This window comes from Mytilus trossulus, chromosome 5 (genome assembly GCF_036588685.1).
Source record: "Mytilus trossulus isolate FHL-02 chromosome 5, PNRI_Mtr1.1.1.hap1, whole genome shotgun sequence".
NCBI lineage: Eukaryota > Metazoa > Mollusca > Bivalvia > Mytilida > Mytilidae > Mytilus > Mytilus trossulus.
The window spans coordinates 67,276,349-67,853,064 of NC_086377.1; the positions used below are offsets into that span (position 1 = coordinate 67,276,349).

General features: G+C 32.5%; 5 protein-coding genes and 1 long non-coding RNA gene across 16 annotated transcripts in view; 3 read left to right on the forward strand and 3 right to left on the reverse strand.

The window, feature by feature from the left end:
- Positions 1 to 10,544, reverse strand: part of LOC134719106 (mucin-2-like) — a 17,548-nt gene extending 7,004 nt beyond the window's left edge. The window contains exons 1-3 of the mRNA XM_063582062.1: positions 10,229 to 10,544; positions 3,851 to 4,007; positions 1,006 to 1,378 (exon numbers count right to left, since the gene is read on the reverse strand). Coding sequence (XP_063438132.1) covers positions 1,006 to 1,378; positions 3,851 to 4,007; positions 10,229 to 10,314 — 616 coding nt within the window. The 5' untranslated portion in view covers positions 10,315 to 10,544. The remainder of the gene's footprint in view (positions 1 to 1,005; positions 1,379 to 3,850; positions 4,008 to 10,228) is intronic.
- Positions 10,545 to 49,586: 39,042 nt separating this feature from the next.
- Positions 49,587 to 79,505, forward strand: LOC134719825 (uncharacterized). Its single transcript, XM_063582776.1, has 4 exons — positions 49,587 to 49,836; positions 69,447 to 69,554; positions 73,510 to 73,561; positions 79,065 to 79,505. The coding sequence occupies exons 1-4, from the start codon at positions 49,779 to 49,781 to the stop codon at positions 79,183 to 79,185; spliced, it is 339 nt and encodes a 112-aa protein (XP_063438846.1). The 5' UTR covers positions 49,587 to 49,778; the 3' UTR covers positions 79,186 to 79,505.
- A 5,308-nt stretch (positions 79,506 to 84,813) lies between these two features.
- LOC134719107 (atrial natriuretic peptide receptor 1-like) lies at positions 84,814 to 447,674 on the reverse strand. 10 transcript variants are annotated; one of them, XM_063582071.1, is made up of 22 exons: positions 446,737 to 447,674; positions 154,682 to 154,793; positions 140,448 to 140,643; positions 132,513 to 132,648; positions 131,513 to 131,604; positions 129,667 to 129,805; positions 123,368 to 123,452; positions 116,722 to 116,848; positions 114,463 to 114,489; positions 103,740 to 103,838; positions 103,126 to 103,203; positions 102,280 to 102,384; positions 101,609 to 101,680; positions 101,043 to 101,208; positions 100,334 to 100,489; positions 97,051 to 97,222; positions 90,559 to 90,708; positions 89,814 to 89,937; positions 89,221 to 89,289; positions 88,237 to 88,510; positions 87,415 to 87,506; positions 84,814 to 85,861 (listed from the first exon to the last, which is right to left on the reverse strand). In XM_063582071.1, exons 1-22 carry the CDS (start codon positions 447,404 to 447,406, stop codon positions 85,784 to 85,786), a joined length of 3,219 nt encoding a protein of 1,072 aa, XP_063438141.1. In that variant the 5' UTR covers positions 447,407 to 447,674; the 3' UTR covers positions 84,814 to 85,783. The 10 variants fall into 10 exon arrangements, with proteins under 10 accessions (XP_063438141.1, XP_063438139.1, XP_063438140.1 ...); XM_063582069.1 differs by lacking the exon at positions 446,737 to 447,674 and adding an exon at positions 369,941 to 370,720; XM_063582070.1 differs by lacking the exon at positions 446,737 to 447,674 and adding an exon at positions 287,374 to 288,293.
- On the forward strand, positions 337,207 to 339,009 carry LOC134719826 (complement C1q tumor necrosis factor-related protein 3-like). Its single transcript, XM_063582777.1, has 2 exons — positions 337,207 to 337,384; positions 337,943 to 339,009. Exons 1-2 carry the CDS (start codon positions 337,222 to 337,224, stop codon positions 338,362 to 338,364), a joined length of 585 nt encoding a protein of 194 aa, XP_063438847.1. The 5' UTR covers positions 337,207 to 337,221; the 3' UTR covers positions 338,365 to 339,009.
- LOC134719828 (uncharacterized) lies at positions 421,651 to 423,491 on the forward strand. Of its 2 annotated transcripts, none has more exons than XR_010107713.1 (3): positions 421,651 to 421,986; positions 422,331 to 422,452; positions 422,975 to 423,491. It is a non-coding gene; the product is annotated as an uncharacterized LOC134719828 (long non-coding RNA). The 2 variants fall into 2 exon arrangements; XR_010107712.1 differs by having other exon boundaries at positions 421,651 to 421,827; positions 422,975 to 423,490.
- An 87,355-nt stretch (positions 447,675 to 535,029) lies between the features above and the next one.
- LOC134719109 (P2X purinoceptor 7-like) lies at positions 535,030 to 537,224 on the reverse strand. The gene is made up of 3 exons (XM_063582075.1): positions 536,857 to 537,224; positions 535,947 to 536,168; positions 535,030 to 535,354 (listed from the first exon to the last, which is right to left on the reverse strand). The coding sequence occupies exons 1-3, from the start codon at positions 537,030 to 537,032 to the stop codon at positions 535,198 to 535,200; spliced, it is 555 nt and encodes a 184-aa protein (XP_063438145.1). The 5' UTR covers positions 537,033 to 537,224; the 3' UTR covers positions 535,030 to 535,197.
- Positions 537,225 to 576,716: the final 39,492 nt, after the last annotated feature.

The window sequence follows — 576,716 nt, forward strand, 5'->3', positions numbered from 1 at the left end:
TAGAAAAAATATCCTTATATTTGATTAATAAGTGTGAATGATAGCTCTCATAAAACAGTAATGGGTTTATTATGTCGAATCATAGAAATTCTTCTATTGGCATTTAGTATGATTTTATGGTAAATGTGTCTATTCGCGTTGCTCATCGTTTTAGTATGTGTGTACTGCCATGTGAACCACAAAAAGTAAATAAAAACAATAATAAAACTGAGAATGGAAATGAGAAATGTGTCAGGGTAACCAGCCTTTTGGTAGCTCTCAATTCAACTATATGATGTTATGTATCTATTATTTATTCCTTTACCTTTGATTTGAATGGAATTTTTTTTAAAGAATAACTGAGAAATTGTGAATGTCTTAATAAAATTGAAAATGGAAATGGGGAATGTGTAAAAGAGACAACAATCCGACCATAGAAGAAACAACAGCAGAAGGTCATCAATAGGTGTTCAATCAATGTCTGATTGATTGATAGTTGGTTGCCTAACGACCAGTGGCAAACAGTTCATGCATGTTCAGGACGAGAACACGTTAACATTAAATACAAAAGATAGGTCTTGTAATAGAGGCCATCCAGGATGAAGTTCGGGGAAATTTGAACTGCCAATGGAAAATAAGGATATAATGGATAAGGATAGAAACTATCCCACCTACGACCCTTAAAGAGTTATTGCAAGGGTTCTGGACGAGTCACTCCCTTAACTGGAGGCATCGCATTTAACGTCATCATTCTGACCAGACGTGGCTACAAACTTGTACATCTCACACAGCCAGAAAGTAAAATCGCAAAAATACTGAACTCTGAGGAAAATTCAATACGGAAAGCCCTTAATCAAATGGCAAACTCGAATGATCAAACACATCAAACGAATGAACAACAACTGTCATATTCCTGACTTAGTACCAAGTGACCATAATCCTATTCCCCAGATATCATTGGGGAGGTTTCAATGAATGAACAGATGAATGTTCATTCAAAATATGATATTCAAAATAATGTTTTACCTGTATGCCATTTCCATTGAAGAACACATCTTTCACACACCACGCCCTTTGGCATTGTAATTTGTAAATACACATTTCTGGTACTAGAAGGATAGAAGCGTTGCCCGTGTCCAACTATTTCTAATGGAAAACGATCTAAACATTCCTGTGATACTGGATTATTATCAGAAACTTCAGGACAAAGTCGGAATTCAAAATATCCGTGTTTGTTCTTCTCAACTTCTATTTCAATATTAATATGAGAATCATCTGTATGATAAGTTCTAGCAATGAGTCCATTAAAATATTTTCCACCCATTTCATTGGGGCGGGGATTTGAATCCAATGGGTCGCCACAGACTCCACATTGGCCTTTGTTTTCTTGCCACTGGTGCTGAAATTAAAGACAATATCATAATTAACATCATTATCAATACAATTAGTATAAAGGTCATACACAGGTCACTTTTCTAGTTTAATTGCTCCTGCTTTTCTCACCAACAAATTTTGATTAAGATACATCTTATCTCACACATACCATACTAAAGCCCACTTAAGACCTTCCAAAAAATATAATTTGAATTCGAAATCACAAATTTGAATTGTTATCACGAATTGATAATTCGTTAACAGATTAGAAAATTGAGAGAACGAATTGTTGATATCGTTACAACAGATTTTTTAATTCTTAGTTACGAATAAGATTTGTTTAAAAAAAAATCTAATTGAAAACTCGTGGTTGTATCGTTTTTGCCGCTGCAGATAAATAATGAAAATATTTTTAGTGTTTTTAAAATTACATGGCAGATTTATTTTCTTGATGATACTTCATGACTTTATTTTTCAAACTACAGTTGTGCTGTTATAGTTAGTTTGAAAGAATTCCACTAAACCGGTGATCAAAAGAAGATGTGGTATGATTACCAATGAGACATATTTCTGCAATAGATCATATGACTCAGAAATTAATTAGCTCACCGTTCGGCCTTCAACAATAAGAAATACCCATACCGCATAGTGAGCTATAAAAGACCCCGAAATGAGAAATGTAAAACAATTCAAACGGGAAAACTAACGGCCTAAGTTATGTTAAAAAATGAACGAAACACAAATATATGTAACACATCAGCAAACGACAACCACTGAATTTTACATGCTTCTGACTTAGACAGGCACATACAAAAGAATCGTTTAAGTTTATAGTATGGTGAGAGGTTATTTGCCGTGTGGAAAACGTCATAATGATTGCGACTTTAGGATGAAAAATTATATATTTACACCGCATTTAAGAACACCATTGATTTTTTTTTTAACAAGAGAATGTAACTGTACTTATGTCATTCGTTCTGAAAGAAAGACTTAAAGGGTTTAAAATGTTCCTGTTTTTTAAGATGTTTTGGCGATCTCTATTTAACATGGAACACTTGCTATAAACACCTATAATAAATCTCGTGGAAGCTAGATTTATTGAGGTCGTTTTCAGTCCACGACATGGTCAAACAAATGATTTGAAACACTTGACTTTTAAGAGGGGGTCTGATTGGACACGGTGGTCATTTTTTTGTGTCAAGATACTTTGGACTCTAACTTTGTGAACTATAACACGTCAAAACGAATGCATTATAGTAAGGAATAATCTGTAATTTCAACAATCGTTGTGTATTGCTTATTTTATCACGTATATCTTCTAAAAAAAGATGACATTTCGAATTTATATACGGTACAAGAAGTATATATTATATATGCCTTCGGGATACGGTGTATCTAATACTTCGTACATATTATCACCATCATCATTATTATGTACTATTATATATGACCAGTAGCAGTCCCCCTTGGCGCACCCCATATCACGTCAAATATTATATATGACAACAATATTGTTTAAAAAATAAAGATGTCAAATGCTGAAGAAATGTGTATTCTTTTCCTCAATTGTCGGTAAACAAACATATAAAACTTGTCTGACAGCTACTGAAAAATGGATTGTCAAAATTATATATATTTCCTTTTTTCTGTTGATTTTCTTGGTGTGTGTGTGTGCAAAGCGAAATTCCGCCTATAGGCCACCATATTTTTTCATGTGTATGTGTGTGTTGAGAGGGGGAGGGGGGTGGAGAACACGTTCGAAAAAAAATCATTTAAGGAGGCTTGCGGGTATAAGATTTTCAGAAAAAAAATAAACATTCATTTTTTATTACAAATTTTATTAATTACCTTTAGTAGTTGTAACTTTATCATATGATACAAAAATCATTCCAAAAATTCGATGCATGTTGGCCCCAGGTGACTTTAATAATGTAGATATCATTGAAAAAGCTCCAAATTATCTCCCTTTGGTGCAAAAATGTCGTTTTTTGGCATTAAAATTGAAATATCTTTTTTTAACTCATCGGTGACCTATGTATTTTATTGCTTTTTTTCGAATAAGCTGTACATAAACTGAATAATTGTAAATTTTAAGCAATTTCTGTAATTTAGATTTTTTTTTTATTTCGATATTACCGCTTTTTCTCCTATTAGTTCAACAGAAAAAAAGGACATTGACAAAAATGTATGCTTCTTTAGTAGGCAGATTGTGAGTGTAAATGAACGGTGACCCCATTTTTTTATTTCATTTTTCTATTAAGTATAAGTTAAAGTTAATTTATAGAAAAATAAAACGAAATCCTATATTAAATAAAAAAAATTATTTAGACCCGCGAGCCTCCTTAAATTGTTTTGAAAGGGATTATAAAACGAAAGTGTGTATCTTTTTTTTTCTTTCCACAAGAAAATAGATTCGGACGCACGAAATCATGAAAAATGTAAAATTGGGTCGATACTTTAATAGACTGTAAATACCCGGATGTTTCATATATCTTACCCAATATCCGCCACAGTTTAGGCCATCATCATCTTGATTTACTGGTGAACTGTAACCTTTTCGCCATAGTGATGACCTTTGACATGGTTCAATCATTCGACCTCTGGCATTGGCACATGATATGGTTGACAAGAAAATAAAAACTAGTAGAACATGTCTGAAAGAAAAAAAAATGTAACTATAACTGGTAAGAATACTTATTATGTGATACTTTCACAAGTCCCTTCTCTAAAAATATTCCTCTGATTTTAAAGATTTTTCTGATTTATATTAAACTCGTCCGATAATATGTTTTGCACTATTCTAACTCTGCCTACATCTGGAGTTGTCAATAAATGATATTGGGCAGTATTGTCACCCTGCCTACATCAATAGTTGCCGTCAATACATGATATTGGGCATTCATTTGCTTAAAAATATACAAAAAGGATGAGATACAAATTGACCAGATATACCATCTCCTCCACCTTGAAACCAAAGTGCAATAGACGACAGACGGACTAATATACGGTGGACGAAGGTTGATCATTTAATTCTCTTTGGACAATTGTGTACATTCCTATATGGATATACATTATGCAAACATCTTTTAATTTGTGATAAAAACGGAAAAGAAAAAAAAACTGAAAGAAATCTACAGCCGAAGGCGACATGTAAATTTGCTAAAAATATAAAGGGTCAAGTTTGTGGTTATTTCCACTTGTCGAATATTCCTTTAACTTTCATTAATTAAATATGTTTCAGTGATAAATATAGATGTAGAACGTCACGTATATGATAAATCCAGAATGTAGAATTGGTACTAAATATAACAGAATGGCGGTTGTCAACAATCTGTATAAACCGTTGGAGCTAAAGGACGCCTCCGGGTTTCTCGTTGCATTGAAGACCTATTGGTGACCTTCTGCTATTGTCTGTTCTACGGTCGGGGTGTTGTCTATTTGACACATTCCCCATTTCCATTCTCAATTTTATAATTTGATTAAACAATTGCATCTTCGAAATACTGGGAAAGTTTCACATCATTTATGTACGTGTTCAGTATTTCAGTATTTCATTGTTAAAGATTTTTAAAAAGAAACACACACATTTTTTAAGTTAAATATTCGCCCTTTTTTTTTCGTTTTAACCAGAGTGTTGTCTATCTTTATTAAACAATACTCATGGATTTTTTTTCATAAACGGAATCATGCTCTTTTTAGAATAGTTATCAAAGGTACCAGGAATATAATTTAATACGTCAGACGCGCGTTTCGTCTTCAAAAGATTCTTCAGTGACGCTCAGATCAAAATAGTTATAAAGCCAAACAAGTAAAAAGTTAAAAAGCATTGAGGACCCAAAATTTCAAAAAGTTGTGCCAAATACAGCTAAGGTAATCTGTTCCTGGGATAAGAAAATTCTTAGTATTTCGGAAAATTCAAAGTTTTGTAACAGGAAATTTATAAAATTACCATATAATTGATATGTATGTCAACTCCGAAGTGCTAAAAATTGGTCAAGACTGTCAAAACTTTTCACAATTGAATCTCCTCCAGATAATGCGATATTCTGTACAGGAAAGAAAGACTGTATCAAGTGGGTAATAAACAAGAATGCTCGAAAAAAAAATCCTCACCATTGTGAAAAAGGGGGAACCGAAAATAGTGAGCAGTACACGGAACACTAAACAGACGAATAATAATTAAGAAACACTAACCAATCAACGGAATCCTTCATGCAGTTAGATGCCCCTGGAAAATTAGCATTTTATGTCCCTGTAGACATAAAAAGAATTCAATGTGTTTTTCAAAAAGGACGCTCGTGTATGTTGAAATGTTCCTTATGGGTCATTGATTTTGAATGAAATATATTGCTGTTGTTTTGGTTGTTACCATGTTTAGCTTTTTTTCCCAATCACCGATCTTTCTGGACATTGTAATTTTGCTCCGTACATACAAAGATCGTGATTTTTTTGTTATTTAGATTTTCGTCTATACACACATATTTAACCCGCGTACAACCCGCGTACAACCCCCATAAATAACTAAAATTAATGCTTATACAATTATATTTATTAACTATATATGAACTCTAACGGTGCAATGTGCTCTGTTGACCATGACATTTTGTGTTATAATTGCTCACCAATTTTTATTGACATATGGAAAGTGTCAATACATGTCCCATAACGACAACAGGTTTACGACTGATTTACATGGAAACCTTTTTATGCTCAAGTTATGTCCCTTTTCTGTCAAATTGTAAGTACAAGGTGTGGAAATACACGTGAAAAGTTATGCCTTAACGTAACAATTACGTAATATATACGTTAATCAAACGTAATATCTGGGGTCAGGCATGTTTACAAATGGTAATTAACCTGTTATAGAGGTCATAATACCGGGTTGCAATGTCACCTTATTAGTTGCAATACACAAAAAAGCAGTTACATTATATAATAAATATTTGTATTTGCTTTATTATATAAATTGGTTTACTTATTAAATTCATACTTGACTCTTGCTTCAGGATAAAAATGTTATCATGTATGATATTAATTAATTGCTTCTTAAATTTCTTTTATTGAAACACACAGGTCACATTTTCAATATAAGGGATAAGTATGCCCCTCCCTTCTGACCTCAAATCCTGAATCCGTCAGGCAATGCATTAGCCATATATAAGTGAATTAAGAATAATATAACATAATTCTAACTAAATTGAATTATTCCCCTTTCCCGCACCAAGTTGTACATGCAAAAGTTTATAATTGGATACGAAAATCAGTTGAAAGTCGTGAAATACTCTGTAAGACGTCAAATACGACAACAAAAAGATAAAACCAAGGGTAAGTTTTGAGGCAAGGGGCGCGATCATAAAAGATCCAGTAGCGAGACAAGATACATGTACATGTATGTGTTACGTTATCATGAAAACACGGAAATGTGGTCCATAGTTAATATGCCTTTGCAGATAGCAATCAGAACCATGATACATCACACAAAGATATACAGTACTATACTTGTTTGCTTAATTGAATCGGCATCGAATTTTCATCCTTAATTGAAAAAGGAGGTGACTTTTTTTTTACACAAATTGTTTGATTCATAAATTTCTTGGGGAAGACAGTTATTTTAGAAAGAAATAAGTCAAATAGCATGTTTTCGGGAAAAGTGTTTACAAATAAATATACTGATTAAAAACATAATTTTTGTTTCTGTTTGTCTTTGAAATTTTCCTCTTTTTTTTTAAAAAGTTAATAAATTTTATCCCAAGAGGGGGAAACTTATGTACCATCAAAAGCACAAAAATCATGAATGTTCAGTGCTTTATTATGCACTATAAATGCCTTGACCTAATTTGTTCATCATGAATACACATGCCTTGTAAAATCTTGTGGTCCATAAAAACTTATTTTTGGTTGTCATAAAAATATATTATAGAGATAAAACATGACATTACCATTCGTTATAAATAAAGACATTTTTGTACGTGTGCGAAGGGATAAAAACCTCGCATCATTTTCCGCAACAACTGACACTTTGTCCTATAAAATGTTTTTTTTTCTTATTTTTAGAAATGTAATTAACATTATTTATTTGTCTCTTATGCTACAAACAAACGGAGTGGCATGTTGAATCATAAAGGAGATTGTCAAATAGAATAACAATCAGTTGTAATATAAAAGGCAAAATACATGAGTAGATATGTATAGAACACGGAATCGGAAAATCTTGTCAGTTCTCAAACCACATATGATTAAGAACAATGGATTTGACATAAATCCTCTCGGAGGGAGCATGCATGAAGCTACATGTAGGTGACGAAGCTTCTTTTCGCAATACTAAGTATTAAAAAAATGGGACGCTCGCATAGCTCAAGCTTGGCATGGTTACAAAATGTATTGCCAAAAGATGATCGAGTTTTCATTGAGTGTTGCTGATTAAAGTTCCAGGTTTTGTTATAGAAAAAGAAACATTTGGAGGAGATTGGGGAAAGGGTAACTTTTTTTTTAAATCCCTGCGAGAGGTCAACAAAAATAAATTATACCTTTTAAAAGCCATTGGTATACCCACTTTAAGATTTTATGTGTTTCGATTGTCTTGTTTCCCTAAATCTGAAAGCAATATAAACTGGAGTAGACAATTTTGGAAACCACTCTTCGCTTTAGGTATAGATATAAGAATATGTGGTTTGAGCCCCAATGAGACAACTCTCCATCCAAGTCACAATTTGTAAAAGAAAGAAAACATTATAGGTCACAGTACAGTCTACAACACAGAGCCTTGGCTCACACCGAACAGCAAGCTACATATAAAAAAGGAAGATGTGGTATGATTGCCAATGAGACAACTCTCCACAAAAGACCAAAATGACACAGAAATTAACAACTAAAGATCATCGTACGGCATTCAACAATGGGCAAAGCCCATACCATATAGTTAGCTATATGCTTGTCATATCTATTCGACAAAGTGCACACGAACTTTTTGTATCAAATCAATTGAAAAATAGATTATAATATTTGACCGCACTGGATAGTTTTGATTTAGAAAACAATTAATAAATGCTCGGAAAACCTCGCACATTAAGTTGATATATAACTATTTCGAGAATAAACCAATCGCTATCAAGGGTTCGGCGTGTTTATATTTCTATCTACCGATCTATATTTATCAGTATCCAAATTAACATAGATAGAATTGACATAAAAACACAGAAAATAGAAACTCATTTAATTATTCGTTGATACGACTGACAAAAAGTACAAAATACAGTCATACATGTATCCATATTTGATTTGTAATTTCCGACGGTTTTTTTCAAATGCAGTTGTATCCCAAAATGAAACTAACGTTTAAACTAAAACCAATCATAATACAAGTTTTGGTGTACGATTTTTCTACAGCCTCTAAACACGAGATTTTCCAGCATATCTAAAAGTGCATGGTGTATAGCACGATATATATGACCTATTTAGGATTCATCATTTTGAAACTTTTCGATAATCTAAAAGAAGTCTGTAATGAGATTGCTTAATGGCGTAAATACAAAGTTTCAATCCTGGTATCTATGCCAGATGAGTTTATTTACTAGTTCCCATGGCAATACATTGAGTTAAAGGTGCATAACTGATTAAAAGTACAAAAAGCAAAAAGAACCGTGTCTGAAAACCTCTATTTTGTTTTAGTAAAAGAGATGTTGAGTATGCGTCAATGAGACAGCAACTCACGTGAGATTCAGCCATTTTGAAAAAAAGGGGGGGGGGGGTTGAATTAATACCAAAAGTTGGGGGAAAAGGGAAGTTTCAATCCCTGTAGTCGCCTATGCAACTCAACGGCAATCAAAAACCAAGAATTTCGAAACTTGCATAAAAATTGCAAGTTACTGCTGCGACACTGTTTATGTACAAAAAGAACTATTACAGTAGAAAATGAATGCATGCAAACGAAAAAGAAATTAAACATATTACATATATATAGTTAAGTTGAAGTAGATAAAAAAAAAAGTAGGATACATATATCATATATAACATTCATTTTAATAAGAAATGTTTTACGGGGGAAATACAGATATAGTATGGCATTAGTTCACAATGTTAACAAACTGAAGTGATTAAACGTGTCTACCTAAAACCAGCGAAGAACGTCCGTCAGAGAAGAACAAGATACAGAAAGAAAATATTCAAATAAACAAACTGATCATGAACAAATGTTGATTCGAATTCAAGAATAATTAAGAAAGTTCCATTTTAGAATAACATATTTATGGTCAATATTTTAAACAAAATCGAAATTGTGTGATCTTGTGGACTTACTAGACGCGATAACCACACAACTAAACTTTGTTTGTTTAAGCGTAGTAACCTTTCAAAGCGTATATTTTTTTGTGTTATTTTATTGCTGTCCCATTGACTTGTGGCCCCTGTTCTTCTACTACTCACATTAACAATATTTCATTTTCAAACAAATTGACGAAAAGGGAGTCATTAGGTTAAAAGATCTGTACTAGTTACAAGATTTTTCGATTTGCTTATATATAGTTTTTTATACATTTGATTTTAGAAATTACTGTATACTTTAAAATATTGCAACATTCAAACCACGCACGACTTTGAACTCGTTAACATTTGAACATTAAAGTACTAGAATAACGATTTCATGCGCAATTCAATAGACATTAATCATTATAGAAGTACGCTTGAATTGGTTGTGTTATTATAATTTAGTTAATTTTAACCGAAAAATATTATATCTCCTGAGATTGAGACTGTAATATCATTTCTTCTTCTATTTATACTATCAGAAGTCCATTACTTGTCTGGACTTCTGATACTATTTATAATATATATTCAAATACATGCACGTGCATATTCAAGTTTTAAATTTACAACTTACTTCATCAAAGGCATAGTGTTTACAAATATCCAAGATTCTGAACCTGCAGAAGTTGCCTTGGCGACCCGCGCCGGTGGCCGATCCATGTCGTTGCTGAATTCACAATTAGTGGCAACAATCCTAGAAAGTTGTTCCGAAAGGATTGATAGCCAGTATTTAGTGTCTTGGACCGTTTAATTGGTCCTTGTCATAACGGGGGTCACAAAAGGGCAACTATGATGCAACTGATAAAACACAATCTATTTAATTGTGATTAAACATAAACAAAGAACCCGGATTACAATATATTCTGATTTACGAGGTGAGATGATCATGCAAGTCAAATTAATTATTAAAACAAAAGTTGTGTCTTTACAGAACAAAAATCGGAGATTTATGACTTTCTTCAACGATGGCCGGGTCGTTACCATAAATCATGAATTGTGATCGCCAGTGACAATAAAACACCTTCGTTTTGTTGTACATCCATAAATACAAGATGTTTTGTCAGAAATTCGTGTATCTGTCACTTTTAGACATATCGTGTCGCCTTTACGTAAAAAAAAATACCAAAGTTTCAACTCATACGGAATTTGCTGCCTTTTCCGTAATTGACCTTTCAAATTACAGTAAAAAAATATATGGCAAAAAAAAGCCATGTTTATTTCCTGCATGTATATAGGGAAAAGGTATTATTTGTTCTGCCAAAGGCGACACTACTAACATTGTTTTAATTTACTACTTTTTATAATAAAAAACCTGGATAACAATTTTTATTCTGTTTCAAAAATTAAAGCCAAATAGTATAATGACCGACTTTCAACGGAACTTGTTTATGTTATCCATGCCCACCGTCATTTTACCCCCAATTTATGAAATTTTGGTAGTCTTTTCGAAAAATTCTCTAAAAAATATTTAAATAGGTTTCAATATGGTAAATATACACACTGTATTTATTCATAGATAAATTAAAAAAAAATATTGTACCCTTAAACACACTGCGCTTCCTTCACCTGGCTTGGGTACACAAAAGCCATAAGACCAACCTAATGCTGGGAAAATGTATAAGTACCGTTTTCCCTTTAGTCGCAGAATTGAAAGTCGGAAGTGGATGAAACTTTAAAGAAAATAATATCAAAGAATTTTAATATTTAGCTGAAGAAAAAAAATGCTGTTTATTATGTTAGGCAAAATATTACCATTGGAGGCAATGTCTGTCCTCGAAAAATTTAAATTTCAAAAGTTTTTATAAAATTATGCAGTCACTGTGATGATTTTGTTACATGCATATCTATTTGAATCCATCTGATGAGTTAAGCCTTTTTAAAATGATTTTTATAGTTCGTTCTTATGTTTTAGGGGATCCCGCTAAAATGTTTAACACCTACATTATGTATGTTTGTATGTGCCTGTCCCCAAGTCAGGAGTCTGTAATTCAGTGGTTGTCGTTTGTTGATGTGTTACATATTTGTTTTTTGTTTATTTTTGTTCATACATTAGGCCGTTAGTTTTCTCGTTTAAATTGTTTTACATTTGTCGTTTCGGGGCCTTTTATAGCTGACTATGCGGTATGTGCTTTGCAAAAAGACACAAAGTATATATCTGAGAGTACGCACAGGTTCGTACAGCTAGTTCAAAGCCAAGAACAACAAATACAAAAAATCATGCATCTAAGACCAAAGTATATTGATAATTGAATTTGTTCATTTATTTGCGAATTAAGATAAGATATAAAATATCTATCTATAGTTGTATCTCATGGACATAGAATTTGAACTTAAATTAGATTCACAATAACTATACAGTCACGTACAATATTTTTGAAAACTTATACCAAATGTATTAGACTTAAAATTAAGGTCAACATCACAACCGAACAGAAGAATTCAATCGGAAATGGGAATACGCTAAACAAATTTATCGATTGAATAAATGAAACAATCTATCATTATCCTGACCGAGTCTGAGACCTTAACCTATTGACAGCTCTACATTTCATCGCATTTTATTACATGAAACCTCCTTTTTAAAACGCAATTTAAGAATTCAATTGGTACCACTTGATACCACTCCCGGTTTGTGTTGCTCAGTCTTGAGTCTTTATGGTGTTTTGTCTACAGAAAGTGTTGTTTATCTTTTCGTCGTTTTTCGTTTTTGCCATGGCAAAGTCAGATTGCTTTCGCCTTATAGACATCCCTTTGCTTTCTTTCGTCTCTTAATAAAACATTTAACGTTATGTCCAGTGGCAAATTTAAATGCGTACTCATAACGCGAACATGTTAATGCGATTGAACATGAATATAAAGGAGATGTTGTATGATTGCCAATAAGACAACTATCCGCCAAAGTTCAAATGAAGTGAGTGTAAGAAATTATCGGCAAACGTACGGCATTCAGCAATGTTTAAACCAATATTCCTCATATATGATGCATTACCACATCTTCCGTTATATATATCTATGTAAGGCTCCGATATGAAAAATATGAAACAATTCAATTGAGAAAACTAACGGAATAATTAATTATATGCATCTACTTTGGCGGGAACTTCAGAAATATGACAGTTGTTATTTATTCGTTTGATGTGTTTGAGCTTTTTAATTTGCCATTCGAAAAGGGACTTTCCGTTTCGAATTTTCCTCGGAATTCAGTATTTTAGTGATTTTATTTTTATACTAGACCCACAGACTGAGAGGTATCTTTAACATACTAGTTCATAGTGTTAAAGTATATATAGGAAGACATGGCACCCTCCCCGAACATATTTATTCTGCCTCCGAGTTGAACAGTACTTGTTCTAACTCCTTACTGCCACGTGCTAAACGGACACGCAAACATCGAACGGAACTCTTATTTGGGGTCAGGTATGGTCACAATTGATAATTAACCTGTTATAATAGAGGTCATAAAACCAGGTTTCAATGTCACCTGGTCACATATGGGTGCAATACACAACAGATCAGTGACATTGTATAATAAACATGTTCAAATAATATGTACTTTTATTATATAAATTGGTTATTTTATTCATACTTGCTTCAGGATAAAAATGTCACTCTGTGTTATGTAATAGATTGTATATACATGTATCACTAATTGAAACTTTATTACGTACATGGGGGGCATATACTCGCCTCCCCATGCCGCTAAAGTTATATTTGCTTAAGAGCAACGACAACACATCTATTTCCATAGCACGTTTATTTCAAAGAGACAGATAACATCACATGACAAATTTGCCTCATCATCATACAAAGGGACACAACTCTCACGACTAAACTACAAAACACATACGACCATACAATACAGATATATAACAACTTGTAGCATTTTGTTTTTTGACATTGTCAATAATCAGTTTTTAAACGTACATGTTTGTAGTTAAATTGTGAAATTCTATTTACATACAGTGAAACAAAAGTGCTACATACATCAATATGGAAAGTCACTGACTTTTAATTTCCACCTATGAATCACTGTAAGATCATATGTTACAGCCAAAAGAAAACAGTCAATGAACATTTCTTAACGTATGTTTTTAAAACTTTTTTAAAAATAGCAGTGATAAATACAACCACAGACTAGACACCATTTTCAACGAAATTTGTCTGCGGCATGTTCTAGACATTTTAAATACGACTATACTATGGAACGCCAACACTGTCTTGTTATGGTATTTTTTTTTATATGAAGTGCATATACGTTTATATGATGTGCAAACACCTTTATATGATGTGCAAATATCCTTATATGACGTGCAAACATCATTATATGATGTGCAAACAGCATTATATGATGTGTAAACATACTTATATGATGTGCATATATACTTATATGATGTGTATATATACCTATATGATGTGCATATATACTTATATGATGTGTATATATACCTATATGATGTGCAAATGTACTTATATGATGTGTACATATCATTATATGATGTGCAGTTACCATAATATTATGTGCACATATCTTTATATGAGGTTTTTCTCATCGTTGAAGGCCGTAAGGATTAATATAATTACTTACATCCTCTCCATCAGCACTGTGGACTGATAGATAGTTGTCTCATTGACCTTCATACCACTTCTTATTTTTATATGTTAAACAACCAATGAATGACAAAAAATTTAACCCAACGTTAAACATATCATAACATATGACTTAGTTATAACTAAATATATGATGGACTATATATAGTACGATTATATACATTTATGTACGATCTGGACATGTTGAATATTTATGAAACCGTTTATTTTGTATATTACAAATATACGATGCCATAAATATTCAACGGCTGTAGAAATAGACATGTTAAGGTATCTGTAAGGCATAATATGTAAACAGAAATATAACGTATTTGTTGTTGTAGCTATATGTATAGGGGCTTCGTTGGCCGAGTGGTCTTAGTAGTTACTACTGTTATCACTAGCCAGTCAACACTGAGGTTGTAAGTTCGAACACCACTCGTGCGTGTGCTTTCGACTACAATCATAATTGGCAAGGATTTTCAGTTTTCCTATCGAAGGTCGGTGGTTTCTCAGGGCACTCCGGCTTCATCCACAAATACAAACTAGTCTCCCCGAAATAGCCTAAATGGGTGCTAAAAAGTGGCGTTACATAAACAACAATTTAAAAAAGAAAATTCACACATACTAACAAAGGCTAAGGTTTCCAGACTTGGGACACGCCCAAAAATGCGGTTGGGTTTTTACATGTTTTTTTGTTTTTTTTTTTTTAAAGATTAACCCTACCTTATGTCCCTCACAAATAATAACTCAAGATTTGCCAAAACTTTATGAATTAAAAATTATGTATAATGTTTAGAACAACGCCAAAACGTTTTTACAACATTTACTACACACATAAAGCTAGCGCTGTTCTCTGAATAGATATGAATAAAATGTCTTCAACGTTGCTCCGTTGAAAAAGAGATTAAGAGAAAATTGACCCTAACCCGATTATTTGTCATGAAATTTACTTTAATTAATTATGTTGTTATTTCATTTCTTTCTAATATGTATGGTTTCACAGATTGTCAAACACTATACAAGTAGGTACATTGTTTATAATCTTTAACAATATATATATATATTATTTTTAGGTGATACATATACCATGTCAGGATTATGACAGTCGTATTTTAGCTTGTTTTGTTGGTTGATGAAATTTGATGTCACTTTTTATGAACTTCCCCTTTTAAAATTTACCTGAGAGTTGGTTATTTTGTTATATTTTTTATGTGAGTAATTGTTTTATTTGTAACTTTGATATTTAAATACAAACAAAGGTGCTTTCATTGATTTTGAAAAGATACAGACTAGTACAATACTATAAAACCTTTGTCTCATAAAAGATCTTTACAACATTTTGACATTTTCTTCAACACTGTAACAAATATGAAGGTTAATCAAAAACGTGACACCTATATTGTTTTTATTTCGTGTTTTTGATTGGTTGATTTGCTAAACCGCATGGTAAATTTCTAACTCGCGTGACTCTTAAACTACCTTAATGATCGCTCACTAAAAAACACGCGACGAAACAACCAAATATAATTGTGATCTTTCCACCTGGCCAGATTTATGCGACATGAACATTATTTTTTTCTTAAATTAGAATATGTTTATACCACACAACATGCCTTGAACCCACGGGTACAGAAAACTCAGTACGTTATTAAATGTTCTAGCGATAGTTATTTTCATATCATTGAAATTACACAAACATAGAAATTCTTATACAGTCAAGGTATCAATTATTATATTATTATTGTGGACTTCCTTTTAAAGTTACTGTTGAGTTCATAAGACTAGTACTCTGTTGTTTTGATTGGTCGAGGCATTCTTAAAGTTAAATTTTTTCACTGTCCGGATAACAGGCAACATCTACAACACATTTTCTCTACGTGACAACATGAAACAATGCATAGAAAAACAATCGAAAAGCTTCAAATTGGCTTAACACGTTATTGCAATTATTGAATGCTTTTCAAAACTAAAAACCAAACGTTGATGGTTGTAAAAGCGGTGACCAACATTTTTAGCTACGCGTTACATAATTTGCGATTCGGTTAACGCTTTTGAGTTATACAAGTATATTATTTTTACCTCTAGAGAGCATACGGTTTACCTCTCGTGATCGTTCTGTAATGGTTTTTATTTAGCCTGGCTCAACTTGTCAGAAGTGCAGCTAGATTGGGCCGGGATGCCAGACTAGTCTTTATTTGATTCAAGTTGCCGTCTCATTTACGTCAACCAACATGTTTAACTACTTTTTATAAGGCATGCTCCTTAAGTTTACAAAATACGTTTTAGCGATAAGGTTTAGATCGTTCTGAAATTTTATTCGAGTTCAAGTCAAAGAGAGATTATAATATCAACATAAATTTTTCGTCTTATATTCATTTTAATTTAAAGTCAATATAATTAGTGTCGCGATGCTTGATTTCACTCTTTTAGTGAACCCTTAGTCTCTGTGACGGTCTTAACTTCACATTTGTGAATAAGGTCTTAGTTTGTGTCACGATCCTTTACTTCACATTTTCTCAGTCAAGGCTTGATCTGTGTTACGATCCTTTACTTCACATTTTCTCTGTCAGGCTTGATCTGTGTTACGATCCTTAACTTCACATTTTCTCTGTCAGGCTTGATCTGTGTTACGATCCTTTACTTCACATTTTCTCTGTCAGGCTTGATCTGTGTTACGATCCTTTACTTCACGTTTTCTCTGTCAGGCTTGATCTGTGTAACGATCCTTAACTTCACATTTTCTCTGTCAGGCTTGATCTGTGTTACGATCCTTAACTTCACATTTTCTCTGTCAGGCTTGATCTGTGTTACGATCCTTAACTTCACATTTTCTCTGTCAGGCTTGATCTATGTTACGATCCTTAACTTCACATTTTCTCTGTCAGGCTTGATCTGTGTTACGATCATTTACTTCACATTTTCTCTGTCAGGCTTGATCTGTGTTACGATCCTTAACTTCACATTTTCTCTGTCAGGCTTGATCTGTGTCACGATCCTTTACTTCACATTTTCTCTGTCAGGCTTGATCTGTGTTACGATCCTTTACTTCACATTTTCTCTGTCAGCCTTGATCTGTGTTACGATCCTTAACTTCACATTTTCTCTGTATGGCTTGATCTATGTTACGATCCTTAACTTCACATTTTCTCTGTCAGGCTTGATCTGTGTTACGATCCGTAACTTCACATTTTCTCTGTCAGGCTTGATCTGTGTTACGATCCTTTACTTCACATTTTCTCTGTCAGGCTTGATCTGTGTCACGATCCTTTACTTCACATTTTCTCTGTCAGGCTTGATCTGTGTTACGATCCTTTACTTCACATTTTCTCTGTCAGGCTTGATCTGTGTTACGATCCTTTACTTCACATTTTCTCTGTCAGGCTTGATCTGTGTTACGATCCTTAACTTCACATTTTCTCTGTCAGGCTTGATCTGTGTTAAGATCCTTAACTTCACATTTTCTCTGTCAGGCTTGATCTGTGTTACGATCCTTAACTTCACATTTTCTCTGTCAGGCTTGATCTGGGTTACGATCCTTTACTTCACATTTACTCTGTCAAGACTTGATCTGTGTTACGATCCTTTACTTCACATTTATTCGTCAAGACTTCACCTATGTCACGATCCTTTACTTCACATTTACTCTGTCAGGCTTGATCTTTGTTACGATCCTTTACTTCACATTTTCTCTGTCAGGCTTGATCTGTGTCACGATCCTTTACTTCACATTTTCTCTATCAGGCTTGATCTGTGTTACGATCCTTTACTTCACATTTTCTCTGTCAGGCTTGATCTGTGTTACGATCCTTTACTTCACATTTTCTCTGTCAGGCTTGATCTGTGTTACGATCCTTTACTTCACATTTTCTCTGTCAGGCTTGATCTGTGTTACGATCCGTAACTTCACATTTTCTCTGTCAGGCTTGATCTGTGTTACGATCCTTTACTTCACATTTTCTCTGTCAGGCTTGATCTGTGTTAAGATCCTTAACTTCACATTTTCTCTGTCAGGCTTGATCTGTGTCACGATCCTTTACTTCACATTTTCTCAGTCAAGGCTTGATCTGTGTCACGATCCTTTACTTCACATTTTCTCAGTCAAGACTTGATCTGCGTCACGATCCTTTACTTCACATTTTCTCAGTCAAGACTTGATCTGTGTCACGATCCTTTACTTCACATTTTCACAGTCAAAGTTTGATCTGTGTCACGATCCTTTACTTCACATTTTCTCAGTCAAGACTTGGTCTGTGTCACGATCCTTTACTTCACATTTTCTCAGTCAAGACTTGATCTGTGTCACGGTCCTTTACTTCATATTTTCCCAGTCAGGCTTGATCTGTGTCACGGTCCTTTACTTCACATTTTCTCAGTCAGACTTGATCTGTGTCACGGTCCTTTACTTCACATTTTCTCAGTCAAGGCTTGATCTGTGTTACGATCCTTTACTTCACATTTTCTCAGTCAAGGCTTGATCTGTGTTACGATCCTTTACTTCACATTTACTCTGTCAAGGCTTCACCTGTGTCACGGTCCTTTACTTCACATTTTCCCAGTCAGACTTGATCTGTGTCACGATCCTTTACTTCAAATTTTCTCAGTCAGACTTGATCTGTGTTACGATCCTTTACTTCACATTTTCTCAGTCATAACTTGATCTGTGTTACGATCCTTTACTTCACATTTACTCTATCAAGGCTTCACCTGTGTCACGGTCCTTTACTTCACATTTTCCCAGTCAGACTTGATCTGTGTCACGATCCTTTACTTCACATTTTCTCAGTCAGACTTGATCTGTGTCACGATCCTTTACTTCACATTTTCTCAGTCAAGACTTGATCTGTGTTACGATCCTTTACTTCACATTTTCTCAGTCAGACTTGATCTGTGTCACGATCCTTTACTTCACATTTACTCTGTCAAGACTTCATCTGTGTCACGATCCTTTACTTCACATTTACTCTATCAAGGCTTCACCTGTGTCACGGTCCTTTACTTCACATTTTCCCAGTCAGACTTGATCTGTGTCACGATCCTTTACTTCACATTTTCTCAGTCAGACTTGATCTGTGTCACGATCCTTTACTTCACATTTTCTCAGTCAAGACTTGATCTGTGTTACGATCCTTTACTTCACATTTTCTCAGTCAGACTTGATCTGTGTCACGATCCTTTACTTCACATTTTCTCTGTCAAGGCTTGATCTGTGTCACGATCCTTTACTTCACATTTACTCTGTCAAGACTTGATCTGTGTCACGATCCTTTACTTCACATTTTTCTCAGTCAGACTTGATCTGTGTCACGGTCCCTTACTTCACATTTACTCTGTCAAGACTTGATCTGTGTTACGATCCTTTACTTCACATTTACTCTGTCAAGGCTTCACCTGTGTCACGATCCTTTACTTCACATTTACTCTGTCAAGACTTGATCTGTGTCACGGTCCTTTACTTCACATTTTCTCAGTCAAGGCTTGATCTGTGTCACGATCCTTTACTTCACATTTTCTCAGTCAAGACTTGATCTGTGTCACGGTCCTTTACTTCACAATTTCTCAGTCAGACTTGATCAGTGTTACGATCCTTTACTTCACATTTTCTCAGTCAGACTTGATCTGTGTCACGATCCTTTACTTCACATTTTCTCAGTCAGACTTGATCTGTGTTACGATCCTTTACTTCACATTTACTCTGTCAAGGCTTCACCTGTGTCACGATCCTTTACTTCCCATTTACTCCTACAAGACTTCACCTGTGTCACGATCCTTTACTTCACATTTACTCTGTCAAGACTTCACCTGTGTCACGATCCTTTAATTCACATTTTCTCAGTCAAGACTTGATCTGTGTCACGATCCTTTACTTCACATTTTCTCAGTCAGACTTGATCTGTGTCACGATTCTTTACTTCACATTTTCTCAGTCAGACTTGATCTGTGTCACGATCCTTTACTTCACATTTTCTCAGTCAAGGCTTGATCTGTGTCACGATCCTTTACTTCACATTTTCTCAGTCAAGACTTGATCTTTGTCACGATCCTTTACTTCACATTTTCTCAGTCAAGACTTGATCTGTGTCACGATCCTTTACTTCACATTTTCTCAGTCAAAGTTTGATCTGTGTCACGATCCTTTACTTCACATTTTCTCAGTCAAGACTCGGTCTGTGTCACGATCCTTTACTTCACATTTTCTCAGTCAAAGTTTGATCTGTGTCACGATCCTTTACTTCACATTTTCTCTGTCAAGACTTGATCTGTGTCACAATCCTTTACTTCACATTTTCTTGAAGCCTTAGTCTGATTTTTTTCTCATTACAAAGAGTCCATTATTGTGATAATCTTATGTTTATTATGACTTAAAGTCTTTAAGACCTCTTTTATTCATATTTAAGTATTATTTTTTTTGTGTTTACGTCAATTGCTTTGAATGATATGTTGTGTCTAGCCCAATTGAAAATCATTAATTTTACTTCTTGTTTCATAGTGTATGGCGTTTAAATATACTTTAAACTGTTTATCAATTAATTGTAAATCTGTTTGAAAATGATATACTCTATAATACAATCTCTTGTTATTGTTGATATGAAGGGACGACATAAATAGATAGAAATTGAACGTTCAGTGACAGATATCATATTCATATCATAACTTCAACATGCCTAATAATCCCTACTTTGACCTAGACATACACTTAATAATTTAAAGTGTTAATTCACAAGGTATATGTCAGCAGAGAACCTGGACATATTATCTTGATCAGACAGACACTAACTCTTAAATTCAACGTTCTTAATTGAGACGAAAAAAATAAAATGTGTAACCAGCTGGAGCTAGGATGAACGCTACAACGAGACCACCCAAGCGGGTTTGTTCTAAATAAAAGAATGGCAAATCTAGTTTTCCTGTACTGATAAGGAAGTTACACTGAATGATTGTTTTATTTAGATAAAATAACCGAACTACAAACGATGTTCCGTATAACACCCATTGCACGTTCTAGGCAATAAAAACCTCACGGTAAGCTGAATAATGTTCCGCATAACACCCATTACACATTCTAGGCAATACAAACCTCACGGTAACCTGAACGATGTTCCGCATAACACCCATTACACATTCTAGGCAATAAAAACCTCACGGTAAGCTGAATAATGTTCCGCATAACACCCATTACACAATCTAGGCAATACAAACCTCACGGTAACCTGAACGATGTTCCGCATAACACCCATTACACATTCTAGGCAATAAAAACCTCACGGTAAGCTGAATAATGTTCCGCATAACACCCATTACACATTCTAGGCAATACAAACCTCACGGTAACCTGAACGATGTTCCGCATAACACCCATTACACATTCTAGGCAATAAAAACCTCACGGTAAGCTGAATAATGTTCCGCATAACACCCATTACACATTCTAGGCAATACAAACCTCACGGTAACCTGAACGATGTTCCGCATAACACCCATTACACATTCTAGGCAATAAAAACCTCACGGTAAGCTGAATAATGTTCCGCATAACACCCATTACACATTCTAGGCAATATAAACCTCACGGTCACCTGAACGATGTTCCGCATAACACCCATCAAACATTCTAGGCAATACAAACCTCACAGTAACCTGAAAGATGTTCCACATAACACCGATTACACATTCTAGGTAATACAAACCTCACGGTAAGCTGAATAATGTTCCGCATAACACCCATTACACATTCTATGCAATACAAACCTCACGGTAACCTGAACGATGTTCCGCATAACACCCATTACACATTCTAGGCAATAAAAACCTCACGGTAAGCTGAATAATGTTCCGCATAACACCCATTACACATTCTAGGCAATACAAACCTCACGGTAACCTGAACGATGTTCCGCATAACACTCATTACACATTCTAGGCAATACAAACCTCACGGTAACCTGAACGATGTTCCGCATAACACCCATTACACATTCTAGGCAATAAAAACCTCACGGTAAGCTGAATAATGTTCCGCATAACACCCATTACACATTCTAGGCAATATAAACCTCACGGTCACCTGAACGATGTTCCGCATAACACCCAGCAAACATTCTAGGCAATACAAACCTCACGGTAACCTGAAAGATGTTCCACATAACACCGATTACACATTCTAGGTAATACAAACCTCACGGTAAGCTGAATAATGTTCCGCATAACACCCATTACACATTCTATGCAATACAAACCTCACGGTAACCTGAACGATGTTCCGCATAACACCCATTACACATTCTAGGCAATAAAAACCTCACGGTAAGCTGAATAATGTTCCGCATAACACCCATTACACATTCTAGGCAATACAAACCTCACGGTAACCTGAACGATGTTCCGCATAACACCCATTACACATTCTAGGCAATACAAACCTCACGGTAACCTGAACGATGTTCCGCATAACACCCATTACACATTCTAGGCAATAAAAACCTCACGGTAAGCTGAATAATGTTCCGCATAACACCCATTACACATTCTAGGCAATATAAACCTCACGGTCACCTGAACGATGTTCCGCATAACACCCAGCAAACATTCTAGGCAATACAAACCTCACGGTAACCTGAAAGATGTTCCACATAACACCGATTACACATTCTAGGTAATACAAACCTCACGGTAAGCTGAATAATGTTCCGCATAACACTCATTACACATTCTAGGCAATACAAACCTCACGGTAACCTGGACGATGTTCTGCATAACACCCATTACACATTCTATGCAATACAAACCTCACGGTAACCTGAACGATGTTCCGCATAACACCCATTACACATTCTAGGCAATACAAACCTCACGGTAACCTGGACGATGTTACGCATAACACACATTACACATTCTAGGCAATACAAACCTCACGGTAACCTGAACGATGTTCCGTATAACACCCATTACACATTCTAGGCAATACAAAACTCACGGTAACCTGAACGATGTTCCGCATAACACCCATAACACATTCTAGGCAATACAAACCTCACGGTAACCTGAACGATGTTCCGCATAACACCCATTACACATTCTAGGCAATACAAACCTCACGGTAACCTGAACGATGTTCCGCATAACACCCATTACACAATCTAGGCAATACAAACTTCACGGTAACCTGAACGATGTTCCGTATAACACCCATTACACATTCTAGGCAATACAAACCTCACAGTAAACTGAATGATGTTCCGCATAACACACATTACACATTCTAGGCAATACAAACCTCACGGTAACCTGAACGATGTTCCGTATAACACCCATTACACAATCTAGGCAATACAAACCTCACGGTAACCTGAACGATGTTCCGTATAACACCCATTACACAATTTAGGCAATACAAACCTCATGGTAACTTAAACGATGTTCCGCATAACACTCATTACAAAATCTAGGCAATACAAACCTTAACGATACACAATCTAGGTAATACAAACCTTAACGATACACAATCTAGGTAATACAAACCTTAACGATACACAATCTAGGTAATACAAACCTTAACGATGTTCCGCAAAACACCCAATACAAAAATATAGGTTTTTACCTTAAAACGAATAGAGTCGACGTTCCGCAAAACACTCATTACAAAAATATAGGGTTTACCTTAAAACGAACAGAGTCGATGTTCCGCAAAACACCCATTACAAAACACTAGGTTTTACCTGAAAACGAACAGAGTCGTTACGTTACAAACGATTTATAAAATAATAAAATATATATTAATTTAATTAATGTCAGGTCAAACTATTAATGAGTAACTTTCAAGTTTTTGCCCAACCGAAAAGTCTACATGTTTACTAGGAAGAAGTATCGATAAAAAATGAAAATGGAATTTTCTCGATGCAAAAATTAGTCTCGTCATTCAATGGCGTTAGAATGATTTATACAAAACATACCACCATTCGCCTGAGGGTGTTCTACAAAAATTCCATTCATATGATGGTATCATTCGATAATCAGGTTTTAATAATTGTATCTATTGACTAAATAGTTAAAACATAACCTTAAGCTAATACTTAACCACTGCATTGATTTAATTACTCCATTAACATAATGTGTAATGCAGAAACGAATTCTTGGTTAGATTGATTACACTACGGTAAAAACTCGGGCAGCACCTACACTATTACTAAACACATCCAGACTAAAGACAACGTTAAACAACACAGTCTGATTTTACTTTCAAACTTTCAAATGTCTTGTTTGAACCAATTTAAAATAAGAAGTATGATTGCCAATGAGACAACAAATAAGGAGATGTGGTATGGTTGTCAATGAGACAACTGCCCTCCAGATGTGGTATGATTGCCAATGAGACAACTGCCCACCAGATGTGGTATGATTGCCAATGAGACCACTGCCCACCAGATGTGGTATGATTGTCAATGAGACAACTGCCCCTCAGATGTGGTATGGTTGTCAATGAGACAATTGCCCATCAGATGTGGCATGATTGCCAATGAGACAACTGCCCACCAGATGTGGTATGATTGCCAATGAGACAACTGCCCACCAGATGTGGTATGATTGCCAATGAGACAATTGCCCACCAGATGTGGTATGATTGCCAATGAGACAACTGCCCGCCAGATGTGGAATGATTGCCAATGAAACAACTGCCCACCAGATGTGATATGATTGTCAATGAGATAACTGCCCACTAGATGTGGTATGATTGCCAATGAGACAACTGCCCACCAGATGTGGTATGATTGCCAATGAGACAATTGCCCACCAGATGTGGTATGATTGTCAATAAGACAACTGTCCACCAGATATGGTATGGTTGTCAATGAGACAACTGCCCACCAGATGTGGTATGATTGCCAATGAGACAACTGCCCACCAGATATGGTATGGTTGTCAATTAGACAACTGCAAACCAGATGTGATATGATTGCCAATGAGACAATTGCCCACCAGATGTGGTATGATTGTCAATGAGACAACTGTCCACCAGATATGGTATGGTTGTCAATGAGACAACTGCCCACCAGATGTGGTATGATTGCCAATGAGACAACAAATAAGGAGATGTGGTATGGTTGTCAATGAGACAACTGCCCTCCAGATGTGGTATGATTGCCAATGAGACAATTGCCCACCAGATGTGATATGATTACCAATGAGACAACTGCCCACCAGATGTGGTATGATTGTCAATGAGACAACTGCCCCTCAGATGTGATATGATTACCAATGAGACAACTGCCCACCAGATATGGTATGATTGTCAATGAGACAACTGTCCACGAGATATGGTATGGTTGTCAATGAGACAACTGCCCACCAGATGTGGTATGATTGCCAATGAGACAACTGCCCAAATGTCTTGTTTGAACCAATTTAAAATAAGAAGTATGATTGCCAATGAGACAACAAATAAGGAGATGTGGTATGGTTGTCAATGAGACAACTGCCCTCCAGATGTGGTATGATTGCCAATGAGACAACTGCCCACCAGATATGGTATGGTTGCCAATGAGACAACTGCAAACCAGATGTGGTATGATTGCCAATGATACAACAAATAAGGAGATATGGTATGGTTGTCAATGAGACAACTGCCCACCAGATATGGTATGATTGCCAATGAGACAACTGCCCACCAGATGTGGTATGATTGCCAATGAGACAACAAATAAGGAGATATGGTAAAACTATGGTTGCCAATGAGACAACTGCCCACCAGATGTGGTATGATTGCCAATGAGACAAATGCCTACCAGATGTGGTATGATTGTCAATGAGACAACAAATAAGGAGATACGTTATGGTTGCCAATGAGATAACTACCCACCAGATGTGGTATAATTGCCAATGAGACAACTGCCCACCAGATTTCAAATGAAGTGGATTTGCTCATATTATACAAGTCTTCACTTGGTTAATACCGATGTTGGTTGATGTTTTGACACTAAGGGTGTTATCTGGCTGCCATTGACCAGTAATTTTTAAAAAAGGTCCAAACCCAAGATAAAAGGGGGAGGTTCGAACCTTATGTCCACATTTAAAAGCAATTATGGTTAAAAAAAAAGAGTAGTAGTTATAGTACTCGCAGGCATACAATATACCAATGATACGTTAATTTACTATAAAGATACTGTTATTAGTATGTACTAAATATAATTTAGAACACTTAGAAAAAGATAAAATCACAAAAATTCTGAACTCCGAGGAATAATCAATCGTGAAATCCCCAATCAAATGGCAAAATCAAATGACGAAAAACATCAAACGAATGGACAACAACTGTCATATTCCTGACTTGAACAAGCATTTTCAAATGTAGAAAAAGGTGGATTGTATCTGGTTTTATATCGATAAACCTCTCACTTTCATGACAATCGCATCACACTCCGATGTTTCTACCCGGACACATGTTGCCTATGTCACTTGTTTAAACGTTGAAGATTTTTTTCAATGCTATGCAGGGTTAGTGTTTCTCTTTGCCAAAAAAATCTAACATTCGAAAAAAAAAGACGTTTTTTTGAAAACGACGTTTGTTCCGATTAACAAAAGTTTCGGGTTTCTCAACAGCTGTAAACAGTGTCATACAGAAATAAAATATTTTAAAGGTAGAAAATAACTCCATATAGGTATATAAAATTAAGATAATGCATATTTTAAGGTTTTGCTTGTCGTAGAACAAACCTCGGGGTGTCAGGATTGCTCGAAGAAAGACCTCCCTACGGTCGGCCTTTCATTTGATCAATCCCGACACCCCTCGGTGTGTTCTACGACAAGAAAAACCTTAAAATATGCATTATCTATAACTTACATCAAAGTGTAAAGTTATATATTTATTAATCCATTTCTCTGATGTAAGTCTTTTGTTCTAACAGTGGATTATTTTTCAAGTTAACTTAAGATAACTTATATCATACCTTTTAACTTACGATATTTTATCCTCACAAAAACGAGTGACTAATATAGGTTCGAACTCGCGCGTATTTTCGACAGTCAAGCCTGTAGTCTATGCATGATACCACTAGACCACGAGTGCTGAGATGATATTAAAATATCACTCGTATAGCGTATATATGTCATTGCATTTCAATAAACTGTATTTCTGTCTTTTTTTTATCTAATGAAAATTATATAAACACTATAGAATCAAGGAATTGTAGATATTACTTACTAGTACAAGTCCTTGATATAATAAAGATCCATATATACATTACACTTATCACTTTTAAGGTACAAGACCTTTCCCTTTCCATCATCTTTTGGTTTTATAATTATAATGATATCATACTATTTCTTTGTTTGATTATAAATGGTCCAAATATACATCGACATTTTACTGACTTTTATGTGAAGACAGTGTGATTGTAAAACTACATCTTGACGGTGAAACCAAAAACAAAATCTTCAACTTTAGAGTATAAATGAAATATAGATACCTCTAAGATTAAAAACAATATTTTGTTAGAGAAAACATTACAAAAAAAAATCATTCCTGGTACTAGGCTTGAACTTGGCACTGTTAATATCACGTTTTTTTTCTTTCGATGCCAACGACTAGACGATCACGGTTATTAACAGCTTACATGATACATTGAAAAATTGACATAACTATATATTGTACATTTGAAGCAAAAGCAATTCTGCTTGAGTTTCAGGATGCGTAACACACATAATACTAGTTCATTAACTGATTGCCGAAGAAGAATGACAAATGCAATAACGTTAAAAAAAAATCAAAACAACATGAAAGGGAACCAGTTTTACCAAATTGCATATATAATTTTTCAATTGTGACCAATCATAGTATCTATTTTATCATCAACTGGTGTCTAGCGAAGTGGTGCTATTGTGAATTTAACACTTCATTTAGTTTTAAGATGTTTATAGTCATTTTGAATGTGTGTTGTTAATTCAATCAAACGGGAGATGTATACGTCATTGGTTTGATAATTTGGTTGTTAAATACTATATATGCAAATATTAAATATTTATAAATGTTGGCAAGGACGTATATTAGATTATACGTCCTTGATGTTGGTAATTATTTCTTTTTAACTTTCCAAAAAAGATTTTAAAAAATCCAAAAATTATTTTATATGTCTTTTTGAGTGAATTATAAATACTAAAATCTAATCAATATAAATTATTTGTAATGATTCAACATTGAATGAAATATTCATTTACAAATACAAAATCTGGTATTAAATAGGGAAGATAACTACACATTTAAGTTAAATTGAACTTATATTACCAGTAAGTTAAATATAAATGTGAACCGTATAGATGATCTAGTTAGTTCCATCTATTAGACAATAAAAAAGACAAAATGCGAAATTATTTTCATAAAATTCAGATAATTCATTGTCAGATCATGAAACAGAAAGTCGTTTTACTAGCCTTGAAATGGGTTAAGCTAGAGAATTGATAAGAAGTAGTGGATTCGAAAACGATAATCCACTCGCAACTGAAGTCGCTCGTTGATTATCGTTTACGAATCCACTACTTCTTATCAATTTCCTACTACATAAAGCACGTGACCAGAATTTATTAACATTAAACACTATTGCAATAAGAATAACATGACGGGATATCAGAATAGAGAATAGTGTATAACAATAGGCAAAAGCATACATAGGAGAAAACTATGCTTAATGATTAGAGACAACGTTGGTTGTAAAATGTAATGAACTACGCAATGTAAACGTCAAAATAAATGACGAAATTGAATAACAAATTAACAGAAATGAAGTATCCCCTACCAGACCCCCTATTTTGAGAAGAACGTAAACTCATGGATGTTGTGAGACAAGACCGTAATAGCTAAGAGTTCAAGCTTTATTAATTATAGGATTTCAGGTTCCTTTCTATGTAAATACAAAAACAAAGAAGAAGGAACCTTGGTTCTATTATTTGAGTATATGATGATAGTTAATAACTGGTATTAAGATATATATATAATAGATAATAACGTTATTAAGATATAATTGATATTTTCGTCTCTCGACTGTAATTCAAATATAAAATGATATGATTACTGTTTTTTAAACAAAGAGTTAAACGTTAACTTTGTATTGTGAATGGAATCTTATTTCATAAAGTCACGTTTGAAGGATTTGTATATGCGTAAGCTTTTTTTTCCTTATGCCATAATATAGTTTGAATTCAATGAGAACTCAGAAACTCAGTTGGAATACTCATGGTGCAAAACGAAAACTCCCCACAAGGCTGAATACAGAAAAAAGAGTCTGTAGCTTTAACGACAATCTCCAAATCGCTCCCAATTCGGAAGTCATGGCAGTTGGTTTCTTTGGTTACCAGGTCCAATATGGTTGAACATTCTCTGTGACAGATTTTACTAGAGGGTACAACTACATAACATCTGTTAACGAATCGATAACAACTATCATAATCCATCCTTGGTACATGATTTTTTTAAATGTTGAAAACGGTGGATTAAACCTGCTTTTATAGTTAGCATTGTACTCTCACTTGTACAATGTACGACAGTCAAATTCGTTGAACAAATAATAATACCGGTAAAAGAACAATCAAAGCACTTAGTACAATGTTTGTTCCTCTTGGAACATAAATGTACATCATATTGTTGTTAGTAAATTATAGTTATTGATAGTGGATTGGGAAAACAAGTTATTGCAACTTATATTAATTCCTTTCCACTTTGCGGGTGCGATTGCTGTAATGAAGCGCTATTTGCCTGCTCTTTTTCGAAATCTACAAGGATGTCTTTTAAGTGCAATATATATGGCTCTCTTTTAACACGGGACAGCCATTTATCGTCCCTTCCAGGATGGCAGATGGCGTCAAGGAAGAGTAAAAAATGCAGTCCCTGAAATTTTCATCCGGAACGGGGATCGATTCAGGAACCTTAGTGTTAGTAGTCCGATGAGTTAACCACTACCTGTTGTTTGTTATCGAAGTGTTTGTCTGCCTCCTAATGCCATAAATATGACGCCCTGTACTCGAATCAAGAATAAGGAATTATAGGTCAAAGTAGGGCATGGCGTTTTTTGTGTTGGTTAGACACAGTATAGTGTTGCTATATCAAACACTAATACAGAGATAGATGAAAACAAGCAAGTACATAGATGCTTATTTTAGATAAAATTATACAATGATAGATTCGCAAATGCACTTTTCTATCAAATGATTTTAGATGTATCATGATATGTACAATCAAAATATTAAAAAAAATATATGATGTGATTGTCAATAAGACAACACTTTACAAGCGACCAAATGACATAGAAATTCACAACTATATGTCACCGTACGGTCTTAAACAATAAGCACAGACAATAGCACATAAATATCAGCTATAAAATGCTCCGAAATGACAAATATTAAACAATTCAATTGAGAAAACTAACTAATGTAAAAGAAATGAAGGGAAATACAATTCAACATAAGAATGAACTATATTAACTCACAAAATGGATACAAATAGAAATAAATATAACAAAACACAGAGAGGACGTGGCCTGGTACTTGTACATCCTCAAAACAAAAAGACATTAAGAAGCGATCGGAGAGTACTCGTAATAACTGACAGCAAGTTTAAAACCACTAACAACTAATAAAAAAATAAAGTAGTTAAGACACATCTCATATTTATGGGAGGGGGTGTTATAATTTTATCATTCTTAAGTTTAATCTCCAATACTATACTAAAAAAATGGAATTAGTACAGAATAAGTACTTAAAATGTTAGGTGCAATGATAAACAAAATTTTAATGCCAGAAAAAAAGATATACAGAAGACTGCAATCCACAATGTCGGCTACTCTTTGAAAAGTATATGCAATATACATTCACATTTCATCATATCTTTATCGAAGCTCGACTTTTCTACAGCATTTGCTATGCTGATTCAAATAAGATATGTACAGACCAATTGTGTAGCTATCGTTTTGATATATATAATTCCTGAAAAATATTTGAGTAATTTTGATATCAATTAAAATCCTAAGGATTTTGAATCACTGTAGAAGCCTTGTTGAAATTTTTTTTGGTTAATATATGAAAAAAATAAAATAATATAGGCGTCTTGCGTATTAAATTATAAGACTGGTACATTTTGATAACTATAAGCATGTCGAAATGTAATATTGTATTTTCTATTTCTGTATTTCTCTGTCCTGACTGTTCTTGCATTTCTTTGTCTAAATGTAGTCCTATCATGTAATGTTATCATTTAAGACTAGTGTTATATTTATCATTGTCATAACAGCGCGAGGTTTGGTTAGCCACAAAACCAGATTTAAATATCATATATCAATTAAGAAGTGGCAGTTGCTATCTTACAGTTCGTTTCTGTGTGTGTTGCATTGTCTTATGTTTTTTGTTGCAATTCAGTGTTTCTGTTGTTTCGTTGTTTTCGTCTTATTTGATATGTTTCCCTAGGTTTTAGTTTGTAACCCGGATTTGTTTATTCTCAATCGATGTTTGCCTTTCAACAGCGGTATACTTTCGGTGTCCTTATTTAGGAGGGAAATTTGACCTGTTGTTCAGATTATAAGTTCATTGGTTTGGACTATCAAACTTCCAGGCACCAGTGTGCACTATTATGTTTTAAAGGTTGTATTTTCCAGTACAGGTTAGGATAAGGTATAGTTTTCGCATGTTTATCTGAGCTTAATACATAATAGCCGTTAATGCTTGAAGTTGAAGAATTTTGCTATACTTAGTAGTAAGCAATAGGGCTATGGATAAGTGGTTTCATTTCAGAAAAGCTTCGGACGTATACAGGTGAAAAAGTAAGATCATAACAAAAATACCGAAACTAGCAATATATATAAACAGTATGTAAACATTACCATGTGTATTTGTTTATACGCGTTTTGATAGTATAAAATAGGTTAAATGTTTTCATTACTTTTGGCGGTTGTGCAATTTTAAGATATTGTCCCACAAACATAATCAACACGAATAGTTCTGATTTTTGAGATAAGTGATAATTTCATGACCACTTCGAAACCGCCATTTGTTGGATGAAGAAAATGCTCGAGTCACAAAGAAAACCATTTACAGATTTGGTGTACCAACAATAGTAAAGATGATGATATAGCTATCAAAATATCAAAAAATATGATGTGATATACATTGAGCTTGAAATGAGTAACCATAAACATGAAACCAAATGACGTAGCAGTTACAAATTTTACGGTAGATCACCATACGGCCTTCAAACCCATACCGTTTTATATTGTAAGCTATAAAAGGATACAAAAACTAAAAATTGTAAGCTATACAAAGATACAAAAAGACAAATGTAAAATGATTCAAGCGAGCAAACTCAGAACTCGATTAATGTACATAAAAGAATAAATAAAAAAAGAAATATCATATACAGCAACTAACGACAACCACTGAACAAGGTTCGTTTTACTAAGTTTAGTTAAAGTGAAAAACTCGACCGACTTGATCAAAATTAAACAAAATCCTAATGGACTTGGTGTTAAGTTTGCGAGTACACGGTCTTGTTTCCGCATCAAGAAACTCCGCAAAACTAACTTTTGATAGTTATAAATCCTAAAAATACATTGAATGTCCAGATCGTATATACCATGAAGTCTATTTATCCATGAATACTGAAGTAACAGTTTCAATGTACAGGTAACAGCCATGACGTGTACCAATGAAATAAGATACCTAGCATATCAATCTAAACAAAAAGTAAAATCACAAAAATACTGAATCTCAAGGAAACCTAAACGGAAAGTCCCTAGTCAAATGGCAAAATATTTTTTTTTTACATCAAACGAATGGTTGACAACTGTCATAGTCCTGACTTGGTTCAGGCGTTTTCGTATTTAGAAAATGGTGGATTTAACCTGGTTTTATAGCTAGCTGTACGTCTAACTTGTATTCAAATATCACCAACACGCAATGTGATAAAACATTCTAACAATTACTGAGTACATTTTTACTGAACATTAAACTAGCAACATATAAATATATTTATTAAAATACATACACCGGTATTTAAACATTTATTGTATTTGTTTATAATCATACATGTGTTGAAAATATATAATAGGTTAAATGTTTTTTTTATTGGTCGAGATAGAACTGACCATGAAATTTGAATAAGGTCAACTGAAACATTTTGTGCTATACTTTTGGCGCTTGTGTGAATTCAAGATATTGTCATTTGTTGCAGTAAAGTTCTACACCCTCTCAACCGACTTAAACATTTTTTATCTTGTGTTAATCTTTTTTGTTAAAGGGAAACTTCGCAAAAAAATCAAAAATTGATATTATGTTCATCCTGTATAGAAATACTCAAATTCATAGATAGAACTTAAGCATTGTATTTAATTCCTTGATGTAAATTCAATTCATTGTTCTTTGAATTATCGATTTCTGATTGGTCTAGACGAGAGGGTAACATTAAAAAAAATTGTCACCCGCTCAGCCATGTGATAGAGTAAATTGACATCCTCGTCTTAGCCAATCAAAATATGGCATTTTAACGTGAGGTATAATAAATGAATATATTAATTAAAATACATACACCGGTATTTAAATATTTATTGTATTTGTTTATGAGAATACACGTGTTGAAAATATATAATAGGTTAAATTATTTTTTTGGTCGAGGTAGAACTGACCATGAAATATGAATTAGGTCAACTGAAACTATTTTTGCTATACCTTTGGCGCATGTGTGAATTTAAGATATTGTCATCAGAGGTTCGCTTTTGATGCAGTAAAGTTTCACACCCTCTCAACCGACCTAATCTTGTGTTAATTATTTTTATTAATCCAAATAATCATGTGTGTAAGAACAGAATCTTTAATTTGATTCATTGTATGTATTTATATCATGTATATGTACATAAAGATTTTTTTTTTATTTTTGTATATTGGTTTTTGTGTTTGTTACCTGCAGCGGCCTAGACAGACAGTAACAAATGAGTTTACATTGTATTTGTCTCTTAATAAATGTAAAGCTTTGCTGCATGCACTGCCAGTAACAGCACACCTTATACAAAGGTGTTGATACATAAGGAAAGATGGGGTATGAGTGCCATTGACAACTCTCCACCCAAGTCACAATTAATAAAAGTAAATCAGTGTAGGTCAAGGTAAGGTCATAACGAGCAAATTTGGCTCACACCGAACAGCAAGCTATAAAGGACTCCCACAAAATAACCAGTGGAAAACCATTCAAACGGGAAAACCAACGGTGTTATCTGTATAAAAAACGAGAAACGAGAAACACTTATAAACCACGTCAATATAATTGAATTTAATTTCTGATTTCAACAGGTTTAACTTTTAAATATATTATAAGAGGACAAAGGTACTTTTTTGAAATTCAGTGTCATGAATATTTGCCTAAAATATTATATTGTATACATTGTTTTCTTATTTATATAAGCTCACATTTCCCTCTATATACTAACACTCTAGATTGGATTACAGAAGAGAAAAATGAAAAAAAAAAAAACGCAACAGAGACTAATAGGGCACTTAACTACACATATAATGGGCAAATAAGTTGACAAATAGAGAACAGTTGCCTCAGAAATTAGAGAGTACTGAAATTACGATCGCCCCATTCAAACTATAATTACTAAAACAGTTCTCAAAGGTACCAGGATTATAATTTAATACGTCAGACGCGCGTTTCGTCTACATAAGACTCGTCAGTATCGTTCATATAAAATAATACAGATTTAAAGACACTATCTCAATGCATAGCATTAAATTTTTAAACATATACTAGAAAATACAGAAAAATTAATTAAAGTTACACACATTTCAATATAGATTGTTCTCCCCGTGTTCAGTATACACGTGCTGTATACTCTAAGATGACTTGCTTTATTTATGAGATGCAATTGGCCCTGCACTAGCTTAGAGTAATTGTACGTACTCTTATTTAGTTTCTTTGTGAATATTGTTTTTGTTGTAGCTGTGTTTGTGCCTTGCATCGATCTGTTGAGTTGAGTCAATCACAACTGATATTTCGGTTTGTTCTATGGTGCATGTAACACTACTGTGCAAGGTTCGGGAAATGGTGAATGGCCCAAACAATTAATTCTGACATCGGACTCGGACTTCTTTTAAATTGAGTTTAACTGTCATATTGCTGAATGTTTTTTTTTTTATATTTTAAGCGGAAATGTGATAAGAAGAAAAATAAAACGCAGCAAAATCAAATGCAAATTAATCTTCGGCTTTTTAAACTGAAACAATTCCGACTCTTTACAAAAAAATAGGTCTTTCTCTTATATTATAAAATGCCTGGTAATAATTACATGTTTTCGAACAAATTTGCATGAATATATCTATTAAAACTTCGAATTTGTTTTTCCACGAATTAGAAAATAATACAATACAATTCGAGGTTATCTTGTTATTGTAAGACTACCACACAATCATCATTCATGGAAATTTGCTTTGGAATTCAAGAAAAAAATATGTCTACTTTTGAAATGGCACAAATTATAAAAAATGCAAATTTTCTTTTCATCTTAAGTTTCAAGATGCGTTGTACTACAAATGTACAAAAGACTCTTTACATTTGATATTTTAAAATATTGATATGCAATCTTTACTATACTATTACAAAGATTGGTTACTAACAGTACACGTAAAATACTTAAAGTTAATTATCGGATCTACATAAAATCATTATCTCTCACATTTTATGTTTAAACATTTGAATTCTAAAGACTTGGAGTGGGAGGAAAACATAAATTACTTTCAATCAAGTTTCATCTACGAAATGTTTTCTAAAATGAGAAGTAGGAGGATAAAAAAGAATACCATACTTCCTCAACCGGATATGATATTTAAACCTTTAAGGTATCACCCCTCCACTAACCTGCCACACTGGAGAACGTTTCGTTTTCTTTATGTTACAGGTTTCAAACCCTTGCAATGTTAACATGGGATCTTGGTTCACCATTTGGTTGAAGATGAAAATGCTTCAGTAACAAACAAAACCATTTAAAGCTTTGTGGTATCATCAATGTTAAAGATACTGTAATATAGTAGTACTAGTATTCAATATAATATAAGATGATATGAAATGAATGCATACAATGAGATAAATCTCCACAAGAAACGAAATTGACGTAGTAGTTAACAACTATAGGTCAACGTATGGCCTTCAAGCAAAACATATACCACATAGTAGGCTATAAAAGGCCCCTCAAATGACAAATGTCTAACAATTCAAACGAGAAGACTAACGAATCGATTTATGTTTAAATCAATAAACGAAAAACAGCAACAAAAGACAACCACTGAACAATGCTACTGAGTTTATGTAAGGTGTAAAACTCGATTGACTTACTCATAAATAATCAAAATCGTTATTGACCGTTTATTCAGTTTGTGAGTGAAAGATCTAGTTTCCACATCAACAAACTACGTAAAATTAGTAAATTCTAATAAAAAACAACAACACTGAACATTACGTTCAGATAACCAGTGCAATGAATTGGATCTATCTATGAACACTGTAGTAACAGTGTACCGCCACGACGCTTAACAATACAGTAAAATACTTAACATATCAAATAAGAAGTGAGTATACTTTATGTTCTAAGTTCCAAGAACGCATAAAACCAATACAATAAAATACTTAACATATCAAATAAGAAGTGAGTATACTTTATGTTCTAAGTTCCAAGAACGCACAAAACCAATACAATAAAATACTTAACATATCAAATAAGAAGTGAGTATACTTTATGTTCTAAGTTCCAAGAACGCATAAAACCAATACAATAAAATACTTAACATATCAAATAAGAAGTGAGTATACTTTATGTTCTAAGTTCCAAGAACGCATAAAACCAATACAATAAAATACTTAACATATCAAATAAGAATGAGTATACTTTATGTTCTAAGTTCCAAGAACGCACAAAACCAATACAATAAAATACTGAACATATCAAATAAGAAATGATTATACTATATGTACTAAGTTCCAAGAACACACAAAACCAATACAATAAAATACTTAACATATCAAATAAGAAGTGAGTATACTTTATGTTCTAAGTTCCAAGAACGCATAAAACCAATACAATAAAATACTTAACATATCAAATAAGAAATGAGTATACTATGTGTACTAAGTTCCAAGAACGCATAAAACCAATACAATAAAATACTTAACATATCAAATAAGAAGTGAGTATACTTTATGTTCTAAGTTCCAAGAACGCATAAAACCAATACAATAAAATACTTAACATATCAAATAAGAAGTGAGTATACTTTATGTTCTAAGTTCCAAGAACGCAAAAAACCAATACAATAAAATACTTAACATATCAAATAAGAAATGAGTATACTATGTGTACTAAGTTCCAAGAACGCATAAAACCAATACAATAAAATACTTAACATATTAAATAAGAAGTGAGTATACTTTATGTTCTAAGTTCCAAGAACGCATAATACCAATACAATAAAATACTGAACATATCAAATAAGAAGTGAGTATACTTTATGTTCTAAGTTCCAAGAACGCATAAAACCAATACAATAAAATACTTAACATATCAAATAAGAAATGAGTATACTATGTGTACTAAGTTCCAAGAACGCATAAAACCAATACAATAAAATACTTAACATATCAAATAAGAAGTGAGTATACTTTATGTTCTAAGTTCCAAGAACGCATAAAACCAATACAATAAAATACTTAACATATCAAATAAGAAGTGAGTATACTTTATGTTCTAAGTTCCAAGAACGCACAAAACCAATACAATAAAATACTTAACATATCAAATAAGAAATGAGTATACTATGTGTATTAAGTTCCAAGAACGCATAAAACCAATACAATAAAATACTTAACATATCAAATAAGAAGTGAGTATACTTTATGTTCTAAGTTCCAAGAACGCATAAAACCAATACAATAAAATACTGAACATATCAAATAAGAAGTGAGTATACTTTATGCTCTAAGTTCCAAGAACGCATAAAACCAATACAATAAAATACTTAACATATCAAATAAGAAGTGAGTATACTTTATGTTCTAAGTTCCAAGAACGCACAAAACCAATACAATAAAATACTTAACATATCAAATAAGAAGTGAGTATACTTTATGTTCTAAGTTCCAAGAACGCAAAAAACCAATACAATAAAATACTTAACATATCAAATAAGAAATGAGTATACTATGTGTACTAAGTTCCAAGAACGCATAAAACCAATACAATAAAATACTTAACATATTAAATAAGAAGTGAGTATACTTTATGTTCTAAGTTCCAAGAACGCATAATACCAATACAATAAAATACTGAACATATCAAATAAGAAGTGAGTATACTTTATGTTCTAAGTTCCAAGAACGCATAAAACCAATACAATAAAATACTTAACATATCAAATAAGAAATGAGTATACTATGTGTACTAAGTTCCAAGAACGCATAAAACCAATACAATAAAATACTTAACATATCAAATAAGAAGTGAGTATACTTTATGTTCTAAGTTCCAAGAACGCATAAAACCAATACAATAAAATACTTAACATATCAAATAAGAAGTGAGTATACTTTATGTTCTAAGTTCCAAGAACGCACAAAACCAATACAATAAAATACTTAACATATCAAATAAGAAATGAGTATACTATGTGTATTAAGTTCCAAGAACGCATAAAACCAATACAATAAAATACTTAACATATCAAATAAGAAGTGAGTATACTTTATGTTCTAAGTTCCAAGAACGCATAAAACCAATACAATAAAATACTGAACATATCAAATAAGAAGTGAGTATACTTTATGCTCTAAGTTCCAAGAACGCATAAAACCAATACAATAAAATACTTAACATATCAAATAAGAAATGAGTATACTATGTGTACTAAGTTCCAAGAACGCATAAAACCAATACAATAAAATACTTAACATATCAAATAAGAAGTGAGTATACTTTATGTTCTAAGTTCCAAGAACGCATAAAACCAATACAATAAAATACTTAACATATCAAATAAGAAGTGAGTATACTTTATGTTCTAAGTTCCAAGAACGCATAAAACCAATACAATAAAATACTTAACATATCAAATAAGAAATGAGTATACTATGTGTACTAAGTTCCAAGAACGCATAAAACCAATACAATAAAATACTTAACATATCAAATAAGAAGTGAGTATACTTTATGTTCTAAGTTCCAAGAACGCATAAAACCAATACAATAAAATACTTAACATATCAAATAAGAAGTAAGTAAACTTTATGTTCTAAGTTCCAAGAACGCACAAAACCAATACAATAAAATACTTAACATATCAAATAAGAAATGAGTATACTATGTGTACTAAGTTCCAAGAACGCATAAAACCAATACAATAAAATACTTAACATATCAAATAAGAAGTGAGTATACTTTATGTTCTAAGTTCCAAGAACGCATAAAACCAATACAATAAAATACTGAACATATCAAATAAGAAGTGAGTATACTTTATGTTCTAAGTTCCAAGAACGCATAAAACCAATACAATAAAATACTTAACATATCAAATAAGAAATGAGTATACTATGTGTACTAAGTTCCAAGAACGCATAAAACCAATACAATAAAATACTTAACATATCAAATAAGAAGTGAGTATACTTTATGTTCTAAGTTCCAAGAACGCATAAAACCAATACAATAAAATACTTAACATATCAAATAAGAAGTGAGTATACTTTATGTTCTAAGTTCCAAGAACGCACAAAACCAATACAATAAAATACTTAACATATCAAATAAGAAGTGAGTATACTTTATGTTCTAAGTTCCAAGAACGCACAAAACCAATACAATAAAATACTTAACATATCAAATAAGAAGTGAGTATACTTTATGTTCTAAGTTCCAAGAACGCACAAAACCAATACAATAAAATACTTAACATATCAAATAAGAAATGAGTATACTATATGTACTAAGTTCCAAGAACGCACAAAACCAATACAATAAAATACTGACCATATCAAATAAGAAATGAGTATACTATATGTACTAAGTTCCAAGAACGCATAAAACCAATACTTAACATATCAAATAAAAAGTGAGTATACTATATGTACTAAGTTCCAAGAACGCACAAAATGAACTCCAATCAATCAGTGAAAACAAAACTTTCTTATTTTTGCAAATCACTGATCGAATATTATGATCATAATCATTAATGATCAAAGCCTTTTAATTATCAATGAAAGCTTTTTAAATAAAAACACATCAAAAGTGTTTCTCATGGAAGTTGTTTATTCATTAAACGTTTAATTACTCATTTAGTCAAAAATAAACTACTACATTGTTAATCGGAAACTGTAATTTGAATGACTTCTGATGTTTTGCGCGCTAATAGCCATTTTGCATTGTCATATTATGCTCGGAAATATAATTACCTTGTTTATATAACTACAAAAATTCTATGCATTATTTTTTCGCTAGTTACCTTTTTTTTACCTAATCTTATGTTTTTCTTCTCTCGTCAGTTTGCTTTTTTCTCGCGAAGTTACAAATTCTCTCGGCATTTTGATTCCTTCTCTTGTCAGTCTCATTTTTGTCTCGTCATTTTTTTTTCTCTCTCTCGACAAATTCAAACTATTTTCTTAGTCTTCCTCTTTCCATGATTGTATCTTTTCTTTACCAGTCAGTTTTCAAATTTCCTTCGGCAGTAACGGTTCTTTTTACTGCACTTTGCTTCTCATCTCGCTCGCAAACGTTCTTTTTCTCTCTGAAGTAATGATCCCCCTTTCACTTCTCTTTTTATTTCGCTTGCCAGTTTTCTTTGTTCTCTTTGAAGTTCCTTTTCGCTTCAATTTTCTTCTTATCTCGCTCGTTAGTTTTTGTTTTTTTCTCACTACAGAAACTTTTCTATTCATGTCAATATACTACTTTCACTTATCTCTGTCCTATATTTTCTTTCATTTATTTGTATTGTAGTAATTAAATGTTGTCATTTTAGTGTTATATTCAATATTGCCATATAAGCCAGAGCTTTGGCTAGCCACAAATCCAGATTCAACCCACCATTTTTCTTAAAGTGTCCTGTACACAGTCAGGAAAATGGCAATTGTTATCTTATAGCTCGTAAGGCAACAGTAGTTTACCGCTGATAAGAAGTCACAAATCGGTTGAAAGAAAACAAATCCGGGTATATAACCAAAATTGAGGGAAACACAATATAAGAGGAAAGCAACGAAACAACAGAAACACTCAAGTGCAACAACAAAAAACGACAATGCAACGCATACAGAAACGAACTATAAGATACCAACTGCCATTTTTCTGACTTGGTACAGGACATTTTATAATAGATGAACTGATAGTAATGCAACATATGAAACATATCATATCAATAAATTATATATCACAAGTATTTTCTATAAACCTAGCTCAAGCAGATAAGGATACAACAGTTGACGCCGCTGTCATCGTTGCCGTCGCCGGAAATGCAAGTCCCATGTCTAGCGGATAATACAGTCCTATCGACATTAACTGTTCACTGTTGAAAACCCTTTCGGAACATCCATGCCAAAAAATCTAGAACAGCACTTAGAAGTGCTGAAAGGATTCCACTTCCCTTTCCACACACCAACTAACCCACTTATGCCTAAGTCTCTTCCCCCCAGGTGATGAGCAAACATTTTTTTTACTCCTCTGATATTGACATTATTGTTTAATATTATCTCCTGAGACAAGCCATCCAGTTGAAGCGATTTGTTTTGAATCATGGGGTGAGGTTCACCTTGATGCGCCTGTAGCAGACATGGAAATGTTGGCAACATAATTGGATTTTGAATTGCCATTTCCAGCAATACTACGTACCATGGCTGTACCATCCAAGCAAGAGTTACCAGTACTACAGTTGTTTTCTATGCTTTGATTTTCTTCAGACATTGAGCTATCAAGCAGATAGGGGCGAAGGCATAAGCCTTGAAATGTTTCCAAGGATGCAAGAGACAATTTCACGCTAATGCTCCTGGATCGAGAAGTCAGCTTACGTATGTTAGAATTTGAGTGTTAGAACGATCTGCAAAATTATCTATGTTGCATACCACTGTCTGTGTCATTAAAGAATTGAAAACCTACCTTTGAATAAAGTATTAAATTACTGCATTCTAAACGATGTCTGGACTCCCAAACTCTAATTTCTCGATATGGCCTGAAGTCTGCTTTTGGAACCAGGTCTTTCTGGAGACACCATGTCCAAAACTCTAGGGCTAGTTTGTTGCAAACTTTGGACACAGTCCCCTCTTTTTGTTGATATAAGTCATTGTTGTTATGTTGTCTGTCTGTATGTCTGTCTGTTGAGAAAGATTAGACTGCATGAATCACTGCTATGAACTCCAGGGCATTTATATTGTATTATTTTTCTGATTGTAACCAAGGACCCCTACAAATCTTTATTTCATTACTGATTCCTATCCCACATTGATTGCATCTGTTTGATGATTACAGATGGATGGATGGATGAAAATTAAAGACCTTCCATTCCAATGAATTAACTGGTGTATCGACCAATATCGAAAAATAGCTTGAATTGAAGCCGTCAGAATTTCTTATAATTCTTAACGTTTTCTCACTGTCATTTTTTCTGATTTTTTTTACTTTTTTGCACAATTTATGTGTTGTTTGTATTTTTGTGGTTGGAAGGGACAGACTCCTATCGACCTGCCGATTTTCAACATGTGTTCTGTTGCATCACGTTATTCTGTTTTTCTAATTATATGGAAATCTATCCCTTTCCGAACCCATTGTTATAATAATTTTTATCAACGTGTGGTTGACGGTGATCTCGGAAGATGATTGGATGAATTAAATTGTAATAACCTTTATCAGCACACTTTGGAAAATATGGAAGGCACTAGAAAGAAATTTTCGTTTAACAAAAAATTATAATTTATTTTTAATCATTAGAGAAACAACAACATTTCTAGAAAGACAAAGCTTAGATTGTATGAGAACAATGTTAGATCAGTTCTGCTGTACGGTTCAGAAACATCGAAAACAACGAAGAAGTAGAAAATCGAATTAGAGGATTCGAAGGACGCTGTTTGAGACAAATTAATAACATCAGATATCCAAATGTTATTTCAAACACTTAACTATCAGAAAGAACAGGTGTGAAGAATATAGTGAATGAGATTATGAGAAAGCGGTGGAAATATATTGGACATATATTGCGAATGGATAACAAACAGCATGTGAAAAATGCTAACATGGACACTACAAGGGACAAAAAAGTCTGGAAGAACTAATGGCACATGGAGAAGAGATGTAGCAGAAGAGATAAAAGATATGTTGATGACTTATGTGTTCAAGAACATATAAAGGATTTAGTAAGTAAGGGTAGGGTTTTTCAGAATAGATAATTATGGACACACAAACAGAATAAAATCCATAAACAATAAAGAATAGAGGAAAAAAGTTTCCCAAGTGAAAAAAACACTCGTTTGAATTGTTTTACATATGTCATCTCGGGACCTATTTTAATAGCTTCATGTTGCTAGGCGTAAATTTTATTATTGAAGGCTTTACAGTGACCTAATATAGTTATCAAAGGTACTAGGATTATATAATTTAGTACGCCAGACGCGCTTTTCGTCTACATAAGACTCATCAGGTCCGAGAACACAATTAATTCGTAGTGCATTTCTTTTAGAACATAAATGAAAATAAAAAAAATCCCACCTGCGCTTTCTCAAAGAAACTTTTACAGTGTGTTGTACTACTTTTGGGACAAATTATATCTAATTTATAGAAAACTTCATCGCCTCTAACTCAAAATATGGACAATTTTATGTTTAGGGCGTCTTGAAATCTTTTGACAGCTTCCGAAGTGCTCATTTTCAACCTTTTTCAGCTGGACCAAATCACTACTTTCCTTTAATATTCTGGACCCAAATTTTTTTACAGTGTAATTTTATCCACCTACTTGCAATTTGAGGCATTAAACATGGCGAAATAAATTTGGAAGGGGTATAAAAATTAATGGCAAGTAACCCACTATCAACAGTAGGGACTATATTTGTAAAATCAAGGGACGACAATGGTGGTCTCGGACCATCAGTGACGCTCATATCAAAATATTTATAAAGCGATGATCTGTTTGTCGTTTGGGCTCTGACTTGTTAGCAATCATACCACGCGACACGTCTTTTTATTTTGATATCGATAAAAAGAACTGTAAAACGATTTGCGCTCAATTCTATAATGACTGGTATACAAAACGCAGTATAATATTTGTAGACTATTTCGATATCTCTACCGATGTTCTGACTCAATGGACAAGTAAGCATTGGTATGTAAGGGAAAAAAATGAATTCACAAGATATATGAATTGAAAGAAGTTTGCGTTTAAAGAAAGATGTAATTTTGCAACGTCATAATATATGACCGCTGTTAATCATGCACGGCCGTTCTACTTGAGATTTTCATTGTTAGAATTAAATGTTAAAGTTAAATAATCAAAAGAACAATTTAATTCATAATTTCAATAATAACTTTGAAATCGCTCGATGTTTCTTTCATACGGTATGATAGGATACATTTAGTGATTTGTTTAAATGGCAGATTCTTCAATACATTTATTATTTGGTTAAAAGAAAGATTGTTTGTTAACATTTGAAAGGTGGTTTCTTTTAATAGGAAAATAGTTCTTTCAAATAGAAGAATGGGAATGCATTCCGTGATTTGATTAAAAGAAAGATCATACATTTCTACATTTTTATCGGGCTATTTTGTTACGGAATCAACCAGTTAAGATGAGATTTTTTTGAATGAATATGACGTCGTTCAGATGGCAAAATATGACGGGATCAAAGAAGTCTGATACGTTTCCCTTTAAATTTGTTCTCATACTGGTAAACACTCGTAAAGTTAATGAAGCTAAGTTGAATATGAATATCAAAGAGTCTTATTATTGCAGTTAAAAATAAATAGCAATGAAACTCAATGTTTTTCAGTGCTGAATAATTATAAGAAGATGTGGAATTATTGCGAATAAGACAACTCTCCATCAGATGAGAACCAATGACGTAGATGTTACCTTTTAAATTAGATCAACGTAAGACCTTCAATAGTAAGCTGTCAAATGTTCCATAATGACAAACGTAAAACAATTCAAACGAGAAAACTAACGGCTTGATTTATTTACCAAAAACATAACAAAAAACGAATATCATATACAGCAACAAACGAAAACCACCGAATTACGGGCTCATGACTTAGAACATGCACATACAGAATGTGGCGAGGTTAAATGTGTTTGCTGTCGCCACATATTTAGGATATGAATTGGAAAGTATTCAAAATCCTCAAATGAAAACTAATCATATAATGTCAAAAGTATACAATTATAGCTCTCCAACAACGAGTCAATCCCATACCAGTTTAATTAAACTATTTTGATTATAATACTCCTGAATTAAGTTAAACACGATAAGCTATGATTTTTTTTATTAAAAAAGCGTTGACTCGGCTTTAAAATTACGACGAGCAATGTTAACGCGAAGTTGAGAATGGGACTATGTTGATTTGTTCAGTGTCACGTGGGATGGTAAAAGTATCAACCAATCAAATTATGCTTTAACTATTTAACAGATTTGACTCCCTTTGTTTGAATTGCTCACCAAAGTTTGTCAATATAACTGATATTTAGACAACTGATATACAAATGGAAGGTTTAGCTAGATATAAAACCAGATTCAACCTGCCATTCTCTTCTGAAAAAAAAAACCTTTACAAATTCAGAAAGATGGCAGCTGTTTTACACGAATTACATGTATAGTCATTTCGTACTCTAACCTTTTCGTACCCGTCTTTAACCCCCCCCCCCCCCATTTAGTACACTGGCAAAAAGCTGTTTCGTACCCTGACCATTTCATACAATGACCATTTCGAACCTCATGGAATTTTTCAAGCGTACACTTTCGAACCTCATGGAAAAATATGTTTACCATTTCGTACTACATGGAAGATTAACTGTATGCCATTACATTCCTCATTGGATATTAACTATGTACCATTACATACCTCATTGGATATTAACATGTTTATCATTTCATGACTCATAGACGATTTGTGTGTATACCATTTCGTACCTCATGGAAGATTTGTATGTATTCCATTTAGTAAATCATTGAAGGTTTTTACGTATGTCATTTTACACTCTGTGTTATATTCTTATGCATGCACTTTTGAATCTCCAAGGAAGATTTTTATTTCTTGGTAAAAATAGTCTCATCAACATTTTGCAGTTTTTTACTTGTTCTGTTGCATGGTTTATGACGGGCTTTTTTTTTATGGACTTTGCCTTGGTATTCGGTATTTTTTTAGCTCACCTGGCCCGAAGGGCCAAGTGAGCTTTTCTCATCACTTGGCGTCCGTCGTCTGTCGTCGTCCGTCGTCGTCCGTCGTCGTCGTCCTGCGTCCGGCGTTAACTTTTACAAAAATCTTCTCCTCTGAAACTACTGGGCCAAATTTAACCAAACTTGGCCACAATCATCATTGAGGTATCTAGTTTGAAAATTGTGTCCGGTGACCCTGCCAACCAACCAAGATGGCCGCCATGGCTAAAAATAGAACATAGGGGTAAAATGCAGTTTTTGGCTTATAACTCAAAAACCAAAGCATTTAGAGCAAATCTGACATGAACTAAATTGTTTATCAGGTTAAGATCTATCTGCCTTGAAATTTTCAGATGAATCTGACATTCCGTTGTTAGGTTGCTGCCCCTGAATCGGTAATTTTAAGGAAATTTTGCTGTTTTTGGTTATTATCTTGAATACTAATATAGATAGAGAAAAACTGTAAACAGCAATAATGTTCAGCAAAGTAAGATCTACAAATAAGTCAACATGACCAAAATGGTCAGTTGACCACTGTAGGAGTTATTGCCCTTTATAGTCAATTTTTAACCATTTTTCGTAAATCTTAGTTATCTTTTAGAAAAATCTTCTCATCTGAAACTACTGGGCCAAATTAATTGAAACTTGGCCACAATCATCATTGGGGTATCTAGTATAAAAATTGTGTCCGGTTACTCGGCAAACCAACCAAGATGGCGGCCATGGCTAAAAATAGAACATGGGGGTAAATTGCAGTTTTTGGCTTATAACTAAAAAAAAAAAGCATTAAGAGCAAATCTGAAAGAGGTAAAATTGTTGATCAGGTCAAGATCTATCTGCCCTGGAATTTTCAGATGAATTGGATCATTGGTTGTTAGGTTGCTGCCCCTAAATTGGTAATTTTGCGGAAATTTTGCTGTTTTTTTGTTATTATCTTGAATATTATTATAGATAGAGATAAACTGTAAACAGCAATAATGTTCAGTAAAGTAAGAACTAAAAATAAGTCAACATGACCAAAATAGTCAATTGACCCCCTGAGGAGTTATTGCCCTTCATAGTCATTTTTTAACATTTTTCACAAAATTTGTAGATTTTCACTAACATTTTCCACAGAAACTACTGTTATAGTAGAGATAATTGTAAGCAGCAAAAATGTTTAGTAAAGTAAGATCTTCAAACACATCGCCATCACCAAAACAGAATTTTGTCATGAATTCATTTGTGTACAATGTTTAATATTAACATAGACCAAGGTGAGCGACACAGGCTCTTTAGAGCCTCTAGTTTAAATACAGATTGACATACAATACCCATGTATGAATAACAAATGTATCCTTTTATTTGATCGGGATATTTCTTTTTATAACATAAACTTTAAGAGTAAATAAATTAGAAAATTCAGCAACTATATATCGTTTTCTTTGCGTCTTGTTTCGTTTTAATGCGTTGTCATTTACAACCCTGACACCAATTGCTGAATGACGTCAGAGAAATGAAATTACAGGATTTATTTCACTTGTGAAATTATCAGTTTTTATTTCAGTTTGAAATCATGATATTTGACTGCAACCAATGTGAAAAAATATATTTTATATAAAAGGCCATTAAACTTCGCGTTGGATAACCGAAAGATTCAGAAATATCAATTTGACATGCGCAGATCACGGTTGAAATAATAACGATATTTCGCGTCAAAATAGAAGCATGTACTTGTATATTCTAATACTTAAGTGGATAATGAACTTTGGAGAGTACATTGTTTATTTGTTTCTCATATTGTGTCACGATATGCTTAAAAGAGGGACGAAAAATACCAAAGGGGCAGTCAAACTCATAAATCTAAAACAAACTGACAACGCCATAGCTAAAAATGAAAAGGACAAACAATAGTACACATGACACAACATAACCTCGCATATATAACTATCCTTTAATTATGTATTTTACATACCGACCGTGCGAGGGACTCTTAGATGATCTTAGGTAGGCTGAGAGACATACTGTGTACACGCTTCACTAACAATAATCATAAAACACATGGTTAATTTTCTGATCTAAGAGACGTTTCGGGAATCGTGGTTTTACTGTAATGATACAAATAATATCAAAAAAATTAAGGCTGATATTTCTTTGGAAAAATTAACTTAGTCTTTTTAAGGAGTTGTCGTAATCACGAATTGTCTAAGTCGTAATCACGAATTGTCTACGTCGTAATAACGTTACATGGTCGTAATGATGACTTCACATAAAACTACACCCGAAACTGCCGGTATCCGATCTTTAACGCATAAAGAGATTTATTTTAAATAAGAATTTGAACTTGAATGTATTTGAAACGCTTCGTGTGCCAGAAAGAATTCGATGTGTGTCACTTGCTTTATTGCACCTACTTTGACGGCCCACGAAAAATAAGAATAACTACTAAAAAATGTATATATAACTTGAAATTTACAAAGTCTCAAGTGTGTTCATTTAATAATGCGCTGCTTCCTAGTAAATACTAAGTGTATTTCTAACAATTAAGTTTCTCTCAAAAGTCATGTGGTTTCAAATTATATGGAATATTTCTACAGTACGTCAAATCCAATAAAAATGCTCATACATTAATATTGTAATGAACGACATATTTCTCGCGCTATGTAATAAAGAATTGATTTATTCTTGTCATAGATTTCATCACAGTTACCAAATTAAAGTTAAAAAAGGGAAGATTTGCAACCCAATAACATCCTACATAAAATTCAAGTAGCGATTTACCTATGCTGTAAAAATCACGTCAAACTACGTTTCCTCCGAGATTAAACAAAGACAACCAATCAAAATTGGTTTTACATCAGCAGCAATGCCAATCAGATTGGGAGTCACTCCTTTTATTACGCTTAAATGTAACCAATTAAATAAAGTACAATAATTTTATTAAATCATTAGTGAAAGATAAAGGTGTATTACAGTACTAGCACCAGCGGGGGCGACATTTTACTGAATAAATTTGCTTAAAATTATAGTTTTACGAACACTGTACATTATGCATTTGAAAATATACAACTGAAGTCAACGAAATTTAAGAAAACTAATTTTAACTGGACTTTTACATTATACAGAACTGTGACTTTTTTTTACTGAAACAATGGGAAGATATATTTTACAAGTTGTCATCTTAATAAGTTGTACATTAGGATTTACAGGTAAGCTTTTTTAAAGTAATTTTATTAAATTTGCAGGTGAGTTTTTAAATATTTTGTATTTCTTTATTATAGCGAGGGGGGGACTTCGGGATGAGGAATAGCAATCATTTGCGTTTTGATGTTTTCATTTGCGCAAACTGATGTTTTGACATAAATTCTATTTTCCATTTATATTACATTAGATGTAACGAAAAAACAAATTCTGATGAAAAATAAATTCATAAATACCAATATGAAACGTTTTTTTTTCTTTCTTCTTTTTTTCGGAGTAAAGGTATAAAATTTAACTAGTTATAATAATAATAATATGCGAATATTCATTTTCTCACGTCTTAAAAATTAAAACGGACAAGAATAATTATAGCTTGTTTTCTTTCGGAGAAACGAAAATGTTTTTCTGTACAAAAAAGTCATGGAATCAAAACAAAAATTAAGTGACTTTCAGCTCCATCATTATATAAATGTTCAAAGTTGCTTACAAGAACTATTCTAAGTGTAACATTGCATGCTTTTTGTAATCAAATTATGTACAACTTATGCGGTATGGGCTTTGCTCATTCTTGAAGGCCGTACGGTGACCTATTATAATAATTGTTAATTTTTGGATAATTTTTGTCTCTTGTGGAGAATTGTCTCTTTGACAATCATACCACTTCTTTTTTTTTCTAATATATCATCTAACTTTGAATTTAGCAATATCCTTGAACTGTGTAAAAGTCTCTATTCTTCCGTGTGATGTTTTTTGTCAGATTTGTGGTATAATCACATACATCAAATTTCTTATTATGTCTGGGTAAACAAAATATGACAATAATATAAATAACATCTCAATTGATTAAGGTCAGAAACTTACGTTTTATATATGATAAAGCATCACTTTACCAGGCAGAACATAGAAGGTATGTATCTCTTGGTAGTTTTTAATTTTCTCAAAATAGTATTGATGACTCAGTCTGAGTAATTTGTAGGGCTTAGAACGACAAATGCGTTTATCATATACATATAGAAGAACAATTTGTCGTTTCCGGCACTGGTGTATTCTGGGAGCATACACCACAAATGCTGCGGTGTCCAACAACGTTCTAAGCATAACGTTCTAAGTAAAGGAATTTTGCCAAATGACGTGACTTCTTTTGGACTTTGAAAAATTATCCATGATCCTGTTTATTTTCTCGACAAAACTAATATAAAACGGCGTATAACTATCAGGTCGACTTGGAAACAGTTAGAATATCGGAGGGTTCGGATGGTTTACATTGATATTGAATGTCTAGCAAAAAGTGAAGACTACAATGCATATAGAAAAGGACAGAGAGCATCGATAATAACGGGGTTTTTAAACATTAAGAATGAAAAATAAAGGCTTTCAAATATTTACTAACACAGAAAATTTGCCGAAAATAATTAAAGAATACTTATAAGAAGGACCCATCATTATTAAGACAATAATATCGACTCGTATTCTAAGTGCAGTAAATACAATCGTTGTACGCAATCATACAATAAGTTGAAACTTTGTTTCAATGTCAAACACAAACAAAGTTATTATTCGAGTAAAAAAACCTTTAAACCAATGTGAATACCAAAATCCGTGTTACTTGTAGTTGACATAATTTAGACGAAGTTAAGATTTAAAAAAAGCTTCGAGCTATATATATCCGGTCTATAAAATGTTTTTTTCAGTACTGCGTACTTTTTGAACACGGGGTTGAATGCCCGAACAATAAAAGTGTACAATTATCATTATAGCTTTTCCATTAAGAGTAAAAAACAATCTTTTTGTGAGAGAAAAAAAGGAATAAAAATTATGGGAAAGAAATTTAATATTAAGTTACTTTAATTATTTCAAATTATAACTAATTTGCACTTGATTCAAAGGAGTAGGTCCGGTCCGGTAAGGACTCATTTTGGCCTAAAATTTCAGTTTCATCTAACGAAAGATTTTGACCACTTTTTAAACACTTAAGTGTCTATTTCACTTGATTCAATTAGTTTTTGTGAAAGTTTTTAACTAATTTAGTCATTAAAAACGATCCGATTCAAGCTCAAATATGAAAAATCTCTCAAATATGCCAAAAAACGTCACTTTTCGGATGGTTTTTGTCAAAAATGAAAGTGGCCGCATCCGTGTTCATCCACAATCTTTATATATGTTATGTATTATCATAAAACACAACTTACATTTCAATATTAAGGATGAACACGAATGCGGCCACTTTCGTTTTACACGGAAACCGTCTAAAATTTAACTAAAATGACAGAATTTTGAAGATTTCAGCAATTTAGCATGACTTAATGATGCTAGTACCCGATATATGTGCATTGTATGGTCAAAAACAGCCCATATTTATGTAGCAGAAGCATTTAACTGTCCAATAAATAACTAAAAGTTTACATTTTAACAACTTTGTAAAACTGTTATATTTTGGGGCCAAAAAGGGGTCTTACCGGACCTACTCCTTTATATTGAAATGTGCATTACGCAATAAAGAAAACTAGACTAACAGTATACAATAAGAGAAATGACGGACAAACACTAATGAAAAGAGATAAAATAAAGGAGGGAAACGGGTAAATTTAAAGATTAGAGTAGGATTGGTAAAATAATAACAACTAAAGAAAAACGACCAGAAAAAAATCAAGAATAAAAAATGAGATCCTTAATCATTCAGTACGTGTATTATGAAGTGCAATTTTGCATAGAACACACAAATACGACTGCAAGATATCTATAACTTAACTTTCAACCGTATATCTGTACTGTTTGTGTTTGGTTTCAATCATTCGTATCATGTAGTATTTATCTAAGGTTACAAGTATAAAACATATTATTATCATGTATAGTCATTTGTCTGTCCATTATCCCTTTGATTTTTTCTTTTTATTCAACTTGTTTTCTTCAATTATAAACAATACGGAATACGAATCTGGTAATTAAATTATCAGAAATTAGATAGAACCATGAGCAATTACGCTTCCTATTTCAAGTCTGAATCTTTTGAAAGTTTTAATTCTACGTTTCCGATTAAGAAGCATCGAAGCTTTAATAGAATTGGGTAAGCATAGAAACAAGAAGTAACATATCTCTAAGGAGTAAGAATTCAAAATAATCTGACAGAACCATTGTGAATATCAATAAAAACAAAAGAAAAAAAATCATATTTCCTTACGATTCAATCCATAACTGCCTTTAATGCTACAGAATAAATTCCCTTGTTTTAAAATAAAAATGTATTTAGAGATACGGGAACTCGATCAATTAACTCAGTGTTCTAATTTGTTTTTAACGCCTTAGTAATCTCGCGCTCTCCTCGATATTGAGGATCGACTTGAAAATAGGCAAATGTTGTAAGCTGCCATTCACAGAATTATAGGCTAATGTTTACCTTAATGTACTCATTTGTTTATTTAAAAATACTATCGACAAAACAGGAAAACAACTTTGCCTCCTTTCCTCCCTGTTTTTTTTCTTCTGAATTAATAATCTATGATTTCCAACAATGTAGTACTGCGTACATTTTCTGTTCCACCCACCACTGCTGTCGACACGGGAAATAATTGAGTTATTGTCCTCATTGAAAACATTTCCAATGAAACGCGATTGGTAGTCCTGCAATGAAATTGAAGATGTGACTATATTATTTTGCATTGCAGTTAAATATCAACAATTGGGTCAAATTTCATACAAAAGATACATTAATTTACTTTGCCAATTCAGTTTATAGATCAACTTTGTCTAAAGAAAGTTGCAACCTAACAGAGTGGCGAAGGATACCAAAGGGACATTTCTTGAGAATTTCGTGATTGACGCCTTAATAAATTTTAATTCATTCGCACTTCGGCGAGGTTCACGATGAGAATAAACACTATTAGAGTAACTGCTGAAAAGAAGCACGTTGGCTCATTAAAGTGCATTACACTGTTGTTTTTCTCATAATTTCAGTTATTAAAGCTTTAAAAGGAAGCGGATTTTACAATAAATAACTGGTATCTTTATTTTCTTTGTATGAACATCAGTTTTATTATGAAAAACACCACACTGACTGAGATCATTTATGAAATAAATTTCCTGGAGGTTGATTTGAAGTGGAACTGTTCGCATTGTGCTAAAATGGTTGTAAAATGTTAAAAAACGAATCTATAAAAAGGAACCGTCTTAATCACATATCGTTAATCACGTGACGCTTCTAGCTAGAAATTATTTATTTCCGTTCGATATGTCTTTGTTATAGCCGTCTTTATGCCAGAATATATGACAATTTTCAATTAAATGTTGTCTTGAAAACCCGACAATAAAATCTCTAACTACTTTATTATTACTCTAACACGAGTTTGTCATTAGGCCACGCCAAACAGTATTTTTTTGTAATATTTTAATTCATATTAACTATCTATCATCGAATCTGACATTAGTCATGCTTTGGTAGACATTGGTATCAACGAAAACTGTAATAACAAACATTCCGAACCTTAAAAGTTAAACAAGAAAGGGAACACCATAAAAATTATTATATCCAAACTCTCAACTACATCGTACAGACTGGAAATGAATAATACTAGTACCCTCTCTTATCGAAGGCATAATATGCATGGCTACAGATATCAACTTAATCTATCCAAATAATGTCAATAAACTCATCATAGATACATGTACCAGCTCTAAATATAGTATACGCCAGACGCGCGTTTCGTCTACAAAAGACTCATCGGTGACGCTCGAATCCAAAAAAAGTTAAAAAGACCAAATATAAAGTTTCGTGTAGAGAAGTATCTTTAAGCGTAAGACTATTAAAATGAATTTTGCACATCTTTTACTCGTTTATTAACAAAATAAAACACAATCATTAAAATCCGTATTTATATTTCATAGGGAAAGATATTCTTTATTTATTATTTATTTATAAATACCACCTCAATTTTGGACACTATGGTCTCCTTAACCTAACAGCTGAATTTGCACACTTATATAATAATGGGCTTTTGACATCAGCAAATAAACTTTGCCATATTATGTCGCTAACACTAACTATTTGTCATGAAAAATTAATGTAAAAGTTTGACACGGCTAGACAAACGAATGGCGCTTTTTTCGAGAAGTGCACGAACGGAATGTTATTTCAACACTTATAGTTTAAGGGTTAATCTGCATTAACACAAATGTTGCAGATTTTTTTGCTTCGAAATAATTGTTAATTTATTAAGTGACAAACATGCTGTGAATATCGCTGTTTCTAAGATAAACCAGGGCATAGAAATTCGTATAAGATCAACCAAATTTAAATACTTGAACTATTCGAATAAATGACACTAAATATGCATTACAAGACGATATCAATTACTTTAAATCTTTACTAAAATGTTCCATTGATACAACGATTTAGTTTGGAAGTTTGTTTATACCTGGAAAACGTATTTCAAAGGGGATAGCAAATCCTTTTTGTTTTCTCTCGAAGAAGTTGTTTACCGAGTCCTTTAATAATCTATATATTAATACAATCCGGGTAAACTTACCAATATTTAAACAACAAAAAAATGTAAAAACACAAAAATATTAAACTCCGAGGAAAATTCAAAAAGGAAAGTCCAAAATCAAAAGGCAAAATCAAAAGTCCAAACACATCAAACGAATGGATAACAACTGTCATATTCCTGACTTGGTACAGGCATTTTCTAATGTAGAAAGTTATTCTTTAAGGTTACCAATTAAACACTGCAATTAGATTTTTTTAAATTTTTTTTTTTATAAAATACTATGGCTATTGAGTTTGTTATCAGTGATTTAAACAAAATTGAATATTATTGTTATACACATATATGCAAATGTGTCTTTAATCGACAAAACCGGTACCTTGGTACTGCATAACTTAATGTCTTCTCTGACTGTTTATGACAGTAAAGAGTTGACAACCTTACCTTTCACGTTTATAAATACTACTTGCCTCTTTAACTTTCTTATTGTTATGAGCAATAAGCATAAGTTTATAGTTCTCAATAACTAACAGATGTTCATGGTAGAACATGAATAAGACCATAAGTTCGGGAGTCGCTATATTTCTATCATTTTTCAAACAAAAACATTGTCATCATTTTAAGTTCAAGGTTTTCGATGAAAATCGTATATTGAATATTTATCAGCTTGTGTACTTGTTCGCTTAAAACATTTGAATCCTTTTTTTCAAAGATGCTTAAAACTATCCATATTACATGCAAAATGTCATTGTTTTTTATCACCCCTACCTAAGACAGTTACCCTCCCCGCAGTGATCGTTCCTCGTTATAATCACAAAGTAAACTTTTTCGCATACCAGACAGCTTTATCTATTAGAAAGTGCTTCGATGGAACATACAGTTACGATCATCTTAAATAAAAAATACGATCATCGTTGATAAAAATAATTAAAAGTCACGATCATCATCGTGATTTTTTGTATCTCTATTTTTATTCTTCTTGTTGCCTTTCCATCCTGTGCCAAAGAGATGTTTCTTGGCATAATACAAATCTGAAAATAAGCTGTTAATGTGGAGAAATCAGCCTTCAAAAATTTCCCTGTGTTCGCCATATTGGGATGAGTTACGATCATCACGTTGACTGCAGTGACAGTAGGAGGCATTGTGTTTTCAGGTCTTTGATTCTCCGTTTTCGTCCGTTCATCCGTCCATGTTCGTTATGATGGAATTTAAAAAAATATATATCTATCATTATAAAAAATGATATGGTTAACACACATTTGACGGGTTTATTTAACATGGAAATCTGATAATGCAAGTGGGCAAGGTATCTTGTTCAATTTATTCATGTTTTATTTTAATCATGAGTCTAATAAGAAATGTGCGAAACAATCATACAATGTACATGAATTAGTCTACGATTATATACCCACACAAAAAAAGCAGTATTACAAAGGAGTAGGAAGTTACGGAAGGGGATTAACACTCATAAGCCATGAGAGATAAACAAATTCAGGACAAAAACCTTAAACGATGAAAGGCTAACAAAAGTCTACACAACACTACGTAAACACCCGAAGACTTTTAATTTTTTTCTCGCAGTTATTTCTCCGGACCGAACGAAATTCGAATATTTTTTTCACACTTGAAAGATTGCTCCATGTTTCGAATGTTTTTTTTCTTCTGACCTTTAACGAGTTCAAGAAAAAATAATTTAAGTTCCCATTCAATGATGTCATTCATCTGCCCAAATATTTAAGCTTCTAGGAGCACCTGAGATTACCCCCAGTTTTTGTTGGGGTTCGTGTTGCTTATTCTTTAGTTTTATTTGTTGTGTCATGTATACTCTTGTTTGTCTGTTTGTCTGTGTGTCTTTTTCATTTTTAGCCGTGGCGTTGTCAGTTTATTTTCGATTTTTGAGTTTGACTATGATGATCTTTCGCCCCTCTTTTACTGTGTCTTAGAGTTTACAAAGAACTACCATTTACTAAAATTTCAGCATTCAAGAAAAACAAGCATCAACCAAAGGTTCAATTCATTGGTAGATTAGCTTTGGTGACGGTTACTGTATCTTAAAGTTCGCAACGAACATTGTCATTTACTAAAATTTCACCATTCAAGAAAAACAAGTATCAACGAAAGGTTCAATTTATTGGTAGCTAAGCTATGATGACGGTTGCTGTATCTAAAGAGTTCATAACGAACAAAAATGTCATCACTCAAAAGAAACAAGTGTGAACCAGAAATAGAAGTAGATTGTCGGTTTTATGACGGTAGTTCTATTCCTTTCAATCATTGTGTGTAGGGTGTCCCGTGTAGACAGTGGAAGCAACATGGTTATTTCTAACAAAGAAACTGTTGGACATTTTTTATTTTATTTGTTTTTATTCAAAGCGTTCTACTGATATGGATCGTTTATTCAAAACATTGTAGTGCTCTGGATTATTAGTGGTGCAATAAAGTGATGATTTAATGCCCTATTCGTCTTTGTGTAAATTTTCATGCGATTATATCTTTAAATGTATTGTCCGCAATAACGGAATCATTTTCAATGTTTACCTTGACATTTGATGGCAAATGGTTATTCACAGAAAACAATATCATCTTACTGTTTGCAAACAAACCGACCGAGTTAAGTAATACATGATACACAGTAGGATGTGTACTTTGTGTGTCCAATGTCGTGTCTTGGGACACATAACTAAACTTAAGTACTTCTAGTCAATACAGAAAAAATGTCACGAGTAGTTTTATTTAATATACAAATAAGGAAAATGTCAGACAAAAAATAAATAAAATCTAAAAGTTCGAAGGCCAAGTACCATGGTAATACAATGAATAATTATAACTAAGATGGGTAAACGAGGAAATATACACTACCTATACAATTTAATCCTAGATAGGTAAACAGTTCTTGCTCCAGTACCAGCTTATCAACGCCATTCATTTAAAAGTTGGAATGACCTCGTTTTGAGTTTAAAAGTTGTAATGACCTCGTATTGAGCCTCCTACAGTCTAGAAAAATGTTTATTTCTTTAATTGAATTGTTTACAATAACCCATAACTTAGCTATATAATTGTATAAAAAGTTCTTCCATTGAAATAGTGTCGCTTTGGGACAATAGAACACATAATGCAATCAGCTTTAATAGTTTAATAAGACACAATGCTTCAAGCTTCCGTTGCGGTATCAGTTAAAGACATGTATACGCCAGATAACTCAGCTCATAAAACGGGGAATTGTCCTAAGTCAGAGTCATTTGTTTTTTGTCAACACGAAAATGTTGATTTTGATTTAGTTTCGCATTCAAATATTGCAGGTTAAACTACAAAATCACTGGAAAGTCATTCATTGTGTACCTACATACTTTTTATGCATTTCCAAAAATGATGACCGACTCTCTGGAGTGATTTTCGAATTTTCCAAATCAGTACCATCATAAGTCATACCTTGTTAAGGATTTGAAGATCGTGACGGACTATTTCAATTATTTTAATCTCTGGTACGATTTAGTGCTTGCATAATTATCGAGGCACATTGTTTAACAACGCAACATACATTATAACATTGTATCATGTTTGTAAAGTACTATTATAGGAATTTGCTTTTGGTTGGTGTAATTTGATATAATACAGGATATGCTTACACTTCAAGAGCACACATTCAAGAACACCCCTGATTTTAGGTGGAATCGATGTTGCTCAGTCTTTAGTTTTTTGTGTTGTGTTTTGTACACTGGTTTAAAGCTTTTTGCCGTTTTGTATTTTAATTAGTCATTTCGATGTCGTTTATTTTTCGACTGATGAGTTTGAAGGTCCCGTTTTTTCAGACGGTATTGTATGATTAATTGCTATTTAGTCAACTTTTGTGCTTATGATTTGGTTTTTATTCATGGTGCATTTAATTAGGAAACCTGCATACATGTAATACAATTCCTATAAGATAGTGTAATAAATGATGGATCCATCCATAACATTTACAAAATGGTTTCTTACAGAAAACACCTGACAAATCGGAATTTTAGTCATTTAAAATTTTACAAATTTGAAACATCTTCATAAATCCATGCTCATATACGTTTATCAGTTGTATTTCTTGAAACAAACAAAATAGTATGATTTCGTATCAGTCAATTTATTTAATGGTTATAACTGTTTTAAACCGCATTTGTTTATTAGCAATAGTTAACAATGTAGCGCGTGTCATCATCAATGTAATTAATGGAAAATGACGGAATAGACATGAATAAAAATGTCAGAAATCGATCTGAAGGTAATTACCGTGTAACAAGACTTAATTAACGGTAACAGTTTACCTGGCGTTGAGATTAACGTAGTCAATTTACAAAACGATGCCATCTTCATTCCGTATATCGATTCTTATCGATATTTAAAATTGACATTTCTCAAAAAGATCAACTCGGTTATTTAAAATGATAAAAATCAACATTTATGGTTGACTGGGTTGATTTTTATCAAAATAAAAATGCAATTACAAATATTTCCTTTTAGCAGTCTTTTAATCATCGACATCTTGAAGTCCGTAAATTGTTTCTGTATTTAGTTTTCAGTTCTTTGAGCATATTTAAAGACTTTGGTGTGTAGTCGATACGATGAATTTGACGTACTTACTTTTTATTACTTTCATGTTAAAAGGAGTCTCAAACCGATAAAAATAATTGTCAAATATATAAATGTATAATAGTTTAACGACTGAAAGGATTCCCATTTTCAAACACGTGTTCGCCATGTGTCCTTGACATCTTATAGCATATCCAGACACACAAAATTGACTTCCTTTTATCACAACCGCATTATATATGTTAGTTAAAAGTACAACAGAGGTTAGAATAACTCTAAATGCTCCCTTACACTCATTGAAGTTTGAAATTTCTTTTGATTTGAAATTTACAATGTTTTAAGATTTTTTACTCCCTGCTGACTGTTCTGTTGGGTTTAAAATTTGAATAGGATTAATACGTCATCATAATTTATGGTTCATCGAAGAGTACCTTAAATCCCACTAATAACCAAACTATCAACATAATATCACGGAGCACTGTGATCTCTGAATTAAAGTACAGGACTTCAATTCTGTACAATTGAATTAAATAACACCTAGCTTACACTTTGATCTTTTTTTAAGTAAATTATTGGTAGCAAATTCAGAGAATAACTAATATCAAGTACATATTTTACCCTTGAAGATAAATTTACAATTAAAGCTATGATGATTATAACGGAATAATGCAATTTTTATTTTCAACACCAAATTTAGTGTTTGTCATTTACAGAAATGGAATACCAATGGTCTTATTTTCTTTTTTTTAATTTTTCATGTGTGTTGGTTGGTACATTTATAGCTACGGAAAACTGTCACGAGGGTGCAGAGGTAAAAGTGCACCTTTTACATATCAATCTCCCATAAACTTATAATTATTTTTCAATTAAACCAATAGATCGTATTGCACGGTGTTCTGTGGTTGAATCTGTTTTCTAATGGTAATTAAAACCATATTAGTATATGACAAACACGTATAAGCATAACAATAACATCAACACTATGATTGTTTACTGCAAGTTATTATAACTTGTATTAATCTCTTTCCACTTTGCGGTTGCAAGTGCTGCCTTGTAGTGACATAAGCCTGCCTTTTTCAAAATCTACGAAGGTGTCTTTTACGTGCAAAATATATTGCTCTCTTTTAACACGGGTCAGCTTTTAATCGCCCCCTTTCGACGGACTATCATTGTTTCTCAATACCATATTAGCAAATGGTGTTAATGTAGAGCAGAAAATTAAGCCGCTGAAATTTCACCCCGGAACGTCAATCGAACCAGGAACCTTAACGTTTACAGTTTGTGATTCACTTTCACCTCATACGAAAGTTCACGTCATTGAAATGTCCCTTTGTACATATAACGTAGGTTTACTGTCACAAATAAGTTAACAATTATGGCAATTATCTAGGCTAAAAATTGCCAAAAATATAAAAAATATCGAAACGGACCTTTTGTACTTTGCGTACGGTTCAAAATTATTCTACAAAAAGGATGTTTCAAGACAAAATGGTTAATTTGATTATTACTAGTACAAACATAACAATTTTGTTTCGAAAATTCGAGCGGCGGCTTACATTGAATTTCCAGACTACAAGTTAATTACATGAGAATGCAAAATATATACTTCCAAACTTGATCTTTTAAAGGTTTGAGTAGGTGGGTAGTGGAAAACCAATTATAATACTTAATGTTTATACAGTTACGGTTACTTATACTAACATGCTATTTTGATCTTAATGTTTTTGAAGCATGACACTGTTTCGAATTATAAGCGGATTCCAGACGATATATCTTGATCTTGATTTCTTCTACCAAAGTGCCCTATATTTTACAAATGTAGCTCGGAGGACAAGAAATGTAGGAGAAAATATTGTTTTTCTCGGGTTTCTTCCAGGAATAGACGGTTGTAGGACATATAATGATTGAATTTCTCTCGGGTTTCTTCCTGGAAGAAACGCTTGTAGGACAGATAATTTTTTAAACACCCCCATGTAAGTTTATTTTTGTAGAAAAAAGGCCATTGAAAGTTTATATTTTAATTAAAGATCACTATAACAAGGGTAAAATATACTTTTGACACCATGATAATTTCAATTTTGACATTTGACTGATTTGTATTTTTGATGTCTGGTTCACGTACAATATAGAACATGCGAATGACAGACATGTAGACTTTTACAGAAATGTCCTATGTTTCAGTTTAGAGGATTGAAAATAGGGAGTAAGTACTCAGTCTGTTTCTCTTGATTTATTCCATGAAAAGTCGGTTATCGAACAGAAAATTGTCCGTTCACCAAAATTTAAGTTTGAATGTGTATACTACACCTGTGTAAATGAACCTTCTAATTATTAACCACAGAAGATTGGACTAGTCCAAATCAATTTTAACTAAGTTCATAAGTCATCTGAGTCATGTGAGGGTCTAAATAGGGTTTACAGAATATAGAATACACATATAAGGATGATCCAATTGGTCACGAATAAGTAATGGGTGATTAAGATCAATATTTTAATTAGTTTTGAGAAATAATAACTAAAATTTGACTTTTAATTGCCATATCATACTTTTTAATTGCGAATCCAGATACTGAAATCTTTTTTTAAATCTGTCATCTCTTATTTCCTTAAATTCCAACAACATGAAATATGCAGTTTGGATATATTTTTAAATGGGAAATCAGTTGGTATTTTTTTAATGAATATACTGACTGACTTTAGAAACGCAACACTCATTTTAAAGATTTGTTTACCAAATAAAGTTTAATCCTCAGACAACTACCATTTATGCTTATCATGCTTCTTTCTCCTTCGAAAAAATAACACCTGACTTCCCTATGGTTATTAAACATTCCGAATAATTGAGATCGCACGAATTTCAGAAAGCGAAATTTCGAGCCAATAAAAGGTTTTTTTTTCTTTGTGAAACAGTTCTTTCAATCCTTGGACACACTGAAATGAGCGAAAAATTTTGTTTCACCATATTGAAAAGACTGAGGAATAAAAAACTGAATCAACCTCTCATAGAATACTGCAAACAGGAAAATGTGAACGTGCTGCAAACAGGAAAATGTGAACGTGCTGCAACCAGACAATTTGACGTCAGAAACTTGTTCAACTGTTCTTTCGACAATGATACCGTTAAAAGTGATTTGTTAAAGACCATCAATTACCATTTCAACATGTAGTGACAATGCAACGTTAATAGAATTTGATTACGCAGCGTCATTTGCGAGACAGATCTACGACCGCAACGTCAAATGCTAATCAAATTGGTGAATGCCATTTTGCACAGTTTATGTCATAAATGTTTCCCATTTACTGAACTCCCAAAGAATTGACTACAGAAAAACATTCAAAGCCTTAAAGTTTCAACCGCATAACAAAACCCATTGTAATGGGTGGAACAACGGTAAAATAAGAAAGTGAAAAACAGAACACAAAACGTGCCGAAAAGAATTGGTTGACCTTTCTGATAATCATTTTGGCGTTTGTTACATGCAGCCATTGCTTCTGACGGTTACACGTTCATTGGAAAGGGGAAAACCAGGGTTTTAGTGTATAGCACAATAATTTAATTTTGGATGAAACGCGTCTTCTGATTGACTGGCGTTATTTTGTTATCAGCCCATAGACATAATTTAGTCATGTGACCGTGACGTCACCAACGTTTTTTCGAGGTTTAAAGTGATGCGTTTCTAAAGTCGGTCAGTATACTTGAAAGCTGTGTTTCATTTGGGTGTTAAAGCGTTGACGTAAGCACTTTCTGGTGTGGAAATATATGACGTTACTCATTAAATATTTAAAGATGATCTTCATTTTAACAGCCAAATTATAAAACTATAAATATCATTCAATAATTATAATCTTTATATACATGATCATGAAATATATAAACTTCCCCTTGTGGTTAATTCTAATAATTCGCATTTGACTCGAAATTACCACTTGCGACCGAACTAAAAAAGACAACTCCATGGCCGAACAACGAATTGGATAACTCGTTTAATCAATTCGGACACCATTTTATATTCAAATACGGCGATTAGTTATATACATACATCTAGTCATGTGTGTTTGGTTGGAAACGAAACACATCGCTTTAAAAAATAACGTGTTATAGTTTAAAAGTACATCGGGGAGGTGGTAACAAATACCTCGAATAAAATTGATTTGATTCGTTTAATTTTCATAGAATATGACAAAATATTTACTTTTGCCCCTTGACGAAAATATAAAAATTTAAAAATACACAGTTTATGGGAAAAATGTCATTGGATATATAGGAGTTTGACAAACATTCATTTTGATCATTGAGAAGCTTAATATAACATCTCCTTAAAAACAAAAAACCCGTAATTTAAACGTTCAGCTGATTTCTGCAGAGTTATCTCCCTGTATTGTTATGCAACACCTTAACTGTTCGTGAGAGTATATACTAAACCTGCAAATAGTTGTGGCAATCATTTTAATACATGAAAGAAATTGTAAATATGTGTCACGATTTCGGGCCGTCGTATAACTCATCCAGTTAGATGACCTGACGACTTTAATTTGTCTTCGTGTTCAGAACTCCAATAATCCAGATCAAACGCTATAATATATTATTTATATGAATACATAAAATTAGATATTTGCATGAATGGACGTGGTCTTCAATGAAACAAATGCATATTAGGTGACAGAGGTAGTTCATAAATACCAATTACACATTGGACAGTTCGGTGATTAAACATTGGACAGTTCGGTGATTAAACATTGGACAGTTCGGTGATTAAACATTGGCCGTTCGGTGATTAAACATTGGACCGTTCGGTGATTAAACATTGGACAGTTCGGTGAATAAACATTAGACTGTTCGGTGACCTTTAGTTGATTCTACGTCATTTGGTCTCTGTAGGTCAGTAGTCTAATTTGCAACCATAACATTTCTTTTCCTTTTTATATCGTTTTTATTTTCCGATGTAAAGTATAGGGTTTTAATTAGGTAGCATTTTCAATATCATTTAAAAACAGGTTTTCATTTTCGTTTACATTAATTTGTACTTTCAACATCTCCAGAAATCAACTTCATACACTAATATGTGTAAAACTGTTATATGTCTTTGGTGTGTTTATGTATCTTAAATGACAAGTGCATATGTGTTGCTAACATAAATTGTGTGTATGTAGCTTAAATAAAAAGTATCTGTATGCAGTTAAACGAAAAATGCGTGTATGAAGGTAAACGGAAGACAATTTGCTTCTAATCACAGACGCTACATAGCTTCAGTCGATAGTCACGCCATCTTAACAGCATCACTTATCACCAGTAAGCTGAGATTGGCTGCTTTATGATGTTGACAAGATTCTATTGGCTAGAATGAATTTTTGAATTGGGAACACGTCAGGAAAGGGACATAGCCGACTGTGCAAGGGCTGTATAGCCAGTCAAGGTTATTAAAAACTTCCATGTCGATAGGGAAAGTAATTGATTGACCGTTTGGGTATTTAAAATACGTTAGATTAATATCATGTTAATATTGAGAATCCATTATTGTTATGTCAGCGATTATAGTAAAAACTTATATTCTTCTATGATAATTTTGTATTCTTGTCTTTCGTTTTTGCTAATTAAATATGCCTTTCTGTGTTTCTCACTTGCATGTGACGTGGCTCTTTATTTATACATCCTGTCATTGTGTTATTTTGTCAAAGTAAATGATGGTTTTATAGTGATTAAGATATTAACACAACGTTGACTGCTGTACCCCCTTTTTTATGCCCCACCTACGATAGTAGAGGGGCATTATGTTTTCTGGTCTGTGCGTCCGTTCGTCCGTCTGTCTGTCCGTCCGTTCGTTCGTCCGTCTGTCCCGCTTCAGGTTAAAGTTTTTGGTCAAGGTATTTTTTGATGAAGTTGAAGTCCAATCAACTTGAAACTTGGTACACATGTTCCTTATGATATTATCTTTCTAATTTTAATGCCTTATTATAATTTTTTTTTATCGAATTTCATGGTCCATTGAACATGGAAAATGATAGTGCGAGTGGGGCATTCGTGTACTTTGGACACATTCTTGTTTAAAAATATTTTTACATATTATTTCTGTGTGTTTTGTTCACACATCTTTGTCAATATAAATCAATTAATATGACTGTCATACAAGTGAGAGTTTAGCTAGGTTCAAAACCAGGTTTAACCAATCGTGCTCTACGTAAGAGAATGCCTGTACCAAGTCAGGCATATGACAGTTGTTGTCCATTCGTTTGGTGTGGATGGGTTTTTGATTTTGCCACTTGAATCGGGACTTACCAGTTTTGAATTTTCCTCAGAGTTCAGTATGTTTTTGATTTAAATGCCTGATACATTTCAGTAATATTACATATTTCCTTTGCATAATCTACTACACAATTATTTTTATATTACCATTAATGTCATTCTAACCATGAATCACAAAAACAAAAACTAACGTCAATTCTATGATACTGAAGAGGAATCCATACATTTCTGGAAAGGCTTTCTTTTCAATTTGAAGTCAGTTGTTGTTTTCGAGTTTTAGAAGATATTCACATACATGTCTAGTTTTGCATTCAAAATAGGTGTATTTATAATCATTTTTCATTTTATTTGTCTGTATAAAGACAAGTCATTTTAATTGTTCCAGTATTTATTTCTTAGTTTTTATAAATCACTTCATTTTGTACACACAAGCAATGCAATACACTCTTGACTAAAACCAATATTGGAATTATTTCAACAGAAACCTTATTTGAACGTTATTCTAATGTTTCTCAAGTTTATAAACAAAAGACCATGATTGATTAATAACATGAATGAAAGAGGTTTTGTAACGGCTTTATTGATTGGTTAAGAAATGGCAAACCTCGATTTATTTACAGTCCTTTACAGACTAAACAAACATGGCCAGATTTGTAACAAATATTATATCCAATAAAAGGGCAGTAATGTTTACATTTCTCTCGAAGAGGGAACCGGAGATTTAATGTCAAATTCTAATTGGAAATCAGATCACTACTTTCATGTTAGTTAAACACTTTAAAAATCAAATATAGTTTCATAAAATTTTATCAATAATTTATCCAGTAATTAGAAAGTGTTAGGATGCAATTATATTATTTGAATTATATTTCAAACACATATTTATGGTCCAGTTTGTAACTGAGAAAAATGTTGATTAATATATCTGCATAGACATATGTGTTATTGATGTCCATTACGGTATATTGACCACCAGATGGGATATGTGGTGTTAGGTTCGGGGCTGTTACATGTAGCATGAATTTGTTGTCGTGTCATTAACATATAACTATAATTTTAACCGTAGTTGCGTCTTGTAAAACCTCTTGAAAGTATCTGTTTGTGAGGAGAAAATAGTTGTTGGGACTTGCCGTATAAATTATTTCCTTTGGTTTTTAACCACGTTTTCCGACGGAAATCCGGTTATTGATTAGGAATATAATACGGGTACGGCACCCGTTGTATCCGTGCAACAATTTATGATTCTTGATTATCTGGAAATGGCATGTTAACTCATTTCCGTGTAATAAATTGAAAACTATTTTACCATCCTTTTCAAATTTTGACATGTACATCCGATTTCATACGAAAAATGTCGCACATCTATTCCCTTGAAATGGACACTTGTTGGAACTGAATCTTGCATTTCATTGCAGACAAAAAATTAAGACATAAGTATATATTGAGTGCTTCAAAGCACATTTTTTATTTGGTGTTTCTATGAAAGATTTTGGAAACAATGGTTACTTCAGGTTGTACACAAGGGGAAAAAAAGTTACACTTTGATTGGTTTACTTCCGGTGATGGATAATACTATCTTATATGATATGAAATGTCAGTTGAAATGTCGTATTGGTAATGACAAACATGTATCCATGCCAAATATTTTGTTATATGAAAAAAAAGACAAACTCTGCGCATTGTGTGCGTAAACATAAAAAATAATAAAGATTGATTAGGGTGGAAGCAATACTCCTGAAGTTCAATACTGAAGGGGTTTCCTTATGCCGTCTAAGTTTTGTATGGCCTTTATTTGCGCTAACAAGGAACGAACATAATAAATGCAATGTATACCAGCTTACTGTCATTTTTTCTATGTTGTTGTACTAGCTTTTGTATTGTTGCTTTAAACATTTAGATACAATCAATATGAAAAAAAAGAGATATGGTATGATTGCCAAAAAAGACAACTTTCCACCAGAGTTCAGATAAAGTGGATGTAAGAAATTATAAGCAATCAAGCGGCCTTCAACAGTGACAAATCATAGCGAGTCGGCTAGTAAAGACATTGACATAGAAAATACGGAATAATACAAACAAGAAAACTAACGACCTAATAGTTATCAAAAGTACCAGGATTATAATTTAGAACGTTAGACGCGCGTTTTGTCTACATAAGACTCATCAGTGACGCTCATATTAATTCACAACAAAAAAAATATATAGGAAAAACAAATATGACAGAATTGATTCAACAGCTACCACTGAACTACAGGCTCCTGACTTGCCATGGGGCAGGCACATAAAGGAGGTTTTGAGTGGAGGTAAATAATTAAATGAAAAAATGTGTAGATATGCTATATTTGTTCCATACACACAGCTGTTATATGTTACGTGTACTATGTGACAAACCAAACGAAAAGAGGCAGTACTTTTGTTGCTGTTGTTTATCTGAAAGAGAAAATCACTGATAAGTGCATGTTAATTATCTGTGACAATTTATTTCCTTACAATTCAGACCTGTGTAATTTTTTCAGATTTGATTGAAATGCTCCATGCTTTTAGAACTCGTTGAACTGCTTATAGTTGTATCGTTTGGAAATATAAATGCCACACATATCATTTTTACGACAATCCAAAGCAATTCAACCAGTTCTGATTGAATAAAAAGTTCATAAAAAACATAAGACCCCGCCCGCTTCCGCATTCTTTGCCCTTAACAGTTAATTTTGCAAGTCATAAATGTATGTAATGGTAATGAAAAGAATTGAAAAAGAGAAAAGCTTTTAAAAGTTTAATTTCATTCGTTCAAAATTATGCAATGTACATGTAATTACCATTTTCGTATTTTTATTCACACTGTATTGAACAATGTAAAAGATAGTGGCTGGCATTTAGTATTTAATTACTTCCCTTAGATTTACTGGTTATCATTTGTAACACAATTATTTGCATGACATTTATGAACGGTAGCCTAAGCGTAAACGTTGGCATTTCCTGTTAGAGGGAGTAAATTGTAAAGGTCTTTTTGCGCACTTGAATATCAAATGAGTAAATTATCTGGTTTTCAATTTACTATAGGAGTCTTCCTACCACAGTTTGTTGCCTAGAACACCAGTCTTTTTTTTACGGACTTGAATATCAAATAAGTATATTACCTGGTTTTACATTTGTTATATAGGAGCCAAACAACACCATTTTGTTTCCCAGAAAACAAGTCTTCTTTTTACGCACTTGAATATCAAATAAGCCAATTACCAGGTTATGACATGAAAAAACTCATAAATTGCGTATATGGTACAGCAATCCAAGCACTTCGTATTTTATAGAAATGTAATCTGGTTTTTTCTTGTATTTACAGTATCAAAGTCCTTACACAGACGATCCATACCAGACTCAGTTTATATAAATCTGGTTTCCGCCTTGTGTATAGAAGATGACGGCTCAGTTCGGGATGCATGTTTACAAAGTAAGTACAATTGACTATCGCTATTTTAAAATTCCCGTTATCTGAAAGTAAAATGGAGGACACAATTGATAGAGGTACATGTATAGCACATCTAATATTCATATCTCATTAAGTATGGCTTGTTTGAACCTGTCAGTCTGGTTTCTTTTGTTTGTGCTTTTTATAGTTCCAATGAGTCAAGCCCTTTATTACTGATTTCACATTGTGTTCCTACGTACATTGTGCTGTTACACAACTTTCCCAAGATAATAGAGGGTTGGATGTCCGAATGCATTTTTGACAACACCACATTCTGCAACTGCCAGTCGTCCCAAGTCATAAGCTAATAATTCAGTGGTTGCCGAATGTTGTTGTGTACCATATTTGTTTTTCATTTATTGTTTTCTACAGAAATATTTTCGTTTGAAATTTGTCATGTCGGCTACAACCTGCTCTGTTGTTTTGTTCTTAATTGATGACGTGTGCTAAGATCTGCATCATTTAGTCTAAGATGAATAGTTGTCTCACTGGCAATTATTCATGTATATATGTACCACTATTTTTTCTGCATAATTACCATTAATGTTGGTCCATGACGTAAATGTACCTTTGCCTATCTCAAACCAAGACTGGGTCTGTACAAACTTTTTAAGTTATTGCTTTATTTCATCATGTTATTTTGCATTTGTATTATAGACTTACGACGATAACAAAACTAGAGTGTTTTGATGCTTTAAGTGGCCTTTACGTGTACAAATTAACATTTAACCTTTCGGACTTCATACAGTTGTAAATAGTAGATCAAGTGCAAAAGTACATTAAAAACTCCTGAAAAAATACCGTTTAAACCATATCAATCATTCAAGGATATTTTTATTATTCATTAGACCAATTACCAGAAAACACATGAAGTATGAACTTTCGAGGACTATTTGAACTTTTTTGAAGTCTTAAATGTGGTTCAATGTATATTTGTTTAAAACTTATTTTACATCATAGGTTTCTTGCATGTATAACAAAGAAACACAAAGATCAGAGAGAAATTGATTTCATAATTTTATCATTAATTGCTAATTAATTGATATTTCATGTAAAGTAGCCCTAACTTTGATTCAACACGAATTGTGCAAATAGTATTATCTTTGGTAATTGTGCAGATACGTAACCTTTTGTGTTCATGTTTGAGTTGCTGCTTTTTATTTATTACGGTGGGGTTAAACATGTCTTTAAGCACCCAACCCTCCCCTAACCTGGGACAGTGGTTCAAACATTACAAGACTCAACCCTCCCCTAAACTGGGACAGTGGTTCAAACATTACCAGAATCAACCCTCCCATAGCCTTGGACAGTGGTTCAAACATTACCAGACTCAACCCTCCCTTAACCTGGGACAGTGGTTCAAACATTACCAGACTCAACCCTCCCCTAAACTGGGACGGTGGTATAAACATTACCAGAATCAACCCTCCATTAACCTGGGACAGTGGTTAAAACATTACCAGACTCAACCCTCCCTTAACCTGGGACAGTGGTTCAAACATTACCAGAATCAACCCTCCCCTAAACTGGGACAGTGGTTCAAACATTACCAGACTCAACTCTCCCCTAACCTGGGACAGTGTTTTAAACATTTCCAAACTCAACCCTCCCCTCACCTGGGACAGTGATTCAAATATTTCCAGACTCCACCCTCCCTTAACCTGGGACAATGGTTCAAACATTACCAGACTCAACCCTTTCTTAACCTGGGACAGTAGTTCAAACATTACCATATTCAACCCTTCCCTAACATGGGACAGTGTTTCAAACATTACAAGACTCAATCCTCCCTTAACCTGGGACAGTGGTTCAAACGTTACCAGACTCAACCCTCCCCTAACCTGGGACTTTGGTTCAAACATTACCAGACTCAAATCTTTCCTAACCTGGGACAGTGGTTCAAACATTACTAGACTCAACCCTCCCTTAACCTGTGACAGTGGTTCGAACATTACCCGACTATAGAGAACTCAACCCTCCCTTAACTTGGGACAGTGGTTCAAACATTACCAGACTCAACCCTTTCCTAACCTGGGACAGTGGTTCAAATATTACCAGACTCAACCCTCCCTTAACCTGGGACAGTGGTTGAAACATTACCAGATTAAAGAGCATTCAACCTTCCCCTAACCTGGGACAGTGGTTCAAACATTACCAGACTCAACCCTCCCTTAACCTTGGACAGTGGTTCAACCATTACCAGACTATAGAGCTCTCCACCCTCCCTTAACATGGACAGTGGTTCATACATTACAAGACTATAGTTAGGTAGTTATAGAGAACTCAACACTTCTTTAAGATAATTTCCGCATAAAATAGAATTTTATTTAATTCGTTATTTAAAGTTTTATATGACTTGAAACTGCAAGACGTTTTCCAATACAATAGCGAACTTCTGGCGTGTTAATTGTTTTTTGGCGGAAGTGTGGGTGTTTAGTCAAAATTGAGTATGAATATTATAAAAGTTATTATACTAATATTGAAAACATGAGGCTACAAAAATGATGTATTCGACTACCAGCCGGAACGGTGATGACGTTAATTTCAAGAAAGCACAATATTTATATTTTTTTACAAGCATTGATCGCGCCTTTGTTCCGGATAACTGATGTCATTCCAGCAAATTTGTATTTTATTTTGTCCTAATAAATTTATTAAAAAGCAGGAAACGTTTTCATTATCTATTATAAAAAAACCAGATATTGCTTATTTAAATACAACATCGATTTTAAGTGTTGAAAAGACAAAGTCGAAACGTCCAAACAAAATGTTGCTCTTATTTAAATGTCAATTAAAATCGCTTTCTGCATTCTATTTTACCTTTTAGTTGAAGGGCTTATTTTTTTTTAATTTTCAGCTTCCGTTAAATAACAAAATTATTCCAATAATCGATTTTTAATTCACTTATAATTAATCTAAAATCAAAAATTGCCAAGGGCTTATGTTGAAAGTATTTGATAAGAGAGTGAGAGAGAAAAACTAACCCAACAAAATGAGAGTATTTGATAAGAGAGTGAAAAAAAACCAACAAAATAAAAGTTTTTAATAAGAGAGAGAGAGACAAAATAACATTATATCAAAAATTGTTATCCGAAGACGTTTACTACAGTAAGATAATCGTGATAATTTCAGTTAAAAGTTAAAATGAGAAGTTAAATCAAATTTCCGTTTTGCTGTCAAAAAAATCTAAATTTGACATAATTTGATTCAGTCTCTACTGGAAATGAGGAATGTGTCAAAGGGACACCAACCCGACCATAGAGTAGCAAACAGCCGAAGGCCACAATGCGTCTTCTATGCAGCGAGAAACTCCCGCACCCGGAGGCGTGCTTCAGCTGGCCACTAAACAAATATGTTACTAGTTCAGTGATAATTGGCGTCATACAAAACTCCGAATTATACATAAGAAACTAAAATTAAAAATCTAACAAGACTGTAACAGAGGCCTGAATTGGGACAGGCGGAAAAATGCTGCGGGGTTAAATATGTTTTTTTTTATATATCAGTCTATGTAACATATGAGATCTGTGTTTGATTCCCCATTAGTGGCAGTATTCCACACCCCTTAACTAGATTCCTCTAATGACAAGCAACTTTTGTCCCTGTTTTCAAATTATGTCCATGTCGTCTTTTTTTGTCATTCATCATCTGTGTATATGAAATTTCAAGTTTTTTTATTGTGTGTTTTCCTTCTACGAAATATGGTATAGATTAACAGAAGGCAAGACTATGTACACGCAAAACCGGTTAAACCAAATGTATGCCTGTCGAATTGTTTGATATTTTGTTTGAACGTCCATCTTTAAGGAGTTGGTCGCTTTTAGCATGTGACATGTACTATAAACAGTTTAACTGTTAAACTCTGTTTTATTCTAAATTCCGTTATACTTTTTGTGTACTGTACAATTTTGTAAAACTTTGTGATTTCTATTTTCAGATTTATCATCGAGTTTAATAGACGCAATTTATAGTAATGTGAATGAAGACAAGTAAGTCGTAGCTCATCGTTTCTAATGCATTATGGGTAATATTTGAAAAGTGTTCACAAAAAGATGTGGTGAATGTTTAAAAACGTTCCAAATACTAGAAAGAAGTAGAATATAAAAGATACCGAACTCATAGAAAAATTCAATACAGAAATTTCCAAATCAAACGACAAAACTTAAAGCTGAAACACAACAAGTTAATGCTTACTTTACAAGAGCAGCCTGGACTTTTTTTTTTAAATATATTGATTATGAATCTTCGCCATTTTGTATTTGTCTGCATTTATAAGACCACAGCTGACTAATTTAGGGACACAACTAATCATTGTTATTAGCGACTCACGTTCTTTTAAACTATGACAACATTAAAATAAGTAATACAGACCGAACCCGTATGATTCCCTGCTGGTGGACGTTTCGTCCTCGAGGATATCACCAGCCCAGTAGTCAGCACTTCAGTGTTAACATGAATATCAATTTATATGTGGTCATTTTTATAAATTTACTGTTTACAAGAGTATAATATTTTCGAAATACTAAGGATTTTCTGATCCAAGGCATAGATTACCTTAGCTGTATTTGGCACAACCTTTTGGAAATTATGGGTCCTCAATACTCTTCAACTTTGTATATGTTTGGCTTTACAACTTTTTTTTTATCTGAGCGCCACTGATGATGCTTATGTAGACAAAACGCGCGTCTGGCGTAATAAATCATAATCCTGGTACCTTTGATAGCTATTTCCCACCTAATGGCTTTGAACATCGAGCAAAACATTCACAAAATAGTTAGATATGAAAAGTTTCGACATGACAAAATGTGTAACAATACAAACAAAACAAGCGGTATAATCAATGGCAAAACAATGTACGACAAACGAACATGACAGCCAGCAGTCAACACTGTTGGCAAGCTGATAACTTATGACATACAAATACATAATTTGTAAGCTTAAAGAATTTTGATTTTTTAACCGCCTAGCCTTCCATTCAAAGCTTAGATTGGGACTACAGGACCTCTTTTATTAAGAACATACGAGAAAATCATTCCGCTCTCTAAAATTCATGGCTTCCTTTTGGGCTTTTTTCAACTTTATATTTCGAATCATTATCAATCTTCTATACTTTTTCTTATACCTACATAGTAAGATTTGGACAAACGTGCATGCTGCATACTCAAAAATAAGCATGAAACCTTAATTTTTTTTGAATTTGCATCATTTTGTAATTGTTTGCATTTATAAGACCACACATGTTTAAAATAGAGACACTACCAATCATTGTTGTAAGCGACTATTAATGCACGAATGCCCCTCACGTTCAGTCAAACAATGACAACACTAAAATAAGTAATTTAGACCGAACCTGTAAATGTTTTAATAGCGATTTTTTATCCGTTTCCTTTAAGATTAAATGATATATAAATTACATGAGTTTTTCACAAGGGAAATTGTCTCGTAGTCTTTGATTAATCGCTCGCTAATAAATCTGATTGCTTTATCAATGGATCAGTTAACATAGATGATAAACATGCAATAAAAACGTAAGTAAATTGTTGGTTAATTTTACGTGCTGTTGACTGGGGATTTAACAATGACTAGGAATCTATTAACCTGGGTCCAATTAAGACATATCAACGGGAGGTTATAAAATCAAGTGATGTATATTTGATTTACACGCTACATGTACGTACTAACGGGAAAAATAAAAACAAATAAAACAATGACTGTATTATGCTATTATAAGACAACTATCCACTATCATGCAATTGGCGTGGATGTAAGTTACTATGTTTCTCACAATATGGCTCTAAACAATGAACGCATCAAAATAACTTGGTTGGGTAAAGTTTTTAATATCGCTTAGCCTCCCAATTAAAGCTCACGTTGCATTATATGAGTCCTTTAATTACAAATATATAAGAAACTCATTCTGTTCTTAAAATTTTCTGGGTTATGTTTTGACGAGTTTTCATCTCCGACTATTAATGTCCTTGGATAACATTGTATTTGTGTCCTTAGGTGGTAGACTTATTGGTGGCGAACATCACACAATTCATTGACGTACTCCAATATACTGATTGCCAATGAAAACGCAACACTTTTGTTTTTTAAAAAAATCTTATAATTTTTATTTTATTTATATGAGAACTGTGTACAGTTGGTTTAAAATGACTTTTAAGACAATTGACGAAATCTTTACGGTTGAGTGATTTTTGGAACACATTCGAAGTAAGGATTATTTTGAACGAACATAAACCGAGTTCATCGCTTTTCAACATACGCACCATTTTCACGATTTTGTCATTTAAAGCTTGGCTAATGTCATGAATTTTCCCACCCTTATTTTAGGGAAACTGCAATAAACATCTGAGTAAATCATAAGACTGTCTGACAACCAGCGACATGCAGTTTTGGGCATGATCCAATGAAGCCTTTCCCTGCATTCAATTACGAGAAGACTGAAGTTGTAGCCTCTACAATAACCCAAATCATCCACATATTCAACCAAAATGTATCAATTAATGATAAGCGACATCTCGGGTACAAAAAGCAAGAAACTCTCAGTCAGACCGATACATTTGGTCTTAAACATATTCGATATTGACTCTGATGGGTGTACAAAGGTCACGAGAGTTCAATGGTGGTCACAGTAGATCCTTTGGAGTAATTTCAGTAAAGCACCATTTGTGCAGAAATTGTAAAAGAGCACTAAAGTCTTTCCTTGGTGACATCTAAACGGCCGTAAGACGTAAATATCGAATTATGTAGACCAAAAATCATTCATTGTGTACCAAAAACCGTCGGTGGCGGTTACATAGACATTTGGCACCCATCTTGGCTAAAAATCATGTGTTTCGCCCGATTTTGGTCCGACCGAGCAAATTTCGCATCAGGTTGGACATGGTTTAGACGATGAAAACCACCTCCAATATCGTAAAGTCAGATTGAGTCTGATATGCGGGACAAGTGGAACAACATTCCTGGAGATCACATCAAACGTCCGGGATGATAAATTCCACGGCGCTGTCGAGATTGCGCTGCACAACGGTGTTGTAACATGTTTTGTTAGGACTGTAAGTTGATGATTCGACATTGAATGTTTCGTTTAACCTATAGCGTCTAAAAGATGACAATAAAACATCTTTGTTTGATATCGATCTATTGTTAGGATTGTTAATTTTCAAAAACAATTTATCTTGAAAGATTATCATTTCTAATATAAATTTTATTTTTGAAAAACTAAGTGTTGCATTTTCATTAGCACTCAGTATAGATTTTTAACGTACTGCACCTATTTTATTAACGTACTCCACACAGTTTTTGACGTACCCCGACCAGTTCATTGGCGTAGACTCACAGCTAGATTATGCTCACAGCTAGATGATGACTGATGTACCCATATTTTGACTTTTTTTTTATTAATTGTGACTGTTTATTTAACACATCATGTGAATATAACGGAATTTGATGAGACTGTTATTAAAGTGAGAGGGTTAGCGCTATAGAACCAGTTTTAGATTTGGAAATGCCTGTACCAAGTCAGGAATATGACAGTTCTTGTCCATTCGTTTTTGATGCGTTTTGTTATTTGATTTTGCCATGTGATTATGGACTTTCCGAATTGATTTTCCTCTGAGTCCAGTATTTTTGTGATTTTACTTTCTACTATCATCTCCAGTAATAAGTTGTACTGCTTGTATCTCTGGACACATTGAGAAGTTGATTAAATGTTTTGTTTTAGAACAGATTACCTCAGATGAAACATTTATCACTCTTTGTGGATGTCTCGACATAATTTATCGTAGCTCTGTTTAAATTTGTATAGTCGTGATTACATATGTGTCTGTGTAATCCAAAGGAATAATAAGATACAAAATAATGAAATTGCTACTTGATTTAACGCTTATTTTATTTTACAAGACTAATCACCCCACGAGGAGGCTCTTTCATGTAAACACTAATTACATATGTCAATACATGTTAATGTAGCGATTGCCTGATATACTCATGCGTAGACGAATTCCCGTGACCTGTTGTTTACTAGAACGCAATATATTTATTGGACTCCTTTTTTGGGGATTTTGGGTATGGACACAAGTTATTGTCACTGGTTTTATCTCTGTTACCTACAACTTTGTTTACAAATTCTAACGTCTTAGTAACCATACTGTTTTAAAAACAATATTAGCCAAGGTGATAAATTTAAAAACTGTTAAATACATTCATGTTTATTTTTTATTTTGAAACGAGCTTCATATATTGTGGCGTTGTTTTATGAAATCTTATTTTAAAATGATAATTTTCGATGCAATACATATACTTGATGTAGAACGCACTTGGTGATATAAATTAAAAACATTTATAATAATCAATTTTGGCATGATTAAAAATATGAAAAATCAATTTTACAAGGAAAAACAGAAAAAATATCATACCAAAAAACGCGAAGACTCGATTATTGCTTAAATGCTGCAACAACCGCAGGAACTTAAAAAAATTCAATCAATTTATCTTTGTTAATTATCATGTTAAATAACTTGGGTCGATTAAGTTGCCTTTTATTCTGATTTTCTATGGACAAGTAACTTTTAAAACCTAGCGCTTCCCTCAAAACAAAGCAGGCAAACATCCAATTAAATTTAATGTCTACGCCTTGTTGATTCCGAATCAAAAATATCACCTCGCGTTCAATTCATTATCTTTAATAAACTCACGGAGGCATAAAATTAAAATCACGCGAGATTTTATACGATAGATATTTTATATAAACACTCAAAGCTGTAAATTGTCAGGTATTTAGTATGACATAATTGGCCGTTTCAGAATGAAAAGAATTATGAGTAATTTCATTGTTCCCAAAATACCCAAAAATGAAAATAACGTCATGTCATTGATTAAATCTCCATTGTTTTTTTACATTTTTAACCAACGTTTTGAAGTACGGCTTTGAACATATTACACAGAATGCATTAGATTCTGAAACGGCGAATTGAACATGTGTTTTTAGAACTCTTTTTTCCTTTTTCGTCAGTTGCACTGAAAAAGAAAGACATTATACTAAAAAGGACTCAAAGAAAAACAACAACCACGAACAAAAAGAAAAAAAGGAAAAAACGTTAAATAAAAAACCCAAAATATACATCTTATTTGAAACGCCTGTAGGTGAACAATTACAAGTATATCACCATGTTAAACATTCCATTGAACATCTTTATCGGATTATGTATTAACATTTGAAATGGAAATTTTAGATTTAATTACGGTCAGTAACAGACTCATTCTAATGTTGTACTTTTACACCACTGTCCCAGGTAAGGGGAGGGTTGGGATCCCGCCAATATTCTTACCCCCGCCACATTCTCTATGTATGTGCCTTTCCCAAGTCATATTCATACATTTAAGCGAATAACAACCATGTACGAAAAAGCGAAACCTTTTTATTCGGTGTGTCTAATTTACAATGGATAGTGTTTGTTTATATTTGCCTCACATTTAATTTTGCAGATTTGGTAAAATTAGTGATTCGGGAAACAGTGAATTGAGATCCTTTTTGCTGAAACAGACACAACTTCCGGTTAAAAGAGGTCGTGGTGACAAAGCATCCGGATTTTACAGTAACTGGTAGAAGAGTTCCGAATAGACAATTTGTATATTAATGACTAAATACGAAAAGTAAATACACAACCATGAATTGTTCATATCCAAGACATTCAGATATATGGACAGTCTACTCTGACTTTTTGTTCATTCAATTGAAACACACGAATGATATCTGAGTTATAAATAGATTTTAAAAGTGGATGTCAATTTCATAAACCGATTATATGGTTCTTCATCGGAGCCCATTTTTTGACATGAAATGTGCAGTTCGTGTATTATGTACTGACACTTGTATATAGGGAAGTTAAAGTAACACCATTTTTAAGTCAGAACATTTTTTCTAAATCATTAAATAATACTTGTACTATTTCGTCTTCTTTATTATTCTCTTAAATATCCTTTTGAGTGGACTTAAGTGTCTACTTGACAATTGCCCACGATATCCATATGAGGTTGAAAAACTTACCAAACAGTAACTTGTATTTTTCCAATCATAAAAATGTTGGTATTTCGTATCATTAAAACACAACAGAAAAGCTTTCTAAACTATTTCCTACCTTTTTTTTCTTTCGATCGTATTAAATTTTTTTGTTGGGATGAAGAACTCATTTCAAAAGGTGTCGTAAACCAGAACTTCTTAAAAAGGAATTAATTGTCGTACACATGCTTCACTGTGTGTTTGTATTTCGTATCATTAAAACACAAGAGAAAAGCTTTCTAAACTATTTCCTACCTTGTTTTTTTTCGATCGTATTAAAAATTTTTGTTGGGATGAAGAACTCATTTCAAAAGGTGTCGTAAAAACAGAACTTCTTAAAAACAAATTAATTGTCGTACACATGCTTCACTGTAAGTTAGTAAACATCGCGCCATAAATTGTCATTCTTGCATCTCGATCTGTCAGCTTTCTGTGTTGTCTAATCAGATTTCTGCTTTGCTGTTTGTAGATCTTGTTTTGCTGACATTGTAGTTATTTACAGATTCTCTTGTTGACTATTTTTGCATAACACATACACTAAGGTTAAATCTTTATTTAAGGTCCAATAACTGCAATATGGAGTTGACTGACAATTTAGGCAATGCTAAACTTATTGCAATTGTCTTGTTGTCAATGAACAGTTTGGCTCTTACTTGTTTTCTATAATAGTTCAATAGATAAGAAACAAAAACGAGGGGAAATCAACAATAAAGGACAATAAGCACCAAAAAGAACCAACTGAAAATTTGGGCATTCTGATATTTGTAGATTTTGTCATGATATACTTATTGCTTCAGCTAGAAATACCCAATTATCATTCGATGGAGAACAAGGCATTAGTTTCATGAAGAATAAAATCTACAATTAAAGTTTGAAATGATAATAACATTAACGGTACCAATTTTGCTGCACCAGATGCGCATTTCGACAATACATGTCTGTTCAGTGATGATCGTGGCCAAAATATTTAAAATCCAAAGCTTATATAAATGATGAAAAGCTATAATCCAAAAGGTAAACTATTTTATAAAATTGTCTACCATTCAAAAAGCATTGGATGTAAATTTGAATGTTTTAGCACGTCCTTATGAATTAATAAACCAATAAGAATCATTAAAAACGTCAAAATGCCATGACTCCACTGATTAACAGTTGTAAAATTTGGATTTTCCCCGAAACCTTAAAAGTCTGTAAGTGAACATTAGTTTTGAAGAAGAAATAGTTATAGAAAATATCTTATAAGTAAGTTGTTACATGAAGCTGAAGTTAAGCAATAAGGACAAACGAAATAAGTAATCAATACGTGTGCATAAAAAGGACAGAATACACCGTGATGAAAATCAAAACAGTAAGTAAAAAAACATCAGACAATAAAATACATGTAGTCCATACACAAATGAATATAGAAGAGAAGACAAACAAAATTCAAAGGCCACACATGCAAGAAAAGTAAAACGTTTGAAAAATATACCTCACAAAGAACCAAGCATTCGTGTTCTCCAGTATTGAAAGCAGTAACTGTTTTACTTGTGACAACCATTATCAAAAGATGATATATTACTAAACGATCTATTGTTATACACTTTTTACCGGTCAAAATGTTACACTGCTCAAAGAGAGACAATCTAACTACATTTAAAGTATCCGTGTTTACAAAAAGACAAATGGTTCATTCCGAAAATCTTTACATATTTAAATTTAGATTTGAACATAAACATGATGAAGTGTTATGTAGACAAACGCGCGTCTGGCGTACTAAATTATAATCCTGGTACCTTTGATAAATATTTACACCACTGGGTTGATGCCACTGCTGGTGGACGTTTCGTTCCCGAGTGCATCACCAGCCCAGTAGTCATCACTTCGGTGCTGACATGAATATCAGTTATGTGGTCATTTTCATAAATTTCCTGTTTACAAATCTTTGAATTTTTCGAAAAACTAAGGATGTTCTTAAACCAGGTATTGACTACCTTAGCTGTATTTGGCACAACTTTTTTGAAATTTTAGATCCTCAATGTACCTAAACTTTGTACGTGTTTGGCTTAACAGCTATTTTGATATGCGAGTCACTGATGAGTCTTATGTAGACGAAACTCGCGTCTGGCGTACTAAATTATAATACTGGTACCTTTGATTTCCCTATAAATATGGAGGATACAATCAGTCATCTTTTGTTACAAATTGCAGACGCTTCAACTTAGTAATTGATCTTGACTCCAAACTGTTACAAGTTCATAAATAATGCATAATGGTCTTGTAGTATACTTTCTAGTTACTGACGTTGTTTATCCTCTCAATAACAAGATAAAGTGTTTGTGTGTATCTAGATATAGGAAGATGTGGTATGAGTGCCAATGAGACAACTCTCCATCCAAATAACAATTTAAAAAAAGGTAAATCATTATAAGTCAAAGTACGGCCTTCAACACGGAGCCTTGGCTCACACCGAACAACAAGCTATAAAGGGCCCCAAAATTACTAGTGTAAAACGATTCAAACGGGAAAACCAACGGTCTAATCTATAAAAAAAAAAAAACGAGAAACGAGAAACACGTATATATAACATAAACAAACGACAACTACTGTACATCAGATTCCTATCTTAGGACAGGTGCATCTATCTGTTTATATTTTGCATCGTTACTGGTTAGTCCCTTTTTGGTAATTTCATTTTGGTGTGGCTCGGTTTTATACATCCCGCCTTTGCGTTATTCATGTTAATGTGCTATATTCTTTCGTGTATTCTTGTCTTATATTATTACATATATGTTATTTGTTTTTCTTTCTTGACATAGTTGTTATAAGATATACGAAAATGCGATATGAGTGCCAATGAGAAAACTGTCCATTCAAGTCGCAGTTTGTAAAAAACAATCAGTATTTAGTGATGATGATTAACACAATGTTGACTTCTCTACTGCAACCTTCCACATTTTAACTCATAGTGTCTGTTTGTTTTGTTCACACATTGTTGTCAATATGATGGCGTTATATGCGACTGTATATGAGAAGTTTAGCTAACTGTAAAACCAGGTTTAATCCATAATTTTCGACATAAGGAAATGCATTACCAAATTATGATTGTGAAATTTGCATCCGTCTGATGTATTTGAGCTTTCGACTTTACGAATGGGTTTCAATTTTGAAATTTTCTCTCTCAGTTCGGTATTTTGGTTTTTCTAACTTTTGCTTATAGATTGTTATATACTGATAAGACCTTCTATCGTACTGAATTATAAGCGTGGTATCTGATATGAATCATTACATAACTTTAAATGTCTAATGATTATATGCATTGAATGAAATCAGGTACTCCGGCAGAGTAGGCATATAGAAAGATTTCAATTGACGTACTTTAAAACGAAGTTGATACTAGGCCGCATGTTGAAAGACACTGAGATTGATTTTCGTATTTGTGTTTACTTTTTTTATGGAAAAGATCCTTTTCCAAATTGTAGTGATTAAATATGCAAGGCTTAAACAAATGAAAATTTAGCTATCGTGCAGGTGAGAGGTATTGTTAGCTGTGAACCGGGTTTGAACACCGTTTTCTACACGAGGAAATGATTGTACCAGATGAGGAGTAAGACAGTTGTTTTTCCATTTGGAAGCAATTCTAACTCAACAACTTTAAAAAACTATTCTGTTCTATTCAAATATAAAAAAAGGATATATGGTAAAAGAAACTAATTTATTATAGAACAGTATTTTACAATAACAGTCAAAATATACAGTTTTGATCAATATGTGTATATAGATAAATTTAAGCTAAAATTAAATCATCAATTGAACGTAGATAAAAATCAAAAGAAAATACTAATTTATAAAAATAAATAAAAACATTGCATTGTATATATGGTTTTGTGTATTATACTGCAAAAATCTTTACAAATGTGTACTCTAAATGTACACAAATTGTTACAATGTGCACTTGATTGGAAAAATCATAACAAATTTACATGCATTATGGGATAAATATTAGTAAAGTTGCAATCTTCCGCGGGAATAGTGTCAAATGTACAATATTCCACATGAAGTATTGCAAGTCTTTTGAGTAATTTAAAGAAATGTGAAACATACATTTGTTATGTTTTGCTATTCACACCTTTTCATACATATATGCCTTAACGAAGTAGAAAGTAAACACAACTAAAAAATAACTTAAATCTAGATTCCTATAATATAAAACTAGAGAAATATTTATAATGTATGAGACAGAAAGAAAAACATCAACATTAACAGACTGATGAGGAAACTGTAATAAACAGGACTCAATCACTAATGATGTGAATAATGAAGCCATCTCTGCATTTAAAAATCTTATTTACAAGAAAATATCAATTTTACTCGTATTCTGTTTATTGGATCTTTCATAACATACATTTCTAACATATTCAGACAGCTTTAAATTGAAACTTTTGAAATATTAATCTTAACGTTATTTTTAGATAGAAGCGGGTTTTGGAATAATATCACAATAACCTTTTTGTCATAATGTGTATAAACAACTTAAATGTGTGTTTTGGCCTTATTGGATAAGTATATTCACATAACCATTAAATATTTTATAGATCTAACCAGATAGATTTGTTCTTATGGACAAAGTTTAATTTTAAACATCACATAAAGCCTCGAAATGGTTTTAACATACACCTATTTCAAACCAAGACCTGATTTCAAAAATAATTTAAATCAATATTAAGCCGATAGTGGATATGTTATCCAATTTTACAACAACAAAAACATGCAGATAATTTTTACGTTCAACAATTTTTATCGTATCGTCATGGAAACAACAGATGTGAGAAGGCAATGAGACGATAGTGCAAAAAAAAAATACCCGAACATTTAAGGAAATACCAAAAAAATTAAGGAAATACCCAAACATTTCTGTCAGTAAATGCCCAAATGTTACAGTAAATACCAAACTATTTCAGTAAATACCCAAACATTAAAGGAAATACCAAAACATTGTAGTAAATACCCAACTATTTCAGTAAATACTCAAATATTTCAGTAAAAACCAAATGTATGGTGTAAGAAGTAAAATACTAAACACATATGTAATTTGAACTGTGATCAAATTAAGCTTAATTAAGCTAGTGCCGACGGCGGATCTACTGTTATTAAATACTGAAGTACGTTGAATAAAATAATAAAATAATAGAATAAAATAATAATTCTAAAAAAAATTGACTGAACAAAATATTCTTTGTCCTACACAAACATAAAATGTAACACAGTTTTCAATAACTGGGATGGTGTCACGTGGTTAATATTTGTTAACACGTACAATATGTTTAAGTAGAAAGACCATTCGATATGTAAAGATGGACAACTCTAGTCAAACAAACGATTTATATTTGTAATTCCAAATAAAATATTATTTCAAGTGTGTTAGTAATTATTACTATCTCCAAAACCAAGCAAATGTCATTAAACATGTCGCACATTTATAAAATAATAAATAAAAATCATCATTAATGTTTTGTTTCAAACATGAAAAAATTCACCATGCATTTTGTCCTCTTTTCTGTGAAGGGTTTTGAATTTAAATTAAAATTTTTGAAAGCAGTTAACGGTTTTCAATGATATTTTTACAACAAAAATGAGATGACATTATATTTTCAAATTATCACATTATACCAGAGTTGTTCAACTTGCTTTTTATGGGCAGGGATCACAATATATATTTTCTCTTTTTACATAATCTAAATTTGAAACACAGTCACATTTATGTAATACAGTATGGCAAATGATTGAAAATTGGAAATCAAAATCTAATCCTCACATATGTTATTGATATATTCTCCTTTCCATATGTCACAAGCTTAATGATACTCATTGTTGGAATGAGATCGCATCATAATATCTGGTGGTTTTAAATTAAAACAACGGTACATCGAATCAGCAAACATTTCAAAACTTTAAAAATAAAATGGTTTTTGTCTTCCTTGAACTATACGGTATTTCAACTGAATTTAAACAATTAAAAAAACTTCTAGTAACAGAATTGGTTGAAAGTCACGTGACAATTCAGCAGTACAGGTGACCAGGTTCATGTAACTGTGATAAAAAATTATCATGATCTTGATTATTCACTGTCACACAAAAGTCTCATGATTACATTTATCTTTAGTTGTTAGCAATCACTCTCCCGATCTGGATTAGGAGCCGCTCTTTCACCAGTTAACCAGTATGTTGTTACTTTACCTTTTCCCTGAAAACATATAATTTTACAAACTTAAAAAAATCTATGAGTAGTGTTATTCTGTATATTAAGGTTGTAAGACATATGTGATTTTGAAATACTGAGATAGATTCTAGAAAACTTTAAGACCATTCGAGACCTTAAATGGATTTAGCCTCCATTTCTGTTGGTTCTTTTTGATCATATAGCTCTTTAAAAATTTCTGTTCTTAAACACCCTTGGCTTTCGAATTTTAAGATTTGAGTGTTCCAGATAAATGGAAATCTAAAAACGGATCTTCGGACGAATGCAATTTATTAAGAGTTGGTTTTTTTTCAAATATTTTCAAAATGCCAAACTTCAAATGGCAGTTATGTACTTCTCAAGAAAATCAGTTCCCCATAGTTGACTTTTGTTTTGAGATGCATCTCTTATTGCGCAAATGTTTTTTTATAAATCGCAATAAAAAGTAAAATCACAAAAATACTGAACTCAGAGGAAAATCAATTTGGAAAGTCCATAATCACATGGCAAAATCAAAAAACAAAACTCATCAAAAACGAATGGACAAGAACTGTCATATTCCTGACTTGGTACAGGCATTTTCAAATGTAGAAAATGCTGGATTAAACCTGGTTCTATAGCGCTAACCCTCTCACTTCAATAACAGTCTCATCAAATTCTGCTACATTTACATGATGCGTTAAATAAACAGCCACAATAAATAAAATAGTCAAAATATGAGTACATCAGTCATCATCGTATAACAATTTTAAAAGGAACAATTTAACAGGACACAAAAACATCTACTATCTACGAACACATGAATTGATTTGAGTGTCTGACGTCAGAAAAATTATATACGTCACATACATTTGTCGTTCAATGTGCATACAAACAATTTTAAAATTTACATAGGCAATGTACGCATTCAGGGTTAAAAAATCAAAAGTATGTAAGAATAAATTACAGAAATAGACCGAGATTCAAACTAGTCCAAAAGTTATACATAGAATTTATGAGAATCCAAAACTTTTAAAAAAACTCATTTTAACAAATATTTGACGCCAGTTTTAAGTGGTAAATTATTCATGCAAATTCAACTGCACGCAATATTGTCTTTATATTTTGCCCCACAAAATTCAGAAAAATCAAAGCAATAAAAACATTCAGAGGTTCATTGAAATTTCATACATTTTGTGAAAGTAAGTATTTTTAGAGAGCAATTCCTTATTCCTGAATATGTAAACGACAACATTTTGAATATCGTATACTTTTAAGTAAGTGTAAACAATCATATCCACTCACTAAAAATTCACTCATTTTGATGTAATCGAGTACACATCTGTCGCAGTATGATCTACATATATGAACCTTCTTGAGCACCTGCGACCACTTTGAATGTTGTTGCTCAGTCGTTGGTTATCTATATATTGTTTTCAGGGCAGTTTGATTTAGTGTCGTGTTTTGGTTTTTTTGCCATGGCATTTCGTAGTTGTTATTCGACCTTGAAGTCTTGAATTGGCCCTATGGTATTGTTAGGCTCGTATGTACTAAGTAAGGCAACTAAGTTCAACACTTACCTTCATTTCTACAGGACCTCGTAAATCTAATTCAAATGTTGCAAATTTATCTAATATCTCTTTTGTAAATGGACTAACATGTATTCGTAAAGCTACAAAACAATTCAGAGGGATTAATTTAATGGTTTTTCAGAACCTTGAATGTAAACAAAAAAATCATACTGTTAGCTTAAAGCTAATCAAAGCTTTTTATTAAGTAAATCGCATTTACACTATATAGGTAATACATGAAAATTGGCAAACACTGTTCCAAGTATATTTTTATATCACAATAACTTGCATGTGCTACAGTTGTTTTATGAAGGATATTATTCACATTTACTTATGCAATAAGGTCTAGTTGGCAAAACTTGGTGTCCATAATATAAAGTCTTATTTACAAAATAAAACTTAAAATTTACGAAGCCTTATCCAAATGTAACAGGATCCTTACATTACTTTTGTGCCTATACTATGTTAAGGATATCACATTAAATACATTTTGATTAATTGGTATATTTTGAATTTAGATCGTGGAAAGATAGATCTGAAGTCAATTATATAACTGAAATTAGGCATTTCAAAAACTGACAAATGATAAATGGTGAATATCTTACCCTGATTAAGTCAAACACACTCAAACTCGGTGTATACATTTTTGCTTCGTGAGAATGTAAACGTAGAAAAAAAAAAAATTAACTTGATGTTATTGATGTTACACATGTTCCATTTTAAATCCCAAATTTTGCAACTGTCGCAAACATCCTACAAGAATGGTTTTTTTCTATTCTTACTAAAATGAATCTTAACACATAATATTTTAAATTAAAATGCGAAACTTACGCAATCCATTCGATTCCATCCTTGATGCGGTATTTACTGTATCACCGAATAAACAATACCGAGGCATTTTAAGTCCCACAACACCAGCACAAACAGAACCGGAATGTATTCCTATACGTAATTTTATTTGTTCATTAGGTCTATGACGTATTTTGAAAGACAACACTGCATTCAATAATGTTAATGACATCCGGGCAACTTCCCGAGCATGTAAGTTCCCATTTCTACTGGGTAGTCCAGATACAACCATGTAAGCGTCACCTATAGTTTCAACCTGTAATAAAGAAAATGATAAATACAAATATAAATACATTAAACAAAATCTTTATTGCACGAGTTTTCATAACGACATGTATAGATTTCTACACAGGCAAACTATTGTTTATTATTGTTGAAGATGTTTTATATATTAAATATACTGTTTAGTGCATTGCATTAGAACTATAAATGATAAAGATTTATTTAACTTAAAAAAATAAATAGAATTATCTATTTTGATAATAAAATTTACTGAGCAAAACAATTGACAAAATCGTTGTTTCCTCGATTATAATTGATGTGTTTCCCTATGTTTTAGTTTGTAACCCACATTTGTTTTATTTTAATCGATTTATGACAAAATCAAACGCCTCAGTGACATAAATTAGACAATTAAATCACCACCAACAAAAAAAAAATTGTCGCTGACTTTACATACTGTATATAGTATACACTTTCTTCAGTAACAAAAAAAGTAAATAGAATTAAAGATCCATGTAAATTTCGTTTAATGACTTACTTTCGGCTATAGAGGTTGTTTATTTTGTTTTTAAGTTTCTACACACCAATACCCATCCCTAGCCAGAATAGGTGAAATTGACGGAATCCATTTTAGTATCGTTAAATCTTGTTTTAGAGTTGTTATTCCAGCCATGTTTGGCCGTAAAATATCCAGGTGTAGAATTTCATAAAAAGAAGACAACTTAGAACTCTTGTTGTACTTACCTTATATACATCAAATTTTTCTAAAATGGTATCAAATGTAGTGTATAGATCATTTAATAGATCTACCACCTGAAAAAAGAAATTAAGGTTGACTGTATTAACAATTTGTAAAAACATGAACATGTGATAAAAGGTAAAGCAGCACGTATAATAAAATTAACGGTACCAATTTTTTTCTGCCCCAGATGTCCAATGCAAGATGTCCTTGGCTAATATTCATGCTCATGTCTTTAGTTTTTTGTACTTGTTGTTAGTACACATCTTAGTGTTTCGTTATCGACAGTCTCACTATTTCGATTTCTTATTTTCATTTATAATTATATGACTGGAACGGTATCTGCTATGTGTTGCATTAACCAAAACTAGTTAGGAACATTTTACTCATCCTTCCGTAGCAACTAATCAATCCTAGTTTTTGGTCAAACTTCTGTTACTCAATTTTTAATTTGTTTTGTTTAATCAAATTATGCTTTATAGTGATATGGGACTGTTTTATTTATAGTTATCCCCCCTGATGAGTGCAATGTATACACACGTGCATTTTTATTCCAAACACGTGTTCCTGATATTTTAAGAACATAGTGATATCTCACCTGGAATGGAGTGGATTCCGACGACAAGGCTGTGAATCCACAAATATCACTAAAATAAATAGTCACGCTTTCAAAGTTTTCTGCAGGGACAGATTCGCCTCGAATTAACGAATTTGCTATTGATCTACAAATATACAAATTTATAATTAAAAGTTTTGGATTATTAAACATAAGAGCATCGAATTGAGTCTATGCTTTCAACTCTGAAAAACAAACAAAAGTACATGTCTTAAAAACTAGCAAAGAGTTAGAATCAAATAGTGTTGTTTTAATTCGCGGTCGATAGTTTTTAATCGACATCGCGTTTGTGCAACCTTTGCTCGAAGGGATAATTGTTAAGTTAAACATGTGGAATTCGTGAAAAACAAGAGACAATATCTCAAAATGCCTGTGTGTAAAAAGACTGATAATCTTCAAAAGAAGATAAGGAATTCAATTACATTTGTATTTAAAACCATGTGTATATTTTCATCTGTAATTTTCATTCATATATTAAAAACTTTTAAATAAAATATTATTGTAGTTCTGTTTCACATAAATGCTTATTGAATGGTTTTACACTTGTAACTTGTGGGACCCTTTATAGCTTGCTGTTCGGTGTGAGCCAAGGCTCTGTGTTGAAAGCCGTACGTTGACTTGTAATGGTTTACTTTAGATGGAGAGTTGTCTAATTGGCACTCATACCACATCTTCCTTCCTCTTTTCAAAGACCTCCATTACAAACGCATCTAAAATCAAGACTTACTTTGGTAACATCATATATAATAAATCTTCTGCCTTTTTCTTTTGTTCTAGATAGTCAGCCGTCCGTTCCTCGACTAGTGCTTCTAAGTTGTTTGCATACTGTTCCATTCTTGAGAGTAAGTTATCTAATATGTTTCCTTTATCTCCATCCCTGAAAGTACAAAAGTAAGTGTTACAAAAACAGGCTTTACTCTTTCATTTACTCTTAATATATTGTTCTAAAGACGAAAAGTATTTCGAAACACTGACATTTTTTTCTACCTTCAGGTATTGATTTGAAACAGGAAAAGCACTATACGGGTGAAGATTAGTGATCTGTGTCCAAAGTCAATGCATTATCGATTTCGTGTCGTCACTTGTTGGTGTCCTTAAAATATTGGTACAGTATTGTCTAATGACCTACACACTACATCTCATAGTATTCATATACACGGAGTCCCATTTTTCTCATTCTTTTTGGTAAGGCTGTTATTTTCAATTATATGAATCCCATCCATATTCTCACAAAGTTTAATACAGCTTCAATTATACACAAACCAATTGTATTATAAACTTTATCAATAAATAAACAGTGTGCTTTTAATTCAATGTTTTTACACATTAAATGTTAAATTAGATTTAGAAAAAAATCGGGCTTCCCTCCGTGGGCAGATAAAAGTTACAATATTACATGATAGAACAAAAGTGGATTTCCATTGGTGGTAAGATATGACGGTTGAAATGGAGCAATTCATCTGGACTGTAGTTTCCCCATATCATTTGTGCTGAAACAATAACTGATTTGACATATTTATATAATGCTCGCAGGTTATTGAAACATTAGCCAGTATTCTGCTGTTAATTAAATATGATTTAGTTTTTAATTGTTTCATGACTGAAAACTGTAAAAGAAAACTCTTTTAGATTTTTCAACGCATGAACATTTTATTATTTGCCAAAAGATTGATAATCGATTTAGATTTTAACATACATAGCATATGTAAATTGCCGTTTTAGTATTTTATCATGTAGTGATATAATAATGTCTTTCGTTCTACCGTTAAAATTGCCACTGAACTTTTTAACTTCTATGTAAACATTATGACCACCGTTGCTAGTAAAAGCAGAAAAGTGCAAATTTGTTTAAAAGTTTATTTTACGGCAGACTCGACGTACTTGGCTAATCGGCTTTGTTAACAACAGTCCATCGTTAGAGGTTTCAACCTTGAGGTAGAAATCCCAATTAACGTAACAATGTTTAATGCATCAAATGCACATTTTGAAAAATAATGTCTTATCAGCGATGCTCACAGCCTAGGCGATGTGTTCAGAAACTAAAAATAAAAAATTAAGTTATTTCGAAAATTTCTTTATTTGATATAATAATTTAGTGATTTATAAAAATCGAACTTTTAGAGTTTAATTATTGTAATAAAGTAATCGTTAACACCTAAGGAATCAATACAGTAACTGATAGGATCTATTTAAAATTCTAACATGACGTCCTTCAAACGCTTTGAGTACACACCCGTGGTAAAATATGAATATATTGGTTGGGCTGTTCAGATTGTACTCCCACGTCATATGATTGTTTATGAATGAATTACACGACGTCATAGAATGATGACGTAATGATTTAAGCATTTTACGGGAAAATACACGCTTCTGACTCCGAAAATCATCACAACAGGGAAATGTGAACAAACGTTCTAAAATGTGGTACAAGACCTTTTTTAATATATATACAAGATATATACGTAAACTATCATTAAAATTCATTCAAATTTATCTAAATATGTTATTGTAAATAGTTTGAGCATGTCACCAATTCTGTTTGCGCCGTTCTTTTACGCCAATCTAAAAGTGCGTTAATTTATGGGAACGGCAAATATTTGCCTACACCTAGAGCGCTTCGATCCAAAAGAATTGCCGTATTTGTCTTATTAGAATCGAAATAATTCATGGGGGCTTGAATATATCTAAATTTTACCACGGGTTGTCCCTTTATGCCGATATTTTACCCCTCGCTATCGCTCAGGGTAAAATATTTGTCATAAAGGGCCAACCCGTGGTAAAATCACGATATATTCAAGCCCCCATGAATTATTTCTTAAGTATTCTCATATTTAATGTTTTCATTATTAAATTCAACTCAATAAACAAAATATCTTTGAAGATAAAAGAAACAAAACTAAATGTGAATGTTTGAGCTTAATTTAATTTATACGGCAAACAAGATACGATAACATTCAAAATTGGACACAAATCATATAACAGAACTAATACGGAATACACCCAGCACCATATGGAACAAATCTGCTAAGTCTTTAACCTTTTCGAGTATAGAAATGTATGATACAGAATTCGGTGTGAATGAAACAAGTTTCCGTAATAGATTCAACCTTAAAACAAAAGCCCTAGACCTCAACACAGAAAGCTACATGCATAGGCATTGGCCAGAACCAAAATAAAACATAACCAAAATAGACAATCCATATTTGAGTTCGATTCCCTATATTTATTTATCAAAAATTGCACGCTTTACTTGCACGTGTAGCTAATAATGCTTTTCGATTCTATTCGAACACTGCAGCGTCCTCAATAAACACAAAGATAAACGAAATTGTCCGCCATGAAAACGCAAATGTTCCCTTAAGATATAAAAGTGACATGCAGAAAATGAAACATTCAGCAATGTGAAGTTTGCATTAATAAGTGCCGTACAACTATCGATTTCTTTAAGGATCTGTATAGAGGTGTAATCATTACTATGTAGTAATGGAACAGCAAATGTATATGTTAGGTTGTCTAATAAAATTCCTGGTTGTAGAATTGTCACGTTGGCAATCATACCACATCTTCTCTTTTTTTATATACAGAACGTATGTCTTTTAGTCACGAATATCTAATATCTGAAACGTCTTGTAGTATAATAACATAACGGTACATCAATCAATCAGCCCACTCCTAATCGATAATTCGCAGAACGAGACATATATTATTACTTTTTTTCTTAAATTTTTAATGATTTCAATAAATCCAAAAAATATGATATACTGCTTGTAAATTATTCATTATTCTATTGATACTAGTAGTTATAATTAGAAAAATGTCTTCATTTTACTGATGAACTTTTGATCGCATCTAAATCTTTCAAATCTTGATGGCGCGTATTCATCAAAAGTGTTAGCATCATCAAAAATTATGATTTGGAATAAGTTTGTTTCGCGAATAATACGATGGGAACGATCAAAACATACAGCTATCTTTTTCTGATGTATCCTCGGTCAAGCTATCTTTTTCTGATGTATCCTCGGTCAGACTACAGATGTCCTTGGCTTGATTTTAAGAATTTCGAAATGAATAAGTTACTGGAAACTTTCATTGAAAATGAAAATGATATAAAACTAGAGGCTCCAAAGAGCCTGTGTCGCTCACCTTGGTTTATGAGAATATTAAACAAAGTAAGCAGATGGATTCATGACAAAATTGTGTTTTGGTGATGGTGATGTGTTTGTACATCTTACTTTACTGATGCTTACAATTATCTCTATTTATAATGAACTTGGCCCAGTAGTTTCAAGGGAAAATGTTAGTAAAAATTTACAAATTTTATGAAAATTGTTAAAAATTGACTATAAAGGACAATAACTCCTTAGGGGGTCGATTGACCATTTCAGTTCAGTCATGTTAACTTATTTGTAAATCTTACTTTTCTGAACATTATTGCTGTTTACAGGTTGTCTCTATCTATAATAATATTCAAGATAATAACCAAAAACAGCAAAATTTCCTTAAAATAACCAATTTAGGGCCAGCAACCCAACAAAGGATTGTCCGATCAATCTGAAATTTTAAAGGCAGATAGATCTTGGCCTGATAAACAATTTTACTTCAATCAGATTTACTATATATGCTTTGGTTTCTGAGTTAAAGGCCAAAAACTGCATTTTACTCCTATGTTCTATTTTTAGCCATGGCGACCATCTTGGTTGGATGGCCAGGTCACCGGCCATATTTTTTAAACAAAATACCCCAAAAATGATTGTGGCCAAGATTGGATTTATTTGGCCCAGGAGTTTCAGAGGAGAAGATTTTTTGTAAAAGATTACTAAGATTTGCGAAAAATTGTTAAAAATTTAATATAAAGGGCAATAACTCCTAAAGGGGTCAACTGACCATTTCGGTCATGTTGACTTATTTGACTTAATTTTACCCCTTTGTTAGATTTTCTCTACATGCTTTGATTTTTGAGTTAATCGCCAAAAACTGCATTTTACCCCTATGTTCTATGTTTAGCCATGGCGGCCATCTTGGTTGGTTGACCGGATCACCGGCCACATTTTTTAAACTAAATACCCCACTGATGATTGTGGGCAAGTTTGGATTATTAGTTTCAGAGGAGAAGATTTTTGTAAAAGATTACTAAGATTTACGAAAAATGGTTAAAAATTTACTATAAAGGGCAATACCTCCTAAAGGGGTCAACAGACCATTTCGGTCATGTTGACTTATTTGTAGGTCTTATTTTGCTGAACATTATTGCTGTGTACAGTTTATCTATTTCTATAATAATATTCAAGTTAATAAACCGAAACAGTAAAATTTCCATAAAATAACCAAGTCAGGGGCAGCAACATAACAACGGGTTGTCCGATTCATCTGAAAATTTCAGGGCAGATAGATCTTGACCTGATGAACAAATAATCCCTAGTCAGATTTGCTCTTAATGCTTTGGTTTTTGAGTTATAAGCCAAAAACTGCATTTTACCCCCTATGTTCTATTTTTAGCCATGGCGGCCACCCTGGTTGGTTGACCGGGTCACCGGACACATTTTTTAAACTAAATACTCCAATGATAAATGTGGCCAAGTTTGGTTAAATTTGGCCCAGTAGTTTCAGAGCAGAAGATTTTTGTAAAAGTTAACGCCGGACGACGGACGACGACGGACGACGGACGCAAAGTGATTGGAAAAGCTCACTTGGCCTTTTAGGCCAGGTGAGATAAAAAACGGTTAGGATAAAAACTAGAATCAAGGATGATCTGATTAATCAAGCCCAGTATTAAGGGTTACATTTGATCCATAATTAATGTAATGCGATTTTCCAGAAAAGAGGATTAAATGTCGGATGATTTAAGCTGTACAAGTAGGCTAAAACGTATTTTAAAACTAAATTTAGGCATAACCAATAAGGTTAACATAGTAAATATGCCAACAAGATAATAAAAATCTACTTCACATGTATAAAAAGTAATGTCAAACACCATGGCTGTACTTTTGTAAGCCAGACGAAATATCGTGTACAAAAGACTTAACAGTGACACTTGCATCACAACAGTTATAGGACCTAAAATCCAAAAAGGTTTTTGCCTAATGCAACTAGGGTACAAGTAATGTATTTCTGAGATAGAAAAACGTATTCAAATAATTCATTATAATGTAAACAAATGTTACCATTTCAATGAACTGGTAGTGCCCATCAAAACAGAAGTTACTGAGATGGCGACTGTCTGAAGCCAGTGAATAATGAGCGTAAAGCACGAACATCTCATAATAAAATTACAAACATGTTGCATGTCAATAACGCTTACTCCCCGCATGATTCTATGACTTTCACGATATGGAAGATCAGGGCAAACAACAGCTATGAATCTTATTCGGGGATTGGTAATCGAACATCCTTATTAGATATAAAATAGTTATCAAAGGTACCAGGATTATAATTTAATACGCTAGACGCGCGTTTCGTCTACATACGACTCATCAGTGACGCTCATATCAAAACAGTTAAAAAGCCAAATACGTTCAAAGTTGAAGAGTTTTGAGGACCAAAAATTCCAAAATATTGTGCCAATACGGATAAGGTAATCTACTCCTGGGATAAGAAAATCCTTAGTTTTTCGAAAAAATCAAAATAAAGAGTGTATACTCAATTGTGATCAATTGAGGACCAAAAATTCCAAAATATTGTGCCAATACGGATAAGGTAATCTACTCCTGAGATAAGAAAATCCTTAGTTTTTCGAAAAAATCAAAATAAAGAGTGTATACTCAATTGTGATGGCGGCTTTTAAACTCATGTTAAGACTATTGCAGTTGTTCTTCTTAAATACTCTGTGAATTAGACAATTTTTTAGAAAAAGATATGTGTTCTATGAAACACTTTGTCTTTGCATAACACGCATACTACGCAATTTAATGTGAATTGGTGCTAAAAATAGAAAAATAGCTACCTATAAAACTGAGCTAATTCCACCTTTTTCTACATGTCTGAACGTACCAAGTCAGAAATTTGTGAAATTTGTTTTCCATTCGTGTTTGAGCTTTTGGTGTTTTTGGTATTTTACTGTTATTCTATAAAATTTACTTTATATCCACGTTCCATTAAAACTTTTTCCTTATTTTAGTTCTTTTATAACATGCACAGTATTCTGATTCTGATTGGAATGTTGAAAAATCTAATTTCTAACCTGTTTTCAAATTAAAGTTTGATATCGTCCATAAACACTTACTTGTTTAGTTTTCTAATGATGGATTTTAGTGTTGGGAAATCTGGTCTCTCCATTGGATCTTCTTTCCAGCACTGTCTGATGACATCTGCTAGCTCATCACATGGGCAATCACATTCATCTAATGTCGGCCGGAAATATGGTCTCAGTCCATTTTTCACTTTCTTGTAAATTTCTGTCACATAAAAATATATGAGTAAGGATGTTATCATATTGTCAATGATGTTAACCAATTACATACAAATATTGCTTATTGTTTCCCTCCAACAATCAGATGAGTAAGGATATTATCAATGAATTGTTTTAACCAATTACATACAAATATTGCGTATTGTTCCCCTGCAACAATCAGTGTTGTTTCCTTTCTAAGTTTCAGTATCTGTCATCTCTTATCACTTGACAAATAAAGATATATCAAGACATCTCCCCGTGTTTGTCAATAAGTTACAAAGCTTCCACATTGAAGGTCAATACAAGCAATATGGTTTTCGTTTCTACGCATCAAAACCTCTGGGACATTTAAGAATTGTTAGAAATCCGAGAGAGTTATTTTTACTTGGGGATATTGATTGTTACAATGGAATGTGTTCACTCCTATTATAACTTGTCTTTGATTTCCTTCTATCTTGTTGATTGGAAAATAAAGACAATTTATGTCTCCAAAGGGAAATAATCCAGTCGTAAATTCGGTTTTCGAAAATAGGCAATTTGAATAATTAAAGTGATTTAACGTACTCTAGAAAATTTCAACAAATTTCTAAAAATTAAGGCAACATTGAAAAGTTTTATTATTGTAATCCACAAAATCATCTGTCCCTATGGCATATAGTTTTAATTCGCAAATGTTAATTACATAAATTATACAAAGTGTATACGATCTTTGATCTTAAATCCTTTAGATATAAGAATTGTGGTATATTTTTTTTAATAAAGAGATTGAGCCTGTACACTAATTTTGACATTTCGACAAAATGTGGCTTTACATAGTACATACTACAGAAATATAGGTGCCCACCATATCGACACAACTAGCTTCAGTTGTTTATGTTCAAGCAATTCTCTCACTTTTTCACTATGATTTGTAAAATGATTTAATGGAAATATGAGATTTGAAAACCTATCTAAACTCGTCGAGGATTATACTAAGGTACGACAGACATGAAAGACTATCATTGCCTCGAATGTGTAATGTTTCATAGAACAATCTTACTGTAATGTTTCATAGAACAATCTTACATGAAATGGGAAACATGGCATAGCTTGATTATTTTCTATAATCTTCCATAACTTCTGTTGTGGTTATCGGTTAAGTAATGTGGAATATAGAGGCTAAATTGTTGTAAATCATTATGTGGAACTTTCTCATTCTAATTAAATAAAACGAGAAACATTAATAAACAGGAAAGAATTTATACATTTATATCTGCTAATTTCGAAAGTATTTGTTTGAACTAACACTGAACTTCTTATTTTAACAATTTAACACGAAACGTTGAAGCTATAACTTATCAAATTGCTATTTCCCAAACTGAACCCCGCTAAGTGTGTCGTAATGACCATACTGTACATTACTTAGTAGTCTATTCTCAAGATAATAATTTTAGAATCAACGCCGATGTTATTTACAGCAGGATATTACTAAATAAAGAAATAACAACGACGAGATTTATTGGTAATTCTTACATCCTTAGCCATCTAATCAATTAATCAATAGAACACTTCTATTTTAAAATGTTCAATATGTGTACGCATCTGCTAATTCCGCATTGTCACAAAGTTATATATAATTTCATTTGATAAGTTAATCTATATTTTGTTCATTTAAAAATAAATTCACCGTTCAATATAACCTATAATCTTTATATACCACAGAATGTTTAGTAATGAAAATATTGATGATTGTAAAAGATAACACGACGAGTAAAAAGGTCAACAGGGACATGAAGACCATAATCAAATACGCAATATGTTATATGAAACTGAGTATTGACCAGAGGACGAGTCCATAAAAACTGGCTAAAAATCTAACAGCAAAGACAAGATATGTATTCAAAGTTGAATAGCATTTAAATCTAAATTCTAAGTTATTGTATTCATGATAAAGTCTGAGGTAGAATAACTATATTTTCATATGCCGGTCGTAAGTAGTCTAGCTTATCAAACCAACATAGATACTATCAAATTTATTTGATTTATGCCTTCGATACTATAAAATTAAAAATACTATTTGAGTAGATACCTTAGGTCAGTTTTTGTGTATTATAAGTACAAATTTTATAACATTACAAAAGAAATCGCAAGACAAGACCACCCTGTATTATTATGTAGAAGTGACCAGCTGGAAGATTTGCCCTCTGTGACCATTCCCAAGTAACCAACTGGAAGTTTTGCCCTGTGCAACCATCCCCAAGTGACCAACTGGAAGTTTTGCCCTCTGCTACCATTTATAAGTAAAAAGCTTGGAATTACAAAATAGGCTTGGAAAGTAGTATTACTGAAGTTGTAGGCAGTTGATCAATCAAATGCAAATGATAGGCCACTTCAAAATTAAACTTCACCTTTTGTGGAAATGTGTCTCAAAGGCAATCATACCACATATCTTATTTTTATATTGGTTCAAAACCAAACACTGTCAACGTTCCTAATCTCGGGCAGTCACAAAATTGTCAATTTGAATTAATCTACACGAAATTCAAGTAAATTTTATAAATTGGATTAATCCAACATTACATTTACAACTATGACATGAAATTTGTATGCATATTACATCATACACCTGGTTTTCATGAGCGTTTTCTACAGTTGTATATCAATCATGTCTAATCAATTACAATTTGAATACAATTTCCAATCACCAACAAGTGCTATTCGCCCATCCTGATATTAATGTATAACTGAAAACTGTCACATACTGTAAACCAATTAAATTTCGCGAGCGATTTATTTTCGCGAGTAGAAAAATCACGTGAAATTAAATCGTCGCGAAAAGGAATAACTTGGATCTTTCCCTATTAAACTACATTAAGAAAATAAGAAAATTGTGAAATTAAATCGCCGCAAAATTGACTAGCTGGGTATAAACGCGAAATAAAGTATCCGCGAAAATAAGTTGGTTTACAGTTTTTATTTTCATTAAAAATATAATATATCAATCGTGTCTGTAGTATCATATTGTATCAGTTGACATTTCTACAGCCTTACATATAATTGACCATTAAATATCCCCATTTCCAGAGCCTTACATATAATTCAGAAGCTTCTAATATGAGAATATACGCTGGCTTACCTTCAGGACTTACATCTAGGTTAGCAAGATAGAATACTCCATTTCTGTATACTATTTCCTGACATATTACAGCAAAACTATACACATCACATCTCGAAGTTCCTTCGGGTGGTCTATTATGCATTCGTAACAACTCTGGAGCAGTCCATAAAAGACCTATAAAAATAATAATCGCTTGAGTTTTTGGGACAATTCTCTTATGTGTATTTGATTCTATGATATTAAACCAAAAAGGCATGGTCGATCATAGAAATACCCTACTTTCTGGAAACATAAGTTAATATTTCGTTTAAAAGTTTCAAACGATCCACACTATCTTTATTTTTAGAAAACACTATATACATAATTAAAACAAAATATTTTATCTTCTATATAACACTCTTCTGTTTGAAAAATAAAAAAAAAGATTTACAAGTTCAATATCTTAAGGAAAATTCAAATGCTCACATAATGGCTGAATATTTAATGTTTATGACACTCTTTTCATTGTTCGCTTAGGAACAAGTTATGCATTTAAATGATAATTTTACCAAATTTAAGTATTAAAAGTTTTTTATAAAATGAAATTAAAAAAGTGATAGAATGCTCAATGTATAGGTATCACAAAGAACGATAATATGATTTTGTACACTCGTTGGTCGGTAGAACACTTGGGTCATGAATGGGTGTAAATAAGTAAATAACCCTATCAATAATATCTTTCACTTACTTTGATAATAAGCATATGACTCTTTATCTGTGTCTTCTTCCTTCGATCTGAAGGCATGAAGTCCAAAATCTGTAATCTTTAATACAAATCTTCCATCGACTACACAGTTTGTACTTTTCAGATTTCCATGACTACGTATATCACTGCTATGTAAGTATGAAAGGCCCTACAATAATAAAAAAATATCAAATATCATCTTGAAAAGAGTAAAACGAGGCCAAAGGGATGATCAAATGTATTTAGTGGAATATAAACTAAAAATGCCCGGACACAAAAAAAAGACCAAAAACAAGACAAACAACAGAACAAAATACAAAAACTGCCCAACACGAAACCCACCATCGGGGTGATCTTATGTTCTCAAGAAGGGAAAGCAGATCCTGCTCCTCATAAACAAATACCATTCAGAACTTTCAACATGTTCAATAGATGATTATGTTCAGTATATGTAAATGTATATATGAGTAAATTAGTAGAGCTAGTGAAAGTACGTCAATCATTTCTTTTTCTTTTTATTTCTTCGACTTAGAGGACAAAAAAAGCCTAAGTCGTTTGTAATAACTTACTCTAAGTATATCCTGCATCAGGGAATATCTAAACATCCAGTCTAGCTTTATCTGTTCATTTTCTAAAACATCCTACAAATGAAAACAGAAATTTGTATTAACTATTGTTTGGTTCTTAGTATTGCCACTTAGTGAGAGAATACAAAAAATTAGTCTTGCATTTAAAACTCATACTAGGACTTGATAACAATGATTTTTAATCTAGATCAAAGTTGAGCACATTAATATTGTACCAAATGAAAAAATTAAAAATGCAATTCGTTAAATCATCTTTCATAAGTTTCAGGTACTGAGCGCAACTAATGGGAAGGTATGCGAAACGCGGTGTATTAAATAAAAGACCTGGTAATTATAGTGAGTTTTAAGTAAATAAATTTTATATACAGCTGACGTCACTTTAATCGTAAGTATATAGAAAGCGTAGGAAAGGTATCATGTATTTGTTATTTCTAATATGTTTCCAAAGTAAACGGGGGATAACCCAATTTAGTTCATAAACTAATACAAATAAAATGTAATTGTAAAGTTCACTTAGGTCTAAAATAAAGTGGATTATCTATGCTGGTCAATCAGCTATTATTTTACGTGTAAGCTGTCCTTCTGTTATAAAACACATGTTTGGAGGGTAAATGCAATCATTGAGAAAGTGTACAATTGGCTTTTGTTAATACCTGTAAGCTGCCCTTCTGACAGTACTCTGTTATAATACACATATTTGGAGGGTCGATGCAAGCACCCAGAAAACGAACAATATGGTCATTCTGCAGATCTTTAATCTGTAAAAAAAATTTAGCAACTGATGAAAGGAAATAAGAAAAAGCACATCCATGGGACTTGATACAGTGCTGTTTTCATTATTATAAGCATGTACATGTCGATCGGGACACACAGAATCAAACTTTTAAAGCATAAACCTCACACAGCCAAACACTAGAGACAATGTTTCTAAATTTGATCTGCTTACCCTTCCGGAGCACCTGAGATCACCCCTAGTTTTTGGTGGGGTTCGTGTTGTTTATTCTTTAGTTTTCTATGTTGTGTCATGTGAACTATTGTTTTTCTGTTTGTCTTTTTCATGTTTAGCCATGGCGTTGTCAGTTTGTTTTAGATTTACGAGTTTGACTGTCCTTTTGGTATCTTTCGTCCCTCTTTTAGTACAGCAACAATCCACATATACATTGTATATGACATGATCAAAGTATTCCTACTCTATAACCTTTGTCTATCTTCGAAATTAAATTCCTGCTCAGTCAAATTAAAGCTTGTATGTAAATATTTTAAACAAAAAAAATCTCTAGGTTATTTTTGGTTAATTAATTTTGATGTGAAAAAAAGACGAAATGTCACGTCCATTCTAAGCGTATTGCAGACAATTTCAACGTCTATGCACTGTAAGCTACAGTGTAATGATAGTATTACCTGTTATGTAGTGTAAGTCATTTTTGCCTTAATAATAATGTAGGATCTAATGCATGTCTTTGAATATTTTCAATGAAAAAAAATCTATTCGAACTCACCTTTTTAATTTCCAAAAGCAATGGCTTGTTTATTGTGATATTTGATTTATCTATACTTTTAATAGCTACTATAGCACCCTAAAAATGAAAAAAATAACTAGAAATTATTACTTTATCAGAATTATAAACATATAATAAAGAAACATTAAACATGTCAAAATTTGTGTGATTTTGTATTTGATGTTGGCCTGTAAAATTATTTAAGACACATATTTTGGGTAAGTGTGTGTCTAATGTCGTACAATTGTTACTTTTGTCACTTGTCCATGTGCTTACAATGTCTAGCGTGGATGAATGCAACTACATATTACCGTATGGCCGAATGAATGAAATAAATCATAACTGTACATTTAACTGTACAAGACCCTGAAATAAAAGCTTGCCTGCTTGTCTGTTTCTATTGTATTCCTATCATTATGATATTAAAACTGATATTTGTTTTTCAATACCAAAGTAGTACATGTATGAATATAATTTAAAATTAATTTATAACGTCTGATCAGACTCAAAGACAAGGATTGAACCACGTAATGCTAAGGTGAGGTATGAATACCAATTAGACATCTATCAATTAAAGACCTTGCCATTTCAATTGTTTAAGTAAAAAAACTGACCCTATAATACCCTGTCTTTGTAAATAGCTGTCGTTGCCCAACATCACTTAAGTGAACTGCAATTGTATCTCTTGAACAGGAACTTGCAATTGACAGTTTCTGGAATATAAAATAAACAAACTGGTTTAACAAAAAATTAACATGGACAATTTTTTGAAATTTGAATATGAAACATTTTATAAGCGTTCTTCCTAAGAAAATAGTACTTGAATTTGTTAAAATTTCTTTTCATTTGAGTTTGATAGTTAAAACTATTAATATGTCAAATAGAAAGTGAATGCATCGCTTTATAAAATATATGGAAGTTGCTTAATCAAAGAAGAAAAGATAAAATTTCATACATGTAACTACATTAGTTACTTCTGAGGGAAAATACTGAAAAGATCGTCATGAATTCAATGTTTCCTTCAATAATGTATTAAAATTCGCAAATTTTGAACCTAATGCATTATGGGTAAAGTGAACATCAAAAGGCTCTTATTGGCTAAATGCTTCTCATATAATCCAGAACAAACCAATGACTTGGCGTTTCTTCAGTTTCAGGCTACCCACAATGAGTTCACCCATACTTCAAGAGATTCTGAAACGGCGTATTGCATGGCATACTTTGTTACGTTTTTTATTATATTATTATAATATGAATATATTTAAGAAACTATTTCGAATATATTGTTCCAAATTATATAAAGTATAAAAAAATACTTTATGAATAGATGAAATATATTAATAAGAAAAATATAGAAAGCATACAATTGACACAAAGTATACATTAAAATACGTTGGCCAGATATATAATAGCTGAGAAAGCCATATATTAAAATGTTGAAAGACGTACTGATAAAAAAAGAGAAAAGTGAGTTTCAAAAGAGGAACGGTACATACCCATTGAAGCGTTTTAAATAACAACATAATAATCAACAACACAATGTTTTCAATCTTCATGAAAATATAATGATCCTGATGTACGAAAACATGCACATTATGCTTTTGATTATTTTCGAGGTTACTTGTCAACCAATTTTTGTCTCGATATGTAATGTGGAACACTCATGTTTTAAATTGTTCATCATACTATGTAAAAGCAACTGCAGATTATTCCAAACACTTTTGGTTATCTTTTTCGTAAGGTAAAACAAATGAGTTTGATAGTTTGTAATTGTTTGGCATCGCTTATTGTTCAATGAAATTTAAATGATATTTGCACAAGGATTTTATTTATCAATAACAATCAAATACATTGAAACCAGCGAATACCACCTATATGTGAGCAAACAGTGATGACAAGGGGCCATACACAGTCTAGCTGTAGTCAACCCTGGTTCAGATAACGTGTACACGAGATCAACAATATGTTTTATCAACACTCACATTGAGATATAGCGTATACCAAAAATCAACCTCCAACAAATTGAAATTTTTAACGACCTTTACTGGCTATACACACCTCCCCACTATTTGGCATCAAAATAAAACAAGCTCATGATGACAATCAATGTGTGCATAACATTAATATGTTTGGCTCATCTTAAAGTCATATACATAAACTATTGCAGATATAATATTTTATTAAAACAGTAACAGTGAAATTAATGAGAATAAATATAATAATGCCTAAATTATATATATGCATAAAAATTATACAGAAGTGCAGATCCAAATTACACAAAGCGTATGCTTATAATTAATAAAATGACTAAGCATGGGCAAAACGCATTATAGAGCATCGATAAACAGTTTTAATCAATTTGTATTTCATCATTAATATTCGAAAATGGCTACCAATTTCATATTTCCTGATAGTTTTAATATTAATAAAAATTATCAGTTATTATCTAATCGAATTTATCTTAGTGTCTGTTAAAACAAACGTTATGTGTTAATAGTTAAGTTAACACATGTGTACTTAGATAAGCCACTAAGCAGATACGCATGATTAATTAAATGCGCAAAAACTATAGCCAGCAGTTCATAAAACTTCAAAAACAGATTAATCTACACTCTATTTTTTGTTGTTGAAAAAACAAGTTAACAAAAGTGGTGTGTATGATACCCATTTGCCCACGGCATGTGGACTACTGTATGCATTTATTAAAAAAATAAATTTTAAAAACAATTTTAGAAAAATTATTGGATATTTGCTCTTTAGTGTTTTAAAAAATTACTGTTCTTCAAAAATAAGAAAAGGAAAGGAGTAGGTCCGGTAAGAGCCGATTTTGGCCACAAATTTCAAGTTGATCTGACGAAAGATTTTGGACACTTTTCAAACAGTTAAGTGTCTATTTCAGTTGATTCCATGAGTTTATGTGAACGATTATAGCTGATTTAGTCATCAAAAACGCTCCGATTCAAACTTAAATATGAAAAATTTATCAAATATGCAAAAAAAATACATTTTTCAGATGGTTTTTGTTAAAAATGAAAGTGGCCGAATCCGTGTCCATCCTCCGCCTTTATATATGTTATGTATAATCATCAAAGACCACTTTCATTTCAATATTAAGAATGAACACAAATGCGGCCACTTTCTAAAAATTTAAGACTAAAATGTTCAAATTGTTAAGGTTTCAGTAATTTAGCATGACTTACTGATGCTAGTATCCGATATATGTGCATTGTATTGTCAAAAACAGCCCTTATTTATGTAGCAGAAGCATTTTTTTTCCCAATAAACAACTAAATGTTTACATTTTAACGATGTTTTAAATCTGCAATATTTTGGGGCCAAAAAGAGTCTTACTGAACCTACTTCTTCATTAGTACCACGTTATACAAATATGTCATAGTAAATACCAATAAAAAAAAATCTAAGATGAACAATTGCTTTGGATCACTTAATACATATATAATATAAATCATTGAGTAGGACAAAAGTAAACATAAGTAACCAAAATTTAACTAAAACGTTTTCTTTTTGCATGTTATATCTCATGTTTCTTGTTTTACTCTTCAAGTGACCCTTTTAAAATCAACGAAATTTCATTTTAAAGAAAAAATATGTCGTTACTAGAAGGTTTATGATTCTAAGCAGAATATTCTATCAGTGAGAGCAAATGGAATCACACCTTGTAAGCCAGACACTATGTGACTTTTGTTGAAGAACGAGTCAGCTTAAATAGTTCCTGATCAAAACACTACGCACACTGATCAAAATAATTAATGAGTTAAATTATAATTAACACGGTGAATACAATAATAATATTAAATAACTAGTGTCTATGAGGTTTTTACTGTAAATACGAAAATAAAGTACGGTTTAATAAACAAGGAGGTAAAAAATACTTAGATTTCAAAGCTGACTGTTGTCATATGTAAAGGAAGAGTTGCTCATCTTTCCATAAAAAAGGAAAGAGAATGTTGTTTGGAATACAGATTATATTTCAAAAACACTAATTAACAATCATATGAAACTACATAAAAATATACTTAAAACAATAACAATAACAAAATAAAACACAGAAAAAAATTACTGACCAGTATACATTTGATATGATAAAACATAAAATACCCGCTTGAAAGATATAATACTGAAAATAATGCTTAAATGAAAACAGATCTTATTTGATTAACATGAGCTGTTTAATTGCTTTTTTCGAAGGCAGTTATAATAAGTAAAGTATGAATTTTCAACCAATAAATTAAATCCCCAAAAATGTTTCAGCTTGAATTGTAAGTAAGTTACCTTTTATAGTATATTTTATATCAAAATAAAAATCAAACAAATCTTGGAAGCAATTCATTTTTATATCTTCCGCGACTAGAAAGATTTCGCGAATAAAATAGTAGCGAAAATGTTGAACTAAGATCTAAACTTACATGAATACTCGGAACACTTCTCACATAAGATAATTTTTTACGTATGAAATGACGAAAACAAAATTCCTGAATTAACTGAAAAGTTCTACAAAAATAAAACTCCTATAATAAAGGCAGTGGCACGAATATGGCAAGTTTTTTTTCTCTAAATTGTTAGTAATATCAACTAATTATTCATTTATAGTAACCAATTGAAACAAGCATTTGTATGTTTTGAAGGTTAGCATTGCAATGAGTTTCCGCATTTAAAAAAGCCGTGAAACGCATATTCATAAATAAAGCATATTAAAACAAAAACAAAAATGATAAAGTAATGAAATACATATTAATCGAACGTATGCAACCCTGATTTAATTCTTTGATTGATAGAATGCAAAATCATTCCATATAAGGTACAGAGACTTTTTAACTAATATTTAAAGGTACGTCTAGCGTGTTATATTTTCAACTATGAATACTTAAAATTAAGATTCCAAAACTAAACCGAAACAAACAAAATGTTTGAATATAAGGGATAGCACCAGCATTCAGTTCAAATTGTGTCCTGTTCCTTAATGTCTCTCTTTTCTAATGTGAAAATTGTCGTCGAAGCTGTTTCAAGTAAACTCAACACTATGCAATACAGAACACATTAATGTATTTTACAGTAAAAACTTAACGGCTATAACTCGTGAATGAAGATAACGTATCCATTCCGGATATCAAAATACAACAACAAAAGCTTTGAATATTCAAACAAAAACAACAGATGCATTTGGAATGCTTACAAGGATTGTCTTTTTTTGAAACATTTGATTTTTGTATGTGTTATCATGGTCCCTAGAAAACGATTTCGTTTATTAGGATTCTCGAAAATAAATAAATACTCAAAATAGAGGTCAAAATTTACAGTGAAAAGTATTTTATATGATAGGGATTCTAAATTAATGTGTCACACCAAAATATTTAAACAGGAAAAAAAATAGGGCTCAAAACGTCTACAAAGTTAAAACTTTTTACACACCAATTTATAATCTACAATAGAACAAATGATACACAAAATATATATGTAGTGAAAACGGTTAAATTTTACGGGAAATTTCCTGAAATGATAGTATTCTACTATAAAGCACATGATCCTTGATAAACGAAAACAGTAACAGTTCTTATTATAAAAACACTATTTCCTACCATTTTTCGTTTTTTTATAGTTTTAAATTACATTGTTGGTAGATTTTCTATTTCGACTTGTTTGTTTTCAATTGCAGTTGTCTAATAAATGGACAACTCACAAAGCTTCTCTATTGGTGTTTTTATAAAATCATTTACATACATTTATACTATAAGCGATCTACACCCTAATGAAAATGGATATGCTGCCAAATGTTTATGAGCAAAAATAACCCTTTAAACCAAAAACAAACCTGACGAAAACATATTGAATACAATGCATATATGGCTGATGAAAATCTTCAAATTACCAAAATAAATATATATATATGAAAATATAATGGTTAAACTAACGCTAAAATTTTTAAATAAAGTTAAAAATAACGATATAATTTATATTTAACTATATATATTTAAAGACGTAATGTGACCTTGTCCCCAGTATTGATTTTAAACATTAACGGTCTTTAATATTAGACTATGCGTAAGAAAAATATAGAATGCAGATGTATCGAAATAAATGTTGAGTTCTTTACCTATATTTTTACAATGCACCATGTTGTGATAATCTGGATGATCGCCCATTTTTTACTTCAGCACAAATATCAATAAAGCATTTAATTGATTTCAAAAAATGCTCTTGTCTGTTCTTTGATCGGGTTGTTGTCTCTTTGACACATTCCCCATTTCCAATTATATGTAGGATGCATTTCAAGCATTCACTTGAAACATACTAAAAACGACCAGTGTCTCTCAAAAGCGTAAAACGTACAAGTGAATATGTTTGAATACACGTGCTTATGATGTTTGTGCGTTATGTCTTTTTATCTAGGTCTACATGATATTAATATCTTGTTAATCAATAAGGTTCGTCAAATTATACATGACACAATTTTAAACAAAATCCCTTGTTTAGTTTTTCTGAAACATGCAGTTAACTGATGTAGTTGTTTATGTCTGTATTTCCAGGGGCATCATCTCTGCTAAAGTAGTTGTTGTACAACTTCCTCTTGAAGTTGATGAAACTTCTATGACATCATCCGGGAACTTCAAATGGATGGCACGTGACACACATGACGGTATCGACATCCTACTTTCTTTCTTCAACTTTTGACCTCTATGCATCCAACAAAGGAACTGTCTGGTCGCCATCAATCGGAGTTTGCTGGAAAGAATATATAACCGAGCTGAAAAAACTAAAGGCGCATTTTAAATAAACAACACATATTTAATTCGCAGTTTCCAAATCGAAGGTAAGTTATAAGTTAGGCAATATTTTTCAAAGCCTACACAAAATGTTCCAAAATTTTATCAATTCTTCCAATTCATGACGCCATTTTTAAGTTGGAATACGAAATATAAAATAACCCATAGTTCTTTTTGTGACGGGAAACGGCGAATTGTTGAATATCACGAATATATAATTCATATATAGTATTAAAGATATCTATATGTGTTGAACAGAAATGATGGTCTGTTACCATAAGAAAGTTAAAAGATATATACAATGTCAATAAATCATTATTATATAAACAATGTCTGGTGCTTGCAATGTGATTAAAAATTAAAACAAATTATACTTTGCAATTGGTAAAAGTGCCCGATTTCAAGTTATTTTCGGCCATTTTTTTACAGATCTAACAGTAAAAGAAGAATGGAATTATTTTCAGCAAGCGTTCTCAGTTTTTCAATACAAAATAACACGAAAATACTTGACAACACATTAACTTATCATTTGCAAATGCAAAATGACAACCATTAAAGAACACCAATAACATCACAAAAGCATTAAATTTTCATTTCAAAAATGCAAACAACACGTTATAAATTTCACCCGCTAGAATCGCGTTTCTGGACTTATCGTCAGCAGGAACACTCAAAGTCGAATATTCGAAAGTCAAAGATGTATAAGGACCAAAACATTAATGAGCTATACACCAAAAAGGACCTTAAACATAGCTAAATCCATATCAGGCCATTTTCAATTGTTTAACGTTTACATCAACCATGCAAATTATCAAGACAAAGGTAGAGAAAACGACGTTTAAGAATAAATGAGTGTTCATTTTATTTCGAGAAGTATACGACCCGAAAGGAAACGCATAAGTCGAAAACAAACTACCAATTAAAAAATCCTAACATGAATTCCATCAAAAACTGTACATAAGTAAAAAGAAAAAAATAGAATATCCTTGGAAAAATGAGAAACCAATCTAACGAAAAGCTGAATAAAGAAAAAGACGAAACAACAAGCAACAATTTAGAAAACATAATTACTGAATATGTACCAGGGTTGAGATAAGATGCGGTAAAAGGAAAACAGATTTTGTTGGCTACGTTGATGTCAGCATTCAAATGAATATTAAAGGTAAATGTTTTACGTTAATGAGACGGAAAAACAAAAATTAAAAAAGCGGGCAATAGTGATCAAAGGTACCATGCTTACAATATAATACGCCAGACACGCGTTTCGTCTATAGAAGACTCATTAGTGACGCTCAGATCAAATATAGTTATAAAGACAAACAAGTACAAAGTTGAAGAGCATTGAGGACCAAAATTCCAAAAAAGTTTGGCAAATACGTCTAAGAGAAAATCCTTAGTATTTTTAAAAATTCATATGTTTGTTAACAGGAAATTTATATAAAAAATGCAATATAATTGATATTCAGGTCAACACCGAAGTGCTGACTACTGAGCTGGTGATACCCTCGGGGACGAAACATCAACCAGCAATGTACACTCTGTTAAAAAAATAAACAGGTGTCTATACAGTTTAAAAAGCTTTATATTAACCAAAATCTCTTTAGGTTTGGAATACATTAAACAGACGAAATTAAAGAATACCATCCACGACGTATGAAGTCTCCAAACAATAAAACCTTAATGCTCTGTTTTGTGATTCTCTTCTTTGATGCCATTCGTCTGAATCTTAACGAGACGGAAAGTTTCCACATAGACCATTAAATGGTCAGAGATAAAAGGCGTTATGTTATCGCCTTATGGTTAGTCTAACACTGATTAATTGACAATAGACTAGCTTCCAGTTAACTGATTACTTTATAATATTATCTATAATGAGAAGTAACCAAATGTGGAATAAAGAAATCTTCACTAAACTTTATCAGCGGCTAACAATAATCTTATTGATATTTTTCTCAACTGAAATTTTGTAAAAGAAAAACGGACTGTTAATATTTCAACTTGAGACAAATCTATGTTTACTTACAGTAAGGACAACTGTTAAAGATACTTAGTTATAAACTGGATAATTTACACAACCAGAAATGCCAGAAAAAGCAATTGCAAAAGATATGTTCATGAGAGAAAAAGGCACCATAATATATTCCCAATATTAAACTGACACTGGATTTTAGTCTGCTAATAAAAGTGATCATTTTCCCATATTTGTATTGTATATACAGTATGTCTATTAGAAGTATTATACAAATGGCGTTAAAGGAAAATGTTTTAAGCTCTGTAAAGCCGATTTTATTACATAACAAATAGGAAATCCCCACAACCATAACACATAATTTTTGTCATTTCACTATTATGCTGTCATATGACTTAATTCGAGTAATCCATAATCACCACTGTGTTATTTTTTTTGGTTATGCAATTTTATTAATAATCTCTTTTCCTCCATTTCTGTCAGATGGTTAATTGCAAAAAGAAAAATTTATTTCTTTGTTCAAAGGTTGAATTTGTATTATTGCTAATGTCATGTTTTGAGTTTCACTGTATTATGTTTTAAAAGTTAAATCCACATATGACTTTTGATATTGCTATACACATATATGTTACTTTTTATACATATTTCTTTCGCATCACGTGATTATTTCATTCCATTTTAGAATCATCAGACAGAAATGGATAAAAATAAAATTAAATGAAAATTTACAAAATATAAGAATGTTTTGCAGTACAGTGTGTTGAATTGCGTAGTATGTAATGAAAACCAAAAAACTTGAACTTGTTTTTCTTTTTAAAAATTCATTTTAAAAGTGAATTTTAGCTCAAACATTTGCAAACATCAGACATACATGTATCAATTTAAAATCACCCATAAAATCAAAATCTAAAACTGCATAATGTGCTAAAAAGATTTTTTTTTCATAATTAATTCAGAAATGATATTGCAAGCTTGATTTACTTCACTAGGCAAACAGGTTTACAAGGAAGTGCAATACTTTCACACAATAATTCACATTTTGGTTAAATTTGTTCTAATTAAAATTGAACTACATATAAGTGCATCATTTCGTCTGGAAATCAATTTCAGTAAAAAGAAGACAAAAGTCAGACAATCTTTTATATCCAAAGATTAATAAAGCTTTCTGTATGAACTAGTGTTCCTATTTTTTTTTAAACTAACATCATAGTCTAAACAGATGACCGTACGCAGAAAGTATAATCTGCGAAATTTAAGCAATATTTATTACTTTTCTGTACTTTTAACGTCAAAAATAACCTTTAAACTGCTGATGTTTCAGAAAACAAAAAAGTGAGCAAATTGTCTTATGTGACCCTATTTCCAGTAAAACAGAATATAGATTGTAAATTTAAGGTAAACTCACCAAGCGCTGAGATCTAGTGGCGCTCCACCTCTTTGTCTACGCACCAGCATCACGTGAATGAAAACAGCTAATAGAACTTCTTTGTTTAGTACAACATTTCGGAAGTCCTCGGTTGTTGTAATACAATTGGTTCCATCATCAAATATGCCAAAAAGTTCCAATTGTCGACAGCAAACCCTACGATTTCTGTCGCTTTCCTCACACTGGCCACACTTGCACCATGATTGGTCAACCGTATCCGACCTCTCAATCAGAACACGTCCTTCTGCGCATGCCTCACCATTGGTCTGTGGAGTAAAGATTTCCTCCTTCGTATTTTAGTGAAAGTTCATGATACAAAGAAGCCATTAAGATAAATTAAAAAAAATATCGAGGGGGGATTTATCACCATGCGTTTGTTTTAATAAGATACATCTCCATACATGCAGATATGTTGTAATGTTAACTAATCTATAAAACAACCTTATAATATATTTTATGAAGTGTTCTATTGAACCACACACTTTCAAAGACGTATTATTAGTACGGTTTTTACTTTCGTTAGTTGTTAGTTGTGTGTTAGTATTGAAACTATTATAACCTACGTATAAAACAATGATAATAAGGGAGTGACTTCCTCGTGCTACACAAAGAATATAAATGCCATTGAAAGTGTACACCGTACTGAATTAAAGATCAACAACTGTTTTTATGTTTTTGTAATTTATTCTAAAGTTCAGATTTGGAACGGGTACTGTAATACCAAACTATGAAAAAAATCTTAACATTGGCATGATTGTCAGGTGGGGAAAAGTACAATATGTCTCGGGTTGACCTTTAATCTGACGATGAAATTTCAATGGTTTATAAATATCCATGTACATTTTCATATTTCTACAAGACTACAGGTATTTCTTTGTTTCTCTATATTCAACCCAATACAAAGAATCATGTGAAATTTATATGATAAGAGGGTGTGCTTGTTTTAGGAGGGAAACTCTGTTTTAAGTTATAATCTATTTTGGAGGGACTGCATCGTGGTTATTATCTATTTTGGAAGGACTGTATCGTAGTTATAAATTTTTTTGGAGGGACTGTATCAAGTATCAATATTGATGGGTGTTTCATAAATTTGAAAATACATAAAGTGCAAAAGGAAGATAGTTACATATACTAGATAAAGAGATGCTCAATACAATTACCTCAGTTGATGAGCGTTTATGAGTATCCTAAGTCAAAACATAATGTTAAAAGTTAATAAAAATTTGAACACAAATAAGTAGCAGTAACACTTATGTTTGAACATATCTTGAATAACTCTTTATCTAACCAAAAACTTTGAAATATCAGTTTTGCTTAATTTCTTCCAACAAAACCTTTATGAAATTGAGAATGGAAATGGGGGTCATGTCAAAGAGACAACAACCCGACCAAAAGCAATCAAAGGACACCAATGGGTCTTCAACGCAGAGAGAAAATACCGCACCCGGTGGTGTTCTTCAGCTGGCCCCTAAATAATATCCTAAGAGATAAACATCTAGTTACAGTGATTCATATTCTACAGACCAGGTTGATTCTGTCATCTTAAATCGTCTAAGGTTGAACTAGGATCTTAATTTGCAGTTTCTCAATCTAATGCATTGTGGTTTATTTTTATTCATTTAGACAGCTGTTTACTACTGTTGCTTTTATTTGCCTTTTTAAAACAGTATTCAAAAACGTTTAGATTGGTTTAAAACATCCCTTTCCTTTTACTTTTATCATTATATTTAAAATTATAAGCCAAACATGGACTGTCTGTGCTTAAACTTCTAAATCCAAGTGATCCGAAATGTAAAAGTGATTTGACCCGGTGTCAGAACATTTATAAGAGCGAGATATTTTTAACAATTTCTTTTGGAACAGTTATACTGATAAAGCCATTTTCCTTAATATGAAACACAAACGTATTAATTGTTATATCACTTTCCTTAGTAAGCATGCCATTTAATGCTAGAACAAGACGCAAAAATACCTACATAAAAGTCCTACAAGAGGAAAAATCTCATTGCTTAACAATAAATCTACCACTCACTAAACGAATTAACCAACACCTAGTAAAAATTATTTATGGTTGACATTGGTTATAATGATAATCAATTATTTATTTGGCTTGATATAAATAGAATAGTTTACATCATGATAATAAATTGAAATTATCTGCCATGATATTTCACCCTATGGGACTCGCCGAACAGCTGCAGAAAAGGACATGTTATGTCATCTTTTTCATTATTAAGTCTTGTTGATAAGTATTGCGTTACTAATATTCACTGTATCACATAGTTAGGGTGCCACGTTATGAAAATATATGTAGATAAGCTATCTTTGAATTCCTTGTAAATGCTAGTTCCTGCTGAATATTAAAGTGCACAATCTTTAAATTCTCAGATATGAATACAATCAACCTTTGTATGCTTGTCCCAGATGATCGTTCGGGTTCAAATGGCACTACAATTATGTTCTTTTCAAGATAAAATGAGCATTTTCGATTAAAGTCGTTAACTAAAACTCAGATCTGGAGATGGTCTCTTTATGGGACTAGAAATTGTTGTCAGTTTAAGGTTTGCTCTAAATCCACCTAAACATCTTGTGTACAACATATCTTGCGTAGGTTTAGATTAAGGTCTTCAACCAAAATAGAAATCAAGAGATTGTCTCTAGTAAGGACTACACAATAGACCCGTCAGTTTAAGGTTAAACCAATTATACCGCTGTATTTACCCAATATGTAAAAGTGTTTGACTCGGATTGATCTTGTGAATTAATATGTAAAAGTGTTTGATTCGGATTGATCTTGTGAATTGATATGTAAAAGTGTTTGACTCGGATTGATATTGTGAATTGATATGTAAAAGTTTTTGACTCGGATTGATCTTGTGAATTGTTATGTAAATGTGTTTGATTCGGATAGATCTTGTGAATTGATATGTAAATGTGTTTGATTCGGCTTGATCTTGTGAATTGATATGTAAAAGTGTTTGACTCGGATTGATCTTGTGAATTGATATGTTAATGTGTTTGATTCGGCTTGATCTTGTGAATTGATATGTAAAAGTGTTTGACTCGGATTGATCTATTCGGATTGATCTTGTGAATTGATATGTAAAAGTGTTTGACTCGGATTGATATTGTGAATTAATATGTAAAAGTGTTTGACTCGGATTGATCTTGTGAATTAATATGTAAAAGTGTTTGACTCGGATTGATATTGTGAATTGTTTCAAACACTTTAATCAATTAAGGTCTTCAACCAAAATAGAAATCTAGAGATGGTCTCTATATGGAACTAAAAACTAGTCTCTTCATTTTAAGGTTAACCAAACATAATGTTCACCTTAGATAATGTAAAAGTGTTTAACACAGACAAATATAGTCATTCTTTTTAACATGTGATTTCCTGACCAGATGTATTTACTCACCCTGGTAAGACTAAGGGTACTCCCTTGACGACGGAGTTTCTTGTCGTTTTCCATCGTTCCAAACATTATATCTTCCCATTTCACTCTCCAATTCATTTCGGCTAACTCTGCTTCTAATTTGATATGTCTAAAATCAATCGAAAATATGGGGTTAATGGTTAGTTGTCAAAGGTACCAGATTTATAATCTAATACGCCAGACGCAAGTTTCGTCATCAGTGACGCTCAGATCAAAATAGTTCTAAAGCCAAAAAAGTACGAAATTGAAGAACATTGAGGACAATAAATTCCAAACAATTGTGCCAACATATTTATGAGAGAAAAACGAAGGAGGTGAACACAAATATAAGTAAAATCATTGATAACTACATCCCCGAATTTTCTTTCTTGTTGGATTATTACACGTGGTGGTCTTTCCATCAACATACTTTTTATGATTTTCTAAAAGATAGATAATGTATGTCTCACAATACCAAGTATGAAAAATGGTTACAGAGAAGTTAAAATAAATCCATACAAAATATAAATAAATAAATACCAAAAAAAATAGTTAAATATATAAATAAAAATGTAAGAATACAAATCAGATAAATAAACTTAAAAAAAATAGTTTAGTGTTCACGTAAGTCATTGTTGAGAAATGCAATACAATGTTCTTGTGAATTTAAGTACATTTTGATTTTGCTATAGTACATTTAATAATATATGTTTCTACCATTTTAGACTATCTTCAAGACAGACATTTTAAATTGATTTACTTGGGAAAATTGTCATAATCAAATTGTTCACAATTCAATATCAAGAATCCTCTAAGAAATGATAAAAAAACTAAATTATATTTCATCACTTTAGGGTAGCTTTAAGCTATGTTAGATTAGTCTGAGGATGAAAGCAAACTTCTATGAAATATGGAAATGTCAGTCAGTATTGGTTTGTCAAATATTAGTTTTGTGGCTAGGACTTAAAATTGTTTATATAAAAACTAACAAGAAATAGGATTGCTCACGCCATACACAAAATAATCGAATATTTTTTCTACAGGAAAATATCCAAGATAACACACAAAATATTCAAATAACACATGTATATTTACATAAACATGAAGCTACTATCAGGGGTATTCAAAATAATACTTAAAATAAACCTCTACTGAACCACGGGAACACTTTTTTTTTTATAAATTGTCCAATGAGATGTTTATTACTAGGCTCCATGCTCTATTGACGATTGTCTAGGTTGTTTGTATAAGGTAACTAAATCTTTAGTTTTGTTTGTAAATTTTAGTTGACTATTGTTTATATGTTCTTTGCTTCTGGTTTTCTCTCGGCCATGTTGTTTTTTCCACGTAAGGTATTGGAATGGATCTCCCAAATATATACATACATTCTCCTTACGATGTTGACCAGTTATAAAAATCATCTTTGGGATGCAACGATTATAATGTATCACGCTAGACACGTGTTTCATCCACATTCGAACAACTAATGACGTCCACATAAAAATAGGTTAAAATTTAAATGAATAAGGAAGTTGAAGAGCAATGAAAACCCAAAGTACGAAACAGTTGTGTCAAATGCTGTTAGTGCCATATTTACGTGGGAGATAACTACAAATTCTCTGACATCAAACAATAAATATGTGTGTCCATTTTTTTTTTTTTTAATAAACTGAAACAAAAATCCATTGAAATGGAAATATAAAAAGGACAATGTACTCTAATTATTCATACTTCACACATCCTTATAAGTATTCCCACAGCTATAATTATAATTCAAATCTCAAGTGTTAATTCCAAAATCATTCAATTATACAGTAAAATATTGCCTAATTAATATCCAACCTATAAACTAAGAAGTGTCAATATTCAATTTACAACAGTAGTAATAAAGGTTGTTTGATGCTGGTTATCTCCTTTAATTAAACTTCAAAAGAATCTTTCATCAGCAGAAAAGGTTATGCGTTATTGATTGTTTTGTGTTTAAACGCCACTTGCAGCATTACTGGCAATTTTGTTGCGGTCAGGTTTTACTTCTGGAGGAAGCCATAGAGAACCATTGACAGGAAGAGGCAGGCACACAAATAATTCTTGTCAAACAAAATTAGATTTGAACGTATCTGTCACGTGAGGTGTTCAGACTGACATTTTCAGTGTTCACAGGCTAGCGACACATTAGAACAACTTCTTATATCACCCAGCCTCCGAATTAAACAATCTTGAATGACTAATAAATGTAAAAATCCTACACGAACATATCCATTACTGGTTCAATGATTCAAATACCTCAGTTTAATAATTTGATACAGACACAAATGATATATGCAAATGTTGCAACTTACATGAAATGAAAAATCGGGGATGATAAAATTGAGAAAAGAAATGGGGAATGTGTCAAAGCGACAACAACCCGACCATAGAGCAGACAACATACAAATGATACATCGTTGGAACTAAACAAATGAATAAAATCAGACAACACTTGACCATAGAAAAAACTAGAAAAGACAAACAAAGACCCCGAAAACATTAGAAAAGTAAAGATTGAACTAAACAAAAAACAGCCATAACATAGTGCTCCGAATGATCAAACTGTTTCTATGTAACATATTGAAAGAGGTAAACATTCCATTCCGCTGCCATTGAGGATGACATTTTTTTCATTAATAAAATTACAAGTAAAATGCTAAACTGTTTCGGAGTATTTCTTAAATACTAATGATTTTCTACCCCAGGTATAGATTGGCGTATCTGTTTTTGGCAAACACTTTCAGAATTTTGGGTCAATACTCTTCAGCTTCGTATTCTATTTTGCCTTATTTAACTTTTTTTCTGCGAGCGTGACGGATAAGACATTTGAAGACGAACGTGTGTTTTAATTCTGGTTGCTGTGGTGGGTTTATTTAAAGAGCCAAACGAAGTTATCTCAAAGCTTTTAATAAATTTACACGAATGTCTTTTTGAATTATTATCGTAATATTTATTTTAAACTAATGTGCCAATTGTGAGTATTTTGGGAAATAATTGAATATTGACATCCGTTAGTTATCTTGACATTTATCTCCTACATTTTACTAAAACATTTCATTTATTTGCTAATTTACTTGGATCAGTCACTGTGCATGTAATTAAAACTGTCAATATTTGTAAATTTAGGAAATAAATTTCGTTCTTCAAATTATTTTACTTTAATTGAATGGAACTAAATGTTAGCTGACTTGAATGATAAATTTATCAAAATTAAAATGTGCCAAGAGTTGTTACACTTTTTACACTTCTATTGCAGAAAAACTCAAGGGACACATGTGACAAAATTATGACAAAAATGCTGCGCTGCTTTTCATTCAAGATAAAAGATAGCGTTCGAAGTTGAATTGATATAAAGATGATATATTATATTCTGACAACGACAACAGAATGTATTGCTGACACTTAAACGGTTATTTTATTAAACATGATATATCATATATTCTGAAAATGACAGCAAAATCTATTGAAGTTTAATTTTTAATTAAGTTACAGCTGTTTAAAAAAACATCATCTGTATTTTTTTCTAAGAACCCTTTCATTCCATATTCTTTTTAGGTCTAATATAATACTTTCTATAGTCTTGCAACATAGTTGTAAGCTTAGTAATACACTATGTCTTTTAGATCTGCGTTTTATAGATAAAGACAAGAGTAGTATACTGCTGTTTGAAATTCACAAATCGTTTGAGAAAAAAACATTTCCGGGTTACAAACTAAAACCTAGACACATCAATATAAGAGAAGAACTAGTACAGAACAGATACACAACATATAAATATAACACACACAGAAACGAACTATAATATAACAATGGACATTTTCCTGACTTAGTTCAGAACAATTTTTCTAAAAAATGGTGGGTTGAACCTGGTTTTATTGCATGCCAAATCTCCCGCTTTTGTGGCAATGTTAAATATGACATTAAAATGACAACATTACATGATATAACTACAATACAAATAAATGGGAGAACATATAGGACAAAGTAACACACAAAAAAAGATAACAAAAGGTGCAATGTTTAAAATTTTAATACGCCAGGCGCGCGTTTCGGCCACAGAAGACTAACCAGTGCCGTTCTGGAAATAAAGTTCGAAAGCTAAAAAAAAAGGTACAAATTTGAAGAGCATTGAGGACCAAAAGTTCAAAAAAATTGTGCCCAATACGGCTAGGTTTTCCCGCCTGGGATAAGAACATCCTTATCATTTAGAATAATTCATACTTTTGCAAACAGTATTTTTTTTATAAAATGACTTGTATAATAGATATAAATGATTAAACCGGTGACAAACTACAAAATTAAAACATAAAGATAAATAACTTAAACAACCATATAGACTTTCTACTATTTCTTAACATAGTTGCAAGCTTAGTGATACTAGGTCAATGTGTTTAGCAACAAATATATACCAGTACGATATACCTTACCCTTTTTACACTTGTGTTAATAGATGCATTTTCAATAATTAGAATACCACATCACAGAAAAAACTTTAATACGATATAAATGTCTATAGTTCGTGTCTTTGAGTGCTCTGCGTTAAATGTCAATTATAAGATACTATTGATGAAAACCGGAAGCACTTTATGCCGGTTGTTGTCATGATAGTAAAAAAGTAGTACTACATTTTCTCAGAAGTAAGTCAAATTAGAATCGCTGTGATTAAATGTAAGGACGCAATCTTTTTATTTATTTATTTATTTTTGAAGCATATTGTAAATTATTAGACAAATCGTCTAAATTTTCATAAAAATGGCGGTAGGCAGGAATACCATAAACAAGCTTCGTTTGCAGATGGTTACGGTACCATTTTATTTCACTTTCTAAAACATAATAATACAGTACTAATATCATAACTGTTTTTTCATGTTTTTATGAAAACAAATAGTAAATTGAAACTAGAGGCTTTTAAGAGCATGTGTCGCTAACCTTGGTATATGTGCATATTAAACAAAGGACATAGATGGATTTATCACGACAAAATTGTGTTTTGGTGTCGTTGATGTGTTTGTATATCTTACTGTATGAACAATCTTGCTGCCTACAATTATCTCTATCTATAATAAAATTGACCAAGAAGTGAAAGTGGAAAATATATTGTAAACATTTACAAAATTTATGAAAATTGTTAAAAATTGATTTAAAGGACAATAACTTCTTAAGGGGCAAATTGATCACTTTGGTTAAGTTGACTAACTTTAAGCTCTTACTTTGCTGTACATTATAGCTAGTTACAGTTTATCCCTATCTATAATAAAATTCAAGATAAAAACCAAAAAGCTGCAAAATGTTCTTAAAATTACTAATTCAGGGGCAGCAGCCCAACAACAAGTTGCTTGATTGGTCTGAAAATTTTAGGGCAGATAGATCTTAGCCTTATGAACATTTTTTTTCTCATAAGATTTGCTCGAACTGCTTTGGTGTCAGAAATGTGAGCTAAAATTGAAAGAACTGTCGCCTATTAATGAATACATACTACGCTTTCCCCTATGAGAAAAAAATCACTGAATCTTTGAAGTATTTAGTATTTTCAACGCTTTTTTTTTAAATACTGTGTTGGATCAATTCCTGTTTTTTTAATATTTTATTCATTTTTTTATTTTATTTTGGGGGATGAATTTATTTGATTTTGTAATCATAGTGTTACTTTTAAATTTTGTTGACCTATCATTTTCTATTTATATAAATATATGCCATCTTATGTGGGTTTCATGTTATTTAAAAATTGTTCTCTTTTCCGGCACCGTTTGCTGCTTAAAGGTCTACAAAACAGCTATATCTGCTTTGTATTGTTATTCTTGTATTGCTAAATCATCAAGCTGCGTATTCTCAAGTACCACGTAGCTCATTAAGCCCGAGGACACAACAATTACATTCATTTTGAAATAGCTATTTATTGTTTTCTCCATCTCCATATTTGCTCAAGTTCCAAACTCTCACGAGACTACAAAAGAATCATGGAGATCAACCCACTCTTGTTAACAAAAAGCCCGCGGTTAAATGATGACACGTCAAGAAAATTTGTTTTAAACTAGTTTCATCTATTGATTAGTTTGGTAATAATTCGTTCTCAATATGCATGATGAAATAGTTTCACTGGACCTCAAACAAACAACAGTAAATGAATCGAGAACTATTCTTTTTCAAATATTACAGAAACTGCATAGTACACAGAAATTAAGGGAATGTCGTTAATAAACAAGAATTTACCATACACTCTTATCGAATGCAAACAAAACACATATAATGTGATTTTGAAATTGATAAAGCTACAACATAATTTCAACTCCATTCATTTGAGAAAGGAAACCTTGGACAAAGAAGAGAGGCAGCATATACACAACTTATTATATAAGCAGATCATGCTCCATATGCGGTACCCATTGAACTCCTTAATCTCACTGACCTGTTTGTGTGAACCACTTTTATGAATACACTATATACTTAGTAACAACGACTTTTTTTAACAAAATAAAAATAAAACTGACCGTAAGTTGAACTGATTTTTGTTTGTTTGTTTGTAAAACCGCTGAGGTTATTTTGATTGTGCATCACATGGCCTTTTTAATAATAATACTGATTTATAGAGTTACCTCCCTTTATCTAACTTTTAGTGTCTCACCTGTATATAAAGAAAGCTGCTACAAGAACAATAACTAACAAAGACCCCAGTACAATTATAACGATACCATACTCTGGAAATGGTTCTGAAATTAAATAAAAACATCGTAATTAATTTATCTGGCAAAATACAGTTTATTTTTTAAGGAAAAAAATATTCTTGGACAAGCTAGCTTCAGTATTTGAGGGTATACTGTTACATTGGTGTGTTGTATCTTTTGTCTTTTTATCCAGTTCGATTCACACTGCAGGACCTTACTATTATATAATAATTATATTTTTCTTTTCCTTGGTATGCAATACATAGTTGCTTCCGTATGTAATTCAAACAACAATGAATCAATCAAATTGTTTTACTGCATTATTTTAGAAACCGTTTTTAATGGCATAAAACAAACACATTTAATTTATTATATATACATTAAGACCGTCTAAAGTAACATAGACAATATATCATATCCGACCTTCTCTGATGAGGTCAAACAAATAAAATTATCGCTGTGCAATTCTGCAGACTTATCTGAAATTGAATCAGCTAAATAAACAGATCTATTTCAGTATATATCCAGTCAATAAGATTATGTTATATAAAGCTGTCAAAATGATAGATGTATTATCAGAAACTCATGTCTCCGTATTATCAAACTGTATGTTTCATGTCCATTTCTTTCACAAAATCTGTTAAAAAATAATCGTTATGTGCTGTTAAATGTCTAGTCGGTAAAACTTGATTTTCAACAAAAACTTAAGGTAAATAAGTACATATTTTTGCAGTAACAGTAAAATTTGATAAATATTTCCACTAATCGCACCGAGGGTAAACTATCACGTTGGTTTAACGCCGTCCTGTTGCGCCCCCTTAGTGTATCATTCTACATGTATTTCAGTATTTCTGGTTACGGTGAATATAAAACCCAATTCAGCTTATTTTTGATAATATACCGGCTTGTACGCTATGTTTTATTTTTATGGCAGTGTCTGTCTGATACATGTGGTTCTGACAAAGTTATAAAAGTTGCGTTTCATTAAACGCTCCTTCGGTGTATTCATCCCCACGCTAATGTTGTACCTGTAATAAAAAGATTGGAGCCCATGACGGACTTGGGTATGACTGTTAGCATCTATGTATTGGTATCATCTGAGGCTTTGGATGGTGAAGTTATAAAACAGAAGATGTGGTATGATTGCCAATGAGACAACTATCCACAAAAGACCAAAATGACACAAACATTAACAACTATAGGTAACCGTACGGCCTTCAACAATGAGTAAAGCCCATACCGCATAGTCAGCTATAAAAGGCCCCGATAAGACAATGTAAAACAATTCAAACGAGAAAACTAACGGCCAAATGTATGTAAAAAAATGAAAGGTCTTCTTCTCTATATATTTTTTGATTTGCTATACCGAATTTCTCTGTTCCTTTACCCCTAGTGTAATTTATTCTTTTTGTTATTAAACACCCTATTATTCTCTTTAATGTTTGCCTATTTTCTTATTATTATTTTCAAAATTTTACATGTACCGCTTATTCTCTTACATGTTTGTGTCTTATTGAGTGTTTTAACAGTCTCAACGCATCTTTAGTATTACATTTGATGATCTTTGATAAAACATAGTTTTAATAGTGCATCCTGGGAAGGTTGTCGATGTTTCTATGCACTATAGTAAACTAAAGCGGAGGAAAATCGTGAGACCTAAGAACTTATTTGTTTTCCTGATATGAACATCTAGACATCTGAAACCATATCTTTACAGATATATGACTATTTATGATTTCCCGATGCTACAAGACTTGTTTAAGGAAGTCCATATAATGTCATTATGTCCGTCAAAGTGGTTATAATAGCCATGTTTAATCAAATGAATGAAACTTTACTTAGGATCAGCATTGTTATACATTATGAACTATTATTGATAGAAAAAACAATTCTACAAATATAATATTTAAGGCTGCTTAAAGTAAATATTTGTGAATTTTCGCAAAGATATAAAAGTGTCATAGACAAGCCGTGATCATGGTGGAACGTTTGTTACATATACCCCTTCCAAACCTCCCTATTAGACTATCACCAACACTAAGGTAAGTTGGGACATAACCAAATCTACATATACTATTGCCAATGAGACAACTATCCACTAGAGTACAAACGACTTGCCTATACGTTAAACATAACGAACTAAATCAAATATGTTGCCAACTAATTGAACCCTCGGACAATGTCCCTATATTTAAAATCAGAGAATGTTGCTGTGATCTTGACAAAAAGCGTGTAAGATAAATGTCCTGGATTTCTTTGATTCAATTTGTTCTCATTAGTTAAATGAAGACCATCGAGTACATTTTTAGAAAACCAAGTCATCATTACAGAACAACAAGTAACTATTCCTTACATTTCCTGCTTATACGAAAACAGTCATTTAAAATAAACAGTTCCTTTGTCGATTTGCGAAATATTCGAAAAGTGCATATCGTCAAACGAAACTGTCGGATTTATCAAAACAATATAAAACACAACTTTCTTGTGAGTAAAAAAAATCTATTTCAAGAACGTCCAGTAATTGTTAAAACACTTAAACAAAACAATAAAAGTATCGATGCCATCATGGTTGAGAAATACTAAATACATGTCTGTTAAAATACCAATAACAACACTAATTGTTTTGGAAAAGTTACTAAACAGTACAGGGAAAGTCTGTAAAGTACCAGGCAAAGGTTTACAGTACAGGGAAAGTCTGTAAAGTACCAGGCAAAGGTTTACAGTACAGGGAAAGTCTGTAAAGTACCAGGCAAAGGTTTACAGTACAGGGAAAGTCTGTAAAGTACCAGGCAAAGGTTTACAGTACAGGGAAAGTCTGTAAAGTACCAGGCAAAGGTTTACAGTACAGGGAAAGTCTGTAAAGTACCAGGCAAAGGTTTACAGTACAGGGAAAGTCTGTAAAGTACCAGGCAAAGGTTTACAGTACAGGGAAAGTCTGTAAAGTACCAGGCAAAGGTTTACAGTACAGGGAAAGTCTATAAAGTACCAGGCAAAGGTTTACAGTACAGGGAAAGTCTGTAAAGTACCAGGCAAAGGTTTACAGTACAGGGAAAGTCTGTAAAGTACCAGGCAAAGGTTTACAGTACAGGGAAAGTCTGTAAAGTACCAGGCAAAGGTTTACAGTACAGGGAAAGTCTGTAAAGTACCAGGCAAAGGTTTACAGTACAGGGAAAGTCTTTAAAGTACCAGGCAAAGGTTTACAGTACAGGGAAAGTCTGTGAAGTACCAGGCAAAGGTTTACAGTACATGGAAAGTCTGTAAAGTACCAGGCAAAGGTTTACAGTACAGGGAAAGTCTGTAAAGTACCAGGCAAAGGTTAACAGTACAGGGAAAGTCTTTAAAGTACCAGGCAAAGGTTTACAGTACAGGGAAAGTATGTAAAGTACCAGGCAAAGGTTTACAGTACAGGGAAAGTCTATAAAGTACCAGGCAAAGGTTTACAGTACAGGGGAAGTCTGTAAAGTACCAGGCAAAGGTTTACAGTACAGGGGAAGTCTGTAAAGTACCATGCAAAGGTTTACAGCACAGGGAAAGTCTGTAAAGTACCAGGCAAAGGTTTACAGTACAGGGAAAGTCTATAAAGTACCAGGCAAAGGTTTACAGTACAGGGAAAGTCTGTGAAGTACCAGGCAAAGGTTTACAGTACAGGGAAAGTCTGTAAAGTACCAGGCAAAGGTTTACAGTACAGGGAAAGTCTGTAAAGTACCAGGCAAAGGTTTACAGTACAGGGAAAGTCTGTGAAGTACCAGGCAAAGGTTTACAGTACATTGAAAGTCTGTAAAGTACCAGGCAAAGGTTTACAGTACAGGGAAAGTCTGTAAAGTACCAGGCAAAGGTTTACAGTACAGGGAAAGTCTGTAAAGTACCAGGCAAAGGTTTACAGTACAGGGAAAGTCTGTAAAGTACCAGGCAAAGGTTTACAGTACAGGGAAAGTCTGTAAAGTACCAGGCAAAGGTTTACAGTACAGGGAAAGTCTGTAAAGTACCAGGCAAAGGTTTACAGTACAGGGAAAGTCTGTAAAGTACCAGGCAAAGGTTTACAGTACAGGGAAAGTCTGTAAAGTACCAGGCAAAGGTTTACAGTACAGGGAAAGTCTGTAAAGTACCAGGCAAAGGTTTACAGTACAGGGAAAGTCTGTAAAGTACCAGGCAAAGGTTTACAGTACAGGGAAAGTCTGTAAAGTACCAGGCAAAGGTTTACAGTACAGGGAAAGTCTGTAAAGTACCAGGCAAAGGTTTACAGTACAGGGAAAGTCTGTAAAGTACCAGGCAAAGGTTTACAGTACAGGGAAAGTCTGTAAAGTACCAGGCAAAAGTTTACAGTACAGGGGAAGTCTGTAAAGTACCATGCAAAGGTTTACAGCACAGGGAAAGTCTGTAAAGTACCAGGCAAAGGTTTACAGTACAGGGAAAGTCTATAAAGTACCAGGCAAAGGTTTACAGTACAGGGAACGTCTGTGAAGTACCAGGCAAAGGTTTACAGTACATGGAAAGTCTGTAAAGTACCAGGCAAAGGTTTACAGTACATGGAAAGTCTGTAAAGTACCAGGCAAAGGTTTACAGTACAGGGAAAGTCTGTAAAGTACCAGGCAAAGGTTTACAGTACAGGGAAAGTCTGTGAAGTACCAGGCAAAGGTTTACAGTACAGGGAAAGTCTGTAAAGTACCAGGCAAAGGTTTACAGTACAGGGAAAGTCTGTAAAGTACCAGGCAAAGGTTTACAGTACAGGGAAAGTCTGTAAAGTACCAGGCAAAGGTTTACAGTACATGGAAAGTCTGTAAAGTACCAGGCAAAGGTTTACAGTACAGGGAAAGTCTGTAAAGTACCAGGCAAAGGTTTACAGTACAGGGGAAGTCTGTAAAGTACCAGGCAAAGGTTTACAGTACAGGGGAAGTCTGTAAAGTACCATGCAAAGGTTTACAGCACAGGGAAAGTCTGTAAAGTACCACGCAAAGGTTCACAGTACAGGGAAAGTCTGTAAAGTACCATGCAAAGGTTTACAGCACAGGGAAAGTCTGTAAAGTACCAGGCAAAGGTGTACAGTACAGGGAAAGTCTGTAAAATACCAGGCAAAGGTGTGAACTACTAAGTACAATTGAAGCTCTACTATACGATTAGCTCTAAAATATTCGTATATAAAAGCTGACCGTACAGTACGGTCTTTTTTTTCATTTTTGACGGTCGAAAGCTTTTATTATAGTTGGTTTGGTCTTAGTAGTTTAAACTTCAGGTTCATGTGGACCCTATGGCTAAAATGGCCGTATTTTCACCTCAAATTTTTCTCTGAGTACAGGCAAACCTGTGCATCTGGAAAAGTTTTAAGGCATAGCATGCCCTAGATAAATAGAATTCAAATGCATTGTATGATTTAGAAAATTCATAACTTAACTGGATTTTGCCGTACACTTTTTTTCGTCTCTGCAGAAGATGATAAAATTAACAAACAGTTGAGTTTACCTTGATATGGTCCACTCAGGTACACAGTTTAAATAACAAATTATTGTCAGGTATCTATTGTCCATCTAATGTCCATGTCAATTAAAAATGCTCACTTTAATTTTTACCTGTGGGGAAGTTCTCAAACCTGTTTCCCAACTTAGTTTATTTGGCACCTTCTGGAGGAATGAAAAAAAGTGCACGGCAAAATCCTGGTAAGTTTTTATTTTTCTAAAACATAAAACATACTTAAAATTCATTTATCTAGGGCATGCTATGCCTGAACTTTTTTACAGATGTCCAGGTTTGTCTGTACTCAGAGTAAATTTTGAGGTAAAAATACGGCCATTTTAGCCATAGGGTCCACATGAACCTTAAACATACACATGTAATACGTGTATTCATTCCAATCTTCGTCGTTTAAATTTAAACATACACATGTAATACGTGTATTTATTCCACTAGTAAGGTTAAACATACATGTACACATGTAATATATGTATTCATTCCACCAGTTAAACATAAACATACACATGTAATACGTCGTGTATTCATTCCATCAGTGATATATAGTCTATATAGAGAGCAAATGTAGTGCACAAGAACATTATGTTTTTGAGATTATTTTTTTCGAAGACATACAATGTAGCTGGAAAAAAAGAAGAGATAATCATTCGAAAATAGCATGTTCGATAAGCAGTCAGAAAAACGCCGAGTAGTCACGAAGTAAGGAATAGCAATGACAAAGAAGATAAAGCAAACGGAGTAACTAACGAAATGCGATTGGCAATATAAACATTTGTCAGACACTTATTATACTTACTTTTTGGAGGGCATTTTGACCCATCAAATCCACATTTAGGAGTATCGGGTGGGGCAGACGTCCGTCCCCCGGCCCAATGGATACGTTTACCCTCAACCTCTTTGTACTCCTTGTCTTTACCAAAATAGTTAGCAACAACCTGAAATAAATTAGTAACATACATGTATGAGTTAATTTAAAGCCAACTCAATTGATATTCTATAGTGGGTCTATTGCATGTTGCGATGTAACACTATTGTTTCGGATAAGAGCAAATGTTGGTACCCATTAAAACGTTTAGACCCGTTGTATGTGTTGTCACGTGTCCTAAGTCAGGAATATGATGTTCAGTAGTTGTCGTTTGTTGATGTGGTTCTTAAGTGTTTCTCGTGTTTTATATAGATTAGACCGTTGATTTTCCAGTTTGATTGGTTTTACACCTGTAATTTTTGGGGCCCTTTATAGCTTGCTGTTTGCCGTGAACCAAGGCTCCGTGACGAAAACCGTATTTTTGAAGGCCGTATGGTGACCTATAGTTGTTAATGTTTGTGTCATTTTGGTCTTTTGTGGATAGTTGTCTCATTGGCAATCATACCACATCTTCTTTTTTTATATTTGACCTATAATGGTTTACTTTTACAAATTGTGACTTTGATGACAGAGTTGTTTCATTGGCACTCATACCACATCTTCTTCTCTATGTAACATATAGGTAATATACATGAAACATACATGTAACATTCGTGTAGCATGCATTGTAAGTGTAACATACATGTATCGTACATTGTACGTGAAACCTAAGACAAAACATAAAAACTATAAAAATCTAAAATACATGTAAACATTCAGTTTGTTGAAAAGACGTAAAAAAAACAGTTGCTTAAATTTACAAACAAAAGTTTTAACTGGAAAAAAGGCGATAGATACAAAAGCATATTCTAGAGGAGCACTTTATTTTCCACATGGAATTTAGTGTAGATTTCTTGCATGAGCACTTGCTAATGAGAAAATTATGGCTGTTTGGGCAAATTAGTTGATAAAACGGGAACTATCTAACCTCTGTTATTTCGGCTGATTTATGAAAATATCTTTGATTTCCAATTCTACGATAGCCTAAAGCCGTTGATGTTTTTCGGTGGTATGGAAAGACTTGGTCTCATTAATTTCATATTAATGGGTTTTCTTTCTTAATAAGGCAGAACTAGAGTAATTTTGACTCTAAGCCTCAAGCTAATACTATGAAGAAATTTACTATTGCACGCTGAATCAAGTCATGGTTGATTTTGAAAATTTTCTAACTTGACATATCGAAGATACAAACATAAGTGTTGACCTATACGAAGATAGAATACAAAACGTTTGAAATTGTATATGATGATTTAGATATAGTTTAAGAAAGTAAACCAAAATCTCTGGTTCAAAAATGCGTTAATGGTTATAAATAAAGGGTTGTGTAATCCCTAGCTAGCGTGTCATGTATTAAACCTTAAAACAAAGTTTATTAAGATATATTTTTGCACCGCCGAACATTTAACCTTCACCGCCGAACATTTAACCTTCACCGCCGAACATTTAACCTTCGACAAACATCTACTGTTACAGTAGATAAATGCAATTAGGCAAAATAAAAGAATATTTTTGTTTGCCTGAAACCCTACTTACCCGGAAAATAACTGTTCACTCAAAATCTTGTATTGTCCTGATGCGAAAAATAAAGTTTGAAGACTGAAAAGTATTTGACAATTTCTCTTTGTCGAAAAAAGAAAAGAAAATACCTACCTACCTATAGCTACCCACTGTCTCTACCTTTGGTAGGGTTTGGGCAAACCAAATTATTTTTCTGAGGGACGTAGGTCTTTTTACTTACCTCAAATTTATGTGTACGAGGATTCATATCCAGTAAAGAATAATCAGCATTCCGATCACCATTCTCGTCAATACTGACAGTCCCTGTGATTCCTGTACACAAAATTACAGAATTTATGAAATAACCGAAAAACATTATATCTAATTTATTAAGATTTTCTATTGTGCAAGTATGAACATGCAAAAAACAAAAAAAATGTGGAACTTGTTCAACTATTCAATTTATTCGACAGAGTGACTGTTTAACTTATTGCGTTGGAGTGACTGTTCAACTTATTCGTCGGAGTGACTGTTCAACTTATTTGTCAGAGTGACTATTCAACTTATTCGTCGGAGTGACTGTTCAACTTATTCGTCAGAGTGACTGTTCAACTTATTCGTCATAGTGACTATTCAACTTATTCGTCAGAGTGAGTATTCAACTTATTCGTCAATGACTGTTTAACTTGTGCGTTGAAGTGGCTGTTCAACTTATTCGATAGAGTGACTGTCAAACTCAATCGACAGAGTGATTGTTCAACATTTTCGACTTCCATGTAACAACATAAAGACATATCTTTCTCTCTTTCATCGAAAACTTTACTTTAATCTTAAATTTAAACAGACCTGAAAATAAGAACTAAACATTTCTCTATCATTTGCTTACAAGAATATCGTTTCTCTTATGTTAGATTGAGACTAAGAAGACCGAAGAAGAATTTGGCTAAACGATTAAAATGAAGCGAACATATTTTGCAAAATGTCATTTAAAAACAAACAAATAAACACTTTATTGAGCATTTGTATATAACAGGAATATTTTGTTTTGCTACTTAATACATGTAAAATAATATAAGCACATACAGATATTTATTGGTCGTAATATATTATTTATCTTAAAACTTAAAATAAACGCTTGCATTGAACATTTTTAAGTGACAAATAGAAAATGTAATTGTTTTAGTGTACTTTATTTAAGTAGCAAATGTCACCATTAGTTTCAATAGTTTGACGATAAATACCCTCGAAGGTTCTATTCCACATCCGGTTTGTGATTTCAGCGCCATCTGTGATTGATTTATTGGCAGCTAAGGTCTCGTTTAATGCGAGAGCATACAAAATAACAGCATCGTGAAAGGCACCGACAAAGCTGTTGACCTGAAATTATATTACATGATATATATTGTACTTTGGAAACTGATTGACGTTTTAAAGAATAACAAAAAATTGATACCATCAGATAGTTATACATTATGTACTTTTCAAAGCCTGAATCCTATATTTAAGAATCACAGAATTTTTGTTGATGACTTTATGCATGTGCAAAAATGACTAATATCCACACCGATCATTTTTGTCTATGTGCGCGCGTGTGTGTCTTTTTCTCTCTGAAAAAAAACTTGAATTGCAATATTTTCTACTTGTATTCAAGGAACATGGATTACGATTCGTTTACAATAATGGAATGGCATGTCTTATTCAAAACATCGGACCGATAGTTAATTTTAAACGATATATTTATATATATTATAAGTAGTTACAAATGTAGTTACGTTGATTATATATGAAAGAACCAGTCTATATTTAGATACATACTTTACCCTGCAAACTAATTTCAAAATGTGACATCACAAAAACAAACCAATTTATTTCATGTGTCATTTAAAAAGACAATGTATCTGATATGTATGAATTAGCGTCAAATTACTTCACTAATCAGAACCAATTTTGTTATTTGACTGAGTCCTGGAAGTTGTCGTTTTGATTGCATGATTGCTGACCATTTAAATAATAAAACAAATGTCAGAGACAAGTAATGAGAACGAGGCTGTCACAATCTGAGAAATTTAGTAATCAGAACGAGGCTGTCCCAATCAGAGAGATTTAGCGTTTTGTTTCTCAATTTGTCATATTTAACATGTTACTGAAAAAAACAATATCGATTTAACAATTTCAAAGCATTTAAGTTAATCGGAATTGTCTGCTGCTAGAAACACAGGCTCTTCAGCCTCTTGTCTCAGAATTTGTTTCCCAATATACCTTTATAGTCGAGTCTTTTGTGCCTCTTTTATATGTGTTATATTAAGGGTTATAGGTTTTAAAAAATATGAGACAAGTGCCTCTGTAGCTACACAGAGAAAATTGTCGGATAGATAGAACAAGAAATTAACCATGAAACAATGAAATATAAAACAATTTTCAAACGTAGATAAAGCTACATACGTTTTTTTACAATTATGAAGTTAAAAAAGGAAAATTATTATTTTCATTCATTTTTCAATTTCACGTGCTTGCGTACTAATACATCCCGCACTACCAAATTTTTAAGGACGTCCCTCTTAATATTGCAATACCCCCTGTCGCCATTTATGGTTGACGCAAACCTATATCTTGTCTTCTTTCGGTAATAATATTAACAGTAAAAATTTTACTTAATCAGATGCGTGAGCATTTTGTAAACTGATTTCCCTTCAGAGATGATCGATGCCAAAGTACTTGAAACTAAAAATGTAATATAAACTTTGAACATATGACTGGCCAAAAAGTATGGCCAAACCCGGAAAATCTATTAATTGTTAAATGATATGAGCGAATCAGCCCTAATACGGATAAGTTAGCATGTGCTATACTGAAAACGTCCCAGTGTCGATATAAATCAAGAGTTAATTTTGCTTGACGAACAGGGCCAATACGGAAAAAAAGTCGTATGGCCCAAGGGCTCAATTTTCTGAAGCCATTACTACGGTATTGTTATGCATAAAACATTTGTTATATATTTTTTAGATTAAAATCATAAAATAAACAGGTCAAATGATGTGCAATGTTTTGTTACGTCTAAAAAGTCTTGAAACGAAAAAAAAACCCAGGCCAATATAGAAAAAAAGTCGTATTGGTCCATGGGTTTATACTGGACGTTCACTTTTTTCTTCTTATTTTATATATAAGTAGTTACGTTGATTATATATGAAAGAACCAGTTTATAGATACATACTTTACCCTGAAAACCACTTTCAAGATGTGACTTCACAAAAACAAACCAATTTATTTCATGCGTCATTTAAAAAGACAAATGTATCTGATATGTATGAATTAGCGTCAAATTACTTGACTAATCAGAACCAATTTTGTTATTTGACTGAGTCCTGGAAGTTGTCGTTTTGATTGCATGATTGCTGACCGTTTAAGTAATACAACAAATGTCAGAGACAAGTAATGAGAACGAGGCTGTTACAATCTGAGAAATTTAGCGTTTTGTTTCTCAATTTGTCATATTTAACATGTTACAGAAAAAACAATATCGATTTAACAATTTCAGAGTATTTTAAGTTAATCGAAATTGTCTGCTGCTAGAAACACAGGCACTTGTCTCAGATTTTTTTTTTCTCTCTCCAATATACCTTTATATGTGTTAAATCAGGGTATATAAGGTAAAAAAATAATAATTTTCAAATGAAGATAGAGCGATGCTTCAAACGACATATTACAATTATGAAGTTAAAAAACGAAAAATATTATTTTCATTCATAATTCAATTTCACGTGCTTGCGTACCAAATTTTAAGGACGTCCCTCTTGAGCATGACTTTTGGGGTCATTTATGGTTGAGGAACACCTATATCGTGTTTTCTTTCGATAATAATATTGACAGTAACAATTTTACTTAATCAGATGCGTGGGCATTTTGAAAACTGATTCCACTTCAGAGATGATCGATGCGCAAATTTCTGAAACTAAAAATGTATTTTAAACTTTGAACATATGACCAAAATGTATGACCAAACCCGAACACATCTGTTAATTATTAAATGATATGAGCAAATCAGTCCTTATGCGGATAAATCAGCATGTGCAATACTGCAAACGTTTCACTGTGGATATAAATAAAGAGTTAATTTTGCTTTTCGAACTGGGCCAATACGGAAAAAAAGTCGTATTGGCCCATATGCTTATACGGGACGTTCGCTTCCGGTTTCAATTTTATGACGCCATTAGTACGGTAGCGTTATGCATAAAAACATTTGTATTAACTCAAAATCATAAAATAAACAGGTCAAATGATGTTATACGGGACATTCACTTCCGGTTTGCTATTTCTAAAAATCATTTAATAAAAGTGTTATGAACTGGCTGTTTCTGTATTGGCCCTCTTATAGATTCTTGATCAGCTGTATTGGCCCTCGATTCTTCGAGTTTCGGGTCCAATACAGCTAACCTCGAATCTATAACGGGACCAATACAGAAACAGCCAGTAACCAACATTACAGTACACTACTCTGTCAATGAAAACAGAGCGTTTTAAACCTAGTAAATAAAAATATCACGTAATTTGCTTATAAATAATACCATAATATTTTCCCCAGCACAAATAAATATTAAACAGAGACAACAGCATCTATAAAAACTCAATATGAGAACATAACATGATCATATCAATCATAGTAAAACATTAACCGTCAGTTGTTGACACATATCACACCACGTGATCGAGTTCTGTCCTGTAAGTGTATTAAATATCAATATTGAACTCGTGTAATTCGATTTTTTGAGTGATGACATTGATATCCCTATAGTCGTACCAAAAGCACACAATGTCATCGAATAATTAACATGACAAATGATTTCAGGGACTTTTGAGCACGCACTCCTCGCCGCGAGATTCTCCAATTAATCTCACGTGACATAAAATTCTACTTGCTGATGACAAATTGGACAACGTTGCTCTTTGCTACTGACAAGTTCTGCACACAATTCTCAAAAGTCATTATTTATTTCTAATTCCTGAGGATACGAAAGAGGACTTACACCAAGCCTAAAGTTTCCGTATAAATCAATTCACTGCATTTAAATAAAACTACTTTAAAAGTAGCAATATGTAGTTGACTTTTTTTACTTTTTTTTTTATTGTAGACTCAATTCAATTCAACATCGAAATAGTAAGGATTTATAGTTGACATACAGTTGTAATTTCCATTTGTGTAGGAAGACTTTTTTGTATACAAAATGTACTGTTATATTCTTTACAAATATTTTCAACGTTAATTTAGACTCAGTGTAAATATTTGACTCTAATTTGACTTTATCGTTTTTCCTCATAGGACATGTGTCGTGTTACAATCTCGTTCTAAAGTTGGATAAGTATTAAAGGTTATAGACAAAAAAGAGAAATTAACACGAATCGTGGATTAGGGAATTGGATCTCAAACGATCAAAAACCAATTAAAGACGATAAGTCAATTTTATAGACACCGTGATTTGTCACGTGAATGTCACGTGACTGTCGCATTGATAAGCTGACAACCGTCCATTTTAAGCTATAATTGGTTAATAGAGATATATCTATATTAGTAGTGTTTTTAATATATAAGTTTCAAGCATTCATTTAAAATTTTCACAACTCTTGGTTTTGATTTTGTCAGGTTTTCAGAATCCTCTGGTTATTTGAATGTAATTAGTGCCAGTAAAAATCAGGCGCTCTTCCCAAACATTTCTTTACATAATTTTACTACATAAAGTAGTTTAGCATTATTGAAAATCTTGAAAAAAAGGAAAATTCCGTATGAACAATCTACAGAGAATCATTTCCCGCCAAAAATTCAATTATTTAATTAAACTAGAGGCTCTAAAGAGCCTGTGTCGCCCAGTAATTTCAGAGGAGAAGATTTTTGTAAAAGTTAACGACGACGGACGATAGACGCAGGACGACGACGGACGACGTCGGACGCCAAGTGATGAGAAAAGCTCTTTGTGCCAGGTGAGCTAAAAAGGATATGAACCTTATTCTATTTTTTCTTCTTGTTAAATCACTTATAAAATACTATTAATGTTCTATACTCTTTTAAACAGTTTGTTATTTTGAAACAGAGGACTCACATCCTAACTAAGCATAGCTAATACTAACAATGACCACTGCCCTTTCCTCGATCTTGATATCTATATCACTAACGGAAAGCTGAATACTAAAATTTATGATAAAAGGGATGATTTTTCATTTCCTATCGTTAATTATCCGTTTTTAGATGGTGACGTTCCCTTGTCACCATCTTACGGTGTTTATATATCTCAACTTTTACGATTCGCTCGTGTATGTAACAATGTTTTAGATTTTAACGAGAGAAATTTATGTATTACTGAAAAATTATTACACCAGGGTTTTCGATATCACAAACTAGTCAAAACATTTACTAAATTTTATCATCGGTATAAAGTAGGGATGTCAAAAGATCTTAAATTTAATACTCGGATACTCGGTCATGATACTCGAGTACTCGCAAGTACTCGAATGAATCTTAAGTCTATTGAAAAGTTTCGGTTGTAGGTGGAATCTGGGACTATTATACTAATAGTACACTTTGGTGTCTTTATAAAGCAATCTTTAGAATCGCGAAAATGAGGTTCATTTCCATCAAAGGTTACATTATTTACCATTTATAACTATTGTTTGTTTTATGTTTATATTTGTAATTCTTCACTGTCTGTATTAAATGTTGTATTTGTGTTTGCGTGACCCATATGGGTGTATTTTGCAAATAAATTATTGTATAATAGTCTAAGGTGGAATGCAGTGTTTTTGTAACTAACTTTTATAAAAAAAAAATATTAACAAAAGACAAACGTACTAGTCTACAAACACAGCTTGGTCCACTGTTTTTTTTTGTGTGTCAATTGATCAATGAATTACCGACCACCGTGTCTTCAAGTAACATATCATACTAGTAATAGCAATTAGTGTTTGTGTACGTGTTCATGAACCAAATTCTAATAAAATCAAAAACATTTGCATATAAAGTTTGACAGAGTGAACAATTTATGTTCCGGAGGAGTTGGTACTTTGTATAATACGACTTGTCCATTAATTTGTCACAACAATATTGGACTTCAAACTTGTGCCTTTCCGTAATGCTCAGACTTACTTTTCTGGGTTTTTTTTTGCAATGTCGTTTGTCTTTTGTTCTTTTAATTTTTGGCCATTTCGTTGCCTTTATTTTCGACTTTTGGGTTTGAATATCGCTCTCGTACTTTTGCCTATCTTTAAATTGTAAATTAAACAATGTTGGTGCCTTTTATAGCTTGTTGTTTGCTGTGAACCAAAGCTTCGTGTTGAAGGTCGTACCTTGACCTATAATGGTTTACTTTTATAAATTGTTATTTGGATGGAGAGTTGTCGCGTTGGCACTCATACCACGTCTACCTATATCTATAGATAAGTTTCAAATACAGAGTAATTAAATTAATTTAGATGTACATCTCATACAAAACACGTTTACATAGAATTCATGATTAACAAACAAAGGTAAGTGTTTACGGCTTGTGATGAGCTAATTATTAATCCATGAAAGTGTTGATCCGTGTACAAACACCGTTAAAAATGTATCTTATCAGTTACATGTAAGTAGGCTTTACCGTAGGTCACTTTGATATTGGTTTTGTTTAAAAATATGAGCTGGTAAACAAATCAGACGAAATAGATATAGGAAGATGTGGTGTGAGTGCCAATGAGACAACTCTCCATCCAAATAACAATTTAAAAATTAAACCATTATAGGTTAAAGTACGGCCTTCAACACGGAGCCTTGGCTCACACCGAACAACAAGCTATAAAGGGCCCCAAAATTACTAGTGTAAAACCATTCAAACGGGAAAACCAACGGTCTAATCGACTATTTGACTTTTTATTGTTGTTATAAGATGAAGTAGTGCACATGCATACATTCCCTTGGAAGGAATGGAGTTGCTGGTACTACTATAGCACATAGTATCCTCAGGATAAATATTTATGTTGTTAACTGAATTTTTTAGTATTATGAAGGGGATATTTCAACGGAACTATAAAGAGTGAACATGTGAAGAGAAATATCTAAAGATGTATAACACGCAAACGAGTATCCGAGTACTAAAACATTATTCGAGTACTCGGCCTTCCGAGCGAGTACCCGAGTACTCGAGTACTCGTTGCCATCCCTAGTATAAAGACATCATTCGTAAATATAGCTCAACATTCAGACTTCTTATACTTGCAGGTATTTCACATCCAATTTTTTATGGAAATATTCTTTATAAAGCACAAAGGTGTCAGTATTCACCTCATAAACTTACAAAACCTTTGAATAGACTTAGTAAGAAGGGATACACTTACGATACTGTTGTCAAGTCATTAAAGATTGCATATTTTGGCGTTAATATTGAGTCACTGATAAGGTCTTTGCGTCGGAACTAAACACATTTATTCTAAAAACAGTTGTTGGCATGACACGGGTTATGTTCTTCTCATATATGTTATGATGGTATGATACTAAACCCCTAACGGGAAGGATTGTGCCAGATGTTCATATAATGAAATCATAATATTTCAGTCAGTTTAATGGAAGTCTGGAGCTGGCATGTCAGTTAACTGCTAGTAGTCTGTTGGTATTTATGTATTATTGTCATTTTGTTTATTTTCTTTGGTTACATCTTCTGACATCAGACTCGGACTTCTCTTGAACTGAATTTTAATGTGCGTATTGTTATGCTTTTACTTTTCTACATTGGTTAGAGGTATAGGGGGAGGGTCGAGATCTCACAAACATGTTTAACCCCGCCGCATTTTTGCGCCTGTCCAAAGTCAGGAGCCTCTGGCCTTTGTTAGTCTTGCATTATTTAAATTTTAGTTTCTTGTGTACAATTTGGAAATAAGTATGGCGTTCATTATCACTGAACTAGTATATATGTGTTTAGGGGCCAGCTGAAGGACGCCTCCGGGTGCGGGAATTTCTCGCTACATTGAAGACCTGTTGGTGACCTTCTGCTGTTGTTTTTTTATTTGGTCGGGTTGTTGTCTCTTTGACACATTCCCCATTTCCAATCTCAATTTTATTTATACATTTTATTGTGTTTCTTAAAAAAAAAAGAAGAACGAAATTAGTGAAATCTACGCAAACCCCTCTCCCTATAACCCCATCCCCCAGTATGTTTCCCTACCTCTTCCTCTCCATAAGTAAAGTTGACATTTTTCTCCTTAGCTCTCCGCTTAACCTCCATTGAAAAGTTTTTGTATTCTTTACTGGTAGGTTTCCGTAACGTAACTGTCATCAGGGCTTCGTATGCCTTCATAGCTTTACTATTTCTTTCATCTGTGTCACCAGCTCGATACCACGGTTTCTCACTGTCATTCTTGCTACAAATAGAAAAAAAAAATACACTGAGTTGAAATACCGTATTCTATTACTGAAACTGAGATCAGCATAGTACAAAAATGCATGATAAGATGTCAGCATAGTACAAAAATGCATGATAAGATGTCAGGCCCTATCTCATATTATCTTGTTCTACAGTGACAATTATTTTTCGCGAGATTGTCGACGATCTATGCAGAATTTAAAGAAAAAACAAATAGGTAACAAAAACTTTCACAAAAAACGTATGTTTATCGTCAACCAGCTCCCCCTCCAGAGTCCACCCCCACCTTTAAATGTACAAAGATAACACTTTTACCTGTCAGAGTATAAACCAGAACGCATTTTATTGATTTTTTTAATGAACATTGTAGTGTATTGGGATCAATAGCTGAAAATAATCATACCAAATTCTACATGATAAAACATTTTATTGAAAATCAAATTTATATCAAACTTTAAGCTGATGCAGATCAAGCTTTTAGTCGACGCAGATTAAAATCGTACTAGTAAAACTGTGACAAATGCTTTTGTAATTGGCCATTATTTCAATGTTCGTTACATCATTTCCCTCAGTAATTGGAAGGATAAAAGTTTCAATATCGCATGGAATCGTGAATTATTTGAAACATCAAAGAATATTAAAATCTAGACAACGGCAATTGCATTAGCAATAATACGACTAACATGTCAGCTTTCAAATTTAGGATTTCCGAAGATAAATAAGATATTTCGGTACTCCTCTAGTCATTTGTAACAGTTTTATACTTTCAAATTACAAGTTCATCACAGAAGCTGTGAAGATTTTAACAAATCTATCATTGTCATTCAATATCGGGGAAACATTTAACAAATTGCTTTTTTTTTTGTTCTATTACAATGAACAATTATGTCATTCTAATTTATATTAGCAGTTGTATTAATGGATATATTTTTATTCCGGTTGCATCATTTGTGAAATAATTTGTTATTGTTCGGTTAATACTTTAGGAGATTTTACAAATACAGCTCTCTGAAATTAAATTTGTTTATTCATTTTTACCAATATTCAGATTATTATTCGATATTGTTTACAAAATAAAATAAAAACATAATCAGTCGAAGTTGATGGACTATACTAATAAAAGAACAAAACAAAATCCGGTTCGTCACCTATTTACACTCTGGCACCAGACCTAAAGGATTAAACTAAACTTACGGAATATGTCACCGATCAATTCCGAATACGATACATGATGCAATCGAAACAAATACTGAAATTTTCTACCAACGCTTCTTTTGAACTTTCCTTTTTCAATTTTCCTCGGAGTTCAGTATTTTTGTGTTTTTACTTTTTTTGTTGATACATGTACGCTACATTTGGTATCTTTCGTCCCTCTTTTGTAACAAACATGTACATGTACGTTTTACAAACATCCCCCACTAATGGGACTAATAAAGCAACACTTTCTGGTCTTGATGACAACTTTTACTTGGAAGAATGTTAGTTTAAACAATATTTATTCAGATAAATTCATCATGATACGATATAATACAAATATATTCAGGATTCAGAAACAAGCAATTTGCTTTTACAAATCTGTCTCCTTTACAAAAATAATACACTTATTGAACAATACATAAAATAAATAACTGGCATGCTCTGTAATGAATATATGAATATGAAAAAGGTGAAAGAAGAATAAGAAGAAAAAAAAAAATTATTGAGAAAAAAATAAAAAATAAATAAAAATATACATGAATTATTGTACTGTATACAGTGTGAAATGCTTTGGTTCCTAATGAGTGACGAAGCATTAACATCAAGGGTTAAAACGTTTACTTTTAATAATATATTTCTGCACCAAACTAAATAAAAGACTATTTTGCTCATCTGAGAGTACCGTTGATCCAAAAAGCAAAGTTGTTGTGTTAACTTGGACAGGAAGAACTGAAACAGAATCTAATAGTTCTTGTCTTAAATTAGTATATAAAGGGCAAGATAACAGGAAGTGAGAATTTGTTTCTACATCACCACAACGACAATTTGGAGAGTCTACTAAGTTACGAAGGAAAAGGTGAGAATTCAATGAACTTGAATCCATTCTTAAGCGAGCATGAAGAATTTGACCAAAACGATGTCCTATATAATAATACGCTGGGATCTTACTATTTTGGGTACTAATTTGTTTTTTGAATAATGATAGAGATTCACATTTTCTTATGTTTAAGTTAAGAGTGTTCCATAGTTTTGTTGTTGCAGGGATGAAATATTCAGAATATAAACGGGTCCGTGTGTTGACTTGTGAAATATTATTTCTCTGTCTTGTATTATGATCATGCCTACTGCCTACTGAATCAGGTAATAAGTCTCTTAAATACTCTGGAGTTTTATTATTCAAAATTTTGTGATACTGAGTTAGTCTGTGATTGCGTCGTCTTTCAGATAATTTTTCCCATCGAGTTTCAACATATAAATTGTTTATACTGGTAAGTTTAGTACCCCCCGTGACGATACGCGCTGCGTCAAGCTGAATACTTTCAAGTTTAGCAATCAAATTCTGATTTTGAGAGTCCCAAACGACATCGGCATATTCAAGAATTGGGCGAACAAATGATATATAAATTTTTTCAAGTGTAAATCTATCAAGGACATTTTTCATTTTTCTCATAATATTTATTCTTTTGTAAGATTTAGAAACTATATATTCAATATGATCGTTCCAGGATCCGTTATTAGAAAAGAGGACACCTAGATGTTTGTGTTTACCTACTGTTTGTAACTCTTGGGTGTTCATATTTAATGGAGGATGAAAGGGTCTATTTTTTTTTTTTGAAATTATCATACTTTCAGTTTTTTGGGCATTAAAATTCACAAGCCATTTTTTGGACCAATTATAAATCTTATCTAGATCATCATTTAAAATTTTAGCTGTTTCTGTTGGATTGTCAACCATAATATATAATGATGTGTCATCTGCGAATAGCTTAATTTGAGCTTGGATATCTTCTACAATATCGTTTATAAATATCAAAAATAGGAGAGGGCCTAGAATGGACCCTTGTGGGACGCCTGCATTTACAGGTAACCATCCAGAACTTGAACCGTTAATAACCACCCGCTGGACTCTATTTGTAAGATAATTTTCAAACCACCTTAGTAAAGAACCCGATATACCCGCTTGTTGAAGTTTAAATAGCAGTCCCTTATGCCAGACTCGATCAAATGCTTTACTTATATCACAGAATACTACCCTTATTTCTTTACCGCTATCTAAAGCCTTCCCAAAATCATTCGAAATGTTAATTAATTGATTAACCGCTGAATCCCCCTGTGTAAAGCCCGACTGATTTTTCGTTAAAATATTATTGCGCATAAAGTGATTGTAAACATGTTTGTATACACATCGTTCCATACACTTTGATATTACACTCAACAAGGAAATAGGTCTATAGTTTTTAACGTCATTCGGTTTACTATTTTTATAAACTGGGGTAACATTTGCTCTTTTCCATTGATCTGGAAAAGTAGACGTACTTAACGATAAGTTAAATAGTTTACATAGTGGATACTTTAAAACAGAAGATGCTTCTTTTAACAATTTGGGACTTATGAGGTCAGGGCCAGAAGCTTTTGTGGGATTAACAATTTTCAATATATCTTCAACTTCAGTAACAGTAAGTTCTATATAACTAATATCATCACTAATATTGTGAAGTTCTTCAGGTAACACAGCACTTGAATCATCAATATTTGACTGGGAAGAAAAAAATCGATTAAATTCATTTGCCTTTTCGATTTCATCAAATATTAAGTTGTTATTAACCATTAAAGGAGGTATACTTGCGTCGTTCGTTTTTATTCCGGATATTTGTTTAACCGTTTTCCACCAGTTAGTAGTGGACGGGTTACTGTTCATGATTTTTTTAATTAAATTGTTGTTATAATCATCCTTCGATTTTCTTATTAAACTGGTAACTTCATTTCGTATTTTCTTAAATTTTGACCACTCCGATGGGTTATTATATTTTTTAGCCTTTCTGTGGATTCTATTTTTTTTCCTTATCTTTTTTTTAACATCATTTGTTAACCATGGAGGTTCATTTTTACGAACAGTAATTATTTTATTAGGAATACATTTTTCAGCAGCTTCTATGATAGTTTTTGTTATTTCGGTTGTAAATTGTTCAACGTTATTTAAGTTAATTACGGAATCCCAATTTTTTTCAGATAAAATGTTACGATATCTGTCATAGTCTCCTCGATCATATAGCCAAATTTTACGCTTAAAAGTTGTTTGACGACATTTTGGAAAGTTCAAAAGACTAATTATAGGACAGTGAAAACGTATTTGGTCTAATAAAGGTGGCCCGACTCCACTGTAATTTATTATGTGAGCATCGTTTGTTATAAAAAGATCTAACAACGATGACGACGATTCAGTAAAATGAGTAGGCTCATCTATCATTTGAGTAAGACTAAATTGGCTTAACAAAGGTGTAATTTTTGAATTAACAGGAGCTAGTTGGTTATCGTTAAAATCGCCTGTGGCCATTATGTAATTAATAGTATTATCATTAGACGCCATATCAAGAGAATATTCAATTTTTTCCCAGATATCTGATCCACTATTAGGAGGTACATAAAAGGTCCCGAGTAAAGCCTTTTTATCTTTAAATTTAAATTCTAACCATATTGCTTCCAAGCTTTCGCTTTCGAGGTCAATTCGACGTTGAACATGTATATCATTTTTTACATAAACAATTATCCCCCCTCCAACCTTGTGTGGACCTCTGTCACGACGGAAGGGGTGCTGGTAATTTAGGATTTCAATTGATTCGTCGGTATGATTATTGTTTAACCATGTTTCACTAAACGCTAAAATGTCGAAATCAGAATATTCAGCTTGAATCAGATCTATTTTCGGGGCTAGGCTTTGTACATTTAAGTGAAGAATTGAGACTGATTTTGAAAAAAGTTCACCGAAATCCGACATGTCAATTGAGTTAATTGAACTTTGAGAAGAATCGATATCGTCACTGGGACCTGGATTTACCTCTATTCCTGCTAGGACAAGCAAAATTTGAATAACAAATAGTAAAAATAAAATAATAAATAATCTAAGATTAACATTTACACTTGTTGTTTTTTGTACATTTGAGTCTACATGTTTCATCTCTGAAGGTATTAGGCATACGCCTAGTTGATGCGACAACGTGAAAATTAAGATTGATAACACCAGTGCCTGTGAGACACTTTTACAAGTGAGAAATAAGTTGATACAGATAAAATCAATATAATTAAGTCTTTGTTTGATGTTTTTGCCTGGTGAGTATTGGCCAACTCTCATACGATATAACTCGATTCCTACCCCCATGAGTTATGTTACATCTGGCTGAAACTGGTCAAACTGAGAGCGGCCATATACAAAGTTTAATAAACCATAGCATTTCATCTGTTTTGTGAAAAAAGTGAAAGTGAAAAATATGAAAAAAATGTTGGAACTAAAATTGAATAACAATGTGTTGTATGCCTGAAGCAAAAGAAAAAGTATGCACATGTGCATGGATTTAACAAGTAGTTTGGAGGAATGAGTATATACACATGTATAAATGATTGGTGAATGGTACAACTTTATCTATACGTAGTAATTCAGTACAACTGTTAATAACAGCCGTGTCAGATCATCTCGATTTAATTTGATTGCCTAATTGATTATTTGATCGCTGAATTGACAAGGTATGTCTATACAATTTAAAATTTATAGAAAGCATACACGTTTTAAGCAGTGCAATTCACTGTGCATGCTGTTAAGGTTTGCGTGTATAAGATAAAATTTACAAATTGAACTTAAGATCTTTTGTTTAAAGCAGTTTTATTAGTTTGAAGTTAGCCATGAAAATTTCCTTACCATGGAATTTAACATCATGTAAAAACAACCGTTAGTTTTACCATTTTCACGCATGAGTAATTAATTTTACTATGAGAGGTTGTGTTTTGAAAATCAATACGTTAGAATTTGTCACGTGACAAATCAGCGATCAAGGTAAGTATTCCCGTGTAATTTACAGGAATGCGGATGAATTACAAATTAGATGTATTATGTACAAGAATTGTGTAGCATATAATTGTAGTAAAATTTAAAAAAAAAATACATAAACAAGAGAACAAACAAACAAAAAAGAAGCAAAAGTCAATTGCAGACTATATGACAACACTATATTTAGTCAGAATACAGTTGTTTTTGCGAGATTCTGAAACAAGACTGTCAATAGTCTAAAAAAAATGTAGTAATATATACAAAAAAAAACACCAAATAAACATATTGTCAATATATATATATATGCAGTTTTATTCAAAGTTAAATCATGAAATTTTGACACTCGTGTTTTCAGCTGATGTATTTGAGGATGCTCTCTCTGCTAATTCCTTCGCTTGTGCTTCCGCATATGTTATGAGTTGTGGTGGTGTGTACTCGCGTCTGTTTAGTTTGTTGTTGTAGTCTAGCCTATCAAGGAAGTCCATGGAACCAGGACAGCAGTATATCGATACAAAACGTAGGAACGCTGGCATTGTGTTGACAACATGGACTTGCATTTGATTGTCCTTTACATAAATTTTCCCATCAACTGTCCACGTGTCTCTTAAATGACGCTCAATACTGAGCTGCCTGGCTTTGTATGCAATGGCGTTCCTCGGCTTGGTCAGGTCCTCATTAATTCTGACATACTTGTATTGTGTTTTACCTTTTAGAAATTTTCTGCATCTAAGGATCCTCTTATGTTCACATTTGATATACATGTAAATTGTCTTTTTTTATGAAAGATAATATACTATATTATTGTAGTCATGTGCAATAACCTAATGGATGCCTATAAGTGATCTATTTGTGTGACTGCATGTTTTATAATCCCCTAATTTGAAATGAGGCTGAAAAACGGTATCACGACCTAATTCAAAAACTAGGGATAAAATGTTAATAGATTTAAAAACATAATTCTATTGAAATTGAATGCAATAACATAGCAACCGATGCTGCAGATAACGTAATCTAATTGAAATTAAGATATCGTTCCGATTTTACTACAATTAGACAACACTTCATTCCACATTTTCACGTATTTAGGCAACCAACGAAATGTCTGCCTGAAATTTTTTGAATGTGCTTGTCATTTCGATAAAACCCGAGAGCCCTCTGAAGGATGTTGATACACAGAGTTCAAGTTTGAGAATTTAGTATAAAATCATGCCATGTTATGAGTTTAAAGTAAAGTATTTCAAAACGTTTATCTTGTATAAAAATGGTTTTAATGAGAAAAATAAACTAAACGTTTATGTATACCTTCTGTACACCTCCTAAAGCTTTTACACGTTACGATTAAACAATGTAACGTTATTTGAACTCGGAATGATATAACATTACATGTATTTGAACTCGGAATGATATAACATTACATGTATTTGAACTCGGAATGATATAACATTATTTGAACTCTAAAGGTACATTTATATAACTTGTCATTTTCGTGTCGAAGAACTGACTACTAGTTCAATAAAAGTATTATAAGTAGATTATCTATTTTACAAGCAAAATTCAGACGTATTAAATATCACTACTGAACGACAAAATGACAAAATTATTCAGGATAGGCGTGTTAACTGATCCCATAATGTTTAAATCGGTTTAATGAGAATAAACCAATTCGTTATGTCAAAAAAAGAATAAAATGAAATCTTGGGTGAAATACTTCAATCAAACGAAAGAGGGCAACCAAAAACACATAGAGGAAACACTACCTCTTTGAAAACACCCAAAACTGATGGGGCTACGCCGTCATTAAAATCACACACATCAGTTATAAAGCAACAAAAACCGGTAGAATCCGTCTTTAAAAGCTCCAACATCAGAGACATGTAGGAGTACCATGCGTCTTTAAAAGCTCCAACATCAGATAGAGGTACCACGCATCTTTAAAAGCTCCAACATCAGATAGAGGTACCACGCGTCTTTAAAAGCTCCAACATCAGATAAAGGTTCCACGCGTCTTTAAAAGCTCCATCATCAGATAGAGGTACCTCGCGTCTTTAAAAGCTCCAACATCAGATAGAGGTAAATGCACCATGCGTCTTTAAAAGCTCCAACATCAGATAGAGGTACCACGCGTCTTTAAAAGCTCCAACATCAGATAGAGGTACCATGCGTCTTTAAAAGCTCCAACATCAGATAGAGGTAAATGCACCATGCGTCTTTAAAAGCTCCAACATCAGATAGAGGTACCACGCGTCTTTAAAAGCTCCAACATCAGATAGAGGTACCACGCGTCTTTAAAAGCTCTAACATCAGATAGAGGTACCACGCGTCTTTAAAAGCTCCAACATCAGATAGAGGTACCACGCGTCTTTAAAAGCTCCAACATCAGATAGAGGTACCACGCGTCTTTAAAAGCTCCAACATCAGATAGAGGTACCACGCGTCTTTAAAAGCTCCAACATCAGATAGAGGTACCACGCGTCTTTAAAAGCTCCAACATCAGATAGAGGTACCACGCGTCTTTAAAAGCTCCAACATCAGATAGAGGTACCACGCGTCTTTAAAAGCTCCAACATCAGATAGAGGTACCACGCGTCTTTAAAAGCTCCAACATCAGATAGAGGTACCACGCGTCTTTAAAAGCTCCAACGTCAGATAGAGGTACCACGCGTCTTTAAAAGCTCCAACATCAGATAGAGGTACCACGCGTCTTTAAAAGCTCCAACATCAGATAGAGGTACCATGCGTCTTTAAAAGCTCCAACATCAGATAGAGATACCACGCGTCTTTAAAAGCACTAAACACAGATGGAGATAACACCTGTCTTTAAAAGACTCGAAACAAACAAATGTTTTGTCTGGCTTTCAAAAGCCCCTACCACTAACGAAGTGCCGTTTACCTTTGACTAAAAAGCGCCTACAACAGAAGCGCCACTCGTTTAAAAAAATCCATTACAAACAGTAGTGCATTCGCCATACAGAGAACAAACATTTCGGGATATATCTCCACCAGTTACGTGTTTACCTTCTATAGATAAAAACCTACATGTTTGTAGGACGAATAAATACTTGAATATTTTATGTGCTATACGAGAAAGAGGGGCCCAAATAGAATAGCTAAATCAGCTTAAGACACACTTTGCCGTAAGGAGCAAAAACCTTAGTTCCCTAAACTATCAAGTTGAAATGAGAACTTGATTAAGGAATCAGACTGAGTGTAAAAAACACTTACTTTTCGTGCTTATAATACCTTTGTGAACTGTACAACAGCACTAAGTCAAACTCGATTCGTTCCTTACAATATTTTTTTATATATATTCACAATTCGTCTATTCGGAGAAATGGGTTACTAATACTAGTATCCGCTTTATTTGTTTTTCTCATATAATTGTTAATTTTAGTATCTGCTACAAATTGTACCTATCTCAATGCCAAACTAATGAGTTTTTGTTCTAATTGTTTTTGTCCATAATGACACGAAGACATATAAAAACCTCGTTTGTTTGAGTTTCATTAAATATGTATGTCTGATTTTAACGTGATTGTAAATTGGAATTACATATTGTTTTTGTTCTCAAAACAATTAATTAAGGTTATCTTTGTCCCTGATATTGAACTGATTACCGACTTTGTTGACACTTAAGAATAAATAATTGTTCTTATTTCAAATGAAAATGAAAGTGTTTTTAAGGACATGGGAGCAAATTAATTGAGACAGCAGGGATTAATCCAGTCATTTTAAAAGGGAGTTCAAGATTTTTCCCAACCCAGGAGAAACGGGGTTCCAACCCATTCAAATGCATTGATCGTCCATAGAATGTGAGGGGATTCCAACTCACGGACCACCCATCCTATAGAACCATCACTAGACAGTCACCCAACAATATAAAAACAGTCATAATGCATGGTCAATTAAACAGTAACAAAATGTGTCGCACATTAAAATGGAGAAGGAATATAACAAAGGGACTTTAAAACTCATTAGTCGTAAACTGCCTGACAACGCCATATCATGGCAAAGAACCAAAAACAACATAACACACAATATCATGGCAAAGAACGGAAAACAACTTGACAACGCCATATTATGGCAAAGAACAGAAAACAACCTGACAACGCCATTGAATGGTAAAGAACGGAAAACAACCCGAAAACGCCATATCATGACAAAGAACGGAAAACAACATGAAAACGCCATATCATGGCAAAGAACGGAAAACAACATGACAACGCCATTTCATGGCAAAGAATAAAAAGAACATAACACACAATAGCATGGCAAAGAACGGAAAACAACCTGACAACGCCAAATCATGGCAATGAACGGAAAACAACCTGACAATGCCATATCATGGCAAAGAACGGAAAACAACCTGACAACGCCTTTCATTTCAAAGAACGGGAAACAACATGACAACGCCATATCATGGCAAAGAACGGAAAACATCCTGACAACGCAATATCATGGCAAAAAAACGGAAAACAACCTGACAACGCCATATCATGGCAAAGAACGGAAACAACCTGACAACGCCATATCATGGGAAAGAACGGAAAACAACATGATAACGCCATTTCATGGCAAATAATAAAAAAGAACATAACACACAATAGCATGGCAAAGAACGGAAAACAACCTGACAACGCCATATCATGGCAATGAACGGAAAATAACATGACAACGCCATATCATGACAAAGAATCAAAAACAACACGACAACGCCATATCATGGCAAAGAATGAAAAACATTCTGACAACGCCATATCATGGCAAAGAATGGAAAACAACATGACAAGGCCATATCATGGCAAAAAACGGAAAACAACCTGACAAGGCCATATCATGGCAAAAAACGGAAAACAACCTGACAATGCCATATCATTGCAAAAAACGGAAAACAACCTGACAACGCCATATCATGGCAAAGAACGGAAAACAACCTGACAACGCCATATCATGGCAAAGAACGGAAAACAACCTGACAACGCCATATCATTGCAAAAAACGGAAAACAACCTGACAACGCCATATCATGGCAAAAAACGGAAAACAACCTGACAACGCCATATCATGGCAAAGAACAAAAAACAACCTGACAACGCCATAACATGGCAAAAAAAAACGGAAAACAACCTGACAACGCCATAGCATGGCAAAAAACGGAAAACAACATGACAAGGCCATATCATGGCAAAAAACGGAAAACAACCTGACAATGCCATATCATTGCAAAAAACGGAAAACAACCTGACAACGCCATATCATGGCAAAGAACGGAAAACAACCTGACAACGCCATATCATGGCAAAGAACGGAAAACAACCTGACAACGCCATATCATTGCAAAAAACGGAAAACAACCTGACAACGCCATATCATGGCAATGAACGGAAAATAACATGACAACGCCATATCATGGCAAAGAACAAAAAACAACCTGACAACGCCATATCATGGCAAAAAAAAAACGGAAAACAACCTGACAACGCCATATCATGGCAAAAAACGGAAAACAACCTGACAACGCCATATTATGGCAAAGAACGGAAAACAACCTGACAACGCCATATCATGGCAAAGAACGGAAAACAACCTGACAACGCCATATCATGGCAAAGAACGGAAAACAACCTGACAACGCCATATCATGGCAAAGAACGGAAAACAACCTGACAACGCCATATCATTGCAAAAAACGGAAAACAACCTGACAACGCCATATCATGGCAAAAAACGAAAAACAACCTGACAACGCCATATCATGGCAAAGAACAAAAAACAACCTGACAACGCCATATCATGGCAAAAAAAAAACGGAAAACAACCTGACAACGCCATATCATGGCAAAAAACGGAAAACAACCTGACAACGCCATATCATGGCAAAGAACGGAAAACAACCTGACAACGCCATATCATGGCAAAGAACCGTAAACAACCTGACAACGCCATATCATGGCAAAGAACGGAAAACAACATGACAACGCCATATCATGGCAAAGAACGGAAAACAACCTGAAAACGCCATGAGCATGGCATAGAACGGAAAACAACATGATAACGCCATATCATGGAAAAGAAAAAAAGACAACATGACAAAGCAGTATTATGAATAAGAACGTAAAACAACATGAAAATGCCATATCATTGCAAAGTACGGAAAACGACGACCCAATTTAAATGTTGCACGTCAGAAAAATTCTAAGAGAATCAACAACCACAGAAAAAGATACTCACTATCACCTTGTGAACAGGTCGCAAAACCTGCTATTGCGTTTCCTTGATCTTTTCTTTTCAATTGTATTTTTAAACGCGGATTACGCAATCGTTCAAATTCTTGAAAAATAATGATGATCGTATACTATTAACAAAAAATCCTGAATGGACAAATACTAGGACAATGACATAAAGTGACAAGGCTCTTAGTTTTAGACGATGAAGCAAATTTAAATCAGATTTTTTTTTATCAATTTGAGACGTCTACAATACATCAACTTTTTGTCATCGCAGCAAAACTAAACCGTTGTCATTAAATACGACAGATAAAACATGACACTTAAATGAAACTAATTAAGTTATCAGAGGAAGCCAATAGAGTGGACCATCTTAAATGCGTTTTAGTCTGAAATGATGAATTTAAAGCCGTATAACATTCCAATGATGCCGGATGATACAATTTACTTCTTAAGCATGTGATGCTAATGATTTAATTATCAGAGTTTAAACCGAACATATAGGAAGCAGCATAAATATAACATTAGAAGTTTATTATCCTGTTAAAATGCAACATAAGTAAATTGTACTCTTAGTGCAACACCTTGGGAAGTCAAGCAAGACAGGGCCTTTCTATACTTGTTACCCTTCCAGAACACACGAGATCACTATTGAATTTTTACATAAATCGTGTTTTTCAAATTTTCCGACTAATATTTCTTACTTCGTAATATTGTTCAGGTTGTCACTTCTCGTGCGATGAATTGCATTTTAGATCACGCAGTCAGTCACTCAATGAAGTTTTAGAAAGCCGAAATCTCGTTTTAAACGAGAGAAAAAAACATTACTAGTTAGCTAACCCGAATCGTGTTCAACTCTGTGGTTTCTTACAAACATAATAAATTTCTCTTTTTCGTGACAACAAATTAATAAAAACAAAGAAATTCATTGTTTTTGCGGAAAATCACAAGAACGAATAATTAATAATTGATGAACTCTTTTCGTGACTTCGGAACATCTCTGTCACTATTAAACCACCAGAGAATTTTAGATGACCCTAAGCGACCTTAATTTCTGTAATTGTAGTTATAATTAATCCTACTGCGTTAAAGCAGGTTGACAACAAATACCAGGCTACTAACATTATGCAATCATTTCCTAGAAATTATTCAATTTAGATGATTATATTGCTCTCTCTGTTTTCTTTCAATTCTACGGTTATTCCATGCATAGCAATCATATCATTATTTATTTAGATTTTATATTCGTTTACAGATGTACTTTGGTTTCTTCAGCTCGGTATTTATAAAAGCTTAATACTCAGCTGCTTATTTTCTATGACAAAGACTTTATCTTATACATCTTTATATGAAGTAACAACAGCATGTGTTTCCATTTGATAAGCACAAGGTGGACAAACTTACCAACCATGTGCCTGTTTCTTATGTGGAGGACAGAAAATGCACATTCACCTAATCTATAGCTTGACAATTACGCTTGTTGTGTTACCTACCCTGTTCTTGTTTCTACCATGGTGGGCAGAAAATACACAAGTCACTTATATGTAGATTGAATAGCTTGTTCTGTTACCTACACTGTTCTTGTTTCTACAAGTCACGTATATGTAGATTGACAACCTAGCTTGGTCTCTTACCATGTGATACTTTTTACTGTGGAGGGCAGAAAAGACACAAGTCACCTGATTTGAAGATTGACAAGCTTGTTATTAGTATACATTGTATTACCATGTTCTGGTTTCTACTGTGGAGGACAGATAAGGCACAATTTACCTGAGATAACTTATAGAGTGTCTTACCTGCTGAACAAATCGATGTTTAGGAAAACATATTCTCCGTTGTCAAAATTTAATTCGTGAGCTTTAATCAGTATATCCCTGACAGAATCAGCAGAAGCACACAGCACAACAACTGAAACGAAAAAGAAAAACACAATTAGTAAAACCGAAACATGGTACGTTAATAACAACATTAATATACCGTTGTCTTGAAAGACCACTATTATTTTTGACATCTTATTAATATTACTTCAGGGGCCGGTTGTTACATCACTTGGTTAAATTTAACCCTCTGTTTAATATAACCCAGGGTTAAATCATTTAAACTATGGATGAACAACTGGGCCCAAGCAGAACTATGAACGTTTCTAATAATAAGTCATACATGTAATAGATAGGTTTCGATTGACGTGATTCGAGTAGGGGTTCTTCTGCTCAGTCGCCATGAAGGAAGGCGAACTAGTTTAAGAGCTGCAGTCTTGTGAATGTATAACTGTACAATATGTAATTGCGTCTGTTAGTATGTGACGTACTGAGTCTGAGTCGTTATGTCTTGTTGAACAAACAACTTAATTATTTAGGTTTTGTAATTATATTCTCTTGATTTATACGAACTGGTGGTCAAAATTGTACGATGCTATATTCGTTAAGAGGTCGATTTTGACTTTGTTTTTATTTGACAGAAGTGTAAGTATTAAGTTGTTTAAATATACATTGAAGTTGTATTTATTGAAACCAGAAGGCCAAAGCCATATACTGTGGCTTAATAAAGGGTGTTTTTATGGTTTGTGTCAAGTTAAATTGAAAGAAACAACCATGAAAATCACAAATTCTAACCCTTTCTACTTCCGGTATAACAAACAGCAGCAGACATGCGTAAAATACCAAAAGGACAGTAGGCGTTTAACTATCCATTTTATTTGTCTTGACCTCAATTTACATCAAAGACATTTATTTTACAATTAAGATTTCTATTTTATCTAAGCTCAACATACTACCCAATTATATATATACTTTCTTGAAACTTAAGCTGATTTTCTCTCACTCCGGAAATAATTTATCCGTCGTTGGAAACTCAAATAATCCCATAAGAAAACTCCGTATTCCGATTAATATCCGTTACAGATGGAAATTCATTAGTAAACCAATTTAACAAACGTTTTGGTTTACAAATAAAAGGAAAACATAAATCAAGGAAAATACTTTCCCCTTCTATTATATAACGGGTCTTTCTTGTCTGTGATTCGTATGATTTATCTCCCCTTTCAGTATCCGTCGTGAAAGAAGATTCAGGTCATTCAGGGATGGCTTACACATTTCGAAAATAAACTTTCAAATTGAATGGACATCCATATAAAGGTATAAAATATATTGAATCTAATTTTTGAAATTGTTCCAAGTAGAACCTCCATATAAATAGGATATCGATGATTGTTTGATACAAATTAGATGTGGTATGAGTGCCAATGAGACAAGGTATAAACAATTATATGTCAAAGTACGGCCTGCAACACGGAGCCTTAACCTATACCGAACAGCAAGCAAGTTATTCTTGCTCATGTTTGCTTGATCGCATATCCCAGTAACGACGAGATCAAACTAACAAAGAGTACAATAGATACGATCTGATATGTACAGTTAGAAAGAGGTCGACCTGAATACATTTGTAAATCAGGATAGGTTTAATAGGGAAATAGATCGCGGCATGTACATTACTCCTCTTAAAGCTTTGCTAGGGTTTCTTAAGGTGCAGAGAGTGCGGCGTTATTTTGACACGTGGGTATTATTTGTACATCCCACAAAGTAAAATGGAAGCTACACTTTAGCAAGAGAGAAATTGTATGAAAAAGAGACACCAAGGGATGAACATATTGCTGTACCCCAGTCAACCATAGGGACGTTGCTATGATAACAATAGTTTCATAAATAGCGATCAGAGTCCTCTTTTTCAATATGTTATCCTTGACATAATAATAACTAACAGTTTGCCTCTTTTGTTTCTTTCGAGGTTACAATCCGTATGTCTTATTCTCTTCAAGCAATCTGCTCTGTTACACTTTAAGCAGTGCTTCATTTAGTTATTTAGTTTATAACATTCAATATTCTGTTATTACTATTTTCTAAATTGTTAATTTCTATTTCAACATAAAATGTAAAATCGTATGAAAAGGGAACATTCAAAACAATGTCACCCACTGAGTCATTGTTACAGTAGAATAAAATACTGCCAATTTAGTACAGTATGATATTAAAAATATTTTATTGTATGAATTTTAATATTCTAAAATCAATACAACAAATTCATAAAGTTCTGCTTCTGAACAATTCCAATGTTCATTATACTAAAATGGATGACAAATGATACAAAGCATTGCATATATGTGACCTTTCAAATGTCAGAAAATCATGAATTAAGAATAGCAGCTGACGACGAAAAATTGCACAGTGGAACGAAATCTTCCTTTTTCAAATGACAAATTAGATATAACGTTACAATCAAACTTTGTCTATTTGACACATCTGAAATTGACTTAATAAATGGCGTAGATAATTGGGCGGCAAGGCTAATTAACTGGCAAAAACATTTCTATATCGGAATCGATACGTGTTTATCACGGCAATGCTTTCGGGGCTTATAAAATGAAAAACCAATATGAGGTCGACTACGAAGATGGTGTGAAAGTGACATCTTATAAAACTAGGGAAAAAACTCCGATACAACTAATAAAAAATGAATTCTATAAAATGCAGCATCAACACTATTGTCAAATTCAATTCAGCAAAGTAACAGACAACTGTTCGAGGTCGGACAGTTTCTTGAATGCCTATAATCCAGATGTATGATAACCTATACATGTTTCGTTATTTTTATTTTAAGTCTTATTTTGGTGACACATCTTTTATTCCGTTGACATATTTAAAAATTCTGTAAATAAGAAATGGAGACGTTTGAACTGCTTTTTTAAAAAGCAAGTTGTTGACATTACTTTTATATACATTTTGATCGCACTTTCAGACAAAAAACACAAGTTTTATTTGAAAATGAATGGTTATGTCTCAACCATACTTAAATATTGGACTATTTACAAAATGAATGGATATGACACAAACAGACGACACATAGAAAATATACGATTACAAAGCGAATTACCATGTCAATGACACAATACACAGACTAAGATAATGTACTATTACAAAGTAAATGTGAATAAAGCTGACAAAAATACTTTCTTTTTTTAAATTGTTTAAAATATTCCCTCTCTTAAACCACAAATTTAAAATTCGATTGTAAGCGATTAAACTGGTATTGTTAAGCTACAATGTAACAGTGACAGACACTTTCCCATGGAATCGCACTACCATTTAAATGTGCATCCGCCTCCCACTGCTCGTATTTAAATGTCATTTGTCGTATCTGGTTACTGACAAATTAGGAGTAAAGGGAGCGCGGTAATCGATCAATTGTTTAATAAAAATCGAATATATTTTATCGACTTAATCCGATTACCCACAATTCCCTGATTGATGATGATGATTGATCATCCGGTTCTGCTGTGTCAGTGCGTTTTAAAGTGCAACTGTTATTCAAAGACATTTGTATCTGATTGAAAATACATGATATTTAGTACATTTTATATAGAATAGGCCGTATGTTTTTCTGTTTAAATGATTAAACAATTTTTGTTGCGCCCTGTATAGCTTGCTGTTGAGTGTAAGTCAACTTGAAGACTCCGTTTTAAAGACCATAGTTGACCTTTAATTGTTTACTTTAACAAATTGTGATTTAGATGCAGATTTTTCATATTGGCACTTATGCCACATCTTTTTAATATAAACATAGAAAGAAAGGTATAGCTACAAAAGGTAAAACATCAAACCTAAAATACAGAAAACAATCATCGGAGTTGTCAAGTGGTTTTAAGTTTTTGGTATTATTAATTTAACTTCCAATTTTGAGATTATTTTTTTTCATATTGAATAACTAAAATGAAAATGGTCCGTATATATATTTGTGTCAATTCGATTTTCGTGTTTGACATCTGTTCATTAATCCATAAACGTTTATTATAGCAGTGCAACTCGGTCGTTCAACAGTAAATCTAAAATAATCCAATAAAATGGTTTTAAAGCGATTGCAGTGTAAAAGACGTCTCCTCATTTAACAAATTGAAATGCAAATGCATCTAATCTTAAAACTGCATGTGAAAAAGAGATATTACTTCTTCCAAATTCGTCTCCAGTTTCTAAATTATAGGAAAGTTTGAACATCAATTTATTTTGACAGTGGGTTTTAACCAAATTTCCTTGTTTACTCGAAGACATTATGTAAATAATAAAGATGAAATTCTAATCATTTGTAAACAGAGATCCCACGTGACAACCTATACCAGGAAGAAAATTGAATAATTGATGCACTGATGAAAAACGATACGAGCAATGAGTAAACTATATTTTCCTTTTCTTTGAATAAACAGAATTGAAACGGTTCTTAGTTCTTCTTTGCATAAAAGCTTAAAAGCTGGATCAGTTTTCAATTCAATATATTGTCAGTATTGCCGGTGCTGTTTGAGCTGAATTCATTAACGGAAATTCTTAAGAATTGTGTCTTTACTCAGAATTCAACCACACCGAACCAACCCATCAAATGATATCGGATATGTTCCTTATGTAGTAACTAAAATACCCTTTTCCTTTTCACGAATGTGACCTACCGAATTAGACTATTTACCGGATTTGTAATAACATAAGTAACACGACGATTGCCACATGTGGAACAGGATCTGCTTACACTTCCGGAGCACCTGAGATCACTCCAAGTTTTTGGTGGGGTTCGTGTTGTTTAGTCTTTAGTTTTGTATGTTATGTCTGCTGTACTATTACTTGTCTGTTTGTCTTTTTATTTTTAGCCATTGCGGTGTCTGTTTATTTTCTATCGATGAGTTTGACTCTCCTCCCTCTGGTATCTTTCGTCCCTCTTTTAAAGCTAAGTAATGCACCTAAATATTATTTATGCAATTTTTTTTTAATATGATAGGCTTTTATCCAGTAATTCCATAACAAACTATAATAAACTCCCTTTCATAAAGCTTCACATGAATGCTTAATAACAGTACAAACTGCATATTGCAAAATAATCAACTTTTAGAGTTTCTAGTTTTTATATAAATATAGGCCACGTATGCACCAGTTATTAATCATCTTTATTCAGATGGAAAACTGGAAAACTTAAAAAAGAAGAAGAAATCTTATAATTTTAAATCTATCGAAATTACCATAATTCTATTTATGAGACACTATAATAATTAATATTTAAGTGATGAGTGTACTCTTGGGCCATGTATAAATTCTTACTTATATATTTCAAAACGCAAACAGATGAAATCAAATGATAGTGTAAACTAAAAACAAACATTTAGGTTACACAATCTTGATTGGCCAATAACAGGAAGTTGGGATGAAACACCGGAAGTCAATTATTCAGCCAACTTTTAATAAATCGACATAGCCAGCGCCGTCACTCTACTTAAAAAGCTCCATTTAATTCCTGCAAAATGACTGTTTCCCTTTTGAACTCATCAACAGACCATAACAAGATTATACAACAGGATATGGTTTAGTTTATGTTTGCTATAAAACGGAATGTGTTTCCGGTCAAATTGCTCTGCTGATAGAAACGGAAACATAAAAATGAAACTGTGATTATGGTAATTAATGTATTGGCTGTTTTATCATTTAGTTACTTTTGATCAAATGCAAGTTTTATCCCAAATAGATAGGCAATACAGTTTTATTCCAAATAGATAGGCAATACAGTTTTATTCCAAATAGATAGGCAATACAGTTTTATTCCAAAATAGATAGACAATACCGTTTTATTCCAAATAGATAGGCAATACAGTTTTATTCCAAATAGATAGACAATACAGTTTTATTCCAAATAGATGGGCAATACAGTTTTATTCCAAATAGATGGGCAATGCAGCTTTATTCCACACAGATAGGCAATACAGCTTTATTTCAAATAGATAGGCAGTACAGTTTTATTCCAAATAGATAGGCAATACAGTTTTATTCCAGACAGATAGACAATACAGTTTTATTCCAAATAGATGGGCAATACAGTTTTATTCCAAATAGATGGGCAATGCAGCTTTATTCCACACAGATAGGCAATACAGCTTTATTTCAAATAGATAGGCAGTACAGTTTTATTCCAAATAGATAGGCAGTACAGTTTTATTCCAAATAGATAGGCAATACAGTTTTATTCCAGACAGATAGACAATACAGTTTTATTCCAAACAGATAGACAATACAGTTTTATTCCGTGATTTGGATTCATAAGAAGGAAATTTTAGTTCAACATGTTAAAAAAACTAGACCGCATTAAAATGACAAATTTTAAAAAGGAGACATTTATAGTTTTTCCCTACAAGGATATCATTTGAAAAATAACAGACATAATGCTTATACAATTTTTTTTTCTCGTGGGTATATAATATTATGAACGAATTCAAAAGAGTTGTGAAGGTTAAATGCTGCTAGACAAAAGTAAAAAGACAGCACAAAAATAAATGTTACAAGCTAGCGCTTATCTAATGTATTCTGTGTAATTATTTCCAAAAGTGTACATTACAACATTGTGATTAGTTTAAAACGTGATAAACAATAGAAATGCAACCAATGACGTAACGTTATTTTCATTTTGATGTACAAACAATGAGATTACCCATAGTCCTCTAGATTTTGAAAAGGCGAATTACATGTTTGTTTTTTTATATATAAATTCAAAGTTTTACACATCAGTGACAGCTGCTAATAATCATATATTTCCATTGAATTTATATATGTTTAGTATACAGACACCTGTCAACAACTACTTAACCCATATTCATGCTATTGATCCACAAGTAATGCAAATAACGATACTTTGTAACAATCAGCGAGACTTATGAATCCGTATCTGATCGTTTTCAAACTGATATACAAAGTATTTTTAAAGCTAAGGCTACATCAAAGTTTCCTCAATATATATTATACTTTATTTTATAAATCTAAATCAGCAATAAGCTTTTTATATTCACATTAAAAAAATTATAAGAATACAAAGTTTCAAATAAAATTTCCCATAATTAATTATTATAACGTATTTCTTTTTAAAGATAAGTATGGTTGACAATTGGATTGAAAGGTTCTATCCCAATGGTACACGTCGACATGGAGTTATAATACAGAGCACAGAAAGTAATGAATATTGTAAATGGTCCAAAGCACATTAGAAATCCCCGAATTCTACGACAGTCAAAGCATAAGAACAAATCTGTATAATACGTGGTTTACAAGATTTAACAAAAGTCCACAGGGAGATAAAAAATTTTAGATATCGATCAATAATTGCTTAGTCTTTAATTAACAATTTGCAGGTGCATCGTAAAACAGTAATTAACTCAATTGGACTTTAAAGCTTCTTACAGATTTACATCATACTGTTTGACAAATAGACATTTTGTTAATGCCATATTTTTAATCAAAGTCTACGTACTTCTTAAAGAAATTGTTTTTAGCCATTACCATCAATCATTCTCACTAACATTTATTTGAAAAATAATACGGTTAAATCTATAACAGGTATATATAGTCAGTAAATGCTACATGTGAATTTTATTAAATACAAATTATGAATTTATGAAGACTTTCAGATTGAAATTTGACTTTATTTTAAAGAGTATTTTTTTCGTGTCAAAATGAAAATCTGATAAAGAAAAAACCATTAATTTTGTGATTTAATTTCTTTAAAAATTGTAATGCAAAAATGTATTTATCAAATATAAGGTCATGTTTGTAGAGAATACATAATTATGAAACACGCTATACTCTCATTTTAGTTGGTCTACTTTTTATAACATTGCTTTCGCCTGAAGACAAGAAACCAATAATTACATGTAATTGTTCGCTCGATTACTTCTCCTCAGAGGCAGTGAACGAGATGTTGAATTAATTGAACAGACCCCTTGTTTTCACACAAGCTCTAATTGGATAAAAATGGAAATAAATTCAATAACATAGATCACAAAGCGTTTTGATCATTCAGACCGGAAGTGACAATTTACGGCACGTAAAGTACGACATGCTGCAACACAATGTATTTTACGACATTGCATTTGACATTCATTCCATAAAATTTAAATTATGCTATCTCCATTCTGATGCAGTAACATAGAAAATTAGCCATAAAGAACATTTATAAAATGTTTCAGAACTTAACGATATTCTGGGTTATTTGGTAAAATATTTAAATATTTAAGCATCTCTGCACAATGTTAACTTAACGCGGCAAGCTCGAACGGACATAAAATGTCATTGAAAGGCAAACACACGATACTGACTATAAAAATCCTTCAAATAGCAACACCAAGTCTTCAACAATAGTCTACACATGATATAAAGTCCTAAATAGTCCCAAGTCTTTAACAATAGTCAACACATGATATAAAGTCATAAATAGTCCCAAGTCTAAACATTATAGTCTACACATGATATAAAGTTCTAAATAGTCCCAAGTCTAAACAATAGTCTACACATGATATAAAATCCTAAATAGTCCCAAGTTTAAACAGAAAGATGAGATAACTATACAGATATTATATAGAAACTACGATTTGATAGCTTTTTCGTTGTAACCTAACTCGTCACTACATAACGTAAAAATTAGGAACTATGCGCATTCATTCAACTCTTTAGTAATTCCTCACATTCAATGTTTATACTTTTCTACGGAAAGAAAATGTTTTTTCGTAACATAAAATAAGGGGGTAGCCACGCGTGATATTTCAATTATACGTAACAAGTAACTTACTTATCTGTTTTCCATTATCTCTAAATATTTTATTATTAAATAAAAAACAAACACACTTCAAAGAAACAAAGTGAAATAAAACGTACGTTGTTTAATTAGCTTAATGTTGTTAATGGTTTTCAGATAAACCAGATTGATATTATTTTAAGTGTATACATATTGCTGGGGATGTGAGCGAGTACTCTAGACTACGATTAAGTCTTAATTGTACAAAGAGAAGTATATATTTCCTATCATGCAGGTCAATAGTTCCATACTATACTGCAATCAGTAATTAAATGTATTAAATGTTCACTGAAATGATATTCTTTCTGCATGGCAAATTTATTCCTGATGTGTATACAAAATAACTTTCAATTTACATTGATTTTGTATTATATGTCCTTAGTTTCACATATGCGATATGTATATAAATTGAAAGAAATCTTCAAAACAAACTTTGGGAAAAACTTATTGAATGTTTGTTCTTCACGTAAAAGCTACCAGTGTCAATCACTTAACACCTTACACACTTACATTATACCAGTGTCAATCACATAAAACCTTACACACTTACATTATACCAGTGTCAATCACATAACACTTTACACACTTACATTATACCAGTGTCAATCACATAACACCTTACACACTTACATTATACCAGTGTCAATCACATAACACCTTATACACTTACAGTAAAAAAAAAATGCATCATGTATAATTTCTTGAAATAAGTGATATTTTCAAACCTTGAATAGCAATGAAGAATTTAATATCTTATATATTTTTTTACAGCAGTTACTGTACCACAATTTTCCAAACAGTTAAATTTTACGTCATTTCGCATATCCAACATCAACATTTAGTTACCGGAATTTCTTAAAACATGTTTTATATGGCAGAAATAATGGTACATGTATCTTAATGCCAAAACGGTAATTAATTAAAAGTATAGTAAGACTTCATTAAATTACTATAGATTTAAATTTGCATTTCAAATTAGTAACGAGATATAAAGACCAATCTGCGCCGAACAAATTAGCTCATCTCATGTACAAAAAATAAAAAAATAATGAAGTTGTCTTCAAGTCCTCCCAGCTAAAGCCTCAAAAGACCGGTATGATTATTGGTTTGCACTTAAGAGTAAATCTGTTAACACAAATGTCTGCTCGCAGATTAAACAGTTTGCTCAATCAAATTAACGTAGATAAGTAGCTACATTATATAAAGTGGAGTTCAAAGTATAATGAGATGGTAAAAAGTCAGGAGACAAACAAATAAAATACTACAGTTCATTTTAAGTGCTAAGTACCAAGTTAATAATCGAGGGGCTTCTTAGAACACATTGATATCGGCCATTTTGTTATATTAAAAGCACACTTCCTTTAAATTGTCAAATAGACAGAAAAAAGTGTAAAAATGGCAAAATAAGCTTCACAGCAAAATCGTAAATTTCATGTTTCTTTAATGTCAAATGCATGCTTTAGTATATAACAAAATCCAATTAAAGAAGATTTACTTTCGCGGTTGAAATTATTACTAGAATTTATACATAAAAGAAAAAAGTGTAAATTTAACAGTCACGCTAAAATCTAATGTAGTCTTAATTCTATTCTGAGTATAAATACGTTTAAATACCAATACATCAAGATTGTTAAAAAAACAACGGACGAGGAAAAATGTCATTTATAAAACATTTTACATTTCCGTTTTGTCGTGACGACTTAGAGCTAGTGGCAATACAAATTGAAATATTTAGGACAACAGAAATAAGCAGACGTTCAAAATAGTTAGTTAGTCGCGTATTTTTTCCCCTTCTTCAAACTACTTGTATGAAATGTATACGTGTACAAATAGTATAAATATTCCATTTAAAAAATATATTACTTGAAAAATAATAACTGAGAACATTAGTTTCAAACCAGTGATAGATGCGATAAAATAAATAAGTTTCTATGTTCCACAATTGTTTAGCAGATGAGACTCCCTGTTGTGTTTGCGCTAATAGCAGACAATCAAAAATTTAAATAATAATTCGAATACAAAAATTCAAGTCATCTGAAAATGCCACCTTCAATCTATGCAGACGGGATATGGTATGTGACTAATACAGATTATTATTAAAAGTCACAACCATTATTAATATAGATGATTTTCGAAAATAAACCGTTTCTGCACCTGTGCAGGCTGGTTTTTGTTGTCGGTTTCTCTTCGAACCGTTCCTTAGATATGTTCGCCATTTTTCCTCAACTATATCGTTTCTGTACATACACAGTTTGGTTTAATATAAAAAAAAAACTGTTAAACAACACAGTCTTTATATTACAGTAACTGGACATTGGAACAACATTAAGTACTATTCATAAATCATAATATAATTTCGATAATTTGAGTTTTATTGGACTTCTCCCTCCATTACACATTGTAGGTTAAAGAAGAAAAAACAATAACGGATTCATGCGTGGGTGTCAATCTTTGATGGGATAAATTAAATACATAATGGTGTTTTTTTGTTTGCTTCTTGCATTAAGTATAATAAATGTATCTATTTAAGTGAACAATGCACGTATCTGTGCTGATAGATTTCAATCGAATGTTTCAAGCGGATTACAAAATAAATACGAGCATCACAACAACAAAAACTAAAATAGAACGAACCATAGTAAACAAACTTTGCCAGTCAAGTTGAATTTCTGTGTCATTTGGTCTCTTGTGGATAGTGGCCATTCGTTAAATCTGGCTAAGTTTTAGCTTATATCTTTCATTTCCTTTACAATAACTCAAACAATTACAGCGCCCCCTTTCGGTCATGGTCCTCCAGAGGTTAATGTAGCGATCAAAGCGAATGAAATATAACGACTGGATTATTTGGGATACCTTTATAATAGGACTCTTATATGCTTTACTGTCTGTATGTCTTTACGTCCCCATTACTTATGAACGAGTTTGAGGAATAATAATTTTGTGTCAACAACTGCAATACTTAAATATAGATAAGAATGATGTTGGACACTGTTTCAAGATGGTATTCATTAACAAAGATGATGGACTAATGAATATTTATAGAAATGTCTGTGGTATGTCCCATCCATGTGAGAATACATAAAAAATGATTACAATGTAAAAATCATAAATGAATTATTACATTATGGTTGTCCAGAAACATGGCAGATATCGTATGTATTCCCGCGATTCTACAATCAGCAACTGACGACTCTGATCTCGATCATCAAATCATCCAAACGTTTTGCTTGAAGGCGTTTTATACCTTTCCGTACAAGATATCTTCTGCTGTAGAACGGATCGATGATGACAATAACGTGTTTTTTCCTCTGTGTTAGGATGATAACACATTGATGATGTGACCAGCGGGAATATAAAACGGAATGTGAGAGAATAATGAGTCTCCGTATGTTCCATTAAATAACAAAATTAGCAAGATTTCTACGGTCTACAAAGCATACATTAAGTGATTGGCATGTATTGTGGAAAGATAAAGATGGAACAAGAGAGAAGGACAGAGAAAGAGGTGACGGAGAGAGAGATTTGAAAGAGAGAACTCAAAAGCTATAAATGCTAGGGGAGACCAAGTGATTTTGCGGGAAAGAGAGAAAACTTCCAAAAAGAGGAGAAATAAATTCCGCAAAACAGTGAAAGAGAGAAAGAGACAGAAAAATATGATTGAAAGAAAGAGAGAGTAAATCTAAAGATGTTCAAGAAAGGAAGAGGAATTTGGTCTGCTCATGGTAACAATGTTTTTCGTTAAGGTGACTGTTTGGTTGGAATTCTACAACAAAAATAATTGGTTACCATGCAGATTTAATATGACTTTTACAAGTTAAAAGATTAACCGTGTTTCTATGTAGCAATTATTTAGTCAAAGACTCCATTTTCGTCAAATAGTCACGAATTTACAAATATCTGATGATAAGTGCATGGATACAAACATGTATATAGTTCTTTGTCAAAATCCAGCATGACCCGTCAAAATAACAACACAGAGATCGAAATACATTTGGGAAAAGGTTAACAATTCCCTTATAAAGTTGCTATACAATGTATACATCCTTCAAGATTATAAAAACGGGATCGAGAATTTTTAATATAAGATCTGAGATATTAATGTTCCTTCTCTTTAGATTGACTTTGGATTAATATGTCGTAGATCCTTTTGAATAGGAAATATGAATTGATAACAAGGTGCGCTTATTGTCGTGAAAACAAAAACCGTATATGTCAAGGACTAGAAGAGATCAGTTTTTAAGACAGTTTCTTATAAGAATTCTCTCGAGTACCAAGGGAAATCTTATCTGAAGATAAGCATGCAAGGAGTATAAAAACACAATTGAAGGTCACTGTCTGTCTGATTTAAAAGTCGTGAAGGATCAAACTACAAAATTAATATTCTTTTACTAGAAGTTTTTAATCACTAAACATATTAAAGTGCTTAGTATCATTCTCTATAATCTTAAATTAAATTTGTTAATAATATATACAATTGTGCTGCTTGTATTCATTAGACGACGACTGGTGAATACCTGAAAATTGATCGCACCATTTCAATATCTTGCTACCAATTACGGATCCCTTATAAGCGAGCCAAACTTTGCACAACTTCGTATTTCGTATACAGCTTTTTCTGAAAATGCATTCAAGAATTGAATGCTTCTTTTTGTAAATTTATTGGGGTGTAAAAGTGTTGACCGAAGTACATTTTGTATGAAGCGCGGAAGTGCTTCATTCTAAAAATGTACGCACGGTCAACGCTTTTACAACCCTATAAAGTTACAAATAGAAGCATTCAATACTTATAATTACATTTTTTTTTAAATAGGATCATGAAAACACGATTTTTATCCAGTTTTATTAAATTCACCTGTGCACTTTATTGTGGGACCTCGTGTCATCATGTATGATACATTTTATTGTCTAATGCAATTGTTTACGGAATAACATGTGATGTGCAGTTAGCCAATCAGAATAACGTATTAAAATGAAACTTACATCTAATGTAATTATTTCAGTATATATTCAGTTAGTTTTTTTTTTTAAATTACTGTAAACTGATAGCCGCCATTTTTACCCTAAAGGAAAGCGAAAAATATAGAAGTAATATACCTTAAAGTATACACGTAATAAATGACAAACAAGTTTAAATTAATATATGCAATTGACCGGTTCATTTTGAGTAACATTATAGTATTCAAATAGAGAAAAGTTAAGTCACAATAAACAGAATGTCAACCACTGAATTTGGGAAATTAAACAACGGATACAACAGCTAACTCCGTAAACTAACACAATTATCAACGCTATCTTCCGGTTGTTTCTAATTTAACATAAAAGTTCACAAAAACTAGATAAAATTATTCCCATTTGAAAAATATCGTGCAGTTATTTTATTAAATTAAAATGCAAAGAAATATCAACTTAAATTTATTAAGGACAATACCCCAAAAAGAGAAAAATGATTTATAAATATTCAAGATAACCATTTGTGACATTCCTAGGAATGAAATTATTAAAGCTTGCGTTTTTCTATTTGTCTCGTGTCATGATGAATTACTGCATCTGACATGTTCCTCATTGTTAAGCAATGATTGCATATAGACAATTTACAAAAAACAGCGCACATCCATAGGAACATAATTGGAACATTGCTTTTTACATTTCGCCTCAGTAATGTATTGGCGTTATTGGCTTACATTGCGTTTAAAGATACAATTGAAACTATATTATTCGATTTAATATTAACATATCTAGAAGGTCGTGTTATACTGAACCAGTTTATATTGCTAGCAAAAGTAGTTAGAAATAAATTGGGTTGATCCATGCGAGAATGTGGATGATGTTTTCTGGTGCAATTGAAAATACATAATGTTGTAGCTCTTCATACTTTTTTGCTGCACGTCAAATTGAAGTGCCATTTTTTGTATTTCGGAGCGACATGCACTCGTCCATTAAATCATGTAAATTAGAAATAGCCGCAAATGATGTTCTTTAATGGGACAATGAATTATCAATAGTAATTTTAAACTCGTTGTATTGAAAATTAGTACAACTACCAGAAAATGAGAGAATTCTGCCACAATTCATCATAAACATGGTTAAAAACAACACTGAAGAGTAAGTACACCATTTCCTCGAGTTTCTTATTTAACTTTATAATGGAATATAAAAAAAAAGGCGATGTGGTATGATTGCCAATAAGACAACTATCCACAAAAGACCAAAATGACACAGACATTAACAACTATAGGTCACCGTACGGCCTTCAACAATGAGTAAAGCCCATACCGCATGTCACCAATGCAGGAGAAACTGATAGTCGTTCTAGAGAACTTGAGTTTAGTATTGATGTTTTTGTTGGAATCGTGTTGCTCAATATTCGGATTCCTGAGAGGTGAATATTTAAATTACTGTTCGTTGACCCTTTGTCTCTGTTCATTTAGTCACGGTATTACTTTATAATTTGTCTTCGACGCTTTATTGTATCTATAAGCAAACATGACTTGTATCTTTCCACCCTTCATATAAGTTTCTTTGTACTATTGCGTTAAAATATGAAATTTAATTACCATGTTTTAATTTTCTGAAATTATAACAAAGTGCAGGCAGCCATAAATAGTATTTCAGAGAATTTGACGTATTAAATAAAATACATTATTACGAGATTAACATTAAAGTTAAGCTGACTTTTCACAGCTTAAATATCTGTGATGGTACACAGACTACCCAATAGTGCAATAAAACAAAAGGTTGCAGTAAGACGCTTTTTGTTAACACGATACCCAATAGTGCAGTAAAACAAAAGGTTGAAGTAAGAAGAAAAGGCATTTATTGTGGTCTAATGCCTTCCTGAAAGCTTCTAAGAAATATTGTTTTTTTTCTTTCTTTTTAATCTATGATTAGTACTCATAAGATAATTTTTAGAAAGTCATGATTCTTCAAACTAGAATGAAAAATAAGATCGTTTATAAACCAAAGATAGACTGTAACAGTACTTTAAACATTTGGACTTGGAAATTCGATCTGTTTCAATCACATATAAATATATAACTTAGGCCTTTTACATAATAGTTACGGTACGATATTCAAATTTAAGTTTCAGGACAGAAACTGTGAAATCAATCAATAGGTAGTAAAGTTCATATTACAGCTCGTTTAAAAATACCATTGAAAGTTAGCGTCTGAACAAAGATCAACACTAGTGGGTTATTTTCGGTTAACTTTTATTATTCCAATAATCTGCCATAATGTGTTATTATTTATATGGCGTCAACAGGCATGATCTCCATTTTCGTGGCTCAAATTCAGATACAAATAATTGAATTTTGACGAAAGAAGAACTGAGGATTAGAATAAGAGTTGTGTCAATAAACCTAGAATGTCACAAAATGACACAGTCTCAGGAAATATTTCTGATTTATTTCAATTTGTTATATAATTAATATAGTAGTAATACGACCTAACCACAAAATAATATAGACAAAATTAAGCCAATAAGGTGTTTTCCCTGGTGCTTAAACAACCTTTGACTTTCTGAAATATTATACAACTCACTTTAGAAAGTAAATGTACACCTCTATTTCATGGTCCCATTACTTTCAATGCTAAATTCCTCAATTTCAAGCAGGCACAGCTCTTAAGTTTTCAGTTCAAATAAAGTGACAATCATTGCATGTCACAGCAACACTTTATAGTGTCTTGTACTAAAAGGATCAACATACCTTTAATGGCATATAAGAAAGAACTGGTTTTCCGAACTTCGGATTTTCCATAACACGAACTTCAGACCTGACAAACAGGCAAAATACACCCACTTTTTTAAAATTTGGTGCATTTTTTTTTAATATTCAAAATCATAAGTCAAAAAGTATTCTTCATTGATCACCAGTAATTCAGTTTACAATTGATACAAACAAAAAACTAAAAGTTTACATATTTTGAAAGTTACACTCATGCGTAGGAACTATTTTGTGTTAAATTAAATGTATGTACTACTTTCGAATTAGTGGTTAAATCCGTTGTAATTGATAAATAGAAGTATCCATATAGGATTATATAGTAAATCCAATCATATCATATTATGTGGCCTAACCCTGCTCTGACACAAGTGAACTCAATTAGTGACCAGACGGAGAAACCAATAAAACACTAAATTGACAAGGACATCGGACATTAAGGAAGGACCCGGATCATTAATAAAATTAATTAATACAACTGTACGAATATACTTTATATTATTGCAAATAATTCTAATCCGAGAGGGAAGATGATTAAATATTGTCCTTGCATTATATCCCTAAAGATAAAAGCCCTCGGAGAATGTATAACATTGAATATGCCAACTGGTATATGTACAACTGGCGTTGATGACAGTGTCTCTCTATAGCGATCGATAAATCTTATTAAGGAAGAAGGTCCCGAATAGCTGTCCAAAGATAAATGCATTATAAGAATTCATTCGGCACATAATACCTTCATTAAAACTAAGTTCATCTTCAACTTTAGCGTTCATTTATTTAACGTATTTAAGACATTTGCACGTGACAGGAACTAATCGCTTAACAACAGAACAATTATAATAAGTCACGTGACAAAAACCTTTTATATCGAAGATAGATTTCAACTCAATATGCAATCTGGCTTTTTATGGAAAGAAATCATCTAATCTTTTTCTTTTTCAATTGTTCGGCATAGCAGTTTTGCTAACGGCTACGTACGATCGTATATCTTATAGGATGGAGTCAACAATGCAAATAATGGCTCTAGTCAAAAGTACATATGACTGGAACTTTGAAAAGCTCAGTAAAGATGATTTAAAGAAAAAATCAAAAGAATTCTAACAAACAATTTAATGTCTGTGTCATTTGGTTTCTTGTGACGAATTGTCTCATTGACAATCATACCACATCTTCTTATTTCTTTTAATATGAAAACGACCATCGTTTGATAACTATGAAAAAATATTTTTATAGAATTTTATGTTTCTAATTTAATGGGGTAACCGTTCGATATCTTGCGGACAACTGTTTGAATACAATGTATAATTCAACAAAGACTTTCATAGATCTCCTATCAACATCGAATTCCCACTAGTATAATACTGACAAGGGTGTATAGAAGTATTCTATTGTTCTAAGCCATAGGGACCAATTATGAAATGAAGTCATCATACCTGTAGATTCATGTACCAGGATCTCCTCAAAACGCGCGTTTCGTCTACAAAAGATATACCAGTGACGCTGGAATCCAAAAAAGTTAAAAAGGCCAAATATAAATGCATTGAGTACCAAAAACTCTTAATGTTTAGACAAATACAGCTCAGAAAATCTATTCCAGAGGTAGAAAAGCAAAAGCACAATGTACATGTGACTGAGTTTGTGAATGGGACTTGTCTAGTAATAACAAACAAAACCAATACAATATATACGTTACACTCCAAACGAACAGTTACTTTTTAAAGAATAATGAAAAACAACCATAAACTCTGAAGACAAAACAAACAAACAGTAACTATTCAAACAATAGTGAAGGGCAACCTAAACTTTAAAGAAAGAATATTAAGGCGGAAGGGTTACAATGTTTGTTGTTATAGTTAAAGTATCAAAAGGTCGATGTCTTGATCGTGATAGTAGGTTCAAATATCTTTTGATGTGATACTCGTAATTCATTGATAACCAAAACAATATGTAATAGGGAAATAAAGATAAGATCTATTACAAGAATATTCCAAATGACAGATCCGATAAAGATTGATGAAAAAGCCGAAGTAATCCGAATGTTTTAGATATGATATTGACATACGTAATCTGCACGAGACACATTCAATCAAAACTCCGTCCTCTATTGGACGCCATCTTTTTGCATGGCTTGATTCCGTGATAAGCATTTCTATCTTTGATATGTTTCAACTTAAAAAATAGAACAATTCGTCTGATACGAAATAATCGTTTTATGCTGAACATTCCGACAAGTTTTTATACCACTGGTATTGATATTTCTATTAAATATAGATAATTATTCAAGCTTGGTGATATTTAAGTGATAAAGGTCATATCTATAAAGACTATTTCAAATCTTCCTTGCAGCTAGTACAAATGTTACATTATAAAATAATGGGTCCTGCCATTACTCTTAATCAAACCCTACTTAACATGTTTAATGTTTTGGTTCTGTTTTTCTTTAAATCTAAAAATGAATTAATCAAATGTTTATGTTTCAATCAAACTACAATTGTCATCAATTAGACTGAAGCGTCCTTTTACGACATCACAGTTATTCGGTACGTTTGCGACATTTGATTACAAATGTGTGTCATGCTAGGCAATACATCGCATCTTAAATGTTTTGTGTTTGACGAAATGTAGGGAAGACGGTGTTGATCTTTGATATTCCAATCAGTTAAAATATTCTCATATTACCGACTTCAGTTTACTCCTGATGAGTATTCTTTTTGGACAGGTTTTTATGCAGTAGAACAATCAGGAACTTGGTCAATTGAGAGCAACTAAAAGTCATCATTCTTATTCTAATCGACATTTTGTGAGACAGCTTCCAATTACTCAATGTGTTGGTCATAGATGTACAGATAAACATCTCTTTTTATATAATATACAAAACCCCAAACTTCTACATGGTATTAAAATACCTAAAGTAAACGAACTCTTTTCGTAACGGATCAAATAATCAATGCATGATGGCGTTTATTAAAATGACCACATTGTTGAACATTAAAGCTTTCGTATGACAGTGATTAAATCCGGGATTATTCCGTCGTTATCACATCCCGCATAGATCAATCCATGTCAAGTGCATTCCAACCAATATCTCAAAGAGTTATCAGAATATCACTTCACTCAACCTCATTTCAAGAGCAATAATGGCGAATTTATCACAATATATCCGAATTTTTAATACAACTCAAAGCTATTAGCTCCAGGGTTTTAATATAATGCTATTAGATATAAACCCAACTTTGTTTATAGTTTTCACTTGTAGAAATGTTTACTTTTCTTATCCTATAAACATCTGTGGCGTTATAGTGGTGCAGCAGGCGACAATTGTGTTTGTCAACCAATGAGATCAAATGGATTGTGGAGATACGATATACATGAAAGTCTATACGGTTGATCCATTCGTGGAACATAACATTGAATGAACACATTAGTTGAAGCGGTCGAAAGTTGAATGTGGTACAATTCGATTATCAAGTCATGCAAACGCATCTGCACTTAAGTTTTCTCATTTCAATTGCACATTTAAAGCCTACAGAACTAGCTGCTTATAATAAACAACCCAAAATCAATACAAACAGAATTCATACAGCCATGTTATGACTATACTTTGGGGATCTCAACTCTCCCTCTTCTCTTTAAAATGTATCCTTGTCGTTCTAACCAATTCCTTGAACAAAATATATACGTTTCATTGTTTTCAAAGGGCTAGTAGCTTATAATAATCAACAACTAAAAACGACACAAATATAATTAATACAGCAGTGTTCACTTAACGTTTCAGATCTCACCCCCCCTTTTAAATGGAACGTTTCCGTTTACATCAACTCCCCGGAAAAAATCTACGTTTCATTCTTTGTTTAGATAAGTATGTTTAATTTGTATGACATTAAAGTCGTCTGTTAAGAATGCTGTAGAGCTATTTTTATTTACTTGATAAATTGGAATCAAACCAACCAGAAAATTAGCACTTAAACCTGGCAATAAGAACGATGCCTCGTTGGACGCCAATCTATATATTTCAATAAAAAGTAACGGAAAATAAAATGAAAACAAAGCTTTTATGAAAGACGCCAGACGGAATCTGAGTTCTTGTATTCAAATATACAAATTTACTATATTTAAACGATTTATTAGTTTATAAGTTCAATCGTGAAATAATTATGTAATAAACACTAGAAGGCATTTTAGAAAGATTAACAAATAGTCAATTACCTCACAGCTGCAAGTTTACGAGAGACTTTGAAAACAAAATCAAAACGGAAAATGTAGCCACTTGAATAAACCTATGTGGTTTAATTACATTGAGGAAAAACCAACAGAAGACAAGATATCTACAGGCTAAGGTTGTCAGCAACAGACAAGATCCAAAAACAATTGTAAAGTTTTATATCCTACTTTATTCTAAATCTATATGATGAAATTGAGAATGGAAATCGGATTGTGTCAAACAACCTGACAACAGAGCAAACAAAAAAAAATCATTACTTGTCCATGTCAATGTCGAATTCGACTTGTGAGCTTCTTTTTTAAGTCTCATCTCAGAAAAGTTTACAATGAAAAACAACAAAGACAGGTTTTCTCACAAAAACAACAAAGACCGGTATTCTCACAAAAACAACAAAGACCGGTATTCTCGCAATAACAACAAAGACCGGTATTCTCACAAAAACAACAAAGACCGGTATTCTCACAAAAACAACAAAGAACGGTATTCTCACAAAAACAACAAAGACCGGTATTCTCACAATAACAACAAAGACCGGTATTCTCACAATAACAACAAAGACCGGTATTCTCACAATAATAACAAAGACCGGTATTCTCACAATACTTTGTTGCTAGGTGTTCCGATTTGATTTAAATAAATGTTAACTGTACAATCTGCACAATTCGGGAATTCATTAGTTTTCAATAAAACGATGAATACATAAGCAGGGGAAACACAATATGTCATAATTATCAGTTGTTTCCCTCTGTATAAAGATTTAAAATAAAGTTACAAGAATAAACAAATATAATCTATTGTTGCAGAGGACACTATATAAGGATTTTCAAATCGGCTCTCTGGGACCATTAATAATGACGCTCTCTCCTCTGATTTTTTGAATGCAGTATTGATGTCTACAACATATCGATTTTTTCCAAAAATCCTCCAAGAAGTAGATCTGCAAGACGTACAAGGTTGTTCCTTGCGATGTTTAATCATGCAATAAAATTTCAATGGTAAATTTATACGACTTGTAACGAGGGGGAAATATCGTGTTATATCCATACGAAAACGCGTCAAAATCGTTGGCCAATTATCGAAACTCCCAGTAGAACGTGAAATATGACCCTCTTTCGTGAACCGGAAACGATTCTATTTCTAATGATTGTTTGATCACTCCAAAATCTATAAATTATATTTAAACTGATGGTATGATCAGAAGGGGATATATTTAGGATATATAAATTTCTAGAATATTCAACGATGTGTTATCGTTATAATTTGATTTCAATATAGGATGTAAGCGACTTAACGTTTCTCATTGAAACTGTTGAAAAATCACCTCAACGTGTTGACAAAATCAGAAATACTCCTTAAGATGTTTTCGTGATGTATGAAACGAAAAATAATAAGATATAGAATTTACATACTTGGTATACAAGAACTTATCAAAGATCTTAAACCAGTAGAGAGGAGTAAAGGGCCAACCAACGTGTCCCCCTCAGTGTTCAAGGCTTTTATATTTTAGTAGATGATAAAAGTTGTTTTATTGGTTCAAAGTTTAAACAAATGCTGCGTAAAGGTTTAAAGTAGTAAAATTTACAATAAAAAAACCCACTATAATATACTGTAGAAAGGGTGTTTGTAAAATAACACGATAAAAGTACTCGACTGAAACCGTGTACCAAAGAGAGCAAAAAATCAAAAAGAAAAAAAACTCTTTTTAGTGTTATTTCTATTAAATTATCATTAATTTAACATAGATGAGTGTTTTGATAACAAGCTGTCTAAGTTAAGACGTATATAAATAAGCATAGGTAAACTTATATACTTAATGATCCTGGTAAATCACTCAGACATTAACCAGTATAGATATAACAGATCTAATGTACAGATGGGCCATACTTTAAATCGATTCAACAAATGTGTGTCAAGTTTTAAATTTAAGAATTAGATATATTTGAAATGTTGAAAGTTTTTTAAATAAATATTTTACCAAAAAAAATTGAAATGAATATGTCAGGGTTTTGACGCGGCAACGATAAACCTAAAACCGCAGAAGAACTACAATTGTATTTACTTCTGTAGATATTCATTTGAGATTTTTTGAGCAAGAAACAATCTGAATAAAACCTGCCTGCTGCATGTTGTACATCTATCTACGACCACACGTGTGTTTAGTAATATGTCTTACGGCTTAATCATTACTAGATTGATAAATGTTTGTTTTACGTCCAGTGGCATATATCATTACAAGACAAAGTAAGAACATTGTAATAAACACAAACGCTTCAACACATATATCTCTTAGTCTTATAAAAGACATTTAGAACAAAGATATGCTACATCAGTACATGTAACGACGTCTAAAAACGTGATTCTAAATAATTGCTCAAGGAAAAAAATTACGAAAGTATCCATTATAAGATTCTAATTTTAAAATGAAAAGCAGATATTTTAAAAACCATGAACAAATATGTAAATATGACAGCAACCCAAATGCCAAAAATAAAATAATAAAAGGCTTACTTCTGGCTGACTTTGACGCTTTTGTGAGTAATTCCTCTATATCGTAGGTAAGTGGATACATTTCATCAAACGATTCATAAAAAGGCTCATATCCGGTTTTATCCTTGAACAGGTGAAATATCGGCTCCATGGTGAAGAAATGGTCCGTTTTACCCATCTCTACTTTGTGGTTATCGTTGAATAACATACCAATGCTCGTCCAGTTGAATGTTCGTGTAAGTGCCCAAACAAAGTCGGCATTTTTTCCGTATGATCCCTGAATTCTAGTTAATGTTTTATATTCTCCCTTTTTATCGTTGAATGCCTTGACTGGCGCACCAGCGCTTATCACCGGCATTAACCATGATGGCGCAAATCTAGCGACAGGCGCCACTGCATAATCGCAAACTGGTCCAATGAATACATTTACGTCCCCTTTAACATAGAGATCTATAGCCTCTAATGGTCCGATAGTTGCAGAACATTTCGAGTCTCGGAAATTTTTTATTAGTACGTGGTTTGGTAAATGGTGAGTTCTGTTTACTTCTTCGATAGCTAAATCAATTGCAGGCATTACCTTATTAACACTGAATGGATAGAGGTCATCGGACGGTAATAAAATTCCTAATTTAACAGGTTCAAGTGGTAAAACTATCAAAAACTGAAGATTGAAAACTACGCACATCAAAAAATAAACCACCATAATAATTCATAAATATTTCTTTGCTTACCAAATAGTATATTGATCAAACGATCTCAGCCTTACTTATGCATAACTCTAATCCCGCGGTTCAACACATTTTCATCGGTAACCAAATTGTCTTTTAATTAGCTATTTGCACAACAATATTTATAGAATTCCAACAATTATCATATCTACATTACTACCTCTCCACGTTTCTGGTTCAGCATGTTTGGAATTTGTTAACTGATGCGGCAACAAGTTGGAACCTTTAATACTAAAGAAGGAAGAACCGTTAGATTACTATGTATTCTTTGTACATTTCAAGTCTGACTTGGATCTCGATTGTTATTTCCGAACGCTGTCCAACGATTCGAACAAATCAAATGTCAGTTGCATGGCTTGTTAGCTATATAAAGAGATTAAATTATACCTTTATTCACATTTTTCTCAGATGCATTAGTTTTGAAATAGCGCGTAATTTATTATTTATTATGTCGTTTTCAACAAATTACTTAAATCCATTAAAGGTGGGTTATAAAGCGATAGTTAGTAACTTTGATGGCGGTTGTTGGATACTTTAATGGCGGTTGTTCGTTACTTAATGCTAGCGTCAGTGTTCTACTCATAGGTTACCAAACTGAAATATTAATGGTTTATTTTTAATCCAAATTATCCTTAAAAAATTCTTCAATATTTGAAGAATAAAAACCACCCTTATAGATACATGGACTTATTCAAAAACATCTTACTTTAGAATTTCAAGAAAGTGTGTTTTTGCTAACTGATTCATATCTTAAGTTACAGCCCCGTTGAGACCGCATACTATTCATAAATCAATTACTTAATGCTTTTACATAAACAATCCCCCTCTGGCTTTTGAAATGGTAGATATCTTTATTAATTAATTCAAGAAGAACTGGTATCAAAATTAATTTTAGTCGTATCAATTTCAAAATGTAATAACTTGATGAAGTGGTCCCAATTATCGATCGGGATCAAAAGATCTTGCTGATCCGTAGTTTCATTATATTAAATTAAAGTTAATACAAATACAAGATAAAAGACAGAAATGTTTCCAATGAAACAATATTAACGAAAAATAAAGAATATTAAGAAATATGGACTCTGAATTTAAGTTAATACAAAGTACACGATAAAAGACTGAAATACTTCAAATAAAACAATATAAACGAAAAATAAAGAATATTAAGAAATATGGATTCTGATAGTATCAAACATAATTGAATTTTACTTCGCTCAAAAGTGTTTTTGAAATGACAGAATTCTAATTTAAGATGACATTTGCTGTTGGAAGATATTCATTTGTCTGAAAGTCTATTTCAAATTGATAATTCAATAAAGAAAACTATTTTAAAGAACACATTTTGCTTCTGTTTTGCTTAATATATTGCATTATGTATTCACTATTTGTTTTTAAAACGTAACCGATTCAGAAATCTGCGTCATTCATATACAAATCTATTTTACCTTCTTCTTTCTTTTTTTCTGTCGTTATACCCTTCTATTTTTTTTGTATCGTTTACAATTTATAGTAAATTGTGTGAATGTACATAAATCAAAGGGATTTACATACATTTGAATATATCAAATATACAAATGTATACCTAGTGGGGAATTTTTCATTTCATTTTATCAACAAACAGAGATGATGATTTAATATTCAAAGTATTACGTATTACTTACAGTTTTAGCATTGAAAACCCACAGCATTTATTAATAAAGTAATAATGTATTTGGTTATTAGATTTAAGACATGGAATCTGAACTAAGTCGATTATCATCTCGTGTAAGCATGTTAAGACAAGATACGGATGTTTTAAAACTTTTCAAATTTGATTCGAAATCCGTTATTTGACTTCTATTTATAATCATACCCTATAATTTGTTTAATAATAAATACTGTTTAATAACTAAACTCACAAAAATACTGAAAACGAGGAAAATTCAAAACGGAATTCCCTAATCAAATGACAAAATCAAAAACTCAAACACATCAAACAAAAGGACAACAACAACTGTCATATTCCTGACTTGGCATAAACTAATCATACAATGACTGAGTGTCACATAATTTTAATGCTACTTAAAATCTTAGATAAATGCCTCCCCCTCTTTTCAAACAGTTATATAAACCATTGGTTTACTAACCTCTTTAAGTTGATTACTTAAATTAACCATGAAACATAAATCCATTAACCTTGTTCAAACCAAATCATTTCACTCTATTCTTAACATATCCGTGTGTTTATACATTGTAATGTGAAATCACAAAAATACTGAACTTCGAGAACAATTCAAAAAAGAATTGCCATTTGATTTTAAATAGTCTCCTGTGTCAAACAAGATTCAATCACATCGTAGGTGTCTCTATACCAATGCCAAAAGTTTAACTAATGATAGTAGCATGTATCAAAGTTCCGTTCGCAACGAACATAAATACATATTACATTTAGAACATACAAAATGGTAGACACAGGGGACTATGGAAAATCAAATGGCAAACTCAAAAGCTGAAACACATCTAACAAATGGATAACAACAGTCATTTTCCTGACTTGGTACAGCCATTAAATTTTCTGTATTTGTGTATTTACTATTTTTGAAATTCCTATTTGTTCCTAGTCCACGTATAGACCGACAGTATCGCTGTGTTGTAAAAATTATGCCACGGCTATCTAACTACCTAAGTGAATGAGCATATGCACTACCACGATTCATAAGCCTGATTTATTATGTAAGCTATACTGTTCACAATTTTTATAATGCAGGAAAACAAATGAAACATTTCTCTTATTGTTTGACACAGGGGACTATTTAGATGAATTTGATTGTTGGTGTTAAATGTTATATGGTACCCAGACAGAACCATCGGCTTACGAAAATGACAATTCTAGTCAATTTAAATCGGAGTCAAACACACCTTGTAATGAATATGGTTCAAACGTAAAATCATGAGGGATTATACAGAGTTTCTGCCCACTGTAGTGTCCTCTTAAAAGACAGAACAGTAGACATACCCATCTAAACGACAGTTTTCTTCCGAAACTAGCGTCGGTGTCTCTATACCAATGCCAAAAGTTAACTAATGATAGTAGCATGTATCAATATATTCCGTTCGCAATGAACATAAATACATATTACATTTAGAACATACAAAATAGTAGATAAACTCATCATAGATACCAGGATTTAAAAAAATTTGTATTGAATATACAAAGTCAATATTTGAAAGTAATAAAATCAACGGTACCAATTTTGTTGCACCAGATGCGCATTTCGACAATAAATGTCTCTTCAGTGATGCTCGTGGCCAAAATATTTGAAATCCAAAGCATATATAAAAGATGAAGAGCTATAATCAAAAAGGTCCAAAAAGTATAGCCAAATTCGTGAAAGGAATCAGAGCTTTGCATGAGGGAGATACATTCCTTAATTTATAATCATTTCTAATATTTTGTAACAGCAAATTTTAATAACACAAAAAATCCGTATTTTCATGCCAGTACCGAAGTACTGGCTACTGGGCTGGTGATACCCTCGGGGAACTTTAGCCAAAATATATATATAACTTGTGAGTAGAATACTTCATTATATAACTCTTCCCCTCTGTAACTAATCACATGGAAAATCAACACCTTCGACATACAATCATATTCAATATTCAAGCTTTATTCATAATCAACTTTTCCAATAGAGCAGTGGATTTGCATAATGTAACAGTCAAACGTTTTGATTGTGTATATTTCAGAGACAACATGGAAGTGTGAAATTGTCACGTATTTTCAACTTTTCTACATCGCAATTAAAAATAAATACATTAATATGAAGCATATGTATATAGAGAGACTTCAAACAAATCAACAGAACCCTGACGTGATCCCGGAAATGATAAAGGTGGGATTTTGCACTTTTTATCAGAGTATAGTTTTATGGATAGACACACTCAATTTAAATTCATATAATATTATTAAAACAACTGACACATTTTCAAAAAAGAAAAAAAATACTTTTTACCTCGCATGTTTCATCTAATATTACATGAGAATAACTACAGTCTTTGTGATATCTAATATTACATGAGAATAACTACAGTCTTTGTGATATCTAATCATATTGTAAAAATAAGTACATAGTCAAGATTGAATCTTACTGCCGTTCCTTTGAAACTGTTTTTATACTGAAGATAAATTTATCATGTTAAATAAATCAACGGGTTTATTTGAGATACATAATCATATATGATATGTTTCAATGTATTTAAAGTTTTACGAATGACCATGTTTCTGGCAATTTTTTGAGTTTTTGAGATGAATTACAAGATAAAGAGGAGAAAAAAACAGAAAGTTATGTAAGAAATAAAATAATGGAGAGGTACAATATTAAGATCAGAGAAACAGCCACATAAAAAAAGGTACACAGGTAAATGCCACATGTAGAGCAGGATATGCTTTCACTCCATAAGCACCTACGATAGTTCTCCATTTTTTGTATGGGTCGTCTTTTATGTAATGTAGTTGTTATTTGTCCTTTTGTCGTTTTTACATTTTTTGCATGTCATGGACAGTTCGTTTTTAAAATATGAATTTGAAATGTTTGATATTATCTTCGGCCTTTCTTTCCCAAACAAATCCAATTATACAGATATCAAGAGCTCATTGAGATACCTATAAATTGCATACGTTAGCCACTCAAGGTATCTGAGATGGTCGCTTTCTAAGTGAACTTTTACCAATACAAATTAAATGATACAGATACTAAGACCATTGATATCCCATACATTGCATACGTTAGCTTCTCAAGGTATCTGAGATGGTCGCTTTCTTAGTGAACTTTTACCAATACAAATTAAATGATACAGATACTAAGACCATTGATATCCCCATACATTGCATGCGTTAGCTTCTCAAGGTATCTGGGATGGTCGCTTTCTAAGTGAACTTTTACCAATACAAGTTAAATGATACAGATACTAAGACCCTATTGATATCCTCATACATTGCATGCGTTAGCTTCTCAAGGTATCTGGGATGGTCGCTTTCTAAATGAGCTTTTCTTTTCAATACAAATTAATTGATACAGATACTAAGACGCCATTGAGATCCCCATTTATTTCAGACGTTAGCCACTCAATGTATCTGGGATGGTCGCTTTCTAAATGAACTTTTCTTTTCCATACAAATACAATGATACAGATACTAAGACCCCATTGAGATCCCCATCTGTTTCAGACGTTAGCCACTCAAGGTATCTGGGATGGTCGCTTTCTAAGTGAACTTTTACCAATACAAGTTAAATGATACAGATACTAAGACCCCATTGATATCCTCATACATTGCATGCGTTAGCTTCTCAAGGTATCTGGGATGGTCGCTTTCTAAATAAGCTTTTCTTTTCAATACAAATTAATTGATACAGATACTAAGACCCCATTGAGATCCCCATTTATTTCAGACGTTAGCCACTCAATGTATCTGGGATGGTCGCTTTCTAATTAACTTTTCTTTTCCATACAAATACAATGATACAGATACTAAGACCCCATTGAGATCCCCATATATTGCAGACGTTAGCCACTCAAGGTATCTGGGATTGTCGCTTTCTAAATAGTTGTCTACATTTGAAACTTTCATTTCGTGTTCTTTTATGTGAAATACATTTTGTAAATGTCTCAACTAATCGACATTTGAATAATTAATCTTAGAAAACATTTTGTTCAAATGGTATTTAAGTCTGTCTCGAAGACAGTTATTGAAAAATGTCCTCCATAAAAAATGTAGCTTAAAAGAAAGGCCAATCATCACGCATACTACAATGTATAAAGAGTCTCGATTACCCGGATGTAATCGTAAACATTGAAGGAGTAAAATGTTGTTCCATCTATTATTGAAATTTGAAATGAATATGTTTGAAATATACAATAGTTCGTATAAAATACATTCAAAGACATTAGACAATTGAGAAAAATCAATATTCTTTTATTGAAGAAATTAAAAAATCTACATTGTTTGTTATAACGTTGACAGACAAATTCTGACTTTAATGAAATATGTCTCTAATAAACAGTTTATCTTTAGAGGGCAAACATTCGTCTTTAAGGGCTGCATATTCTGTTTTATCTCAACGGGGACAAACACGTTTTTAAACATTAATAATACATACAATGACAAAATTCTTATTTTTCTCATTAAAACAAACTTTCATTCCCTTTCTATAACAAATTATTTTTTTCAAGCATTTAAACAATTTATCTCAAAACTCATTTGCCTTGTGGCATCGAGAGTATAAGAGAAAAACTAGTGAAGTGATATGATCTCTTTTATCATTCAAAACAATATAACATTTGAACAATACAGAATAATTAAGATTCTCTGCATAAACAAGACCCTTTTCTCTAAATACCTACATAATACCTGGTGTTAGTTGTTTACTTCACAAAAGAGTAAAGAAAAAAGTAAAATCACAAAAAAAAAAACCGAACTCCACGGAAAATTCAAAACGGAACGTCCGTGATCAAATAGCAAAATTAAACACGCAAACACATCAAACGAATGGTTAACAACTGAGTGTCTTCTCCTCTAAATGAATGATCCATATAATACATAACAAATTATAACAGGAATGAAAACTTTGGGCACTACACTGTATCCTATAAACAATTAACAACCAGAACTCCATATAAATGGAAAAAAAACCAAAGACTAACATCAAAACTACAACTGATATGGGATAGACTAAACGTGTAAGGAGCATACAAGTGATGAACCACACTCCAAATCTGGCAATACATAACTGTGTGTACCATGAGTTTGGTAGAAATACATTTGAAGGTCTACTGACATGGATATAGGAAGAAGTGGTATGAGTGCCAATGAGACAACTCTCAATCCAAGTCACAATTTATAAAAGTAAATGCTATAGCTATATTATTTATTACCTAACATTAATTTTAACATTCTAATTCCAAAGTCCATACATTTATAAGACAATGATTGAGACTGTAGAACAATGTTGCTATTTATGCAGAGTAATTGAATTTTCATTTGGCTTTTAGGAAAAATATGTTTCACCCAATTTAAGTATTGTTTAAACGCCAAAGTACTTTTTGTTGAAAACCTTTATAAGAAAGGAGTAGTCTGGTTACAAGAGCGAAATTGAAGTATATTAATTCAGATATGGACCATTATCAGATTGAATTCCTTGCAGCGCATTCAAATTAACATGTCTGAACATAGTTTTCCACAACGTTTGTTCAAAATTCGATTTTTATTTAATTTGAGTATTTTTTTATATTCCACACATTTCTCTTTTTTCTTATTTTTCTTCCCTATATACCCTTAATATTTTAGTGTCAACATTTTGTAGTAGTATGCTACCCCCACCAATTCAATTTCAGGAAAAAATAACAGATTACCGATAATAAAAGAAGAAGACCGAGAAATACTACAAAAAATAGAGAGCACCCAGTTTATTTAAAAGAAAAAGGAATAAGAATGACAAAGAACTGGTGTTATTATCCTGTAGACACTTTTATAGAAAGGTATTTTAGCAATAAAGAGGATACCCAGACTACTTTGAGGATTAGAATACAGACATGTTACCTTATCGACTAGTCTGTTGCATAAACAGAATAGAAGGTACATAGAAGACAGGGAGATATACAGACTTAGATATAGGAAGCTGTGGTACGAGTGCCAATATACAGACTTGTTCGTATGTTGAAACCTGCACTAATCCTACCTTACTTTATTTATATTCATCATTGGTAAAATTGTACCCGAGAGAAAAAGCGAAGAAATAGATTACATAAGAAACAAATCTTCTGAGAACACTAACAAGCCGCAGATTACTTAATTAACTATAAGTAAATCTAATTTGCTTTGTCTGTTTTTCTTGACAAATATCATATAGATAGTTTATACTATTGTTATATTGTGTGTAGTCATAAACGTCTTGTCTTTTGTCTGACAATCAGACAAAGGAGTTCTGAGATTAATTGACCAATATAAAAAATAAACGCCTGCACCGCATGTACAAGTACAGTATATCTTGTGAAATATTAAACGTTTACAATGTTAACAAAATAGTACTATACTATAAATCATTGATATCATAGGATATGCAATTGCAATAGGAGAGCATCGTTATTTAAAATTGATAATTGAATTGGATTATTATTGAATCATTAAAACGAATGTGTACACATTCAAGAAATGAAATGTATATACAAAAAATCTTTCTATGATTGTGCATGTTCCTTTCATACTGTTTCCTTGAAGTAAATATATGTTGTCAGATGTGATTTTTCATTGATTATCTGTGTAATTTTTACATTTTAGAATTATTATTAAATCCGTCCTTACGAAATGTGAACGTTCAGAATTGAAGATTTGCTAAGCGTATCATAATGTGATGTTAATTCGGTTATTGCGAAATACGTTCATAGATATATGAAGATGTGGTGTGAGGGCCAATGAGACCACTCTCCAATCAAATAACAATTTATAAAAGTAGACCATTATAGGTCAATGTACAGCTTTGAACACGGAGCCTTGGCTCACATCGAACACAATTGGCCACTGAATATCTGTTATTACACAGTCATCAATGAGGTAACTACCTATTGATATATTTCCTCGGTAAAATTGCACCCCATTGATATATTTGACGGATCAAAAAAGGGACCCATTCCAGCGGCACATATGTACCTTTATATAGGAAGAGACCCCCCCTATTCCTGCAAGATTTGTACATCTCAGAGGTGAATATTGAATTCGTCAATTTCGGAATTAGACATCGGATTCAGGCAAAGAGCAAAAAGTTCAACGAAAAAAACCCATCAGTTCTCGTATTACAAATAGTGTTTGATATAGTCTAAAATAGCGTGTAAAAGGAATAACATTTATTAATCTTTAATCGTATTACTAGTAGAAGATTGGCAATATGTGTCTGCATGAATGTAGTAAATTCTGAATTTATAGTGAAGTGCTAAAATAATAAAAGTTTATGACGAATTCTTACCATGTCTTTTTTTTACTTAAATATTATTATTTTATTTGATAATTGAATTTTCATTGAATAAATTCCTTAAATTATTGGAAATTTTACACAGTTTACATCTGATACAGTTACTTAAAATTCAGAAACAAACATTGATATAATGCAAAATTATGGTATTTATATAAAGAACAAATAGTTCCGCCTTTGGCTTTGTGGTTTAACATTGCACTTACTAATTTGTTTTTCGAACAGCTTATTCGGAATACATTTGCATTCTCCTTAATGTTTAAGTTAAATAGATGCGAGTGCGGACCTTTGGGCTACGCGTATTCATATGATTATAACAAATGCGTTTACATTGCATAGCATCAACAAAAAAAAAGGGGGGGGTATAATGATTTTCAATCGACAGAATAAGTTTTTGCACAATATATGCAGTCTAGATTTATAATTGCCATTTTACTATCTGACTATTTAAGCTTAAGTAGAGTGTTCTTTAGACATGTTCCTACCTGATTAAATATCACCGCAGCAAGAGTGTACTATAAGTCAATAAGTCTCATTGTAACCCCGAAGTTAAGGGATATTACTCTTTCATAAGTAAATAAAGGCAACAATTTTATACCGGTGGTCAAAACTCTTAATTCTATTGAAAAAAAAAATCAGAGTTACTAACCAAAACCGAGGGAAACAATTCAACTATAAAAGTAGTAACGCTTTTGAAAAAGGCGGGTTCCTTTGTTCTTGTTACTGAGAAGTGTAAACAATAATAAGGGAAACAATAATTATAACACATTGCATTAAAATAATGAAAATCTTACTTCTGGCGTTCATTGACGCCTTGTTAAGCAGGTCCTCAATATCATAGGTGAGAGGGTACTTCTCATCAAACGCTTTAAAATACGGTTCGTATCCGGTCTTCTCCTTGAACATGTGGTAAATCGGCTCCATTGTAAAAAAATTGTCAGTTTTACCCATTTCTACTTTGTGGTTGTCGTTGAATAGTAAACCAATAGTTGACCAATTAAACGTTCTTGTAATTTCCCAAAGAAAGTCGGCATTTTTTCCATAAGAACCTTGAATTCTCGTTAATGTCTTATATTCACTCTTATCGTCAAAAGCCTTTACTGGCGCGCCAGCGCTTATCACAGGTATTGACCAGTAAGGTGCAAATCTAGCAACCGGCGCCACTGCATAATCACAGACTGGTCCAATGAATACATTAACCTCCCTTTTAACATAAAGGTCTATAGCCTCCAGTGGCCCGATAGTTTCCGAACAGTTAGAGTCTCGGACGTTTTTGATTAAAATATGATTCGGTAAAAGACCACTTTTATTCACTTGAACAAGAGCTAGATCTATTGCTGGTATAACTTTCGCTACACTAAATGGGAAATTACTGTTCGAAGGTAATAGTATTCCCAATTTCACAGGTTCAAGTGTGAAAATTATGAAAAAATTGCGAACAATAAGTAAAAGCGTGAAAATATATGTCACCATAATGACTTATAAATATCCTTCAACATATACAGTATTATGTATTGATAAAATTGTCGTAGTATTTATGTGCAACTCTCCCGCAATATTATATCTTCAACGGTTACAAAATTGTCTTTTAATTAGCGCTTTACACAACAAATTATAGAATTTCCATATTTAAAATTCATACATAACAACCAAAAGGATATAGAAATAGTCTATTTGTGCGTTGCTTTCTATATATGGTTAAGTATTCCAATGATTTCATTACAAGTAAAATTTGAATAGCTACACATATCATAACATCTGTTTATACATATTTTCCCGGGTGCATTTTATTTTCAAACGTGGTTCGCCGAATCATAAATGTCGACGTAGTATCCACAGATCTATCAATTATACGAATTAGAAGGCGAAGAAATTCCATTCCAATTCTCTTTTCCCGCTAGCATTAGTATCTATAGATTGCATTTAATACTATTTATTATGTAGATTTCAACAAAATTAGTGAAGTCAATTAAAAGTGAATATAAAATGGCGGCTGCTTATAACTTTAATGCCTCTGTGGTCAAACGTTCCCATTCCTCTTACAATATTCATAACTTAATTGTTTATTTCCAAATTATGTATTCAATAAATCCAATGTCGATGGCATATTTCAAGAATCAATGAAGTCCTATTGAGACACTATTTCAGATAGGTCTTTCACATTAATGTTTCAAGGGATTCAGAAATTTAAAGAACCAGTGCTCATCTTCGCAATGTAACACTATAACTGATTCCGATATCAGCTTTGTATCCATATGTGACAAATGCAATAAAAAAATCAAGACTTTGATTCCTTTAAATAAATAATAGGTGTCAGTTCTTTAAAATGACATACGTGTTTTGTAATCACTTGAATATATTGTTAATTATCGTTCATGAAAATATATCGAAAATATAACTATTTTTTTATATTTTTTTCGGCAAAGTATCTTGATCGTTGCTCTATTTCTAACGATATTTCAGCAGTATTCAAACTAAATTTGTATTTCTATCTATAAATACTTTGAATTTTTTTTTAACGCGATTTCTTCTTTTAACTTAGAATTCCATTAGGTATCCTATTTTGAAACACTTTATCTTGTATCGTTTCGCCATTGAATTAACCACTGTATTAAATACGAATGTTTATCTCACTTTTTTTCTTGTATGTTGTTATACAAAAGTCTATAAAGTGTACAAATTCACCTGTTGCATGTACATCGATCAGATATATAAATATATATATACAGTGAAATTAACATGACGAATGTTCAATAACTAATCCGATTGAAACTGCACACATGTTAAACGTAAAATCTGATGACAGTTACCAATGCAGTGAATAATTTTCCGTAATAAATTCTTAAGAAAATTGTTGAAGATGGATTTCAATTAAATACAGATTCACATTTTATTTATTTTTGTATGCAGAAAATGTTTCTTTTAATGTTCCCTGGACGCAACATTGCAAATATTTTCAGCAATACATTATCTAGTTAAAAAAAAATTCTTTACGAGATGAGCAATATGTGTCGCAAGTTTGACCTTCATCGTTTATTAATTTGGAATATTTAATTAAAACGAAAATGTTTAAAAATTTTCAAATATTGTTATTCATAAAAAGAAATTTTACTCAAGGTCTTTAACTGATACACTAACTAACCTTAAAAGATTTGTCATAACATGGTCAAAACCTAAGTTATAAATTAAGAGATTCCATATGTATCACTACGCGGTCCATGCCTATGAAGTATACATATATCTGAGTATCGTCCATTCATACAATTCCAATGCCCAGTTAATCTACCAGTTAATATGTCCAATTCATAAAGTTCATCAAATTATCATGTTTCAACCCTCGGTACAAATGTCAATAGGATTAATATCTGACTGTAGACTTGTAGATATTAGAATTCCGTAAAATAATTAGTGTCTCCTTTCCAAAAGTGTCAAGAATTACTCATTGACTGCTTTCTTGCTTACAACTCGTAGATTTAGTATTCCCTAAAATTGTCTAAAGTGTGAAGCATCAGTAATGTCTATTGACAGTACATACTACTCCGATTTGAAGTGGTTAGCACTATCTGGAATGTGTCTGTGAATGGTTGTCAGTATGACTGACCATTGTTAACACTTTAATTTCCAAACAAACAATCACCCAGGAAATAGAAAACTGTGTGTTTCATATATGTTACACACGTTATATTATTAGTCAATAATACAAATTCATACAACTGTAATATCGTCAATCTCCTTTTATTATTAAACGTAACTCTCCTCGTCAAAGAATAATTTTCAAATATCGACACCTCGAAGTACAATCATGTTTCAATATTCATGTTTTTATCCGTAATCACTTTTTCCAATTGAGCAGTGATTCTGAATACAACATCAGCTAAACGTTTTAGTGGTGAATACATTACATCTGACGGTGTTAGATTTTGTTAAATATTTTTCTATTTTTATGATTGATACGATGCATTTGGAACTAATTGTAAATTACACCTTTTAACGCTAATTTACCATGTGAAAATAACTCCATTAGCTGCTGTGTGTCTCTTATGCCCTGTAGACTTTCGTTGTATTCTTTCCCATTAGTCAAGCATAGTCTCTTCGTTCAAGTTATTAGTGACATAGGTGTATAAGAAGAATAAAATTCACATTCCGAAAGTTGCTAATGGCATAATATACAGAAATAAACATTGTATAAATGTTCAAATAAGGAGATTTGAAAGGGATTACAATGAGGCAACAGTTTACCAAAATATGAAATTTATGCAAATTGTTGTAATCAAGGTTTTCTAGGAAGAGTCACTGAAAAAAGAAAAACAATACAGCGTCACACAACTTTTACATTTAAAATAACTATTTGTAAAATAGAGGGCTATACTTTAAAAAAAAATATGCTTTATTAGTACACTTACAAAAAAATACACGTGTTTGTGATGCAATACTACTATGTTCAATACTAAATATGTATACTTATTCCTCGCACGGAACACGCAGAATTGTTTAACTTCAATATAATGGAAATGTTCAGACCTTCTTAATGGAATAGGTGTCATCACACATTGATTTAGTGACTGTGTTTAATTTTGCTCATATTGTCTTTTAGCTTTAGACATTGTCATGATACGAGATACACATCAACGCTTTAGTGGGAATGTCATTTTGACTTATTGACGATTTTAATCTACCTACCATGGAAAACTACTATGATCCACAAAAATTTACTTTGAAAATATAGAAGTATCGATTACAAACACTGAAAACATTACATAAGAAGTAAAATCACAAAAATACTGAACTCTGAGGAAAATTCAAATCGGACAGTCACTTATCAAATGGCATAATCAAATGATAAAACACATCAAACTGATGGTTAACAACTGTCATATTTCTGACTTGGTTAAGGAATTTTCAAATGTAGAAAATGGTGGATTGAACCTTGTTTTTACAGTGCTAAATCTCACACTAATATATGACAGTCTTATCAAATTCCGCCAAGTCCTTGTTTGTTCAATTCAAAGATATGTAAGAAAAGAAATACCATGTCCAAAATAAGCCATGGATACCCGACACTATCAATGTTGTCCATCGATTATAAGATAATAGTTACACCCCAACAATGGACGGATTTATATGAATAAGAAAAACTTAGCTGAAGTGTATATTCCGATCAAATTATGGAAGAACATGCGATTGTATCTCGTCTTGTTAATTACATATAAAAAGAATATTTCGTTTCCATCTGCCAAATATGACAACCGCACTCAGGCTGACCAACATTTCTTAATGAATTAGTAATATAATGAACGCAAAAGCTAATAACTGTTTACTGATGTTTATTAATTGTGACTGTTTGTTTAACGCATCATGTAAATGTAGCGGAATTTGATGAGACTGTTATTAAAGTGAGAGGGTTAGCGCTATAGAACCAGGTTTAATCCACCATTTTCTACATTTGAAAATGTCTGTACCAAGTCAGGAGTATGACAGTTCTTGTCCATTCGTTTTTGATGCGTTTTGTTTTTTGATTTTGCCATGTGATTATGGACTTTTTAAATTGATTTTCCTCTGAGTTCAGTATTTTTGTGATTTTACTTTTTTTTCACATTTCAAGGAAAAAAAACTAAGGTTAAAGAACAAAGCCCCAAGGAATCCCATGAACTTTAAAACTCATTTTTTTAAATTGTATTTTAATTTTTATGTAAAAAATTAAATGACATTTTCACTTCTCAAACTAGGTACATGGATTTTTTCAAGAAAGTATCTGTACGTCCATTTTAAGTAGACATGTGGGAAAATCAATCTATTTAGTTTATTCTAATTTAATTATAAAAATATGCAATAATGCTAGATATACTTTTAACTTGTAAATATAATTGTTCAATTAATTGTCAGAATAAAGGAAGATGTGTTAAATTTGTTATTTGCTTATTAGATTATTTCTTTAACAAACATTGCTTTGGTTGTGTAGTAACTTTATCTTTATGATATGCGTTTTGGCAATGTGTCTACATTCAAAACTTTCAATTATTCCTCTTTTAATAGAATGAACGTCAATACTAATTAAATCAAATTATATATGATGTAAATCAGGGATTATTTAAGCCAATTCAACTGTGCAATCCCCAAACCAAAGCTTCATTAAGCATGTTTTGCTAATAAATAATACAGTTCAATTTTTGAAATTAAAGTATTGACATGTTTAGAAAATCTAGAAATGTTTTAACTATTTGAAAAGGGTATATGGATATTAAATATATAGAAACTGATCATACATCTTTTTGTAGAGATATTAAATAAAATAAACTGTAATTATTTCTGACACCATCGAATTTCGAATACATAAAACGGCATTAAATTGATTTGAAAACTTAACAAACAGTATAAATAAAGTAGTAAAAATTCCAATAACCGGCAATTCACTATCAACATAAGTAAATGTATAATTAATAACTTGCCCTATTAAGGGTAGAGTGTAGCAATTTCCAATCGTCCTCGATTGTTTAATCGTGGATCAACACTTAATCTATCTCGACAGAACAATCGTCACTAAAGATATTCTTTCATATTTCATTTGAGAATGGAACTTATTTGTTTAATATCTTCATTGTGTAAATTTTGAGTACGTTGCATAAAATCATAAAATGAGACTTAACTAAAATATTGGTTTATCTTGTCTCCATTACGGACAATTGAAACGTGTTCAATGTTAACTTCAAATTTAATGCCAAAACTTACAGCACATGGTGAATTCTAGATCAATATCACTTGCAATAGTATTACAAGCTATATAAATGTTGAAAACATTGACTCATTAGGACTTTTAGTACGGATTGATATTATCATATTAAGAAGTGAATTATAATGATCACGCTTTCAGTAACTGCGAGGGTTATTGTTTACGGTATTGGTATTCTACTCATCGAGATTACAAACGAACAAGATTCAAAAACATGATACATTTTGGTCCACTAAAAGTAAGAATCAAGTGGTTTCCGAACATTGATTAATCAGTAAAAGCTGAGTTAAATGCTGCTTATTTGTGAGTTCTATTCCTCACATTGTTTTTGCTAATTCAAGAGTATGATATTTCCCGTTAATTAAGATCAGATTAGTTGACTTGGACGACGTGTTTAGCCTGTAGACGTTTGTCATTTTATTTTCGTAGAAACAATGATTCTGTACATTATGGTTAATGATATAACGTTCTCACTAATGTGTTTCAGTGATAATAGAATCTTCACTTCCCAAAGGTCGCTTTCGGCCACAATAAAACATGTTCTATTTTGGACATTGCAAAAATCTCTCTAATCACTAAAGATATCTGATTAAATAGATCTTATTTTTTAACTTGTCAAACATCTCGTTTGAAATCAGAAAATTAAAAATAATTGTGTTCAAACGGAATACCTATAATCTAAATAGCACTATTACTTGTATGAAAGAAAATATATTTAATATTGAGATCAACCAATATTAACCAATGCCAAATTAAAATATAGTATAAAAAAAAATGTATTACTGAACAATTAAAAGGTTGAGAAAGTTGGCACTGGACATGCAGTGATTAAAATAAACTGAATGAAACTGACCACAACTCTCTTTACAGATGGAGAGAGTTACATAATTGACGTTAACATTGCATTGCAAACATCTTTGTTATGGTTTTGTAAAGATTTATTCAAACCTGTCATAAAGAGAAGCCCTTTTACCCTTACGTTGCCAAGTCATAAAGCATAAAATAAAGCTACCCCAAATGCATATCAGGAATATATGAAAAGTGATAAAAAGAGTACTTAAACGCGTACGATCAGCCTATTATTGTTTATAAAATTTAATTATATTCAAGGAATTATATAAAATGTGTTTTATACAGTTCAACGGACTTTTTAAATGGTATTTGAATTAAACTTTAAGTGTCAAGGTAGTTGCCCAGACTGTATCCACTTAAGATACAGGAGTTATTTTTTGTCCATTTCCGATTTAGTCGTATTGGTTACATGTTACATTTTATGTATTCTTGTTGTCAAATTTAATTTATTTTTTATTGGCCATATCAAGTGCTCGTTGTTCGATATGTATCCAATTCTTTTAAGCCCGATAAACAAACCTTAATCATTTGAAGAAAGCTTTCAATACACGAAAAACATGCTGACACGTGTATATGCATAGTTTCATTAAATGTGTGCCTTGTTTTGTTGTGGGCATACACAGCTTTAGTGCAATTGGATGCAGATCACTATCGGGAGACCACCGAGGCGGTATGGAGATTAGGGAAATTATGAACCTGATAAACTTCAAAACATGAACTTTGGGAAAGAGTAAAACCCACATCAAAGGAATTGTAATATTCAAATATATTAGAAAAGTTGTATAATCGCCGAAAATGGTTTTAAATAGCCAAAGAAACCATACCAGTACTTTTCTTTCTATATTTTTCTATAAAATTAAATGTTAATAATTTTTAGTACAAGATGAGTTTGAAAGAAATACGCCCATCTCAGCAGGTCATCATTAAAAACGAAAGAAAGAAACAAATTGATCAATATTCTTTTTTTTATTAAAAGTTGGAAAGTCAAATACGATCATCCGTATTAGAGTATTCTATTGAGGAAACCTTCAGGTAACTAGTACGTGCTGTGAATAGAGGATTCTATTGAGGAAACCTTCAGGTAACTAGTACGTGCTGTGAATAGAGGATTCTATTGAGGAAACCTTCAGGTAACTAGTACGTGCTGTGAATAGAGGATTCTATTGAGGAAACCTTCAGGTAACTAGTACGTGCTGTGAATAGAGGATTCTATTGAGGAAACCTTCAGGTAACTAGTACGTGCTGTGAATAGAGGATTCTATTGAGGAAACCTTCAGGTAACTAGTACGTGCTGTGAATAGAGGATTCTATTGAGGAAACCTTCAGGTAACTAGTACGTGCTGTGAATAGAGGATTATAGCAGTTAAATATCCGTATTAGAGTATTCTATTGAGGAAACCTTCAGGTAACTAGTACGTGCTGTGAATAGAGGATTCTATTGAGGAAACCTCCAGGTAACTAGTACGTGCTGTGAATAGAGTATTCTATTGAGGAAACCTTCAGGTAACTAGTACGTGCTGTGAATAGAGGATTCTATTGAGGAAACCTTCAGGTAACTAGTACGTGCTGTCAATAGAGGATTATAGCAGTTAAATATTTGAGAAAAATTACACACATCCTGGTCATCAATAGAATCAAAATGTTCCGAACTAAGGTTAAGTGTCCTGGGTGAACCTTTCTGAGGGTCATCAATGAGGGTCTTCCACACTTATTTTCTTTAGTCAAAATTGAATATTTTTTATTTATTTCCGTTGCAATGTTCTTCTAACAGAAAATTTCATCTATACACTCTTGCATAGATATCATCATGATGACTACATCGGTGAATAAGGAGGCAACGGATATCAATTGTTCTCAACTCTTTTTCGTTTTGCTATTTTCTCTCTCTATTCTGTTAACCCCGCCAAGATCCTACGATAATTTGAAAAGTAAAAAAGGTAAAAAGAAACGATAAAATATAACAAAAATTGAAAATAATAAAAGTCGATTAAACAAATACAAAACCATAGTAAAATGAAAAGTGTTTTGTGAAGAATTTCCAAAATGGAGTCTGTTTTACATAACTGAACTTTTCAGTTTCCTTTTCTTTATATCTCTAAGCCATATAGTAGATCATTCAACTTCAGAAATAAAAGGGTAATGATCGACCGCTTAGTTGAGAAAGATAACAAAGAAAGACGCTCTAGAGAGCCTAAGTCGATGACCTGCATCTTTATCAATAGACACTTTTTAGTATATGTCATCATTGAAAAAATGACATTTGTAAGTGACAATTTTAGTCATGTTTGAAGGTCTTATCTTTGTGATCATTTTTCTTTTTTAAAGTTTCTATTTATCTTTCATAGTTTTCAAGATAAAATGCAAAAATAAAGGAATGAAAGAAAGAAAATATTATCATTAAAGCAACAAAACCCCGGGAATGGAAATAATTTATTCTTTGAAAAGAACTGGTTTACACAACCCAAATCTCTTTAATGAATAAATGAACTTGCTCAATGGAGACAGTCAGCAAGACTTGAGACGTCTAATTATCGATTTTGTGCAATTTTATTTCGGGTACCATTTGTAAATTAACTGACAAACATATGCCTGCATTTGTCATAACTATTTGATGTTTTCCGGGAAATAAGATTACATCTGTTTTATAAAAGCTCAATTATAAAACTGCATGCAAAGGCTTCAATTACTAGGGAAAACGGTAGTATTACATTTTCCCAGCATTAGGTTGGCCTTTTGTGTACCCAAGACAGGTGAAGGAAGTCAACTTATGAGCGCTGTGATTGGATGTAAGGGTACAATATATTTTTTTATTTATCTATGAATAACTGCAGTTTGTATATTTACAATATAAATTTTAAAACCTATTGAAATATTTTCTAGAGAATTATTTGAAAAGGCTTCCAAATTTTCATAAATTTGGTGCAAAATGACGGTGGGCATGGATAACATAAACCAGCTCCATTGGAAATTGGTCATGATACTATTTGGCTTCAATTTTTAGAATACAGTAATCAAGCACAAACACCACACATAACTGTTTTATCCAAGTTTTTATTATAAAAACTGGTAAATTTAGAAAATGTTAGTATTGTCGCCTATGGCAGAATAAATACTACCGTTTTCCCTATACTCAAGATAGCAAGGGAAATCAAAATCAATCAGACTTCAGTCATATTATACTATTTTGAAGCATTTGATAAGAACATTTGATTTTTATCACAAAGAATAGAAATTTTTATCTGAGGACAGTACAGTATTGAGAAAAGTGCTGAGTCATCATAATAAGTCAAATTGATGGGTACTGATATACAACTTTATTCTAGGGTGTCAATATTAACTGTATTGTATACACTGCACCAAACTATTGTTCTTTTGTATTCGTTTTCACCATTCGCAATGATTAATTCAATTTGAAAACCCAGATTCTAAGTCGCGACATATATTTTTAAATGAAATATTTGCCTTTTTTGCTGTATAATTCCCTAAATGTATAAATTGGGTATTTCCCTTGACACAATCTATTAAAATTGGATATTGTCTGGTTAAGTTTGTACTGTTTATATAGTAAGACAGTATTTGGTCATACTAGAAGCATTTTCACTGTTAGAATTGTTCATCTAAGAAAAAAAGAGGCCCACTGGGGGCTAAATTTAGATAGAATTTAGACTCTCCTGTGTAAAGAATTGCTCACATTGTTGGCAATTCATGCAGCAAATATTTCAATAGTGCTTCATTTTGTAGTTTCTATCTTTTTTTATATCAGGCATATACAATTTGTCATTTTGTACTGTTTGAAAGGACTTTTGTTGGAATTTAATACTCTCAAGGGACATAATTCAGCTTTTTCATAGATTAATACAGGCAACAAAGGCAACTTTACAGCTGAATATTTTGCAGATTTAATGTTTTAAGGGTCTAATATCCTTGTTTTTATAATCTCAAGATAGAAAAATGGATTTTATAACCAGCTCTGAAATTTTGAACCACAATATGGCATATACTAAAGCATGGAATGGAGATTAGTATGACAAATCTTGAATTTGTGCTTATGTTGTAAATTTTGGATAAAATGTATACAAATTGAATGGAATTGTCATTTTTATTTGTTTAAATGGAAATGTTTATTATTATTCATAAATAAGATAAGATATAGTTAGAAACAGGTTGTTCGTTTAGCCTTATCTGAAAGAAGTAGAGAAAGAGGTTAATCAGCATTTAGGGGTGGGGACATAAAATTATCCATTTTTCTTTAAGTAATGGGGATATACAAGTATTAATTATAGTCAAGGTTTCCTCAATAACCTAGTATTGCATTGATGGTGTCATAAGAATTCTTTATAGCTTTGTGTCACAGTATAGGGAAAACGGTAGTATTACATTTTCCCAGCATTAGGTTGGCCTTTTGTGTACCCAAGACAGGTGAAGGAAGTCAACTTATGAGCGCTGTGATTGGATGTAAGGGTACAATATATTTTTTTATTTATCTATGAATAACTGCAGTTTGTATATTTACAATATAAATTTTAAAACCTATTGAAATATTTTCTAGAGAATTATTTGAAAAGGCTTCCAAATTTTCATAAATTTGGTGCAAAATGACGGTGGGCATGGATAACATAAACCAGCTCCATTGGAAATTGGTCATGATACTATTTGGCTTCAATTTTTAGAATACAGTAATCAAGCACAAACACCACACATAACTGTTTTATCCAAGTTTTTATTATAAAAACTGGTAAATTTAGAAAATGTTAGTATTGTCGCCTATGGCAGAATAAATACTACCGTTTTCCCTACTAACACCTAACCACAGAAACTAAACGGAAACTGCATTAACTTTTTTTTCTATTTATTTTTTTATATCTAAAACATTACTTCAGATTTGTTTGATGTATTGCAGCTCTCTTCGTTGAAGACATCACGTGATTGGTGTTTAAATAAACTCGTCATAGATACCAGGATTAACATTTTGTATTTATACAAGGCGCGCGTTTTAAAAGACCTAACAGTGACGCTCGAATCAAAACAAGTTAAAAAGGCCAAATAAAGTAATAACTTAAAGAGCATTAAGGACCAAAAAAGTCGTTTACCAAATACAGCTAAGATAATCTATTCATGAGGTAGAAAAGCCTTAGGACTTCAAAAATTCAAAATTTTGTTAACAGTTAATTTATAATTATGACTATATAAATGATAATTCATGTCAACACAGAAGTGCTGACTACTGGGCTGGTGATAGCCTGGTGGAATAAAAACTGCACCAGCAGAGGCAATGGTTGGAAATAAACTCTTCATACATACCAAGATTAAAATTTTGTATTTACGTCAGATGTTCTACAAAAGACTCATCATCATCAGTAAAATTCTCAAAACTGAAAGTCAAAAGATTAAGGAGTAAAAGTTCGAGTATAAACTTGTTCTCTGTTGAGAGGTTAGAGGAGGAGTATTAGGAAATTAATTATGAAAATGAACATTCTGGACATAAAATGAGGTGAGGAAATAAAGAAAAAATGCAATAAGAATGTGAAGTAAAAAATGTAAAATCGTAAAAACATTATTATATTGTTATTACCATCCACCCTCAGAAGTTGTCGTTACCTTACTTCTTTTTATTATACTTTTCCCAAACAATCCTGACATTCGTATGATAAACTTTTGAGAAGTAGTACTTATACATCTTGGTGGCAGCATTATAATGTCAAAGAGTTGATTGGGACATAGGAAGATCCCAAGTTGAATAGTATCATACAAGTTAACCTTACAAAACAAAACTATAAATCATTTGCTTTGTGTTAGTCACCTTGAAACTTTTCATAATCTCCAATGAATAATATCATTTTGTTTGACCGCTTTTCCATACGTTAATTTGTAACATTCCGAAACCAGGCTATCCAAAACCAAAAGCAATTATGTTTTGATATCAGATATCACACCAGGAAAGGGAACCGTGAGAAGTGTTTAATGGGATCGGCACTCTTGTTCGGAAATTCATTCACCGATCGAATCCAACAACAACCACAAAATGGGGAAACAGTGTCATTAAAGGAATCAATGTAATATATTTTTCTTTCTATGAAGAAAAATGTGGAACATACTGTACAACATTCAATGTTTGCATTTTGCAATTACATTTTATCAAAAAGTCAAACAACCAAAAAACCGAACTCCGAGGTAAGTTCAAAACTGATGGTCTCTCATAAAGAAAATAGCAAAATCTAAAGCTCATACACACTTAACGATTGGATAACAACTGTCAAAATCCTGACTAGAGGCATATTATACATGTATGTGGAAGAGTACATAAATAGGACACACAATGTGATAGCCGAAAGATAAAGGACGTCATTCACAAATCACACATCAGAAAATTCACAGATACCAAAATTGTATGAACTAAAATCAGGTAAACTGTTATATTTTGCATTTGAAATTTTGCTTCACAAATAACTTTAAAAAAACTCTAACATATGAAACATACATGTATTGATTTAACAATTATATAATATAACTGAGAGACGATCCTGACAACGTTTCAGCAGATGGTCATTTTTTTCTCAAACAGCTTGTGCAACATTAGTAAGTACAAATTATGTTGTTTGGATTTTTTACCTCACATTATAATTTTATGACTGAAATGTCAACTTATTTACAATAAAACAACAAAAAGGGAGACTGTGACATCCAAAATTCGATCCTCAACCTTGACCTTGAAATGCAGTCTATATGAGTACCAACATACTAAAACTAAATAAAAATCACAGACAGTACGTGACAAATAACGCGGAAATCAAAAGCGAAAAAAAATAAACAATCGTGCAAAAGCGCTGTTTTACGAACGGAAATTCAATATATATACTATATATAAATGACGATTGGACCATTGTTCTCGTGAATATTTTCTACAATTGCTATGATTATTTTTTCTGTAACCTTAAACTGGAAAAATCCACAGACTGACAATTACAGTACTGTCAATCATATTTATTTTGACATTGTACTGTATGAGTGCGACACGACCCTTACACGGCGTCAACAGATGGTTAGTTAAGGTGTATCAAACATAATGTCAAACTGTTAATTTGCTAATACATATAAACTTTAAAAAAAAATCAAAATGAAATGTCAGATTAACACATATTGTTTGAAGCGTCCGAAAAAGTTCGAATAAAGTAAGACAACATCCAAACTATAATATTTGAAACATTGAAATCTCTTGGTCACTTGACGATCAGAAAGTTATTGCAAGATGTTCTTGTTCCTATTTTAGATCTGAATAAAAAACAAATAAAACACTCAGATATATCTGCTCGATCCGAAAGCAGGACTACTATTATACCCCTATTTCTTCTTTTAGATATGTTGCATGATTGTAAAGTTGTGTTCGGAAAAAGTAATTAGTTTTCACGGTTATTTACTGGTCTGTTTCTAAGATTAAGGCTAAGTGAATAGACAATAAATAATTCCGGAAATAAGATTTGTTTCGATCCATTAAAAAACTAATTATTACAACTTCCGTTAAGTCTCGTTGGGATCTTGGACTAATTATTTTCTTCAGCTCAAACAGCGATTTACGGAAATGGTGAGAAATGGTGTAACCCTAAAGAAACTTAACGATTATAGCTGAAAAAAACTAATTATTTATGGGCACACTCATGTTGTTTCTTGTTCAGTGTTTTAACTGAAAGACTTGGTTCCACTAGGTGTATTACTAGTACTTGACCACTAAGTGTATCATTAGCACTTGACCATTACATGACTACTTGTAGGTCGAAATAGGTGCAACGAGTACTCTATCGAAACAAAATTACCGTTTCTTATTCAGTTTTTTAACGGAAAGATTTGGTTCTACTTGACCATTTGGTGTATAACTTGGCCACTAGTAGGTCGAAATAAGTGCAACGAGCACTTTACCGAAACAAACGACATAAAATGGAGATATATCTTATTTGCATGCATTAGTATTAAACTAATTAATTACATGCTAATCAATTTTCGTTTGGCCTTATAACATTGCATACATGATAAAATGTAAATTCGCAAGCCTTCCAATTTTAACCCAAACATATATATTTTAATTAATAGATAATCTCGTATGCTTTAAAAGAAGTATTCAATACAAAACCATAAAAGAAAATGTGTCAATTGAGAACAATGTTTTATTCAAACAGGAAAAATGCAGTGCAGTAAAAACAAATCTGAAAACAAATTCTCAATCAAAACGTATTTTGAAATTCCACAGAACATTGCCTATTTTATCTGCGTATTTAGTGGTGCGGCCATATGACTTTTGACTTCGAGGTTGGATTATAAAATTACTAAATGCATGATATGTACATGAACAAAACATGTCTATGCAGCATTTATGATTTCATTTTTAAATATCAGCTGTTTTCCATCTAATTCTCTTGAAAAAGCCATATAATCAACAACGTAATACTTCAAAAGAGCTTTGTCAGTTACCGTCAGATTCTAAAGAAATAAACGTTTGAATGACAAAGAATTAACTAACTAAAAGTTTGAATGACAAGGAACTAACTAAATTTAAATGATACAAAACTAACTATTTCGGTATTTTTTTGGCATTTAGTTTTGACTACGTGTTTTCGCCAATATAGGTTTAATACCAAACATAATTCAATTTTCAGGGAAATTTAAGACCATTTTCTCTCTAACATTTGCCATCTCTGTAAACTGATAAAAAGACAAGTTTCCGTCGCCATATAAAAGCATACCACTGTCTTTCATCATACTGATAATTTAATCTGAAAACAGTTCCGGGAGCTTACATCGAAATTTTAATGGCATAGAAATGCAGATAGCAATTAATGGTCGAGAAATGTAGAAAACCTCTGATCTAATGTTGTAAAAAATAATGCATTTTACGTATAACTAAATCGATGTTTACAGAGACATATCGAAGGAATATCTGATATAATGTCGTAAGCGAGACATTTTTAACAATAATGCATTTTACGTATAAACAAATCGATGTTTACAGAGACACATCGAAGGAATTTTATCTTTTATTATGGATTCACGATTTATCAAGATGACTTTATGCTAACCGGAAATTCGACTTGAAAGCAAGATCGAAATACACTAAAACGTAATCTGCTACAAAGCCCACCTTTTTTGAGATAAGTAACGTAACTCGTATGTTTACCTAATCGCTAATGACAAAATTAACTCATGATATGAGACATCTTTATATAGACATTATACACGCAGTTTAACTATACCATTGAAAGAGCATTGACCGGAAAGGCAGGTTCATTGACCTCGCAAACACGCGAATTGGTAGGAAAAAAACCAGGAAAATGCATTGAAGTATAAACAAATGTGAAAACAAAGGCTCAATTGCAAATTGGTTGAGACAAATTAAAAAGACAACAAAAGACTGATGCTCTTTTTGAAATTATTTTGCTTGTACTATGGCTGCACCACGTACATGTACCAAAGGGGGTTATAAAAACTCCTGGAGGATTGCACTTAAATACAATCGAATTTGACTTTCATGATCTTGGTTGTCCTTTCCAATTTAATGGAAATGCTTCAAGTTACACATTTTATGCGAAGTAAAAGTTTCTTTTTTTGATTTTAACAAAGATCAGTAAAATGGCATAAGTTATAAGTTCCTTGAGGAAACAGACAGACCATCATATGTAGGTAAACCTTATTATCAACCTTTTAAGCTTTTGGCAGTATTCTGGTTATCCGTTTGAAATGTAATTTTCTTACTACTTTATATTGAATATCTACGTAGAAATAAGTTAAATTGTATTAACAATGCTGCTCTGGGTCATATTCATCGCTAATACACAGTTGGTTTTTTATTAACAATTTTCTTGCAGTGAATGTACCATGCTCGGTTGGTCCCCTCCTTAAAACATTCAGTATGCCTTCGGAATTTAGAAATATGTCAAGAATTGCAATAACGGCCGGGAAACAGACTAGTACCATGCTGACTTTTAATTCATGTCGTTCAGGTGTCGTCTTATTGACGTTTCGAACTGTTCCACTATCAGAAAGTTTCTGTTATTCCTAGTAACATTGCAATGACTTGTGTAGAATGTTTTGTCGACGCCATTGATATTGTTTATACCAAAGCCCATGCACTATGTTTTACTTTCGACATAATGCAGACGGGTTAAGCTCTTGTCAATGAAGACTGTACTTTGACCCCTTATGGGTTACTTTTACATATTGTGACTTGGACGATAGTATAAAAAAAGAAGATGTGGTATGATTGCCAATGAGACAACTATCCACAAAAGACCAAAATGACACAAACATTAACAATTATAGGTCACCATACGGCCTTCAACAATGAGCAAAGCCCATACCGAATATAGTCAGCTATAAAAGGCCCGGATAGAGTTGTCTCATTGGCACTCATACTACATCTTCCTATATCTAACACTGACACAGGCACTCATACTACATCTTCCTATATCTAACACTGACACAGGCACTCATACTACATCTTCCTATATCTAACACTGACACAGACACTCATACTACATCTTCCTATATCTAACACTGACACAATTGAAGCTTACTGGATGCAATAATAAAATATTGAATCTGAATCTGCAATTAGAACAAACTCCAATTGATAATACTCATCATCTACAGCTGAGATGTGTGTGTCTTTAAAACTCTCTTTAATCCTCTCAAAATTAGAACTTTAACGGCAAAGTACTCATTCAACCCTTTAATCATCACGTGATGATAGAGTTTAGTCCTACGTGTACATAAATAGTTATCAAAAGTACCAGGATTATAATTTTATACGCCAGACGCGCGTTTCGTCTACATAAGACTCATCAGTGACGCTCAGATCAAAATAGTTAAAAAGCCAAATAAATACAAAGTTGAAGAGCATTGAGGATCCAAAATTCCAAAAAGTTGTGCCAAATACGGCTAAGGTAATCTACTCCTGGGGTAAGAAAATCCTTAGTTTTTCGAAAAATTCAAAGTTTTGTAAACAGAAAATTTATAAAAATGACCATATAATTGATATTCATGTCAACACCGAAGTGCTGACTACTGGGCTGGTGATACCCTCGGGGACGAAACGTCCACCAGCAGTGGCATCGACCCAGTGGTGTAAATAGTTATCAAAAGACCAGGATTATAATTTTATACGCCAGACGCGCGTTTCGTCTACATAAGACTCATCAGTGACGCTCAGATCAAAATAGTTAAAAAGCCAAATAAATACAAAGTTGAAGAGCATTGAGGATCCAAAATTCCAAAAAGTTGTGCCAAATACGGCTAAGGTAATCTACTCCTGGGGTAAGAAAATCCTTAGTTTTTCGAAAAATTCAAAGTTTTGTAAACAGAAAATTTATAAAAATGACCATATAATTGATATTCATGTCAACACCGAAGTGCTGACTACTGGGCTGGTGATACCCTCGGGGACGAAACGTCCACCAGCAGTGGCATCGACCCAGTGGTGTAAATAGTTATCAAAAGTACCAGGATTATAATTTTATACGCCAGACGCGCGTTTCGTCTACATAAGACTCATCAGTGACGCTCAGATCAAAATAGTTAAAAAGCCAAATAAATACAAAGTTGAAGAGCATTGAGGATCCAAAATTCCAAAAAGTTGTGCCAAATACATAAAGCCAGCTTTTGCGTGATATTTATTTTTTTAACCCAAAAATATTAATTTTTGTTTTATATATTAAACACTGTTAAAAGGGAAATTAAACAGTCGCATAACAAATAAAAATAATTATATTGCAAGAAAGCAAACAAATGTATAAACAAACTGGAATTAATTTTTCAAAGATAGTGGGTATGATTTCCATCGGGTCCAATAACTAGTCAGATTTTCACTTTGTTGATGTGTTGGTTACGTATTCTGTCAAGATTAAAAAATCACTAGTTTTTATACAAAACGAATACTAAATCACTAGTTTTTATACAAAACGAATACTAAATCACTAGTTTTTATACAAAACGAATACTAAATAAATCGCTTAGATTAAAAAGAACAAAACATTTCCCCTTAATGAAAAAAAAACAAAAACAAATACAAAAACAAAACATAAACAAAACATAAAACAAGGGAAAGGGTAGCTTTGTATTTATGATTTATGTTGCACTTGTTAATCTTATTTTTCAAAATGAATATTATTTCTTTCCGATCGATGTGTCCCATTTTTTCCTTAATATGCGTTTGAGTTCAAAAACCAACTTATCAAATAACCTGTCTATAAGACGAAACGTAAAATACAATTGTCTTTAACATGGTAATTATGTTGTCGACAGGAACATGCTAAATTGAGTGTAATTCACTTGCGACTTGTTTTAATAACATATCACAGTTTCCTACGGAACTGGTTACGTCTCCTCACACGGTGTTGGTATTGATTTGAATTCAATTACAGGTTAAATACATGAGCAGAAATTGGTATTTATCAAATAATTGGTAATGTTTTTATTGCTCGATTTTGTAAAGAACAAAGTGCTGTCGTGATAACGTCCGACACAATAATATATATTACATAACAGTGGTCGACAATATAGTACATGTATCACCAATTAACCCATATCCCACACGTGGTACCATATATGCACTACGGCTTCCCCTTACAACTGGCCGACATATTACAGCTAATAGTGCTGCAAGTGGCGTTTATACCAAATATCAATTCATCCATTCAGTCATTAATTTGTTCAAAGTCCGGGACAAAATAGTAAATCCATGGTCATTTTTTTTTTCTCAAATTATGAAAACTTGTTTACGCATACGAACAAGTTAAATGTCAACACACAGAGTGTACCAGCTTTTACATGTAGAAACAGAGAGTAATGCTTAAAAAATGGTATTATAATTTATTTTGATGCGTCCAAAAAGGAATGTTGTGAACACTGCATGCATTCGATGATGTTCCGACAACCGTAATAATACTGCCGGACGCGCGTTTCGTCTACATAAGACTCATCAGTGACGCTCATATTAAAATATTTATAAAACCAAAAATTACAAAGTTGAAGAGCATTGAGGATCCAAAATTCTAAAACGTTGTGCCAAATACGGCTAAGGTAATCTATGTCTGGGATAACAAAATCCTTAGTTTTTCGAAAAATGCAAAGTTTTGTAAACAGGATATTTATAAAAAAAAAAAATGACCACATTATTGATATTCCGAAGTGTGTGTGTTCATGGTTTGCATTTTCTAGGGCGTAAACTCCGCATCTCCTTTATATATAAGTTCCTTATTGTAAAAGAATCATTCTAACATGAACTGTAATGATATGTTTTGATATCGGATCAGCGTCTGTCAGACAAATCTGAAAACTCATTTATTTCTGTCAGTATCTGTCGCTATATCCATAGTGAATAAATCAAATATCAATAGTATTAAACTTGCATTTGTAGTTCACATAATATGGTCATGATAAAACAAAACTAAGGATTTAAGTATCAATACTATTATACCTAGAACATATCATGGTCATGATGAAACAAAACCAATGATTTAATTGCTATAAGCGGTTAGAGCACGTGTGTTCGTCGTATTACAAGCAGTCTAAGAATATTATTGAGAGTACATTTCTAGGTAAATTCCATTAAAGGCGATTGAAATAACGTGATCTCGCGGGAAGAAAACAAGATTCATTTTGAAAGAACGACATCTAGCGAGAAGATAAAGGGATATTTCTATTGGTACTAATTCATACATTTCCAGTTTAAAAAGGGGGAGGCTTGAGATCTCATAAACATTTTTTACCTCGCCTCAATTTTGCGCCTGTCCCAAGTCAGGAGCCTCTGGCCTTTGGTAGTCATGTATGATTTTTAATTTTAGTTTCTTATGTATAATTCGGAGTTTAGAATGACGTTAAGGGGCAAGCTGAAGGACGCCTCCGGGTGCGGGAGTTTCTCGCTACATTGAAGACCCATTGGTAGCCTTCTGCTGTTGTCTGCTCTATGGTCGGGTTGTTGTCGCTTTGACACATTCCCCATTTCCTCTCACAATTTTATTTCAACGTTCGGACAAACTCGATATAAAATCACGCAAGTAGAAAGGAAACTTCTACATTTAAAGAAGGGTGGCAGTTTGACAGAATAAAGGTATAAAAGAAAAACAGGCCAAATTCAAGATTCAAGAAGTGACGATCGAATCTAATTTGACGAAACGCTTAACAACAAAATTGAGTATAAACCATAAAATAATATATTTTAAGTACTTTAATAGTAATTTGTTCATGTTCATGTAATGCACGTGCATATTTTGATCGCTTCAAAATTTAAAGAATCTTGCCAGAATATGCCTATGATTGAATTTCTAAATATAATCGTTAATTTCAAATCTCACTAAACTCTCCAGTCGTAAATAATGGAACGCCTACAAAAATTCATTTATCTGGAATAATTATTTTATTACAGGCTAATGATCTCCATCAAATGAAAGAAACGTTATCATTTTTATATCTTATTTGCCTTTTTAAATAGTTTTACATGTGTTACACGTGTGTTGAAACTTGTTATGCATTCGTGTTACACAGTATTACTCTTGTCCACATGGGTAAATCATGAAACGTTTCAAAACATGGGTACACAAATGTTACTCAGGGACCGTTTCAAAACATGGGTATAAATTAGGGACCGTTTATTTTTTAAATTTGACAGTTTAGCAGTATATTCATTTCTTTAATACTTGATGTAGAATTACACTTATGTATCAAAGCATAATCTTGAAATCAACCATTATGTAAATCCCTGTAAAATTGATGCTATATATAGCGATTAATAAATTTCGTACACAAGAACGACTTATTTTATTGACCGCACACAGCGATGTACGAAATATTCTTTAGTGTAAATTTGCATAAAACTGCATGTTTGTTGATCTGATACAAATGCATAATTCCATACATAACTCAAGTCACGAGACTGAAATGAATCTGTCTATAATAAAAGTTTGAAAGCCTTCATTTCTTCAAAGCGCTGTTATTATATTTTACAAACAACAAATGATTTTTTAACAATAGATATGAATTTTATGAGATTTTGAGATATTAAAATGGCTTTAGCAATACCTTAGACAGGTGTATAGTGAGACGTCCGATTGATTTTTAAAATTTGTCTTTCTATTGTTGTTAAATTGTATCAAAAGAATTGATTTCATTGATAATGTCGCAGCGATAATCACATATATTTCTTACGAACAAAACCACTACGTAATATCGTTATTGTGATCACTTTGATTTTCTAATTACCATAGGAGAAAGATAAAGAATGGGGGAGGGGGTAATTAAGTTTATTCCAGTTAGTCTACGTAGCAAAAAGGGAGATTCTTATAGGTCAATATTAAATTAGCTGACTTTTCACTGATCTTGTACATATTTTGTTTTTTTAGGGGACAGCTTTAGTCCGCCTCCAGGTGTGGGATTTTGTGAAGACCCATTGGTGGCCTTCGACTGTTTTTCTGCTCTTTGGTCGGGACACATTCACTCATTCTCAATTTTAGCAAAGTATAAGTGTTACGACTAAACAATGTTTAAATCATACAGCAATCCAACGACACACAAAAGAGACACAAAAAGAGCAATAGTATGTTCAATACATGTACTTGGACATGGAACGTACCCTTTAACGTAAAGTCTTCGAAATAAATCACAAAAAGATTATGTTTACAGGTACCTTGCGTGACACAGGCAAACACATAATGGATTGTTTACTGTATAAATATGTTTCCTTTCAATGTTATATAGATATAGGAAGATGTGGTGTGAGTGCCAATGAGACAACTCTCCATCCAAATAACAATGTCGGTTTCCTATAATACTGTTTTCGAAAAGTTATTTAACTCGTACTTTTTGAACCAGGATATTCAATAAATTTTATAGATAATGTTTTAGACTCATTCAACCTGTAAAATATCATAAAATATGTGTAACTGTGGTTTATTCACCGATAGGATCATCTATTAAGTGTTTAAAGTAATATTGTCAAATCTTAGATGTATTGAGGAATTTATGGCACAACTGTAAGCCGTATTTGAGTGCGCCAGAATTATGTTTTTAAGAATGAACAAGCACTGAGATGGTTCGTAACATATTCTAGAGGTACTGGAATGATCTTATAACATATTCTGGAGTTAACATGTGCATGTACTGACATAGCTTGTACATGTATAACATATTCTGGAAGTAAAATGTACATGTACTTAGAAGGCTTGTAACATATTCTGGAGGCAGAATTTCTTTTAGAATGTACATGCACTGAGATGGCTTCTAACATATTCTGGATGTATCATGAACAATTACATTAGCTCGAATAATTACTTGTTTTATAATTTGCCAAATGTCTTGTGGATCTGCAAATTATCTCAAAATTATATATAAAAAAATGACAATAGAACGGAATGTATCGACTCAATGTAACAGGTATCGCCGAAGTATACATTAACATATTCTGACACTGTTACCACATAACAAAAAAAAATGAGTAACATTAACGGTACCATTTTTTGCACCATAAGCAAATTTCGATAATAACTACAGGTCTCGTCGGTGATGCTCAATGCCAAAACGGCCTAATAAAATATAAAGAAGAAGAGCATTTAGGACCAACAAATTCCTAAAAGTTTTGCTAAATATAGCTAACTGAAAGGTTATCTATAATTCCTACGGTAAAAAAAAGCCTTAGTATTTTAAAGTCCAAACTATTAGTTTAATATAAAAAAGAAGATGTGGTATGATTGTCAATGAGACAACGATCCACAAAAGACCAAAATGACACAAACATTAACAACTATAGGTCACCGTACGGCCTTCAACAATGAGCAAAGCCCATACCGCATAGTCAGCTATAAAATGCCCCGTTAGGACCATGTTAAACAATTCAAACGAGAAAACTAACGGCCTTATTTATGTAAAAAAATGAAAGAAAAAACTATCCAAAAACACTTCCCAATATACATGTAGTATACATAGTGAACAATCAAATATTTTACCTACCTACATTAACTAATTTTTCAGTAAGGAGGAAAGAAACGTGTATATATTTGTTTGCCTGATAGATTGATTAGAGGGGTGTTGTGAGAAAAGCTCGTGCAATATATATTCCGACCAACAAGGAAGAAGATAATATATACATATCAATGAGACAGCAACCTAACGAGATTAAAGACCATTATTTAGGTGTCTTAACGACTTAACAAACTTCCATACTTTAGGCGTCTACAAATATTGTCACTAAATACAGAAAATCTGTCAACAATTTCCACTTAACAAAACTCTTTCAATATATTTCAATTTGACAAATGAAAACAGTTGACCATGATACTGACCAGTAACATTCACATTATTTTGACTTCATCCCCTCCCCCCATTACTACCCCATCTCCACCACCACAACCTTTCCCACTTAAATCATCACTGCCCCATCCCCATTTAAAAAATGGTTGCAAGGCTTGAAGTACGAATGGATCGATATAAATTGTTTCAAAATATGACACAAATAAATTCATTATCATTTTGAATAATTGCAAATTCTTAAAATATTTCTGTTGATACATATTTACAAATGTTGGTCGTTAAAGATTTCCACCCTTAAGCATGTAATTTGTGAAGATGATATGCATATTGCGATAAAGATGAGGAATTGTAACACAACATCTTTTAATCTATTGATATTTCCTTGATAACAAGAAAAACATAAACAGAGCTTGAGGCATAATATTAGAATAAAGTGAATTTAGATTAAACCATGTAACGATGTATTCTACGATTCGACAAGATAGACATTGCAATCTTATTAGGAATGTAAAACTTTGAGAGACCCTCGGTTTAAAATATGGTATCGTTGTTTTATTATACTATATCTATATTTTCTAAATTGTTATAGCACTGCAAGTACGAGTGATTGCTAATACTTCTATAAATTACTTATGGAACCGTAAGGTACAGTTGAAAAGAACTGTGACTATGACATTGCACGCTTTATCTCTACTGGTAGTAAGTCTTCAAATTTTTATTCATACGAGTTTCTCTTATCGATATATTTCATTCACAAGTTTTATTACCATAATAAATGGAGTTTGAATCTAACATCAATGATATTAGTTGACAAAGACTGTGGATGATCGGTAACATATGGCAGATTTCATTATGCAATCAATAGGCTGATCGATCAAAAAGTCAGTCTTAGCTTAGGGATGCATGGATTGTTTCCCTTGAGTTTACTATCATAGGAAAGGATAGATTATCTCCCTTTAACTTACAATTATTGGAACGGATGAATTGTTTCCCTTTCATCACATCTAAGATGTTCATTGCATTTTGATTACGTACTTTTGGCTAAATACTTTTTGAATATGTTACTTTAATGGTGCTTTAAATAAATCATTTATGAAAAAAAAAAAATGTAGTTTAATAGGAGTGTGATATTTTTTGAGGATTTCACTTAGCTTTAAACATAATGATATACTTAACTTTTGCATTAACCTTTATCTCAATTCCGTACTTGTAAATAGAAGACCTGAATTAAATTTTACAACTATTTAAAACAGTTAAATGTTTGTTCTGAAAGGTTAAAGTTTGAACTTGAGACATGAAAGTAACGTGGAACGAGAGTTTGCGAGGATAGAATTTTCAATAATATCAATTACATGTATTACAGTCTCGTTCCAGAAAAAGAAGCATTGGTCTTTTTAAAAAAGACACTTTACACCAGAAATGTTTATAAAGTCAAGTCTGACTAATGTACAAACATATACTGATGAAAATAACCAAAATAAAATGGCTTATACAATTTCTGCAGGTTCAATCTAATTTTGGAGATTAAATGGACGACACAATTTTATTTTGGCCTTCTCTTTGAGTACAGTAAAGTCTAAATAATAAATATAATGTGGAATATGATGTGCGATTATATTACTTAGTCGACCAGAGAGAAGCTCTTGGGTCTATGTATCTAAATACTGTTGCTGGGCAAAAAATACATTATCTACTGAACATGTTTTTTTAAGGCTAAGTATGACTTAACGGATGAAATAGGTTTAAATGATTTTTTGAGAACTTTAAAAATTTGGTATTCACTGTATTAAGAAAGTACTATAGTTCACTGTTAATGAGTGTTCTTGCGCAGTGTTAAGGAAATACTACCGTGCCAACTTAAACGCTTTATACAAGTTTTAGAGTAAATTCATGGTGAAATATTTAATAGACAGTCAACAGAAACAAAGTCATAGATTCGAATTAGAGTTATCTCTCTTTGTATAAAATATAAAAAAATCGATCTCTCGGTTGCTGACCTTCAGTTAGTGACAAGTCACAGGAAATTAGAACGGATAAGATTAGATATTTGTCTTTCCTTGTTAATAAGATGTCACGCCCTCGCAGGATAATAATACTCTAATTAACACTTGAAATAGATCTCATTGACCTTATTGATTTCTATAAATTGACAACAAAACTACGTGAGATTAGTGTGTAATATACATCACGATCTCATTAAATGCAGTTAGACATCCAGTATTTACCCCGCTTTATTTGAAATGCATTACTTCAAATTGACGAAAGCTTCCCTCCTAAGTTATTGAAATATTTTCTCTTGCATTAACTATGATAACTTATCATAAGTTAGATACTATCAAAAGTAAAATGCATAGTAACATATTTTATAAAAAGACTTCTTCATGCATAAATACTAGTTCAAGAATAAACATAATTGGCCATTTTTTTATGTTTCACACCACTTTAAGCAGTATTCCGCATTATTTGCCTTACTGTTGTGGTCAGTATTTATCGGCAGAAAGGATAAGAGTGCCCGAAGAGATTTACAGTCCTTTTGAAGGAAAACTAACGATCTCGACTGTAAAACAGTATGAAGTATAATATAAGTTCAAACAATGGGCTACGGAAACTATAGAGCACCGCTCTTATACAAAACCGTATATAGTTGATGGTTTCTCGTTTTATATTCTAAATAAATTAACTTTACATGGAAAAAGTATTCCGGGGCTTACTGCAAGGAAATGTAAATAATGTTAAAATCAAACTTTTAAAATTACCACGAATCTTTATTTCAAGAAAATATTGTAGATAATTTTCTAGCTACTGGTAAATAGACCCATTAACTTCCCACACAGAGTTTAAAGGGTCTTATTTAATTTAAACATTTGTTTTTCTTTCTGGCCGATTCTTTATAGCAATGAACTTAACGTTTTGTATCCAAATGCACAATTGTAATATAAAAAGACTGTAATTCTCCTATTAAATCAATTCAAATTTACTTAAAATCCCGACGTTTTGATATCAGAATCCATCTTCCTTAACCTACACGTTGTAATTGCATTATATGAAAGTTGATTGAGATCATTGAAGCAATCTACAGTTGTTGTTTGATCAACAAAACAAAAATATATCCTTAAAAAGTATATTAAATACTCTTAATTCAACTACTTAAATTGTACAGTATATTTTACTTACATGGCAAGTGTGTTTATTTGTTATACAACATCCATTTTCATTTATAGAAATTTAGATATTGTGAATATATGACCCAAGCATTTAGTTAAAACACAAAAGGGTGCAATGATTCATTTTTCTAAATTGAGGGTCTACTTGAATATACAGAAATTTAAACACCCATTTTCACTGTCCTTCCTCTACCGAATTAAAGATTAGAAAAAACGCGAAAGAAAATCTCGCAAACAAATTCAGCTCTTTAGATCATGAAACTTTCTGCGAATTTCGAAAGTATGAAAAGCTAGGGTACGTATATTTAAAGATTTGCAAAAAGGATAAAACAGATAGAGAACAAGTGTACAATGTTTTTTATCAAAACATATATTTGTCTATACTTGTTTAAACCGTCTCATACAGTTACATTTATATGTACTTTTAACACCACACTATCATTTGAGAAATTCTTGTTCATTTACTTGATAATTATAGGTATTATTTCGTCAACACATAAAATTTTGTGGTTTTCCCTCCCCACCCGACATGCCCCTTACTACAGTGTTAAATTTCACTTAAGAAGTTACTGAGTTCTTTCATACAAATAGCCTTTGTTGTTATACATTGATGTATTCACAAATTTTTGATGAATGAAGTATTTAACCTTCTGACAGATTTGAATCACAATTTAATATCGTTATTTTGATAAGGTATTTAAATTTTTGAATTGAATAAAAGATGATAATTCATCATCACAAATGAACTCAATTTAAATTAAAATTGTAACTTTCACAGCGTACATATTTTTGACATATTGAAAATTGGGAATCCTTAAAGATAAATACCGAAACACAAACTATTTTAAAAATACATTGAAAGTAAATCCATATAATTTAAAAGAGTTCAAAACAGCAAGTACATTCAGAATGTGAAAAGGAGAAATTGTGGAGTGCCATTACATGTCCATGTAGGTAACCATTTTACTACAAAACGAAATTAGTAGAAAAGAAATCAATGATATTGGGCTTCGATCACATAATATCCCCGAAGCTGTTTAACAAGAAAAACTGACAAAAGTATGGAACGCAATGGCTGCCTTTTGTTGATGATTATCATTATATGCAGTGGTTACATCATATCATCATTATATGCAGTGGTCACAGCATATAATGATGATCATCAACATAAGGCAGCCATTGCGTTCCATAAAAAAGGCCTGGAAGTGAGAATCTTGACGTGTTAGCTAAGGAAAATTAGTATAATAAAATAAGATAATGAAAAAAGATGGTACATGGCGTACAATCCACCGAGGTTTCTTTGCTAGTCGAGTTACTTTTGCTCGACTTGCTTGATTGTATTGAAAAGGGCATGCAAACGCAGATGCAGCAGACGGCTGTAAATGAATAAAATAGTCCTGACATACATGTATTGTTCGACCAATGGCGTCATGACATCAGTTTTCATCTTCCGGTGCTAAAAATGGAATTGGCTAATTCGTGAAGCTTCAGAAATGGTCCGTATTTAAGATTAATTCCAAATGTCAAAACCTGTGTCAGCCATGGACGTATAAATACTTCAATGAAACAACAATATGAAATATAACCCAGAATGCATTAGATTCTAAAACGGCGAATTGATGAGACACCCACTCACTGACATGAAAGTATAAAACGTTCAAAAATTCTATTAAAAGCTGACAGTTAGGGAAATCATTATATAAAAATTAACATTTCACTCAAGACAGCTAACAAGTAATTTTCAATAATGTATGTAATATAAATTAGAAGTATGCAAGTAACCATTAATCGTCTTGTCAATATTGCGTTTAAGTTCGTTCATATATAAGTTAATATGTTTTATAATTGCATTTTTAACACTTAGAGTTCATTCATTATTTTCTTTCTAACACAATGAAGTATATTAATAGTACCGACCGTGCAAGGGCTGTATAACCAGTCAAGGTCGTTAAAAAATTCCATTTGTTGTTGTATTAATAGTATTATGGTACAATATCTGATAGATCATTTAACGTCCAGCAACAAATATTTCATGGATATGCAGGAAAAAGTTAGAGGTTCTAAGTTTAAAATTTCATCAAATGATTTCTGTCTATTTTTTCTTCAATGATTCCGTGTAAAAACACAATGCGCAAAGAGTGTCAGTATTCTTACTATAAGTATAAATATACCATTGAATGCATATGGTCACTGAAGAAGGTCATAGATGGAGATGATAACTTTATCAGAATGAAATTAAAAATCCATTGCTATATTTCTATTGTTTGTACAATATATGTATGGCATTTCACCCGTATACAGCTAGTCGATACCATTCCATTTATATTTTGAAGATATTATTTAGTCAGGTAATATTTTCTACATTTACGATATGTTTTATAAAACCAGCATAATAATATCCATGTTGTAATGCCAGTATAATAATATCCATGTATTGCTCTCAACACTACTATGACTTATTTTTTTAAGTCTGAAAACCAGATATTAAATACAAAGTACATGACATTGAAGACAGCTCGAGAATATGTAATCAAAAGAGAAGTGGTACATTCAAGTAGTCAAGAAGAGACACACTTTGTTAGCTTTTTTAAACACAGGTTACTCGAGCGAGGGTCAATATGGGCTTTATATAAATATTGTGCAGAAATAAGAATGAAGAATAATGGCGTGCTGAAATACAGAGATGAATGGTGTGCTGAAATACAGACATTAATGGACACAAAAAATAAAAATACACGAGAAAATTTACATTTTAAAAAGTACAGACCGGCCCTTCCCCCTAGTGAGCTTGATGATGCCCCTCTAGACAAAGAAATTTGGGAGAAATTATTTTCAATCAACACCTTTAAATTTGTCTAACCAAGGGAGGGGAGAAAATACGTGACCTTGTATATGAGAACAAGCGAAAACCCGAATGAAATTGAAGGGATGTTGTTCTTTAATCCATGACACAAAATCCCTACAATTTTTTACCATACAACTCGTAACGGCTGAGTTAACCGAGAAACTGGAAACCATGAAACTCATCTTCTCCGGGTTAAGGAGACGATCCATGGGTGGACGTCAATATAGACAATCAGACAGGGAGCGAACCAAACCACACCAGTCTGAGGATCTCCGGGTTAAGGAGACGATCCATGTGTGGACGTCAATATAGACAATCAGACAGGGAGCGAATCAAACCTCGCCAGTCTGAGGATCTCCGGGTTAAGGAGACGATCCATGGGTGGACGTCAATATAGACAATCAGACAGGGAGTGAATCAAACCTCGCCAGTTTGAGGATCTCCGGGTTAAGGAGACGATCCATGGGTGGACGTCAATATAGACAATCAGACAGGAAGCGAATCAAACCACGCCAGTCTGAGGTTCTCCAGGTTAAAGAGATGTTCCATTGGTGGACGTGTAGGTATATACACTCAGACAGGGAGTGAATCAAACCTCGCCAGTCTGAGGATCTCCGGGTTAAGGAGACGATCCATGCGTGGACGTGTAGTTATATACACTCAGACAGGGAGCGAATCAAACCACGCCAGTCTGAGGATCTCCGGGTTAAGGAGACGATCCATGGTGGACGTGTAGGTATATACACTCAGACAGGGAGCCAATAAAACCACACCAGTCTGAGAATCTCCGGGTTAAGGAGGCGATCCATGGGTGGACGTGTAGATATTTACACTCAGACCGGGAGTGAATCAAACCTCGCCAGTCTGAGGATCTCTGGGTTAAGGAGGCGATCCATGGGTGGACGTGTAGGTATATACACTCAGACAGGGAGTGAATCAAACCTCGCCAGTCTGAGGATCTCCGGGTTAAGGAGACGATCCATGGGTGGACGTGTAGTTAAATACACTCAGACAGGGAGCCAATAAAACCACACCAGTCTGAGGTTCTCCGGGTTAAGGAGGCGATCCATGGGTGGACGTGTAGGTATATACACTCAGACAGGGAGTGAATCACATCTCGCCAGTCTGAGGATCTCCGGGTTAAGGAGACGATCCATGGGTGGACGTGTAGGTATATTCACTCAGGCAGGAAGCCAATAAAATGACACCAGTCTGAGGTTATCTGTGTTAAGGAGACGATCCATGGGTGAACGTGTAGGTATATACACGCAGACAGGGAGCCAATAAAACCACACCAGTCTGAGGTCCTCCGGGTTAAAGAGATGATCCATGGGTGGACATGAATATGACACTTAGACAGGGAGCCACTAAAAGAAATCTATTTACATTACACTTAAATACAAATAGAAAACATGTGTTTCGCACTTGAAATAATGTTTAAATATTTGTTCTGATCAAAAGAAATAATTTAAACAGATGAAGCGATTATTAGATTGAAAAGCTATAAATAGAAAAAAGATGAGAGAAATGGTCGATTAAAAAGAAATAAATTGTAAATAAAACATCAAAGACAAAAGACTTAAACAATCCAGTTCATCTGACGGCAAATTTATTGGCTTCAAAAACGTAATGTAGAAGAAAAAAGCGTCAGATAACATTTGAAAGCTGAGTAGTTCTATTTTATTGCAAATTTATTCGTATTCTGAAAGTACGGGTTTTTTTCAAATTATTTTTTGTCAATCATTAATTCTTTTAATAGAATATAAAAGTTACAATCCTGCATCTGTTACTCTATAAAATATCCATTGAGTTAGATCCATTGTTCTTATGATCTGCTGTGGTCCTGGGAAGGGCTCCTTTTTCCGTTCATTAACGACAATACTTTTGTCAACTTCAACATAAATTAAACCGAAAAAAAAAACAATTGTAATTTAGTTCGACACTCGATGTTGTTTCTCTCACATGTATACAGTTTTTGTAGTTAATAGTACAAACTAAAATGTTTAGCTGTGACCTTCAAATTATGCTTGCCTGGCGAATATTTGAAATAATATCCACATATGACATTTTTACTTCACATGGGTAGATATTTGATAAGTTTCGTGTGGATCTGTGATTTATCGATACAACTAATACTTTTGGCTTATAAATATCATCCCAATTTTTACCAAAGGACAGTTTCTGTATTATGTAGATTTACAAAATATAATAATCAATAAATTGATATGGCGAACAAAATCATTAAAATGAATATATCTCTTATGACACTAGCCTTTTACTGTTTAAGAGATACCAAGCGAGAAAGCGAGTGAATAAAAGAGACAGATATGTTGTTTTTGTTCGCAAAGAGAGAGAAAGAGAAATATTCGTAAAGAGAGAGAAAGAGAAATATTCGTAAAGAGAGACAAAGAGAGAGAAAGAGAAATATTCGTAAAGAGAGACAAAGAGAGAGAAAGAGAAATATTCGTAAAGAGAGAGAAAGAGAAATTTTCGTAAAGAGAGAGAAAGAGAGAGAATGAAATATTCGTAAAGAGAGAGAAAGAGAGAGAAAGAGAAATATTCGTAAAGAGAGAGAAAGAGAAATATTCGCAAAGAGAGAGAAAGAGAAATATTCGTAAAGAGAGACAAAGAGAGAGAAAGAGAAATATTCGTAAAGAGAGAGACAAAGAGAGAGAAAGAGAAATATTCGTAAAGAGAGACAAAGAGAGAGAAAGAGAAATATTCGTAAAGAGAGAGAAAGAGAAATATTCGTAAAGAGAGACAAAGAGAGAGAAAGAGAAATATTCGTAAAGAGAGACAAAGAGAAATATTCGTAAAGAGAGACAAAGAGAGAGAAAGAGAAATATTCGTAAAGAGAGAGAAAGAGAAATATTCGTAAAGAGAGAGAAAGAGAAATATTCGTAAAGAGAGAGAAAGAGAGAGAAAGAGAAATATTCGTAAAGAGAGACAAAGAGAGAGAAAGAGAAATATTCGTAAAGAGAGAGAAAGAGAAATATTCGTAAAGAGAGACAAAGAGAAATATTCGTAAAGAGAGACAAAGAGAGAGAAAGAGAAATATTCGTAAAGAGAGAGAAAGAGAAATATTCGTAAAGAGAGACAAAGAGAGAGAAAGAGAAATATTCGTAAAGAGAGACAAAGAGAGAGAAAGATAAATATTCGTAAAAAGAGACAGAGAGAGAGAGATTATATTCGTAAGGATAGGGAGAAGAAATGTTGTACATGTATACCACACGGTCTGTCCCTATAAATTATAGACCGATCAATTTTATCCGAGCACATTCCATTAATAAAGATATCTAGCCACATACATGTCACAGGACAATTTATTTACCCTATATGAAAGTTGATTATTTTAATAGTGTATGATAAAAAAATCAATTTTTCTTCTTAAATAAACTAAACAACGTTCCCAGCTGTTCAAATGTCTTCTTTTATCTATCATGTATAAACGCACGTCAATATGAAATATGATTTTGATCTTGTAATCAGAAATAATTTGTTATTTTCCCTTTCTTCGCAGCATTGTGTACAAATGTATCTCGTCTTTCATAGATTTTGTTGGCATTAAGACCTTGATAACATTGTCGACGAGTGATGTTGAAACATACAATTTACGTGAACTGTAACGCTTCATTGCAAACATTATCATTTACATTTCACAAATATTTCCTAGCGTATAAATCTCCTATGAAGGCGTACCATATAAATATAACATGGCGATAAATTACAGCTATTTATTAAAGATAATGGAAAATGTCTTAGCGGCAACATCTTGCTATGGTGAATTAGAGGTCTTCAGACATGTCCAACCACGCCTTTCAGATGTTTAAACTTTGGTATCTAGATAAACCTTCTAACCATGTATAATAGAACAAATCCCAGAGAACACATTGACTTAGCGAAAGCTTAACCAAATTGGTCGAGACCTACAAACAACAACAAGTACCTCAAGCTATGTCCGAATCTGGAAAATTATATTCTTCTTTTCAAGACAGGGTTGAAACTAAATTATTTGGGTAACACATATGAAGATTTGAACTTTATAAATTAAAAATGTAGCACTTTTTGAGTTGACAAAAGATAAATGTAATTGCTAGACACTTTTCATTTGTGGTCTCAGCTTAGAGATTTCAAAATTCATTTTATCTGCTATCAAATTGATTTATCATATTGTCACGATAACTATACTATACTATTGATATAGATCGCTGGCTCTAAAATAACACATTGAATTAACATCAACAAGGGATTTAAACAAATTTTTCGATTGCTTTTTGGATCACGTGTTACTGTATCTTTATCGGAAATGCATGCCTCTTTGTTAGACACTTAGAGAAAAAAGAATAACAAACGCTCTCGTTCTCTCGTCAATCCCTTTGGTCCATATTTAAGAGGTCTTACTCAAACTTATTTACTAAACGCTCAAAAGATTAAGACTGAACGTTTGTAATCTTTAAACTATGAAATATGAGCTCGATCACTAACCGGAAGTGCAAATGCAAAAACAGGAAAAGCAGAATAAGAAAGCAAACAAAAAACTTTCATGAAAATTCGGTCATTGGAAAGGCTAATTTGACGTCAATTTCACAGGTGATTTTTTTAAAACAAAGCGTACAGATTAAATCAACTAGATGCCATTAGCCTAAACACTTTCAAAACTTTTTGTATCGCATATATAATTGGAAGGTGCAGTATGTACGGTCGGGAACTGTACTAGTAGTGTTAGCTGCACCTGTGTATTTATTGAACATGTTCTACAAGTACATTTCCACTTTTTTGGGGGGGGGGGGGGGGGAGAGGGGGCGGTTCTTTTTTAAAAATCCTGGATTTGCATCTAGATAAGACATTAGCAGAAAACGTTATATGAACCTTTGTAAAATAACTGTCATAACCTCTAGCATAACATACTGATGTTTTAATCCACGGATGTTTTAATCTCGTGCGTATACTATGCCCATGCCTTGACCATTCTTTCACACTTATTATCAGATACAAAGATTTCCCATGAATTCACTCTGATAAATTGACAGAATGGTGAAGCAATTCACTGATAAACATTTCAAGAATCAAGATAATTTCTGCGATTGACTTCAACAATAATGGTAATACCCTAGTCAAAACTATCGATAGAGAAAATAACATTTTGTACGAAAAATTCATGACCAATTTATTAAATGTTTGACTTGTAAGTCTTGTATCTGACACATCGCATGTTGGTTTTCATCTATATTCATTATATATGTATAGAAGTGTCTCGTGGAATATGATCAATCTATTCTTGTCGCCTGCTAAAGCATTTGTTAGAGTCTTGTGTCAGTAAAACGTTTAATGCAAGTTCGAAATTGGTCAGTGATTAAAAGCAACCTATTGACACTGAATTGAAGGAATTTCAGTCTGCCAAATTATATTAGATTAACGAATAAATAGATGGGTACCTTGTGCTATTGTCTGCTTTATTTTAGTTAAACATTCATTTCATCATGCTCAAATGTGCAATTTATCATTGCTACGGATTAACGGAACCAGCGTTGATGTTCAGAATGAGAAAATTAATTCTAATGTGAATAAAAGATGACCGAACAGTCAGATTATATTTTGTTTTTAATTTCAATAATCAGGGTTCAGATCTATTTTCTTTGACACAAAAAGACAGGACAAAAAATCCTGGATAGGTTATAAAAGTTACATTGGCTTCGTCTCCAGTGTCCGGAAATATATGGACACATAGAGAACACCTATTTGGCTGATCACATCTATTTGTTGGATAACATCATTATATAATTTATTAGAAATACTGTTCATATGATTGTAGCATTTTTTCGGGCTTCGCCTTTAACTGCCTATTAGGGGTGAAAGGGGATTCATTAATAATAGGACTTGGTCTAGTAAATATAATAGTCACAGATTTATGACACTTAAAATAATGCATCTATCTATCCATGCTGTATGATTCTCCACTCCAACATCGATGCAGGTCGACATATAACTGTCGTGAGGGGAGATATAATTATCAACTGGTCTGATAAATCGTCTGAAAATACATGTATGACAAAATCAAATAAAACGAACTTTCCTACCTGAACTTGACCTTTTAAGTAGAAACACTTACCTGAAAATAAAAAAAAGAACAAATTAACTTTAAATACATAAAATTAAATATGAGAAATATACTTTTATTACAACAAAACTTTTTTTCAATTATTGAATTATTGAATTACTGAACCACTATCACATCACAGTAGGTGATATTAATTTCTTTGTTAAATTAAATCATCAAATCTGAAAAGATTTTTTTTTAAAAGTGTGCATGTGTTCCCCGTATTACATTCTTATGGTAAAAAAATGAACTCATACATGGGAAGTTTTGAACTGAGATTCAAAATGCACAAAGTAATAATAATGGCATAGTTGATGCATCACAGGCATACACACAATACATGTACAATATAGATTGGTTTGACATTTCGACCATGAGAAGTCTTTGCTTTGTAGCCTCATATTTTGTGAACATAGTTGAAATAATAAGTTTTACTTGAACTTCTTTTTTCTTCAAAAGCATTGCGTGTTAAAACAAAAACAGAAAAGAAAGTCCCTTATCAAATGGCAAAATCAAAAGCCCAAATACATCAAAGGAATGGACAACCACTTTCATATTTCTAGGCATTTTTTTACTCGGAAAATGGTGGACAAAACCAGGTTTATAGCTAGCTAAACCTCTCACTTGTACGACAGAACGACATTCGCATCAAATTACATTATATTGACAACGATGTGTAAACGAAACAAATATACATGATAGGTAAAAATATCACAAATAGGGGTATACCACAGCAGTCATCATTGTAAACGGGAATTGAAAAGAATAGTCAAATTCATCTAAGGTCATTTTTGCATGAGGGAGTTGGAACCTTGGTCTCTTATTTATTTATAATTAATCAAAGTTTTTTTAGAAAAGTATTGACATCTACATGTATCATGACTGTACTAAAGAATTGACGGATGAATTCTGATGATGAAAGGGGAAATGTACCAAATGCAGTGCAAAAAAGATAGACAACATTATTTCCAAAGGAAAAGAGACGATGAAACCAAATAATCATAACCGACTAAACAGGAAAACTCGAGAGAGTTCAAAATGTAAGTGAATAGCTGGTTCAAACACAACGATATCATGATACAAAAATATAGAAATGGTTAAAAGTTCAAATTACAAATATAAAAGTTTAACACTAAAACGTAAAGTGAAACATATAATTATGTAATAAATTTAAAGCTATAAAAACGGTAACTGGACAGCCAATTATTGGAAATGTATGATACATGTACATGTGTTCTTTTTTAAAGACTTTTTTAAATAATTAAACGTATCACATAAAGAAGTGCTATATGCCATCAGGTAGAGCAAATTTGAAATATCGAACCGAAAAGGGACAGCCAGGAAAACGGTCACCGTTAGAAAGATCCTGCCATATTTCAGCTATAATTAGACTCAAATATAAATGTACATGTGTATGATGAATGGCTTGAACTTCTTAAAGTCTAGTGACATATTTGTAGTCTATTCAGTACATGAGTATAAAACGTGGGCCATATTTTCAACGTTTGGTAACATGTTGAAGGAAGACATATCATCATACCCGGGCTATATCTTCGACTTCACACAAGTATTTGCGTACACCCTTAAATACTGCATACTCAGTGGAGAAGCAGAAAACTCTAATTTTCAAGTCGATGGTTTGACCCGAAACAGAACCACGGCCTCTCGCACTGGGAAGCATGTAACAACAAGACCACCGAGACAGATATATTTCCATCAAAACGAAGGTATCAAAAAGGATTACCATCAATGCAAGTTAATAACCTGACTGAAGCTATGGAATAAGTCGCTTAAGACATTTTAAATGTTATAATTGGCTATCAATCAAAATTCTTAACAACTTGAACTGCATTTAACAAAAATACGCATACGTTTTTCAAATCAATATACACATTATGATTGATGGTATTTGGCGATTTGAAGGGACATATATAGCTTTTAAACGTTAGAGAAGGCTATTATACTTCCTTGTTACATTGGTATACCGGGAGTTCATCAATTAGTGCTTTTATAAATATTGACAAGGTTGTCGTGTCATCCATGTTTGTGATCACGCAACAAAAAAGTCAAAAAAACCCACACAAAACAAGTACAGCAAGGCCTCAGACAAGTTTCACTGTAGACTAATGAACAGTTCAAAATGTTAAAAAGGGGGGCCTTGGTTGCCAAGTGGGCTAAGTATTTAATCGATTGAATCACTAGCTTTTTAACATTGAATTTGTGAGTTCGAACTCTGCATTCGATTCAAATCTTAAAAATTCCTTTTAACTCCCAGCTTTTTTGCTAAAGATTGTTGTTTCTATCTTGGCACCTCTACTTCCTGTGACAATAAAACATACATTGTACCTACTTGAAATAGCCAATAGCGCCACAAGGCTGCAGTCGCATCCACAAAGTGGAAAGGGATTAATATACTAAAGTTGCAATAATTGCGATGAGATATGAGCGTGTATTCCAGGTTAAAGGCGTTTTGTTAAGTAACGAAATAAGAAAACATCAAGCATGCAATCAAAATCAAAAAAGAGAAAACAAATACAACAAAAAGGTCAAACGAACAGATGAAATGACAAAACTAGATCTCAGAAGATAAGAACAGGTCATACCAAAAGTGTCACTCGAAATAGAAGTAAAATTGAGAAATATAAATGGGGAATTTGTCAAAGAAACAACAACCCGAACCATTGCATTTCCTATTATAGCTTATTATAGATAAATGTGCTTCATGAAAGGTACACGAGGTGGTATCCAGAACATTTTCTTTGTATACATATACTGTAATCAACAAATATATGTCTCCTTTTTCAACCCGAACAATCTGCTCTTTAACATAAACATAACATAAGCTGGCTCCATGTGACGCTTACTGCAGATGTAAACTATACACGCATACGCAAGCTTTTCAGACAACTAGGATTTAGTAAAAAAAAAACATTTAAGAAAAACTGAAATTATACGTAACAATAACAATTCACAGAAGAAGAAAAACATTGGTATGTGCAGATGCATCAAACACAGATCTTTATATAAATAAACATTACAACTTAATGTGTTTATGCAAGTGTTATGCATTCAATACATGATATAAGATTTATACTTCAAAATAGGCTAACCAGCATTCGAAGGAAATTAGTTTATTAATATTTACAATCCCAATACAATCTATACAAAGGTGACACAAATGCAAAAAGGTTTTCTTTTCAACAAAAATGCCAAAAATAGCCTTATGGTTATTTGGCCCTTCAGTGTATTTTAACTTAAGTAATTCCAATCAAATAATCTTCTATCGACAGTTTCACAATGCCCAGTAATGGTCTTAAAATAAGTAGCTCTTAAATAGTTGTACGATAATCTTCAACAATTCGTTTACACGTGCAGGGACGATTTTAAGAGGTAGCTGCCCTGCTGACGGGACAATTGTCACCAACCATGTTTTGTTAAAGAAAATTAAGAAAAACAAAACGGTCTAAAAGTCAGTATTGTAGTCTTTATAAAAAAGAAGATGTGGTATGATTGGCAATGAGACATCTCTCAAAAAGAGACCACAAAATTTATGGTTTAAGGTCACAGTACGGACTTCAACAATGAGCAAAGTCCATACCGCATAATCAGCTATGTTTGTTACATAAGGGAGCTACAATTTGATTTTTATGTGGGGGGGGGGGGGGGGGGGGGGGGGGCTTAGATGAATTTATTTGTCCTGCCTTTTTTTTTAGTTGTAATCTCTGTCCTGCCTTTTTATTTTTCACTCTATCCGGTCCTGCTTTTTTTTTTTAGTTTATCCTGACTTTTTTTTACATAAATTATCATCCTGACTTTTGTTTTTTGCAAGTGTCTCATCCTGCCTTTTTTTTTACTCAAAACTCCTGTCCTGCCTATTTTTTTCAAATTTCATCTTAGCCCCCCCCCCCTAAAAATCAAATGGTAGCTCCCTAACTGTTATCGTGTCATAAAACTTTCGAGCATGATTTGTGTACTCAGACTCAAAAATCAACCAATCAAATTGCTGGATTTCATGTTTCGAGCATGATTTTTGTGCTCCGAGCACTGAGCAAAGTTTTATGCCTTTAAGGCCAGGCCTCGGGAAAACGGTCATATGCACTAGAGTCAGAAATTTAAGAATAAGAAAAACAAGACTTATGGTTATATGATTGTTATATGATTATTGCTATTTAAGAGAAGATTTCTTTTTGTTCTTGCTGGTGTGAAAGTAACCATCTGTGTTTACAATAAGTAAAAAACACGTTACTTTTATACTTCAAACAAAATTTGCAAACAAATACATTTATAATCAATGGCGGAATTCAAAAGATATTTTTTTTAACTTCATTATAAAAGATCTGTTTTGATGAAAATTAAGATTTAACGACTGTGTTTTGATTGTACAGCAGTAAAGCTGTATATTAGTAATGGAAATGATACAAATAATATTTTTATAGGTTTGTGAAGTGGTAAATATATATAAAAATAATGATCACTTTAAGCAAAGGTTGCTGGTGAAGATTTGAATCAGACAACGGCTAAGTGTAATGGATTTTAGATGTTATTAATGCACACTTTTGTCTCTTTTTTCTCAAAATTAGATATTAATGTTTAAAGCTACATGCATTAATAGGAATAAGATCGGAGCTCTTTACAACCTCTCCCTTTGCCCCTAAAATAGAATGGTACAAATAACAAGATGGACGTCTGTATTTTCGTTCAATGACGTAACGGTAAAAAAATAGAATTTGGTTGTCAGACAAATATAACGAACCTCAACAGACAGTGTTTAGCTGCAAGTTTTACATGAAAACCAAACCGTTGTGCAAATGAGACTCTTTCTGACAATTTAATCATGCTATTTAAGTTTTGACATGAATCAATCATTTGGATAGGAACTGTCATATTAGGCGATGTTCTCTGGATTTCGCATGCATGTACCAAACTAACCAAACACTGCAATCAATGATTTAAAGTGTACCATATACTTGGGTGTTTAATATCTGTCGTTAAAATACACAATAGTGCAAATAATTAAAAAGGAGAATCTTGTTTTCACTTTATGCTTCATTGAGGATTAAAAAGATATTTTAGTATAAATTAATAAATGAGTCTAAAAACCAAAACCAAAATTCAATAACTATAACTTATTAATATGAAAAGTTCTTAACAATTGCTTTAAATGATAATAGAAAAATGAGTTATATCTATATACCAAGTTCATATTGCATCCGACATATTTATGAAGGTTATAATTCATTCTTCATTACAACTCTCAAAACGTACACGAGGAAGCACTATAGGCCCTTTAAAATCCCAGCCTCGTATTGAAATCAACGATATACAGCCTACTACAAGAGCGGTGAAACTTAATCAGATCTATTAATGGTACTTTTCAATGGTGGTTCTCTAATGGATAATGGCTCTTCTGTCTAATACAAAATATTTCAACAACCATTCAAACTGTTTATTATCCTTGCATTAGCTTGTCTCTCACTACGACTCAATAACCAATTATAGCCTCGATATCATCGACAGCAATTTGCCAAATGTTCCCTTTTTAAGTGGACATAACGTAGAATGTATGGAAAACTACTATTATATTTTGTCTAGGAAGTTATTTATTAGGCACAGGGAGGGGAATGTAGCGACAGTATTGTTTCCGGAAGTAAATTATATTTCTTTATTTAATGGAAAACCCCTTTTTTCTAAATTTGACAAGTTTACTCGATTCCTCAGATTTATATTCTACACAAGTGCTGATCGACAAAAGGCATTGACCTGTTTTTCATTCAATAAAATATAATGAAGTAAAAAATTATAAGCTCGGTCTGCAAACAGTTAAGCAAGATCGGCTGGCATGATAATGGTGTTTCCTCGAGTATCTTGTTTTTAAATAAGGAATTAAGCTTCATTTAGAAGCCGTCAAAATGAATTTTAATTCTCCTTATTTTTGTAAAGTTTGTCCACTGCTTTTTGCAAGATTTGCACCAAAATATTTGAAGTTTAAATTTTTTAACCGTATTAAAATCAATTGAAATAGCGTCTAAAGCGTTGTTCCGGATTTACCTTCAACAGGAACACACAAAGCCAAATATTTGAAACACAGGGATGTATAAGAACCAAGGCAGTCGAAGAAATATTTGAGCTATATGATAAATAGAGTAAGTATTTAAGAAATAGAAATAAATGTTTTTCTTTTGAGATTATACAGTTGTGTTACATCAGCTAACAGTCAAACCCTATCTTCATTCGCGATTTGTGCAACATTTACTTCTACGATTTCCCTATTTGGATTAAAGCGTTTAACTGTGAGAAGTCGTTGTTTATGTCTTTATTTTTTCCTTACGATGTTGTCCTTGTCTAATTAACCGAGGTTCTTTTGTGATATGCTAATAAAAGAGAAATCTGACGAAACGGCCATAATTACATTGCAACCTCTCAGTTGTTTGTATTCCTAATATTCTATTCTACATTAAGACTTCTTCTTGATAACCTTAATGGAATCATTGACCAAAACATTGCTTGGTGATAGCTGTGTGTGTTTCTGCAATATAGATAATTATACCATCAGCCACTCATAATGAAATCTTTGTCTCGACGACCTGTTTGTATGTCGTGTCCTCGGAGGTAAAACAATGTGTCAATAACCTGTCCTTTTATCAAATATTCGAATGACACGGATGTCTGCAAGAATATGTTCAAACTGTATACAGGATTTGTGTTTTAATCAAAGTATTCTTTCTGTCCTTGAGAAATTTTATTAAATAAATAAACCGTCCATCTATATATAGATATATGTTATTAATATCAACTTCACTTTTTAAAAACATTTATCATGTATAGTTATATTTCTTGTCACTTGTGTATACATTGTACTATGTTTGCATTTTAACCCGTCAGGGTTTCATGTTTTTTGCAATAAAGATTAAATTAAAGAAGATCGAATAACTTTCATTTATGAAATATACCATACAAAGGACAAGGTATGATAAGGGCCGTTTTTGGCCCCCCTTTTTCCAGAATTTTTTAACTTTAAAGTTGAAACCCATCACGCTTGTGTAATGAACTTCAGTATCTGTTCGTCCCTGTAGAATCTTATTTTTGGGTGTTATGTACTCAAATATGTTCAAACTTAGACCTTGAAAAGGCTATAACGACGAAAAGTGTAAGAAATCTACAATTTTGTCATGTTCGGAGACGAAATTTAACATCAGCGCCAACGTAGACCATCTTGAATTTTTTAACCATCAACTGTACTCTTCTGTATCTTTCCCATAATAAAAGATCATGGTGGTCTACGTTGGCGCTCATGTCTAAAAAATTTAAAAATAATCCGATTGTTTACATTATTTTGGCAAGTCATTGTAATACGTCATAGGGAACGGCACGGGTAAGAAATTATTCCGGGATATAAATCGATCAGAATATCACGTACGGATAGTATTACGCCGTACCCAGTCATCAAGACATGTCACTCTCTTAAAGAAATATGTTGAACGTGAAATTAGACCCATGTAAATCGAAATAGTATAACACTTTGCAGCCAAATACAGAGTTGTGTCCCTTGAAATATGGTGAATTAATTTTTATTCATTATTATTTTCAAATATTCCACGAAATCTTACAAATGAATTTTATAATAAATTCACAATATATTTCAGCATTTCCTTCTTTAAAATATTGTGAATACGATTCTTGAAGTGACAAACAATGGCATTTTACAGGCTATGCATATTTGTCATACATACTGTATAAATCTGATACTGTATCTTCAATAGTAGTTTTAATCTATCTGAGTTTTTAATGTACCGGTAATCATCATGTAAATGTGAAATGCTATATTCATAACTTTCACTATTATTTATGAATTATAAGTGTGCCACTTCTTGTAAAACTTGAAGTTTTTTATGCCCCATTTATTGACATAATGTTTTCCGGTCTTTGCGTCCGTCTGTTCGTTCGTCCGTTAATCCGTCCGACCGTCTGTTCGTTCGTCCATCTGTCCCGCTTCATGTTAAAGTTTTTGGTCGAGGTAATTGTTGATGAAGTTAAATTCCAATCAACTTGAAACTTAGTACACATGTTTCGTATGATATGATCTTTCTAATTTTAATGCCAAATCAGAGATGCTGTCCCATTTTCATGGTATCCTATACTGGGGACACATTCTTACATAATTTTTATTTATGTTTTTTTTTATTAAACATACTAATTCCTTGATAGCTATCTTTCATTTAATACTAAAATTGAGAATGAAATGGGGAATGTGTCAAAGAGACAACAACCCGACCATAGAGCAGACAACAACTGAAGGCCATCAATGGGTCTTCAATGCCGCGAGAAACTTCAACACCCTGAGGCATCTTTCAGCTGGTCCTTAATCAAATATGTATACTAATTCAGTAATATTTGGCGTCATACTAAACTCCGAATTTTACACAAGAAACTAAAATTAAAAATCATAAAACACTAACAAAGGTCAGAGGCTCCTGACTTAAATGCTGCGTGGTTAAACTATTTTTTTTAGAGTTCAACCCTGTTTTTGGTAACAGCATATGATTTAATATTTACTTCATCAAGATATAAATATGATACCAAAAAAAACAAACACATTATTTAATCGTTGCTAAGCATCTGTTTTGGTTGCTAATCAGGCTTTTTATCAGCATGATATACTTTGAATTACTTTCATTTCTTACTTCTAGTTATTCTTGCATGTTTAACTTTTCCATAAACCTGGTTTTACTCTAAATTGTACAATTAAAAATCAAAAGGGTTTTTCTGTAGTTCAATTTGATTTCTATCTTTTTCGGCTGTTGCTAAGCAACTTTTAGGTTGCTATGGTCAATATCATTTTCTTGAAAAAATAATGATGACTCAGACATCATATATACGAAAGAAAAATCATTTACGGTAGCTAAATCTTTAAATATTGCTATATTTATACCTCATATGGCCGAAATTACAAATTTTTGAACCGTTGCTAGGCAAAATTTTTGTTGCTAGGTTGTTGCTAAGCATTTTTTTGAACTGAAATTGAAGTGACTTTTCCTTTGAAAACTCAAGTTATTGTTAAACAAACAATATTATTTTTGAATTATTCTAATGTGTAATGAGAAAGCAATGCAGATGTGATAATTTGGCTATTTATTAAAACCGTTGCTAGGCAACCTTCCTTCCACCGGAACATAAAAAAAATCATAGTTTTTAAGAGTTTCTATCCTAAGGCTATCAATGATGTATATATAAACTTATTTGGGAAGGGGGCCAAAAACGCCTCTTATCATACCTTGTCCTTTGGTCAAATTATTGTAATATGTATTTTTTACTTCTTCTAATTGTATTTTGTTCGTTTAACTGATTATTATATTTGCTTTTCAGTCATATCATTGTTATATTTATTTCCCTAATTTTCCCTATTTTATCTTCCTAGTTTGCCCTGATTTTGTTGGTTGTTGGATATATTTTATTACGATGACAATGAGGCTAAACAGACAACTACAACCCAGAGAGATCGTAATGGGTAATCAAATAAAACTATATTCAATATTGCAACTGGCAAATTATATTGTTATGATCTGATTATTACTAAGAGCATATATCAGATGGATTCGTGTAATGCTGTTAACGTGGTTTGCATAGACTTCATTTTGCAATGTTTATACTTAAAGTTTCTTTCCGACACAATTTTGCAGTGTTTACTCTTTAACAATTTATACTCCTTCTTTTGCTCATTTTTACAATTTATACTCTTTCCTTTCCTCATTTTCTACAATATATACTCTTTCTATTACTTTTTCCTTTCCACATTTTTTACAATTTATACTCATGCATTCTATACTCTTTCCTTTACTCAGTTTGACAATTTATACTCCTTCCTTTACTTGTTTACAATTTTTTTACTAATTTCTTTCCTCGTTTCAGAAGCTTAATATAGCTTAAAAGCAGATTCAAAAACGTTTTGCTTCATTGTGAAGGTTGTTCATTTACATAAATTACCTATTACTGCTAATGATGGTAATGTATTCCATTTTATTGAACTTTTGTAGATAATGATGCTGATTTGAAATAACATTATGTATTAAAAAAACTAAAGTCTACAAGTTACTTAATGGATCTGGGCTATCGGAGCGATCTGTTTTATTGTGATGGTGATGGTTTTGATGGCTTTGTTTACCAAATGTTTCCGTAATTAGGATGTCGTAATAAAGTACCATGTGATTTTCAAATAAAGACCCCAAATTTAACATAATCATTAGCAATTAATTTCTTGTTTAATGATAAGTGTGTTTGCCCATAGGAAAATATAACAATACAAACTGAATCATTATCATTACTATAGATGTTACATGTAATTAGCTTTTGAAATAGCAGCATCCTCAACTTATTATAAGCACTTTTAGAAGAATACCAAACTAGTCTTTAAACCTGCTTTGAGTATATTAATGAATTTGATATACCGAATCTGTAATATATTGTTAACTAGTTATACAGATGGAATGCATTGCTAACTAGTTGTACACAAACGGTATGTGTTGTAGATTAGCTAGACTAAAATATACGGTATATGACATGTAATTAACAAAACTTTCATATATCTTCATCACAATTTAAAGTTTTGACAAACTTTACTGAAGGAACAGATCTTGAAATAGTAAAAAAATGAATCTTGGAGCCATATATATATAATTAAACTATGACTTGTTGCTTATAGATGCAAGAGATTCAAAAATTACTTTAGAACAAATGAACGATCGGAATAACGATGGTAAACAACCCTTGAACCTGTCATCATTCCGAATGCATGTCGATTCGTTAAAGACAACTGTCATATTTGTAAACTGCAGGTAATAATCATATTACCGGCAATGTGCTGTTGTTCAAATATCAAAATAAAATAAATAACATAAACCTGTCGGTATGGTATCGGAGAGTATTTAAAGACGAAGAAACACCAATTATTTACAGGCTTGAAAGTTGCAGGATTTTCCGACTCTATTCAAATTGTTGCAGACTGGCGATGAGAGAAATTCAAAGCTCCAACGGTTAATTTATATCTAACGTAGCTAAACATCAACAGTCACATCAGATGGAATTGTTTTTCTTGTAAGCTCTTGAAAGCAAACATTTAAGATATGGAACTTTTTAAACAAACAAGAATTATCATTCATGTTATGGAATTATCACTTGTTTTTTGTTTTTGTTTTTGCCAAAGATGTTATCCCACGTTGAAAGACAGAAGAGCAAAACAAAACAAACAGATAAACCTGTGATAACACAGCTATTAACAAATTAAGTAATCATCACTACAGCGAGATGTAAAAAAAAACAGAAGCGAATCGAAAAATACTAACAGCATATACTCGATCAATTATCTGCCTGTAAATCCCATCTAAACATATCAATGAGTGAAGGGGAGACATTTTAGAATAGAATGTTGTAAATCACGTCAGTACCAAGAAGCACCAGCTGACTACTGGGCTGAAGACGAGAAATGTGTTTAAATGACACCATATGTAATATAAAAAATTGAAGCAACAGCAGGATTGTCCAGCACGATTTGCCTTTGTAAATTTAGACAAGAGTGTGTAACAATAATAAATACGGGATAGTCTTGGGTTAAAGGACAAGGTACGATAAGGCCTGTTTTTGCCCCCCCCCCCCCCCCCCATTTTTCTCATTTTTCAAATTCTGTTTTGAAAAGCTACTTATTAACTTATTATGTTAAAACATTCCTTGAGGTTTGAAGTTTATTTGAATGAACTTCAAAACCACTAATTTTCCCAACTGGATGAGGAGAGGGGGGGGGGGGGGGGGGGGTGTAACTTTCTGTTATTATTCAAATATTGTACTTATTATTCATTTTGCAGGTGATTTTACAACAATTTTATTATTTTTTTTAGTGCCTGCGCCAACGTGACCCAGGATGTTTTTTTTATTCCAATGTCATGAGAACTGTTTTTCCTGTCTAAATTGCCAAAGATTTTATCGGGTCACGTAGGCGCATGATACTAAGTATTACATTTTAAGAAACAATGGCCAAAAATCGTACTTTTTCCTTCTTTTTGGCGGTTTTGGTGCCCTTTTAACCCCCTCACCTCACCCTTTTTCTGAAATCAATGGTATTGAAGTTCATCCAATTTTCGAACCTAAGGGAATATCTTAACTTGATAAGTAGCTTTCCAAAACAAAATTTATAAAATGAGAAAATAGGGGGGCCAAAAAACGGGCCTTATTGTACCTTGTCCTTTTTTGGAAAATTATTAGAAAATGGGGAAATAATTCTAAAGTTATAAAAATATCAAACTAGAGACGTTCCAATATTCATGTAAACTGCAAAGTTTGTCTTTACATTCACAGCACAAATTCTTTAAAAACGCGATTATACCGAAAATTTATCATTTAATTAGCTCGTCGATGATTCGAACGAATTTTCATTTGTTTTCACTTTTTTCAAGGATTTGCATATGCAGTCCTTTTTCTACTGTTGTTTTAACTTCAATGTAACTGTTTGAACCGACGAATGTTGGTTCTATTTTTATTTTTAAGTCATGTTTATTCAACCTTCAAGTTATGTAACATTTTTAACATCTATAATTTTGCAATTAAGTGTTGTTTTAACGTTTCTTCAGGCAACTATGATGTGCATCACAAATTAAAAATTAAATTGACACGTTTCCAATTACCAATTTAAAAAAAGTACCTCGAATCTAAACATACCATTGATAATACATAATGCGCTAGGTAATGGACATCTAGTACTAGTAATCATACAGAATTCTGGATTCTCTAACTCTAGACCAATTTTCCCCACTGCTATTTATTATTTTATTTATATATCCAGCACTTAATTATTCCCTAATTCTTTAACCTTAAAAAAATCCATCTTGGTCAAACTATTCTGAGGAAGTTGGATCTTAAGTTTTTAAACTAACCAAAGATAAAAGTAAAAAAATATAATTGCGAGTGGAAATGGAAAAAGTGTCAAAGAAACAACAAACCAACCAAAGAGCAGAAAACAGTCGAAGGCCACCAATGGGTCTTCAACGCATCGAGAAAAATGCAACACCCCGAGGCGAGTTCGAGCTGGCACATAAACAAATGCGTACTATACTAGTTCAGTGGAAATACTAAACTCCAAATATAAATGATCATGAACTAAAATTTATGCAAGACTGAAAAAGGCCAGCGGCTCCTGACTTGAGACAAGTATTTCATAAATGAGCTGTAAAATAAATCACATTTACAGTGTACATGTTTCAAAGACGCATACCCAATCTTCAACTAAATCATACGTAGGATGTGTTTAAATAATCTGTGTATTTGTAATCTCCATTTTGTTGTATTACTATTTGTAAAGGACTATTGAACTTTTGCACTTTTCCACTATTTTTATTTATATTTTACATGAATTTAATTTACCAAACCAGTAACACTGCATTATATCGGTACCGAAGAAGAAAGACCTTAATTAAATCAAACTTGTGAAATAAATTATCTTTTAAGTTTTTGCATTCAGTTTAAAACGCTATCTTGTTTTGAGAGTTTATTTCGAGATAACGTAATAAAAAAGACATTCTAACAGACAAAAACATTGCTTTTAACAAATTACGGAATTACTGGCTCAGCATGAAGCGTTTCGTGAATGTGTTGATGCCGCTGTGTTTCTAAAATAATTGTACATAAATTTATCATCTGTAGCAAAATCAATTGCACAATTGCAAAAAAAAATGGGATTTTTTTTGGCAACATTCTGTCAGTTTTATTATTTTCTTGAGGTTGATGATCGGCATGATATAACTGATGAATTGATATAATAACTTATGCAAATAAAGACACATCAAAGTTAACACAACATAATGTTGGTCCTGGGATAAAATATTTGAACCCAGTTTTTCAGATACAGGAGTAACCCGCTAGGCTTATTCGCGATATTAGGCGACATATAATATAAACACTCAATGATAATGAAAGAACAAAAAACATGTTTCCATTATGATTTATTCAGAGTGCCCTAATTGATAAAGTGAATTCATTTCGAACGCTTATTTTTCCCCTGTAACATTCAGTTCTCCTTTTAATGTGATTTCCCGCTATATTTTCATAAAATTTACATTGTCTCAAAATGACATCTTGATTTGGCGTGAAATATGGAGCAATACATAATTATATTTCCCACTGGACATTTTTACAACCATATATTTAATCATTTTTACCCTAAAACGAGGTTTCATTGGTTAAAGATTCAACTATAATTAGAACAACTTAAAATATAGGTTGCATACATTTATCATTGTGTACAAATGTATCGTAAGTCGGAAAATCATTTACAGAGGCAATTTGTCAACAGAGAGTGTTATGAGTTTGAACGTTTGCTTTCTGTTGGTCGTTTGGCATTCTATTGCTGATTATCTGCGCCATTATTAAACTTTTTGACATTTCGCATTATGTTTATTTATTGAAGCAAATATAGCTTGTGTGCACTCCTCATATGCTGCACTTTTACAATGGTTTTACAGCAATACATAATGTTATCTAATCATTAGAAGCTGGGAACAGTATATCTAACGGAAAATGAATCTGATAGGCTTTTCTATATAAAATTGTTAAAAATCTCGGACTTTACCAGATTTTGCGAAATTTATGGATTTTGTTAGCGTCTGACTGAAAAATTATCAAAACTGCTCAATAAATGAACCACATAATTCAAATAGGTTTCTGTAGAAGAAAGTCGGGAAAACATGGAAATGACTGTTGCCATTGTGATGAAGTTTGAAATTTTGTCGTTGGGTTGTTATCTCAATACTTCCTATTATTTATAACATCTACGCTTTACAAATACTCAGAAATCATTAATTTTAAAGGCAGTGCACAATGCCATTACACCTGACAACAGACACAGCGAAGATCTTGCGTATTACCCCATCTAAAGGCCAAACAACGAACAAAACCCGACAGGAATTAAACCGACATACATTTTTTTAATTTAGTGAATGATAGAACATAGATTTACTGCATTTCAATGACTGATAAGACATATATCTCTGCAGAGCTGCACAAAACAACGCAGATAACTATTGACCAATTCTATTAACTTTGAGATGATAAGTGCCCACGTTATAACTTGCAGTGGATCTTTCATTTACAAAACTAATGACTTTAGTCCTTGGCGGTTAATAAAACTTGTTCAGTTTGATTATTTAGGCTGTAACTCTAACGTAGTCGTAGAGATATCAACGGTATATCTTAACTGAGAGTATTGTAGTCGTAGATATATCAACGGTATAGCTTAACTGAGAGTATTGTAGTCGTAGATATATCAACGGTATAGCTTAACTCAGAGTATTGTAGTCGTAGATATATCAACGGTATAGCTTAACTCAGAGTATTGTAGTCGTAGATATATCAACGGTATAGCTTAACTGAGAGTATTGATTTATTATAAAATCTATCGTAGATATATCAACGGTATAGCTTAACTGAGAGTATTGATTTATTATAAAATCTATCGTAGATATATCAACGGTATAGCTTAACTGAGAGTATTGATTTATTATAAAATCTATCGTAGATATATCAACGGTATATCTTAACTCAGAGTATTGATTTATTATAAAATATATCGTAGATATATCAACGGTATATCTTAACTGAGAGTATTGTAGTCGTAGATATATCAACGGTATATCTTAACTGAGAGTATTGATTTATCATAAACAACGGTATATCTTAACTGAGAGTATTGTAGTCGTAGATATATCAACGGTATATCTTAACTAAGAGTATTGATTTATCATAAAATCTATTTTTATTTCCAGGTTAATTGCTATAGCTTTGGATACCACTGATATCTTCCGTGGTTTTGTAGTGATTTTCTTTTAATTAGAGATACGCTGTTGTTTTTATTGTAAAGAATTTCTGTCAAAGATTGTTTTATGGAACATTGATCCTGCTGGCTTCCGGCGGAGCGAATTGTATATTTTGTATTTCATATATATCATATATCATATATGAGAAATTGTTACTAAGATTTCAATAACTAAAGTAAAATGAAATAGAAATCTTTAATTTTCTAATAACTCACGAAGGACGTCCGTAAACTCTTGGTTATGAACGTCTTATGTATCATAATTATTTCCTCTCCTTTATATTATAGCATGGACAGTTTTGTATTGTCCAGCGCAAAATTATTGTATTGACAATTTTATTGAAATACGACAATCGGAGATAAAACATAATACATTGAGGGCCGTTGAATGTCTAAAAGCCAAAGAGGAATGCATATATTTCTGAAACAAATCAGAAAACCTCGCAAACAGTCATATACCATCAATGCTGTAAATTTTATATAGATATAAGAATATGTGGTATGAGTGCCAAATGAGACAACTCCCAATACAAGTCATACTCATTAAAAAGTGTTTTATACTTCTTGTATCTCAAACCAATAAAAGAAATTTAATTTTAGACTAATTTACAAGACTTTTGTTTACAAAATACAAAGAATTTAAAACTACAGCTGCATGAACATTTCGAGTTACCAACTCTAAAAGATAAATGTTCGGGTCATAGAAATAGCAAATAAGAATTGAAATTGAAACTTCTTACAGAACATAATCACACGAGAAGTAACAATTACATATTCTTTCTAAATAAAACATTAATAAAAAATACTTGAAATCACTCTAATTACCAGAGACATTTAAACCATGTATTATATGTCTCGGTTATTACTAACATTACAATTGATCAGATCTGATAATTGCAACAAGATCCGATAATTAATAAATCTTTATTCTTTTCCAATGTTTTTTATGAAGCTGATTGATTTTCATGATGAAACTTGAACTTCCTATCATATGATTCCGCAATTAGATTTTTCTCGGTAGAAACTATTTAGTTACATGGATTAATACACTATGTAATTCACTAATGTTCTTCTTGCGTAATGAGGCATGAATATAATCATTCTTTTAGTATTGGTGTTAATTTGCTTAAATAAATATATATCCTGGTTTAAATAAACGTTAAATAAATGAGATGTGAGGTACAAATGCACTCCTCAATGAGACAGCATCACAACAAACAAGGACTACTAAACATTCGTAAACATCCGGTCTAAAATGATTTGGACCTTGACATTACACATATTAAACGTTAGACCACCCGAGTTATAGAAAGCTTGATCTCAATTCGCGTACTATCCTATGTGAAAAAAGCTATAAAATGCTCCCGACCTGGGATAAGCAAAAAAGCAATTGGCGAGGTTTAATTAGTTAATTAAGCAGTCAATCCATCATGTTTTACGTGTGTTTTCACTTAAAGTACATAATGACCAATTTATGACGGGCGGTTTTGGGTCAATGTCAGCGAATAAACTCATCATAGATACCAGGACTAAATTTAGTAGATACGCCAGACGCGCGTTTCGTCTACAAAAGACTCATCAGTGACGCTTGAATCCAAAAAAGTTAAAAAGGCCAAATAAAGTACGAAGTTGAAAAGCATTGAGAACCAAAGTTCCTAAATTTTTTGCCAATTCAGCTAAGGTAATCTATGCCTGAGGTAGAAAAGCCTTAGTATTTCAAAAAATTCAAAAATTTGTAAACAGTAAATTTATAGATATAACTATCTCAATGACATATCAAGTCAGTACAAAAAGTGCTGACTACTGGGCTTGTGATACCCTCGGGGAAATAAATCTCCACCAGCAGTGGCACCGACCCAGTGGTTGTAAATAAACTCATCATAGATACCAGGACTAAATTTAGTAGATACGCCAGACGCGCGTTTCGTCTACAAAAGACTCACCAGTGACGCTCGAATCCAAAAAAGTTTAAAAAGCCAAATAAAGTACGAAGATGAAGAGCATTGAGAACCAAAATTCCTTAAAGTTTTGCCAAATACAGCTAAGGTAATCTATGCCTGAGATAGAAGAGCCTTAGTATTTAAAAACAAATCAAAAAATTGTAAACAGTAAATTTATAAATATAACCATATCAATGACAATTCATGTCAGCTCAAACAGTGCTAACTACTGGGCTTGTAATACCCTCTGGGAAATAAATCTCCACCAGCAGTGGCATCGACCCAGTGGTTGTAAATAAACTCATCATAGATACCAGGACTAAATTTAGCAGATATGCCATACGCGCGTTTCGTCTACAAAATACTCAGACAGTGTCCAAACATCACAAAAAGCCCAAATATAGAAATACACAGGGATTAAGCTATCAGCATCATTACACGATTCAACAAAAAAGCGAATTATAAAAAAAAAACATGAAATCTTTCTAACTGAGTTTTGATGACATTGATTGATTGATGGTTACTTAACGTCCAGTGGCAAATACTCATGCATGTTCAGTTCACCGACCCCATCCCCCCTCCCGATCATCGCTAGATTTTTTGTACAGCCAGAAATTTATAGTAATGTTATCTACTGCATGTAAACCTTTTGAATTTAAAATTGAGAATGGAAATGGGGAATGTGTCAAAGAGACAACAACCCGACCAAATAAAAAACAACAGCAGAAGGTCACCAACAGGTCTTCAGTGTAGCGAGAAATTCCCGCACCTTTTGAATTTGTTGATTTTACATCATTTTATCGTCTGATGTTTACATTTTACTTGATTCGTGCATCTTTAGATTGATCCATGCCACTTAAAATTGACCCATACATCTTGAGATTTATCCGTGCAACTTACGATTGATCCGTGTATCTCAAGATTGTTCCGTGCAATTTAAGATCGACCCGTTCATCTCGACAGAATTTAATCTATTTAAGTGTTAAAACAATGATAACACCTTACACAGAGTTGTTGTATGATATGACAGTCAAAAGGATATTTACTTAAATGTTGATAAATTAATTCCACATTGACGATTTGTAAATAGACGCATCTGATATCATGGCCTTTCCGAAACCTATTTATATTATATAATCTCTAAACGCGGCAACACTAAAAAACTGGGATTAATGTTTGCACGACATGTTCTTTTCGACAAGGTTATGAAAGTGTTTGAATGACATTTGAAAGGTAAAAACAATCACATAACCGGAATTGTAATCTTCAAACTTGATGTGAAGATTTGTTATGTCACGAAATCAGAACGAGTGGGAACGTGTGTGTTTGCAAATATCATTGAACCAAAATGTGGGGGTCATTGAAAGACGTTATAAACCAAACGATACATTTGTGTTATTTCTGCATTTATATGGTTGTAATGGATTGAGCCTTAGTACTTAAAACTGTTAGTAACCTACTGCTACTTTTTAAAGATTATATGGTTTTATCTATATATTAAGATCATTATCTTTCAAAGGTATTTGTCAAACCAGTATTGTCTATCTCTAGTCCTGTTGTGGTTGTCATCATGGTAAAAGTCAGACGCGGATGTAGTCGACATGAGATTTAAACCCGGCTGCAAGAACAAATAGACAGAGGAATAAAGAATTAAATTAATTTGGTTCTCGTAGTTTATCGTTATCATTCAAAACTTTTCTAAACTCGATCAACAAAAGTATGTTTTATCTTTAGATCTACAAGGTATTTAAAAATATCATTGAAAGTTCATTATCTGAAAACAGGTCAAAACGTTTGTTGGCACATTTTCTTCTAGTTCTCATGATATAAGACTGATAAAGTTTTTATTGTTTTAATGCAATTGAATGACAGCTGATCAAACAATAACTGAAATGTTCATAGAAATATGTGTTCTACCTTACTCCGAGACCGCAAGCGTATTAGGTCTGTTAACTTATATATATGGCCACAAGTTAATTGTTTTTTCTTTTTAGTATTTGATTTATATTAAGATCCATTTTGTTAAATCTTGTGATAAATTTTATTTGGCAATCGTCAATGGTAGTCAGCAGGGTTGAAGAACATCAGTTGTTCGACCTGTTAGTCAAATGCGATTTGGTTAAATATACTTTTTCACTTTTTTTGGTCTTTTGGAAAATGTTGTTTGTGCTGTATTTAAACCCTTCTACAAGGAAATTTGTTTTACATACACACGTATAAAAATTGCGGTTTTTATCCAACGCAATCATAGGTTTGAACGTAGTTTCCAATTCAAGTTGGACTCGTATATACTAGTATAGATATACATTTACACACACAAATGTATTTGAAATCGGATGAGGAATTATTCATGTTTTCAATGCGATGTGATAAAAAAAAATGATATATTTTTGAATGAAAATCCCAGCGCGAACAAAAAACTACAAACATCAAATGAACTTTGATTTGGCTCTCACTTTCACAGTTAAACAATCTGATTGACAGTTATACAGTAAGAACGAACTCCAAAATGGAGTATAATCAATTGCTCATGGGAAACTTTAAAATGGAGTAAAATCATTTCCTCGTGACAAGTTAAAGAGAACAGGGTATTAGGACCTTTTATAGGTAGTTTTCAGTCCAGCTTCTCCTTCGCCAATGAACCCGTGTCTCTTCTGTGATTTAGAGGTTATTTTTTTGTATTATTTTGCCACTGTAACATTGACTTTACCATACCTCTCTTATTATCAATAAATATTATATTCAATCACCAGCCATACGGTTTAAGATCTATAATGTAATAAAACAACGATGCAAAACAATTTAGACCTGACAACATTGAGCCTCGTTATGGCAGAAGAAACAAATTAGAGCGGGAATTGAGACATGTCATCGGCCACGCGATATTTGCATTTACACTTGATTCTATGAAATCAATTATTTAAAGCGACTAACCAAATAATTCTGTGTAAACGTAGAACCACAATCACAGGACAAATGACTTTTCTGTAATTTTCTAATCGCCATCATGTATTTGGGTGTTCTTGTTATTACTGTGAGACATGAAATCTGTCGTGAATCAAGCAAATGTCTTTTTACCATCCAGTTTGTTTAAATGTCCGTTCTCACATTTTCTTTTCCAGAGAGACTGACTTGATCTTCAGTGATACAATTTGATAAAGAAATGACACTTGACCTGTGGATGACCGTCGAAAGATGTTTATTCTGCCCGTAAAGGTTAAATGCATCTGATATATTACCAAATGAATTGTATAACGGCTTTCTCTAAATGTATTTCTAGCCATAAGTCATTTGGAACAAACAATGCATGTTTTTCATAAGAGTAAAAGACTCTACTATATATACGTTACCCTACTGACTTTCAGCATGTGTTTGGGTCTTCTTTTATTTTTGACAAAACAAGTTCAAAAGTGTTAATTATTTATAAGATCCAAAAGATATTTTAGTTGTTAGACAAGACGCTTCTGTTAAATTGTTAAATAATGAGATATATAGGTGTTGTAAATTGCTCGAAATTAAATAAACTTTTATTTAAAGAGGAAATAAACGCATTGATAAACAGAATTAAGATAGACAAAGACAGGTGTTACGTAATAATTATCTTACGTTACAAAGTGTTATCAATGAGTTTCTTAACTGTGATGACGCCTTTGAAGCTACTTTTAGTATGCATTTGTTTAAAGTGCAATTGTTATAGTAAACTGTTTAATTAAGATGGTTGTGCTCCTACTATATTGAAACGAATCTATAATTGATTGATTGATTGTTGGTTGCGTAATGTCTAGTGGCAAATAGTTCAAGCAACTTCATGACGATCAATGAAACTAAAGTTCCAAAAGTAATATTAGTCTCATTTTATCAAACATATTTTCTGATCTTTGTCGGAAAGTAATTAAAGTTTAAGTTTATTTTTTGTACAGGGGCGGATTTATTCTTTAAATTCAGAAGAACTCACTCAAATATTGTCGACTAAAAATTCATATTTTCCCGATTTTAGAAGGGGTGAATCGCAACTCACTGTGTCATCCTTAATGAATGAAGTCAAAATAAGTGCACACCAAGAAGTGGGTAAGGAGATGTCATTCAAAAATATCTTTTGTTTAGTCTCATGGCAGTAGACAACATTATATATTACTTTTATTAATCTATTTTTTTGCAGTTTTTTATACTAAATATTTCCTTCGTTTTCATGCAACTTAATTAAAACAAGCAAAAACCTAGTCACAGATGTACCGTAATTCACAATGGTAAATCTTGTTTATTTCACCGTCCGAATAGTAAACCTTGTAAAGATCTACTTTATCAATCTAAATGGCTTCCACTACAAGAATTAGCCAGATACAGAAGCCAGCCGTTAACAAATAAAATAGAATTAAATACAACTCTATGGCAATGAACGTAAAGATTCCCTATTACATACAAAAGACAGTTATATCGGATAAAATAAGAGTTTATATTGGTGACGAAAACATGCTCTCTAGTCTAGTATTAAGCAAAAAAAGCAACGTTTCAAAATCAGTGTTTGTTTTTTTTTACTTTTGACACTGCAGATTTTTTGTAATTTCTTCTTTTCCAGAATCACACAAAAAACATATAAATGCTTGTTTAAATGAACGTATGGTGCATTCAATTTATATCAGTCTTGTTTCTCCCTACCAGATGTCGAATCGAGCCCGTGTGCTAATGTACTAATGAGGTAGTAAAATTTGGCAATTTTGTACTTGTTTGAAATTTAAGAAATCACCATTTGACATAAAAAAATTATCAATTTTGATAAAATCTAAGTTAAAGGTACATCTTCCAAAGTTAAGTTTTTGCTTCAAATTTTATGCTAGTACAGATTTATTGCGTACAGTTACATTTGCTTACAAACTTATCATATTTCAATAAACTATAACGACTAAAACAGAGTACTTGTTTTTTACGACAATGGTGTTCGCAAACTTCTGACAGTAAAAGCATTAACCCAGTTCATGTTTTTAACCCACTTTTTTCATATAGTGACAACAACATCGCGGTTATTGACATGCATTCTGTGTAAAGAGTGTTTAAGTTTATAATGAGAACTTCGTTAAAATGTCTTTTGACAAGAAATGAATAAAAACATATCCAGTTATAGGTTAAATATGCAGCGTTTGCATTCGTTTTCAAATATACGTCTGAAGTTTAGATTTATCTCCGGCGACGAGTTCTGTTGCTAACATGACTGGCGCCTTACGATCATCTCAGTCAGATAGCCATAGCTGACTGTAAGTTTTAATCAGTTTTACATACAAGCGGTTGATGATTTTATTTGATATTTTGTATATTTTGAGTCTTCTTTTCAAAAATGTCTCTCCGAGTATACGCGCATCCTTATAACATGTATTCCAATGCATGCAATGCGATATGTAACGTGAGTTTTAATTGATTGACGCCTATGTTCAATTCCATTGCTGACAGTTAACAACATTGCGTCATAGCAGTCTGTAATATATCAAATGCTAATTTAGCACTTTACGAATATCTCAAATTGACAGTACGTGGTAATACATTATTCTCCAAACATTGTACACCATTACTGAATATAGGTAAGACATTAATTTAAAAATTTAAATTAAAGAGACTAATATACCACAATTGAAGACATCCTTTCGTTAATATAAAAAAAAAGATGTGGCATGATTGCCATGAGACAACTAACCAAAAGAGACCAAAATGATACAGAAATAGTTAGGTTTGGTGGTTTAAATTTGGTATTTGTCGAAAAAGTATACAAATTTGCTTAAAATGTTGAATAAAATTACAAATTAATGATTTCGAAAAATTCAAAGTTTTGTAACAGGACATTTATTAAATTGACCATCTAATTGATATGCATGTCAACAAATAAGTGCTGACTACTGGGCTGGAGATACACTCTAGGACAAAACGTCCCACAGTTATAGCATCGACATAGTGGTGTAAATAGTTATCAAAGGTACCAGGATTACAATTTAGTACGCCAGACGCGCGTTTCGTCTACATATGACTCATCAGTGAGGCTCAGATCAAAATAGATATTAAGCCAAGTAGTACAAAGTTGTAGAGCACTGATGACCAAAAATTCTAAAAGGTTGCGCCAAATACGGCTAAGGTAATCTATTCCTGGGATAAGAAAATCCTTAGTTTTTCGAAAAAAAGAATTCCTTACTTTTATATTGATATTCAATCTTTTCAGAAAGAAGCATGTTTATGTTGGTAGCGTCTTTCCGGTCATATATAATTGCGTCGTGTGTAAACCTCTTCCCGAAGTTAGACCTGTTGGTTTTTAACCAGCTAAAAATAGTAGATCCAAGTAAATACCAATATCCATCCATTATTCCATCATCGGTACGTTCTGTGATCAGAAAGATTCTTTTCCATTTCAATTTATCAATGTATCGTAATGTTGCAATTGCAACAGAATCAAAGCTTGCCGGCATAATTCGTGTAAGAGTCGAGTATTCATACTTGCGATTCAATTTGAAATCACCTGCAAACCCTCCGGCACTTATGATTGGAATATTCCAAAATGGCGCATAACGTGCAACCGGTGATAAACTGTAGTCACATACGGGTCCGAAAAATACGTGTGTTCCCGTATTCATCGCGCGAAATGCTTCTATTGGCGCAATCACAGAACTACATACTGTATCAACATAAGTTTCGTTTATTTCAATAAATGGTAAATGATGTTTACTTTTGACTTTTTCTATTCCGATTTCAATAGCCGGCCTTATTTTCATGGTAGAAAATGGCCGAGATTCAGGTAAACTTGGTACCATTATAGTTAAATTTATAGTTGTTATCGAAAAAACACCGTCAAATATAACAATTATTAAAGTTTCAAACATTAGTGTAACCTTCCACATGGGTAGCACTACAACGAAACGCTACTTTATGTTTGGAAAATTGTTAATAACGTGCACCTTAATATTTCACGGCAATTGAAAGTCTAAATATGACAAAATTAATAGACTAATAACTTTTTAATGCCTACATTAATTGTTGATTGAACCAGATATATATAATATGAATTAGTGTATTTATTTCAGAAAGACAATATAGTTTCAGTTTGAAATGTCAAATTACTTAAATGTATTAATACCAGTGTGATTTATATGTATATCAGCTAAATTTTGCAGTTTTATCAAATGTTTAGAATTATGACATTATGTTGTTAGAACCGTAAAGTGCACATATGAATCAGTGACTATTTAATTATTTGTTTTCAATATCTGCATTATATGCTGCATTTAAAATAATGAATCTAGTCATTATGGGCACTTTTAACATTCTCAATTTTATTATGGGCACGTGATTGTTTTTGACAGTTATAATTGGTCCAAACGCACTTTAACAGGATGATGCGGCTTCGCATCTAATTTGCCAGGACGGAAGTAGAATTGCATTGCTTCGTGAGTTTGTACTTTCTATTCGCTTGATTATGGCAAATTGCTTTATAATACTATTGAATTAAATTGTACCAGTGTCAAAAGTGTATATTTACTTTAAGGATAAATTACTGATACTTGCAACTCTGTCTAGTACAGTGCGTGTAAAAAACGGAGACCGCCACCGTCAATACATTTGAAATAAATAAAACCTTTCTAAGATAATACTAGACAGTGGTGATCTCCACACCGAGCTGTTAAGTTTACAACCCTGACACTGACAGACACGTGACCCGAAATAGAAAACCAATACTGCCATACACACATGTATATACACCAATACAGGGTGCATATTCTTCTAAGTCTTTTGGAAAGTCACTTTGGAAAGGATATCAATAGGACCAGTTTAAAACAGTCAATAAGGCACTGAATACAGTATAAATAACTGTTCAAAGTCATAAATCGATTTAACTGAAACAAATCCGGGTAACATTGAAATAGTTTTAATTTTCCATAATTGAGTGATCCTCGGTGATATCTATCAAGCTTTTATCAAGCCTTGTTTTGTATCTATATGTGCCAGTCTCGTTGACATTAACCCAACATGTCCTTTTATTCATAGATAAAAAAAATCATTAAAACAAAATGCAAAATTCGTGAGTATACGCATAAGTATTATGATTGTTAAAGTCATAATAAACGAGTTACTATTGAAAATTAATGTTATTACAATTCTTGAACTAATGCATACAAACATATCATAAACTTAGTCTTCTGTGCAAGATTTTATCATTTATTTCGCATAGATTTACGGAAAGATATGTCGGGTGTTAAAATTAAGTAAACTACTTCTAAATATGAACAAATTTAGGAATTTTCTTCAGAAAAAAGTATATCTACACAAGTTTTATAATGAAAACTATTCATTTCAAGTTATAAAAAACATATGCATTTTTTTTTTTTAATTTGAGGTCTTATGACCCCAACAATCGATATTCGACCAATGATATGATATCAGTAGGAATACCACAAAAACTTTAAGTGAAATAAAAACATCTGTTTAAAAAAAAAAATCCAATTCAACATTTGAGAATATTTATCTGTTATCAGATAACAAACTTTCAATGGTATATTTCAACGAAGTGTAAATAAAAAACATGTCTTAGATTTGTCATATCTCTAGGACAAATTACAACAAATATTGGTGAAAATGATACGTAATTACTACTTCAGATAAAATGACCATCATACTACATCATAATTATTTCTAGTCAGACCTCCTCGGAATGTCTCGGTCAATTAGCGGCGATAGTCGACAATAGAACACTTGACCGGGGATAGTTACAATATAGTACTCAATGAGAGACAAATATACTCGTGCAAAAAGGCTGCTAAATAACGTACGTGAAAAAGTTGAACCTTTTGATTGCTTTTTGATTGTTGAAAATGCTCGAGACACCGAAGGAACAGTTTATTATTCAAATAGGGAATTGGAATTAAAATTTCACTTAAAATATATTTTGTGGTCGTAGAAAAATCTAGCTGACACATTTTATTTAATATCTTTCAATAAGTATACAGTATGTATCTATCTGAGTATAATGATAGATAGTATCTGTTTGAACATACAATAATAGAACATTAATAACAATATCATGCACCTTGACCAACTTTCTAAACAGTAATTTATCATTTTGACATCACCAAGGATATGTTCCTTCCAATAATAAAATCTCAGTATTGTTTCGTTTCAAATACCACCACATGAAGCAACTATGTACGGCTTCAGTGTCTGTTATTATGCTATATAAGATATCAGTGTTATATTTCTGTGCAGAATTCCACAATCTTTTGTAATTCCATCAAATAAAATAATAACATGTGAACCTTTTTTGATGTGAGGTTAACACATTAAGATTATCATTTTCTTACCAGCAATATTGTTACAATTAACAGCATGTAAAAAAATATTTCTTTATGAAAGGAGTTTGATGAAAAAAAAATGAAAAGCCAATTGTTTAAAGATGGTACACTCTGAAGAAGACCTGTCGGTTTCATCGTCAATTATCATCACGAGTTGTTTGACAGTTATGGAATTCACATACACATGATATCGGACATGTTCCTTACGTCATAACTATAATACCCTTCTATTTTTTCAAGAATGTCAACTACCAAAATAGACAATTTCCTGGGTTTGTAATAACTTAAGCAACACGACGGGTGCCACATGTGGAGCAAGATCTGCTTATTCTTCCGGAGACCTGAGATCACCCCAATATTTTGGTGCGGTTTGTGTTGGTTAGTCTTTAGTTGCATGTGTACTATTATTTTTCTTTCAATCTTAGAAATGGCGTTGTTTGTCAGTTTATTTTTGATCTATGAGTTTGGCTGTCTCTATGGTATCTTTCGCCCCTCTTTTACAAAAGCAAATCAATATACATGTATATAGTTGTTTATAATTTGTATTGAATCATGAATTACTAGGTCTTGCACTGTGTGGTTAATGCAAGCTAATTTGAATAATTTCGGAGGTCAGTCTTATTATTCTAGGCTAAAGCATGATAAATTCATGATGTTTAACATATTACGTTTATTGACAATTTGAAAGGTTGTTTGCAAAAGTCAATATCATTTTATTTGTATCCTCTCATATATATTGATATGGTTTGTTTTAATCATTCTAACACATGTTTTTAAATGAAAGAGTAAAGTTGCACGAGTAGATACATTGTAATTATTTCTACTGATACAAATTATATAATTGTGCAATATATCGTCCAGTCAATCAATTAGGATTCTCCACAATTGTTGAGACAGCTTCAAAATAAGTCAAGTGATATTCTATTAGCCAATTACTGTTAAAATCATGTTATAACACACTTTTAACACAAGTTGTTAATATGAAAATAATAAGATGTGGTATAATTTCCAATGAAACAACTCTCAGCACGAAACCAAAAAGACAGGAGTTTTTTTAAAACAACTAAAAGTCATCATACGGCCGTTAACCAGGAGCAATGCTCATACCGCATAATCAGTTATAAAGGCCTCGAAATGACAAATGTAAAACAATTCAATCGAAAAAACTAGCAAGTTGTTGTTAAAAAAATAAGAAGTTGTTACATGTATATGACTGCCGATGTGGCAACTCCCTGCGAGAGACCAAATGTCATGATTTCAATTTGCCACTTGTAAAGATGGGCTCTTAACCGGACAAAATAGACTCATTTAAAATAGCCTTTGAATGATCAGTTAAAAAGAATTATTGTATATGCGCAGCTACGTTAATTGTATCAAACAGTTTGAATATCACAACTTAAAGGTTAAAACTAATTGGAAATTTCAAAAACTTAAAGGTTAAACACTGTTTGTACTAATAAATTTTCTCTTTGCACTATAGCAACTTATTGTCAAAGAAAATGTATGTCGCTCCTAAGGGAGACAACCCGCACAAATAGATTACTAATTACAGGGTCAATTACAAAACTTGTAAAATAGACTACCGAGTTAACATTTATTATTTATTATTTTGTTGACATAAATCAATTTTTTTTGTCATAATCATGTTTGATAATAACAAGATTGTCAATAAATATATAACTAACGTATGTATATTGTCGGGAAATATGATATTTATTTGTATAATAACAAAGTTTCTTTAGAAAACAGAGAAGCACGACAGCAATGGTCAAGCTTGTCTTCTTTTACTAACGAGTAATACTAAATTTTATATTTTCTGACAACCTACGAGTCAATATTTATAATTAGAAATTATCTTTGATTAATGCGAACCGCGAAGAAGACACTAGAAGGAACGTCAACAATAATATTATGTGATATCGTTCATTCAAAATGAAAGGACAGCTTCAGTGCTTTAGTAAACCTATATATCCTTTGTTCTAATATATTGAATTTATTATTTTGGGTTTCGACTGTTAATATAAAATGAGTTTATAGATAGTTCAAACTAAGAATTCATTTTTTTTTTAAATTAAGAATATAAAACCATGTTTTGCAAATTAGCAACAATTCATAAGATAATACAACTTTCAGAATTTTTATTTTTTTAGAGTCGCAAAAATGAAGACCATGTGCATAAACAGCTACATCATCCTAAATATGTTTTTGTTGCATGTTTCTACTTGTAATTATTGACTGTTGTGTGATAATGCTGTTATATTTGCTCTTTTGCTTGATCCATATGTGTATACTTTGCAAATTAAATAATAATTGTTTTTCAGTTTTTTTAAATATTTGCTGTTCAAGAATTTTCCCATCATATTGATTTTAATTTTTGTCACGAAAATAATTGTAATTTATATCGTTAATGTTTATATTTTGTCAGAAACCATACTTGTTGAAATACTACAAATAAAGTAAAGGGATAAAATGATATTTAATTTGTCTAGAGATATTTACGACCTTGGCGAACATGAGATAAGGGTTCAGACATTTAAATACTTTATATGAATGGGATTAGATGAATATATCTTCATTTTTATATGTGTTTTATGACTAAATTTTAATACGGTACTTTTCACTGCATTTAAAACTTCAATGTTGTGCAGCATTAACCGAATGTTTAATGGTATATGGTTATTAATCATATTAATCAAACAGTATGCTCAATTGAATTGTAAAGAATACGATCACAGAATCCTGCTTTATCATGATGTATAAAAACAGCAAAATTGTCATTACATGTACTAAAATATACAACGTAGATCTCCATCCTGACACGAAAAACACGTTCCTTATTAATTATTTGATGAATTAATAATAACCCTTATAATCCTTTTGGTGGTTGTAAGCGGGTTCTAGGATCTTTTGGCTTGTTTCTCGAGGCGGGTTGTCACTATCAAAGTATTGTTGGTAAAAGTTTTTGATACATTTTTCTTACAATGACAATCGTCAAACAAAACTTAAAAAAACAACTTTGACGGACTTGGTGGAATTATCTCATCCTACTTTTTTTTTAAATTGGATGAACTTTCACGGGAATTATCCAATCACAGTGCAGTTTTTTCTTTGACTAAGTTTTTAATTACAAACTAGATATTGCCAACTGCATCCTAGTACATTTGATAACTATTTACCTGGTTAAAGAATATTTGACCAGGTTAACTTTTATATTGATAATTGGCGTTAAACATAGACGTATCAGGGAACACTTTTTTCTGGTGAAAGAAAGCTTAGATAGTTACAACTGACCTTGAAAATAGACGGCACAGGGAACACAATTAAATTTTCTAGATGTCCAGTATTAAAGCTCTGGAGGAGAGAGTAGAAATTTTACTCTGCATTAAAACACACCCACCGACTAGAAGAGGAAACTAGTTCTTGCCGGAAATCCAAAGGAGTTTATTTTTCTTCAATTACGATAATTACACGTTTTGTATTGAACGCCATTGTTTTTGTTAATACTAAAGGTATTTTGGAAGTACTACCATGATCAGGCACATTGCTTTCCCCTTTTTTTGTCAGGAATGATGAAAGGAGTTCTAAACGACCTTGTCTGGCTATACAGCCCTCGCATGGTCAGAAATGTGGGTTTTCGATAGTTTATATACATACTAAGACTTTACAACTACCATGCTCAAGCACACTGCTTTCCCCTTTTTGTCAGGAATATGGGTTTTGGCTTGTTTATATACAAATTATTTAATACATTTTCAACGACCTAGTTTTGGCTGTAAAGCCCTTTCACGTTCGGGAATATTGGTTCAGGCTTGTTTATATATACATACTAAGACTTTAATATAGTTACTCTTTTGCGCATGTTACACTTACTTGCATATTTATTTCCGATCTTTTCCGGAAGAACCCGTAAACTGTTAGGCTCTGATGTATCAAAGAGATGTTTGTCGTACGTGAACGTTTCCTTTAAGTTATTACTTTTGGGGTTTAACCTTAACCGGCTAACAATAGTAGATCCAAGTAAATACCAATACCCGTACATTATTCCAACATCGGTACGTTCCGTTATTAGAAAGATTTTATTCCACTTCAATTTATTTATTAATCTTATTGTTGCAATTGCAACAGAATCGAAACTTGCCGGCATAATTCGTGTAAGAGTCGGGTATTCCTTCTTCCGATTACTCTTGAAATCATCTGCAAACCCTCCGGCACTTATGATAGGAATTTTCCAAAATGGCGCATAACGTGCAACCGGTGATAAACTGTAGTCACATACGGGTCCGAAAAATACGTGAGTTCCCGTATTCATCGCGCGAAATGCTTCTATTGGCGCATTCACCATGTCACAGTTAGTATCAACATAAGTTTCGTTTATTTCAATAAATGGTAAATAATGTTTACTTTGAACCTTTTCTATTCCAATTTCAATAGCCGGTCTAATTTTCATAGTTGAAAATAATCGAGATTCTGGTAAACTCGGTACCATTATAGTTAAATTTATAGTTGTGATCGACATTACTCCCTCAAAAAGAATAAAAACACAAATTAAATCCAACACTTTTATACAACTCCACATGATGATAATTTGATCCTTGAACCTTTTTATGTTACATTATCCTCTTCTTCCTTGTGAAACAAATTAAAACCTATTTTTATTGTTCCGGTTTTCACAACTGAACAATTCTTATATTTCTAAACTGCACTTGAAATATTTTAAATATAATGCATATACTTTATTTTTTATATTGAAGATATATCCGTGTCAAACAATTAAATATCTAAAACTTACTTCACCGAGACTCCGTATATTCATTCCACTTATTTTACATGCTTCACAAAACCATCAAATCAACGTCCTTAAAACGTTTATATCAGCCTATAAACTTTTACAAGTAAACGCTTATGAATGACCGTTGTCTTAATGGAAAACTAAACTCAGCTCAATTTCGGTAAGAGAATGATGGATTATTCGCAATCAAATGCTTACTGAGAAAGAACTAATCGGTCTTCTATTCCAATAATCTCAAATGATTATAGCCTCTAACAAACACAAAAAGAAACTCAAAGTCTTGGAAAACTATTTCAGAATACAACGTTAAAGCATTGTGCTCTTTACATATCTATGTTTGTTGTGCCCTTATGCGTTTCCTAATGTGCAGACGTTCTAACTCCACCTCTTTCCTCATCTAAGTAACGGAGAAGCATACCACTATTACAATCATTTATAAATGCACAGATTGGTTTTTGCCAGATGTGAATCGGACTGCAGTTTTACGGTTATAGGATAAATATCTTCACTTGATCAATCATTGAGTATTTCATCACTGCGACTATATTTATCCAATTCATGAAATAATAATCCCAAATTATCGTAATTGTGTTGTGATTTAGTATATCACAGAACATTTGTATCTATAAATCACAGAAAAAGTATTTTGTCCTGCCACTGAATATCCTTAGAATGCGATAATATTGAACCTTATTATGGAAAAACATTTAGAATATGTTTATCTAATAATTAGGTTTACCAGAAGAAAAAAATCGCACACATTTCTGTTATTTTTCACGAAGAGATATTTATACTATAACTGAATATCAAAAGATGCATGGATTTAATGAAACTATGAAAGTACATTCCTATCAAAACAATTTAATAAATTGTTAATAACTCCATTCAATATATTATAAAAATCACAAAAATTTCCCTGTCGTTATGAATGAAGAATTCTTCTTTAATTCAAGTAGCGGTTACGAGGTGTTAAACAAAATGTCAACAATTATCACTGTAAATCTCGCCATGTTTGTCAATTTACTGTCAATATGTATTCAAACAGTTTATATTGTACGTCAGTTAATAAAAAGTATACACCAGGTTTTCTGAGTAAATAGAAAGTCACTGATCCAAACTTAACTAAGAGTTTAGCAAAGCACATTTTCTGTGTCGTATGATTAACGGTGCTTTTCTATAGAGACTTCCACGTTGGTGGATAACGTAAGTGTTTATCTTATCAAGCAAAGATCATATTCATTAAAACACAAGAATGACGACGATTTTATAATGAGTAGATTGCAGAAGTCAAATATTTACACGGGCTTTTTGTGTAAAGGTGAAAATATTTACACAGTGTTATTTTACTGCAAAGGTGAATCTAGTATCCCGTTTGAGTATTTGTTAATATCATTTGACTGATTTATCAATTTATCTTATAACTAGTTTCGTTTGTTGTACATTTCGTTACATTGACTGCAGATGGTAATCAATCTCTATTGTTTCCTAGGTTGATGAAAAGTGCAGAGGGTACCCGAAAAGGCTCGGCACACATAAAACATGTGTTAAATAATAATCGGTCGTATTTTTTAATTAACCACAAATTCGTCACTACTTTGGTGTCAAATTATATATCTACAAGTTACAAGTCCTTCGTTATTTATTTTTGCACTTAAGAAATGTAAGCATAAATTTGTTTATTGTATAAGAAAACTACTTTTACAAAGTATTGATTGTGGGAAAATACTTGTACTTGTTACGTAGGCAAACAAATACCACTAAAGACCAACATTCAGAGGGCATTTAAAACCTATATATTTTCTCAATCAAATAATCGTATTAGTTTGATCAGCTTCTTCTTGTAAAATAAGTAATTCGGATTTTGTATCTTACTTATATATTCACGTTTATGTTCGACATTTTAAAACGGAATGTTCACATCGCGTCACATGTAACCACTCTTGCTTAGGTCATTGATTTTTATTATTTTAACACTTTAAAGGTGAAATGCTATCTTTATCTAGTTGTAATCCACTGATTTTTTTTATATCAATTTCCTTCTTATTGCAATTTCGTGCTTCTACAATTAGGACACGTTTCTTCCTGTATAAAATTTTCACTGGTTTCGGGTTGTAAATTTCAAATATCAAAAACCATATTTCATAGTATACACGAATAAGACAAATATTCTTTTGGAATTAAAAGTATCAAACTTCACTTAAGAATACGAGTAATTGTCTTACTTTCCCTTTTTATGTTTCTTCTGGTCTAACCAATAACCAAACATTAAAATATCCAATAATTGCAATGATTACATGTCGAAGACCATTCGAAGTTCTAACTTGTGCCCGATTCTTTTGTCATGTATTAGATCGGCAATAAAATATGTTTTAACTAATAAATGCAAGTAGCTTTTGCAATTCATTCGTCAATTAAGATGCACATATCAAAATTCGAGCCGAGTAAATATATGGTTTGCTATGCAATATTGTATGAAATCCCGACGGTTTAGATAGATATCTTCTTTCATACACGATATGCTTTTATCGCGTCACATGCAATCACAATAATAGATGATATCTATCTTACAGGATTTCATGTCAAAGACGATCTACTCCTGTCATTTTAATAAATACCTCAATCCTCGGTTTATATTTTTATCAATAACTAATACATTTTATCATATAACTGTGGTTCAATATGTCAAGTCCAACTGTTGCCTTACAAGATGGGTTATAACGTATGTCTAACCCAAAAACACGGTTATTTAAATATAAAACACATTTTTAGAGATAATTGTCAAAAAGGCTTATGCTATTTTTCACTATAACTGCTGTTTAAAAAGTTGTTTCAATAATTGAAAATAATTAATCAAATGTTGCGGTTTTTTTTTTATCAATTAAAATAAAGTTTCACTTTTTATCCAATCAGTACATAGATATTTGTCTGGAAAATTGTTTTCTTTTTTCACTATAGTTGCAGTCGAGCAAAAGCAAATTACGGTTTCCAAAGTTCTTAGGTTCTTTTCATTTAAACACTTCTGTTTTCTAATTGTCGACCAATGTATTTGTATATGAAGGCTGTTGACAAAATTCTTGGCTATTATTATCCGATTGAATGGGGGAGAATAAATGACCATTCGAGTACAGCTTATGTTGTAACATTATACATCACTTCAACTAAAATTAAACGGAAACAGATAAAGAAATGTCAGAATCTGTGATAGTTCAGCATCTTCCACATTGACATTTGCGAGACAAAAACATAAACAATCTACATTTTTGTACCGTTGTTATGCATTTTGTAAGCACATAGTCAACCGTGCCCATTTCACTGATAGAACGCTTTTTTGCAATGATTGCAATTTCCAGAAGTGTGGCAGCTATCAACATGCATGAATAAACCAGTGTCAAGATCAACAACGTTTGCAATTAAGTACGCCTTCCTATTAAAATGAAAGACTCGTCCCTTCTCAACGATTACAATTCCAATTTTCTTGCTTTTCCTATGTGAAAGTAAATACAGACGTCTTTAACTTTGAAAAGTCTTGGAATTCAAAATGCAATCTTCATATTCGTTTTAATCACGTAAAAGAAACATTGTTCATAAAAAGGAAATTCACTGAAGCGTGATGCAATAAAGTTCTTTGCTCCGAGACAATGGAATTCCAGTATATTTCTATTGAGTAATATTGCAGTTCAATTTGGCATAAATATTTTACTTGTAGAAAGTAGATGCTATGTAGCACAAATACAAGTGTTGTCGATATTACTCCGTGGAAAAAAAATCATATATCGTTTTAACTTTAAGTGTTTACTTTTACGGGTTAAATGACGTCTGCGTTAATTAGCTTGATGTGACTGCAGCGTGTCAAAGTTACATGTCTGTACAATACGCAGGTCAATACGCACATGCATATTCTCATTCGAAATTCCAAGATATTTTGATATCTTCGGATTGATTATCATGTTGATCCGCCATTACGTGTCATCTCGGACATATTTTTTTCAATCAATAAGAAAATATTAAGTGTAAAGTATTTCCATTTTTCGATAAATTATTCAACTTGCAATTTTAATCGGAATTGAAGTTTTTCTTCTTTTAAAAGATTGTTTTTAAAACTTCAATCAACTACACAATGTATGAACATAACAATTTATGATGTATTCCCTTTGCTACCTAACAAGTTTAATTAAATTCTAATCAGCTAATGTAAAAATTCAATGCTTTTTAAAAGGATTATACATCATGATTGATCACGTGTTAGTTAAAGAATCAAACAATTTCTATTTCCATAAAAATCGAATTTCCTCGGCTCTCTTTAGAACCATTTACTACGACGTCGATTTTGTTTGAAATCTATAGGTATATTTATTCGACGACATAAAACCAGGACCCCTTTAAATAATCTAAACCACTATAAAAACAAATAACTATTTCATCAAAGAAAGAAAAAAAGAAAATAAAGACAATCTTAAGACAAAGTACATTTGCACAAATGAAAGACAAGTATACACGCAAAAAGGTCCATAGCGCAATTCCATAATGGCGTGATGAATACATCCGAGCCACGTCAAAAGTATATTATCAAAATTGGACTAAACAGTAAACTTTAAAGATATATCAAGACAACTAAAACAAATACAATATAACGCGCAATTAAGATGACAAACAACAAAAGTACCTATAATTTATATTTCAAGACTATCGTGTATTCTTTGTCAAGTTTATACTGCTTATTAATCAACAAGATCTTGATAATATCCGAAGAAATTTTATAGAAAAAGAACGAGACATATTTTGACATTACGCTGGTTTATTAACTTTCTGCTAAGACATTGGTGATATTTAGAAATCTTAGTAACAATTGCAAGCTCTTTAATTCCGAATGAATTGGAAAATATATATACCATATGCATGTGAAGTTGGTAAATTGCTGCTAAGGTGAGGACTTTTATAATTTCAAAATTGTAACCCGGATTTGTTTTCTCTGAATCGATTTATGACTTGTGAACACCGGTATACTACTGTTGTCTTTATTTGTCATAAATACTGTTACTGATATTACCGCTTAAGTTAAATTCGAGGTATAAATAAAATAAAATGAGGAAAGACTTCTGATTATAAGAAAATAAGAACTGTCGAGTTCAAAATTGTAAGAATAATAATAAATGTAATGTTAGAATTTAATTCCTGACTAAATCTCACTGAACCCCCACACAAAGTAATCTTTCTACGTAATTATAACAATTCCTATGCCGTTTTAATCTCATATTACATTGAACCACTACTTTTATGTCAAACCCATCATCCAAAAAACAAACAAATAGTTAATGATAATCAAATTATCCCACAACGCAACAGACTTAACAAAACAGAAATGGTATTTACGTTCAAACGGTTAGGGTTTTATTTAAACAGTCGGATCAATTCTTCAATCAATGTAGCCCTAATATCCATTTTATTTTATATTATTTTCAATTAGTACAACTATCTAGGGAAATGAGACTTTCCTGTTGTTCATATTTAGAAATAGTTTCAATTTCCTTATGAAGAGTAAAAACCATTTCATATGTCAAACAATATAGGCAGAATATGATGCGAAATGTATTGGTATCATTATGAGTGTCTGGGTTTTTACAGCACGTGGTATTTAGAAGATTTTTGGATGAATGGTTTTATATCTTTCAATTATTTTAGATGCATCATACAAATATTGCATGCAGTGGATCACATAATCCTGGTACCTTTGATGACTGTTTACCGATTTGCGTTGGTTTGACATTAGTTTCTGAGGTACAGAAACAGAGGATTTGAAACTGAGGAGTTGAAAGCCAATTTAAATTCTATAAGACGTGTCTTTGTCCCAAATTCATGTATTTAGTTTTGATGTTATATTTGTTATTCTCATCGGATTTTCTCTAAGCTTAGTTCGTGTCTGTGTGTGTTACAGTTTAATGTTGTGTTTCTTTTTTGTCATTGTTCTCCTCTTATATATAATGCGTTTCCCTCAGTTTTAGTTTGTAACCCGGATTCGTTTTTTTTTCTATCGATTTATGAGTTTCGAACAGCGATAGACCACTGTTGCCTCAATTTTATTTATTTGAGAGCATTTATAGGAAAAACTTTGAATGATTTATAAAGGGGCAAAACAAAATCAAAGAAAAAAAAAGAAAAATCTTTATCAAAAGAGTTACCAGTTACTGAAATTTGAGATTTAGTTTTAGTTTGTATTAAACCTGGATTTCGTTTCTCTCAGTCGATCTATGACTTTTAAACACCCGTATTCTACTTTTGCCTTAATTTAACCAATGATATTTTTAATATACCGTGCTTATGATGTATTGTGTGTTATTGCACACTATTTATACACCTACTAGTTTACTTACATCATAATCATACAGTAGGTAGGAACCAGGTGAAAATGAACATTTATCACCCGGTATTGTAAACCAGATGAAGTTTTGTGACATGTCCTAATAGGCTATACCTTGTGTTTTGTGAGAAAATGTTACGAAATTGTTATGTTATAAAGATAATTTTAAATATATAAATCGTCGGACTACAGACATTACATTAGAGAACAACTTAAGAACTAAGTACGTGTCATACAGCATATCCTGATGATAATTATCAAAGGTACCAGGATGATAATTTAGTACGCCAGACGCACGTTTCGTCTACATAAGACTCATCAGTGACGCTCAAATCAAAGTATTTATAAAACCAAACAAGTACAAAGTTGAAGAGCATTGAGGATTCAAAATTCCAAAAAGTTGTGCCAAATACGGCTAAGGTAATCTATGCCTGGGATAGGAAAATCCGTAGCACTTGATGTCGCATTTCAATTTTAATTGTAATTGTTATTGCTGCAAACAAATAGGGCGGAAGTATCGTTAGCAAATCTAAAGAATATTTTTTCTATACTCGAGAGGTTAAGTTTTTATTGAGTGACCGCTTGTTATGTTTTTAACCACATTTAAGGAGTATTTTTTTCCATACTCAAAATATATAAATATAAACGTACAACTAAAGCGAACGTCAATTTCCTATACTTGATTCAAAAATTGTATTTAAATTTGTTTTAACTTTTGAAACAGTTTTGCAATTCATCTTGTTTACAAATGCTATCAAATAAAAGGTTTCGTTTTTAGACATTAAAAGTATTTCAAAACAATCCAGTAATATAATGTCACTGTAAATGATTTTCAATCGCTTAATTTTCTTTTTTCTATTATATTAATTGATTAAACTTGATTAACGGTAAATATAATATTCAAATACAAGATGTAGTTACAATTCTATCGTCACTTGCACTTTCCACAACCAATTATACTCCATTCACATAACACAATAAAATCGATTTTACAACAGTGCCGGCTTGCATTCACACATATTTCGGTTTAAATGCGTATTTATGAATCTGGAGTCAAACCCCTTGAGGTAGGTATGTGGACATCCGATTGCAACTAGCATAGGTTTTGTGTCTAGAATAGATGTACGTGAGAACGCAAACGCCTTTTCTCATCTAATATACCGGTATAATAATACTCATACAAACTTGTTCCTTTTTTGTGGCGCCAGAAATCACGTGCACGCAAAATTTATTCTGTCACAACTACACATAATAGAATCACGTCACCACGATCTATATTCAATTCACATAGAATAAAAAATAATATCTGATTTAAATCTAGCATACGTTATAACAAGGTGTTATTCAACGCTTTTTTGCTGTTATAAAACTTCATTTTAATGGGGATATGATCGTGGGAAAATATATTTCCCAAAAACTTTTTCGAAAAAGAAATAACCAACTTTTGTTTGATTTGATGTTAAAAGGTTTTTGCATACACGTGTAGCCATGGCTGTCAATAACTATGTTGGTAACATTTCATTGACTACAACGGTATATTTAGGCTCTATGTAAGTAGTGACAACTTCATCTGTTTCAGTAACAGTAACCAATGATACGATTTTATATTTGTTTTATTTCTCTAATGAGAAGTGATAAACAATAGTGTTTTGCTCGTCTATATCAACGATTCAAGCAACATTAATATATTTGCCTATAGATACAAAAGGACACTTTGTTCTAGCTTTATATAGTTTATCATCACAATTACAACTTACAAATGGCATTCTATATTTTTTTTAAACTCGGTTAATGTTCAAACAGGCATTTTCAATTTTGGCTTTTTATTTTTGTTAGAAAAATAAACATATAAAAAAAGTTTAATAAGTAACAAGATTTCAAAGAAAAATTACACTTTGTACTTATTTAATATGTTTTTTAACTGTTGCTAAGAATTCAATTTAGTTCTTTCTCATTTATGATTAGTCGTTCAGTCTTGAATTAAAACGTACACAACTGATTTAATAGTTCCCAGGCATTCGAAACTACCTTAAGACATCCAATAACACCCAACTTACAGAAGGCAATGAGCTGATAATGTTTAAAAACTAAATAAACCTGCAACAACACTAAAATAGATTTTACAAACTGATGAAAAACACCCAAAAGCAAAATTTATGCATATATACATATTGAAAAAGATCAATTAATTGATAAAATAATTTATCATTAAGATTTCTGACAGCCAGAACTCTCATACTGAATTTCGAAGCATAGTTTGTTGCTTCCAGTGACATATGCAGTGACCTTGGTATTTGTAAGTGCGTTTTTGTTATCTTAAGTCTGACTAATATATAAATCAATGAATTAGTCTAAATTTGAACGCATAACTACAAATATAACTAGGAAGACAATTCGTTTTGTGAATGCCGTATTTCACTGTTAATAGCTTCATCAAGTTCGCTCACTTGTGTTCCCTTGAAACGTTCCTCCAACCTTTTTAGACAAGTCAGAGCCGTACTGAAGTCGGAGTCTCAAAGCCTATTAAATACAACAATGTCTAGCTATTTGGAATGCACACTGCCCAGGTTTCTACATATTGTTGACTCAACCAAAACAGTTAATCATTTATCAACAAAAAGAAAAGGAAATCATGCTTCCGTCAATAGATTAATGGCCAATGCCTATAGAGTTGACTTTTTTGCACAATAAGATTAGTTCATGGATTAAACCATTGCAATATTTTAGCTATCGCTCCTTCCGCGTCATTTCAATTAACATCGATAGTTCGATTCAATTACTCTGAAACCAATGTTACAAAATCTATTGCTTAATCTTTATGGCGGGAATAATTGCAATAAATGAGCTGACAGGTTCAGGAGTTAGTAACCTTATCATTGCTGACATTTTTTTAAGTTCCAATCTACCATGGAAAATAGAATCCTATTCTAGAGGGTCAAGATAGGATATCCTAATACAACATCGTATTCTAGAGGGTCAAGATAGGATATCCTAATACAACATCGTATTCTAGAGGGTCAAGATAGGATATCCTTATACTACATCGTATTCTACAGGGTCGAGATAGGCTACTTAAACACCTCATCAATTATATTTTGATAAAACCAGGCTTATGACGCGCGTTTCGTCTACATACGACTCATCAGCAAAGCTCAGATGAAAATAGTTATCAAGCCAAAGAAGAACAAAATTGAAGTGCATTGGGGATCTTACATTCCAAAAAGTTGTGCCAAATACGGCTAAGATAAATTAAACGCGTAAAAGTAAAAAGATATGAGGTGAACAACCAAAAAATCTAAGATGAAGGAAAACACTATGTTAAAAAGAGAATAAAGGACGACAAAACTACACAGAAAAGTTTAGACTGAGGAATATAAAAAAGGCAACAGTGTTATTCAAACGTCATAAATCGATTGAGAGAAAAGCAAATCCGGGTTACAAAACAAATCCGAGGGAAAAACCTCATCTATGATAGTGTAACCAAAAAACAACAAGAACACCGAAAAGCAACACAAACAAACGCCAACACACATAGAAACGAACTATTTGATAACACCAGCCATATTCCTGACTTTGTACAGGACATTGTAAGAAAAAATGAATCTGATTTAATGGATAGCCGAACCTCCACCACTATGACAATGTTAAAGAATAACGCTAAAACAATATGTGACAAAAATACAGCACGAACATATAAGTCCCAACAAAAGAATTGCAGGTGAACTTCAGAATCCTGTAAGGGTACACAATTGATGAGTTATGATAACAAAAGAATTACTCATTATATGGAAGTGGTTTTTTTCACAAGTAAACTAGGAAATGAAACTTTTTTTAATTTCAAAAGTCAATCTTACAGCTGATGTTTGGTGAAGATTGCAAAAATTTCAAACTGTAAAAACAGAAACATTACAAGATGTCAGACATGCGACCTTACACAACACATAGACAACTGTTTATGATATATTTTCGAGGGGAATATCAAATTGAATAAAAGAAAGAAATGTGGGAATATATGATCTGCATTGGTCGAAGACGTTAATAAAGAATCACAAGAAAGACCCCTAGAGCCAGACCTACGGATCACTAGACAAAGACCCCTAGAGTCATACAAACGTTAAACAACGTTACGTACCACAATCATCGAGCACGAGACATTGTTTATGTCCATGCAAATCAATTATGGAGCCCCACAGACTGTTTTGATTCTATTAGATAAATTCACAAACACTATAAAATTAAACCCACGAGAGTCAAGATATTAATTTCTGATAGAGAAGGTCAATAATAAACCCATCTATGAATATTGACCAATATAACTTGAAAATAAGTGAAGAAGTCTAGTCTTTCACTTATGGTCTTCTGACAGAACAATTATTTAGCAGGCCTATCTTTTTCACTTTAAATGAGATCGTTGGAAAGACGGGAGTCCACTAGGCACCAACCGCTGTGTGGGAGATATGAATACAAAAACAATTGGGGTATAAGCCAATTTAGAAAGAGAGATGTCTTATGTAAATAGAATTTTAAAATGAAATTCTAAATTTTGTCATTTATTGCACCATTACGCCACAGGCGACACACTTAAAAAAAACCGGGAGAGATCTGAGATACACTTTTGAAAAGGAAGAAAAGATCAATCAGAAGAGTAACACAACCGATCCTACATACCTTAAGTTCAATTCATGACAAATAGAAACAATGACATGATTTTATAATGCGACCGTAAAATAGTTTATATTCAATATCTTTATTTTGTAAATCGCCTCGTTAGATTTGTTTTAATAAAACTTGTGTTTTATGGTAAAGTGGAGAATATTTAGCAGTGAATGATCTTTCATTTAATTTACATGTCAAACATTATTAGAAAACGTTTGAATCGCGCAATTTATGTCATCATCAAAGTGTCTTGATATTAGTTGATTCAATATCTGTATCTGCAGTAAGGCACGGGTAGGGGTATTATTGATATTCCCAAAAGTTTCTCGTCAACTTAATACGTGTTTGAATGTATATCAACATTTAAATCATCATATTACGTAATGTGTAAAAGCTTCGTTTTTTTGTAATTATATCTGCATAGTTTCTAAATAATAACCCTTCTGGGTCCCTGGGTCTTAATCAAAAGTTGTCGTTTTTCTGTTAATAGTGAATGTCATTACACTTTTTTTCTGCATTGGAATCATCATTGATAAACTATCATGTTCTAGTGACTTTATTACTTTCGATTTTAAATGAAAATGTTGCTTGACTTATTTGAATGATGATTTAAAATAGATTGGATGTTTCACTGGTTATTGGAGCAACAGCATCGAATGGCACATCCAAGTGTGTTTTAAGGACTAGACCTACTCTTCTTCGAAGAGGTTTTAATTATTAACAAATCAAACGATTTGAAGCCTCCAACAAACTTAATCCTATTTATGTAGACCAAGGAATTGATTTAAAGTATAACGCCAGACTGTTCTTAAAAAGATATCGTATCAATACATATTGCGCCTGTCCCAAGTCAGGAGCCTCTTGCCTTTGTTTGTCTTGTATTATTTTAAATTTTAGTTTCTTGTGTACAATTTGGAGTTTAGTTCGGCGTTCATTATCACTGAACTAGTATATATATTTTTTTCTGGACCAAGTGAAGGACGCCTCGGGGTTAGGAATTTCTAGCTACATTGAAGACCTGTTGGTGACTTTCTGCTGTTGTCTGTTCGTCTATGGTCGGGTTGTTGTCTCTTTGGCACATTCCACATTTCTTTCTCAATTTTATAACTTAAGATATTGCAATCAGATTTAAAGATACTGTCAACCAATTTTTTTTTTAAATATTTGTTTAATTCATCTTTTCATTATTATGATGCAATTCGACATGTGACGGCATTGGAAATTTGATGACGTCCGCCGTCAATTAAAAGATCGCTTGTCGGAATCTTTAGCAACAACTATGTGCAATTTCGGTCGATGTTTTCGGGTTTTTTGAGATAACACAGATTCATTTTTAACATTAAAGAGGATTGTATTTTAATTGGAATAACAGTGCTTTATTCGAAGAGCTAGCAATTTCACGTTAAATGTGACGGTGGTAAATATACGTTTTATCGTTATCCAATTTATTTCTTTTATCTAAGCGAGAAAGACCAGATGTTGACCCATTTGCTATTACACAATTACAAATAAAATACTTGGTATGATATCATAGCTATTGACAAACATCACATTCAGAACAAAATACTTGGTATGATATCATAGCTTTTGTTGACGGATAACGTGAGGAATTAAGGAACCTATATTCAACGATCCTCCACAGAAATTCTAATTATGTTGTAATTGTCATTCAAACAGCATGAATCTGCATGAAAACAGATGTTAAAGATTGATTTTCTTCTCTTATGTCTTTCACGTACTGGAAGATATTGTCAGTTGTTGCTTGTTTAATGAAGGCTTAAATTGGACAAAAGACGATTTAAATCTATTTTTTTATCTCGAAGTAGCAGTTGTGGTTGTGTAATGTTATGACTTTTACAAACAGCTTGATCACGCTGGGTAAACGTCATTATTTGTTTTATTCAGTTATTAAAAATATGTCGCAAGTACTTAAAATTATAAATTTAAAAAAGAATAGTCTTCAAAAACATCAACAGCATGATATCATAAAAAAATGATAATACGATTCAAGGTTTGACGATTTAGATATTAAAGGGTTACTAAAATATAGAACTACAAATGTACTTTGATTGAATAATATCAGAAAGGTCAGTGTCCATAAATACGATTGAAACGTCACAATTAAGATCGACATATTTACAATCAATATTTGTAAGGCAATTAAACATATTAAAAAATGTTAAACATTTTGTAGATATTTGATTTCGTAGCAAACAAAAATCTGCATCCAACCCTATAATACGTGTGAACTTCTTTGAACATCTTTCGTGGTAAACCTGTACCGAAGACATTCATGAAAATTGGCGTTCTTCGAATAATAATGAACTCAACAGTATTGTCTTAATAGTAAATTATTTTTCGTCATAGTAGCATAAATAAATGCTACTAGACGTTAAGTAAACACCATCAATCGATAAATAATGTAGTCAATTCATGACAATATTGAAAAGTGATTTAAATGGCTGGTTGTAAAATATAGTCTATCTTTGAAGATATTACATTCCGAACATTAAATGCAAATAAACCCTCACTTCTTTTATATAGCTATTGAAACTGTCAATTTAAAATCTCAAACCATCATTTAATTTGTTCATATCTGTGTTAAATGATAATTGATAATGTAGAGTATTTGATGAGACTTGCCGCCCATTAAATATCCGCAGTGTCGTTTAAGGTCAAAAGTATCAGTTTTAAAGGGATATGTGTTTACTTTTACAATGTATTTTGTATGAAAGAAGGTTTCAATTGATCCAAATCGATGTAGAAATTAAATATGAAGCAAGTCTGATTTTACCTGTCATATTTTATCTTGATCAATATACATTATGTAAATGGATATATTACATTTCTACATTTGAAAATGCCTGTATCAGTCAGGATAATAACAGATGTTGTCCATTCGTATAAAGTGTTTTATCATTTGATTTTGCCATTTGATTATGCGCTTACGTTTTGAAATTTCCTCGGAGTTCAGTATTTTTGTCATTTTACTTTTTACATATTCGAGTTTGTAACGCTTGCAACCAATAACAATATGTTTAATTAAGCAGACAATAACCAGCAAAAAAAAAAAAAACCCACCATGAATAAATACATGTTGTCTTCAAAATAGACATATTCTATAAAAACAGCTTTAGATAGGTCATCCTTTTAATATACATAATCATGTCGGCAGAACCGTTTTGTTTTACACTAGATGTCCATGTTTACAATAATTATCAAATCTTCAGTAATAATCGAGACCAAATAATTAAAAATCCAAATTCAAAACCTAATAGAAACTTCCCTCCTTTCTTTCAAGAACGGATAAAACAAAACAAATACAATACATTATAGCACAAGAAACCAGAGTTTAGGGTAAAGAAGATATATTCCTTTTTTTTAAAATGTTTTCTGATTTATAAAAGCAGATGTAAATTAAATTTCTTCAGAAATGCATGTTCAAAATATTAAGGATACAACTAGCAGTTAAGAAGCATTGTTAAAACTTTGATGGTGGATGTCTCGTTCCCGGGGGTATCACCAGTCCAGTAGTCAACACTTCAATCATATGATCATTTGTATCAATTAACTGTTTGCAAAAGTATGATTAAAAGCTAATGATTTTCTTATCCCAGGCATAGATTACCTTAGCCTTTTTTGGCATAACGTTTTGAAACTTTTTGTCCTCAATGCTCTACAACGTTTTACTTGTTCGACTTCCTTTTTATTTCGATATAAGCGTCGCTGATGAGTCTTATGTAGACGAAACGCGCGTCTGCTTAATCAATTTTATAAGCCTGGTACCTTTGATAACTATTAAAGGTATCTGGTTTCATCTTATATATTACATTTGATAATTCTATTACAGGTATAATTGTTAGAAGTCACACACTTTTCATCATTGAATCGATCGTTGATGTTTTTATACAGATACTTTTGCCCCATACATTCCAATCGACAGCAACAGTTAATCGAAAGCCTTCATTCGTAATGTTTCTTATAATCAGAACTTGAAAGTCGTTGATTCAATAGTTGTGACAATATTCCTATAGAAATAATTAAGGTCAGAGTATTGTTAAATACAATCTTTCTATTAATTAGAAGCTGTCAAATTGACGGGTGTACAATATATATAAACGACCTCACTAATAGCTGCCGTCAGCTGTGATTGCGATCAAAAATTTGCTAGGGGACCGTCTCAAAATGCCACTGTGGATATATTCTGTTGACCCTGGCCTATGTTGTGAATGGTCCCAGTTGTAGCTACAGTTGTAAATAGTTATCAAAGGTACCAGGATTATAATTTAGTACGTCAGACGCGCGTTTCGTCTTATACCTTGAGAGACTGTAAAAAACATATGTTATCAATAGATTTCTTGTAAACAAGATTGTAGTGTGTTAACCTTGTACGACAATCTTTTCATACAAACATTGAAAAGAACCGACCAAGAAATGAGTTTTATCATGTTACTTAGATAATTTCAGTTTCCTCTTATGGTATCTTTCAAAAGGGACTCAGTTTGCCATTCAAGAACCAGAGATTACAAAATATATTAAACAAACATCTTTTCTTTTTTTTTCTTCATCTAAGCCTATTATTCTCAATCTACACACTTATCAACTGGAGATACAAACACCATAAACTGTTAAAAATTCTCATTTTATTCTTTGGATATATTTATTATAAGCAAAATCTTTCACAATCCCCTTCCCTTTCATGACTGTGACCTACCGAATTAGACTATTTACCGGATTCGATATCACATAAGCAATACGACGGTTGCCACATGTGGAGCAGGATCTGCTTGTCCTTTCTGAGCACATGAGATCACCCCTAGTTTTTGGTGGGGTTCGTGTTGTTTATTCTTTGGTTTATGTTGTGTCATGTGTACTATTGTTTGTCTGTTTTTTTTTTTTTCATTTTTAGCCATGGCGTTGTCAGTTTGTTTTAGATTTATGAGTTTGACTGTCCCTTTGGTATCTTTCGTCCCTCTTTCACTATATACGTGTGATTGAAAAGGAGGATTGCAGGCTTAACTTATCGTAATTAACGAAAGATTACACCAAGACTCTTCCCCTTTTCTTCTAATACACTAATCATAGATACCAGGATTAAATTTTATATTTACGCCAGAAGCGCTTTTCGTCTACAATAGACTCATTAGTGACGCTCGAATCCAAAACAATTAAAAACGCCAAATAAATTACGAAGTTGAAGAGCATTGGGGGCCGAAATTCCTAAAAGTGTTGCCAATACAAATAGGGTTATCAATTCCTGAGTTAGAAAAGCCATAATATTTCAAAAATTCAAAAATTGTGTAAACAGTTTATTTATAAATAAGTCCATATCAATGATAATTATTGTCAGCACAGAGGTGCTGACTACTGGGTTGGTGATACCCCCGGGGAATTAAAACACCACCAGCAGTGTCATCGACCCACATGTTGTAAATAAACTTATCATAGGTACCAGGATTTTATATTGTGGTGCATATGTCAATATTAAAACCAATAGATTAAAATTAAAAAAGACACATAAATAAACTCATCATAGACACCAGGATTAAAATTATGTACGACTGACGCGCGTTTCATAAAGGGAGCGAATATAAGTATTGTAGTATTTAAAAGAATAATGCATTTTTAATTATCTCCCTGTTGACGCATCTGATCTCGCTTTATTTTGTTTTTAAATCGGATTTTTTATTTGGTTAGTATATTCAGCATTATCTCGAAATAAAAAAAATGGAAACCGACCGCATTTTACAATGAGTTTTATTACAAGTGCATTTTAATACAGGAACATAAATAATCGCTGTACTTCATTTTATGACCGACTGAATCTAATTCAGTTTTGTTGACACACACTATTGAAGCATGTTTCTGGAAATCAATTTAATTATCAGAAAGACCTGTAGCAGTTGCTGACATGTTAAATATATATGAAAAGAAAGCAATTGCACCCTGTCACGAGATTCTTGAATAAAAACCAGATACATATCGAAAAGTTTTATTTTGAGAATGCAATGCAATCACGTTACACAATAAAGTAAAATAATAGTCTTTGTTAAGCCACGTAATGGAATAAAAACGAACCAGTAGTTGTACTATAGAATGGATTTAAAAATGCGTACAGTAGACTTGAAATTATTTGTCGCGACCAAAGTTAAAGTTATTTTTGCAATTATAACAAAAGAACACAAAATGTATGGATGAAAACAATTATTCGGAAACTATATTTAATATCTTATTAAAGCATTAACGTTAAGTATAATTGAGTTTGCCTTGCATAGCATCACTCAAAATACTAAAAGAATTTAGATATATGTTTATTCGTCAACTGATTGTTTTGGGAATCAATTTGTTCGATATCATATATTTTTCTTTTGCACAAACATTATTAGTGGAACGGCAGTTTTAACTCTCAGGAAGTGGATTGCTATTTAGTACCTCGTGCACACACAGACTACCTACATACGGTGTATGTCAACAAAACTGAAGGAGATCCAGTCTGTCATATGCGATCATAATATGAAATACAGTGATCGATTTTGTTCAAATATTTAAATCATCTCATTCAGAATGATGTCAATTTCCTTTTTTAAAGAGGCAACATCTTGATAAAACAACAATATAGCGTTACTCTTCACAATTTTGTATACGTTTCAATGTATGTTCAAATATGTTACTTAGGGTTACAATGATGACAGAGACGAAAATTCCGTGAAACGTGGCATAGGAGAATTAGTGTAAGAATATTGTACAGTTAACTATATAAGAGTAATGAGATGTGATGATTGCCAATAAAATCAGTGTCCATTACAGAACAAAATCATTGATGCAAGGAACTAGTATGAGTAACAATAGGGGCATACGTGCTGACCAAAGTCTATACTGCAACGTAAACCAGGTCGTAAGTTGAGCAATGTCTATACCATAATGTAAACAAGATCAGAAATAAAAGACCAATAAAATTGAGAATGGAAATAGGGAATGTGTCAAAGATACAACTACCCGATCATAGAGAAGACAACAGCAATGCATGTAATTTAACAAGAATATGTATATTCTATGTATATAGAAAAATTGCATATAATAAAGATTTGTCAATTACTATCTGTAACGTGTTACACACGACGTTTTCAATCAAGTCCATCTGTTTGTTAACTTTAAATAAGATACCCATTCCGGGCACTAGTGGTAACCCACAGTTTTTGGTGGGATACGTTTTGCGCAGTCTTTAGCTTTTTATGTAGTAAAAGAGGGACGAAAGATACCAAAGGGACAGTCAAACTCATAAATCTAAAACAAACTGACAACGCCATAGCTAAAAATGAAAAAGACAAACAGAAAAACAATAGTACACATGACACAACATAGAAAACTAAAGAATAAACAACACGAACCCCACCAAAAACTAGGGGTGATCTCAGGTGCTCCGGAAGGGTAAAAATGTATTTCAAAAATACCGAACATCAAGACACATTCAACAAGGGGAGGTATGTATCAACTGAAAAAAAAATGAACGTCAATTTACTGAACTTAAACAACTCTCAATTAAACTCTGTGCTTGGTCTTCTTTTTATAGTTTGTGGTGGTTTTTTTATAGTATTTTTCTAGTTCTCTTTTGTAGCAAGCGTACTGTAGCACCAATGCAAATAAATGCATTTTATAGGGCACATATGATTGAGCTTGTACTTTTACTGAACATTAGTAATATTAATATAATTGTGGAGTTAATAAAGCTAAATAGACCAGTAATGATGCTTGCATTGATCTAATAAAACGTCACTAATGTAAAACTCCCAACCACTGTTCTTAATGAAATTTGAATTTTCAAAAGCACTAAAGATATCTGTTTACTATACAAAAACAACATTTATTTCATTTGTCTGAACCAATACTCTGATTTTCATTTAATTATTTTGATCAAAGCCGTTGGCTATTATAGTTTTATATACAAAAGAATATGCAGACTCGAAAGTTGGACGAGATCTATCAAAATGAATCAGATTTCTGTTAGAAATCCACAGTGACAGTGTGTTATTTTCGTGCAAGATTGCTGATTGATATTAAAGTAAATTAAAACAGAAAGTATAAAATATTCATTTAATGAATTGTAAATATTATAGGGTTATTGCATTAATATTGGTGGATATTGCCCGAGCAGTATATCATATTGCACGAGTTTACGAGTGCAATATGATATACTGCGAGGGCAATATCCACCAATATTAATGCAATAACCCTTTTATTATATAGTAATAAATATTTTACACACAAAATTTCTGTTATATTCAGTCAAAATACAAGTTTTTAGAGACAAGTATATATTATTGCACTAATGCTAATAAATGTTATTTGCACTAGTGCAATAATATTTTCGATATTTTTTTAGGGTGAGTGATATTTTTTTCTTTGTAAAATATTTCATTCATGGTTAACCTTTAAATAAATAAAAAATGAAAAAAAAATAATTTGAAGTTGTATTTTTTTTAAAACTTTTACTACGAGTAAAATTGATCATTGTGATGAGACTCATGACAGTCATATTTTCCCTGTTGACGGATGACAGACAGACATGGACACCAATAAATTGAATAAAAATTAACTTAGTGACAGATTACACTCAATACAGATGGACAAGTGTGACAATATGGAGAACAGACAGACAGACAAGTGACCACAATAAATTGAACCAGATTTTTTCTGACCGAAATGACATTTGTTATATTTTGCAGCTTTCCGAAGGAGGTAGCTTGCAAGTTTATCTCCTGTGTTGTCAGCTTAGGATTTATATTTTTTGTGTTAGATTTAGTGAGTTTGTGATGCCTTTGTGCCATTGTCCCATATCTGTTCTTTTTCATATTGGTAGCATTCCTATAAAATAATGACAGAGTGTGCAAATATAATTTGTAGCAGTCCAATATCATGAAAGGACCAACTATATATCATGTATATTGTGTACAGTTCCAATAACTCAAGTCAACACTATTGCCAAGGGCGATATTAATATGGTATTTTTTAAAGGCGATATCAATGAAAGACAAAGGACACCAAGTGACGATAATAAATTGAATGATTTTTGTTGTTGTTTAAAGGTCTGATCCTGATAGTTTGACAAAAATGTACTTTTAAAATGTAATTTATTATTGCATTGATGTCTTTTTTGTATTTTTTAAGAAAATATATCAGTTTTCAACAATTTAACATGTTTAATAAGTAATATTAATTCAACAATAAAAAAGTGTCCATAAAATTTTCAAAGGTTTTGAAAAGTCTATGGTCTAGAATTCTTGCGATTCGTCTGAAGATTCCAACGGAAGAATTCTCTTGTATGTTTTCCTTGGTGGTTCATAACAGTAATTTTGCCTAGATTGTCTCTGACCTTCTCCATTTGACTGTTCCATGTTAAAGTTAATATTGAAAGTACAGTTATTCAAAACAGTGCCTTTACTGAACATGTTAGATAATGCCTCTGACGCACCTTTAGAAGATTGTTCATGAATATTATTGGGCGCAGCAGTATAAGAACATACAGACTGTGAAGATGTGGCCATCGGAGGGCTCATTTGGTGTGAAACAGTAGGACGGTGAATTTTCTGTAAAGCCATATTGTTAAATGTATTGTCACTTTCATTTGCGGTCACTGATTGTCCAATTGACGATTTAACACCAGTTAATACATCTGAATATTCCCTTTGCTCATTATCGGAGAGATCATCATCGTAAGCTTCAATCGAACTTGTACTTTTGTGACCAGATATATGTTTGATTTTGTCTCTAGGTACACCTGCCTTGCGAAGGGTTTTTATTGTTGTTTTACGCACACTGTGGTTTGTTTTACGGTCCATCCCAGCTTCTTTTGCGGCCATTGGCATCAAGTTTGCCAGTGTATTTTCTCCCATAGGCCTTGCGTAATACCATATCATGGATTCAACTCTTTCCATTGGAATACATGTCAAATAAAACGGTGACTCTGGTTCCATTACATTATCAGGACGTCTAATAAGATATGCTTTAAAAAGCCGTATTGGACAGCGATCAGTTTTATTTTCATACATTCTCGGTTTTACTTTACGATTCTCTTTCCCCTTGGTTCCATCACGAGTTTTCGTAAGTCTCTCTGAAAATTCTAAATACTGTCGATTATCCACAGGGTCCTTTTTCATTAGAATATCTCCCAATTGTAATTGCCTATGTTCATTTCTACCACGCAGTCCGAAACATTTTGTAAAATAGTACCAGAGAGAAAATATTAGTATTCTAGGTGTACCATCACCGAGCTGCCCCTGTTCCCACAACAAATCTTCTTCATCCTTACTTACTGCCTTTGAAGCATTCGGCTTATGTCCTTTTCCTAGTTTTTTCAACTGGACCTTTTTTGCAGACAGTGCTCTTGTTGACAAATTAAATTCCTTGTCACGTAATGAATGTGAGTACTCTTTTTCCTTTAAATACCTCTCAATACTGGCACGAATACCGTCAAACGTTCCCGGTTCATATTCCTGTCCATTTTCTTTCTTTAAAGTTATATAAAATTCAGACAAGAAAGCATCAAGTTCATTGTGAGGGATGTCCTCGATTGACCTCAACTCCCCCTTTCCAACCAGCCATTTGTATAACAATTTCAAATCTCGCTTCGTGCAGTTAACTGTTGCTTTTTTCTTTTGATCGTCAATGAAGCTCATCACCATTTGCTTATCAATAATAGACTCTGTCAAATTATCTGTTTGACCGGCGTCCGCCATCTTGCTTTTCCAAACGACAACAAAGATGCAATAATATGCATGCCGATTTCGGAACGCCTCAGCTTTTTTCCGGAAATGCGTGCAAATACAGAGATTTATTGCACGGTCGTTTTCTCGGGCGTTTTTATTTAAATAAACAAACAAATATTTATTGCTATATAATAATATTAATTATTTGATGGAGAAACTTCTAGCTTAAACTGAACAGAATAACATGTATGTATTTGCCAATAATTTTTTGGTTTTTATCTTTTCGACCTGTATAAATATAAGGGACATTGTGTTCATCTTTGCAGTACATGTATATAAATAAAGGCAACAGTAGTATACTGCTTTTCAAAAGTCATAAATCAATGCTTAAATACAACTCCGGGTTACAAAGTAAAACCGAGGGAAATACATCATCATCATTTACAGCATATGACTACCAATTCTTTATGGAAATATTCTTTATAAAGCACAAAAATGTCAGTATTAACAGCAGAGACTAACAAATCCTTTAAAAAGACTTATAAAGAAGGGATATCGTTACGATACTGTAGTAAGGTCATTAATGATATTTTGGCGTTAATATTGATTCACTCATATGGTCTTTGCATCGGAACTAAACACATTTATTCAAAAACCAGTTGTTGGCATGACACGGGTTAAGTTATTCTCATATATGTTATAATGGTATGATACTAAACCCCTAACGGGAAGGATTGTGCCTGATATTCATATGATGAAATCATAATCTTTCAATCAGTTTAATTGAAGTCTGGAGCTGGCATGTCAGTTAACTGCTAATAGTCTATTGTTATTTATGTATAATTGTCATTTTCTTTATTTTCTTTGGTTACATCTTCTGACATCAGACTCGGACTTCTCTTGAATTGTATTTTAAATGTACGTATTGTTATGCGTTTACTTTTCTACATTGCCTAGAGGTATAGGTGGAGGGTTGAGATCTTATAAACATGTTTAACCCCGCCGCATTTTGTCGCCAGTCCCAAGTCAGGAGCCTCTGGTCTTTGTTAGTCTTGTACATTTATTATTCTAATTTTAGTTTCTTGTGTACAATTTGGAAATTAGTATGGCGTTCATTATCACTGAACTAGTACTGATGTGTTTAGGGGCCAGCTGAAGGACGACTCCGGGTGCGGGAATTTCGCGTTACATTGAAGACCTGTTGGTGACCTTCTGCTGTTGTTTTTTCTATGGTCGGGTTGTTGTCTTTTTGATACATTCCCTACTTCCATTCTCAATTTTATAAAAGGAAAACTACGAGACAACAGAACAATGAAGTTCAACAAAAACTAAACGATAATTCAATAACCAAAGAAAATAACTATTAGATGTCAACTGTCATGTTCCTGACTTGGTACAGAACATCTATGAAAATAATGTACCCAAAAAGTAAAATCACAAAAATACTTAACTTATCAGGAAAATCAAATAGGAAAGTCCCTGATTTTCATGGCAAAATCAAATGACAAAACACATCAAAAACGACAACTGTCATATTCCTGACTTGGTACAGGCATTTTTAAATGTAGAAAAAGGTGGATTAAACCTGGTTTTATAGCGCTAAACCTATCACTTTGAATGACAGTCTCATTAAACTATTTCAAATTCACTGGAAAAATATGTTAATATCAGAAAATGAATGGAAATGTTGTATACCAATGTTCAAGAAAATCCCCACGGGTTTTTCCCATTCATTTGAGTATTATTCTTGTAATACCTTAAGGATATACTAAATTATAATCCTGGTACCTATAACTATATACAATACAACGATGTTATGTTCAAGAAACGGCTCAAAAGACTTAACATTCTTTTCGTTTTTTTACTCTGAAATTTTAAAGAAATACCAAGGGTAGTATACCGATGTTCATTAGAAGTATCAATATGTTTCTATTCATTGAGTAATTCCTTAAGATTTTAATGTAATACCAATATGTAAGACCAATGTTCATTAGATGTCTGCCGAGCAGGTTGTTTGTTAAAGCACTCCATTGCGATTAAAATGACATACCAAGGGTCCATCCAATGAGTAATTTCTTCTACGATTTTATGGACAATCCAATGTGTTATATGTTCATTAAATGACTTCCGAGACTTTACGTTTCTTTTTGTACATCCTTAAGATTTTTAGAACGTATCAAAGGATAGTTTACCTATGGTATGATCATTCAAATGTACAGTTGTCATGACTTTTATATTCATTTACAGCATATGACTACACAAATGTATCGTGGTGTAATATGTATATATAATATAAATGTACACTTACATTTGAGAAAATAAAAGTTAACAACCGCAATCAGTTAAAGAATAAAAAAATACCGATGTGAGAGTAAGACTACTTTAAAAAGTGTTAACTTTTCCCAAGTGATTATAATTGTGCTCAATATGGCATCTAAGAACATCCATAAGATTAAAAATAGCCAGTTTGAAAATTGTTTTGTGACGTCATGCGAATTAATTCCTACACAGAACGAAACACATTCATTCGTGTTGATTTGGAAGCATCAATGAAAGTTCATTTGAAATTGAAATTCACGTGTGATCAAATCATTCTTTTTGATGGTTATTCTACAAAGAGTATTGATATGAAACAAAACTTACAAACAATAAATTTAAACTTAAGGATGTTCGCTACTCTGTTAAAAAAACCAAGCTTTTTAAAGTACTATCATGAATTTATAGTATAAAAATAAAGAAACTAAAAAAGGAGAGAATAATGGAGGGTGTGCTCATTTTCAAGATATAAACCATTAAAAATTTGGCGGAAATAATTCTCTCTAGATTCTTTATATATTAAACATTGACACCTTGTTTGTTTCAAAAACAATAAAAAAAAAACAAGATTTTTATAAAATCTTGAAATATTGCTGTTTAAACCTTACGTTATATAACTATGAAAAGAAAAGAATGGGTTAGTGGGCAATTTTTTGTTATTACAATACAACCAGAGGATTCCGAAAATCTGGCAAAACTTAAAAAAATGGAGGAGAAAACATCCTTAACATGAAGTCTCTTGATTTTATTCCGTTTCATGGGTGAGCAGGTCGAGTTACACATCATCAATGTCAGGTAAAACGGTGGATATTTGGTCAGAAAAATGTTAGTAAACAGTTTGTGTTGAATCAAAAGGTTACGTTAATATCTCTTTTTACAGTCTGATTAACATTTATCTTTTCCAACCCGAAAACATTATCTACTTTTGTCTCTCGTATTGCATAAAAGACATTCACCTTACTATGGATTTTTTTCATAATTGAATTTTTGACATTTGTGTTAAAGCAAAAACACCATTGACGAAAACTTCTCCTTGCAAATCTCACAAAATTCCTACATAAAAAAATATTCCGAATAAATCAGTCCCTCTCCGTCGACTTATTATACTAGCAATGCTGTCGTCGAATGCAGCGAATTTAAGACCACGAGATAACGACCGTATGATGCGGACATATCATGACATTTTTAAAGTACCAAAGGCAAACGACAAAATACATTAAACTAACAAAGATATAAGTAACATAACAAAAACGGTTTTCATAAACACCATTTCATCTCTATCAAATCTCACGAGATAACACAAATGGACGAGAAAGTCTCACGAGATCATATTAAAGAATAAGAATGACGTTACATTAGTTATATACTAATACTAAACGTCAAGGAGTAATTTTGTTAGCAAATTAAGTTAAAGTAAAAGGTTGTGTTGTTGAAATTTGTGGTCTCATAAGTAGTCTTCAGATTCATGTCTTTGCAAACTGACTTGCATCTTTAACGTAAACAAAATTTAGCAAAGAATTATCAGAACGACAATTCAATTTAAGAAGGCGTTATATTCCTTGCGTTTTGGGAAATTAGAATTTGCATGAGTGTAATATATACGGTCATACCACGTTACCATTGAAGGAATTGCGCTTCGGTTCCCTTTTCTATGTTTAACAATTAACAATTTTTTTTAAATCGTTTTCAAGTTTTTAATTGTTCTTTATATGTCTTATTTAATGTACATAAAATGGTGGATACATATTAACACACTGCCAGATTAACGAATGCATACATTTATTTTTTTCCAAGAATTTAGGTTTAAACGTGATATAGTTATGTGACAATCTTGAACTCCATACACATACATTATCGGTATAGTTATGTGACAATTTTTAACTCCCTATACATTGTATCTTTCACCTACAACAACAACTGGCTTGGCAAATAAAGTTTAGTTTGATATCAAGACTTTATTTTTGCAGAAGAGGAATTGATGATATGCACACTATGACAAAAGCTACGTTCACAATTAAAACTGACATAAAAACAGTATTGAAATATGTAACTAAGGCACAAAATGAGCTGACAAAAAACCATAGAGGATCAGATAAGGAACTTGTCTCTGAAGTAATGCCAGAGTCTCCAGGTGGGTGTATAATAATGAAAAAGAGGGGTATCATTAGACAATCAAAAGGACGAAAAAGATAATTAAAACGGTACACCATACTAATTGTCACGGTATAGTCCTGACCACTCATATATAATCTGCCAGGGCGGGAAAGTGACCCGCAAAATAGAGAAGCAAACATATTATGCTTTCGAAAATATATAGAGAAAATACGAGTAAGAGTTCAAAATGTTGATAATTACAAGCGTATTCAGTAGTAAACATGTACTTCTGGTAATTATCCCTAATATCCAACTTAGAATTAAAACATACCATACCGTCTTGTCCGAAAGCTAAGGGATTTGGATTTGAAACATTTGGGTAATTTTAGTTTTATGTGGAGGAAAATCGTACACTGATCTCTACAATGTGTTTGCAATAAGAATGTTACATACCTCCATATTGAGTATTAATTTCATCTAAGACGTGCTTAACCATGTTAAGCTTTTTCTCTTTCCTATCTAGTCGAATGTCGTATTTATCGAAAGAGAAATCTTTTGACTCGACTTTTTTTTGAACTGCATCAATCAAAAGATTACAATATCCATAAAAGATTTCCGGTGTTCCGAAATTTTCACTGATAGTTTTTAATCTTTTCCATTTATATTTTTGAAATAATAGCGCAATGACCTTTAACAATGAATTAAATGTAGCATGAATTCGTGTAAGTGTCGGTGCATATATTTTTTTATTATCCAAGCCATGGTTAAATCCACCAGGGGAAACGATTGGAACATTCCATTTGGGTGCATATCTCACGATGTTATTGACCGCATAGTCATACACAGGGCCTATAAAAAAATGACAACCTTTGTCCATTCTTCTAATAGCCGCTAGCAGGGCATCGGTATCACTTGCATTAGAATTTACAAACGAAACATTTAACACAAGATTGCGCGAATAGCGCATCTGAACTTTTTCTTGTGCAATCTCAATTCCTATTTGAATTTTCCCCAAAGCGAAGAGTCTAGTTACTGGAAACTTAGGAGCAAACACAGTGATGTTAACACTCTTTACTGTTGCATGTACGGTGTTGTTAAGAAAATAGACAACAACTGCTAGAACCACGAACTTAATCCTCGAAATCATATCCATTTGAAAGTGCTGTACAATCAAAACGTGTTGACAATGGCACAAGCTTTAATATCAAATTCACAAATCAAATCTTCTTTAAAACGTATAACTGCCATACCATTATTTTTTACTGCAGATATATTTGCAAAAAGTCAGAATTTAAAAGAATTCCCAGGCCATTTTGACTACAACGAGAAAGTAACCATTACAGGGTATTACTTTGTTTAACTGTAATGTATGTTACCAAAAGTACTTCAATTATGTTATAAAATCTGTAATATCTTTAATTGTTCCGGAAGTTGGCATACTTAAGATTATCGGTAGGAATTTAATTGATTCGAATCATGTGCTGGCTTTTGACAGCTCTTATTTCAATGATATCTATATTTAGACTAACTTAATATATGTGTCAACAGCAAATAACCTTTACAAACCAATTGTGGTAAATCTTACGAAATAAAGAGTTAGGGGGAAATGAATATGTTTATAACATCAACTTGATTTCCTCATCAACTCTATGAGTGTTTCCTTTTTCAAATACTATATAAACAAAGGAAAGTTTTCTGAAAAAAATCATATTAGATACATATGTGGTAACATTTTGCAAAGAGGGACGAAAGATTTTTCATAGTCAGCTGCGGCTTGTGGATACAATATGCTCGTCAAAGTACTGTAGAATGATTAATCAAACGCACAAAAATGCAGTAAATAGTTATCAAAGGTACCAGGATTATAGTTTAATACACCAGACGCGCGTTTCGTCTAATTAAGACTCATCATTGACGCTCAGTTGAAAATAGCTGTAAAGCTAAACAAGAACAAAGTTGAAGAGCATTGAGGACCCAAAATTCCAAACAGTTGTGCCAAACACGGCTAAGGTAATCTATTTCTGGGATAAGAAAATCCTTAGTTTTTCGCAATATACAAGTGTTTGCCGGAAAGTATTCCTAAATAATCGTAATAATGTAGATTGGGGGTAATAGTCAGCAAAAAGCTTTGGCTTGATGGTACAATATGTTTGACAAAGTACTGTAGAATGATTAACCAGACGCACTCAAATACAGTTAATGTAGTTATTAAAAAGGGACACAATTGATTAATATCGTCATTGTCCGGCAAACACTTGTATATAAATAAAAAGCCCAAGGAATAGAATAAATTTAATACCTTATCACAAAAGATCTAGTTATACGCATATTATAAATAGATAATTAACAGCAATTAAATGTTTCCCTAAAAAAACATGTTTGATACAGTTGGTGCATTAATTGCTTCGTAATCATTCCATAAAGAAAAATCATCAAAAATACCGAACTCCCAGGAGATATTAAAACAGAAAGACCCTAACCAGATGACAAAATCAAAAGCTATATATGTCAAATATATCATTTTTTATTTTATATTTTTTTCTGTAAAATTATTTATAATAAGTGGTGTTACATGTTGATATTTCCGTGTTATCAAATATTTATAAAAGCTATATGCATCATTATTCTATTAATAGATCATATCAATGCTTAGGGAGACGTAGAATGGAAATGATTTACAAATGGTCGAATAAATTAATAGGTTTGAATTTTAATAAAATACATAATTGTGTTATGTTGTATGTTAAAAAAGTCAATTAGGAAATAGATCAGCGGGAAAAATATTTTCTAAATTTATTTTATAAGTTTTGAAATTTCATAATATTTTTGGATCATAACATTTAAAAAGGTTGAAGGCCGGTTTACTGCACTTACTAAACCGGGTTTCAGAAGATTTGGGTTAAGAAAGTTTCTTTAGCGCATGTGTCTGCTAAACCATAAGAGAAGAATAATTAAAACAAAGCAGAGAAGTCTTCATGTAAGTCTTTTATTTTATAAAACATCAACAAATGAGATTTCTTATGATCAACATGGTGGCTAATTAAACAAGATTTGGGACGTGTGGTACAGTGGCTACTACTAGTACGAGTAACAAGCAAAACAACCCTTCACTTCGATAATTATAATATTTGTTAAATAATGTAAAAGTATTACGCTGATTCATAAGAGTGTGTACTTCATGATTATGATTTAAATATGTTTTGTTTGTTAGACGGACACATTGTTGTCTCTTTGACACATTTACCATTTCCATTCTCAATTGAACATTGAAGAGTAAATATAAACAAAACTCACAAAAGATCACATATTGTTAAAAATTGTTGTAAAACAAATTGATAGAAATAACCCAGAAGTACGCATGTATTTGACATCAAAATACGCATCATTGATTATTTAAAAAATTGGGAGATATGAGGTATAGCTCACCACCCTATTTCAAATGAAATGATAAGCAATTATAGGCAACCATATAGCCTGAAGCAATTATAGGCAACCATATAGCCTGAAGCAATTATAGGCAACCATATAGCCTGAAGCAATTATAGGCAACCATATAGCCTGAAGCAATTATAGGCAACCATATAGCCTGAAGCAATTATAGGCAACCATATAGCCTGAAGCAATTATAGGCAACCATATAGCCTTAAGCAATTATAGGCAACCATATAGCCTGAAGCAATTATAGGCAACCATATAGCCTGAAGCAATTATAGGCAACCATATAGCCTGAAGCAATTATAGGCAACCATATAGCCTTAAGCAATTATAGGCAACCATATAGCCTTAAGCAATTATAGGCAACCATATAGCCTTAAGCAATGAGAAAACCCATAGCTATAAAATGGCCCGATATAAAAAATATGCAACAATTCGAATGAGACAACTAACGGCCTAACTAACAAACAAAAATTAACGATAAACAAATATGACAGACATGTCCGAACGGGAACCACTGAACTAAAGGTTCCTGACTTTGACAGGTACGTGAAAATGGCGGGGTGAAACATTTTGTGTGCGCCTTAACCCTCTCCTAACCTAGGACAGTGGTGTAACAGAACAACATAAGAACGACTATAAAAAATAGTTGAAAAACTCATCAAATGGATACAAATATATATAGCGGGAATCTCTCGCTACATTGAAGACCTGTTGGTGACCTTCTGCTTTTTTTTCTTTGGTCAGGTTGTTGTCTCTTTGACACATTCTCCATTTCCATTCTCAATTTTATACATTGAACAAAAGAAAAACACAGAGGACGGGTACTAGAGATCCCAAAAACAGAAAGACACTCGATCATAACCTATATAACAGTACCTGAAGTTACTGACAGCTAGTTGCCAATAACAACAAATGAAGAATCAAAACATGTATCTAAGACTTAAGTGTCAATCAGTTCACATCAAATATCCAATGGAATAAGTATAAATAAGACGTCATTAAAACGTAAAAACCACAGCAATTAAAGAAAAACACAAAACCTGGTTTTATAGCTAGCTTGACCTCTCAAAGGATATAATATATTCTTGACATCAATCAACCAGCGCATCTTTTAGAATAGTTATGATATAATGATTGGAAAACGTTAAATGATGAGCATATGTTCCACGGTGGTCAAGAATTTGTCAGTAATAATCTCGAAGCTTTACACTTTAAACTATCAGCTGTAAGTTCATTATTTGTTAAGATACGTTCAACTTACCAGCAAATTTTATGTTAATTTTCTCCAGCACATGGCTTGTCATCTGGTCCCTTGGTTCACGTAATATTTCATATTTTTCGTAATCAACATATGTGTTTTCCCTATTATTAATAACCATCTGATGTATGGATGATATTGCTAAATCACAGAAATCAATAAATATATCATTACGACCAAAACGGTCGCTTACTGCTTTTATTTTTGACCATTCAAAATGTTGTAATATCATATAAACGAATTCTGCCATACTGTTAAACGTCGTATGAACTCTCGTCAGAGTCTGAAAACTTTTTTTCTGATTCAAACTATGAGCAAAAGCCCCAGGGGAGATAACAGGTATGTTCCATTTAGGTGCGTAACGGGCTACCGGTGCTACCCCAAAATCGTACACAGGACCAATAAATAAATGTACACCTTTGCTCATAAACTTAAATGCCGCAACAGGCGTGTCAACGTCACTGGCGTTGGAATTGACGTATTCTACCTTAATTAAATGACCGCTGAGTTTATCCGTCATCACGTGATCTATAGCTATTTCGACAGCTGGTTGAACTCTTTCAAGTGCAAAGAGACGTTTAGTTGGATTCTTAGGAGCAAACACAGTGATACTAACATTGGCAGTCATAACGCAGACAGAATGCAAAACGAAGGCAACAAATACCAGCAACATGTCGAGTGTTAATGTCAGTATTTAAATTTATCCAAACGTCATAGTGTTCGATAAAACAATAACAGGTTCAATTATCCAAACAATGTTATATAAGTGTACATACAAAGACTTCCGAAATAATCCATCTTATCACGTGATATTCATTTCCAGAGGAGAGAAAAATCAGTAACTTCAAACATGTCAGAAACACCCATTTGTAAATAAATTGACTTACTACATGTTACAAAATGTATATGATGTGTATAACGAACTAGTGTATTCCGGTATTCGTAAGTACTTTTTTCCGGATGTTACGGACGCTCACGATGTATATACCATAAAACTCTAACCGTACACAAGTCCCCATTCTTAATGTGGCCTCATTGATAGATAAAAAAAAAATATTTGTAATCAATTAATAAACAAATTGCACATAATAATCGTATTTATTGAGTACTCTATCAAAACTGAAAACTCTGGTAATGTTCAGTTGTTTTGGCCCCCTTTTTCAACATATGAATAACGTTTTGTGTTGTTTTATTGGAAATATACAAGAAAACAGGCAATTCATATATTGTTCAATAACTCTCTCAAATCTTTCTATGATTTGGTATTTTTTTTTTTTTTTTTAAATGCAATAAAATGTATCCTTTTTTTAAATGAGGTTTTCTTCTATATATATATATATATATATATGTATGTTCGGCTAAGTCCCTGTTGTCATCATGTTAGTGTTTTCCGTCAGAGGAGAGCAAACACAGGATATAAGTCATATTTGAAACATCCTTTTAGAATAGGTAAAACCGGCCTGTAACCAATGCAATAACACTTTTATTCATTTGCATTATGCTGCAGTGGATATTTTGTTTGAAATAAGTTTTAATTTCTAGTGAAGAAAATAGCTTGATTGGTTTTAAACGGAATTTTATTACAAATCCTTTATTGATCGAGTTCCGCTGTAAGTTGACTTTCAATACCCGATGGTACCAGTACACAGTTCTTCAGTATTTCTATTGAAGGGATTTTACAAGCTTTTGGTTTTTTTTGCAGTCATGTTAGTATGGAAAAGCCTATTTGATAAAAGATCTAGTGATCTAGTGAATTAGTGATCAGAACTTTCCCCATTTCTTCTAGAGACATGAATGTAACAGTATCATTGAGTCAAACTGATTCGTAATGATTATGTAATTTCGGATGCATTAGTTTTAGTGCAGTTTTTTCCTACATGGGGATACGAAAATCAATGTTTTTTTCTTCTGTTTTTTTTTTTTTTTTTTTTATCTAAAACTCTATCAAGAAAATTAACCAAATCACAAAAAACTTAGATAAAATATCAACGAAAAATGAGGACATGCATATTTTGATCCGACTGTTTTGGATTGCTTGACATGGTTGTAGAAATATACAAACGTTTTCATTTCTTCAGCTTAGTTTCTATTTCAGTTATAATCCACAGTTGAATTCCGATGCGATTCCCAAGTGACAATCGGAAAATACTAGTTGTATTCGAACAGTCAAGAGGCTTCAAGAATGGTAATGAAATTAATTAAGATTATGTCAAAGTATGAAACTTTTTATATGATCTCCTTTATACGCAATCTCGCGAGATTTAAAATTTGAATGACACGTGTCTAGACAACACACCGTATTAATAAAAGACTCATAATTATACAACTAGTGCTTTTTCTAAAGAAAACTAAACTACAAAATAGAAAATTGGATGGCTGGCTCCAAACAGTGATGCTGATTATCGAAAAAGACTACAATATCCACGCTTTCATATAATACACCATTTAATAACATCATATTGAACGAATGTTACATATAAGACATATCGTTATACCACTGCATCGAGCGCGATACGACCCAGTTCAATTTTCAATATTAAATATTTATAATGTCACTGTCGAGAGTGAATAAATGTCGTATAACACGAGATTTGGTGGTGGAATATGTTTCTCTAATGATGATTTTTAAACGATACCATATGCAGGCAATTTGTTTTCTTTTTATGTCGTCACAATAGAAAATTCAGTAAAAAAGTAAGAAAATTTGACGTCATAATCAAGTTTTGACCAATGAACAACTGAGATCAGACGAACCACACGTTGATGAAATAAAAATTCAACATATCAGGAACTGCTAAATCGAGTAAGAATTGATAGTTTTCAAAGGTACCAGGATTATAATTTAGTACGCCAATATATTTATTGACAATAATATCTTCTTCCTTATTAAACTTTCTAAAGAAAGTAATATATAGATAAAGGAACTTTAACTGGAGATGTGGTATGATTTCCAATGACACAATTATCCACCAAAGTTCGAATGAGGTGAAATTAAGCAAGCACCAAAAATCTGAACTCCAAGGTTAATTCAAAACGGAAAGTTACTAATAGGTAATTGTATGCATAAGGAGAAAGCCCCATACCGATAAGTTAGCTACAAATGGCCCCGAAAGGGAAAAAATGAAACAAAAATTGAATACTGTTCAATACCTAAATAAAATTTCCCTAACATTCCATTTCATGTGAGGTAATAATCATCACTGGAAGTTAACGATTCTTTCCTGTTTACCCGCAGAAGTTTACATTTTACCTCAAGTCAAAGTTTTCAAAAATGTTATTAAAATATCTAATATAAAGAGATTGTGTTTTATTATATAAAAGACATAAAATGCAGGTTTGATGATCTTCAACTGTCAAATTCGAGGGAATATTTTTTTCTATCCTGTTTCGTACGAAAACGGATATGATGTACAATGTTTTGATAAACATGTAATGCCAATGTGCAAACCCTTATTTCTTTCGTATTAATATCCTCAAAAATTTAGATGAATGTCTTATCATTGAATACCCTTGAAATTATTGTCGCACATGAAGTGGGAACCCTAAGTCAAGATTACAAATAGAAAACAGTTACTGATTCTTGCACTTATTGACATTTATAACAATACACACTATCCTAATAAAGAACGATGCAGATTATTTTGTTAACTTTGTGTCGTAAGACGACTACTGATATATCAGTAATGAAGTTCACCAAGTTCTCCTATAAAGATATAAAACCCTAATCAAATGTTGCCATCAATGTTCAGTCTCCGAACAATAACACATCAAGGATATTCTATGTCGTTGAAATTGAGTTTCACTAAGGTTAAATATCTTAAGATATTTTGTAGATAAGTCTACGAAAAGATATTTTTTGCAGACAATCTTAGTTCATTGGTTCTATATAATAAAATCAGTATTTCTGTTCATATTTTACATTCTCTCTCTGTTTTTGCATTATTATTCCTTCAAAAAGTAAAATCACAAAAATACTAAACTCCGAGGAATCTAAAATTGGAAAGTCCCCAATCAAACGACTAATTCAGATGATAAAAATACATCAAACGAATGGACAACAACTGTCATATTCCTGAATTGGTATAAGCATTTTCAAATGCTTACAAAGAACATTTTCGATTGCTTACAAAGAGTCTGATCATACAAACGGAGGAGTCGTCGTATTTGACTTCAATAAAAAAAAACTAAGAAGAGTTCAATATATAAACAAGTAAGCCTTATTACTTGCTGCATTACAACGTTCTCGGTAAAGTTAATTTTCTAGAATGACTAGTAAAAACAAACAAGAAAAAGCTAGTGATTTAAATGCAAAACGTGATCAAACAACTAGTTTTAATTTCCAGTTACATGTTTAGCAAGTAAACCCACCAGTCATCTTTCAATATGAATAAAACAACTCGAACCAAAATAAATAAGAAACGGTAAAAAGATCTAAAAAGTCATCATATATACCAAATTTTTATTTTGACTCAGATGCGCTTGTCATTTATATACTCGAAGCGAGCAATAATTATTGTTAAGAAAGGCCCATAAACCAAAATTTCATAGAACAGTGAAAACTTACAAAAAATTTTACAAAATTTTGTCAAAGCCATCCGTAAAACATAATGTCTGGAAGAAATTTTTATCAACTTTAAATTTAAAAAAAATGACCTTCCAGAGGGAGGTCATATTAAAACAGGAATCCTGACAGTTTCGCGATATCATCCATACAAAATGAGTAAGTATGTTGGGACAGAGTATGTAGAAGAAACACATTGTAAACACTGGGGAAAACCAATGGACGATAGATTTGGTCTTGGATAATTCTATATTACTTATCGTCCGAGATAATAGTAATATATTCTTGTCTCGTGCTGTTAAGAATGCAATATGAAGTCCCAATTTCAATTAATCAAATTCTGCACATAACGAATTAATATGACGTACACATAACGAATTAATATGACGTACTAAAACACATAACGAATTTGATTTCAACAACATATCAATAAACAAATGTATCCTACCTTTACTTGTACTTACAAACACTTACCTGAAAAATAAAAGAATAACAAATATTATTATTTTGTATTAACATGCATATGGAATTGAATACATATTTTCATACTATTAAATGCTGATGAATACGTTATTTAACGTTGATAAACTTTGTACTTTGATTCTATTGTACAGTGTTTACTCTTTTAGTACACATCAACTAAGTATCGTACCTTTTCTTTCAATAGATTGTTAAAAATACAAATACATATACAAACATCTGTAACTACTTTTCATTTCCAAATTAAGGCTTTTCTTCAGAAGCAATACACCAGTAACCATCTAGACAAACGGCTTAGGAAGCCAAAATAGAGTACCTTTAAAAACATAAAAGTCAAAAGGATTCAAAAGTAAAATCACAAAAATACTGAACTCCGAGGAAAATTTAAAACGGAAAGTCTGCAATCAAATGGATAACAACTATCCTATTTCAGACTTGAACAGGCATTTTCTTTTGTAGAAAATCATTCAATAGATCAAAAAAATTTAAAACATCTATAGTAAACAATGTCCATTAAAGATGAAACCTTAGTTAAAGTTCGATTAAACAAAAAATCAATTGAAAATTAGTTTCAAACTCTTTTTTTATCCTTCTGCCACCCTGGTACATGTATGTAACAACAAAAAAGGTCTGCATATCTTTGTTGTGTACAAATCAAATATCTGGTAATAATTTCTGTTTTGATAACTTGTCATTTCATGGAACTCTTTGCAATGTGTGTTAAAGCCATATTGATGCATACAAAAAATATAAAATATAGATAGTTTTAAATAAAATAAATGCTGCCGCGGCAAATTGCAACTAAAGAATAAACTTTAGTAGAGGTACATTGACTCTGTTTCTAATGCTCGTACAAATAAATTTATAATTCGATAAAATGTCTAAAATCTTTGGCTCCTAGACTGATGATAAGTTTTTCAAAATAATTTGAATGCCTTTAATTTCTTATTTTACATTTGTAACGAGGCGCTGGTTATCGTTAAACTGTTTAATGTGCCGATGTATATTGAACAAAATTGTGGAATAGGTTTCTTTCAATTAAATTAGCTGTTAACGGAAAATACAAATTTAGTTAGTTTACAAATCGCTCAATCTAAATGCCAACATGCTTCTTTCTCAATAACTAAAAATGTGTAGGGTAATACAAGAATGTTAATGGATTAGATTAAATGTATTTTATTTGCTAATAACAAAATTTACTTTACCGATGTACAAAATGTAACCTACATTTTATAGATTTATACGAAAATTATTTCAAACCTGTCAACAACATCTCAAGTAAACAAACTTGGTTCCCAAACAGAAAATACTTGAGATCGGAGAAACAGGGAACTTTTCCTATATCATCAGTAACTTTATGATTTATTTAGTGTACGACCTACATTTGTGTTATTGTTTTTATTTCAATGATATTTGTCACATATTTGTTAAAAATGAATTGAATAAGATTGTTGGAAAATTAATAGTAGTTTTCCGATGTTTGAATAGTATGGCCAAATAAGGAACATACAACCGGGGTGAAACGAAAGTAGAATCGTCAACGGTCTGAACTCCAAATATCATACTTTTAATATTCATAACTTTTGTTAATAATTCTAATATGCAAGCCATATGTTCACATATTTTTATTTTTATTTTGAAGCAGATAAAAATTTGACTAAAACTTACAGGACACCTTGAAAATAATATGTTTTTTGGTGTTTTTTGGAATTATTTTTGAACGATTTTATCAAATAGAACTAATGTATGTGCCTCCTCCTCGGAATATATATAACATACAATAATTAATTATTTGTGTTCAACGCCACTTTCATCATCCTCATCTCTATTGTGGCGACCACTTATAAATATAGAAGCAAGAGTGCCCCGAATGAAACACCCACTTTTGACAAGACAAGGTCAACCTTACTTAAATGAAGTTGTGAGTCGATCTAATATGCGGGGTTCGAACTCCCAACCTTTCGTGATTACAGGTAAGTGATTGCTGTACATATGCCAGATTTTATGTCTTGTCAAGAAAATGAGAAAAAATATTATAAATATCTTCTTTGTCCATCAACCTCAAAAGAATTAGAAAGCTTAGGGTCCTTTTTAAAATAGGCATTATAATTAAGGACAGGGGACTCTTGATTTATTAATATAAATTAAAATATATATATAAGATATAGAAAGATTGTTTTGCTTTTACAATTATTGTGTTTAATGGGGTATGTTTTCCTATTGTTTTGTTTGTGAAATATATTTATGAAATATATTGAATATAATTTGTCACTAACTCATTGTGGAGGGTTCTGACTTCATATGAAAATAAAAATTTGAATAGATTTGAATTATAAAAAGGGAGAAACATATGTTTGGAATTATAATGATGAATATAAGATTGTAGTTAAAATTCATAGAAAAGTTCCCATGGTGAGTATCGATATATTACTAGGTAAGAACAACAGATGTTTGTAATGGCTTTTCACGAAGTAAAAGACAATGATTCTCCAAATAATGACATTATCGTTTATCTTTCTTGTGTTTTGAGTGTTTTAAATGATTTATACTGGAATAAGTAACGGACACTTCAAACAAATGTGTAAAATCGGTTATGTTTTAACACAATTAAGAGAAACAGAACTTATAGAAAACAAAACAAAAACGAGAGAAAACAGTTACAAAGTACAATATAAACAAATAATTCGTTTTATTACATCAGATTCAAGTTAAGATAAACGAGTTGTAAGAATAAAAAATACCATTGCATTATAAATGACGAGTTATAAAACCCTCAGTCTGGTTTTCATTTTCTATTTAATAAACATGTTTCAATCAAAGTACTTTTAGACCTGTACAAACTTGATTGGTTTTAAAAAAAATCATGAAATGTATGTTTCTTGTCACTTGTGTATATTATGTTTGCATTTTAACCCGTCATGCTTTCACTTTTACAATTAAGTTGTTATGATATAATTCACATTTTGATGAACGCAAATATAACTCAATGAAACATATGTTAAACACCATCAACAAGACAACGAGACAAGACGATTAGAGTTGTTTCCTATTTGCTGCTTAGTACATTTATAGTTGATCAATATTACACAGCTACTTTTGCATAGGTACTATGTCTGTACCAAAAATCTGTAGTACAGGAAATCTACTTCTAATAATCAGTACTATTTGTTACTCTAAAATTATTGTAATATTTTAATAATTTTAGGTACCTGTATTTTACAGTATTTGATTTGTACTGAAAAATTTAAGTAATACATATTTTGGGTTACAACGTTACATTTTCAAAATTTTGATAGTATGTCTATTTCAAATCTCTTAAAATTATGATTTTCAAACATGGAATATTGTGATCGCTTAAAGTATTATTTATGTACCAAAATTTTAAGTACAAATTAAGTACTGTAAAAATACAGGTACGTAAATAGTACAATAATGTTAAAGTAAAGGAATAGTACTTAATATCAAAAGTAAATTTTCGGTACTACATATTTTAAGCACAAAAATAGTACCTATTCAAAATTTGCTGTGTAGCATCCCGATCACCGATAACTCAGTGTAAAAGGCAAAAGTTTTTACCAATATTTAAACTAATTAACTCAAGATAAACAAAAACTGAATGAATTGGGGTGCGTCGATTATGCATCCATCACCCGTCGTACTATTTTATAGCATTTATTCTTAATAGAATTGTGATAATAAAGATTTGAACCAATACAATACACTCATTATAGATATCAGGATTGAATGGAATGGTGAAACAGATGACAAGAACTCCAAATCTCAAGTTTGTATATCGTTGTGAAAATGTAGTCGTTGAGATCATAAAAGCCTTGATTGCACAGGTAATACTGAAATCTGCCTTGTACAGAAACATAATTTTTATAACAACAAGAAGTAAGCACAGCTAGGTTGTCTTTAATTATATGTAAATTTACAAGGTCGTTTGTCACTACAAATTCCAAAATCTCAACAATATCTATCATGAATTTAATATTATAGAAAGTCAACTTTTAAATTAGTTATTGTCTGTGTTGTTCATGTAATGATAGTAAGATCTGACTTCTAATCTTACAATTATAGTGCTCATACTTTCTTATAATATTATTAGTTGTAAATTGATTCTATAAATCGATGGATTGTATTTAAATTCTTGTGTCTTAGGGTAATGACCTTGTTTAATATTCATTGTTACTTAGTACCTTTTAAAAGTAAGCAGTACTTATTTCTGAAACTATTTGAAAATATATACGAAAATATGTAAACTATAAAGACGTAAGCGCCAAATGGCAAATTTAGTTCGGAGTCAATAACAATATTCAAAAGACATTTTACATGAAACTTACATTAATAAATCATGCAACAGAAGTAACAAGGAACTTCTATCTTACGTACTCGGACTATCAACTATTTAACCTCAGCAAAATTAGAACTTTTCTCTGATACTTGAATAACTAAATAGTTTATATAGTTTATTATGTTATACATATATCACTATGCGGTGATAGATTTTTTAATTAACTATAAGAATTGCAATCTCTGCAATGTGTGGAACGTGTTCTTAATTCATAAATACAAGAATTGCATTATCGTTTAATATTCAATTACTCTGCAGACGCGTGTTACATACCAACAAACCGAATTGAAACATAATGGTTGAATGTTTCTTTGATATAACCTAATAGCACTAGCACATTGTAAAAAAAGATATATACTCCAAATCATCTACTTAAATTCAACGCATAATACAAACATGGACGACCTTATAAACCGAAAAAAATGAAGAGTTCTGCAAAACTATACAGTTTTATGTTTTAATTTCAAAATATTTCCTCAGTTTTATAACACAAATTTAAAATTAAGAATAGAAGCATAGGAAAACAACTTGTATAGGTTTGGCAAGCCAAACAAAAACAGGTTCAAGCCGCCATTTTTCTGAAAATTTTCTGTTCCAAGTCAAGCAAATGGCAGTTGTCATCTTGTACCGGTAGTTTTTTTCTGTGTGTCTTAAATTGTGTTTTTTTTGTTGTTGCACTTAAGTGTTTCTATTTTGTCGTTGTTTTCCTCTTTTAGTTGATGTGTTTCCCTCGGTTTTATTTTGTAACCCGGATTTGTTTTCTCTCAATCGATTTTCTATCTTTCGAACATCAGTATACTTCTGTTGCCTTTATTTTTATGTAGAGTATCACGCTCTCTGCACATGAATAACCCTTTCAACAACTAATTGAGGGTCAGTACCTTGTAGTTGGCCTACTAGAATGTTACAAGTATGTTCCTTTCTAGAATACACTTGCTTTCTAACATTCAAGTGGCAGTCCAATGTCCTTTCTTTTATTTTCAGCCGTTCCCCTGAACACTACTATTGTCGCTTTTACACTAAATACATATTGTATTTCTTTTCAATTTGTTCTTGTTCTAATAATTCATGAAATAGTTTCCACTGGACGTAAAACAAACATCAAGTAATCATTATTAGGAATAGCTCAAAGCAGATTTCAGTTAAACATGCCACACAATCTCTGTATAAACTTGATAATTAATACAAAGGAATAAAACTTTGATAAAAGATTCAATCATCAATAGTTCAAGTTGGCCATACCACGTGTTTCAGCAGACTACTTCGTGATATATTTGCTTTGAAGAACATAGCTACGTTGTTATTAACTAGGTGTATATTTCTGTAATAGTGACTGATTTAGGGGAGGGTTCCAGGGTTGGAATCCCCCATTATTACGATAAATACTTTTGAATTGGGAAATATGGATTGGAACCCTGATTTGGAATTCATCTTTTAAAAATGGATGGGTCCGTCTATGTGCTTTATTAGAGATATGAAAGTAAAATAAAAGTTAAAAGCATCAATTCAAACCGCAGAAACATTACTTAAATTTTCAATATTATTATTTTCGTCGATTGTAATCTAAAGTATTGAAAGTGTAAACAGCTGATCTGCATTCCGTTGATATAAACCCGATTAACGCTGCAGTTTGCATTCCAATTAACACTTTAGAGGAAATCGTCAAACTATTAATGTATCAGATGTGATGAGATAATAACATCATTTGTTATAGATGATAACATTGTCTATTTCATTGTTAGATAATAGCACTGTCTCTTTAATTCTCTCATTTCATTACATTTATCAAATATGTTATCTAAACTTTAATGACATTAACACTTAACATGCCAACATAATTTTCTCAGAAATATTTATGAATTATAAAAGCGAAAGTGTCAAAGTATGTGTTCACTTAACACGTGCCAAGTGGAGAGCATTCTTGTTGCCACTCATTTTGTTTGGTTTTAGAAATAAAGCTTCATGCAAAACTCAAGGATACAAAATATGACATTTCAAGTCCATACATGTACGTGAGTTTCTGAAGTGGGAGGTAGGGTTTTTGTATTCTCTATCTTTGTGGGTCAGTTTCGCTATTATTTTGACAAATTATTATTGGTTTGATACGCATTTTTATACGTCATATTGTCATAAGGTCACAAATGACAATACGCAACAGTCTTTACTCACTTCTATCATGTTTAAAAGTTAAGATAATGTGTATTTGTTGTGAGTTCTGTAAACCCCATCGAGACCACCTAAGTAATAACAGTTGGCCTTCTTAAAGTATTTCCCACTCTGCTGCACCGTGCACAGATCGCATTAATTACATTGTATTTCCAGATACCATTATAATACGATAGCAAAACACTGTGTAAAACAGTAATAAAGACATGATTTATGAAACGAGTCAATGCGATTCAAGCAGTAAAATTGTTTGAAAAATGCATGTGGTAAGTTTGAAATGAAACATTAGTAATGTATAACTTTAATAAAACAAATCCTCAAAGATTCAAGTATGGTAGATGCGCATGACTCTCCCTTTTCTTACATGCCAGCATATTCATATTTTTTACAATTAAACGAAACGCACCAAGTATTTAGTAGAACACCTGCTAGCAATAGGATGTTAATTGCAATGACAATAAAATCTAAGTAGAAAGTTATTTTATTTCAAAACATAATCAAAACATAATAAAAGATTACGCACTTTTTAAATTCAGAAAGCAATTAAATGATAAAATAACATAATAGTTAAATTGATATTAATTAAATTCAGGGATATTCCCGGTGTCCTATACGCTCCCTTTGGTGGTGTTGTGTGGGGATTGTTCTGCTTGTTGGATAATATATTAAAGGACACATCTCCATTAATTCTTAGGGAGTGTACATGGATCAGCTGTATCAAGGGTGCGTCTCAACTGGCGGAATCTCCGGCGAAGCACAAACATACATATGGACTGTACTACAGTACGCCATTCATATAAAAACATCTTTAAGCTAATTCGAGTTATCTCCCATTCAACGCTATGTAATTATTCTATTCAATAATGGAGAATATATGTACTGAAACTTAATATTATTTAATCTATGGTACAGCAAAGCAATGAAACAAACAAATCTGTATGTGTAGAAACCATGAAATAACCATTAAGACATCTAATTCTGTTAACCACAAGAACCTATCTTGGTTATATAAAGGTACAATATGACATCTATAATAAAAATATATTCATTATTTTAAATGATGACGTTACTAAATTAAGAAATCTATTTTTCTTTTTTTAACAATAAAATATGTTCAATTAATAAAAAAAAATATTTCGAGTTTGGCTGTCCGTTGTGTAATACTGTCTTACTGAGTTGTGTGATACATTAAGTAAACACCTTGATTCACAAGGAGTTTATACTTGGTTCACTTTTATAAAAGACTCAACACAAGAAATGAATATTGATACACAAAAAGTAATGTCCTGTCAAAACATGGAACAAGTTAACAATTTAAAGACTTGGATTAAGAATATTACAAGTAAATTTTATTCAGAACTACTGGAAAATAAAATAAATAGTTTGACCGAAAATAACAAACTTTTTCTTTACAAAAATATTAAAGTCAAACAAGACCAAGAATTTTATCTAAAATATCCAAATTTTGAAACTAGACAATTATTTACAAAAATCAGAATTAGTGACCATAATTTGCTCATTGAAAAGGGCAGAAATCTAAAAATACCTCTAGACAATAGAACTTGTCCAACTTGTAAAACCTTAGAAGATGAAAATCACTTTCTCCTCCACTGTCAAATTAATAACGTTTTACGTATACAACTTTTTAATGACATGGCAATAGATAATCCTATGTTTTCAAATCTATCTGATACACATAAACTAGTAATCCTACTAAATCCTTCGAATGTAAACCAAGTGAAAAAAACAGGTTCCTTTATAAAACAGTCTTTAAAGCTGAGGACAGGGGACTCTTAGTTAGTTTTACTTGTATATATATAGATATGTGTGTGTTCAACTCAGTTATTTTATTGTTGTTGTTACTTTTGTTTATGTCACAAGTATAATGTTACTTATATGACAAATAAAGATTATTATATATTTTCTCGCGTACAAGGTCATAGGTAAACACGAGTTCTCTCCCATTCACAATCAGTTTTATCTTAATCATAAAATTTGTGACTAAACACAAACATTCAAAGATCTATTACATCAATACTTTTGAACTGTCTATTGTTTATTTTTATTCATGACTGACGTATGCCTTCCACATCTTTCCTGAAGCCGCCACTAACTAATCTTTGTTGTTATTTATTTTAAAAGCCATCCCTTCGACGTAAAAGGTCATTCTTTTGTTCTCAAAAATATTTTGTTCTCAAAAAATATTTGAACATAAATTTCAAATGTTGGGTATCGTTTTAAAGAAAAAAATATACAAGTAAAATATTATAATTATAGAATTTTGAAAAGTTTTGAATTAGAGCAAAGGGCATACTTGTCAGTGGTCCCAAAACACCCCCACTATAATGGAATCCATAATTTGATTAGCTCTCTTGATTAGCTAGAGAAAAATTACCTTAAATGCTATTTTTGAGGACAACACACTTTATTTGACTCTGTGCATCGGAAGTATAAGTTTTAAGTTTTAAGTTTTATATATTTTTCTGAACCAGAATTTTCTTCAATATCAATAGCATAATAACATTATATGTCAATATTCAGACTTGAAAATTTGAGTTACTCCTCTTTGTACCATTTAGCTCTGATTTAAATCAAAAATATTTTCAAAGAATCAGTATTCGTATACGTGATCAGAATTTTGTTCTCTTCAATTGCATAAGACTAAACAATCCATGTCAAGAAAATTATTTAGTTTTTAAAATCACGCGTTTTGGAACTTTATAATGACACATGTAAACAGAATGCCCAAACTAGCAATAGCAGAAATTTCCTGTTTACAAAACTTTGCATTTTTCGAAAAACTACGGATTTTCTTATCCCAGGCAAAGATTACCTTCGAAGTATTTGGCACAAAGTTTTGGAATTTTGGATCCTCAATGCTCTTCAACTGTGTACTTATTTGGATTGTAAATATTTTGATATGAGCGTCACTGATTAGTCTTAAATAGACGAAACGCGCGTCTGGCGTACTAAATTATGATCCTGGTACCTTTGATAACTATTAATAATAAATACCTACAATTCTTGTTTTTTTTTATAATAGTTGGTTTCCCCGTTTGAATGCTTTTACGCTAGTAATCTTTGGGGCCATTTATATGTTGCTGTTTGGTGTACATGTGCGCCTAGGCTCCGTATTGAAGACCAATACCTTGACCTATAATGGTTTACTTGTATAAATTGCGACTTGGATGGAGAGTTGTCTAATTGGTACTCATACCACATCTTCCTATATTTATACACTCAAACCCATATGCCATTAAAGCACTACGTAGAAACTGAAGACTAAACAAAACACGAACCTCCTACATGTACCTTTCGTGTCCTTAAAATAAAAAAAAGTCCATGGTTTCTTAAACCTGTTGTATAATGACAAAACTCATTCATCAATGTAAATGCATCAAGCATAATAATTTTGTCGTTACAGTTTCTGGGAAAAATAAGCACTGTATAATGTCACATTTAGATTAAAAACTAGAAGAACTTAGTTCCTCTGAGGGTTGAGGGCCTGTTTTACTTGTGGTGACCGTCGTGTGTGGCATGTCACTGATAGTAAAACCATAGATGTCGTGGGTATTACATCTCTGGTGGTAAAACTATCACAATACGAAAATACCACTACATATAACGTTTTGAAAATAAATAAGCATCGTATTGCTCTCATCACGAACCTTAAAACAAACTTAAGCTATCTTGTACAAAACCATTATTGACAGTAAATGAACGCGTAACCTCAATACAATTAGCGCTTAATTAATAATACCTGTCAGTTCAAACGCATTATTTACAACAAACAGAAGAGAAAAAACCTACCATTGCAAATTTAACGACATATTGGAAAATTATCGCGAACAATTAATGAGGTGTTCACACTTAAGGAGGTAATTAGAATTATGAATGATTGCTTAACACGTAAGAATAACAGTGGTGTGAATGATTGCTTAACACGTAACAATAACAGTGGTGTGAATAGAATAAGTGCTCAAAATTAGTATAAATTGTTAGCCATTGTCATTTATTATAGTTTACATTTGTGAATTTACATAATTTACGTATTATCTAGCAATATACATATTATATAAATAAATAGTTTATTACCATTACTAATGAAAAATAACGCAGATTATTTTATGAAATATTCTTTTTAAACGGACGTAATTATATAATTGACTGTATATCTTAATACATGATAGTCCATTCGAAATACATGTTCTAGTTACCAACTATTTTCCCGGAATAAATTGTTAACTATTTTCCCGGAATAAAAACAATTTATTCCGGGAAAATAGTTGGTTACTAGAACATGTATTATCGCTATTTTGTGCATTTTTCGTCTGATCTTTTTTTGTGATAATTTTCATATCATGCTACTCGCTTGAGATGGAATAATTATCACTAGAAACTAAGGAGGCCACGTGGCGTTGCTAACGAAATTGACATTTCTCCAATTTTTGTGCTATTTTCACATTTCCTGACCGGTGTGAGAAAAATATTTCTCCTCACTAGTGAAAAATCTGTTCTCGGCAAATGATTAGTCGAAATTTGATTATGACGTCAAAATGTTTTGTTTTCTTCTCAATTTTCCTATTGTGACGTCATCAAAAAAGGAGACCTTGGCTGATGACGTCGCATTAAAAGAGCACAATTTTCTGATTTTTTTTGTAAAAGAACGATAAAAAGCATTAGAGAAACAGATTCCAACACTATAACTCGTGTATTACGATATTTCTCCACTCTCGACAGTTAAATTTTATTATTTAAAGGGCTCGGCAAGCCTCGCGCTTTAAATAATAAAATTTAACTGTCTCGAGTGGAGAAATATCGTAATACACTTGTTGCAGTGTAAGAATCTATATGAACATGATGAAATTGACAACGTCGTCATAGGTAAAATAGCGATAAATAGATTATCATTGGTCATCTCAACTCGATTGCTTTTCTCACTTTCGCTGTACCAGCTCAAGCGAGAAAATCAATCTCGTTGAGATGATCAACGATAATCTATAATTACAAATTTAGATTTAGGCATATCTATACTAGTTCGAAGTTTCAGATAGACAGTTTTATGAATGTAATTTTTATAATTCTTATGTTAATAAATAATCTGTATCACTAGAAATCTTGGAATTTATTTAAGAAAACTGTTGACTCTGTCAATCGTTTTCTTAGTTTAATGTCCATAACCTAAATTTAGACGTGCATTAATAATCCAAATAATTCGGCCCCTCTCCAAAGTCGATTTTGAGCAGCTGAATTTAACATTTCATACATGTAGATAAGTCTCATTATTCTAATCTCATAAAATACACGAGATGAGCCGTGACTGTTTTCTATGAAAAATCAAACATTTATTAACCAATTTTATTCTGAACATTATTGTATTGCAATAAGATTCACCTAACCCTCAGGGACTACCGAATTCTAGTCAATAAGATTCACCTAACCCTCAGGGACTACTGAATTCTAGTCAATAAGATTCACCTAACCCTCAGGGACTACCGAATTCTAGTCAATAAGATTCACCCAACCCTCAGGGACTACCGAATTCTAGTCAATAAGATTCACCTAACCCTCAGGGACTACTGAATTCTAGTCAATAAGATTCACCTAACCCTCAGGGACTACCGAATTCTAGTCAATAAGATTCACCTAACCCTCAGGGACTACTGAATTCTAGTCAATAAGATTCACCTAACCCTCAGGGACTACTGAATTCTAGTCAATAAGATTCCCGTAACCCTCAGGGACTACCGAATTCTAGTCAATAAGATTCACCTAACCCTCAGGGACTACCGAATTCTAGCCAATAAGATTCACCTAACCCTCAGGGACTACTGAATTCTAGTCAATAAGATTCCCGTAACCCTCAGGGACTACTGAATTCTAGTCAATAAGATTCACCTAACCCTCAGGGACTACCGAATTCTAGTCAATAAGATTCACCTAACCCTCAGGGACTACTGAATTCTAGTCAATAAGATTCACCTAACCCTCAGGGACTACTGAATTCTAGTCAATAAGATTCCCGTAACCCTCAGGGACTACCGAATTCTAGTCAATAAGATTCACCTAACCCTCAGGGACTACCGAATTCTAGCCAATAAGATTCACCTAACCCTCAGGGACTACTAAATTCTAGTCAATAAGATTCCCGTAACCCTCAGGGACTACTGAATTCTAGTCAATAAGATTCCCGTAACCCTCAGGGACTACCGAATTCTAGTCAATAAGATTCACCTAACCCTCAGGGACTACCGAATTCTAGCCAATAAGATTCACCTAACCCTCAGGGACTACTGAATTCTAGTCAATAAGATTCCCGTAACCCTCAGGGACTACTGAATTCTTGCCAATAAGATTCACCTAACCCTCAGGGACTACTGAATTCTAGTCAGTAAGATTCACCTAACCCTCAGGGACTACCGAATTCTTGCCAATAAGATTCACCTAACCCTCAGGGACTACTGAATTCTAGCCAATAAGATTCACCTAACCCTCAGGGACTACTGAATTCTAGCCAATAAGATTCACCTAACCCTCAGGGACTACTGAATTCTAGTCGATAAGATTCACCTAACCCTCAGGGACTACCGAATTCTAGCCAATAAGATTCACCTAACCCTCAGGGACTACCGAATTCTAGCCAATAAGATTCACCTAACCCTCAGGGACTACCGAATTCTAGCCAATAAGATTCACCTAACCCTCAGGGACTACCGAATTCTAGTCAATAAGATTCACCTAACCCTCAGGGACTACCGAATTCTAGTCAATAAGATTCACCTAACCCTCAGGGACTACTGAATTCTAGTCAATAAGATTCACCTAACCCTCAGGGACTACTGAATTCTAGTCAATAAGATTCCCGTAACCCTCAGGGACTACCGAATTCTAGTCAATAAGATTCACCTAACCCTCAGGGACTACCGAATTCTAGCCAATAAGATTCACCTAACCCTCAGGGACTACTGAATTCTAGTCAATAAGATTCCCGTAACCCTCAGGGACTACTGAATTCTAGTCAATAAGATTCACCTAACCCTCAGGGACTACCGAATTCTAGTCAATAAGATTCACCTAACCCTCAGGGACTACTGAATTCTAGTCAATAAGATTCACCTAACCCTCAGGGACTACTGAATTCTAGTCAATAAGATTCCCGTAACCCTCAGGGACTACCGAATTCTAGTCAATAAGATTCACCTAACCCTCAGGGACTACCGAATTCTAGCCAATAAGATTCACCTAACCCTCAGGGACTACTAAATTCTAGTCAATAAGATTCCCGTAACCCTCAGGGACTACTGAATTCTAGTCAATAAGATTCCCGTAACCCTCAGGGACTACCGAATTCTAGTCAATAAGATTCACCTAACCCTCAGGGACTACCGAATTCTAGCCAATAAGATTCACCTAACCCTCAGGGACTACTGAATTCTAGTCAATAAGATTCCCGTAACCCTCAGGGACTACTGAATTCTTGCCAATAAGATTCACCTAACCCTCAGGGACTACTGAATTCTAGTCAATAAGATTCACCTAACCCTCAGGGACTACCGAAGTCTTGCCAATAAGATTCACCTAACCCTCAGGGACTACTGAATTCTAGCCAATAAGATTCACCTAACCCTCAGGGACTACTGAATTCTAGCCAATAAGATTCACCTAACCCTCAGGGACTACTGAATTCTAGTCGATAAGATTCACCTAACCCTCAGGGACTACCGAATTCTAGCCAATAAGATTCACCTAACCCTCAGGGACTACCGAATTCTAGCCAATAAGATTCACCTAACCCTCAGGGACTACCGAATTCTAGCCAATAAGATTCACCTAACCCTCAGGGACTACCGAATTCTTGCCAATAAGATTCACCTAACCCTCAGGGACTACCGAATTCTTGCCAATAAGATTCACCTAACCCTCAGGGACTACTGAATTCTAGCCAATAAGATTCACCTAACCCTCAGGGACTACCGAATTCTTGCCAATAAGATTCACCTAACCCTCAGGGACTACTGAATTTTAGCCAATAAGATTCACCTAACCCTCAGGAACTACTGAATTCTAGTCAATAAGATTCACCTAACCCTCAGGGACTACCGAATGCTTGCCAATAAGATTCACCTAACCCTCAGGGACTACCGAATTCTTGCCAATAAGATTCACCTAACCCTCAGGGACTACTGAATTCTAGCCAATAAGATTCACCTAACCCTCAGGGACTACCGAATTCTTGCCAATAAGATTCACCTAACCCTCAGGGACTACTGAATTCTAGTCAATAAGATTCACCTAACCCTCAGGGACTACCGAATTCTTGCCAATAAGATTCACCTAACCCTCAGGGACTACTGAATTCTAGCCAATAAGATTCACCTAACCCTCAGGGACTACCGAATTCTTGCCAATAAGATTCACCTAACCCTCAGGGACTACTGAATTCTAGTCAATAAGATTCACCTAACCCTCAGGGACTACCGAATTCTTGCCAATAAGATTCACCTAACCCTCAGGGACTACTGAATTCTAGCCAATAAGATTCACCTAACCCTCAGGGACTACCGAATTCTTGCCAATAAGATTCACCTAACCCTCGGGGACTACTGAATTCTAGCCAATAAGATTCACCTAACCCTCAGGGACTACTGAATTCTAGTCAATAAGATTCACCTAACCCTCAGGGACTACTGAATTCTTGCCAATAAGATTCACCTAACCCTCAGGGACTACTGAATTCTAGTCAATAAGATTCACCTAAACCTCAGGGACTATCGAAGTCTAGCCAATAAGATTCACCTAACCCTCAGGGACTACCGAATTCTAGTCAATAAGATTCACCTAACCCTAAGGGACTACTGAATTCTTGCCAATAAGATTCACCTAACCCTCAGGGACTACTGAATTCTTGCCAATAAGATTCACCTAACCCTCAGGGACTACTGAATTCTTGCCAATAAGATTCACCTAACCCTCAGGGACTACTGAATTCTAGCCAATAAGATTCACCTAACCCTCAGGGACTACTGAATTCTTGCCAATAAGATTCACCTAACCCTCAGGGACTACTGAATTCTAGCCAATAAGATTCACCTAACCCTCAGGGACTACTGAATTCTAGTCAATAAGATTCACCTAACCCTCAGGGACTACCGAATTCTTGCCAATAAGATTCACCTAACCCTCAGGGACTACTGAATTCTTGCCAATAAGATTCACCTAACCCTCAGGGACTACTGAATTCTAGTCAATAAGATTCACCTAACCCTAAGGGACTACCGAATTCTTGCCAATAAGATTCACCTAACCCTCAGGGACTACTGAATTCTTGCCAATAAGATTCACCTAACCCTCAGGGACTACTGAATTCTAGCCAATAAGATTCACCTAACCCTCAGGGACTACTGAATTCTTGCCAATAAGATTCACCTAACCCTCAGGGACTACTGAATTCTAGCCAATAAGATTCACCTAACCCTCAGGGACTACTGAATTCTAGTCAATAAGATTCACCTAACCCTCAGGGACTACTGAATTCTAGTCAAGAAGATTCACCTTACCCTCAGGGACTACTGAATTCTAGTCAATAAGATTCACCTAACCCTCAGGGACTACTGAATTCTAGTCAATAAGATTCACCTTACCCTCAGGGACTACTGAATTCTAGCCAATAAGATTCACCTTACCCTCAGGGACTACTGAATTCTAGTCAATAAGATTCACCTAACCCTCAGGGACTACCGAATTCTAGCCAAGATAGTGAAACTAGTGGTAAACAATTATCTCTTTATCATTTGATCAACGCCACCATTCTTAAGTTTTACACTTTGCGACTAACTTTATCTCGCATATTTGGGTATAAATGTGAATAAGTAAATTCATCATATATACATTCTAGTGAACTTATATAGTTTTTTACGTCAGACTCGCGTGACAATATAATCTTCAGTGACGCCGATTTAGTAGTCTTAATAATTCTAAGTCTCAACCAATCATCGGGATTCAATCGTGTAAATATGAGTAGATATCAATACCATAAACTAAAAACTATTACCAAACTCAGTTTGAAGAAATTTCAAATATTTTTTGTTCACAAATTTTTAACAAACTAACACACAATCAGTATATTCCTTTTTTAATGTCAATAGTGACATATGACTTTTAAAAGTGAATATAACATCTCTGGAAATTTTCTTTTTTTTTTACTTTAAAAAGATTTCCATTTAAGTTTCTAATAATGTGTTGGTTTTTTTTTTCCAATCTCAAATTTTTAAAGATCTGCCAGCAAACGGACACAACATAAAAAAATAACAAACTTTCTCCTGGGATTTGATATTTACGGCTCCGCATAATCATCATTTTTTGTAAACCTAGATATTTTTTGAATGATTGTAATTACGAACGAGATGATTGGAAATAGATTTATACTTTCCGCAAAGGAAATATCCAATACATTTTCTTAATAACAACTTAAGGATTTATAAAGACAAGGAGAAACATCCCACACTAAATAAAAAGACGCTAGCGAAGTGAATAAAAAGACAGTTCCGCGCTAAATTTAGACATAATGGCGGATTATTTAAACATTAATATCTCAGATTCGCTATAAAGTCGGTAGTTCAATTACTAAACAATAGCAATGAATATCGATTAGATTCGTAATTAATAGTGTTCATTTCTCGTCAGTCTGTTGAACGCTAAAATTACGAGTTGTATATGAATGCCTGGAACCGCAACTGTCATGGCGGATCCTCCATTGTACTAACAGGAAGTTGTCGTCACGCGAAGGAAATTGGTGTCTCGTTCCTCTTTTGAACTCTTCATGATATACGCTTTGTACATATTCACATCAATTATCCTGGAGGAATGAAATTTGTAACTAACATATAATTTCCTTTAAGAGATATATTTCAATGATTAGTGACTTTATTCTTTATTATCCAAAGGGGAGGTCAGAATTTGTATGTCATTTGTGATACTAGTTTATATAAAATAACTATTGGATAGCACAATAATTTGAGATAATCACCAACACGGATAATTCAGTCATTACTATATCCGATTGCTATACACTCGAGAGTGTGACAGTCGATCTATGAGAGGGACTACATTATAACTTAGGGATATCAACAACCCGAATACTTAAGTCGTTGTATGTCACGCTGTACTATCATGGCTACACTCGAGAGTGTGACAGTCGATCAAAGAGAGGGACTATATTATAACTTAGGGATATCAACAACCCGAATACCTAAGTCGTTATATGTCACGCTGCACTATCATGGCTACACTCGAGAGTGTGACAGTCGATCAAAGAGAGGGACTACATTAGAATTTAGGGTTATCAACAACCCGAATACTTAAGTCGTTATATTTCACGCTGTACTATGCATGGCTACACTCGAGAGTGAGAGTTGGTAACGGGGAGCGACTACGCTACTCGTATTACGCTAGCCATAAGCTTCTACTGAACAAAAAAATATGTTAAAAGGTTTTCAATGTGAAAATTAAAAAAAAACCCGCAGGCATGGTTTTAATATCAATATGACATGAAAACTACATACATGTACACAGGCAATTTTCATTCACATCAATTTCACGTGAATTTAAATTCATGTGAATCTCACATGAAATTCACGTGAATTTCACCTCAAACGAGCGTATACGTGAAACCCACGTGAAATGAGTTTATGTAAGTTTCACATGAATCTCATCTGAAATTCACGTGAACTTCACATGAAAATTACATGCAATTTGTTCACGTGAAATTCACATGAATTTTTAAAATATAGTATTTCAAACAACATCTTAATTTTTAAATTCAAGTAAAATCATGAAAAATACCAATATTTTTTTGGGAAAAGTTCACGTGAAATTCATGTGAAATTTTTCACGTGAGAATCATGTGAATCTCAATTCACGTGAAATTCACACGAAACGTTTCATGTGAGTTTCATGTATAAGCTCGATTGAGGTTGATCTCACAAAAATTTTTTCACGTGAATTTCATATGAGATTCATGTGAAATTCACGTGAGGAAATTTTGCCTGTGTAACATGTGGTGTATATAAACCAGTTTCTACATGCACACGACCCCTTCCCCATTTGTCCCATCTAGACATATGTCTATTAAAAAATAAACTTTGTCATAATTACAATATTCTGTAATAGAGTACTGGCAATCAAAGTAAGAAGGAGATAAAGAATACACACATGAGACGGTAAATCTTTCACTTCAAAACAATTGTCTAAATTTGTTCGCCTAAATCCGACCAAGAAGAATTAATACGCACGATGGTCATTTGGTGAATTATTTAATTTGTTATATTTATTGTGACACTGTTACATAACAAACAAATAGATTTACTATTTATTTTTATGAAAAAATGTTTCATTACTAACTTAAAGAAATCTCAACGATCTGATGTTTTGTAATGTATACACGATAAATGTCACGTGATATGTGTCATCATGCTAAACGACCAAGAAAACGGATTATGTCTGCGCTGTTGAACTAATTAAATTATACAAATCATGCTCCTTTAGAAAAGAAAATACAGCGACAGATACAAAAAGAATGATTAAATATTAGAGGACGAAAAACTTCATTTACTTGTAAACCCTTTCAACATCCTTGGACAATACGCATTCGCCGGAAACCAATTGGCAGACATTTAAGACAAGTGCATAGAAACATTGATTTGACAGTAAATCATGGTCACTGAAACGTTATATATCTAAATTTGTTGTTGTTTCCGAGTAAATACTTATATAGAAAAAAACACTTTTTAGACTTTCTAATGCGATATACAGGATAAAACATTTATGACCAACCAGGTCAAATTAGTCAAAATATTTTTGATTTTTGATTTCAGAGACATAACTGATGAAATAGTTTACTTACAGACATAAATAGACATGAACAGTTGCATTAGTCGGGTGTGTTAATAAAACTAATAATACATTATAGAATGTTCTGTTTAATGATATAACATTGTTTATTGACACTTGGATGAAAGCACTGATTTTTTACGAACTCGCATGCCTACTGCAATCGGCAAACCTTGGATGACTCCGCTTCTCTCCATCTATCGTTTGATGGAGATACGGAACCAGTCGAGTTATGACGATTGGTGCATACTGGTGTCAGAGTAAGGATGCTGTATTTGATTGGCTGACTCAATTTCCTCTAGCTCATTTCTAATTCCTTGTACGTGTTTGGTTATACTTCTGATCGTTAGAATTAGTATTAGGTTGTGATTTATTCAATTTGTTAAGCCTCGACCTTCATTGAAAAGGTATTAAATGTCAAAATGTGCATTAGTTGCAGAAACATTGGCACCGTTTAATAATTGGCATTGACAATAAAAATCCTTTCAATATATTATTTGTATAAAACGTCAAAATTATGAAAGAAGAATTAATCGTCAGTCATTTACGTACGTTTGTTATATCAAGGCAATTAAAACATAGGAAATTATGTCTCTGGGATTTCGGTATAAAATATGAAGAAAAAGTTAGAAAAGATTTTAGAATCATGTTTAACTCAGTACTTTCATTTAGATTCCATTCATCAGATTATTTGAAATTATGTTGATTAATAGCTTCAGTATATATTTCAGTAGAATATAAAGAATAAAAATTTTGTTCAGGGCGAACTTATTGAAGAGATCGGGTAGATTGGCTTTTATGTAGTCTGTTCCTAAATAATATTTCAACAACTGCTCAATTTCAGTAAATATTAACAAGGCTTTTCAATAAGTGTAAGTCTCTTTGTTTTGCAAAAACCTTATCGTTTTATGCAATGATCATGATTCAACGAAGGCCACATAAATTTTGAAAAGTACTTTGAGTCTTATATCTTGGAATACGTTACTTCATCTTGATAGTAATCAAAAAAAAGAAAAAGATTTGGTATGATTGTTGTTAGGACAACTTTTTACCAGACACCAAATGACGTAGTGGGTTAGCAACTACAAGTAATCATATGGTCTTCAACTAAGAGCAAAAACACATCAAGACAGTTATGTTTTCCTTTTAACATGCCAATTATTAACTATCACGTGACAGAAGGCAGTTTCTTAACATAAGGATTCTAATCGTAACTAACCAATAAACTTGCTGTGACCTTATCGCACCCTCGATGTGAGTGTATTTACATTTTTGAAGCAAAACCAATATGCAATAAAACTCATATCACAAAATCCTTTAATTGCTTCAACGAGGACAAATATTTGATTTCCTCTTGACTGATCTATCTTCATATTAATGGTATTGGTGGACTTCTTTCAGTTGTGTATAATAGATCTTAAGGCAAATATCTGCATCTAAATTGTAGTTGAAATCTAGAACTACTTTTATTGAAATCTGTATGACAAGTGCTCTCTTGACCCGGAAATCAATGTCTGTAAATGCTTTAAAGCTGGTTTGCCTAAACACAAATGACATCGACCAGCATATTTGTAGAGTGGGCAAACATAGCAAACAAAACCATTAAAATGAAAGTAAAAATCTAGAACTGGTTGTATTGAAATCTGAAGGACAAGCGCTCTTTTGACCCCGAAGAATCAATATCGTACACGATTTAAAGCATCAAGAAATAAATGACAAATTCATTAACGTATTTTATAATACTCAGCATGGTGTCAACTTTCATAGAAGATGGCGCGGATATTAATCAGCGGTGTAATAAGATTTTAACTACAGCACATAATGGGCTTATGTAGTCTGTTAATATAACTGTATAATCAACAGTGGTTGTCCTCTCTTTAGGAGCAGATATAAACTATAACTCACAATGGGACAATCTAGTCTATTTAGTATTAATCAATAACTTACAATTGTTAGGTTTTAGGAATCGTAATGACTAGTAAATTGTGCGTTTAAAAATACAGTTGAATATTATCATTATAAGATAAGAAGATGTGGTATGATGGACAATGAGATAACTCTCCGACAGTCTGAGAGATACTACTGACGCTAACAACTATACCTAATCGTATGGTCTTCATCAACGAGCAAAACCCATATCGCATGCTAGAAATGGGTAGATGTAATATGACTGCCAATGAAACAACTGTCCATCCATGTCACAATAGGTTAAAAGTGAACCACCAAATATAGGTCAAGTACGTCCTCCATTACTACTCAAACCGAATAGCAAGCTATATGTATTAAAGGACCCAAAATGGCAAAAGTTCAAACGAAAAACTACTTTCCTCTCTCTTTTTGCTAATTAGAAATAACTCCATTCTGTACGAACGTAAGTTACGTTTTACTTTTTTTTTCAAACGGGTAACTAATTAGGAAGTGTACAAATTGTTTTTTAAGTGAAAAAATATCATTACCAATTTACTATTTTTTCATTTTTTCAAACAGCAATAATTTTTTGTAATTCTATTGAAAATATTTGATTCAGAATCCATTTTGTAATCAATAATTATATTTCAAATTGTCGTAAAGTTGACATGTCTGTACCGAAACGTTTTAAATTTCATATTTTCCTTAAATGTTTGAATGGGAAATCCATTAGATTTGTTACTAAGTGGGAGTAAAGTTTACTATGTTTCACGTGTCTAATGAAATAAACTTTGATTGATTCGGAACCTGTTCGTCAGGAAAACGCTTGTTTTCCATAATTATAGAGTTGCGTTGTGGCACTAAATTGATTAGGTTTTTTTTTCTAAATTCGAATCGAGATTCAAATTGTTATCGTCATTTAAACTGAATGAGTTCATGACAAATACAATAACAGATTCTTGTTTTAAAACAAGAAACAAATACATTACATTTTAAGGCATATATATACATGTATACATTATACTATTTGGCACTTATACATGTAGGTACTTTTAGAAGTAAAATATAAAATAAATATATCACTGGTCTAATGTCCTTTATTGATACAGAGTTTATTGAAGGCCGTACATTGACCTATAATGGTTTGCTTTTTTTAAATTGTAATTTGGATGGAGAGTTGTTTCACTGGCACTCACACCACATCTTCCCATATCTACCTTTATCATCGAACCGTATTTAAACAACATTGAAGGTTCCAGTCAATTTCACAGCGTTCAAAAATACAACTGAAAGTCTAATATTTAGTTACAGACCAGCCAGTGTTTTTCTTGAACCATACTTTCTTCTTTTTTATATTTTCAATTAAATAAAATGTCATTGGTCGCCATATATTCCATGAGCTTGACCACACCTAACTTAACTCGTATTGTTCCTATATTGGAGGGTCTGAATGGTTTGAATAGAATGGAGAATAACGAGGGAATCTATAACGATACAAAGATACCTGAAAAGTAATATGAAAAATTCAAGACGAAGAATGACATCAACAGCAAGTTTCTACGAAGCTCCGGCAAGAGTTCTTGGTGATACATATAGGTGAGGTTGCAGAAATTTACACTATTTATTTCGTCTTTCTTTTTTTTGTATAGTTTGTTAAATATTCTTAAATGTATTGAGACTGGATTGTCTGTATTAGCACAGCTTATGGCACTAATTCTCTGGATGCAGCAATGTTTTCATGTTTAACCCTCAACAAATTAAGTGTTTGATGCATTGCTAAGCTTGGACATTTGTGATCCATCACGGATTTAACGGGCTGTCAATCACCTGTCAACATTTCAACATGCAGTAAGTTTGATCGAGAGGCCAGCGATCTATTTGAAAAAAACTTGACAATTATCAACTGCCACTTTCATTTGACATTCTGTCCTGTATCCCACACATTGCATAACAGTGATATTGAACAAAATCAGAAGAAATCACGCAAAATGTAAATCAAAATCTGGTCAACGCAGTTTGCTCAGCGTTTAAAAATACAAAGTAAAGATCATAATTTGATGGCAGAGTGTATAATATGTTTGCCAGTCAAGATTTCGTTGACGTATCATAATTGATTGATAGATAATGTTTAGAGTTTGATGTCACTTGACTAAATTAATTAATCGGATAAAATGTCTTATTACATGTTTAGTTATCATAAACAAATTTAATGTCGTAATTACACGTGGTTTTATCAGATCAATTCACTGATATAGGATAGTATATCAAGTAAACTCTACAACGAATTTACTTCATATGCTGGGAAAGCCTTATGATATCTTAGAGGTAGTATGGAAGGCTTATTTCTTCCCGTGAATTATGATGTTCTTCGCATAAATTAAATCGACATTTAAACATTGTAGAATCAGAATATTAAACCAGTTCATTGTATGTCAACCTTCACATTGTATTTGACGTTCTGAATCATATTAATCGTCCATTTCTCACACTTTTCACGATGCCTCAAAACAGTTTCTTTAAAATTGTCGTTCTCTACATAGTTAAACTAGGTCGATTCAGAAACTACATGTATGTTGCATTATGGGAACGTCAATATTTTGGACGTTCTGATTGGGACTTACTTATGCTAAGACACTGAGACTGTGCATTGGAAGAGGAATAGTTTGAACTGGCCGTTTTTCATTATCAACCGAAAATGTTTTACAACTTATTCAGGGATAGTGGCGGTTCTATGCTAGTTACAGAGAAAACGTGGCAATATTTTCCATTTTGGCCTCTTTTCAAAGTGTTAAACATTTTCTGTGTTTATAAATTCCTTTGCATATTTAAAATGATGCACTGCATTGTCCTATCAATCAATCATAAAAAAAACAACAGGAAAATTACCTGTAAATCAATAGTAACCGAAGCTGTTGAAGATTCTCGGATTACTACGGCACTCTATCATGCATGCAGCGGATCTAGTTAAACATTTAGAAGTGATTTGGTCAATGGGATTTGGAACTGATCATTTTATTCCTCTATCATACTCATATATCATCATTTATCAGTCAAGTTGAACTTTTCTTGACAATTCCATTAAGTCGACCAGACATCAAACTCGTTTTATGCGTTGGCAAAAATTGTAATTGATTGCATATTTTGATATATGAAGATGATAATTGTTCATTACAACGTTTTATCAGATCAATTCACTGCAGTAGTTTATAAATATTGCATTGAAAACGACATGATAATGGGTTTTATTGACAGGTGTCTGTTTCATGTAAAACAATAACTTAACAGTAGTTATATCTAATGAGTATTTAAACGGTGTACAGGGAAATATTCAAACTGTCTTTTGGGAAATAGTCTTTGTTCAAATCAACTATTAAATGTAACGGTATTGATAATTATTTGTTGTTCTATAAATATTGATGTGTCAGTTTTAATTTTCTTGTTTTAAATATCAACATGAAATATTATCTGGACAACAAAATATTAAAGTACTAGCTGTTTAGCAATCTTGATACTTGATATTGAACAATCGTCATTTAGTTTACCATTTCCTCTCAAATTAAAACCTAGATATTGAAAAAAAGCATGAAATGAGATATGATGTACATGTATACGTCAATGAGACACCTACCTAACGACACAAATGTCCTCAATACAACCATATAGGTCGATATAAAGAATGTTTTGAAAGTAAAATATAATTTGTACAACTTATAGTTAAATTGACGTTGACCCTTTATTAAAAAATCGCCAATCTTCAAAGGGCTCAAGTGTTCAGCTAAAAGATGTTCAGGTACATTAGCCAATTAATTATAGAATTCTACTGATACTATATATGAACATAAAAGATCAGTTGAAGATAACGCATATTAATTATAGATGTCTCTGTTTTCCCAAGCAGATGTTCTTGTAAAATTATACATTTTATTGACCAAAATTCCATGCTAGCGCTTCATAAAATACTTATATATATATACTTATAAGTATGATCTAATTTTTGTTGAATAAACGAAATTCTATTTAAATAGTGCCATAGTCTGTTCACATCATAGAAATATTTAATATAAATATGAACATAGTATTAGAAATTAGCTAAATGTTTTCTTAATAACATAATTGATGCTGCAAAATGTCATAAATCGCCATCTTCACTAACTATGCATGTGTCCTTCGCTGCAAACGAGACGCACATTCGATATCTGTATTGTTGCCTTAAAATAGTCAAACTGGAGTTTATTTTCAAAACACAAGAATCTTAATATCTTTAATCTATACCATTTCAATGAAACGATATTTTCTATAGCTAATGCAAGACAATTGAAAACTTCACTCAGAATTCGACACAACGGGTTTGCGTCATTTAAAGGTTTTATGTCTAATGTTTAACTACTACAGAATATATCTCATATATTCTTGAACTTAAATATTCAAATATAATGTCTGCATTGTTTATTTTCATGTTTATAAGTAAACTGTATTATCATGTAACATGTTTTAAGCCATTGGCTCATATGGACGTAAAGTGCTTTTTAATAATGTTATATAATAATAATGACAATTCTTTTACAAATTGAATTCGTCCGAAACGCTTTCTTTACATTTTCTTTTTTTTATATCAGGAACGCACAAACTAGATCGTCTGACTTATACTTTTCTAAATATCTAACACAGCCTCTTTGAAATTCAAAAACAATTTAGTAAGTTTGAATGCGAAACCTTCAGTAAAAAGAGGAAAATTGCGTACTTACAAAATTTTAAATTATCTTCAAAAGGGAAGTATATATATTGGCCCGACCGTGCAAGGACTGTATAACCAGTCAAGCAAGGTCGTTTAAAACTTTCATCATCAAATATATAAACAACTTTATTAATTTCAATATAGAGAAAGCTTAACTCAATTGAGAATTGAGTGCTCAACAGATAGCTTTTACTGTTTATTCTGTTTTCCAACTGTTTTATTAAAAGTAATTAGATTATAGGTAAGAACTAAAGCAAGCTTAAGTTTTTTGAGTCCTTGAGGAGATACAATCTGTCTTGAAGAATATATCGATATTTTTTTAATTTGATCAACAACTCATTGTTGATGCAATTCACTGAAACTCTTGTTACAAACATTTATTCAATAAAGAAGCTAAATAAGAGAAACCTTTGAAGAAAAATACGCTGTGTTTAAAAATATCAGTGAAAGTGAATAACTTAAAAAAAAAAAAACAGCACGTGCTTGTACGTTTATATTATATTGAATGACTTCTTGTCATTAATGAAGGTACTTCTATTAGGACGCTACGAAAGGAATGTTATTTTTTTTTGTGAATAAAAGAGATAACTACTGAAGTTTTAATGCTATACTGTGACTGCTTGTAAAACATGTTCAATATTCCCTGAAGGTTTCATGTATTGCAATGTTTTAAAATTAAATGAAGGCTTCTCATGTTAATTGAATGTTTTCTTGTAAAACATAAATGTGTATCAAACATCAAGTCGTTATGTATAGATAAAATTATGTAACACTGAAAAGTTGTCACGTGACTTTAAGAATTAGACACAAAAAATCGGCCAAAATCTGACGGTCAATCTTGAACGATGCGAGTACTAATTGTATCTTTAGAAACTATGATTCTCGCTACATTGAAGACATATTGGTAGCCTTCGGCTGTTGTCTGCTCTATGGTCGGGTTGTTGTTGCTTTGACACATTCCCCATTTCCTTTCTCAGTTTTAAGTAACTGGGTAAATTGGGTAACTGTAAATGTGTGGATCGTGTTTACTTTCTTGAAATTATGGATGGTAAAATAACGTCTAAAATTGATTTCTTTGAATTTGCTTTTAACTATTAATATTCAATGATCACGTAATCGGATGGCATGTCAAGTTAAGTTTTAATTGTTTTTTGCGCGCGAATAGGGAATAACTTGTCTCTCAACTTTCTAGAGTGAATTTAAAATTATTTAAAATCTATTAAATGCATAAAAATCAATTTTTATTTTCAAATAAATACTTTGTGGATACAAATTTCATTGCATGATACAAAAGATAAGCTTAGATCGTACATTATCACCAAATAATCGATAAAATATTAAATATTGTATATCTTTTAAACATGAAACAGTTACCATTAGTGAAGGACCAAAGGGGGAAACCATAATAAAGCAGAAAAATAATAAAGAAACCTAATATAATTTTTTAGAGAATAATGAGGTATTGAATAAAATAGAAAATGATAGGGAAAAAGCAAAGACTAGAGAACAATTAGCTTGAAATCAAATGAAGACATTGTAAGACCAGCGGACCCTTTAAAGGGTTGTATTCAAGACCCTTAGTGTGCGTAGAGCGTTACACTACCTCTATAGCAGGCATTTGTGTTTGGGGTCTACATGTACAAACGTCGATGAGAATAAAGACCAACGACACTAACAACTAGAAACGTTCTTTCAACATCAAGTGTTTCTTCACAATATAATACATGTAAATGTAAAGCTCATGAAACGGCATATAAACAAAAACTTTATTTTTTTACACGAAAACTCAAACACCGAAAGAAAAAGCAGATCATCCACATTAAAAAAGGTATATACTTGTCAGTCTGAAAAAGAGAAAATCAATGACAAATAATTACATGTGTTAAAGGCTGTACAGTGACCTATAGTTTTAAGGTATATTTCATTTGGTCTGATGAGTTGTTTCACTAGCAATGAAACATTGTCTTCAATCAGTACTCAACAGTTTATACACACTTAAAGTAATTACCAATATACTAAATAAGGATAACTTAAAACCCTTAATTCTAATTAGTGTGTTATGTCCAGTGGCATATATTACGTGTTTTATGAGGACGAGATCGTGTTAATTTGAAATTGACCTGAGCTCGCCCCTTTTAATGCGAGCATGCTGCAATGAGACCAAAGCTATTCTCTGCTTCTTAAAAGTACATTTCAGTTATAATCTTACAACATCAACGTAACCATAATAACAACACCGTACCACCAACTTATATCACGATCATTTAACTTACCTCCATACGACAAACTAATCTGAGTTTTAAGAACTTTTGTGACATCGATTGGTTCTTCCATTCGATAAAACGTCATTGAGATATTAGGTGATTGATCATGTAAATCATTAACAATCGATTCCGTCACGTGATGGCAAAATAGATCAAAGACATCTTTTGCTTCATCACGTGAATATAGCATTTTGATCTTCTGAAATCTTGTTTTTTCGAATAAATGTTTGAGAAAATATGATAAGGTATTCAAATTAGCAGGTCCTAGTCTTGTTAATAGATTGTAACTCTTTTTCTTATTAATTCTAAAATCTCTTGCCAAAGCGCCAACGGAAATAATCGGAATATTCCATAACGAGGCTTGTCGTGCTACAGGAGCCACAGCGAGGTCACAAGTTGGGCCAATGAAAATTTGAGGTCGGTGATTGACATAGAGTTCAATAGCTTCGTTCATACAAATCGATTCGCGGCAATGAGAATCAGCAGACGTTATTGTCACGGAGGTATTATTCCAGTAACTGTTATTAGCATTTTGTAATCCAATCAAAATAGCCGGAGAGATTTTCGAGGCAGAAAACAGATAACTTTCATTTGCAGGTATAAGAAGTGACATGTTGACCTTGACGAACCCTTCTGACTTTTCGGACACTACCCATAATCCTGAACACAAAAATGTCCATATAAATATGTATATGGCAGCATTAAACTCAAACATATTTCACAAACAAAATTGTCTACGGCAATATTAATAGAATCCAGAGTGCTAGGGTGTATTCGCCGACAATATAAATTAAAAACTAGCGTGCGTTAATCTAAATTCCTAGTATATATAATATGGATTTAAATATCCTTTCTTTCGGTTGATTTATTTACACTAAATTACTGAAGCTGTAAAATATATGTTGCAATTCCCTGAATAGGTGATTTAGAGATTTTTAAACCTATCATTTTTCTTTTCACACCATAATTGTGATATTTAATTGCGTTTCCAAGCGACAACTTCCGTTGCTAATGACCAATTTCCAATGCAAGGGTTTCAAGCTAGCGTTTAAGTAAACTCAATATGTTGTTACGACTTTAAGCTAATAAACGTAATATAGTTTACACACGCTAGAGTGTAGGTGATTAATTAAATAAAATAGATTTGTCCCTTTTAGGCAATAAATTGTGATCTTTCACAAGTAGCACCTGATCCTGGTGATGTATATGAAATTATACGAGAATAAGACCGACTGACGTTCTTGCTATTACAAGAAAGTCAGTGGAAAATATCATCTATGAAATAAGAAACGACATATAAAACATAATAAAATTGAGAATACAAATGGGGAATGTGTCAAAGAGACAAAACCCCGACCAAAAAGCGGTCCATTTGAAATTAAATTGGAACAGAGCTTAAAAAATAATATGCACACTTCAGTGTTGTTTTCTTGTCAAAATAGTTTATTTCCGGGACATTTTCATTCGTAACGTTAGTTATCTTAAAGACAAATAAATTTCATAAACTGATATTGTTTTTTTTTTCAAAACTCGATTTTTTACAACCTTTGCCATTTATTTTAAATTCTAGTGTACTTCTTCATCATTATCTACCTTTATTTTCAGCACCTCTCTCTATATTCTTAAATATTTTTGTCCATTTTCCAATTCCCACGTCTTCGATCCCAACCCACCATCAATATGTTTATTCAACCTTTTTATGCATGTGCATTGCTATCTAATCTTAAGGCGTTGTGTGACAATTGTCGGATTTTTTAAAAAAGATGACCGCATGTATAGCATGACGTGTATGGTGATTCTACTGTAGCCAATCTCTACTACAGGAGCCAAGGAATTTTTATTTTTATTTTATTTAAACAATACTGTCTTTAAATTAAATTGAGAATGGAAATGGATAATTTGTCAAAGGGACAACAACCCCACCATAGAGCAGACAACCGCAGAATGACACCAGTGGGTCTTCTATACAGCGAGAAAAGCACGCATCCGGAGGCGATTTTCAACTGTTGTTTGATATAACATTCCCTATAGACCTTAACTATAACAATAAAGAATCATTTTGCTTGAACCATGAAATCAAGCTAACTAGATATGCACCGTCGCCATTAGTACTGTTAAAAAAAGGAAGAAAAGGAGGTATTGAGTATACGAAAACAATATCCAGAAGGAAAACTAAGCTAACTCATATGTGTATCTATAATACTTTCTTTAAGATGTAGGATATAACAAAGTTCGAAGATGAACCCTAAGCTAACTCATATGTGTATCTATAATACTTTCTTTAAGATGTATGATATAACAAAGTTCGAAGATGAACCCTAAGCTAACTCATATGTGTATCTATAATACTTTCTTTAAGATGTATGATATAACAAAGTTCGAAGATGAACCCTAAGCTAACTCATATGTGTATCTATAATACTTTCTTTAAGATGTATGATATAACAAAGTTCGAAGATGAACCCTAAGCTAGTAATCAGTCTACACTTTGATTAGAAATGATTTAGCATATAATTTCGTAACTCATATACAAAAGATTAGAATTTACAAGACACACATCAGAAAGAATGTCGGAACACCCTTCAAAAGTTATTTCTACCTTAATATATCATGGCAAATTGGCAATTTGAATATATATTGCGTCATAAAATACTATTGAGAGCTTATTGTGATCGGATGGGACTATTTCTTAATATTGAAATGTTATTTGTAAAAAGTAAACCATTATAGGTCAAAGTACGGTCTTCAACTCGGAGCATTGGCTCACATCGAAGACTCGACAAGCTATGATACAAGTTTTTTTTCAAAAGTATTAATCAATGTTGTTTGATTATTTTCCAATATTTTTAAATAGAGCTTACATTCCAATTCCTCAGTAAAAACCTTAATTTTAGTTTGGCAAACGCTACTTTCGTCTACTATACATATAAACTCATCAGTAGCGCCCGAAATAGACCGAATCAATTACAAAAAATGAAGAGCATTCAAGGGAGAAATGAATCATTATTCAGATAATAACCTGCAATAAGGTTAACTAAAAAAATCCTAAATGCGGTTAATCAACTACTACAGTTCTACTCTAAATTAAAAAAAATGACCGATTTTCAACAAAAACCTGTAAATTACACTTCCCATGCATGATAACAATGACGTCACAATCAAAAATAAGTAAAAACTTACATTATGAATTATCTGATTTGAAAAGCAGTCAGCTTTGTGTCTTAACAGGTAGCTCTAAATTACTCATCTTTTACACATTGATTTCATAAGTCAGTTTTCGAGCTAGCGTTTATATGCTATGTTTTAATAAATATAACACAGCATTTGAAGTCACATTTTATTAAATCTCTGGATACAAGTCCCGCTTATCATAGCGCTAGACTTTCTTCCTTTAACATATCTCAGTCGCAGCGCTAGACTTTTATCTTTAGTAATAAAAGACACATCTTCAGCACTTGCATTTATATGTACAGTGCTAGTGTTAGAAGCTGAACATCGACAGCGATAGATTGTTTCATTTGAGTACTGACATCTTAACATCGACAGCGATAGATTTTTCATTTGAGAACTGACATCTAAACATCGAAAGCGATAGAGTTTGGTCATTTGAGTACTAACATCTAAACATCGACAGCGAAAAAGTTTTCCTTTAAGTACTAAAATGTAAACATCGACAGTGCTAGAGTTTTCATTTGATTATTTTTTGTCAATCTAAACATCGTTAGCGATAAACTTTTCAATCTAAACATCGTTATCGATATAGTTCTCAATCTAAACATCGTTAGCGATAGAGTTTAAATACCGGTGGCATACAAACAGGTTATAGCAGTTTCTTGTTAATTTGCAACACCAAAATAATAAGTAAACAGAAGAAGTCTATCCCCTGAATATATGTTACGTCGTCCAATTAAATAATTTTTTACCAACGAACTGCATCAGACATTTTAATGTATACTTACCAGCAAATCTATTACTTATTTCCTCAAGAAAAAGTCGTGTAAACCATTCATCGGCCCTTTCAATGTCATAGATATTATAGTTAGCATCTATTGTATTCTTTAGATTATTGAGTAAATTCATACATGTTATATAATGGTATCGTCCACCTTGTGGTGAGTCAAATAAATTACGAACAAAGCTTGCTTTCGACCAGTAGAACCGTTTCATGACAGTTCCAACGTAATCAGACAATTGCATAGCCGTGCTTGGCCCTGCTCTCGTCAGTAAGGCGTAGTTTTGTTTCTGTAGTAGGAAATCGTCAGCAAACGCCCCTACAGACAACAATGGAATATTCCAAAACACTGATTGTCGTGCTACGGGTGCGACTGCTACATTACAGACTGGCCCGAAAAACACGTTAGCCTTTGACACGGATTCGTAAACTGATGCAATTGCGGCTTTCATAGCATATATTTCAGAACATTTTGAATCTGCATACGATAGTGAAAATGATACGTTGTATTTGGCAAAGTGTATCCACGACGCTATATTCTCGGTGACAAGTTCAATAGCTGGCATTAACCTCGACATTGAATATTCATATAAGTCATTTGTTGGCAGCAATACCAAAGCTTTGATATCTAAATTAGTTTTTGAATATTCTTCAATAAGTGGTATTTGATCAGAACCAAAAGTTGTATTCTGCTGTTTTCCGTTACATCCGGGGTACAAAACAAGAACGTACAGAAGTCCACAGTACATTATCATGTTCATGGTTAATATGGTTGTCTTTTTGCTCATGTGTTAGTTTATCAATTGTTTATTTAGATCCACCTTCCGCACAATTACAGACAATCCATTTAAATCTACACGATTAAGCTAGTTGTCGCCCTACTTATGTATATCATTAATAAATACACAGACTGACCAATCAAATGCGTGCACATTTTTCAAATCGTCGTATGGCAGTTGAAAGTATCGAAGCAAATCTTCATTTCCTGTCTTGGTATATTTTTTAAACTAATTAATTAAGCACACGGATAAGTTTGTATTATTCACATTTTTAGTCTGAAAAACATTTAATTATATCTTGTTTCTCACGTTGAGAATTAATATCCTAAGCAACATTGAAATTAGAATAAGAAAAAAAACTACAAACTGCATTCAACTTGTGAGTGAAATATCAGGTGCAACTGCATCTTTTCTAAAATCTACCTCAAATTGTGATAAATTATAACCAATCAACTACGACTCTACAGTCTAACAATGATGTTATACTATTCTACAGAAACAGGATTTTTTTTTAAAATTTAATATTTAATGATCTGCTTAAGTGTAATTTAACTACATATAATACGTGGTTCTGGTATTGTTTTACCAAACTATTATATTTTGTTTTGTTGGTGGTTAGATCGTGTAATAGATACATATAACAAAACAAGTTGCCTTCTAAATAATTTATAGAACCCTTCGTGAAAAATAATGCCGTGCTTTATGAAAAGGAACATTGGCAATCATTTTCTAGCCATTGTTTTGTAAATAGTTTTTTAAAAACAAATATTTTTTTTTCATTTCCTAAATGGTTTCGGGCTTACCACAGGGGAAACCACGTTCTAAAAGACATTGATTGTCGATCATTGAATATCAGATAAGCAATTTTATACAACAATGAGGAAAAAGGGGGAGAGGCATGCAATCAAACATCATAAATCAAAGACAAAATGACAACACCATGCCCAATACAAACACGACAAGAAGTCAGGACAATTTTTATAAAGCGCAATATAGAATCTAAAAATGGGACAACTTAAACCATCCCACAAAAATACGTAGAGGAGTTCGGCTCAATTAGCCCAGAAAAGGGCTACATGTTCTTGCTCCACGTGGGAGATCAATCGCCGATGTAGCGCATTTTAAAACACACCAATAAGATAACACATTATATAATTTTATATACATTGACATCTTCAGACATCATTAAAGGTTCTTGTCGTAACTGGAAGCTTGAACATGAACGTTCAGATGAAAAGAGACGAAATTAACTAAAGAATGAACACTTTCTTACCATTTGAAACTCTTGGTTCAATAGCTTCCTTGTGAGCAGCAATCCTCTATCAAGAAAATCCTGATAGGAAATACAAGCACGGGAATAACGTATCAATAGGGGGATGTATACACCCTTTTGTCGTAATGTTTTGTTTTCGAACGACCCTCAGTGTCAATTATTAGATGTAAGTCAAGACTTAACTGTGTCTGTTGTATCCTTTATCTCTAGTTCGATGGGTAAGATGCGTTCAACATACTCATCAAGTTTTGATTTTTTTAGTGAGGGTAGTTATCAAAGGTACCCGGATTATAATTGAGTACACCAGACGCGCGTTTGTCTACATAAGACTCATCAGCGAGGCTTATATCAAAATATTTATTAAGCCAAAGAAGTACAAAGTTGAAGAGCATTGAGGATTCAAAATTCCATAAAATTGTGCCAAATACTGCTAAGGTAGTCTATGCCTGGGATTAAGAAATTCTTACGTTTTCGATAAATTCCTCGTTTTGTAAGCTGGAAATGTATAAACAAAAATTACCACATGATTGATATTCATGTCAAAACCGAAGTATTGACTACTGGGCTGGTGATATCCTTGGGGACAAAACGGCCACCAGCAGTGGCATCGACCCAGTAGTGTAAATAGTTATCAAAGGTGCAAGAGAACATCGTCTATATAGCGGAAAGCTACAAAATGATATTTCTAACTTATTGGATCCTTTAAGAATGACGACAGTCTGTTACAAAACACATCCTCCAAATGTATAAACTACTCGTCCAATCATCAGCTCAACAATGTTAGATCTGTGAATTTACTTCGCCAGGATTCGAACTCATGTTACTGAGATATTGTGTCACCGAATTGCCTGAACTGTAGACGACGTCCTAAGAAGGCATGAAGTTTGAATCGTTACAGATCAGCTGAAATATGTTTTGTAAAGGGTCATACAAATGAGAGCAATATATGTGTGTACAGTAACAGTAAGAGTTATATCTATAACTACGTCTAAAAAAGTGAAACCTCTAAAACAGACTAATCAATCGAATCACCAACAGTCATGGTGATAAGTGGCTTTGTACATTCTGTAAATACAAAAAATAATTCAGCTGATCTGTAACATTGCCGTCTTCATGCCTTATATATTGTGTAATATATTAAGCCACTAGATTATAGCTGACGAGGCAAGGTAACAAGCGGCCACCGAAGCTTCATTTTTGTGACGCCAAGGGAGTAGAGTGGTCTAGTGGGTAGAAAACAGTACAAGGCGATTTCAGTTTGAATCCAGGCGAAGGAAGATGTATTACCCCAAGTCCTATGGGAGAGAAACAGTTCCGTTATTACAAATTATTCACAGCAGGGCCCACACAGATCGTCCCATCTCAATGAAGTCTAGTTTCCTGTAATATTTTTTATAATAAACAATGATAACGGTGATAAACCAGATGTGTTTTAGTTTTTACTAGAAACACCGCGTAAGAAGAAATCTCCATATTTCAACGGGAAGGCAAAATGCACGTTTCCGAAATGTGCTACTTATGATTTTTTGATAAAAGAAGAACCACGAGATGGAGAAAATGTTGAAGTAATCATACAAAAGATAGGAAACATTACACATGTTCCTGCAAAAAAGGAAAGAAATCTCCAAGGTGAACGCAAAAAAAATACACAAATAAAGCTGCTTCAAGAATGTGTAAGTAATTTCTTCTACACAAACAAAAAAATGAAATAGATGCTGAATCTTTAAAATTTGGAAATGAAACAGTATGTCAATCGAGAACAGTTCTACAAAAAGCAATTTCCGAAGCACGCATTAACACTTACCTGCATGAAGATACATTCAATTCAAGGAGTTAATTCTTGTACGGGACATTCTTGCTGCAGAGGATATTGACAACAACAAAATCCAAGGTTACATTCAAACACATCTCCTTTGACCCTTTCCAAATTGCAATGTTTGAAGAAACACAAATGAAGATACTCGCACATAAGATTAAGACAGGTAACTGTGTGCTGTACTTTGATGCGACGGGAACTGTAGTTGAGAAGTCTGGTAGTCCAGCAAAGACGGTACTATATTACGCATTAATCTGTAGGAGTGATGTACAAGGAGATCCACCTATTCCACTTGCAGAACTCATCATCTCTGATAACACAACACCTTCTATACCTACTTTCCTTCATAAGGTTAAATTCTGATTGGTGCAGCATTTTTATGAAAGGTCTGGACCACAACGGATAGAAACAGACTTCAGTTGGGCACTGCTACATGCATGTCTTCTAGTGTTCAATACAGAAGACGTGACAAGATATATTTCGAGATCGTTGAATATTGTTCACCATAAATGTTCGACATCAATAATCAAATATTTCACCATAATGCATATTTGTGCCAGCCACATGATAAAAGCTGCAAAACGGCAGATAGAAAGTAAGATTATAGATCCAACACACGTCGATTTCGTCGTAAGAATGTTTGCTCTACTTCAGAACGAAAGAGACTGTGCAAGGTTGACGGAAATTTGGACGTCATTCTGCACGGTATTCGCTGGGCAATACTTGACCGAAACTGTCAAGAACAGCCTAGAAACTTTGAATAAAATGATAAACACTATCGGCATAGAAGACTATATAGATGATACGTCATACGAGGAAAAGAACACTGCTGAGCTGGAATTGTGTGAAGTACGGCAGTTAAGACCAATCAGGCTGTCTTCTCCTTTCTTTGACCATTTCCTTCAGATTAGTTTAGACATTACTTGTCAGCAGACGAAGCATATCCCATTGTTCCACTGTCAATGGTTACTTCAATCCAAGTATTGTGGAATTGATCTTGAATTCATATATGTTTTTGGTTCCACTCTGGTCATGAATTTTTTTGGGCAATACAAGTCGATATGCCAATGACATGACATGAAAAAACACCAGATATTACACGCGATACAAATGCATCTGTGGAGAATTGGTTCAAGATAATAAAAAAAGACACCTTACACCAGAAAAAAAGACTCAGACCCGGAGCATTTGTTCGGAAGGTACATCAGATACTTAAGGAAAGATTGAGACAATACACAAACGACCTGACGTTTAAAGTTCGGAAAAACAAGAAGAAACCACCAAATGATGCAGTATTGTCGCAAGAGAAATGGAACTAGACCACCAGGCAACAGACACCAAGGAATTCAACTAAATTCTTTAGTCCTCCGAAAACCACAACAGCACAAAGAAAGCGGAAAATTTTAAAAAGTAGAATCCAACCCAATGAACCTATGGAGAGAAAAAGATTAAAGGTTGATATAGACAATTCCATCAACAAATACGGCCTTGTAATCCATGCCAACAACTGCTGGTTGAATGCATATATGTAGATGTTGAGATGTAGCCTAAAAAAGTCATGCATAAGATAGAAGGTAATATCAAATAGATGATACTGATTCTTTTCATCACTTACAATCAAACACTGTATTGATTTACACATATAGTGAATAATCAAAATGTTTCAACAGAGAGGGGGACGATGCCAAAACATAATTCAAACTCATATGTTGAAGAGCAACTGACAACGACATAATATTTGCTTAATTGTTTACTATTATACAGTAATACTTCAAAACAAAAACCCGACATATTTACAGTAAGCTTCTTTTAAAATTATTTTTGAAAGTACGTCTTCTCACAAGAATTCCTTCATCTAGATTCCTTTGAATATTCAGAGATAATCTGTATGATATTTTGTAAATAATATTAATTTGTTTTCAAATATCTGTTGAAATGCAGATACCACATGTCTTTCTGCAGTTTTTGCTGCTGCTTCAAATCGTAAAATAATCTTTCAAATTACAGCGCGTTTGAAAATACCACTCCAAGTAACAGATAATGGTATGCTGCACTTTTTGACATTTTTTCCCACAGTAAAAGTGGAGATGAACTTATCGACCATGCTGTAAAATCATTTCACAAAGATTAATTAAAGAAAACAAAAACCATGGCTTTTGTTATTGCATTTTAAAGTACATTGTTTGAAAAGAGATGAGCGATTTTTTTCAATGTCATACGTAAAGCTCTTTTCTAAAGACAGAATGTAATTATTTCATTTTGTTAAGAATCGCGATCGTGACATCATAGGAAATCATATATTATCAGTTCATTACCTAATACTAATGTCAGAATTAAAGAGTATACTGTAGTGATAGGAGTTTCCTATTAGACGACAACGGTGCAATGGTATTTTTAAACCCCTTCTCGTACTTCTGCAACAATAACAAACAAAAAACAGATTTGATATCCGTGCCCACAACACATCAGATAAACAGTTTATGATTGATTAATATACAATTACACGAAACTTTATTTCTCTATTTCCACAACTTTGGCTCGTTCAAACTGCTGCCTCTCTACTATAATTTGTAACATCGGATTGCTTCTTTTTTAAGAACAAGGAATGGAAGTTTTTAATGACCTTGACTGGCTGTACAGCCCTTGCATGGTAGTTTTGTTTTTTAGAATGATACTTTTGTACTTTCTTTTAGAATTGAATTTGCATTTTGATATATTTTATATATCAAGGAAACACATAATTAACTAGGTTAAGTATTTAGGAATTTCTGAGGAAGTATGCGGGTTTTTATTCGTTCATTTATAAATATTTACAATACGCAAAAAACTTAATTTACTTTCAAATATCTGTTTGTAGAAACACAGGTACCACATACCATTATTTATTTGTTGGAAATTATCACGTTTTTATTTAATTACACTGCGTTTAAAACTTCTATAGAAAGTTCCTTGTCATATATCAGACAGCTTTTTAATTCAGAATTGAATGCTTCTTTTTTTAACTTCGTTGGGGTGTAAAAGCGTTGACCGAAGTACATTTTATATGAAACGCAAAAGCGCTTCATTCCAAAAATGTGCGCACGGTAAACGCTTTTACAACCCTATGAAGTTACAAAAAGAAGCATTCATTACTTATATTAACATTTTTTAGCTATGATCATAAAAACACGAATTTTATAATTCTTTTATTTAATTCACCTATGCACTTTATTGTGGGACCACTTGTTATCATGAACAAAAAGCTTTAGTGAGTGATGCAATTGCTTAAAGAATAACACGTGATGTGCAGTTAGCCAATCAGAATAAAAATTATAATGAACCATACATCGAATGTGAATATTTGAATGATCGTGCACATTTAGTCCCTATCGTAATAAAGACAGAAATCCATTGACCTAGAAATACAAGACAGTTAATCGTTGGCAAATGGTGTCCAACCAATTTGTCAAGATAATTATTGATATTTTGACTTCACTTACAGTCACGTTTTATCATCAATAAAAATGTAACTATCTCTTATTATCGGGTATGTAATGCATTAGGGAGACGCAAACCTAATTTGAAGTTAATATGTCCTTAAAAACAACTAAAAACTATTTAGAATTGAAACAGAAAATTAGGCAAATTTGCATAATTATACTGTCACTACTATCATTATGGTTACTGCGTCTTCCTCCCTCAATAAAAAAATGACATCATTTAAGAGATGAACAAGAATCTGAGAATAACGTTTTAGATAAAAATATTGAAGAACTTGAAAATAATATTACCAAAATTTATGAACAAAAGGCTAAAGGTGCTCAAATAAGATCACGAGAGAAATGGGTTGAATTTGGGGAAAAAATAACTCGTACTTTTTAGGTTTAGAAAAACAGAGACAGGTAAAAAAGTCAATCAATAAATTAAAAGGGGGAAATGGTGAGATTTTAACGGATCAAAGTGATATACTTAGTAATATTAGAGAAAACTAAAAAAAGTTATATTCGACGCAAAGCCCTGATAAAACATCAAGCGACAAATATATATTTGAGACAAAACTCGATAAAGAAAAGGATAAAAATGATAAATCAATTTGCGATGGGGATATTACAGTAGAAGAATGCTCAGATGCTATTTATAAAATGAAACTTAATAAATCCCCTGGATTAGACGGTTTAACCGTTGAATTTTATAGAAAATTTTGGGATAACTTAAAGTTCATAGTAGTAAACATTCTTAATATTGGATACAAAGATCATACACTTACATATTCACAGCGTACAAGTGTAGTAACGCTTTTATTTAAAAAAGGTGATCCATTGTCACTAGATAATTACCGTCCTATTTCTCTTTTAAATATTGACATGAAACTTCTATCGTACGCTCTAGCACAACGATTGAAAAAAATCTTACCAAAACTGATTCAAGAATATCAGACTGGATATGTTAAAAATAGATTTATTGGTTTTAATCTTAGACAGATACAAGATATTATAGATTTTACTGATTTATACAAAATTGAGGGGGCTATAGTCTTTGTTGATTTTTCTAAAGCGTTTGACTATCTAGAATGGAATTTTATGTTTTCAGTTTTAAAACATTTTGGATTTAATGAATCTTTTATAAGATATATGGGTTAAGACTTTATATAGTGATATTCAAACATGTGTTTTGAATAATTGTTGGATATTTGAGGTCTTTAAAAACACAAGAGGTATACGTCAAGGGTGTCCTTTATCTGCATTAATATTTATTTTATCTGTGGACATTATGGCTTCAAGATTAAGAAGCAATACTGATTTTAAAGGTATCAGAGTCAAATTAGATTGCAAAAATCATACTATAAAAATTTCGCAACTGGCAGATGATACTTCTTTATTTTGTTGTTCTAAATATGATGTTCAAATAGCTATGAATGCAATTGAAATTTTTGGTTCTTATTCAGGGCTGAAATTAAACAGAAACAAAGCAGAGGGGTTATGGGTAGGAAAACTTAAATCTTGTAAAGACAAAATTGAGGGAATCAACTGGAGCAATGGACCAGTTAAAACTCTTGGCATTTACTTCGGGCATTCTACGGAGGAATGTGATAGACTAAATTGGGAAAATAAGATTGAAAAGATGAATAAATTATTTTATTCTTGGCAAAAAAGAAATCTTACTATTTTTGGAAAAAATTTGATAATTAAAACATTAATTGTGCCCATTTTTTCTTTTGTGGGATCTGCTTGCAGAGTTCTAGAGAAATTTTTAAAAGAAATAGAAAAAAGTTGTTTTAAATTTATTTGGGATAATAAACCAGATAAAGTAAAAAGAAATTCAATTATTGGTCCATATGAAAAGGGGGGTTTGCATATGATAGATATCAGAAGTTATTTCACCGCTCTAAAAGCTATGTGGGTAAAAAGATTAGTAAATGATTGTGAAAGAGGTTGGACAATTATACCTCAACACTATTTTTATAATTTTGGGTCAAACTGGTTTGTGTTTCAAACAAACAGTGGGGATAAGACAGACGAAAGCATTGAAAACATCCCAGATTTTTATAAAGATATCATTAAATGTTGGAAATTAACTGGTGGAGGTCAAATAAAAAAAACAGAAACATTTACAGATATAAGAAAACAGATATTATGGAACAATAAAGCTATATTTTTAAAATATTGGATTAAAAGCGATCTTATTTATGTAAATGATATCATAGATGAAAAAGGTTGTATTTCTCAAGACATAATTTTAAATAAACTAAAAAACAAATCAAACTGGATGGCTGAAATTAATTTAGTTAAGAAATCTATACCAAAAGACTGGGCAGCAATTTTAAAATCGGAAAATTCTATAAAAAGTATTGTTAATATAAAAAGAAACCAATTTATATTGGATGGTTTACCTATAAAATTAGAAGCATTAACAAATAAACTTTTATATAAGTCTCTGATAAATAAAAAAAATTGAACCAGCTATTGGACCCAAAAAATGGCTGCGTAAATTTGATATAGATGATGTGTTTTTACAAAACTATCTATATAAATTTTTATTCAAATATTTAAAAGAAAATAAACTTAGAATTTTTAGATGGAAATTACTACAACATATTCTACCTACAAAGAAACTTTTATGCAGGTGGAAAATTGTATACAATAGTTCTTGTAATTTGTGTACACAAGAAGAAGATTATGATCACTTCTTTATACTGTATTTATCCGTATTTAAAACTTTTTTGGAATAAAATAAATGAAGTTTTAAATAAAAGTAAAATAACTTTTAAGGTAAAACTAAGACACTTAGTATTTGGATATAAAACTTCTGAAGAAGAATATTTTGACTTAAACTATTTTAACAATTGTGGGTTTTTCAATTTATAAAGCCTACTACATATCTGATCAAAAGACAACAAATGTCAATGTTTACTCAATTTTTCGCAATGAGTTCAATAGAAGAGTATGTTTGTAAATTAAAAGTAATGTTTTAGCAGCTATTAGAAAACATATTAAGTGATTAAGTGATATTATCTAATATATATATATATGATGTAAAAAATGTAATATGTATTTTGCAACTAATCACTACCCTGAGTGATTAGTGGATTGTAACAGGGAACATCAGGAGGAGCTTGGACTCCTGAATGATATTGTAACAAGCCAATATTTAAAATTAATATTTATTTATGTTGAAAAAAAGAAAAAAAATGACATCAAGGTAAAACTAGAGGCTCTTAAGAGCCTGTGTCGCTCACCTCGGTCTATGTGCATATTCAGCAAAAGACACAGATGGATTAATGACAAAATTGTGTTTTAGTGATGGTAATGTGTTTGTATATCTTACTTTACTGTACATTCTTGTTGCTACAATTATCTTCATCTTTAATGAACTTGGCCCATTAGTTACAGAGGAAAATATTTTGTTAAAAATTTACAAAAATTTACCAAATTTAAGAAAATTGTTCAAAATTGACTGTAAAGGGCTGTAACTGGTCAACTGACCATTATTGTCATGTTGGTTTATTTGTAGATCTTGCTTTGCTGAAACTTATTGCTATTTACAGTTTATCTCTATCTATAATAATATTCAAGATAATAACCAAAAAACGGCAAAATTTCCTAAAAATAACCAATTCAGAGGCAGCAACCCAACAACGGGTTGTCCGATTCGTCTGAAAATTTTAGATGAGATAGATCTTTACTTGATAAACAATTCAACCCCTTGTCAGATTTGCTCTTAATGATGCAGTTTCAGAGTTATAAGCCTGTGTTCTATTTTTATCCATGGCGGCCATCTTGGTTGATGGTGGCCAAGTATTGTAAAATTTGGCCCAGTAGTTTCAGAGAAGATTTTTGTAAAAGATTACTAAGATTTACGAAAAATGGTTAAAAATTGACTATGTATTATTGTCATTTTGTTTATTTTCTTTGGTAACATCTTCTAACACCAGACTCGGACTTCTCTTGAACTGAATTTTAATGTGCGTATTGTTATGCGTTTACTTTTTTACATTAGTTAGAGGTATAGGGGGAGGGGGGGAGATCTCACAAACATGTTTAACCCCGCCGCATTTTTGCGCCTGTCCCAAGTCAGGAGCCTCTGGCCTTTGTTAGCCTTGTATTATTTTAATTTTAGTTTCTTGTGTACAATTTGGAAATTAGTATGGCGTTCATTATCACTGCGCTAGTATGTATTTGTTAAAGAGCCAGCTGAAGGACACCTCCGGGTGCGGGAATTTCTCGCTACATTGAAGACCTGTTGGTGACCTTCTGCTGTTGTTTTTTTATTAGGTCGGGTTGTTGTCTCTTTGACACATTCCCCATTTCCATTCTCAATTTTAATTACTCCTATAAAGAGGTCAACTGACCATTTTGGTCATTTTGACCTATTTGTAAATCTTACTTTGCTGAGCATAATGGCTGTTTACAGTTTATCTCTATCTATAATAATATTCAAGATAAAAACCAAAAACAGCAAAATTTCCTTAAAATTAGCAATTCAGGGGCAGCAACCCAACAACCAGTTGTATGATTCATCTGAAAATTTTAGGGCAGATAGATCTTGACCTGATAAACAATTTGACCCAGTCAGATTTGCTCTAAATGCTTTGGTTTTTGAGTTATAAGCCAAAAACTGCATTTTACCTCTATGTTCTTTTTTTAGCTGTGGCGGCCATCTTGGTTGTTCAGCCGGGTCACGCCACACATTTTTTAAACTAGATACCCCAATGATGATTGTGGCCAAGTTTGGTTAAATTTGGCCCAGTAGTTTCAGACTGAGGTTTCAAAGGAGAAGATTTTTGTAAAAGTTAACAGACGACGCCGGACGACGGACGCAAAGTGATGAGAAAAGCTCACTTGGCCCTTCGGCCCAGGTGAGCTTATAATAGATATTAGTTTGTAAATATATATAAAGGCTTCTAACTCTTATAATTCTCAAGAACGAGACCTCCCCCAATTATAACTCCCAATTCTCAGGGACCCGCGCCTTTGTTTGTACTTTTGAACGACTTCACATTGCTTTTGATGGATTAACACGAATTACTATTGGACAGTTCATTTTCAACTGTATTTTGAAACTTTTTGTGCAACTTATACAATTTACAGTGCACACGGCATTTTATTATCAAATTTTTGCCTCGTTCTGGGACCTCGTATGTATATTAATAACAAAAGATATGTTGTTAAATTAGACTTAGATTAAGAGAAACAAAGATGTATCTCTTTCAATCGCTCCTGTTGTTTTACTTTGTGTTTGAAATTCAATCGAAATCAATTCAAAACACAACAATGGACGAACAAGATATTTTGTTTTTAAAGACTGAAGTTAAGACTCTCAAAGAAAGATTGGATAATTTAACAGAGACTGTAGAGAAAGGTAAGTTTATTTTTTAGTTTTAAGCTGGCAATGAGCAAGGATGTTGGAACTTTATTTTGAGCAAGCTGAATATATTTTGCAACAGTTATGAAACTGAAATATAATCTGCATGATAAATATTATATCGCCCTGGGGATGAATGTAATATGTGTCAATGGACGTAAATAAACAACAATTAATCAAGGTAAACATGTTTTGATTTAGTGATTGATTGTTCGATGTTTAACGCCACTTTTCATCTTTTTTTTTTAATTTTATGGCATTTCGTTTTTATTGGCGGAGGAAGCGTACTATGATCTGGTATTGAGAATGATAAATGCATAGTACGTACTAAAAATGTGGTGATGTCCGTCAAAATTCACACAAACGAAATCAAGTACTTTAAGTAGTACGGAAGGTTGAGTAGTTCCTGTTATTCTAGTGTCACACAATTTCCATAATCTTAGGGATATTTCAAAGGACTTTGAATATAATTTTCTCTTTCAATAAATTTATTAAAGTTAAATTAACTTGTTCAAAATACTTTATTCAAGAAACCTTTTTTCATTCTTTTATCAGGCAGAAAACATGGAATACCAACAGTCATGTTTTTCGTTCGGCTAACTGCCGCCACTACCCTTAACAAGAATTCGATTGTGAAGTTTGACCACGTGATCACAGATACCGGAAATGACTTCAATCCTGGAGACGGAATATTTGTGGCGCCAATGTCTGGTATCTATTTATTTTCATGGACAACATTGGCCTACACAAGCAAACATGTTGATACTGAACTAAGAGTGGACAATGTTGTTGTAGCTAGCTCGTATGGGTACATTGGAACATCTAGTAACGTCCCTGTGACAAAAGTGGTTCTGTATCAAGTGAAGAAAGGAGACCATGTTTGGATTCAGACCAGTCGTTATGTTACTGAGAATTACTTCAACAACCCATACGACTCTAGAAGTTCGTTTACTGGAATGCTGGTTGTTGAAAATTAGTTCTGTCGAACACTTTACATACATGTACATGTAATTTTAAAATGTGTGTGTTATAACACAGTAGATGATGCTTGTTTAGCTTGAAATCAATCTGATTGTACTCGTTTATAAACTTTGTATAAATAAAAAAAAAGGTATCGTCTCTTTATTTCCTTGAGCTGTGGGTATCAGTCTTTTTTTTTATACCAACACTCCCAATATGATTGACATATTGCAAAAATTACACCTCTTTTGTTTCAAATATTTTGCGCCCCCCTCAATGGTTTTTACATGATCAGGATTGATTTCACACATATTTTTTTTTTATTAATTATCTTAACATAATGTCTATATACTACAATATATTTTTCACTTGATAAATACAAAAAACATGATTGGATCAAATATTTTTTATTTGAAAGCCAATCGCAAGAAACATAAAATCTGAGATTTAGCTTGAAGAAAAAAACTTTGATCTCACTTACGAACATCAAGAATTCGCTAATTCGCCAACTCATGATCAATAACAATAAAGTAAACGGATACGAAAACGAGATATGAAAAAATAACTTAAAGACATGTTTGTAGAATTGTTATAAGCATGGAAGTTAAATGTCAATATAATTCTTCCATTTAACGACCATTTTATGGGAACTGATTATTAGCATTGGCAATGTGATGCAATAAATGCAATTATTTATGTTACGTTAATTATTTACATCAACAGCCATCTCATTTATAATTCAATTGAATATACACAACGGTTTACGTAAATACAGACAGTAGTGATATACCGTTAAACATACGTGGTTATCCGACTACAATTGTTCTAGTTTTATTCAATGCGATACAGCACGTGTCGATCAAATAAAACGGACCTCAGAAACGCTGAATCACAAATAATGATCCTCAAGACATAGAACAGCCTTTTAACAATAATGTATAAATGCTATTTTTAACATCATGTAGTCATGTAGTTGGAAAAGTCGGATTCCGAAGTGATCGTAAAACTTAAGATACCTCCGTACCTCGGAGAAAATTTGACCATACATTGAAAATTTTAAGAAAAAAAGCAAAATGTCACTTAAAATTTGATGCCTTGTTAGAAAAACACCAATACAGATGTAATAAGGAGATGTAGTAAGATGTCAAATGTCCAAAGAACATATCATATGAAATGCGAATCCAAATAGCTAATTTGGCAACAACAAAACTACGAAAGTCGTCATATACATTTTAAAGTGATACGGGTTGTACATGTGCATTGATAAATAATCCTCTTCTATATATTTTGGCAGGAAATCAGCTAAATTAATATTGATTCAGTTTATCAAATTAAAGGTTAAATCAACGATGACAAGTAGATGTCAAAGACGGTGGCAGATATCAAATATTGTCATATTAATTGCTTAATATAAAGGTAGATGAACACAATTCACATGAATGTAAAAATTGCAAGAGTAGATCTTCATTTCATATTTAGTAATTACTTGGGTTTTTTTTTCTTCATTTCGTTTGATAAACTCGGGAAATCTTGATACAGATCATTTCGAAAACAACTTTGAAGTGATGTGTGAGTTGCTGATCTATGTTAAAGATGGCATTACGTCTTCAGATGAAGAACACTAATGCAGTAATTATTTGCTTTGCATTTTGTCAGGTGTATTGAATGATTTGTATCACAGTTACCCCTCCTCTCTAATAATTCGTTCTAGTATATATTAAGATAGAATATAACAAATAAGTTGTATCGTTAGTTTTGATGAAAAGTATACTTAAAAGAGAACATAACACATAAACTTATGTATCGTGACTTCGGTTGACTAGTATACATTCAGATAGAACATAACAAGTGTAACTCACAGAAAAGATATGTGTTTCAAAGTAAACAAGATAGTTTCTATCCTACATTTTTAGACTTATTGAAGGCAGGCATAAATCATTTACCAGTTAACAAGCATGGCTCCCCGCACTGATGATAATGTATCAAAGTTAATTAAAAATACATTACCGCCTGTGACAATATATAAAAAACGAATTACACAAATAAGCTGAAGTTTATATTCAGGAAATTGCCATCATATACAAATATTAGTTCATTACAAATTTCACTGAGACTTTTGTTTACTACTGAATAATTTACATTTTGTACGATCCTACTAAATATTTGCAATTACATCACTATATTGATATAAAATTAACAAACAAAAAAACATTACTGTATATTCAATACAACTCATTGACAGCGCATACACAGTTTCGATTTTTTTTCTGAATGAATCTTTATGAATATAATTTTGAACATACATGTATTCAAAACTAAAATCAGTAAATTTAAGAATAAAACCAGAACCAGTTCCAGTCCCATAAAGGTACAAAAATGTTTAACTTGTTCGAATAGTAAAGAGCGATTATTAAAGCTTTCTGCGGCTGTTGTGGTATGTTTGCACGAACGAAATAAATAAACATTTGTCATCGGGACAAGGACTTGCATGCGGAAGAACCACAAAGCTTTGAGGCAATGACACTTTCGCGTAGAAGGCAAAATTATTGTTTCTCGATTTCGTTTTTCTTACGTAATTTGAAGATTGCCCTACTCTTTCTATTTATTTATGCTTATTGCTTTTAACAAACTGGAGATTTATATTTCTATCGAATAAGTAGCCTCAACACGAAGAATATAATTTGCAATAACGATCAAAACACGTAACAAATGAGACTTTACGAGAGTTTATTACTTTCGTTTTATGAAAGGAAATTGTAAATGCGTTTGCACTGGAATTTTCACATGAAAGTAAATAAAGAAAGATGTCAGAACACTCGAAAGTAGTAAGTGCAAATAAAAGGATATTGTGGGGAGGTCTCAAACACGAAAACATTTCAAAGTTTCGAAATAATTGTGAAAAGGGACTTTTTGAATAACATTAATGAATCAACTTTGTTATAAACCAAGTACTATCAATTGACGGTTGTTTTAACGTCAATCAATTCATTTAAAATGCATTTTCAAGACTATATCTTATTTATGTATGAAATACCAGACTCCGAGATTATATTGGAAAAAAAAACACTTTCGTTGCGAACTCAATTATCAAATATAAATCTTAAAAAATAAAATAAAAATAGAAATTCAGTCACCAAAAATAAAGGACCTTATGAAGTCCTCACAATGTCCAAACGACCGGCAAACATTTTACTGGAATTGAATTATGGCAAATCACATGTACTACAATTTCATCTGATATGGAATTTAACAATTATTTACCAAAAATACCTGAAATTGATTTTTGTATAATTGCTCGTTATTTGATTTTAATAGTTGCTGTATATGTCACCGTTTCAAAATTCTAATGCATCCTGGGTAATATTTTCAAAAGTTTACACCGAAACGTCGTGATTGTTTAGAAATGGAACAATGGAAAGTCAACCAATGACGTGACGTTATTTTCATTTTGGGGTACGGAACAATGAAGTTACCCATGATGCTTAAGATTCTAATCTTAAAAAGCGAATTAACTTAATTGAAAATGAATTAAAATATTTTAAGCGATAAGCAAATCTTATTCGTTATGAAATTTATAATTATCAAATATAAATCTTAAGAATGCATCAATAACCCAAGAGAAAAAAGAAGACCTTATAAGTTCGTTGCAATTTACAACAGATCGAAAAATACAATAAAATGATTTATTGCTGGAATCGAGTTATGTCGCACTGCATTGTAATTTTTACTTTAGATATCAGAAATGATGATTGACGCACAATTCATTTACGTACATCTTGAAATAGTCCCTATATAGATATAGGAAGATGTGGTGTGAGTGCCAATGAGACAACTCTCCATCCAAATAACAATTTAAAAATTAAACCATTATAGGTTAAAGTACGGCCTTCAACACGGAGCCTTGGCTCACACCGAACAACAAGCTATAAAGGGCCCCAAAATTACTAGTGTAAAACCATTCAAATGGGAAAACCAACGGTCTAATCTATATAAACAAAACGAGAAACGAGAAACACGTATATATTACATAAACAAACGACAACTACTGTACACCAGATTCCTGACTTAGGACAGGTGCAAACATTTGCAGCGGGATTAAACGTTTTAATGGGCCCAAACCTTCTCCCTTTTTCTGAAACAATAGCATAACATCACAACATATAAAAACACATACGATAAAATATCAATTAGCAGACTTAACTCAATCAAAAAACGTATGATACACAAAGAACGAATAAATTTGATCTGCGATATCTGAATACAAATGCACAGTTAATTAAATATTAGAGACAAACAGTCATGACCAAAAGGCTATCAAACAAATTCAAACACACTGAAAAATATTTAACCAATCAATGTTCACTTTAGAAAAAAACCGTTTTTTTATAATCTTGAAGTTTATACAAATGTTGTAAGAATAAGTGAAAATTGAAGATATTACAAATAATCAAAGCTGGTATACAGCCAAGATCCATATAAATAAAAAATGACAAAAAAGCATTATAAACAGTATCAACAGGTCGAATTAACAAGAAAATACGATTTGAGAGTACTCGCAGTTACTGACAGCTAGTTAAAAGCCAAAACCAATTAATAGTAAAAAATCATGCATCAGAGACTAAAATCGACTAAAACACATCACAGGGATTTAGTATTTTAACGTCATTAATAGTCAAAGAAGACATGACTTGTGCAATGCCAAAAATAAATGTATCGACAGGTAGTAGTATAGTGAAGAGCGACTTCTATAGAAATAAAAGTTAACGTGGCTGTGTCCCCTATACATCTCGCCTCAAAAGATAATGAAATTTAGTTATGTTTTAATTTGCTAATGACAAAATCAATATTAGTGCCAATGTGAACTATATTCAGAGATCTAATTACAATATTGGTACGATAACCCTTACTTATAAGTTTGTTTAAAGGTTCGATGAGTTTACAAGGATCACATAGTGATTTCCTCGCTTTAAGTACAATATTACCATAAAATTTAGGATGAGAAATACCATCTTTAATAAGCTTTCTACAGGTATAGCCAAATTTACTAATCAAATCTTTGTATGTATGAAAGAATTTAGTAAAAGTTTTAAGTAATTTATGGTATCGAAATCCCTGACACAACAATTTACCAGTGATGCATTGATTACGTTCGTTAAAATCTATGACATCAGAACACACACGGGCAAACCGAACGAGTTGCGATATATAAACACCGTATGATGGAGCCAAAGGCACATCGCCGTCTAAAAAAGGAAAATTAACAATAGGAAATGAAAAATCGTCTCTTTTGTCGTAAATTTTAGTGTGAAGTTTCCCGTTTGAAATTGAAATGTCTAAATCTAGAAAAGGACAACTGCTGCTGTTTATGTTAGATTTAGTTAAAGTAAGTTCGTTTGGGTAAATTTCTGAAGTATATTTAGAGAACTCTGGATTATTCAACGAAAAAATATCATCCTGATAACGGTAGGTATTTTTGAATGTATCAACCAAATGTAACAATGATGGGTCTTTACTGAGTTTGGTCATAAACTGAGATTCATAGCAATATAGAAATAAATCTGCTATTAAAGGGGCACAGTTGGTGCCCATAGGAATACCTACTACCTGACGATACACTTTATCGCCGAAACGTACATAAATGTTATCAAGCAGAAAGTTTAAAGCTTCAATCATATCCTCACATTTCCAGTAAGTGTATCTAGCATACTTTCCTTTTTCGTTACAGAAAAAGGCCTTAAACGAGTTACAGCAAATAAAATTACAATGAGATTTTTCGAAAGACCATTTTATCTATGAATTCATAGCAAATTGCACTGATGGTAAAGGAATTGATATGACACTTCTGTTCAAAGATCAGACAAATAATTATATCAGTGTGAATTAGTTCATATATCACGTGGTATATTGATTTATATCGATACTGAACAACAGAATTAAAGTCAAAACTTTTAGATCATGTCTATGAAGATACATCTAACCACCACATTACAACACTTGTCAGAATACACATTGAACTAAAACGACCCTTTTTAAATCTGAAGGATAAGTATTTTGTGTTCTCTTATATTAAAATAATTATTTTATCTGAAATGCCACTAGAACAAAAATAGTACAAGATAAATTTGGCAGATACAAAAAAAAATTAAAATTAAAAATATCAGTCCAAAGTTAAAACGACAGTCAACAAGCATTAATACATAGAAAATATCAGTCCAAAGTTAAAACGACAGTCAACAAGCATTACATAGAAAATATCAGCCCAAGGTTAAAACGACAGTCAACAAGCATTACATAGAAAATATCAGACAACACAATCGCCCAAAGCAAAACCGACAGTCCAAAGCACTAAGAATAACATGAGAATATCAGACAACAATATGCCAAACGCAAAAACGACAGCCGAAGCACAACAGATGTAAAAAGAAATTTGAGAAAACGAACACCATTAAACTCCAAGCATTAACCCATGATCTCTAAGATGGTAACAAGTTAAGACTCAACTGGTTGCCCCGATCTATATTCAATTAATTTTAAATTTATATATCAGTCATTATTTTTGTAAACATTCGTTAGCTCTCATAACAAGGGCTATACATCAAATACAATCAGAAACAGTATTTATTTTTCATACATTGACATTTTTGCTAAGTATAGTAAAGTCCAAGTAACGAAATTCAAAGCGGGTTGAGATCTAACGAATAGAAAACCGAGTCATATTTTCACGTGTTTATCAGACACCTTTCAGCATTTGTTTTGAAATACAGTTGTCATATGTCACGTTTTTCTATTTTGATTTAAGGAAATTTGACTTTGATATACTCTACGATATTTCTGATCGGTTGACTTATATATTCACATATTGTAGCCGTGTATAGACTTTGTCAATTATTGAATACCATATGTTGACTTGATCATCTCTTTTCTGTCACATTGTTGATGATTTAATGACATTTCCCCATATTTTACTGACGTTTTACCCATATTCCGCTCCGTTCATATCAATAACTTTGAAGTCAATTACAATGAAATAACAGTTGAGTACAGTAAAGTTATAGTACTTATAAATAACTCCAAACATCAATAATAATTTTGTATTTATTCAAATAATTATATTAAAGCACTTTGTATTTACTATTTGAAGGGTGTGGTCAGTACAGTCTTAGTCTACACAACAAAGTATGTAAGTAGTGTTAATAGAGTATCAATAGCTCATCTTCAGACTAGATATCAACATAAGTACAATGAAAAGTACTGAACAGTCGAGTGTATTATGGTTAAATCTGCCACTGAATGTAGGCTATCTCTCATAAGGGGCCTCGCTACTTCATGTTCAGTATACACTAAGGTGTGAGTTTAAGCCCCGCATGCGACAGGTGCGTTAGACCCGGATCTGCAACTTTTCTTGCTAAAATTTTTGGATTTATTTTTGCAGTCCAGATTCCTCTGCCAATCAAACTACATGTAACCTAAAAAAAAAAACCAGGAGACTCGAATCGAAAAAAATTGAAATCACGAAGTTAAAGAGCATTGAGGACCAAACTATAGTATCAATATTTGTTGGAGATATCTTGAAACTTGGAACTTTGAGATCGTGATTTAGGGTTTATCTGCCAGACAAATATAAATGATAATACTTACTTAAGCATATACAATGCGATATATTTTATTCTTATATCATTTAGTCACGTTTTCCTTTGAATATTAAAAAGGTTTTGAATATGATGTTGATAAGACTTTACGATGTTTACTAATGTTAGATCTATATCAACAATCTACAAGATTTAATAATTGAACGTCTGCTAAACTCTACGTTTAAATGATATTATAACCGGCTGAATGCTGATAAAACTACACCGAGGCACGCTTTGTAAGAATAACAAAGAGAACCATTTGTTAGGATAACAAAGAGAACCATTTGTAGAAGTTTTTATATAGTTTTTTTTATTCAATTTAAGACTGTCACAATATAGAAATTCGAAAGGAAATGTATATAAGGGATTTACATTAAAAATCAAATTAATTGGAATCAATAAAAATGTGAATGAAAGACTCGTTTTAGACAATTTACATCGTTTTTTTTAGAAACCGTTGCCATAACAATTGCTTAATAAGTACATCAAATTCTGTTTTTACTTGATGTACAAATTACTAAATGCTTTAAATCAAGTTTCATATTTCCGAATGAAAAATGTATTATATTTCTGTTCGGAATATCTCTAAGTCATTATGAGATCAACCTCCTACTGATGATGGATATCTGAAGACCGACTTAACGATTAGTAGATTACATTGTATATAAAAATAATTAAGAAATATGTATATCTAGAAAAATATGTTTTCTGGTAATTCTTCTCGGCAGATTATATTTGAAGAAAATGATAAAAAAAGAGAAAATGGGGTGATTAACAGCTGTTTACTGTCCGGGGGCAAATATTACAAAATATTACATGCAGGTTCGGGACGATAGTGTCACAGCTACATTTGTACATAATATATTGATTTAAAGGCTTTAGGTCTACTATGTCGGAATCAAAAACCCACGTCACCCCGCACTTATTATTTTTGTTGTAGGATTTAATATTTATGAATACTATGAGTTAGCGCTTATTCCAAAAATTAAACACTTAGTGATTATTTAAGATTATTATCGAATGCAACTTATATCGAATTTGTGCATGAAACGAACATCAAAGTACAACCTCGTGTAAAAGTTCAGCTGTATTTCATCGTTTTGTTTTAAACATGAAAATACGAAGATGTGGTATGAATGCCAATGAAACAGTGTTTTTTTTGTGTTTGTATAACTTTTGATAAGATTTGTTTTGTTTTTGTTGTAAAAAGTGGTTGTTCCAAACGAAATCATAATCTGATCCAAATTTCATGGAAACGGTTTCCGTTACAGTCACTTAATAAGTGCATGTAGTTGTGCTCTTGACTGAAAAGATAAATTACCAGCAAGTGCGTATTTTTTAATGTAATTATTTAATTCGATTGTTTATATTAAAAGTTTGTGACTTAAGCAAAGAATTGCTATATAATAGACGAGACTTTACAGTCTAAGAGTTCGTTTTTAATGGAAATTGATTACTTCATTACATGATTCATTACATATTTAATTACATTAAATACATCATTAATTCAGTAATCATCATATGGGAGAGATGTAAGTCTGAAGATGATAAACTTGGAGATATTCAGCAGACTCGTAAAACAACGCGAGATTTAGATCCTTCAAGACATCATAAACGATAAGCTCCTATGTCCATCAAAAGGGTGGTCAAGAGTAAATATACTGACTGGTTTATAATCAATGTCTAACGACTACTTCCCGCGATACTTGACCTTGTCTGATACTTATATCAAACTCTAAAGGAGCAATAGAAATGAGTGGAATATAATCACTGGATTATTGGGGTTAAGAAACATCAGTTATGGAAATGAAGATAAAACATTGTTGGTATTCGGATAAATCTGAAGGTGTCATACCACCAATTAAAAGTCCCTATCTGTTCAACCAAATTTTACAATTTTCATAGCTTTCTAAATATTTTACCTTAAGTTTAACTTCATAGAAACCAGGTATATCCTGAATCACACATGTATCAGCTTTCTACATGCCAATTTTCAACAGGTGTTTAAAATCATATAAAAAAGAAAAGGTCTTCCGAAAAGAGGTACCGCTAAAAATAACCCCTGGTTTTCTGGAAATCTTAAATTAGTATACTATGGAGTGCATTAATCCTCAATATTGAATGCAAACTCATAAACAAGTAAATTTTAGCTCAAAATGGTCTTAACATATTTCTCTTTCATCAAAAGTTTCATTTCTGCCAATTTGTTGGTTAGTTTAAGTAAACAATGACATCAAATGCACTATTTTTTGTCCGAGTAGGCCTACGTTCTAAATTTGTGGGAGTAATTGGTGGTATGACACCTGAATGCAATCTTACATGTAAACAGTATAACTATCCCATTGAATGTCCATTATTCCGTTGAGAGTTGAAATATATTTAAGTAAGTTTCAGTATAGGTCATTCTTTCTTACTATAAGAATTGCCGAAGTTCTAGTGCACGTGGGTGCCGTTACAATTGTCTTGAATTGAAAATAATGTTATGCTTCATGCAGAGGAACATTCTGGAGTTAACTATTACCAAGAACTATTTTACAGGTGTTCCATTTAGAATCTTTAAAAAAGTGAAATCCACGTGATGATTTTTTATCAATTATAAACTTCAATATTATTTTTAAACGTAGTGGAACCAACTCTACATACAGGTCCTGCCGGTGTCTACTTACTACACATTACTACTCAATGCACGAGTCTGAATTATTAAGGTATCGTCTTCATGTTATTTTTATGCAGCATACGACACACAGATACGTGATAGAAATAATACAATCGAAATCCATGCAGATCAAGCCCTGAAGCTCCTTTACTAAAAGCTCTATTTAATAATATTTGAAGATGCTTCTTTCAACGGTAGCGTTACCTACTAATTACAATTAACAATAGTGACCAATGTATAATAGATCTGTAACCCTTAATTACTTTGCATTAAATAAATGGATTTTTTCGTCGTAGTATATTTATTTACACAGATTCACAAGGAGCAACTGTTTTGCTGAAGGGATATTTTACGAAGCTGTTTCATTTGTAATTGTAATGTACCGATGGACACGCAAATACAAAATAAATATGTTTTATTATAGATGATTCATTAAAATCAAATTTATCATTACTATTTCAACAATAAGCACTAGTATTAAAACAGAGACGTAAAAAAAATTACGTAAAACCGACAGCAACCGAAGGATTCAAAGATATCTACAGACGAGGACATATCTTGAATATAAAAAGATGTAGACAAGCTCGAAATTGATTTTGTGCATATGTATATCGATAACCCCATAACCCAGAGGTACAAACATAATCCCAACGTGACAGATATACATGTATGAACAGACTGTAATGGTAGCTTACTGTAGGCGAAACTTAAAAAGTACAAAATGGCGTATAGAAAGTACATTAAACCATTTCGATAAAGAGTAAGACGTGAGACAAGATTAGAATCAATTTCGATTTCTCGCGAGCGATTTAAAAAAATAGTTCCAAAGCGTGTTACATGGCAATTAAAAATAACAATTCGACTTCTCGTTATTGTTTATATTATGATTGAAGATAGCCATCCTTTGTAAGCATCACGCCAACCGGAAGTTTTGTCAGCCCTGTACTGTATATGAAGACGTATAGACATAAAAAAAAAAAAAAAAGAAGAAATAACGTTAATGTTTGTGTCACGAAAATTTCGTATTAAACGTTGGAAGTTTCTGAGACCTACGTTTTTATGGCTATAGTGATGGATAAAGCGACAATCTATAACCATTGACTTGTCAAGTGTTATTAACAGGGCTCTGGGTGGGAATAAAGCCACAATCTATAACCATTGACTTGTTAAGTGTTATTAAAAGGGCTCTGAGTGGATTTTCTTTTTTCGTTACTTTTTTTCGCTTTGTTCCTTACCCTATGTTCTTTACACTCTAGCAGTCCTTTATTCTTCATCTTCTTTGATTTAACCCATCTCTTAATCATTTTCTCTTTTCGCCCCCCCCCCCCCCCCTCCCCCCATTATTCTCAAGCCAGTTGATATATCTTGGTTTCAAGTTGTTAAAGGATTGACATTTTCAATATTTTACATTTTGTCATATTTTGTCAACTACATGTAGTTACTAGTAATATTGTTACATTTTTCTTCCATGGTAATGAAAAAAATTACAAAATTATAAATATCAATTCGATCTTGCCTTGTATACTATTTGCCACTGAACGTTGTAGATTATACAATAAATCAATTAGTTTTCATATCTGACAACTAATTAAAAAGCATGCATATATTTAAATGATATATTGTGCAAACTCAAACCTGATAAAAAATCGAAAAAGCTTTTAAATATTTATTATTCTTTGCTATACCATAACATCATTACCGACAATTTCTTTTGAAAACTAATGTGCCGTTTTGTTAATAAGCTTCAATGTTCGAGCATGCTCCGTTGAGCTTGACCTTATTGGCGCATGCTCCGTTGAGCTTGACCTTATTGGCGCATGCTCCGTTGAGCTTGACCTTCCCTATCATTTGTCCTACAATGTCTCACTGTGTTTTTCCAAAGCATGAAGTTATTTCTATATATGTATTATGAAAAACCCAGCTTCTAAATTACAATAAATCTATAGAACCACTCAGCAGAGGAAACTATAACGGAGGTTTTTATATTATTGACAATGCAACAGAATAAATTTCACGGAAACAAACCTTTTCACCTCCGTATATGTAATCAATTATAGAAACTTAAATTTTTATTCATGGTATATAAAATTAAAAGGCGAAATTTATAGGACAAAATGATTGTGCGTTGAAAAAATGATTTCATAGATGATTTTGGAGTGTGTTTTTTTTTAACAGAAAACGTAACCATAATAAACTCTTTAAAGGTATGGAAAATAAAGATATGAGCCTATATGATATTGTTTCACATGCAGGAAGGTGGTCTCCATCTTTTTTAAAAGATGAAAAAATCCTTAAATACAAACTTTATGGAAATTTAAGAAATCAAAATTGTAATATGTTTTAAAGGCATTATATTTATTTTATGAGCAACTACCCATCATTCCAATTAAAGGGCCTAAGGAGAGCGATTCAATTTACAACAAACGTTAGTTTTACGAAAATATTCTTGCAAATGTCACAGAAAGATTTTATGACGTGCACCTGTATCTATCTTTTACTAATAAGAACAATAAGAAGAGAGAAACCAAAGGTACAATGTGTTGATTTAAAATTCGCAAAAAAGCAAGGAAGGCATCATGCATAATAAATAAAATAACGCATTTCCAAACTATTAAACAAACTAATTAGGAAATTAGATATTGAACAGCACAAACTCAGCTTCAGATCAGGTGTGAAAAAGGGGTTGATATGAAGATCAAACTGTTTAGTGAGTTGTGATCTGAAGGTCAAAATGTCCAGTAAGTTGTGATCTGAAAGGTCAACATATCCAGTGAGTTGTGATCTGAAAGGTCAACATGTCCAGTAAGTTGTGATCTGAAAGGTCAACATGTCCAGTAAGTTGTGATCTGAAAGGTAAACGTGTCCAGTGAGTTGTGATTTGAAAGGTCAACATGTCCAGTAAATTGTGATCTGAAAGGTCAACATGTCCAGTAAGTTGTGATCTGAAAGGTCAACATATCCAGTGAGTTGTGATCTGAAAGGTTAACATGTCCAGAAAGTTGTGATCTGAAAGGTCAACCTTTCCAGTAATTTGTGATCTGAAAGGTCAATATGTCCAGTGAGTTGTGATCTGAAAGGTCAACATGTCCAGTAAGTTGTGATCTGAAAGGTCAACATGTCCAGTGAGGTTGATCTGAAAGGTCAACGAGTCCAGTGAGTTGTGACCTAAAATGTCAACATCTCCAGTGAGTTGTGATCTAAACGTCAACACGTCCAGTGAATTGTGATCTGTAAGGTCAACATGTCCAGTGAATTATGATTTGAAAGGTCAACATGTTTGGTCAGTAACTCAATGTGAACTGAAAGGTCAACATGTCCAGTGAAATGTGATCTAAAGATCAACATGTCCAGTGAACTGTGATTTAAAGGTCAACATGTCCAGTGAGTTGTGATCTAAAGGTCAACATGTCCAGTGAGATGTGATCTGAAAGGTCAACATATCAAGTGAGTGGTGATCTGAAAGGTCAACATGTCCAGTCAGTTGTGATCTGAAAGGTCAACATGTCCAGTTAGTTGTAATCTGAAAGGTCAACATGTCCAGTAAGTTGTGATTTGAAAGGTCAACATATCCAGTGAGTTGTGATCTGAAAGGTTAACATGTCCAGTAAGTTGTGATCTGAAAGGTCAACGTTTCCAGTAATTTGTGATCTGAAAGGTCAACATGTCGAGTGAGTTGTGATCTGAAAGGTCAACATGTCCAGTAAGTTGTGATCTGAAGGGTCAACCTGTCCAGTGAGGTTGATCTGAAAGGTCAACGTGCCCAGTGAGTCGTGACCTAAAAGGTCAACATCTCCAGTGAGTTGTGATCTTAACGTCAACATGTCGAGTGAATTGGGATCTGTAAGGTCAACATGTCCAGTGAATTGTGATTTGAAAGGTCAACATGTTTGGTCAGTAACTCAATGTGAACTGAAAGGTCAACATGTCCAGTGAAATGTGATCTAAAGATCAACATGTCCAGTGAACTGTGATTTAAAGGTCAACATGTCCAGTGAGTTGTGATCTAAAGATCAACATGTCCAGTGAGTTTTGATCTGAAAGGCCAACATATCAAGTGAGTTGTGATCTGAAAGGTCAACATGTCCAGTAATTTGTGATCTGAAAAGTCAACATGTCCAGTGAGTTGTGATCTGAAAGGTAAACATGTCCAGTAAGTTGTGATCTGAAAGGTCAACATGTCCAGTGAGGTTGATCTGAAAGGTCAACGTGCCCAGTGAGTTGTGACCTAAAAGGTCAACATCTCCAGTGAGTTGTGATCTAAACGTCAACATGTCCAGTGAATTGTGATCTGTAAGGTCAACATGTCCAGTGAATTGTGATTTGAAAGGTCAACATGTTTGGTCAGTAACTCAATGTAAACTGAAAGGTCAACATGTCCAGTCAAATGTGATCTAAAGATCAACATGTCCAGTGAACTGTGATTTAAAGGTCAACATGTCCAGTGAGTTGTAATCTAAAGATCAACATGTCCAGTGAGTTTTGATCTGAAAGGTCAACGTGCCCAGTGAGTTGTGACCTAAATGGTCAACATCTCCAGTGAGTTGTGATCTAAACGTCAACATGTCCAGTGAATTGTGATCTGTAAGGTCAACATGTCCAGTGAATTGTGATTTGAAAGGTCAACATGTCCAGTGAACTGTAATTTAAAGGTCAACATGTCCAGTGAGTTGTGATCTAAAGATCAACATGTCCAGCAAATTGTGATCTGAAAGATCAACATGTCCAGTGAGTTTTGATCTGAAAGGTCAACATGTCCAGTGAGTTTTGATCTGAAAGGTCAACATGTCCAGTGAGTTTTGATCTGAAAGGTCAACATGTCCAGTGAGTTTTGATCTGAAAGGTCAATATGTCCAGTAAGCTGTGATGTATTTTCTAACTTTTATATTCATTGGCGAAACAGAAAAGGTTAACATTATAAAGAACAAACTAGAAAAGTGATATACTAGTATATAGAAACGGTTAATGTTTAAAACATGACAAAGAATTTTTGTTTGAACATATTGATTGAAGCCTGCTAATGTATACACTTTTTTGTTTAAATCATGAATCATTTAACGAGAAAAAGTAACAATTTGAATATATTAAGTCATTTATAAAGAGGTCTTAGTACGACATTTTACGTGATCATCTATATAAAAAATATAAAAAAGTTTTGTTGTCGATATGTATAATGCAAGTTTAAAACATGAAACCTTGTTCAAGTTCATCCCTTGTTGTCGAACTTTGCTAAGAAAGAGTCGAAATAGAACCTTGAATTGCTTCAAATTTAGTTTTTTCAAACCTCCAATCGTCTGTTTGGAAATATTCATCTGCTCTGTATTTGAAAACTTTGAACACAAGTCGTGTCTCTTTGACAATTGAACAATGGTTCTAAACAGGGCACAATGGGCTGCAGCCCACGCAAAGCATGCCAAGTCGATAAAGGTGATATTTAGGCGTTTAAGGATGTTCCTTCTCTGTTTAAAGATAACAGGCTGGTAAAAGAATGTTCAAGTTTATAGTAAATAAACAAATCAAAATGTAGAAAAAATAACTGGTTCATATCTTAGAGACTTTGTTTTTAAAATTTAATCATTTGATAATTTGGCGGGAAATTATTCTCTCTAGATGTGTCATACATTTACACCTATTTTTTCAAAAGCTACGAAAAAAATAATAAGGATTTTATAAGAATTTAGAAATAAGATTTTTTTAAATTATAAGTTATAATTTAATGAAAGGAAAATTAAGGGTTGGCGAGCAAAACTTTTATTGGATTTACAATGATATTATTAAAACTATCAGACAAACAGTAAAAATCAAGAGTATCGAACCTCCTTAACCCATGTTATTGTTGGGAAATAGTTGACCGTTGATATCACAACTCTCAGACATATGATTGAATGATTTTGTAGATTCTGCTTAATCTTCATTCGCAATGAAAAATACATCATGTCACTCCTAAGGGAGACAAGTCGTACACATTGAACTATAATTACAGGGTCAATTACGGAATTTGTAAATAGACTGTTCCGAATACTATTTCTTCAGATACGACTGGATGGGTTGTGTGGGTGGAATTGATGGTAAAAACAAAAATAACATAAACCTTTATGAATCTACTATTCCTCTTCGATTAACATTCACAGTGAGAAATAACGTTAACGATAGTCAGTTTTATTTTCATTTTATTGCTTTAAACGTTGTTAATTATTGCATTTGTTAACATGCAGAAACGATTAACAGAAACTATAATCCCAATTGCTATTCAATGACTGAAGTGCATTGCGTGCACATGTATTTATTACAATTGAAAGGTAATGTCTAACGTGAAATTAAATAAACACTCTAACTGTCAGGTTGAAATATGTTACTGATAATTGTTACAATTTTTATTTTCATTTTATAGTCGAAAGTTAATTATTAAGATAAGTTATTAACTATAAATAAGTTTACATAGTAGACACGTATCTGGAAACTCATTTAAAACTTTCTACAAGATGCATATTTCATACAAATTTACTAATTGTATAAATGTCTGCCGAGAAATTCTGTCAGTGAGTTTATTAATAATCTCTAATTTAAACAAAAAAAAACATCTTTCAATTGTATTTTTCAACATGGTGTATATCAGAATTTGTTTTATTTGCATTATATTAAGTTGTATTTACTGTATTGTTGTTTTTACATTGCTCATTAACTTTTTTATCCACGAAGATTTTTATGTATTTACATATATTCGAAGCCTAAATCCCTTTGTTAGTAGAACTAATGAAAAAAACATCAGTTTGTAAATTCAGGATTGCCGCTCTGACCAGACCAGTGTATTATATTTTATCCTCTGCAATCATCCCAATCAAATATTATATGTCTGCTCAAAAAGAGTAACATCCTGCTTGTCTTACTTTCTGAATCTTTGCGATTTTCTTCTGTGGAGAACTGGGATTGTCCCGAAGTGGTAGGGATAGGACAAAATACTAAATAAGGACATATAGCTTTGATTGACCCCTGCCAAACCACACGAAAACGCACTTTCCATTTACCTTTTATTTGAGACAGCAAAATCATTTATTGAATTTTTATACACAGATTTAAAAAAAAAAAAAACAATTGAAATGCATTGATAATATAAGTCGCTACTTTATTCGTTACACAGCTACATTTTTGTAGCTTGAATAAAACAGACACCTGAAATTTGTGTAATCTTCATTGCGGGAAAAAAGTCACAATAAAAATGATGTTTTAATCTATAATCAATGATAACTTTTCCCGCAATGTATATGTTCCACCAAATGTTTTTTCAGTACAGTTAAAATGTTCTACGCACCGCAGACCTTATGACGTAGATGGCAGCAACTATAGGATACCTAACGACCTTCAATAATAAATAAATATGCAACATTATGTCAATGACAGAAAAATATAAACTTTTTTGTACGAGCCTGAGAAACTGAGGAAGGGTGATGTTCTACCGAGCCCTTCCACAGTTTTCCGCCGAGTACAAAAAAGTTTATATTTTTATGACATTGACATAATATTGTTTTTATACTGCAACTTAAATTAATACATTGATAGCTTTAAATCGTAACACAATTGTCAAACTTATTTTCATCCCTTATTGAACCCTTAATTGTGGAGAAAGTGTTCCATGATGAAATTGACATTATACAAAATATAGCGATGTTACTATATTTAGGAAATAAACACAACTAGTTGCAGTATAAACAACCATATACTGCATAACAATCTCTCAAGGGCCTCATATATGACAAAATGTAAAAAAAAACCCGAGAAAACCAAAAACTGATTTATGGACAAGTTTATGAATATAGAACACGTTATATATAGCTAAAACGATACAGCCATGCGACCAAATTGTGTGTCCTAAAACTGAACAAATCTTTATAAAAATAATATATTACCTGTACGCTTTATTGATGTTATCCTTAATGAACCATCAATGGTATTTTAAAACGCGGTGTACCATATCAGAAAAAAAATAGTAAATATTCACTTGATTTCGGTTAACAGATGTTTGATATTTAAATTATTGAATATGTTATAAGGCTTCAGGCAGTTTGGAATAATAGAAAAACACATTTTAAACCCAGAACAAAATTTAGTGAAAATATTTTAAATTGCCAGCATGTGACAGCTTTTTGAGTAGATTATCACATTTTTTATACGAAGTATACAAATTTATACAAGTTTTACGTGGCGTGAGATAAGGAAGACAGGTGACTGCATAAGAACGTCAAGGTCAGTAGGTTCGACTACATACCCAAGAATTAATTATAAAGCATATTATACAGCAATAACCTTGATTGGTGTAGTTATAGTTTTCTGATTGAAAACACAGAAATCTTTTTCTTTACTTAGAACAATCATCGCAAGTTCAAAGGTTATTAATACAGACACTGGTCGCCTATTTATTCAAATCGCACGTGCACTCCGCTATCCTGCAATAACAAATAGTAACTGTCTAGAAATTAACGTTACGTCAAATAGAGGTTATAACTCGACGTCAACAATCAAATTGCAAGATAATAGATATTCGTGCACTAAAATAAGAAAGAAAAGTTCATAAAATGGCCAATTAAAGCCATACGTCGAATAAAACACTAAAAAATAGCAAAGCCAACAATTGAGCACCACAAAAACCGGAAGCATATACTCAGGTACTCTTTATCAAATAAACATGTTATCGTGTAGCATATGTTTGTACTACTTGTTGCTGGACTTTATTGCCCGAATGTCAATTTTAACAAACAATTAACAAGTACATTAAAGCACACACCAGTCGATCACTTAGACTTACATTAAAGTAACATTGTAAATTGGATTACATTAAAACACATGAAAACCATGACTGCAGAAACAATTAAAGCTGTGTGATAAATTGTACTTTTGTCTGCTAGCATGTCAGCTTTGTTATAAAGTTTTATTTTTGCAGATAAATAATGCACGGAGGTTAGCAATAACTTTGATATTTATTTTGTAAAAAAAGAAACGATTACGAAATTATTACATGTAGTCATGTGAGATACTTTAAATCAAACCAGATGCTGTTATTCTAAATCTGTTTGCATCTTGCAGGAAATATTTACCTACTAATGAGATTCGTAATATTTGATTTTATTCTTTTGTTACTTCTTTTAATCTGTTTGCATATAGTTCTTCATTAAATATCTAAATAGAGGAAATAAAGAAATGAATAAATGGCTGCTGTTTGCACATGTTATGCTCTTCCAAATTAAAGTTACACGGAAGCTTGCGATGTAATAATTTAATTGACATTTTGAATTACTGCGTTCTGTTATTTAGTAATTTCATCAATTTTACTTTATTAATTATATTTAAATGGCTTAAATGAAAGTGGTAATGATTGCTTGTTATATTTTTATAAATTCGTTTTGTATGTTTGTAAATATTGAAACGTAACATCAAGCATTAGTGTTATCAATGAACGACTGCGATAATTGATAAAACATAGTAAACAATTGGCTGTTTCAGCATCTAAATGACGTTTGTAATCTTATTGTTCTTGTTTGAAAATGAAAAGAATGTTACGTCATCCATTTAGTTGAATTTAATGACAAAAATTAGTTGATTCAATGCAAGATTTGAAGCAAATGTAGTACTCGATGATTGGCGGAATATAGCCACTGACATATTCGGATCGACTCAATGGATGATAAACAAATAGTAAAACTGACGGTAACCATGCGACTGTCATACAAGTGAGAGGTTTAGATAGTTATAGAAGGTTAAATCCACCATTTACTACTTAAGAAAATGCCTGTTCCAAGTCAGGAATATGAGAGGTGTTTGAGCTTTTAATTTTGTCATTTGATTATGGACTTTCCGTTGTGAATTTTTCTCAAAATTCAGTATTTTTGTGATTTTTATATTTACTAATTTAAGTGACAAGTAAAATATTAGAAAATATATAATGTGACCAATAAAAGAAGGTGGGTGTACACAAATGACTCAAATAATCAAAAGATGTTTAGTCTTAAGAATTGATATACAGTATCCTAGGGAAGATTCTATGATGTCTTCGCTAGCCAAGGGTAACGTCCACTCCCCTCCTCTCCTCCCTTTGCAGATTAAACCATCATTCGGGAAACTAGTGTTGCGCCATCAATAAGTCACACCCATTCCAAATGTATTATTCTTCACCAAAAAAATAAGCTTTAAGCATTGACAAATTGTGGAACTCCTTTTTATATTATTTGATTAAAAAAAAAATGGGAGGGAAAAGGCTGACTCGGACGTTTTATCTTATACATTGTACCTGTTATATTAAGCATTGACAATCGTTTGGTCACAAATAATAACTTTCATGAGCTACTGAATTATACTTTAACAGTAAAAGTAGGTGATACAGGGCAAAATGGTTAACCCAAAAAGTCCAAACATTTGACAAAAATTCCTAAACCTTACATGAAAACATCCTTAACAGAGTGAAACATAGTTTTCACACATCATTTTCTAATTTTGATTATGTACAACACATCCGAGTAAAAGGTACATGCATATGCAGATGCCTAACACACATTAAGATCAATATACATTAAATCTATCTTATTGAGTGAAAGTCTTCTGACAATATTATGCACTAGATAGACACACATTAAGATCTATATACATTAAATCTATCTTATTGAGTGAAAGTCTCTTGACAATACTCTGCACTAGATAGACACACATTAAGATCAATATACATTAAATCTATCTTATTGAGTGAAAGTCTTCTGACAATATTATGCACTAGATAGACACACATTAAGATCTATATACATTAAATCTATCTTATTGAGTGAAAGTCTTCTGACAATATTATGCACTAGATAGACACACATTAAGATCTATATACATTAAATCTATCTTATTGAGTGAAAGTCTTCTGACAATATTATGCACTAGATAGACACACATTAAGATATATATACATTAAATCTATCTTATTGAGTGAAAGTCTCTTGACAATACTCTGCACTAGATAGACACACATTAAGATTAATATACATTAAATCTATCTTATTGAGTGAAAGTCTTCTGACAATATTTGGCACAACTTTTTGGAATTTTGGGTCCTCAATGCTCTTCAACTTTGTATTTATTTGGCTTTTTTAACTATTTTGATCTGAGCGTCACTGATGAGTCTTATGTAGACGAAACGCGCGTCTGGCGTACAAAATTATAATCCTGGTACTTTTGATAACTATTTATGCACTAGATAGACACACATTATACTTGATTTGGCTTTTTCTTGCTTTTACGTTATGTATGTTTTCTACAACATCTATCAAAGATGCCGCACATTTTTATGTTTTTCACAATATTTTTTGCATGCTTTTAATTTTTGTTTTGATGTGCAATTGTATAGCACTACAAGAAGATTAATGTTTGTTTCGTAATGGCTGCATTTTTGTGAACAATGATTACAATGTTAAATGTTTATTTAATTTCATGGCTACAAGACATCGTCCTTTGATTCAGAAGCCGGTTTACAATTTATATTCAGTATTCTTGATTACTGACTAAAGACTGTTTTGATGTACGAATTGGTTGCACTAAAAACAAGTCCCACCTGGAAAACGTATGATTTCTTAATTGGTATATTTTGGAAAAAAATAAATTTTCCAATGTTAATTTGTTTGTTTTTAATTCCGTGAACACTAGAAGTGCCTATTAGATAAAGATCACGGATACAATTTCATATTCTGATATTCTTTTATAAAATCGAAAAGAAATATCAACTATATTACATAGAGAAATCAGAACACTAACTCTATAATATATAGAAAAAGAAAAAAAAAACAAAGCTTTTTACTTCTTTTCATTATTTTCTGGATCATGCAATATTTTTCCAAACTAGCCGCCTACCAGGAAGAAAGATTACAAACATAAAAGGAATAACACATTTCAACTGCTAGTATATACGATTAGACGCCATTTTATCATCAGAATCATTATTAGAAAATGATTTAAGCTAGCAACTACACATCATAATAATTTTGATACTGCTCGCCAGCCATCAATCATTTTTGTCAATTATTGAAACATAAAATTAAAAAACCATTCTTAATATTGTCTTTAATAATTTCTTGATGTGTCATGCTTCGCATTAAGGTGAGCAGATATTAGTTTCATTCGAAATTCGCGCCATCTTTTTTAATATCTGTTCTGAATGGTACAGAAGATTTTGCATTACAGTATGGGTTTTTATGAATGATAAGCACTCCATATGTTTTGTAATGTTAGAATTGTTTGTATTTGTTTTTGTCCCCAGACCATGAAAAATTTATACGGAACATCGCAGAAAACACAGTAGAAAATATATAAAATGGAACCGGAGAGTAATCTTGTGTTATTTCAAGTTAAGTTACTTTTCAGATAATTATACATGTCCAAACAAGTTTTACGTGGCGTGAGATATGGAAGACAGGTGACTTCATAAGAACGTCAAGGTCAGTAGGTTCGACTACATACCCAAGAATTAATTATAAAGCATATTATACAGCAATAACCTTGATTTGTGTAGTTATAGTTTTCTGATTGAAAACACAGAAATCGTTTTCTTTACTTAGAACAATCATCGCAAGTTCAAAGGTTATTTATACAGACACTGGTCGCCTATTTATTCAAATCGCACGTGCACTCCGCTATCCTGCAATCACAAATAGTAACTGTCTAGAAATTAACGTTACGTCAAATAGAGGTTATAACTCGACGCCAACAATCAAATTGCAAGATAATATATATTCGTGCACTAAAATGAGAAAGAAAAGTTCATTAAATGGCCAATTAAAGCCATACGTCGAATAAAACAGCTAAAAATAGCAAAGCCAACAATTGAGCACCACAAAAACCGGAAGCGTATACTCAGGTACTCTTTATGAAATAAACATGTTATCGTGTAGCATAATTTTGTACTACTTGTTGCTGGACTTTATTGCCCGAATGTCGATTTTAACAAACAATTAACAAGTACATTAAAGCACACACCAGTCGATCACTTAGACTTACATTAAAGTAACATTGTAAATTGGATTACATTAAAACACATGAAAACCATGACTGCAGAAACAATTAAAGCTGTGTGATAAATTGTACTTTTGTCTGCTAGCATGTCAGCTTTGTTATAAAGTTTTATTTTTGCAGATAAATAATGCACGGAGGTTAGCAATAACTCTGATATTTATTTTGTAAAAAAAGAAACGATTACGAAATTATTACATGTAGTCATGTGAGATACTTTAAATCAAACCAGATGCTGTTATTCTAAATCTGTTTGCATCTTGCAGGAAATATTTACCTACTAATGAGATTCGTAATATTTGATTTTATTCTTTTGTTACTTCTTTTAATCTGTTTGCATATAGTTCTTCATTAAATATCTAAATAGAGGAAATAAAGAAATGAATAAATGGCTGCTGTTTGCACATGTTATGCTCTTCCAAATTAAAGTTACACGGAAGCTTGCGATGTAATAATTTAATTGACATTTTAACTTACTGCGTTCTGTTATTTAGTAATTTCATCAATTTTACTTTATTAATTATATTTAAATGGCTTAAATGAAAGTGGTAATGATTGCTTGTTATATTTTTATAAATTCGTTTTGTATGTTTGTAAATATTGAAACGTAACATCAAGCATTAGTGTTATCAATGAACGACTGCGATAATTGATAAAACATAGTAAACAATTGGCTGTTTCAGCATCTAAATGACGTTTGTAATCTTATTGTTCTTGTTTGAAAATGAAAAGAATGTTACGTCATCCATTTAGTTGAATTTAATGACAAAAATTAGTTGATTCAATGCAAGATTTGAAGCAAATGTAGTACTCGATGATTGGCGGAATATAGCCACTGACATATTCGGATCGACTCAATGGATGATAAAAAAAATAGTAAAACTGACGGTAACCATGCGACTGTCATACAAGTGAGAGGTTTAGATAGTTATAGAAGGTTTAATCCACCATTTTCTACTTAAGAAAATGCCTGTTCCAAGTCAGGAATATGAGAGGTGTTGTCCATTCGTTTGATGTGTTTGATGTGTTTGAGCTTTTGATTTTGTCATTTGATTATGGACTTTCCGTTGTGAATTTTCCTCAAAATTCAGTATTTTTGTGATTTTTATATTAACTAATTTAAGTGACAAGTAAAATATAAGAAAATATATAATGTGACCAATAAAAGAAGATGGGTGTATACAAATGGCTCAAATAACCAAAATATGTTTAGTGTTAAAAAATGATATACAGTATCCAAGGGAAGATTCTATGATGTCTTCGCTAGCCAAGGGTAACGTCCATTCCCCTCCTCTCCACCCTTTGCAGATTAAACCATCATTCGGGAAACTAGTGTTGCGCCATCAATAAGTCACACCCATTCCAAATGTATTATTCTTCACACAAAAAAATAAGCTTTAAGCATTGATAAATTGTGGAACTCCTTTTTATATTATTTGAATAAAAAAAAATGCAGGGAAAAGGCTGACTCGGACGTTTTATCTTATACATTGTACCTGTTATATTAAGCATTGACAATCGTTTGGTCCCAAATAATAACTTTAAAAATAGGTGATACAGGGCAAAATAGTTAACTCAAAAAGTCCAAACATTTGACAAAAAATCCTAAACCTTACATGAACACTTTAAACATCCTTAACACAGTGAAACATAGTTTTCACACATCACTTTCTAATTTTCACATCAGAGTAAAAGGTACATGCAGATGCAGATGCCTAACACACATTACGATCAATATACATTAAATCTATCTAATTGAGTGAAAGTCTTCTGACAATATTATGCACTAGATAGACACACATTAAGATCTATATACATTAAATCTATCTTATTGAGTGAAAGTCTTCTGACAATATTATGCACTAGATAGACACACATTAAGATCTATATACATTAAATATATCTTATTGAGTGAAAGTCTTCTGACAATATTATGCACTAGATAGACACACATTAAGATCTATATACATTAAATCTATCTTATTGAGTGAAAGTCTTCTGACAATATTATGCACTAGATAGACACACATTAAGATCTATATACATTAAATATATCTTATTGAGTGAAAGTCTTCTGACAATATTATGCACTAGATAGACACACATTAAGATCTATATACATTAAATCTATCTTATTGAGTGAAAGTCTTCTGACAATATTATGCACTAGATAGACACACATTAAGATCTATATACATTAAATCTATCTTATTGAGTGAAAGTCTTCTGACAATACTATGCACTAGATAGACACACATTAAGATCTATATACATTAAATCTATCTTATTGAGTGAAAGTCTTCTGACAATATTATGCACTAGATAGACACACATTAAGATCTATATACATTAAATCTATCTTATTGAGTGAAAGTCTTCTGACAATATTATGCACTAGATAGACACACATTAAGATCTATATACATTAAATCTATCTTATTGAGTGAAAGTCTTCTGACAATATTATGCACTAGATAGACACACATTAAGATCTATATACATTAAATCTATCTTATTGAGTGAAAGTCTTCTGACAATATTATGCACTAGATAGACACACATTAAGATCTATATACATTAAATCTATCTTATTGAGTGAAAGTCTTCTGACAATATTATGCACTAGATAGACACACATTATACTTGATTTGGCTTTTTCTTGCTTTTACGTTATGTATGTTTTCTACAACATCTATCAAAGATGCCGCACATTTTTATGTTTTTCACAATATTTTTTGCATGCTTTTAATTTTTGTTTTGATGTGCAATTGTATAGCACTACAAGAAGATTAATGTTTGTTTCGTAATGGCTGCATTTTTGTGAACAATGATTACAATGTTAAATGTTTATTTAATTTCATGGCTACAAGACATCGTCCTTTGATTCAGAAGCCGGTTTACAATTTTATATTCAGTATTCTTGATTACTGACTAAAGACTGTTTTGATGTACGAATTGGTTGCACTAAAAACAAGTCCCACCTGGAAAACGTATGATTTCTTAATGGGTATATTTTGGAAAAAAATAAATTATCCAATGTTAATTTGTTTGTTTTTAATTCCGTGAACACTAGAAGTGCCTATTAGATAAAGATCACGGATACAATTTCATATTCTGATATTCTTTTATAAAATCTAAAAGAAATATCAACTATATTACATAGAGAAATCAGAACACTAACTCTATAATATATAGAAAAAGAAAAAAACAAAGCTTTTTATTTCTTTTCATTATTTTCTGGATTATGCAACATTTTTCCAAACTAGCCGCTTACCAGGAAAAAAGATTACAAACATAAAAGGAATAACACATTTCAACTGCTAGTATATACGGTTAGACGCCATTTTATCATCAGAATCATTATTAGGAAATAATTTAAGCTAGCAACTACACATCATAATATTTTTGATACTGCTCGCCAGCAATCAATTATGGAAACATGAAATTAAAAACAATTCTTAATATTGTCTTTAATAATTTCTTGATGTGTCATGCTTCGCATTAAGGTGAGCAGATATTAGTTTCATTCGAAATTCGCGCCATCTTTTTTAATATCTGTTCTGAATGGTACAGACGATTTTGCATTACAGTATGGGTTTTTATGAATGATAAGCACGCCATATGTTTTGTAATGTTAGAATTGTTTGTATTTGGTTTTTTTTCCCTGACCATGAAAAATCTATACGGAACATCGCAGAAAACACAGTAGAAAATATATATAGTAGAACCGGAGAGTAATCTTGTGTTATTTCAAGTTAAGTTACTTTTCAGATAATTATACATGTCCAAACCTATATTCTCATAAATAAAAAGATTAACAAGTTTGACTAATATACATGTGTTTTGATATACTTATATCTCGAACTTTGTCCGAGTTACTTCTGTACCATGATCGTCCTATGGTGTATATGTATAGCTAAACCTCCAACTTGTGTGACATGTGTTTATTGTTTCGTTATATTGACAAAAAAGATAGTATTTAAGAACAATATACGCGTCTGGCGTATGAAATTATAAGCCTGGTACCTTTGGCAACTATTTACACCATTTGGTCGCTGCCATTGCTGGTGGACACTTAGGTGTTGACATGCATATCGTAATATCATTATATGTTATTTTTTTTTATAAAAAAACTGTTTGCAAAAGTATGAAATATTTGAAATACTATTTTTTTTTATCCCAGGCATTGATTGCTTTAGCCGTATTGGACACAACTTTTTGGAATTTGGGGGTCCTCAATGCTCTTCAATTTTATACTTGTTTGGCTTTTTAACTATTTCGATCTGAGCGTAACTTGTAAATCTTATGTAGACGAAACGCGCGTCTGGCGTATCAAACTATAAGCCTTGTACCTTTGATAAATACTTAATATAGGACTGTATACATTTCAATAATTAAAACACAACAGCCTATATAAGTCGACTAAGCATCTACAATAGGATTAAGTTGTAGTTAACAAATGTATACATCATGAATCTACTTTGAAGGTCAAGTTTGACATTTTTTTTTCCAGATAAATGTTTTGTATAACATTAAATTAAAGTCCAGATGTTGAAACATACAACTGATGTTCATATTTCAGTTTATTGTTTTTCTATTGATCCTTTGTATTATAACCGAATGGTTTCATTGTTTTTATTTGACCTTTAGAGACAATAATATTTTCAGAAAGAGGAGAAGGTATACGAATACTCATTCTTGATTAAACCAATTATCTGCCCGTGACGGTATGTTACATATAATGATTACAAAAAGTCATACGTAAAGAGATATATAATATTACCAGCCGGAGATGTAAAATAATAACTGCTTTTTCTAATTTTTACAAATTTAGAAAAAATAAATGGTCTCATTTTTACACAAATTGGACATTGATCAAATAAGAATTATTATTGAGACTGTTAAACATACTCTGAATGTTATACATACTCTGAATAATGCCAGGTACACATCCATGACATCAGTGACAGTTTCAGAGTGGTTATCACAAGACCTAGTTCATCGTAATGAATTTTAATTATAGTATCGACAATAAATTAACTTTAACTACTTTTTGAGATTGTTTTTTTTAAGATTAATTATATGAACCCTAGCTATACGAATTATCAACCACTTTTAAACATAAAATAACTTTTAAATCCTGAATCTGAGCTGTTAACAGAAGTTGGTGACTTTATAAAGCTTTCCTTAGAATTGCGAAAATGAGGTCATTGATAACAATATTTTTTATGTTTAAATTTGTAGTTCTTTAGTATCTGTATTATTATGTTTATATTTGTGTTTGCTTGACCCATATGGGTCCATTTGTCATTTATTTTAAATGTTTTATTACTTTGAAAGTCAAAGTAAAAATGATTAAGCAGAAACATTCTAAAGTACAGTAAGCATGTAAAAGGTTAAACTTATAACGTCTGATACATTTAATATTCAACAGCTTACTAATTTACAAGTGATGTGCATTTGTAAATGCATGACTAGGGACTTTCCATTTTGAATTTTCCTCGGAGTTCAGTATTTTTATGATTTTTTTTTTACATTAATGTTGGGTAAAATTTTGCCCGATATTTCTGTTATGTTTATGGATATTTAAGTGTGAACCCCTTTAGATCCGCTTAAAAATATACTTCAACCCAGGTATTCGGATCTTGATCTCGAAGAGTGTTATAATGTTTAGCGGATGATTATTTCATTGATATCTTTGTGTTCAGACACTGAATAAATGTAATTTCAAATGTTTGTGTTTAGAACACAATTATCTACGACCTTTGTTCAAAAGTCTGAAGCAGTTTCTTTTCTTTAAGTTAAGATGCCTTATATAGCTACAAGTTATATTCCTTGGTGACCGAATCTTGCGATAAACGTTTAGTTGAGTCGTGTAAACTATGAGATATTTTCAATGTTTTTTTCAATTGTGTCCCAAAGGCTTCGAAATTAGGTCTAGGTTATATATCATACATTTGTATGTACTTTAGAATGTTACAAATTTCAAGGAACCGCAAGGATTGTTAGTGTTTTCGTCAGGTTGTTAAATAATGTTTCATAAGACGTGAAATTCTGTTTTGGACATTTTTTTTCCTTAAGGCAAGGGTATCTTAATCTGTTAATACTTAAGCTTCGATCATTTAACTTTTTTTTTCTTTCCCATGACAAACACTTTTTGGAATTAAAACTGATTTATTGTCCTCCCCTAGCAAACTAAATATTTTAATGGAAAGAAAAAGGATAATGGTTCAATACTTTTCCAGACCATAGTTTACCAAAGTGAAGAATAAAAAATTAGAAAACCTCTGCTTCAAAACAAACCCTACACAAACATTACAATTATTGGCTTGTGTCATAGCTGCTTATACATTTTCCTTTTTTTTTTTTTTTAACTTTTATCCTTCATTTTGATTGAAATTTGTGAAATATTGAAATTTAGTGCAAAGGTTCAAGTATGACATATTTAATTCGCCCTTGACATGTAAAGCGATGTTGTAATATTATATGAATTGCCTCTAAAGCAATTTGCAGCTGCATATATAAATGCACAATTAGTGTAAATCATATTCCAAACGTTGATATTTTGTCAGTTTTGCGTATATTCTTATTTCAATAAAGCATTATGAAAATGATTTGACATTTCCTGGTCTGCAATAACAGCAAGAGTTTACTTAGAGTATATGGTATTGATCATTCTGACAAACGTAAAAGGGCAAACTAGTATATTTATACACAGTTAAATCGTCACAAGTTGAAACTAGTAAACTAGTACAATAAACTCACCATAGATATCAGGACTAAATTAAGTATATACACAAGAAGCGCGCATCAGTGACGCTCGGCTCCAAAAAAGTTAAAAAGGCCAGATAAAGTACGAAGTTGAAGAGTATTATATTCATATATAGTAAAATCGTTACAACTTGAAACTCTAAAAATATGTCGTTATTCATAAATTAGAAGTTACAAATGCATTTCACTCAGTAATCAATTCGAGTAAAGGCAACAGTAGTATACAGGTGTTTAAAAGCGTAAAACCAAATTATACTGTTGACGACAACAAAAGCCTAACAATATTTTTTATCCTTTTATATAAAACTGGACGTCTTTCTAATATACATATATATTCATTACTTCTATAAAGTGCAAACACCTGTCTTCTTGTGTCACCCTGTTCATGTCATCACGTAGTAATCATATTTCTATGCATTTAGAACCTCATTTTTAAGGTCGATTGTTTTATATGGCGATTTCCCTTTGATCCCGAGGGTGATTTGTACATAGAGGTTCGACTGTAATACTTTTAGGGTCAATACATTATGTTGGACACAGAGATTGCAATTACCATGATAATATCACTGTGAAACAGACTGAGGAAACCGATTTACAGAATGTCAAATATTGTCAATTAAGTATAAACAGATGTTGTACTTTAAAATGTAAAATCTGTCAACTTTACATACATTATAAAGCCTATTTTATATGTATATTAATTGGATTAAATTGTAAAACTGTGACGGACAAGAAGAATGTACCGAACCAACTTTGATAAAAGGAGACAAAAATAAAAATCCAGATGAAAATAAAAATTTAAATGAGGCGCCTCAAAGGTTTTTGAGTTAACAAGAAATTGAATATTCAACCATAAATCTGGGCTGAATTAGCAGCAGACCAAACACCTTCATGAAACTTTACATCAAATAAAGACAACAGTAGTATACCGCTGTTCAAAACTCATAAATCGTTTGAGAGAAAACAAATTCGAGTTACAAACTAAAACCGAGGGAACCACATCAATTATAATAGGAAAACAACGAAACAACAGAAACACCGAACTGCACCTAAGGACAAAAGACAGATTTCTGTATAAACATGTTATAACTGAGACCGTAGCAGTATATATTCCACTGGTGGCTAAATCGTGTAAAAAATATAGTAAGGTCGGATCTTAATTATAAAAAATATCAACTGAAAATATATTTAATTTTATAGGCCAACAGAACAATTATTTGATATATGGACAAGACGAAAGCCAGATTTTATACCGCGTTTAAAATATTACTTAAAACTGTTTAATTCTGATGAAACACATAATTGGATTAATATTTTGCGATTAATATTTACGGTGTATTTTACAACTGACACTATAAACACACATTCATAAAGTATCTATAAATAAAGCGACAAAACGTGCAAAAGCCTACCTGTTCTATAATTATATATCGCCTTTTCAATGGTATTTTAAAACAAGGAGTAACACAATGATATCTCTTAAATAGCAGATGAAAAAATTGTACCTACCTCCATTATTTATTCCAATTTTTTCCACTAATATTTTTTTTTCGTCCAAAACATCTTCCATTTTATAATATTCATAGTTGGTTTCATAATGCAACGACGTCGCAAAGAGATTACAAAACTCCTCTAAAACACCCTTTTGTTCATTTCGATCATAAATTATATATCCAGTTTTCCATCTCATGAATGTAAACATATCCACAATGAAATTTGATAATTTGTTGAAGTTAGTAGGCCCAGCACGTGTTAAAAGGGGAAAATCCTCATTTTTGTTCATGAAATTTCGCGCCATGGCACCACCGGATATTAACGGTAAATTCCAAAACGTTACCTGTCTTGCAACCGGTGCTACAGAATAATCACAGTTCGGACCAAAGAATACATGAACCATTTTCTTCATGTACATGTCGATTGCTTGGTTCATACCATGGGAATCGGAACATTGCGAGTCGGCATAGCTGACATTAAACGTAATATTTCGGTCTCCGAAATTATAGGTTTTTATTTTTGATTGTGCAATATCAATTGCAATACTTATTTTTGAGATTGCAAATAGTCTTTTTTCGTCTGATGGCAGTATGGTTGCAATCTTTGCTAGGACAGACTCAGATTCTACAATTTGAGCAATGAGTAAAATATTGAAAATAAAAGGCCACATATTTGTTTCCATTGTGAGGTACATTCTTAATCCAACTAAAGAACTTACAAATCGTTGAATGTTTCTTACATATGCATGTATGATATGCTTTCACAAACCAATTCCACAAAAATCAAATCAGCCAATTCAGTTGGTTTATTTCGGAAATTATAAATTATTTTCCTATCAATAGTTTTCCTGGTGACGTTTTGAGCTAATACAATGCATATTCCATTTTAATACTTCAATTATTCTGTAATTTCCTTTAATTATATTATTTTTTTCTTGACACTTAAACAATGATGAGTGATAACATAATTACATGTTGATATAGAAATCTGTATCAAAACTCAAGATGCATTACCTCCAAATCGATTTAAACTTCATCATATTATCATCGGAACATGATAATCCAAACCACTTAATCATTTAACGCAATTCAATCCTATTTCATTTTGTCAATTTCACATCAAATTCTTAAATTATTCGTAACGAGTATTAGATAATGTGAGATATTGCCTGCGCACAAGTTTAAACATCAACATGCAAAGAAGAGCGATTTGTATTAGAACAATCTATAAACACGTGGTTTTATTAAATTTTACAATAATTTTTGTACGATGTCGTAAATGGAATCAATTTGAGGTAAAACTCAATATGTCGAATGCCTCCAAGTCTCTCCTCAATAAAAACAAATCCATTTGTTTTGTGTTTTTATCTTTCTTCCAATTTTGAAATTTCAATTTCACACGCATATGCTTTTATCGTTACAAGCAACACTATCTAAATCACTATTTAATGCTTTCTTCTACAAATACACTATTATTCCGTTAAAGTTTTCCAATCTCTTTTTCGGTAAATTTCATTAGAACACAACAATTTCATCCTTATTCGAGCATTACTTTCAATTCACATTAAATTGTAAATCAAAAACTCATTTTAGTTGCAAAATATGATGTTTAAGCTTGTTAAAGACTGTTTGGAGATTTGACTCAAGATAAACTATCGATTGGCCATCAGAGTCAATGCTTGGAGAGTGCTTATGTCTACGACTTGTCTTAATCATAAAGTTAATCCTAACACAATAATATCACCTGTTCACTTCAGGTCCGTTAGCAACGCCTTTATTCCTAGAGAAATTAATTTCCAATCTTATATATTCCATATTTTTTTCTCTTCAGGTAAATCAAGTTGGTATCGGTTTTGATATATATTCAATTGAAAGCAGTCGGCTATATTTAGTTACATCATTTTGTTTTTTTTTCGAATAAATCAGTTTCGTATTTGTTCTTATGGGAAATTTATTTCAACTTAATACATTTTACAAAGAAATAAGTTTAGTTCCAGGTAAGTGTATGAGTTTAATATTACTCTTGTATTTTCGTCTCAAATAAAAATTATTAATAAGTAATTGTGATCAGGAGATAAGGTTTAGAAATTTGAACAAAACTATCTAAATTGAATTTCGTTTTTTCAGATATATTAGTTTGTATTTTGTTTCAAATTAGTATTCAGTTAAATGATGCATGTATGTATTCATTGCCAAGATCTATGAAGAAAAATAGATAATTGATAATTACGATACGATGAATTATGCTTTGTTTTCTATTCTGCTATTATTGCAGATGCCGCGGATGCAGTTGCAAAATTACAACCACGTGTCTTGACTTAAATATATTCAATAGCAACAACAAAAAATTACCCACTTAAACTAAATGATGTATACAACTTTTGTATTAACCATTTTATCGTTTTTTTTCTCTTTTATTAAGTGCGTTATAAAGAAATATTTGCCGCTAACAATCTTGAAAGAAATATGAAAGCTATCTGCAAAGACACATACCTAAATTAGCGTTTAAAAATCCATTAAATTGAATGTTCGATATAATTATCAATATCCAGTAAACGTTTAGTGTTCATATCCGTAGTTACAATTTATGTATTCCCAGGAAACTGTTATAAATAATATATATGTTGTATATCTACGACTATCATAAATCGTATTGCAAATTGTACACTTTGACTGTATATCAAAATAATTCACTTTGAATCAATAATAATGATTGAAACGTACACCTCTCATGTTTAGATGCTTATAGGTATGTTTAAAAAGGATTATTCCGGTCTGATGAATTAACTTAATATATTATTATACATCTTCTATCAACATCGATTAAATAACAAATTTACAATGTCAAAAATTTAAAAAAAAACTCTATACAATCAGTATCATCTAAACACTTGTCGTTTCAAACTCCATTATTTTGGGCACTTGTCAATTTTATCACATCGATGAAACGTTTAATGATTCGTATTTTATTATAACAGTATTAAAGATTTGTTATAACCGTGTTCGGAAACATGGTCATGTGAAGACAAAGTAGAATGAGGTTTGATTTCCGGATGTCTTGGAAAGATCGATTGGCTAAATAATAATCAGATTCCATCCGTTATTTCTGTATCATCACAGTAATAAAGACAGGTATTTAAAGCTAAGTATCTACGTTTTACCTGCAGTGTAACATGTACAAGAGTAATTAGTTAGGGAAGGTCTATTAATGACAATTATGACGGGTCGGTAACCGTTTTTTTTTCTTTTTTATTTCATTAGCATGTGACGCCAAAGTTTTCTTTTCTTTTTATTAATATCAAGTTTACTTTATTTGGAATCCAGAATTGCTTTAAAGATAGGGCCAAGTAATAATAGCTCAGTAATGAAGATCGTTGTCATTTTACAATGACGTTCACTTATTTGTGGAGAGTTTTTTTTGTAGCAAAACCTATGTGTCAATCGGTTATGGTTTGTAACCCAGATTTGTTTCCGTTAAATCGATAAATGACCATTGAACAGCGTTAAACTATTCTGCCTTTATCTTATTTTATTAAAGCTTTATCTCAATGTATTTCAAATCGAAGCAAAGATTCGTTTTACTAATATGATAATGGAATCTTCTTAGTAAACATTTCTCATGGTTGGTTGGCACTCCAGTGATGTGTGTCATGTGGTTACGAGGACTCATTACATGGTATAATTCTTACGTTAGTTGTCAATGAATGAAAATGAGGAAAACGAAAAAAATGTTTGGGAAGGAATCCAATTGATATTGAGTAACAAATCCAGCGCATTGTAAAATATTTATAAAGCAAATATAACAAAGGAAATAGTAGCTAAAACCACTGTATCTATACGAATGAATAATTAATCACGTGACAATAATCAACACATTATCTTGGTACTGTTAGAGAGGCCATTGCTTATGTAAATCTATGTAAACCTCTTTTATGTTCTATACATAACAGTTATGAAAGGAAAAATGTCATACTAAAGACTGTAGTTTTTTCATTGATCGAGTTTATCAATAATTGTACGCTATTTACACAGTTGAATGAAATTCGAGTACTTGAACATGGCTTTTTGATTTCTTACGTTTTTCACATGTATATAGCTATTATAAATGTGAAAAAAGCAATTGCTTAATTCAGAATATCTTTTTTTTTACTTAAACAAATATTTTATGATCAGTCGTGACTTTTGAATCATAAAAAAATAATTCCATGTTTGTTATATAATTACGATTTTCGAGTATAATGTTTCATGTATGTTTATCATTTGATTTCAAACGTTCGAGTAAAATAAATTGTATGGGGATGGAAAGGATATGAATCAAACCTTGATATACGTTTGTTCACATAGTAACTTCATCACTGCTAGTTTAAGAAAAGTGTTCAGGAATGAAATACATAACTCCTCGTTATCAACAAGGCACGCACCAAACATTGTGAGTTTTGTCTCTTTGTTTACCAGCTTGCTCCAAACATTACACATCATTATTTATCTACATCATCTTCTGTTCATTTTTTTTTATTAATCAAGCCCTATTTCTGTATGTTGGTTGCAAAATGCAATCTCCAAAAAAAAAACATGTGAGGCGATTGTACGAGCAAAATACTTTCTATGCATATCTGTCCTGTGTATATTCATTTGCAAAAGCAAAATTTAAATTTAAATCAATTAACTAAACACAGAGTTTAAGAACTTTTTCGCCTTTGAAAAAGTTAACTAGCAAAGAGGTTAAAAAGAATCATTGGTTATTTAAAGAAAGCACGATCTTTTCATCTCTAATGGTATTTTCTCTCGCACTTGACATGTTCTATTAAACTATCTGCTAAATACATAGTTATTCTTTATTCTATGTTTTATGTTATTAGAACCTCATCTTCTCAAGGGTGAAAACCCATTTCGTCAATTGCTTATCAAATTCTTAAAAGAGTATCTAGGATTGTGTATCAATTTCGAGAATGCAATTTTCTGATGGATTGAAAATGTTTCTCTTAACGGCTAGAAGCCATCCTTTTTCGTAGTTTTGTGCAATTGAGCACTCTCCCTCCTTAATATTGGCAATCAATATATATTAAGTATGAATGGGTTCATGACAGTGTGAAAACATCATGATTGTTGAAAAGCACTGCTACATTTTAACATAGCCTGCTCAGAAATTCAATCATCTTTAAAATTCTTCACTTCGTAGCCGATTTACTTTCTTCTACTTGTCGATGGTTATCGTTTTCTTGAACTATAACCCTATTTATAACCCTAAATACATATACAATCTCGAATTTGAATAAGAAATTTCAAATTAATAATATTTACGCTTGAAAATTAAAGTCTCTATGTATAGAAAATAATTACTGTCTCTGTATAGTGGTATTAAAAAATGACACTCTTTAAAACACCTTAATAACGATTTAACAGTTCACATCTCGATTTATTGGTAGATTCATCTAGGGCGGTCGAATGACTTGTATGGTACTTTGTTCACACGCATCTTTTTTTTCTAACTCGTTGGTGCGGTATGTATTGGTTTTTTTTCTGTTACATCCCTCGTTCTCAATTATTCTAACGAAACGTCTTTGGTCTTTGTTCTTTATTGTATTGTCATAAGCTTTCACGATTCTTGTTTCCTCTAACGGACCGGATAGAAGGTAGCCTAGATTTGATTTTTCTGCTGTGGGTCCATCTCCGCTGATGATTTGGTCCTCAACAAACTGCCAATAGTAATCTGCTCCTATCAAAACGTCAATTTCGATCGAATGAGCTACATTTAATCCTTGCAGATACATGTACTTGTTTTCAGTCGAGCCTAATTTGCGGATATGATTCTATTAAGGGAACGGCTATTTTCAGTACGACAAGTCCTTTAATTGGTATTTTCTGTTTCGTCTCTGTCTCGACCAGTAATTTACTTTTACCTAGGTGTTGTATAGTATTGCCAGTGTCTCCGAAGCATGATGGTTGTATAGTTTCTGTGTTGTCGACTTTCAGTTTTAGTTTCATAGCAAGATAGTCTGTTATGAACAAATGTTGCGCGCCTTCGTCAAAAAGTATACTTGCGTCGATACCTATACGATCGGAACAAACGGGTGCAACTGCTGTTTTTAATAATACGGTAGAATTTGCTTTATGCAATGTGTGAAGAACTTTTGTGTCGTCTTCTGTATTCTGTCTTTATCATTAACAATGTGACATTTATGGATTGTGATAATTCAGCAGTATGCTCGTGTTCATGCTCGTCGTTTTCGATACAATTTGTGATTTAATTGATGTAAGTTCCACTTTGGACATTATTACTTCTGTATTCATGGCATATACTCGAATGATGTTTTATCTTGCAATGACGGCATACGTGTCCCGAGTTACATTCATTGACTCGGTGCGTACCGAGACAGGTAAAACAAAGATTGCTTCGTTTTAAGATATTTATCCGTTCATTTGTGTCTGTAATCTTTGTACAGTTCACCGGTGCGTGGATTTCTTGACAGTATATACATGGTCTCGCTGTTAGAATACGTTGGTTGTTATTAACATAATCGACTCTTCTTGGCGTATATGATTCTTTTTCGAAAGTTTCATACGTTTCTACGAGAAACGTACATGTAGTCGTGGTGGACTAGTTTTGTCGGACACCGTAATCCTGACCTGCTTCGATAATATTCATCTCGTTCTGAATAGCTTTACGTAAATCGGATGAAATCCATGTGTTTGATCCATGATCTCTCGCTAAATGTTGCCTTGCTTCTTCGGGAAGTTTGCTAAAAATTATTGGGACTAGTAATGTGCCGTTTGTGTCTTTCGATTGGCCTAACGCTTCTAATCCGCGTACGGATGCCTCTATGCGAACAAAATTACGTGTAAACAGGCTAAATCATTATTTGCGGGAGTAATGTCTAGCAATGCTTTCATATGTGCTTGTATAATTTGACTAGATTGTCCGTACCTTTCTCTTAATACGTTGATTGACTCCTTTGCCAATGCGAACCCATCAAATGTATGTGAAGCTTCACCTTTAAGTTGTGATTTTAAATAGTTAAATTTCTGAATATCTGATAGTCTCGGATTCATATGTACTGCCGAATTGAACGAATCCAAGAAAGATTGCCATTCAATAATATGTCCACTGAAATTGGGCAAAGTTTATTTCTGAAGGTGGTGTGTTTGATTGCTGAACGTTGACAGTGATGGTTAAATAAAACTCGGTTGCTGATTTTCAATACATAAAGTTGGGGAAAAAAGGTGGTGCTTCATAATTTAATGCTTGATATGATGGTGAAGTAGATTGCTAATATTCATGAGTATTTGAATTGTCTAAACTCTGTATGAATATACACAAGCTTTTTAGTTTAGTTTCTAAATTTAAAGTATACTCATCTGTGTTGAGAATTGCACTTATAATTTGTAGATTCAAATCTTCAAAAAGTTTCTTATTTTGTTCCACTCTTTCGAATGTTGCTAAAAGATCGACCCTGACTAACTCCGTTTCGTTTTTCAAATCGTCGATTTTCCGTAAATGTTTTGTAACTACACTTCTGTTCGCTTTCCTAGTTGATTTCAATTTATTCAAATCCTGGTCACGGCACCAAAATGTCGGGAATGCGTTAATTAAGGAATAAAACGTTGCATGTTCTAATATGTGTAATCGATCTATATAAGCCCAAGTATACAAGTGACACGTCACAAGGTCTTGACATTACAATATAAGACATAAGTGACGTCCCGCATTGTGTTCGGGCCGTATTTACAACACCACCGACCGGTTGGTTAATTTGCCCTGCAAACGTTAGTTGAGGGGCATGATGTTTTTTGGTCTACGCGTCCGTTCATTCCGAAATTATTAGAACAGCTCAGGCCTGATGAATATGTGATGTCATGTCTTTTTTATTGGTGATTTTCATGCTCTTGATGAGCATATGCTCTCATTTTCAGCTTTGATAGGTTAACTTCGGGTCCATTTAAGAGCACTTGATCTCATTTCCTAATTTAATTTTGCACTTTTTGTTTTTTTTGTGGGTGATGTTTCATTTAGCTATTATGTTGTCAGTTTTTCGTCGACTTCTGTGTTCTGATTGTCACATATCGACGTCCTCTCTTCAACAATAAACACACAAAAAACATAATACTTCAATTAGGAATAAAATGTCCTGTCTTCCGACAGTTTGTTATCTAAATATTATCTATCACCAAGTTTATTAAATCAACAACACAGAAGATTACTACCTATTTCTCGTTAGCCAACATCCAATCATATACATTCATAAAGGGTAGAGAGGGAATTCCCCCTAATCTATTTTCATTGTATCCAATCATATTCATTCATAAAGGGTGGAGGGGGAATTTCCGTCTAATCTATTTTCATTTTATTATCATTGATCACGGTTCTTGGATTGATTATATCTATATCATTACCAGTGATTTTCCTCAAGAGCTAACTAATTACATTACAATTACGGAGCTGGAAAATATAATCAGGGCATAATTACAATAATATGGCTACTAAAATAGTTAATTGTGTTAGCTCACTGTGCATCTGATTTTAATCAAAATTCATCCAACATTAAACTGTGTCGATTCTTCGAGATATACAATAAACTGAGTTAATTGGATATTTGTTAAGTTTTGAAATCTATAGACTGACAATTTCAATAAACAGCCATTTATGGTTTGTTTTAAACTAATTGAAGAAAACTACAATAATTCTGTTGAAACTCAATAGTTACCCCCCCCCCCCCCCCCTCCCCTTATTTTTCAATGGGAACAAATTTTCCCAATTCCGTCTGAGACAAGGTATTTGTTTCTCAATTATTCTTCAAAAAAATTAGATAGAACAACTTATTTGAAAAAAAGAACATCACCTAAGATGAGTGGTCGATGCTTTATACTGTTAATTTGTTTCAGTTTTACTGTCTGTGAAATATTCAAATCTTTACGTTGTGCAAGTTGCAAAAGTTACACTGCTACATAATCATCGTTGGGCCTAGCGCCGAACTAACTTTCGTCATGTTTACTGTTACAATCAATGTGATATGTGATTTTGCCTTTAGAGTTGGTTGGTAATTACAAACTTTGTATCAGCTAACAATAATAAATATGCCATTGATGAAAATTTTACGTATTGCAAAGGATATTCAGAAATGTTAAAACCGTGAGAACAAACCTTCACGATTTATCAATTCTGATGTTATTGATACTGGTAGTCTCTGTAAATTAGAGTTAACAGTAACTTATCGATGTTCACTTGTCATAAACACATTAAGAACAAACGAACCTACTACGCAAACATACCCCGAAAATAAGAGAGGATTCGCATGAACTTCACAGGTCCGTCGACAGGGAAGGAGTCTCATGATATGTATCACCATGTGAACAAGAAAGAATAAGGACGCGAAACACGTTACACATGAGTTGACATAAGAAAAGGAAAACTCCACAGAGCCCGATCAGGTGCGTGATCAGGGAAGGAATCTTATGATATACATTACCAGGTGTACAGAAAAGAGCAAAGGTCACTATTAGTAAAGTAACATGTCAGAATAAGGCCCCGAAACACGATGCACCACAAAGCAGTAAACGTAAACAAAAAAAGACAAAGGTGGCAAACTACGTCAAACACTGATTAAAGGATCCTGACTCAGACCAGGCACCTTTGGAATATATGCGGGTAACACATTTTGAAAAGGTTTTATTCTTCCCTCGCACTGGGCAGTGTTCTAACAACTTTAATTACTTGTTATAGGATTTTATCCCATCTGAATGATGATCACTACAATGAATATCTCAAACAATTGTGTCTGTAATTATATATAGTCGTTATCATTATAGTATTCCATTGTGGTTGAATATTTATAAATTCTGTCTAAGCTAACCCCTTATTGAAATAAATGTGTATTCGACACGGTTGATTGATCATAGCCTAGCAGAAGATAAATGCACAAAATATATTAGACTGCCATGACAGCTTACGAAAATAAATCGACTTTGACGTCAGAATAAGCCTCACAAATATATGTAAGTATTGTTGTAAGTTGTTAGCGTGAAATTCATTGGACATATATTAATAAAGACAACTTTTGTTAGAATTAATTTGATTGGATATCATATGTATTTTGGTAACTTCCGTCTAGACATTCCATCTGACAAAAAAAAAGTATGTTTTTTAAAGATTTATTATTTTGAAAGACAATGCTTGCTGACAATAAGAAATGGACATGAGAAGTAGAGTATACGTTAATGAAAAGGCGCAAATAAAACCTAGAGGTAAAAACAGTTTCAATGTTTTCATTTGATATATTTCAAATTGAGTTTTGCAACATGTGAAGACACCACGATCACCACTTATTTGCCATTATTAGACACTATAGGTTTAGAAATGATAACAAAACGCTTCATACAGAGTGAAGGAACAGAAATATCATAGCTTACATGTACGATATAATCAATAAACTCATCGCAATAGATACATGTACAAGGTTTTTTTTTTATGCCAGACGCGCGTTACGTCTAAAAAAGACTCATCAGTGATTATGACAGAGTTAAGAGGTCGTTAACAACCCGACTATTATAAAAAAAAAAATATCATCGTAAAAATGAACTGGATCATGAGAGGCACATGAAATAAATTGGTGTTGCATTGAGATAAGTCACTTTATTTGGACGTTTCGGTTGATGATGTCGTCATTTCCGCGGTCGCTTTGACTGTACATTTTACACGTGATTAGATTTTCAAATGCTTTGATTACGTATACTATTTTCATTTTGTCGATATCTTCGCTAATTTAAAGTATCACTCACGACATTTTACGGTCGCCATCATGAGCTTATTGGCCCAAATGACAAAAGTATGTCAGAAATCATATCTGATATTCTTCCTCAGTCATAATAACTTTCCATCATTACCGAACTGAACAAAGAAATAACACGACGGGTGTCGTATACGGTGCAGAAAATGCTTACCCTTCCGGAGCACCTGATTTCACTCGCGGTGTTTAGTGGAGTTCGTGTTGTTTCTTCATTATTAATTAAAATTATTGATGTAAATTTCCTTTCGTTTTGAAAGTCTTTGTTTACTCCTTGGTTTTGATTCTTATTGCCTTCGCTAATTTAAAGTATTGTACAGAGTCAACAATTACAGGCTTTCCGTTTTGATTCCGTTAAAATTTTCCTTTAAATAAACCCATATCTTTAAATTGAGTATTCGAATTACCGTTGTTTGTTTTTTCTAAATGAATACCGACCCCCTTCTGTAGGATCCCGTTATTAATTTGCATCTAACAACATTAATCTGTAGATCAAACACAATTAATGTGCAATGTAAATCACTTAAAGCAATATTATACCAGTTTCTATGCCTTTTCATTATTAAATACAAGGCATGAAAACGTCTAACTATGTAAACAGACCATGCTTTATAACAGATCGAGTTTCATTTCTACATATAGCTGCAGTTTTGTTTGTTTTAATTTACTCCGTTTTTATACTATCGTCTAAATGATGTAACAACGAGTTGGGAACGACACAAGGTCACTGATGAAAAAGAAGGAAACTACACCACTGCGCAGATTTAGAGTGACGAGAATGAAAAACTTTATCGGATTACTGACCACATGCAGGTATTTGCTAGGGAAATAGAAAATGTATCACTGGGACTACATTTAGTTCTTTCCGCCATGCATGACAGTCGCATGCATAGATCAAGTGCGTCAGTTAAAAATTGTGGGTTATAAGAATAAGGAAGTAAAATCATGTCGTAAAGTGCGTAAAATCAAATGGTTAGAATAAGTCGAGTTTGCCACAGCCGACCATACTTTCGTTTCGTATACCAGACGCGAGTAAGGATAAAGGAGAGTAACACTCTATCTGTACACATAAAAGCCTACATTGCCGAGAGTTGTCAACAGTCTACTGTAGTGCAAAACTCCAGCTCCTTCCTCAACATTATAGTTGCATTTAATATTTCCCAACCAAAAGAAAAAGCAATGTTCTGATCGAAAGAAGAAAACCAACGACCAAAACCAATACGACCATAAAATTATTTCTGTAACATACAATTATATATCGCATTTATAAATCTACAAGAACTGATATTAATCATTATGAAAACAACATTAATTCTCCAGGAATATTGGGGAATAGCCATAACACCGTTATTATATCCAGAGTTTCACCCGATTTTAGCTTAGAATATAATTACGACAAAAGATATTTTTATGTCAATCACAGCATGCAAATGACATAACATACACACAGACGGATATTAAAACAAGTTGACATTTTAGTAAACAGTTATCACAGACTAAACCAATCGTCGTAAAAAGACGAAATTCGCTGACAACATCAAACAGATTTCACTTCGCCAGTCTTTCTTTATTTTCGCTTTTTCATATATTTCTACTTAAAAATATCACCACTTGCTTCCATTAAAATCTTAGACTCGAATTGGGGTGATAAGCATTTCTTTCGTTATCGGTAGAAAGTATCCACATTTAAGAAAGGTGTACTTTAAAATACGAATGCAATGTTATACATTTTTAAAAAGCAACGGTTCTCAAGATTTCAATTATGTCCTCGTTAATACTTGCTTGAATTTACACAAAGAAGTGTTGACGGTATTTAAAATACACAACCCGAGAAAACTGCATATAACTACCGCCATTTCACAAATTACAAAGCACTAATTATCACCCTGATAAAAACCTACGTTCCTTTACGTAAATTGTTGACGATATTAATGTTGCGTATAAAATGAGATCAGATGCAGAAAAAATGTCCAGAGCTTAAGTTGTATATAGACTTCTTTCGAAATATTAACGTTTCAAAGTAGTATTCATTTTTTCTGAGATTTGTAGATATTAATAAGTTCAAAATACCAAAATGCTACTTTTCAAGAATTCATAACCGAGACTAGGACAGGTGCCCTAAGATGCTTTGAATCATTTTGATTGATAGGACGTAACACTTTTGTTCTTAATGAGTGCAGTTTTCCAATCTTTGCATGTCGAGCGATAAGCACATTCGAGACTAGATAAATACAGCAATGAATTGAATTTCATTTTATTCAAATAACCAGATAAACATTGTAGGTTTATTTTCATACGTGAATGAATAATTAACTGTGAATTATCAAGCTTAAGAGCAGGGATGAAACGTCGATTGAGAAAGAACAAATCAAAGTTACAAATGAGGGAAACACATCATTTATAAGAAAAAGCAAAGAAACAACAGGACAAAATATAAGTTTGTTAATTTTTATTGTTTTCGAAAAATCTACATTTAGAAACTCAGTTGCACTTATAAAGGTGGTTTCGCTTTTATTTGAACAGGCCGATTAGGCTTTTCAGAAAACAAATATCGCATTGATGTCTTGTGACGCGGAACAAAAAATCAAATATTGCATATATGTCTTGTAGCGTGGAAACAATATGGTCATTATGAAGCCTTTTATAAAGGTTGATTAACTCAAAGAAAAAACATCAAAGTAAACTACGGAAGCTATTTGTAAAGTAATAATATAAAGAAAGGCTTGTAAGATAAATTGATGAAAAAGTCAATTTGGGTTCAAAGAATGAAACGCAGGATAATTTCAGGATTAAAATTGTGATTATATGAAATGATTATGGCAAAAATATGATAGATCTGCTCCTACGACAACTCACAAACAACAAAGTGCCCAAAGTATTTCCTTTCGAACGACAGGGACATTACATAAGGTTTCCCAGTCCGTTTGTTCGTCTTGTATTATCGTAAAGTTTTGGTTATATAGTTTACCATCTAGTTGTAGTTTTATCAAGATAAAACTTTTAATACACATATATAAATTATGCGATAAAATTAAAAACAAAACCATATATTAATAAGAAAAAAGATTTTTTGATTTTAGTTTGGTGTCTCTATTGACACTGCAAGTGTCCAACTATTTCAAGAGAAAAGCAACATTATGTTAAGTAAGCAAAGCATACAATTTATTTTAATAGGAGATAAGAAATATCATTGAAACACCCTCATCGTGTCATTTTGAATTCAAAAGCTGTACTTAGATACCCTTAATGATATTGACATAAACATGTACAATGGAGTTCCTTATTATATTAAGTGTATTACTGGTCCCAGAAAGTTGCATTATAAGTCGGGATGAATAAACTGAGTGTTTTTTTCAGTTCAACAATGTTTAGTTTGTTTTATTATGGAAATATTATATAAATAAGGAATTATAAATAAGAAAAAACATAAAAAGTAAAATATAAAAATACTGAACTTAGAGGAAAATCAATTCGGAAAGTCCATAATCACATGGCAAAATCAAATAACAAAACGCATCAAAAACGAATGGACAAGAACTGTCATATTCCTGACTTGGTACAAACTACGGAATCTATTTTAAAGTAATAATATAAAGAAAGGCTTTTTAGATAAATTGATAGAAAAGTCAATTTGGGTTCAAAAAAGGAAACCCAGTATAATTTCCTGATTAAAATTAGGATTATATGAAATAATTATGGCAAAATTATGATAGATCTGCTCCAGAGACAACTAACAAACAATTAAGTGCAAACTGTATTTCCATTCAGACGACAGAGGCATTATATATATATATAAAATTACAAATTTTTGCGTTAATTTTGGTTTGGTGTTTCAATGGTGCGTTTGGATAGCACTATCTCTGTTCATAGGGGAAAACAGAATATCTTCTGTTGCTAAACAGTTATTGATACTGCAAGCGTCAAACTATTACCAGAGAAAAACAACACAATGTTAAGTAAACAAAGAATACAATTCATTTAAATAGGAGATACGAAACACGTTCCGCCGCCATTGGTACACCCGCATCGTGTCATTTTGAAATCAAAATCTGTACCGAGGTACCTACATTGATATAATATTGACAAGCATGTGCAATCCATTTCCTTTTTACAGAGGATGACCTTGAGGTCACTCCGATGTATTGTTATCGCTTAAATTTCCGTCATTCATAAATTCTAGTCAAATTAGTTTTGGGTTTTCAACACCAGTGAAAAAAGTGCATTTTCATACCTGCGATTTCTGTTCTGCGGTTGTACGATGTTTCAACAAAATATGGAATCATTTCAGTTGTTGATTTATAGTGGTGAAAATCTGACTGAATTATATCTTAATAAATACGATTGTATATGTTTAATTGGTGTTTCAGAAAGAGGTCAGGTGCTCTTGTTCATTCATAAAATTATCGTTCATTCATAAATTTATCGTAAAATAAAAATCACTACACAGGTTATATATACGTGTAGTGTAAATGACCACCTGTAATCTAAAAATAGCGGTCTCACTAATAACGTCAAGAAGAACTTTTAGCGACAAGAAGCGTCAAGAACGGACAAGAAGAATAAATTAAGCGACAAGAAGACTATTTAGCGACATGAAAACTTCTCGTACCGCATCAGGATGACCAATATCAAATGAACAATTATGTGTGGGACTTAGTTTTAAGAAATGATGTCAAAGTAACATTATGAAAATATTTTTAGTAAGCTGAAATATATATTTATTTTTTACATGTTTACGTCTTGTAAGTTATTTTATTTCTGTCCCATTTTTCAACATTAGCGTCTCGAAAGGTGAAATGTTTTAACTGAATGGTTAATTTAAATTAATTATGAAAATTGTTAAAATTAAATAAATAAAAGTAATTATTGCCCAGTTACAAACACTACCAGGGGTTTATCCATAATTACCCCCAACTTTAGCCTGGTAAACTTGTTGTCTCCTTGTGAAATATAAAACATATTAAAAATGATTTCCTGCTTAAGTCTTTAATTGATATAAAGTCAAAACCTTCTTGCTTTTCACTAGACAACCATGTCCTGTCAGGTTTAATTCTTATATATGTAGACGAAAAATAAAAGTGTCCCAAAACATTAACATGGCAGCAATTGCTTTTACAGCCTATTAGACTTTGATTTTTTTACAGAAGAGTGTCCACCATGCACTTGCACTGCACTATAATAATAGTAGAATAGAATTATCATACATACAAATAGATGAAAATGACATTCATCGGTCGTCCAACTGTCTATATCAATCTGCTCAGCTCTTAATAAAACTCCATATCACGGCTTTGTGACGTCAAATACGTTGACCTGGCCTTAATAACTTTGACCCGGACATATCAGCGACGTCATAATGTTTGAACCGACGTTGATAAGTTTGCCCCGAACTTATCAAGTCAACTTCCGGTTGCTGATGAAACTAAGACAATACTTCCAAAAGACGCAAATGCAGCCCGATAAATCGATTATCAGGTTATCGGCATATTAATATTGTAAAATATCAGCTGCTCGAAATAATATGAAGGCTTTTTGATCTCGTTCGCTGCGCTTACTCGACAAAAAGCTTAATATTATGTCTGGCAGCTGATATTTTACGATATCAACATGCAGACAACCTGATAATTGGTACATACATGCAATCGTAATATTAATAATATATATAACAACAAACCAGTGTATTCTCTACGACTATTATTATACAAGTATAATAGTCCAAGGTATACTAATTTCTTGCACTACAATATAATAGTTATTACGGTGAGGTTGAATTTCCTGTCATTTATTCATCATCCAAGCACGAACTTGTATCAGAAAAAAATATCTCTGTAAATTAACCCAAGTTTCAGGTATAGAGATGTGATCTGTTTCTGTGACATGTGCTTTTGACCATCCACAAGAACCTGCGGTCATCCGATGTTCAGTACTTCAGTACTTTGATTATATTAAGTGAATTACTAGTCCCAGACTCTTGCGTGGTTAGTCGGAATGAATGAACTCAGTGTTTATTCAGTTCTACAATGTTCAGTTTGTTTTATTATGGAAGTATTATATAATATTCCCATGGTTTTATGAACATTGCATTACTTTTTAAACAAATATTAAAAGTTACTATAAAGTTGAATTAAACCTAAATATCTCGTAGTGGTAATATAATCGTACATATATATTGAAACTGAAGTTAAGTCGTTATGTTTTTTATTGTTATAAACGTAAATATACTTCTTTTATTCAGGTGTAATATAAAAGTTCTGACATGTTTTATCAATCAGTGCCAATATATGTAAATGAATTAATTTAGCATGCATCGACAGTACCGGTACACGGTATCAAACCGAGGCTCCCGCTGATTTATTTTGTCAGACGAATTATCTACCAAAATCTACATAACGAAATCAGAGGGAGGGATGTTATGTTTGACACGTGTATATTTAATAAACAAATTATCAAAAAAATTAATCTGAATGAATATTTTTTTATATCTTCGGCTTTACCAGTGTATGCCCATTCAAACAATGAAGGTTACTTTTAGCCATTTTACGTTTGCTTTTATTCAAACCCGATTGCTTTCGCAAATGGCTCGTTATTAAATGCGTTACCCAAATAATGTGCTTTATCCTGCAATTGGATGTTCTACTATACAGATACAGCCCTACAGATATCGCTATGCTGTATCTGTATACTATACAGATATCGCTTTGAAGCTCCGCCCACTGCCGGACTGAGTATTGTATGAACCTGTTTGACCTCAGAATGTGTATTCCCATTGAATTCCAATGACGAAGTCAATTGTCGATTTCAAAATTTGAATGTGTATGATTGTGTTACAAAAATCAACCTTGATGATGTCAATTTCAGCTTGCCTGTTTAGTGAAATTCCATGTCAAGTCTGAAGCGTAGGACAACTCGCACACTTCTGTTTCAAATTGGACAATGTTTTGTTATTTTTTTTTTACTATTGAAATTAGTTGTTATGTTAAAATAGATAATTATTCACCTTGAGCGATGTTTTATTGTTGACCATTCGAGATTCTTTTTTTGCGAACCCGTATTCAGCGTAACGAGTGATTTTGATATTACTACGCGGGCCTCAAGGGTTTACAAATAGAAAATAAATGCTAAATTTGTTAGTTTTTGTGTCTTTTAAAACACAAACAATATACATAATTAATTGCAGGATAAGGACAATATAACTGTTTAGTGTCTTTAAATATCAGCTGTATTTGTACTCGGCTCGAAACAGGTGTAGAAGCTCGCTAAAAGCTCGCTTACACCTTGTTTCCTAGCCTCGTACAAATACAGCTGATATTTAAAGACACTAAACAGTTATTGTCTATCTATGATGGCTACATTAGATATCCATTACTATAGTAGAGAACGAACTACGTCGGTTATTAAAAGGTCAAGGTTTTATATGATTAAAACCTAAAACCCTAATACATGTAACCTGGTTCAATCTGTCACGAAATCACGTGACTATCCCAAAGTTAGTTGGTTATCTTGTGATTTATGTTGACAGTAGATTCAGAAAAAGGGTCTATTTGATATTTTCACAACTTTACTTCTTGGGATTTTTAGTAAGATCTTGACTTCTTAAAAATTATTATTATTAATGACATCGTTGTGTTGCTGTCTAATTATGTTCAACTATTCATTCCCCTTTTTTTCGCGCTCCTTTGGAAATTAAATTAGATAATCGTGACATTGTCGAAAACGAGGTTCGTGTTGATATCTTTTCCGGTTGCGTTGTTAAAAAATTGACGTATTTGAATTTGTAATTTACTCAAAAAATAACAGCAACCTAACTCGAAATTACATATTTTGATAATATTCTTCTTATTTTTCCCAGTTCAACTTGCACTTTCTGTGTCATTTTGGTCTGATGAGAAGAGTTATCTCATTGACAATCATACCACATCTTCTGTTTTATATGATAATAAGCTTACATTTTCTGTCACGATTTATTATTTGCTTACTGACAAAGTCTTGTTGCTACTTTTCTTAGTATTGTAATTAAAGTGTTTACATTATTTTTACTTAACTCGGTATATTTTAATATGGTATAACAAAATCGGATATTCTTCTTATTTTTGAGTTCACTCGAATCAATAAAACGAAATAACTAGCTTATATGTTCTCTCACGATTTATTTGGTCTTATAGCAATGACTAGTGTCAAATGTCATACATGTATTCCTAGACGAGACAGGAGATGAAGGCAAATCAATATGGCGCTGATCAAATTTACTTTCTGACAGAATCATCACATTCTAAGCCATTTTTATTTAGTTATACAGAATGTTGTATTTGAATCAAAAGTCTATGTTATAGACAATTTCAATTTATAATAATTTGTAGCGGTGTACAATGAGTAAAAAATGCCATTGAAAAGTTAAGTGTTTTAAAAAGTTAAGAACGCTACTATAGTGTTTGGATAAACTTATTTAATGACACAGATAAACACTATGTCACCAATACTATGTGAAAGAATTGATAAACAATGTAAAAAATGTATTATAATATAGCATCTGTAAGAATTGATACACTTTGTCTAAAATAAAATGTGTAAGTATTCATACATTATGTCTCAAATATCATGTGTAAGTATTCATACACTATGTCTCAAATATCATGTGTAAGTATTCATACACTATGTCTCAAATAAAATGTGTAAGTATTCATACATTATGTCTCAAATATCATGTGTAAGTATTCATACACTATGTCTCAAATATCATGTGTAGGTATTCATACACTATATAAATGGGAATTGATACAGTATTTCAGAATTGAAACGTTGTGTCATCCTTGTTATTTCGTGCAAACTTATGTTATTTTTTCAATAATCAAATAATACATTGGAATACGAAAAACTGTTATATTATATCGCCCAAAATGCATAGTTATGGGTGAACAAACTTTACACATAGCTAGTTCTTTTTAATCTTACCTTTCAAAATCAATTTGACTTTATACAAATGGTAAATATAAGTAACTTTTTGTTATTTTGGTATCGACAACAGAAAAAAAAAACCAAAGTAATATAAATTCAGATACTAATAATTATGTCTACCTTAAATATCATAAAAACATTTATATTAGAGAAGTTGGCTGAAATATGAGTTAATTGTGTATGATTATTGTAGCTAAAAGACAAAATCCTTAAATGAGTAGAAAACTATAAGTCCCTTATATGCACTGAAATATTTTATGAAACTCGCCGTAATGTCCGTAATCGTTTAGCGGTTTCTTCGACCTTCAGGGAACATATGTTAAGCAATTTTACACTAGAAAAACAAGTTCTTAGAAAAAGCAAAACGCGGCAAAAAGAAACACTTAAAAAAAAAAAAAAAAAAAAAAAAAAAGTATACTAATAGACTATGGCAACCCGGTGTCAAAAGTCGGTATTAAGAAAAGGGTCTATATTGTTCGTTAGGTCTCTGTAACTGTGAGCTAGATCGAAAACAAAACGTGCTTGTCTTAAGTGAAAATGTGTTTTTTAGTTATATCTCCTAATTGTTCACTGGCTAACTGTTCGTTACAATTGTTCGCTAGCTTGAGTCAAGTCCTGCAGCAGTGTGTTATGTTCGTCAGCTTCCATTTCATGAAATCTCCATCAGATACTGTAGAATCTATAACGTACCATTTAGAACAGTGTTAGTACAACACTCAAGCTTGTAGGTGCTACATACATTTGTTTCATCATATCACACATATTTTACTTCGCTCATTATAACAAAACAAATAAATATTTGATTTCTAACAAACCCATAGAGAGAGTGAACATTATGTTTAAAATGTTTAATCTGACCATCAATCTTTTTAAATTGAATGATACGCTTTCATTCCAATATTCAAATCAATAAACCATTATTTATTATTTGAAATATGTGTTTGTGCTTTTAAGAAATATAATATTTATTTCCACATTCCATTAAAATATGAACATTTCACTTATCATTGATCGTCGTTTTCAACATATTGCTGATAATGGTAGAAGTAAGGGAAGTCCTGACCAGTCGATTCGTTACATAAAACCATAGATGGATGCTCTTTATACAAAATATTAATTAGATGGCAAACCAACCACTGCTCTCTGAAATAGAATTCAATTAGGAGACGTAGTTACGTATAAATGGTAAAACTAAAGACCAATTAATGCAAAACAAGTACATCAAAAGTACGCAAAACAGACAAATTGCGTATTATGATTTGTATATATTCTTCTTTTATCGTTATTTTCCTACTAATGAGCATCGCTGACAATCAAATTAACTTTTATTATACATAAAATTTGTTTATAATTACACATTCTGATCTTCTGAAAATGCAATATTCTGTATTTCAAATTAATATAGCAAAGACGTACTTGAACGAGAGAGGCATTCTGCTTCTTAACACGAAAACCAAAGTGAGACGCACCACCCGCTGTTTCCTGGTGATTTAACTAAAGACCAATAAGTTATATCATTGAAATCAATTCATAAAGTAGATCTAACTAAAAGTCAAGTATAATACACGTAAATAAGTATTCTCCTTTATTTATATCTGTATAGCACTTGATGAAAAAATCTTTTGTGTAAGTTTCTATAGAGCTTAATGGTGAAAGTAAAATAAATATCTGAATTCAATGTCATCATGGTCATTCGGCGAGGTTTGCAATTGAGTGCTCATAAAGGGGGAATAAAATAAGTTTTTATGTTGTACGAAACAATGTAACTGTCTGAGGTTCTAGTTTTACTGCGTCTCAAATGTAAAAAAAACAGAGCAAGTCAACATTTCAATTCATTGGCGAAATTGATTAATTTTAGGTAGAAAAAATTATAAAAAAAATGTTAACAAAAAGTGAATTAACGTGGCCTAACTTTAAACATCAAATTGGCAGTGAAACTTTTCATAAGAACATTTTCGTCATTTTTATTTTGTTGTTTTCATTGATGCATAGACTACAGGCGGTCTGAGGAATAATCAAATACATTTGTTCCAGACACCCGCATTTTCTTTTTACAAAATCTTTCTTTAGCTTGCATTCGTACATTTTCATTTTAGTATACTCTATTACAGAATCAGTCATTTGACTAAGTTTGAATTTTTATTTTTTCCTGGATGGAAAGTACATTACCGCACCACAGATTCTATCTTTTATTTGGTTCAATTGATTATTTACTTCGTTGGTAGAAAATACATCACTAACTACAAATATTTCCTCTGCAAACAACAAAAAACTATCAGCAAAAGATGCATTTTTTTCCAATTCCTTAGCCAAGCAACCATATCAATTGCCTTTGTAATGATTTTGTCATTTATAGTAAGATAATATTGTTTACATCATTACAAGATACATACGACAAACTATTAATGTTTGATGTTTCAAGCAAACTAGGATCTATTTTATAAATGAGTTTGCATGTTGGCGCTCCGAAATGCAATATACGAATTTGTATCTATCTCTATATAGATATAGGAAGATGTTGTATGAGTGCCAATGAGACAACTCTCCATCCAAGTCACCATTAAAAAAAGTAACCCATTATAGGTAAAGGTACGGTTTTCAACACAGAGCCTTGTCTCACACCGAACAGCAAACTATCAAGGGCCCAAAAAGAAATTACTACTGTAACGCCATTCAAACGGGAAAACCAATGGTCTGATCTATATAAAACAAAACCGAGAAACACCTATCAACCACATCAACAAACGACAACTACTAAAAATCAGATTCCTGACTTAGAAAAGGTGGAACAAATTGCAGCGGGTTTAAACGTTTTAATGGTACCAAACCCTCACCCTTTTCTAAAACAATAATATACCATCACAACATAGAAAGACACAATATAGAATATCAATTTGAATGGATCAAATCAGTGAAAAGACATAACGTAGTAACACAAACGAACATTCACTGAACGAATAAATGTAATCTATAATACAATGCAAATACAAAGTTATTAAAATAAGGGATGACTAATTAAAGTTAAAGTATTATGCAGCTTTGAACAATATGTTTACAAGTCTGTCTGAAGAGTAAATATCTAGATAAATGCTTACATGATAAAGTGTCATCTTGCTATCATGAGTAATTAGTTTTGGAATTTAAAAATCTCAGATCAACCTTTATATTATTGTCTCTTTAAGGCGTTTAAGCCCTTTACGAAAAATCACTTTCGAAAGCCCAGATATATAAATCGTAAGATTACACTAGTATTCGAATTATCTTCCTTGTTGAGAAGTATACTGGTATAAATATTATACTGGTTTATTACAGTGGAGAGCAATCGTGAGAAGTAAACAGAAAACACTGTGTTAATAGAAAAAAGAAGATGTGGTATGATTGCCAATGAGGCAACTATCCACAAAAGACCAAAATGACACAAACATTAACAACTATAGGTCACCGTACGGCCTTAAACAATGAACAAAGCTCATACCGCATAGTCAGCTATTTATTATTATTTATTTTATAAAAGGCTCCGATAGACAATGTAAAACAATTCAAACGGGAAACCTAACGGCCTTATTTATGTAAAAAAAATTAGTCGACAAACATTTCCAGCGTTATGATCGAGTTGTATTAATAAGCATTTTGAAACGCAAACTACCATTTCTATACTTATATATAAAACAATTTAAAATATTGAAATTGAAATAGAGGAAAATTAGGGTTTGTTTCAGACTCTTTAAAATACTTGAATAAAATTATCTTCACATACAGGAAACACAACTTAATATGAAACTCAAAATCGACAATGGAATCTTCCAACTACCGAATCTTATTGTGTCGATACAGATCATATACTATCCGAAACAATTTAAAATACTCTTTTTTCCAGTAAATGATTTTACAGTATTATTAGTAAACACGCTGTTGAGGAAACTCGTTGGTGATTTACCACAGATTAGATATCATTTAATTCTTTTCTTAGTTTGCTTAAGATAAACAATCCCGACTTGTTAAATTTGTTAAAATCGACACTTTCAATAAACAGTTTCATTATAGCTTCTCCGGTGGAAGATGTTTTATTATGATAAGATGATAAGAAAAAACAATCACTACGCCTCGACAGTTTTCTTGATTTACTTTAAAAATAAATAGATATTTTACTGACATAATACAACTCGTTTAAATATACCACTGAGGACTCGTCTGACACAATACAACTCGTTTAAATATACCACTGAGGACTCGCCTGACACAATACGACTCATTTAAATATACCATTGAGGACTCGTCTGACACAATACGACTCATTTAAATATACCACTGAGGACTCGTCTGACACAATACGACTCATTTAAATATACCACTGAGGACTCGTCTGACACAATACGACTCATTTAAATATACCACTGAGGACTCGTCTGACACAATACGACTCATTTAAATATACCACTGAGGACTCGTCTGACACAATACGACTCATTTAAATATACCACTGAGGACTCGTCTGACATAATACGACTCGTTTAAATATACCACTGAGGACTCGTCTGACACAATACGACTCATTTAAATATACCATTGAGGACTCGTCTGACACAATACGACTCATTTAAACATACCATTGAGGACTCGTCTGACACAATACGACTCATTTAAATATACCACTGAGGACTCGTCTGACATAATACAACTCGTTTAAATATACCACTGAGGACTCGTCTGACACAATACGACTCATTTAAATATACCATTGAGGACTCGTCTGACACAATACGACTCATTTAAACATACCATTGAGGACTCGTCTGACACAATACAACTCATTTAAACCTACCATTGAGGACTCGTCTGACACAATACAACTCATTTAAATATACCACTGAGGACTCGTCTGACACAATACGACTCATTTAAATATACCATTGAGGACTCGTCTGACACAATACGACTCATTTAAACATACCATTGAGGACTTGTCTGACACAATACGACTCATTTAAATATACCATTGAGGACTCGTCTGACACAATACGACTCGTTTAAATATACCATTAAGGACTTGTCTGACACAATACGACTCATTTAAATATACCATTGAGGACTCGTCTGACACAATACGACTCGTTTAAATATACCATTGAGGACTCGTCTGACACAATACGACTCATTTAAATATACCACTGAGGATTCGTCTGACATAATACAACTCGTTTAAATATACCACTGAGGACTCGTCTGACACAATACGACTCGTTTAAATATACCACTGAGGACTCGTCTGACACAATACGACTCATTTAAATATACCATTGAGGACTCGTCTGACACAATACGACTCGTTTAAATATACCACTGAGGACTCGTCTGACACAATACGACTCATTTAAATATACCATTGAGGACTCGTCTGACATAATACAACTCGTTTAAATATACCACTGAGGACTCGTCTGACACAATACGACTCATTTAAATATACCATTGAGGACTCGTCTGACACAATACGACTCATTTAAATATACCACTGAGGACTCGTCTGACACAATACGACTCATTTAAATATACCACTGAGGACTCGTCTGACACAATACGACTCATTTAAATATACCACTGAGGACTCGTCTGACACAATACGACTCATTTAAATATACCACTGAGGACTCCTCTGACACAATACGACTCGTTTAAATATACCACTGAGGACTCCTCTGACACAATACAACTCATTTAAATATACCACTGAGGGCTCGTCTGACACAATACGACTCATTTAAATATACCATTGAGGACTCGTCTGACATAATACAACTCGTTTAAATATACCACTGAGGACTCGTCTGACACAATACGACTCATTTAAATATACCACTGAGGACTCCTCTGACACAATACAACTCATTTAAATATACCACTGAGGACTCGTCTGACACAATACAACTCGTTTAAATATACCACTGAGGACTCGTCTGACACAATACGACTCATTTAAATATACCACTGAGGACTCCTCTGACACAATACAACTCATTTAAATATACCACTGAGGACTCGTCTGACACAATACAACTCGTTTAAATATACCATTGAGGACTCGTCTGACATAATACAACTCGTTTAAATATACCACTGAGGACTCGTCTGACACAATACGACTCATTTAAATATACCATTGAGGACATGTTATCTGATTATTAGCCAGCCTCGTTATCAATATTTTATTCATACATTGGCCTCTGGTATTATAAGTGCACTGAAAGCAAACATTTTCAGGTATTTCACAAAAAGATTGTAGGTTAAATTATTAAATGATACATCACAGCTTTTTTTTTTTTAATTTCACTGTTTTTCAAGATATAAATTCGCAATCAGTAGCACATTTATTCGGGATCAATCCCGCAAACCTGTGACTGCATACCAATTTAAATTTCATTTGAAACTTTCATTTATTTTTGTAGAATTCCCCTAAGGAATAACAACTCTTTGATTTTTTTCACTTTTGAATTTAAACTTCAATATTAAGTTTTTTATTGTTTTTGATTTATGAATCTACAGTGCATGTCTGTCATCAGATAATAGAAGAGAAGAAAGAAACGAACTTTAAATAACTCTATGCATTCGTAAACAGAAACGAAACGAATTTCTGTTCGACTTATTAGCTATAAGGAAGTTCAGTCGGCAGTTGAGGAAAAAAAATATGCGGAAGAAGAAAGAGAGATATATTTATATAGATACATGCACTAGAGAAGAAAGAGATATACATGTACTAATTAAAGGAAGATCATGGATTTGTTTCTTGTTTTACGAGTCGTGGATGTCAATTGCATACTCAACTGTGCTCTAATTATATCACATGACATTGCGGAAGTTATTTTGAAGTAATCAAGCAATCGATGGTTTATGAATGACAGAGCATTTGCACAAACAGTCATTTAAAATCTAATCAGATGTTTGATGTTAATAGGCCAACTTAAATAGTTTATTCCGGCATCTTTAATTCCAGCGCTCCTTTTCTTAAATAGCAAATTAAAATCACTTGACTGAAATTCTATTCAAAGACTTCGTGTCTTCCCTTTTCAAAGCATTGCCTATTATGTTGGCCTTCCCTTTGGAAATTGGCTAAACCATATAGTTAATACTGAATTCTTAATTAAACTTCATTTTCTTTTATAGCTAGTCTAAGTCACTTCATTGGAATTTTATTCCTCAGTTTTAAAGAGCAGCATGGAGTGAAGTGGTAATAGAATCAAATAGGAAAAACCTGTAACGAGGCGAACATGAAACACGCAAAAAAAATAACGGTACCAATTAACTGTAACAGCAGATGTGCATTTAGACAATACATGTATCTTCAGTGATGACTGAGGGCAAAATATTTAGTCATTCAATACCCATGCAACTGAGACATCATGGCAACACCGCCATACACCTTGTCCGGGGCCTATCATATATACACTATAGATTAATATTTTGTGTTTCAAAGTTCTATAAAAAGTTACCTTTTCACAGTGATTCTGAAGATTTTTGTTTTAACTGAGTCTATCATATCAATGTATCATTTGATGTTCAAGTAATTAGCAACTATGCAGATGAATATTAATAACTTTCACCAAGAGTTCCAATTAGTGCAGTTCAAATTATCTCTTCATATATTTAACGGACGACATCACGGTGTGTTTGACCGTTATGAATTATCCGTTTCACAGATGATAGCGGATGTGTTCCTAATGTGGTTATTGCAATCCCGTCCCGACTCCACAAATGGATCTACTAAATTAGACTAATTACTGTTTTATATATACTTACACGAGCAACACAACGTATGAAACATGTGGAGCAGGATCTGCTTACCCTTCCGGATCATTTATATATACTTACACGAGCAACACAACGTATGAAACATGTGGAGCAGGATCTGCTTACCCTTTCGGATCATTTATATATACTTACACGAGCAACACAACGTATGAAACATGTGGAGCAGGATCTGCTTACCCTTCCGGATCATTTATATATACTTACACGAGCAACACAACGTATGAAACATGTGGAGCAGGATCTGCTTACCCTTCCGGATCATTTGAGATTACTCCCAGTTTTAGTGGGGTTCGTGTTGCTCAGTCTTAAGTTTTCTATGTTGTGTTTTATGTACTATAATAATTGTTTGTGTCTTTGTCTGTTGTTGTTTTAGCCGTGGCGTTGTCAGTTTATTTTTGATTGATGAGTCTGGATGTCCCTTTGAATGTATATTTCGCCTAATTTTTATAACCTCACAGCATGTTAATGTAAGCCGGGAACATCTTAAGAAATATCTTTATTTTAATTCTGTGAGTAATTCGTCGTCAAGGGCACAACCTTTGTGGTCCTTGAGAAATCAATTCATGTAGTCTTAGAAGTTGACATATGGTATTGACACGTGTCTATTGAAGAAGACAATCGTACTGTCAGACACATGGCTATGACACTTGTCTATTGATGTTAGCCGTACTATGTTAACCTCGAGTTCAGTAGCTGCTTATTTCAGTGTTCTCTTGGTTATCTCTTTTTCTCAGTGTTCTCTTGGTTTGTCGATCATTTACATTTGATCTCATATCTATTTTCTTGTCGGTTACAATATTCTGACATAATATTAAGAAAGTACAAAGGTTGGGGAATAAATATTCACATAAATAATTCAGACAAAGAAAATTGTTATAGATATGGGTCTTGATGGGGTGAATATAATACTAATTGTGAAAACATAATAATAAGGAAAACAAAGGGAAAATAAGATAATAAAAAAAAGATAAAAAAAGATGCCACACTATAAAGGGTAACTAAGAAAAGCTTACAAAATTAAGGAAAACAGAAATGGAATACATGTAGAAATTGAGACCCCTCCCCCCAAATCAATACAGAAACTCATTGATATTATACTCGTAACCTGAACTTTTACTAATGAATTAAACTTAAATTAAGCCAAACAAATTGAATAAAATGATCTTTATACGATACAATATTCCAAGCTATGAGCAGCTATTAAGAATAAATTTCCAATATATCTGGTAAAACGAGATTCGACAAAGCAATAAAACTATAACTTCTAGACGAAAGTTAAAAATCAGTCATATCGAATTTACTTTTGAAAATGTAAAGGAATATCATTTTATCTTTTCTCGTCTTTAATAAATGACAAAGTTCATTACAGAATTAACATCAATGTAGTACATGCCGTCTTGTGTGTTCCTTGTCGATCTTGTCAACAGAGCTCATTCGAACTTATAATACGAAAATAAACTGGATTTGCTCATTGTTGAAGGCCGTATAGTGACCTATTGTTGTTAATTTCTGCGTCATTTGGTCTCTTGTGGACAGTTGTTTCATTGGCAACTATACAAAACTTATTTTTTATATTGACAATGCCATGACACAAAACTGAAATGACCAAAACCAAAACAACTGTACACAAAACAAAACATAGAAATCTAAAGACCGAGCAACACAAACTCCATCAAAAACAGGAGGATATATTTTTTCTTACAAATCCATTTATTGGGTTTTATTTATATCTGTAATAAGTGCAACATAGTTAAGATTTATTTCAAATACATGTATTCAAATTGTCGTTTTATTTTCAATAATTTTACTTAGAAATTACGGCACAGTATTTCAGTATGCCAATTGCAATAACAAGTCATTATATTAAAATTAATCTTTTTTGGTGTTTTTGAGTAACTGTCGATAATTGTACATTTCATTAGTTATATACATGTACATGTAGCAATAATTTTGTTTACGAACATCGCCAAAACAGAAACTGTATTTCGACAATTATTTTTAATTATTCTTTCCTGATATTGTCTGATTTTTTATTGATGATGGGGTTTATTATAACATATAACGGTGATGCCACAATTTGTATTTAATACAAGACGCAGGTGGGAGAACGAACAATCTCCTTGATTACAATTAGGATTTATAGGTGAAACAGAGGCTACAATAGTTTATACAGTGAAACCTGTTTAAACCGAACCTGTTCGAGAGTTAGGATTTTGTTCTGTTTTGGCCGCTGTTCGGTTTTATCAGGTTCACAACGCTTACAATTTGATATTAGTGTGTTTAAGAACAAGTTTGGTTTATACAGGTTTTTGGTTTGTGTATGATTCGGTTTAGCCAGGTTTCACTGTAGGTTAGATGTTCGAAGATAAACATTGTAATCGTAACTTCAGACATAACCTGTAACTGTCATTTGAAATAACTATATTTGAAAAATTATGACTTCTTATTGAAGAGCATAAGCTACAAATATAATACGGACTATAACATTTATTATCATCGATTTAAGTGTTAATTCAATTTTCAACATGATGTTCTTCTTTTATTTCAGAATTTGTAATGTAATATCTGTCCTTTAGTCATGAATTTTCTTGAATGCTTTTTGTTAAAATGAGATTTTAGTACTAATACACTTATAACTTTGTCTGCAGCATTTACTTTCTCTTTATGCAATAGTACTGCAAAAGTTAAATATTATACGTCTGACAATTATATAATTTCCTATTATGGAATTTATGGCTTTTTTAGAATTCTACACGTGTTTGTAGTCTTATATATTATTTTTGAATGATTTACAAACTAGTTATAAATCTAATTATGTTAACTCAAGCCGAACCCATTCTATAAATTGATACTCTTATAACAATATTTTTCGAAATTGTTTTTATAAAAGTACATGAGAATTTCCTTTCTATTTTTCTGCCCATGATATTTAACATGACAACAATATATAGCGTTCTGCGGCCGAATTGCGATTCATCTGAATTGATTACGACCAATCAGTTATAAGTTTAACAAATTATGTTAACCTCCGATATATCTTCGTTTTCAGTGAGCATATTTAAATTTCGTGTATTACTGACATGCAACATACTGGAGTTTAGCAGATTATATATACGTAACTTTTTCAAATAGTTGAAATATTAAGTTTTTATTTTATTTAGAATTAAACTTTTAAAGTTAATTTGAGATTTCAATTATGTTGGTCCGACCGTATGCGTCTATTGAAAAAGAACGCATTCGGTGCGGGCCGTTACGTAAAGTCCAACCGTATGCGTATATTGAAAAAGAACGCATTCGGTCCAGGCCGTACGCGTATAGTCCGACCGTATGTGTATATTGAAAAAGAACGCATTCGGTCCAGCACGTACGCGTATAGTCCGACCGTATGTGTATATTGAAAAAAGTAATCATATGGTCTGGAACAGATACATAACGGAAGCTGCATCAGAAGATAAGAAATTCCCAGAAATGTCTACACGTCAAAGGTTCCTTTCAAAAAGAAACAAGAACGAGGCATATCACACATCTGTCTACATTTTTATAATTTAAGATTTTCAAGGCTACAATGTACCAACTACATTTTGTAAAACCGATGCTCATCAACTGTTGTATTTCTGTATATATATATATATAATTAGAATCTGATCAAAGCATGGTTACATATTCATATTTGTTAGCTGTCAGACTCTTCGGGACCTCTATAATTACAATTTTATTGATTTGAATAATAAGTCGGTTACACTAACAAAGTGTTAAATTCGATTGTTGGTCATTGAATTAGCGAAACAAAATATATTGTCATATTAACGGCAGTGATTTTTTTTACGACAGTTTAGGTATTAATAAGATAGTTTTCAACATTTTTTTTGCAAGATAGATAATTAGACTCTGAAATGTTATCATCGACATAATTTTCTTTAAGACTCAAAAAAAAATAAAAAATGCGAACACAGATAATTTTGCACCAGTTGACTTACCATTTTTATTGAACTCTTAACCTGCATATCTTTTTATATATTTTCATGTCAAAATAATTCTCAATGCTATGTATATTGTATGTTTTTCAATAAGGAATATTGTATTACCTAAATATATACATATATACATTATGTACTACCTATGCAGGCGCTACTGGACATTCGCTAAAATGAAATGGAAAGTTAAAACTTTTGAAATTTTGAAATCATTTCTGTTGTCACAAAGTTTAATTTCATCCGACCACCATATAAAGTGTCTTTTCACAAATGTAACCTACAAATACGATTATTTACTGGATTTGTAATAACATGAGCAACACGACGAATGTCCCATGTGGAGCAGAATCTGCCTACCCTCGGGAGCCAGTTGTTGGTTTTTTTGTTCGTGTTGCTTACAGTCTCTAGTTTTCTATGTTGTATCTTGTGAACTGTTATTTGTCAAATTGTCTTTTTTTTCTTTTTCACAACTTTCTAATAAGTTGTAAATGTGTGTAAAATATAGTTTGTCGACGTTTTTGAAGCTTTAAGTCAAAAAAAGAATTTAAAGTCATAGGGTTAGAATTTATTTATAAAAATGGCTTATGACACACGTTCAACTATTTCATAAGACTTGATATGACTGTTTGTCTTTTATTAAATTGCCATTGCCATGTATCGTACAAGTACATTTAAGAATTACCTCAATATATCAATTCTTGGAAAGTGTATACATCCTTTTCCCAAAAGTCTATCTTGCCCGTTCTACTTAAAGATTGGGTAATTCAGAGAAATTATGTCTTTTTTAATGTTCCTCCGCGTGCCATTGACTTTCAGTAAAGTGTGATTAGTTTCTTAGGTTACCGTCGATTGTCTGACCATTCCATAACATCTAGTTGAATTTTCACTGATTACTTAATCTGTTTTAGTGTCTCTTAAATGTATAAAGCATTTACAGTCGTTTCTAGCTTACGGAAATACAGCCGTAGTCGACGTGTTGGATAGAAATTCAGGAAATAATTGTTCCATGTAGGATGTCAAATCAATTATTTTGAGAAATCAGCAAAATCATTTCCTAAACATCAAGGTCAGCGCGATACATACATCAAGGTCAATACGAGATATTGCATGTCTTTAATGCGTTCGGCAATCTCCGGTTTAATCAAGAGCACTGAATCGGTAATTATCGGTTAAATCCGGTGCTGCACGAAAAAATTGAATTAGCAAATATCGTTTGAATCTAATGCTACATGTAGATAAAGAATAAACGATGATGTGACAGGTGTTAATTTTAAGTTTAAGAGGTCGAATCATATACCCTTAAATCCATTTCACACCAGAGGGCACTTCTCATAGTCACATGTTATGATGGAAAGTGTACTTCTTAAAAACTGGGCACGGAACCAACTATAACGTTTCTTTAGAATTCCTGTTTCCTTATTTAACAAGGTTGTATTGAATATTTAACTGGCATCTGTTAAATAAATGCAAAATGTCTAAAAAGATATCAATTCAAAAAATATTATGTTTATTTTATGCATTTAGATTTGATATAAAAAGGTGCTTTTTTACTTATGAATTCCGATGCTGTCAGTAAATAGAGCAACTGGAAGAAACTGAGAAAAAAATTCCAATCAAACGCAGAGATGACGCAAGCATATGATGTAACAATGCAAAACATAATCGAGGTCTGCGTGATGCTTCAATTTAATTTAATGAATAATAATGATTGACAATATGTGGCTTCTTAAATGTGTTTAATTTGTACTTTAAGAGTGCAGTTTAATCTGATAACATCATCTTTATGACAGAAAACAAACTAATTATGGAAATTTTTATTATGGTTTTCATGATTTTCAACGTATTTTGAAATTTCAAAACCTTGGGTTAAAATTAAATCTATTAAGGCATATTGAAATTAACAATGAATTAGATAATTCACGATATCAGATAGAAACTCTAAATTATACAATGTCATTAAGTTTCAAAGATGTGCACAGCTTCAAATTAACTTAAAGCATATTTAACTCAAACTCTTTTTCGAACATGAACTCAAATCTATGATCGTAGTCTTACTCAAATCTATGATCGTAGTCTTACTCAAACTCCAGTAATAACGCGAACACTTAAAAAGTAAAGTACACCAGTTTAAAAACCATGCACATGCAGACGTCACGGGGACGACTTTGAACGTCGTGATCACCTACCAAATTTAAAAACACGAGCACAAGTAATTTCGAAAACGTAAGTGCAAAACTTTAAAAAAAAAAAAAAAAAAAAAATAAAGTTGTTCTCACGAATTAACAACTCATGCACACAGCGCGCACTACTTTTCAGTGTAGGTGCACACAAATTTCAAAATTGCGTGAATTCGTGATTTGTTGCGCTGGATTTCCTAGCTGGCACGATGTTAATGTTCACCAGTTTGAAAATCGTGTCCATGAATAGAAAGCTGTACACAAGAGTTTGACAGACCTGTTTTAATCTTAAAAAAACGAAAATGTTCACGTGTTATGGTACTAAAGAAACTAGGTATCAGAGAACCACTGTCCTTTCAGTAATAAACAACAAAAGTGGATCCGTATTTTTGAAAACAAAAGAATGATGCAAACTAAGCAATGTTCAGAGTTAAACACATAAAAATTATATGCATTAACCATACAAGTAGCACCTTAAATGAGACCCAGCTGCCACCCTTAAATCCGCTCCTACAAATTCAGATTAAACAATATATTGCGTGTCAGAGATTAATTTTAGATAACTATATAATATCATATCATTTAAAAGACCAGATGTGTTTTGTAATTTGGATCATTCATTTCGGAATATGAGCTGCACTTACGAAACTTTTAAAATCATTCATTGGCGTCTGATAACAAATATCCTAGATGAACCTAATTTAAAAACTTCCTATTAAATATCTCTGTAATGTGCACATCCGGGTATCTTATAATTGGCTTCAAATGATATAATGTGCAACATCTGTTTTATATTGTATAACTTTGATTTACATCTCTCTTTATGAGGAACTTATAGATCCCTTTTTGATCAATTACTAGTATCTAACAAACTTCTTTCTTTCATTCAATCTTCTCAACTCCTTCTTTGTATCATCATATCAGATAAAAACATATTTCAAATTAGTTTCTTACAATACATAATACTTTATCATAATATTATCTTCTAGCTGATACTGAAGAAAGATGGAAAATATGATTTATCAATACCCGAAAGAACAATTTATTGCAACAATAGCTGTTATAATCCCGCGAAACGAGACTTCAACGTGATTATGATCTAAATTATTGTGTCAATAGCCATGAAATAGGATTATGATCTAAGTTATTGTATTAATAGCCTCGACATGATACTTACGATCCTGCGAGTTAAGAATATCACATTATCTATTGGCACGATGTTTTATAATCGTTTCAAGGACGTTTCTAATTGAAGGTTATTGCAAACATGAAATGACGATTATGTTAAACAAGACAGTGTCAGTAACAATGGCTTTCAATTTGTCTGAACAATCCTATTATGTGACTTTTGTCGTTGATCTTTTTCTAAGACTTCATTTACTTAGAATTTTCTGAGCTCCGATGACTAAATTCCTTTTCGAAAACGTATAAGTGTTGGTAACATTATAACTGTTCTTTTCATCAGAATTATGTCACTTATATTTGTAAAAGCGATCTATTTTCATTTTCTATTTTTTGCCCTCTGGAAAATGCTTATGAATTTTTTATGACGAACTTTACTTGTTTCTAATTGATTTCTTAAACATAGTTTGTATTTCATTCTTGGAAGATGTTTTATTAATATCATAGTGACATTTCTATATCGGATGACTTATAGTTTTTCTTCCTAGCAACAAGTGCTTCGATTATTCTTTTTTTGTACACAGAAAAAAAATGTAAAGCTTTTATTAGATACTAATTTGAATTAAATGATGGTGCAATATTAAAAAAATTCACTGTATAGATTTTGTTTTTCTTCTAGTAACATACTTATACTGAGTATGCTCATGTTACTAGGAGAAAAACACAATTCAAGCGGTAGGTTTGTTATCTTGCACCATCATCCATGTTTGGATTAAATTTCGGTAAATCCCTATTTGGGACCCAATTTTTGTTATCCAAAGGTTCAAACGGTCATTAAGTAATCATAACAGAGTCCTGCGTGGAGTCAAATTTTTATACAGTGTATATAACTATCTGTAACAGTTTTATACTGGCACCTTGAGGAGCCAGACCAAAGTTAAGGGAAATAACTCTTAAAATCATCAGTACGTTTGTGTCAACCAATTTCATATAAATATTCTAAGCTTCTAGGCTACATAGATTATTTCCAATCTGATTCGGGTAAATGCTTAACTTGAAATATATTGATGAAACATGACTTTTACAAACGCATCACTGATTTAAAGAGTTATTTCCCTGAAATAAGGTCTATACCCTTTAACTACCGATTGTTTGTACCTTTAATAAGAGATGGAACTAATTACTACAAGACAAAGGTACAAACCCACTAAAACATCTGATACCTACATCGATTCCTCTTTCAAAAAGTTGCTTCATGGGAAACGAAGCATTCGAAACATGTCAAAAACCAATAACAAACCGTGAAAGTCTTCCTTTGATCTCGGGCTTTATTGTCAAACATCTGTAACGAAGCCATTATTCGTCAATTATCTTCTACTTTCATCATTACGGCATGAATTCTTAATAACCTCCCTTGCAAAAGTCGCTCATATATACGTTGTATAATTACCGACAATTTGTTTCTTAATAACTTGTTATTGTTTCTGGAAAATTACTTACATAATATAAATTGTAAATAGTTATAATGCATTAATGGCCCAGACAATACAAATAGTTGTAATGGGAATATAACAAATTATTTATGATAAATTTTATGGCCATTTTAGCGCCGGTTTTATCGATACATGAATACGAAAACACTTCCATTTATTCCGATAGCTATTTTACGTCCGTTTGTTTATCGGTGTTTGCTTCTTTTAACTGACAAACAGATGGCGATAAGGCACTCACAAATATCCCTTCCCTTTCATGAATGTGACGTACCGAATAAAACTATTAACCGGATTTGTTTTCACATAATCAACACGACGGGTGCCAAATGTGGAGCAGGGTTTGCTTCCCCTCCCGGAGCACCTGAGATCACCCCTAGTTTTTGGTGGGGTTGGGTTGTTTATTTTTTTGGTTTTCTATGTTGTGTCATGTGTACTATTGTTTGTCTGTTTGTCTTTTTCATTTTGAGCCATGGCGTTGTCAGTTTATTTTAGATTTATGAGTTTGACTGTCCCTTTATTATCTTTCGTCCCTCTTTTATCTAAACGTTCAAACGCATGCGTATTGCTAAGACATTATTGATGTTAATCGATCTTTGTTTATCAAGCAAACTTTCAAATAGAATTTCATGAGAATTTACTACATGAACCAGCATTGAAACTATATTTCCCAGGGTGATATACTTTGCATATAAAGAAAATCGTTACCGAAAGCTTTATGTATATATTTCATATCAAAGAATACATTTAAATATCAGTATAATTTTTTGTGTAAATTTACATTTGTTTACAATTTAAAATATTGAAATTATGCACATTATTTGTATAATTCAATTAACAAAGGTATAGCCGCCAAATGACATGTTTAACTTTTCACTTTAGTCTATTATTTTTTTTCCTCATTTATTGATTGTGAATAATATTAAATCACACATTTCGCAATTGAATTAGTTCAAAGCATTTTTTTTTTTAAATCTATCAAAATTAAAAAAATTAAATAAGATCTATAAAGTATCTTTGGTGGTTACATGTAACGTTTATTGTTGCAATTTTTGCTGATGATAAAAGTACCTAAACAGAAAGTGGAGGGTTGTTCTGGAGGAAAGATACATAATCAGTAATTTATATTTACCTGTTTTTTTTCTGAGGCAACTCGAAATCAAGCTGAGCTGGACATTTTGTTCCTTGTAAAAAGGGCGGAAAATACACTATGTTCATGTCGTATAATGATATTTCAATGGTTAAGTTCAACGCCTTGTGAATCATATAATCAGAGTATATATGGTAAAGTTAAACGTGTTGTAAATCTTACTTGTTTATCAGATAACGAATTTTCAATTGTAAAGTTTAAAGTTGCGTGAATCCTGTTCTCAGATATTTCATTTTCAATGGTATAGATAGGTGATGTGTGAATCTGATCAGATACTAAATTTTCGATGCTACTATATTCAAATGATAAGTGAGATTTACATGTGATGCTCACAGGGAGCATCTTACAGATATACAAGTTCAATGATATACATGCTGTGGTATCAGTATAGCATAATCACTTCATTCTCGTATTTTAGTTTTTATTTTTCCTTTGGGTAAATTTTATAACTATGGATGGAGAGAGTATTGACTTTATCAGACGCTAACAAAATAATATGTTCTAGCTTTTATGGTTTTGTCTCTCGTAACTGTCGTAGACAGACATGAATAAAAACTGTATTTCCTTAATGTGAGACATATTGCGTACTTACTGACGTGGCCAAGGGCTCGACTGTCTAAGTCAATCTGTATACTGACTTAATGTGAGACATATTGCGTACTTACTGACGTGGCCAATGTGAAGGGCTCGACTGTCTAAGTCAATCTGTATACTGACGTAATGTGAGACATATTGCGTACTTACTGACGTGGCCAATGTGAAGGGCTCGACTGTCTAAGTCAATCTGTATACTGACTTAATGTGAGACATATTGCGTACTTACTGACGTGGCCAATGTAAAGGGCTCGCTCGGCTGTTTACGCCTATCTGTATTGACTTATGTGGTTAATGTTATGGGCTCGGCTGTTTAAGTCCATCGGTCGACAAGTAAACTTATCAGAAACAGATTGAAAAGCAGCGCCTCTTTTCTTATTTGTTTGTAAAATTTTCTCATTTCAGTTGATTTGTTTAGTTTTGTAATTGATTTTTCCAGTTCAATTTTCACAAAAGGGATGAGTTGGCAGTTCGTTTGGCTGTAGGGGATTTATAACTACGCTTTGAAATGAACAACGTCCGATCGGTAAGGGGACGTTAAATTTAAGTTCATATTGTAGTATACGTTCAAAATCTCTACATGTCGTAAAAACCCTGTTACAAGACAAAATACCATCCCCTGTCCAACATCTCTTTATTTGTCAGTGGCAGTCATATTTTTCGCCTTTCTTTTCGATTGACATGTCTTGCAAAATCAATTTATTGCAGTACCAATTATTAATTTGATCTTTTGCTGAATATGCATGGAGCATTTTTAATAAATAAATCAATCAATCAATCAATTTTCTACCTTCCTTCGATATAAATAGTGCGATATTTTCTATCCGAAGGTTACATGTATTTCTTTCATTTGTTATTGTGTCGTGCCCGCTATGGATATTACACAAATAAGACACTCTTACCACAATCTTTGACATGGCTATGGAAAACTAGGGTGAACTCGACTACGTAAAACAGTCAAACATTGTATTTATTTCATTTAACTACATAAAATGTACAACCTTACAAGTCAGAATATTATGAAACTTAAACGAGGCCCAACCAATTTTAGTCAAGGTGTTTATTACCACGTTAAGACAATCTTGACATTGCTATAGAAAACTAGGATGAATTTGACTACGTTATACTGTCAAGATGGGGGTTTACAGAATATAGAAATCAATAATGACTCAAAATCCTAAAAAAAAAAGTGAATAATGGGGGGGGGGGGGGGGTTAAATATCAGGGAAGAGAATAGCTGTTGAAAATAAAGAATAGCTCCGCTAACGCGTCGCCAGTAACCTGAATTTGCGACCATCAAATCACCAATTGATGCCTTCGGAGCTTAAAATACTATACAGTTATCTCCTAAATGGTTTCATGGAGATGCATGTTAATAGTTTCCAATATCTTTTTGTGTATTCAGCGTTTCATAATGTGTTCTTCTATTCACATGTGATCATAATTTAAAAGAAAAACGCAATGTGCACCAAATCTCACGAGAGTTGATTAACGAGACTTCATGACTTCTCATTGGGGAACATTTTAATTCATAGATATTGTTATTAATAATAATCTATATACTCCTCTATCGTGACTTCTCCTGGTTTACAACACCGTTATGTTCCAATATTTTTTATCATTAATATCAAATTGAAACGTTTATTATCGTTTTTATCACATACACTTTTACAATGCCAGTAAAAAAACTTAATATGAAGTCTTTGCTATTTTTTTATAGGCCTGCATGGTTTTCTATCTAGGGAAAAAATATTTTGCCTTCGTTTATTATATCACAGAAACTATTTCTCTCTCTCTATATATATATCATGTACTGTAGTACGCCGCTAGATTAAAACTGACGTGGAAAGGTAACATATGGCCACCGAAAGCTCTTTTTTGAGAGCCCAGGTGGTCGTGTGGTCTAGCGGGACGGCTGCAGTGCAGGCGATTTGGTGTCACGATATCACAGTAGCATGGGTTCGAATCCCGGCGAGGGAAGAACCAAAAATTTGCGAAAGCAAATTTACAGATCTAACATTGTTGGGTTGATGTTTAGACGAGTTATATATATATATATATATATAAGAATCAGGAAAAGCATTTTCTTTGAAAGGTAGCACTCATGTTTTCTTCTATCTAATTAATTGAAACAAACTTAGTTGTCTCTTTCAATCTGAATAAAATTAACGTAACAGAGCCAGATGTGTATCCCGACAATCAATGTCTCTCCAGCCTCAAGGCCAAACTATTGGAAGAGAACGTCAAAGAACCGATAAAACCAAAGAGAACCAAAGGTAAAGAAAGATACGAACAAGGAAGTAAAGCTATGGGGAACGTAGCTAAGCAACCATCGCCTCCAGATGAATAGATACAAGAAGATGTGATATAAGTGACATGCAATGAGACAACTCTCCATCTGTGTCACACAATGTAAAAAGTAAACCATTATAGATTAAAGTAAGACCTTCACTACGGAGCCTTGGCTCATTATATACATCACTTATCATTGTTAACACTGTTCTCGTCTCCGAACTTATTGTAAAGGCCAAACATAACAAAGCCCCATAAACAACAAGACGAGAAACTTCTTTTATATTTGTTTTTCAATTATGCATGTAAAAAAAGGGTAAAATTTGATATCAAATTTTTAAGGAAATTAATTTGAAAAGATGCCACCACAGATAGTCAGTGCACTTTCCAAACGTCTATCAACTTTCAACTAACTGATTCAATAACACGTACATTTCATCTCCGCTTTAGCTTCGTTTAAAGCCGAACCCTGATATCTGCATCAGCAATATTTATAATGAAATCTCGAAAAGATGCAGGTTTTTGTCATTTTAATCTGAAATCTGTCAAGTTTAATGTTGTTTCATCTTCATAATACTCTTAATAACTGATGTTGATGTCAAAATATAAAATGATTTCGTTTTGAAAATAGTGTCAATGTCATGTTTTTAATTTACTGAGTTTCGAGAGCTTATGAGATGCAACAAGCCACTTTATCTCTAATAGGTGGCGTTGTCCAATCAAAATCGCCAAAACAAACAAATTTTATTCATGCAAACAAAGTTTATCGATTGATTCTAATATGCTCAAAAAGCAAAGCGCACAAAAGACAGTAATGGTAAGTTCTAGTAGATTATATTTCAGTATTGACAGTGGTGTAACAACACAATAATAGAAGAAAAACTTTAAAAGAAATATCAACCCGTGGGAAAGGCTTGATTCATCAGATTAGTGGTAAGTACATGTATCAACCCGTGGGAAAGGCTTGATTCATCAGATTGGTGGTAAGTACATGTATCAACCCGTGGGAAAGGCTTGATTCATCAGATTGGTGGTAAGTATCAACCCGTGGGAAAGGCTTGATTCATCAGATTGGTGGTAAGTATCAACCCGTGGGGAAGGCTTGATTCATCAGATTGGTGGTAAGTACATGTATCAACCCGTGGGAAAGGCTTGATTCATCAGATTGGTGGTAAGTATCAACCCGTGGGGAAGGCTTGATTCATCAGATTGGTGGTAAGTATCAACCCGTGGGAAAGGTTTGATTCATCAGATTGGTGGTAAGTATCAACCCGTGGGAAAGGCTTGATTTATCTGATTGGTGGTAAGTATCAACCCGTGGGAAAGGCTTGATTCATCAGATTGGTGGTAAGTATCAACCCGTGGGAAAGGCTTGATTCATCAAATTGGTGGTAAGTATCAACCCATGGGAAAGGCTTGATTCATCAGATTGGTGGTAAGTACATGTATCAACCCGTGGGAAAGGCTTGATTCATCAGATTGGTGGTAAGTATCAACCCGTGGGGAAGGCTTGATTCATCAGATTGGTGGTAAGTATCAACCCGTGGGAAAGGTTTGATTCATCAGATTGGTGGTAAGTATCAACCCGTGGGAAAGGCTTGATTTATCTGATTGGTGGTAAGTATCAACCCGTGGGAAAGGCTTGATTCATCAGATTGGTGGTAAGTATCAACCCGTGGGAAAGGCTTGATTTATCAGATTGGTGGTAAGTATCAACCCGTGGGAAAGGCTTGATTCATCAGATTGGTGGTAAGTATCAACCCGTGGGAAAGGCTTGATTTATCTGATTGGTGGTAAGTATCAACCCGTGGGAAAGGCTTGATTTATCTGATTGGTGGTAAGTACATGTATCAACCCATGGGAAAGGCTTGATACATCTGATTGGTGGTAAGTATAAACCCGTGGGAAAGGCTTGATTCATCAGATTGGTGGTAAGTATCAACCCGTGGGAAAGGCTTGATTTATCTGATTGGTGGTAAGTATCAACCCGTGGGAAAGGCTTGATTTATCAGATTGGTGGTAAGTACATGTATCAACCCGTGGGAAAGGCTTGATTCATCAGATTGGTGGTAAGTATCAACCCGTGGGAAATGCTTGATTTATCAGATTGGTGGTAAGTATCAACCCGTGGGAAAGGCTTGATTCATCAGATTGGTGGTAAGTATCAACCCGTGGGCAAGGCTTGATTTATCTGATTGGTGGTAAGTATCAACCCGTGGGAAAGGCTTGATACATCAGATTGGTGGTAAGTATCAACCCGTGGGAAAGGCTTGATACATCAGATTGGTAGTAAGTATCAACCCGTGGGAAAGGCTTGATTTATCAGATTGGTGGTAAGTACATGTATCAACCCGTGGGAAAGGCTTGATTCAACAGATTGGAGGTAAGTATCAACCCGTGGGAAAGGCTTGATTCATCAGATTGGTGGTAAGTATCAACCCGTGGGAAAGGCTTGATTCATCAGATTGGTGGTAAGTATCAACCCGTGGGAAAGGCTTGATTCATCAGATTGGTGGTAAGTACATGTATCAACCCATGGGAAAGGCTTGATACATCAGATTGGTGGTAAGTATCAACCCGGGGGAAAGGCTTGATTCATCAGATTGGTGGTAAGTATCAACCCATGGGAAAGGCTTGATTCATCAGATTGGTGGTAAGTATAAACCCGTGGGAAAGGCTTGATTCATCAGATTGGTGGTAAGTATCAACCCGTGGGAAAGGCTTGATTCATCTGATTGGTGGTAAGTATCAACCCGTGGGAAAGGCTTGATTCATCTGATTGGTGGTAAGTATCAACCCATGGGAAATCTTGATACATCAGATTGGTGGTAAGTATCAACCCATGGGCAATCTTGATACATCAGATTGGTGGTAAGTATCAACCCATGGGAAAGGCTTGATTCATCAGATTGGTGGTAAGTATCTACCCGTGGGAAAGGTTTGATTCATCAGATTGGTGGTAAGTATCAACCCGTGGGAAAGGCTTGATTCATCAAATTGGTGGTAAGTATCAACCCATGGGAAAGGCTTGATTCATCAGATTGGTGGTAAGTATCATGCCGTGGGAAAGGCTTGATTCATCAGATTGGTGGTAAGTATCAACCCGTGGGAAAGGCTTGATTTATCAGATTATGTGGTAATTATCAACCCGTGGGAAAGGCTTGATTCATCAGATTGGTGGTAAGTACATGTATCAACCCGTGGGAAAGGCTTGATTCATCAGATTGGTGGTAAGTATCAACCCGTGGGGAAGGCTTGATTTATCAGATTGGTGGTAAGTATCAACCCGTGGGAAAGGCTTGATTCATCAGATTGGTGGTAAGTATCAACCCGTGGGAAAGGCTTGATTTATCAGATTGGTGGTAAGTACATGTACATGTATCAACCCGTGGGAAAGGTTTGATTCATCTGATTGGTGGTAAGTATCAACCCGTGGGAAAGGCTTGATTCATCTGATTGGTGGTAAGTATCAACCCGTGGGGAACGCTTGATTCATCAGATTGGTGGTAAGTACATGTATCAACCCGTGGGAAAGGCTTGATTCATCAGATTGGTGGTAAGTATCAACCCGTGGGGAAGGCTTGATTCATCTGATTGGTGGTAAGTATCAACCCGTGGGAAAGGCTTAATTCATCAGATTGGTGGTAAGTATTAACCCATAGGAAAGGCTTGATTCATCAGATTGGTGGTAAGTATCAACCCGTGGGAAAGGTTTGATTCATCAGGTTGGTGGTAAGTTTCAACCCATGGGAAATCTTGATACATCAGATTGGTGGTAAGTACATGTATCAACCCGTGGGAAAGGCTTGATTCATCAGATTGGTGGTAAGTATCAACCCGTGGGAAAGGCTTGATTCATCAGATTGGTGGTAAGTATCAACCCGTGGGAAAGGCTTGATTCATCAGATTGGTGGTAAGTACATGTATCAACCCATGGGAAAGGCTTGATACATCAGATTGGTGGTAAGTATCAACCCGGGGGAAAGGCTTGATACATCAGATTGGTGGTAAGTACATGTATCAACCCGTGGGAAAGGTTTGATTCATCTGATTGGTGGTAAGTATCAACCCGTGGGGAAGGCTTGATTTATCAGATTGGTGGTAAGTATCAACCCGTGGGAAAGGCTTAATTCATCAGATTGGTAGTAAGTATCAACCCGTGGGAAAGGTTTGATTCATCAGATTGGTGGTAAGTATCAACCCGTGGGAAAGGCTTGATTCATCAGATTGGTGGTAAGTATCAACCCGTGAGAAAGGCTTGATTCATCAGATTGGTGGTAAGTATCAACCCGTGAGAAAGGCTTGATTCATCAGATTGGTGGTAAGTATCAACCCATAGGAAAGGCTTGATACATCAGATTGATGGTAAGTATCAACCCGTGGGAAAGGCTTGATTCATCAGATTGGTGGTAAGTATCAACCCGTGGGAAAGGCTTGAGTCATCAGATTGGTGGTAAGTATCAACCCGTGGGAAAGGCTTGATTCATCAGATTGGTGGTAAGTATCAACCCGTGAGAAAGGCTTGATTCATCAGATTGGTGGTAAGTATCAACCCGTGAGAAAGGCTTGATTCATCAGATTGGTGGTAAGTATCAACCCGTGAGAAAGGCTTGATTCATCTGATTGGTGGTAAGTATCAACCCGTGGGAAAGGTTTGATTCATCAGATTGGTGGTAAGTATCAACCCGTGGGAAAGGCTTGATTCATCAGATTGGTGGTAAGTATCAACCCATAGGAAAGGCTTGATACATCAGATTGATGGTAAGCACAAAACTAACTATGAATGTCAATCTGCGAGTTGCAGGAAACCAGTTCGATGTCATTTTTAAGCTAGTGAAGTTTAAATGTACTATGTTTTCAGTTAATGATTGATATATTGTTTCACAGTCACTACGGCCTTTAATAATACTCTGTACTTGTCAGAAACGCGGACATATTGACGTTAAAAAAATATAGATTTTCCAAATTTTATCAAAGAGCCATCAATTTTCCTTAAACCGTCATTGCCTAAAATCTTCATGAAGGTCTAGATCGAAAGAAAATAATGAACCAAAAATATGAAGAATTGAGAGAAGAACGTATAAAAAGATGAATAGTAGAGAATACTGAGGTGATTAGATATAAACCATACTTATTTTTGTTTCAATAATACAGCATAGAGGAAATTGGCCTGAAAAAACATGAAAGAATCCAGAAATGAAGATTACGCATCAAGACCCTCTACTGACATTCTTCAACAGTGATTTATTTTCCATGTATATTTTTATATAAAAACATCGACATGAATGACTTTCACCTAACCCCTATCTAACTGCACATCGATCCAATTACAATTAAACAAATATGCATTTGCATATTCCGGATTTCTTCTTATTGACTATCCGATACCGGTTCGTCATTTAGATTAATGACTCGGATTTGATCCCATTTAAGATAAGGTGAGATTTGTTTAACATGAGCATCTCAATGCTATCAAAGATGACCAGTGGTCAAACATTCCAATAAGAATCTCCAGTCTATTGAGTCGAGGGAGTTTGATATAATCTATCATCGCCAATGAAAGGTTGATAACATCATACAAATAAATTCCACTCAAGACTCAAGTGGTCTTCAAACTTTGGTTTAATTAGGTAGCAAATAGTAACTTTGGTGTAATTAGGTAGTAAATATAGTAACTTTTGCGTTATGAGGTAGCAAATATTAAGCTATAGTCTGCCAGTCAAGACACCCCACGGGTTAGCTTTCGAATTTTGGAAAAACAGTATTGGTCAGTATTAACGTGAAAAAAGGCGTTATGGTGAGTCTTTGATTTCTTCAAATTTACTAGTAACTGCTTTGGAGAGGGGGTATACATTCGCCTGAAAAGAGTTACTGGTATTTCATGTGAAAATTTCGCTTCCATTTTTTGAGATATCAAGTAAAGATTTCAAAAAATAATTTAATCGGTATATCCTATTACGGCGATCACATCATTGATTTTTCGAGGACACGACCGAATGTGGGTGCAGATAATATTAATTGAATTAATTCCGAAGTTGACAAGACGTTTGAGTTGTAGGTGTGTAGGACCTGAGACTTGTTTAAAACACGTTAATGCTCCCTATTCCTTTCATAATATCGATAAATCCTTTTCTGGAACATCAATCCGTTTGACACGATTTGTAATGGATACGTCAGATTGTTTATTTTGTTACTTGACAATTTTATATTGTTCATGTATAAATTCATTGCAGCTAAGCAACAGTAATTAAAGAAGGATTTCGATCTCAGACAATAATAACTGTAGGTGGACACCAGTTTATTTAGGATATGACCATCTATGAGGGTCTGGATGAGGGCTCCTGTTCCTGATCTATCTGTCGATTTGACAATAAAGGCAACAGTAGTATACCTGTGTTCAAAAGTCATGAATCGATTGAGAGAAAACAAATCTTGGTTACAAACTTAAACCTAGGAAACACACCAACTATAAAAGAAAAGAAAAGGGGACAACAGGAACACTAAAGTGCAACACAAACAAACGCCATTTTTAGATAAAATGATTACTTTAGAAACAACATTGTTTCCAACAGGCATCAGTAAATAAATAAATATATTCTTCGTTAGGTTTTCAGTAGTTCTTCATTATCTGAAGATAATATACTGTTTTGTCAAGTAAAAGCAGTTTAATTATTTAAAATGCTCGGCAAGCCTCGCGCTTTAAATATTAAAATTTAACTGTCTCGAGTGGAGAAATATCGTAATAGTATTACACTTGTTGCAGTTGTGGAATCTATATTTAGTAGTTTTCGAGTTTATGAGCACGCGTCTATATTCATTTGAACTATATATTTGTTTCGCTTTTAGTCCGACATTTCGTTTACATAACGACATACCCTAGGCTTATTTATGTCGCAACCACGCGCACACAGTTGGTTTACGAGCGATATATTAATGAACTGTCAACTTTTGTCTGTATTGAAAAATATTTGGTTTTGTATTGCCATACCCACGTAAACATAAACTATACATTGTTCAACCATATGTTCGACGCTACATTTCTTTAGTTTCTACGACAGAGTTTACTAGCACTATTCCTGTTGCTTATATCTGTATAAGGAAGTACACATGTATTTGTTTTTACAAACTTGTGCCGGGCGCATTATACATAATGATTAATTTAACTTTTATAGTTGAAATTTCTATAGATGTCACTCAAAACAAGGTGTATGAGCAATATTCTGCTAGTTTTATCTGTATAAAGATTTTGTGACACGAACACATCCACCATATCCACGTGAAGTCATGAACTATACATTATTCAACCTTCTTAAGAATTCACATTTCGTTATACAGCACGACAAAGAAAATAAATGAACAATGTTCCCACAGCTTTTATCTGTATAAAAGTATTGAATGGAAACGTTGCCTGATAGGAAGTTTCGGATCTAAAGAAACAAAAGGAAATGCCTCGACATTCAAAACAGTTTCGTAGATTCTATTCACGTCCAAATCGTCTTTAGCAGACGACAGTCAATGTCATCTTGTGTCAGCAGCACGCCTTTCCCGCCAAGATAATAAAGGAAATGTGGACGACAATAGAGTTTCCGGTTTCCCTCGCGGCATCTGGGGATAAATCTACGTGAGGTATTGATATTATGATTATGACATATCCCAGAACTTCAAGACTTAGCAGTGTCTTCTATTTAGAAGATATGATGTCAATATTAGTTCCGATATAGGAAAATATTATTTCTAAGAAACGGCATGCGTGATTCTGTTATAGATTTGGGAATCTGATGCCATCGTTCATTAATTGATAAGAATGTCGGACTCCATTCTTTGTATAAAGGAATCTAATGCATTCGTTCATTAATTAATATGAATGTCGGAGTCCATTCTTGGTAAACCTGCCATTGCTCTTTTGTTGAAGTATCTTTGAGCTTACTGGTATACTGGTTTCATTCGTCTGATTAATTAAAATCTGGATATGGTCTTCATCTCTGCAATCATCTATTTTTTTTTCATTTTTTTTTCTGGCCAATTATTCCTAGATTAGTTCACCCGGATATTCTTTTGTCTATTCTTCTACAATTTTCCATATTTTCTGAATTGTCGAGTTTTCAATGAAGTGCAAATGTATCCCACACGTCTGTTCCTTTCTTTCATAATGATTTCTCAAAATCTAAGTTTTATATAACCATTGTCCAATCTTTAATGAATGACTTTTCTACAGAACTATATAGATATAGGAAGATGTGGTGTGAGTGCCAATGAGACAACTCTCCATTCAAATAACAATTTAAAAATTAAACCATTATAGGTTAAAGTACGGCCTTCAACACGGAGCATTGGCTCACACCGAACAACAAGCTATAAAGGGCCCCAAAAATACTAGTGTAAAACCATTCAAACGGGAAAACCAACGGTCTAATCTATATAAACAAAACGAGAAAACGAGAAACACGTATATATTACATAAACAAACGACAACTACTGTACATCAGATTCCTGCAAAAACTGTATATAACTTGATGCTGTTTTACGTTTGATCAGTATATTCAATCGATTGTTTTGTTTATGTTTGTGAATTGTAATATTATTTTTTTTAACAGCTCAGCTGTCATTTTGCTTGAAACACAATACATCGATCATATCTGTATAATAATGGTGATAATCGCAATCAAATATTAATATAAAAATGTAAAAGCCAACTGTACTTTCCTGTTCTAAGTTATATTACTATGTACATTCTGTCTCGACCTTAGGACTGTAAATTTTATTTTAGGGGGAAAAGATGCTTAAGACGCAAATGACCTGATTCGCGAAAAGATATAAATATCCAAAAGACAGAAACTAATTATCATGACCCACATAATGGCTAGGAATAGATGTGCATGGCAAAAGAAAATAAATAGTCATGTTAATATACTCTCTAATGAAATAAATAATCGTTTATCGCAATAATTGGAAACAAATATTCGTGAAGAAAACAATTATATTGTTCCCTCCCCAAGAATATCAAATGATCGACCCCGTACCTATGTATAATGAAGATTCGCCTGTTGTTACACTGTTTTTATGCCATCTGAAATAAACTAAATTATTCTTGAAACTTAAAACCTTTCTAAAGTCATTCGTTTGGATTTATAATACGATCTGTCGCACGTCAAAGTGGCATTTTATTTTTTCTTTAAACTACAAATTCCTAATGTGATTAATTTGTAAGCTCCTGACTGACGATTTGTCTGTTATATTTTCTGTATAATAATCTCCAAACTGAAACAAATAATCTCCAATCTGTATGCATAGCCATACATTTCTGTACTAAATAGAGTTTTGTTTTTAAAGCGTACGTCAATATTAATTTTCGTGCATTGTGGCGAGACAGTTGAACTATCAGATAATGTGATTGTTTGGTAATTAGATCAACCCATGTATATTTTATGATCGCCAATTCTTGCTTATCAGAAATAGTTACAGCAACCTGATTTGATTAACTTAATCAGAACAAACATTTATTCCAGCCCCTGAGGATGTTCATATTCCTTAGCATAGGCTTATATATAGGCCCGAGAGATATTGATATTTCCTTACAAAGGATAGATTAAGTGTGTACTTTACAACAAGAACATGCATCTAACCAAAAGAATCACGTCAATATATTCTTCCAACTTCGATCTGTCCCTTGGAGGAAACTCGCCGATGGAGGGTTTAGGTATTATTATATTGATTCAAACATTTATAGATAAACTTAAAATTTAAATATTTGTTCGTGCAAATGAAATTGAGAATGGAAATTGGGAATACGTCAAAGAGACAACAACCTGACAAAGAACAGACAATAGCAGAAGGTTACCAACAGGTCTTCAAGGCAGCGAGAAATTCCCGCACCCGGAGGCGTCCTTCAGCTGGCCCCTAAACAACTATATATACTAGTTCAGTAATAATACACCATACTTAAAATTAACTCCAAATTGTACTCAAGAAACGAAAATACAAGACTAACTAAGGCCAGAGGTTCCTGACTTGGGACAGGTGCAAACATGCAGCGGGGTTAAACATGCTTATGAAATCTCAACCCTCCCCCTATACCTTTAGCCAATGTAGAAAAGTAAACGCACATTAAAATTCATTTAAAGAGAAGTCCGAGTCCGATGTCAGAAGATGTAACAAAAGAAAATAAATAAAATGACAATAATACATATAAAAAAAACCAACAGACTACTAGCAGTTAACTTGCATGCCAGCTTTAGACTTCAATTAAACTGTTTGAAAGATTATGTCTTCATCATATGAATGCTTTCAAACCTATATCATGTATATATTGGTATACACTGAATTTCGATAACCTTTGTAATTTGTTAGCTGATAAGAGATTGTCTTGAATATTACAGTTTCCATCGGAGAAGAATATTTAATAATATTACAAAAGATATATTCGCATTTCAGATAACAAAACGGTACTGGGATATAGAATACACACATGAAAAGTAACCGGTTGAAAAGTACATGATAAAACCTTACACGTATCATCTTTTATTCTCACAACGAAGACATCATTGTCAATATCATTGACGATAGGCCAACTGTCCTCCAGAGATCAAGTTGACATGGAAGTAAACAACGACATGTCACAGTGTTGTACTGATAATACCATATGTATTTAGTTTTCTTCATGACAATGAGAGCAAATTGCAATTTACTAATGTTAACTTCGTCTCGCCTAAACTCCAACCCAAAATATTCAAACAGCTTACTACGATTACTCAATCAGACTGGTGAAGTGAATGGGAGACAGGAAGTGCAAGTTATAAATAGTTTGAGTTGGAGTGTACTTTTAAATATGTTTTGCAACATTATCACAAAGAACCATAGCCCCAAGATTACGGATGTTATTATATAACAATCGTAGTCTACAACGGAAGTCTGTGTTTGCTGAAAATGCACTGCAAATATTGCGGACACCTGACGCGTCTAGACGCGTTCCATTTTTAAACACAATATGTTCAGTTATTAACATTCGTGTTCCACATTGAACGCCAGCGTTAAAGAATATAACACATTGTGTTCAGTCTTTGAACGCACATGTTCAAGACAAGTGTTCTAAATTGAACACTAGAAATGTTCTAATATTGTAATGGGGAGTGAAAAAATATTTCATCGCTTCAGAGTCAAACAGACGAAGAATAAGGGTGATTTGCACTATAATTTGACGATAAATGTATTTTAGCTGTATCAACATAAGCAAATTATAGTTTGGTAAAAAAAAATGAAAGAGCGTATTTATATAAGCTTGCAAATGATTGATTTTTAGTATAAATCTTCTTTCTAAAGGACTTAAGTTCTTTGGGTATATTTTTTTATACAATGTAAATGTGTAAATGCTCATGAAAACGTTGCTATTGTAAAAGCGTTCTGGCGTGGAACATGATGCGTTCAAATTTACCATTTCCCCCCGAACGCCATGTGTTCGAAACATGCCCGCGTACATAACAGCGCGTGACGTATTTAATGTACCGGAAGTTTGGTTTTTGATCGTGATTGAAGAAGCTTCACTGAAGAAAATTACAGCAAAGCTTGATTTAATAGGTATGTTTAATTATCTATATTTATCACACATTTTTTTTTAGTATTAAATCAACAAATTTCTACTTTCACAGGACACACTGAAGTATAAATGGAAGTAGAACATTTTGTGTCAACACATAACGGTGCTGTTATGCCATAATTCGATTTAAAAAGTAGGAGGTTCGTTGAGAGAATATATTAAGATGATCATGCTATAAAAAAAAAACCAATGTAAACTTATACGTAAATGTTTAATGATATCGTTGCTATTGTAAATGTGTTCTAGTCTCGAACATGAAACGTTCCAGCTAATCGTTTTCTCTGAACACCATGTGTTCCAATGAGTTGAATGTCAAGACAGAAGTTTTTAAAAAGGCATACTGCAACACTAATTCTAAATTTCTTATGTATATGTTATATTAATAGCTTTCTCATTCTTAAATACTTAAATCTTAGTAATTCATTTTAGCAAATGTCCACCGTTCATACATGTATTGTTATGTATTCTTATGTTACTTTTATAGGGTACAAACACAACTACAGAACTGAGGGGTAATTGTTCGTGCATACCTCGCCGAGAATGAAGAGAAAATTTCGCAGTTCAAGAGATGACTTCTTATCCTGCACCATAAAAGTACTTTCATATGTAAGTTTAAGAATTTTAGGAGTGCCCATTGACTTCTTACAAGTGTTGTTATTGCAGATTTATCAATAAAATGTGCACCATTCACTGGTGTACATTATAATCAGAAAACTATTTGAGCTAAATTCGATATAATAACATCATTTAAATTGGAATTACCGTATACAGATCATAAGTGAAATTACTACATATCTTAAAAAAAAAAGAGGCAAAAGGTAGTTAGTTTCTAGAAATGTGAGCAGTTAGTTTAGTGACAAGTCTAACGACAAAATTTTGCCTAAAACACCTACTGTATGAGCATTTGCTGGACACTTCCTACCATCTTTTTTTAAAAGCTATAGAACACGAGAGCCCATATACTTGAAAATGCATGTATACCACTCTTTAACAAATGTATCTTATCTAATAATGCTGACAAGTATAAAGGAATTAAAAAAACGAAATAAGAGTTTAATTCTAATTCTTAAGGAATATCGACATGATCCATAATTTGTTTACTCATACACTTTATATTTCATATTTTAGAACTCACAGTTGATGGATAACAAGGTCAAAGAGTAGTTATAACCCAAGGAGACGAATGTTCTAAAAAATGGAAGCTCAAAAGACGAATGTTCTAAAAAAATGGCAGCTCAAAACCAGTTGTAGACGACTCAAATTATGTTCAAAAGTACCTAAGGTAGCAGTGTTACATGAACACCGACTCGACTAGTAGCAGCATATACACAGGGTATTTTATGTTTGATATTGACTATCTCATTCTGAGTGCTATGAAAGCTGTGGATCATCGAAAATATTGGTGATAAACGAGTATTTTGTAATTCAGGACAGTGCTTGACTTGAGAAGTTGCAAACGATGAGTTAAACTGTGTTCATAAGTCACTAAACTTTGTTGTTACATACTAATTTTAAATATGACGAACAATTTGTTTATGGTTAAATATTTGGACACATTAATTTTTGCAAATTACAAATTAATGTTATATTTTTAATTTGTCTGACTTGTCATTTTAAAGTTGCTTCAATATTTCACATTGTATTGTACTTTTTTTATTTTTTTATTTTGCCTCTTTTAATCAATTAAAGATGTTTTTAATCAATTTAATTATTTGTTACTTTAGTTGTAGTTGTTTGTAAAATTGTGTTCCACTAATACATGTATACACTATGTGTTCTGGATATTAACACATACTTCTGGAACACAGTCCGAGCGTTCCAGAAGTGTTACAAGGCTTTGAACGCGTAACGGCATACAATTTTGCTCACAAGGTCATGTTCCATATTCAAACACTAGGCGTTCAAGGAGTACACACTATCCGATCAAGAATAACACACATAGCGTTCGAAGGATGCACACATGGTGTTAAAAACTGGAACACCAAAGTTAATATTTAGAACACTGTTACGCGTTCCAGATTCAAACACTCGGCGTTCAAGGAATACACACTATCCGTTCAAGAATAACACACATAGCGTTCGAAAGATGCACACATACTATTAAAAACTGGAACACCAATGTTAATATTAAGAACACTGTTACGCGTTCCAGAAGTGTTACAAAAGGGTGTTCAAAAAGTGTTCAGATTCTTAACACTTTTATTTACAGTGTGGGTTGATGTTTCAGAGATTTTTACAAAATAAACACAAGAATTGCCGCAGTACCTGACTTAAATGATTATTATATAAAAAACCACATGATCAAAAATATTCCTGGACCGTGCACTTTTAATAGTGCTTACTGCAAATAACATAAGCTTACTTATAGTATGACCTGACTATAGATAGAACACATCACCCTTTAGAACAAAGAAGCTGGGATGTAATTTATTTAGTGCAATTTTTCAGTATATGAAAACTAAATAACGTTTTTATAATTTTATAATTAACGACAACATACGGTAAACAATTCAACAACTTCAATATTAAATTGAAATCAAGAAAGTGTTTTACTAAAGGGACATCCCTCTATTTAGTTTAAGACGTTTCAGATTCAAAACAGTAATAAAAGAACCGTTCTTTTGCTTTCGTTTATTCATGTGCGGTCTTGTTTTGCATTTGCCTTTATATTCTAGTTTAAATATTTATTGTCATATAAACCCCTTTTACAAAAGTTTTTTCATGTGCGTGTCCATGTAGTGTTTGTTTTAATGCTGATTTTTTTTATTTGCGTGTAAGTGTTGTTTATTTTTTCATGGACATGTTGTATTATTTTTCATGTGCGTGTATTGTTTTTTCACTAGCGATACGCCATATCTTTCCTATCTTTTCTTTTTCATGGCCATGCTTAAGATATGATAAGTTAACAATGCGTCCACTCCTCACGGGTATGATATCGTCCCGTGAGTCCCAATCAAACAGGGCCATGGATGATTTATTACTGTCAGACTTGTGTGTTAAAACGTTCAGGAATAGATTCATTCAAGATTTATTTTGCTGTAGTGAAGATGATTATTTCAAGTAAACTATTTTTGAACTATCGATAAAAAAGACAATGGAGTCAAGAAACTGTCAATATATTGTTTATAACAACAAACTATTTGGATACGTCTTAGGATTTTGTTTCACTCGAACGATGAAAAACCGATTTAAAAAAATATAAATTCGTAAATGACTGTACAAAATTTACATTATTCCTAATTGTTATGTGATTTTTTAGACTTCTATACATTATTCTATAGTAAAATATTTCAATAGACTCCTTGTCCACGCTTTAATAGGATATACTAACTCTATATTACTGGAAGTTCTGATATGGTAATTAGTTTTTAAGCCGTGTTTCATTACAAACATGAGTTGTTAAAGGAGTCTTGTCAGATCCTTATAAGAAAAATGTGGATATAGTATAATATCTGTATTCTTATGGTTTTTTTTTCTGTATTTGGAGTAATTTGGAGAAGTCGTAAATTTTGTAACATCGTGTTGTGCATCATAGACATTTTTATTCATTATAATTAATTCTTTATAATGAAAAACGCTACGTTCTTGTCTGAGAAGAATCGGTATTTAATGGCTGCAATATCTATTACTCGAAAAACTGAACCCGAATAATGCAGTCATTATATAGCTGAATCACTACGATCACTCCATTAGACTGGCGGAGTGAATATAAGTGGGTGAGGGCTGGAATAATTCGAGTTAGTTTGTACTTTTATATGTATTTTTCTGATTGCAATATTGACAGAAGAAGCAACCATAAGCATGAATATAAAATGATAAGAAATATGACACGACCCAGTGCTTCAGGATAACGGATGTCATTAATTCAAATGTAGTCTACGACGGAAGACGTTATCTGTGTTTGCTGAAAGGCGTTTCGATGTATAAGATATTTTTACAAAAATGAAAAGACAAGAGTTGCCAAAGCACATGACAAAAGTATCAATATACAAAATTCAACCAAAAGAAATTTTAAGTCTAACAAATGATATCGTAACAGGAAAAACATTTAAAAAAAAAAAAGACAACGTGTAGATAATCTACAAACCCGGACATTCCTTTAATGAGATTTACTGTTTCTAATTTGTATATTCAGCAATTAACTAGTACTGTCCCGATAGGATCAAAGTCAAATCGATCGAGACGAAGGGCGGGAACTAAGGAATTTCGCTGAAACAAAGTAGTTTAGAAAGAATTATGGTAGGCCTCTTACGGAATTACATAATCTTGGATCGTCCAAAATATCTCACAAACAAGGATTAATTGCCCAAAAAAATAGATAAGGTAAAGGGAACGATTACAATGCCCAATATATGACATAGGATAACGAATAGATCGCCCAGAATATAACAAGATAACGTTTGGATCGCCTAAAACACAACATAAGGTAACTATAAGATCACCCGAAATATACATGAAATAACGATTTATTTAGATCGCCTAAGTATAACCAAAATTACGATAAAATGGCATAAACAAAACAAAAGATTACGATTAAATCGTCGAAATCATTAAATAAGGTCACAATATTAAGATCGCCTAAAACATAACATGAGATAATGATTAGATCGCTAAAAACCATTACCAGGTTATTCTTGGGTCGCTCTAAACATTTATTATTGAGATCACCAACACATAACATGAGATAACAATTATATCCTCCAAAATATAGCATAACATGAGATAATGATTAGATCGCTAAAAACCATTACCAGGTTATTCTTGGGTCGCTCTAAACATTTATTATTGAGATCACCAACACATAACATGAGATAACAATTATATCCTCTAAAATATAGCATAACATGAGATAATGATTAGATCGCTGAAAACCATTACCAGGTTATTCTTGGGTCGCTCTAAACATTTATTATTGAGATCACCAACACATAACATGAGATAACAATTATATCCTCCAAAATATAGCATAACATGAGATAAATAAATGATTAGATCGCTAAAACCATTACCGGGTTATTCTCGGGTCGCTTTAAACATTTATTATTGAGATCACCAACACATAACATGAGATAACAATTATATCCTCCAAAATATAGCATGAGATAACAATTATATCCTCCAAAATATAGCATGAGATAACGATTATATCCTCCAAAATATAGCATGAGATAACAATTATATCCTCCAAAATATAGCATGAAATAACGATTATATCCTCAAAAATATAGCATGAGATAACAATTATATCCTCCAAAATATAGCATGAGGTAACGATTATATCCTCCAAAATATAGCATGAGATAACAATTATATCCTCCAAAATATAGCATGAGATAACGATTATATCCTCAAAAATATAGCATGAGATAACAATTATATCCTCCAAAATATAGCATGAGGTAACGATTATATCCTCCAAAATATAGCATGAGATAACGATTATATCCTCCAAAATATAGCATGAGGTAACGATTATATAGCTCAACACATATCGTAAGATACCAATTAGATCGCATAACATATCACATAAGGTAACAATAAGATCGGCCAAAACATAACATATCGATTAAATCGTCCACAACATAACATATCGGTTAGAGCGCACAAAACATAACATCAGGAAACGATTAAATTGCCAACATTTAGATCGATGAAAACATTACATAAGGTAAGGATTAGATCGCTCAGAATTTAAGATAAGGTAACAATTAGATAGTTTGAAACATAACGTATCGTTTAGATCGTCCACAACATAACATATCAATTAGATTGCACAAAACATATTAACATAAGGTAACGATCGGATTGCCAATATTTAGATAGTCCAAAACATAACACAAAGTTAGGATAAGATCGCTTAGAATTTAAGATAAGATAATGATTTAAAAATCGCCTAAAAATCATGAGTTAAACAACTACATGTATATCGTTCGATTCATAATATAAGGCAACGATAAGATCATCATTATATACATATGTCTCGAAATCCGGAAAATGACAAATAAGAATCACTAATCAGCATTTACATATATAAAAGAAGATGTGGTATGATTGCCAATGTGATAACTCTCCACAAGAGACCAAAAGACACAGAAATTAACAACTATATGTCACGTACGGCCTTCATTAATAAGCAAAGCCCATCCCATACCAGATAGCCAGCTATAAAAGGCCCCGTAATGAAAAAGTAAAACAATTCAAACGAGAAAACTGACGGCCTAATTTATGTTAAAAGAATAAACGAAAAACAAATATGTAACACATAAACAAACGGCAACCACTGAATTACAGGCTCCTGACGTAAGACAGGCACAAACATGCAGAACGCGGCGAAGTTAAACATGTTAGCGAGATCGCAATCCTCCCCTAACCTGGGACAGTGGTGCAACAGTACAATATAAGAACGAACTATAAAAATCAGATGAAAAAGCTTAAATTATCATCATCCCAATCCACTATAAATAAATATGTTTAGACTAACTCATGAGATGGATAAAAATGCAAATTTTACAAATACAAGTGGACGTTGCCGGGCACTAGTACATTTACATAGTTTGAGTTTGAGTTTGGAAAAATATAAAAATAAACCTTAACATCCTAAGACCATTTTTGATATCAACGAAAAAAATGTATTTAAAGACAAAAATAATACTCTTTAAGTTACTGACCCTCGCCTAGACAAATTGAAGATGAATTGCGTCTGGTTCTAGGAATCTGACCTTGATGTGACTTAAACTAATGCCAGATTATTTTCGAAATTAAACAACACGACATTTTATGCCAATCACCCTCGATGTTTTCCTTCAACAATTTATTCACATCAATACCTTTCTTGTATCAGTTTAATCGTGATATGGTACGTTATGTGTATTAATACTGATTCTTTGGGATCGGGATCTTCTAGCTGTGTTGAAGACCGATTTCTGGTCTTCGGCTGTTTTCTGCTTTGATTGGGTTCTTGACATTTTCCCCATTTCCATTCTTTATTTCATCTTGATTATCTGATTGTTATTTGATTTGTTGTAGTTTATTATCTATATTTAATTTGTTACAAGCTGTACTTAATGCGTATATGTATACGCTTTACGTCAATTATTAAGCTCTAAAATCAAACTAATTGACAAATTCTGGACATTTTTTTTTATCATTTATCTGATTTAATTCAGTTGTACATATCAAGCTAATACTAATTCAATAATGTCTTTCAGTTTATCAAATTTTAATTTAGAAATCCAGAATAAAATCTTGCAAGTTGTATGTTGTATGTTGTATGACAAAACTTGCTTTGAATCTGTCAACAATGAATTTAGCTGTAATTACATTTACATATGATTCCATCGCATCAATTTAAAAGTTTCATTCTATAATCAAATTTGTATTGGGTATAATTATGATATTATAAACAATTTATTCACACACTAAAAAACTGAATTGGCTTGGTTAAAAGTACATATTGACGGTTTACTTCAAGTGATATGAAACGAGTGACTGGTGAAAAAAAATGTTTATTCAATTATTGAACCAATGCATAAATATATCATAAACTTTGTCTACTATGCACGATTTTTTCATTTTTTACCCCAACATATCGGATAATCGTCATTTTTTTATTTTCTCTCTGTCAGTTATCAAGTGAAAATATGGCAGCTAATCAATTGTCGTATTTTGAAACCGTAGTTTACCGATTGTGACCTGATAGTAAACAATCAACAAAGAAGCATGGATAGTGAGCACGTGTATACCATGTACAATCAGATAGTAGTTTATTTCAATGACAGATCCATGCGTATTGCGATCACCGGACTTTTACGAGAAGGGTCATACTAAGGTCTCTTGCACACGGGAAAATATGTCGGCAAATTGCTTTTCTGTGGACAATTTAAAGAATTTTCTTCATAAAAAAGTATGTGTACATAAGTTTTATAATGAAAACTATCCATTTAGTTATAAAAACATTTGCATCATTTTTTTTAATTTGAAGTTTCATATGACAGTGTTAAGTAGTGGGTATTTTGAAGATGGCCCTGTTATTTGTTCTTCGTCAGTATTAATTACCTCGGAGGGTGTAATGTCCGTTGACATTGCCTCGTACCATGCCTTGGAGATATTACAGGGCAAGTATGAAAACATGCCCATTAATACGTGGCTTATATATACTTTATAACTGTTCTGCTGTAGGGGAAATAACTCTAACTTATATTATAGTTTATACAATAGAGGAATCAGAAAAGTTGCCGATGTTCTATTCTCATTGGATCTTTAAGAAAAAACTACATGTAATCCAGGTCAGAAATACTTATGAAACCATATGTATCTCCAACCATACGAATCCAGGTCAGAAACACTTATGAAATCATATGTATCTTCAACCAAACTAATCCAGGTCAGAAACACTTATGAAACCATATGTATCTCCAACCACACGAATCCAGGTCAGAAACACTTATGAAACCATATGTATCTCCAATCACACGAATCCAGGTCAGAAACACTTATGAAACCATATGTATCTCCAACCACACGAATCCAGGTCAGAAACACTTATGAAACCATATGTATCTCCAACCACACGAATCCAGGTCAGAAACACTTATGAAACCATATGTATCTCCAACCAAACGAATCCAGGTCAGAAACACTTATGAAACCATATGTATCTCCAACCAAACTAATCCAGGTCAGAAACACTTATGAAACCATATGTATCTCCAACCACACGAATCCAGGTCAGAAACACTTATGAAACCATATGTATCTCCAACCAAACGAATCCAGGTCAGAAACACTTATGAAACCATATGTATCTCCAACCAAACTAATCCAGGTCAGAAACACTTATGAAACCATATGTATCTCCAACCACACGAATCCAGGTCAGAAACACTTATGAAACCATATGTATCTCCAACCATACGAATCCAGGTCAGAAACACTTATGAAACCATATGTATCTCCAACCACACGAATCCAGGTCAGAAACACTTATGAAACCATATGTATCTCCAACCAATGTAGCGAGAAATTCCCGCACCCGGAGGCGTCCTTCAGTTGGCCCCTTATCAAACATATACTAGTTCAGTGATAATGAAAGCCATACTAATTTCCTAATTGTACACAAGAAACTAAAATTAAAATAATACAAGAATACACTTTTTTTTAAAAACATTAGAAATTTTAATGGATACTAAATAACTTATAACAAAAAATAATCAGAAACAAAAACAAAATTACTATTTATTTGGGTTAATATTTGATTTTTTGTTCTTCACAGTTCAAAAGACAATATTCTATAAAAGACCCTTGTTGTTTATACTTGGTTTAAATTTGATGGCTTTACCAGGATCAACAGTTTTCAGAATGAGAAAGATTTGAGTTTAATATCTCTTCGAATCTCATTAAACAGATTTATAAATTAGAATACAGTTTTAGTTTTACATGGTATTACATGTTAGACGCGTCATGTATATTATACTATGAATTACTCATGTTAGAATATATATATGTATTGTCCTTTAAGTAATAATGAAATTCAAATAAGGAATATACCATTAGCATTGTTTTTTTTAAATTAAGGGACAAATTTTTTTTTTTATATTTTTCGTTTTGACTATCTACTAAGAATGTATTATTCGCTCCCTATATGTTCTCTAAGACGACGACGGACCAAAGAAACCTAACTCTTCATGTTATTCAACTTGCATTGGAGAACAGTTGAGTTATCGCGCCTTACACATTGAATAACGGTATTGATTTAATAAACATAATTAGAGTCATCACAAAAGCAATAACCTATTTTTATATACTTAAATCGAGTTTAAAATTTTCTTTCAGAACGATTAGTCTTTCTTTCGAAGCATCAACCCGGACGATACCATGTTTCAATGCATGAAAAATGCTCCAAAGCATAAAATAATGTCAACTCATGATTGAGATCATTCTTTTCCTTCGTAAAAATGCAAACTTTAATTTACTGCAAATTATATTCGTCTAATAATTTTTTGTTTCCGATTCGGGAATTTATTTATTAAATTTCAATCTATAATAAGTGAAAAAAAAATCGTCATTACCCGTATTTTTATTTAAGATACAATTCATGTGAAGTTATGGTAATGTATCGCTACAATACAGAGACATTTTCATATTAAGATGCCATTTTAATGTAAAACTTTCTCATAACATTTTGAAAATCTTATTGATTCACACTGAATTGGTTGATTGATTGTTGGTTGTTTAACGTCCAGTAGCAAATATTTCATGCATGTTCTGGACCATACAGATTGAATTGAAAATCATACATGTATTGATATTCTTTTTCGTGTTACATGTATCTATATTTCATCTCCCTTCGTGTCAGTGTTTAACTCTTTTACATTTATTTATACCTTTTACTCTATCAAATGATCAACTAATAAAACATTCGTATATTCTATTGAAAATCATTCACGTGCCGCACAATGGGGTCGGGTGGGGTTGGGGGAGGGTATATGATTATATCCTGATTATCTGTTTAAAAGATGTATTGCTATTCACACGAAAATTATTCTGAATATAACATTCGATTTAATTAGAATTGTTGAGAAATATCATTACAAATAGAAAAAACATAGCACATCACCCCCTTCCATAAACAAAGATGGTAAAATAATTTACTTACAAATGTCTTTTTAGTTTTCATACACCTTTATCGGATGTTAACAATTCATTTGTGTCTTACATGTCCTTCGTGCAGTTACAGTACGATTTGTATTATGTATACTAATTTATATTTATAAGGTTAATATCTGGATTAAGTAGTGAGTTTTATTATTTCACTTTTTAAATGAGCCGTAGTGCGTTTTTAACCCTGAACGCTTTAAAAAGGAATATCCCACTTTAGTTTGGTCGGTAAAATAGGATGGTAAATTTTGCAAATCCTTAATACATATATTTTTTGACGGTATGTAAGTCAGATTATGCATATTTTAAGGTTTTTCTTGTCGTAGAACACATCTCGGGGTGTCAGGATTGCCCAAAGAAAGACCTCCCTACGATCGGTGTTTCATTTGATCAATCCTGACAACCCTCGGTCAGTGTGTTCTACGAAAAGATATCTAACTTATTCATAATATTATTGTATTCTCTGTAACTACTGTTCTCTGCTGTCTTTTGTTTGTCATATATTGTATATATTTTCGTTTGCCATAGCATGTATATGCTTCTTGCAATGTGTATTAAATCATTCAATCATTCATTCATACATTCATTCATTCATTCATTCATATTTTAATCACAATTCACTATAGAAATGATGCCATGGACGACAGACTATATCACAGTGATTGGTTGGAATGAAGGAGTTTATTTCCGTCTTATGAGTTTGAATGTCCTTTTAGTAAGTTTCTATAATTTTGATATTATTTGTCTCACTGGTAGTACACTACACTGTAAAAATATTTTTGAGAAAGAGCAGGTGCGATTTTTTTAATTTGAATTTATTGTCTAAAAGAAATGCACTACGAAATAACTGTGATCTCGGGCCAACTTGCTTAAGCAGAAAAACTAAGCGTTGACCATTTGTTCTTTGAAAGTCGCTGACCAAACAAAAACCGTATGTTTAATCAAAATGTTATTGGTTGCGTTTAACTTGTATCGTTGACCTTCATTTTAAAGGGTTTTCATTTCTGAATTCTTGATAAACATGATTATTTGAGCAAGCGATTTCATAACGTTGGTGAGAAAAATGCATATTTTGATTTTTATTCCTCAAGACTCTCTTTTCAGGAAACATAAATTATCTATAAACAATAAAAGTATTTTTCTGAGAACTGTGCGGCGTGCGATTTCATCTAACAAGTGTGGTTTCTTATTAAATGTAGTAATAATTGGAAAGATTTTCAGGAAGGCGTTATATGTTATTTAGGTTTCAACAATTTTGAAGCTAGCGTAGATCAACGAATCAATTTTGAATTACTTAGTTTAGCCTGAGCTTTCGACAAACCCGCATTCTAAAAGTAATTATCAGCGGAGCGAAATCGACAATATGACTTTTAATTGGCTGAATGTCTTGTATGATTAGAAGAACAATCTTTTGTAAAGTATTTTTTATGAATATATTATATTTTATGTTCGGCATTTTGTACTTCAGTTGGCTAGCACTATAAATAGCTTCGTAATACATAAACAGCGAGCCCGAGTAAAAAACAAAGTATTAGTTCGATTTACCAAATCTCAACAAAAGTACATTTCTTTAAGACTATTTGTATGCAGTATGCCCTGTAATCACAATATTCAATCTCGTATGTTTGCCTATTGTTCAACAATAATAACAACAATGAACGCAATAATTTCTCAGTGAATTCAATTGACAAGTTGTTTTGATTTTTATCCAGATAATTAACTTTCAATGGTATTTCTAGACGTTGTATACTGAACTTTTAAGTACAGTCCCTTGACATTGGCGATGAATTCAGTCAAGCCAGTGATGAAACTGTGATTTGTTTCTTAATAGGAAGACTGCAGACAGACCAATTCTTTATTATTCCTGTGTTAACTTATTAAATAGAAACGCTGTGTTTACAGCGTGTTTAACAAGTAATCTCGCGAGAATCTCGTGGAAAGTATACGTTAGCGGAAGATATAATAGTTTCATTACTGTATAATTGTACAGGGAATTTGCAATCAGAACAGATATACAAATATTGATATAAAACGTATTATACATGAAAGTAGCACTGCCGTTTGATAACTGTCGTCAAACCTTGTCATTTATACTGTACTACAGGGATTGTTGTCTGAAATACAAGATTCAATTTTTATTGCTATTTTATTACTTTAAAGAGACATAAACTGTTATTTCTGACTTTTTGCTACTGAAACATCAAGAGAAGTTTTGCTTTCCCAATTGATTGTTAGAATTATATACATAAATCAAGCATTTGTTCCGATTAATAAGAATTATATGATAGGAAAATATTTTTTTTATTGTAACCTCACGTTTTCGAAAAAAAAACCTCAATGGTGTGTTAAACGTATATTGTGTCTGAAAGTCACGTTGATGGTGAATTCTGTCTGTATTTAAACAAATAACATTTGCCATCTTTAAGTACATGTACTCATGTAACACTTCAAACGTGACAAAAAGGAAAATAAATATTCAAATATCACAGGCAAAATGATACGGAAAATTGAGGCACAAACCTTGATAATTTTGATACACATGACGCAAATGGTTTTGTTTGTAGTAGTCATGTTTCAAAACTAAGAAAAAATAACAAGGATTTCATAAGATTTTGAAATATGGCTTTTTGAATTTTATGTAATAAAATTATGAAAAGAAAAATAGGGGTTAGTGGTCAATTTTTTTTAATGGTAATTCATGGATAAAACCAGAGGATTCTGAAAATCTAGCAAAAATTCAAAAAATAGAGGAGTAAACATCCTTAAAGAGAGTAACTCATTTGGATTAAACCAATTGTCAATAAGGCTCTCTACATACAATGTTAATTTTGTTAACACTATAAATAAAACATAATTAATCTACTATTACACACATGTAAACAATAGACGTATATAAAGTAATATAACAACAAATACACATACATGTATATGGTATACTGTGAAAGTACTTTTATTCGTGGGGAACCAATTTTCGTGGTTTTCGTGGATGATTTTATCCACGAATTTAAGTGTTCAACGAAATAAAACAACCATTGTCCAAATCAAGACATGGAATGATCCCATGTATGATCATGTATGTTTGACTACTGATATGATCAAGAGCATGTTTTGAATATCGCCAAATCTGAGAATACTTCAACAGCAGTCACAGAACTACACCTGCATGCAAGATTATACAATTTTATCTTTAACAACATAAACTGTACAACTTTTGATCTTTTAATTCTCATAAAAAATATTTTTGATCGATTTGAGTCAGATTTCCGGTATTGATATGCCAGTATGATAAAGTGTTCATTTTATACCCCCCTCTCGTACACATGGGAAATAATAATTTCATGCTGGGCTCAATTTTGATAAGAATTATTTGACAATTCAAAATACGTTTATAGCGTTTATGTTACTTTTTCCTTTAGGTGACATGTGTATGGCCTAATTATCACCTTCCATGGTCTTTAATCTGTTGATCACTTTATCCTGGGTTAATTAGTGTTGTCACTACGATTTACACGGGTCAATGTTTACTCTGCAATTATTTCCTTCAATAAAGATTTATCATTATTTGCAAACTTTGTATCTAAAGGCTTTAATTTTTTTAATTTTTTTTAAAGAAAACTAAAATCCACGAATTTAAAAACCCACGAACATGTAAATATTACTCAAACCACGAAAATTGATACCCACGAATTAAAGTACTTTCACAGTACATGGTGGCTTAACTTATAAATTTAAAACTTTAAAAATAAAATGACTTGTAAGAGTTTATGAATGCCGATATACATTTTTATTTTTATGGAAGTAATGAAAAGGGAACCAGTCTAAGATATTGGAATATAAAAACAGTCATTTAGGAAATTATTCCACGATTTGTAGGACTGTGAACAATTAATCTAAGTTAGTTAGATGTTTTCATGCTGGATAGGTTATTACCATATAATAAACGCACATATGGTATCGGAAATTGTCCATCGAAAAGCAATATGAGAATAATTACTGCAATATTGCACACGATGTGGTTTCTAAAAAAACAAAAGGAATCATGCAAATTATCTCAGTCGATTTAGTTAACTTTGTCTCCATAAAGATTTACTATCATTTATGAGTGGTTTCTTTAAGTTCTTTGACGGAAAGCTATATCCGGATTAGTTATCATAAAAAAGGAGATGTGGTATAATTGTCAATAAGACAGCTCTCCACATGATACCAAATGGCAACGAAATTTATAACTTAAGGTCACTGCATGGCGTTCACAGACCATACCGCATATTCACCTATAAAGGTGCTCGGAAAGACAAATGAAGTTCAAGCTGGAAAACTAGCGGCCTAATGTATCATGTACAAATTAATGAACGAAAAATGAATATGTAACACAGCGACAAACGTCAACTACCAAATTATAAGATCCTGGCTTGAGACCAGCAAAAACAGTACAGAATGTTGCGGGGTCAAACATGTTAGCTCCCCCTAAATCCAAGTTAATTAAAGTACAAATAAAGAGCAAACTGTAAAAAAAGGTAAAATGTAATCTTTACAAGAATATCTGTACGTGCAGAATAAAAGAAATTCGAAGATATTGTATTTGTTAATTTGTATTGGAGCGTACATGAAAGTTGTTATCCATAGGCACGTAACGAGTGCACCGAAGTTAATATGCCATTTATCAAGCAGAATACACATAATTGACATTACAATATCCAATTATAGATGAACAAAGTTTTATTGTTTTCTAAGTCCCCTTTTATTGGTCGCAAATTATTCAATTTCAATCTTCGAAAAGTTCATGTATTCCTTATTGTTTAGTTGACTGTTCTGTATAAGGTCTTGTATTCCTTATTGTTTAGTTGACTGTTCTGTATTAGACACCAACAGTCCATAAACATTAGAATTGAGGGACATTTCTACAGATATAACATGTCAATACTGAACGTGACATTCCCTTCCCTTTAACTGCCCCAGAACTCTACATCTCTGCTTGATGTTAACATTCGAGTACACGTGACATTCATTCCCTTTAACTCCCCCAGAACTCTACATCTCTGCTTGATGTTAACATTCGAGTACACGTGACATTCTCTTCCTTTTAACTCCCCCAAAACTCTACACCTCTGCATGATGTTAACATCCTAGTATACGTGACATTCCCTTCCTTTTAACTTCACCAGAACTCTACACCTCTGCATGATGTTAACATCTTAGTATACGTGACATTCCCTTCCTTTTAACTTCCCCAGAACTCGACATCTCTGCATGATGTTACCATTCTAATATACGTGACATTACCTTCCTTTTAACTCCCCCAGAACTCTACATCTCTGCATGATGTTAACATTCTAGTATACGTGACATTCCCTTCCATTTAACTTCCCCAGAACTCTACATCTCTGCATGATATTAACATTCTAGTATACGTGACATTCCCTTCCTTTAACTCTCCCAAAACTCTACACCTCTGCATGATGTTAACATCCTAGTATACGTGACATTCCCTTCCTTTTAACTTCCCCAGAACTCTACACCTCTGCATGATGTTAACATTCTAGTATACGTGACATTCCCTTCCTTTTAACTTCACCAGAACTCTAAACCTCTGCATGATGTTAACATTCTAGTATACGTGACATTCATTCCCTTCCTTTTAACTTCCCCAAAACTCTACACCTCTGCATGATGTTAACATTCTAGTATACGTGACATTCCCTTCCTTTTAACTTCCCCAGAACTCTACACCTCTGCATGATGTTAACATTCTAGTATACGTGACATTCCCTTCCCTTTTAACTCCCCCAGAACTTTACATCTCTGCATGATGGTAACATTATAAATATTTCACTTCCTGCTTAAAATAATTCTCCATATCATATATTGTCTGTCAAATCAAATTTCAAACAAATGTCAATAATAGTTTCTTAATATCTACAAAGTGTAAATAGGAGACGATTGGTGTTTCAAGGAAACATTAGATGCTTGTCCTAAGTTAATAGTTGATAATAGTTTTCCTGTTGTTATTATCCATCATTATTAAAAAGATTCATTATGGCGGGTACATGCTATGATTTCATCATTTCTCTTTTATAAGAAATTATATTTGTATTAAATTGGTTGCATTTCCTATTTGTGATTATTTAAATGAACAATTACAGGTGTTTTAACAAAACTATTAGACATTTGAATCATTGATAAACAAGCAACAATTGCGGAAAAGTATAATCAACTTGTTTCCTCAACCCTATTTTTTCTCTCTGTTTTAAAGTTTGAATCGAAGAAATTTGCTTTTTCAGATTCTGAAGTATTCTGCGTTATGAATATACATCGTTGAAACGTCTTATTCTGCTAGGATTCAAGGCCTTGACTCTAGTAAATTATGCCGAATTGTATTTGAAGAGCTCAAGTATTTAAAGCGTCAAAGGGGATGTGACTATCAACACTATATGATCAATTTATTCAATATGGTTGGTCTAGATCACTTTTATAACTAGAATGTCAACTCTAATATAGTTTCTTGGAAGGTTTGTCCGGAGAAGGCAATATCAAGAAATAAATGATAAAAGCACAATTTTGCACAAGGTAGGCTAACATATATGACGAACTTGCTGGACTTCAAGTCTGCAAGACTCAAATTTTTAATACGAACAAATTGTTTACCTGTAAACAAAGTCTTGTATAGGATGAATATAAACGAGAGTCCCACTTGCCAACTGTCTTTATTTAATTATGAAGAGTCCATTGATTATTTACTATTAGAGTGTTCTGGCTTTTCCTCAATCCGTTATAAATACATAACTGATATAAATGAATATCTAAGATTTACTTTCCCGGGCCTCTGCTTCACAGAGTTATCGTCCTATACTGGTTGGTGATTGCTTTTATCAGGTTGATCCCTATATTAGTAAAACACTGGACAGTTTAAGTAAAAAGATGTTCAGTGAAATGTACTCTAAGAGACAATTGGTTTTGGAACCTAAAGTTTAAATGTTATTTTTTACGTTCCTTTTTTTTAGTTCATATTTTTATGCTGTACATAGTGTTTATTTTTCTTATGTAAAGATGACGTCTTATTTAACAATGTACCAATTTTAAGTCTGAAAATGTTTTATGAATATTTTTACTTGTCTATATATATTCATTGCATATGTTGTTACACGCATTTGTGGAAACCCCGTTCGCAAGTGCCCCCGTTGTAAAGGGGTAGTTTCTAAATAAATATATATATATAAACGTTTTGATTGCTTAACAACGTTATGAACCAGCAAACGTTAACCACTTATATTATGTCAATGGTTTCATTTTAAAGTACGATACATATGAACCAACATGTATCATTTTCAAAAATTCTATCAACCTTTCCTAAAATTCTTAGTATACCAGCTTCGATTGTGTATTATGATGTTTTCATACCAATATCAGGTACATTTTGTATTTCTTAACAGCATGAATAGATTATATGACAAATATGACTAAAATTACATTTTTGCACGATTTTGGCAACCATAAGTTAGAAGTAATAAACAATGATAGTCCTTACCAAAATTTATTTTCAAACTTGAGTTAAACACTTTTTAAATTTTGTTTGTTTACCGATGAGACAACTAAAAAACAATTATTATTCGGTTGGGAAGTTAATGTTCCTAAGGAATCTTTAAATTTTCCCATGGGAGCTCATATTGAAATGGGTGTTCTCAAAAGTTCAAAAGAGAAATGTACTCTAACACAGCTGCAGTGACAACAGTGACATGGTGAAATACATAGAAGAACAGTTTAAAACAAAATATCACATATCTAGATAAAAATATGCACTATCTGTGAAAGTCACGATAACCTTACTGAATAAATACTATAAATTATTAGAACAAAAAGTTACACGCAATTTATTATTATTATTCTGACCGACTGGAAATGTTCACTAATGAATCGCTGTGGCTGTTATTTTCCGATTTACCTCTTATACTACTCCTACATTTAACAAGCATGCACAGTATGTAAGCAATGTGCTGTATAATATTCGGATTATGTCAATACCAATAACAAAAAATCAAAGAATTTTATCATCTAATTCAATCAGTTAATATGTATTTTTAATGCTCCATAATCATAATTGTTAATTGAAGATCAAAGAAACAGATTTAATCAAGTCATTCAATAATCGTCAATATGTAACAACTGTATTGGTAAAAGAAAAATGATACTTTCGAATTGATAAAGTTCTTATGAGGTATGGCCACCAAATTTCATTTGAATTAATTTACACCGGATAATTTCCAAAACGACTTCTTATCTTTACTTACATGTATAAGTAAGTCAATTCAACTTATATATATATATAAATATAACAGACCAATGGCTATGTTATGGACTGATCAACTAATAGTAGTATAAATTTTCAAAGCAAAACATTATATTTGAATCTTAAGAGACTGTGACGTATATGACTCTGACGCATTAGACTGTGACGTGTATGACTCTGACGCATTGACAGGGTGTTTGTCCTATTTGCGTCGTTTCGTGGACTGCATCAGCCCGTCCAAATATACATCTATATTCAGAGACCGTTTTACATAAAGCTTTCAGTTTTTTGGTGAGATTATATAGTGCCAAATCCCCTCGTCATTATATATCTCCAGCTGATTGATGTGACACAATGTTTACGAAAGCTTTGGACCTTTTTCTGGGAATTTTACAATATCATGATGTCAACTTCAGTATTTACGTATTACAAAAAGTTCGTCTACTTGGTGGGATTCTTTCCCATTATAGTTGACCTTATTGTACCAAGTTGGTCATTTGGTTTTGTATTGTGACACGTACCTTTATTAACACAACCCCCTGGCTCTCAGTAACGAATCTTGATCTTTGTCTTATTTGTTTTGTATTTTTTTTATACCATATTTGATGCCAAGATATATTGATATATGTTATATATATGTAATATAAATGTATTTTAATGGGTGTTTTACAGTCTTTCATATCTTTTTAGGGTGGCTCTTTTATATATTGATCTGTTAATTTTATTTTGTGTTTTATATCAAATATTTAAAAGAGGTCAGCTTCTAATAAATTTTGTGTTTGTTTATTTGTTGTTTTTTATTATTGTGACATTGACACATTATAAAGCAACACGTTTGAGATCATTTGAGGTAAGTCTTTCATTCACAATTTTTGTGGTATACATAAGGCGTTTACCATATTTTGGCTATTGTGCATTTTGTGTCACACAATTTAATTTCTAATTTATACAGCGTGAGGCAATTTGGTTACAACGTTGCAATATTTGTATTTGAGTATAAATTAATGCCAGCCCATAATTATTTGTCAATTTTTCATATTAAACGTCTACATTAAAATGACATGTGCAAATTTTGTATGAAATATTAATATTTCATTAGAAGTTTATTTTATTAATCCGTTAATGGCACAAATTTATGTGGTTAAGGCATATTTTATGTGGTTAAGACATATTTATCAAAATCATTATCACAATAGGGGCTTAAATATATTACATGGAATGTTATTGCATAAGACGTTAGTCTTCATCAAAAGTTTCATTTAAGGAGTGACTGTAATTTTATTTTTCTGTCTATCAAGAAATAACATAAAAAAATTGTGGTGCACACTGAATAAACCGTAAAGCTTGTTATCTTAAAGTGTGCACTACACTTTTTAAGTTAATTCTCTATTGATAAAGATTACATTGTGGAAGGAAAAGAGCAAACGAAATAATTGTGTAAAGAAAAATATTTACAAACCTCGTAATATGGCATTATTACCAATTATTATAACATGTTATAACGTAAACATCTGACGGGAAGAAATAGTTTTAAAAATATAACATAAAACAAAATATGTTTTGTGAAAGGCTTAGAACTTCAGTCAATTAACTAGAATACATATAAAAAAAATTGTAATCCATTAATGTAGATTTAAGCTACAAAAACCTTTAAGAAAATTCGCTCTTGATTTTTTTTTCTTTTTCCAGATATTCGGAATCCACTAGTTTTATCCATGTAGTGCTATTAAAAAATTTCACCTGCTTATCCCTATTTTTCTTTTCAGAATTTTATTACTCAAAGTTTTAAAAGTTATCTTTTAAAAAATCTATAAAATCCTTTTCATTTTTTCGTAGTTTTTGACAGAAAAAAGGTGCCAATGTTAAATGTATTAAAAACTAGGAGATAATTATTTCCCGCCAAATTTTAAATGGCTTATATTTCGAAAACAAGCACATTTACCCTTCATTTTGTTTTACTTATATATCTAGTTCCTTTATTTAAACACTATCAATTCATAACAATATTTAAAAAAGTATGTAATTTTGAAACAGAGTTGAAACATCCTTTAGATATATTATGTGTCTTTTGTCATCTTGGATTGATCTTTAGTTTAAGTGCTTTTTATACTTTTTGTTTGAATATTTTATATGGCCATTGATTGGGAGGTAAAACCTATAATGCAACTTTTATGAAGGAAACTTTATGAATTTAACCTATTTTGTAAAACTTGAAAACGATTCAAGTGACACATAATGACTACTATTTTCTAAAAGAACACAATAAAAGTTATATTCTCTATTTTGTCTTAAAACTTTATTGTTTAGTTGTCTTTGTATTAAAAGGGAGTTTCCATGTATAATCTAATAGTTTTCACTACTCTGAAAGTTGATACAAAGCCCTGCGTCTCATCATTTATATCAGTTTAGAAAGAAAGAAAAAAAAAAACATGACGTAAGCTGAAATTTGACAAAAATGTTGAAGAGTAAAATAACAAAAATACCGAAATTCAAAACGGAAAGTCTTATATAAAATGACAGAATCAAACGCTCAAACACATCTATCGAATGGTAAAGATTCTATCAATTTTAAAAAGTTAAATCACAATAATACTTAATTAAAAACTCAAAAAAAGAAAGTCCTTCATCAAATGGCAAAATCAAACGCATCAAAACTAATAGATAAAAACTGTCATATTCTTGACTTGGTACAGGTATTTTCTGATATAGAACATTATGGATTGAACCTGCTTTTATAGCTAGCTAAACCTCACAACTGTGTGACAGTTCCATCAATTCCATTATATTGACAACGATGCGTGAAAATAACAAACAGACACAATAGTTAAAAATGTAAAAAATAGGGGAACAGCAGTCAGCATTGTGTTATCATGTTGATCAATATAAAAACAATCAAATGTAAAAAAAAAAAAAACGAGGCAAAAAAGGCATACTTCAAATTGAACAACCTCATTTTTGTTTTTTTAATTATACGATTTTACTTAATATAGACCCTCCCCGTGTACTGTAAATAGGAACATGTTGCTGTTGTTCTGATATAGAAAATTAGGAAAGAAAAGCGAAATCAGTATATGAAAATTGTAAAACCATAACCACTTTTACTACTTTCTATACCGTTGATGCAACTTGATAAAAAAACCAAGAAAAAAAATAATCATACATTGTGAAAAGAAGAGAGCAAAGAAAAAAATAATGGTGTAGCAAAAACTATTTAATACCTCGTAATACCGCAATATTATTCCCAATAATGCACAGCGTGTATTTTTTTTTATTTATACCGGTTAAATTGCGAAACTGTACAAAAAGAAGCCTTAAAAATGCTTTCAGAAAAATGTTCTTAAATTCGTTTGTTGAATTTATAATTTTTTCTATCGACATGAAAAGACAATAACCTATTTGCTACTGAATGAACTTTCACCTATTTTTGTACCAATGTATGAATGGATAACGTTTTCTCATGGGAAGAAAAATAAATGAAAAATAATGAATCCAAATGATCATAAAAACCATTACCAGATGACCATTACTGCCTGATACATTCACATCACAATACATCCCATTTATCAGATTTCTCAATTTCCTTGACACTGTGTTAAACCATTATCAATCATGATGGTCCATTACAGAACGTTGTCTGTTGTTTTCCTTTGGGATAAACAACTTAACAAAACTTAATTTCTGGTCATAAGATGTATCAATATGTCGTAATTTGTACAACCGTTTAACTGAATAATCTCTTAGGAACATTCGTTTAGGTCAATGCGTTTATTTCAATCTGAGATTTCAATATTGATCAGTAGTTAGTATTTATAAGAAATGATTTGAACTGTACGATAGCAGCAATGCCTTAAACACGTCTCTAGACACAATGGTTTAATGATGTATATATGTAGACTATACATAAAGGCAACAGTAGTTTACCGGTGTTTAAATATAATCTTATGTTTGTTTTTTATTCGAGCGCAATATTAATTTCATTGTCTTAATTTACCTTTTGACGCTGATTATTATACTTCCTTTATATAGCATGTCCCTTTATGGCTAACTGGGTACCAAACGTAGAGAATGTAAGACTGCATCAATTACATATGCATTCATACTTGTAAACTATGTCTATTTTGAAGACTATCTAAATTGTGAACCCCCTTTTACAATTATTCTACAAACTTATAAAAAAGTTAAAATTATAATATATCGCAGCAATCCAGCAATCATATATGATGTATTTAAGTTATTACAACTAATATTTATAATGTCTCGCTTTATACATATAATATAAATATGGATGATAAAGTATCAGTGATAAAAAACAAAGAAAGGAATGACACCTTAGAACAACATAAGGCAAAAAGATAAAAAAAAAAAAAAAAAAAAGACAGAACGACAAAAACACTGAAGTGGAATGTAAACATCTGTTTGAATGAACTTCTATTGTCATATATTTTCTAGTTTCGTCTTCCCCCCCAAACATTCAATATAAAATGTATTCTTACAGTCATAAGACATTTAGTGACCAGGGATATTCTTTAATACATGTAGTAACATAATGTGCATTCTAACAATTAATATATTACACCTTCAATAGGTGAACCTCATATTGTAATTTATCAAAAACAATCTTGTTTACTATTTCAATCATTGAACAGTGTACTACGTATCTACGTAACTCACATTTACAATACATATTTGAACAGTGCACTGCGTAGCTACGAACTCATATTTACATTACACACTTGAACAGTATCATGTGTAGCTGTATAGCACTCATTCATATCACACACGTGAAAATTGCACGACTGAGCTGCGTAACACACATTTATATCACAAACTTGAACAGTGCACTGCGTACAGTAGCTGCGTAAAACAAATTTGCATTACAAAGTGTTTCAATTTAGACTCCGTTATTTGTATTGACAGGTTATAATTACAAAGCATTTCAAAGTTATGTCTTATTTTGCAAGAAATACAAAATGTATGACTGCACGTGCTATTCATGACAATACTTTTGTATTTGACGAGAATACAAAAACACTCGGAAGGTCCTTAATATGGCAAGCTGAAATGATAATGAGCAGTTTACTGCTACTGAATTCGTATTCATCAAATGTTTTAATTTAGGACTGGAGCGTTTGTTTATTTTGTGTATCGCAACTGTTTTGCACAAGTAAGGTATTTTGCCCAACTATAAAACTATAACAAAAAAATAAACTATCGATGTTTTTCGTTCTTTTAATCCTAATCATCCTATGGAGTTCCGGAACTTATTTTTTGTTTCATCGATTGATGTAAAAGCATATGAAAAACTATTCCTTTAAATTTGTGACGTCAAACGGCTACTGGTATTTATGGTAACATGTTTTATTTCTTAAAATGATACAAAATTGTATTTAGGTAATGATCTTTAATATCTTCGTTTTCGAAGTAACTGCTTTAACGTGGTGGTGAAAAGGTATCTACTTAGTAATTCGTATTGGTGAATAAGGCAAATGAAATTATTTGAAAAAAATATTTTAAATGGTTTTTTTTTCATTTTTGAACCTTTGTCTTGTGAAAAACGTTTGAATAAAAAACAATAGAATAATATTTCTTTCAAAGATGACCTAATTTTGACTTTATCACGTCATACAAGCATTTTTTTGCCGATATTCTCTAACAGCCTATCAATATTATCGATTGACTGGGTGACTGTCTGAACCGAAAAAAATTACTATATGAATTTGAATATCTAATTACCAAAGAGAACCACGAAAAAGATACGGACTGTGTCCTCTTTCACAGGAACAACTGCAATGCATGAATATTATAATAATAAACCGAACACATGCACTATATGGAATCTCACGTTAATTTGTATATCTGATTACCAATGGTACCTCGAAAATGATACGGACTTTGTCCTCTTTCACAGAAACAACTGCAATACATGAGCTTTAGATGACAAATATGTACATACCTGCTGTTTCTTTGCCGATATTTTCTGTAAACGACTGTAATATCATATTGATGTTATCAAACTTGAAGTAGTGCTGTTGTTCAAGTGTGAGCCCATAGTGTAAACCATCTACAGCAATGTGACAATACTTGTTAACAATGTGACTTTGACCATCCGGGTCGTAAAGTAGGTTCACTTTATTCCAATTAAAAGTCTTAAATATTGTAGTTACGAAGTTTATAAGGGAATTCATATTAGGTCCAACACGGGTCATTAAATTGAACATATGTTGTTTTTCAGCAAAATCACGGGCCATGGCGCCAGGCGTTACCATAGCAATATTCCAATAGTGTATTTGCCTACCAACAGGTGCGGCAGCGTAATCACAACATGGCCCAAAAAACACATCAACTTCTTTTTTCACAAAAAAATTTATAGCTTCGTTGATACCGTCAGCCACATTGCATTTTGAATCTGCAAAATGAATGGTTATATTTCGGTCTGTTATTATTCCCAACTCGCCGACGACTTTTTCTAGGGCGATTGCCATGGCCGGTTCCACTCGATTGATTGAAAACAGTCGGTTGTTATTTTCGGGCACAATAGTACCTATCGTTATACTCTTTATTTGTTTGGCACATGCACATAGTACTTGCATCAGTAGAAACGGAAGTATACTCCTGATATTCATATTCTTTCATCAATATTGAATGCACAATTTTAACACCTTTATCACTTTTAAAGCATGTAAATTTTCAATATTTTACTTTATTAATATTTCCGTGATATATCAGTAAAACATTCAAAGCTTTTGGTAATTGTCACACATATAACACGAGATTTATCCTTAGTTCTTAAGAATAAAAGATATGAGCAATTATCGAATCTGAATTTGTATTTCCAACAATATGTAGCCTTTTTATCGTTCCTAGAAAGATACTTTGAAAATTATCACTTTATAATTTTGGAATTTCAGCGAAGACAATTCAAGCATTTGCGACTTACAATTTCTAACATATATATTTGTTAGGTCTGACCAATGTTTTAACCTTTATAGAATTTCCTTTTTTCATCTCAGTACATAACTTTTTTTTAATGTCGGAATAGATTAATTCCTTTGACACAGTTTAGAGAATATCTATGTTTTCCGAATCAAAAACATAACTTTCCATATATCATGATTGCATTGTAATCCCGTAAGACCCGGACATTCAAAACTGGTACGAATATTATCTGGTTCCTTCACCTCTATGTACAATCTAGCATAAAGTTGTCAAAGCGTCGTATATATCCACACTAAATAATACTTAATCCTTTTATAAAAACTCACTTAACATGACATGCATAACATCTGCATTCGCACGAGGAATCAAGCTATTCATTTCTGTATATTTGTAAATGACTGTACGTAGCCAAACGTATATAATATATAATACATAAACTCTTCCTCGGAGTATATCAACAGTAATATACTTCCAGTAAATTGGAGAATCAGTTATATTGAATAGTTCTAGTGCTTTAAGGGGATATGGTCCTATGAATAATTATTTGTATGTATTCCGCCCTCGGCGTAATCAGTTGTATGGTAAATTACCCACTGAAAAAGAAGTAAGAAATATCTATTAGTAATTTGTATGATATGAATATATACAAGTACTAAGTTATTGCATTTCAGCTGACGGTTTGTCATTCTAAAGTCAATTATTTGTAAATCCTTTTTTGTGGTTGATTCCATAGTTCCATAGATCAAGAATATGCACACAACAATGGAATGAACACCTGGACATGTTATACAATATTATAGAAGGAACATAAATTTATCATAGAAAATCCAAACCAAATTCATGATCAACATAAAGAGATTGGCGTCTTATTAGTAACATGTTCTAGTGGTAATATAAAATGAGTTTAAATTGCACTGGCTTGATTCTACTACTACCCATTCTTAACATACGTTATTTCTTTTGCAAATACTAGATTGATCCATAAACGAACAAAGTGAGATGATGTACGCGCAAAGCATGATACATTGATCAGCTCAGTGATTTATAACAAACCTTATAAACCTTTCTGTTTTCTGGCCTCCAAATATTTAGCTAGAGTCATATGGTTTTGGCTAAAATATTCTATCTTATCCCTTATAGCTCTTCACATCATCCCCGTTATATATTATTCTATTTATTTTAGTGTTCCAAATAGGAATTATTTCATTAAAGCTATGCAAATGCACCAAAAATCGTGCAGGACTTGAACTTTTCCGTTTTTTTAATCCTTCGAATAGCTAAACTGTGGTCATGTAAAATCACCTGAACCTAATTAATTAAATTGTAAATACAATCACAATTTAAAACTATTTACTGTTGACGTAAAATATTAAACACATGAAACATTATGTAATAATATCCTTTGATTGTTGAAATTCTGTATTTTAGTTTAGAGTTTTGGTTTTAGTTTGCATCAATTACTTTTTGAAAAAATCGATCTATTTTCTAATAGTAAGGATATATATTTAAATGAAGTATCTATTTGACTCAACCATAAATAATATTTTCAAATAGAAAAACCAAACTATGATCCATCTACCATTTATCTCTAAATATGTCCTGTACAAAGACAGGAAAATGGCAGTTGTTATCTTATAGTTAGTTCCTGTGTGAGTAACATTGTCGTTTGTTTTATTGACTGTTGTTTTCCTCTAATAGTTGATGTGTTACCCTCAGTTGTAGTTTGTAACCCGGATTTATTTTCTCTATTTAAGGTCAAGTTACAGTAAATGGGCTATGTCTTCGATTTCAGTAAAATTTGGCATACAGCTCTGGCTCAATGAACTTCAACTGACAATCGAAATAATAATGCATTTATCTCAATTATCATTTGAAATATTACTGAATAAATTCTTACAAAATGGGTGAACATTTGTATAGAAAGCACATAAAATCGACAAAAACTCTTCTAAAATTTGTCTTAAAATCGCCAACTCTCTAATTCTACTCCGTAGATTTTTCTTAAAAAACTATATGTTGTTGATACATAAATTTCCGTTATAATGATGTAAAATAAAGATAGGGTCACCGACTTCGTTTTTACAGTATACATCATTCAAAGTTATGTTCTTTGTGAAAAAATCCAACAAAACGTCGAAATAATCGTAACGTTATCGCGTTGCAGGCCGTAAAACGTTGATTTTTGACAGTTTTAACTACCAATAAGGTAACACATTGATTATTAGATAACAAACGAAGTCGGTGACCCTATGATTATTTTATATCATTAAAACAGAAATTTATGTGTCAACAATATATAGTTTTTTAAGAAAAATCTATGGAGTAGAATTCGAGATTTGGCGATTTTAAGACAAATTTGAGAAGGTTTTTCGCCGATTTTATGTGCTTTGTATACAAATGTTCACCCATATTAAGAAAAATCAACCTGCAACTTTTCAGCAAATAAAAGAGATAAATGTATTATTTTTCGATTTTCAGTTGTAGTTGAACAAGCCAAGGTTGTATGCAATTTTGTAGCAAAATCTGCGACATAGTCCATTTACTGTTCCTTGACCTTAAATTTTGATTTATCATCGATTTATGACTTTCGAACAATGGTATACTACTGTTGCCTTTATTCATCTTTTGCAGTTGGTAAATGCAGTTATTGAATACTTTGATAAAAGCGTATTTGCGTTCTGATCCGGATTAAAATTTTAACCAGGGTCGTCAGCTAAAGTCTTATCCGTTTTGCCTTCATACAAGAACACATACATTTTTCAATGTTTGAATTGCAAATAAGCACAACAATTTTTTGGTTCATTATTTAATAATAAAAAAACACATTAATGTCTTAAACTTATAACTGATTAAATAGTGAGCAACCATCGACAACCTTTTAATCAAATACACCTGACTTTGGACAGGCACATACATGTACAGAATATCACGGTGTTTGTGAATGATCAACTCTTCACCTGATCTGTACATACATTGTTAAAATCAGTTTCGTTACGTCAAATCAAAACGATACGAACCACAAAAACAGCCAACATAAAAACAATAGATACAAAAAACCTGTCTTTGAGTATTTGCGTTTACTTGGCAACTAACCTAAAGCCAAAACCAACCAATACAAATATCACATTCCCCTATGTTGTATCTTTGTCGATTTTCCTGTGATATATTCATGTGCGATACTAATGAACGTATTTATAAGTTCCAGCAAAATACAAATTAAATGAAAGAATCAGGATTGAGAAATAATAGGAATGAACAATTGGTAAACTAGACCGATAACCTTCCAAACTGAATAAAAGTGTGAAGAATAAACTATATGATAAACTTAATGACAAATAAAACATGTCACCCATGAAGACTATATAAACAGAGATATTAAATTGCATATTAGACTCTCAGCACACCGTCTTTTTAAAGGACACTTTTTGTACCAATATTATACTAAATACGAGCTACAACACACCTGACGTACTAATTATTCCTAATATCAAAGCTACATACACACATGACGTACTAATTATTCCTGATATCAAACATGGTGATCATAATCATTTCTACTTCATGTAATTTATATCATTTATATTACATAATATATATATAATAAAATAGTACTTCAAACGCCACAAGAAATTACTATAAACTATTTTTATTTAGCTGTTTCGATTGCATTTAGCTAGTAAAAAAGCGGATTAATATTTTTACATAAATCTGAATTATGACATTGAATAACTTGTGTAATTATCCGATAAAATCGTCATCTCTTTAAAGATCGAAATCACTGACTTATAACATTTTATTTCAAACTAAAGATATACTGCAGTTTAATTCCTTTTGATGTTGTTATATGAACGAGATCAGTTGTAGTATATTAAAAAATGTTTTCATTCAACTTTCTTTTCAGCAAATGTTTTTTTAATTTTTTTTCAATGGCTTCAAGTTCGTTACATTACAGCTGTTCTGATTCAAACATTACATTTGTGATTTTTATGTAATACAAATGCAGGTTATTCGTTATTAATGTTAAATATTTTATATTTAAAAAGATGTGTGTATACACACAATTGAATGTAGGTGAAAGCACGTCTAAGTTATAAACCTGGAATCTATAATGACTTCTTCTCTATAAGTCTACGTGCATTTTTATTTGAAATTTATACCACGTTGTCATACAAATCAACTAATTTCAAAAACTATTTATGTATTAGTAGCCTCTAAAATACGCTTTGTTGTGATTGAAATGCCATTTTAAATAGTAAAAGTATTTATAAAATGTAACAAACGGCCATAAATCACGTGTTAAACCGGCTTGAATAATGAAGCATTACTTTTAAATCAATTTGATCCACAAATAGCTGTCAATCAAAGGTTTAGTTCTGTATTTAACAATTTAAGGTCCTACAATACGACAAAATCAAATATCACTCAAAATCGGTGTAATTAATCATTTGATAACAACAACTTCCGTTGCAACAACACATTGGAGCGAGAAAGAATTTGTTTTATTATTATCCTGGTATCTTTGATGAGTTTTAATCCATATTATCCTCAATCACCTGCTAAATCTGCAAGGATAACTTATGCATAATAATCATTTTGTCGTTTGTAATAACTCTTTGACAAATGATATATTTGTGTAACAGTTTATGCAAAGAGGAGCAACACATACATAGAGCAAGTCACTGCTCAATATTTTAGTGCATACGAGTTTTAATCCGTGGTCTCTTGTTCATGTCGCCTCTCTTGGTTGTAAGATAACACAAACTAAGTAAAATCGCATTAACTACAATTCAAATTTAGGTACAATCAACTCGTGTTGTTTTAAGGTTTATGACCCTTCTGTAGCCATTTTTGTACGAACTTTTAAAACTTCAATTGTATCAAAACTACAGATATAATGAATAATAGAGATAGGCCATTTTGTACATTTTCCATGTATTTTCTATAAAAATCTTGATTTATTTGCCACAAAGTCCTCTTTTTCTATTAAATCCAATGAAACAGTAAAAAATAATTCTTTGCATCAAGTTTCCTCTTGGAATATGTAAAAAATGGCCTATCTTTATTATTCATTGTATCTGTAGTTTTGATACAATTGAAGTTTGAAAAGTTTGTACAACAATGGCTACAGGAGAGCTCATAAACCTTAAGTGTTGTTCTATCTTACAAACAAGAATTTGATCAACAAACTGATATTATTACATATGACTATATATAGGAATACCATTCATAACTAACTTTCCATAACATTTCCGTTCATACTTTACATATGTTTTAGAATCATAAGTGCCAATTCAAGCAAAATTGAAATTGGATGCATTTATTATACGTTCAATTTTGTCATACAGCTTTTTACGCATTCAAGTATTTCTATAGATTTCTCTTTCAAATGTTTGGGTTTGAGCGTGTCTGCTTAATGTTAAACCAGACAATACAATAAGTTTTAAAGGCAAATTCAAGACATTTGGATGGACGTGAAGTAGTAGGATAGCGTTCAATTCGTTTCTGTTATATATACTAGTTTAACATTCAGCTAACATGTTTGACTTGTATGTATGTTAACCAAACATAAAAAGATCTAATGGTACTGGTATACACAATTAATGATTTGAATACTAATAACATATGCTCATTAAATCTGAGACAAACAATTTTATTCCAATATAACCGGGAGTACTTTTTTGTGCTTAAAATATCCTGATTAAAATACATTTGAAAATACCCTTGTGGTTATTTATGCAGTTATTTAGTACACGGAAACAGTACGTACTTTAAAAACTTTGAGGGGAAATTCTAGCCACTTGATTGGATGATCAGTTGTTCTAAATGTTGTCCGGTAAGTAAAATGACCCTATATGATATGTTGACAAAGACATAATTGAATGCAAGATGTGAAAATAAACTCATTCCAGATACAAGCCTTAAAATGTTGTACGCAAAAAAGTCACATCAGTGACGCTGAAATAAAAAATATATAAAAGGTCAATAAAATAACATACTATTTTTCAGAGCATAAAAATTCCTACATTCCGATTCCTCCTCACCAAAATACAGTTCAGCTAATCTTTACCCGTCGGTAGTAAACCGTTATTTTTTTCATTAGTTTAAAGTTTTGTACACTGTAATTTTATAATGATGACCATATAAAAAGAAGAAAAAAACAGCAAAAGTCCCTTGACAAATGGCATATCAAAAAGCTTAAACTTATTAAATGAATTGAAAACAAATGTCATATTCTTAACTTGGTACAGACATTTTGTTACGTAGACAATTGTGGATTAAACCTGGTTATATAGAGACATTGAAATTAATCTCAACACAGATGTGCTTACACTCGCGGAGAAAACCGCTACCAGCAGTGACATTGACCAATAGGCTGTAAATAAACTCATTCTATATATCACTTAAGTTTTGTCAACGAAAGTCTCATTAGTGACTCTCGAGTCAAAAACAGGTAGAAGGCCACATCCTAGACTTACTGTTATATAACCTGTAGTGTCATGTCAGTTAACTGTAGTAGTCTGTTGTTATTTAAGTATAATTGTCATTTTGTTTATTTTCTTTGGTTACATCTTCTGACACCAGACTTGGACTTCTCTTGAATTGAATTTTAAATGTACGTATTGTTATGCGTTTACATTGGCTAGAGGTATAGGGAGAGGGTTGAGATCTCATAAACATTTTTAACCCCGCCGCAATTTTGTGCCTGTCCCAAGTCAGGAGCCTCTGGTCTATGTTAGTCTTGTATTATTTTAATTTTAGTTTCTTGTGTACAATTTGGAAATTAGAATGGCGTTCATTATCACTAAACTAGCATATATTTGTTTAGGGGCCAGCTAAAGGACGCCTCCGGGTGCGGGAATTTCTCGTTACATTGAAGACCTGTTGGTGACCTTCTGCTGTTGTTTTTGCTATGTTCGGGTTGTTGTCTCCTTGATACACTCCCCATTTCCATTCTTAATTTTATTAATATTAAATCACGACTTTCCATGACATTGCACACATATTTGCATATTTCAAAATCTCTTCCGTAGCTAATTAGTGTCTTTTATTTTTTGTCCTGTCCAATTGACAGTTACTCTATATATCTTCAGGGTTAATATATTCTCAGTGTAACGATTACGTATTAATGGATATCTTGATAAATTTATGCTAAGTGTAAATATGATATATTTCTAGTATGATACTTGTCTAAGCAAGTAAAATGACACCACGGGTTATATTGATACAGAAGACATAATTAGGAAAGCCAACAAGTACACACTATAGAAGTGTAAGCATCCTTAACAAATCATTCCTTAGGAAACTTTAAATGCCATCAATACGCATCAACGTGCTGTTCACAACTGACAAAACTGGGCAATAGATTTATAATTAGATCAAGCGGGGCTATTTAATTCTAATACGTGACGGATTGTAGCCGGATTTACCAATAAAATCAAACCTTATCGGTATTAGAAACGACATATTTATGTGACTTGCAGGTATTTATAATCATAAAACAAGTGAGTTCTCATATATATTTACATTAGTTTTACAGGAAGAACAGAAGGTATGGGATAAAAGACACCAACAAGTACTAGACATAGTGAAGTCAACCAACTGTCTTTCATACAGTCACATTTTGCATATTTAAATCTATCCTCGATGGTACATGATTGCCTACTTATATTCAATTGTACATAAAAAGGGTGAAAAACAGTATTTTATATAGTATTGTTCTTTTATTTGAATATATGTTTGGTCATATAAAATATAATTGATAACATCAAGAATATGCATACATTTCAGAAAGGTTTTTTGTCGTACCAGTAACTAAATGATATAAACCATCAAACCATTTTTTACCATGCACCACTAGTGTTATTTATCTTGCCTGGTTTTACGACAGTGCTTTTCATAAGACATTTCCTGTTTCCCAGGTCTCAATCATGGATAAAACCCCACCCATTTACAACATTCACTTTACGAACTTCATAATATATTTGTACCTAAATAGTCGAATTACATGGTACATGATCGTTAAGCTTTTATACAGATTTATGTAAATCTGTGAGAAAAATAGTAGTTTTATATAAAAGTAAAATGTTTTATTTTGGTTTAAAAATATCAAATGTCGATTAGAATTGTTTTGGGTGTTACATACACGTGCATGTTATACACGAACCATTAGATCACTCTTGGTACAATGAAATTTATATCATAGGATGATAAAAAAAGTTTCGCATGACATCTCTACTTTTATAACAGGTTTATTACAAGTTCACAAAAACATTTGCAAGGATCTTTTATGACTTTTCATATATTGCAGTGATATGTTTTATTGCATAACTAGTTATGTTATTTCGATTTAATTAGTTTTCCGAATTCGTGCTACAAATGCATTTGAACAATTTTTACAGCATAATTTTAAAAGAAATATAATAAATGTATTAAATATACTGGTTATTTCAAACATTCAAAATATTTAGTACATTTTATATCATAATATTCTATACGGGACAAACACTTAAAAAAATTGCATATAAAATGCTGTGCTTCAAGCTCATTCAAATATGTCCGATAGAGCATTACTGCCTAGTTAAAATGCCGAATGATTCTATTGAAGCGATATCTAAACACTTTTTACTTTATTTTCTAAAATTGCAGTTGAAATTATTCTAAATATCCAACTGCTTATACCAAAATTGACCTCTGATGAATTGGATTAATCTATGACTATCCTTTTTTATCAAACTATTAGTTTTAACAGTGCTACGTTTTTGAATTACTGTCAAGCCAGCTACTTTGATATTATGTACAAATGATGTAGATTAAACGCGTGCGTCTTACGTATCAAATTGTAAGCTTGGTAACTTGGATAACTATTAACACGACTGGTTTGATGCCACTGCTAGTGGACGTTTATTCCCTCCTTGTATCATCAGCCCAGTAGTAAGCTCTTTAGTGGTGTCATGCATATCAATTATATGGTCATCTTTTTAAAAACTAACTGATTGAAAAAGTATGAATTAGTCTAAATACTATATATTTTCTTATCCTAGGCGTAGACTATTTAACACAACGTTTTGGAATTTTGGTCTCAATGCTGATCAAAGTTGTATACAATTTATAACTATTTTGATCTGAGCGTCACTGATGAGTCGTAAACGCGTATGATGAGAACGAAACGCCTGTCTGGCGTATCAACTTATAAGCCTGGTACCTTTGTTAGCTATTTCACATGTTTAGGTTTAAGCGTTTCAAATGAAAGTAAAACAAGAAAAAATGCATGAAATTTATATGGAATACAGATTGTTTTGGTTTGTTTCCAAACATACTTTGTATTTTCTGTGTTTTTTTTTTAAATTTGTGATAACTGGTGAGTATTTCTGACGAAACAGGCTTCTGATGCACACAATTATTAGTGATCAGAATTATTTACTACGTTTTGAGTTCTGGCTATTTAGACTAATTACTCCCAGTGTTTCCGTTTGTCTTAAGTTATCAGTAGTTATTACTTACAAATGTATTTACCAGTTAATAAAAGCACACTTAAGTGTATTATATAAGGACAACATCCATATAATATATAGTAGTTATATTTATTTTACTATAAACTTCTTACCTGTATAATGATTTACTCCTATGTGAAAAGGATTGATAATAAACATTTGGTGAACAGCATCAATTACACATTTATACTCATTTAAATGCATTAGATAGCTAGGTAATAACCTTTCAATGAGACACATATAATTTGTTTCGTCAAAAGATATTTATTATGAATAACGAATGGATTTGATTATTGTGTTTCTGGTATTATTGAATAAAGAAGATTTCTAACCACATTTCAGTATCATAGGGAAATGTACATGTATTTATTTATGATATGCGGGGAGGTGGAACTTTGAATTCAGCAGCTTGTATAAATCTTTGTGAATAATATGTGATAAATGTCCTCTGTCACATCCTAATTTATTGTGATGCTTCTAAGAATGTAGAAGATGCTTGATGTGGATATGTTATATCGTGTGTAATTTTACAGCACACGTTTGGTCTATATAGTCCAAAGAGTGACAACAGATACCAAAGGGACAGTCAAACTCATAAATCGAAAATAAACTGACAACGCCATCGCTAAAAATAAAAAAAACAAACAGACAAATAATAGAACACAAGAAACAACATAGAAAATTTCAGACTGAGCAACACTAAACCCACCAAAACTGGTGTGACCTCAGGTGCTCTAAAACCCAAGCGGTGAATTGTGTTTACATAGAAAGGTCTAGAGTTCTCTGGTTTTTTTAAAAGTGAGTCGTTTGATTGGTGCAGCTTAATGTCTGTTGTACAGTGACACATATTTGATGAGTTCGAAATCCGTACATGTTATAGTAGGTTCGACACCGACACATATGTTTATAGAGTCCGAAGTTTGTTGGTTTAATCCACAAACTGCAGCTTCCTACATAAAAGAAACTCGCTGTCATGATAAAGCCAAAAGTATTGAAAACAATCAATTTCTCAATTCAATTTTGCATACGTAATAAAAATATACTCTTTTGCGCGAATTTATTTAAAAAAAACATAATTGAAAATAAAAATTACAGAAAAAAAAACAAGCAACTCTTTTGCCACATTTATGCTTAAAATTTTCCCAATTTTATCTTTAAATTCTATATCTTACTTTTAATAGGATGCCATTTCAAAATGAAATAGCTACGTGATCTACTTATGTAGATATATTTCTGAATTATCTTTTATCAGGTTCATCTGAGACTAAAATAGACCTTCAAAACACTAGAACCGTAGTTATAAGTATATATAAGTTATAAGTATAACTGCGACACACGCCATGTTGAAATATTTGCAGGCTCGGGTTTACAACATTTCATTAATAAAATACGTTGTACAACATTTCTGTTTGAATTAAATAGTGAAATATAAAAAACAACTTTTTAATTATGAAATATTAATTAAAAGAATACGATATTCCTTTGTTTGTGTCACTGAGTTGTGATAAATACATTGATAACTCTTTCATCTTACATCCATATCCATGTTCGAATAATTTAGATAATTAAAGATCAGCTGATTATTATATAATAAGTAAATAATAAATAATTATGTATGATTACATTTTGTTGTATCATTTGTAATATTAACGTACATATTTTAACAGGTTAGTTTATACATCGGACAATTTGCAACACGTTTATTGATTATCTCGTATGTGATAACGAGGTCATAACATATTTTCATACACCAATGTACATTTGTACCTGTTGTAATCATGTGGTCATATGTAACATATTCCCATGTCCGTTATGGCTTTAAAATACCAGATGAAATGAAATCACCAGCAACGGGCGTTTATTAATATTGATAGCTAATGAATGTCATTTGTTACATAATTTGTTTCAAAATTCAAAACATGTATTTGCATTATCAACTTTCTTTTATAACGTATTGAAAAGATACAGCTTACCATCTTTAATTTTATTCGACGTTGAACAATCTGATACAAATTATGACAATTCCAAATGTTTGGTACGAACTATGGCACTATAATCTAATTTTGGATGTAAATAAAGGCAACAGTAGTATACCGCTGTTCAAAACTCATAAATCCATGGACAAAAAACAAAATCGGGGTAACAAACTAAAACCGAGGGAAACGCATTTAATATAAGAGAACAACGACACAACACCGAAACGCAACACACACAGTAACAGACCAAGTAACGCGTCTCCTGATTGACTGACGTTATTTTGTTATGAGCCCATAGATATAATTCAGTCATGTGACCGTGACGTCATCAACGTTTTGTCATGGTTTTCTACGGTTTAAAATAGAATTTAGAGTTAAATTATAAGAAATGACTGGAATATTTTTTCTGTCTATTCGAAATTACATGACAAATGTGGTGCACACTGTTAAATAACCCGCAACGCGCGTTTTTCAGTGTGCACTATTTTTTTATGTTATTTCTTCATAGACAGACAAAAATATAACAGTCATTCCTTAAATATTTTTTAAAACATCTAATCACTTCAACAACCGCTGTCATACTCAACGTTAGAGTATTGTGCATGCTCTGGTAATGTTATCTTATTGTCTTTCTAACAAACGTTTTAATAATATTTTTTCATTTTCCAGACATTTTCACCGATTAATAAATATCTGTTTTATTAAACTTAGTTTGATGAATGTATTTATTCTTACAAGCAATTTGAGAGTTATCAATGTCAAAAGAAATAAAATCCTTAAATATCTATAAATTGGTATCAACATTCTAAATGCTATATAGACATGATAAACTGCGTGTGTATATTTTTAGGCCTTTTGGCTTATTAGTTTTAATGGTCGTATCGTGGCAATTGTTTTTGAAGACTTTTTGATGTAGACGATAAATGTTATGTGCAAAAACATAATTTAAAGTTATTCTGAAACTTCTAATGGTGTAGTGCGCAGCAAAATAAGCAAAAAACAAACACAAAAATTATGTCAATTTTGTGAATCAAATCAAGAATCCATTATAATACATTAGATACATACATGTATGAAAATATGTGATATGAAATCTAATGAGGCAACTGCCCATTCAAGTCACAAAAGTATTGATTTGATAACAACACAACGCAATGAATGTACTGAAAATGTTAAAAAAAAAAATACAACAGAGGGGCAGTTAATAGATATACATACATTTTTATTACAAGAATACGAAATTTAAAAAAAGATGGATTGAAATACTCTCAACATGATTCCTCTAATTTCAAAATCCAATTTTAAATGAAAAAAATACGCAACAAGATTCAAATATATCAGGTAATGCATGATTGAGACACAACATCGGGTGCGGGATGTTCTTTCTTCTTTGAAGACCAATAAGTGCTGTTATATGTTCGTTGGTCGGATTGCTGTCTCATAGACATATTCCCATTGTCATTTTAAACTTTAAAATGGTTTCGAGATGTATTTAATAACCTTTACATTAGTTTTCGTAAGTTTCCAATGTTAAGTATTTAGAGAAACAACATTGTGAAGGCAGATTATGGTTAACGGATTAATTGTTTCAAAATAAAAATTTGAATATAAAGAGACGATTTGGAGTTTTTAAAAAAATATATATATCATTTTCGTTTCAATAATTGTGCTTTTTTCAAAGACTTATGGGTAATTTATATTGGTAACTGACATTAGTATCATTATGACCTCAGTAATTTTCGCCTATATTATGAATTGTGCTAAAAGGTTATTTGAAATTAATGTAGCTATATTTGGTTAAAATTCTCTGACTATTGTATCTATCCTTGACAATCCTTACATGTCAGAAATAAATGTTGAAGTTTACATGTCAACACGTACTAATAATTGCAATGACACAGAGACAAATATCTATCAAAACATTTAGCTAAAGTACAACCATGGACTTCATGCAGATTTTGTTTGTTACATGTCTTCCTGATCTATCTTCCACAGATACACGCTATTTGGAATTTTGCGCTGATTGACCGGAGAATCTTTGACACCAAAACTATTGACCTCATACCATAATTACTTTTACATTGTGGCATCAAATAATTGTGTATCATGACGTCAAAATATTACAGGAACTTTTGTGAAGTCCAGTAATGCCGGACAAATAGGTTATCATGGAAGTAATAAGAATTGGGTACTTTTATTAGTATTTACCAGAATAAAAAATAATGCCAAAATACGAAATCAAGGGTTTATTCAAAACTTGAAAGTCCATAACTATTGATAAAATTAAACGGTATTAACCAACAGAATGGAAAACGTTTATATTTTTGACTAAATACAAACATTTTCCACAGACAGTGTAGGGTTAAATCTGGTTTAACGGATAGCGTAACATACCACCTGAATAACAGTTCCGCAAAGTGGAAAGGGATTAATATAGTTGCAAAACTTGTTTCCCAATCCACTATAAATAAATATGTTTAAACTTAACAGTTGTCTATTCTTCATTTTAATTGAAGTATATATGGGTAACCTAAACAGAAATAACTGGTTGATGTGAGACTAAGCTAGTTCAGCAGACCAAAACTGTGTAAATAACAACATTACAGACAAAAAACGCAACTGACAAAAAATTCAAGTAAACGTAAAAATAATATTAACATAGCCGAAAAAAAAAACTGTACTTAATAGTGAATTTTTCAAAGACATATTCAAAAAAGTTTTCAATTATCTCTGTTCTGTCTTTTTCTTCACATTTTATCTGATATCTTCGTTATTTATTTTGACCCTTTTGCCTCTGATCTATTAACTGCATCCAAGCTCTTTATGTTGCCTGATTTTTATTCAGATTTACTTGAATAAATATACTATTAGTGAAATGGAATACGGAAATATGATATATTTTCATTTCGAAAATTGGCACTACAGTAAAATATTGATATTTGTCGTGAATCATTTACAATGCAAGAAGAAAAGTACGCAAATAGTTGCATTTAACGCACTTTCCTATATTAACATTTGTCAGAAAAAACATATAGTTTGGAATACAGAAGACTTATTAGTACATTTGCATTGGGGAAACAGTAAATAACAAGCAATTTATTTCCTTAACTTGTGCAGTTTCATACTCGTTTGACAAACTTAATGCATTGTCTTGTGGGTTGCCTTACATTCTTTTCGCGTAGGCTGTTCATTTTTGTTTCTCAAAATTTCCGATGTGCCTAATTATTGAAATTTGAAAATAACGTAAAGACTTATGCTATACATATAAAGGATACTATATGAAGGGCAATAGTTTACCCTCGAATAGTTGGATAATGAAAAATACACACAACACAGTTTCTAAATAAAAAAAATAACTAGTCAAGATTGTTATAAAATGGCATATATCTTATGAACCTCATCAGTAGAATGACACTCTTATTGATTAAAATTGTGTAACATATCATAAAGAATGAGGAAAAATTGGAAAATTCGTATTTTTTGGTTTTGTTTAACTGATAGAAGCGTTTAAGATGTCATTAATAAAATAAGAATTATTTAGACACGAGTTAAATGATAATGAGACACTAAAGATTCATTTGAAAAAACGGAAATCGGAACGATATAATACAAAATGATGATAATAACAATAACAATTAAAATAATCATATAAACATAACGTTAAAGTTACCAATAATGATAATAATAATATACAAATATAGTCTTTGTACGAGGTCGATACAAGGATATATTGACCTGAAAGAAGTTTATTGACTGAGGACGAAGTCCGAGGTCGATATACTTCTTTGGGTCGATATATCCTGTAGTGACCTCATACAAAGGCTTTATTTGTTAAATTATTAATTTCCAACCAAATTTGTATGAAAATCGTCATTTCGGTTTGTTGGAATTATATAGATATTGCATTGTCTCCTTGACAATAACAACATATTAGTTGTCATTTCATGTATATGTATTTGAAAAAAAATATTTCGTCAAATAATCGATCACAGATATCATGTGTTTCAAAACGTTAAACAATATCCTGAAATTCATTACATGACGTCACAAAGTATATCGGTTTTTAGATATTCCAAAAATAACCGTGCGATATGCTTTTTGCCGGTCAATATGCATTTTACTATCCGCCGTTTTCTCTCTACCTCCGAAAATATAATTTAACATGTGACTATCCCTAAACGAATCAAATTTGTTAAAATATACGAATAATAATATTACAAATTATACATAAGGAAACAGCTCGAAATAGTTGTTCTTATACTGTTGAAATTTTTGAAATAAAATGATTAAGTTAAGTAAAACACAATGCATTTGCGATCTTCAAATAAACTCATCTTAGATACAAGGATTAAATATCCATGTCAACGTCAGAAGCGCGTTTCGTCTAAAAAAAGACTCAGTGACGCTCGAATTAAAAATTTGTTTAAAATGCCAACAGCATGTCACAGTACAAAATTTTTATTCTGCTTGAACTTTACATGTAAACAGGATAAATGTTTAAGCGTTATATCCACAACAGAGGATCAGTTTAATCAAGTGACTGAAACACATCAACACTTTTTAAGCTTTGCATCACATTATAAAAAAGCATAAACACATGTTCAAATGTAAATGTTCAACAAACCGCTACATGAAAAGACAAATAAAATCTACCTTATCCAAACAATAATGGCATAAACGGGGCATATTTGATGTGAAACAATGTTTAAAGATACCCAAAAATTAAGTTAAAAAGGACAAGTGAAAAAAATGTTTATTCAACTATATTTGTGAACATCTTAATTCAATGCGTTGATTTTTGCGTCCCATAAGGGTAATTAAAAAAAGATTTTTGCGAAAATTGAAAAATTCGGCTATATTTCAAACAAAATTTGGGAAAGTAACAATATACTGTATCCATATATATGGACATTGCACAATTATGATCATTTCATATAAAAAAGAAATAGGTATTACGGTATTTCTGCACTTTAATTCCGAAACTATTAAACTTATAAAAGTCGATACACCTTGCTGCACATGCATGCATTTGGTAATTTGTTTTTTTGTTTTGAATCTGCATAATATATATGTCATGAATGATTCTTCATTCGCGAGTTGAACCGTGGTGTTTATCTTAATTGACCATAAAAGGACCCTGTTGAGTCTTTTTGTGGACAAAACGTGCGTCTGGTCGAAAAAACAAAATTTCAATGTTGGTATCTTTGTTGACTTTATTTACTATAGCTTTATATATGGACATTTCACAATTTCTAAAATATCATATGAAAACAGGAAAGTTTCTAAGAGATAATCATTTTGATAGCGCAGGAAAAAACCGGAAGACGTGGCAATTCAAATGATAAATTTAAATGAGGTATAAAAATAGTTTTTCTACGAGCGTTCCCAAAGCTTAATTTCCCGAATAAACATTTAAGGATGTGAACCAAATTACATATACAAATGTATCAATTGACTGAATCATGAAAAAAGCACCCTACCTTCTAGAGTTAGTCCAGCTATTACACAACATAAACAGTTACAGCGTATACTTTTAAAACTACATCAATTATATAGTTATACCGATTTAGTTGTACATGTCATGCATACAACCTGCATGAATTTACCAGTGAAATTCAATATCCAAAAGTTCAACGATAATTTCATTGTACTCTTAGTTTTAAGATTTGACGCATCTTTTACCAACGTGCTGTTTCACGAGTCCATCATCTATCAAATATTGACGTTAACAACACACGAGTTCAATGTCAATTAATTAATAGCGCAAAGTTTATATAATTCAATCATAAATTATCAATGGTATTTGTCGGGTCGTTGTAGTTGTATAGGTCAGTCTTGACACATAATTTTTCATCATTAAGACGTATTTTATCACCAATGAAGCAGATGGTTAGAGAATCCAATATCTCAAGTATTTATTTATTGTTTATTCGATAATTAATGGGTTGTAACGTTAACAAAAGACATTTTAATGAAAATATAATTGTAACAACATCATTATGGATAATTGAACGTAATTTTTGTATTCAGAGGGAATTGATACACAGATTGGATTAGTGAATGTTAAATGTCTAGCAGGAAATACTACATGTATATATTTAAAGCTTGTTATAGAAAACTCCAAACAATTTCGTTTGAAACTGTGACATGCTAGTTTAAACGTTTTGATCCCTACTTAATAGTCTTTTCTTAAAAAAAATAATATGTCGTTTTCTTATATCGATGTGCCGATATAAAATGTTCACAGAACGGATACAAATATTCATAATAATGTCACAGAAGATCAAGAAAAAATGCAACATGAGCTGACTGTATAACATTGACATTGATTGTATTTCTAGTCTAAAAAAGTTCACCAGAAGGTACCAAGAACTTGTTGATAAATATTCCGTATCAACTTCACAAATAATACAAGATGGTCTTGAAGTATAGATTTTGCGTACTGACAATGGTTATCATCTTAATTACGTGTTTAAGTATTCTTTTATTTGTCTTTATTAATATTAATTTTACTGTCAAGTCAGTTTTTTTAGATATTCATTTGAAGTGACTCTGTGCGTTTGTAAAACATCATACTTTGAACGACAAAATTATTTTATTCAATAATACTACTTTTTCTGTTAAGTCTGTTTTTATGATATACATTTGACGTAAAACTGTACTTATGTATCCCGTCATACTTTGAACCATACAATTATTTTATTTATTATTATTACTTTTACTGCTAATAGATAAAGGAAGGTAAGTCTGTTTTTTGTTATATCTACTTAACGTGACTCTGCATTTATGTATGTCGTCGTACTTTGAACGACAAAATTATTGTATGTCTACCTGTACGAATTTCAAACACGCAATTTTACATCAGTACTGAAAACCTTCCATCCTTTACGGGTAGTCTTTAAATAGAGAAATAAATGTTAAATTTGATGTATGCTTTTTTGTGCTTCTTCGTTACATTTGTTGTTTTTACATTGATTAAGATGATAACACAATATTTACTGCTGTACACCTATTTTTGACATTTTTACTCTTTGAGTATGTTTGTTTTGTTCATGCATCGTTGACAATGTAATGTAATTTGATGCGACTGTCATACAAGTGAGAAGTTTAGCTAGCTATAAAACCATGTTTAATCTACCATTTTCTACATAAGAAAATGCCTGCACCAAGTCAGGAATATGACAGTTGTTATCCATTCGTTTGATGTGTTTGAGATTTTGATTTTGCCATTTGATTATGACTTATATATAGAAATTGACTATGAGGGTATGTGGAAAACAAAACTTTACGACAGAAGAGATGATTTCAGCTTCCAAATTGTGTGAATTTTCATTTTCAAACCAAGGGTTCCAAATTGTGAAGTTGAAATCATCACTTTGTAAATTTTACGAACGCCATCACGATTTGGTTTACCGTTATGGAATATCCGTTTCACAGATGATATCGGATATGTTCCTTATGTCGTACATTGTACCTACAATCCCGTTCCCTTTTCACGACTGTGGCCTACCAAATTAGACTAGGTACCCCTGTTTGTGACATTTTTACCTATTGTTTTTGTTTGTTTTGTTCACGCATCGTTGTCAATATAATGGAAATTGATGCGACTGTCATACAAGTGAGAGGTTAAGCTAGCTTTAAAACCAGGTTCAATCCACCATTTTCTACATTAGAAAATGCCTGTACCAAGTCAGGAATATGACAGTTGTTATCCATTTGTTTGATGTGTTTGAACTTTTGATTTTGGCCTTTTGATTTTGGACTTTCTTTTTGAATTTTCCTCGGAGTTCAGTATTTTTGTGTTTTTACTTTTTGCTTTGCTAATTTTATTCTGATTGAGGCTAGCTATATCAGTTTGTTATCAATTCATGGTTTTGTTTAGTAAAGAACATCAAGTATGTTCCCGGATTTAATAAATACATTTTAGCATTTATATTTGAAAATGTACGTAACCCCTTTTCTATCTCTTTTTGTAAATGTTTCAGCAAGTTAGGGGTAGTAAAACAAAAGTACAAATCCAAGCTATATTACATGTTTAACACACCTTAATTTATTATTTTTACAAATCCTAGAGAGTAGGAATCATAAAAAACAATAGCACAGAACAAAAGAATACACCAACCAATTACTTCCCACCACTAGACATACACATAAACGAACAACATATGAACGAACTAGTCGGGCCTGTCATAGGCATAACGTGTAAACATTATGTACACTTAGTTAAAAAATTGTTAATCTTGTTCTAAGTTTAATTGTTTTAGCAAAATTTGGACCGTTATTTTTTATTGTTTAAAATGTTGCCATGCTGGGGTATTAATGTGAAGATATATACAAATAGCTTTTCGTGATAACTATCCTTGTTCAGTTGGTCTCTCGGGAAAAATAATACAACAAATTCTTCCTATTATATTGTTTGTACATAACAAGTGGTGTAGTAAGCAAGTAGTTTCAGACTGATTGAAATATTCCGTCAAACGTGTCCAACATAACATCATTTCAACCTAGAAACACAGCAAACAAAAACAAAAAGGTCACACGAACCCTTACAATTACGACTAATCACAAATCAAAGTATATCATCATGTATGAAAGTGAATGAAATGAAGAGTCTTTAATCAACTCTGGCTTTTCGTTTACTGAGATACAAATCCCAAATGCTACTGCAGTTTAACAGATTAAATTATTGATTATATTACCACAACGTTATCACAAATTTCAATAAACTTTCAGAAAAAATCAAGGAAAGAACGATGTATCTTATTAAATCATCTGTTTAGAGTAAATGTACTGTGTAACGTTCAGCAGTTGCAAAGTAAATTTTGTTCAAAGTATACGCCCATAAAATACCCCTACATAAATGCATTTAAAACAAAGACAAAAACAAATGCTGTATTAACACACATCATATTTGGCTTTCAATGAATTCGCAAGAAAACACATGATAAAAACTTCAAAGGAGCCTGTTTTGGTTTTCTAAAAAGTAAAATTACAAAAAACATCCGATGAAAATTCAAAACGGTAAGTCCCTAAAAAAGGCAAAATCAAAAGCTCAAACATATCAAACAAAAGGATAACAACTGTTATATTTTGGATTTGGTACAGATATTTCCTTATGTAGAAAATGGTGGATTGAATCTGGTTTTATAGCTAGCTAAACATCTCACTTGTATGAAAACGAATTGTAAACAAACAGACATAAAAGATAGTAATGTAAAAAAAACAGCAGTCAACATTGTGTTATAATCTAACATGCTTGCTGATTAATTGGATACAATGGATTAAGAGTAATAAGTGGAAATACGGGTATGTGAATCCAGACAATCCGAGCAATATTTTCTTTGTGAGATGTTTCTATTTATTATTGTTTTCAAGATAAAAGACAAATAAATCCTTATGCAAAGCATCTAATTTCTTGTCCGGCTTTGGCGAAACTGTTTGTCCTTTTTGGTTAAAAGTTTTCGCTCTCTTTATTAAGCTTTGGATTTTTAACTATTTTGGCATCGAGCATGAGGGGTAACCTAAAGGCTTTTGTTTTATTAAAAATTACACTTCTAAATAACACAGAACTTCACATGGCACTATTAGTCAATTTAGAATTTTACATGTTTCAAGTGGGATTAGGTTTAATCAGTCATGATGTACTATTGTTTAGCTATTCATATGGTTTCTTCATTTCATCCGCTATTTAATATTGATAAAACAAGAACTACATCCAGATTAACTTGTTTTGAAGATTACTGATCCATAATCCATCATGCACATCATTTAGTGAGATAGAAACTGATTTATTTTACAGTCTCAGTGTGGATGATGTAAACCATACGTATATAACAGTTGTACATTTTACTTATGTTGGTTTAATCGCCCTCGTAGTACTATTAAAATATCATTAACAGAAACTACAAAGAACAAATATCACATCCTTAAATAATTTTATATTAATCTGTTATAATCTTTAGCAGAGTACAGTACTTGCTTTTCGAAAATTCAATATCAAAGGCGACTATGGCTTACGTCGCTGACGATACCGTGACTGACAAACGTTCCGCGAGAGTCTAGACTCTTTATCAAATTCAGTTGTAATCATCTGATGCAAGTTAAGTTTTGTTTTTATGGGTTTCTTAATGCTAAATCTGCAGAATGCTAGACGATGGTGCTGTGTGTTATCAAGAGACTTATGAATAGCTGTTGCCACGACCAAAGAAGCACTTTCGTTGGATTACCTATAACCACAATAATTGCCTTCGGAAATACCTGTACTCAGTAAAAAATATCTGTCACATTTTATGAATTTTCCCTAAGTAAAATTGCCATGGAGTTATATATTTTTGTTTCTGCTGTTCCCGGAATAGATGCCTAATTAAGCTTTAATTTCCGTAGTGTATTCGATTTCTTAAGAGAGTTGAAAACGTTTAGTACGTCAAATAGAAATCATATTTATATGCAAAAGTAAACGTCATCCAATAACTTGATTGCGTGTTAAATGAATTGAAAATTGGGTTACGTAAAGTAAAATCATATTAAAAAACTGTCAGTCAGTAACGTGATCGCTATCATTTGTCCTTGATCAATAAGTAGGATTTTACACCATAGTTTATAAAATCACAGATAAATTTAACATCACCCCAACATCATTCCAGTTTGTTTTTGACGGGACGGAGATTAGGTATAATCTATGATCGACGTTTATTTTCAGAGTGGTTGACAATTTACATGTCAACTAGAACCACTAGATATATATTATATATATCGATTTGACGTTCGGTTTATACCATATTTAACATTGGAAGGGGCACGCTTAATCAAATTGCTTTTTAATAATTCTAAGCTCGGATAACTTTGTAAGTATTGTATTCGAATTACCGTTTTTAACTTGTCTTTTGTTATAATGAAACACACTAGGACACCTGTTTGCAAGTTTTTAATTTTGTTTTACTGATATTAAGTAGTCAAAGAAATCAACACGTGTAAATCTTGAGAGACTATACTTGATATTGAATCGTCAGGTTTCTTTGCATAGATATATAGTTACTAGAAAATGATTTCTTTTCTTCTAAAGGTGGTCACGTAGCTATATTCAGGAAGAACCATCGATTGTATATACATTTGTTAGTCCTTTGTTAGTCTTGTATGATTTTAAAATTTAGTTTCTTGTGTATAATTCGGAGTTTAGTATGACGTCCATTATCACTGTACTATTATGCATATTTTTAGGGGCCAGCTGAAGGACACCTACGGGTGCGGGAATTCTCGCTACATTGAAGACCCATTGGTTGCCTTTGGTTGTTGTCTGCTCTATGGTCGGGTGGTTGTCGCTTTGACATATTCACCATTTCCTATCCCAATTTTATGTATAGTTCACGGACAAAAAAAACTTATATCCTATTCAAATTTGTAACATTTCAATTAATGTCTGTGGTTGTTATATTTTTTTGTGAATATCAAAGCTTTATAAGAGAGGCAAGGAAAGAACACTCTACGTCATTATTTTAAATGCTATGAATCAACTTCAAAAACTGCTCATCTTGAAATAATTGACACAATATCATGGGAAGATACCCTGTAATGTCATATTATAGATTCCATGTTACACACTATAACGACGATCTCACCTGGTTTAGTGCGTTTGTTTTTACGATAATTACAAGAAATAAACACCCATGTGCGTTATCAATTAGTAAAACAGCGTAGTTTTACACTTCTAAGTCAATAATACTGGATTATCGAAATCATCATTTTTTTTATTTGTCTACGAACTTGAATTCCTTGACGGGATTAGATTGGTTATACAAATGGGCTTTTAACGGAATGATTTAAAGAAAATATATTGGTCTTATTGGCTGATATATTTTTATAAAGGATTCTTAATTTGGTATTATTATACGCAACGAGAAAAGCTTCAATTGATTACTTGGAGTATGATATTTTAAACGGACAGACACTTTCAGCAGTATAACAGATCACGTTTCCTTTTTAACCTTCAAAACATCAAACTATGAGATGTGATAGAAGTGACATGTTCGATGTGTTTTACTTGAATCAAACATTTATGTCGCAAAATTTACTATGAAGTGTATCATAAATGTATTTGGCAGTGCTACTATACAGCTTCTTATGACTTAAGGTCAACTGTTAAACCCGATAAAAAATATTTTACTTTAATACGGACAACATGGTTAAAAGCCATATTAGATTTATCATTGAGCAGACGTTGTTATATAGAGAGAAAATTTTGTTTTGCAGCTTCATAGCTTTACATGTTCCATAAACACAATGAATCAACATAAAAACCTAGGAAAGATGTAGATAGTTACCAAAGGTACCAGGATTGTAATTTAGTACGACAAATAACCCAACCCAATCCCCCTTCCCATCAACCAGGATAACCAATCGCATATCTTTATGTGCCAAATGTTGTTTTTTTTCCGGTTTTCCCGTTTGAATAGTTTTACACTAGTAATTTTGGGGCCCTTTATAGCTTGTTGTTCGGTGTGAGCCAAGGCTCCGTGTTGAAGGCCGTACATTGACTTATAATGGTTTACTTTTTTTCTTTTTTCTTTTAAAATTTTATCTGGATGGAGAGTTGTCTCATTGGCACTCACATCACACCTTCCTATATCTATGTAATAGATTGATTAAACAAGTTAAAAATAGATATTGATAGAATAAAATAAATTTAATATTAATCGGCTAGAAAGTATACGTCCATCGACATGTGACAATCATATTTTAAAGCAGTTACTTATTTCAATATCTTGAAATCTACGTCAAATGTATAAGTAAATTTTGCAATTCATCACTTACATGTACAATGTAGTGAGCAATGTAGTAGTGTCTTCAGTGCCATTTACAGACAACAATAATAAATATCGGATAATCAATTTTAAAGTATTCCATGTGTCTACTGGCTTGTATTATATGGATACAGTTGATTGGTCGAAGTATATAATTTGTCTGTAGATTTAAATGATTTAAGGAACAATATATTGGCTTGGACTTTGTGATTGGTTTTGATTTAGACTCTAATTCTGATAATTTAAGTACTGTGTTCATAAGAGCTCTTGTTGATGTCTTAGACATTGATGTTTACAATAGGACTTTCTTATTCGCTTGATCTAAATCATGAGCGCCATTTATGTGTCTAATGTAGACGAAACACGCGTCTGTTATGCTGAATTATAAGGGTATTATCTTTGATGAGATTTTATTCTAATATAACGGATTAACATACTTACACTTTCAAATTGTTCTAAACTAACATGATTTGCTGGTTTGTTTTAACTTGACATATTTGTCGCACAATCTTACTAGAACTTGTTAATTATGTATAAGATGATACTGCAGTTTAGATCGTAAGTCTGAAGGACATCTACTCAGATGTTCTCATTTAGTAGGAAACCTTGGTGAGCAGTTATTTTCAATAAAAAACTAACCACTTCAGCAGTCCGGAAGCACAGACGTTGCTCTAACGGAACTAGGTCAGAGTTTAACATGATTTATAAGGAGCTTGATCTACATTTCAATTACATGCTAATCAAATTTAATATAACATAACAGAACCAAAAAAAAGAGGACACAGACTTCTATTATTAAGTACAACGGATGTTGGTTATTTTTTCCAATTAGATTGTATCATATTTTCCCTAACTACACATATCATATTGATAAATTGTAAAATTCAAAACCTATACATGTCATATTGATAAATAATAAAATTTAAAACGAGCAATTTATTTTTTTACGTAATTTGGTGTCATCTGCAGCCTTGGATTGTAAAACGCAACAGACAATCGTTACAGGTCTTTATTAAAACACACAAAAAAGAAGTTGAGGTATGATTGCCAATGAGATAACTCTTATAACAGTCTGTTCATATGAAATACGTAAATCGTCAGACAACTGCCTTCTACATTGTGCATGTTTATAACAGAACTAATCGAAATTGAATACGAATGAAAACACTACGATGACCTATATGTGTTAATGTCTGTGTCATTTTGGACTATTGTGGACAGTTGTCTCATTAGCAATCATCTCACATCTTCCTTTTATACTATGTAAATTGAAGCATATACTTTAGGTAAAAGTACAAAGTAAAATCGCAAAAATACCGAACTCCGGGGAAATTCAAAACCGACATTCCCTAATCTAATGGCATATTTGAACGCTCAAACACTTAAAACGAATGGCTAACAATAGTCATATTACTGACTTGTTACTGTCGTTCGGTACAATACAAAAAAGAAATTTCTTAAACAAAAATCTTCGTTGGATTTGTTGGTGATTTATAGTTCTAAAACCCAATAAAGAAAACGATTGAGAGCCACTTTATCAGAACGACCTCATAAATAAAACCAATGTTTCGAAATCAATATAAGTTAAATTTGGCATATACTGCTCCAACTTCAGTGTTTTGAAATGCGTTTATACCAATTGATGTACTCCACTTTACCAAAAATATGACATTCAAGCATGACAAAACCGATTTTTTTTTCCAATTCTGATTTAAAGTATAAACTTTGACGAAGATGGTGCAGGGTTTCGAATTTTATCTAATTCAAATAAAAGAATACAGCAATTTCATTCTATCCATTTGAAAACAAAACAAATTCATTCTTAAAAAATGCATTTATTTTGCATTTGTACTACGCATTCAACAATGATACATGTCAAAATATTATATTACTGAATGTGCGTATTGTTATGCGTTGAATTTTCTACTTTGGCTAGAGGTATAGGGGGAGGGTTGAGATCTCATAAACATGTTTAACCCCGCCGCATTTTTGCGCCTGTCACAAGTCAGGACCCTCTGGCCTTTGTAAGTCTTGTATTATTTTAATTTTAGTTTCTTGTGTACAACTCGGAAATTAGTATGGCGTTCATTATCACTGAACTAGTATATATTTGTTTAGGGGCCAGGACGGGTGCGGGAATTTCTCGCTACATTGAAGACCTGTTGGTGACCGTCCGCTGTTGTTTTTTTTCTTTGGTCGGGTTGTTGTCTCTTTGACACATTCTCCATTTCCATTCTCAATTTTATTATCAGGTTTGAATGTTATTACTGTACCGGTTCAAGTCTTACAAACGTTATATTCATTGAAATAAATGTTTTTTTGTCTGTTGAACTAAATGAATTAACAAAATATGCAAAAGTATAATGAAGTCTGAATAAAGGATCAATATTATATGTAGTGTCTTATTCAGTGCAATAAGTATTGTTCTAAGTGCAAAGACAATCTGTAATTGATCACTTAGTCTGTGATGTTATCAGGACGAATATACGTCCAGCAACATAACTCTTTGTGTGACCTTCTTCATGTTCTCAAACCGACGCGATATCGAACTAAGACTTTTAAATGTGATATAATTGACATATTTCAATGTGTTCAACTAGAAACAGACAAATTTGTCGCACAATTTACCATGTAATTTACTAGTAATTTACTGGTTAGTGCTGCAATAAAGCTTGTTACGACTCAAGGACAATTGTTAAACCCAATAACATGTTCTCGTTCTGATGGAATGCTTGAGTAAGAGTCATCTTAAACTAATCAGTGACTACTTTAACAATCCGGAAAACTGAAATGTTCCGTATTTGTTAGGTAGCTTTATTGTTTATAAGTATGATTGATACATTACAATATGTCAAACGCAAATTTAAGACAGGAGACCAGGAGCCAGAGTTGGCATGAAAGTACGGATTTCGTCGATTGGAATTTACTCTTGTAAAATTGTGGCATCAAATAAAGGAATATTTTTCTCATACAAAGCACTGGTTCCCTTGACCTTAAATTATTTTCATATCACAAGTAAGGTCAAAATTTTCCCTAGAAACAATTAATAAAAACTAATGGGTGGCACTGCAATTAAGTTTGTTATGGCTCCAGGACAATTACTTTATCCAATCGAATAGTCTCATTCAGATATATAGATTTTTTTTATTAAAAACATCTTAAGTTAATTCGCAAAGTAACAACGTTCTTTTTGTGTTTGCTTATATATAGCAGAACGAATTGATATAAGTAAACATTGTATATTTGTATATCATTTGTACATTTATATATATAAAAGTCTGATGAAAACAATTTCAATTGATGTCGGAACATCAGTTTCCAAAAACAACTTTACTCGGATGAATTCAGAATAGGAAGTCTAATGAACATTTACAAAACTGAGAGACAAAAATAAAAATAAAAATACAAAACATCAAAATCGTTAAATGTGACATAATAATGGTTTCCATCAGATTAAAACTATGACAATAATGACAACTAAAACATTTGTGATACAATATTTTCACTCAGAAATCATTATAAAAAAGACTTAACGAATTTTTTTCCGCTTTCGCTGTAAATAACAGAATTTTTTTTATCGTACCATATGTGTCCGAAATAGACCCAATTTTATTCCATGATGTGTTAAGACAGTGTCTTTTAACAGTCTCTATCAACAATAATAAAAACCAAATTGGCCAATTTTGTATTTCATCACTTATTTGAATAACGTCGAGTAAATTGGTTAGTTAAAATAAATGATTTGTCTGAAGAATGGTTTAACGAAAATGTATTGCTGATCTATTTCTTATCGAGTTTATTATTCTGTCCATTAGGTATTGGTTTCGGTGTTAAGAATATATCTTATTGGTAATCTAGACTGTGAATATTTTGAGGCGCATGCACTTTCATATATATGACTCGTCAATAGACCCTTTTAATTTGACAATGTTGACATATTTGACATATTTGGTTAATTTCACCATAAACAGACTTATTAGTCGCACACTTTGCTATGTAATTCTCATTTATTACTGGCTAGTGCTGCAAATAAACATTTTAACGACTCAAAAACAGTAATTTTCTAATTAAAATGAACTCTTTCAATGAAATATCTTGGTCAGAATATGAATCTTTAACTTACCACTGACCACTACCACTAAACGGTAAATATATGCTATTGAAGAAGCAAGTTGTATTGAAAAACACTTCATTTTATACATGTTTGAAGCAGAAAGAAGAATCAAACTCATTGAGTTGATATTTTCCAATCATTATCTATAGTAAAAGTACTGTTTTGTATATGAAACAATCCTCAAGTTTGTTTCTGAAATCAATCTCTTTAATTTATTAAATGCACAGCAAATCAACAAAGCATATCACACTCCATTTTGTCAATGCCACATTTTACATTAAACTGAAAATTGGAAGTAATAGCGTAAATGGGATGAAATTGCACTAATACTACTTAATTACATTTGTGGTTATTGAATTACAAGTGATATAAGATTTCCGTAGCAGTTTTACATGAAAGTAATTGATTGTAAATTTCACTTAAAAAACGTGAGGGAGGATATAATCAGATATATCACCTCACGTGATTTATTTACTGTTTGCATATTACTAGAAGTGTTCATAACCCAATCAGCTTTTGTAAAGTTGTGTTAAAAGCTTAAGCTAATTTGTGAATAGGATTTTGTCATTCAAACATTCATGAGCAAAACTCTTAAAATTTCCCTTGATATTAATGTTTATCCTTTGCACTTCACAACTGTAATAGAAGTTTCTCTAAGCATACATTCTTGAATTTATTATATATGCTGTTAATTGCTTACACAGTGAATTTTCTCTCAATAATATAAGCAGATATTTTAAGGTATAATACAACTAGACAGTTACAAATCCAACCAGACCAATAATAATAAGCAAACCAAAACCGAGGAAAACACATCAACTATAAGAGGAAAACAACAAGAACATTGAAGTGCAACTGAAACAATCGCCAACATACATAGACATGAACTACAATGTATTTGATAACAACGCCATATTTCTGATTTTGTATAGGACATTTTCAGACACAAAGGTTGGTTGAACCTTGTTTAAAGGCTTGAACAAAAAGAAAAATACCCGTGCGAAAAAAACAACAAAGATAAACGACCAAAAGAAAGAAGTATACAAAGCCGCTACATAGAAAACATAAGACTGAGCAACAGAACTATATTTTATATGTAAGTATAGTCATTGAAATTTCTTTATTCAAACAGAGTTAAAAAGTGACGTGCATTGGTCCTTGTCACTCTAAATAAAAGCAACAGAAGTTAATCGCTGTTTAAAAGTCATAAATTGAGAGAAAACAAATTCGGGTTACAAACTTAAACCGAAGGAATTACATCAATAATAAGGGGACAATAACGGAGCAACAGAAACACTGAAGTGCAACAAAAACGAAAGCTAATGAAACATACTAGATATAACACCACTCAATATATCAATGCTTAATTAAACGATAGAAAGACAAATCACTTGTTCGCTCTTTCTTATCAATCAACACGTCTATTACTTATGTTAAAATCAGTTAAGCAACTATCTAACAAAATTGTAAGAGCAATAAATATTGATTAAAAAAACAATTTATCATTTATCTATATTTTTCATAACTAATGCACTCTAACGTAACAGTGCAAGGTACTAAGTAGTCGTAGAACGCAAAGGTTGCAATTTATTAAACAAGCATTTAATTAAATGAAAAAACCTACAACAACACAAAATTATGAAATTCTACAAGTAATACAATTAACTCTTTGTCGCAGTACGTTGTCATTTATATGTTAGACAGATGATGTAACAAACTGTGTATTATTTGTGGAAAATACCGAGGAACATCAAAACTCAAGTCAGAGAAAACAAACAAACGTATAGGCAAACACAGGTGATTAAACAACGAAACGACAAAAGTCAACAAAACACTAAATAGAAAACATAAGACTTAGAAACGTATGTATATATCTAAATTAAAATCATAAACCAATGAAATTTCTTTATTTAAGAATAGTTAAAACATTACATATATCGTACCTTGTGTGTCACTCAAACAAACACTCAATACATCGCTGCTAAGTTAAACGATAGAACACATGATTATGTGTACGCCATTTCTTATCAATCAACACTTCTATTACTTATGGTATGATCAGATAAGCAAAATATCTAATAAAAGCTAAGAGCAATTGTTATTTTTTTTGAAAAATCAATTTATCATACTTTTGTATTTAATTGATGCACTATAACGCAACAGTGCAAGGTAGACATAGAACGTAAAAATTGCAATGTACTAAACATTAATACTACCGGCATGTTGAGGAACACATTTGTCAACACTATATACAAACTTTTCTTAATCTTCTTGATAACTATAATTTTTTTAATATCGATGCATGTACAAATGACTGTACAACTGTGTTTTGTTTCTTTTATTGATTTTTGGGGGTAAGGAAAGACACGCATGTTTTATTCAAACCATTTTTTGTTGTTCTGTTCAGCAATAAATATGGTTAATGTTTGAACATTTTCGGATTAGTTCACTAGATTAAGTATTATGCTTTAAGAACATTTTTAGTACTTTAATTTGTTTAGTAAAGTACACGGAAAAAAACAAGTTTTTGTTTACATAGCATTGCATAATTTTAAGTTAAGTCTCGTGTAATCACGTTTATTCACACTACAGTTGATTAATCTCGCTTGCTGCACAAAAGTAGCTTTAAGAAATTGTAAATATAATTACTTTACTTTACTAACGATGTTTTAAGAACATTTTGTGACATTGTTAACGTGTTCAGCTGTTCAAATCGGCTTTTCAGTACATAAGTCTTCTTAATTTCACGTGAAGCGGAAATAAATGAAAGTTTACAACCAGAAAGTCATTTATCTCATTGTTTGATTAGGAATTGTATTAATTCGAAGAATGCATCGATGCAGATACATTTCTAAAACAGTTAAGGACAAAAACATAGTATATGTCTCCGTTCGAACAACACGTGTTCCTGGAATTTCATTCATCTTGTAAGCTGAAGATTCAAGGTTTCAGAACGACACGTTTTGCTGGCATAGGATTTATCATGTTCATTTGTACACTCGGAAACTCACATTGTTAGAGGGACGTCTGCTTCTGAAACAACTCCAAGCAAGTATATATGTATTCGAAAAGCTAAATATTCTCAAACACGGATAAAGCCCATAGTCAGAAAAGTTAAAGGTCGACTTGAACTTAACTGTGATACAGTAACAAGACACAATTTGACACACTCTTCAGCACACGTTGATTTTGAAATGCCCACCTATCTGTTGTAATAGTACAAATGTAGCTGATAGTGGGCAAACATTTTAATTGTTGCCTTGTACACTGATATGCCCTCTTTGTTCATGTTTTTTTATTATCGTTATCATGTACAAGCATCTCACATACATGGTCGTGTAGAGACCACAAAAGACTAAGCCAGTTTTGTGGAAAGTATTAAGATACAAAAGATAGAAATGAAGCAAATATCTGTAAATATAATTCCACTAAATTAATCCGATGAAATTTAAATACCTTCATTATTATTATTGTAATTATAGTAGTAAAGAAATACGCAACTTATAAAACAGAAAGATCCCTACGCCGCCAATTAATTCACAATACTCATGAAGAAGCTTTGTTTAAAGTGGTAATCAGATCATTAAAGAAAACGTTGCAGTGATCCTAGACACTCTTTTCTTTCTAACGAGGCTCAATTTAATTAGCTTTGTTGTGAACATGAGAAATACTGGTGTAAATTTTATCAAAAGTGCTTATCAATATTGCACAAGACATTTATACTCAAACAATCATGATCGAACATAACATAAAAATAGAAATGAAACAAAATAAAATAAAGAAATTGCAAATCGATCGCATTTTTAAATATTTGAGTTATGACCAGGTCAATGCATTTATTTTTATACTTCAAATTTTAGCTAAAAAATACCAGAATAATTTGCAGCACATAGTCTTATATACATATAGATATATTAAGGTTCTTTGTTGTTGTGTATTTACATTCGTCGTTTTAGAATCAAAGGATTTATATTGTAACCCAAGCAAAAATGAGGTCTCGTCATTTGTTAAGTTTTCAATGACTCAACTGGAACGTTGTGGGATATGCTATTAAATTACTCATAACCAGAATGAATAAGATAGTGAAATGTTGAAAACAGAAGCAAACATTTAAACTAATCAATTAATATTATATGTTATTATTAGGATAAAAGTTTTTTTGAAAACGTTTCACAGCTGACTCACTTAAATACCAATTTAAAGACTTGATTTGTTATTCGTAATTCTCGACTCTCCCTTGTTCAATGTTCACAAAACTCTCGATTAACTTGAAAATTCAGAGAATTTATAAACTTATTGTTGAAATGTATGAACATGTAAAAAATATCAATACCGAATTTCATTTATTTGAACTTTTAATTACAAATAGTAAATTTACACTTGTTCCGCGATAATCGAATCAATTAGAATTTAACAGTTAACAAAATATTGAGTCAGTCAGCAGGAATTCTACAGTAAGCAGAGCTTTAAGAAATTTATTAAAGCCATAAGAATCAATTTCAATAACAAGTCGATCTAATTTGCGGTTGTAGAATTTCGTCCCTTTTACGTGAATAAAACCATAGGATTATTCTTTAATTATTTGATGCAATGAAATAAAATACTCAGTGCATGTGATTCTAAATTCGTTGATTTGTTCCGTTGAAGTTCAAAGTCTTCGGTGCGTTGCAATGCGTTTTGGTGTGTATAAATTTGGTAAATTGTTCACTGCACGGTTATTATTGGCAACATAGGGGTAATTACGTGCAAATTGACAGATTTCATGTTTGTTTTGATTTAAGTTCAATCATTACAATAATATTTTCTCTGGAAATTATTTCAAGAATCAAATAAAATATAATGACAAAACAAAACAAGTCAGAAACACGGAACACATAAGTCAGCAGAAATCTAGGAAACCAGATTTATAAACTCGCCCAATACTCAATACCCAATGATAATAATATCCAAAAAAAACAAGGCTTCATAAATGTCAAAACGAAATACCCTCAAGTTTGCATCTTTGTCTTTTATCTTATTGATTTAAGTTGTTTATCAATTTTTGGGTGTGTGATAAATTCATATTTTCCTTCCCGAATTTAGCGTTAGAGTAACATTATATTTAGGTCTTTTGTACCAAACCGTATGTTAATATTGTTGTATGGCTACTAGTATTCTTTTTGTGTTAGAATTCCATTAAAGACATCGCTTACCTTATTAAATTATCAAACATCGTAAAGAATTACAGCCGATGCAAAATTATCATAAAGGATTGAAATAGGAAAAAGACACACAACCATATCTTAGAATAGATCTTGTGATAATTTTAGAAAAAATTGATTTGCGCATGATAGCATATTAGAATACTAATTAAAGCCTCAATGTGAGAAATCATTTGATTCAATCCCTTTACATTGAATTGCTATACCAGCAAGCAAATTACATATATCTATCTCTAATGTGATTTTGAAATCATCTACCGCCAATGAACTTATTTTACCAAGACATTAAGCAAAAACTACATACAGGGGAATTTTATATTTTCTTCTCAATAGGTGGCGCTGATATCCAACCTTTTTTGTCTTGATTTCGTATCAGGAAGGAAAAACGTAAACATGACAAATAAGCAACTAAAATGTACTTCATGTGATATAAAATCTGAATAAAAGAAATCAGCGGAAACAACATATAAATACGTTGGTATTTATTCAAAATAATTTGTTTTATACATAGGAAGAATTTAAAGCATCAGCGAAGATATATTTGTTTCCAATTATGTACATGTTATTAGTGAACGATCAAATTTGTTCAGTTTATGTCGCTCATATAACGTTAGTGGGAATGTAATCAATTATTCTGTATGGGTCAGGTTAAGAAAACTTCAGAATTGACAAGTTCAGGGTTATGAAGACGAAATATGCGTCTGCCGTATTAAGTTTGGTAACTTTGAAAACTAAATATGCGTATAGCAGTATAGGGATATGTCAATATGGTCAAGATAAAAAGTCTTTAAAAGAGGGACGAAAAATACCAAAGTGACAGTCAAACTCATAAATCTAAAACGAACTGACAACGCCATGGCTAAAAATGAAAAAGACAAAAAGACAAACAATAGTACACATGACACAACATAGAAAACTAAAGAATAAACAACACGTACCCCACCAAAAACTAGGGATGATCTCTGGTGCTCCGGAAGGGTCAGCAGATCCTGCTCCACAATCAAGTGTTTTGAATCATTTCGAACAACAAGAATGAAGATGCTCTCTTTTTTGTAGACTCGGGGCAATTTATTGTACTGTCTGTTGTTGAGAACTGATGTCTATATTTTGACCTGTAGATGTCTTTTGTTTTTATGTGTGTTGTTTGATTGTTGTCTCATATGCGTACACCCACGTGCCTTTAACCAATACACATTCTAATTATGACTTCAAATTATTTAAAGGTAACCCTGCTAGCAGCATAATAATCATTGGTTCGTTTTTATCAACACTACTATATTTCATACGCTTCTACATAACGCACATTTTATCTTACTTCCGTTTCACGTAAGTGCTTGAATATGTCATGATAAAGCTATTTATTTATGTTTTTGATAAAACATATTTGTCTCTTTCAACCCCGACTTACCCTACAAGTTACTTAGCTTTTAATCTGAAAGTTGTTAGATACTTCTAAAAAGACCATCAATAGATTTATATTGACTTGTTCCGTCAGAACAAGTTTCAACTTCCGAAAACAAAGTGTGAACCGCCATTTAATCTGAGCATATAGACTGGTGCATTTGACATGTCCGTATACATAACGGAAATGATTTAAATTTAGTGTCCATTTAGGATACAAAAATGGAAAGATGATATCAATTAGTTGACGTCACTGTTCACTGAGGTAATTTGATGTCAAGATATAAGTACAGTATATTCGACTCCGAGAAGGATACATATCAGAGAATTAAGTAAATGCCGTAAATTAAATTGCAAGTATGGTGTAGATGCAAGTTTGGGAGTTAAAAGTAAAATCACAAAAATACTGATCTTCAATGATAATTCAAAAAGGAACGTCAAATGTCAAAATCAAAAGCTCCAAAACATTAAAGAAATGGATAACAAAAAATTGGAGTTGAATATACTATTTATACTAATTCTTATATCTTGACATCAAATTAACTCAGATGAGAAGATTGTTGTTCAACTTGTCTTAATAGGATAATTGATTGTTTTTTTGCTTATTGTCCAGTCATGAGTTTAAGAAATTCGCTTATTATTACAATGGTAAGCAGCCAAGTGTAAAATATAGTTATACCAATAACAAATTAAAAAAGAAATTTCAATAAAAATTTTAAACGCGGTTTGTTGCAGAATTCTTGTCCTTATAAAAGGATACTTTGACAAACATAATAATATCCTTTGAATCAGAAAATTTATCATTTTAAATTTGATTGACGTACATGTTACATTGATGTAATATAATTTACTTTATTGCATGTGCAATTTTATAAATTATTTCCGAATTTGGCAATATACCTCGAAATTAATTTAGAATATTTAACTCCCATTGTTACATCTTTTCTGGTAGAGTGCACTTTTTGTCTTTTATGAATTTCATATCAATTCAATTATTTTCATACATCAATCAAAATATGTAACAATTAAAGGATTTTGAGTGCTTTGGATGATATAACAAATGTGATAAAACGTAAATTACTCGCAAAAAAATTGCTTGCGTGAAGTTTGATGACAATTATAAAACCAATCGAAGTTTTGAATCATGTGAACCGAAAGAAAAAAAAGGAAAATATGTTTACATGCAGACTTCCAAAGAAAAATTAGTGTCAATCATGCAACAACCAAGAAACAAGTCATTCTTTTTTTCTACTGTGTACATTGTGTGTACGTGAATATAACTTAGGTTCAATCTCATCAACATTAAAATGTCCAAAAACAATCGAAGCATTTGAAAGGACGCCTCCAGTTGCGGGAATTTCTCGTTAGATTGAAGACCTGTTGGTGACCTTCTGCTGTTGTTTTTTCTATGGTCGGGTTGTTGTCTCTTTGATACATTCCCCATTTCCATTCTCACTTTAATTTAAAGATGAAAGAAGAAGAAGAAGTTAAGATCACTATTATTAAAATAAATCAACAATTTGATATTTATAAAATCCATTTTATTCACATCAACGGAAACTTCCAAAGCAGTTCTTAGCTTCCTTCTTCCGAGTGTGAATTCACATTAATTCCTGGCACACGACATATCAATTCTGTCACCATATATCATTCTTAATACTGGTACTTACTACTATATACATTTACCTCGTTTTGGTTAATATCAACTTAATAATATGATTTTCACTATCATGCAATCTGATTTCAGCAAACATAATATTATTTAAACATTTCCCAAAAGGCGAAATTTAACAGTATAGTTATGAGTCTAAATACCTATACCTGTCAATCTTGTCTTCGAGATGTGGCCTCTGTTTAAAAAGAGATGCAATATACCAAAAGGACATTTAAAGATCACAGTAAAAACAACATAAACAAATAAGCTGAGAAACACGAATACATCCCCCACCCCTAAGAAAAGGATGTAAACTCAGATTCTACGGTGAGTAGGTATATGAGTGTACTAACGCAGTTAATGAAACATTTAAGGAAACGCTACATTTCCCTCCACCCAATTTGCATATTATCACATAAATACTATATATAATCAATATCCAATCCTAAGTGACATCATATTAAACGCGTTGGTGTCAGTAAGAACGTATCACTTTATATTCTCTATCTTGTTTTATTTTCCACATAAATGTTCACGATTTTTATAATGTTTTATATGATTACACATAAATGCGTTCGTGTGTTATTAGGTTGTTCGACACTAAGGTAGTTCTGATATTATATGTTGATCTCAAAACGTAAAATTCTTTGTGGCTTTCTTTTTCATACTTGTTTACACCTTCATGTCCTTTTGTTGATATCAATTCTTTTATGAATCTTTTAATGATTCTTAATTTTGCCGGTATCAACCGCAAAATGTTCGAGTCTGCTTCTAGTATATACACTGTAATAAACTAATTACTTACTATATCTAATGATTTATCAAAACAATATTTTGCATTCACCAATTCTTTTGAAATCACAGCATCAAAATTTCAAAGAGACCAAAAAGTCATTATAAATCAATTGTCTAATTAATTTATTGCATTACATGCGAAAAATATGGCAATTCCTTTCAATTCATATTGGGTGTTGACATCATAAAAATATTAAGCTTTATTCATAAGTGCTTAACACAATAACGTAGGAATTTTATGTACAGAAAATTAATCCAGCATGCTTAATGCAGAAATGTTTCTAACATTAGAAGCAAAATACTATTTTATTCGACATATAACAAATCGGTTTTAAATGAATCACACGTAACAAGATAAAAGCTCTTACAACATATAATAAAAAACAATGAGCACTGACAAAAATTAAAATAACATTTTGTAACAAGTAAGCAAATCTTGACAAACGACAAATAGATTGAAAGAAGAATAAGAATGAGCATAGGGTCAATAAGACACACAAAGGAAACAAGAATAAGAAGGAGCATAGGGTCAATAAGACACACAAAGGAAAGAAGGAACATAGGGTCAATAAGACACACAAAGGAAAGAAGGAGCATGGGGTCAATAAGACACACAAAGGAAAGAAGGAGCATAGGGTCAATAAGACACACAAAGGAAAGAAGGAGCATGGGGTCAATAAGACACACAAAGGAAAGAAGGAGCATAGGGTCAATAAGACACACAAAGGAAAGAAGGAGCATAGGGTCAATAAGACACACAAAGGAAAGAAGGAGTATAGGGTCAATAAGACACACAAAGGAAAGAAGGAGAATAGGGTCAATAAGACACACAAAGGAAAGAAGGAGAATAGGGTCAATAAGACACACAAAGGAAAGAAGGAGAATAGGGTCAATAAGACACACAAAGGAAAGAAGGAGAATAGGGTCAATAAGACACACAAAGGAAAGAAGGAGTATAGGGTCAATAAGACACACAAAGGAAAGAAGGAGAATAGGGTCAATAAGACACACAAAGGAAAGAAGGAGTATAGGGTCAATAAGACACACAAAGGAAAGAAGGAGAATAGGGTCAATAAGACACACAAAGGAAAGAAGGAGTATAGGGTCAATAAGACACACAAAGGAAAGAAGGAGAATAGGGTCAATAAGACACACAAAGGAAAGAAGGAGAATAGGGTCAATAAGACACACAAAGGAAAGAAGGAGTATAGGGTCAATAAGACACACAAAGGAAAGAAGGAGTATAGGGTCAATAAGACACACACATGAAAGAAGGAGTATAGGGTCAATAAGACACACAAAGGAAAGAAGGAGTATAGGGTCAATAAGACACACAAAGGAAAGAAGGGGTATAGGGTCGATAAGACACACAAAGGAAAGAAGGAGTATAGGGTCAATAAGACACACAAAGGAAAACACAAAGGAAAGAAGGAGTATAGGGTCAATAAGACACACAAAGGAAAGAAGGAGTATAGGGTCAATAAGACACACAAAGGAAAGAAGGAGTATAGGGTCAATAAGACACACAAAGGAAAGAAGGAGTATAGGGTCAATAAGACACACAAAGGAAAGAAGGAGTATAGGGTCAATAAGACACACAAAGGAAAGAAGGAGTATAGGGTCAATAAGACACACAAAGGAAAGAAGGAGTATAGGGTCAATAAGACACACTAAGGAAAGAAGGAGTATAGGGTCAATAAGACACACAAAGGAAAGAATGAGTATAGGGTCAATAAGACACACAAAGGAAAGAAGGAGTATAGGGTCAATAAGACACACAAAGGAAAGAAGGAGTATAGGGTCAATAAGACACACAAAGGAAAGAAGGAGTATAGGGTCAATAAGACACACAAAGGAAAGAAGGAGTATAGGGTCAATAAGACACACAAAGGAAAGAAGGAGTATAGGGTCAATAAGACACACAAAGGAAAGAAGGAGTATAGGGTCAATAAGACACACAAAGGAAAGAAGGAGTATAGGGTCAATAAGACACACAAAGGAAAGAAGGAGTATAGGGTCAATAAGACACACAAAGGAAAGAAGGAGTATAGGGTCAATAAGACACATAAAGGAAAGAAGGAGTATAGGGTCAATAAGACACACAAAGGAAAGAAGGAGTATAGGGTCAATAAGACACATAAAGGAAAGAGAGAAAAACGACGAGCAGACACATGGAAGTCCATTAAATACGACAACAACAAAAAAAGAAAACGGACAAATGACAGTTCATTAAACACGGCAACGAAAAGTAAATATTGGACAATAACCCTGAAAAAAGTCAGCGGAGGAACAAGGAGCTTCGGAAGGAGAGACAACTGCTGCGTAAAGGATTGACAATATTTTGATTTTAATTAAAGAAGCTATAGTGCGTGGTGGGAAAATAAAAAAGTTTTTACAGAAAAACTTGCAATCCTAATTACTTACAATTGAAGTCGCATACACATGTAATGAGCAGATTTCAACTTAAGCATTAATGGGCTTATGATCAACGTACATCAGTCCACTTTACCCCTGCATAAATAATTATTCTTACGTTGTTTTTTACCCCATACTATTTTGATAATCATACATTTTGAAGTACGGCTTACATGTATGTGCAGTGAATTCTAAGATATTTTATTTAAACTGTAATCCACGTAGCTTTCAAGTACTAGTATAATTTATATGATGGTATATAAGTCGTGGAGGCTTTAATACAATGAGTTGCTGGTATCGCTCTATTCCTAACAATGATACTTGTTTTCTGATAAACAGCTTTAACTTCCTGTTCATGGAAACATCTGTAAAACGATACAATTGATTGATTAATTAACCTCAAAAAACCAATACGTTTTATTTAGATCAAATTGTATTTCTACGACTCAATACTTTTTAAGGAGTTTTACAGATATTGATACTTCACAGATTTTTCAAGATAATCTTTAACTTATTCTCCTATTCTAATCTTAGAACAACTACGATTTATATAGCAAATTTAAGTGCGATAGGATCTGGGTTGATAAAATAGAGAAAAGAGGCAAAAAATTGAAGAATAAAGGTCTTACTTATTTAGTTTAGAAAATGGAATTTTATGCGAATATCATACAAGTGAGAGGTTTAACTGGCTTTTAAACCAGGTTTAATCCAACTTTTCAACATTGCCTATTTCAAGTCAGAAATATGAGAGTTGTTTGATGCGATTGGAACAAAAAGGAGAGCAGTATGACGAAAACCTACACTGTGCAACTTATAAACAATAAAAAATATTAAATGTAAAAATGAAGGAAAATGAAATGACATATTTTTGCCTGCCCCAAAAGCCAGTTGTAACGTTTCAAGGGATTTGACGATCACAATATAAGCTTTGCTGGTAACAAAGAACGCAAATAGCAAACAGGAATTTATAACCGTCAAATCACCAAATGCAGTTGGAAACTCGTAAAATAGAGTATTGTTATTGTATGAGGTTATTTCTTATAACAGGTGATAAGATTTTATTTGCTGAATTTGTTTTTCTCTTTTTATTATTATTTCACAAAATCAAATAATATTCAACAAAATTCTTTCTAATTTTCAATAAAATATAGCATTCAATTACTTCTGCACATTTCTTGCTAAGCTTACACTTCACATGAAAGGAAAAGACATTGATTTTACTTTTAATATCTTTTTAATAGCATTCTGTGGATAATTTTTACTTCCGCTGTCTTGGTGAAAGTATTATTTTATATCAATACTATAAATTATATGTTTGAAGGAACCTGTTTTAATTACACTGTCTATTATCAATTATTAGACTGAACGGAATTCGATGACGTAATCATTTACAAGGATATCGGAATATCATGCAACAGTTGACATCGTGTACGAATTAAAGGGAACTACTATTATATACTCATCAACACAAATAACGCACAAATTCTTCCCATACAAAGCAGTTCCACAATTTCTTTCTTTTTTTTTTAACATTGCATACCGCTTTCACTTATTTTGTAAGCTAAACATAGAAATGAATCTACGGTTTGTATAATTGTTATCGTTTTACGTAGTGGCGAAATTGGGATTTTTATCATAAAATTCAAATATCAAAGTTTGAGATGGGTCAATATGCAATTATTCATTAGAAACAAAATCTGATTAGGAAAATGTGGAAGTTCAGTCCCAACATTGAACTGATAAAAATGATTGGGTATTGGCGAATATAACCTAAAGAAGGCACAAACAATACAATTCTATACAAACAGTGAAAACAGTTACGTATATAATTTTCTGACGTCTGACACGCGAATTAATGAATGTGTTTGAAGATAAACGTATTTGTGTTCTGTTAAATTGTTCCTTTTAAATTTGTTACACGATAATGACTGCTGTACCCATATTTTGACTACATTATTTATTTTGTCTGTTTAGTGCACGCATCATTGTAAATATAACGGAATTTGATAAAAATATCAGCAAGGGAGAGGTATACCGCTATAAAATCAGATTTAATCCACCATTTTCTACATTTGAAAATGCTGGTACCAAGTCAGGAATATGACAGTTCTTTCCCATTCGTTTTTTATGTGTTTTGTCATTTAATTTTGCCATGTGATTATGTTCAGTATTGTTGTGATATTACTTTGTGATATACAAAGTTGATTAACCCCAATGAAAAACGACAATAATTATGAATTATCGCTATTTTACCAAAAATTCCGTTGATCCTACTGACTGATAATTTCCATTCTCATCACAGTATAGTAATATGAAAAATTATCGCTAGAAACCGGTTGTCAATGAAATTAACAACGTCAAATAGGTAAAATAGCAATAAACAAATTATCATTGATTGTCTTAAGTTAATTGCCTTTCTCACTTTCGACGTCCCGGCTTACACTTGCATCAAACTTTAAAGAAGTAGTTGACCTAATTGTTGTTGCAGTTACTGTATCTATACTAACTACCGGATTTCTTTCCGTCATCGTTTTCAAGAATTTTATTGAGTTATTGAGTTAATCAATCTTTATCAGTCATACTTATATAGGTATGATGGATGAAAATTGTGTTATTGATGAATTATTGTATTATTCGGTTAATATAAAGTCTGCAGTTAATATTTCAGTATCAAACATTGGTGGACAATAGTATTGACATTTTGGTCATCTTTTGAAAGATCACGAAGCAACACAATTATAATCCTGGTAGGTAAGTATGCTAAGTTTATTGTATATATAAATTCATACATAAAAGTCCTTGCTTACACCCAGTGCATGTGAACTTTGTTTTACACTGTAGTAAGCTTCATAGCCGGAAAGTGGTTCATGAAATAATGAACGCCAAATGTATCAAATTTATACTATATCTTATTCTCTTCACTATCAAATCTGATAAACATAGACATTAAAACAACATTGGTACTGTCTAAATTTTCTTTCCATAGCAATAAAACTTACTAAACAACATTGTTACGTTTGTGTTAAGCCGCAGTGAATATTAAAAGGATGTGGTATGATTGTCAATGAGACAACTCTCTACAAGAGACAAAAATGACACAGAAATTATCAACTAAAGGCCACCTTCAACAATGAACAAAGCCCATACCGCATAGTCAGCTATAAAAGGCCCAGAAATGACAAAAACAAAACAATTTAAACGAGAAAACTAACGGCCTAATGTATGTACAAAAAATAAACGAAAACAAATATTTAACACATGAATAGTTATCAGAGGTACCAGGATTATAATTTAGTACGCCAGACGCGCTTTTCGTCTACATAAGACTCATCAGTGACGCTCAAATCAGAATATTTATAAAGTCAAACAAGTACAAAGTTGAAGAGCATTGAGTATCCAAAAATTCAAAAAGTTTTGCCAAATGCGGCTAAGGTTATCTATACGTGGTATAAAAACATCCTAAGTTGTTCGAAAATTAGAATTTTTGAAAAGGGGAAATTTATTAAAATGACCTCATTATTGATATTCATGTCAACACAGAAGTGTTGACTACTGGGCTGGTGATACCCTCGGGGATGAAACGTCCACCAGTAGTGGCATCGACCCAGTGGTGTAAATAGTTATCAAACGTACCAGGATTATAATTTAGTACGCCAGACGCGCGTTTCGTCTACATAAGACTCATCAGTGACGCTCAAATCAAAATATGTATAAAGCCAAACTAGTACAAAGTTGAAGAGCTTTGAGGATCCAAAAATTCAAAACGATTTGCCAAATACGGCTAAGGTTATCCATACCTGGTATAAGAAAATTCGAAGTTTTGTAAACGGGAAATTTATAAAAATGACCACATTATTGATATTCATGTCTACACAGAAGTGTTGACTACTGGGCTGGTGATACCCTCGGGGACAAACGTCCACCAGCAGTGGCATCAACCCAGTGGTGTAAATAGTTATCAAACGTACCAGGATTATAATTTAGTACGCCAGACGCGCGTTTCGTCTACATAAGACTCATCAGTGACGTTCAAATCAAAATATTTATAAAGCCAAACAAGTACAAAGTTGAAGAGCCTTGAGGATCTAAAAATTCAAAAAAAATATAAAAATTACCACATTATTGATATTCATGTCTACACAATAGTGTTGACTACTGGGCTGGTGATACCCTAGGGGACGAAACGTCTACCATCAGTGCCATCGACCCAGTGGTGTAACTAATTATTAAAGGTACCAGGATTATAATTTAGTACGCCAGACGCGCGTTTCGTCTACATAAGACTCATCAGCTCAAATCAAAATATTTATAAAGCCAAACAAAGGTTACCTATACCTGGTATAAGAAAATCCTTAGTTTTGTAAGCGGGAAATTTATATAAAAAAAGACCACATTATTGATATTCATGTCAACACACAAGTGTTGACTACTAGGCTGGTGATACCCTCGAGGACGAAACTTCCACCAGCAGTGGCATCAACCCAGTGGTGTACATGTAAAAAGTTATCAAAGGTCAAAGGTATCAAGATTATAATTTAGTACGCCAGATGCACGTTTCGTCTACATAAGACTCATCAGTGACGTTCAAATCAAAATATTTATAAAGCCAAACAAGTACAAAGTTGAAGTCCCTTGAGGATCCAAAAATTCAAAACGTTTAAGAACCACAGAGAATGTGTAGTGCAAAATAGTTTTATAGGTCAAAATGCACAGTGCTCAATTGTTAAACGACATTCATAACAGTTACTGTGTATATCTAAATAATATAAAAAGTCATTGAAAATTCTTTATTCAAACACATTTAAAAAGTTTAAATTGCAGCTTGTCACTCTAATTAAAAGCAACAGTTGTAAACCGCTATTTAAAAGTCATAAATTGAGAGAAAACAAATCCAGGTTACAAACTAAAACCTAGGGAAACACGTCAACTATAATAGAGGAACAATAGAAACACAAAGTGCAGCGAAAAGAACACAAATGCAACATACTAGATCTACCACCACTCAATGTATCAATGCTTAATTAATCAATTGAAAGCATGATTATGTGTGTATACCATTTCATATCAATCAATTGAAAGCATGATTATGTGTGTATACCATTTCATATCAATCAACACGTGTATTATTTATGTTATAATCAGTTAAGCAATATAACTTATAGAAGCTAAGAGCAATAGATATTTATTTAAAAAATAAATTTATCATACTTTTGTTTTTTAATTGGTGCTCTATAATGCTATAAAGCAAGATAAAATGTAAATATGTACTAAACATTGGTACTGCCCTGATGTTAAGGAATCACTTTCTAAATATTGATGTTTGTGCACATAATGAACATTTGTGACTTATTTCTTTTATTTATCATTTTAGGGTTAAGAAAAACAAGCATGTTTTATTTAAAGCATTGTTTTATTTGTCCAGCCATACTTATGGTACATGTTTCAACGTTTTTGCATTAATTCACTAGACGTAGTTCTGTGCTTTAAGAAAATGTCAAGTACTTTTATCTGTTCAGTAAAGTACAAGACAAAATTTTATTTGACATAGCATTGCATAACTTCACGTCAAGTGTCGTGTAATCACGTGTATTCACACTACAGTTGATTAATCTCGTTTACTACACAAAAGTAGATTTAAGAAATTGTAAATATAATTACTTCACTTTACTAACGAAGTTTTAAGAACATTTTGTGACATCGTTAACGTGTTCAGCTGTTTAAATCGGCTTTTCAGTACATAAGTCTTCTTAATTTTACATGAAGCGGAAACAAATGTAAGTTTAAAACCAGAAGGTCGTTTAGCTCATTGTTTGGTTAGGAAGTATATCAATTGGAAGAATGCATCGATGCAGATAAATTTCTAAAACAGTTGAAAAAAAAAACTTATATGTTTTCGTTCGAACAACATGTTTTAATTTTTTAAATTTCCTTCATCTTGTTAATCTGGATACCCAGGGTTTCCGAACAACACATATTATTTGGATAGCAATTGTAACATACACTTTGAGATCCAAATTTGTCAAACGATATGTGCTTCTGAATCAACCTCTTGCAAATATGCATGCATACGTAAAGATAAACATATCAAGCATGGAGAGCTTATATACAGAACAGGTAAGGGACAGTGAAATAATAAGGATACATTGATTTTGCAATTACTTTGAAATTTATACATGTACAAGCATCTTACATACAGGGTCGTAGATGCTACAAAAGACTCAGCCAGCTGCCTTAAAGTACTAAGATACAAAAGATAAAAAGGAAGCAAATATATGTAAGTATAATTCCACTGAATTAATCCGATCAATTTAAACACCTGAATTATTATTACAGAAATTCGAACCTAATAAATCAGAAGGATCCCTACGCCGCCAATTAGTTCGCAATACTCATAAAGAAGCTTTTTTAAACGGTAATCAGATCGTTAAAGAAAACGTTGCAGTGATCATAGAAACTCTTTTCTTACTAACGAGGCTCAAATTAATTAGCTTTGTTGTGAATATAATAAATGCTGGTGTAATTTAAATCAGATGTACTTATCAATAGAAATGGATACTCAGACAAAAATCATGATCGTATGTAAACAAAATAAGTAAATCTGTATCGATTGCATAACTAATTATTTGAATTTGGACCTGGTCAATGCATTTATTTCTAATGCTTAAGATTTCAGGATCAAATATAAACTGAAGAATTTCCGACACATATTTTTATATAGTCAAAGATATTTTAATGTTCTTTGATGCCGTGTTTCTACATCCGTAGTTTCAGAAGCAAAGGATTATATCGTTACCTAACTAAAATAAATTAGTTTAATTTCGAATGGCTGACACATTCTTAGCCATGCAACTGCAACGTTTTTTTAAGTAATATCCAGAATTCATTAGATACTGAAATATCGAATACAGAAGCAAACAACTAATCATTTGACATTATACGTTGTTATAAGTGTCCCTTGTTCAATGTTCACACAACTCTCGATTAACTTGGACATGTAATTTGCATTTGTAGAATAACATCCCTCTTACAAGAGTAAAACCATAGGATGATTTTTTACTTATTTGATGCAATGAAATAAAATACTCAGTGCATGTGATGATAAATTTGTTGATTTGTTTCGTTGGAGTTTAAATCTTAGGTACGTTGCAATGCGTTCTGATGTGTTAAAACTTGTAAAATTGTTCACTGCACGGTTACTATTGGCAACTGAGGGTTAATTACGTGCAGTTTGTCAGATTTCGTGTTTGTTGTGATTTAATATCAATCATTATAATAATATTTTCTCTGGAAATTATTTCAGAATTCAAATAAAGTATAATGACAAAACTAAGCTGGTCAGAACGATTTGCATTTAAAACACGGAACACAGAAGTCAGCAGAAATCTTGGAAACAATTTATGTTGTATGGCTACTAGTATTACTTTTGTGTTGCCGTTCCATTGTAGACATCGCTCTATCACTTTAAATCAGCAAATGTCTGTAGGAATTACAAGCGATACGAAATTATCATAAAAAATTAGAATTGTACAAAGTACTACAACCATATCTAGATCTAGTGACAATTTTAGAAATTGAACATGCACATGATAGTATGTTAGAATACTACAGCCTCGTTGTGCGAAATTATTTGATTCAATCCATTTATATTTGAATGCTATATCAAGCAACATAACATATATATATCTTGTAATTTTCAAATCGTCTATCGTCAATGAAGTTGTTTCCCTAAGAAATCAAGCAAGAAATTAGCGATTGCAGGGAAATTTTACAATTTCTTCTCAACAGGTAGCGCTGATATCCATCCTTTTTTGTCTTGATTTTTTATCAAGAAAAACGTAAACGTGACAAATAAGCCTCTTCTTGATTTGATATAGAATCCGAATAAAATATATCAGCGGACACAACATATAAATACGTTGGTTTTCATTCGGAATAATTTGTTTTATACATTAGAAGAATCTGAAGCATCGGGGAAGAGATATCTTTTCCAATTATGTACATGTTCTTTTTACTAGAGAACGATCTAATTTGTTCGGTTTATGTCGCTCATGTAACGTGAGGGGAGAATATAATCAGTTATTCTGTATGGGTAATGTCAGGTTTAGAAAACTTCCGTCAATCAAAATTAACAAGCAAAGGTTTAGACTATACTTCTATGTAGACAATTAACAAAATAGTGTTACCATTTTTCTCTTTCTCTTAAATGCATTATAGGTTGGATAGAAAGTCGCTGATACAAGTTGACTTTATGTTGATCTTAGTTTTATGTAGTTGTGTTGCTATATAACCTTCGTCTTTATATTATTCATTGTCCTACCTATATGGTCTTTTTTCGAGGTTTGTTTTTGGTTATAAGAATATTTTAACTGTGTCTAACTGTTGCTTAAAATGCATTTAGATTACAAGGGACAAGGGCCAAACAGAGGATGTTATATCTTCAGAGAGAATTTAAAATTAGACACTGCGTCACAAACATCGTATGAGGTCGTCTTTTATAATATTTTTGTTTGTTTTGAATCATTTGAAAAAAATGAATGACGATACTGACTATCCTTCTCTAGACTCAGGTCAATTTAGATCTTGTCATATTATACTGTAATTGATTTCATTTATGTATTTTGATTGCTGTCCAAGCGGCGTACGCCCATATTACCTTGTTTACATTTATAATCTAGTTATCCCTTCAAACAGGTAAAGTTAACCATGCCTGGAGTATACAAATCATTGATACGTTTCTATCAACACTAGAATTGTTATCTATATATATATTCTAAGCTTCTAAGTTACACATATAATACTGCCATTTTACGTAAGTGCTTGAATATGCTTTCATGAAGCTGCTTATTTCAAACAAGTTTCTTATTTCTCCCAACTTACCTGTTACTTAGCTTGTATCTAAAAATTTATTTACGTATATAAGTAGTCCATAAGTAGAATTATATTGACTTATTCCGTCAGAACAAGTTACAACTTCCGAAAATAAAGTGTGAACCGCTATTAAATCTAAGCATATAGACTGGTGCATTTGACATGTCCGTATACATAACGGAAATGATTTATAATCCAGTGTCCATTTAGGATACAAAAATGGAAGCTGATATCAATTAGTTGACGTCACTGTTCACTGTGGTGTCAAGATATAAGTACAGTTTATTAGAGAAAGATACATACTGGAACATTAAGCAAATGTCGTCAATAAGAAGCATATATGGCGTAGACACAAGGAAAATCACAAAAAATACTGATCTCCGAGGATAATTCAAAAAGGAAAGTCAAATGTCAAAATCGAAAGCTCAAATACATCAAATAATTGCACAACAAAATTGGAGTTGCATGTACCATTTATACTAAGTCTTATATCTTGAAATTAAATTAAATCAGATTAGAAGATTGTTATTGTCTTGATAGAATGATTGATTGTTTTATTGCTAATTGTCCAGATATGCGTTTACAAAACACGCTTTATATTACCATGGTAATGAGCGGCCAAGTGTAAAGTATAGTAATACCAATAACAAATAATGAATAATTTTCAATAGAATTTTTAAAAGTGGTTTGATGCAGAATGCTTGCCCTTCTAAAAGGATACTTTGACAAACATAATTATATTCTTTGAAGCAGAAATAAATAATTTTGAATTTGATTGACGTACATGTAACATTGATGTAAAATAATTTACTTTATTGCATGTGCAATTTTATAAATTATTTCCGAATTTGGCAATATACCTCGAAATTGATTTAGAATATTTTACTTCTATTGTTATATCTTTTCTGGTAGAGTGTACTGTTTTTCTTTTTTGAATTTTATATCAATTGAATTATTTTCATACATCAATCAAAATATGTAACAATTATATGATTTTGAGTGCTTTGAATGCTATAATAAATGTCAAATTATTTACAAAAAAATGCCTGCGTGAAATTTGTTTTGAATCATGCAAACCAAACAGAAAAAAAACGGAAAAGATATTGTAATGTTTGCATGCAGGTTATTAATGAAGAATTAGTGTCAATCATGCAACAACCAAGACAGGTTCTACTGTGTACATTTTGTGTACGCGGATATTACTTAGATTCAATTTCAATCTACTATCAATATTAAAATGTACAAACAAAACCGAAGCATTCAAAGATAACAAACGGCAACAACTGAATGGGCTTATAGTTTATCAGAACTTATCATCAATATCATGATGGATTGCTGAAACTATTACGTCTGGCATGTTTACTAACTTTAGTCCTGGTATCTATGAGGAGTTTATTTAGTAAAACAAATCACCAATTTGATATCTATAAAATCCATTGCTTCACATCAACAGAAACCTCCAAAGCGTATCTTAGCTTCCTTCTTCCGAGTCTGAATTCACATTAAATACTGGCACACGACATATCAAGTCTGTCACCATATATAATTCTTGAACTTACTACTATATACATTTACCTCGTTTTGCTTAATATCATCTTAATCGTATAATTGTCAGTGTCATGCCATCTGATTTCAGGAAACTTTATTAAATGTTATTTAAACATTTCCGAAAAGGCGAAATTTAACAGTATAAATATGAGTCTAAATAACTATAACTATCAATCTTGTCTTCAAGATGTGGTCTCTGTTTAAAAAGAGATGAAAGATACCAAAGGGACATTTAAAGATCACAGCAAAAATAATATAAAAAAAAAATAAACGAACACGAATACATCCCCCACCCATAAGAAAAGGATGTAAACTCATATTCTACGATGAGAAGGTATATGAGTGTACAAACGCAGTTAATGAAACATTTAGGGAAACGCTACTACTTTTCCCTCCACCCAATTTGCATATTATCACATTAATACTATATATAATCAATATCAAATCCTAACTGACATCATATTAAATGCGTTAGTGTCAGTTAGAACGTTCAAAATAGTTGGCATAGAAAGCTGGAGTCTTCATTTCAATATTTTACTATTTCATTTATTCTCTCTCTTGTTTTATTTTCCACATAAATTAGAATTTTTACATTTTCACGATTTTTATAATGTTCTATATGATTATACATAAATGCGTTTGTGTGTTAAAGGTTGCTCGACCCTTATGTAGTTCTGATATTGTATGTTGATCTCAAAACGTATTTGTGTTATAAAATTCTTTGTGGCTTTTTTTGTCATACTTGTTTACACCTTCATGTCCTTTTATTCATATCAATTCTTTTATGAATCTTTTAATGATCCTTAATTTTGCTGGTATCAACTGTACAATGTTCGGGTCTGCTTCTAGTCTATACACTGTAATAAACTAATTACTTAGTAATACTCTATTTAATGATTTATTAAAACAATATTTTGCATTCACCAATTCTTTTCAAATCACAGTATCAAAATTTCATAGAGACCAAAAAGTTATTACATAACAATTGTCTAATTAATTTATTGCATTACATGCGAAAAATATGGCAATTCCTTTCAATTCATGTTGGGTTTTGACATCATTAAAATATTAAGCTTTATTCATAAGTGCTTAACATTATAACGTAGGATTTTTATGTACAGAAAATTAATCCAGCATGCTTAATGCAGAAATGTTTCTAACATTAGAAGTAAAATACTATTTTATTCGACATATAACAAATCGGTGTTAAATGAATCGCGTATAACTCTTGACGATAAAAGCTCTTACAACATACAAACGGAGAAATACGAGCACTGGTAAACATTAAAATAACATTTTGTAACATGTAAGCAAATCTAGACAAACGACAACTAGATTGAAACAAGAATAAGAAGGAGCATAGGGTCAATAAAACCCACAAAGGAAAGAAAAATAAGAATGAGCATAGGGTCTATAAGACACACAAAGGAAAGAAGAATAAGAAGGAGCATAGGGTCAATAAAACACACACAGGAAACAAGAATAAGAAGGAGCATAGGGTCAATAAGACACACAAAGGAAACAAGAATAAGAAGGACCATAGGGTCAATGAGACACACAAAGGAAACAAGAATAAGAAGGAGCATAGGGTCAATAAAACACACAAAAGAAAGAAGAATAAGAAGGAGCATAGGGTCAATAAGACACACAAAGGAAACAAGAATAAGAAGGAGCATAGGGTCAATAAAACACACAAAGGACAGAAGAATAAGAAGGAGCATAGGGTCAATAAGACACACAAAGGAAACAAGAATAAGAAGGAGCATAGGGTCAATAAAACACACACAGGAAACAAGAATAAGAAGGAGCATAGGGTCAATAAGACACACAAAGGAAACAAGAATAAGAAGGAGCATAGGGTCAATAAGACACACAAAGGAAACAAGAATAAGAAGGAGCATATGGTCAATAAAACACACAAAAGAAAGAAGAATTAGAAGGAGCATAGGGTCAATAAGACACACAAAGGAAACAAGAATAAGAAGGAGTATAGGGTCAATAAAACACACAAAGGACAGAAGAATAAGAAGGAGCATAGGGTCAATAAGACACACAAAGGAAACAAGAATAAGAAGGAGCATAGGAACAATAAAACACACACAGGAAACAAGAATAAGAAGGAGCATAGGGTCAATAAGACACACAAAGTAAACAAGAATAAGAAGGAGCATAGGGTCAATAAAACACACAAAAGAAAGAAGAATGAGAAGGAGCATAGGGTCAATAAGACACACAAAGGAAACAAGAATAAGAAGGAGCATTGGGTCAATAAAACACACAAAGGACAGAAGAATAAGAAGGAGCATAGGGTCAATAAAACACACAAAGGACAGAAGAATAAGAAGGAGCATAGGGTCCATAAGACACACAAAGGAAACAAGAATAAGAAGGAGCATTGGGTCAATAAAACACACAAAGGACAGAAGAATAAGAAGGAGCATAGGGTCAATAAAACACACAAAGGACAGAAGAATAAGAAGGAGCATAGGGTCCATAAGACACACAAAGGAAACAAGAATAAGAAGGAGCATAGGGTCAATAAAACACACACAGGAAACAAGATAAGAAGGAGCATAGGGTCAATAAGACACACAAAGGAAACAAGAATAAGAAGGAACATAGGGTCAATAAAACACACAAAGGACAGAAGAATAAGAAGGAGCAAAGGGTCAATAAAACACACAAAGGACAGAAGAATAAGAAGGAGCATAGGGTCAATAAAACACACAAAGGAAAGAAGAATAAGAAGGAGCATAGGGTCAATAAGACACACAAAGGAAACAAGAATAAGAAGGAGCATAGGGTCAATAAAACACACAAAAGAAAGAAGAATAAGAAGGAGCATAGGGTCAATAAGACACACAAAGGAAACAAGAATAAGTAGGAGCATAGGGTCAATAAAACACACAAAGGACAGAAGAATAAGAAGGAGCATAGGGTCAATAAGACACACAAAGGAAACAAGAATAAGAAGGAGCATAGGGTCAATAAAACACACAAAAGAAAGAAGAATAAGAAGGAGCATAGGGTCAATAAGACACACAAAGGAAACAAGAATAAGAAGGAGCATAGGGTCAATAAGACACACAAAGGAAACAAGAATAAGAAGGAGCATAGGGTCAATAAAACACACAAAAGAAAGAAGAATGAGAAGGAGCATAGGGTCAATAAGACACACAAAAGAAACAAGAATAAGAAGGAGCATAGGGTCAATAAGACACACAAAGGAAACAAGAATAAGAAGGAGCATAGGGTCAATAAAACACACACAGGAAACAAGAATAAGAAGGAGCATAGGGTCAATAAGACACACAAAGGACAGAAGAATAAGAAGGAGCATAGGGTCAATAAAACACACAAAGGAAAGAAGAATAAGAAGGAGCATAGGGTCAATAAGACACACAAATGAAACAAGAATAAGAAGGAGCATAGGGTCAATAAAACACACAAAGGACAGAAGAATAAGAAGGAGCATAGGGTCAATAAAACACACAAAGGAAACAAGAATAAGAAGGAGCATAGGGTCAATAAGACACACAAAGGAAACAAGAATAAGAAGGAGCATAGGGTCAATAAAACACACACAGGAAACAAGAATAAGAAGGAGCATAGGGTCAATAAGACACACAAAGGAAACAAGAATAAGAAGGAGCATAGGGTCAATAAGACACACAAAGGAAACAAGAATAAGAAGGAGCATAGGGTCAATAAAACACACAAAAGAAAGAAGAATGAGAAGGAGCATAGGGTCAATAAGACACACAAAGGAAACAAGAATAAGAAGGAGCATTGGGTCAATAAAACACACAAAGGACAGAAGAATAAGAAGGAGCATAGGGTCAATAAAACACACAAAGGACAGAAGAATAAGAAGGAGCATAGGGTCCATAAGACACACAAAGGAAACAAGAATAAGAAGGAGCATAGGGTCAATAAAACACACACAGGAAACAAGATAAGAAGGAGCATAGGGTCAATAAGATACACAAAGGAAACAAGAATAAGAAGGAGCATAGGGTCAATAAAACACACAAAGGACAAAAGAATAAGAAGGAGCAAAGGGTCAATAAAACACACAAAGGACAGAAGAATAAGAAGGAGCATAGGGTCAATAAAACACACAAAGGAAAGAAGAATAAGAAGGAGCATAGGGTCAATAAGACACACAAAGGAAACAAGAATAAGAAGGAGCATAGGGTCAATAAAACACACAAAAGAAAGAAGAATAAGAAGGAGCATAGGGTCAATAAGACACACAAAGGAAACAAGAATAAGAAGGAGCATAGGGTCAATAAAACACACAAAGGACAGAAGAATAAGAAGGAGCATAGGGTCAATAAGACACACAAAGGAAACAAGAATAAGAAGGAGCATAGGGTCAATAAAACACACAAAAGAAAGAAGAATAAGAAGGAGCATAGGGTCAATAAGACACACAAAGGAAACAAGAATAAGAAGGAGCATAGGGTCAATAGAACACACAAAGGACAGAAGAATAAGAAGGAGCATAGGGTCAATAAAACACACAAAGGACAGAAGAATAAGAAGGAGCATAGGGTCAATAAAACACACAAAGGAAACCAGAATAAGAAGGAGCATAGGGTCAATAAGACACACAAAGGAAACAAGAATAAGAAGGAGCATAGGGTCAATAAGACACACAGAGGAAACAAGAATAAGCAGGATCATAGGGTCAATAAGACACACAAAGGAAAGAAGAATAAGAAGGAGCATAGGGTCAATAAGACACACAAAGGAAACAAGAATAAGAAGGAGCATAGGGTCAATAAGACACACAGAGGAAACAAGAATAAGCAGGATCATAGGGTCAATAAGACACACAAAGGAAAGAAGAATAAGAAGGAGCATAGGGTCAATAAAACACACAAAGGAAAGAAGAATAAGGAGGAGCATAGGGTCAATAAAACACACAAAGGAAAGAATGAAAAACGGACAAATGGCAGTCCATTAAACACGGCAACGAAAAGTAAATATTTGACAATAACCCTGAAAAGTCTGCGGTGGACCTAGGAACTTCGGAAGGAGAGACAACTGCTGCATAAAGGATGGACAATATTTTGATTAATTTGTTTAACGTCACTTTTGGCGCTATTCCATTGACAATATCATGACATACACTTTTTATTGGTTAAAGAAGCTAGAGTGCCCGATGAAAAAATTAAAAAACAAATTACAGAAAACTTGCAATCCTAATTAATTACAATTGAAGTCGAATACACATGTAATGAGCAGGTTTCAACTTAAGCATTAATGGGATAATGATCACCGTACATCAGTCCACTTTGTCCCTGCATAAAGAATGATTCTTACGTCGTTTTTTCCATATTATTTTGATAATCATACATTTTGTAGTACTGCTTTACATGTATGTGCAGTGAATTCGAAGATCTTTTTTTCAAACTGTAAATCTACGTAGCGTTCAAGTACTAGTATAATTAATATGATGATATTTAAGTCGTGGAGGCTTTAATACAATGAGTTACTAATATCGCTCTATTCCTAACAATGATAATTGTTTTCTGATTAACAGCTTTAACTTCCTGTTCATGGAAACATCTGTAAAACAATACAATTGATTGGTTGATTAACCTCAAAAAACCAATACGTTTTATTTGGATCAAATTGTATTTCTACGACTCAATACTTATTGAGGAGTCTCACAGATATTGATACTTCACAGCTTATGTAAGATAATCTCTAAATAATTGTTCTATCATAATCTTAAAACAACTACGACTTCATAGCTTTTGTAAAATAATCTCTAAATTATTCTCCTATTCTAATCTTAGAACAACTACGATTTGAATAACAAATTTAAGTACGGTAGCTTTTGGCAAACATGGTTCATGCCAGAGGGTCGGATTGGGTTTATATAATACTATAAATAAGTAACAACATAGAGAAAAATAGGCCAAGATAAAATATACAATAAAGGTTAAACAAATGGAACGAAAAGGATGCGAAATATGACAAAAATCTACATTGTTCAACATATAAATAATATAGATGAAGATGTACCACAGAAAATGGTCGGAAAACAAGTCACACATTGCTGCATGCCCTGAGCAAAGTTGTTATGATGTTTAAAGGAAAACTGTACTGTATTTGAAGATCTCAAATTCATTTTTACTGGAGAAGAAGAATGCTGGTAGCAAAACGGATATTAACCTCCGTCGAATCACTAAATAATTTGAAACCTCTTCAAACAAAGTATACTGTAACTTTTTATTCAACTATAAACGAGGCTCATTTATTGCAACAGGTGTAGAATTATATATATTTTGTATCATTATGTCACCAAATTAACAAATATTACATAAAATTCTTTAAATTTAAGCATGCAATTACTTTTGCACATTTCTTGCTAAGCTTACACCTCACATGAAAGGAAAAGACATTGATTTTTACTTTTAATATCTTTTTAATAGCAATCGGTGGATAATTTTTACTTCCCCTGTCTTGGTGAAAGTATTATTTTATATTAATTGTAGAAATTATATGTTTGAAGGAATCTGTTTTAATTACACTTTCTATGATAAATTATCAGACTGAACAGAATTCTATGACGTAATCATTTACAAGGATATCGGAATATCATGTAAAAGTTGACATCGCGTACGAATTAAAGGGAGATACTATTATATACTCAGCAACACAAATAACGCACACATTCTTCCCGTACAAAGCAGTTTCACAATTTCTTGTTTGTTTTTTTAAACTTTGCATAACTCTTATATACTTATTTTGTAAGCCTAAAACCTCGGTTACACCTTACCGGATAGCACGAACGGACGCCTAACGGATGAAAATAAAAGTTTTCCGTTGACAAAATTGTTATCCGTTGGGAGTCCGTTGATGTACTGACCGAATAAAACGGAAGTGTAGCGAATGCATAACGGACATACGCCGGATATGAAACGTACGAGAAACGGAAATGCACTGGACAGAACGGATGTCGAACGTACATTCAACGGACAAGTACCGGCTTAAACGGACACCTAACGGAAGCGTACCGGTTAAACAGATGAACAAGATATACGAAAAAATTGAAGGCATCAAAAATAAAACATGCAAATCGCATAAATATTCAAAATGTTTCTGTGTAACTGGTTTTGGTTTGTTCTTCAGAATACCGTCAAAGGGCAGTGGCTGGTCTGAATAAGAGCTGCTAGATTGTAAAGACGTGCCCTTACTCTAAAATCGGTTATGAATAATAAGAATTCATGAACCTTAAGAAATCTGACATACCAATAATTGGCATTTTTGACGCAAAATTTTCAATTGGCATTTATCCGTTTTACATCCATCTATCATCCGTTTTATCCGTTATACGTCCGGTAGAAGTCCGTTTCTCATTCGTTCAACATCCATTTTATCCGTTAAACGTCCGGTAGAAGTCCGTTGGTGAATTTAAAAAAAAAACTGACAAAGTCGGGATACGTTTATTGCACGCCATAGGAAGGCTTAGCAATCGTTCATCAGTTTGAAGTACGTCGAAATACAAAGGTAAAACTGGGAAAGGAAATGGGGAATGTGTCACAGCGACAACAACCCGACCATAGAACAGGCAACAGACAAAGGCCACTAATGGGTCTTCAATGTAGAGAGAAACTCCCGCACCCGTAGGCGTCCTTCAGCTGTCCCCTTAAAAATACATTGTATGTATACTAGTACAGTGATAATGGACGTCATAATAAACTTCGAATTATACACAAAAGAAAACTAAAATTAAAAATCATATAAGACTTACAAAGGGCTCCTGACTTGGGACAGGCGCAAAATTGCGGAGGGGATAAACATGTTTATGAGATATCAACTCTCCCCCTATACCTCTAGCCACTGAATGAAAGTTTATACGCTTGATGAACGCTACAACCCGAGGAAATTTTTATGCAGCATAAACAACATACAACATACACCAACATACGTTTCTTGAACGCCGGATAAACGCTTAGCCTTAGGTACGCTTCTAGTACGCCCAATACACGCTTAAAGCATATTGGCAGCGTAAATGATTTTTTAAAACACGCCGGACCTATACGTTTATGTGTGACGCCGGTATTAGTTGTATTTCCTTGAACAAGAAATGCTTTTCAACTTTTTTTTTTGCCTTTTAAACATTTTTTCGAGCTTCACTGATGAGTTTTTCGTAGACGAAACGCGTGTCTGGCGTAAATATATAGCGCAAATATCAAATTTCAATCCTTGTATCTATGCGGAGTTTATTTCTGGTATGTATTTTCGTTTGTACCGAGTCATCATTCTCATTTTCTGCTGCCTAAGGAAATGTCTGTACCAAGTTCTAAACCGTGGTTCTAAACAAGATACAGAAATTAGTAAGTTTTTTTATATTAGTGTTGGGTGCTGATTTAATGTGTAACAACAAGCCAATTTTATTTTCCTGTAAATCACAATAAATGCAGATAATATTAATTTTATTTTTCGAGTAATGATGTATTCCTGTGATTTCGTAAGTCATTTTGCCGACTCGCAGTCCGCAAACGTGCTTGTTTTTCTATCGAGTAACCTTCAAGGTGGTTTAGAGAAAGGTTGATGTTGAAAGGTTTGTCTATATTTGTTTGCATTAGAAACATATTTCAGTTCATTTGATATAAAAAAAAAATCAAAACATTACGAAGTATATCTCTGATTTATGTACTTGTTAACTATGTAAATGACAAATTGGTGCCATTCATATCAATGAAACAAAATCCACATGATATATGCGACCATTCTTTGATGAAATTAATATTACTTTGATTTTACACTTCTTAAAATTATTTCTATTAATTTTCAGATTCCATTGTCTAAACTGTTCATGTGTTTCCATTTATTCTAGCCACTAATCTTGAGCCTATCTCTTTATTCAGATAACACCCCATATAGTTATCAAACAGAATCGGTTAGGGTGACCCTTAGGACTCTCCCTATAGTTCATTTGATTAGTTCTTTTGTCCAATACATCAAAATATATACTTGTAATGTCCTTCATAACTCTTAACAGACCAATTAACAGACCGAGTTTTATACATCCGACCCATTAACAGACCATATTTTTATAAAAAATTGATTTATGTCATCAAAATACAGTTTTTCGTGTAGATTTTTCACCTATTGATGTTAATATGGTAAACAAACATAATGCCAGTCTTTTTTCGATGTTCAAAAGATTGCATGCAAGTAAACTCAACCAACTTGTCATTTTTGTGTACATTTTGTGTGTGTAAACTGTGTATAAATTTATTGATGAGTAACTCGCCTTTTCATTTTATAGATCGTTTATTGAAGCTAGAAAAAAAATAATTACACCACTGGATTCAGTTCTCCAAATCATTTTGTCAGACATGAATAGTTTTTATGATATAAAAATAATTAAGAAGTTATACAATGAAATATGCTGACCTTGCACTGATTTTTCACGATAACACCTGATTAACAGACTTTAGCCAACCCGATTAACAGACCCGCCGCCGATATAGCCGCATACTCAATATAGATTAACCGACCCATCTCTCGGTTAGCCGAGTGTCGGCCGTGAAGTAGTACACTTGCATCAAAGATTATAGAAGTAAACCAAAATGTCACGAAAAGCAGATTAAAAAGTATTTTTCCTAATCTAGCATGACCTAATTATTATTGTAGTTACTGTATCTATACAAACTACCGGACTTCTTTCTATCATCGTTTTCCAGAGTACTATATATTGAGTTTATTGAGTAAATCAATTTTTGTCAGTCATACTTATATAGGTTGATGACAGTTGTGTTATTGGTGAATTATAGTATTAATCGCCTGCAGTTAACAGGTCAGAATTATACAAATGGTGGACAAATAGTATTAAAATTTTGTTCATCTCTTAAAAGATCGCAATACAACACAATTATAATCCTGGTATCTATGCATGATAAGTTTATTAAATAATAAAAATGAAAACATAAAAAAGTCCTTGCTTACACCCAGTGCATGTGAACTTTGATTTTACATTGCAGTATCACTAAGCTTCATAGCCAGAAATTCGTTTATGAAAAAATAAACGTCCAATGTAACCATATTTTATACTGAATTTGTATTCATTGTGGGGGTTACACTATGATTAAACTATGTTAAATTCTATCTTAATATTCTCTTCATTATCATGTCTGAGGTATGATAAATTTTGACATTATTCTCGTTTCTCGTTTTTAAATAGATTCGATCGTTGGTTTTCCGTTTGAATGGTTGTACACTAGTGTTGTTTGGGGTCCTTTATAGCTTTGTGTTCGGTGTGAGCCAAGGTTCCGTGTTGAAGGCCGTACCTTGACCTATAATGAAATTGAGAATGGAAATGGGGAATGTGTCAAAGAGACAACAACCCGACCAAATAAAAAACAACAGCAGAAGGTCACCAACAGGTCTTCAATGTAGCGAGAAATTCCCGCACCCGGAGGCGTCCTTCAGCTGGCCCCTAAACAAATATATACTAGTTCATTGATAATGAACGCCATACTAATTTCCAAATTGTACACAAGAAACTAATATAAAAATAATACAAGACTAACAAAGGCCAGAGGCTCCTGACTTGGGACAGGCGCAAAAATGCGGCGGGGTTAAACGTGTTTGTGAGATCTCAACCCTCCCCCTATACCTCTAACCAATGTAGAAAAATAAACGCATAACAATACGCACATTAAAATTCAGTTCAAGAGAAGTCCGAGTCTGATGTCAGAAGATGTAACTAAAGAAAATAAACAAAATGACAATAATACATAAATAACAACAGACTACTAGCAGTTAACTGACATGCCAGCTCCAGACTTAAATTAAACTGACTGAAAGATTATGATTTCATCATATGAACATCAGGCACAATCCTTCCCGTTAGGGGTTTAGTATCATACCATCATAACATATATGAGAAGAACATAACCCGTGTCATGCCAACAACTGTTTTTAGAATAAATGTCTTTAGTTCCGACGCAAAGACCTTATCAGTGACTCAATATTAACGCCAAAATATGCAATCTTTAATGACTTGACAACAGTATCGTAATTATATCCCTTCTTAATCAGTCTATTTAAAGGTTTTGTAAGTTTCTGAGGTGAATACTGACACCTTTGTGCTTTATAAAGAATATTTCCATAAAAAATTGGATGTGAAACACCTGAACGTATAAAAAGTCTGCATGTTGAGCTATATTTACGAATGATGTCTTTATACCGATGATAAAATTTAGTAAAAGTTTTGACTAGTTTGTGATATCGAAACCCCTGGTGTAATAATTTTTCAGTAATACATAAATTTCTCTCGTTAAAATCTAAAACATTGTTACAAACACGAGCGAATCGTACAAGTTGAGATATATAAACACCGTAAGATGGTGACAAGGGAACGTCACCATCTAAAAACGGATAATTAACGATAGGAAATGAAAAATCATCCCTTTTATCATAAATTTTAGTATTCAGCTTTCCGTTAGTGATATAGATATCAAGATCGAGAAAAGGGCAGTGGTCATTATTAGTATTAGCTTTATTTAAAGTAAGTTCAGCAGGATAAATTTCATTAATATACATACTGAAGTCGTCATTATTAATATGTGGTTTACTTTTATAAGTTGTTACTTGGATGGAGAGTTGTCTCATTAGCATTCATACCACATTTTCCTATAACACTTTGGTACTGTCTAAATTTCCTTTCCATAGCTATTTAAAAACATACTTAACAACATTGTTATGTTCATGTTTAGCCACAGTGAAGGTCATTTATGAAAACATGTCATTCTTCATCTATCAGAGAAAAGCTAAATTTAGTGCAAAATAAATGTTAGATATCAAAATGCACAGAACCATATTGTGAAACCACAATCATAATTGTAATACATTGAGAATGGAAATGGAGAATGTGTCAAAGAGACAACAACCCGACCATAGGGCAGACATAAATATATATATAAATAGTCAATCGGACCAGGGAAGAGATCAGTCGATTTGCGTGGATATAAAGTAATTTATTGCTATATTCCAATTTTGAATTCTGCGCATAATAAAACAAAATAAAGAAGAAACTAAGATGATGCATACTATCGAATTAAACTACCAACTTTCATCTTTTTTGTTATATTCCAGATCAGGACAACACACACAATGTTATTACTTTGATTTGTTTTATCAATATTAATTGAACAGTGGTGGAAATGTTAGAATTTTCGGTCCAGACATAGACTCTTTAAATATCAACAAATTACAAAAAAGTAAATCAAATATTGGACAAACAAGACAAAGTGTTATTTGATTAAGGCTCAGTAATCCAATTTGATGTTGTAGAGTTCTGAGAAAAGAACAGTAAAACCATGAATTTTGTCTTAAATTGAATCTTCAATGGATAGATGAGTTGTTTGAACTTTAAAAATGTGAAGTTTGAAGTTTTGATACAAATGTGTATTTAGAACGTTTGCGATAAAGACATTCGTTTAAAAAAAGAAATCCTCGGTATTTTATATTGGTAAATATTACTCATATCTATGTTAAAACCGGCCTTAAGCATGACGAGAAAGAATATTTCGTTATTTTTCTGTTATTATACAGTGTTCCTATGATTTTCACGGTTTAGGCCTTTTATGTACATAGAAACGTGTCATTTGCCCGGAAATCAGTATCATTAATTTAGTTATACGATGTTGATGTCTGTACAAATGCCATGTTATAAATTGGTCATAGCAGGATTACATTCGATATTTACAGTTCGAAAACCAAATATATGTTTATGGAACATGTGAGAGTATACCGAAAGGGTCAAACCATAACCCCTAATTAGTTTAATGTGTCGTTCATGCAAGAGCTGCAATTTGTGTTATTTTCATATTACAATTACATAAAGATAACCATTTTCACGTAACTTTAGTAGATTTCTATCGTTTTAAACCTTCAAGTGATGAATCCTTGTAAGAACGTACCTCGGGGATTGACAAAATGAGAACGGAAATGTGGAATGACTGTGCCAAAGAGACAACAACCCGAGCAAAGTGAAGGAGATAGTCCAAGGCCCCCAATTGGGTCTTCAACACAGCGCAAAAATCCCACACGGAGACGGGCTCTAGTATGGCCCTAAACGACACATTCTACATACATGCAAGTAATTTTACATAAGTAATTCTAGAATACTGTCATAAGGGTATACCGTATCAAAATCACTTATATCTATAACCCTCTGTTTTACATTTAACGACTGTCAGGTATATACAGTACAGTCCGTTGAATCGAATTTGCACTGTTCCTAAGCTTGTTTAAATAAAAAAAAAATATATAACAAATTGTGTGTGTGGTCATGCTATCATGTTCCTACACATAGAGTTTACTACACATAGAGTTTACTACACATAGAGTTTACTACACATAGAGTTTACTACACATAGAGTTTACTACACATAGAGTTTACTACACATAGAGTTTACTACACATAGAGTTCCTACACATAGAGTTTACTACACATAGAGTTTACTACACATAGAGTTCCTACACATAGAGTTTACTACACATAGAGTTTACTACACATAGAGTTTACTACACATAGAGTTTACTACACATAGAGTTTACTACACATAAAGTTTACTACACATAGAGTTTACTACACATAGAGTTTACTACACATAAAGTTTACGCATATTATCTCATTCTATTTTTAAATTTGTACTCGATGTATATTGACAAAAACAATTTCACCTTCTTACTTATCTTTTACGTATTTTCATGTAAATGGGAATTTTTAAATCTTATGTTTTAGATTTTCTTCAAATACAAAAATGTTGTTCATTTGGAATTATTATGCATCTTCTTGATCATTTAAAAAGCTTCTGTGAAGACAAAAAACAAAAAACAAAAATAAACTTTTTATTTCTTAATACAGGAAACAGCAATCTTTTAAAGATTAATTCTAAATCACATTAGTTGAAACACAAGATTTGTGTTTTTCCATAAAACATTGATCTTTAAATTTTATTATTTTAACACTTTAATGGCTGCATCATGTTAAAATTATCAAAACTCTTCCGTAAAAATCAAATATTGATAGCTCGAATGAAACAAAACACGGTTATATGATTAAAGTTGGAAGTCAAACTCCGGTAATTCAATTGTAAGACGGATAACTTATTCTGAAGCCCGTAATCGATTTCTTTTTAAATTCTCAAGTCAGCGTGGCAATTGCGTTTGTACTAACAGTGATTTTAAATTAAATATCCGAGGGATAAGTTTCTTCGATTCATTTTGTTAAAAACCACAATGTTGACTTTGTAAAACACGTCTTTTACGATCATTTTGGAATTTCTCTTCTTCAAACTCGATTTTCTGAATTGCTTGTAGTCATTGCGGCAAAGCATTCATATATTTTTTTGATTATTTCGTTTTTGATTGTAAAAATGTGAAACAATCATTACTAAAGTATTTATTTTATATTTTATTATTGAATTAATTTGTGTATTTTCATATCTCTAAACATATATGTCTCTGTTCTAAAACTTCGGACGCATTCCCTTCAAGTTAATATAGAAATAAGTAGATGTGGTATAATTGCAAATAATACATCTCATTGTATTGATCCAATGGAATAGAATATAACAACAATTGGTAGCTGTATGTTCTTCAAAAATTAGCAATACCCATACCGCGCATGTACCATGCGGGTGCCTAACTCTCCCCTTAACCTGTGACAGTAGTATTACAGTACAACAAATGACGATAAATTAATGACCCGTCTTGAGAGAAAGTCAGATCTATTGCACGTAAAAGACATCCTTGAAGATTTCGACAAAGAGCAAGCTTACGCCGCTACAAGGCAGCACTTGCTCCCGCAAAGAAGAAAGAATAATTATAAGTTGCAATAACTTGTTTCCCAATCCGCTGGAAATAAATATGATTAAACTAAACTAAACTTTTGAACAAACAATAAAAATCAGTTGAAAAAGGCTCAACTCATAAGAAAGCAGAAAAACAAGTAACAAAAACACAGACCGTACGTGACAGCTACATGTAGTTTAAAGCTCATTATCACTATAAAACATCATGTATCTAAGGTAAAAGTATAAAAAAAAAATACTTGATTTGATGAGCTTAACCTATATCATATTTTTTACTTTCATTCATTGTGTTTTCGAGATTGTCACATGAATATTATAATCAGGAGCTGTGGTATAATTGCAAATGAGAATGATACAACTTCTTAGTATATCAATAAAAGATGGACGAAAGATACCAAAGGGACAGTCAAAAATAAAAAATCATCAGACGTGCACTTAAACCATTTACAATCCATGTACAGTAATGGCTACTAATGCAGGAATGACATTTTTGGGTACAATGTCACCAATGCACTTTAGCGTCAAACTATTGCACCTCAACATGGTCATTGTAGAATTTTTTAAGCTACTACAGTAATGGCTACTAATGCAGGAATGACATTTTTGGGTACAATGTCACCAATGCACTTTAGCGTCAAACTATTGCACCTCAACATGGTCATTGTAGAATTTTTTAAGCTACTTTTACATCTTAAGTCATCTACTCAAAACGACTTCATTTACGGAGAATTGGGTCGGTATCCCCTAGAAATAGATATCAAAACTAGAATTATATCTTATTGGACAAAGTTGATTACCGGTAAAGAAAGTAAACTCGCTGCTGTCATGTTTAGATACCTTTTAAAGTTATCACAAGAAACAACATTTCGATCGCAATCATTAGACAAGATGAAAAGTATTCTAGACAATTGTGGATTCTCTTACTTATGGTCATTCCAAAACACATCACCTAACATTAAATCTACAATTAAACAAAGACTAGAAGGTCAGTTTAAACAGTCATGGACAGGAAAGGTAAACGATTCGCCGAAAGCCCTGAAATATCGCCTGTACAAGACATCACACAATTTCGAACACTACCTTAACGTACTTGATGATAAAGATACAATAACAATGTCGCGGTTTAGGACAATGAACCATAAACTGCCGATTGAAAATGGCAGATGGCAAAACATTCCCCGAGAACAGAGAAAGTGTCCGTTATGCAGAGTTGCGATAGGTGATGAATACCACTATGTAATGGAATGCAGCAGTCTCCTGACAGATAGAACACTACATATTGACAATAAATACCTAACGAACTGTAATGTTATAAAATTTAATACTATTATGAACCAAAAACAGAAATCGAAACTCCGAAAATTGTGCCCATTTATTAGAATTATAAATGACAAACTGGATTCTCTCTGAAGTTAACCTTTCGGCTATACTGATCATACCGTTGTAAAAAAAACTCATATTTAATGCTTCCTCAACAAATGTACTTATATGTAATGTAATGTAAACTAATGTGTTTTTCTGTATACCTTTGTCCAACTTAGGTGATACCAGAATAAAATGATATATATATATGTATATACAACTCGTCTAAACATCAACCCAACAATGTTAGATCTGTAAATTTGCTTTCGCAAATTTTTGGTTCTTCCCTCGCCGGGATTCGAACCCATGCTACTGTGATATCGTGACACCAAATCGCCTGCACTGCAGCCGTCCCGCTAGACCACACGACCACCTGGGCTCTCATATATATATATATATAAGAAGTAACATGATTATACAACATCCACGATGGTAAAGTGCATATTATAATCTTCGTGTATGATATCTAATACCAATTGTAATGTTTTGTAATGGTAATGATATTGTTTTGTACTCTTCCCTATGTGGGATCAGTGTTTTGATTTAATAAAGTATTTGTGTTCGAGTTAATATAGTTTGTCTCGACCCTCCAGGTTTTTTTTATTGATATCCTGATCTGTTATTGGTTTACAAATTCATAAAGCTCGCGACAGAAATATTTGATGGCAATACCATACTAATAAACTGGACGACACGATTAATAACATACAATCTATTTCATATAGAAACGCTATATCTGCCCTTAAGGGTACATTAAAATACCATCTATACCAATATAGTATGTATAGTAGGTATTGATTGTTCCACGATTCCTGAAGAGTAACATTTGACCTTTATCTCTCATGATTCTTGAAGGGTCAATAATTCATGAAGGGTAACATTTGACTGTTGAGTTCCATGATCCATGAAGGGTAACATTTGACTGTTGTGTTTCATGATGCATGAAGGGTAACATTTGACTGTTGTGTTCCATGATGCAAGAAAGGTAACATTTGACTGTTGTGTTCCATGATGCATGAAGGGTAACATTTGACTGTTGTGTTCCATGATGCATGAAGGGTAACATTTGACTTTTGTGTTCCATGATGCATGAAGGGTAACATTTGACTGGTGTGTTCCATGATGCATGAAGGGTAACATGTGATTGGTGTGTTTCATGATGCATGAATGGTAACATATGACTGTTGTGTTCCATGATATATGAAAGGTAACATTTGACTGTTGTGTTCCATGATCCATGAAAAGTAACATTTGACTGTTGTGTTTCGTGATGCATGAAGGGTAACATTTGACTGTTGTGTTTCGTGATGCAAGAAAGGTAACATTTGACTGTTGTGTTCCATGATCCATGAAAAGTAACATTTGACTGGTGTGTTTCGTGATTCATGAAGGGTAACATTTGACTGTTGTGTTCCATGATCCATGAACAGTAAAATTTGACTGGTGTGTTTCGTGATGCATGAAGGGTAACATTTCACTTTTATCTCTAATAATTTCTAAAAAGCAACGTTATTAACATTACACCGAGATAGCCCGTTTTACAATTTTGTGAATTCGAAAATCATGTCGAGTTAACAGATAGCAACTGGTTGGATCGTTATAGCTTCAGATGTAAAAACTGGACCAATTTCTATAGCATAGAGTATTCTCTAGGAAGATAGTTGTCCTTTTTTTACATATCAGCATTAACAGATTGTTCTTCAAAGAATATTTCCTTTCCTCCTAAGCACGTGACACTTGTTTAACATTTAGTCATTTTGAATGACTGATTGTTGTTGGTTTAGCGTCCAGTTTTATTTGTTAGGAAAAATTGTACTGTTACAGGAAATTAGGATAGGAACAGAAAATGTGGCATGCAACAGGCTATCCACGGACACATTGTGTTTCCGAAGATTGTGTTTCCGAAGATTGTGTCTCCGAAATTCATTGAACAGAATGGTGGTTTACTCTGTGTGAAAGATTCTTGCATTTATCTATACTATAGTCCTGTCATGTAATGTTATCATCCTAGTGTTATATTTAACATTGCCATAAAAACGCGGGAAGTTTAGCTTACCACAAAACAAGGTTCAACCCACCATTTTTCTTAAATGTCCTGTACCAAGTCAGGAACATGGCAGTTGTTATCCTATAGTTTGTTTCTGTGCGTTTTGCATTGTTGTTTGTTTGATTTTTTGTTGCACTTCAGTGATTCTGCTGTGTCACTGTTTTCCTCTTGTAGTTGATGTGTTTACCTCAGTTTTAGTTTGTAACCCAGATTTGTTTTTCTCTCAATCGTTTTGTGACTATCGAACAGCGGTATACTACTGTTGCATTTACCTACCACCGTCGTACCGTTATCCCAGACTGTAAGACTCACAACATTATACTCTTAATAGTAATATCTGGGTAATTATGGCTCACATTTCTATACTTTCACTGAGTCTAAGTTATCAATAAAAAGCGATGGTATGCTAACATGTTGGATCAAAATAAATCTTGATATTTGATTAATACAAATAGAAATGAAACACTACTAATTTTCCTTTCTACGATATAAAATTATTGAACCAAGTCACGAAAACTAATAAAACAGAGAACTATAAGTGTCCATCAATTCATTCCTGTTATTATCATACCATAACAATGCTACAATCATACCATGTATACAATTGTCAACAAAAGGATCTCCAATACTAATGAAAGAAATGGAAATGAGAAAGACAAGTCACGTGACAATAAAATATTGGGTCCATATCACGTGACAATAAAATATTATGTCCGATACAATTTACCACACATACCATTGAGCTGTCAATACACTCCTAGAAGTTCTCTACATCTAATAACATTCATCATAGCTGTTAATAATATCATGGTATGTCTCAATAAGGCAGCAGCCCAACGACTCGGCCAAGACATATCCGGTCTGTGAAAATATTTTAGAGCACTTAAATTAAACACTTGCAGAAAAGTATGTTACGTGAGAGATGAGTGGTTCATGGTATAATTGGATTTATGAGCGGTCAATGGCAATATCGGAGACGCAATCTGAAGATGTGTCAATCAAAGAAACAAAAGAAACAAAGTCCTGCCGCGTAGGACAATAAAAAAGAAAATATTGTTGTTATCTTATGATTGTATTGTATTGGGATAACGTCGCTTATCAATATAAGAGCTACAAATTGGATCTTATTAGAATAAAGACGGTTATGAAAATAAATAGGGTATACATAGAACAAATGTATGGTGAAGAATAATAGCTGTCTAGCTGTCATATGTTTAGAAAGCTCATTTTTTATTAACAATTATATATACAGATATGAAAGTTTTTGTTTCGATTTTCGTATTTTATTAATTTTCCATTTTAATTTCGAACTATCGATACAAATAAGACTTTATTTACGGCCGGTATTAATAACCGTATTACAATTGGGGAAAAAAGAGAACACGAAGGGAGTCCGGACACAACAAATATGAAAGGCATATACAAATATTGTCAAGAAAAAAACCGGCGATAAGAAACTAAAAGTCAAAACAATCTACACAGAATATCAAAATGATAAACATAAAATAAAAAAGACATTAAAAAATTTCAAATACAGGTATGTTATCGGAATCAGATCTACTAGTGCATATAGAAGTATGTGTTCGTACTCTAATTGTCAAGTGACACTTTGGGAATTTTCGTAATATAACAAACATACTTCAGAAGATGATAGAACCACACAATCCAAATTTCTTAACTCAGATTAATCTGCGGTCGTGTCAAATGATATTTAAAAAGATATGAAAAATAGGAAAATTTCAAAATATTTGCATTATGAAGTAAAAATGCGTGTGATAATCGAACTGTTGTAATCATTACAAGCGGATAAAAAATTAGTATCTGATAACATCAGCGCTAGAAAAATACTTTAATTGCTCAGCAATCCTTTGGGAATTATTCTAATATAACAAAATGGCTTTAGTAAATGATTACTTATCCAAACGTTTTCTCCCAGCAGACTGTATAAATCCTGATATTAAAAAAATTGAAATGAATTTGACAGATTTCTGTATTTTTGCAGTTTAATTAAAGCCAGATTTAACTTTATAACAAACATATACGTGCTAGTCATTTTAATATATGGAATAGCGTTACGCCATTGGTCGAGTATATATTTATTGTTTGTGACCATTTTTGACTAATCATATATCGTCTTGTTGGACGTACTTGAAAGTATAACACACCAAGAAAGCGTTTAATTGTGTACTTTTTGCTATAAAAAGTTTTAACACAATTTTAAAGTTTCAAGTAAATAGTTTTAATATCTAGATCTTCAAACTACATTTCATGCCAGAATTTGACAAATACAAATTAAAACGAGGCTATGATGTGAAATAAAGACGAAATATGGATAATACGTATATCTGAGAGTGTACAAATGTATAACATAGTATTGTGAGCGTCAATGAAACAGCAACACATCGATACAAAATATCAAGGGGTCAATGTGCGGGTTTAACATGGTCACCTTTGACGAGTATTGTATAATAGCGATGTCAAATTCTCACACTAACTCTTGAGTCTGTATGAAATCTATAATCATCTCTCTTAACCCATTAATATAGATAAAATTGAAGTTATTACAAAAGGTAAACATTTTGGAAGCATAATCTACAATCTCTGCAACTATCCCATGTAATATTAGTTTCATGAAGATATGAAAAAAATATACTTTAAAAACGGTAGTTTCATGATGTAACGATGCACCGGTTTGAATTTAACTGTTGCAATCAAACACAGGCGGGAAAATACTGATAAAGGATTGTGTAATTGTCAAATGTGGTCCTTCAGGAATCAGAATAATAAAACAAGAAGCTAAAGAAAATAATTTAACCATGTAATATAATTGCCTTATCCCAACAGACAAAGTGAAATGCTGATAAAATGAAGAAATGGATATAAATTTGACAGCATACTGTTTTTACAGTATAATTGGAATACTAATTCAAACTTTTGAAAGATTTGTAACGGAATAAGTTAATTTAATTTGCAGTTTAAGAAAACATAAGAGAAGTTTTATGGCATTGGTTGAATATCCATAGGTCAGAACATTTTGAAAGTACTACACCGAAAAACATTATAAGAAAATTTAAGGGTGATTTTTATCTGGTCAGCGACGACGATTAAGTTTTCCAATAATTTAGTATAAAGACTTGCAAATGCAATTTTTTAGAATCAAAAATAGACACGATACTTATAAAAACAATATGATTTAAATGCATTTGTTTATCAATATGTCTTATCCTAGGTATTGAAAATCAAGTAAAGAATGCATTACTCCAAAATCCATTCACATTTAGTATATTTTCTTTAACAAAACCAAGTACAACAGTTCCTATTCCAAGTACCGTATTGTTTCCAATATTGCAAATATTTAGTAACATGAAACAGCTACAAATGTTTGCAGCGAGGAACGTCTTCTGATGGTTTGTTTCGTTCTATGTCCCCCTAGTCACTGTGGTATAACAGTGGTGATGGCAAACGCTTGAATCATGAGAATGATGAAATTATATATACAGTCAAACCTGCAGAAGAGACAACCTCGTTCTCAACTCGTTATTGTGTTTGAGAATGATGAAATTATAGATACAGTCAAACCTGCAGAAGAGACAACCTCGTTCTCAACTCGTTATTGTGTTTGAGAATGATGAAATTATAGATACAGTCAAACCTGCTGAAGAGACAACCTCGTTCTCAACTCGTTATTGTGTTTGAGAATGATGAAATTATAGATACAGTCAAACCTGCTGAAAAGACAACTTCGTTCTTTACTCGTTATTGTGTTTGAGAATGATGAAATTATAGATACAGTCAAACCTGCAGAAGAGACAACATCGTTCTCAAATCGTTATTGTGTTGAGAATGATGAATTATAGATAGTCAAACCTGCAGAAGAGACAACCTCGTTCTCAACTCGTTATCGTGTTTGAGAATGATGAAATTATAGATACAGTCAAACCTGCTGAAGAGACCACCTCGTTCTCAACTCGTTATTGTGTTTGAGAATGATGAAATTATAGATACAGTCAAACTTGCTGAATAGACCACCTCGTTCTTTACTCGTTATTGTGTTTGAGAATGATGAAATTATAATACATTCAAACCTGCTGAAGAGACTACCTCGTTCTCAACTCGTTATTGTGTTTGAGAATGATGAAATTATAAATACAGTCAAACCTGCTGAATAGACAATTTCGTTCTTTACTCGTTATTGTGTTTGAGAATGATGAAATTATAATACAGTCAAACCTGCTGAAGAGACAATCTCGTTCTTTACTCGTTATTGTGTTTGAGAATGATGAAATTATAGATACAGTCAAACCTGCTGAAGAGACAACCTCGTTCTCAACTCGTTATTGTGTTTAAGAGTAATGAAATTATAAATGTAGTCAAACCTGCCGAAGAGACAACCTGTATCAAGCAAAAACCTGTTTTTAAAACCATTAATTTCTGTAGGTCTGTTTGTAATGCACGATTGACTGTTTCTCATTGGGTGGGAAGAATAATTGCGTATATATAATATATTAGAGTTATGAGTAAAACTTCAAAAGTTTGGCAGCATCTAATAACGTTGAAAGCGTTTTTAAAACGCTGGTAAAAAACCTTACATTTTATTCTAAATGTATTTAATTCAACATTTGTTTAATTAATCACGAAAGGAAGCATTACAAACGATTTATTTAATAAATCCTTAAAAAAAATCGATGGCAAAGTAGTCAACAAGGACTTCATTTGTTCAAACAGATATTTCTAGAAAATGATGAAAAAATGTTTGTGATTTCTTTATTCTTAATGATTTAAATAAAATGATAATAAAGAATTGAAATTGAAAAGGATTTGGCAGTTTTCAGTAGATTGATAAGTAGCACAGATTAAAATGTATTTGGAAATTTTAGATTGAGCACTTATGCCAGAAGTTCTCAATAAAAAAAAAATCGGATACATTCCAGATAATCTTTAATCCACAAGCTGAATTCCTTTCTAAACGTTAATGTTAAAGAGATGAACTTTTCTGAACTGAGGTATCAAAAAAAGGTTATAATCTAAATATCTTCTAAATTATTATAAATAACGTTCAACGGTGTGTTTAAACTGACTGTTATCATTCCCAAAATTGTGATTCTAAAACACTGTGTGAACATGAATTGTACCACATTATGGTAATATTACATAAAGAGTTTGATGTCTCCACACAATTTCTGACATATGATTTAATGACGCAATTTGTATTATGTATTTATGATTAATGGTTGTTTGGTCTGTAGAGTAATCATTTGAATACAATAATTGACTCTACAACAAAAACACTCAAGTTAAGGCCACGCGTTTCATTTTTTTTCTATTTAATTCTCGTCAAGTCAAATTTTCCTAAACCTACCAGCCAACATGAGGAACTGTACAAATATAAAAGCACATCCATAAATTAATATGCAGTTCAAATGTTTTAAAAAAAAAAATGGTCTTGTGTGTGTTTATATATCAGACTGTCAGCATCCTACAAATTCACCAAGCAGACGACAAACGAGGAAGAATTCAGCTTTGGCCTTAGATGAAATTATTCAATTGGTAGCATATAAAATCATGATAAATCTGTTTCTGATTCCAAACAGTTTTCATGGCGGCGATAAACATGTTAAAGAGAACGACAAAATGTCTAATTTCTGGCCATAGAAAGTACAAATATATATCGAATAGAATTGCGATATTTGACCCATATACATGTACATAGTAGGACATCAAATAAGATATGTATTGACAATTCACCATTCCGGATTCGAATATTGTTTTGCGATGTCTATATCAAAAAAAGTACTAACTTCACCTTAAAAACTGAATTACCCTCGATTCCGGTGCTGTTTGAGAAATTCTTCGTTCATGCCATGCTTTATGCAAGATCCGCTGCAAAAAACAAGCTAAGGCGACTGAGTTGTGACCCGTTAGCCGTTTAGGTGAACTAAATGTATTACTATGTTGAAATATTTACCCCTATCAAACGTGTCACCATTTATAGTGAGGGTTCATTTCCCCTGCGTTGTATACCGCTCGACAAAATTTACAAATTATATAGATCAATCATTTAAATTTTCAAAAGTTTCAGCCAAATATACAGATTTTCAACCCAGTTTAATTTTTTTTCTAATTACTACATTGCGCCTAAATAAAATAGTGTATACACATTATAAGGATATATTCCTTGATATATTTACAACTGGATATTGGTGAAACACGGAAGTATCGTCACGCAGTAATATTTCTACATCACATTGTAGTTTATATTAAATACTATGTTCATTAATCAATTAATCAAGATGAAAAGTTTCATTAAGTAGCAATACTGTCGACACCACTGCACTGAGTTATACAAATTTTAATTGAATAATTTTTTGCTATAATGATAAAATACTTTATCAATTCTCGTATGTATCATGTTAAAGGAGAAATTATTTGCCACAACCGCGATGGGAGTTTGCTTGAATATCAAATCAAAATGACTTATATTCTTAAATATATCTTCCTTTATGTTACTCTGTTACCAGCGTGTAAATTGTGAATTGGTGACAGTGTTGTTTCTGAAAGAAGAGGTCTGTCTATCAAATGATACAAAATAACGTATAAACATCTATTATCAACATCAGCCATACAAGTGTTTAACACGATGGAGCATAAACGGTTTTGCAGATAACCAACACCAAGTTTTTAGATGAGATAACAACATTAAGTTATAACAAAGACGAAAACACGTACGACGGTTCCGAACTTAAAACAGATACAACAAAAATGTCTATATAAAAGACAAACAAAACAAAATCATTAACACATGTGTACAGGGACTATGGTATGAAGGAGATAATATCAGATTATTACATGTCATTTTTCATATCAGATGTACTATCACCTCCAATGATTGCTAATATTGACCAAGGCCTGACAATACAATTGATATGAACAATGACCTGTTATGATCTCTTTGTCATATGCTTCAACAATAGAGAAAAATAATATAGTTATCCTATTAAGTGGTTTTCAAGAAGAAGTTCAAAAAGCGAAAAGGTCACACTATAATACATTGATAAGAAAACATTCATACATATGCCTCAACTGAGCAGAAACTTGAACAACAGTATACATCTAGTATATTTTTATAATGACGATAGATTCAAAGCTTTCAACATAATTTTGTTATGTTCAATTTGAATTCGTGAAAATACACGTACGAGTGCGATTTATTGTTTGTTTTGACCTTAACCTGATTAATGAACTGTCAATGGTATATTTCAAGTTTCAAGATCGTTTACTGTTGTAGTGTAGACTGTTGTAGTGTAGACTGTTGTAGTGTAAACTGTTGTAGTGTAGACTGTTGTAGTGTAAACTGTTGTAGTGAAGACTGTTGTAGTGTAGACTGTTGTAGTGTAGACTGTTGTAGTGTAGACTGTTGTAGTGTAGACTGTTGTAGTGTAGACTGTTGTAGTGTAGACTGTTGTAGTGTAAACTGTTGTAGTGACAACTGTTGTAGTGAAGACTGTTGTAGTGTAGACTGTTGTAGTGTAGACTGTTGTAGTGTAGACTGTTGTAGTGTAGACTGTTGTAGTGTAGACTGTTGTAGTGTAGACTGTTGTAGTGTAAACTGTTGTAGTGTAGACTGTTGTAGTGTAAACTGTTGTAGTGTAGACTGTTGTAGTGTAAACTGTTGTAGTGTAGACTGTTGTAGTGTAGACTGTTGTAGTGTAAACTGTTGTAGTGTATCTACTGTTGTATTGTAAAAAAAAAAGCAAATCGTCTAATGTTTCTATGCTAAAAAAGCGATTAAAGTAATTGTTTGCTGGTAAAAAGTTACCGGTATTGCATATAATTATCATGATCTTTTAAATTTTGTAAAATTATTTCTATTCTATTTTTTATTTTTTTCATTTTTTTTTTTCTTGTATTTATACTTTCACTTGCTCTATTTGAATTTACCATTTTTCCGCATATGTCTTCAAATTTTAATTTATTTATATCAGATATGCACAGATTAAACTAACAAAAAAATAAGCACAGAGTTCCTGAGACAAATAAAGCAAACTGTTCCACCAGAGCAATATAAAAAAATGAAAAAAAGTCCGTACTTGTGAAAGTTTTCGTTCGGGTAATGAAAATTCACACTTCATTACAGGAACCTCAGTAGAATCGATACAAATAATTATAGAGACACGTTATTATAGACATTCTTCATTCAATTGTAAATGATTTTACATATTATTCTACGTGTTATAATACACAGTTTACATAATTTCATAATATGTGATATACGAAAACCAACATGCTTTATTAAACGTACTTGTCGTGAGAACTTTACTGTAATTTAATATACTCTTTCACATTTTCCGTGTATTGCACGCAATATAAAGCACGAATAATTCACAATGTCCTAAGACTATATTAAAGTACTAACATTTTGAATAGTAATGAATTGTGACCTTTAGAATCTTCACTCTTGAAGGATTGTGAATGCAATTGTAAAGGAATATTGATATTGTCTTAAGGGTTTAAACATTTTAATTTGTAAAATGCTGTTCCAAAATTCCATAGATTTTTAACAATGTCTGTATTAAGTACGGATATTTTTGACTATATATAGGAAAATGTGGTGTGAGTGCCAACGAGACAACTCTCCATCCAAATAACAATTTATAAAAGTAAACCATTATAGGTCAATGTACGGCCCTCAACACGGAGCCTTGGCTCAAACCGAACAACAAGCTATAAAGGGCCTCAAAAATTACTAGGAAGTGTAAAGCCATTCAAACGGGAAAACAGACGGTCTAATCTATATATAAAAAAACGAAATCAGTATGCTTTAAAACATTTACCAACGGCAATAAACCACGACCTTCTGCCTTGATTTGTAATGTGTCCCTACTACATGCGAAAAACACGTGTAAAACACATTCATCTGATTCTGATTCAGAATATTCGGTCTTGAAGGATATGGCGGATTGCAAATGCAATTATTAAAGAACATTGATTTCGTCTCAAGGTTTAAAACATTTTAATTTTCAATATGCTGTTCCAAAATATTTAGATGTTTCAACACGTTTACGAAATGTCTGTTCATAAAGTAACGTTTTATTTTGTCGTTCATGTGAACTGAATAAGTTCGAATATTATACCTTTAATTGTAATATCACGCCGTCCTATAAAAACAATGTTCTAATCTCAATAGAACTTGGGGGTGCACATGCGTGACGTTAAATTTAAAAATGCAACGTCAATTTTATCTGAAATCAACTCCTAAGATCACATTTTCATTCGTGTTACTCGAAAGGAAATAAAATAAATTCATTCTGAAATGAGGTCTTTACAATCATTATTAAATCATGAAACTGTTGTTTTTCGAAATCGTTTCTGTGTCGTCAAATTAGAACGGTTGCAATGCGAACGAGTCATAGGTCCGTTTTGAAGTTTCTGAATTTTCCTATTAGCAAAGTAAGTGGATCATACCCTGATAATAGCTCATTTAAACTTAAGCAATCATTAGACTTGTCAACATTTAACATCTCTCTTACGCTAGATATAAAGATTTTTGTGAACTAATATACTTATAATGCGATATGAGGGTAATACATGCAAATTCTTAATTCAAATATGTTTTTTTTTTAAAGTTCAGTTTACCATCTTTTGTCTAAAAGAATCTATTAAACCATTTCAATGTATTAATTAAGCTATCGTATATCATCACTATATTTATCATTCAACCTCCCGCTGTATCAATAATAATAACCATTTGTTCATATTTAATGTTTATTTCATATTTGTTTGTGTTTTATTTAAATTGACGTAATTCTATACTTATATATTTTGTGCAATCATTAATGTGACTGCGAATTTTTTTAAGTAGATTAATTTAAACTTCAAACTGTTTATATATGATATACGGATTTGTTTTCACTGCAAAATCAATTTTATATTTATCTTGTTATATTAAAAAAATCAGTTTCGTATTAAAATAAAAAATAAATAGTTACATGACTTACCTGATTCTATGTCTTGTGATATCAGACGTCTTATATCAATTCTATAAATCCAAAATTAATATGTTTACCACAGAAAATAAATATAATAAAATTGTGTCTCAGTATATTATTGAATCACACGGCTTATCTAACAAGTAGATCATTAACAATTAATACACCAATACACAATCTACTAATATACTTTTTCAATTACCTCCGGAAATTTGTCACAGCTGTTGGTCCGTTCCGTCATATGCTTCTTTTTTAATCTCGCCTTTCATTCGATGTACCTCCGCTTGAGGCTGTGTCGGTTGTTCGGATCTACTGTGCTAATTAGCAATGAATAATTCTAAACAACCAACTTAATCCTTCATAAAACAGAGCTGTTTCTTTCTAATTCAATTGTTTGTGGTCTTTTTAAATTCAATCTAAAACGTCTTCCGAATGTAAATAGTATATTGATCTTCGGAACAAAAGTTGTCAAGAAGTTGAAAGTATCCATATAATGATGAAATTATTGTTCTTCGGAAAATATTTTTCTTCACGCAAAACAATTGATTAACAAATACAATAGTTGAAGATCTGAGAGATTGTCTTTTTGAAATAATTTATAACTAGGGACAAATCCTCACTTAGAATTCTGTTCAACAACTTTGATTGGTTGAAGCGAATAATGCCTTTTTAGAAAATATTCTTTGCAACATAAGGAGTTCTTAGTATAAGATGATTCATTTCAAAGAACGATACGATATTTGAATTAATACACTAGACAAATTGTTCTCTTATACATATCTACGTATATTATGTCGCGTAATCCTTCTTTAAAAGAGTAATAATGTACGCTTCTGCAGAACGTATGGAAACTGTTTTAAATCATCACCTATTTCCAATCGTGTTGTAGTATTTTGTAAGTAAAGAGACTGTTTAACTGTCACTACATGTACATTGAAAGAATGAAAACTGCTTTTTATGTTACCACATGTGTTCCAGTTGTTTTACTATATATATTCCCCGTATTTGCAAACATGATTAACAGAAGTCAAATCAATTCAAAGCAGATGATCGGATTTAAAAGATCAAATATTGATCCCTTTTCAAGAAATCTCCGAATAATTAAGTTTAATATTCTCTCATTAAAAACCATTACAGACAAGTGTCAAGTCTAAGCGTCACAAACGATTTGTCGTTCCTTTATTCTGTACGTGGCATTATAACACTTGTACGAAATTACTGGCCAGTGGACACATCTTACAGATTAACACGTCATCTGGTGCTAGAATAATATCAAAGTCTTGAATGAAATGTTATTGAATACATTGTAGCTATTTATCTTTGAAGTAGTATACTTTATAGAACACAGAGTATAGATTTTCCTTTCATAAATTTCTGTTAATAAAATGTTAAAATAATGTTGAAATTGTTTTATCAACAAATTTTTGGAAAAAAAATGTCATAAAAAATACATTATCATGATTTTGATTTATCACTTATAATTCTCTCTACTAAGTCAATTTCGTACCCTTTTTATTTTCCATTTTAATTCATTTCGTATTTATTCCCTAAAGATTATATACTTCTATTGTCGAGCAATTATTAACCCTAACTGATTTTGAATAATATTTTCACACTTTCAATCACAAACTGTGGTTTATAGTAACTAATATTCACATAATATGAAATACATCTACTGCAATGATTATTTCAAACTGATAAATTTCAATGAAATATACAACTGTAGTACAAAGCCTATAAGTATAGATATTCGTATCAAAATAACCACAAACCATTAATAATTTGTTAACCTTTAATTCTTTAGAGTGTCAATCATTTAATAAAACCCCTTATTGAATGTCTCGAGTTATAATCTATAGATTGAATAAAAGTCCTTATTTCATCAATTCTTTATACAGATTTACTTCTGTTTGATTTGGAAAATAAATAAGAATTCAGTCACCGTTAGCAATGCTTGGGAAAAATTATCTCCGTAAAACCAATCAAACGTGAAATGTAATGCATTTGCCATCATCCGAGGATTAGCTGTAGAGGTTCAATACATGTACGGTTTCGACAGTTGTTGATAAAGGGGTTTCGGACGGGTACTATTTTGTGAGAGAGTAATTGAGACGGCTCATTGGCCTGATGCATCTTATTTATATGGACGCTTGATGCCCAGAAAAAGTGTACAAATAATTAAGACTCATCAGAATATTGAACTCGAAAGTTGACCGACTAAAACCTGGGTTATAATAAAAAACGACGAAAAGTCAAATAACAGCCTTCAAATACTGCATAGAAAACTTGAGCAACATTCAATTTAACGAAAAAAACGGAATTCGATTTCAAGCCCTCTGGAAAGGTAAGCAGATCCTAGTGCTCCACATTAAACGTAGACACTAGCTTTCTCTTACTCTTCACATGACACTGGCTAAAAAAAAATTACGGATATTATGCATGGTTAAATTACGTTTTAGTATTACAAAAAGTCAGTAAAAGCACAAACATACTAAACCTCGAGGAAAGTTCAAAACGGAAAGTCCCTAATCAAATGGCGAAATCAAAAGCTGAAATACACCACACGAATGGATAACAACTGTCATATTCTAGACTTGGTACATGTACAGGTATTTTCTTATATAGAAAATTGTGGCAGTCGAACCTGGTTTTATAGCTAGCTAACAAAAACAGAAGCAGATACTGTTTTAAAGAGTACAGTTTTTGTTTAATGGACATTAATAAAAAGGCGATGAATTGGGGGAAAAATCAACAATCGCCTCTTTGGGACCGATAAGTCAAACAAAATTATGTCTTTCCATGACTTTGAAACAACGCGTTATAATGCAATTCCATGTGATTCCTCGTGGATATAACTTCATTAGAAAATCGTTAAGCTAAAAAAAACTATTAAAATACCTACCGATAACTCCCCAAATTAGGGCCCCTCCGTCACAGATTATTAAAGCATCCGTCTGCTCCTTATCCGGAATCGATTACGTACATAGTTTAAATGGAGTAATTACCTCATATGACATGACAATAATTAAAACTGTCTTTTTCAATAGCATTTATAATTGCTTATTCTCGGCTTGAAATTGACATCGTATGAGATTGACAGCAATTGATCGTTTGACACAAGGAGACCAGTAAGTGGTGCAGAGTCGGTAACCATAGATAGTTTTACACAAAGAGAACAGTAAGGAGTGCAGAGTCGGTAACCCCACAAGTTCATATCGATTGAGTTCATCGTCGGTTCTGTGTTGTTCGTGTTCCCTGAGTTGTTAGGCCTGTATATGTTTTGTAGAATATATTGACTGCGTATCGTCTGTTTGTATGTTCCTTTTCTACCTTTAGGATTTATTCATCTTGTAGTGTATATTTTGGTATCCTTTTCCTTAATATATTTTGTCTTTGCCATCAAGGAATACGTTGACGGGTTTTTCTCATAAGCCCCAAGGACTTTGTGTTTGATCATTGTATTAATCGGCAAGTGACAAATATTACATGTAAATTTCGAGATAGACGAAGCTTTAATGTTTTGTTGTATGGTGCCATATTTTGCATGGTATCATACTAGAATAAATTTATGTAGTCAATAAAGGTTCGATAATGCATGATATGTAATATGAAAAATAATCTCTGTAAAATATTTTATAAATCTATTTTGAAGAAAAGGGTGTTTTGCCTATGGTGCTTTCAATTACAAGGTTACACCATTGTGTTAATCTCAACAATGAAACGAGACCGAAGACGGAAAACGGAGTACTGTAAATTCAGATTTTATTGCGAGGTTTTTACATGTTTTAATGCGAACAATTTGTCCGGGTGACTATCGCAATAATTAAAACTCTCATTTTTGATAACTGAATCATGATAGATCTATTTTGTCTCTCCGATCTAATGGACTCAGTCTTTTTCATTTCTTAGTATTCGTAGAAACCTGTTATATTACATGATGAACTTATGTTGATGAATCAACCTTCACATAATCCCTTGTTAATTAGAAGATTACATTGTTATTTAAGAGAAACATGCTATTGCCAGACTTTCCCATGCTTCAATGTAATCCGGGTATTTACAGCAGTATATTACAACTGGTAATATGTTATTCACTGCGAGATAAGAAACAGTATTATATGAAGAAGTATTTACTGCGGATTATAAAACAGATTTGTTCACTAGGAAGAGCTTGATGTAGTCACCACCGAATTACAACTAGTTTTACTTGACGATGAATATGTTTTTGTGAGTCTTTTAAGTTTGGTTACATGTATATATATTTGGTTTTATAACATTTAAGTCGCCAATCCCTGTTTATGAGGAAAACAGTTCCTCTGCATAGGTTTTTTTTATCATTGACTTAATAAACATTTATAATCATACGTTGTGACAGCTGATGAACGAATTCCATATATTGCTTGTACACTTTTGTTCATCTGCTTCGTATACATATATTGCTTGCACACTTTTGTACATCTGCTTCGTATGTTTCATTTCATTTCAGCCAACTATTTGACTAAATTTGTCAATAGAACACTAAAAGTACTCCCTTTTAGTCCTATTATAAGACAGACACCATGTGTCTTTGATGAGCAATTTTACTATATGGATGTACATCTGTTTCGCTCATCTTATTGAATCTTTTTATTTATCTAATTGTAAAAGGAACTAGAAGTATATTATGTTTGTTCTTTATAGACGACACACGCTGTGCTGTGTACCTAATATAACGTTATGGAGTAAGGTAAACTGCATTATTTGAAAATAAAACTAATAGAAAACTGAAATAATTAATAAATTACATTCTTCTTTTGTGTTATTCATGTTGTACAATTTAGTTAATATTACGTTATGGTATCAGTGATTAGTAATTTACAAATGCAATATTTGACGTCCGTGCGTATTCACATCTTTGAAAGCTGTCTGTTGGTATTAAAGACGTATCTACCGAACCGTGTATAAATGTTATTAGCGCTATAATAGTGTTATATATGAATTCCGCTTCGTCTTTGATCTCAGTGGTTACGAGAAAAGATGATGTTTAATCTATAAATCAATTTTATCTATTCAGAAAAACTTACAAACTGAAAAAATATTATTAATGATTTTATTATCCTACCGAGACGTTATCTTAAAAGAGGCTTTTAATAGGGTGGGGCGTCATTTTTATATTCTTTAATTTACATCTTTTTGTCCATTAGTCTCGTCATTTTTGTATTTTTCAATCTACAAAAAATGTTTTTCTTTGAAAAGTTTTTGAGCAATTATTTCTTCTGTATATTCGTTATATTACCACATCATTCTCTTTATTTATCTTTTTTGTCCATTAGTCTCAGAATCGGTTATTTATTGGTTTGTTTCAATAATTTATTCTCCATTCTGTAAACCCCGTCGAGACCCTTTTTTTAAAAGGATAAACGCAATAATCTCTATGTATTTATTTGTAGAATAAAGATACAGATACTTAGAATAGATGGCAATGATGAAATGTCCTTGAAAAGTAATTACTTATCCTTAAACCGTGTAAGCTACAATAAACGGATACAGAGAGATCATGAGTTATCTTGGAGAAACCATCAGTTCAAGTCTGGATATATACTGATATCTGTAAAGTATAGGGACATTAAAACATAAGCAACAACCAACACAACCACCAGTGAGAGCAACCATGTCTCAAGATTGGTTCTATATGTACCTGTGGTCCAATGTGACGGACATCTTGGAATCAAATTAGTACTATTACTATCAATTATTATATGCTCACCAATGTTTTCAGACAGTTTCAAAGACGAGTCTATTTGTTGCATTTTCACAATAGTTATATGTTAAAGTATGGTCCATAGTGCATGTTGTCCATCTTTGATTGTATAAGATAAACCTCAAAAGCTCACACAAGAGTACAGACGGTGCATTTGTGGATCATTTGATGTTTGAGTTTGGTCATCATACGCATGTGCGTATATATTTCCAATATGGTTCTTTAACATACATGTTGCAACATGGTTGTCATTTATATTTCTTTGGTTTGGCCAAAAAATAAACTCACAAATTATGATAATTCTTATCAGTATATGATCATCCTTGTATATTTTGTTCAAGATTTCGTTTAAATGTGAGAGAAGCTTTCTAAGAAAGAACAATCTATAATATTAAACGAGAAAACCTCATTTCGTGTGTCCTTCCGCAATAAATTAACCATCTTGCCTCTGTGTCCTATAAGTAGTATGCATAGTCGCATTTGTCATCCATTTTTATGATTATTCAGTTTTTTGGGAGAAAAAAAAAAAGGCATCCGGATATTGTTTCCGTCATCAGACCGACTTTTATGTCATAGACAATACTTCCGGCTTTAGGACAATTACTTTTGCGTTTATCCGCATATATACTATGATTATACTACTAAAATATATGGAGGCTCTTTATATAATATATATAGCAGTGATCGCCGTTGAGAAGAAACTTGGAATTGATAATTAACAGCAAATACACTTTATTTATAATATACGTATGTTCATAGTATACATGCCGAAATTCGAAATTAATGGAATTGAACAGAAAACAAACTGAAATAACGGACTTTGGACACAAGGAACAGTACTTAAAAAAATTGTCCTGTCTCCAACTAGTTATGAATTATGATACCTTTCTAAAATTCTTAACACTTAAATTCGTTTACAAAAATTCTTCCTACAATACTAGTTAACATATTTCAACCAAGTTCTAAATGCCCGCGATTTCGCGGGTGTCTTCTAGTGTTTACTTATTTCTAAACGTGTTCTACGTTAAGATTTGATCCTTGGTACTAACTGTCCTTAATTGGACTTGAACTAAAACTTTTAAAAAAATATATCAGTTCATAATACCATACCTTTCCTGACAATCAGACACAATTGTTGGCCGTTACACGGAAATTTGGAATTTCCGATCAGCATCAAAATTTCAAACATTGCAAATTACCTTCATAAAGATATACCTACATGATTGGGCACCGATTGGCAAAAATGGTAGGAAGAAAAATATCTTACAAACTGACAGAAGTTATTCAGAATATTAGAGTCAAATTAATAACGGTGCCTCGCATGTTACAGATTACCTTGAGCAAATGGTAGACCTTTTTTCATGTAAATGCTATTATTTTTCATTTCTAGAAGTCAATTACGATAAATTGTGTTGAAAAGAAAAAATATGATATTTTTACATAAAAGCAATAAAAAGGTTACTGCAGACTTTTGTTATTTACAACAAATGAATCTATTTTTATACACAAACTGACACTTACTATATGTATTTTGTCAAGGCAGTTTTTGATGAAGCTGAAGTCCAATCAACTTGAAATTAAGTACACATGTTCCTAATGATATGATCATTCTAATTTTAGAGCCAAATTAGATTTTGACCCCAATTTCACAAGCACTGATTTAAAAAATTAAAGCGAGAGTTTCATGTGAAAGTTTTTGTTCACAGTAGTTTCTGATGAAGAGGTAGTCCAATTAACTTGAAACTTAGTACACCTTATCCGTATCGTATGATATTTCTATTTTAAATGCCAAATTATATTTTTACAGTCAATTGAACATGGGAAATGAAAGTGCGAGAGTCCATGTACTTTGGACACATTCTTGTTTATAATTTACTAATTTTACACCTAACAAAACTTTTTTTTCTTCAACATATTGACTAATAAATGTTGTAAATCCCTTTCAGATTGTGTGTTGCAGCATTGCACTACAACGAGAACTGCAACAGAGATAGAGCTTTCACTAAAGATGGTCTGCAATGCTTCAGCATGGTTTATCCCAAAGCAAAGAAAGGCAAAGAAGCTGTTGTTAAATCCAGACCTTCGCCAGCTACTTATGGTATGTATTAAAATACAAGTTGTGGTTATCAAAAAAGATAAGAAGTTGTTTGATTGCAAAAGAAACTATCCATCAAAACTAATATGAAGTGTATGTTATCACTACAGATAACCTTACGGTCTTCAACAATGAGGAAAACTATACTGTATGATAAGCTTAAAAAAGGCACTGACATCAAAATATGAATCAATTAAATTGAGAAACTATCGGCCTAATTTTAAACAACATCATTCATATAAAACAATTTAACATACATTTGTATGGTATGCAACAAAGAGCTAACATAGTTTTTAACCAAGTGATCACAGCTTGTACATGCTTTGCTATAGGATGTCAGTTAAACACTTGATGCATCAATTCATTTTTATTTACTGTGGATTTATTTGTTTTCGTGGGTACCAATTTTCGTGGATTAGGAAAAACTTGCATATTCGTGGATATTTAATTTCATGGTTTTGCTGAAGTCTGCATACAAACCTATAGAAAAATTATCATTTGTTGAATATTTAATTTCGTGGTTTGACTGTGCCCACGAAATCCACAAAAACTAGTATCCACCGAATAATAATGAATCCACAGTAGTAAAAATTAAGAATAACATTGTAATACTTGCACTTTGAAAATAATATTGACTATTTTTTTGTAGATTATGTTCTGCTGATCAAGCAAGCTGTTGTTTCCAGAAGGGAACATGACTGCTCGTCCTATTCAAATGCTGCAGGGGATGTAAAGATACTTCAAAACCATTTTCCGGTCAGTTTGACACAGACATTCGAGCCATTCCAAAAGGCAGACCTCATTGCAAGACACAGGTCACGCTTTCAGAGATAGAGGAAAATTATTGAGAACAGTTTAATGTTTGTACAATATGCAGTGGATGATCATTGTAATCTTTTACATGTGAATAATATTCATGAGTTTTGAACAATGCAGGCTTTGTTCATGTTATTTATTGTGAAGAAATATCAATCTTGATTTTTTATTTAGCAATAAAAAAAATGGTATAAGGTACACTTTTATTATTTAAATTATTCTGTTGATCTACTGTGCAAGGACAAAAAGTCAATGTTTTTATTAATACAAGTGTTTCATTTAAAATAAATAGTTACAAAAGTCATCCGTCCAAACTTAATTCATACAACTGCATATTTGAAGCCACAGTATTCTTCAGACGGGAAACTGTCTCTAATTTTTTTCACAACACATGCAGGCAAGATCTTTCTGTTGTGACGTCCAAGGCGATGCCATATCCACTGAACAAATCTCCTATATGCCATAAACCTATATTTCCTACAAAGCAAAACATCAATTATATTCATATTCAACTTTCAGTACCATACTTTTAACTGATGTAAATATATTTACAAACATACAAAGAAAGTTATAACGAAAAATTTCTTATTGACCTTTTTTTTATTTTAGAAAGACCAAAACATTTTAAATCTGTTGTACCTGTCATTTTGTGTTGTATTTAGGTTAAAAAGAAATATTTAGGATTGATAAATATTACCTACGGTGTACTGCCATGTATATATTTGCTACCTATGTACATGATGTATATTATTATGACACGAAAGAACTTGGGCCTTTCTACATGTTCAATATGCTTTAAAATATATTATGTATAAACAAATTGTATCTGTGATATTTGAATTATGAATTTATCTGTGATATTAAATTATTATTTAATTCATCTGTTAGTTTCTTTATTGAATTGTCAATGATTGTACTAACTCTGTACAATTAAAAATATTGAAGTCACTTAACTGCTTAAGTATTGCCTCGAAAACAGTGAATGAACATGGATTCAATAAAACAATAATTGATTTGAAATTGATCCAACATGAACATGAACCTAGCCTACTACTATTTCAAAACTTACTCATTGATGGGTTCATTGTCGTCAAATGGACCAACATGCTCCATGTATGCATACATGCTGACTTGTAACACATGACGGTTTAAGCAGTTGGCAATAAAGACCTCATGTTCTGTGATGCAGTTTAAGTCATCTGGTTGCATTAAATAGCTTACAGCTGATATGTCTGAACAGCATACACATTCATCTGCTGTGGTCATGGAATTGCAGTTTCCACAATCACACCTATAACATGAAAAAAAAATTATTTATGTGAAACCAGCAGTACAAAATACACAATATAGAAAATATAACACAAGAGTAGGTTTCTCAAATAAACTTTTGGCCACGGTTGACCATAAGCAAGTGCAGATCCTAACCATGGAAAAAGGTGGGAGGGGGGAACTATGTGTCCCCATTCAAAATTATGAATTGATTGTGGAGGTATATTTATATATCTTGAATTAAACTCTATAAAAAAATATCATAAATGTGGTGATGTCTTGTTCATATATACTATGCCCATCAAATATCTATGGACATTTTTTTCTTTTCATTGCCAAAATTTTATTACTGTCTAGTGACTGATTTACTCCAATACTTCTTCAGGTGGTCTGTTTAAACAATATAACATGATGGACATTTTTTTCTTCCCCCACCCCCCTGTCCATTTATTATATTTGACAGTTCGTAATTCTTTATAAGTGAAGCAAAAACTGTATACGACGTAGTAGGCGTCCCAGAAAAAAAAAAATAAAATAGCATTGCCAAACGTCATAATTATTTGGATTAGGGCAGAGGGAAACAAACTATTTTCGGTGGATAAATTAATCGTAAATAAAAACAGAAATTTACATTTTTAACTGTTATACATGCATCTGCCATTAATTGAACTCTGAAAGTGTTTGGTTACAAGTATATTTATCATACGAACCAGTTTGTGTTTACAAGGCGATCGACATTGCTTGAAAGATCGTCAATGTCGGACTCTTCGGATGACGAATTTATATCTTCTTCTTGATTATTTTCCACAAGTAACGGCTCAAACTGATACGGTCGAATATCTAAACTTTGAGAATTGCCTTGTAAACTGCTGTCAACACCGTCCATTGTTTAATTACGCAAAAATGCGATGTACTTCGTCCATATTGAGACATTTTCTCAGCTTGTATCCAGTGACGTCACCACGATCACGTGACCGGTATCTCATTAAAAATCAAAGATGACGACAAGCGCTGGATTCTTTGACCATAAAAAGTTATTTTAATGAGGTTTTGACAAGAAAAATTAATTATAATATACTTTTTTACCAATTTGAATTGATTAATTAAAAAAAAAAAAAAAAAAAAAAATTGTGTCACGTCTCCTTTAACACTTTCCCGAAGTTTGCTATTTATTCATGTTTTATAAATAACAAACTGTGCGAATGAAAGCGTTAACAAATCGAAAAGGAGTATAATTTTTTTTATCAGTGTTGTTATATTTTTAGCACTTAAAATTTTTAGTTGCCCAAATAATTTTTAAAGTTCAATAATGTAAGATTTATACCTAAAGGCCTTTTATAGCTGACTATGCGGTATGGGTTTTGCTCATCGTTGAAGGCCGTATGTTGGCTTATAGTTGTACATTTCTGTGTCATGTTGGTCTCCTGTGGAGAGTTGACTCATTTACAATCATATCACATCTTCTTTTTATAAGCCTTGTGAGTGTTGCCCCTTTCCATGAATACACATGAATTATCGTTCGTACTTTGGACTCTTCAGACGCCAGTTCTGGTGGTAAACAAAACGGTTGAAAAAAAACAAGAAACATGTTGCAATTTAATATGAGATTTCTGATAAATTAGTATATGGATCTGACAGAAACAAAATGATTAGTTCCAATTGGAATCAAAATCTTAAATGATTCTTAAATTGTCCCTCAATGTTAACCCTTTCACGTTCCGCCAAATTGGACGTAAACTTATGGAAAGACACTATCAAAGTTCAATCGCATATAGCATTCGCACTGAGGCTAACATAAAGGTCGTTTTAGGTCCATTTGAGAGATAATTGATAAAATATTTCAAAAAATATAATATATCAGAAATTTTGTCTTTTGAAGTCACGTGTTATCTGTTCAAAAGTCACGTGACTTGCGAAAAAAAAGTAAAAAAATACAAAAGTCTTCCGAAAAAGGTCGTGTTGAGACTTTTATAAGGGCTAATAGGATAAAGTTTTACTGTCAAAGCAATGTCCTAAGTCTGATAGACACAGGAAAGGTACCATTATGGTATAGTTGGAGGAAATACGTGCTATATGCCCCCCAAACGTTGATGCCCGCAACATGCAAAATAACGGTTTTCAGCCGTTTTTTCGTCAAAAATCTTATACTTGAAACAAATTTTAGCTTAAATTATGTTTTTCCAAGCAGCACATGGAATTTTGACATTGAAAGTAAAGATTCAATGAATGACCAATAATTACTTTGGTGTTTTGGGCCTATGATGTTTTAGTTTAAGGGGGGGGGGGGTGCAATTAGGACACACATTCTTAAAAAACATACAAACATTGTTTTTAAGTTGACTTTTGTATGTATTCATGACCCTCTTTTTGAAATTGAAAGTAAAGTTAAGTTAAGTTTCATTTAATATAGGAAATTATTTTTTTCACCTCCGGCTTTGAGGTTCGAACATGCAATCTTCCTGCTGTGGGCGAGTGCAGCTTCCCACTGAACCACGGGAGTTCCAGTTTAAAATAATGAAATTTTAATACTTAACTCTTTCATAAAGCAACGAAGTGAAAGTAATCAAATAATCAGCCGGTTTACTGTTTTCGTTTTGAAATTAAGTCTCGATATAACATAGAATTGTTGTAAAACCCATTATTTTGAGCAAATATAGGATGATATCATACTTCAGTCTGCCAATTTTTTCTAGACGTTTACCGGTTTCTTTATTTGAACAAAAGTGTTTTCGACATTCCCATAACCAGGCACTTCAGAAACAATGTTCTGTTACATCTATTTCAACTTCGAAAAAAAAAAATCATGACTTTTTGTCTTTTTTGTCTTTTTTTCAATTAATTTGGTAAGAAATGACCACAAAATGAGAGTGCATTTCAAGTAAATGATTGCGTTGGTACACTTTCAATCACTTTTTTCACTTAAGTACTGGTTTTAATCATACTTTGAATAGTTTCCCTCAAAAATACACGGCGAAGTTGATAAAAAAAAGTCATATTGCACCTAAAATCAACAGTTTATTTTCCCATACTCGACGGAAATATTAAGTTCAAATTAAAAAAAAAAACACGGTTTTTACAGGAGAAAACGTTGTCCGTTAGGGGCGATTTGATACCAAACCGTACTCGGAAGAAGTTTAAGGCACCACTAATCACACAGCTGTGATATAGGGGATTGATTTGAGCCATCAACCACTTCTGTACGTCAACAAATGTCAAAGATTCAATACTTTGCGCAAGTTAGTTACCCAAAAATATAGCCCATCGGTACCAGAGTACCGATGGGAACAGGAAGGGGTTAAGATTACTCATATTCATTATCTTATTAATTATGTCGTCATTATACGTACATGTACATATGGAATGTCTGTAAAACTTGCCATAATTTAAGTTAACTTTTGATAAAACTCCTTACAACACTCCACATTCTAAAACTAGATAGTATAAAGATATTGTGAAAGTCTATGCACAACATACAATCGTTAAATTCTTAAATAGATATGGCGAAACAAACAACATAAAGTTCAGACCTTGAATTTAAGATTCAAAGGAATATTTAAACGCGTTGTAATCATGAATTATTTTAACTTTTTTTCCTAACAGAAGAACAATTGGAAAGATATTGTAAGTGATTTAACCTAATATACTTTGATCCTTTTGACCTATAATTAAATCACAAGTTATGTCGCAATCTGTCTAATGAACTAACCAATCAGATTAGTCTGACGGTCCTTTAGTCTACAGGAAAAAGATAACCAAATTGTCTCTCTCATAAAACCTATAATGTTAACATTGAGGTGTGACTCAAAAGTGATAAAGGGTACACTTCAATGATATTGTAAACTAATAATAAAAATAAAGAACAACAAACAATGCATAAATTGTTAACAAAATCAGAGGTAAATTTAGTCATTACTTTTACTTGACCCTGCCCCCCCCCCCCCCCCCCCCACCCCTCACCTTGTTGAAACAAAAGATATAAACTTAATTGCGTATGTCAATGTCTATACATTTCAAATCGTCTGGCAGCATTATCTTCAAATGTAAAAAAGGTAACAATATGCTTTGCAAATATGTGCAGAATAATCCAGAACCTGTCAGTCAAGACATGATACTACTGAGTCGGAAATCATTTTCAAATATGGTCAGGTGTCTAATTGACAAATATAAACTTTCTATGACTTCAAATCGAGGTTTGCCTTATCTGATCCATATCTAGCCTTAGCTTTCCATTTCATTTATAATAGAGATCCCGTTAACCACTTAGATGATTGAGATTGAGATACGTATAACTGTTCGTTTGACAAATTTATATGGTTTTACATCAAGTCTTGGTTAGTAAGTCGTCATAATCATACTTATTTGAATAAAGCACTTAAAGTATGCAGGAAATATAATAAATTACCTTTTATAGCTTACACGTGAGACTTCATTGGAGGGTACACTATTTTGCCCCATACCACTCATTTTTCTATTCATAATAAGACTTTATAAAATACATTCTTTTCTTTCGATTTGAAACCAAAATAAAACCAGTGCAAATATAAGGTAAGAGTCAGAGTCATCATTTTACCGCCATTTTTAAAAGAATTAATATGTTAAGCTTATTGACTTCCTTAACTAATTTAAAAGCTCATTCAATACAACTTCAAATGAAAATTTGAAATTCTTGATAATTTTACATTTTAACATCAATCAATGATATCATAGTTTGGTTGTCAAGTCAAAATAGGAAACAAAAATGAATTTTAATATTCGTAAATAGGGTCCACCGACTGTGGTCTTTTGTCTAGTGGAACACACGTGTTTCAGAATCTACATCATCATATTGAGTAGTACTTTCGTTATTTATGAAGTGGTTATCCACTTAGTTTGAGTGGAAATAAAACAAAGAATCACTTATTTTAGAAATGTTTTTTTCTGTTGATGTATTTTGTATTTACGGGAAATTCAAGATTCAAGATTCAAAGTTTTATTTAGAGTCGATATTCAATAAACTACATAACACAAGCTCTAGTGGAAATGCTTGTAAATAAGAACACAAATATGCTGAGATTTCAAATTGCATATGTTTTGTTACATTCATCAAAGTGGAAGATGAGATCATACAATTTAGCAATTTAATTCGTTCGTAATTAAAACAATGCAACTTTTGAGTACAAAGTAGTACTACTCTGTCATCCACACGTCAGTTTACTCTGTCAAACAAATGACCTCAGCGTCAACCATACTTTAATTAACTTTATAGAAATCTGAAGAAAACTGTTACAATGCCTCGTTACCATTTCATCATTTGCATAATTGACCCATTTAGCTAATGTGGTATAATAGTCATGTTTCGTGTTGGTATGTCTGCCAGGAAGTCATTGGTTCTTATTCTGGGAATCAGAACATTTGAAATATTACGCAATCAGCGTATGAAACTAAATGATTGTTTATATTAATTGATTGATCGGTTATATGTTTTACATGTGGTATGATACTAAACCACTAACGGGGGGATTTTGGTTGATATTCATATGATGAAGACACAATCTTCCTATCAGCTTAAGTGAGGTGTGTACATGGCATGTTAGAAACTGCCAGTAGTCCTTTGTTAATTTATGTATTATTGTCATTTTGCATAGTTTCTTTTGTAACCTATTCTGAAATCGAACTCTGACTTCTGTATAACTGAGTTTTACTGTGCGTATAGCTGTCTGTTTTTCTACATTGGCAAGAGGCATATGGAGAGGGTTGAGATCTATCAAAACATATTAAGCCACGCCGCAGTTTTGCGGCTGTCCAAAATTACGAGCCTCTGACCATTGTTAGTCTTATTTGATTTTTAATTCTAGCTCATTTATATATTTCGGAGTTTTATATTACGTCCATTGTCACTGAACTAGTACATATTTTTGTTTAGGGGCCATCTGAAACACGCCTCTATAGGTGCGGGTCTTGCTGTATTGGAGACCCATTGGTTGTATTCGATTGTTTATGCTCTTTGGTCGGGTTACTGTCGCTTTGACACAGTCCCCATTTCCATTCTCATTTTTTTGTTAATAATTTGTATTTTGACTTTGTACAAATTAAAAAGTGCCTGTAAAAATTACAATTTGTACAAAATTTGATTAAAAAAAAATACACTTATAACTTGCACAATAATTTTCTCTATGGATTTTGTCAAAATTTACAGGCTAGGTAAACTTTACAACATCGATCAATGCAAAAAAGAACGTGCTTCATCCCGTTGCTTTTGTAATAAGTTTTCTACTGGAACAGCCTAACTTCCAAACCAAACATTTGTATCTATGAAAGAATGAAGTTAAAGGTTTTAAGTATTTTTTAGTACCGAAATCCTCTACTTTCATATATTTAATTTATCCATTCGTTTGATGCTCTTGAGCTTGTGATTTTGCCATTTGATTAAGGACTGTCTGTTTAAATATTACTCGGAGTTCGGTATTTTTGTGATTTCCTTTTAACCAGTAATACATGATAGATTACGTTTCTCTAAATCCAAAACGTCACTATGTACAGCCATTATGTGCATGTCTCACAAAAGGGGCCGGTTATCAAGAAGCTGATTTGTTTTTGGTTGTCGCATATATGTATCTATTGTTGTCGTGTGCTATATTTGTTTTACATTTATTGTTGTAATATAAATCAAAGGTTCTCCTTTGAAAAGCATCTAATTTGCCTTTCCGTGGTATTTAAAAAGCACTAAACGGTCGGGGTTTTGTTCGTATCAGAATCCCACTCGGTGACCCTTAACTCTTGTTTCTGGTCGTTAGCTAGGTAACTGACAATCATCATTGGCTACCACTACAAATCTAGTTATATGAAGACTTGATAAAATGGTATCATTAAGTTCAAAAGTGTGACATTAATTCTGATCCCGTATTGATAATGCATATCAGTTTTCCTGTGGGAATGTACTTTTAACACTGATACAGGAAGTAAATTGCATCCTTCATAAACCTTTTATGAAATACAATTATGTTATGTAATCTATAATTAGATCATATGTAAAGGTTAGGTTGTCTACTGAATAAAATAACTGGTCATATAAGAGAACAGATAGGGATTAAACATGGTGCATTCATACATCATTAAATTGTCTGCATGTCCAGGATTACAAATTGCAAATCCGATACTCCATAAAGGTCGCGGTGTGTATTACTTCGTGTTTCAAAAAAAAAACAGGCAACAAAAACATACTAAACAAAAAACGAAAGAAAAAATCACAAATTTTGAAAGCTTATAAAATTTATTTTTCTAGTGAAATCAGCTGTTATAGTCTATATCCGTCCTGCACGTAAAGAGAACAAACTTTTGTCAAGATGAACAAAGAGGTGTTTCGTGTAAAGTACCAATTTTCTAAACTGTTTATCATTTGCATGTCTTGTAATGTTGTGGGCGTTCGTAAGAATAAACTATTGAATGTATGTCTTTCTTTCTATGTGTTTCTAAGTTTAAAAAGACTGACATTTACAATTATAGAGGCAAACAAAGAAATTTACGATTATAGATAAATCAATGCGAGACTTTAAATTAATTTAAACTGTAGCATAAAGTGTGACGCAATGACCTCAATATGATGGACAGCTGACAATAACTTCATCAGCATAGAACTATCTATTTGATTGAATTACTTTAATTCAATGACACGGTTGCTGTTTTACATAGTATTTACAAACAGTGTTAGTAATATACCACTGAAAGTTGACTATCTACATCTGTATGGTAGTAGTTATGACAGTAGTGTTCAGTAGTCTGAATTCAGTGTCAACACCTTTACTTTAGTAATTTCCAGCTGTCTTGGTTCAGTGTAGACAACATTATGATTGTATTTTTTTCAGTTGTCTGAGTTCAGTGTCAGCAACTTTAGTTCAGTAATTTCCAGAAGTCGTGATTTAGTGAACGTGTAGACACCTATATGATTGCCAGTATTCTAGATTTTGTGGGGCATGTTTCTTAATGTATTTGTCTAGTAATTTCTATAAAACTGGATTACGGGTTGACCCATTGTCGACACATGACTTAATGATAGTAGTTCTCAGTGTCGGCACCTTTAATTATTATATTTATTTTCGACTCCGAGTCGACACCTTTATAATGATAAGTTGTATTCGTCTGGATTCAGTGTTGTTGAATCCCAAATATTATTACCGGAACGTACTGACGATGGTTATTCTTATGGACATGTTATGCCACAAGTACTTTATTATGCAACCTTGTGACTTTCTAAATCAATCTACTTCCAAATTGAGGCAACATGTACTTAGAGTGCACAAGTTCTTTCCAGATGCAAGAAGTTTGCAGTTCATGATTAATTACGTTTAGCGATGTGACAAAAACAGGTCTAAAGGGACACATATCATCACCACTACTTAGGTTAAGAGTTGTATTATGTAAGATCATACCATTACCGTCTTATAGAATGAACATTAAACGTATCGTTTGTCAGACTATACATGTTCTTCTTCTTAGAGCTGTCAAAACTCATTATGGAATAAAAATCTTCACTGTATCTTCAGGATAATTTATTTAGCTTATTCATTTACGTGAAATAACCAAAACCGGTTTGTACTCTACATTATCACGAGGTACAAATATATCATAACGTGGTGACACGAACCAGTTACACGTGGTGACATGAATCAGTTACACGAGTTTCGGCCTTCCAAGCGAATTAATCAGATAGAAAACATCCGACACAAAACACCTTTAGTCGTCAAGATAAAAAAAAAAGGATGTGGCATGATTGCAAATGAGATAACTTTCTACCAAAGTTCAAATGAAGTGGATGTTAGCAATTATAAGTAACCGTAAGTCCTCTAACAATGATAAAACGCCATACCGTATTGGTGACTTTAAAAGATTACGAAAACCAAATATGACCAACATTAACCAACGACAACCACTGAAATTTTATGTTAGAGATGCGACATGGAAAAAATTTCATGAAAACAAAATTTTCTCCGTAAAACGAAACTAAGTTGCCGAATATGTTAATCTAAAATGTTACTATGGAAAGAACAGTATACGTTAATGGAAAGTCGTGATATTTTGTGTTTATGATGGTCTGGATCGAGGACGATTATTCTTTATTTTTTCAAATCATTTTGTTTCTATTTTTTTATTTTTTTAGCTTAATTTCTTATTTTAGAACTCCATAAATCTCTTTTTTTCTCTTCCACATTTTTCGTCCCCCCCTCTCCTTCTTTTTAGTTACAAATGTATCAAGATCCTCATTAATTGATAGACAAAACAATCTGAACTATTGCTAGATACATACATCTTGATTAGGTGTTTTGAATGAAGCACAAAGTTTTTCCCAACACTATGAGCATCATCAATAATTGTCATTAGATGTCGGAACATGACAGAAACCAGATGTGTCCATTCTTCATCACTTGTTTACAATGTCCAATACAAACTGACATTCCTCAATATTACAATGATCTTCCTCATATAATTGTACTTTCAAGTGTCATCTCGTTCATTAGTTAGTCGAGATTTGGCTCCGATATCTCATTAATACAATCTAATATGTTTTTAAACAAGTAGGATTCAAAATTCAGTCAAGTTGTATCAATGCCCAATTTGTTTTCATAAAGTGGTTTATTAGGAACATAAATATATATTTTTTTTATTTAAATAAGGAAAAGTGACAAAAACTATCATGCTGATCATTGTTCTTCGGTATGGCAATGGCTATCTATAACTATAGCATTATAAGTTCATAATGGTATCTTCGCTGTAACTTTTTCAGCATCTTCAAAGTTGAAATATAAGTACTTTAGTTCTATCGATTTATCTCAAAAATGTTACGGATCCAAAAACTGCTCTTTGATCGGGTTGTTGACTCTTTGGCATAATCCTTTATTTCCATTCTCAGTTTAAAAAAATCATATGACTAGCATTACAAGTACGTATATTTCATTTTCTTTATAAACTCCATACACAGTACAGCAAAATATAGTCTGTTAAAATACCAACACAGTATTTGTACGGGATTGTAACAAAAGTTTTGTTTCAATCGATAAATTTTAAGTGAATTAAGGTGATCCCTTCCCCCAATTTGCCATATAATTGATAAAAGATACAACAGTATAATTTCATTTATTTATGGAGTCTTGTCATAACAGATATTTGCTTTTTACTTCTATATTTATACCTGCGTGATCAAAACACATTCTTTCACTTTGATACAAAAAAAGATTAAGTCTAATGTTAGAGAGGAATCTACTTAGGTTATATTAATCTGTTCCGTTGTTCTTTCTGGTTATTAGACACAATAGAATACTTCCGGTCGCTGTGATTTTATCGCGTGACAAAACAGAAGTTCGTGTTTATAAGCCTGGATTTCTTTAAAAGACAAGTAACAAGCTCATCATGGTCGTCTGTATAAGTCTTTAATGAAATACGTTATTGTGGTTTGTTGTACATTAGCTTGTAAATTATGGTAATGTGTCTAAATGTATACGCTGATTACGTTTCATTATGAAAATCCTGAACATTGAACATAAAGAAACACAAGGACTATATCAAAAACATTCAACAAAGCGACAAATTGAAAGGTCCACGACCATAAATATGAAACAGGAATTTATCATTTGAAAAGGTAATCATATACAAAGTTAAAATGTATTAAAAAAATCAACCATTTTAAAATGTGCCAAAAAAGATTAAAAGCATTGAAAAACACACTTGAACCACTAACAGTCTGGGTCCAGGGTTCACTTCCATTTTTAGTGAGATTTCTGCTGTTCAATTTAAATTTATATATCAAAGCATTATGTAAAATGTATGTTGCCATGTTGATAGCATCGCTAGTAATCGAAAATGAAGATAAATGATCCTTCGTCAACTAGAGATATAGCAAAGAAGAAAGTTTTGCGTTATTTTTTTTAGCAATTTTCAAGCATATAGCTTCAACATCTGATACTTGATCTTAAAACTGTAATTTGATTTGACAGAAGTCAAACAAAAGTATCAGTTATAATATTATTTAATTCGGTTTGACAAACTGACAAATTAATGACGTCATTGGAAACCTTTAAAAAAATTATGATAACAAAGTTTTATACATTGCGGAAACAAAAAGTCACTTAAAAATGTGGTAATACGAAATTAATCATGAAAAAGAAAGAAAAAAACAAAATAGACAAATGTTTACACGTTTTGTTTTCTTATATTCTAAATACATTTTGTACATCATACAATTCATGTCGGGGCATATAAAGCGAATAATACGATATTGGGTTTTCTAACCTATAACATCCTCTTCATTTGAACTTTGGTGAATATTTGTCTCATTGCCAATCATCTCCTTTTTTAGCTCAAGTGGCCCATAGGGCCAAGTGAGCTTTTCCCATCACTTGGCGTCCGGCGTCCAGCGGCGGCAGTCGTCGTTAACTTTTACAAAAATCCTCTCCTCTGAAACTACTTGTCCAAATTTAAAAACAAATCATCAATAGGGTATTAAGTTTAAAAATTGTGTCCGGTAACCCGGCAAACCATCCATGATGGCCACTATGGCTAAAAATAGAACGTAGGGGTAAAATGTAGATTTTGGCTTCTAACTCTGAAACCAAAGCAATTAGAGAAAATTTGACAAGGTAAAATTGTTTATCAGGTCACGATCTATATGCCCTGAAATTTTCAGATGAATTGGACAATTGGTTGTTGGGTTGCTGCCCCATAATTGGTAATTTTAAGGAAATTTTGCTGTTTTTGGTTATTATCTTGAATATAATATAGATAGAGATAAACTGTAAACAGCAGCAATGTTCAGCAAAGTAAGATCTACAAATATGTCAACATGACCAAAATGGTCAGTTAATTAACCCTGTTGGGAGTTATTGCCATTTATATTCATTTTTTACCAATTTTTCGTAATTTTTTTTTCTCAGAGCTGAATTTTAGACACGTTTTTAGTTGATTTTTACTTTCGAGGTTAAGTGTTGAATTATAAAAAAAAGAATGATAGCTTTTATGTTCATTCTTATAAAAAAAAAGTGATGTAGTTGGAGGCTTCAACCAGTGGCAGGTAAATCAAATGGTAAAAGAAATATTGATATATAGTTACTAGTATTAATTATGGTCACGCATTATCTTACACGATCAAAATAATGCGTTGCCCGATCTTTCACGATCAAGTTTGATAAAAATTCAACAAAATGCAAGGTTTTCATAAACAGATTAACACTTTGGAGGGAAGAGCATACTTTTATTTTATTAAACTATCAGATACACCAAAGATTAAATTTCCGAAATATATCATGAAGTTTTTTTAATTAATATCATAGACATGCATTCGCCTTTTGTGTTTTTTCAATAAAGTACTCCATATTTTCTGTATCTTATTGCACAGTATAAGGTTGAGGAAATTGAACCGATTTGACAGACATAATTTTTTGTTCGATTTTTTTCCGCGTTTTAGAAATTAAGCGATTTTTTCACAAATTCTGAACTAGAATTTACATCAAAATTCTTTCTCGATCCGGTACCAGAGCTTTCACGATCATCTCGCAATACTTGACCACCGTCAGATATTCTTCATGGTCGTTTATCTCGTTAAACCAAATGACACCCGTGATGATGTCTTTAAATTACTTCGTTTTAAAAAAAAGACTTCAAATATTTAAGATTATTTAATCAATTTGTACATTTAACCTTTGATTTTACAGCCATATTTTTTTTTAATCATGGGCAAGACCGAATATATTTTGTACTGGAAAATATACGGCAATGGCATTATGCATCCGTGCAACAATGAACGTTTTTATATCCACCCGAACCAATATCAAGGGATACAATCAAAATCACGTGATGGATATACACACACCGGAAGTAACAGTCGAGCAGACCGCTTGAAAGGTAAGTAGTCGTATTTACTTGTTTATATCAATAAAATTTAATGAATAAGGTAGTGCACTGAATGTCGGATACTATCTAGTTTTGAAAGTGATTTTGATTGTACCCCTTGAATTTAACACAAACGAACAACTACCACAACGCCTAAAGAACCGTGTTTTCTAATGAAAATCATGTGCATTAAAACATGATGTAAGGTCATATGAAACAAGTGAGTGGTAAAAAATAATGTTTATTCAATTCTTGAACCAATGCATATATATATATATATTATATATATATATCATAAACTTAGTTCTCTGTGCACGATTTTCTCATTTTTTACGCAAATATATCATATAATCGTCATTTTTTTTCTCTTGTCTTTTATGTTTTAACAAATATGGCTTCTCATTAAATGCCGTGTTTTAAAGCCGAAGTTTACCGATTGTCACCTTATAGTAAAATATAACAAAAAGCATGGCTGTTTAGCACGTGTTAAACATACTTGTTTATTTTAATGACAGATCCATGCGTATTGCAATCACCGGATTTCTACGAGGAGGGTTACGCTCAGGTCGCTGTGCATACGGAAAATATGTCGGCGAATTGGAAGGAAGCAATTAAAAGTAATTAAACTTCTTCTAAATGTGGACACATTGAAGAATTTTCCTCAGAAAAAAGTATATGTACATAAGTTGTATAATGAAAACTGTCCATTTAGTAATAAAAAACATGCATATTTTTTTTTTAATTTGAGGTTTCTTATGACTGTAAGGCCTACATACATGTATAATTAATTGATTGTTGGTTGCATAACATCCAGTATAATATTTCATGCAAGTGTAGGATGACCCCCGTATAGATATATAGAAGCTAATTATACTTCGTATTTCAGAAAGACATAGATAATTAATTTTTAGTTTTAATCAGTATTCTTATTTTCCTGCAGAAGTATTGGTAATTATTAAAATAAACCTAACTTTAACTTGTCCCTTTTTTATTTGAAATTGCATTGTACTACAATAAAAGTTCAATTGATATGGACAATAGAATAGTGATTTAAACAAATTAATTCACGTGACAGATGTTTGTTAATTTTAACATTCCCCTACAGTTGGTATGATGAACATTTGACGGAAAAAAAAACAATTTCTGTCAAAAACATTTGAACGTTTATAGCAAACAAATTATATTTCCACCTCAATAAATGTGAAAATGTTGTTGATATGATCTGATATAAAACAATTTTCATTGCTTCATTCACTTCCAGCAAGCAAACTATAATTTATCAACCAAAAATATTTTTCATCTTCAAACCAGTTACTTGGAATTTACAAAAGGTCAACTCGATTATTTTAATGTCAATTGAGTTCTTTTGAAGATGATGGATTATGCAATTACTACAAACAAACAGCTAAGGCTGAAAATCTCGTAATGTATCGTAAAAAACAAATGAGAGTTGAGAACATAATGCTATTACAAGCTTGTTTGAAATCCAATTTGTAATTGATAATGAAGTCATAGTGCAAGAGAATTGTGAAATCGAACGAGATGATGTATAAGCCATGTTCAACACTGAGATGGGTATCATGACATAATAAACGAGGTCGGAGAGAATACTTTATAGTGCAGCGAACAAAAAGTAAATATAAAAACGATGCGACAGTTTCAAAAACTAAGATACAAATACTGAGGGAATTGCAGAACACGGAACGATTATGAACGACATACTAAACAATATCTCAGAAGACGAATGGGACTGGATGTGGTTTATATTTAAACAACCGTCTATACTTAAGTTTATTCGATCAAATAATTGTAGTTTTACTTGGTGTTCGTTTAAAACAGAGCAGATATTTTTGTTCAAATCAAAACTTCATGCTTGACACCATTTTTATCCGTTTTTATGATATGAAAAACAAATACAAAACTGGTATAAATACATTTCATTCTTATTGAATTTGTCCAATTTGTCTTATTTGATTTCTAAATGTCAAAATGGTATTCCTGTTCTAAAGTAAAATAGTGGCAAATCAAAAGGATCAACACGAGTTTATCTTTTAGAACCACATGAAGAAAATAACCATGATAGAAAAAAGGCATGCACTTAGTTATTCGTTCAGTGTATGTTCACTTATGTTAATATGACTTTTGATTGAGTTAAGCAATTTCATGCAATTGATATATTATAATGTGTCTTTCTATGTTGATGTTACACTATTTTTTTCAGATAAGGGCGAAAGTGTTACTTATTTAAACGTTTAAACTCGCTGCATTTGTATGCACTTGTCTGATGTTCAGTAGTTATCGTTTGATGATGTGGTTCGTAAGTATTTCTCTTTTTTGCAAAAAAGATGAGACCATTGGTTTTCCCGTTTTAAAGGTTTTACACTAGTCATTTCTGTGGCCCGTTATAGCTAATTAGTGCCTAAATCTACTTAATGTCAAGCTAAAACTATGCGTTTTTTTCGGAGCGTTCACTACACTCCCACAATCGACATTACATAAACGAAAAACAATATAATACCTCATTTCACTCATCTAAACTTATGATACTCTGCCGGTTTTAGGTTGCTCCTTTGTTATCTTCTTTTTTGTTTTATCACAATATCTTAAAAAATTCAAACTATTTATATTTAGAATTATATTATCATTATGATTCAAATGAATTATTATCTTAAATGGGCAGTTTTTAAACAAAGGCCAAAATGCTATATGTTAGTATTTGTTCATTATTCAAAGCCGTACTGTGACCCACAAATACATATACGACATGTGGACTTGTATGAATAGTTGTCTCATTGGCAATCCTACTGTATCTCTGACAAGACAGATTTGACAAAATTCTCTTCTTTGAACTTGTGAAAGCAGAACTGTATCATTGTGTTATTATTGATAAGCTAGTGGAGTGTTCTAGCTTGGCCAGCCGAGATAAGCAAAATACATCAATCATAAACCGACATCTCCGAGGCTAAAACAGAATAGTCTATAATGAAAACCTTGTTCTGGTAAAATCTATACCGTATCAATAGGACAATAGATTTGATAGCCAGCAAATATTTGTCAATTAATCACTGCGGAAGGACAACTGTGAATTGACCTGGATTTACAAAGCGAATTCATATCTTACTTTTTATACAGTATGAATAATACTGTTAGAAGAAAACACAAATCAGATCGAGATTTGCTGTTACGGTAGGTAGACATACATTGTACAATATTTACCAACACTGATGAATCTCGTTTGCTTTTTTTTTGTATCTTTGCTCTATTTTTTTTTAAAGTATCCTTGTGAATATTTTCAGCTTTGATTAACACGTGAAGTTGTACAAAGTAAAACCTTATCGTATAAGTCTAACAACAGCGAAGTTGTATAATGAATCATGTTCGCGGACCTATAATTGGATCAGCGTTTCATGATATGGCTTTGAATGAAAAGAACAGTATCATTAAATGTATTGAGATCTAACTCGTTCTGAATAGGTATGGATAATTCATTGATTGACATAAACAAAACATAAAACAAACAATCAAACAATGAAATTACTGCAAAGAAAACGTTCGAGAATTTATAACGTGCAGTGGCCGGAAATTCGGAATATCCGTGTTCAATTACAATTGTCGTTGTACGCGTTTATTAAAACTTTTATATAAATATTTAGAGGCCCTTAGACAGCCTAAATAAATGCAATTTCCATTTTCTTAGTATAAAGACATGACATTGTTTTTAGTGGCAATCCGAATGTTCTAGTTTCCATCGATATCATTATTTTTTAGAAAACATAGAATGTCATATCAACAATGGTTCTCTTTATTAATGAGTCTGCATTTTTTGTTATATACTAGAAGCAAATAAAACTTTTTTTTAACTATACAGAATTAACCTTTGCAATTAGTTATCAAAGGTATCTGGATTATAATTCAGTACGCCAGACGCGCTTTTTAGCCTACACAAGACTCATCAGTGACGCTCATATCAAGATTATTATGAAGCCAAATAAGTACAAAGTTGAAGAGCATTGAGGATCCGAAATTCCAAAAAGTTGTGCCAAATACGGCCAAGGTAATCTATGCCTGGGACAAGAAAATCCTTAGTTTTTGAAAAATTCAAAGTTTTTTAAACAGGAAATTTATAGAAATGACCATATTATTGATATTCATGTCAACACCGAAGTGTTGACTACTGGGCTGGTGAAACCCTCGGGGACGGAACGTCCACCAGCAGTGGCATCGACCCAGTGGTATAAATAGTTATCAAAGGTACCAGGATTATAATTAGTACGCCAGACGCGCGTTTCGTCTACATAAGACTCATCAGTAAAGCTCATATCAAAATATTTATAAAGCCAAATAAGTACCAAGTTGAAGAGCATTGAGGATCCGAAATTCCAAAAAGTTGTGCCAAATAAGGCTAAGGTAAATAGGCCTGGGAGAAGAAACTCCATAGTTTTCGAAAAATTCAAAGTTTTGTAAACAGGAAATTTTTAAAAATGACCACATTATTGATATTCATGTCAACACTTAAGTGTTGACTACTGGGCTGGTGATACCATCGGTGACGAAACGTCCACCAGCAGTGGCATCGACTCAGAGGTATAAATAGTTATCAAAGGTACCAGGATTATAATTTAGTACGCCAGTCGCGCGTTTCGTCCACATAAGACTCATCAGTGACGCTCATATCAAAATATTTATAAAGCCAAATAAGTATAAAGTTGAAGAGCATTGAAGTTCCGAAATTCCAAAAAGTTGTGCCAAATAAAGCTAAGGTAAATAGGCATGGGAGAAGAAACTCCTTAGTTTTTGAAAAATTCAAAGTTTTGTAAACAGGAAATTTATGAAAAGGACCACATTATTGATATTCATGTCAACACTTAAGTGTTGACTACTGGGCTGGTGATACCATCGGGACGAAACGTCCACCAACAGTGATAGGTAAATCTGTAAATCGAATCAAGGGAAAACTTTTATTAGTTAACGAACCAAATGTTCTAATAATCATCCGTAATGTTTGATAAATGTTTAACGAATATATAAGTCTCAAAGGAAATGGCTAACATCGGATGTCTAAAGTGACAGAGAACCTAAAGGGAAATAGCAGATATTTTCTTGAATGTTTACTTATACCATTTCTTATTTTTATATTTAAAATCTAAATACGTACAGCTCCTCTGACGCCAATAAAGTTCTTCCTCAAATATCAACTGTCTTCAAAGTTTTAACAGGTCTTCTGGGTATAATTCATCAAGGCAGATTAAATGATGCAAATGTTGAAAACTGATACCATAAAAAAAATACTTAAGATAAAAAACAAATGTTATGATATCAAGCACTATATCAACTGTAAATCAAAAGCTCAAACACACCAAACGAGATCATATTCATAAACATATGTAGATAATCTGTATCGTCACAATTAACGTTAATCCATTTTTTTAATAGGAATTAATTATTGTTCTTTATATATTATATATGTTTTAAAAACTAATAAAAAAAACGTCAGTATTTTTTTTCCATTGTTTGTTGCTTTCTTCGAAAAACTAAGGATTTTCTTATTTCAGGAATAGATTACCTTGGCCGTAATTGGCACAACTTTTTGGAATTTTGATCCTCAGTGTTCTTCAACTTTGTACTTGTTTGGCTTTATAACTATTTTGATCTGAGCGTCACTGATGAGTATTATGTAGACGAAACGCGCGTCTGGCGTATTAAATTAAAATCCTGGTACCTTTGATAACTATTTACAGCATTACATTTTAATTTGAAACGGTGAATTAAAATGTATTACTTGAATAATCAAAACAAAGCAGCATTGGCTTCTTCTACCGGCGGACTTCTAATTATCATACCCTGATACCGGACACTGGCTTCTTCTACCCGCATGTCGACATGCGGATTTCTAATTATCATACCCTGATACCGATCACTGGCTTCTTCTACCGGCATGTCGACACGCGAACTTCTAATTATCATACCTTGATACCGATCACTGGCTTCTTCTAACGGCATGTCGACACGCGGACTTTTAATAATTATACCCTGATACCGATCACTGGCTTCTTCTACCGGCATGTCGACACGCGGACTTCTAACTACCAAACACTGGTACCGATCACTGGCTTCTTCTACCCGCATGTCGACACGCGGACTTCTAATTATCATACCCTGATACCGATCACTGGCTTCTTCTACCCACATGTCGACACGCGGACTTCTAATTATCATACCCTGATACCGATCACTGGCTTCTTCTACCGGCATGTCGACACGCGAACTTCTAATTATCATACCTTGATACCGATCACTGGCTTCTTCTAACGGCATGTCGACACGCGGACTGCTAATTATCATACCCTAATACCGATCACTGGCTTCTTCTACCGGCATGTCGACACGCGGACTTCTAATTATCATACCCTGATACCGATCACTGGCTTCTTCTGGTGTCATACCACCAATTACTCACTCAAATTTAGAACGTATGTGAAAGTAGGCCTACTCGGACAAAAAATAGTGCATTTGATGTCCTTTTTTACTTAAACTAACCGACAAATTGGCAGAAATGAAACTTTTGGTTAATGAGAAATATATTAAGATCATTTTGAGCTAAAATTTACTTGTTTATGAGTTTGCATTAAAAATTGAGGATTAATGTACTCCATAGTATACTAATTTAAGATTTCCAGAAAACCAGGGGTTATATTTAGTGGTACCTCTATTCGGAACACCTTTTCTTTTTTATATGATTTTAAACACCTATTGAAAATTGGCATGTAGAAAGCTGATACATGTAGAATTCAGGACATACCTGGTTTCTGTGAAGTTAAACTTAAGGTAAAATATTTAAAAAGCTGTGAAAATTGTAAAATTTGGTTGAACAGATAGGGACTTTTAATTGGTGGTATGACACCTTTTACCGGCATATCGACATGCGAACTTCGAATTATCATACCCTAATACCGATCACTGGCTTCTTCTACCTGCATGTCGACACGCGGACTTCTAATTATCATACCCTAATACCGATCAGTGGCTTCTTCTACCCGCATGTCGACGCCCGGACTTATAATAATCATACCCTAATACCGATCACTGGCTTCTTCTACCAGCATGTCAACACGCGATGTTCTCATTATCATACCCTGATACTGATCTTTGGCTTCTTCTACCGGCATGTCGACACGCTGACTTCTAATTATCATACCCTGATACCGATCACTGGCTTCTTCTACCCGCATGTCGACACGCGGTTTCTTATTATCATACCCAGACACCGATCACTGGCTTCTTCTACCCGCATGTCGACACGCGGACTTCTAATTATCATACCCTGATTCCGATCACTGGCTTCTTCTACCTGCATGTCGACACGCGGACTTCTAATTATCATACCCTGATACCGATCACTGGCTTCTTCTACCTGCATGTCGACACGCGGACTTCTAATTATCATACCCTGATACCGATCACTGCCTTCTTCTACCCGCATGTCGACACGCGTACTTCTAATTATCATACCCTGGTACCGATCACTGGCTTCTTCTAACGGCATGTCGACACGCGGACTTCTAATTATCATACCCTGATACCGATCACTGCCTTCTTCTACCCGCATGTCGACACGCGTACTTCTAATTATCATACCCTGGTACCGATCACTGGCTTCTTCTAACGGCATGTCGACACGCGGACTTCTAATTATCATACCCTGATACCGATCAGTGGCTTCTTCTACCTACATGTCGACACGCGGACTTCTAATTATCATACCCTGATACCGATCACTGGCTTCTTCTACCCGCATGTCGACACGCGGACTTCTAATTATCATACCCTGATACCGGTCACTGGCTTCTTCTACCCGCATGTCGACACGCGGACTTCTAATTATCATACCCTGATACCGATCACTGGCTTCTTCTACCTGCATGTCGACACGCGGACTTCTAATTATCATACCCTGATACCGGTCACTGGCTTCTTCTACCGGCATGTCGACACGCGGACTTCTAATTATCATACCCTGATACCGATCACTGGCTTCTTCTACCTGCATGTCGACACGCGGACTTCTAATTATCATTCCTTGATACTGATCACTGGCTTCTTCTACCGGCATGTCGACACGCGGACTTCTAATTATCATACCCTGATACCGATCACTGGCTTCTTCTACCTGCATGTCGACACGCGGACTTCTAATTATCATACCCTGATACCGATCACTGCCTTCTTCTACCCGCATGTCGACACGCGTACTTCTAATTATCATACCCTGGTACCGATCACTGGCTTCTTCTAACGGCATGTCGACACGCGGACTTCTAATTATCATACCCTGATACCGATCACTGGCTTCTTCTACCTACATGTCGACACGCGGACTTCTAATTATCATACCCTGATACCGATCACTGGCTTCTTCTACCCGCATGTCGACACGCGGACTTCTAATTATCATACCCTGATACCGGTCACTGGCTTCTTCTACCCGCATGTCGACACGCGGACTTCTAATTATCATACCCTTATACCGATCACTGGCTTCTTCTACCTGCATGTCGACACGCGGACTTCTAATTATCATACCCTGATACCGGTCACTGGCTTCTTCTACCGGCATGTCGACACGCGAACTTCTAATTATCATACCCTGATACCGATCACTGGCTTCTTCTACCTGCATGTCGACACGCGGACTTCTAATTATCATTCCTTGATACTGATCACTGGCTTCTTCTACCGGCATGTCGACACGCGGACTTCTAATTATCATACCCTGATACCGATCACTGGCTTCTTCTACCTGCATGTCGACACGCGGACTTCTAATTATCATACCCTGATACCGATCACTGGCTTCTTCTACCTGCATGTCGACACGCGGACTTCTAATTATCATACCCTGATACCGATCACTGCCTTCTTCTACCCGCATGTCGACACGCGTACTTCTAATTATCATACCCTGGTACCGATCACTGGCTTCTTCTACCTGCATGTCGACACGCGGACTTCTAATTATCATACCCTGATACCGATCACTGCCTTCTTCTACCCGCATGTCGACACGCGTACTTCTAATTATCATACCCTGGTACCGATCACTGGCTTCTTCTAACGGCATGTCGACACGCGGACTTCTTATTATCATACCCAGACACCGATCACTGGCTTCTTCTACCCGCATGTCGACACGCGGACTTCTAATTATCATACCCTAATACCGATCAGTGGCTTCTTCTACCCGCATGTCGACGCCCGGACTTATAATAATCATACCCTAATACCGATCACTGGCTTCTTCTACCAGCATGTCAACACGCGATGTTCTCATTATCATACCCTGATACTGATCTTTGGCTTCTTCTACCGGCATGTCGACACGCTGACTTCTAATTATCATACCCTGATACCGATCACTGGCTTCTTCTACCCGCATGTCGACACGCGGTTTCTTATTATCATACCCAGACACCGATCACTGGCTTCTTCTACCCGCATGTCGACACGCGGACTTCTAATTATCATACCCTGATTCCGATCACTGGCTTCTTCTACCTGCATGTCGACACGCGGACTTCTAATTATCATACCCTGATACCGATCACTGGCTTCTTCTACCTGCATGTCGACACGCGGACTTCTAATTATCATACCCTGATACCGATCACTGCCTTCTTCTACCCGCATGTCGACACGCGTACTTCTAATTATCATACCCTGGTACCGATCACTGGCTTCTTCTAACGGCATGTCGACACGCGGACTTCTAATTATCATACCCTGATACCGATCACTGCCTTCTTCTACCCGCATGTCGACACGCGTACTTCTAATTATCATACCCTGGTACCGATCACTGGCTTCTTCTAACGGCATGTCGACACGCGGACTTCTAATTATCATACCCTGATACCGATCACTGGCTTCTTCTACCTACATGTCGACACGCGGACTTCTAATTATCATACCCTGATACCGATCACTGGCTTCTTCTACCCGCATGTCGACACGCGGACTTCTAATTATCATACCCTGATACCGGTCACTGGCTTCTTCTACCCGCATGTCGACACGCGGACTTCTAATTATCATACCCTGATACCGATCACTGGCTTCTTCTACCTGCATGTCGACACGCGGACTTCTAATTATCATACCCTGATACCGGTCACTGGCTTCTTCTACCGGCATGTCGACACGCGGACTTCTAATTATCATACCCTGATACCGATCACTGGCTTCTTCTACCTGCATGTCGACACGCGGACTTCTAATTATCATTCCTTGATACTGATCACTGGCTTCTTCTAACGGCATGTCGACACGCGGACTTCTAATTATCATACCCTCATACCGGACACTGGCTTCTTCTACCCGCATGTCGACACGCGGACTTCTAATTATCATACCCTGGTACCGATCACTGGCTTCTTCTAACGGCATGTCGACACGCGGACTTCTAATTATCATACCCTCATACCGGACACTGGCTTCTTCTACCCGCATGTCGACACGCGGACTTCTAATTATCATACCCTGGTACCGATCACTGGCTTCTTCTAACGGCATGTCGACACGCGGACTTCTAATTATCATACCCTGATACCGATCACTGGCTTCTTCTACCCGCATGTCGACACGCGGACTTCTAATTATCATACCCTGATACCGATCACTGGCTTCTTCTACCTGCATGTCGACACGCGGACTTCTAATTATCATACCCTGATACCGGTCACTGGCTTCTTCTACCCGCATGTCGACACGCGGACTTCTAATTATCATACCCTGATACCGGTCACTGGCTTCTTCTACCCGCATGTCGACACGCGGACTTCTAATTATCATACCCTGATACCGATCACTGGCTTCTTCTACCTGCATGTCGACACGCGGACTTCTAATTATCATACCCTGATACCGGTCACTGGCTTTTTCTACCGGCATGTCGACACGCGGACTTCTAATTATCATACCCTTATACCGATCACTGGCTTCTTCTACCTGCATGTCGACACGCGGACTTCTAATTATCATACCCTGATACCGATCACTGGCTTCTTCTACCTGCATGTCGACACGAGGACTTCTAATTATCATAACCTGATACCGATCGCTGGCTTCTTCTACCCGCATGTCGACACGCGGACTTCTTATTATTATAATACCCTTATACCGATCACTGCCTTCTTCTACCCGCATGTCGACACGCGGACTTCTAATTATCATACCCTGATACCGATCACTGGATTCTTATACCCGCATGTCGACACGCGGACTTCTAATTATCATACCCTGATACCGATCACTGGCTTCTTATACCCGCATGTCGACACGCGGACTTCTAATTATCATAACCTGATACCGATCACTGGCTTCTTCTACCCGCATGTCGACACGCGGACTTCTAATTATCATACCCTGGTACCGATCACTGGCTTCTTCTAACGGCATGTCGACACGCGAACTTCTAATTATCATACCCTGATACCGACCACTGTCTTCTTCTACCTGCATGTCGACACGCGGACTTCTAATTATCAAACCCTGATACCGATCACTGGCTTCTTTTACCCGGATGTCGACACGCGGACTTCTAATTATCAAACCCTGATACCGATCACTGGCTTCTTTTACCCGGATGTCGACACGCGAACTTCTAATTATCATACCCTGATACCGACCACTGTATTCTTCTACCGGCATGTCGACACGCGGACATGGCTTTAAAAGAAATTTTCTCAAAATCTTTGTATGCACGAAAAAGAAAATTGTTTCATGTCTCGATTAATGATCTTGGTTTCGATATATCTGTATAGGAATTCCAAGAAGTTAATAGCAGTTGTGATTTTCACCAAGGTTGTATTATACCAACAATGCTGATGTATACATTCTGTCTCGGTAAAGGCTGCTTTAATAACATTACCATTCCTATTATAAATAAATCACTTGTTGAGTTCCTCTACGTTGTATGTTTCACAGCAAAGTATTAAATAGTCATTAATCTCCATGCTGTAGGATTAAATCCTGATTGTTTCTTAATGAAAAATGACGTTATAAATGTCAGTGCGAAAAATCAATTAGTTTTACATTGTTGTACATCACGGCCATGGCAGTTAATGTTATTTATGTTGTACATCGCTCTTATGTCACTTTACAAAGGATAAACTTTGTATAAGAAAAGTCATTTTTCTACAAAGTCAACAACTTTAACGTCACTCAAAGTAAAATATTTAATTAATCTTAATATATTTAAGTTGAACTTCTTGAAGCAGGCTAAAGTACACAACAGAAATTATGTATAATCATTTCAGGTTAGTACACTGTTTGTAAACTCAAACATATACTTGCACTCTTATGATGTTATTTACAAGATGCATCAGAAAAGGCTCAAAAAGAAGAAAATATCAGGGAAAAATCATTTAGCATACATGTACGTCCGAGAAAAATACGTCGTTTACATAATCAACGGGATAACAGCCGAAAATAAAAACATTTATTAAAATACTCCGCAAAAAATTAAGACTAAACAACATGAGCAGAGCCATAAAACATTCCACGAGTTTTTGGTGTATGCCATTATATTTTTCAATTATGGGTTGTTTGCCTGTAAGAGAGCTTTCACATTTTTTTTACTTGGATTGAGCGTTGTCTCATTGACACTCATACCACATCTTCCTATGTCTACATATTCCCCTCTTTATCCTTTCTCCGTATCCAACTGATGGCGACGCGTACGGTTTAATGCTGGCGAATGGATGAGATTAATACGAATTACAAAATACAATGTATATAACAGTCAAACTGTGTTACTATCATTTATACAATTAACAGTATGTAGTATACACGCCCAAAATATTTCATAGAGCACCGGTTCATACCTTAAGGTAATTATTGATATCACAGCTTCTTTTTCTGAACTTCTAAAAAATTATAGTTCACTCGAAATCGTTGACATGAATAAATAGGAACTTCACTAGATTAGAATACAATTTCGCAAACAATTTCTATATTTTCACACTCTCGAAGTATATCAATATACGAACAGATAAGCTGTTTGTCAGTTTTGTGATGCTTTTATTGATAGATAATCTAATAATTACAGTGTTTTCAATAGTATTCATCAATTTTTATACAAACATATTTATGGCTGAAAAATCATAATTATTTATGATATAGTTCCCTGATTCATTATCAACCAACACTCTATGTACTCTTACAACGAAATTATGAAATTTATATTTGTACGTTGATTTATTTAACGCTATTTTATCCAAGGTTCTAATTGTCTCTCTGGTATTGGTTTAAATCTCGCCCTTTTTTATTGGTATTTTGTTATAGATAAAATGTATTCGTTCAGTGTATGTTTACTTGTTTTTGTTGTTATGAGTTTTTGGTTGCGTTAAGCCATTTCAATTGATATTTTATAGTGTGTCATGATCATTCTATATTATTATGTTACACCAATACGTCAAATTGGGGGTGAAGGTTGGCGCCTATTTTAAGGTTTAAACCCGCTGCATTTATTTGCCTCGTTTTTGAGGCCCTTTATAGTTTGCTGTTTGGTGTGCCAAGGCTCCGTGCTGAAGACCGTACTTTGACAATGTTTGACCTATAATGGTTTAATTGTACAACCTGCGACTTGTATGAAGAGTTGTCTCATTGGCACACGTACCACATCTTCTAATATCTATATAATATGTTTTTGCCCCGGGGATCTGAAGCTAGGAATATTGTAGATGTCCGAAAGATCTCGATCATGGGATATTGTAAATATAGTGTCTATTGCAGATGTCCAAAGGATGTAAACCTAGGAATATTGTAAAAACACATGTATATTGTTAGAAAAGTCAAGAGCATTGGATATATTACAGACACAGCTGGCTCAGGTGGTATGTCTTTTACTGATGTTCCTTTATTGAAGACTAAATCTTGATATCTTGATATCTATATGTTATTTATTGTTTTTATTTATTCCTTCTAGCGTTTAACGCCAATTTTAGCACTTTTGGCTATACCTGATAGTCATTTTTATTTTGGTTGAGGGAGCTGGAGTGCATGAGAGAACCATCGATCTTCCTGAAGAAAACTGACAATCCTAGTCCATTACGATTATAGTAGAACACGCCTACCATTAGGTGGGATAGGAACTCACAATCTCAATGTTGATAGGTTTGTGATAGTGTAGATGGACTATACAAACAGCACTCGACCAATGAGAACAAATTATGTATACAATATGAGTACTTCATGCCAAAAACGATGGAATAGACAAACCACAATAATTAAATATACCTTTAATACAGAGGGAAAACATAACAAAATGGAGATACAAAAGCCAGCGAGTGCTCATGAAAGGGCAACATAATAATCATAATCTCGCTATTTAAAGACTACCGCCATGTTACTATTGTTAAATTAATTGATTGCTTAGTGTCGTTGTTATTGAAAACTAGATGTGCCAATGTTTATTTTGGTATGTTTCCGCGTTTACACGTACCTGTAACTATGTTTCCAGCCAGCGCAAAAATGACTCATCGTTTATTTTATTGTATGTCAGATAATCTTTATATACATTTGTATATAATTATAACAAACTCACGAATGGATGTCAAGGTGGTTTATAAGCTGCATCTGATAGTGGAAAGTCTGAAAGGACGACATAAGTCATTTCGATGTTACAGTTATTTTTCACTCATAAATAAAAATAAAGCGAACTCCGAAATCGACCACATTAATAAAGGCACTTCGATAGGAATACCCACAACTGTAGACAGACTGATTAAGATTTCTATAGTCGTATCAGAAACAGAATATACCAATATTAGTTTTTTAAAGGATTAACCGCCAGTCAGCCTCGTAATGGCTTCGTTGATGGATAATCTGTCAAAATCTCACGTTTTGATCTCCTACTCATTGTGTATAGAGATTTGTATGTATGCTCCACGCGTAACCTTTTTGCAAGTTACTACATTGTACCGTATACCCCTTTTTATCGTTCTACTTATAATTCGTCAAAATAGAATCACATCTTACTATGACAATATGACTTTATACTAACGTGATAATTTTTGAAAAGATGTAGGAAGATGTGGAATGAGTGTCAATGAGACAACTCTCCATCAAAGTAATAATGTATAAAAGTAACCCAAGGTACGGCCTTCAATACGGAGTTTTTGCTCACACCAAACAGCAAGCTATAAAGGTCCCCAAAAGCTACTGGTTGTGTCAAACCATTCAAACGGGAAAACTAACGGTCTAATCTATATACAAACGAAAAAGGAGAAACACTTATGAACCACATACACAGACGACAACCATTGAACATCAAATTCCTGACTAATGAACAGGTGCACACAATTAAAATTGAGAATGGAAATGGGGAATGTGCCAAAGAGACAAGAACCCAACCATAGAAAAAACAACAGCAGATGGTTTATGAGATCTCAACCCTCCCCCTATACATCTAGCCAATGTAGAAAAGTAAACGTATAACAATACGCATATTTATTCAGTTCAAGAGAAGTCCGAGTCCGATGTCAGAAGATGAAACCAAAGAAAATAAACAAAATGACAATAATACATAGATAACAACAGACTACTAGCATTCAACTGACATGCCAGCTCCAGACTTTAATTGAGCTGATTGAAAGATTATGATTTTCGTCATATGAATATCAGACACAATCCTTCCCGTTAGGGGTTTAGTATTATACCATCATAACATATATCAGAAGAACATAACCCGTGTCATGCCAACAACTGGTTTTGTATACATCCACGTTTATAGAGTTTTTGATATTAAACTACATTTGTAAGACTCTGTAGTATTATCCTCGTTACTTTGAGTCTTGCTGGCATCTTCTTGAGATTTTTTAAAAACATTTCGTGTTCAATAATCATACCTTGCAAACTGTACATCAGTATTATATGATGTGCCAAGTATGATTAAGAACGTAAATAAAGTTAGGACTTTATAAAAAAGATTTGGTACGATTTCCAATGAGACAATTATCCATAAGATATAAAATGACACAGAAATTAAAAACTAGAGGTCACCGTACGGTCTTTAACAATGAGCAAACTTAAGCCCATATCCTATAGTCAGCTTAAAAAGGCCCAGAAGTTACAAATATGTATAAAATACAGCATCTTTAACTGTACCTGGTATCCGTGACAAAGCTACAACAATCCAAAGGAAAATTGCTAAAAGCTTGATAATAACTCTTTCATCTGGGACTATTATATAATAGTCCAAGGTTTCACTGTTTTAACAAATAATGTAATTATAATGTAATTATAAGAATAGCATGTGTTTTTATGATTTAATAGGGTTGTAAAATCGAGAACGTGCTAACATCTTTAATATTGGAAGCCCTTCATACATCATGTGCTTTACAAATACAATCAACGAATAACTAAATGTTTGTTAAAGCACTCCTACAACCCTCACTCCACTACAGCAAAATCCCTTGAAATGGACCAAAACAAAACTTTCGTTTCTTGTATATTTTTCAATAGATATTTCTTGTTTCTATAACTAATATGAATGTAGGAGGTGTTCCTCATCAAATTAATAAAACACAACAAACGAATAAGAAAATACAACATCCGGTCACTAAATCCTCATAGGGATACGTAGATAATATTACATGAATGGAACTTATTTGATTATAATCCGAGAATGAAGAATACCGGATTCGATTTCGTCTGTTATTGATTTAGTAACTTATGGGATTAGCCATGTTTGTAGAAACAAGACACTGTCATGAATTTTAATTCAAGAGTTTGCAGTAAATGCGGTGAAAACATTGACGTTTTGTCTGAGAGCGATAAAGAATTACATGACAAATTCTTTCATTGACAGCTATAGTAACAAGACTTTTGAACTTAGCTGATTTAAAAATACAGTTTTCGATAATTTGTTTCAGTTTAGTTCTGAAGCAACTTTTATGAAGGATTGCACATCCGTATTTAAGGAATATGTTCCCATTTGTGTTGCAGCGAATCATTTTTTCAGTGAATTCTTATTTTAAATATTAAAAAAAACGTAAATAGACCAAGTGAAGAAGTTGTGTGTTCACTTTGAGGTCATCATAAGAACTTGAATTAAACAACTTAATGAAGAGACATATCCCCTTGAGTCAAACACCCCCGCTTATGTTATTATCTAGAACTTTACTTGATTCCACAGTCGGACATTGGTTATATCTCTGTTTTGTCCGACTTGAGCAAATTATCGATATATATATATATGAGGAAACATTTGGTTTTATATCCGTATATCCGAATACGTTTTGAATTGAGTATTTTTTTTCATGAGAAATTATTGATACCCATACATACATTTTGTATTTGTAGACATATGACGTACATATAATCATCATTGTAGATGTTCGAAAAGCGAGGGGGAGTTAAAGTAAACGTAAGACAAAGGAACACAGATTTATGGTAAAGAAAACCCGGCGGAAATGGAAAGAAGCCAACAGACATTACTAAAACCCTTAAGATTGAGTAACAGGAACACCCCCAAAAATCATGAGTGGGCGTGATGTTGCTCTTTGTTAGTATATTAGAATGTTAATAAACCGTGTTCATGGATATAATTTGACAGTTTTTTTCTTCATGATAAATTTGTTTAAGCTAACAGCAAAATCATGTTTTCCTAACCTCTTTTTTTATATATATCATAACGAAACCGTTTGTAGTATATCGAGTCGAAAAACACCATCGGAGCCACATCTTTACTTTGTTAAATGCTATTTGTTTTATACCAACAAATATATCCAACTTAGAAAATTATATTATAGATGTTAGCAAAACTTGTTTTCGTGACTTTTTACCCTTCAAATACCGGACCTAGGATAGTATCGCTGTACAAAATCATAAAAACACGCTACAATGACCATTTATATTTTATGGTTCTAATTCGCATTCATTTAGAAGAGCGATTTACTGTTTCTTCCGTCAATAGCGGTATAAAATCAATCAGATATTTTGAATAATTCCTGTAATAGATTATTTCTCTGATGTATTTATTGTTGTGTTTATTTGTTTTGTGTTGCGAAATGGCAAGATTTATGTCCCTTTAATAACAAGACTGGAATAACGTTGATTAACAGACAACAGACTTAAATCATCCCAAAAGAATCAATTATAGCTCACGGTTCATTGTTAAATAAAGGTTGCGCAATGTCAAATCAAATCAGTTTGATAGAAACACATCTTGTATCGTAGCTAGAAAAAAAGAGTATTTGAAAAATACTAAGTAGACAATTGCAATTAATACACCCATACACAAATAAAGGAAAAATTGGGAGTTTTAAGAGAAAAAATAATATGTTTTTTCAAGAATGAAAAACGAATAGAGGATACTAGTGGTGTATGGTGATAGTCAACATGAAAACAATACAGTTTGGAAGAGATGTGGGATCAGTGTTTGCCTTGGATAGTAAAGTAAAACAAAAATGCACAATAAAATTCAGATAGATTGACATATCCCCAGATCATGTTACAGAAAAAGATGTTGATTCAATATGTAAACATTTGTTTAGGTTTTGGAAAACCTCTCAAAATAATTTGCCTTGATATATTTAAGGCTTAAAATACATGCGCGCTTTGACATGGAGAAAAACAGACGATCGAAATTCAACAAAAATCTACTAAATATAAGAGGAGTCGATGGAGAAATGTCCAGTCACGAAAGAATTACTTTGTAAAATTCGCAAGTTCATTGGTGTCATAAATGGTAATGTAGAATTCTACATTGAAAGTAACAGAATTGGCTAAAATGGTTGTTACTTTATTTCTACCAGAGACATAAACAAAAAACGTCTCTGTTACTACTGAGATGGATATTGTTTACTATGATAAAACAAAAAGAAGAGGAGACTTAGTCCCTCGTGCGGAACCAATAGGGTAGACATGTCTGTTATTTTCTTTCACCATATAACTTGCACGTTTTGAGAAACAAGGACAACTTGGTTATCCGTTGTATTCAGTAATAATATCTTAACAAGAATTTGTCGCAAGTACATGGATGCCCGCCCCATCGGCATTATCCTTTTCTATGTTCAGTGGACCCTGAAAATGGTGTGAAAACTCTAATTTGGCAATAAAACTAGAAAGATCATATCATAAGGAACATGTATACTTAACTTAGTCTTAAGTTGAATTAAACCTGAAGCGGGACGAACGGACGGTCGCCCATACCAGAAAACATAATGCCAATAAATGTGTAAAACTTCAGTGAACAACCAGGTGCGGATACAGGATTTTGGAAAGGGCGGGTGCGAAGTAAGAAATTTCGCCGAGCGGAGCGAGGCGAAACATTTTGGGGACCTTTTTTTTGCTAAAAAACATAAAATAAGTGTAAAATGCATTTTAGTGTAGGTGCTGGACATTTTTGGTGCCGTATTCTCTACGTTGATTGTCTATTATAAAATGATTGAATAGATCCAAAGCTATGTACAGTACTATTTAATATATTTGAAGTGGAATTTGTCAGTAAAAAATGGACATGGGAAATTCCCGTTTGTTGTATGGTTAGTTAGCATAACTTACACGAAGGAAAACAAACAAGAAATTTTTATCCATTGAAATGTTTGGTTGAAATGTTTCACCCAACAATGGAGGCGAGGGGTACAAATCAACCAAAAGGCTACGAATGAATCGGAAACGAAAATGAAGTTGTGCATAACGTTCGACACATGGAGTCATATAGGTCACACCAAGCAGGCCGGTTGCAGTCGGGCTTTGAAAAAAAATATTCAGTATATCAGTTCGGCAGTCCCCCCCCCCAAAAAAAAAAAAAATACGCCCGGTTTTTTTAGAGGGTAATAGAGTATAATTTTCTGTTGGGTGAAATTGTGATAAAGAAGTCAATACGTCCTTGCTCAATACTTTGAAGGCGTCATCCTTAGCCTATAAACATGTGTTACTGTAATCTGAATTTCAAAATGACTGAGTGACGTTTTTTTTCCGACGTACTTGTCAACTCCACCGTAGCGAATCACATAACTTTGACATAATCAATAATATATAACAGTGAATACGAGCGAAAAATATCTTTATAAGTGGAGAACTGTCGCATTAAAATTAAATACACGGCAAAATTCACGAAGTCTAGGCTGATTATTAATCATTTTATAAAAAAAAAAGTGCCAGCAAAGGGGGGCGTACGCCCTCTACGCCCCCTCTGAATCCGCCACTGACAACAGCCCTTTCCAATGGTATGAAAGGGTTGGGAGCCATCAAACATTATTAACAATGACATATCCTGTTTGTATCTGTAATTTAATGGTTGTCGTTTGTTGCTGGTTATCATATTTGCTTTTCATTTGTTATTTTCTACATAGACTAGTCCGTTTGTTTTCTTTTTGGATTTCATTACATTTTGTAATCAGTTGGGCTCTTAAAGCTTGTCATGCGGCAGGCACGTAGCTATGTTTACGTGAAAACGCCCGGGCGGGGTCTTTAATTTTTGCTGAAAAAAATGTTTTATTCTTAATAATAAACAAAGAACTAAATATAAGTACACCCGCCTTGTAATGCTTTTTACAATTGCTTGTAATTGCGACGAAATTTGCTTTTCAACCAAATGGTATGATATCATATTATACAGATTTGTTCATTGTCAAAACTGAATTAACTAGTTGTGAATCTACTGAAAATTTTACCCACCTCCCTTTTGTTTATAGCAATTTATTATGTTCTGAAATTTGATATGTGGTTTGCATGTTTGTCGCGCCTGTGACATTTTCATATTTTAGCGAAGGCAAGACATAAAAAACGATCATAAACTTCGTCGGCAGCGTCAATTTTTTAGTTCAGTATGTGGTTAAAAGTTCAATAACTTTGTCAAACCTTCGTTTGGAAGTTTGACAGAAACTATTTATGACCAAAAGAGTATCCAGAGCATCATGATGAAATTATATGTTTAATTTCCCCATATTTATAGGTGTAAAAAAATATTTTTTGCACAAGTAGATACAGTCTTGGTTTAAATGTTTCTTTAACAAATCAATTACTTAGTCAAACCTTATTTGAATTTTATGATACTTGGGACAAAGTTTGTTTTCTAATTAATGTCTGAATTAAAATTTTGAAAGTATTTTTTTTTCGTCCCTTTCATTTTTTGATTTTTATAATTACAGACGGACTTCTTTTTACGCAATTTGACAGTCTGGGATATTTTTTTACATGTAAACTTGTAGACCGCCATAGGTTGTCGTGAAAGTTAGGCAGAAGTCGATATTCCAGAACAAGGAAAAATATCTAAAGATTTTTTTTTTAAATCCTGTAAAAGACTGATAAATGCATTCACTTATAGGACGCAATCGTAGGCGAGAACCAGGGTTCAAAAGAACCCTTCATGCATTTTGATACTGCGCCTTATTATCTCTCAACATTTATTATTTCATGTTCATAAACAACATTTACCTAATGGCTCCTTTTAAACATATTTTAAACTAACTAGTTTTGACATTTTCTGTAAAACCATTAAATTCACAATGAATAAACTCAAAACAAATAAAACATTCTTTAAGTATGTTAAAATTCTATTGATGAGAATTTTTAATAACGATAATGGCATATCCCTTTCGATAACCTGTTTGCTTACGGGGGCTTCGACCCGTCGAATCAACTACCTACAGTACTGGAGCAATGATCTGAACCCTCAGACCCCTCGCCGAGTTTCGGGCGTACACGTAAAAATTACCTAGCTACTGTACGCCACTGATGCCCTATGGGTTTGTTCATTGCTGAAGGCTGTCCGGCGACCTATAGTTTCAAATATATTCGTCATTTTGTCTCTAAATGATAGTTGTCTCATTGCTTAACTTCACACCTCAGATCTCTTATTTATAGGTTTGATGTTAGAAATAAGAAAAACAACATGAGCTACTAATGTAATGTAGAGAAATAACATTGTAAATGATACTTTTTATTCATTATTTAACTTCTGTCAAACATTTCTAAGCTCTGCACACTATAAACTTGTGTGTGTGGTCGTAGAAGTAAGACCACATTCGTCGTAGACTTTTATACATGTACTTCATTGAACATCGTAGTAGTAAACGAATGTTGACTTTTCCGTCCATGTCGTTGTACCCTGGGACGTACCAACCACTCCATCTACCGCTAAACCATTGGATTTTGCATGACAAATATTAAACAAACAACAGCAATTTGAAATAAACTGTCGAAGTTTTTTTTTATAAAATGCGAGTCATATAGAATTTTCCAATACTCAGGTAATATATATGCTTGATTAATTATAATTTGAGGTATATTGTTTTTGAACGATTTGTCTGGCGGTTGACTCTTGCGTTATAGGAGACGTTTTATCTGCCGACGTTCCTGGTTATGCGATTCTCATAGTTTATGTTGATTACCGTGATTTCCTCGACTAATAAGATTTGGATATTTATATGATAATGGCGCCTAAATGTTTCCACACAGTTAAATGTCCATTTTATTCAAATATTTTATTTCAGATATCAAATACTTGCATCTCACTCAGGAATGATCGTCAATTGTTTTTTATAGGTTCATGATCGTCATTTATTGAAATTTAGTTATGTTTAAATTTAGTAACAACACAACTTTTATAAACGTAGAATGGTGTATTTAGACAAATTCAGAAATTACCATTGAAACAAATAAGGTTCCAACTCAGCAATGTTTACCATATATAAATATGGTTATTATATGAAGGTAAATTTTGGTCATAATTCTCTTAACATATAAAAGTATAAACTACCTCAGGTTTTCAACTGTTCTAGGTTTTACCGTGCCTGAGGAAGATAGTTCCAGAAAAAGTGCGTGCGGTTCACGAAATTTATAAAACTTTTATTCCATTTCACATACTGGTCTTTTTGTCATCACAAATCATGTGTAAAAGCATTTGGGACATACAAATTTTGCAAAATTGTATTTGCTCTGCCACATGTAAAAGTTCAGTCATCTTAGCTTCAAAGTTCTGACTGACGTCAATATGATTATTTCTTTTAAGTTTTTTTTAAGGATAGTTATTTTTCGGTTGTGCGTCCAATTATTATTTCGTGGAGTAAGGGGAATAAATCGTGTAGCTAACACGGTTTATTTTCCGAATTTCGCTAGATACTTGCAATTACGTATTCTCGCCATAATAGATAATGACAAAACCTACCTGTGCTGATCTGTCGTACATCATTTTATCACTCAATCCATACGTAATACCAACAAACAAACCAATCAGTGCTGTCATGACATGGTCATTCCTCGCAGTTCTTTAATTAAGAAAAAGTATTTGAAAATTACTATAATTACTATAAGTATATATATATATATATAAATGATGGTAAAATTGAAATAGTCTTGCTCTCAATTACCGACATTGTTCAAATTGTAGAACAAGTTTTTATGATTTTTGTGTTCATATGTTTTTATTGCGTCTTGAGCCATTTGATCCTAATTGGTTACCGTTTTGATTCCTTACACTGTATGTTCGGTTTGTCAGCTGTGTTACAACAAAGTACACACGCACTTTTATTCGTTACTGCAATGTTGTTTTCCTTTTTAATACATCTTAAAATTGGAAACATTGCGGTCACTACAAGATGGATTATTGCGTGACCATATTTCAATTGACAGTTTTGCTTACATGATTGTCCAGTACTATTCAAAACAATATATGTTTTAAATTTACTGTGTTCATAAATGTTTCGGAGTAGATTTTTTCTAACGTTGCAAAAAACAAGCAGAAACAGACGTATCATCTTTTACGTAAAATTTCGCATGCACATTTCTTGAATCAAAACGTCTTCAGCAGCTAGCTAGCTAATAAAACTACTCGCATGCAACATAAATCGGAGGAAAGACGCATTGTTTCAAATAATTCGACACAAAGGTACGGAAAACTCTGATATTTTCTTCAGTGACAAAATTTCAATCATCAGCTATATATCAACATACAAACATATATCTTAAGGTAAACAATTTTTTGTAATACAAATCAATTGAATAAATGAGATTTTTCTGAAAATGAGCATACGAAAGATATATCTTGTCTGCACAAATATTAACTACTTGGTTATTGATACACTCAGGGATGTAAACCTACAAATCATCCCGGTGATTACAACAACTCAGCATAGTCCCCGGGGGAACCCGCTACTCTCCTTCTCACTAGAATATCATGTTTCATCACAAACGAAATATAATTTGATATTATAGATATATTTAGTCATTCAAAGTGTCTATTTAGTCAAATGGGTGCAGTTATGATATAAATAAAATTGTAATATGTTTAGTATTGTATTCCCCTCCTTTACGGGGGATCAGTAACGAAAACCTACGTATCACGGACGAGGTACGGAATCGGCCGATTTGTGACGAATACTTATCACAGACGCTTATAAATTGTCCTCGAGGTAATACGCTTAGCTTAGGTAGGACATTATAAAAAACCCAAAACATGCAAGTTAACAAAGAAGTTCTTTATATTGGTAATTTGCTTTCGATATATCTTTTTAGATCTGATCTTGTCTCAGATGGATTTTGTAAATCCAATCACAGTACAAAAAAATGGACGAGGAGTCCTCTGTACTGTTTCAATAGAAAAGATGTGTAATTAGTTTTTTATACCTCAAAACCTGCATGCACGTTACACAGGAAATCATGCTACGTTTTTGTTGAGCCTGCAACTTTTGTTGCAGAAAGCTCGACATAGGGATAGTGATCCGGCGGCGGCGGCGGCGGCGTTACCTAACTTCTTAAAAGCTTTATATTGTAGAAGGTGCAATACCTGGATGCTTCATACTTTGTATATACATGCCTCATGTTACGAAGTTTCCGTCCAGGGGCGGATCCAGGACCTCGATGTCTGGGGGGGCACCATGAACCAATTTTTTTTAATGTATATATATATATATATATATAATTAAAACTATAAAACAAATTCCCATACGTTTCGGCCATTACGGCCTTCTTCATTGGAATAAATTACAACATTGAAACAACAATTACATCACTTGGATACATTACGTTATAATAACTTTTATGACGTTCATTTGCCGCGTTTTTTGCTTTTTCAATATAAATATATTTATCATCGTTCATACATTGTGTTGAGTCCTTCAGGTTCCAGAGTTTTTAATTTTTTTATCCAAAAGGCTTCTTTAGTTTTTCTGTAAGTTTCTGTCCCAAATACTCTTTCTATGGCGGTAACTTTTAAATTTGTTATTGAATGATTGTTCTGAATGAAATGGTTGGCTACTGGATCTTCTGTTTTCTTTGTTCGTATTTTTGAAAAGTTCAATAGCATTCGTTGATAAAGTGTATCACCCGTTTGTCCTACATATATAACTTTTTCACATTTTGTACAATTAATCGCATATATCACGCCTACGGTTTTACAATTTATTTGTCCCTGAATGGTATATTCTTTGCCGGTGTTGTCACAAAATACCTTGGTTTCATTTAAATGTGAGCATAGTGCACATTGTTTACCACATGGTCCACATCCATTAGTTTGCTTATAAAATAATAAATTATGCTTTTTGTGTACTAAGATGTCTTTTATGTTGTTATCACGTTTAAATGCCACGATAGGCGGATCGGGAAATATTTTCTTTAGTCTTTCGGATTGATGGAGAATTTTAAGATTTTTTCTAAGAATGGAATATATATATATGCGAGTGTGAGTGGGTTCTAGGTTTGTTTTGTTTGTTTGGGTGCTTTTTTGTTTTTATTGTTTGTTTTTTTGGGGGGAAAGGGGGGGGGGGTCAGATATCATCGTTTCTATATTTCGATATGTTTTACGTTTTTTACTTTTTCACTTTACTGCCAATTGATCTTTATTATATTCGACCTAAACATGCATCAAATATTTGCCACTGGACGTTTAACAACCATGCAACAATAAAACAATATTTTCTTTATATTTCATCACCACTATATTCTTTCAACTATATTTTTTGGCCTCGCTTCTAGACTCACTTTTTTCACATTATTCTAATATCTGCAAAACACCTTTAATTATATCTTCATGAATGGTGACCTTATAGCCTCATACGTGTACGCGGTAATTGAAAAAAGAACAATAAAAACAAATATAAACGCATGCTTCGTTTTTTAGAGAAATGTATAAGTCCTAGATTCTGTTACAAACTAAATTTTAACGAAAATCAAATAGCATTTTATTAATGATTATTTAATAGGAAATGTCAATTAATTTTTCCTGGACAGGGGGAAAGCATAAGGGGAAAGGGGAGGGGAAGTAAAACAAATTGTTGATTTCCCTTGAAAATAAGAGGGGAATGAAATATGACATTCCGTTTAAAAAACATATATCTTCTTAGTTATCAAAAAATAAATAGTTTAATTAGTTGCTGAATAAAATCACTAAAAGAAAGTTTTGGAAAAAACGTACATTTACAGGAAATGTTTGTACCTATTCTTCAAATACACAGATCAGAAGTTTCACCTGGTAATCAATCTTAATCGGCATTGTATTTTAAACAAATACGTACAATTCCAATCAACATGTTAATGTATTTTAGATAAAAGCTTTTGCAAAGAGACATTTATACACACAGGTGTCAATATTTACACACCCACCGATAAGTTGTCATAAATCACGCATTGGGACCACAGGCACTTGTTTCTATCCATTGGAAGAACCACTATCAACGTATATTTACGAGCGTAAATATACGTTGATAGTGGTTCTTCCAATGGATAGAAACAAGTGCCTGTGATTGGGACGCTGGTACTAATTAACGGCCAGTTTAAGAAGTCGTCTAATCAAGCTGTGACAATTTCCGCACTAGATAAGAAGTTTTAGTAGATATAAAATTATGTTAGAAAACAAATTTGGTGACCTGAACTGGGGGAGGGGGGGCACGTGCCCCCTGTGCCCCCCGGTAAATCCGCCACTGTCCGTCAGTCAAATGTTCAATGCATGTCCTTGACCTCATTTTCATGGTTCAGTGACCACTTAAAAAAAAAGTTCAGATTTTTTTTATGTTGAATTCTCTCTTATTATAAGTAATAAGATAATTATATTTGGTATGTGCGTACCTTGCAAGGTCCTCATGCTCGTCAGACAGTTTTCACTTGACCTCGACCTCATTTCATGGATCAGTGAACAAGGTTAAGTTTTGGTGGTCAAGTCCATATCTCAGATACTATAAGCAATAGGGCTGGTATATTCGGTGTATGGAAGGACTGTAAGGTGTACATGTCCAACTGGCAGGTGTCATCTGACCTTAACCTCATTTTCATGGTTCAGTGGTTATAGTTAAGTTTTTGAGTTTTGGTCTCTTTATCTAATACTATAAGCCATAGGTCAACTATATTTGGTGTATAGAAATATTTTATGATCTATATGTCAGTGGCGCAGGTTTTATTTGACCCTGACCTCCTTTTCACGGTTCATTGATCAGTGTTAAGTATTTGTGTTTTGGTCTATTTTTCTTAAACTATAAGTAATAGGTCAACTATAATTGTTGTATGGAAGCATTGTTAGCTGTATATGTCTGCCTGGCATGGTTCATCTGACCTTGACCTCTTTCTCATGGTTCATCGGTCTTTATTTAGTTATCTTGGTTAATGTTTAGTTTATGTGACAGTTGTAATAAAGCTTTATACTTAGGACTATCAACATAATATCAATGATTAATAAAGAAGGCGAGACATTTCAGCGTGTGCACTCTTGTTTTCATCAGCACAT

Coding starts and splice junctions, on each gene's coding strand:
- LOC134719825 (XM_063582776.1), top strand. CDS start 49,779: ATGGGAAGATATATTTTACAAGTTGTCATCTTAATAAGTTGTACATTA. Junction 69,555..73,509: donor TCGGGATGCATGTTTACAAA/GTAAGTACAATT, acceptor TTCTATTTTCAG/ATTTATCATCGAGTTTAATA. Junction 73,562..79,064: donor AGTAATGTGAATGAAGACAA/GTAAGTCGTAGC, acceptor TTAATTTTGCAG/ATTTGGTAAAATTAGTGATT.
- LOC134719826 (XM_063582777.1), top strand. CDS start 337,222: ATGTATCTCTTTCAATCGCTCCTGTTGTTTTACTTTGTGTTTGAAATT. Junction 337,385..337,942: donor AACAGAGACTGTAGAGAAAG/GTAAGTTTATTT, acceptor TTCTTTTATCAG/GCAGAAAACATGGAATACCA.
- LOC134719107 (XM_063582063.1), bottom strand. CDS start 256,337: ATGTGGAGTTGTATAAAAGTGTTGGATTTAATTTGTGTTTTTATTCTT. Junction 129,806..131,512: donor CTCGTACACATAAATTTGAG/GTAAGTAAAAAG, acceptor AATTTATTTCAG/GTTGTTGCTAACTATTTTGG. Junction 101,681..102,279: donor GTCAGAAGGGCAGCTTACAG/GTATTAACAAAA, acceptor TTTCATTTGTAG/GATGTTTTAGAAAATGAACA.
- LOC134719109 (XM_063582075.1), bottom strand. CDS start 537,032: ATGGACGGTGTTGACAGCAGTTTACAAGGCAATTCTCAAAGTTTAGAT. Junction 536,169..536,856: donor CGCCTTGTAAACACAAACTG/GTTCGTATGATA, acceptor TTCATGTTATAG/GTGTGATTGTGGAAACTGCA. Junction 535,355..535,946: donor GACAATGAACCCATCAATGA/GTAAGTTTTGAA, acceptor TTTGCTTTGTAG/GAAATATAGGTTTATGGCAT.